At 39.8% G+C, this 479,660-nt stretch overlaps 9 protein-coding genes, 1 non-coding gene and 3 pseudogenes across 19 annotated transcripts; 8 read left to right on the forward strand and 5 right to left on the reverse strand.

Annotated features, from left to right (window-relative positions):
• The first annotated feature begins 3,344 nt into the window (after positions 1–3,344).
• On the forward strand, positions 3,345–33,230 carry CASR (calcium sensing receptor). Of its 2 annotated transcripts, none has more exons than XM_087439427.1 (6): positions 3,345–3,760; positions 6,067–6,373; positions 10,130–11,014; positions 25,132–25,362; positions 30,258–30,411; positions 31,717–33,230. In XM_087439427.1, exons 1-6 carry the CDS (start codon positions 3,576–3,578, stop codon positions 33,228–33,230), a joined length of 3,276 nt encoding a protein of 1,091 aa, XP_087295553.1. In that variant the 5' UTR covers positions 3,345–3,575. The 2 variants fall into 2 exon arrangements, with proteins under 2 accessions (XP_087295553.1, XP_014647688.1); XM_014792202.2 differs by having other exon boundaries at positions 30,288–30,411.
• Positions 33,231–52,663: 19,433 nt separating this feature from the next.
• On the forward strand, positions 52,664–55,553 carry LOC101399324 (large ribosomal subunit protein uL2 pseudogene; annotated as a pseudogene).
• Positions 55,554–79,018: 23,465 nt separating this feature from the next.
• Positions 79,019–87,696, forward strand: CSTA (cystatin A). The gene is made up of 3 exons (XM_004436507.3): positions 79,019–79,147; positions 84,170–84,271; positions 87,479–87,696. Exons 1-3 carry the CDS (start codon positions 79,082–79,084, stop codon positions 87,605–87,607), a joined length of 297 nt encoding a protein of 98 aa, XP_004436564.1. The 5' UTR covers positions 79,019–79,081; the 3' UTR covers positions 87,608–87,696.
• Positions 87,697–99,237: 11,541 nt separating this feature from the next.
• MIX23 (mitochondrial matrix import factor 23) lies at positions 99,238–121,934 on the reverse strand. Its single transcript, XM_004436506.3, has 5 exons — positions 121,853–121,934; positions 112,028–112,153; positions 107,063–107,209; positions 102,175–102,234; positions 99,238–99,535 (listed from the first exon to the last, which is right to left on the reverse strand). Exons 1-5 carry the CDS (start codon positions 121,901–121,903, stop codon positions 99,485–99,487), a joined length of 435 nt encoding a protein of 144 aa, XP_004436563.1. The 5' UTR covers positions 121,904–121,934; the 3' UTR covers positions 99,238–99,484.
• A 974-nt stretch (positions 121,935–122,908) lies between these two features.
• Positions 122,909–145,923, forward strand: FAM162A (family with sequence similarity 162 member A). The gene is made up of 5 exons (XM_004436505.3): positions 122,909–123,027; positions 137,722–137,844; positions 140,303–140,411; positions 143,196–143,304; positions 145,669–145,923. The coding sequence occupies exons 1-5, from the start codon at positions 122,994–122,996 to the stop codon at positions 145,759–145,761; spliced, it is 468 nt and encodes a 155-aa protein (XP_004436562.1). The 5' UTR covers positions 122,909–122,993; the 3' UTR covers positions 145,762–145,923.
• Positions 145,924–146,778: 855 nt separating this feature from the next.
• Positions 146,779–155,828, reverse strand: WDR5B (WD repeat domain 5B). The gene has a single exon (XM_087439688.1). The coding sequence runs from the start codon at positions 149,686–149,688 to the stop codon at positions 148,699–148,701; it is 990 nt and encodes a 329-aa protein (XP_087295814.1). The 5' UTR covers positions 149,689–155,828; the 3' UTR covers positions 146,779–148,698.
• A 74-nt stretch (positions 155,829–155,902) lies between these two features.
• On the reverse strand, positions 155,903–231,398 carry KPNA1 (karyopherin subunit alpha 1). The gene is made up of 14 exons (XM_087439687.1): positions 231,241–231,398; positions 207,716–207,849; positions 193,095–193,202; positions 189,939–190,038; positions 187,526–187,620; positions 180,778–180,909; positions 179,315–179,403; positions 178,876–178,975; positions 178,113–178,276; positions 176,545–176,623; positions 171,432–171,557; positions 169,626–169,753; positions 161,385–161,563; positions 155,903–159,444 (listed from the first exon to the last, which is right to left on the reverse strand). Exons 2-14 carry the CDS (start codon positions 207,842–207,844, stop codon positions 159,257–159,259), a joined length of 1,617 nt encoding a protein of 538 aa, XP_087295813.1. The 5' UTR covers positions 207,845–207,849; positions 231,241–231,398; the 3' UTR covers positions 155,903–159,256.
• Positions 231,399–245,633: 14,235 nt separating this feature from the next.
• Positions 245,634–279,063, reverse strand: LOC101398802 (protein mono-ADP-ribosyltransferase PARP9). 8 transcript variants are annotated; one of them, XM_087439691.1, is made up of 11 exons: positions 278,934–279,063; positions 275,689–275,791; positions 274,695–274,836; positions 272,114–272,961; positions 269,132–269,359; positions 267,746–267,964; positions 263,695–263,755; positions 259,853–260,239; positions 256,522–256,658; positions 255,734–255,908; positions 245,634–250,648 (listed from the first exon to the last, which is right to left on the reverse strand). In XM_087439691.1, the coding sequence occupies exons 2-11, from the start codon at positions 275,701–275,703 to the stop codon at positions 250,272–250,274; spliced, it is 2,589 nt and encodes an 862-aa protein (XP_087295817.1). In that variant the 5' UTR covers positions 275,704–275,791; positions 278,934–279,063; the 3' UTR covers positions 245,634–250,271. The 8 variants fall into 8 exon arrangements, with proteins under 8 accessions (XP_087295817.1, XP_087295820.1, XP_087295819.1 ...); XM_087439694.1 differs by lacking the exon at positions 278,934–279,063 and adding an exon at positions 278,723–278,837 and having other exon boundaries at positions 259,853–260,230; positions 274,695–274,770; XM_087439693.1 differs by lacking the exon at positions 278,934–279,063 and adding an exon at positions 278,723–278,837 and having other exon boundaries at positions 274,695–274,770.
• LOC106800307 (E3 ubiquitin-protein ligase DTX3L-like) lies at positions 278,804–288,072 on the forward strand. The gene is made up of 5 exons (XM_087439698.1): positions 278,804–279,423; positions 280,881–281,092; positions 283,134–284,675; positions 285,108–285,325; positions 286,155–288,072. The coding sequence occupies exons 1-5, from the start codon at positions 278,922–278,924 to the stop codon at positions 286,222–286,224; spliced, it is 2,544 nt and encodes an 847-aa protein (XP_087295824.1). The 5' UTR covers positions 278,804–278,921; the 3' UTR covers positions 286,225–288,072.
• A 3,597-nt stretch (positions 288,073–291,669) lies between these two features.
• Positions 291,670–340,106, forward strand: LOC101398544 (protein mono-ADP-ribosyltransferase PARP15-like). Of its 2 annotated transcripts, none has more exons than XM_087439699.1 (12): positions 291,670–291,870; positions 308,466–308,582; positions 311,896–312,132; positions 313,132–313,353; positions 314,494–314,569; positions 315,805–315,954; positions 325,367–325,429; positions 328,145–328,312; positions 330,854–331,060; positions 334,936–335,069; positions 337,488–337,662; positions 337,973–340,106. In XM_087439699.1, exons 1-12 carry the CDS (start codon positions 291,868–291,870, stop codon positions 338,260–338,262), a joined length of 1,842 nt encoding a protein of 613 aa, XP_087295825.1. In that variant the 5' UTR covers positions 291,670–291,867; the 3' UTR covers positions 338,263–340,106. The 2 variants fall into 2 exon arrangements, with proteins under 2 accessions (XP_087295825.1, XP_087295827.1); XM_087439701.1 differs by lacking the exon at positions 291,670–291,870 and adding an exon at positions 299,532–299,756.
• On the forward strand, positions 303,307–303,413 carry LOC147915134 (U6 spliceosomal RNA). Its single transcript, XR_015554553.1, has one exon. It is a non-coding gene; the product is annotated as a U6 spliceosomal RNA (small nuclear RNA).
• Positions 340,107–426,729: 86,623 nt separating the features above from the next.
• On the reverse strand, positions 426,730–447,355 carry LOC147915135 (protein mono-ADP-ribosyltransferase PARP15-like; annotated as a pseudogene).
• Positions 447,356–448,295: 940 nt separating this feature from the next.
• Positions 448,296–462,140, forward strand: LOC147915136 (protein mono-ADP-ribosyltransferase PARP15-like; annotated as a pseudogene).
• The last annotated feature ends 17,520 nt before the right edge of the window (positions 462,141–479,660 follow it).

Consider the following 479,660-nt stretch of genomic DNA (forward strand, 5'->3'; position numbering starts at 1 on the left):
CACAGAGCCCTTCAGTTTACATCCCATTGGCCAAAACTTAGTCATATGACCACATATAATTTCAAAGGAAGTTGGAGAAAGTAGTCTTTATTTTGGACACTTGTCCAACTAAAAACTATTTTACGGTGGCATAAAAGGAGTACAGATACAAGGGATACGATTAGAAGTCTCTCTCGCAGATACTAAAACTGAAGTGTTCTTAGTGATTATTCAAGAACTTTTGTACTCTAACTATTGCAAGCTGAAGTCACAATGATGAACTCCAATTGTTCATCCACCATGCTGCGATCATACTTGGACCACTCTAGTTGTCGATACCTAGGAGATAGGAGGAGGAGGTAGAAAGAAAAGAAAGCATTTGCAACAGGGAAATTGAGGAGATGATGGGAGGGGACCAAGGCAGTGGCAACAGGAATGGAGAGGAGGAGGAGTGAAGAGAGAAGGTAGAATCAACAGGACAGAGTGATTGGATATTGGAGGAAAGGGAGGGGGAGGATCTAGAATGAATCTCAGCTTTGAAAGCAAATTAGATCCTGGTAATTGGACTAAAAAGGGTGGTTTGGAGATTATGTGAGACTGATGGAGTTAACTGCTGCAAATTGACCTGAAATCTCTCCTTCGTCTATTACTTCTGGCCATGAATTTCCTGTCGAATGGGCTAATGAAGTTAATAAACTTCTCCAAGTGGTTAATCTTTCACAAGAAAGATTTCGCAGGTCTTAGTGACTCACCCTAGCCAGCTGTAATGTTCCCTCTCCTAAATCAGTACACTACACGGGACTCCATAAAATTCCGAGTTCTTGAGGCATTCTTATTTCAAGTGCCAGAATTTCTCACTTGAGTAAGCTGAAAATATGGAGAATCTATTCCCTAATCTAGAAAGTGGAGTTGGTATTGCCCTCTTTACAGTTGTGAAGTTTAAAATAGACTGGATGTTTAAAGCAATGCCTGGTTCAATAAATGCTAGTTTCTATCTCTTTCCAAAGTACCTTCTCTTTTTATTCATTCATTCGACAAACATTTATTTGGGAGTTACTATTTTAGACACCGTGCTAAATGTTGAGGCGTAAAGTTGAATGTAGTCATAGAAAACAAAGTTACAATATTTTTTTTTCACTGCTCAATGTTGAGGTAAATTCTGATCCTCTACACCAGTGTGCCTGTCCACTGCACTGGAAGTTCCTGAGGACAGGGTACATGCGTGTGTTTGTTACCTTTATATTCCCAGGCCTTAGCACATGTACTTATTAAATGAATGAATATATGACCAAGGTCCAACCCAAAAATCTAAAAGCAGGACTAGAATCAGAGAACTAGGATGGTCATGGATGTTCAGACATTATTGGAGACAATTCCATGAATGTTGAGTGTCTATTGGGATGCTCCTTCCAAATGGGGCCCAGTGCTAGAATGGCTATTGGAGGAGGGGTTGGGGTTCCTGAGGGGTAAGGTGTGGTTCCTAAAGGGCAAGTGGCTGCATATGACAATGGTTAAGAGCTTGGGCTCTGGAATCAGACATTTACACATGTAATTATAGTAAAGTATGATGAATCTTCCAAGAGGGGACCTCCAAGATCCAAGATGTAAAAGACTATAACAGGCGAACCTACCTAGTCTGAGAATCCAGGGAAGGCCTCCTTGAAGAATCCTATAAATTGCTCACTGCACAACTAAGGGGTTAGCAAGGGTGGAAATATGGCCTGTGCTCCACTCCCCAAGCTGGACACCTTGGCCCAAGGCTGTGTCTGCCCCACAGGAGTTCTTTTGTCCATTCACACAAAGGCTCCACAGTTCACCAAGCCATGCCCCCGCAGTTAAGGACATCTGAAAGCTGAACGATAAGTAGATGTTTTCCAGGCAAAGTTTAGGCTAGAGGGACCAAGGAGGGGAAACAGCATGTGTGAGATCTAAAAAAGTTCTGGTGTACTTGAAGCACTGAAGGGAGTTCGGTGTGGCTGGGCTGTGGAGTTCAAAGGGAAGACTGGCAAGAGTGAGGCTGGACACGTATTCATTACAGTTAGCATTTTCTGTGAGTTTACTAGTTACACTGTGCTAATGGCTTTGCATGCATTATTTTATTGAGATCACAGAGGTTAAGTGGCTTTCCCAAAGTCATATGTTAGGAAATAGTGAAACTATGCTTCAAAGCCAGGTTTAACTCTAGAGCCTGTGCTCCAAACCACTTGTTCCATGGCATCCAAAGATTTGCAAAGGTGGACTGCAAAGGGATAAAACTGAAGGCAGGAAGGCAGTTAGGAAATAGTTGGAGAAATCCAGGTAAGAAATGCTGGTGGACTTAAGAAGGCCTTGTAAATGGGAAGGAGTGGATGGATTCCAGAGAGATTTAGGAGGTAGAATCTACAGAACTTGGTGGTGGTTTGAATATGAAGGGCAATGATGAGAAGAAGGAGGAGGCAAGGATGACACCTTATTTTGTGTCTTTGTGGATGGCTCGTCATCTGCTGAGATAGAAAACAGTGAAGGAGAAACAAGTTTGGGAGGAAGGTGAGTTTAGAGCCTGTCAAGTTGGAAGCACCTCTGGGACATCCAGGTAGAGATGTCCAGTTGACAGTTCAATGCTTGCGCCTCAACCTCAGCAGAGGGTCTGTAGTTAGATACACTGACATATAGTTGGTAATTGACCCACAGGGTGGGTGAGATAGAGTGAAAAGAGCAGAGAGTTCCTACTAGGATAATGGTGCTAAAGCGGAAGGACTTTTCCCCAGATCCAGCTGTTGAGCTTTGTAGAGTATAATCTGACCCTTGATTTATCTGCGTCCTTTACAAGAACTGTTCTTCAAAGGTTTATGGAGTGTCATATTACAAGCTGGAACCAGAGATCTATGATGAGGAAGCACAGAAAAGGGGGGCTAATAAATAAAGAATAAGTGGCCTTTTCTGACATTTTGGTTTGATTTAAAGTCAGATTTAAACCTAAATATGACTCATTCTGTATTTTCTGTAAGAACATATGTGCTGAATAAAATATCATTAATATTATCTTGCTACTACCAGGCCAACTCTGTGCATTATTCATGCATAAAAATGAATGGATTAAAATCTAGTGGCAGCATCAGTGGAGGCCTTAGCTTATCAATGGCCTCTTTAAAATGTGGCCCCTTACAGCTGAACACAGTCCTTCTCCAATACAGGCAATTGAAATTTTTGTACCTTTCATGAAATGCTATAAAAAGAAGACTCCAAGCCATGCCTTCCCCACCTGCTATCCCTCAGCCTCTCTCAATGGAAATTCTGAGCCACCTCTGTTGCACTCATCATAACTAGATGGGATTTAGGCTTAGCTGAATTCATTTTGTCTCTCTTTTCTTTTAGGAAGCATCACAGACAGTCTCTACATGATGTGGCTTCTAAAGACTCAAGGACCACCCACCTCACTAGTCTGCAGCGGAGAAGGCAGAAATGGAATTTCAAACACCATGGCTTCCATCTTATTACTAGTTGCTCTGTAGACATGTGCCCCCACCACAGGGAGTGAACTGTACCAAGGGGGAAAGTCCTCGGGGCCCCCAAAACACCAGCACTCTTGTCTTCCCCCCTGGAGACAAAGCAGAACTATGGCGTTTTATAGCTGCTGTTTGATCCTCTTGGCCTTTACCTCGTGCTCTTCCGCCTATGGGCCCGACCAGCGAGCCCAGAAAAAAGGGGACATTATCCTCGGGGGGCTCTTTCCTATCCATTTTGGAGTAGCAGCCAAAGATCAAGATCTAGAATCAAGGCCAGAGTCTGTGGAATGTATCAGGTAAGGGAAGGAGCCAAGACTATCTTCTGGGTGGTTGGAGAAAAGCTGTACCAAACCCAAAAGAATTTTTTCAAATTTAGTTCTCTCTTTTCAAAAATCGTGATTGGTGGGGCCGGCCCGGTGGCGTGGTAGTTAAGTGCGTACGCTCCACTGGGTGGCCCAGGTTCGGATCCCGGGCGCGCACCCACGCGCCGCTTATCAGGCCATGCTGTGGCAGCGTCCCATATAAAGTGGAGGAAGATGGGCATGGATGTTAGCTCAGGGCCGGTCTTCCTCGGCAAGAAGAGGAGGATTGGCAGATGTTAGCTCAGGGCTGATCTTCCTCACACACACACACAAAAAATAGTGATTGGTACTCATGCTGAATCTTTATTTAAAGAATTTAAATAAATTTTTTTTCAAAGAATTTTTTTTAAGGAATTTTTGCCAAAAATAAAATGTCAAAGATACTGAGTAGAAAAATCCATGGCCTGTTGGAGCACATGCCTGGTCACTTGGTAACTGAGTCATCATTGTGGCATGACCCAGGCATCTTCGAAATGCAGCCCATGGAATTTTGGAACCACTCCCATTAGAAAGTCTTTCTTATAGAAAACTGAAATCCCCCTGCTAACACAGAATCCATCTAACACAGATGGAGAAACACAGAATCCATCTAACTCTCTCAGTGGACCTCTCTCTTCAGCCATTTGAAGACAGCTAACATGTCCCCTTGAATCATTTCTTTTCCAGGTCAAAGAGTCTCAGTTTTCTAAACAATTATTTCATGACATGATGTCCAGACCCCTCACCATTCTGGATGCCCTCCATCTGATGCTCCCTAATTATCATGACTCTTAGGATATGGCATCTAAAAATAGACACAATTCCTTCAAATAGGATCTGACTTCTGCAGAGTACAGTGGGCTGTATATCACCTCCCTTAATCTGGACATCAGAGACCATTACTGCACCCCATGTCCTGATCCATCTTCTAGGAGAGAGAAGCTCTTTCTCTCTGAGTCTTGCAACTTCCAGAAGGGATCCAGCACTTTTCCTTGGTCTTCCTGATACCTGGAAAATGGAAATGAAAACTAGGATTGTTCTAAGAAAACTGGATTTCTGTTCACATTCTAATGAGAGCTAGCAAATTAGATAACATTTTCACATTTTTCTTATGAATGCAGAAAAACTAAGTGCAGAATTTCACTGAGGCTGATTATATCCTTCACATAACCTGGGTGGACAAATATCCTCTTTGTTGTACCCTGCTGGACAGAGTTGTGCATGTGCCGTGTATATACCTCTTAATAACTTTGCAAGTTTAAAACAAGTAATTAAACAAACAAATGAAGGAAACGTAAAGAAAATGACTAAGAGAAAATGTCACGTTAACAATTAAACCAGGACTTTTAGGAACCTAAACAACAGATTGTATTTCTGTATTTCTATAACATTGTATTTCTCACCTCCTGTCATTGAGGTCAAGTAGTGAAACCATGATATAAAGAGAGAACCTGCAGAGCTATTACGTTTTCTCCTTGGGGCACTGATATACTGAATCAGCACGTTTATTGAGCCTTCAGTCTGAGCCAAGTCTTGGGAGAGTGAAAACTATGTCACTGACCTTAATTCTCTTTGTTAATTTGCTTGATTTTTATTTAAAATAATGTTCTTTGAAAAGCAACGCATGCTCATTTTTTAAAAATAGAAAGTATAAATAAAACAAAAGCACATAATTTAAAAACTCATCATTCTACCACCCAGAAATAACCACTGTTTGTGAACAGCCTTCCAATGCATAATATTTGTTTGTTTGTTTACAAAAATGAGATCACTGATTTCCTTTTCCCCTTTGACCTCCAGGAATGTCATAGTCTAAATTTGTGACTCTGCAAATCTGAAGTTATTTTTAGGCTCCCACATATTAAAATCCTAATCTATTTATATTTTCCCTAGTCCTTTTTCTTTTTAAATCTTTATGTTACTCTTATTAAAGAACCTCACATCAGCTACTTCAAATTCTTTTCTGCATGAAGCAGACACAAATTATCTTTCTGTTACTAATAACAACCTTCATTATTATTACTCCCTAACTCTGTTGAGATACCATGCTGAGAGCTGTACATAATCATCTCATGTTCATAGCCACCCTATGAGGTAGGTGTTATCCCCATTTTACAGAGAGGACTTTGAGTCTCAAAAAACATGACGTCATGAAACCAAAGAGTAACAGAGCCACAGTTCAAACCCAGCTTTGACCAGTCCTTACTCTAAACAGTTGACCAGAAAGCCTTCCATTTCTTTCCATCTCTTCTTTCTTCCAGGTATAATTTCCGCGGGTTTCGCTGGTTACAAGCTATGATATTTGCCATAGAGGAAATAAACAGCAGCCCGGCCCTTCTTCCCAACATGACGCTGGGATACAGGATATTCGACACTTGCAACACCGTTTCTAAAGCCTTGGAGGCCACTCTGAGTTTTGTGGCCCAGAACAAAATTGATTCTTTGAACCTTGATGAGTTCTGCAACTGCTCAGAGCACATCCCTTCTACTATCGCTGTGGTGGGAGCAACTGGCTCGGGCATCTCCACAGCAGTGGCAAACCTGCTGGGGCTCTTCTACATTCCCCAGGTACCCGTGCCTTCTTGGATGGGGCAATGTGGGTAGGGGTCAGGGAAGCAGGCTCGGAGGAGTGCCCTGCCCAGTGTCCATATAGTTTGCTATTTTCCTATCTCTGGCTTTACACTGGCAAAACACATTTTAATTAGTCCAGGCACTGTATCATGACCATTTGGGATTTCTGAGACCCCAGTGCCAGCAACATCAACTAGACCCTCACAACCCCTCCAAAATTCATTTAAACATACCTTGTATAAAACTTCGTCTTTTTTTCCAAAGTGTTCAGTTATTTATTTTCCACTCCATTCCTTTAGTAAATGATCTTTACTAAAAGGAATGAGACCATATGATGTAAATCCCACCTTTCAAACCCAAAATGTCTGTCTCTAATCCTATTCCCTTAAAAGTCTGCCTCTCTACTGTCTAGTTGAAAGTTTAGCTCAGAGAGAAGCAGAGCTAATTTTCTCACAAAACAGGAACTTAATCATTGTCTTGCACATTCTAGAAATGGAAAATATTCTATTTCATTCAAAAAGTATTTATAAAGCGTATATGAATAAGCAGTCTCTACTCTGTAGGAACTCAGCCTGGGGGGGAGACGTCTGCATTTTCAAATACTAACAGTTCATTGAAACAAATGCTTTAATAAACGTTTGTTCAAAGTTGCAGATTTTTTTCACCAAAAAAAAGATAGCAAGCTCTAAATGTCAAAATTTTATAACCTGCTTCTTTCCCCTTTGACACTATAGAACAAACCTTATTTCATGTTAATATTTATAGATCTATGACAGCATTTTATAATAGCGAAAAATTGGAAACAACCTAAATGTCCGTGGATGGGAGAGTCAGCTCAATTGTGATACATCCCTTATATCAAATTTTAAATTAAATTATAAATCCCACGTTAATTTTATTTTTTCAATGTCTAATATTTAAAATTTATATGAGTACATTTCATAAATTCACATTTCTATGTTGGGAGGTCTCTATTTCTTTGGTGATAGCCATTATCCCTTTATATACACATGATAGCTGAGAAGTCTTATCATCATTTCCCGAATCCTTACTTCAGGGAATTAAAGGTGTTTCCCATGGGGAAGCCCTGGCTCTGTAACTTTTGTGCCAAAATGATCTAACAAAGCCCACATCAGTAAATGTGTTGGGCAAGATGCAAATATGCATCTTTTAAATTTGGCATATTGCGCAGGATTATTTTAAATACACAGTTAAAGTAAGTTCTTGTGGCCAACAAGCATAAGATGTAATTGCCATCAAGTAAATAAAGAAAGTGAAGAGGAGGGTTTTCGTTCTTTGTGGTTTGGATGAAAGATAAGGTTAAGTTGAATATGAATTATAAAAGTGCTGAAAAGACCATAATGATTATCAGTCAAACTGATGTAAGTGTATCTACTGCAGTGTTTCTCTGCTGTGGCTGCATGATGGAATCACTTGGGAGCTTTAAAAATAATGATACCTGGGTCTTACCCTGCAGAGATCCTGGTTTAATTGATATGAGATGCGACTCAGGCGTCAGGAGTTTTAAAGGCTCCGTAGAATGATTCTAGTGTGCAGCAGAGTTGGGAACCACAGCTCTGCCGGGTGGGGACAGAGGCCCGGTGGCATTTCTTATGCCACTCACGCCACCAAGTGGATGGAACAAACAGATCAGCTAGACCAAGTTGTGGTCAGAAGTTTTCCGAATCATTCATGAAACTCTCCCCTCTTACAATAAGAAAGTTTTGTGTGTTTTTAAGGGTTTTTTTGGGGGGATGGATAATGAAGTGGTGTTTACTCCCACTTTTCTAGTTTGCTTTTTAAAAACTGGACAAATATTATAAATGCATTCTTTAAGACAAGTATCCATGGCGGATATATTTGTTTGTCATTTTTATCCCTTTAAAACCCTTTTCAGCCCATTTTTCAAAAGAAGATCAAGAAGCAATAATGGATGAATTTAAAAAACGCCTGAGTAGGTTTTTCATTTGCAAAAACGTGATTCAGAAGACTGTTGTTTGGATTTGGAAATGGAGCTCTCTAAAAACATAACATCTCAACAAATTACTTAATCTAACTACCTACCTACTTCATGAACTCTCAGAGTAGAGCAAGAAGGGGCTTATTTTGATAAAAGAAAAAAAATTGTCAAATTCATAGTATAACTTCCAAACTCAAAGCTCTTGTGAGAAAAATCATACCTGCCCTTTAGAAAAGTTGGTCCAGATCTTTCCTATACCAATGCCTTTTAGGTTTTTGATGCAGAAACTATTCATTGATAAGAAGAAATATATTGGAAAAATTCATTTTAAAACACTGAACATAGAAAACTGTTTCAACTGGTGAGAAATATTAAAAAGGCATTCACCCAAATGTCTTCAACTTGTTTTTCTTGAGAAGTTTAAAAATCTCTCTAGAAAACTGGAGAACAAGAGATGTTAAACACTGCTTCATTACCAAGAAGAAATTCCATTAAGTATAAAAATGCTTTGGACTTCAGAAGAAATGGTCCAGTACCTTGGAACTTCCTAACTGGTGAGCCAGGACACACGGGGTGCTGCAAATGAGCCAAAGCCTGCCGAGATATTGATCCCCTCTAAGTTTGGGATAGCTAGGGGAAGCCTAGGGTGGTCAGAGCACCTCCTCCATGTTTAGTCAGCCTCCTCCATTAACCCCATCTTCTGTGTTTGCCACAATGTGATGAAAGGTTGGGAAGCTCTGCACAAATGCTTTCCATGACATCTGGATACTTCTTCAGGCAATGATCCTTTGCCATCATAGGTAAGGCTTTCTCCCCTTGGTGGCCCACACCCATGCTCAAATGTGGAACTGGCTATGTCTTAAGAAAGTGGAAACACATCAAGGCAGCTTCTCCAGCATTTCTTTTCAGCCTGTCTAGGTCTTGGAGACCCACATCAAAAGCCTGTCAAGAGGCTTCAGCCATCAGCTGGAACTTAACAGAGGAAAGGGTTCTGGGTGGTGGTTGAACTCACTGAGAAGCCAGGAGAGGAAAGGATGTTTTTCTGACTATATTTAATGAGGTACATCATTGTTATTGTGGTGCAGAGGAATTGAGCCTGATGAACCTAAATAGCTAATTGAGCCTAAAAGATAAACAGTTCTTAGAAATGACTGCAATTGAGAATACTTTTATCTAAAGTACATTGGGGGCGGGGGCAGACAGAAGAGGGAAGAGAGGGAATAGCCGGAGACGGGAAGAGAGAAACTAGCAGAATAGGAAAGGGGAACCCCTTGGGACTCCTCCGAAGAGCCTTAGGGTCATAACCCATAGGCAACCTGATTCCTTCCAGAAGTGAGTCATGCACAAAGTACTTATCAGACTAAAGGGGAAGCTAAAATGTTCAGATGAGAGCGTGGACCCAATAGGCAAACGATGTGAACGGATATGTTATAAACAATGAGGCAGCACAGAGGAGGGTAGGAGAAACTACAGAACAGTGCATAAAGACTCTCCTTAAAGAGATAAGTAGACCCTAGTATTGTCGGATTGACTTCATGGCCAGACCCATTTTTGAAGGTAGCATTGTGAAGAACCACCCTCGGGCAATTAGAATGCTCCCCAATAGACTGACAGATGCTTGAGTGCTCACACTGGAGAGGAACGGATTCTGGTTGTTCTCACTCTTTCATCCTGTCTGCAGTGAACAACGTATTTGATAAATTTGCTTAATGAATACTCAAAAAGCCACCTCCACACAGCCTTGAGGCTCATCTGGCACCTTTACTCACTCATTAATTCTGTGTTCTTTCCAGGTCAGCTACGCCTCCTCCAGCAGACTCCTCAGCAATAAGAATCAGTTCAAGTCCTTCCTCCGTACCATCCCCAATGATGAACACCAGGCCACCGCCATGGCAGACATTATCGAATATTTCCGCTGGAACTGGGTGGGCACAATTGCAGCTGATGATGACTATGGCCGGCCAGGGATTGAGAAGTTCCGGGAGGAAGCTGAGGAGAGGGACATCTGCATTGATTTCAGTGAACTCATCTCCCAGTACTCTGATGAGGAAGAGATCCAGCACGTGGTGGAGGTGATCCAGAATTCCACAGCCAAAGTCATCGTCGTTTTCTCCAGTGGCCCAGACCTTGAACCCCTCATCAAGGAGATCGTCCGGCGCAATATCACGGGCAAGATCTGGCTGGCTAGCGAGGCCTGGGCCAGCTCTTCCTTGATTGCCATGCCTGAGTATTTCCACGTGGTTGGAGGCACCATTGGATTTGCTTTGAAGGCTGGGCAGATCCCAGGTTTCCGGGAATTCCTGCAGAAAGTCCATCCCAGGAAGTCTGTCCACAATGGTTTTGCCAAGGAGTTTTGGGAAGAAACCTTTAACTGCCACCTCCAAGAAAGTGTTAAAGGACCTTTACCCTCAGACACTTTCCTGAGAGGTCATGAAGAAGCTGGCGGCAGGATAAGTAATAGCTCCACTGCCTTCCGACCTCTCTGTACAGGGGATGAGAACATTAGCAGTGTCGAGACTCCTTACATGGATTATACACATTTACGAATATCTTACAACGTCTACTTAGCGGTTTACTCCATTGCTCATGCCCTGCAAGATATATATACCTGCTTACCTGGGAGAGGGCTCTTCACCAATGGTTCCTGTGCAGACATCAAGAAGGTTGAGGCTTGGCAGGTACATCCTTCACTGAGATAGCAGTTTGCTGTGTAGTAAAACAGAGTTGGGCTGATCCAGGCAAGACAGATAAAGTGGTTACCTCAAAAAAGGCAATATCTAAATGACGTCACTAATGTAGCTTTGGATTCAAATTGCCTTTTCAAATGTCTGAGCAAGTGACTTCTGCAAAACTGATAGTAATTTAATTTGATTATCTGTTTAAAGCCTTAGCTCTACTGTTCTTTAGTCCAGTGGTTCAGAATACTTAAAATACAGCCCCTAAAAGTTTTTAAACATCCTGGAACAGATTTAGTACTGAGTGGAGTGTTTTTCTAATGCTTAAATTAAAGATATTGTTCCCTTGTGAGTAACAAGTATTTGTGGAGTACCTATTACATTCCATATGCTAAGTGTTCTTGTGTCTAGCCACCATTTTTGCTATTATATTACTCACAGGCTGTGCCGGACCACCCAACAGGCGAATTAAGCTTAAGACATAGGCAAATCAAGGGCACAGGAAAAACCTCTTCTTAAAAGGATTTGGTATTGGATATTTCAAAAAGAAGCACTGAAGTACTTCTCATAGAAAATAATCAGAACTTACATAGAATTCCTACACTCATTTTATAGTTTAGTCTTGTTTTGTATTTTTGAATTACATGTGGGAGGCACATCGTAATCTTCTTCATTTCATAGAACTTCTGAAGATAAAAGTTTGGCCTCACTTACGTCCTACATAGCCATTCATGTCTTGCGTATGTACCTTGATTTTTCAGACTGTTTTGTACTCTTTTTGTATTTTCCTCAGTTCCGGATGACCTACCAGAGAAAGCACATGATAGTGGGGGGAAAAAATCCCAGTTGAGTTGAATGACCCAGCCTCCAGCTTCAGCTCCAGCTGCCTCATTTACTAGCTGCATCATCTTAGGCAAGCCACTACTCTAAGGCACGGTCTCTCCATCTATAAAATGGCCTTAATACCTAGCTGCTTTCTGCCCAAGTTTCTTTTGTAGATGAAATAAGATGATATATGTGAAAGCAATTTGTAAATTTTCAGGCTCTAAATAGATGGTGATTATTATAGTAGGATTTCAATATGCCTCTAATTAATCAATCAATTAGGCAAAAAATGATAACTAAAATAGCTTTGTATACAGAACCCAATCACCACAGACCCCTGGGAAAAGATACCAAGAAACACAGAATGTATAACCTATGTCAGTCATTTTAGAGATTCTCATGAGATGAAGAATGACTTTCCAGGCTGATAGAATGAGCCAGAACCTGCAAGTTCTTAGCCCTTCTTGTGTGGGGACAATCTCACTCAGACATCATTGTTGGCTAAAGTTTCTAATCTCTGTGAGGTACTTAAATTTTCCTTCCTTGCTCTGCATCCCGCCCCCCACTCTGGCAAAGAAAGAGGAGCTCTAATGAAGGTCAAAGACCAAGAAGACTTCAGGATCCATGATGCTAGAATGTGAATTTTTAAGGAGGAATGAAGGGACAATCTTTGAGTAGTAACTACTATTGTCTTTCCTCTCCTTCATTCCATGTCCCCAGGAAGGAGGACCCAGCTCTTGAAAACTCTGCAGGATCAGGGCGGGGTTAAAGAGAAAAGAGGCTTCCAGTGGGCATTTTGACTGTTCTGCTCTTCAGTGACTCCTCTCCCAGACAAGGAAGTAAGATCCAGGTGGCCAAAGCCAAAGCTTGGGCATATGAGAAAAAAGCCAAGAACAGTGATTGGGTCAAGATTGGGGCTTTCAGTTGCATACAATAGAAAACCCAAAGCAAACGGGCATAAACAGAAGAAGGAACATTATTAGTAGCTCATAATACTGAAAATCTCAGAAGTATTCCAGGTACAACTAGATGCTTTCATCTCCATTTCTTTGTTCCTTATTTCTTAGGGTTAACAGTTTTCATCCTCTGCAACAGCTTCGGGCTCATAAAATCCTTACTTCTAGGCTCTCCTTACTTCCCAGGATCTCCTGTAAAAGTTCCAGAAACTATGTTGATTGACCAGTCCAGGGTCACATATCCATCCCTGAAGCTAGGAGTGGCGTCCTCCTGAACTACATAGACTGAGAGTAAGGCAGGGCGTGCATCCCCAAAGGGAAATCAGGATGCTGCTGCCAAAAGAAGGAGGAAAGAGAAGCAAAGCAGCCAAAATAAAAGGTGTCCACTACACAGACACCTCGGCTGAACCTAGTACAGGTAAAGATGTGTCCTCCTGGCTCCCAAACAGTCTGGCACACTTCATCCAGGAGAAGAGACAGATAGGAAAATAAGATCAGAGCTCTAGGAAGGAATAACGTGGGAATTGGCCAAAATGTCCTGTGTGCTTGCTGTAAGTCTCCTTTGAACCTCAGGAATCCAGGCAGTTGGATGGGCATTTTGGAATTTGAGATCTTGGCCATGTCTCTATCAAGATATGGACCAGCAATTATTTATTCTCATTATTAAGACCTACGCGGAAACCAATCACCCATACAATCTATACAATCTAATCCAACTATATCAGCCTGGAATTCTACCCCCACCTTCTCTCAATTCTCTTATAAGCCAACCTGCCTGGCACCTCCACACAAAGAACTTATGAGTTTTTGGCATAGCGTTTTTGCTTAGATCATATCCCATACCTGAAGGGCCATCAACTTTTGTCTCCTCTATCATTGTCCACCACAAACTTTTAACTCTTTTTCAAAATTCACTTTCTCCTGGAAGTCTTTTCATATCATACTCCCACACACCCACTTTATGACCATTCTTTCTTCCTCATTTTTGTCACTTTTATACCCAGCTTAAGCTTCCACACCTCTTCAGTTGACTGAAATAGATTCTTATTCATTAAAATTCTGGTTAAATAAGGTCAATCACAATTTTTTTCTTTTTTTGACCCTTTTCCCCCTAAAATTTATCAATCAACTCATGTGCTTTAAAAGTAACACTAACAGGTAATTTGTGAGCACACAATACACAATTCCCTCCTGACCTCCACAGTGATCCCGAGTCCTCCTCACATGGCTCCTCAGCTCTGTCTTCACTGTGACTCCTCCATTGTACTCTAAGCTTCATAAGAGCAGGAAGCATGTCTGTATTGTTCAGCACTGTGTCCAGAACTCCTGACACCTGAATGTGTGTAGAATGAATGAATGAATGAATGAGTAGCAATCTGGTTGATTTGACCTGACAACACTATCTAGAGTCCTTTGCAGAAAACTGTTCAGCCCAACAACCCATCCTTGAGTCAATCACTATGGCCAGGATATTCTAGGCTCTGATTGGATGAGCCTAGGTCATATGCCCAACAACGCAATTTGAATGGGACATCATATAAGTAAGTATGGAACAGCCTTCTTCCTTCTTTCAGGATGATCATGCAAAAGGCATGCTTCCTACTTTCCTCCACCTTACACCAACCTCTCAGAGGTCAAAAAACTGGGATGTATGATGACAGAACCATGGTGATAACAGAAGTCAAGTGGAATGAATCTTTCCAGGAATTGCTGGTACTGTTTGGGGGTTGGGAGAGGGGAGATGAATTGGAGCAAGAGCCAGAAGAGGTGGAGGGGAGATAAGAAAATCTGGCTGAGGCTTGAGAAGGGAATTTGTCCTGGATCTTCCCTACACTCTTAGCACAGAAAGTGGGCAAGAAGCAATAGGCTCCTTATGTGCGTGAACTGTTCCTCATTATCTGTGTAAATGGAGTGCTTTGTGCATCCCATCCCATCTTCCCACTGTGCTAAGAAGTGATGCCAGATATAAGAGCTGGAAATCCTAGACAAGAGTTGGGGGTTTCTAGTCTCTAGTCGTTGGCTTAATTCAAGTAACCCTTAGAGTACAAGCCAAGAGAGGATTCCCATTTATGCTTATAATGAGCAACAATTGACTTTAAAATGCTTTAGAGGAAATACCCTCAAAGGCCACAAGGTGGAAATATTACCATATAAAAGATAATTTGTCACCTTCTAAGTGTGTGCATGTTATATGTACTTGTCCCTCTTTTAGGATGTGTCTTTGTCAGGATTTAGTTTTCTTTGGGAGCCTGTCAGTCTCTTCATGTCTGTATATTCTCTTCCATGTTTAAGTCTTCCTATTAGCTTTTTTCCTTTCCTTCTCCTTCATTTATTCTTTTTCCTCATATTCCTCCCCAAATAAAATAAATAATTTGAAAGCATATTATACTGAATTATAATCTCAAGTAAAATTTTATATTTTCTTTTTTCAATGGCACTATTAGTTGCTTCTCTTAAAACTGTAAAAGAAGAAGAATGTACTCCATGGAGGAAATATCTAAATTATTTTGTAACTTATGTTGCTTGTTTCAGGGTCAATGATTATCAATTTAAAGATTCCCTGTCATTGCTCTTAAGGGTGAAATGATTTCCATCTCCACCTTGCCTGTTATGCAAGGTATTATGCAGAAAATTAGGTGCTCAAATGCAAAGCTTGCAAGTCAACATGCCAAAAGAAATATTAAAGATGTCTAAAGAGATGACTTAGTAAACAAATAATTCATTATTAATGGACAGGGTGAATATTCTGACTCGAACAATTCAACACTCATGTGATGTTATTTATACACCTGCTGTGAGGATGAAACGCTGCAGTACTATGCAGGTTAGGATTTGAAGTAAGGAAGAAAATAAAAGATAACATTTGAGATGGGCCTTGAAGGATGGATAGGATTTTTGGAAAGGATTTATTCCTTGGAGGAAATGTCAAATGCAAAAGCAAATACACACAGCAACATAAAGATCATGCTGAGCAAAAAAAAAAAAATTCTAGACTAAAAATGAGTACATTCTGTCTGATTCTATTTATACGATATTCTGTCTCTAATTATAGAAAGAAAAAGATCACTGGTGGCTTAGGGCTGCAAGGGGGGATTGGGATTGACTTGGATGGAACATCAGGGAACCATTTGGGGTGATGGTAGTGGTGGTTACACAGGCATTTACGTTTGCCAAAACTCAGAACTACACTCTTAAAATGGGTGCATTTTATCCTATGTAAACTATACCTCAATAAAGTTGACTAAAAATAGAAAACAGGGGCCGGCCACATGGCGTGGTGGTTTAAGTTTACGTGCTCCACTTCGGTTGCCGGGGGCTCGCAGGCTCAGATCCCAGGCGGGACCTATGCACCACTCATCAAGCCATGCTGTGGCAGTGTCCCACATACAAAATAGAGGAAGATGGGCACAGATGTTAGCTCAGAGACAATCTTCCTCAAACAAAAAGAGGAAGATTGGCAATAGATGTTAGCTCAGGGCCAATCTTTCTCACCAAAAAAAAAAAAAAAGTAGAAAACAATGGAAAGTTTCCAGGGTGGGAAAGTACAGGCCATGCATGGAGATCTGGATATCATTCAGTTTCGACCACTTTTCTGGTTATGGCCTCTTGTGTTGACACAAGCATTATATGTGTCTCTACTGTCCCATTTTTAAAATATGTCCATCTTCTCAACCTAAATTTTATACTGGTTAACCTGTTGTTACCAGAGATAGACAACCTAATAGATAGACTGTCTAATCTGACTCCTACACCTATATAGGTAGGATATAGTGCAATGGTTGAGCATTTGGACTCTAGAGCCAGACTACCTGGATTTAAATCCCAACAGTTTTATGACCTTGGTCAGTCACTTAATGTGCGTGTGCCTCACTTTCATCACCTGAAAAAAGGAGATAACAAAATATATTTATTATGAGGATAACGGTAGTTAATATACAGAGAGAGTGCTGAGGATACTGCTTACGCATAATAAGTGTTCAGTAAATATTAGTCGAGTATTATTCTTTCGTAGGTGAGGAAATTAAGACCCAGAGAAGCCCAAACAATTTGCCCAAAGTCTATATACTGGTGAAATATATCTAGCCAGTAAGAAAGCTCACATCTGCCCCAGGCAGTCTGTTCCCTGATGAGGCCAAGGTAACTGTTAAAACAACCACCATGTACCAAGCTGTCCCTCTGGGCACATGATTTCTAGCTCTTGAGAGACTGCCAGGTCAGCCAATGGTTTCATAGAGAAGACACCTGTCCATAGTCTTAAACCCTGGGTGTTCACCAGAAACCAATTGTCCTGAAACTCTGGTTCATACACAAAGAGAAAGTACAGTGTGCAAATACATGAGAGTGGACACAACTAACCAAGTTAGAGTGTTTGAACATCTCTTTGTCCTTCTTGAATACTACTGTATCTCTTGTCGCTGAAAAGGTGCCTGCTTGGCCCATATTGGTTGCTCAGTAAATACTTGTTGAAGGAACAAATAGCTAAAGGAAGAGAATGGGACAAAGGTAAATACTGAGAGAAGACAGAGTGTTAAGTGGATGACAGTAGGTCAGTACATGGATACGGGCATAGATAGGGAGAAGGTGAGTGGTCTCAGAGAAATCGGCAGGAAACTCTCATACAATAAAACTGCAATGATTATGACTTCATAAATTTGGGCTGAAATGTACCTCTTCATTATCAAGGAGGTAAATGACTGGGGGGAAACGCCACTTTGGAAGGATTTTAAGAGTATAAACAGGATTATTGAGACATAAAGATCCAGAAACCATTAAATTTTAAATTATTGTTATTTTTTTTAATTGACACAGGCTTCCTAAGAATCTTTATCAGGAACAATTTGTTAGCCTAATTTTTAATAAGGAATATGCCTAAAAGAAGAAAGGAAACTATTTTTTAAAATCTATTTTGGCCTTTTTTAATTTATTTTAAAAAAAGAAAGGCTGGTCCTTTATGCAATTCATCTGAATTAATTTATTATAGCTAATTGAATAATTCTGGGTTCTCTATCTATTAAAAGACTTTCAGTCCTACATTTCAGGTGTCAGTTGCTCCCTTCATCTTCTGGCATACCCCTGTCATCATTCTTATATGGAACAGTTGTTTTTTGGACTTACTCATCTCTTCAGGCACCTCCCAGCTGTTACTGCATTATTGCATTATGGTGATTCCAACTTTTCTTTTCCTCAAGAAAGTGATGGAAGTTTTATAATCAGTTTATTCCATGTTTTGAACATCTACTGAGAATTAAATGTGTGCCTATAACCAAAAACATGACATGCAAAATAAAATATTTAGCTGCAACTTTCTAAAAAGACCGCAAAGGAAATATTTCCCCAGAAAAATCCAAGACTCCTCTTTTTCCTTTATGAAGAGAAAGTTAACATTATATCCTATGAAAACTATAATTCTTCTGATGTGTCTACCCTACCACTCTTAAGCACATAAATCTTTTAGCACATTTTTAAACAAATTCTGCTAATATTTCCTGGTTTGCTTGTTTGCCTGTTTGTTTTAATCTGGAAGGTTTATTTTTCTTTTAAATCAGAACGCAAGAACATAGGTTATAGTTATACCTCAAAGGGAGAAATTGTTGTGGCCCTTAATCCTATAGCATAGTTTTAAGGATGTTGCTTTTTAATATATAGGTTTAAGTTCCAACCAATTATATAAAAGCCTTAATTTTTATGGTCCTTAATGATAAGTTTTTCAAAAAGTGAATCCTAAGCCTTTTCACTTTATCTGGAAGTTCTTTTGTTTGTTTGCTTGCTTGTTTTTGTTTGAGTGTAGAACTTAGATCTTTACATTTTCAGTATGAGTCAACCCAACTGCACTGGCTAGAACCTCCAGTACAGTGTTGTATAGACACAGTAAGAATGGACGTTCTCATCTTGTTCGTGATCTTAGAGGGGAAGCATTCAGCCTGTTACCACTAAGTATGAGGTTAACTGTGGGTTTTTCATAGATGCCCTTTATAGGGTTAAGGAAGTTCCCTTTTGTTCCTAGATTGCTGAGAATTTTTACCAGGAATGGAGATTGGATGTTATCAAATGCTTTTTTTGTATCTATTGAGATCATATGTTTTGGGTTTTTTTTGTGTGGCATGTTAATGTAGTCCAACCTTGCATTCCAGGGATAAACTCTACTTGGTTACAGTGTGTTTTCCTTTTTGTAGTTAGCTGGATTTGATTTACTAAAATTTGGTTAAGTAGTTTTGCTTCTATGTTCATGAGGGATATTGGCCAATAGTTTTATTTTCTTCTAATAGCTTTGTCTGGTTTTAGTATCTGAGTAATGCTGGCTTCATAGAATGAGTTGGGAAGTATTGCCTCCTTTTTGATGTTCTGGAAGAGTTTGTGTAGAATTGGTATTACTTCTTTCTTAAGTGTTTGGCAGAATTCATCAGTGAAGCCACCTTGGGCTGGTTTTCTTTGTGGGAAAATTTTTAACTGCAAATTCAATGTCTTGGAGATATGGAGCTATTCCAGTTATCTATCAGATAGCTTTTGATAGTTTGTGCCTTTCAAGGACTTTGTTCACGTCATCTAAGTTGTCAAATTTATGGGTATAAATTTCTTTAGAATATTGTTTATTAAATTGTTTATAATATTCTCAGACTATCCTTATACATTATCCTTATAATATCTCTAAGATCTGTAGTGATGTCACCTCTCTTATTCCTCATATTGGAAATATACATCTCTCCCTGATTTCTGATCATTCTGGCTAGAGATCCATCAATTTTATTGGTCATCCCAAAAAATCAGCTTTTGGTTTTAATGGTTTTCTCTATTATTTTTGTTTTCTATTTCACTGGTTTCTGTTCTGATCTTTATTATTTCCTTTCTTCTGCTTTATTTGAATTTTATTTGCTCTTCTTTTTCTAATTCCTTAACTTTCAAACTGAAGACATTGATTTAAAATCTTTCTTCTCTTCTAATATAGACTTTTAGTGCTATAAATTTCCCTCTAAATATTGCTTGGGCTACATCCCCCAAATTTTGATATGCTATGTTTTCATTTTCATTCTGTTCAAAATACATTCTAACTTTCCTTTTCATTTCTTCTTTAACCCATAGGTCATTGAGAAGTGTGTTATTTGGTTTCCAAGTATCTGGAGATTTTCCAAATATCTTTCTGTTATTGATTTCTTTTTTTTTTTTTTTAAAGATTTTATTTATTTATTTTTCCCCCCAAAGCCCCAGCAGATAGTTGCATGTCATAGCTGCACATCTTTCCAGTTGCTGTATGTGGGACGCGGCCTCAGCATGGCCGGAGAAGTGGTGCGCGCCCGGGACCCGAACCCGGGCCGCCAGCAGCGGAGCGTGTGCGCCTAACCGCTAAGCCACAGGGCCGGCCCGTCTGTTATTGATTTCTAATTTAATTCCATTGGAGTCAAAGAACATACTTTGAATATTTTTAAATTTATTGAAACTTGTTCTATGACCCAAAATATGGTTTATCTTGCTAAATATTCCATGTGTCCTTGAAGAGAATATGTATTCTACTGTTGTGGGATCAAGTGTTCTATAAACGTCAACTAGGCCAAGTTGGTTGATAGTGTTGTTCAAGTCTTTTATGTCTTTATTGATTTTCTATCTACCTGTTCTTTTAATTAATACAGATACCACATTGACCTTATTTTTCTCATTTATCCTCAGACTGGTGAAAACTTCATCATGGGCACCACTTGTCCATCTAGCAGTGCTGGAAACCTACATGTTTAATGTCTACTCTATTAACCAAACACTCAACAGATACAGCTTGAGTAGCCATTAAAATCCAGGCTATCTACAATTCACTGGGGATACAGAAAGGAATAAGACAGTGCTTGCTTTAGAGGAGCTTGATGTAATAAATTGTGGGTATAGAATTTCTAGCCACAAAGACTCTGGGGTGCTTCCTTTTCTGGATAAGATGTTTTTTTGCACTGCTGACTCTTACTTCTGCCTATCCCTTATCTCCCTGTCCCATTTGAGGCTAGAGTTGCCATATCTCATTAGTAAACTCTTGGCATTAAGCATCCTAGCAAGAGACCTTGTCATCAAGGTCTTCTTTTTTGTAACAGCTTTATTGAGATATAATTCACATACCATACAATTCACCCATTAAAGTGTACAATTCTGTAGTTTATAGTGTATTCACAAAATTGTGCAACCATAACCACAATCAATTTTAGAACATTTTCACCATATCAAAAAGAAACCTCATACCCTTTAGCTAACACCCCTACCCCTTCATACTCCCATTCCTAAACAACCACTAATCTACTTTATCTCTATACATTTGGACATCTCTAGACATTTCATATAAATGGAATCATAAAATGCTTGGTCTTTTTTGACTGACTTCTTCCACTTAACATGTTTTTAAGGTTCATCCATGCGTGTATCAGTAGCATGTATCAGTACTTCATTCCTTTTTATGGCTTTTGTATGGATATAACATATTTTATTTATCCACTCATCCAGTTGATGGAAAATTAGGTTGTTTCCACTTTTTGGTTATTATGAATAATGCTGCTATGAACATTTGTTTACAAGTTTTTGTGTGGACATATGTTTTCATTTCTCTTGGATGTATACATAAAAGTGGAATTGCTGGTTTGAATGTTAACTCTTTGTTTAATTTTTTGAGGAACTGCCAGACTGTTTTCCAAAGTGGCTGCACAATTTTACATCCCAACAGTGTATGGAGGATTGGGTTTCTCTACATTCTCATTAACACTTGTTATTATCTGATCCTATGCCTTTTTAATATGAAATCTAGTCTCTTTGCCTTGGCTCCTCTTTACGTACATACTTTATTTCCCCTTGTTCTCTAGCGCAGACACAATTTTTGAGATGTTGATCCCTTTAATGCCCCCATAACACTTCATGTTTATTGTTTATCCCTAACTTGATGTCTTTGCCCATGCTGTTCCCACTATTTTTAACACCTTCCTTCCCTCTGTCCTTTGCCAGTCCAAATCTCTACCATACTTCAAGCCTGCAAAGACCATCAGCCCTTTTTAATCTCTATCTCCTCTGAATGTCTCTGTACTTAGAGTTGATACCCCATAAGTTAGCCCTTAACTATATTTTATCTTACACTGTTTGGTATTTCATCCAATATGTATGTCTTTTATCTTATCACTTTAATCTGTAAGTAAACCCCATGAGGACGATATTACTGTCTTGTACTTCTGTAGTCCAGTTCAGAACACACCGTGGATATTCTATAAATATTTTCTTGTTGATTGAGTCCAACAGTATACAAATCTAACCTTGTATTTACAATGAATTTTTTAAAGGAAACTTTAAGAAAATGATTTTTGATTGGTTCCTTCTTCTTTTAAGTTAGGATTATGGTGGAAATCTCCAGCCCATGCCAAAAGCAATGCAGAAGGTTTATAGCCCATGATGATCTTTGAGTCACTTTTCTGTCCAGTGTGACCAGTGTGGAAGATGACCATTTAATTACGAAATGACGTTGTTCCAGCTCCCCTCCCTATTCACTTACTGATGCCTGGAGAGTTTTATTGCAGAGGACCTGTGGATAGAGAAAAGGAGAGAGGGAGCTTGTGGCCTGACATATTAAGAACCAAGGAATTGAAACAGAATTCCTCTGGAATAGGAGGAAAAAAAATTTGCTAACTACTCTAGCTTTACTACTATATATGCTTTCTAAAGTATTCTTCAAATAATAATGATGCTTTAAAAAAATATATTTAATGAGGAAATATTACTGACCTCTGACAAATATTTTCCATGGACACTCTAAACAATTTATATTGGAGGCAGGATGGTGTAGCAGAAAAGCCCATGTTTAAATCACAGCTCCAACCCTTATTAGTTATATGACTCTGGCAAGTTTCTTCACCTCTCTATGCCTCGGTTTCTTCATCTATAATATAAAGATAATAATAGTTCCTATATTAGTTCCTCACACAACATACAGCTGTTGTGAGGACTAAATGAGATATAGTGTATGTGAAGGATTAGGACAATGCCTGATACATAGGAAGTGTAAATAAGCGGTAGTTCCCTACATCTCCACTCCTCTCATCTCCTTTTCCCCACATCAGGGCAAAGACAGAGTTAGCATGACATGTGGGAAAGACAGTAGAAATATACGATTAGGATGAAACATTTGCACTGACAAGTAATGGTAGATACGTGAGGCCAAAGTATGGAAGGCTTTGGAAGCTACCTAGGGAAGTTGAAAGCATATTTCATCTGAGCTACGGTAGGGCCCCAGCAGAAAGTGGGAAGGGCATGATTATGTAATGGAGAAGAGTGGCTTGGCCATGTCAGAAAGGTCCCACAGTGAGTGAGAGGAATGAGGTTCTAAGTGCTACAAGAGGGGATCAGCATTAAAGAGCAGAGGTGCTGTGTGTTCCTCTAAGGGAAGGAAGGATGTACAGGACAGGGATGTGCTGGGGTAGAGACAAAGGGATGTACACCACTCTGTATAAGAGGAGGTCAGGTCCTCCCAAGAGTGAGGTGGAAAAGGAAGGAGAGTTGGAGGTATAAGAAAGGAGCACATCTGGGGCACCCCCTCTCTGCAGACTGCTTTAAGGACTAAAAATGAAGGAAAGAATGTAAGATTGATGACCATTGAGGAAAGCTTGAGACAACACGGGCGGCACAAATCCTTCACAGGATTCATTCTCCATTGTTTTTGAGGATGGCTCAGCAGCTCTGGTTGCAGAAAGAACCAGATAGCAGAGACTGAGGGACCCTTTTCCCCCCTAGTGCTGGGACAAAAGCCTGGGCAGCCAGGGTCTGCCAGGGCAGCAGTGAGGACACTAAGGAATAAACCACACACAGCAGGTTAGGTGAGGCACCGATGTATGTGCCTGTGTGCATATGTGATCTGCTGCCCCTGAACTCATCCCAGAGCTGCTTATGAGTGAATTCAGGTGACTTCTTTTCCCTATTTAATTTTCTGTACAACAAATGTTTATTTTAAAATAAAGTCAACGTGGATATAAATTGTTAAAAAGCAGTGTCATCTTTGGAGTGAAATGGAACATGAAAGGTGCCCTCAGGGTACTAGCCCAGTCCACTCACTTTGTCCCGCAAATTAGATTAATGTGGATAACAGGCGCTGGGCCTCAGGAAGGCCATCCATTAGATGGACGCAACCCAAACTTTTCCCCAGTGTCAGATTAGATGTTCGTTTTTAGGTACTTTGAAAATAATGATAACAGGGAGAGGTGCCTCTAAATGTACTCCCGGGGCTGCCAAACCACAGCACAGAGAGCAGTTCATACTAGAGCTTGGGGAGACCCTGCAGCCTCTCTGGCCTGGGCCTCTCATTACACGGGTGAGGAAGCATGCTCAGGGCAGGAGAATGATAAAGCCCTGTGACTCGCAGGGTGCAGTGGAAGCAAGAGCGCCTATACTCACGGGCTCACCTTGTCTTAGTGTGCCCCCAAGACCCTTGGCACCAGACAGGTCATGCATGAAAGATAAGCTGCCGAGTGCCCACTGCCTCCTCTTGATTCATGTCAGGGGCAAGTAGGAAGCAGAGCCAGGAACCTGATGAAGCTGCAGTAGACAAAGCCATTAAGAGTGCAGGGTTTGCACCATTTGCTAGCTGTGTGACCCTGGACAAGATACTTCCATTTTCTGTGCCTCAGTTTCCCCATCAATAAAATGGGGGTAATAGTACTATTTGTGGTGAGGATTAGATTAGATAATTAATATAAAGTATTTAGCATTGTGCCTCAAAGGTAGTAAAATGACTACCTTTTTTTTTGTACAAGGGCTTTGTGACCCATAAAATCCTGTAAAAATTAAGGGATTGGCCATGACTATTACAACAGTGATGGCCAGGGCTGCACCCACAGCCTCATATCTTTCTTCCTTCCACCCCCTCTCTGTGATTTTTGGCAGCAAGACGCTTCCACAGAGCAGTAGCATAGGGCAAGTTGGTGCAGATTGTAAGAGCACTTAGTGCCTCCACTCCTCCCCAAAGCCTATCTCAGAAGACACCAGGAATGGCCGTGGCTTACAAACCCCACCCCCTCCTGGGCTCCACCAGGTGATGGTGCACCTGCAGAAGACTTGATTTAGCCAGCGACCATGGTGAGATGTATTCCTTTTCCTTTTCTGACTTCAAGAAAGTGTTTCCTACCCAAGTTACAATTTGAGTACCAAGTAAAGCCCAGGACTTAGCAGGGCTGCCGCTAACACAGGCAAGTACCTTAGTGTAAATTAGAAAAAGGAGACTCTTCCTCAAGTCATATTCATTTCACTTTGTCAGAACAAAATTTATGCAGTACACAACCTACGTAACCATATGTGGCAGCCCTGTGACTTGTACTCAGAATATTCATCTCTGTTCTTCTTTAGGTCCTGAAGCACCTACGGCACCTAAACTTTACCAACAATATGGGGGAGCAGGTGACTTTTGATGAATGTGGTGACCTGGTGGGGAATTATTCCATCATCAACTGGCACCTGTCCCCAGAGGATGGTTCCATCGTGTTTAAGGAAGTCGGATATTACAATGTCTATGCCAAGAAGGGAGAAAGGCTCTTCATCAATGAGAAGAAAATCCTGTGGAGTGGGTTCTCCAGGGAGGTACGTGCTGTCCATCAGAACACCAGATGCCTCCACCACGGCAGGAAACTGTGCTAGGCTTTGGCAGGGCCTTGGGCTTCACCACTGGACTTCCAAAACGATGAGTCCACTTCCCTCAACTCACTAAGTGCATTGCCAGGGCTCCCTGTGAAATCCACGAGTGTTTAGTGTACAGAGGAGAATTCTCAGAACCTGAGCCCCATGCCTTCTTATTATAGTGAATCAATTTTATTCCTTCCAAATCTAACTCCCTGGCTAGTAATAGTGTCCTTAACTAAAACTTTTCCCAACCAAAGCAAAATATTGAAGCAAACATAAACATCACTCAAGGCAAGGCATGGATAAGTCACATGGAGGTAGTTCCCTGTCACCCAAAAAGCTCGGGACTGACCTATAATTCAAAAGGACAATTTATTCTCCTACTATGGGAGACCTGTAACAAATAGGAGGATGCTTGTGACATAAACAGGACCCCCCCTTCCATAAGTATCACTGCATCTAGAAGCCTGATTAATAATCAGAACCCCATCACCCAATGAATATGCACTTAAAGAAAAGACACATGAAATGCTGAAATGATAACCATCCTATGATGTTTGTATCCTAGAATGTACAAGGCTGCTCAGGACCCAGATCCTCTGTAGAAACAGATCCTGGACAGGACATCCTCTTTAACGCTACCAAGAAGCCAGGATGAGACCCATTACATTCCTCTTTGCATCTGCCTTTCTATTATCACCTTTGAGCATCTTGGACCACTTTTTAATAACATGACCAAAGATTCAACTTCATCTTTTTACCAAATGCTCCTTAGGTTGCTGGGTTTCTGATGAGATGCTACAATGTCACTGTTTCCCTATATGTAGGATAAGTTACTCATGGGAAGGTCTCCTACAGATCATGAATCTCATCCACAGTGTGCGAGTCTTTATTACCTCTACCTCAGAATGTGGATTCTCAATTATAAACATGTCATGACCTTTTCCAGATAGAGATTTTTGGGCTTCCAGAGGTTATACTCCTCTATCCACTAATTACACTGTTGTCTAAATTATCACAAGTTTCAACTGACTGGAGTCTAAATTGGTCAGCTCTGCTATCACTGATTCCCTGCTGTTGAATTATCCAGGTTATATTTTACCTCCATTAATGCACATAATTGATTGTCTCTAATTGTCTCATCTTGCCTCCTGCATGGAAACGAGATCCGGTACAGTTTTCTATAACACAAATGTCCTCTACCAGCCTGTGCACATCATGGGCTTCAACACTGGTAAATAAATAACACAGGGAATCCTTATAAATTCAGTCATTTATGCTTCTGGGATAATTGACAGAGTTATAAGTTAAATCTAATTTTTCCATAGAAGCATTACCTCAAACCTAGCACACTTAGGCACTCAACAAATATTAGGGTCTAGTCCACTCTTTTTCTTTTTTCTGTGCTTTTTGTAGAAATTACCACAAAAAATGCCATCTATAACTATACATTATGTATTAATAACTTCCCTACATATCTCACAAAGTTGTTATTGAGATCAAGGAAGTGAAAGTATATTATAAACTGAATTATACTATACAAATGCAAAATGTTAACTAATATAGCATTATACCATCTTAATCAATGTTCTCAACTTACTTTCTAAGGAAACACTTTAGAGCTAAATGGGTCTTTAAAGATCCTTGTATCCAACACCACAATTTGAAGTTGATTACACTGAGGTTTAGGGAGGCAAAGGTGACTTCCGAGGCCAGACAGATGATCAGTGTAAGTGCTGAGGCTAGAATCCAAGCGCCCTAGCTCTGATCCTGGTGCTCCATCCTCTAAACTATACTCTCCATAATTATTTCCTTGTTTTATTGCAACAAATTAGAAGGAAAAGGGATATTTCATTGGGGTCTTGGAATTCAGATGGGATTCCTTGGCCAGAATTGAAGAGGCATCTTTGATGAAGTTGCTGGGGATACTTGAAGACACTTGATGACTTTTTGCAAAATGGATCCTTCTCGTGGCTGCCACAGCCCGCTCCTTTGGTGGTGGGATTCCTCTTTAGCTGAAGGATGCAGAAGGATGCAGTAAGAGGACTCAGAGGGTGGCATCCTTCTAATATTTGACTATCATAAAGCAGGATTTGGTAAAGTGAAAAGTGCAGACTTTGGAAGACTGAGCTGGGTGTGGATCCAGCTCTCCAATGGGTCACTGTATGACCTTGAGCCTGTTCCTTAACCATTATCAAGAAGAGAAAAAGAGGCATGAAAGAGACTGCTAGAGGCCCCCAATATTTGTTTTCCCCTTTTTCTTTAATAACAGAACTCGATTTTAGCTGGGCACATGGCCACCAGAATAAAGATATTTCCCAGTCTCTCTTTCAGCTACGTGTGGCCACATGATTAAATCCTGGAGAATGGGATGCAAGTGGTAGTGTTGTATGATGGATTCTGGGAACCTTCTTTTAAGAAAATGCTTGAAAGTATCCTTTGCTCTCTACTTCATCCCTTCCTCCATCTTGCTTCCTGGAAACCAGATGCCACCAGCAAGGACTATGATGCCAAGACTAAATATGGCAGACAAACAAGATAGAAAGAGTCTAGGTCTCCACACCATGGAGTGCCATATCAATTTGGACCACCTCTCCAGACATGGATATGAGAGAGAAACTGATTTCAGTGTTATTTAACCCATTGTTATTTTGAGGTTTTTTGCCACTCGCAGCCTAACAGAAGCCAAGAGGGAAAGCTACTAAACTCATCCTATGAGGCTAATATAATCTTGACACCAAAAACAGACAAGGACAGTAAAAGAGAAGACAATTATAGGCCAATCTTATTTAAAACATAGATGCTCAAATCATAAGTAAAATATCAGAAAACGTAGAAAAGCAATGAAAAAATATATAACACATCATGACGCAGTAGAGTTTGCAGTGAACTTACAGGAATGTGATGATAGCACAACATTATAAGGTTCTTAAATGTAGTTTATCACATTGACAGAATAAAAGAAAAAAATTCTACTGTAATGTCAACATGCAGAGAAAGCATTCTGTAATATGCAACACTCTTTGAGATTAAAAACAAAAACTCTATCAATCTAGGAGTAGAAGGGAACCTTACCTTACCTTACCTTACCTTACCTTACCTTACCTTACCTTACCTTACCTTGATAAAGGATATAGCAACCATCATTCTTCAATAGGAAAAATTTACAAGCATTGCTATTGTGGGTTTGGGAAACTGGATCTATCGCTTTCATTAGATGATCAAATAGGTTGATAAGAAGGATTAAAAGAAAGTCTCTGAGGGTGCCTTGTTACCATAGTTGAACATGCCAATGTGTACTGACTTTAAGTCTTTCCTTTCCTTTCCTTTCCTTCCCAGGGTCCTGAGAGTCTTAGCAACCATCAGGTCCAATACTGCCATTTCTATTCCTCTTTCATTAGAAGATAATGCCAATCATCTTCTGTTCAAGTTTTTTAAAAATCTTTGTCAAGCCAGTTATTTCTTTTCTGCTAGAAGCAATAATAATTATTTTATTGCTTTCCATGTGTTTAACTTTGTAAGATGTCTCCAATTCAAGCAGGTAGGTGGGAGGAGGAGAAGAGTCTTATTAAAGAGACATTTTAGAAATAGTATGAGCCCTACTATGTACCAAGCATTATTCAAAGCTTTGTAACTGGGGTTACGAAGATGAGTAAGACTTGCTCCCTACCTTCAAGAAATGTCTGCATTTGAAAGACAGACTTCATTCTTATGGTATATTTATTATCTCTGCTACACGTAGACTATTAGATAGTAAATACGTAATAAATTTCTAGAGTAAGTACTCAGTTATCTAGGATGACCAGAGAATGAGATAGAAGCAGGCTTTCTGAAATGATTAAGTGATGATAAATTGGACAAAACCATCAAAAATAACAATTTAAGGACCTGGAAATCGACCAAAAGCATACAACAAAAATGTACATTTTTTTAAGAGAAACTAATGAAACTTGGGTAAGAATGGTGGCAGTTTGTGGCATTTTAGCCTGGGGCTGCTCTCCAATTATTTCTCATAATCTTGTTGTTGATTCTTTTGGGTTTTCAATGTGGACAATCATATCATCTGCAAATAATAGTTTTAATTTGTCATTTCCAATATTTACATCCTTATTTTTCTTGTCTTATTCCACTAGCTAGGAACTCCAGTTCAAAGTCTAATAATAGTGGTAATAGTGGGCACCCTTGTTTTAGAGGAAATGCTTTTAATATTGTCTCATATAGAATGATGTCTACTCTAAGGATTTTTTTATGTTACCCTTTTTCAAGTTAAAGATATTTCTGCCTACTCTTTTCTGTGAAGTTTGTATCACTAGTTTGTGTTGAATTTCATCAAATATTTTTTCTTCCTCTAATGATGATCATATTTTCCGTGTTAATTTATTGCTGCTGTGAATGACACTTGCAGATTTTCTAATATTAAACTTGTTTGCATTCCTGGCCTAAACCCAACATCAGCATGGTGTATTTTCTTTTGTATGCCCTTCGAGTTTGTTTGTTCATGTTTTAGTATTCTTCATCTATTTTCAAGTAGTGAAAAATAGTTGTACTCTTCCCACATCCTTTCAGATTCCTTAGACTTATATGCACCTCCAGGACTTCTGTATACGTTTGCTTCCAATAACCAGAACTTGCTGCTCTTTTTCAGAAGACTGCCTGCAGGCTAATGGAACCCAATATGCCTACAGGCTCAGAGTGGCAAAGGAGTCTAGTAATTTACATTTCCCTGAGATGACCCTTAACCAATGAGTGGTGTGTAGGTGTGAAAGCCCTAGCCCCTTTTCCTCACTAGTCCTTGTGCCCAAATCCTCCCCCTTGCACGTGTCAAAGGAGCTGTAAGACTGATCACACAGCTTCAGCCCCCCAATTCTGTGCTCTCCATCCTCCAGGTGCCTTTCTCCAACTGCAGCCGAGACTGCCTGGCAGGGACCAGGAAAGGAATCATTGAGGGGGAGCCTACCTGCTGCTTTGAGTGTGTGGAGTGTCCCGATGGGGAGTACAGTGATGAGACAGGTAAAGGAACAGCCCCTCATGGACACTGTGCAGGGCTGGGTCCACTTTGAGGCCCTGGAGTCAGTGAAGTCCCTGGAATGGCTGGGCTGAGATGGTGCTTAGCACAGTTTCTCATTATACAAGGTACGTCTGAGCATCGTGCTGGGCTGGGCCCTGAGGGGGATGGGAAAGGAATAGTAGATGTCTTGTAACACCAATAAAGGTTACAAACACACCTGTTACACACCTTTCTTTTACTTTGATATTACTCTCCAATATTGTCTGCCTTTTCTTATAGCTCAGTGGCCCTGAATAGACCAAGTTCTGTCTGTTCAAGGTGCCAGAGTTAATAGGCCATGATAGTTGCCTGCTGGGTGCCTGGCACTGTACTTGCTGTCTTACTTATGGTTTTCCTGTGCCTCAGTTTCTCCATCTCTAAAATGGGAATTAAATGAGTTAATACTGGTAAAGCACATAGTAAGTTCTAGATAAATGTCTGTTAAATGAAAACCTTGATTAGTGTATTGGAAATACTCTATAACTATCAACTGTAATTGTTATTATCTCATTTTATCCTCACCACAATAATGGGGTTATTATTGCTCTCATTCACAGATAAGGAAACTGAGGCTCAGAGAGTTAAGGAGCCTGGCCAAAGTCATACAGCTAGTAAATGGCAGGGTCAGGATTCCCATCCAGATCTCTGACTGCAAAGCCCATGCTCCTTTCCCTCCCCAAAACTGCACACTGCCAGGGACTTAGCAGAGACTTAATAAATGTTTGTTTATTGAATGAGTCGGCAGCCTCCCTCACTGGAAAGCCATGGATGTGGAGTAAGGGAGGCATAGGTCATATGCATGGGACACTCTGCCTTGATCTAAGAGAAGTCTGCTCTGGCATGTCTACAAAGCCCATCCATATATCCAAAATGAGTCAGGCTGAGCTTAAATCACTCTGTGAAAAGTCGATGGACTACACCAGACCCCTGGCAGCCACCTATCCAACAAGATTGGTCATTCTCTGCTGAGAATGGTCATTCTTAACCATCAGCAGGTAGTATTAAAGGAGACTGTAGCACCCTCCACCATGTACAAAGGGAAAAAATACAGAACCATCAAAGGCACATGAAATTAACTAAGTATATAATTAAACATAAGTCAAGATTCAGCATATTATTTGATAATGTAAAAATCACAGTTTTTAATCAATAAAGAAAATTTAAGGTGCTCACATCCAGTAACCTGTGCCCCCTCATCACTACATTCACACTCACAAATTTGACCCTATGCCACACAGTAACTAACTATTCACTGGGACGTTTTACAGATGCAAGTGCCTGTGACAAGTGCCCCGATGACTTCTGGTCCAATGAGAATCACACTTCCTGCATTGCCAAGGAGATTGAGTTTCTGTCGTGGACGGAGCCCTTTGGCATTGCGCTCACCCTCTTTGCTGTGCTGGGCATTTTCCTGACAGCCTTCGTGCTGGGTGTCTTCATCAAGTTCCGTAACACGCCGATCGTCAAGGCCACCAACCGAGAGCTCTCCTACCTCCTCCTCTTCTCCCTGCTCTGCTGCTTCTCCAGCTCCCTGTTCTTCATTGGTGAGCCCCAGGACTGGACGTGCCGCCTGCGCCAGCCAGCCTTTGGCATCAGCTTCGTGCTCTGCATCTCCTGCATCCTGGTGAAAACCAATCGCGTCCTCCTGGTGTTTGAGGCCAAGATCCCCACCAGCTTCCACCGCAAGTGGTGGGGGCTCAACCTGCAGTTCCTACTGGTCTTCCTCTGCACCTTCATGCAGATCGTCATCTGTGTGATCTGGCTCTACACAGCGCCCCCCTCAAGCTACCGAAACCACGAGCTGGAAGATGAGATCATCTTCATCACATGCCATGAGGGCTCACTCATGGCCCTGGGCTTCCTGATTGGCTACACCTGCCTGCTGGCTGCCATCTGCTTCTTCTTTGCCTTCAAGTCCCGGAAGCTGCCAGAGAACTTCAACGAAGCCAAGTTCATCACCTTCAGCATGCTCATCTTCTTCATCGTCTGGATCTCCTTCATTCCAGCCTACGCCAGCACCTACGGCAAGTTTGTCTCTGCCGTGGAGGTGATCGCCATCCTGGCCGCCAGCTTTGGCTTGCTGGCCTGCATCTTCTTCAATAAGGTCTACATCATCCTCTTCAAGCCATCCCGTAACACCATTGAGGAGGTGCGCTGTAGCACCGCCGCTCACGCGTTCAAGGTGGCAGCCCGGGCTACGCTGCGCCGCAGCAACGTCTCCCGCAAGCGGTCCAGCAGCCTTGGGGGCTCCACGGGCTCCACCCCCTCCTCCTCCATCAGCAGCAAGAGCAACAGCGAAGACCCCTTCCCACAGCCCGAGAGGCAGAAGCAGCAGCAGCCACCGGCCCTGACGCAGCAAGAGCAGCAGCCCCCGCCGCAGCAGCCCTTGACCCTGCAGCAACAGCAGCGACCGCAGCAGCAGCCCAGATGCAAGCAGAAGGTCATCTTCGGCAGTGGCACAGTCACCTTCTCGCTGAGCTTTGACGAGCCTCAGAAGAGTGCCATGGCTCACAGGAATGCCACACACCACAACTCCCTGGAGGCCCAGAACAGCAACGATACCCTGACCAGACACCAGGCGTTACTCCCGCTGCAGTGCGGAGAGACAGACTCACAACTGAGCGCCCACGAGACACGCCTGCAAGGGCCTATGGGTGGGGACCGCCAGCCAGAGAAGAAGAGCCCTGAAGAGATGTCCCCCGCGCTTGTAATGTCCAATTCACGGAGCTTTGTCATCAGCGGTGGAGGCAGCACTGTCACAGAAAACATACTGCATTCGTAAAATGGAAGGAGAAGACCAGTCCAGGGAGAATCCAGAGAGGTTTCCCGGACTCACATTCTCAGATAGGGATGAGGAATCGCCCCAGACTCTCTCCTCCAAGGAAGGAGGAATAAGACACAGCAAACGCCTTGAACTTATTTGCACTGTTTTAAATGACAGTGAATTGACTAACATTCCCTTTAAAATTAAAAACAGAAGAGCCATGTGCTTCCGTGGTTGGATTTGTCAGAGCGTTGAGGTTACCATAGTCAGATTTGCTGTTTGTGTCTCTTCCTCTGTCCTCTTCCTCTGTTCTATCCCATCCAAAAGCCCAGAGATGAAACCAAGGCTTTAAGCTACCCACCTACTCTCTCTGTTGTTTTATTTTTCTAATATTGAAATGCCTGCCCTGAACATTGCAGACAGCCTCGCCCAGAGACAAAAGTGTGCAGTGACAGGACATCAGATTGGCCACCCCTAGAGTTAAGAGTCGAAAGACAGAATGTCACCGGTGCTGCCCAACGCCTTGACAATAGGAAGAATTTTAAATGTTCAAAACCGTAATGTCAACGTATCCCTTCCTATTTATGAAAACCATAAGCTATTTGGTCTCCTACTTGCTGCTGCTATCATGTGACATCCAGAAAGTCAGCATCCTGTACCTCCTGTACCAGTACATCTGGTTCTGTCTGGAATGTGATAGTGATGCCATGCTTAGGGTCCAGGATCACAAGAATCACCTCAAATTATTGGGAAGGGACTGCATGAATCCATGAGCTGTATCTGTAATGAGTACTGCTATATGCAGCTTTATCCTTAAGAAAATGCTTCTGTTGTAATAGTCCATGGACGATAGAAACTGAAAAAAAGTCACAGTCTGGTTTATACAACGCAGTATTATTGAGCTCCATTTTCTTTGCCCACCCACCACCCACGCCCCCGTGAGTGAGCCCTTTCAGGGGTCCAGAAGCTACCCCCATCTCTGCTCCAAAGGCGTCCTGAATTCAGATCCATGTCTGCCCCTATGGAGAATAAGCACGCATCATTGGCCCCCTACCAGTTGTTGGGATAAGAAAGTGTGATTCCAAGAGAGCTCTCACAGGCATTAGCCTGGCACTCCACCCCCTAAATGCCATACCTATGTCCCTCCAAGTGGGAGTCTGTCCACGGGTAGTTAAAGGGGTTGAATGTTGAATGGCATACTGTAGAGTACTCAGGCTCAGGAGCCATAGACACCTGGGTTCAAGCCCTGGGTTGGCCACTTACAGGTTGGGCGACCACAGGCAAGGAACATTAACCTCGCTAAGCTCCAGCTTCTTGTCTCCAAGAGGGAGTAATAATCGTTCTTTCCCCTCAGAGCTCTTATGTGGATTAAATGAGATAATGTATGTAAAGTACTTTAGTATGGTGCCTAGCACATAGTAAGCACTCAATAAATATTAGTTAACATTATTACTGATATTGTAATTATCTTTTTCACGTTTTCACAAAAACAAAGCTTATTTATTGATTTTAATAACAGATTTTAATGACAAGCCCACTGATCACAATAACATTCTCCATAATAAGCCCAAGAACTCTGGGGCCCAGGTCAAGGGGTCAGCCCTAGGAACACTGGCTCATGGTGAAGAAACCGGAAGGTCAGCCAGTCCCCCACAGGGCCCCGTGCTCCGCCTCTGTGGCACCAACACCCGGATCTCTAGCAGCACCAAGAGGAGACTGTCCCAGTCTGGCAGTAGTTTCTCAGACCACTCTAAACGCTGCTCTTAAGCCGAGGCCAAATATAGCAATAAAGGCCTCAAACGTCACAGCTCCTCATGACTTCTTCCTCTGACCACATTCTTCCAAAGGGCTGCCTTTCCATGACTTTTAAAGTAACTTCTTGATATGACAGTTGTTAATTTGGATGAAAAGGCATTAGAAGGCACCTTGTGGGAGCACCACTGTGAGAAACAGAGAAGGTCACACACAGGAAGACCCCACCTGCCGCTCCTGGTCACACCTCTGAGCAAGGCACAGAGCTGAGTGAAGATTTCTATTTAACATTTTACTTGGTCTTTTAAAAAAAGCTGAAAATTTGATGGCTTGGCTTTTATGTGTCAAAATAGCTATGTGGAAACAGCAGTTTTGCTGTGCAAAATGTCACACACTCATCCTTCCTGAGTTTGACTTCAATGTTCAGCTCACCCACGTTGCTGGTCTGGAGGAGGAGGCTCACCAAGGAACACACGCACCATTTACGCTGAGCTTCAGTTCACCAAGTGCTTGCAAATAAAGTAGTCTCTCCCAATATTCTGGGCAGAAAGGGAGACCAGACATCATTGTCCTTATTTATACGTAACAGGCACAACTCTCAGCACAAAATCTGGGGTATAAAATATGAACTGTCACTGTTTTTCTGTAACAACCTAGTTTCTGTCTCAAAGTCCCATTCAGCCTAGTGATGGAAACTTCATCTAGTCAAATAGGGGTTTTCTCAGTAACTTTGGAGTTTTCTGAATCGATTTAGATCTCTGGGGGTCAGTTCAGAAGTTTCTTCCTTCCACCTTCTGGGAAGGTCTTTGTAGTGTAAAGGGAGTGGGGGGTCCCTCAAACATCGGCAGCTCCTGCTGATGTCTCTGAGAACATTCTTATCTGGCCCTCAGTCATTATTAGGCCTCCAGGCTGCCATCCTCCAAGGCATCATATTCCCATAGGGTCCCCAGTCATGGGATCCACAGTGATTTTCACGCTGCGTCACTCTGTCCCAACTGCCAGCCCCCCTCCCAGGCCTGCCAGCTGTCTCATGAGAGAGGGCACTGGGGCCTGGGAACTACTGCAGCTCTCAGGTCCTTCCCTCCCGGCCCCCGCACTGCCATGTCTACTTGACTGCTGCCTCCCCATGCTGGTATGGAGAATTCACGGAGGCTAACAAGCTTCCAAGACGCCAGAGGAGAAATAGGGTGCATATCTCCAAACCAGTATAGGCATTTGTGGAAAGATGCCCTAATCTCCAGAACCTATGATGATGATAAATTACATGGCAAGGGTGAATTAACACTGCAGATGGAATTAAGATTGCTAATCAGCTGACCTTGAGATAGGGAGATTATTCTGAATTATCCAGGTGGGCCCAATGTAATTACAAGACTCCTTAAAAGTGGAAGAAGGAAGCAGAAAAATCACCATCAGAGTGACGTGATGTCAGAAAGACTTCACCAACCACTGCTGCCTTTGAATAGGGAAGGGGGCCACAAGCCAAGGAATGCAGATGGCTTCTAGAAGCTGGAAAAGGCAAGAAAACCAATTCTCTCCAGAGCTGCCAGAAGGAACCAGCCCTGTCAACACCTTGATTTTAGCCTGAGACACCTTTTTTGGACTTCTGACCCCCAGAACTGTAAGATAATAAATTTAACATTGTTTTAAGCCACTAAATTTGTGGTAATTTGTTACAGCAGCAACAGAAAACTAACACAGCATTTTTATTGTCATCTCCTTCCCTGAGCTTTGCCAGCTCAGGGCAACAGACCAGGGCCTTCCCCAGAGATCCACACCTGCTCTCACTCTAGCTCTCTGCCCTCCAACCCGCTCACTCTCTCTCCTCCTAGAAAAAAGTTCTGACCAATGTGCTATTCCTCCAGATCTGTTTGAGAAAGTATAAACCTTGTGTTCTGAGTCTTCCTGGGTTTTGGTTTTAGATAATTAACAACCATGTTCTCTCAATCTATTATCTGTTAGTAGCAGAAACCTGAAAAACAGTAGCTTCAACAAACTAGGGTTTGTTTTTCTCTGATGTAAAATAAGTTAGGAGTTTTGGGAAAGATTCTTTAGAGTCCATTGGCAATGTGAAACTATTTCTCTATCTTTCTTTTGAAAATAAAAATGAATTATATAGTTATGAAGGATTTTCACTCAAATGAAAGCGTCTCCTGGAAGATTTTAAGAATTTACATTCGAACTTTAGAGGTAACAATCAGCACATAACATTATCACCCTAAAAGTCCCTATGATTATCAAAACCTGTCTAATTGCATTAGTTTCAATCTGGGGGAAATTGGGGCTGCCCTACCTCTGTCTCTAAAAGTTGCATTGCAGGGCAATGTTGTCTCTCCTGTTGGCCTGGCTAAAGTCGTGTAAGCTGTGGGCCCGCTCTGCATGGAGCCAGTTTCCACTGCTCCTCTCCTGCATTTGAACTCATCAGTGCTGGAAGAGCAAGAGAACATCAGTAAGGGGTGCTGGTTAATCACCAGAGGAGGTGGCCTGCATTGGTCTGAGCCTGGCTGGCCATTTTAGGAGTCCATTGGAGAAAAAGGCATCTCCCAAAAGTGGGTGGAATTGGGGTAGGTGGAAGGAAGTTGTTGTAGTGAGATCACCGGTCTCCAAGAGACCCTGGATTTCCTGTCCTGGATCGTGGAAAAGTATTAGGGGTACTAGGGGTTGGACGAGAACTTTGCTATTATGAAGGAGTGAGGTAGGGGTCAGGGACACAACAAGTACAGGGGAGGACCAGTCATGGAACAAAGACGCATTCCAAAGATAGGGAGAAGAGTTTTAGCCTTAGGGGAGCTGCTCAGCCAGTGGCATGAGAAGTGAAGAACTACTAGAAGAAGGCCCAACAGGGGCAGCCCACCAGGCAGAACTAGCACGAAGATGCATCTGAGGACTAGAAGGACAACTATGACCAGGCATCAAGTGGGGCTAGAGGACCATCTCCTCTGCTGGAATGACCACCATGTCCCTCCTCTCCCCTGAATCCTGCACAAGAGTGGGGGGGTTTGGATTGGAGGTAGAGGCACCTGTTTATATCAAGAGCTGGACTGAAGGAAGAGGGGAGAAAAGACACATCATGAGCTGCCTCCCTCTGAAATTTGGACACTAGCTACCTGGATAGCTAGCTAGAGTAGGAGGCCAGAACCAATAAAAGCAATTAACTCTAGGACTGAGTTCCCAGCACATGGAGGGCAAATGCTTGCAAGTATAGGGAAGATAGGTAAGAGAATAACCCTCAGGGTCAGTACAGGATTTGAGCTCTGACAAAAGCAACAGAAAATGTTTTTGGAAGAATGTGCCTGTTCTCCTTGACATCAACCCAAAGATGTGGTTATTGCTCAAAATTTTCCAATTTTCTTTAAATGTCTTGTTTTACTCTCTGACCTCCAAAAATATTCAAATTATAAACAGATTGCTGGTCCGGCCCTGTGGCTTAGCAGTTAAGTGCGCGCGCTCCGCTGCTGGTGGCCCAGGTTCAGATCCCGGGCGCGCACCGACGCACTGCTTCTCCTGCCATGCTGAGGCCGCGTCCCACATACAGCAACTAGAGGGATGTGCAGCCGTGACATACAACTATCTACTGGGGCTTTGGGGAAAAAAAAAAGGAGGAGGATTGGCAATAGATGTTAGCTCAGAGCCAGTCTTCCTCAGCAAAAAGAAGAGGATTAGCATGGATGTTAGCTCAGGGCTGATCTTCCTCACAAAAAAAATAAATAAATAAATAAACAGATTGCTGCTTGATGGTGCACTAATCATTTATGCTTCTTTAAAATTGTCTATACTTCCCAGATTTTGTACGTTGAGCAAAAACATTAGATCAGAAAAATAAAAGAATTTAATAACCATGTAATGAAGTGTTAAACAGATAAGCATACCATTTTAGATAAGAATCACCCTGTTAGGTCAGTTGCCACTCCTATAAAGTTTTGCTAGAACTATAATGGGGCCCAGGACTTTTATGGAACTATTTTTTTATTAGTTTTATTTACTCATGAACAGGCTGGGCATACGAAATAGTGGAAAACTAGGAGTGGGCTTCTAAGCAGCATAACAGATGAACTATATGTCTTTGGATGAGGTACTTAATCTTTCTTTGTTTCAGTTTCTTATATAAAGAGGGTATAATATTACCTGCCATAATTACCAACTATGGTCATTTGCCAAATGAAATAAGTGACGTAAAAGTATTGCCTCCAGGGAAGTATGGGAAAAATATGGAAAATCATTAAAACCACAGTGACTGAAGTTTAGAGGGTTTGCTTTTAAATACTCAAGAAATACCATCGAGTTCAATGATTTCTTCTATTGAATTTCTTAGAGACAATGGAATCCACTCTAGCTAGTTTAAGCAGAAAGAGATTTGTTATAGGGTATAGGATGCTTATAAACTTCTGATGATCCAAGCTTGAATGCTGCACAACCAGGAACAATGCACCCAGGAGAAATACTTAATTCCTCCATGAGGTTGTTCTGGCAAAAACCTCACTACCTCTCCTGCCTTCCCTTCAGCACCCATGACACAGGAAACCAGACACTAGAACCTTCATTGCACCTGGAGGAACCAACCCTCTCTGCCATTGTGCTTGGTCCCATTCACATCAACTTTCCAGGTCTTCCATCAGCCATGTGCAGAATCTTAGCTATAAGGGAGTCTGGAAATGTGGCCTTTGCTGTCTAGCCTCTATAGTATAGGAAGACATGCTAGAAGCAGGTCAAAGTGGGTGATGAATAAGCCAATCTTCAGGATCCACCACCCACAAACAAAGCCTTTTTAAGATCAAACACAAAATGAAAAACATACTCTCCTGAGAAAAAACAAGCAAAATATGATTCCCTTTCATCTTAAGAGCTGTGGTTTACCAGAAAGATACTGTGCTGAAAACAGAGCTGCAGCTGGCATTTTGCCATGAGAGAGAGCCCGCTGGCAGATAAAAGAGAGAGCAAGCAGGGGCAAGCACTTCAGGGGACAGGACTGGAGAGGATGGGAGGATGGGAATCGGCGTGTTTGATTATAGGCCCTTTAGTGCTACTTGATTTTTTGAATGATATGCATATGTTTGTGTCTGCTTGTCTGTCTGTGTGTATCTGCGTCTGTTTAACAGCCTGGAAAAAAATACATAATCATTTAATAGTGATTATGTCTTGGTGTTAGAATTATAAGTGATTTTTATTTTCTTTTTAATATTTTTCTGTTTTTTTCGTTTAATTCCTTTCTATGAGCATGATTTATAGGAAAACAAGGAAAATCTGTTCCTTGGAGTATCATACATGGTGATGCTGTGGTCATGTTTTTTGTTCTTTTTTTTCACTTTTTATTTAGAAATAATTTCAAACTTACAGAAAATTTGCAAAAATAAGTAGTACAAAGAACATGGTACCCCTTCTACCCAGATTCACTTATTGTTAACATTTTACCCCATTTGCTTTGTCATACGGACTGAAGTCATTTAACAAAACATGATGCACACTGAAGTATTTATGTGAAATCATATGATGCCTGGGACTTGCTTTAAAATACCACAATGAGGGAGGAAGTAAGTATATCGGGAGAAAGATAAGAAAGAACAGCAGAAAGTTCATGGTTGTTGACGCTGGGTGATGGGTACATGGGGCTTCATTTTTCTGTTCTTTCCATTTTTTTTAATTTTTTAAAATTTAAGGTTATTTCATTTCCATAATAAAAAAAATTAATGTTAAAAATCACCCAAAGGATAAAAAAGAATTCACCAGTCAAAAAAATCACACAAAAGAATTTCAGTGATTTGACTGGCCCCATTTGTCACAAGAGACGTCAGTCCATCAAACACTCACACAAACAGAAAGAATCTAAAAGTCTGCCAAGAAGCTAAAATTTTAGTTGAAAAACAAAAATTTTTAAATAAAATTAAGACCTTCACAACATGGTTCCAAAAGTAATTCTTTGAAGCTTATCAGAAAGGCCTTCTTGGATTTTGATGAAAGACAAGTTTCCCTGGATCTTCTGATGTGATCTATCATGATCTTATCCTTAGATGAACCAGTTGTCAGCTGGCTCAAGTTTTCTAGACCGTCCTCTGGCAAAAGGCTTAAAAGTCTAACAGACCCTTCTTAGCCTTTGTGCTAGTTATTTCTCTTTTATGTACACACTCCTAAGGAAATAATCCAATAGGCAGCAAAATTAATTAGTACCGTGTTCCAGCTAAATGAGCACCTGCCGGGGCCACGTGCAGGGAGACTGCACCCAGGGGAGCACTGACACACTGCTGAGGTCCTGTGACACAAACAGGAAAGCATCCAGACGCCCAACACCGAGGTGGTTACGCTGTAATCCCATTGTGGAAGAGCCCACAGCCATCAGATATGACAAGTGTGTGCACTATGTCAAAACTCGTCATCAAGATTAGAAGTAACGTTAAGGGGAGAGCAGGACACAGAAGAGTATGTCCACACAGAATAACATCAATGAAGTTTCAGTGAAAAGGAAGAAGAGGGAACACAGGGGAGGAAAATAGAGTCTATCGTTTGTTTACTTCTTTCTTTTGTAATGTTATATAACATCACTGAAATGTGGGAGGGAAGGAAGGAAAGAGGAAGAAACACAGCCTCACCTGAGGTAGTTTAGCTATGATTTAAGGACTAAGAAAGCCAAGATTATAGTTGTCAGTAATTAGAAGAAATCACTCATGGGCTCTTGAGCGAAACCCGCCAGAACTCTTGATTGGATAGGCCAACGAGAATGTTAATCCATTTCCTACACCCTGGCCAATATTAAGTGACCTTAGATAAGGTGGAAGGTAAAACATTCAAAGAATAATTTTAAAAATCACTTTCTTTGTTATACAGATATGACAAGTAAACTTCAAGACAAATATAACACAAACAAGATGTCATTAGCATTCCTCAGTCTCTCCTCTTTTCCAGTCTCCTGACCCTTCTCCCATCCCCCAGCATGCTAATCAAGGCACCAGGCATCTCCATCCTGGACTTCCACAACTGTAACAATCATACTGAACAAGCAAGGCTCGTGGGATATAATCCTAAAGTAACTTTATTTTTGTTTCACATATCCATCCAAATCTGCTCTGTGAGCCTAGTTCTCCGGCTCCTAAATGAAAAACTTGGGTATGACTTTTCTGGTAACTCTTAGGTGATACGAGGTTCTAATCAGTAATTAAAATGTCCAGTTTCTTGTTAGTCAAACTCTTGGTTTAATTTAGGTGTCCTCCTTTTCTCTCAGCTCACGCCTCCTGCAGAGAGAGAAGCCAGCAGTCAGGGAAGGGGATGTGGTCAGCTAGTTCCCTATTTACCCCAGATGTGCTGTGCCCTCTCCACCCTACATGTATGGTTAACCCCTCCAAGGTTGCGGCACAGGGAGGAAGAAAATGCAAGTTGGACAGAAAAGTCCCATATTGACTGGTACCCAGTGGGTATTCATAGCTGACTCTTTTGCTCATGGGTGTGAGACCCCCTCCACTGTTGGGAAACCCTCTCCTGCAGGTTCCTTAATGGAGGTGATGCATTCTCCTCACTTACTTCTAAGCATCCTGCAGTATCTCTAGTTTCTCTGTTGACCCCTGCAGGTGGCCCTCTTGGTCAGGATCTAGAACACACAGAAGAATAAGCTCTAAATTCCCATGGCCCTGGGTTTCTCTCCCAGGTAGCAATGGCCACTGGGCAGAACAAATGACACAATGTGGATACCACACAAAAACACTCAGTTTACTTCCCCTGACACAACCACCTAAGTGGGACATTCAACATAGTTGAAGTTCCAAGATGTTCTTGAGCTCACAGGCCTGTATAATCACTGTTATTTGCAATCCAAGACCACGCCTTCAAGATCACTTCCTCAGTCCACTTCACAAGCCCCTCTCAAACTCCTTCCAGACCTTCCCCCAAGGTGGAGGCTGTGGCTTTTCTCATTATAATATCACTAATTTAAAGAGTAAGCCTCATAATCAGGGCACCCAAGAGTAGAAATTTCAGACTTGAGCTGAACTCTCTCATACATCTGGTTCAACTCGAGCTATTTTCTTGGCTCAACTCAAGATTCTGTGGTTTCTTCCTTCTTATTTTGTCTGACTCCCTCAATAAGCCCCCTAAATGTACTAACTTAAAACATTTCACTTCTACTAACTAAAACCTCATAATTTTCCTTTCCCAATAATCTAGATTTTCCTATCTGATCAATAATACCCAACAATTTTCATTTGCCACTTCAGAAAAACCCCCACATTAGTAGGACAGATTTTATTGCATTTAACGAAACATCAATGAGTCTGATTTTTCTTAAATCTGAGAAAAATATGTGAAGCAGAAACAAAAATTTCTATTGCATTAGTAGTTATAAAAGTTATAATAACAGGAGATCAGCACCCAGAGGGCCCTGCGGATATTGAGTGGGCCTGAGACCACTTTAGAACCTCACCCTTTAGTAAAGTATTAAGTCTTGACACTACATGAGTCTGGGAATCAATCTCATGATCCACACCTCAGTTCTGACTTGAACAGATAACCTAGAAGGAGCTATGTGTGACCCCACCTACATTTTTGGACTCTTTTACTGTAGCTTGACATGATAGAAGAAGATAACTACAATTTGAGACGTTGAGTTGAAGTGAATTATAAGATTTAAGCCATGGAGATTCTTTAATTATAATCAAAGAAAACATTTAACTTCCTTATCAAAATAAAATGGGCAAGTGAAACAATCTGACTTCAGGTATATCAGATACACAAATCAGCACTATCCTCCAGAACCAAACTGTGGATCCACCTGGTTACAAGAAAGTAATTTTGTCATAAAATCCTTCTAATGCCTCTTTTATTAAACTTTCTTCAACATAGGATCACCTTTTACAGAATTCCAATACAAAACAAACAAACATATAAGGTTGCAGTGTATTAAAAGGACTCTTGGGAGTAACTTACAACTCTTTGTCAGGTCACCTGCTGTTATGGCAGAATAATGGCCCCAATGTTGTCTACATCCTGATCCCCAGAACCTGTGAATACATTATGTTACACAGCAAGGGAGAATTAGGTTGTATATGCAATTAAGATTGCTCATCAGCTGACCTTGAGACAGGAAGAGTATCCTGGATTGTATTCAGGTGGGCCCAGTGTAATCGCAGGAGTCCTTATCAGTAGAAGAGGGAGGCAGGAAAGTCAAGGTCAGGGTTAGAGAGATTTGGAGATGCTACTCTGCTGGCTTTGAAGATGGAGGAAGGGACCATAAACCAAGGACTGAAAATGGTCTGTGGAAGCTGGAAAAAGCAAGGAACAGAGTTTTCCTTAGAGTCTCCAAAAAGAAATGCAGCCCTGCCCACACCTTGATTTTAGCCCAGTGAGACCCATTTTGAACTTCTGACCTTCAGAACTATAAGATAACATATTTGTGTTGTTTTAAGCTACTATGTTTGTGGTAACTTGTTCCAGAAGCAGCAGGAAACTATCATACTCACCTTTTTCTCATGGGTCAGTGGGGGTGGGCTTTCCCGCTCTGACATTCTATGGTTGACAGTCTTCCAGAAAGAATCAGTCAGACCAAAAGATTTTGTGGCTTCAAACCACTGCAACTTCTGAAAACTTTCACATGGTGACAGGAATCAGTTATCATAAAATCAATTTGACAATATTGAATCAAACTGCACTACAAGCAAAAGTCAGACAAATCCAAAATACTCTACATTCTATAAGACAACTGTCCTGGTCTCTTCAAAAAGTCAATATCATTACTTAACGAAAGGCCTTTCTAGATTATAAGATTCTAAATAGCAACCAAAAGTAATGTGTGAAACTTGAATTTGAGGGAAATTTGGGAAATGTGAATATAAACTACTTATTAGATAAAATTAAGGAAGTACTGTTAATTTTCTTAGGGTGATAATGTGGTTATGTAGGAGAACGTCCTTATTTTTAGGGGATGCTGGCTGAACTGTTTAGGGGTAAATGGTCACAATATCCGCAATTTTTAAATGTTTCACAAAAAATTATAGACATATATTAAAATATGTGGTAAAATATTAATAATTGTTCAATCTGAGTGGTGGTATATGGGTATTCAGTGCACTATTTTTCTGAATGTTTAGAAATTTTGTAATGAAAAGTTGAGAGTTTATTTTTTAAAACTATATAAAGGTTTGTGGAACTACTGCTCAGAAACTTTACATTTTGGCTTAAAATGCCCTCTGTGTCTAGAACTTTCTAAAATAATTCAGATTTGTGGCTACGATGTGGCAAAGTAAGTACTATCCTATGTAAAGTAGTTTAAATGAATTTCCAGTTAGAAAGCTGATGGGAAAAAAGTGATGTCATTCTATGAATCAGTGGAAAATTACTGTCCTCTAATTGAAGAAAGTAACCTGGTGGAATGGGGATTTTTGGTCTCAGCAGGTCAGAAATTCTCATTTCTTGATTCTGCCAATAGAAGGGATAAAAGCGAAACTCTGAAAATAAGAAATGGAAACTTACGGACAAGTTAAAAAAAAAAAAGGCAGACACAAAAATTATTACCTGAACCCCAACATCCCAGAGCCAGTAGCAGAAGGAAACTACAAGAAATTTGTGTTACCCAATTTAGCTGAAGTCTCAGAGCTATGCCAGCCATTTCCTATTGACATTACTACAAGAGAACATCAGAGGGAATTAAGGAATAGTACTCTAGTCAATCCAGAGATAAGAACAGGAGTAGCTGGGGCTGGCCTGGTGGTATAGTGGTTAAGTTCGGGTGTTCAGCTTTGGTGGCCCAGGGCTTGCAGGTTTGGATCCTGGGCATGGACCTACGCACCACTCATCAAGCCATGCTGTGACAACATCCCATATGCAAAATAGAGGAAAATGGGCACAGATGTTAGCTCAGGGCTAGTCTTCCTCAGCAAAAAGAGGAAGATTGGCAACAGATGTTAGCTCAGGGCCAATCTTCCTGAACAAAAAAAAGAAAAAAAGAACAGGATTAGCTAGCAATAGAATGAAAAATAGCTTTATTTATGCGGCCTTTTAGACTTTTTTAAAAAACATCTGATTGGTCAATATTGATTTCTATTAGTATAAAGCAACACTTAATAATTTAAAGTTTTTATTAATATACTTAAATAACGTTGTTAGTTTTTATTTGAAAAATATACAGTTAAAAATCTACAATGAAATTTAAGCAGAAAATTATAATTTGAGCTCATGGATGGCATAGCCAAGCTATTTGCTGCCACCTAGTGGAGCATACATGAATTACAGGAAAAGTCTGAGGTGAGTGAGTAGGGGAGACAATCAACCTCTGTGCTCCAAAGAATTTCAGAAGGTTACTGTATGCTTTATAGACTACAGCAAAGCCTTAGACCGCATAGATCATGAAAAGCTATGTGTTGCTCCAAAAGAAATGGGCATGCCTCAGCACTTGATTGTCCTCACATGTAATCTGTATTGTGGACAAGGAGTGGAGACAGAATATGGAGATACAAAATGGTTTCCTATAGGCAAAGGTGTCAGACAAAGGTGTATTTTATGTCCCTATCTGTTTAATCTGTATGCAGATCATCTCGTATGAAAAACTGGGCTAGACTCAGATGAAGGGGGAGTTAAAATTGGTGGAAGAAAGATCAACAGTCTAAGACATGCAGATGACACCATCTTACTGGCAGAAAGCAGCAACGACTTGAAACAACTTCGGACGAAAGAGGAAGAAGAAAGTGCCAAAGCAGGACTGCCTTTGAACATCAAGAAGACAAAAATCATGACTACAGAAGAACTACACAACTTTAATGTAGACAATGAAGACACTGAAATTGTTAATGGCTTTGTTTACCTTGGTTCAGTCATCAATTTAAATGGAGACTACAGCCAAGAAATCAAGAGAATACTGAGACTTGGAGGTGCAGCAATGAAAGAATTAGGAAAGATCATCAAGTGGAAGGAAGCGTCGTTAGACCAAGGCCAAGATTACCCACACCCTCATATTCCCAATTCCCACGTATAGGTGCGAAAGCTGGACAGTGAAGAAGGCTGATAGGAAAAAAAAAATTGGTTCATTTGAAATATGATGTTGGAGATGAGCTCTATGGATTCCCTGGACTGCCAGAAAGACCAACAAGTGGGCCCTAGAATAAAATAAGTCTGAAATATCACGCAAGGCAAAAATGATAAACTGAGGCTGTCCTACTTTGAGCACATCATGAGAAGGCAGGATTCTTTGGAAAAGACAACAGTGCTGGGAAAAGCAAAAGGTAGCAGGAAAAGAAGACCAAATCTGAGACGGATTGATTCCATAAAGGAAGCCACAGGCATGAGTCTACAGAAGCTGAGTAGGGCTGTTGAGGACAGGACATTGTGGACAGCACTCATTCATAGGGTCACCAGGAGTCGGAGCTGACTTGAAGGCATGTAACAACAAGCTTAAAGTAAAGAAATTCCTTCTAAATTTTCTGTTCCAGAATCTCTCTTTGTTACACTGATGAATATAAAAATTTAACTTCTGCCATCACGGTTACCAAAGATACCTAGTTTATTGAACATTCTGAACACAATGGGCTACAAACTCAAACAGTTTTACTTTTCTCCCGCCACTGCCTTTGATCAGGCTTTGTTGAATCTCTCTTTCCCATCCTTTAACAACATTTTGGGCAGAATCTATACCTTTCCAGTCACTTTCATTTACTAAATAGTCTGGTTGAGTTCAAAATTTGAATTTCATATCCAATTTAACGATCACATTCTCCTCCTCCCATCACGAGGCCAACTTTGGCTTGAAAGAAATGGAATGAGAAATGGTCATGGTCTATCCTTTCACTCCTACTCCTCTCCTTCTTCTGGGTCTGGAAGATGGAAAGGAACAAGTGTCTCTAACTTATCTGGCCCCTCACATAGACCTTTCTTGGTTGCCTTTGCTTCTCTGGCTAAGACCAACCGACTGTCGAACCCAAATGAGTAGGTGATATACACCAAGCAGCATACACAGCTGTAGGCCATCCACAGAGACAGCCCACTGTCTTCACCCCTGCCTAGGTAGACCAGGAGTCAGAAACATAAAGGAGAGAGCAGGTAGTTCACTCAAGTTCATGCCACCTGCAGGGTGAGCCTGAGTCCCCAGGTCTCCTGATTTGTTGGCTCCAGTGCCCTTTCTTCATAATTTTTGTGGTAAGTAAAGTCAGACCACATGAGTAAAGATAATAGGCAAAAAAGAATAATGTTACTTGAAATAACCCCAAACTATTCTTTAGCTCTGACATTACAAAACAAACCTGGAGGACCGGCCCCATGGCTTAGCGATTAAGTGCACGCACTCCGCTACTGGTGGCCCGGGGTTCGGATCCCAGGCACACACTGATGCACCACTTGTCCAGCCATGCTGACGCGGTGTCCCACATACAGCAACCAGAAGGATGTGCAACTATGACATACAACTATCTACTGAGGCTTTGGGGAGAAAAAGGGAAAAAAAGGAGGAGGATTGGCAATAGATGTTAGCTCAGGGCTGGTCTTCCTCAGCAAAAAAAAGAGGAAGATTGGCATGGATGTTAGCTCAGGGCTGATCTTCCTCACCCAAAAAAAAAAAAAAAACAAAAACCTAGGGGCCAGCCTGGTGGCGTGGTGGTTAAGTTTGCACGCTCTGCTTTGGAAGCCTGGGATTCACAGGTTCGAATCCCAGGCGCAGACCAATGCACTGCTCATCAAGCCATGCTGTGGTGGCATCCCACACACAAAATAGAGGAAGATTGGCAACAAATGTTAGCTCAGAGCCAATCTTCCTCACCAAAAAAAAAACAAAAAAAAAAACACACAAACACTATTAGCTTAAACAATTAATATAAAAAAATTATCCCAATAATGTATGTCAATAATGTATACCATTAGTAATTAGTAATGAACCAACAGATAATTTTAGAAAGGTTAAAAATAAAAACATTTTAAAAAGCCCATAGCTCTAAATACTATTCTCCACCAAAAGGAACCAAGAGTCTTTAGAAAAACGTTGACTCCAGGTCTGTGGTAGGAAATATATAAGACAAATTGATGACATCTTTTTGTGCCAAAAAGCAAAGAAGCTATCAAAGACTATTGGAATTGTATCAAAAAGACATAAGAGCCAATTTGAAGGGGCCCCAATGAGCCTAACATGGGAAAAGATGAGCATTAATAAAAGGACAGTGACTAATTGATTGGAACATTTCAAATATATAAAAATCCATGAGTTCATAATAATACCTTTCTAACCGAGTTCCCTTCAAAAAAAAAGAATTGAAAAAAAAAACACTTTGTCATCAGTGGACATTTCCAGGGCACCAACTCATTACAAATTAACTGACAAATTAACTGTATTTCAGAGTAATCAAATAGTTGATGATGAAAAATTCTTCTTTATAGAAGAATTCAGTTATTAATATATAATATTTATTAATACATTATATAATAATCTGTGTTGGAATAAAAATTTGTCAAAAATAATTAAATTGTATACTTCAAATACATGCATTTTCTTATACATAAATTATATCTCAGTAAAGCTGTTTAAAAAGTAAATAGCACTACAACAACCAAAAATAGCAAAAGGAATGACAGGAAAATCACCATTTTGCTACACCCAATGAAATAACGGGTGGAGGGTACAATATCAGTGGATGCTAAAACCATTACATAAAAGGTTGATAGTGAACTTTATGATGGAGGATCAGGCTGACTCACCTAAACCCAATGAATAAGATTTACATCACTCAAGTAGGACAAGACATTCCATGCTCATGACATATTGCAATGGGAAGTATATAGCATCCCCATGAAGTATTATTGCATAAAACAGTAATCAGATTCATCAAACCTCTAGGTGTAAACAGCAATTTACAGGAAACATGAAATATTAAAAAATAAGTTAAATGACATTATGAGGAAGCAAACAGCCAAATCCAGGACATGGAACATTATACGAGATAAACGGCCTGGTTTCTCCAATAAATCAATGGAGAAAAAGGGAGATACTAGTTAAAAAGAGATTTAAGAGGGGCTGGCCCAGTGGCATAGTGGTTGAGTTCTCATGCTCTGCTTTGGCAGCCTGGGATTTGCAGGTTCAGATCCCAGGCGTGGACCTACGCACCACTCATCAAGCCATGCTGTGGCAGCGTCCCATATATAAAATAAAGGAAGATTGGCAACGGCTGTTAGCTCATGGCCAATCTTCCTCACCAAAAAAAGAAAGAGAGAGAGAGAATTAAGATAATCACAATGCAATAAAACTAGACATTAATGGCAAAATCAAAGACAAAAAGGCCATTTCACCTTAAAATTAAGAAACCTTCTATTAAGCAATTTTTGAATCAAAGGGAAAATATGAATTATTTTCTTTGAAATTACTGAATTTGAAAAAAAATAACAAGACTGAAACACTACATATTAGAATCTACAGGATCCACTTAAAAGTGATCTGAGGAAAATTCATAGTCTTAAACACTCATAGCAATAAAAATTAAACAATGAAAATAAGTGATTTAAATTCAAAAAGCTAGAAAAATAAAAACAAAGTAACCAAAAGAAAGGATAAGGAAGGAACTAATAAATCTAAAAGCCAAAATCAATGAGGTAAAGAACAGAAAAACAGTAGAACTAATTAATAAATCAAAACTCTGGTTCTCTGAAAAACTAACAAAAATCAAACAAAATAATAAATGACAAAAGGGAAATAATCATTGAAACAAAGAAAATATTTTTTAAAATCACAAGGGAATCTTTTGTACTTCACTATGCAAATACATTTGAAAATTTAGATGAAATGGATAATTTCCTACTAAAATACAGTCTATCAAAACTGACTCCAGTAGAGATAAAAAGCTTCAACACATCAACGTCCACACAAAAATAGAGAAAGTTATCCAAGAACTACTCACAAAAAAGCAGCAGGCTCAGTTTCAAAGAAAATTCTATCATGTCCTCCAAGACCAGATAATCCCAATGCAACACAAACTGTTCTAGAGGAGAGAAAACATCCAAATTTTCTTTTCATGAATTAAAGCATAACATTGATTCCTAAACCTGACAAAAATAAGGTACAGAAAATGACAGAAAAATATCACTTATGTATGTTGATGCAAAAATCCTAAATTAAAATATTAGTAAACAAGATCCGATGCCACATTAAGAAAATAATACACCATGTCCAATGGCTTTATTCCAGGAGTACAAGGGTGGTTCATTATTAGAAAATCAATTACTATAATTCACCATATTAATAGATCTAAGGAGAAAAATCATATGATGACCTCCATAAAGGGTGGAAAAATATTTGACAAAACTCAACACCTATTCCTGATGTAAAAAAGCACTCAAGAATATAGGAATTAATTCATATTTCCGTAATGTAATAAAATATATACACCTCAGTCCTAAAGCCCGCATCGTACAGATGACACAATAGTATACCCAAAAAATCTTAGAGAATCCATGGTAAAACTAAGTAACAAAAGAATTCTAAAATTAGCGGGATATAAAACTAATGTATAGAAATCAATAGCCTTTAGATAACAATAACCAGTTACAAGATATAATCAAGGAGAAAGCCCTGTTTACAATAGCAACAAAAATAAATAAATTCAAAGAAATAAGCTTAACAAGAAATGGGCAAAATCAATATGAAGAAAACTTTAAAACCTGAAAACTTTAGGGGCCGGCCCTGTGGTGTAGCAGTTGAGTGCGAGTGCTCCGCTGCCAGCGGCCCGGGTTCGGATTCCAGGCGCACACCGAGGCACCGCTTGTCAGGCCATGCCATGTCGGTGTCCCATATAGAGTGGAGGAAGATGGGCACAGATGTTAGCCCAGGGCCAGTCTTCCTCGGAAAAAAGAGGAGGATTGGCATGGATGTTAGTTCTGGGCTGATCTTCCTCACCAAAAAAAAAAAAACCTGAAAACTTTAAAACCTCCTGAAACACCCAAAAATAGACTTGAACAAATGGAAAGACATTTTATGTTCTCAAATATGATCACTCACATTAAAAAGATGTCTTCCCAAGTTTATTTCTCAATTAAATGGGATTCTCCATAAATATACCAATAAGCTTGTTTCTGGAACTAGAAAGCTGATACTAAAGTTCATATGGAAAAATAAACATGCAAGTATAGCTTTTTTAAAAAATATGAAAAAGAAGAGCTATAAGAGAAAAGCAGCTGTACCAGATAGTAAAATATATTATAAAACTTCTATAATTAAGTTTGGTATTGGCACATGAACAGACAGATCTATGTGACAGAATACAAAGTCCAGAATTAAACCGTAAGTATATGTGGAAATTTAGAATGCGATGAAGGAAGCATCTAAAAATCACTGGGGTAAATATATAATGTGAGGACAACTTGAAAACAATTTCGAAAAAGATAAAATTGGATCCATACCTCAAACCATATACAAAAACAAACTTCAAATGGATCAGAATATCTAAATGTAAAAAATAAAATCATATAAATACTAGAAGAAATCAATGGTGAATTCCTGTACAACCTGAACTTGGGGAAAGACTTTCTATCTGTGACTCAAAATCCAGATTCAGTAAAAGAAAATACTGATATAGTTGACTATGTAAAAATAAAAAAATTGTCACATCACATAAAAGAACACCAAAAGTAAAGTCAAATGACAAATCACTAACTGACAGAAAAATATTTGCAACATATATCACAGATAAGGCGCAATATCCCTAATATATAAATTATTTTTAGAAGTCAAAGGAAATAAAGACCAAGAACCCAGTATAAAAATGGGTAGAAGATATGAACACACGGTTCACTATTACGTGACAGGAGAAAGGGCCGTGAAGGAGAGCAGGCTTGTCCTGATGGATGGTAAGCAGCTACAGAGGCCACCAACTTCTCTTTTAATAAAAAGATAAATACCAGCAAGCTGCGAGGGCTGATAATATCAGGTTGTTTTAAAACACCTCTGAGGGGTACTTAAATGTAAACAACAGAATGAGTTAAAAAGCTGTGATATAGTCTAACAACAGGGTCAGTTTTATCAACAATTGAAGCCTTGCGGATAGCACCAAATTGTATTTGAGATTTTGCATTTCTTTATATCTGGCTTTAAAAGTAACTAAGTATGCATGCTTGTCTAAAATAAACCCTCTATTTTTATTTCTAAAATTGACTAGAGAGCTTTACAATCTCTTTAACCAATGACTCATTGTTAAGTGGTTGGAATTTAAGGTCTGCTCCAACTATGAGACCTTGTGATATTATGATAATTCTATGACAGCTCAGTTGGGCAAGCATACCAAGGTGTCATTGGCCACTTGGTGGCAATAGATCCTAATTGCCTGTAAAGTTCTTAAAAGGTAATAAACTGCCTGTTAATGGATTCAGAAACTAACTTATAAAGAAATTTCAGGCAGGTCACAAGATGCTTTAGTTGGAAAGGTCAGCAAAATCCTGAATATCCTTTAAAAGGGCATTTGAAGCAAAGCAAAACATATCCTGTCTTTGTCAAAAACAGTTGTGGGTACACTCTAGAAAATTCCATTAGGGAAGATCTTTGGAGCTAGAAAAACTTCAAAGAGAGAAGAGAACTGCTGACGTAGTAATGACAACTAAAAAGACATAGAATGAAAAGGGATATCATGAATAATACTAAGAACCTACTATTATTTAGCCGTCTGAGCTTGGGCAAGCCACTTACCCTTTCAGGGCCTCAATTTCTTGGCTTGAACCCTGAGCTAGATCAGGAGTTAGAACATTTTTTCCTGTAAAGTGCCAGATAATAAATGTTTTAAGCTTTGCGGGCCATACATTGTCACAACTACTCAACTCTGCCTTTGTAGCAGGAGAGCCGCAATAGACAGGGCATTAACCAATAAGCGTGGCTGTGCTCCCATACAACTTTATGGACACTGAACTTTGAATTTTATATAGTTTTCACATGTTATAAAACATTAGTCTCTTTTTGATTTTTTTCTCAACCATTTAAAAATGTAAAAACCATTCTTAGCTAGCGCGTCATAAAGAAACCCGGCAGCCAGCCTGGATTTGGCTCATGGGGCTGTAGTTTGCTGATCCCTGGGCCACGTGGTCTCTAAGCTCCCTCCAGCTCTGTAACTCTGTATATTGATTAAACTGCTATTGATTTCCTAGTTAGCACACACTGGGGCTATACTTTTATACCTTCTGGCACCTTCTTTTGCAGCCTAAAGCAGTTTCTCAAGCTTTATTTTCTCATATCCCCATTAGATAAGAATTAAAAACACTGTCACATCGTATGTACTTCATGTTATTTTAAAAGTAATCTTCTAAACATATATACAAATATGGGTTTTCAAACTTTACATGCCCTTCCTTTCCCCTCACCACAAAGAGATTCCCAGACTTGTTTGCATGCATCTGAGAATCACTGCCTGACTGTTGCTTCGACTTGAAAATTCCCAGTTAGAAAGACCCCCAAAAACCTCACTTCTCCGTTCTGCTGCAGAAGAACATCAGTGTTCCACGAACTCTGCTGTAACATCCTCTGTAAATGAGGATGGCTAATGTAAATTGACTTCGTGGAACAGCGCGTTCCAGAAAGGTCTCAACTCGACTTCCTCTCAGTCCTTTCTTTCTTCCACGGGGTCGGATTCCAAAGTACGAGAGCGAACAAGAATCCCTGCATTTGTCCTTCTCCTCTGTTCGCCTGAGACCGTGAGACAAGATCTGACCAGCTCGATGACCATGGAACTGTTTATAACAGCTTTGAGAATAAAACCTAGAGAATCTACAATTATGACCAGTTCGTGCAAAATGTCTTTAAACTGTGGAGAGGGAGAGAAAGAAATTACCTGCTTTTAGAGCCATACCTGGCGATGAGCAGCCTTAAAACTTCTCCTGGGGGGACAGCTGCGGGGCCTGGTCCGACCGGGCGCTGACCGTGAGCCACACTGCGCCCCGCGATTCACGGGCAAAGGAAAGGCGCTGGCTCTGCCGTCCGCGCGTGAAACCCTGCAAGGGCGCCGCGCGTCTGCGTGCTGTGGAGTTCGCGGAGCGGCACGGCTACATCAAGGGCATCGTGAAGGATGTCACCCACGACCCGGGCTGCGCCACTCACCTAGGTGGTCTTCCGTGTTCCGTGCCTGTTTAAGAAGCGGACGGAGCTGTTCGTCACCGCCGAGGGCATCCACGTCGGCCAGTTCGTGTACTGCGGCAAGAAGGCCCAGCTCAACATCAGCAATGTGCCCCCCATGGGCACCATGCCCCAGGGCACTGTCCTGTGTTACCTGGAGGAGAAGCTTGGAGACTGGGGCAAGGGGGCCGAGCCTCCGGGAACTACGCCACCATCAGCTCCCACAACGTCAAGACCAAGAAGACCCTAGTGAAGTTGCCTGGGGCTCTAAGAAGGTCATCTCCTTGGCCAGCCTCTAGAGCTGTGGTCGGCGTGGTGCCCGGAGGTGGCCGCTACGACAAGCCCATCCTGAAGGCCGGCCGTGCCTACCTCGAGTAAAAGGCAAAGAGGAATTACTGGCCACGCGTGCGGAGTGTGGCCTTGATCTTGATGCCCCTGCCGACCGCAGAGGGGGTCTTATCACTGGCCGCTTGATCCGGCGTCTCCGGGGCACCAAGACCGTGCAGAGAAAGAGAACTAGGGCCAGAGCGCTCGGTCAAGTTTGTCCTTCTGCTACTTAAAAAAAAACCAAAAAACACTTCTGCTGGAAGGAGATATGGATTATAAAATGGCCAGTCTCCATAAATAAGTCTCTCTCTAAATTTTAAGGAGCCTCATCAGAAAAGAGGAGGACCCTGGGGGCGTGAACACCGAGTGCCCAGGTGAGCCAGGGCCTTTGCAGCATTCGGTCACATCATCTCTCACGTGAGCCTGTCCCCGTGGAAGTCGGTGGAGACTACTAGCATTCTTGGGGCACATGAGGAAGGGGAGGAATTTGGGGGATGAGGGGACAGTGACGGGGTGGGGAGGAGGGGGGCCTTGAGGTTTAACCCGCTTACCTCAGATCACATAAGTACTGAGGAAGAGCTAGGACTCTAATTCTCTAGTTCAGACCCCTCTAGAAAAGCAGTTATCCATTCATTCGATGTCTGTCTCTCCATCATGTCTATTTCTCTCTCTCTCTCTCTCATCTCCACATCTCCCTGTAAAGCATTAGGTCACTTATATTTGAATCAAGTCCTCTGAGAGTTAGTTGGCCAATCAGATCAGGTTAAAAGACTTCAAAGCAAAGTTGCCCAATGTGAACTTACCAGATAATATAACCTGCAATGTTCTCTGTCTGATCCTTATCACAAATCTGGTTATGAGAAATGTTATCTTTGCAGGGTAGCCAGAGAGAATAGAGCTCATGATGTAAATACTCTAAGTTTGACTCTTAGATCAAGCTAGAACATTAGAGACCCTGATAAGCCACTAATTGACTTTACTGAATGGTAAAACATGTGACATTGTTAACTTGCACTGAAAGTTAATATAAACACTAAAGCATACTTTTAAACTTCTAAAGCAAATTCTAAAGTTTCTAAATATTATAAATCAATTCTTAAAATGTCCAAGTCACTGCTTCATTCCTTTGAAATGGTGTGAAGGAATGTCAGATATTTTTAAATAACTCCAGGATATTATCAAAATTTACATGGATTATGTCCTACCACTCTGCCCCAGAAAGCTTTACACCCCATAAAAATATATGCCTGGATTTGAAGCAATATAGCTGAGAATGACACTGTTTCCCATTAGTACTCTTTTTAGGATTTTTGAAAATTTTGTTAATTTCTACAGAAAATAGACGAATTATAGTGGGTATAAATCTCAAACCATAAGCCCAAGTGTCAAGGAAATATAACTTGATTTTCTAAATTTCTGTTTCTGTTTTGAGCTCTCATCTCACAGGGAAGCAGCCTTAATTCTTTGGGGGTTCCCCTCACTCACTTTGGCTTGTGCCATTGCTCCAGAACCTTACATGGTGCCAAAGATGAGGGAATAGGGGTTACAATCTGGTTCCAGGTCACAAGCCTGCCCAGTTTGCAGTGGAGATGTCCCACAGTCCAGTCAGCATGCCCCTCTGCTCCTGCCCCACGCTCGGGCACCAGAATCTTTGCAAGGCTGCCTAGGATCCTGTGTGCCTGGAAGCACCATGAAGCTACTTCCTCTTTAGGGTTTTCCTACCACCTTCCTTTGCTCCAGGCCCCAGAGATCTCTGTTCATTCATCACTTCCCTTCCCCTTAGCCACTATTGCTTTGGTTTCAGACAGACACATTATCTACTCTCTCCCTATTCTAGAATTTAACCCCTTGGAAACAGAAGCCAGGAAGTCTTGCAGATTTCTGCTAACATGCGGCATCCCTCTCTCGAGACAATGAGGACAGGGTGACCACCAGCTTGAATGGGCAGGGGAGAAGTATAAGAAGAGTAAAAATATAGATCACTATCTGAAATATTATTTGGCCACACTTTTAATTTTCAGTATTACATGAGTTCTTAGATGTCTTGCTTGCACAGTCTTCAATCTGTTACTATCATCCCTACTGAAATAAGTTGGCAAATTTACTTTCTAACCCTATTTTCCTCAATTGAGTACTTCTCTCTACTGTGGCCCTATGTTTCCATAATACCAAGGATCCTGGGACTTGCAAGTATAAACCAAACCTGACCCACAAAATCAGGGCATCTGATCGTCTTCACTAAGGAAATTGGAATAGCAATTTCCTTCACATATGTTTCAATAAACATATGTGAGCAGGAGTTTATATAGAACAATATTTATGTAGCATTATTTGTATTAGTAAAAAATTAAAAAAACCTAAATGCTCAATAATAGAGAATTGGTTAAATAGGGTAGGATCACATGATAACATTCTATGCAGCTGTTAAATGTCAAGTTGTAGAAGAATATGTGATAATATAGGGGAATATTCACAATAAAATAATAAAGGCGGTATGGACTGCACAATCACAATTTTATAAAGTACGCACTTTAATAGATCCTATTGCAGAAGGTTGGAAAATTCCTCACCAGAATATTAAAAGGGATCTCTGTGTGGTGGGATTATGAGTGGGATTATTAATGATAATTATTTTCTGTCCATATTTTCAAATATCTCTACAATGTGCATGTGCTGTTTCCATAATCAGCGAAATAATGTTATTTGAAAAACTAAAAGCATTTATTGAGCTTATGATTTGTGTGCCATGTATATGCTATACCTCAATAAAAGGATGTTTAAAAATAAACAAGAGCAGGAATCTTCAACAACAAGAATAAGAAAGAAAAGAAACATCTCCTGAGATCATCTTAGCTCTGGTTGGGTTTCGTTGTTCACCAAAGAAATCTTTTGTACTAATTGAATTTCTTGGCTGTCCCATGGAAAATGTACTATCTTATTTCCTTTTAATTCTCAGATATTAATGTGCTTAATAAAAGTATTTTGCAAGTCACATGTACACTAATTGCTGATGCAAAGGGGAGATTGTCCTACAATTGCACTGTCTCCCTACAGTTGCAGTTCCTGGTTGCAGAACCAGGAAGTAACCTGGATATGTCATACAGGTAATGAATGTCTTGGTTCACAGGTTAAGTGATTCATCAAGAACCTGTTGGGTAAAAACCTGGTCTGACAACTCGTCCTGGACTTCATAACTCCTGACCCCAACCTCTGTCTCCAGGCTCTGTGCTGGCTGGCTGACAGCCCCACCTTCTTGCATTGGCTTGCAGACCAGATGAGGTATAGCCATGGTACTCAGAAGGAGGAATGGCACTTGACATGGCATGTCTACTGAAGAATTATGAATGTGAAGGATAAGAACCCTCCTGTCACTGCTGAATCTGGGCCAGACTTCACTTATAATTGCTTATTTTTCTTCTTGTGTCTGAATCAGTTATCCTTAGCTCCATTTGGAGTTATAAAGGGGTTTGCATCAGTCAGGCAGACCATCCTCTGCTATCTTCTGTTTGGTTTTAGGGTTGCTGTGTAACCAGAATGGTAGAAGGCGAATGATTTCTATAATTTGTGCTGAGAATCATAACCTGGTTAACGTTCTTTTAACCAACTTCTGACACTGAATTTTCAGAGAAAACCTAGTCCCTAGGTCTAGGTGACATTTGATTAACGTTAGTTTAACCTCCAGGATTTTAACCATCCTCAATTCATTCAACTATTTATTGAATGCCTGGAATGTCTAAGACACTATACTGGGCACTGGGGATAAAATGGTGAACAAAACAGACATAGTCCTTGCCTGTGAAGCTTCTGGTTTAGATAGGAGTACAGATCAAAAAACAAAAGCAAAATAAACAGTCAAAAAAAAAAAGCCAAACAGGCAATTCCAACACACTGTGGCAAGAACTCTAATGGAGAAATTACAATTAGAAGGTGTTACAGGAGTATATATCAGAGGTGCACAGATGTTGAGGTTGGGTTGAGGGGATGGGAAATGACATCCCAGCTTAGGTCTTGTATTAGTTCGCTAGGGCTGCCAGAACAAAGTACTATGGAGCAGGTGGCTTAAACAACAGAAATTTTTTTTTCTCACAATTTTGGAGACCAGAAGTCTGAGATCAATGTGTCAGCAGGATTTCTTCTGAGGCCTCTCTCCTTGGCTTGTAGATGGTCATCTTTTCTCTTTGTTCTCACATGGTCTTCCCTCTGTATGTTTATGTCCTGATTTCTTCTTCATATAAGGATGCCAGTCATATTGGATTAGAGCCCACCCTAGTGATGTCACTTTAACCTAATCACCTCTTTAAAGACCCTATCTCCAAATACAGTCACATTGTAAAGTATTGGGTGTTAGAACTTCAACACATGAATTTTGAGGGGACATGTTTCAGGCCACAGCAGGCCTGAAGGATAAAGAGGAATCAGCCAGGCAGATGGAATCACAGGGAAGAGTTTTCAAGGTGAGCAAAGAGGCAGACAGAAAGGCACCCCAGGAGAAGTTAGCAAGAACCAAATCAGAAAAGGCTTGTAAGCCGCATTAAAGAGTGAGAAACATATCCTAAGGACAGTGGAAAGCTATTGACGGATTTTAATTAAGGAAATAACATGATCAGATTTGCTTTTTAGAAGAAATATTTGGCTGCTATGTGAAGAATGAATTGAAGAGGAGTGTGGTTGAAGGGGGAGACCAGGGGAAGCTATTGTTATTCAGGGGAGAGAGAATCGTGCCCTGAACAAGGGTGGTATAAGCCAGAGGGAGAGAAGTGAATGGAGTCCGGTATAACTGACAAGAGCTGGTGATTGCTGGACAAGGGGGCTGAGAGTAAGGGAAAAGTAGAGGATGATATCCATCTTTATGACTTGGGAAATGGCAGCACCAAGCCACAGAACATAGAAGGAGGAGAACGAGAACATGAAGAGGTCAGTCGGAAGTAGACCCTGAAACCAAGAGACCATCCAGCATTACGCACTCAGCATCTCCACTAAGGACCACACTTTATATCAGGAAAGGAAAGGAGAAAAAAGTACTTAGGTACTCAGCCTGGGTTGGTTATAAGGATGAGACTTTTTATCTCATCTATTTCAAATATTCAAAATTAATCCAAGAGCCAGCCCTGATGGCCTAGTGGTTAAATTTCGGCACTTTTACTGTTTTGACAGCCCGGGTTCGGTTGCGGAGTGCAGAACCACACCATTTGTCTGTCAGTAGCCATGTCGTGGGGGCAGCTCACCTAGAAGAACCAGAAGGACCTACAACTAGAACATACAACTATGTATTTTTTGGGGGAGGGAAAAAAAAAAAAAAAGAGGAAGATTGTCAACAGGTGTTAGCTCAGGGCAAATCTTTCCCAGCCAAAAAAAAAAAAAAAAAAATCCAAAAAGTCCAAATATATTCTTCTATACTGTTTTACTCTGTTCATGTCTCTTTACATTTCTGGATCCTTTAAGATGCAGCTGAGGATGCAAAAGGTAAGGATGGTTGCTATGGTTGCTATGATACCTGGAAATGAAAATAGGACTAGCTTCCATTTATGAAACACTCACTATACATATGCCAGACACTGAGTGAAATACTCTACATACATTTTCCATTCAATTTTCACAGCCCTGTGAGCTAGTTATTAATAACACCATTTTACAGACAAGGAAACTGGTGCTCAGAATGGCGAAGTCACTTGCCCAGCATCACAGAAATACACAGATTCTTGAACCCAGTCTTCTCTGACTTCAAAATCCTTTTTATTAAGCACTGTGCTATTCTACCTTCAGTGAGCCCTCCTTTGAGAGCTGAGATGAATTTAAATCCATCCCATTGAAGACTTCTTGCCCTTTACATACATTTTTACTGAAAAATAAAGAAGTGTTCTTAGTAAAAACATCCCACAAACTCAAGTTCCATTTCAGAATTCAGTGTAAACAATGCCCTTGGAATTGTGCAACCTAGCAACCTTGCACTTTACTGGCTTAGCTCAAACTATCAGGCCTTAAACTTAAGTTTAGACCAGACAAACAGATTGCCAAACAGCTCATGTATAAGAAAAGACTAGATGAGTAACTGATCAAACTGTCAAAACGTCTGGACCAGCCCTTGGAAGGCAGTGCAGAGAATCGGAAGCCCAGCTGATCATCAAGGGGTATAACCTTGAACTCCTGGCTGTCCACCTGTGAGAAACAGTATTTATGGAAGACTTCCTAAAGGAAATCCAGTGAATCCATTTTTCTGAATAGATTTTATCCCTGAATTAAGTGAGCTCAAGGGATTCACACTGACCATTTTGCTACTCAAAACTACTTTTTTCTGAGCTGCCCTTCAGCCTGTCTATGAGAAACAGAATTTCTAAGTCTTGTGGAACCTCCATTTACCGTAGGGATGTGTTGAAGACAGCCCTCGCTGCTTTACACATCTCCTCTTCTTAGGACCATAGGAAAAATGCCCACCAGGCCTTGCTTTCAGGAAATAGCTGTGCTTATCATAAGAAACTAGTTTGTTTTTATTTCCTGTTCTCCATGAATTATACAACTGACCTTGTTTCCTTCTTTGCTTTGGCTCCAAGGACCTTCAAAGCCAAATCTGTAGCTTGCTTCTGGCAACTAAACCTGCCTTAGAGAAGCCAGCATGTAGTGTAATAACCGCATCTTGGCTTTTGTTTTTTTTTCTTCTTATTCTTATTTTCCTTCCTTCCTCCATTGCCCATTTCCTCAATTACCTATAGTAGAAGTTTATCTTGTTGCTGTGTTTTAAGCACCTAGGCATGCTGATTCAAATCCTTTTTAGAATACTGCAGGGTAGAAATAGATGATCGATTCAAGATGGAAAATTTCCGATTGTGATTAGGGTTGTGTGAATTATACTGAAATCCAGATATATAAGGAATGATAACCAGGGCCAGTGAGGATTCTGTCTGCAATTTCAAAACCTGCTCCAGTTGTTCCCCAAGTTTCTCAATCCTGGCCTGCTTTCTGGCGCGTCCTCACTTGCTGCCCGTGACAGAGATTGCCAAGGCTCTGGCTACCCACAGTTGGCAGGGGTGCCTGCTTTTCTTGCCAGTAAGCTGTTTGTCTCTCTAAAGCCCAGCCATTTTCTTTATTTTCTTGCATGTGTGGAACTATGTTTCATCATTAGAGAGACACAAATAGTGGACAGATACCAGACACACTGCTTGATGGCAGTGATTGACTGGACTTTTTTTTATTTTGGATTCTTAAGAAAAGACCATTTATACTGGTAGTTAATTCTAGTCTCAGTCCTGTGATTAACAAGCACTGATCCTCAACCAACTGATCCTCAGTTTCCTCAACTGCAAAATGGAGAACTTGACCAAGACGTTTTCAGCCAACGACCCTCAAGGACTCCAGAAGTCTATGGCGGCTAGTTGCCCCCTTCTCCCAATAAGAAAGTGGTGAGACCTATGAATTTGCTCACACATTGCTGGGCAGCTGCTGTGTTTCATAATCTAGGAGATAGAATGGGTACCAGCCAAGGCAACAGTCTCTGCCATGGAAGAGATTACAATCAGATCGTGGAGAAGATAAACAGAATATAAGTGAGATAACAGGAATGTGTAGTGCAAACCAAGAGCTAAGGAGAACCACAGAAGGCTCTGAGTGATGTGCTTTTTGAAAGCAGTACTGAATGTAAATTGATGGAGAAGAGGAGGAATAACATCCCTGTCAAGGGGCATTGGATGAGCAGGAGCATGGAGGCAAAAATGAGAATGAGGAAGAGGTGTGAGAGACACTAAGACCCAACTGGAAGGGAGTTCTGAGAGAGAGGGCTGGCTCCAGAAGAACCTTGAGTACCTGAGTGCGATTCTTAAGAATTTTTAATGGAATTGATGGATGACAGGAAGTTCCTAAGTTATGGAGCAACATTTTTTTTAAGGTATATGAGAAAGAGTTTGTTTTTCAGGAGGAACTAGAAGGATGGAACCCAGCCAGGAAGTGTCAGCAATAACCCAGTAAGGGGGTGATGAAAGCTTTGATGGAGTGCTATTTGTGAAAACAGCAAGGAAGGGGGAATTTGAGAGACCTTGTGAAATCCTAACTGCCAGTGTATTTAAAGTAATTCCTAGCAATATTGCCCCTGGGTTTTTGTGCAATGAGCCTTTAAATTGCAGGTTTCCAGCATCTCAGAAGCATTGTGCCCAGGCCTCATTTCTTCAGTTTAATGTAAGGTTTGGGTTGCTAATGCTCTGTTTCAGTCTTTAGAAGGCAATCCAGAATACAGTATTTCTAAAATCAATGGATGTTAAAATAAGAGAAGTCTTAAAGTTTAACTCTGCCTTCCATTCTTTCCCAGGGTGGCTGGATCAGTGCAGGGGAAAAGGAAAACTAGAAAGGTTAAAATGGAAATGACACAGAAGGCAAGGGGACTTCACAGTAAGTTCGGCTTTTGACTGACAATGTAGTAGTGCTGTGACCATCGTCTGTCCCCAGCTGATTAAAGAACTCTACCCACCCAGGCACAGACTCGTCAGCTAGGATTGGGGGCATGGCCTCTGGGCCTAGGACAAACACTTTTAAGAACTGGCACATTACATCCCCCCAGCTGGGTGTTCTATAACGTGAACCCAGAACAGACTTGCATTCATCTCAATATGAATAGCACATATTACCAACATCTGCTTTAGCTCTTTCCTTGGGCTGTTTTCATTTTGTAAAAATGGCTGCCGTCTAGCAATGGACTGGTCTTCCAGATTTCCACCTTCTCACAACCCTACCATCTGTAGGCTTAGGACACTGACATTGTAAGTTGCTAGGCCTCTAAATTTCATACACACAAGAATCATCTAGGGAACTTTTTAAAATGCAGATTCTAGGGCTCACTCTAGAGATTGTAATTTAATAAATGTAGGATGGGGCTCAGGAACCTGCAATGCACAAGCATCCCAGGGGAATGTGGTGTAGGTGGTCCCAAGATCATACAGTGGGAAGCACTGCTAAGTTGAACCCAGCAACACAATTCATGCAGAAGCCAAACTTATAAATTAACATTTATCAAGGAGCCTTTGAGAGCAGGGCCCTATGTTTATGCATGAGTCCATGTTTCCCAGGGCATAAGCTGACACAAAGTCATGCTGGGCGATGCCTATGATCCTAGTGTGTGTTTCTGGCAGGGACAGAATTTTCTCCCTAGGGAGAGGTACAATAACATTGATTGCATAAATTACTCCACCTTGGCATTTATTATCAGACATAAAAATTGACTGAGCCAACTCCAGTATTGCCAGCTCACTTGATGAGTATCAAGGGTGGGTAGTCCCTACAACTCCCTTCTCCCTCCCCTCAAAGGGGAAAAACAGAACTCAATTCACAGACCAGGCTATGGAGCAAAGGTCTAAATGATCCTTGAGGTCATACAAGCTTTTCTGCATTGTTCTGAGAGTACCCAGACGCCACTGAAGTTGTTGAGACCACCATTTCCTTTGTCCTGTGGAGAAGGAGGAGAAGATGATCACTGCCACACTCACTTTTGAAGTGAGAAAAGCTGCAGGTTGCTGAAAGACTTATTCTTGAAGGATGTTTGACAACTTTGTTGTTTCTACAACCCTCCAAACTGTGCTCCCACCCTCACTCTTAGCATCCTGGCACCGAAAGGAGTTCCCTGGGGCAGGCACAGCACCCATACTTGTGGCTTTAGCTACATTCGTCCTTCCTTCAGTCTAAGAACATCTGCATAAGCCTCTTGGAAGTTAGCCAAGTTGAGGACCATAAAAGCAGATACGAGTTAAACAGCCACCTTACATCCCAATCCCAGGCTTCCCTCCCCCTATTGCATCTCCATCCCTAACCCACTGCAAGGTACTAACTCTAACTCATGGAGGCTCAGAACTCACCTTTTGGGGATATCTTTGGAGGCCTCACTCTTTGCCCATTACTGGCAACCACCCTGGATGGAAAGCCAGAGCACTCTGTGGCCAGAAATATTATTTTTCTTTGCCTTGTCTTGGCTAGAATTTTTGTTACCTTTTGCTTTTCTTGCAGTTTCAAGAATTTTCCATGACCAGAGAAGTTAGGGATGTCCAGGAAACACCAAATGGCCAGAATGCCATGAACCCAATAATTAGGATGTGATTGGCTAAGATATGTAAATTCATATGTACATTCTACTTAAAAAAAGAAAACCATCAGTTCAATTAACAATAATCATTAAAGATCATGCTCAATGTTGAAAAGCTAAAAACTTTTCCTCTAAGATCAGGAATAAGACAAGGATGCCCACTCTCGCCACTTTTGTTCGACATCATACTGGAAGTCCTAGCCAGAGCAATTAGGCAAAAAATAAAGGCATCCAAATTGGAAAGGAAGAATTAAAATTGTCTCTATTTGCAGATGACATGATGTATATAGAAAACACTAAAGATTCCATAAAAAAACTGTTAGAACTAATAAACAAATTCAGTAAAGTTGCGGGATTCAACATCAATATACAAAAATCAATTGCATTTCTACATACTAACAATGAACTACCAGAAAGAGAAATTAAGAAAACAATCCCATTTACAATAGCATCAAAAAGAGTAAAATACTTAGGTATAAATTTAACCAAGGAGTTGAAAGATCTGTACACTGAAAACTACAAAACATTGATGAAAAAAATTGAAGACACAAATAAATGGAAAGATATTCCATGTTCATGGATTGGAAAAATTAATGTTGTTAAAATGTTCATACTACCCAAAGCGATCTACGGATTCAATGCAATCCCTATCAATATTCCAATGGCATTTTTTATAGAAATTGAAAAAACAATCCTAAAATTTGTACGGATCACAAAAGACCCTGAATAGCGAAAGCAATCTTGACAAGAAAGAACAAAGATGAAGGCATCACACTTCCTGATTTCAAGCTGTATTACAAAGCTTTAGTAATCAAAACAGTATGATATTGGCATAAAAATAAACACATAGATCAATGGAACAGAACAGAGATTTGCTAAGACAGTAGAACTTAAGTATTTTCACCATCACCTTGCAAAAAATGGTAACTATGTGAGGTGATGGATGGATATGTTAATTATCTTGATGGTGAGAATCCCTTCACAATGTACAGGTATATCAAATCATTATGATGTACATTTTAAATATATTACAATTTATTTGTCAATAATACCTCAATAAAGCTGAAAAAATCATTAAAGAAGATTTAATGCAGAAACTTACCAATCACTAAACTATATATTTAAGTAGAGTTTATCACGTAGAGAAAATTTCAGTAAATATAAACACCTGGGGACAATTAGATACATTTTTGTCACGTTTTCAACTCTTCTCTAGAATTATTGAATGCAACATTGTTTTTCCCATATTATAAAACTACCTCCTCCCTTGTGAGCTACTTCTGCCAACTTTAGACTGTTGGAATGGATAGAGGCAGGTCCCTGGAGAAGAATGGAGGTAGAAGAGACACTTTTGGTCTAACGAGTCACAGGTTGTTGAATCAAGGAAACATCAGCTTTAGCTGTAACAAGGGGAGGTGACCTCATAACAGACATGATTAATAGATACTATAAATATTCTACTTGCCAAAATGTGTTTGCTCATCTCATGCATAAAATTTCACCATCGTATTTCTTCATCTCAAAGCACTTACTCCAGCCAAACTGCCAATATCTATGGAAAATTTCTGTTAGTCATTTGTTCCTTTTTGTGACTGATTTGCAGATTCTTTCCTAAGAGTAAATTTTAATAGATGAGATAGGGACAGTAGGTGAGTACAGTCACACCTCAGGGGCTTGGGGAAGGGATGGAAACCTGACAGTCTCACAATTTTGGCTACAGCTCCCCCTAAATCCACATAACCTGGTTACAAGCCTGGCATTTAATGTCTTTACCAACAGAAGAACCATATACACAATAGGAATATTGTTCTTACAGAACAAGGGAAGGACAAACTTAACCACCATATGCCATTTCCTTCCACATGCCTTATTCTTTGGATCTAGACTTTCTTGACAAGATACCTAAAATTTGCTGCCTTTTCCCCTTTCTCTTGGCTTATCAGGCCCTGAGGGGAAAAACGCACTTAATAATAATAAATGCATAGACCTACATTTAAATAGTCAATTTGTTTTCAACAATGCCATCAATAAAATTCAACCATGAAAAAAGATTTGTTTGTTTTTTCAGGAGGTAGTATTGGAACAACTAGCTATCTGTAAAGAAAAACAAAAGAAACTTGACATCTTTCCCTTGTGCTGAACATACCATGCAGAAATAAATTCGGATGAATCATACATTTAAATGTAAAAGCTAAAACCATTTTCATCTAAAAGAAAATGTAGGAAGATATGTTCCTGAACCTTAAGGTAGGTGAATATTTTTAAAACTTGTCATGGGCAATAGCCATGAAAGAAAAAATGGACTTCATCAAAATTAAAAACATCTGCTCACCAAAAACACCCATTATGAATATAAAAAGACAAGCTACAGACTAGGAGAAAATATTCACTGTATATATATCTGATGAACTCACATCCAGAATACATAAAGAACTTTTCCAAAACAGAAAAAAGGTGAGGGTGGGGCAAGACTTGAATAGGCACTTCATGAAAGAAAATATCCCAACGATCAGTAAGTACATAGGGTGCTAAAAAGTGTTACTCATCAGGGAAATGCAAATTAAAACCACAGTGAGGCACACTGTATAACCACAAGAATGGCTAAAATTAAAAAGACTGACAATACCGAGTGTTGGAGTAGGTGGAGCAACTAGAAATATCATGAATTGTCAATGGAGTTTAAATGGTACAACCACATTATAAATTATTTGGCAATTTCTAATAAAGTTAAACATACCCATTCCCTGTATCCCAGGACTTCCACTCCTAGGTATATACCCAAGAGAAATGACTTGTTCATAGCAGATTTACTCAAAATAGCCAAAACCTAGAAACGATCCAAATGCCCATCAGCAGGAGACTGATAAACAAAACATGGTATGCTCATATAATGGAATGCTACACAGCAATAAAAAAGAACAAACTATTGATAAAAGCAACAACATGGGCAAATATCAGAAACATTATGCTGAGCAAAAAAAGCTAAACACAAAAGAACATCTACAGTATGATTCCACTTATATGAAGGTGAAAAACAGGCTAAACCAGTGGTTGAGCATGTAGTAGTGACTGGAAAGGGGCATGAGGAAACTTTCTGGGATAGTGGGAATATTCTATAAGTTATTTTATGGGTGTATAAAACTGTAAACATTTAGGCACATGTTATTGAGCTGTGCACTTAAAATGTGTGCATTTTGCCACATATAAATTATGATTCAATTTAAAAAAAGGAAAAAAATATCACCTGGAACCCCAAAATATGTGTAATCCAGATGGGAACTGGGAACTCCCCAACCAAGGAGCTCTAAGTAGGGTTACCACAACCTCCAGCTTGGAGACGGAGAAACCCTATGCCCGCCCCCAGAGTTTGGCTGCGCCCTGAGGGCTCCGCCTCCCGATTCCCTTCTGTTCACTCTGTCTTGCTCCACAGCAATCCACGCAAGAAACTCAGACAATGTGCCCCCCTTAAAAAAAAAAAAATCCACTCAGGCCAAGCGTTTTGCAAGTTTAGTCAACTTTCTGCAAGTTTGAAGTCACAGGGTAGGGTCTCATCATGCAGCACAGGGTGGCCCTCCTGCCACTCTGCTGGCTGGACTGTCTCCCCTCTTTCTGAATGCAGAACAAAACCTGCTTTTCTCAAGCCATGAAGCCAGCCAACACCCAGGCCACGGGGTCTCAGCTTCCTCCTTAGGGGGCTTGACAAGGAAATTCTTTTGTAGGAATAGAGCGTTCCTTCTAAAAGGAAGTCTGGGAAGTACAGAATTCCCCCCTTCTCCTTTATGCATAGCCAAGCCACTCTGGTTGACACAAAGAGCAGAGGCAAAGACTCTATAGCTAACTGCTTTTTCCCTCTTGCCCCATGTCCTCTTACCCTTCACCTCCAGGTGCTGAGAAACCTTTAGAGTCCCCCAAAGGCAATTTGAAAACCACTGCACTAAGCTTTTAGGGGGGAAAGAACTGTGACAAAAATGGAGTTTGAAAAAGAGGCCATTAGCCATGTATATAAAGAGCTGGAGTAGAGAGTGGCTAGAGGGGAGACTGTAGTTACATGATGTTGATGGCACTCAGTGCTGGTCGGCCATGGTCACAGGCAGCCACCCACCAACCACCTCAACAGCCCATGTGCATTCCTATCATACAAACATCCACTGGAAAGCGGCTACTGGCCTCTGATCTCCCCTTCTCCTCCCCTGGGGCTCCCTACTTCCTCCCTCCTCTTCCTCTCTCTGTCACAGCCCCTCTTCTAGGCCTGGCCCTGCTTAGATTTTAGCGGTAGGACTGACGTGGGATTGAGATGCCCTTAATCCCAGCATCTGCCGACCCTTCCTCAGAGGCTGGCTCGGCAGTTCCCCACAGGGCCCTTATCCAGCTCTAATGATGACAGGGTCAGCCTGAGCTTTGTAGTTCTCCAGAAGGTATGAGAAACTTATTTTTATCATTTATGTACAGGAAGCACCCGCCTGTCATTTTGTCTTACCAACTTAGAGTCTGAATTGAAAAATAGAAGCAGGGAGAGAGGAAAGAAATTGTCGGGAAAAAAACAACTTCTTGTCTGTTTCTTTTTTTATTAGCAAATTTTTAAAAACCTAAAACTATAAAACTTTAACAAGAAAATATAGAGGAAAAACCTTTATGACACTGAGTTAGGCAAAGATTTCTTAGATATGATACCAATAGCATGATCTATTTGAAAAACCAAATTGATCAGTTGAACTTCATCAAAATTAAAAATGTCTGCCCTTCAAAAGATACTGAAAGAAAATATTTGCAAATCATATATCTGGAAAAAGACTTATATCCAGAATATATAAAGAACTCTCAAAATTCACTAGTAAGAAAACAAACAAATCTCCCTCTAAAACTGGGCAAAATATTTGAATAGACCTGTCACAAAAGAAGATACATGGATGGCAAAGAAGCAATAATAAGGTACTAAACTAGTCATTAGGGAAATGAAAATAAAACCACATTGTGATACCACTGCATACCTATTAGAATCACTAAAATCAAAAAGACTAACTATATCAAGTGTTGACAAAGATGTAGAGAAACTGGAACTCTCGTACACTACTGGTAGGAAAGTTAAATCGTATAACCACTTTGAAAAACAGCTTGAAAATTTCTTAAAGAGGTAAACATACACCTACCATATGATCCAACCATTCCACTCTTGGGTATTCACCCAAGAGAAATAAAAGCATACAGGCTTGTTCATCAATGTTTATAGCAGCTTTATTTTAATAGGCCAAAACTGGAAACAACCCAAATGTTCATCAACTGGTGAAAAGATAAACTGTGGTATATCCATTCAATAAAATACTACTCAACAATTTAAAGGAATGATCCATCGATACACGCAACAACATGGATGAATCTCAAAATAACTATGTCAAGTAAAAGAAATCATTCTAGAGTTATGTAATATTCTAGTAAATGCAAACTAACTATAGTGACAGAAAGTAGATTAGTGGTGGCTTGGGGATGGGCAATGTGGGGAGGCATGAGGGAGGGTTACAAAGGGGTACAAGGAAACTATCAGTAATGATTGTGGTATATATGTGTGTATGTACATATATATGTCAGAAGTTATCAAATTGAGGGGCCAGCCTGGTAGCATAGCAGTTAAGTTTGCACATTCTGCTTCAGCGGCCTGTGGTTTGCTGGTTCGGATCCTGGGCGCAGACCTACTCACTCCTCATCAAGCCAAGCTGAGGTGGCGTCCCACATAGAAGAACTAGAAGGACCTACAACTAGGATGTACAACTATGTGCTGGGGCTTTGGGGAGAAAAAAGAAGAGGAAGATTGGCAATACATGTTAGCTCAGGGCCAATATTCCTCAAAAACTATATATGTATACACATGTATATTCTTTGTCTTCACTTGTGGAGTCTATAGAGACAGGAATCTGATGGTTGTGTGTATTTCTTTTTTTTTTTTTTTTTTTAAAGATTTTATTTATTTATTTTTCCCCCCCAAAGCCCCAGTAGATAGTTGTATGTCATAGCTGCACATTCTTCTAGTTGCTGTATGTGGGACGCGGCCTCAGCATGGCCAGAGAAGCGGTGTGTCGGTGCGCGCCCGGGATCCGAACCCGGGCCGCCAGCAGCAGAGCGCACGCACTTAACCGCTAAGCCACGGGGCCGGCCCCTTGTGTGTATTTCTAAAAAAAAAAGTTATCTAACTGAACATTTTAAATATACAGAAGTGATTGTAAGTCAATTGTACCTCAGTAAAGCTGTTAATGAAAAAAAACCTTTTTTTAAATAACACTTAGAGAAACTCAGAACAGCTGGAAGCCAGCTCCAGTCATCCTCCAAGGCCCTGCTCAAGCATCTCGTCTCAAGCACCTTCCCCAGCTCTCCAGGGGGGGTTAGTCCCAGTTAAGGCATTTCTGCACTATAATTATAGGAACTTTTCACTTCTTCATCTTCCTCTCTGAACTATGAGATCCATCTGGAACATAGTGGGGACAACAATCAATAACAATGTATTTACTCAATGATGAAATTTCTCTGCACAAGGCAGACTCATTGTGGGTTAAATGGGTTTGACTAGCCAGCCTAGAGGTCACCATGCAGATGGCATTTCTGAGGAAAATGCCAAATTCCACACAACTGACTTATAAGCAAACTTTGTCACCAGTTGAGGACAACCTGTTTTGAACATATGCATCCGTTCCATGAGTAAGCTAGAACAAACAGAGCTGATGGTCATCCTCTTATCTTGCAATTCACAAGCAGGAGCCTATCTATGGAGCTATAATCACCACACTAACTGATCTGTTACAACCCAGATGTACTCACCTTGGCTCATGTGTGTACCTTGGAGCTTCCCACTGAGCTCCTGTGAATCAGCTGGGGCAGCAGCAGCTCAGAGCTCTGTCTCAGGAGGTGCCCAACCTCTAGTGTTGGTTGACTGACAAAGAGGTGGTTTGAGTCCAATGGGATCTATCTATGCCCAACAATCACTCCAGGAGGATAACTGCCCTTCTACCTTCACAGAGCACACACAAAACCAAGACCTTTTTCTCAGCCCTCATCCCAAGGTTACAGGTCATTGCCAATCACCCTCAGGACAGGACAGAGAGTACCATAGGAGATGAGGAGATCCAGTCGAGAGAGCACTGCAGGAGTCAGTTGACCTGAACTCCAGCCCAGCTCTGTCACTCACTGGTATGTGACCTTGAGCAAAACACTTTGTCTCTCTTGGCCTCAGTATCCTCGTGTATAAAAGGAAGGGCTTAGTTTGACTCAGTGGTTATACAAAAACAAAAAAAACGGAAGGGCTACAGACCTCCTAACTAATTTTTGTATAGAACCATAGTTTATAAGACAAACAAGAGTTGCTCCAATAGAAAAAGGGATGGAGTAACACAGCCCAGTTTCTCTGCTTCTTTGCTCTATTGCCATCCTCTCCCAGGGGGGCCCTGAGACATCTGCCATTTATATTAGATAAAGGTCTGTTGGATAGACCCATAATCCAATCCAGATGGAGAGCTTGAGTGCATGCATTTATTCAACAAATTTATATTGAGCATTTACTGTGTACGGGGCCTTCTGCTAGCAACCAGGATATCAACAAGGAAAAAGACAGCCAGGGCTCCTGCCCCCACACAGACTTACACTCTAATGGTGGAGAAAGACAAGTAAAAAGGCAATTATTTATTTGTTCAATAGACATTTATTGAATGCCTACTATCTGTCACGCACTGTTCTAGGCTCTGGGATCTGGGAATATAGCAGTTATTCCAGGCAACAGAGAATACAAAAATAATCAAAACATGCACAGACTGTGAATAGTGCTATTAACAAAGAAGATGACATAAGAAGGACTAGTGGGAGGTGGGAGAAGGCCTCTGTTAGAACACGATGTTTCTGCTGGGATGTGATGGAGAAAACTCTGTGAAGAACCTGAGAGAGAGCATTCCTAGCTGGCAAAACATCAAGTGTCCAGAGGTTGAGGTGAAGAAAAGCCTCACGTGTTCTGGGAACCGAATGAGGCTAGTGCATCTGGAGAGCATGAAGGGGGAAAAGTGTCATGAGATGAGGTTGGACAGTTAGGCAAAGATGGAATTATGCAAGGCCTCAGAGTCCATGGTAAGGGGTTTGGATTATTTTTTCTTTAATTTAGTGGGAAGATATTAAAGGAATTGATCCAGAGGAGTAACATCATCTAATTTGTGTTTACAAAAGATCACTCTGATTATTGTATGGAGAACAAACAGCACATAGTTTTTTTTGTGCAGAAATTTTTTGGGCAGAATCTTCTGATGGCTTGGATTTGGAGATAAGGAAATAAAACGTGACTTCATGGCTTCTGGACTGAGCAGCTGGGTGGTGGCAGTGCCCTTTACTGAAAGGCAGGAGGCTCAGGGAGGAGGCCACAATTACAATGCAGGGTGATGTCTACACTACAGTTATGACCAAACACAGAAAATGATTCATAGCCAAAGCCACTGCTTCTGACCCAAATCTCAATGACCTCAGACCTAATTCATTCCAGCAGCTTCCTGAATACAAAGCTTCCTATCCTAGCCTCCTGCCTCTCCCCATTGTGGTCCTCCATGATTTTTATTTTTATTTTTTTATTGTGATAAAACATACATAACATAAAATGTATCATTTTAGGGGCCGGCCCCGTGGCTTAGCGGTTAAGTGTGCGCACTCCGCTCCTGGAGGCCCGGGTTAGGATCCCAGGCGTGCACCCACGCACCGCTTCTCCAGCCATGCTGGGGCCACGTCCCACATACAGCAACTAGAAGGATGTGCAGCTATGACATACAACTGTCTACTGGGGCTTTGGGGAAAAAAAGGAGGAGGATTGGCCATGGATGTTAGCTCAGAGCCGGTCTTCCTCAGCAAAAAGAGGAGGATTAGCACGGATGTTAGCTCAGGGCTGATCTCCCTCACAAAAAAAAATAAAATAAAAATAAAAATTATTAAAAAAAAGTATCATTTTAACCATTTACAAGTGTGTAGTTCAGTGGTATTAAGTACATCCCATTGTTGTGCAACCGATTTTTATTTTTAATATTTCATATTCTCTTCCCCCTCTCCTCCCCCTGCCAATCTCAGGAAAAACTGTGCCTTTGATCTTACTCTACTTTATTGATTCTCTTCCTTGTATGACAAACTACAGAGAAACAAAAGCTGATATTGAAAGTTTGTTGAAGAGTTATTGTAAAGGAGATAACTAAATTCTTAGGATTTGTAGCAAAAAACTTTACAGAACAAACCATTTTATGATAGCAGTTATTATATTTCCATTTAGTTGAACATATAATTTTTCATTTTTATAATTCTAAACATTTTATAGGAACAGTAATAATTTACTGCATCCATAGCCTGTGTAGGAAATTTAAGAAGTTCAGGTTAATCAAGCTTATTATAAGAAAGTAGGTTCCCAGAACAAGTCTTAATCGTATTAAAATTTGTCAGAAATTGCTTAAGTATTTTATCAACAAAGCTAATTTCTTCTCAGAAAGAGATAGAGAATTGTGTCATACAAAAAGATTCTGCCCTCAACCACATTTTAAAAAATTGTATTTTATAGTAGCTAACACTTGACTATCATGGGAGAGATTCTTGTGCTTCTTAGTAAAGCAACAAGACAGAAATTTAAATTATTAATGACATACTAAGATGGAATAGATTAAAATTAAGCAAGACCTTCATCTACCCAGCATTGCTTTATATTTTGTGCCTCAACAATCATTGGTTTGTTAATGTTTTCCAGCCTTCTCATCTTCCTCATCTGAAATGGTAATGACCAGTCTAGCATTTATTTCATAAGACTTTTTATGAAATATGGTTAAAATTAAACTTCTATAACTAAGCCCACTGAAACATCAAGGCCCATTATTTCTGATTTCCACATTACCTTAGTAAGGCCTTGATTAAACTCTCTTGCTAAAGTCTTCATTCTCCCCACTATTTGCCAGGAAAAGGGAGAGAAATGGATTTCTTTACCCAGTTATATCTTTATATTTTCAATATGGGCCAACTTGTTTAACATGCTCTTCCTCCTGTATTCCCAAATTCTATTAATAGTACAATTATCTTTCTGGTTATCCAAACAAAACACCTCCATCAGCCACCTGACTCCCTTTTCTGTGTCCTCCCTCCCTCCTAATATTACTTTTATAAATTGTCGTATGGTCCCATTTCTCTCCAGTCCATTTCCCACATTGGATCAGAATTAACTTTTCGTTGTTCCATTGTGATAACTTCCTAATCAATCTTTCTGTCTCCAGGATCCTTTCATCCAATCCACCCTACACATTGCTTCCAGTTTTATCTTCCTAAAGTACAAATGGTTTCTGTACAGCTCAAAATTTTTAGTGGCCTCTATTACCTAACAACTAAAGTTTACAATCTTTCACCTGCTTTTCATGGTTTGTCCTCAACCAACCTTACCTCCTACTTTCCCCTCACCATGAGGACAGCCGGGAGGAGTAACTTTGCCATCCTTTTGAACACACACTTCAGATGGGACCTTTACAACTGTTTTTAAGACAATATGTTGATGCAGTGGTAGTTAAAAGACGCTAATGAAAAACGGTACAGGAAGCAGTATAAAAGCAAGACCAAGAGACACATAAAGGTGTTTAACAAGTATTCCTTTTTTCCCAGATTTTTTTGGGGTAAGTTACATGCAATAAACTCCACCCATTTTAAGTGTACAGTTTAATGAATTTTGGTAATTGTATACCATTAGTAACCACTACCACAATCCAGATGTAGAACAGTTCCATCACCCTAAAACGGTTCCTCATGCCCTTTTGCAGTCGATCCTTTCTCCCACTCCCAACCCCAGGCAACCTCTGGTCTGGTTTTCATCACTCTGATTTTGCCTCTACTAGGGTTTCCTGTAAGTGGAATAATTTAATACATAGTCTTTTGTGTTTGACTTCTCTTAGTTGCCTTCTTTTCACTTTGAGTTTTACCTATGTTATTGTATGTATTGTTATTTTGTTCTTTTTTATTGTTGAGTAGTACTCTATAATACAGGTATACAATTTTTTTAATCTATTCACCAGTTGACGTTTGGGTCATTTCAGTTTGGGGCTAACATGAATAATGCACCTATGAACATTTGTACACAAGTCCTTGTGTGGACAGATGTTTTCACTTCTCTTGGGTAAATACTTAGGAATGGCAATGATGGGATATATAGTAAATGAGCATATCATACATTTACCCCAGCCATGGGTGGGAGCACAGTTAGCTGGAGATGTCCAGAGCCCCAGGCATACCAAAAGCTGAATATAAACCCAAATTCTGAGTATCTTCATGATTCAAGAGCCCTAAGCCAACAGTAAAACAAGACCTAGTTTGGGGCCTGTGCACCCTGTAGTGTCCAGTTGAGGCAAAGCCTCCCATAGGGAAGCCCATAACCCAGCCCCCACAGAGGAAATCTTCCATAAAAGATATTTCCCTGTGGAAGATGAGCTCACAGACCAGATATATAAAACATATGAGAATGTCCAGTTCCATAAAAATAGCCTGAATAATTAAAACCAAAAAAACCCTCCACAACATCCAGTAGAGCAATCTTAAAGGTATTTAAAAATAATTATGCATTTAATTGTGTGTTTAAGTAATTAACACAGAGATATTAATTGTTGTGCTTTTCTTTTCTGTACTTACTTGTACAAGACTCCTCCTCTGTCAGTCAGAGGCCTCCATACTACCCTGAGAAGAACTAGGATATGATAGCAGAAATGCAAAGACAGAAGCAATATTTGCTTTTGGGCAGTTTTTTCTTCTAAAAGAAATTATTGAGAATCAAGAAGGAATACCTGAGAGTAACATGGTATATAGGCTCTAGAAAGAGAATGGAAGATATGCTGCTCACCTTATGCCTAACCTCAGGGAGATTACACAAGGATCACCTGGACTATTTGGTGAACAGAGAGGTAGAAATGGACTGCAGCCCTGAAAAAAAGCTGGAGGCTTGGATATGAGAGGACCTGACTTGGGAAGGTTACAGGAAGATGTCAAGGGTTGTCTGTGGCCAGAGCTGAGCCAAAGTCTTAAGATGACTTGTGGCCTCTTGAGTGAGCACCATGTCATGCACATTTGCTATTCTTCTCAATACATGAGTGAAGCCATTCCACGGAGAGCTATCTGCAAAGCACCCCTTAGATTATCCAGTAAGATATCTGCCTATCTCCAAGAATTTGTCAAGTACCTGCCAAACATTATAAAGGATGAAACACCTCTCTATGTAATAAAATAGAATTATCTCCAAAATATATTGTTAGGGGTAAAGTAAAGTGTCTAAAAGTTTATGTTGTAGGCTACCATTTGCACCATTTATAAGAGAAAAGTGTGTGTACATGTATATGTATGTATGTGTGTAGTTAATTATCTATTTGTATGTGTAAAGACTATCTCTGAAGGGTACAAGAAGCTGGGGATAGTAGCTGCCTCTGGAGAGTAGAAGGGTGGCTGAGGAATAGAGTGAGTGAAGAATTACTTCTATTGTAAACTCTTTTGTTCCTTTTGAACATTTTTATCATGTGTATGTGTTACATATTCCAAAAATTGAATAAAATAATACAAATAAATATTCACACAAAACAGCAATTTTCCTCTAGATAATTTGCCTGTAGAAGCCCTCACACATGTACAAAAGGAAAACAATGCAATATTGTTTATAAGGGTGAAAAACTAGAAACAACAAAATCTTCATCACTAGCGGAATAAGTATGTAAAATATGGAATCGCATATAGCAGTGAGATAGAATAGATAGATGATAGATAGATAGATGGATAGATAGACAGACAGACAGACAGATCTATCAAAGAATAGCAGTTAAAGGACATGAACTAAACTGATCTGTGTACCAACATGGAATGACTCAAAAACATGTTGAGTAGAAAAAAAACCTAATATAGAATATGTGTTTAACATACAATTTAAGTAGATTTTTAAAAACACACTGAGTAAGAGTATAAAAAGGGACTAGAAGGATACCAAACTCTCAACGTAGTTTATCTCTGCGGAGGGCAAGGTTGGGGGTGGGGGGCTGTAATATTTTATTTCTTAAAAACAACTACAAAAAAAAAGATAGGAAACAAATATGACAAAATGCTAAAAATTTTGATTCTGGGTGATAGGAACACGTATAGGCATTTGTTGTTTTATTCTTTGTTTTTTTCTGTATTTTAAACAGTTCTAGAAGTATAAATAAAAGTAAAATACAAATTTCCAGCCAAAGTTCTCCAGATAGATCCTTTTACTTTCTTTATAAAGCCAAGTAAATTCTAAAAAATCAGCCTTGACATTATTAATAAATATCCTTTAAAAAAATTAAGTTTTGTGTTAGAGGTTTTACAACATTGGGAAACTCTGGGTGTGGCTTCAGATTTCCTACTTCAGACGCAACAGGGTAGAACCATTGTCAAAGAGAATGCAGGAAAGTTTGAATCCTGTTAACAGCATGACTCCTTGTGTACCCCCATTTATTCATCCCAAGCTCCTCATTCTTCCAAAGCCCTATTAGCACATTCTGTTGAGGAAGCAAGAAAACTTGCCTCAAGTCATATTCATTTTCCTTGTGCCTTTTTGCTTTTTGTGGAAAATAAAACATTCTGTAGGCGGAGCTTATGAGCAACACCCTCTTTAAAAACCGGAGTCTCAACTCTTGCCTGACCATTTCTGTTCCAGCATCCTGCCCAGCAAAGAAGCAATTAGGCAAAATGATGCCTGGAGGCTTAACTGAAGCCAGACCTGCCACTCCAGATATCCAGGAGATTGCTAATGAGGTGAGTTGATTTATCTCATGAAAAGGTTTAATTCAAAATCTTGGTTCCTAGGTTGGCCCCATGTTAGGTGTGGTGGGTGAACATGAAAACCAGAACGTTGGGAAATGTGTGGTTTTGCTTAGACTTCCTTACAACTAAAACTTTTTTCAGAGGAAACTTCTAATGATCCCAACTGTGAGAGTGATCTTGAGCAAGTCACATCCCTTCTCTGAGCCTCAGTTTCCCGACTTGTAAAAGAAGATTTTGTATTGGATCATCTCTAAAGCTCTTACAATGTATGATTCTAGGATTACTAATTCAGTTTCTGATGAAACTTTTCTAATCTCACCGAGTAGAGCCAACATATAATTAAAGTCTGAGGTTGTTAAAGATTTGAGGAACTAGACTTCAAAGGCACTGCAGGGAAATTTTTTTTAATGGGTTGAATGAAGAACAATATCATAAAGGCAATCCATTTACAAACTTCCTACAAATTTGACTAAATAAACAATGTTTTCATCTTTTAATAGTTAGAACATGATTTAACCAGTAGAGAAGTGGCATAGTCTACGGTGATTCCAAAATTGATTATGGTGAAAATAGAACTCTTAACGTTTTTAGCAAGTTGATACATTTTTCTACGTGTTGTTTGATTAGCTATAACTTATATAATAAAAATTTATTGTATTGCATATTTTATGAAAAGAAAACATATATAAATTACCTTTTTAGGTTTGTAAATTGCCCTATTTTCTTGTATGATTCCTTCTTGTTTTTTCTCTCTGAAACTTCATTATATACCACTATTTTGCAAACAGGGTCAGCTTCTTGTGGAAGTGGAGAGATGGGATCCTCTATGTCAGGGCACTTGTAAGCTCTCTAAGAGCTCAGATGCCTAGAATTCTACCACTCATTCTTTGGGCCTAAATATTTCTCTTTCAAGAGTTCTTTTAAAAAATAAATACCTTGGAGGCTTTTTTTTCTTGGAGAAGATCAGCTTTCCCCATCCTCATCAGGAAGCTTCTTAGTGGAATGCCAACTGAAGGGATAAGCCGATTAGAGAGGGAGGGACAGGAGGGGGATGTTCGGCACCTAGAGAGGGAAAGTATCAAGCAAAATGAAAACTACAGGCTCAAAGAATTTGACATCAAAATGAAAGAGGGATGTTGGATGAGAGGAGAAAGAGAGGAAAGTCAACCAAAGGTCTGGAGGTTGAGAAGACTTGAACATATTTGAAGGCAGAAGAAAAGAGTTTCCCCATCTTGAAGATAAAAGAGACTGAACAGTAATTGTGTTATCATATGCTAAAGGATGCTAGTGGTACTTGGGTCTAGAGTTCACATAGAAGAAACCCCCTCTTCCAAGATTCTCTTTTGGTTGAGGGTCTTCGCTATACCCCTCTTCTATCCTCTTTCCTGTGTGGGGAGACAAGTTGTCATGTAGGAAAACAACCCTGGTCTCTTCAGAAAATGTTGATTGTGTACACAGTAGTTTGTGAATTGCTATAGGGAGAGAAGGGACAAAAAGGTGGTCCCTGCCCTCAGGGAAATTTACAAAACAGATTGGAAATAAGAGATACACACAAGGAAATAAAGAGCCATACATTGCCCTATCCGTGAGAAGCCATGATACGTATAATCAAGGACCAAATGAATGGCCCTACCAGCAAAAGCCTCTGGATCATTATTGCTGATCCACTATCTTATATCATATGTAAAAAACCATTGGATGAGAATTCTGAGTATGTTTATGTGTAGGAAAAAAATGTTATTTCAATAGTTATTTTTGGAAATAAGGGCTATTATTATACATGCGTAGATGCATACACACAAAACACACACACACACACACACACGCCTCTAAGTCAAACCTGATTGCTGAGTACTGTTCCTGGCATACACACAGATCATGACTTTTGTCTGCCAGGATATCATGCAAACACCTCATCTGCATACCATCAGGGACACACCCTGGGGCTTAGCATGTCACGGCTCTCACTCACCCACAAATTTGTGTTCTCTCTGACCACAGTCTCCTCATCAGTCACCTCTTCCACTGCCACACACCCAAAGAACCTGACCTTCAGCCACACCAGAATCCTTCAGGCACTCACCCTCCCATCATCATCAGAACATGCGTAGGCCCACTCGTTCACTCATCCAGCCCGGACCCCATGATGGGTGGTTTCATACACTCCTCCGACCCTGATTTCCATGATCCTGTGAGGTTCTGGCATTCTGATCCTCAACTAGAGATCACTCCCACTGCCACCACATCCTCCTCAGCTTCTGCTCCAGGTTCAGAGCACTTTGCTCAAGGAAGATGCAGAACCCTAGAAAACTCACCCATTACAAATCTGTGAATTCATGCCAGAGAGCAACCTCAACAGGAACACCCAACAGGGCTGCCAGAACATCCTTTCAGTCATGTCCTGTTGGTCCTTTTCTAGAAACCCCACAGAGGTGGATCTGGACCTTCTCTCTCCTTAGTTTCTCAATCCCTCCCATCCTCAAGGCCCCTCCGGCCAGTGTCTCAGTTCCTTCTCTTAGAAAATCACAGTCATCTGGTGCGAGAACACCCCGATTTACTTATCCTCTGCGAATCTCATTCCTCCCTCCCTCTAATCTAAGACTCTCTCTTCCTTTCTTAAACCAGCCCTTCCTCTCTTATGCCAGGTGCCATCATTTCTTGCATACTGGGTGTCTTGCCCCATACTTCCCCCTTTCCTCAAAACATACTCAGACAACAAATGTCCACAAGTCACCTCTCACCAGCCCCACTATACTTTCATGTACTACCCAAACTCTCCTTCCTCACTCTGTAAAACTTCCCAAAACATGGCCTATACATGATAACACCATTTTCTTTCTGTCCATTCTTTCCTAAATTATGCATAGCCCAAATGTTTCTGCGGAATGATTGGCTACAGCGTGGCTCAAATCCTCAGATCCCAGAGAACTAACATCTCACCAAGATTCATGCTCTGCAGCAATAAGAAATGCTTGAACAGCTCTGGAGTGAATGTACTTTACCAGTTGCTCCTTCCTAGTAGCATCCTTCCCCTGGCGGGGCCCAACTGACAAGCCCACATTGTTCTCTCCAGCACCTCAGCCACCACCACGCATGGCAGGTGCGGAAGGTGAAGGCCAACTGTGTTCAGCTCAAGGTCTGTCTCTTTACCACCAGGCTCCAGACCACCACTCCCACTGGCCTTCACCCTCCTACCGCCCATTCTGGGGCGTCTTTCAGCACCAAGCTGCCTTCTGAAACTTAAGGTTTCACTAACCCACTCCTTTCTACTCTGCCCCTTTTCCAGCTCTTCAGCTTAAGTCTCATCACCCCAGGTTCATAGCACCCAACATTCGAACAATACAAATCTGCTTTACTGGGAAGGGGGAGCAAAGCTACAGGTTGAGTACAGTGAACCCGAAATCAGGGTGCACAGTCTGACAGGTGCCAGTGCACTTACAGAAACAAACCAGGACCTTTGAAATCAACTCTCTCATGAAAATTCTGGACTTGTGAATTGCATACATACAATGGAAAGGTTACAGATTTGGATTAATTTGTAGGACAGATAGAAATAAAAACTTTGATACATGGTAGAAACATGACCAAAAGATGGAAACCAGAAGAAATACAGATAATTGCAACAGATAAATCAGATACTTAAGTTATCAGGCAAGGGATTTTAAGCTTTAAATAACTATATTTAATAATTTTTCAGCATTATGTAGTCATGTTCTCCTCACAGCCTCAGGTTCCTCATTTGTAAAATGAGGTTTAATTAGAGGATTTTGGGTTTAGTGTAGAGATTAATCCTTTCCAACTCAGGTCCTAACTCGACTGGTACCCAGTGTTCGCTCAAAAGGCTTAGGACAGGGGAGCAATAAGTCAGTAACTCCTTTTCTTACTCAACTTCTCTCTGCACCTTTGTCCAGTTTTCTCCTCTCTCTCCTGCACCCTATCTCTTCCCATTTCTGGTTTTTTTCTCACTATTTATCTCCTTCCTTTCTCCAACTTCGAGCTTCATTTTCCATCTCAAGAGAGCAATCACATTCTTCCCATCTATTCTGAAGGTTACAGGAGAAATAGGTGGTGGTCCATGAAGTATTTGGTCCTCGAAAGTGGTCTGAGAACTCAAAGAGTTTGCAAATGTCTACGTCTTTGAAAACAGTTCTGGTACCCAAACCGAGGTCCCAATAGAAAAGGATTCAAAATGTCTGTCCACAGATGGGAAGGACTGGGTGGCCTCGGGACAACCCTAGATGCACTGGAGGCCTGACTGAAGCTGTAAAGGCACATAAAATGCTTCAGCGAAGGGCAGGGAAGCAAATTCCCAATAAAAAAGGTATATCAAATACACAAATGTAATTCCTTTTCCCTCTAAATGATAGGAAAGGATTGGGAGGGAAAGGGCACAAACCCACAAATATAAAGACAACAAGATGTAGGCAAACACCACTTTGACAAAGAGATAGCGACAAAACTTTGGAAGATGGAAAACAGAAAAACAATGGAATATAACTGAGCCATCCAGACAGAGCCTAAGCTACAGAACAGAATGTCTGAGCCAGAAGCAAGCAGATTCATGCTGCGGAACTCCAAAATGGCACAGGCACTAGCAACACCAGAAACTTATGTAGACGGGAGTGAGGCATGGGGCCTCCAATGTCCTTCATTCCTGCCTTCAGGAATTATGTCCTCTCTGACTCAATTTCTCCTAAGAGTAAAGCTCCAGCCTTCTGCCAGGGTGGAGGACAGGTAATAACTTGTCTTCCAAGGGAGAGGCTAGTGAGAGGGAAGGATCTGGGGGCAGTCTTGCTTCTCCTCATACAGATCTTCCATCAATCCTCCCAGTTTTTAGCCCTTGCCCATGTAATCTTATTAAAGATACGTGTCTTTCTTTAAAATATTGAAAATAGGTCATAGATCTCATTATCATCTTTGAGGACTTTTAGGAACATGAGGTTCCCAGATTTGTAAATCACATAGATGGAGTCCAATATAGCTTTGATAATTTGTTTCCTCTTTTCTCTTAAGGTTAAATCACAGCTTGAAGCAAAAACAAATCAGACTTATGAAGAATTTAAAGCCGTGGAGTATAAAACTCAAGTGGTTGCTGGAACAAATTACTACATTAAGGTTAGTATTCAACATCCACTTTGGCAATAAAGATACTATATTTCTCACTTTATGTGATGCTCCCTGTCACTCCTACCACATAATTTGTTCCTTCTCCTTGTGCTAAACCAAGATGCCTACCTAGCATGATACTTCCCAAATGGTAGACTCTCAAATTTGGCAGATGCTGGTATATTTGTATTGTCTTTTTCTTGTGAATTTAGAAAGCTTTCTTATATTGATTCTTAACTTAATTTCCAGAAATTGTATAGAAAAAGATTTCACAACAGTTCAGAGTATGTTTAGCTCGTGGCCATGGCTGCTTCACCTGTGAAGTCGGAGCCTGAAGGCGTGGGGCTGGACCAGATGCTATCATGAAGCCTTTTTCCACCTCAAAATTTTGCGATTCTATGTATCTAAATTAAATGGATGTAAGGAATGACTTGAATCATTAGCTGGGAGAATAATATAAGCCACTTTTGCCCATTAGATAACCATTTTGATTAATATAATTTACATAATCATTTTTGCATCTCAAATAGGTAGAGTCAGCTTGTGCCCCTGTGGGTATTGTCTAAAGAAGTGAAGCATTTAAAATATTTTTTAAATTAATTTTATAACTATATTAAAAAAATTAAGTGATGCACTGATCCAGTTCTAATTGAAGAAAATACTTGTGAAGTTATTGAGAGGGAACCAATTCAACAAGTCAATCGTGGATATTTGGGAGCCATTTTCATTATTTTGTATTGAGAAGATGATAATTCTAATTTAATAAATAAACAACAGATATTCAAATGTATTTACTTAATCTTTACTAAACCATTTGACCAGGGCACAGTCTGCCTTATTTCTCCTTAACAAACAATTAACTACTTAAGATATAAAAAATTTTTTAAAAGTTTGCAGCAAAAAATAAGTGGTGTTAACCAGCTCAGCATGAGAAAATTACAATACTGGGTTATGTAAATTGATCAGCCCAGTCCTACCAAATTTGAGCTCCTAGTACATACCAGGCCCTGGAAGGCCCACATGTATCTGCTTTCTTCACAGCTGGAAAAGAATGTTTTCCAGTTAAAAATGATTTTGTTCAATTTTATTTTATTTATTTTATTTATTTATTTATTTATTTTTATTACTATTTTTTTGTGTGTGTGTGTGAGGAAGAGCAGCCTTGAGCTAACATCTGCCAGTCCTCCTCTTTTTGCTGAGGAAGACTGGCCCTGGGCTAACATCCGTGCCCATCTTCCTCCACTTTATATGGGACGCCACCACAGCATGTCTCGTCAAGCGGTGCGTCCGTGCGAGCCCGGGATCCGAACCGGCGAACCCCAGGCCACCGCAGCGGAGCGCGCGCACCCAACCACTTGTGCCGCCGGGTCAGCCCCTGATTTTGTTCAAAGATAAGAAACTTCCACCAAAATTGGAATTATTAATGTAATGACTTATGATTAATCCAAGATTAATAGATTTCACATATTAATCAGTTCATGTATTTCTTAAAAAGCTCACAGAAAACTATCTTGAAAATTTCTTCCCTTAAGACCACCCGTTCAGTCTTAAATACAGTCTCTTCTCCCCTCTCTCCTCTGTCTCTGTCTCTGTCTCTGTCTCTGTCTCTGTCTCTCGCTCTCCCCTTCCTTCTGCTATCAGATTTCCCCTACTGGATTACAGCTACTGACCCCGGTTCTCAATACTTTCTGGCAATCTAGCTGTTGATCTCTTTGCTCTGAGCCACTCTCTAGATTTAAGGTCTTGCTGGTGATGTGACTTTCTGTTTTTTCTCAAATATCTATCAAAAGGCAGGTGGTAGAATGGAAGGATTGCAGAATTTGATGTCAGACAGTCCTGGGTTTGAACCCTTGTTCGACTTGTTCTACTAGTCAAAACCTCTGTGATCGAAGCTCCTCATCTTCTCTGAGCCTTAATTCCCTTGTCTACACAAGGTGAAGAATAATAACCTACTTAGCAGGGTGTTGTGTGGAATAAACGAACTAGAAATTTACTGAGCACTTCCAATGTGCCAGGCACTGTTCTAAGAGCTGGGCCTGTATTATCTCATTTAATTCCCCCAATAAATCTATGAGATAAGTATGATCATTTCCCTGTGTTACTGATGAGAAAATTGAGCCCCGGGGAGGTGAGGTAACTAACAAAGTTTACACAGCTATAAGAGCAGAGCCAGGATTTGAACCCAGGTAGTCTGATGCTTAACTATTGGCTGCGCTGTCTCTAAAAATGTATGCAAAGGCTGATACTCTATTCCAGGCACAGAATAAATGCTTTTAAAATGTTACATCATAGAGTGAAAAGAACATAGATGTTGGAGTCTGGATTTGAATCTTGGCTCTGTCGCTTGTCAGCTGAGAGATTTATGAAAAATTACTTAATCTCTCTTAATCTGCTTTTGCATCTGTAAAATTCTCATTGTTCCACCTTTCTTTATCTCTGTAATAAGAAGTAAATATAATCACGTATATAAAATATTCATCATAGTGTCTGACTCATAGTAAACATTTAATAAATGGTATTTGTTAAAATTAGGTTAAGAAGGAACATCAGAGTACAATAAATATTATTCTGAGACAAAACTTTTATTGTCTCAACCAAGATCAAAAGTGGAAATTCTTACCATGATTTTCTAGGTTCTGGATTCATGCCCAGACTAGCATTTTAGTCTTCATACCAATGACTTTCCAGCAAGATCCCCTTACTTTAGAAGGGAGACCAGCCTGTCCGCCTCCTGGCCCCACTGGCTCAGTCATGCCAGTGGGCATTTATAAAGTAGGTTCTAACAGAGATGTGGGAACCACACATCCCAGATTTTCTAGGACAATTCTGATTTTCTACTTCCTTCTCAAACAATGTGGCAAATAAAGTGTCCCAATTTGGGAGTCAGAAACAGAATTACCAAGAAGTCTGCCACTTGTTTTCTTGCTCTGTGCATTTTTGAAAACGAAATGCAACTCTGGACTTTCATTTGTGCCCAGATTATAGTAAAATATAAAATAAAATAAATGTAGGACCTATGCCTCTTGCCATGCCTTTCACTTGCCCTTTCTCTCATAAAATAAGGTGGTAGGTTTATAAAAACTGAGGGTCTAGGAATGTGGTCTAGGATTGCTGTTCCAAAAAAGGTTATTGCAGTGAAGTCTCTGTAGGTCTGTAGATCTTTCAATTGACATAGATCCATGTGAATGAATCTCCTTTTTCTTTTTTACCTTTCAGGTTCAAGTAGGTGATAATAATTATATTCATCTGAAAATATTCAAAAGTCTTCCTCACCAAGGTGGGTCTTTGACACTTACTGGTTACCTGATCAACAAGAGCAAAGACGATGAGCTGAAGGGCTTTTAGCGGCATGTTCCAAAAGTGGTCTGATTCCTTCCACTGGCTACCGATTAATGATCCCTGCTAATAAATGTAATTATCAATAAAGAATTGCTTTTAAAATAAGTTGATTTTTTCAACTATTTCTCATCTATTGTATGAAATAGTAATTACTTTTCCTTTCTCAAAATCATTGTTATTGCTTTAGAGTACAAATTCCATACAAACTGACAATTGTCGATTGGAAATCTTATAAAATTAGTTGGGCCTAATGCAACTGGTGAAAGAATAATGCCGTCACCACCACCACCACCACTCCCACCATAGGCAGGCTAGATCATGGGCCATCAGTGCCCCGTGGTTGCTAAGAATCTAACATTCCATCTCCACCCTCAAATTTTAAAATTAAATCAGGTATTTTACAAAATATATTAATATTTTGAAACAATCTCAAACACACAGATAAGTTGCAAGAAAAACTCTTTCCCGGGACATTTGAGAGTAAGTTACCTACAGCGATGCCCCATCACCAACAAATACTTCAGTGTGCATTTCCTACAACCAAGTATATTCTCCTAATAACTGAAAAACAGCCATCAAACTCAGGAATTTAACACTGATACATTTGCTGGCATCTAATCCCAAGGCAACATTCAAATTTCCCCAGTCATCTCCAAAATGTTCTTTATTGTAAAAAGATCCAGTCCAAAATCATATGTTCCATTTAATTGTCATTTTTCTCTTTTTTAACACCTTTATTGAGATATATTTTACATACCACATAATTCACCCAATTAAATTATACAATTCAGTGGTTTTTAGTAAATTCAAAAATGTGTGCAACCATCACCACAGCAAATTTGAGAACATTTCCATCACCTCAAAAAAGAAACTCCATACCCTTTAGCTATTGTTCCCCATTCTCTTCCACACCTCCACCCCTAAGCAACCGTTAATTTACTTACTTTCTGTCTTGATAGATTTGCCTATTCTAGACATTTCATACATATGGAATCACATAATATGTAGTCTTTTGTAACAGACTTCTTTCACTTAGCATAATATTTTCAAGGTTCATCCACATTGTTGCATGTACCAAAATTTTGTTCGTTTTATGGCCCAATAATATTCCATTGTATGGATATACTACATTTTGTTTATCCATTCATCAGTTGATGACCATTTGAGTTACTTTCACCTTTTGACTACTAGGAACAATGTTGCTATAAACATTTGTGGACAAGTTTTTGGATATACATATTTTTTTCATTTCTCTTGAGTGTACACCTAAGAGTGAAATTGCTGGTTCATATGGGAACTTTATGTTTAATTGTTCAAGGAACTTACAGACTGTTTTCCAAAGCAGCTGCCTCATTTTACATTCCCATCAGCAGTGTATAAGGGTTTAGACTTCTCTACATCCTCATCAACACTTGTAATTATCTGACTTTTTGAGTCTAGCCATCCTAGTAGGTGTGAAGTGGTATCTTATTATGGTTTTGATTTGCATTTCCCTGATGAATAATGATGTAAGGCATCTTTTCATGGGCTCATTATCTATTTGCCTGTCTTCCTTGGAGAAATGTCGATTCAGATCCTTTGCCCAATTTTTTTTTGCATGAGGAAGAGTGGCCCTGAGCTAACGTCTGTGCCAATCTTCCTATATTTTGTATGTGGGACTCCGCCAGAGCATGGCTTGATGAGAGGTGTGTAGGTCCACACCCGGGATCCAAACCCACGAATCCTGGGCTGCCGAAACGGAGCACACGTGTTTAACCACTACGCCACCCAGCCGGCCCCTCCTTTGCCCATTTTTTTAGTTGGGCTATTTATCTTTTTACTATTGAGTTGTAAGAGTTCTTTGCATACTCTGGATACAAGTCCTCTATCAGATATATGATTTGCAAATATTTTCTTTCATTTTGTGTTTGTCTTTTCACTTCTTCATGGTGTCCCTAAAAGCACAAAAGTTTTTTACTTTAATGAAATCCAAATTATCTATTTTTTCTTTTAGTGCTCATGCATTTGGTCCTCAGATCTAATGATCCTTTGCCAAATCCAAGCTCATGGTGATGCACTTCTGTTTTCTTCTAAGAGTTGTGCAGTTTTAGCTTTTACATTTAGGTCTTTGATCCCTTTTGAGTCAATTTTTATAAATAGTATGAGATAAGTATCCAACTTCATTCTTTGGCATGTGCCTATCTAGTTGTCCCAGCACCATTTGTTGAAAAGTCTATTCTTTTCCACATTGAATGATCTTGGCACCCTTCTTGAAAATCAGGCACATGAGTTCATTTTGGGACTCTTAATTCTATTTCATCAACCTACATGTCTATCCTTATGCCAGTACCACACTTTCATGATTACTGTTGCTTTGTAGTAATTTTTGAAATCAACAAGTGTGAGTCCTCCAACTTCGTTCTTCTTTTCCAGAATGTTTTGGTTCTTCTGGATTCTTTGAAATTCCATATGAATTTAAGAATCAGCTTATAAATTTTTACAAAGAAGTCAGCTAGGATTCTGATAGGGATTGTGTGAATCTATAGATCAATTTGGGGAGTAGTGTCATCTTAACAATATTAAACCTTGTACCGCAGGAACATGGGATGCTTTCTCAACTATTTACATCTTCTGTAATTTCTTTCAACAATGTTTTATAGCTTTCAGAGTATAAGTTTTGCACTTCTTTTGTTAAATTTATTCCTAAGTATTTTATTCTTATGGATGCTCTTGTAAATGGAATTGTTTTCAGTGTTTTGTTTGTTTGTTTGTTTGTTTTTGGTGAGGAAGATTGGCCCTGAGCTAACATCTGTGCCAATCCTCTATTTTGTATGTGGGTCACTGCCACAGCATGGCTTGATGAGTGGTGTAGGTCTGTGCCCAGGATCTGAATCTGTGAACGCCAGGCCACCAAAGTGGAGCATGCCAAACTTAATCACTATGCCGCTGGATGGGCCCCTAGAATTCTTTTCTTAATTTCATTTTGGCTTGTTAACTTTGTGTGTATAGAAACACAATTTATTTTTGTATATTGGTCTTGTATTCTTCAACCTTCTGGACTTGTATTGGTAGATTCCTTAGGATTTTTATATCCTACAAGATCATGTCATTTGCAAAGAGAGATAGTTTTACTTTTTCCTTTCCAATCTGGATACCTTTTTTTTTTTTAATTTTATTTATTTATTTATTTCCCCAAAGCCCCAGTAGATAGTCATATGTCATAGTTGCAACATCCTTCGCTGCACGTGGGATGTGGCCTCAGCACGGCCAGAGAAGCAACACGCCCGGGATCTGAACCCCGGCTGCCAGCAGCAGAGTGAGCGCACTTAACCGCTAAGCCACGGGGCCGGCCCTGGATACCTTTTATTTCTTTTCTTGCTTAATTGCATTGGCTAGAACCTCCAGTACAAAATTGAATAGAAGTGGTGAGAGTGGATATCCTTGTCTTGCTCCTGACCTCAGGGGGAAGCATTCAGTCTTTCACCGTTTAGTATGATGTTAGCTGTGGTATTTTGTAGATGGCCTTTATCAAGTTGAGGAAATTCTTTTCTAGTTTGTTGAGCATTTTTTATCATGAAAGGACATTGGATTTTGCCAAATGCTTTCTTTCTGTATCTACTGAGATGACTATATGGTTTTGTTTTTTGTCCTATCGATACATTATATTAATTGATTTTTGGATGTTAAAGCAACCTTGCATTCCTAGAATGAATCCCATGTGGTCATGGCATGTAATTCTTTTTTATGTGCTAGATTTGGGTTGCTAGTACTTTGTTGAGGATTTTTCATCTATATTCATAAAAGATATTGGTCTGTGGTTTTCTTGTGATGTCTTTGTCTGGTTTTGGTATCCAGTTAATACTGGTCTCATAGAATGAGCTGGGAACTGTTCCTCTGTCTTCTATTTTTTGGAAGAGTTTGTGTAGAATTGGTATTAATTCTTCTTTAAATGTTTGGTAGAATTCAGCAGTGAAGTCATCTGGGCCTGGGCTTTTCCTTGGGGGAAGTTTTTGATTATTAATTTATTCACTTGTTACAGTTCTATTTAGATTGACTATTTCTTCTTGAGTTTGTTTTAGTAGTGTGTCTTTCTAGGAATTTGTCCCTTTCATCTATATTATCTAATTTATTGGCATACAGTTGTTCATAGTAATCCTTCCTTGGCCCTACCTAATGGATTTTGGACTGAATTATTTAGGAAGGAGAGGGGAAGAAAAAGTGGAAGAGAAGGAGGGAGAAAAGAGGGAAAGGGGGAGGGGGAAAGAGAAGAGGAAACTTGTTTTAAAGATGCTCTAAGTAACATCTTCCTCTGTGTTCTGCACTCTGCTCACCCCTCTACTAGTGCCACTTGGCCAATCCCCTGCCTCCAAATAATAATAATAGTATATATGAAGTGCTTATTATATGCCAGATAATGGTGTAAAGACTTTACACATATAACTTATTTAATTCCCATAACAACCTCATGAGGTAAATATTATTATCCCCTCTTTGCAAAAGAGTGAGTGTAGAGAAATTAAGTTACTTGCCCAAGGCCTCATGTAGTTAGTAAAGTGAGGATAGGATCCCAGGCTGTTAGCCTCCAGGACCAATGCTCTTAACTCCTACACTCTACTAACACAAGCTCAGAATTAATTTGCTCAGCTATTCTGACCCCTGAAAGAGGTAATGAGAGCCTGAAATAGTGATTTTTTTTATAACCACTGACAACTCTAAATACTTCATAATAAAAAAACTGTCCCATTCATCTGCCTTCAGTGTCTAGCACATAGACGTTTAGTTCAATCAGTGACCTAAAAGATCTCCACTGGCTGGCTAGTATTAATGCCATAGGGCTTTTAGGTAACAGGAACTACCAGAGACAATCCCATTGGCCTAATAAGAATCCTTTTCTGAGCAATGCAAATATGGACACAAACATCTAGAGCTGTATACAAAGAGCAGCTGGTCAAAGATATACAAAACTTCATAATCAGATTGATTAGATTTACTTCTACTTCATCCTGATTTTGGTATAGAAAGTCTGAAATACATCACACGTTTGAGAATTTCATAAGGGACAAACAGAACCTATGCAAAAACAATTACAGCACTTCACTGTCAGAAATAAAAGACTTCAATAAATGGATAAACATATCCTATTGCTGGTTAGGTAGACTTCATATGAAAGAGAACATAATAATAAATAGGAATAAATAGGAAAGAAGATCAAGTAAAATGTGCAGTGATTGTCAATCTTTCCTGCATATTAAAATCACTTCATTTGTAAATTAAAAAAATAAAAATCCAGGTTGGGGCCCCACTGAAGACCAATTAAATAAGAATCTCTGGGAAAGAGTCCAGGTGGTTCTAATGTCAGCTAGGGTTGAGTGCTACTATGATATAAAGGAAAAAGGAAAAAGATTTAATGGAAATACTTGCCTAATGGAATTGACAATATATTTCGAAGTTTAAAATGTATTACAAAATATTTCACTTTTCTGATAGTAAGTTAAAAACAGAACAGATGATGGGAACAGAAAAAATATATATGTCAGAAAATGTGACCCAAATCTGTTTAAGCTAGGTAAAATAAAAACAGTGTGAAAATAATTCTTTATTTACTAAATGCTGATGAAAAATTACATTTTGGAGAGAGAATCATTTGGATCCGTATTTCATATGTACCATAATAGATTAGAAATAGGTGAAAAAGTGGAATAGTTTAAAAATAATTTTAACCTAGATGATTTTTTAAATGGGAGTGGCTTATTTTAAAGGATAGGGAAGTGGTGGTATTTGAACAATTTGACTTATTCCCCAAGAATTGTTGGGATTCTTAGAGTAACAAAAAGAAAATAGACCTATGACTGGATAAATCGTTGATGGAAAGGATGTTCAAAAGTTGGTTGGCCATTTAGGGCTTACCCAAATAAAGGAGCAAGTTTCTCGCCCCTCCTCCCCCCCAAAAAAACATATCTTCCCTTAGCAGTACGATTGCAACCAAAGGAAAAATTACATTTCCAGAACATTTCCCCCAAATGAATCTGGGAAGTGGAATCTGTGAGCAAGAATTTGTACTCTATTGAAAAAATTACTTTGCCTAACTCCAGAGAGACTGAGAGAATGCACTTGTGTCTTGCAAAGGTGAGGGACTCCACTCCAGCTGTCTGTCAGGCACTCCCAGAATTCTCTGCCACAGACCATGTTTCTAAATGACTGGTATTGGGCCAAGTGAAGATTCAGAGGTCATGATTCAACCTAGGATTATAGGCAATGCCTACTCTGGTCTCTCTTGGGAAATAGGTTTCTGCACTTACCTAAAGGGGGTGAATTGATCGATTTCTGCCTGGTTTCTTTAGGAGAGAGCCAAAGACTCTTCTTGGACACTGGAGGCTTCTGAGGCTTCCCTTACTGGGAACTTGAAGTTCAGACACAGTGGGGAGTTTCTCTCAAGGAGCTGTCCAAGCACATCCCTCATGCTCTAAACGACAATATGCGAAAGTATTGGATGAGGGAAAAATGTCCTAACGTCGATGGATTATTTAAACCGGGAGATAGTGCTTGGCCACCTAACTCACTGGGAATGTTCTTGATAGGCTCTTTTGGTTCAAGAGAACTTCATTTATTTTATGTAATGCAGAGACTTATCTTAAAGATGCATCTGCTTAGGAATTTAGGAAATGCCCGACAACCAGGCCTCATAGAGAAGAGGGACCCATACAGAACTGGGTGTCACAGCCAGAACTGGAATCCAAGGCAGCTCTAAGAACCTGGGGAGCTGTGGTGGTGGGATTTTACTCTAAGTTTCCACCATTAGTAGGTCTCAGCTATTCCCCAAGCAGCTGTCTGCATGTGTGTCTCTGTCCACTTTTCTGCCATCTCCAACTGGCATTCTCTTTTCTATTCTGTATAACTTTTCTCTGCCTTGTGGTGTGCATCCACACAGCTTCTGCTTTCTCAGAACACTGGACTGTCATGGCCCCTGTTGCACCTCATCACCACTCCCCTTCAAGCTTCCCCTCCCACTGCCAGCTACATCATTCTCTCAGTATTTCTCAGTTCAAAGCCTCGAAGAATTTGATTGTCCAGATCACCTTTTTGCTCCAGGACACATCATAGGACACCGGATGACCTAAGGTTTGGCAGTTCTTGGGTCAGTTGCCCAGCCATAGTCCAATCATCATAGTGTAAAATGGGCTACAAGGGGTGCTCTTTAAGTCAGAGCTGTGAGCCAAAGAGTCTTCCATAGACAGGGGTCTGGTGCAGAAGGTATCTGATTCACATGACAAGTAGATGGCTGGCTGGCTGGCTGGCTGAATGGATGGATGGAAGGACAAATGGACGGACAGATAGACAGGACTACTTTGTCCTTAGAGAAGTAAGGCACGATTGATTAGGAAGAGAGAGAGATTTAATGTGGTTGAATAATTGAGCAAGAGAGAAGTGTGTTTGCATGTTGCAATACTTGAATGAGATCTGACTCCAATCCTTAGGAACGAAGTAATGGACATGTCCTGGTTGAGCTAGGTATTAATGCTAAGTCTTCCTTCTTGGGGAAATAAGATGGATTTCCCCCAAATTCCTTCACATAATTCTGGCTGTTCCTTCATGGATGGCCTGGTCTCCTCCAGCCTTTCCCTATCAGAATCTCCCAAGGTTCCTCTCCCAGTGGAGCAATCATGTCAAGTACTTAGAATGGTCCCTAATTCATGGTAAGAGTAAGCACTGAGCAAACGAGCTATTATTATTATTATAGTCTTCATTTCTTGAACAGTGGGCTGCATGTAACAGAATCCTAAATATAGAAGCTTAACCAAATAGGTTAACCTCTCCTGTTACATCCGTAAATGAACAGATAAAAATCGCTGCCCTCACATAATAACAAGTTTGGAGACGTAGATAGTCCGAGGCAGGAATGGTGAACACAATGTCATCAAGGATCCAGTCTCCTTCTGTCTCTCTGTTCAGCCATCCTCAACATATGGTTTTTGTATTTGAGTTTGTCACCACATGGGCAAATAGTTGCTCCTTATTCTTGTCACTTCTAGCCACACTAACCACACTCCAGGCAGAAAGGAGGAAGAAGAGACAACGTCTTTATCAGGAAACTAAGTTTCTCAGAAATGTCCCAGCAGTCTTCTGCTTATATCTCATTGGCCAAAACTGCGTCACTGCTATCTGGGGCTGCAAAGGAAGCTGGGCACATTGCCACTCTAGACAAGATCAGGATTCTATTAGTCAGGAGGGGAAAAATGGACGTAGGGTAAAAAAACTAGCAGTGTCTCAGGCTCATCCATCCCAGGCACTGAGAACCACAGCGCCAGCCCTCAAAAGTTGGTGGGAGAGATGTAAACCAGCAATTGAACAGTGTGATAAAGATCATGATAGAGGTGTTTATCATGGGAGCCCATAAAAGAGACACCTAATTTGTATTGGAGAGGTCAGGAAAGGCTTGCTGAAGAAAGTGATAGCTGAGACATGAAGCATGGGTAGGAGTTGGCCAGGGAAGAGAAAGCAGGTGCAGACATTCCGGTGTGAGACTGGGTCTGTTGCGGAAACAGAAAGTAGTTCCCTATTGGTGGGGAGTAGAGTGCACTGTAGAGAGCAGTGAGGTTGGAGGTAGGCAGGAGCCAGGGCATGAAGGACTTCACAGGCCATTTTAAGGAATCGGTACTTATCTTCAAGGCAGTAAGAAGCCACTGAGGAATTTTGGGGGGACAGATTTTGTTTGCTAGTTTTTAAAACTGGAGTGGAAAAATCATTCAATCTACAGCAAATATGTTTAAGTGACAGTGGATTTGCTGTCCCTTCTTAATGCACCAAGAGATCCACAGATTCACCTAGGCCAAGTCCTCTCCCTTTTACAGGGGTGCCCTCAGCTGGCCATGCATTCAGAAATTGGGAGCTATCTTTGCTTACATCTCTGATTAACATGTTGGGTTTCCTCCCTAACATAATGCTGTGGGGTAAATTAAGCTTCTTCTGGAAACGCTGTCCCTATCAGAAGTAGTCACTTTTTGACTATTTTATCCTTCAATGTTCATGCGCAATTAAAGATGTATATTTTTAGAGTCAATCAAGGCTTAACTATAAGGCTAAGTACACACAGAAATGATGAGTAACATAAGTCATCTCTAACATATTTGATTAGATCACCCAACTCTAGGCAGAACATTCAATTTTCTTGATGTGAAATGAGACCATTTGACTAATCTATTACCCAGTTAAGAAGTTATTCCTGGACGATCTTAAATAGGTCGTGTGGCATGCAGGCAAAGACTACTGCAGCAGCACTGGGTACGTTATCGTTCCATTTCCTCAACTGCTTCTGAGCCCAACTTATAAGAGAATGACTTATTAGAAAACTTCTTTTTTATTACTTTGCTTATTTGGTATATTTCAGTTTCTATTTACATCAGCTTTTCAAAGACAAGGGCATTGTAATATTCTCTAATCAGCTGAAAGTAGTCATTTGCAATCCACTCTCCACTTCCCATTCCTGATTCCCGCTTTTTTTTTTTGGCATGGAACTTCTTCATCTTTTAGCACACTATATAATTTACTTCTTTTCTGTCTCCCCTGACTACAAGCAAGCTCTTTGAGAGTAGGTATGTTTATCTGTTTTGTTCAGTGATGTATTAGTAGTGGCTAATAGTATCTAGAATATGGAAGGCACTCAAATACTTGCTAAAAGAATTTGCAAACGGATTATCATCGGTGTTTCTTCTATGGCTACCTTCTGTCCTGGAGAGGAAGGGCCAAACTCATCTCTGAACTTTTGCACATTCTGTTTCTTCTCTCTCTTTTTGGCTAAGTCTTACCTAATCTTCAAGCAACAAAATCAACAAGGCAGCAATTGTAAGGTAGCAATCATATACAAGACACTGTTTCAGCAGGCAAATCAACTCTCAGGGGCAATGCGCCATCCCTCTTTCTTCATATTTGAGGCTTTAAATGCCATTCATCACAAACTAAACACACTAATATTCATTTATACTAAAAGTCACTCCACACTGCCATAATTGCACATTTCTCATAATACACTACATTGGAATGATTCAGGCATTTTACTAACATAATTGGACTAGCTAGATAGTATCTTAGCAGACTTGAAATTCTGGAAAGGCTGTTTGAGTCCTTTCCAAGGATTCTGTTGCTGAATTCCCTCCTGAGCATCAGGAAGATCTTTGTTGACTCTTATTTTTATTCTTGCGTGTATCCTTTCAATTCAGTCATCCATCCAGTAAATATCAAACATCAACATTCTGTCAGGCACCATTCATTAACAGGTAAGTCCTACAGAAAATCTGTTTTACTTCTGGCACCAGGAAATTTTTTCTTGTTGAGAAGACTAGATTATACTCTCCACAAAAGTAGGTCTTTTCCATCAATATCCCCAACAATGGAAACAGTATCTGACCCCTAGTAAGCGCTCAAAAGTTTTTTTGAAAGAACAGTGAGCACTTTATGCATTTATTGCTCACTTCCAAGTGCATCCTCTGATGAGGGTCAACATACTGAACACACAGGCCTACCCATGACCCAGTTGGTCCACCTAACTGTGCCAGAGCCAGGTGGCTTGTGTTTAAATTGTTGTGGTAGGTATAATCCTAAAATGGCTCCCCAAGATGTCCCACTCTAATCCCTCAGACTGTGAAGGAGACATTACATCTGCACTGTTACTTAACATAGCAAAATGGATTTGCAGATGTAATTAAGGTTATAATCAGTTGACTTCATGTTAATCTTGAGGAAGGTTATTTTGGCAGGCCTTATCTAATCATATAAACTCTTCAAAAGCAATTTGTCTGATTTATAACAGAAAAGGAAATAAGATTCCAAGAATAAGGACTCAATGCACCATTAGTTATCAGCTTGAAGAGGGTGGGGACCACATGTCAAGAAATGTGGGTGGTGGAACGTAGAGTGGTCTGTGACAGCCAGTAAGGAAATGGGAACTTCAGTCCTACAACAGCAAGGATCTGAATTCTGCCAACAAAAGGAATAAGCCTGGAGGCAGATTCTTCCCCTAAGACTCCAGACAACAGCCCAACCTGGCTGACTTGATTTCAGCTGTGAGATTCCAAGCAGAGAACTCAGTCAAGCCTGCCTGGACTTCTGACCCACAGAACTGTAAGATAATAGACAGGTGTGACTTTAAGCCACTAAATTGTGGTAATTTTTTAAGCAGCAATTGAAAACTAATACAATTATCCTGTACTAGAAAGTGCTTTTTTTGCAATGACCAAATCCTGCACTTACAGCAGGTTTTTTACTGACTAATTTGAATACTATTATGTAAGCCTTCCTCTGCCTTTTCCTTTTCTGAATTTGTTTTACTGCTTTCCTTTTCATTGTCCATGGAAATACTATCCAGAAAAGAAATTCCATCCAAAATTAGTTTTTGCATATGAAACAAGATAAGTTACTAGGAGAAAGTTTCTTTGGACAGTACCCAGCCTACAATATTGCCCTTTTACTTAAGAGCAATAAACCTACAAAGATAAATAAAGGGAGAAAATCACCAGTGACTAAAAAAGGTCCATGTTCATGCCAATAAATTTGAAAAATCAAAAAGGTACAATACGAATCAAGTCAGATACTCAAATTGTATTCAAATTGTCTTACAAAAACTTACTGTCTCAACTTGGAAAACAATGAAATAAATATGTACACTGAGTCAGAAAATTATTTTAATAGTTACAAAACATCTTTTTTTTTACAGAATCAGTATAAAATAGCAGTTGATTTCTCCATAATTATCAGAATTATTTATACTTGAGGTCTTGGCTAAGCGGGGCTGAAATCAACAAAAGGTCTTGGACTGTTGGCTCAGAAATCGTCCTAGGAAGCCAGCCTTGTTGATGTCTGTCATGCTCAGCTCTTATGAGATGACCCGGTCCTTTTTAAAAAAGTATCTCTTTATTCATTCTTTGGAGGCTTGAAGTGAATTCGGCAGCGTTCGTTAAACACCTAAGATATTTCAACAGAAACAAAAGGCACTGAGTTGTCCTGTGTAAATCAGGCTTATAACTAAATTAAATTTGGCACGGCTCAGGATATAACCGTTTTTGTCTCAGGTCAACATATTTAGGAAACAGGAGTTTCCTCACGGGTTCAAACTGACTGAACTGGTGTTAAGAGCACGGATGGAGCATCTACCAGGTGTAAGATTTCATATCCACTTACAAGACAATTTTAATAAAATGTAAATTATTCAAGGAAAAAATAATCACAAGCTAGCTTATTTAGTAACTAACAAACATCTCAGTTCCATATTCTGGACATATTTTGAACAGTTAGACAAAAACATCTAAAATGCGTTTAAGAGAATTTTTTTTTTCTCTTTTTATAACAGTTTTTATTTAGATACCTGTTGTGCTTTTCTAAACAAGTGCCAGATGCCTCTTACAAGTAGGTATACTTGAAGGGAGACCAGTCTTTCGCTAAATTGTGTAAATTTATTTTGTTTATGTTTTGCTCTATTTACCTTGCTTCTAAAAGTCTAAACAAATAACATGTAAATGTTAAAAGAACATTCTATGACTAAGTGTTTGTCAATATGGGACTGTGTTAAAAATTTTGGTAGTCATTCAATGGAATATAATGCAAGCATAAAAAAGAATAAGGAAGCTCTTTATGTTCTGATTTGAAAAGATTTCAAAGATATGTTAAAAGAAAAAAAAAGTGTGGACAGTACACTTTCATTTGTGTGACAAAGGGGGAAGGAAATATGTGTGTGTGTATACACACACATACGTACACACATAAAATTAGAAAAGGTGCAAATATCTGAAGGCATATACAATCCTTTCAGAGAGAAGGGAAAGGAGGTGGCTGAAAAAGAGGGAAGAAAGATAGAATTTTTACTGTATACCCTTTAATATTTAAAAAAAATTTAATTACGTGTCTAAACATTTTAAGTTTCAAAAAAAAATTTATAAAAATCTAAAAGAATTTCTTCTCAGAATTTACTCTTCACACTTCATTGAAGTAATGAAAAGTCATTTTTAAGGTTAAAAGAAAACAAAACAAAACCTATAGTGACCACTGTGGACTATCATAAAAATAAAAGAAAAATCAACATAGGAAGCTTTTAAAATACTGGTATTATTCAATTTCTTAAGCTGGGTAGTAGATAGATGAATGTTCAGTGTATTAATATTCTTTAAATTCTACATGTTACATACTCTTTGGCATGTGTATCTCACAATTAAGAGAAAATACAGAAATTATATAGACTCTTTCTGGCCCTTTCCTCTTATAGCTCATCTCAAGTCAGTTCCCAGCCCTGACATTTTCCTGAAGTTCCCAATGCTCAGACCAGAGGAGGATTCAGTTTGGTGGCCCTGATACACTGGTTGGGATGATATATACAAGTTGGCTGAGCTTCTCCAAATCCTTTTCCTAAATGACTTCCTAACCACTTTAGCTGGCCTATTGCATTATAGCTACATTTTCTTCTTTTCAAAACAAGTAGGGAACCTCACTTTCTGTGGAGTAGATGGAGCATATTTAAAACTAACATCAAGTCCAAAAATGCTTCGCTCTTCCCATTACAATACATTTACATACATCAACCCCTGCACTGGGTTTTTCAAACCAGATATTCATTGTACCATTCCCCCATCCCCTCCCAAGAGTAAACATTATCTCTCCAGAGAATATAAATGGACAGATATTGCCAAAATCTTTCAAGCAGCAAACACCTTATCGCATTGGTGGAAAGGGCAGGAATAGGAAATCTTAGCAAGAAGGAGAGGATAAAAAAACGTGAGAAAGCAAAGAAAATCAACTTGTATTTTGCAATTTATGCATGGCTCTGCAAGTTGGTACATTCTAGCTTCTGGTTCAGTTAACCTCTCTCTGGGTTTAACCCCATTCCATTGGTTAACTTCAAAAAATAAAATAGAATTTTCAGTTCATTCTTTCAGATTTAATAGATTTTCCCCTTTGGAAATCTTTGAAATTTTAGAGATGGGTACACAGCTATACTTTTCAGAAAACTAAAGTCAGAATTCTGTGATTTCTGACTACATGTGAAGTCCTGGGATCCTGGTCCCCCAATCTAATTCCCAATCAGAACTACGCAGGTGGTAATAAGGAGCATGTGAATCTAGGAGCCGTAAAAGGCCCTATTATCAGATACCAGTAGAGCTACGTACAAAAAAAGTTTCATGATCAGATATGTTAGAAAACAAGCAACCGTGAAGGACAGCTAATGATATGAAAACTTATGGAAAGTAACTGGGCTCAGAAAAGCTAATTCTAACAAATAACCGCATTGAAGGTTCTGAGTTAACTAGAGTAATAACTCCAAATACCAAATATGCCTATAATTAGTATTAGGAAATATACAGAATGTCTCCAATTCTGTTATCATGACAGGTCATACAATTCTACCATACGACTATAAAGCTAATTTTTATAAGATGGCTCTATTTGGATGCTAACCATGCCCCCCTCAAAAAGTTAAAATCTTCAGTTGCTTGTAAATGGAGGATCTTTAGTCTTCTTAGGAGCCCTAAGGCACTCCTTACTCCCCTCTCTTGGTTTCCCTTTGCTAGTTCAGTCCCTCCAAGTTCTCTCCAAGAACCAAGATTACTGTATACCTTCCAGCTCCTGTCATTTACCACTTCTTCAACATTCAGCTCTGACTGCATCCATTTCAACTGCAAGAAAGTAAAAAAAACTGAAGTTATGAAAATTTACATTATAGAACTAAAACCAAACTCTACAATGTTTTCCCAACAATATCAACTGGTGCTCCTGCCTTCTTTGTTAATGGTCCTAGGCTAGATGTTGGAACCTTCTTTGACACAGCCCATTCTCCCCATATGTAATCAATTGTTCAATCTTATAAAGCCATGGTTCTCAAGCTTTACTGCATATTACAATCACCTTGAGAGCTTTAAAAAAAAAAAAAAACAACAACAAACCTCAAATGCCCAGGTAGTTCACAGAAGAAATACAAATGGCCAATAAACATATTTTTAAAATGCACAGGGCCAGCCCTGTGGCTTAGCGGTTTAGTGTGTGTGCTCCGCTACTGGCGGCCAGGGTTCGAATCCTGGGCATGCACCGCTTCTCCAGCCATGCTGAGGCCACGTCCCACATACAGCACCTAGAAGGATGTGCAACTATGACATACAACTGTCTACTGGGGCTTTGGGGGTAAAAAAGGAGGAGGATTGGCAATAGATGTTAGCTCAGAGCCGGTCTTCCTCAGCAAAAAGAGGGGGATTAGCATGGATGTTAGCTCAGGGCTGATCTTCCTCACAAAAATAAATAAATAAATAAATAAAAATAAAATGCAAAATCTTACTCATGTATAAAGAAATGCAAATTAAGCCATAATATGACAAAAATTTTAAAAAATGAAGAAGTCTGATAAAACCTAATATCAGTGAGGGTATGGGAAAAGATACACTCATATACATTTTTAGTAGGAGTATAAATTGTTGCAACAACTATGGAGGGCAATTTGGTAAGACGTATCAAAAATGTAAATTCATATGTCCTTGAACTCAATAATTCTAGTTCTAGTTATTGATCCTACAATACAGATCTGCAAAGACAGCACAGAGGAATAAAAAGAAGGACAAAGAGGTGGCAACCTGATTTGGACAAAGAAAAAAGAATCAGGAAGAAAAACAGAGAGAGAGGAAGGAGAATATATAAGGCCTAAGTGATCTAGAAAGGCATGAGTTTTCCATGCCTTCACCACATAGCCAGAGGTCTGAGGCTAAAAATGCTCAAGTCTTTCTAACTTTCTTTATAACTGCCAACCTAATTACTCCAACAGAAAAGCAGCCAATTCGAGATGGCAGGGCCCATCATACTCCTAGTCATCTCTGGTCAGAGAGCTTGAAAGGAAAGCAGCTGGCTAGTTCCAGGAAGAGGGCTTGAAAATATATAGGAAAAATTACGGGGAAAAAAGCATGAACTACAGGTTGAGGCAGCCAAGGAGTTAAAACCAGGATGATTTCCTTAAGCCAAAGTCAAGACCCAGGCCAGGAGGTTTGGGAACAAAATGGCAGAGAAATAGACAAGATCCGGGCAACCATGCTTCGGGGACCCAGGCCAAAGACCCTGACCAATTAGGAGTATAGCTCAGGCGAGAGGTTTGAGACATGTGCGCCTAACACCAATAAGACTGGAAGCTGGTACTGATCCAATGATCCTTGTAAACCCCGTTCCTAGACTCAGAACTGGTGTCAGAGTGTAGGCAGTACTAGGATGGAAACTGTGGAATAAGGGGAAGGACTGCGTTTCTGACGACCGGTGGTGTGCTGCGGAGTAGTAACAAGCAGGAAGAAGTCCACCTGCTTACACCAAAGCAACCTCGGTTTCAGATTTTAATCAGCTATATAGACCTGAAATCATTCAAGCTTCCCTGCTCTGTCAAAGCCTGGACTGACTGCAAAGTAACAACTTCAGTCAAAGAACAGTGTCACCACACGCCACTAAGACAGTCTTCATAACTGCTCTCAAATATTTAAGGGATGTCATGCTGAAATGGGTTTAGACTTATCCTATACAGCTTCAGAGAGAAGATTAAGGAGCAGTAATGACACGTTACAGGGAGGCAGATTTTCACAATATGTAAGAAAATCTGTGAACAATTACAACTGTCCAAAAAGAAACTGCACTGCCACAGAAGATGGTGAGTTCCCCCACCCCTTTAAGTAGTGGTTAAACAAAAGGTGGAAACCATTGGTTGGGGGATATTGGAAAGAGGATTAATGTAGCAAATGTAGAGCCCCAAAGACTCAAAAAGGAAAGGAAAAGAGCTGCTACTTTGTATCAGTCAATATGTTAGCTCTTACATACATTACACAATTTAATCCTCACCAAAAAAAAGAAAAAATAGGACGGACGTTACTAAGTATCAAATGCATTTTACAAACTAAAAATCAGAAGTTTCAGAGCAATTAATTTACAAGGTCACAAAGCTACCAAGTGGTAAATGGGATTTACTTCCTTAGAGCTGTCTGCCTTTATAATCCATGTTTTTTCGATTCCTGAACAGTGCAGATATTACAGCCAACTTCTAATACAATTTCAGCACCACCAACAAAATGCTACCTCTGAGACGATGGTTTTTGAGGCTCTGGGTCTTAAACAGGTAAACTTCCTCTCAAAGGCCACTACTAGGTGACAGCAGTTACACAGTTTTCCAGCAAAGAATGTGCTTTTTCTGAGTTAAGGATTCAGGTAAAGAAGTAGTGACTTTTAGACTCGCATCTCTGTATACAAATATGTTCACTAAAGTAATCAGAATTTGAGCCTTAGTCACAACTTACAAAAACTCTGACTGAATCTAGCGTCAGAAGAGATGGGTTAAAGTCCCGGTTCTGCCTCTTACTGGCTTGTGACTTTGGGACGCCAGTTAGTATCTCCAAGTCTCAGTTTCCTCCTCTAGAAAATGAAGAGGCAGAGCTGGAACATCTCTAAGAGCTGTCTCTTTCTGATTCCATAATCTTCACAGCAAACTTGACAATCAAAAAAAAATTCAAGTTTCCTTATTTGCTTAAGTACTATTATGGTTACCCTCTAGTCCTATACAACATCAGGCTAGAAAGCTCCCTCTCATAACTCACCGACTGGTTTCTAAAACCCCACCCTGCAGCGGTCACCCTGGTGATTTTCTCTGGGCCCTAAAGGCAGAGGGCAGAACTGAGGGCGGACCAAATTGTGTGACACGATCACTCCCAAACACTCAGCGGTTTCTGAACTTTGCTCTCCACCTAACAAGAGTCACTCTATTCTTTGTTTGACTTAATTTGCAAATAGTGATTTTTCAGTTTCTGATTTAACAGCCCTGCCCTGCAGTTTCCTTTGTTAATACCTTTAAGAGTCTGTTAAAATACAATATCCATAAATAACTAGATTTTAACCAGCTTTATACAAATTATCTATAAGCCTTCATAAATATTGAGAGTGGGGTAAGATGACCACTATAGCCTAAACTCACTGTCTGAGGAATCCACCTCGGCCTGATGAACAAGCAGCTATGGAATACAAGACTAAAGCAGTCATCATGAACAAAGAGAGCAGTGAAGACAGTGGATGAATCCTGAATCTAGTCAGACAGACTGGCCCTGTGGGATGACTGAGAAAGGGCACACACTCACCTGTGTGCAGGTATAAGAACAAAGGCTTGAGACAGATGATAAGGTCCCCTCTCCAAGTTTGGCTACATCTACTAAACAAAGGGTAAACTTCACGACTATTCAGTATGAAAATGATTCCATCCCAAACTGGATCTTCAGTCACCTGACACGCAAGGATCAGTAAGACACTTATTGTGTTAAATATATAGACATGATTTTGATAACTGTACAGCGGTCATGTAAGAAAAAGCCCCTGTTCTTAAGAAATAACCAACCTACGTAGGGGTAAAGGGAAACAATGTGTCCAACATACTCTCAAAAAGCTTCAGGAAAAAAAAGTATATGTGGGGTGATGGGGAGACAAGGAAAGAGGGAGGGAAGGACAGAGGCAGAAGGGAGGGCGGAGAGAATGAACTGTAAAGAAAGTGGAGCAAAATGTAAACAACTGAGAATATAGGTAAAGGGTACATGGGAGTTCCCTTGTACTAGTCTTGCAACTTTTCTGTAAGTGTGAAATTATATCAAAATTAAAAGTTATCCCTTAAGCTCCCCCTTCAAAAAAAAACGAGCAATACATTCCACATAATAAAATATGGTATACATTTCAACTGTTTTCTTGACATGTCACATTTAAGGGCTATAAAGAAATAGTTCTGCTTCATTAACTATACTCTGTATCTACATTAGAGCTGATATGGGGAAAATAAGGCTTCCTCTGACATATCACTCACGGGACACTTGCTGTTTTCTTAAAAACAAAAACTGCAGGGATGAGAGATGAAGTGGAAATAAAGGAGTGCCTGAAAAGAGCCAAAGACCCATAGCAACTTCTCCACAGTAGGGAAATAAATTATGATGAGGTTCTAGTGTATCTGGTTATATTTAAATAGTACTATATTTTTATGGCTGAGGAGGGTAATATTCTTAAGTTAAAAATCTGTATTACATTTCAGCAGATTTCTACAGATGAAACCAGAGGTAAATATTTTCAAAATGTAAATATATTAAAAAAATGTTTCTTCTCAAGCCTCAAAACACAGATACAGATGTGATTTCCCTAGATTTTCTGATGTGGTGTTGGTCTGTATTAATCTTTTTATCGTTAACAGTAGAATATATAAAGGAATGCAAATAAAATATGATTACATGCTTCTTTTAGCTAAAGCTGCTACCCTGCCTATGTTCATGAAATGCACGTAAATTTACCATTAAAATCTAAATGTAATAAAATAAAGCCCACTAACTGAAGTATTAATCTCCCGGTCATTTTTTTTAGGTAGTGACCATATCTTACCCTAAATTGTTCTTATTAAAAACTGCCTTTATTTTGAAGGCTAAGTTCGGAAAAACTCTGCCTCACATATGTAAATCTTGTTCAACTTACCTTTGTTTGTTCTTTTCTAAGTTGCTTTAATAACGTTAAATCATCCAAATTCTTTTCTCTCTCTTCTCGGAGGTGTTTTACTACTGATGAAGTCTGAGCTATACAATTTTTTATCACTCTGTCCCTACTGGCATGAGCCTCCATCAACTAAAACAACAAAGGAATGAAAAGAGAAAAATCACACCAATTTATCACGTTAGTGTTTTTAAAAAATCCTTATTTTTAGACTACAGAAATGTAATACTCTCTAAACAATTTTTAAAAATTGAATCTATTGAAGAGAAGATCGTGCTGAATCAGCTATATCACCTAAAAACAGGTCAAAGGAAACACCTCTAATGGGAGAAGGTATGAGATCGGGGTCGTCTTCTTCCTTGATCTGCTCCCAGGGCTTCCCACTCCTCCTCCTGCATCCCTAGGCCTGGGCTTTTCATTTCAGTCTCCTTTTCCCTGCAACCCCCGCTCTCCCCATTATTCCACCCATGTGTTCCTCCACCCTTGCCCACCCTCACACAGCTTCTGGGTCACTTTCTATTGCTATTCCTCCTCTCTTTTTTTGTCCTTTCAGCCTCATGTTGTCATTAAGTGCAAGAAATCACTAGGTAAGTGATGTAGAGAAGCTCTTAGTTACAATAAAGAAAAACAAAGAATGTTGCATTTACCTATGTCTGACAGAGCCCTTTTCAAGATTTTAAAGTTTAAGTATTAATAAGGAAAAATTGTGTATGACGTACAGATTATTGGGTCCATCAATTATGTTGATCTGACAGAGCAATTCTCTACTAACCTTCATCTTAATGTAACAGATCCAATACAACAGTTCACATCTATTTTCTGCCTTCATTCACAAAGTGTGATGCTCATGTTTCAAACACACTCCCATGATCATAGCCAAATTTTGATGACACCCCAAAAATTTGGGGAAGAGGAAAAGCAAAACACTAAAATAATATGTAATTGCCATTATAATTAATGGTACATAAATAACAGTGGTTCACCTCCAACTAAACTTTAAGTGTTAACTTGCTCCGTGTAATCATGATATGACATGATTGACATGTCATAGCATTCCTTCTTCCCTCAGAAGAGAGAAGAGCCTAACGCTATGCTAGTGATAGTCATAATAGGGATAACCTAACCATTATATATATATATATTTATATAAAATACAGGAGTAACTTAACCACCCTTAAGCATTCTTCATAAGTTATTTGAAATACATCTCTTAAACGATCATATCAGGACCCTGTGGTTGAGAAATGCTGGTTTAATATATGCCAAGAAAGAATAAACCTTTGCCCTTCTAGAGTGCAATACTAAAAGTGCATTAATTATAAATCATACCCATGTGAAGAGAAGGAAATTAAACTGCCTAATAGACATTAACCCCACCTATAGTAAATTTCTATAATATGCTAATTTTTTTCATCGTAACATTTAGGATTCACAAGGACAGCCTCAAGGCCCATAGTTCATTGGCTAATATGCTGCTTCTGTTACTCCTTCAGGTGTGATTACAGCAAATTAAAGGAGCCATTGAGAGTAGGGAACTACTATTCCCAAAATAGAGTATGAAAAGAAACATCCTCAGAGTTAAGAAGCTCTCCCTGTAGCTGTGTGAGACTGGTTAAATAATTAAAATTTCCAGGCTTTAGTTTCCTCTTTTGCTCAATCATGGATTATGAGTAAATAATCACTAATATCCTTTCTACTTCTAAAATTTAGGAGCAACATGATCAATACACTGCTCAGATGTCAGATGTTATTTAATCACTTTGATATTTTATCTAACCCCTCAGCAACTGGTGAAATAGCATGAGTACCAACTGGAAGTCCATCACAATGTTCTCATTTTTCTATCTGCATTTTAAAATCAAATTCAAATTGTGCACATTTTATTAAAATGTTCAGTATTTTCCTTTCAGTCTCTCTCACCACAAAGTTTCCTTCCTTGGTTGGGCTTTCCTCTGCTATGCCCCTCTTGAACTTGGCCCCTTTCCTGTGGATACCCTTCTAGCTACAGACTACCCTCCCACCCTCACCTGCTTACTTTCCCTTCAGATCAGCCCCACTGTGAACCACTCCCACGTGGACAGAAATTCCTGGGTAAATCATCTTTTACTCTGCATTATCAACTACTTTAGTCTGGTTATCATGACCATCCTTCAGTAAAATTCAGAATTAAGAGCCATATGCAAGAGGCATATGTGTGGACTCCTGTACATGTATGTCAAAGAAATGAGGACGCTAGATAACTAGTAATAGACTGTGTGACATGAGCCTATCAGAGAAAAATATAGGACTAAATGGTCACATGAGAATTGTTTCTGATATATATAAAGAGCTTATCAAAGGAACTGAGATAAAATTTATTAAGAAACTCAGTAAGGTAAAAGGCCTTTGGTTAGAGGAGAAAAATCCTGAACAATAACCATATCATAACTATACTTTTTTTGATGTGGGGTAAGCAATTATGAAATGAAAGCATTTGGGTGGGGCAGGAGAATGATTCAAAACTAGTCTAAAGGGGCTATACCTAGGACTTTCTAGTTTTATTTTATCTTACCAGAACTCTGAAAACTTCTTTTAGTCTAAAATTTTCACTTACTACCTTTTAATCATTATTTTAAAACAATGCTTTTTGACTTTAAGGAAAATATAATGCCAACAGTTTTCCTGATTATAGTTTTTTGTTGTTTTTCTTTCTAGAACAAATGTTGATGCTAAAGTAATTCTAAATTAAATTCTAATTTCCCAAATATCTTTTGTTTTAGAACCCTGACAATGACCCTTGGTTTAACTATCATTAAAAACAAAACAAAAATTAATAAGTTTTTGTCATGGCATTTTTTGTGTTTTAAATCTTCCTCCAGAACTTCCAACAAAAGGATGAAAGGGAAAGCATACCATTTAAACATATATTTCAAAAGTTCATTATATCAAAGAGATACCTTTTAAAATTACCCTAAATCAATCACTATGACACCAATAATAGTATTGCATTTGCAATGTACTGTTCCAAGTTCATAGACTTTTTATTGTTCAGTATTGATTTTCATGTTTATCTTGAGAATAAACAATGTAGAGCTAGAAAAATTTCATAGATTGAAGGGAATATGCTCTAATAAGGGGATCTCATTGAAATATTATTTTATTTTTATTAAGAGTATACTTTTAAGATCTAGACTTTCTAAAATAAGTGCTTCATAATAACTTTGTTGATCATCTCCTATGAACAAGTATTATCATTAGAGAATGCAAATATTCCTTCATCAGGGACTCAAGTAAGTCAAGGTGACCATAAGCAACTTGGATGTTTCATAGAGTTTCACTTCTTAACTGAGACAATATTTAAGGGAATTCAGTGGTACTCATTAGCATGGGCACTCTGCTGTAGGCCTGATCCTTGGCTCAAAGCTACTGGGTCAACAATCCTTTACATGACATTCGTGTTACTGGATTCCTCTAGGATACAGACAGAAAAAAAACCGAACACATATACACGAATATCCAAAATAGAAAGGTTCCAAATGAACTATGCAAGGTTACCCTGGTTCAACAAAGGGATAAGAAATACTACTACTACTACTACTAACAACAACAACAACAATAGAAGCAGTAAGCATTTATATGTAAAATATTTAGTACAGTAAGCACTTTATATTAACTCATTTAATCCTCTAACAACTCTATGAACTAGGTACTATTATGATACTGTTTTACAAATAAGGAAGCTGAGGCAGAGGTTATGTAACATGTTCAAGGTCACCCAGCTAGAAGTAGCAGAGGTAGGATTCAGGATCTAGATCCGGAATTCATGTCGTTAATCACTGCACTACAAACCTCTAGGTTAATAAAAAGGTTATAAATGGAAACAACTGAATATATTATAGAGATTGTATGGGTAGTTGGGCGGAAATCACTAGAATGATCATAAATTTCTAGTTCTTTAGACAGAGCTACCCAAAAAAACTCAGTGAACTGTCAAACAATCTCATAATAAATTAGGACTTGGACCCAGGCTCCCTACTTCCAATACTGGATTCTACTCATTAAAGCCCACAACCTTGCAATTTTCTCGAGCCACAAGAATTATCTGATCACTCAATAAAATAACGTACTTTCATATAAAAGCAGAACAAAAATATCAGCAGTTAATGCTGTGAATTTAATTGATACGAATAAGCTTATCCAAAACTGATTTTATTTTCATAATTGAGAAATGGACTTTAGGTTTTAAGTAATACCTTCTTTACAAAACTATGAATCCAAATAGTAATCTTGTGGTAAAGCCTAAAAAAACCAAATACCATTTCAACATTAGCTTCATTAATGAAAAGATATAAGTAAACTATAAAAAATACTTAGCTAACTCATTATTTCCTTTTGCTTTTGGAAATTAAAAGAGAAATAAAGGAATCTTTAAGAAGCAATGAAAAAATATATACTTGAGAAACCAAAGCCTCAGGAAAGGCTTTCTTCTCTCCCAACCACCAAATGCTTCTATTCCCCTTCCTGATGAATGAGAAAAGAAAGAATATAGAGAAAGTGTGTAAGGTTTTACTTCTTCCTTACATGAGCTGTCTGGCTCCTTAGGATTGATTCATTCAAAGCCCTTGCTCTTGTTTCCCTGTTTTACTTGACTGTTTCATTTCTCCTTCCTTCCTTGGTGTATAAGGAAGTTATAAGGAAGCTTTAGTTAAAGCCTGCCCATGAGGGAGCCAATAAACGACTGCTCTCATTCCTTAGAACCATCTCTTCACACATGTGTGCATAAGATCACACATTTTCTTTAGTTTGTAGAAATCAGATCAAAATTTATACACACCCTCAGGTGTGGGCAAGAAAACATAAAGATGTCATTCTTTTATCCACAGTTTAATTATACTTCAATTGATCTCTTATTTTGCCTGCAAAAAAAGGCATAAAGGAAGCACAAAAGAAAGACTCAAAAGATACACTTACAGACTCATAAAGTTGTTTACAGGTTTGGCTGGCATCAATTTTCCCTGCAAAGGAAGCTGTTGGAACCGTAGTGTTTAATTCATGTACTATTCTGTCATCAATCGTCCTCATCACCTTGAGTAATTCCTATATATATTTAAAATAAAAGAATAATAACCTGAATGGAAAGTTAAGTGATAAAAAAGAAGCATTTAAATAAAAAAATAAAGCTCTTGGATATTTTACAACCTTGTAAGTCAGGAGTGAGGAAACCATGCCAAATATAGTACAACCACAAGAAAATCTTTACTACAAGAACGATAGCAGGCTATGTAATAGGCACCAACTCTGGTTCCTTTGCTCAACTGTTAAGGGTATTTATTCATTTTTAAACCCTACTTGCTGGCACAGTGCTTAGCAAATAGTGTATACTCTTTCCATCTTCAGCATACAGCCAATAAAGGGTTCTACCGAACTGGATTATCTCAAATTGTCCAAAACAATCCGGTATAACTGTTTGCTCTATTCCTTTGTCTATCATTCTAAAATGTGGCGCTAGATAGAAAACTTCTGGAAAGATATATAAGAAACTATCAGTAGTGCAAAAATTAATCTATATCCTTTTCGGATTTTTGTTTTTTAGTTTTTTACTATAATTGTGTATTATTTTTGTAACAAAAATAAGTAAAACAAAGCATGTACCTAGAGAAGGAATCAAATCTCTTCATGGCTTTCTTGTTCATAGAACAAGTAGAAATTAGCTTTACCTTTTTAGTAACCCTAGCTCACATTTTCCAAGGATCTCTTTCCCCTAAAAAAGGTTCCAACTCTTAAAAAACCAACCAAAAGAAAAATAATACCAAAAGGGCAGGGGACTTAGGAAGACTCTGGTGAGTGTACCTACACAGCATAGTCTCTTCTCATTAGAATTTGAAGATTTGAAACTTCTTTTCACTTGTCACTAGAGAAACGCTGGGCATCAGCTACATCCTGTCTCCAGATAACAAACTCTAGAAAAGGTTTCTAGCAGTATACCCTTCTCTTTCGTTTTTGTCTCTTAAGTTCTTTCCCCCCTCTCACCCCACAAAACAAAACAAAATATGATCACTGAAAAATCATAAAGAAAATAGAAGTATATAATACTAGGGATATACTTATTGAAACATCCAATAAGTTAACATTCAACAGTAATGTGTACTAAAGGCAACTTTGCTTGATCTTCTACCTCCCTCAACATACCATTCTATTGCTTCCCTTTGCCAAACTTAAATCCATGACTGAAACCATCTCCTTAATTCTTTCTTCATCCATTTATTAAAATAAAAACTTTCATTATGATTAAAGTATACACAATCATTTTAGAAAGATTAGAAAAAATTTTTAAAGAATATAAAAATCATCCATAGCTAACCATTATTAATATTATAAGATGTCCCTTTAGTTTTTTCTATACATAACTATGAATATTTTTATAAATTGAGGTACTATATAACATTTTAAAGTCCTGCTTTATGACACTATACCATGAGCATTTTGTCCTTGTTATAAAAACAATTTTAATAGTTGCATAAATATTCCATCTTGTTATTTGACCACTTCCCCAATAATGAACATTTAGGTGTTTCCAACTGTAATAACCATTTAGGCCATTCAGTCTAAGTTTGCAGTCTAGATTCTGTTCCTATCAGTCTATTAATCTTTAACTAGTAATTTACTAGCCCTTTCTAGATTCCAATCCAGAAGTAAAACTTGTAGAAGGCTCATAATTTAGAATAATAAAACACAGGCAAACTTCAGGTCTGAAACCAACTTCACTATCCTATCCCCTTTTTGTATCTTTCTATTTTTGTCAATAGTATCATTATTCTCTGTAAACTGGAACTCTTAGGGGATAATCTCAACATATTTAGCACTTTAAAGTAACAACCACTTTAAATAATGTTTTACGTACAGTGGAGGATATATAATGTCAGTAAGCGACAAATTCCAAACAAATGGTGGCAGCACTATTTAGAGAGTCAAAATAGGTAAGTAGCAGGCAGGCACCTTCCTTGCCAATTTTACCTCCTACAACTTGCCTATTTAAAAAAAAAAAAAAAAAGCCTTCTTTAAAATCTCTCTTCTTTTCCCATATCTAAATCAAACTGATCTTTTGAGGCCAAGGTTTAAGTTATACCTTTTAGAAAAGCTTTCCTTGGCTGAGAGTCCTCAGCAATCTTTCTTTAAACATTTGCAGCAGTTGGGGAGAGTATCACAGAGTTCATTCATTTATTAACTCACTCTTCATTTAAAAACATTTACTAATGTCTACTTTAGTCAATAAAACAGAAAAGGTCCTTGCTCTTATGGAGTAAAATTCTCATAGGGGGAGACAGACAATAAACAAGTGTCCCAATAAACAAGATAATTTCAGTACTGAAAAGTACTACAAAAACGAAACCAAACCGAGGTAACGGGATGAAGAGGGACTAGATGAGGCTGAGAGGCTAATACTTTAGATAGGGAGCTCAAGAAAGGCCTCTCTGAGAACGTAGTATTTGAGCTGAGACCTGAATGAGCCAACTAAAAGAAAATGTCGGGGAATAAGTCAAAAATTATGAGGCAAGAACAAGCTTTGGGGTGTTTGAAGAACTAAAAGAAGGCAAATGGGCTGGGAGTGAATAAGGGGAAAACGTGGTATTAGGTGAGGTCAGAGTAGACCAGAAAATGGAGGACAATAGAGACCATGGAAACAATTAAGTATTCTGTTCTAAAGACAACAGGGTTTTAGGCAAGGGAATGATATAACATGATTAACTTTTTAAAAGATAACTTCGGCTGCTATGTGGAGAATGGATTATAGAGAGGAGAATGGAAACAGGGTGACCATTTAGCAGACTCCTATGGTGGTCTAGGCAAGAGATAAAGACAGTTTGATTAAGAGGTAGCAGAATTAGGGAGAGGGAGTTGGATTCAGGATACATTTTGAAGATAGAGCTGATAGGGCTTGCTGATGAATTGGTGGCGGGGGATGAGAAAAGAAATAGGATGATGTTTAGGTTTGAGGCCTGACCAAGTGAATGGATGGTAGTGCCATTAAATGAAGGCGGGGAGAGACTGGGGGAAGAGAAGATTTGGAAGGAGTGGGAAAATCACGAGTTCTTTTCTGACTCACAGCATATTTGATGATACTTAAAATTATTGTTAACTGCATGTGATACTGGTAATGTGTTTAAAATCACTGTCTTTTAGAGATAGACTGAAATATTTCAGCAGCCAGAAGAAAAAAGTTTTCAAGGAGGAAGCGGGCTGGCACCATGACACAGTGGTTAAGTGCGCACGCTCCGCTGTTGGCGGCCCAGGTTTGGATCCCTGGCGCGCACTGATGTACCGCTTGTCAGGCCATGCCGTGGCGGTGTCCCATATAAAGTGGAGGAAGATGGGCACGGATGCCAGGGCCAGACTTCTTCAGCAAAAAAAAAAAAAAACAGGAAGATTGGCATGGATGTTAGCTTAGGGCTGATCTTCCTTACAAAAAAAAAAAAAAGGGAGGAGGAAACAGTCAACTGTGTTGAATGTGACTAGGAAGTCAAGAAAGATGTGGACAGAAATTAACTTTTAGATTTAGCAGGATGGAAATCATGGGAGATCTTGACAAGAGCCATTCAAACAGAGTGTTTAATGGACTGAAACGTTAATGTGGCTTAAGCACAGAGAATAAAAGAAAACATGGTGTAAGATGAGGCCCACCACTATAGGTAACGTTATAGGATTTTAGTCTTTTTCCTAAGAGCAATAGAGAACCAATGAAGCGTTTAAGTATGATGGGGTTACATGATGAGATTTGTATTCTGCAATGATCGCTTAAATTAAAGTTTAGGTATTAGAGTGTGGAAAATGGATTAGAGAGGAACCACAGTAGATGCAAAGGGATCAGTAAGGAGATTGATGCCGCAATCCCGGTGAAAGATTATGTAGTCTAACATTCCGTAGAGTTTTTATTTACTCTGAACTTTAACCAGTTTTGAGTTTGATCATCAGCTATACAACCAAATTCCATTCCAAAAAAACAATATGGACATACTGTTAAGTTCCTTATACAGCAGTGGGAATTTATCTGCATTTATCTTCATTACCTAGGTAATGAATCAATCAATGTCAGTCTTACAAACAGAACCTACAAATGTGGACTTTCAAATATACCAGTTCTTCTCTGTGTGCTGGAGAATCATAAATATATAATCCAAAGCTTGGCTTTTAATATGGGAGACACTAGCCATATGAAATTATTTTAATTAAAATTAAATATAATTTAAAATTTAGTTTCTCAGTTGTACTAGCCACATTTCAAATGCTCAAGAGCCACACGTTGCTAGTGGCTACCACACTGGACAGCACAAATTTCCACCATCACAGAAAGTTCTATTGGACAAGTGTTGAATTTGAAAAAACATAACAACAATCTCTAAATTGATAATGTACTTGTTCAGGGATTGCTGAGAACTATAAGCTATTCTTAAATGTCACAGAAAAGATACTAGAAAAGCTAAAAAAAAGGTGAAGAGGGGAGTAAGATTCAGGAAGGAATTTCTTTCACAATTGCAAAGGCAGAAGGAAAAGAACTATAAACCACCTCACTAGGCACACATTTCTTTATAGCAGAAAAAGTGCCAGAGCTCTTAAGGCAACTCCAAGAGGGTCTAGAGAAAAGCTTGGGCAGCCCTCATGGATTGAGAGCAAATGAAGGTTAACACAGGCACAAAAGTGCTGCCATTAAATCATGTGTATTATTCATAAGGAATTGCTGACTACCTATCTGATGCCTAGCTCCAATGGCATACCCTCTCTCTCTCTCACAAATTCACCAAGAAAATATACAGAAGATGCCTCTGAGCAGATATCATACACAATGAACAGCAACACAAGTCCACAGAGATAATACAGAAATACACATAGTTCAGCGGCTCTCTGAAGACTACATCTTCATATAGGATCTGGAACCCTATTCAGCTTCTAAATGACAAAGCATAGCAAAAGATAACTCTCCAAATTTTGTAGTGCCTCCAGCTTCTCCTATCTTTCATCCTCCTCAAAACAAGAAGAGATTGTGATAGATCATGAATCTCTAATTTTAGCTGACCCTTTAAAATTATTCAAGGATTTATCCTGGAATTGCATTTTGTTTTATCTGTAATTGTGGGGTGAAAATCTCATCCTCTTGGAAGGCAATTTCGGTAGTGAAGGAGTGCCCATATTTAGTAGTAGTGAGGAGTAGAGAAAACTTTCTATTGCCCCTACCATTAACCTATACTCCATTCCTAAAGTTAATCCTCAGAAAAATTCCTTTTACTATTTTTGGCAGTTTTTAGGGTATTTGTGGGGTTGGTAAAAGGTCTACTACACGACAGTAAAAGAAAAATGTACTCCAAAGAATAATCTGGAATTTCTTAACCTCTCCTCTCCTCGCCCTCTGCCTAAAGGTACTCAGAAGTAAATCTCGTTCATGTGGTGCTCTTTTCAGACAGACCTGGTTCCTCAAATTCCCTTTTTATACCAATGCTCACACTGTGCTCCCCCCAAGCCAGAAACACAGACTTGCCTGCAACTGCCCAAGTCCTCTGACACCCAACACCTCCAGGCACAGAACAGAGAGCAGCTGGGCATGTTGTAAAAGGAACCATCATTGATGCTAGAAAATAGTCTATTTAGTCTGTACCTAATTACCATACAACTCAAAATCAATTGTGTATAAATGAATAAATATTCCTAATAGAAATACCAAGACTTAAACATTCTGGGAAGGAAAACTTAGTTGATTTTGTTCAGGTGATAGATGAACTGGGTCTCAGGATCAGGAAGAAGGGATTTCAAGATGGCAACAAGTGAAAAAAAGCAAAGAAATGACAAAACATGATGTGTTCAGGGGAAAGTAGGCCTGTGTGCTGGAAGCAGAGTTCAAATGCATCTTGGAGGTGGTGAGGGTTGAGAAGAGAGAAACACGTATGAATAAGGGCAGTGGTAAGAGATAAAACTAGGGAGAGGCACTTTGGGATTGGATTTTAAAAGGTCCTGCATGCCATGTTAAGCAGTTTAGACCTGGTCATATAAGCCTGAAGTTACATGCATGGTTCAGATTCTAAAATTTAGAACATAACAGTATGAAGCCACAGTATTATGGAGATCAGATTGAAGGGGGCATATATTAGAGAAAGGAATAATGACTGAAGATAAGGAGAGCTATTGCAAAGCTAGTTGCAAAAATGATAGGGCATGTACAAAGACCATGGCAGTAGTGATGAATCTTCCTAAAGCATCTCTGATCATTTCACCCCTCTGCTCAAAAATGACTCCCCAATCTCACACTTGGCACTCAAGGCCTTCCATAATCTGGTTCCAATCTTTTGTATAATCCCAATGCACCTCTGTGTAAATCCTGAATTTCAGCAATACTGATTTGCTATTTCCCCAATACATAAAATTTTCTGCCTATATACTGTTCCTTCTACCTAGAATTCCGCTGGTCCTGTCCACCTAAGGCCCAACTTAATTACCATCTCTTGATTTATTTCTCTCTGAATTATTGTTGTATTCATATTCTCAATATCTTCTACATGTTTTATATCCCTGCTTACATTGAGTTTCTTGTTTTATATCCCATCCACTGGGTCTCTCGAAGTGCCTGGTACCTGGCAGGTACCTGTTATGGACTAAACTGTGTGCCCCCCCAAATTCATATGTTGAAGCCCTAACCCCCAATGTGACCATATTTGGCGACAGGGCCTTTAGGAAGGTAATTAAGGTTAAATGAGGTCATAAGAGTGGGGCCCTAATCTCATAGAGCTGGTGTACTTACAAGAGGAAGAGACACAGGGGTCTCTCTCCCTCTGTGTGCACAAAGAGGCCATATGAGGATACAGCAATGACACAGCAATCTGCAAGCCAGGAGGAGAGGCATAACAAGACCAACCCAGACAGGACCTTGATCTTGGGACTCTGAGCCTTTACAACTGTGAAAAAATTAATTTCTGTTGTTTAAGCCACCCAGTCTGTGGTATTTTTTACGGCAGCCCTAGCAGACTAATACAATATCCAATAAATTCTTGCTGAGTAAATGATTCTAGACACTTCGTTTTATACATTCTTTTCTTTTTTATTTTATTTTGGACATAGGGCATTTTCTCTGGCATGCTAAATCCAACTTTTATAATGGAAAAATAAGAATTGCAAAAATTTTAAAACACTTTAAAAACTCTTAAAACTAAAACATGCATCTAAACGGAAAAAAATCAGAACAATAGTTGCAAGAGGGGCCGAAGAGGACGGATATATGGGCAAGGATTAACTGGGAAGAGGCATGAGGAAGCTTTTGGAAGTGATGGTGTTATTCTCTATGTTGATGGAGGTTTGCACTACAGGAGTATGTAAATGTCAAAACTCATTGAGCTTCAGATTTGCGCATTTCACTGAATGCAAATTTTATAGAAAGAAAGTAAATAAATATTGAACTCTAGTTAATGATATGTCAAATATGACATATTTAGGGATGAAGTATATGGATGTTTGTGACTTACTTTGAAATGCATCAAAAAAATAAGTAAAAAGGTGGCTAGATCAGGAGACGGATATGTGATAAATAGTCATGGGCTGCATAAGGACATTTCAGTCAACGACAGACCACACATACAACGGTGGTCCCATAAGATTAGTACCATATAGGTGTGTAGTAGGCTATACCACCCAGGTTTGTGTAAGTACACTCTGTGATGTTCGCACAATGACGAAATCGCCTAATGATGCATTTCTCAGACCCTTTCCTATCCTATGAATTCACTGAGACATGATGATATAGCAAATCACTGATTGTAGAATCTAGATGGTGGATACGAGTGTTCATTGTAAAATCCTTTCAACTTTTCTGTAGTTTTGAACATTTTCACAATAAAATTCTGAAAAATGTACCTAAATCTTTAAAATAAAAAATACATGCTTTCGTTTCTCTTCCACAGTATTCACTGCAGTGCTTTTCACATTTAGGGTACTTATAAACAAAATGTAATGGTTTCATAGCCTTAAAAAAATATAAACATTGATTAATTATTTGTGAGTATGCCAATTAATCACAGTTTATAATTTTATCAAATTCATCTAAACCTAAATGTTTACAGCGCCTTCGCTTAAGTTCTTATGTGCTTCTGAGGCAGCAGGGGCAAATATTCTCATGCTCATTTGCAATGAGGTTAAATGATATGCCAAGGCCAGTTCTGGAAAACCAGATCTTCTGACTTTTAACCCAGGATATTTGCCATTATAAACCACACATTTGGAAAAGTCCTAGAGAAACTATCTAAAAACTTCCCCCAGGTTTCATTAATAAGACTCATTTTATGATCTTTTTATTTACATTATCTCTGTGAATGGAACGGTTCTGCAAGACAGTCTAGCTTTTGCCCCACTTACATCTTACTGGACCCTCCAAAAGAAAAATCTAAGTGTTCTTTAAGCACTGATGGATGTTTCAACAGCTAAAACAGATCTTTCGCAATTTGGTTTTAGAGGTTCAAATAATTACAGAGATGGAAGCAGTTTTAAATGTTACTTAACAGATTCAAAAGTTAATTCCTGAAGGGGTTAAGTGATTAGCTCTCAAAGCTGTTAATGGCAGAAGGAGTACTAGAACCCAGAACATATAACTCCCTAACCAGGGCTCCTTCTGATTAACCTTAAGGCTATCATTGCTCAATTATCTGAGCTCATTAACACAAGTTAAATCATAGTACTAATGTGACAAGACCAAGGCCACAAATGGGCCAGTTAATCTTAAATATTCCATATACTTTAGAATCCAAGTCTTTTTTCTATCTTAAGATTTTTACAACTATTTGTATTTGTTGGCACTTTGATCACATTTGAAGTCGGCTGCTGTTGTGCTATCTATCATCTGAGGAGCGGCTGAAGTGGTGAAGAGGGTTGGAAACGATGATAGAAAGACCGAACAAAAACTTCTTTGGCCAAATGATGTTTGTCAAATAATTCAGTTTGTTGAGGTTATCTTCAAGAATATCACTCCCTACAAAACGGCTCAAAGCAGAAAGCTTACTACAGAGAGGTCAATGTTATGTGAAATAATTTTTCAATGTGTTTAGCTAAAATAACATTTGTAAGGTCATGATTTTTTAACTCTTTACGCAGCAGCACATTTATGCCTACATTGGAACAGATACCTTTCACAGCAACTTGGTCAAAATTCGGACCCCTGTTCTTTAATTCCTAGGCTTAATAACTAGCCCTAGGCCTCTGGTGATTGAATACATAAAAGATACAGCCTTTTTCTTAAATGTTACCTTTTCTCGAATGGCTAGGAAGGCAGTAGCACCATGTCAGGTACTAGAATTAATCGACCCTCCAAGACTCCAAACGTTCTGCCCCATCAAAATAGTAAAACCTGTACCAAGTTTTTTGGTTTGTTTCATCAAATAGATAAGCTCTCCTTCACTTTCTTCTCTCCTATAAATGCTCAACTTAAAGGACGGGAATGGCTGAGGCTAGGAGCTGAGTTTGCGGATGGCTAAAAGGTTGTTACAATCCCTACCCACCGGGCCCGACTTCGGCTTTCCACCGCGGAACCACCCAGAGTTTCCCGGTGCAGTTGCTGACGGCCTGGGCGGCGCAGGAAAAACCATGACCCCCACTGAGCACCCTAGCTCCTTAAGGCCAACGCGCCCCCATGACCTCCAATGGCTCGAAAAAGGAGCCTTGAATTGCCCGCTTCTCCAACAACTGGTCTGCACTCCCTCCCAGGCCAAAGCAAGAACAGGGTCCGGGGACAAAAGCAGGGATATGCCTGTAACATGAGGAAAACCGCATCACCTGGAACTCGGCGAACTCCTCACAATTCACACCGCCACTGGGCGCCGCCATATTGGACAAACGCGAGGCCCCCGCCGCAAGCCAATCACCGCGGAGCAAAGGTGTCCACGACGCCGCCTGACAAAAAAATAATTCCCAAGGGAATCCGCGCGAAAGCTAAGCACAGGGTTTGCCTTTTCCGTGATCCTCATCCACGTCGAAGCCTGTATCCCTGCTATCCCTCTTTTCACTCTTATCCCTTTAACGTATTCTCCTGGAACTGGCCCAAATGCATGGATCGAAGAATGTCAGAATTGGAAGGGATCTTTCTACTCCAATCCCATTTTCTTACAAAAAGGGAAACAATTTTGTGCTTGCACCAACCAGGTCGTTCCAGGAGAAAATCTACAGTAGATTTTTACCTCTCGTCCCTAGAGCAGAGGGCCGTTTGTTCGTTAAGAATTTGGGACCACTAAGAAATATAAAAAGACATTTCTGGTAAAGTGGGGTAAGGGTTGAATAAGTTGCTTAGGTGTGGAAATATTAAAATGTTTAGTTTTATTTAAAAAATAGGCAAATAGCGAACAAAATAGGAAGCATACATGTGAATTTCTCAAGTAGCTTGATACTCCCAAATCCAATAAGAGATGGGGGCCACTGGTCACTAGGAGCCCAATTATGTGTTTTTGATAAAGGCAAGTAGTCACTGAAAATACTAGCAAAAGAGTATTGAAATAACTGGTTTATGTAGGCAGTGTGACTTCGGGGTCTACAGTTCACAAAAGTTCTACAATGAGCACATTACTTTTCTTCTATTTTAAACGGGTACTTCTTTGGACGCAGAGAACGATATTGCAAGCACCCAACATGCCCAGACTCCACCAAAGAACCCTTAAGGGCGCGTCCAGGACGCGGCGCGCCGCCCGCACATTCAGCTCGTCACGCACGTCCCACACGCTCCGCGCAGCACGCAGGCCCCGCCCGTACGACCCGCCCGCACGCCCCCCGCGATACTCTCGACCTGCTCGCTCCGCCCTCACGTCCCACACGCCCCGCCCCCCAGCGCCGCTGGCGTCCTTCCCCAGCGGTGCTCGATGACATTGAGCGCACGGGCGCCGCCGCTGCCGCTGAGGTGCTGTACTGGTCGGCGGAGTAGGCGGCCATGGGGAGCCTTCGCGGCCTGCGGCTGGCGGCGGGTGAGACGCGGGCCGGACTAGGGGAGGGCGGGAAGCCAGGTCGGCGGTAGGGAGGCGGAATCCTGCAGCGTCCCCAGGCCTGGGAGTCGCTCGGTTCCATCACGCACTCCCGTCAAGTTGCTCGGAATCCTACCCCGTGGTAGTAATAATGGGAGACAGCAAGAGCTGAGCGAGGAGCTGCTGAGCAGACACTGGGGCCTGGCCCGAGTGACCCTCGCACCTGGCTGTGCATCCACGCAGCTCCCACTGACTTAACGAGCCCTTGCTCCCCGATCCCTCTCCTCCGCCCCGCTCATCCCCAGCCTCCCCTGAGCTCAGTTCTTAATGCACCTGCCATCCCTAGAACTCACCCATTGCCTTTTTCATGCAGCTTTCCACTCTAACCTCTCCCGTCCGTTACTCCATTTGAGCCTTAAGTCTGGCTCCCTCACCCCCCCATCTCAAGAGTTTATCCTTGCTCTCAGAGAAAACCTCAAGTCTAGGGTTTCCTACCCATTTAGTGTTTGATTAGGCAAAGATTTGAGGTCTCACAGAAGAGTAGTAATTGTTTTCTTAACATGGGGTATACATTTCTTTTAAACAATTTTACAATTGAGTACTTCGAATTTCTTGGAGAAAAGTGTTATGTAAATACAGGATCTGCAGTTTGTTTTCCTAGTAGATATTTGTGTAATTCGTATTTGGAGTCAGAGCTTAATTCACCTTTTTTGGGAACCAGCAGAGCTTTGTTTAGTAGGGACTGAGAAATCAGAATATTTGCCTCTTGGCTCTTTTCTAGGCACCAGGGCAAATCACTCTTTTGGTCGCCTTTATGAGCTTTGATAAGGTGTAATGATTGATCTTTTATTCCTTGGTACAAAATTACTAAAAAGTTGTTTAATTCAAATTTGAAAGGAAGAATTGCTCCAGACTTGGCTATTGAAATAATGTAAATGTACATTGTAAATATAAATGAAGTAATGTAAAAAAAAAAGTTATCCTTTACATGGCTTACTTTGTGTTCCAGTGGAGGGTGGACTGGAAAACATGTCTCAAACTGGAGAATATTGTTTACTTCCTTTAAAACAAACACTCCCTTCCACTGAAAGAGATTGATTTTATTGATTTGCTCAGCTTTGTTGAACTAATTTGCCTAAAATCTTTTGTATACCTCCTGTTAACTTTTCAGCAAGGTAAGTGAAAGAATCACTGCCCTGTAAAAAAGTTGAAACAGACTGAGTGAAAGGGGTTTGACTACATAGGGACTAAGACTATGTGTAAGTATTTCATCTTCTTGCCTTGAGAATATATTTATTCGTTATAAAGATTCCACAGCCTCTCTGCAGACTTTTGATCTTTAAGAACTTCACTATTGGGCACTCAATCAACAAAATTCCTTGAGCAATTTAAGAACGATTTATTTTACCCCAGATAGATCCATTGAGGATGTTATAAGAGCAACTCTTTCCAGAGTCTACTCTGAATGTCTGATGTTTTGTGAAGAACTCTAAGCGATCTTGCTCAGTCTTTCACCCACTTTTGCCCATTTTATAGCTAAATACTTTGACATACATTATTTTACTTGATTGATTATTCATAGTAGTCCTCTTAGGTAAGTCTTAGCCTCCCCTTTCTGTTTTACAAAAGAATAAACATGGGTCAGAGGGTTAAATGACTTGTCAAAGATTACTTCGCCATAAAATGTTAGTGCAGGAGATGAGTCAGTGCTCTAATCCAGGAATTTGTGCTTTTGCTTTGTTCAAGATGCTTATTCAGGATAGGTGTGAATACGTTTTTGTCATGCTAATTGAGTCTCTGCTGTGAAATGGAAGAGTCATGAAATGCAGATCTACGTGTGAAATGGAAGCACACATTCATGTGCAAATGAATTTTCAAGTAAGAAGACTGAACAGGCAACCTTAGCCAAAGGAATGGTAGATCAAATAGAAACATAATCTAGGCACACTTCGCTTATCCAGAATATCATTTGGGATAAGATGCTCTGGGTGAGTGAAATTTTAAATAGCCAAAGCTTAATCTTTTAAATGATGGACCTTTATTTTTAATTGTTTCTCTTGGAAATCTTTGCTGTACTCCCTTAGGGAACAGAATATAGGCTTTTATGAGCTTGAATTTGTTTATCGTTTCATAGATATAGCTGTAGATATAGGTCAGGGTTCTTAACTTGTGGTTCTTAGGCCTCTTCTCAGATGAGAGGTCCTGTGAACCTCTGAAATTATGTTCAAATTTTTATGATTATATACCTGTTTGGGGAAGTGAGGGTCCGTAGCTTGCATCCTGTAGCTTGCATCCTTAGTCAGATGCAATCTGTGCTCTCTCAGTTAAAAAGCATTGGTGATAAGATCTGAAACTAAATGGCTACTCATCCACACTGCTGTGGGTTCCAGGAGGGTTAAGACTGGGTCTCTTTTGTTTTTACTAAATCTTCAGCACTTATCAGTGTCCAACTCATAGTAGACAGGCAATAGATATTTTTTTTGATAACTATTTTTAATATTATTTTTGAAAGTAATTATTTTTAATAGCAATTATTACTTTGTACAGAATAATTATTAGGTCAGAGGAATGAAGTGGCCTTACAAGAATGTTTCTTTTTTCTTTTTTTTTGTGAGGAAGATCAGCCCTGAGCTAACATCCATGCCAATCCTCCTGTTTTTGCTGAGGAAGACTGGCCCTGGGCTAACATCCGTGCCCATCTTCCTCCACTTTTTATATGGGATGCCACCACAGCATGGCCTGATAAGCGCTGTGTCCTGCGCGCCCGGGATCAGAACCCCGGCCACCAGCGGCGGAGCAGGAGCACTTAACCATTACACCACGGGGCGGGGGGGGGGGGGGGGGGCGCCGCAAGAGTGTTTCTTAACACCTTCAGAAACGTTTTACTGCCCTAAACTCCTTTATCGGCAGATTTTAAAATGAATTTATTATTATCATTGTTACACCAATGCAGTGGACCATGGGCAGCCTCCTTGTCAATTTCACCCACATCCCGGAGCATTAGAATCAAGAGCTAACTTAGAAGTCATGTAGTCCAGTCCACTAATTTTACAGATGAGGAAACTTAAGGCCCAAGAAGGGAATTGGCTTACTAAGGGTCACACAGGTACAAAGCTAGGATATAACCGGTTATCTCCTGGCTCCCGTTCTGATTTTATTTCCACTACATTCTGCTGCTTCATTGTTCTTGCCAACCAACCCTGTATGAGTACATGCCCAATTTTACTGCTCCAGTCTTTGGCTTTGCTTATCACTCCCTCCAGGTCTTGCCAACAGGTTTTTATTGAGCACATACTGTGTGCACTGTATACTATGAAAGGTCTAAGATGAGTGGACTGCCACCCTTCCTAGGTGAGAGTTTATTGCACTGAACAAATACACCTATATAATACACCTGGAGAGCTTATACGAGACAGTATATAATAAGTTCTAGATTGCAGAACAGATTGTGAGTGCTGCTGTGGAGTCCTAGAGCCGGCTCCTACTGTCTTTGTGTGCATCTCTTCCCAGTTTCACGGTCATGTTATACTGGTAGCTTGAAATCTGCCCTGGTGAAGGTTGTTGGCAAACACTAAATCAGGGCTTTTCCTCACTGACCCTCTCCCAAGAGCCAGCATACCACTGGCTTTAAGAATTCAGAGAAGGGAAAAGTAATATAGGTTAGGATTATCTACTGAAGGCTCCATTGAAACAGAAGAGATAGGAGAGTGGCTTGAGCAAAGGTAGGGGCAGTAATGAGTCTGGAGAGGGAGTGAGGGGGAAGGGCAGTAAAGAGAAAGGATTACCTTGGATTTCAGTCAGGAGGTAATAGGAGATGTGGTGTGGCCTTTTGAACCAGATGAATTTGGACAAAAAGGAAGCCTTTGAGCAGAAGTCATTAAAGAAACGTTTTTGGAAAATTAACATGGCTGCCACATACAACATGAATAGCTGCTGCATATGAAGATATGACAGTAATCCATGTGTGAGGTGATGATGGAAATGACAAAAAAGGGTTATATCTAGGAACTGTTTTGAAGAAATTATTAGTATGACTTTGAGACATAAAGTGATTTAAGGAAGGACTTAAAGACTGAAGTTTTCACACCATGGAGGACTGAAGGAATGTTGCCCCATTGGAAGAAATAAGCAAGTTGGGAAGGGATACTGGTTTGGCAGAGAGGATGGTGCAGTATTGTTGGTAGGTAGCATTGAATTATAGGTGAGGATGAGACCTCTCAGTTGAAGACCTGAAGACAAAGGAGGGGTAAAGTTAGGGAAACGTACGGGACCATCAGTGTGGAGCTGATTATTAAAACAGAATGGAGTCCTCCTCCCTGAGAGGAGTGCAGAAGAGAGGCAAAGACTGAAGCTTGAAGGCCTGACATAGTGTAATAGGACGTGGCAAAGAGGACATTAAAAAAGGCGGATCATAGAGGTCAGAGGTGAAGGGAGAGAATGTGGTGGAATAATAAGGAGGGACTGAGTCCTTGTAGAAGGATGACATCAGTAGAGTCAAATGGCCACAAAGATGGGAAGAGTAGTGTCAAATGAGCTAATGATGAGATTCTAAAAAACATATTCATATGACTAGAAAGAGATCACGAATGTCGTTAGAGCAATTTTAGTAAAATGACTGGGGGAAGAAACGTAGTAAAATGTGGATGGTGAGGTAAGGTAGTAAATACGTGCCACTTATTCAGTCATTTGAGCTGTGAAAGGAAGGAGATTAGTATTTTATTTTGGGGGCTGTTGAGAACAAGTGAATGTTTTGTCCCAGATAGTGGACCCTCAGTGCCACTGTGTATAATGAGACAGGAATTCTCATCAGCTACTGGTAGAGGTGTAAATTGATCCAGCCTTTCTGGAAAGCAGTTTGTTATATATTAAGAATCTTAAAAGGGTTCATAGCCTTTAACCCTCAGATCCTTTAGCCCTCCACTACTGGGATTCTATATAAGAATATAATCAGAAATGCTGTCAAAGATGTATGTAGAAAACTGTTCATTGAAACATTATTTGTGATGGTGAAAATGGGAAACAAATCCAGCCATAGGGAATGATGGAATTCAGGTTATATCTGTGTGTTGGATGTTATACAGCTATCAGAAGTAATATCTTGGAAAAATGTGACATAAGCAAGGTATAGTATTAAGCTAATTATGAAAAATGTCTATGTTGGGTACAAGCATAGGAAAAGTCTGGGAAGAAATAAACCAAGTTGTTTTCCCTGGATGGTGTGATTATGAGTGCTTTTATTTTTCATTCTTTTTTTTTTAGCTTCCACATTTTCTGTAACGAGTAAGTGTTACTTTTATAATTTAAATTTTTGGGTGTTTTTGTTTTGTTTTTTAAGAGCAAGGAGACAACATTTGGCAGGAAAAGGGCAGTGGAAAGGCAGGATCTAGAGGTTGTGAGATAAGTTTCGTACAACATCCCTCAGTAAGAGGGATCACAGATGGAACGGTTCACTGATTCAGAGTGAAGGAAGGACTAGTGTTCTTCCAAGCCTGCAGGGAAGGATGAGAAAACAGATGGAGAAATAGAGAATCTGTTTGTGTTGCAAAGCCGATTTAGGTCAACAGCTAAGGTCAAGAGAGTTTCAGATAACCACTGTTAGGAGTGGCCTGGAATGTTGATGGGAGGAAGAAAGATCACCGAGGAGTGGCCCCATCTCACTCAAGAAGTTTGTCCACCAGATACATAGAATTGCCAAGACATTTTTCCATAGAGTTTCCCCCCAACTTAAAAACTGGCCAGATTCCAAAGGTTTATTTATAAATCTCTTTTTTGAACTCAAGGTTTTTTCCCATAGAAGCAATGTCACGAATGGTGATTAGGGTTCTAGCCAGCCCACAAAAGCTCCTAATGTCAATCTGTCTTGCCCATTTTTCCTCCCTAGTATTTTTCTCATCTGTTAGGTCCTCTCCATAGAACCTATAGCTAGCCTATTTCCTTTACACAACCCACTTACTACAGTGTTGTGATACTACCTAAAAGGAGATTTCCATATTCATGTCTTCCCACTCCTGCTCCCTTTACGTTATGAGTTTAGGGGAGGAATAAATAGCACAGAGGTAAAGTGCCCTTCTCATCGCATCATATTAGATGGTACACGATACCCACATGATTTATGACTGGTAATTTTAACCTTAGCCAGTTTGTTTCTTCTTGTGGAGTTACTATTTTTTCCTTTCCATACTCTGTTCTTCGGAAGCAAGTCACTAAGTCCAACTCACACTCAAGGGGAAAGGAATCCAGGAGGGAAGAGTGTCTACATATGTTTGGGGTTTTTCTGTAAGGAAGATTTGTCCCTTCTTCCCCATTTATTCATTCATCCAGTTATTTTTATATCAGTATAAAACTCAGATATTTTATACCTTAAGTTATAATCTATTACTACATTATTTATTTTGTTGCTCAAATTATTCCAGCTTAGGCTCTATCAGATCAGCTCCTGTGTCCCTTTACATGCCCCCATCCTTTTGTTTTTTGAACATTTCCTTTCTGGCATTACTGGATGTCCCAGGCTCATCTTGTATTTTCTCTGCCCCAGCCTAGAATCAGCCATTTTTCTCCAAGGAGCCCTGATTCCTTTTATTGAATAATGGTATTTAGAAACCAAGATCTGGGCACTGAGTGTTGCTTGTTGCTGTTGAAGTGTTGCTGATTCCAGGCCCTCCCATTGGGTGGACCTGGGAAATACATGTCTACTAACCCATGTGTACAGCACACTTATAATTATGTCTATATCTGTCCATCTACTATCTCTCAATATATATTCATAACTAATATATATAAATAAAACATATAAAGCTAAAGGAGTTTAGACTGAGTTCTCTGACTGACCCAGCACCAATGGGTTCATTCTAGCCTTCCACCCTTGTTTTTGGAACTTCTTTCTCTGACTGTGAGAAACCTGGCTCTCATTACGTACCATTTATTTACTTGTCAAACCTAGTATGTTTGTAGTTTCAGAATTGTTAACTCATGCTTCTGTAAGAAACAAATTTGCCAACTAGAGTACAGTGTTTATGTAGAATTGTTTTTGTCTTTAGTCTTACAGTTTCCAGTCAAAAGAATGTTTTGTAAAGTTACTTAGGTCAGCTTCTTTTTTCCCTACCTTGAAGGTTATGAGATTAGATTATATCATACATTTCTTCTTTTTTTTGTGTGTGAGGAAGATCAGCCCTGAGCTAATATCCATGCCAGTCCTCCTCTTTGGCTGAGGAAGACTGGCCCTGGGCTAACATCTGTGCCTATCTTCCTCCACTTTAGATGGGATGCCGCCACAGCATGGCCTGACAGGCGGTGCATCGCTGTGCACCCGGGATCCGAACCCGGGCCGCCAGCAGCGGAGCGTGCACTCTTAACCACTATGCCACGGGGCCGGCCCATCATACATTCCTAATAGATACATTTGTCACAGTCTGCATTTCATCTTGGGATTCCCCCAGCACCCTGGTTAATATTTTGAAAGTTGGGTATATTAAAGTTCTTTGTGATGTACAGTTTTATGGGTTCTGACAAATGCCATTTTATTTTTAAGCAAATCATTGGCAAACTTCATAGCTAGCAACACACCTGAAAACTGATCTTGACACAGGTTAAGAAAAAATTAGACAATCTTCTAAAGGCGTCTTTCTCCTCCAGCATTCATTGAACCTTCACTTATCATCACTGATTCCCAGAGATTGGTCATGTCCCAGGTCACGTCACTGATGGTTATCTCCAGAAGGATCTTGAAAGATTCTGAGGAAAAATCCCTGTCTCTCTGCTCTGTCCATCGTGGGGTTGGAAAGGCTGTTTATGGAAAGGAGGGGACAGCAGGGCAGAAGCCAGTACTTGAACCAGCCTCATCTGGGCTGACCCACTACAGACTCCAGCTAGCAGTAATAGCTCTAAGGCACTGGTTTTCAAATTGTGAGTTCCCAGACCAACAGTATCAGTATCACCTGGGAAATTGTTAGAAATGCGAATTCTCAGGCTTCACCCATACTTACTGAATCAGAACCTCTGGAAATGGAGGTGTAATAATCTGTGTTATAAGTCCTCTGGGTGATTCTGATGCACACTCAAGTTTGAGAACCTCTACTCCTAAGATTAACCAGCCATTTGCCAGTCAGAGCCTTCAAGGCAGCTGTGAGGCTTCATTCTGACTTCCTGCTAGGGCCCTGGGGATGCAGAACTGGTCAGCCAGGGACAGGCTGTAAGTGCAGCCAGAGGGTTAAAGGGCTGTTTTTCTTTTGGTTTGTATGTTTGTTTTTAATTGTGATCCACCAGAGGATGGAAGATTTCTGGTTTGGATGTCTCAGGCAATATATTTTATCTCTTTGAGATAGAAAAATAAGGTCTTAATAATGATACTAAAACTTTTTTATGGTTTAATTTTTTTGTAATTGCAAAATGAAAACCAAGGTCACATCATATTTTTTTAATGATGTCAGTTTTAAAATTATTTTTTACATTGGTCTGTTATTTCTATTGTATATAATATGATCATATTGGTATATACTCTAAGCAGCGTTTATACTTTAGGGAGGTAAAAATTATTGGGATCCAGTATGAAGTTGTAGTAAGAAAAAGTTGGGAGAGACATTCTCATCTAGGTAAACCTCTCATACTTCAAGTCCCTATCCCCACCCCCCACCCCAGGTACCTCTGTGACCTCAGTCTACTTCTCATCCCATTATTTACTCCATTCCAGCCACACTGGCCTCATCTTTGCACTTATTGTTTGTTTGGAGTAGCTTTCCACCAGATCTCTGCATAGCTGGCTCCCTCACTTCCTTCAAAAGTGGCATTCTTAAAGAGAACTTTCCTGACTACCCTATCTAAAATTCCACACACATACCCCATTCCAAGCACACAAACACTCATGTCCCCATTATCTATTTTCTCTCTAGCACTTACTATCTAACTACATATATACGCTTTCTCTCCAGTGGAATGTAAGTTCTATTGGCATTGATTCTTATCTGTTTTGTATATTGCCTGGAACAATGTGTGACACATAGTAAGTACTCAATTATTATTTGTTGAATGAGTGAATATCTTCAGACATACATCTGTGAGACTGATAGTAAGTAGGTGTACATGTTGTTAGCATTTTTGCTTCATCGTTATTACCCAAACTGAGCTGAGAGGCAACTTGTCTTCTATTCTCCTAAACTCTGTTCTAGTCTCCTAAACTGCCTCTGGTCTAATTAAGACGGATGAGGAAGGACGACTACCTAAGGAAATAATTATTGATTCTTTTTCTGTTTCCTGTTTAGAGAGCAGAGTCCTTCTAGCTCACTGCCAGTTAACCTTGTTCCTTTCTGTCTTGGTGCCTGCCAGAGGGGAATGGGGCAGAGTGGTGTGAGATGGCGCCTTGTAGGTGACATTAAACCACTGGTTCTCTGGGGAAGATGAAGAAGTCCTGGAGGTGGATGGTGGTGATGGTGGCACAACAGTGCAAATGTACTTAATGCCATAGAACTGTACACTTAAAAATGGTAAATTTTGTGTTATGTATATTTAAAAAATTTTTTTTAATTAAAAAATTTTAAATTAAAAAAATTAAAAATTTTAAATTGAAAAAAAGCCCCAAACCAGCAGTAGCAGCTTCACCTAGGAAGTTGTTAGAAATGCAAATTCCCAGCCCTCACCCCAGAACTATTGATTCTGAAACTGGAGGTAGGTGTGCCCAGTGATTTGTGTTTTAACAAGCCATTTGGCGGGTGATTCTGACGCAGCCAAAGTTTGAGAATCACAGCATTAAATAATTTTGTTTTAATCCTGAGAGCTATGAAAAACTTTTGAAGAAATTCATAGAATTTCCTCATGCCCTGGTAAATGCATAATTAGCTTGGTTAGAAATTCTTTTTTTTGTTTGTTTGTTTTTTGTTTTTTTGTGTGTGTGTGTGAGGAAGATCAGCCCTGAGCTAACATCCATGCTAATCCTCCTCTTTTTGCTGAGGAAGACCGGCTCTGAGCTAACATCCACTGCCAATACTCCTCCTTTTTATCCCCAAAGCCCCAGTAGATAGTTGTATGTCATAATTGCACATCCTTCTAGTTGCTGTATGTGGGACCCGGCCTCAGCATGGCGGGAGAAGCCGTGCGTCGGTGCGTGCCCGGGATCCGAACCCGGGTCGCCAGCAGCGGAGCGCGTGCACTTAACCGCTAAGCCACGGGGCCGGCCCTGGTTAGAAACTCTGACAAGTGTAGGGGTAAAATTGAAAAGTCCTCTGGAAATGTTTTGAAGATTGATGTTTTAAGTAGTGTTTCCAAAAAAAAAACCTTAACGTCTAGAGGGTCTGCTGCGTTTCAAGCATCTTGCCAAATGCTCTCACATTTGTTTTTCCCTTTAACCCTCAAATCAGCCCTGGTGAAGTAAATACTGCATTGCATATTATTATATGTCAATATTGACATGAGGAAACAAGCTGAGATCAACTATAATTTACCTGCTTTTCCTTATAATGTAAACTTACGGCCACTAGGTGGCACTGATGGTGGGTCTACCCAGACCCAGGTGAAGCCTTCTGAGATTACCGGCCTAGAAAACTGAAATAAATGAGGCCTCTTATGGAAGAAATCAGACTGCAGGTAACCACAAATCTTTACACAAGTAGAGGTTCCAACTTCTGGTATGTCAGAGTAAGGACGACTGAAAATCCACTCCTATATAAAAGCAATGAAAACACTGCCAAAAATTATTAAAATCAACTTTTTCAGAAGTCTAGAAAATAACCAGAGGCTTGTGACAATCTGAGTAGCATTTATCCAAGAAAAATGACAGCATCATGGTAAGAACAGCAAGCCTTGTGGAGTTTAAACTGTTTCCTGTCTCTTCTCAGCTTTACAGTGGCCTTGAAAACTAATAGGCTCCTAATCACTGTAGCTATGAAAACCAGCAGCCTAGCAGGCACTGAAGAAGGTAGAATGGATTTGGAGCTCCCCCAATCCCCAACCCCAGAGAATTGTCACTGTTTGACCTGTCTGGCAGTTCCCTGGAAACCCCCACTCACAGGGCTTGTCTTTTTTTTTTTTTACCCAACTCAGAGCTAATTCACTATGAACAGCTTCTCCCCCCGCCCCCACCCCACCTCTGGGTGTGCTCCAGCGGGCACACAGAGCCCTTCAGCAGTGGCTGGCAAACTTACTGGTGGACAGCATTTAAGGAAGTCTCTGTCCAGTTATTAGCTGACCCTAAGCTAACATAGAACATAGACTTCTGTGGCAAAACACAACAAAGAATACAAGGGAATTTAGATCAGTGGAATAGAATTGAGAGTCCAGAAATAAACCTTCACGTTTATGGTCAACTGCTTTTTCTATATTGTGCCAAACAATTCAACAGGGGAAAGAATAGTCTTTTCAACAAATGATGCTGGGACAACTGGATATCCGCATGCAAAAGAATGAAGTTGGACCCCTTCCACATACAGTATTCCAATATTAACTCAAAATGGGTCATAGACATAAATGTCAAAGCTAAAACTATAACATTCTCAGAAGACAACATAGGAGGAAACCCTTGAGACTTTGTATATGACACCAAAAGCTCAAGCAACAAAATAAAAAATGGATAAGTTGGACTTCATCAAAATTAAAAATTTCTGTACTTACAGGACATTATCAAGATAATGAAAAGACAACCCATGAAATGGGAGGAAATACTTGCAAATCATATATCAGATAAGGAACTTGTTCCAGAATATATAAAGAACTATTACAACTCAATAATTAAGACAACCCAGTCAAGAAATGAGCAAAGGAGCTGAATGAACATTTCTCCAGAGAAGATATACAAATGGCCAATAAGCACATGAAAAGATCCTCATCTTTACTCAGTAGGGAAATACAAATCAAGACCACAATGAGATACCACGTCACACCCACTAGGATGGCTTTAATAAGAAAAACATAAGTGTGGGCCAAGATGTAGAGAAATTGGACCCTTCACACATTGCTGATGGAAATGTAAAATGTTGCAGCCACTTGGAAAACAGTCTTGCGGTTCCTCAAATGATTAAATGTAGCGTTATCATATGACCCAGCAATTTCACTTCTTAGTATATGTCCAGAAGACCTGAAAATAGATATTCACTCAAAAACTTGTACAGAAATGTCCATAGCACCATTATTCATAATAGCCAAAAAGTGGAAACCACTTAAATGTCCATCAGCTGACTAATATATAAACAGAATCTGTGATATCCATACAGTGGAATAAAATTGGTCAGTAAAAAAAATCAAGTACTAATAAATACTACAATATGGATGAACCTTGAAAACATGCTAAGTGAAAGAAGCCAGTCATAAAAGGCCACATACTGTGTGATTCTATTTATGTAAAATGTCCAGAATATGCAAATTTATAGAGACAAAGTAGATTAGTGGTTTCCTAGGGTTGGAGAAAGGAAGAAGTGGGGAGTGACTGCTAATGGATTTGGGGTTTCTTGCTGGGATGATGAAAATCTTCTGGAATTAGTAGTGATCAGTTTATATTTGTGAATATACTAAAAACCACTGAACTGTACACTTTAAAAGAATGAATTTTATGATATGGAGTTATGTATCAATAAAAGTGTTATTTTTTAAATCGTTAAACAGATATAAACATATGCCCATGATAAGTCCACAGTAATATCTTTTATTGTGTGTGTGTGTGTGTGTGTGAGGAAGATCAGCCCTGAGCTAACATCCATGCTAATCCTCTTTTTGCTGAGAAAGACCGGCTCTGAGCTAACATCTATTGCCAATCTTCCTCCTCTTTTTTTTTTCCCCCAAAGCCCCAGTAGATAGTTGTATGTCATAGTTGCACATCCTTCTAGTTGCTGTATGTGGGATGCCGCCTCAGCATGGCCGGAGAAGCGGTGCGTCAGTGCACAACCCGGGTCCGAACCCGGGCCGCCAGTAGCCTAGCGTGCGCACTTAACCGCTAAGCCACGGGGCCGGCCCTAATATCTTTTAAATTGTTACGTTTAAAAGTTTTTTTAACAGCAAGAGCAAAAAATTGAAGAAATCATGGTTCTCACCAGCTTTGGGAGGTCCACCTCTATAACCATATTTTGTTCCTATTCCCTCTCTTGCGTCCCCTTTCTGCTCCAAACTTTGAGGCTGCAAAGACACCTAAGTAGGAATTTGGAACTTCAAAAGTACAGACTATTTGTCCACTAACAAATAGATTTTAAAAACTACTTGAACTGTCCTGTGAACTTTTAACCACGAAGCTGTGAGGGTACACTCTTGTTACGTTAAAGGCAAGTCTTGGGCTTTCCTTTTTTTTCACCAGAGCATAACGGAGTGCCGGGACCCTAGTTAGATTAATCACTGGTGCCTTTCCAGCTTTTCTGATCCATTCTACTTCTCGGTGCTCCCTTTCTTGCGTGTCCTGGGACCCTAGGGCTCTTCTGTGATCTATACCAGCCCTGGTTTCTCTTGTACTGTGACCCCCATACAGAATTAACCCCTGTTCTCCCACACTCATCAAAACTGTTTCTGGCTGTCTCCGCTTTGAATTCTGATTAATTATCGACTGATTAAAAATTTTAATGCTAAGGTTGAAGGTGAAAATTGCTAACTGAAACTAAGTTCTTAAGCATACATTTGTTTTAAGAACAATGTATTTCCCGGCTTTGTTCACTGACAAGGCCTAGAAACAATGACAAACCCAGTAACAATGAGCCTCCCTAAGGCATCTAAAAACGTTTCCCCTGTAAAGGAACCAGGGCACCTTGGAGGAATGTGATTCCAAATCAGGGGCAGGAAGCATTTCAAAATGAGTCTGAACATCTTGTCAGAAAGTAAGGAAGCTATCAGTGATCACACACATTGAAAGACTCAGGAGCCAGCTTGGAAGGATTCCCAGTGACTAAAGATAGGAGTGTCTGAGCATCAAAAAAAAAAAAATTGGACTGGAGCACCTCACATGTGTTTAAATGCAGGAGTTCCTTATGCTCCTTTAAACAAAAGGTCACCTGTGGAGGTTGCAAGGAAACTATTAATTTGAAAACTGGCAAATAAAGGGAAAGAATCAACCATTTATTCTACATTTCCTGTATGACTTTTACCTTAGGATAGCCAAATAGTGTGGAAAAGAATACTACCATGTTGTAACCCTTTAATGAAACAATAGATTTAGGTTACAATCACCAATGTCTACTAAAAACATTAGATGAAAAGTTGATAGAGAACTTTATCAGGGATGAGTCAGACTGATAGCATCTGCTGATCAGTCTACATCTAAAGTTGATTTCTAATTGGAGAAGAATAGCTTGGAAGGAGCAAGGCTTTCTAGAGCCCCTTGCTGGCTGTTGCAGCCCCCATTCAGAGTTTACCACAATAGTATCAGTAACTTGGCATCTTGGTTTATCACTTCTGGGTGGTTGCTGATCTTCATCTAAACAGCTGGGTGCCATAGTATGTAATGTTTCCACCAGAGCCATTATTGTTATAACAAGACACATGTGAGAAGTACTTTTGTAAAACTTACAGCTGATAAAATGTATCCCTTGTAAATTTCTAATTTCCTAATCAGCAAAACATGTATATTTTAAAACAGCACCAAGCATAGCACCTTAAATATATGTATCTTACATAAAGAGTAGTATATTCATTTTTTAAATGAGTTAATTTTTATCAATGAAATATATACCTTGCAGGCATTTCTCATTTTGAGACAACATAAGGTTTTCTTTCTCTGAAACATTTTTCTCTCTTTTCTAGGAAGTTGTTTTAGGTTCTGTGAAAGAGATGCTTCCTCATCTCTAAGGCTTACCAGAAACTCTGATTTGAAGAGAATAAATGGATTTTGCACCAAACCACAGGAAAGTTCAAAAGCTCCATCCCGTAAGTTTTTATTAGTTTTTCTAGTTGTGGACTACACAGCTGCCAAAGAGTCTGACAAGTTGGAATCAAAAGAACCTGAAAGAGAGGTGATCACAGAGGTTCCTCCATCATGTCTTATCATGTAGTTCAGGCCTCCCAATTGTACTGATATTGGCTGTGCTCACGTGTAACATGTAGCAATGATGTCTTCCTTTTCCTTGTTCGTCATTTTCATCTCTTACCTCAAGGATTGGCCTGGAGTATTTTTGTAGGAGAATGGATGCACCAAGGTAAATAGTGGTCTAGAAAATATCTTTTAAGGAACTCCAAAGATGAACCAAATCAAGAAATTAGGTTTGGGGTAAAATATAACTGGGGCTAAGCTCTGGCTTGGGCATTAACTTCAGCCACGGTTGGTCCTGTCCCTAACTAAAACCCTTGTCACTGTCACCACTGTGGGAAGAAGGAGTGTAATAGATAAACTGTAGGGTCCCGGAAACTCTTTGCTTGTTGCTTCTTCATGGGAGTACACCTGGGACAGGCAGGTCTAAGTGGGTGGAAAGGAACCATCCTAAAACTCTGTTTATCAAGAGCTTAAAAATGTTTATACCCTTTGACCTGGTATTTCATTTCAGGGGATCTATCGTAAGGAATATTCCCTATGTGTGGAAAAAAGCTTTGAGTGTAAAGATGTTCCCATTTTTATATATAATAGGAAAATGAGAAATAAATCTAAATGTCAAATAATCTGGGAACAATTAATTATGTATGTTAGATCTACTTGATGAGATTATGCAGCTGTTGGAAATGGTACTAATAAATACCATGTACTGGCATGGAAAATGCTTCTCATAATGTTAATGAACAAAGCAGGATACAGAATTTTATATTGTGTGTAAGCACAAGTATGATACACATATGAATTATATGTGCATATATACTCATGGGGATAAGACTTAAGAAACACACCAAAATAAAAATATAGTGATTATGCTATGACAAGAGAGTTAAGGATGGTTTGTATCTTTTTCTTTGTTCACATCTACACTTTCTGAAGTGTCTTTAATGGGTATATAGTACTTAAAATGAAAAAGAAAAAACTATAGAGAGAGTTGTGTCAAGTGCTGGAAGGGTTAAAACGTAAAACTACAGCAGTACTATTTCTCTATTTCCAAACGTCTTTTCTTCACTTTGGTTCTTTATGAATTTTTTTCCTAATAACTTTCCTGTTCCTCTTGCTGCTGCCTTCTGATGAAGTGAACAAGAATAGCTAAGCAAAGATGTGGAGGCGGGAATGAGTGTGATGCGTAGGTCACAGTTAAGGAGATGGTCTGTCTGCAAGAGAGATATGGGCAGTACGTGGGAGTTGGATGAGATCATCTCTAAGGTCCCTTCTAACCCTGACATTCTGTGATTCCCTAACTTTTTCTACTCTTTATCTTCAATGACTTCCCCTTTCTTTGAAGACTCTTTCTCTTAAGTCTGTGGTTGTGTACCTTTCTTGTTCATCTGTCTCTTTGGCCACTCCATTTTCCTTGGTTGCCTGTCTCCTGTCCCCTTTTCTGGATCATGCCCCAAGGCTCAGCCCTTGGCCTTCTGCTCTTTATCACCCCCGCTGGCTCTCTCTTTGCGCCGATGGTTATCTCTACCTCCTGACTTACTAATGAAACCTGCCTAGGTGGCATAAATTTAGACTGAATAGATCTAAAATGGCATTCATACGTTTTCCTTTCCTAACCAGTTCTTTTCACAGTCTCCTTATTTTGGTTAACAGTACTGCTGTTGTCTTAGTGATCAAAGTTTGAGGTTCTTCATGATTCCTTCTTTATCTTAATTTAACCGGTCTCCAGATTCTTGCCATCATCCTCAGATTGACTTTTTTGTCTCTCTTCCCACCGTTAGATCTCTGGTTCAGACCACCTCACCTCACCCTTGTATTACAGCCTCCTATTGGGACTTGTTGCCCACTCTATCCTATCCTTCCGTTCTCTCTTCCATCCATTGTGCAGATTAATCTTCCTAAAACATTAACTTCTTCCATGCTTTGAAGGGTACAGTAGTTCCCAAATCACATCTAAAAACCTTAGTCTGGCATTCAAGGTCTTTTATAATCTGATTCTACCTTACAAACTTTTTCTTAGTCTGCTGAAGTCAAACAGGCTCCTCATTGTTCCCTTCTTATCTTTGTTCCTTACCTTTGTATCATTGTTCATGGTGTTCTTTCAGCTTCCAATGGCTAGGGCTTATATTGGGAAATAATGCTTTTATTTTACCTCAGTTGTGACAGAATTTTGGAATCTCATTTGAGAAATGAGGCATCCTGAGAAATACCATTCAAATAAAGTTCTAATTAGGTTGAGGTTTCTTTATGGTTCTGTTTAGTGAATAGTTAAAAAGCACAAAGAGCATTTTTCTGTTGCCAAATTTTGAGAGTCATAATCTCAAATAAGTAAGATGTCTTGTCTTGTTTTTCTCACAGACACTTACAGCCACAGAGTGCCACTACACAAACCTACGGATTGGGAGAGGAAGATCCTGATATGGTCAGGTCGCTTCAAAAAGGAAGATGAAATCCCAGAGACTGTCTCGTGAGTGCTGAACTTAGGGTTGTAAGCAGCTTTTATTTCTCCCTGATCTGTTTTAAAGGAAAAGCAGCTCCTCTGAGTCTATTTAAACCCTTTCAATCAAATTTTAAAAGTTTTCACTTCTCAGAATGTTTCCTCTTTGGCAAGTACCTGGAATAAAAACATGCTGGAAACTCTATGTCTTATCATTGATATTTCTGTAGTGCCCAGTGAAGAGCTGTCATGTACCTGAAGTCAGCTGATTTCATTTCCTCTCCCAGCTACAGAAACATAACTAAACAGTGATGGTCAATGTTTTTAGTTTGTTATTAATCTGGGTATATCAGTTAGTGACAATAATTATATTCTATAAAACCCACTCAAGTATTCAGCCATAGGCATAAAAGTATTTAAAAGCAATACATTGTCTTTCTAGGATCCAGGAAAGAGTCCTTCCTGTCACCAACTTCTTTAAACCCAGCTCTGGCTGGGATCTTGGGACCTTTTCAGAGTCTATAGATGATGAGTACAGATTCCTCTAACCTGGGGTTTCTCAACCTCAGCACTATTGACATTTTGGGCCCCAGATAATTCTTTGTTGTAGAGGGCTGGCCTGTGCATTATAGGATATTTAGCAGCATCCTTGGCCTCTTCACCTCCTAGATGCCAGTAGTACTCAGTTGTGACAATCAAAAATGTCTCCAGACATTGCCAGATGTCCCCTGGGGGACAGAGTCACCCCTGGTTGGGAATCACTGCTCCAGCCTGATGTTACAGACCTTGATTGGTTTGCATCTTGGCCAAGAGAGATTCTGAGAAATAGATGCCATCTCCCCTGTGGGGCATCACACTCTTCAGAGACAGGAACTTGGGACAAAGCTCCTGGACGTTCCTGTCTAGCAAGAAACTAGACCTTCTGGCTTCTAGTTCCATGTTGTGATTGAAAAAGATCTGGGTTCATTTAGGGTATCTTTTTCCAGGAAGATAAGTAGTATTTGCTTTCTGTTTACAGCAGCTTTAACAGAGCCCTTCTGCTTCTGCCAGTCAAATTAAATAGCACATTATTTCCCCTAAAATTATTTCAGCAGGAAGACCCTGGTCCGTCTTAGCTCAAGTGACAGTGTACTCTCTTGGGAAGTAAGAGCATGCTGGAAATAACAATACCATCAGCTCTTGCCTGCGCCCTAATTCCTTCCTGAATATCCTAGCAGAAAATAAGCTGGTAAATAGCCATGGCCCTAGTAGGTGCTGTGTAGACTTTGCTGTGGAACACTGCCTCAGTCTGCCTTGTAGGTGGTTCCAAGAACCCTTCAAGCCCCAAGTGCTGCTAGTGAGTCACCCTAGAAGGCTCTTCTCTGGGCCCAGGCCACCATTTAGCCTTGTGCTGGTAGTTCTGAACAGGCACTGCTGAACTTACCCATTCGGATTGCTCCCTGTAGAATGGAGGGCAACCTCATGGCCTTATTTAAATACAAGTTACTTTTCTGATGTCCTCTCAAATGTAAAATATATCACTTTTCATGAGGATCATAGCACTTCAGTTGGAAATAACCAGTTCACGAAAAATATTGTCAACATGAGTAGTTTGTGGTTGGTGGGATCTCGGATGCTCTTCATAGAGCAATTCCAAGTCCTTAGCAGATGTCCCTGGTTTCTCCCAACCTGCAGGCCCAGCTTCAGTGCCTGGAGAACTCCATCCACATTGCTGCCTCACTGGGTCCCAGCTCTTACATCAGAGTGTATGTGTTTTCAGGGTTCTCCCCCTACCTCCTGCAATGTCCCAGACCCTACGCCTCCTTCCAGGCATTTTTAAAGTATTTTCCTCCTAATTTCAAAAGTAGTATGTGTTAAAAATCTGGGGGAAAAAAAGGCACTCCAATTCCATCCTCTGGAGATAATCACTTCCTGTTCCTGTAATCACCCCTACTGAGTATTTGTCTTGGGCCCCTTATGACTGCACATGCCCTGCTTTGAGGCTCTACCAGACACTCAGGTGATAGAACCCTAATCCGCTGCCTACCTGCAGAAGTGGCCTTCTCTTTAGACTTGTCCTTGTTAGGCCTCGTAGCTTTCACACAAGAAGGATAATCCAACCCTCAACTTTCCATTAAGGCACATGGGTCTGTATTCAGTGGAGGGGTTAGAAGAGGCACAATCTCGAGTTCACTGTCACTCAATTTTAGCAAAACATAAGTGAAAAGATAAACATTAAGGGAGCATTGTTTAAAGATCTTCCTGCTGTCCCAGATGCTCTCAAATCTATTCCTCGTTCAAAGCAGAGAGCAAAAAGCTGGGTATAAAGGATGCGTTGTTTAACTCTCTCCCGTGTTAGTTTTCTTCTGAATTGTGCTTTGTGTTAAAACTTGTGAAGCTCATTGCAGTATCTGTTGTCAGGATGCTGTTCAATCATTATAGCACATAATGTCTTCTTAAGGAGATTCACTTTTAGATTGGCTGCTAATGTGAAACTTGAGAGCCAGATCGGGGCCACCCATAGCAAGTGTGGAATAATATGCCTTTTCTTTTTTTTGCTTTGCTCCTGGCTCCACTTTCTGTCTTCACACTTTCTTCTCTTTTTCCGACTTTAAATTTATGCTATGTTATTGTATTTTATATATAAATATGAAATGAGTTGTGAAAATGCCCCATCCTCCCCAAAGTCATACAAGATCTCCAGGCCCCACCTCCTTTTTTATATTTAAAGGCCCCACTCCACTTCTGATTTGTGGTACACAGAACTTTATATCCTGCTGGCAACTTCAGAAAGAGAAAAGTTAACTTTCTGTCTTGATTTCATTGTATTATTAGGTTTGAGATGCTCGATGCTGCAAAGAACAAGATCCGAGTGAAGATCAGCTATGTAATGATTGCCCTGACAGTAGCAGGATGCATCTTGATGGTTATTGAGGGCAAGAAGGTGAGAGTAGACTTCCTCTCTATCTCTGTTTTCCACAAAGGACCTAGAGGAAATTAGGGGTTGACCTTCGTATTTATTCTCTGAGAAAAGAGGAGACTACTGTCTACACGAGAAATGATAAGAAACAAAATAAGATGTAGTGGGGACAAACCTGGGATATCATGCCTGGGATAAATAGCAAATCCTAACTTTGGCAAGGTGAAGGACTAAATCAGTTTTGTGTAAAGTAAAAAAAGTGTCTAGTTACCACAGACGTTATAAATAGTGTGAAACAAGAAGTATGACACTGGCGTGTTTATTGATAACTCCTTGCATGTCTATACAGCACTCTCAGTACGTGCGCTTATTTATCCTCACTCTGCCTTAACCCTGGTGCACATTCTTATCACTGTACTTGAAGCTCAGCCAAACTGGGCCATATGTCTAAGGACCATAGCTCCTGAGTGGTACCTAGGAATTCAAGTCCAGAAATCCTTGTTTTGACGTAGATCATTATTAAAAGCTGTCACTAACTGAATACTCACTGTCTTCCAAGTACTTTGCTGTTATCTCATTTGGACCTCACAATAGCACTGCAAGACAGGTACCATTATTGGGACCTCATTTATGGTTGAGGAAACGGCTTAGAAAGCTTTAGTAACTTACCCAAGGTCACACATCTCCCTACTGGCAGAGCCACAGTTTGAACCTAGACCTGTCTAATTGAGGTGATAGTAAAATTGCTCAGTTATCGAGTGCTTATTATATGGCAGGTACTGTTAAACTCATGTAATCACAATAACCCTAAGAAGCTCAGAGGTAGGTGCTCTTACTATCTGTGTTTTATAAAAGAGGAACCTGAAGCTTAGAGATGTTAAGTAATTTTCCCAAAGTTACATAGCTAATAAGTGGCAAGATATAAATTTAGAGCCAAGTTTGCAAGATACCATGCTATCTTGTGATTAAAATCTAGTTATTTTTAATATGCAGCAGCACTGGTAAAACCCTTATTTTAATACCATATCTAATTCTATATATCACAACTTCTATATGGAAAGAGATGTCTTGTATCTATTATCAGATATTAAAAAGGTTCTACAAACCCAGTGGTAACTGACTTCTTATCCTCAGTGAGTCTGGAGTAAAAGGAAATGAACTTCTGGCTCTCTTTAGAATCTTGGAATGGAAAATACTGACCATTTAGGCTGACCTCATGGGAGCAGGAAGGACAAGTGTGCAGACCTGGGTCGAGTTTTCTCGACAGTTCTATTCCTGCTCCACTGCGGTTTTTCTTGTCTCCCTCTTTGACCTCTCATGCTTGGTTCTCAGATTGAACCCTGCAGAAGCATGTGGACAGGACATGGGGGTTTCTAGAATTCTGAGACATCTGCATTGCTGTTGTCTACTTTATTATACTAGCTGTGTTTAAATACTCCAGAAACAAATTACTCCAGGATCTCCTCTAGCCTCATCCAAGGGTATACGCTGTGTACTTTAGAGAGTTCCTCTCCTGTTCTATACCATAAAATTGTATTATTTATCTTTTATAGAACTAGCCATTTCTAAAAAGTTGGTAAATGCTACTGGAATGGAGAACTTTTGAACTTACTGCAATTTAGAAGAGAGAAATTAGCCATTATAAGTTTTGGCCTCACTATCAACATTCCCATTCTCCTCCCTATACCTAATTCTTCACATGTGAAATTACGCAGATATAAGAAAATACCGCCTTATAGGGTGCTAGTTTAACTTATTTGGTATAAAAAGTTTGAAACTGGTCTGTTTATGTAAGCTTCACAGAAATGTGATAGGTCACATGGAGGAAACAGGGGAAGAGGATGGTTGCCTCTCCCCACTGCTGTTTGCTCTCAGGCTGGAGTGGTGGGATAGATAGTGCTGGAAGTCATCAGTGGTAGTACTTGGTAAAGTCTGCGATCCTGAAAGCTGAATGTTTCTGGTAAAAGAGGAGTAAGGAGCTAGAAGGCTGTGAAAGTGTACCATGAGTTGGGGAAGGAGAAATGGTAGCAACAAAGAAAAGTGAAAGGAGAAAAAAGGGATAGAAATGGAAGTGAGAAGGTGTTTAATACTAAAGAGAGGAAAAAGAGAAAGACAAGGGAATACATTATAAGGGAAGAAGAGAGGCTTGGAGGTGTCAAGAGGCCAGGAAGGGAGAGAAGGTAGAGGTATGGCATTTCTCTCTGAATGGGTGGGCTACAGTCTGTGAAGTGTGAGAGGAAGCAGAAGGCACACGGGGGGGACTTTGTGCCGGCAGCAGACCATTCCATGCCTGTACTGCCCTAGTGACCTGCTGACATCAGTTCTAGGTAATGACGTCCTCCCCAAACCGGCATAAATAATCACCTGTTCAAATTTGTTTCACTTTAGGCTGTCAAAAGAAATGAGTCTTTAACAAGCCTGAACTTAGAAAAGAAAGCTCGTCTGAGAGAGGAAGCAGCTATGAAGGCCAAAGCAGAGTAGCAGAGGTATCCGTGTTGGTGGGATTTTGAAAATCCAGGAATAATGTTGCAGCAACAAGCCTGTATCGTTGTATGAGGATCCATTTCTTAAAAGTATGGTTTGCACAAGCTTATACCATTTCCCTATTTCTGCTCTAGGTACCAATAAATTTTCTTAAAGAAATGACTTGTCTATATTTTATGGCTTTGATCCAGGTAAAATGCAGCCTCTCAGCTCTTTGGAGAAAATGAAAGAATGAAAAATGAGACAACTTATTTCAACTTTAATATTAGCTCTTCTTTAGAGAGTCAGGTACCATTTCCTACTTTAATTCCCATTCCCAAAGTGACCTCCTCTCAGAAGTCAAAATGGCTTCTATTTCTGTGTCTCTCTCTCTCTCTCTCTCTCTCTCCTGTGTACCCATTTCTAGAGAGATAAGGAAGGCCAGCCGAGTACACTGCCCAGGTGCATGCTAGAGAGCTCACCTCCCTGCGTGCCATGGTGCTTCTCAGAGCCCTGGGAGGCAGCCAGACCACACTCTGCATCCTCGGGTGTGCTGGCGGATGAGGCTTTTAGGAGAGCAGTCTTTGAAAAAGTCCTGGCAAGGGGATGAGAGTGGTCTGCCATGAGTTTCTGAGGACTTTGAAATTCCAGCTTCATGGAGTTGCTTGGAGCCAGCACAGTCACTTCTGCTCCATGGCTTAGAATTCCCAACTTTTCCTTCTACCTTTACACTAAATTTCTCGATTGTGAAAATCTATCAAATGCATTTTCTTATTAGTGTTGAAAGATACGGATTTTCATCTGGTATGTATCTCACTTACACTCTACTGGGATGTTGAGTTGTCGCATATTTAGGTGTGGATGCTGGTATTTATTTTAAGTATTGCATTTATTCTCACATGCTGCAAGAGTATTAATGGATGACAAGTCCTCACAGCCATCCCAACCTGCTAGTTCTCCCAGAGGGTTATAACAGATTAAAATGTAATATATGCAGCTGCCTGGGAACTTGGTTTAATAAAATACTCAGTGAAGTATAATACACCACTCCACCTATAGCTTCATAATCTATCTGATGATGTTAATGATGTCTGTCTATATACTTTAGAGTAATTTAACCTTAGCTTCTTTTTAGATACCAAGTTCTTTGATTTTTATCACTTGTAAATTTATCATCAAAATATATTTATATATTTTAGCAGACTGTTTTTTCTTGATTATTTTGGAACACTTATGTTACATCTTACCTAAACCAATGTTTTAAATATGGGTAAATTTTAATGTACTTCTTTTAAAAATAAGTGGTCTTTCTTCATAGAACAGTACCATTTTTAACCTCTAAAGAAGCATCTTAAAGTGTTGTATCTTGGAGATTTATTGTAATAAAAATGTTTCATTAAACCAAAGCTCACAGACGTTACCATATAGCAAGAATTTACACAATCATTTCTCATTTTCTGTCATTTTCCTACTCAGTAACTTATAGTGGCTACCTCTTTATGGGTTAAATATAAATTTCTTGGCTAGAATTTCAGCCCTGCCCTCCTCTAAGACCACTTCTCCCAGAAGTTCTCAGAACTTGTCAAGCAAATCAGATTTAATGAACACTTTTGTAAGGTACTATAGAATACAAAAGAAGAAAGTTTCGCTTTTATGCTTTCACTTATTGTAATATTTTTTGCTTAATTTCTAGATTTTTTTTCATGTTTATTACATCTCTGTAGGTAAAGTGGGCAGAAACCATTTTCCACTTTATTTTTCCTATAAGCCCTGTTTGAATAAAGTTAATACGTGAAGCTATGGTCAGATACTTTTTTTTTTTTTTTTAATTTTTTGTTTATTGCTTGGTCAGATACTTTTAATTTTAATCAACAAAAATAATAGTGTGGGGAACTGATTCCAAAAATTTATTGAAAGCAGGCAAGGAATGAATGAAGTTGTGTGGTGGTATAATTCACTGTCATTCATCAGACATTACTTGTCTCTTCTATATACAAAGACTCAGAATACAAAGATGAATAAAACATACTTCTCGACTCCATAGCGCTCATAACTTACTGGAAGCATGGCCCATGAAACCATTACAATACAAATTAGTAAATGACATATTTTGAACTTTATAACAGAAGTTATAGAAAGAAGCAAAAAACCCCTAACTTAGCTGTCAGCTATGAATGGAGACAGGCAGGCAGTGATGGCTGCAGGAAGTGGTGATTTCTGAACTGAACTGAGCTTGAAGCACAGGTAGGAATTAGTAGGTCAGACACATAATGGAAGAGAGCAGGCCCACCATTCAGACATTTAGCTTGCCTGAAAATCATGAGGGCACAGTCTGAGAAGATAGTGAGAGGTCCTTCAGTAAAATGGCATTTATAATGTTGTTTTGGTTTATTTTTGAGTTTAATCTTAAAAACTTAAAAATTTTAGACTCTCAGAATAAACCTAACCCTGACTTATTTTTCCCAATTTACAGACTTGATTCCATAGACCAATTCATGTCCCATCATGTAAGCTATCACTTAAAGTGAGTGAGAGGCATCTGACATACGTCTCCTATCCACCACCATCCCACGCTTATGCTCTTATTAATCTGATCTCCCAAACCAGAAACCTTGGAGTTACTCCAAACTCCTTTGCTCTCCTCATTTAACCAGTCATCCTGTCTTGTGAACCTTACTTCTAAATATTTCTCAAATACACTCATCCTCTAGAATAGTCATGGAGAGGAATAGAATGGGAATCTGTTCAGGGACAGACACGAAATTAATAACTGACCGCAAGATTAAAAGTCAAAAGCCCTAGGTTCTAGACTTGCTTTTCCAACTGTCGTGCTTTATAAATTTAGTTTATAGGTCTTAAAATGTTATAATCCATGACAATGTTAAGAAATACCAAACCATCTTTTTAAATACCTTTCTTTGCCAACTTGGCTCTACTACTTGATTTCTAAAAGGTTTAGTAGTTACTCCTCCACAGTTTAATTGTTTTGTCATTTCCTAATGCTGCTGATGCAATGATGTTTTCTGTAGGATGACAAGCTGCTGAGATTACAACATCTGTATGACCTTGTAACTTCTGTACAATCTCTTTAGTCTGAAGGTTCCAAATGTAAATCAGGTTATCCTCTGAACCAGATACAATCCACTTTCCACCAGTAACTGAAAAATTGGCAAATATGCAGTATTTCTCATTCTTATGACCAGTGTACGTCTTCAGGCATCTGCCTCTGCTATAATCCCATAGTTTAAGAGTATTGTCCAAAGTTGCAATGAGAATATATTTACCATTTGGAGAAAATTTTACAAAAGAGACAGGAGGGTTATCATCATCAACAAGTGTTTTTAAACACTGACCTGATGCAGCATCCCAGATTCTACAGACACCATCATAGCTACCTGACACTATCAAGGACCCACTACAATTAAAATGAACAGCAGAAACTGGGTCAGAATGAGCAGACAAAGTCTTGAGGCACTTGCCTGTTTTTACCTCCCATATTTTCACGGTCTCATCAAAAGAACCTGAAATGATGAGGTTGGATGGTGGATTGAAATTACAGCAAAAAACATAATTACTGTGCCCCTTCAGCGTTTTCAAACATTTTCCAGATCTCACATCCCAGATCTTTAGAGTTTTATCATCTGAGGCAGAAACAAGACGACTGGAATCTGATGACCACGCAACATCTGATATTTCCAGACTGTGGCCATAAAGTGTTTTCTCATATTTTCCATCATAGGCTCCCCAAATAATAATTACTTTATCAGCAGAAGAACTTGCTAGCCATTCTCCATTAGGACTAAACTTAACTGATGATACTGCCTCTGTATGTCCCACGAGAGTAAATTTGAGAGCATAGTTTGGTTTTTCAGACGCTTGCTGGCTCGGATTGGCTGATGAGAGGGCCGACTCTGCTCTGGCGTCTCCTGACTCCTTTGCTGCCATGGCTCTGAAGCTCCAAGTCAGTAAGTTGGCTAGGCGACCGGCCCTGAACTAGGCAGCCCACTATTTTCTGTTTATGCTCAGCAAAATGAAGATAAAAATATCAGATTCAAAAATAAACGTTCTTTTGATGATTATAATTTCTGGGTCGTCTTCAAACTACGATATACATTGATTCGACAGCATGGCTTGGACCACTTCAGTTTTTCCTGGCTTCCTCCTTTGTAAACAAACACAGGAGAAATACTATTAAAAGGTTCCTATGCGCTGTCGCCAGTAAGGTATTAACGTTGGGTATTTGGCGAATGCACAAAGCTGTCCCAAGCGGCGCGGGGCGGGGGAGCCTCCACAGAAAGTAGTTTTCGCCGCCCCGCCCCCACCTCCGAAATGTTTGAGAACACTGAACCACCCTACCAGTCAGACAGACTTTAGTACTTGAGCATGAATGAATCACCGCTTTAACCAGATTTCAGAAGCTAAGAGAAAACCTGCGTAGGCACGGATATTTGAGGCCTGAACTCGCCAGTTACACTCCGCAGACATAAAGGGATACGCACTGCCACGTCAATCGCTTAGCCAGCGGGCAGGACAGCCCAGAGCATGCGCAGAGGGAGCCACCTCCCACCACCACCGCTTCCGAGCCGAGGTGGCCAATGGGAAAGGCCTGCCTGCGCTTGCGCAAAAGAAGGCGCTGGGGCTTCCTTCCGGCGCTGTCTGCTCTCGGCTTCCACACGCGAACGCTGTACTGTGTCTTTGGGGGAGTGGGAAGGTGAACGGGGCTTCTCCCGGGGCTGACTGGCTAGCTTTTTGGAAACTGTGTCACGAGAAAGGACTGAATTTTCCGATGCCGTTAGCCACGGGGTTAAGTTCACTTTTGGCCCGTGAGCTGCCCAGATGGTGCTCTTTTCGGAGATGTAGCTAAACTCACTTCGATCCACGCAGCCGCCGGTGACCCGGGCAAGCTCTGCTTCGGGGGTAACATTGGTTCTGCTCCGTTCTGCTGGTTGTGGTGCAGAGCCTGGTGGCGTGAACGCAAGGCTGCAAATAGGCAAGGGGAGCCTGAGATTTGTGGTGTAAAAGTTTTCCCCGAACGTTTCGGGAAGGATCAGGAATATGTGTTAGGGGCCCTTAAAGGCCAGTGCTCAGATAGCATGACGTGGTAGTGCCGAGGAAACGAGCAAACCTTTGTTTTAGCACTTCCTTCTAGTTTAAACTTCCAAAGGAAAATTTTAAAAGGAGTTCAGGTCTTCCTAGGTGCTTGAGACAGAAAAGGACAAAGAAGTTGGTGGAACGAGGTGAGAAATGTGTAAGGTTATCGTAATTAGGGTTTAGAGAACTTTCCCTAGTGTTAAGAAGTAATCGCCGTGAAAGTCTTATGTAAACGATACATGCTTTTCAGATGTAAGTTACTCTCTTTAAACCCGACCAAAAATTGGAAGTCTGACTAGTTTCTCCAATCCTGTACTTGCTCGGTAAAGAGTGCCCAAGAGAGGCAGTGTTTTCTGTTTAAAAGGTTTTCGCGGTAGCCGAGTTGAAGTCAAGAGGCAAATCTCTCTCATGGTGTCTTTTGTCAGTCACGAATTAAAGCATTTGGAAACAAAGGGTCTTTATCATATACTTATTAGGGACAATTGAAAGTCTTGCCTTTATAATACACAAGAGCATAGGTCATCTATAATAATCGACTATAGTAAAAACCTCATTACGTTAAGACCCTACTGCTCTAGTTTGGAATTTGGACAGGAATTGGACAAATGCCTTAGTCTTAGTGCAAATTAATGGCATAAACACCATGAGGCGGTGTGGGAATGGGAAGGGCATCTTTAAAATGGTTTGGAGCATCCATTTATATACATTAAATTATGACTTAGCTATTTATTAGGCAGGGCCACCATGGACCTCCAGTCTGTAACATTTTAAAAAGAGAAAACTTTTTTTTCCTTTAATATGTGTTAAGTTCAATTCTGATTAAACTGCCTCCTCCCTCTCTTTTCCTCCTCCCATTAGCCTGGATTAGTGTGATTTTACTGGGAAGCTTAGAAACTGTAAATTCTGCATCAGTTAAAACTATTTACATTTTTATTAACTCATTAAAAAATAAAAGCACTTCAGAGAACAAAGTGTAGGCTTTGTTGCAAAAAATTTAAGTAAATCTGTATCTTTCCAATAACTGTTCTACGCACTAGGAAAGAAAGAGGAAACTGGAGAAGGTAAACAGGGCTAGGTTGGGGTGTTGGTGCTGGACTTATTTAGCCCACTAGAAATACCACAAGCATGAGGGAGAGAGAGGGCACACAGTGAAGGATGTGTTGATAGGAATATCCAGACATGATTTACCTTCAGATTTTCCCAGAGTTTGAAGAAATTACCAGTATTAAAATCCATTTCTTGATGTCTGGATTTTTTTGTTTACAAATAGCATCAAGAACTTGTGTAAAGAAAACTAAAGCTATGATCACAACGAGTTAAATCTTTATTCATTAGCCACGTTCTAATAGTTAACATGTAGACCTTATGAATTAGGACTAAGAATCTCATAGTTTACTCCCTTGGGAGGAGGGGAGCATCAGCAATTGAGTGTGTAGGAGCAGGGAATGCTGATAGAGGTAAAGCCAGCCAAAGTGGCGAAAACCACAATTAGAGATTTGCATTTGGGGCTCTCAAGCAAAGCTCCTTACATGGTCCTGTTTTTAACAATTTCTATTTTTGCTGCCCTTAATCTTCACCAGATGGGTGATTTGGAAGTTTCCCTCCCTGTAGAAATCAACTCATTTTCTTTAAATTTCCCTTAAAAGTCTTAGAACTGAAGAGTATCATCTGTGGTTGAAAGGTTTATTCCCTTTGCCCCTCAGCAGTTTGCAAATATTCTAAATAGAAGCCCCTCAGCAGTTTGCAAATATTCTAAATAGAAATGTTGCCACAAATGGGTCATTTTATTTAATTAGAAAATTTTTTTTGGTATGTATCAAATCTAACCATGGCCTCGGGATGATTCCTACATTAAGGAATGTCCTGACTTCATGGCAACTCCGATTACTAAACCCAGCTCTCAAAAATCAAGCGTAATAAAACTATGTACATATCTAGTTGCTTAAGACCACTAGCAATTTAAATATATGAAAATCTAGTTGGGCTAAATATGGTGTGGCCACATGACTTATCTAAACTGAGACTTTTTCAAAGTGAAAGTGGCTACTAAAATAATTAACAGGTGTTAATTGATCTAAACACTGGGACTGCCCCCAGCAAGCCAGTAAACTCACTGCTGACTTCCCAAGAGGACTGTCCTCATAATCACAACTCAATCTTGGAAAATTCTAGTCTTTACGTGGTAGTTTACACCCCAGCCTGCCCAGATTTCTCTCAAACCCTCTGCTGTTCTGTCCCCACCACTGTGATCTGGGTTTCTATTTTCTCCTTACTCATCACTCTACATAATGCCGGGCCCAAGTGGTTTAGATGATAAATACTGGGGACACCCACCGGACTCCATTGGCTCCCTCAGGTTAAGTGGGTATAGATAAAGGAATTTAGAGAGTAATTTTATTCTTTGCAAAAACATTCAAGATCATAGAAATGACCTATATTGATTTTAAAATTAGAAAAAACAATAAGACTTTTTCAAACCGGCAAATGAAATAGGGGCAACAATCATCTAAGCTAGCTTTAATAAACTTGTAAACCCCCAAATTTTGTACTATAGATGGCAGTGTAGTCTGCAGGAACTAAGGCTGTTTTGCTTTAAGATTTTTTGTTCTCAGAAAAAATACTAGTCGGTGGAATCTCTCAAAAATGGGAGAGAAGCAATCATGAAATGAATAAATATACCATCTTTCCATTTCTACTCATCTGTCACTTAAATTGAAGGAATGGATAAAGAAAATGTTCTCATGCAGCAATACATAAAATATGTAAAAATGAAAAATCCCTGGGGCTGGCCGAGCAGCGTAGTGGTTAAGTTCGCGTGCTCTGCTTCAGGGGCCCACGGTTTGCAGGTTCGGATCCCCAGCACGGACCTACGCACCGCTCATCAAGCCATACTATGGCAGCATCCCATATACAAAATAGAGGAAGATGGGCACAGATGTTAGCTGAGGGCCAATCTTCCTCACCAAAAAAAGAAAAAAAATTAATAGCCTAAGGCAACCACTAGCTTCCACATCAGTTGGCTATTAACTGGCCTCCCAAAAAGTGTTTTTCTTTTCTTGAGAATATGCTACGAGAGATCGATGAGCTATTTTTGGTATATATAAACACATGGGGTTGATTATATATTAGTTATCCTGTAAAATATACCCATTAACTTTTCTCAGAAGGCATAGGCTTTTTTGGTTTTTATATAACAAACCTCTGCTATGACAGTGTTTGCTTTTGTAAACTTCAGGTCAAATTATGTCTCCTGAAAGGTAACTACATATAAAACACTTACACGCTGAGACACTAGCTCTAAGAGTTGTCAATCCTGGTTTCAAACAGCAGCATAAAGGAATTCCTTTGAACTTTCTTTTGTAACCGAGTACCCTTTACTAATGTCACATAGATGCATTTCCTTCAGTCATTTAGTATTTAGTGAATGTCTACTCTGTGCAAGGCACCCAGCCAGGGCCTGACAGACCACATTCAAGTACAAAGAATCATTAGTGCCATTCCAAATCAAAGTGTAAGAACACTTTGAAAAAGGTCATAGGGTGATCAGAATGATGAGGTAAGCAGAATATAACAACATACATTAAAAGGTGATCTTTTTAACCTTTGACACTCCTTGGGACGCTACTCCTAAAGGAGGAAGTCTGCTGTGTTAAAGTCACATCCATGGATGGCACTGCTTTCCACGGCAGTATTCATTCCAAAGCCTTTCCTTCTGTCTCAAGACCTTCTACATTTGAGTTTGTTGAATGGAAACAGGTTTCTGAGTTTAGCCATAATGCTGCTAAACTCAAAATCAATCATTTGCATTTCTTTTAACTTCTATTGTTTTGTCAGGTCATATAGAACTTTAGCACCACAGAAGGGGTAAGATGTTTGGGCTGAGAAGGTCTACACACCAGAATATGTAACCTAAAAGCGACTTGTACCTGAGTGAGTTAGTCATTTTAAGGGTGCTGATGATGAGGAATGGTCAGAAAGAATGGTCCAGCAAAAAAGAGCTGGCCCAGCCATGGCTGCTGTTAAGTCTAATTCTGTGAGTTCCTGGGACAGAACACCTCCACTGTGACTGCTGCTTTCTTCAAGACACACAACCTGCAAGGCTCTTGCCTACCTTTGGACAGTGTCTAAGGGTTGCGACCTTGGGGCAAAGTAAATTCTCTTAAGTCTTGATTTTGTCATCTGTAACATAGTGACCATTAACCACCTCAAAGGGCAGCTGGAGGATTAAATGAGAAAAAGTGAAAGCCCTTAGCCAGGCACCTGGCACACAACAGAGGCTAAAATAAAGGCTGGTTGCCTTTTTTTGACCTATAGGAAACAGACTGGGACTTCTTTGTCTACCCTTAGTTGAAAACAGAATGGAACTTCATCTACCCTTTCTATCTTTTCTTCTTACCTCAAATTTCCAGATGCATTTTATATCCAGAGCAATTTGATATTTTTTAAATTAGCATATGATAGTTTTACTTTATCCCATATTCTGATGCCCTGATACCCATTGTTACTACCTATCTTTTTTCTGACAATAATGCATGTTACAGAATATTCTCCATATTAGAGCAGACTTACTGTATTAGTGCCACATCTGGCCTTGAATTACTTTAGTAACTTTTTTTTAATATGTAACTTCAGCTTTTGATGATAGAAAAAGGTAGCCAAAAACATTTCCCAACTGGGCAGATAATATATTTACTCTGCTTACCTCACAACAGAAGAAAATGGCTTTGTAAATGGCTTTGTTAATTTCATATGGCAAAAAATTCAGATTTGAGACTTCCATATATAGGTATACCTATCTGTGCAAATGAGAAAATTTTGGAATGTAGGACATAGAACATAATATATAAGTATGAAAAGCAAACAATGCCCCTTTCCAAAAGTGGATCCCTTTTCTTTACTGAACATCATTCTTAGACATCACAATTTCCTATATAAAAAGCTCCAAGCCCTAAAACAGCTATAATGACTTGCCTATTGATATAAAAACGTTCACAAAACTAATCAGCAAGAAAGAAAAGAAACCCTTCAACCCGAGGAAAACCCTTTCATAATGCAATCCCAAAGTGGGGGGATTCAATAACTGAAATGTTTATTTAGCACTAGAGAAGTAAATTCAAAGTCGCCTGTGGGTGGCCATGTACAACAGAAGATTTAGTTGACAAAGTTTGGTTTATAAAATATACTACATATTTTTTCTTAGGCAAAATCAGCAACAATCTGGAATAATTCAGATTTATTATGGGATAATCGTCAATGTTTATATGTGTGACAATAATGATGAAAATGACCCAGAGCCCATTCAGCTTTATCTGGCAGATGGAAGAAACAATCCTAGGCAAACAAGTTTTCAAAAACAGTAGAGCTGACAAAAGTTAAGTTTAAACGGGTCCTAATTACTTAGTGACAAGAACATGACTTAAAGTGTTCCATGGAGAACCCGGTCTCTTAAATCTCACCATTCTTCCTACCTATCATCTTTACCTTTCCTGGTATTTCTCAATCTAACCATATCTACCTGCTGGTCCTTCAGATACGAGGTGCCTTTACATCCTAAATGCTCTCAATGCTTTTTCCCCACCAAAGCTCTGTTTCAAAGAATACACTTTGAAAGTTTGGAGGAGGAAAAAAAAGGGAAAGGAAAATCAAGCCACTTTCCCCCAATCAATACATAAAACTGCAGAAGAGTTTTCCTGTGTTGAAATTAACATGCTTTTGTAATGAGTAACATCTCAATGACAGGGTATTCAATAAATGGAAAGTAAATTAATAGAATCTGCCAGGCAGAGAACTAAAAATAGGATTTACAGTTACCTCCTAAAATGTCACTTCAATTACCAAAAACCTGCTTTATCAGTTCCAACAGTTATGCTGGGATTTAACTTTCAGTTCAATTCCAATTTTTATATTAAAAAAAAATTTATTGCCAAAAAAAATTTAGCTCATATCTCATGGCTCATGAACTTATAGGACAGGAGCAAGATAAGCTCCTCTGTTTTAGAGAGAAAATAGATCACATTAGTTAAATAGACTTTCCTTGTTTTAATTCATTCATTGAGACACCTGCAAATGCTAGCAAAAATTCCCAATTATGTTATTCTTACTAATTTGGGGAAACAACTGTGTGCTTTACATTTTTTCCATTCAAATTGGTTTATCAAAATAACTGAAATTTTTAATTATCCAGTAGAAGGTACACAATTTAAAATATCCTAGAGAAATGACGTTACCAGTAATTTACAATTTTAAAAAACTCAGCCACAAAAAAAGTCAAAGCTAAAAACAAGATTTTTACTATGAATCAGTGCTTCTATTACCCTTCTGAAAGAAGTTATATTTTAATGTGATGTAAAGGCAACATTGAAGGTTTTTCTTTAAATTAACCACCTAATTTGTCTCTAAAATTACAAAGAATCAAAGTCTTTTACAGGTCAAGTGCAGTAAACTAAAATGTTCTTTCAGCACAAAGCAGCACTAGAAAAAGTAACAATTATAGATGGGAGTTGACTAGTTTTGCAGGGGCTGCTCCATCAATAACAGACAGACATCAGACGGTATCCATCCAGAGCACAGACGCAATTACAGATTAGATGCGAAGAATGCGTCACACGCTTGGCTGATAAATGTCCTTTTGTCTTTGTATCCTTCTACTTTGAATGAAGTGGACTTTTTAAAGTTTAAATCAGGTCACATCAGTTGGCTGCTTAAATAACATGATGAGGTATGAAAGCTCTGAATATCCCTATCCTTCAGCAGGATTTACCAGAGATGTATTATAGCTTGTCAGGGGAACTTCCAAATAGTTACACACTTTGGGTTATAATAAATTCTAGAAGAGGACAAGATTAAAGAGGTTAAAAGGGTACTCTCTGAAACAGAAGTGAGCAACTTTTCCTTCAGAATTCATTTTGAACAGCACATCAACAAAAAATCTTCTCTGATAGCGTGTCCCAACATTGAGTCAAGATGGCCAACTAGCACCAAGAAGTCGTGTTAAACTCAGTTGCAGTTCTCTTGGCAATTAAGCTTATTTTTTCGTTCCAGTCCAAGCACAAACGTGGATCACTGAAGACAGTACTGGAAGCGCCATTTGTAGGTACAGATTGCAGTCATCATTAAATGAGGCAGAAGGTAGAAACTGCTTTTATTTTATAGGGGGAGTTGACTGGGCAGTACTAGTAGGAGATGAAATGATTAGGGAACAATGAGGTTATAAGGAAAAGATCACTGCCCTTATTTGGGTTAAACAAGTCATGTTGAGAAGATGGTTATTTGTTTAAGATAAGGATGCTACATTAAAGGGATCATATATGCAGCATGAATACAGTAAAATCAAGCTGCACTAGATGAAGAAACAAAAAGTTCCCTAAGTAACCTTTAAAAGTATGTGTTATTTGCGAGTCACAGAAGGGAAAAGCACCTACGGTGAACTTCAATTTAAGGAGGACCTTGATCAGGACCACAAAGCCTGAAACATTGTTTTAATGCAGAAACACAGCCTCTAGTCACGCTGGCTGAGTTCGGGAAAATTGGAGGGTTTTTTTTTTCTTTTACTTGTTTATTGAATTATAGAATATGGTTTCAATTACTAAGGATTCTAAATCTTCATACCAGCATTAGAGCTGAACCACTTCCAAATCCTAAGACACATAAGACCAAAGAGAAGCAGCAGCCATACAAATTAATATGTGCCCCCCTCCTTTCTGCTCTAAGGGAATCTTCAAACCAGGATCACATTTAAGAGTCAAAGTGTTACTTCTTCAGCATTCCTGACAACTAGAAAGCACATTCACTGAAGGCTGAAGGTGAGGGAGCGGATGGTTTAACTTTAATATCTGTGAAGAATGGTGCCAATAGAGGAGAGAAAACCATCCAATCTCAGTACGGATTAATGCAAATTTGGCTAGAAAAAGCCACCAGGTAATCCAAGGGTTCACTGTGGAAGAACTCATGAAAAGTACTCTGAAGTATACCCAACAGGTCTAAACATCTCCCTTGTTGCAAGTAGTTGTGTGAAATTCAAGATAAAGGTTTAGTCTCATCTTTTAACGTCAGTATTTTTTCCCACTTTAAAGGGAATAAGGAGGAGTCCTCTTTTCTCCCCCACAAAAAAAGGGAGCCACATTAATATGTGTATATTCCCACGACTCTTACAATATATAAATGTGGATCTCCAAAGCCTAGGAATTTTCCATAAGAGAGTGGGCCGTTCTGGTTACCCTTTTATTAGAAGGGTATTCCACCACAGAGAGCCAGAGGTTTTCCAGATGTGTGTAAGAGAGCAGGTGCGCAAGGCAAGCAAATGAGCGCAAACAGTATTATGGAAAACATTTGAGAAGTTAGCTCCATGAGGACTGTGGGCTCCACAAGAGGACTTGACTGGGTAGCCTGGTCTGACACAGGAACATGAAAGCAGAATATTGCTTCAAAGCTGGAAACCTTCCATAGGAGCCTCACACTGCTGGAAGATGTACTGCTGCTGGCTAAGGTCAACCTGGGGTGCAATGCTGCTGTCCTCATCCTCGGTCCCAAAGTAATGCTCAATAAGATCAAAGGCCTTCTGGTAGATCTCCTGGTTTTCATGACTCTGTAAGAACTCAATTTTATCCAAACCTAGAATGAAAAATAAAGGAAAATCTGTTATATATCTGTTGGAAATTCCAATGAAACTATATTTTGCCATATGTCTCTTTCCTTGATGTAAAGGAAGATTCCTCTTCTCTACTTATATCTCTTAAGTATTTTGTAATAGCAAAGAGAGCACTGCTGGGATTACATCTGAATATTACTATTACAAACTCACACGTTAAACACATATGCAAGCAACAGCCAGTCCCCAGAAGCAGCAATTTCTGTTAACAGTTACCACATCATCCAGTGCCTAAGGCCAACAGCAGAAATGTTCCTATTGGACTGTATCTATGGCCTAATTAATTCTGGGCTCTGGTTCTATCTACCTAGGTTCTGAGCTATCGAATATCAGCCAGAATCAATTTCTATTGCTTAAACTAAGAAGTCCAACTAGAACAATTTAGGTAACACATTCCCTTTTATTAAGTTTAACCTGTCTGAGCTAGGCTTTCGTTTACTTGCAGCCATAAGCAACCTAACTGATACAGCAATACCAAAAATAAATGTTAACATTGCTCAAAGGAGAAAAACATATTCCTATACATATCCATATTAAAAAATATATACATCAAAAAATTAACAACAGTTATCTCTGGAGAAAGATCTCAGGGTAGAGGAACATTTTTCTTTTTTATACATTTCAAAATTTCTTACTAAGCAGGTCTAGCTTTTTTTTGTTTGTTTGTGAGGGAGGTGAGCCCTGAGCTAACATCCGTGCTAATCCTCCTCTTTTTGCTGAGGAAGACCAGCTCTGAGCTAACATCTATTGCCAACCTCCTCCTTTTTTTCTTCCCCAAAGCCCCAGTAGATGGTTGTATGTCATAGTTGCACATCCTTCTAGTTGCTGTATGTGGGACACGGCCTCAGCATGGCCGGAGAAGCAGTGCCTCGGTGCGTGTCCGGGATCCGAACCCAGGCCGCCAGTAGCAGAGCGCGTGCACTTAACCGCTAAGACACCGGGCCGGCCCAAAGTATAGCTTTTGTAATCACGTTTTTAAAAAATGGTAAACTGTTAAAATCATTTTTGAAAACAATTGTGCGTTATCTGATAAATTTGAAGATGAACATATACTATGATCCCTAATTCCAATCTTAGGAATAAAAAAACCCTAGAGCAGCGGTTTTCACCCTGGCTATGCATTAAAATCACTTAGAAAACTTAAAAGGTAACAGTACATTGGTAAACCAATGATTAAGATTACAGTTAAGATTGACATTGGAAGAATGAGGAAACCAAAAGGCAGACAGTGACTCTTCAAGATGAAACTCTTAGAAACCTTCAGAGTCAGGAACACAGGAATTGGGGGATGCAATTCAAAATCAGAATTCTGAATCTTATAAGAGAAAAGGAGTAGAGTCAAACATCGTCTAAAGTAGATATGGATGTTCTTGAGGCTCAGGTGGACTAGTAAGAATACAAGAGTATCCACAAGGGCAAGCAGAGTCAGACGACTGGGAAGATCCTAAAATAGCCCAGTGTAAAAATGGCTAAATTGAAGGGTACTCACTTCTCTTCACACCTAGAATGCATATTTTTTTCCAATTCTGCACACTAAACATTATTATTCTTAAGAAAACAAGTTTTGGGGCTGGCCCGGTGGTGTAGCGGTTAAGTTCTCACGCTCCGCTGTGGCGGCCTGGGGTTCGGATCCGGGCGTGCACCGACGAACAGCTTGTCAAGCCATGCTGTGGTGGCGTCCCATATAAAGTAGAGGAAGATGGGCACGGATGTTAGCCCAGGGCCAGTCTTCCTCAGCAAAAAGAGGAGGATTGGCAAATGTTAGCTCAGGGCCAATCTTCCTCACGAAAAAAAAGAAAAGTTTTTTGTATTAGTTTGCTAATGACAGATGTGGACAGGCCAGAAAATCAAGGAGAAAAAGAAAAAAATAATTTCAGGACATGTATTAAACACTCTATCTTACCATAAGCTTCTTCAATCAAAGCACAGTAAGGGTTAATGCCAGTGCCATTCCTTTTGGCTTCCTGTTCTCCAAGCCTCAGGATATTTTCCAAGCCATTTAGAGCAACCTGTACAATCTTAGAGTCCATGACTGTGAGGAGATCACAGAGTGGCTTGATACAGCCCAGTTCTACGAGGTACCTAAATTAATACAAAGAACAATTTAGTCAAAGTTTTTATTTTATAAAACTCATGAAATTGGTGGAAGGGTCATCCTCAAACTCACTGTAGAGATAAAAATATGCACTCATTCAACCACACAAGCTACACCTTCTTACAAAAAAAAAAAAAAAAGGCTACAAATACATTAAACAAAACCAGTTTTCTGGAACCATCTCCATTCTTTTCTTCTTCCATAATTACTGGACACCAAGAAACTGGAATTCTTTCTTACGCTGAATATGAGCAACTCATCGAAATAGTATACTTTTGATTGATTAATTTAATCTTTGTTTCATAGGTAACTACATCTCTGAAATAGGACACATTTGGTGCTAAAGCCAGCCCAGGCCCAACAGACCAATTCTATTTCATACAGAGAACTCTTTTTTTATTTTTTATTTTTATTTTTTTGTGAGGAGATCAGCCCTGTGCTAACATCTGCCAATCCTCCTCTTTTTTTGCTGAGGAAGACTGGCCCTGGGCTAACATCCATGCCCATCTTCCTCCACTTTGTATGGGATGTGCCACAGCATGGCTTGACAAGCAGTGTGTTGGTGCGCGCCCGGGATCCGAACTGGCGAACCCCATGCCGCGGCAGCGGGAGCGCATGCACTTAACCGCTTGCGCCACTGGGCGGGCCCCCATACAGAGAAGTCTTAAAACTCAAAGATAAGAAAACAAACAACTCAATTTAAAAACGACAAAAGATCTGAAGACACACCTCACCAGCAAATAAGCATATGAAAAGATGCTCAAGGGGCCAGCCCTGGTGCAGTGGTTAAGTGCGCATGCTCCGCTTCGGCTGCCCGGGGTTCGGGGTTCGTAGGTTCGGATCCCGGGCACACACCAACACACCACTTGTCAAGCCATGCTGTGGTGGCGTCCCATATAAAGTAGAGGAAGATGAGCATGGATGTTTAGCCTAGGGCCAATCTTTCTCAGCAAAAAAGAGAAGGATTGGCATCAGATGTTAGCTCAGGGCTGATCTTCCTCAGGAAAAAAAAAAAAAAAAAGATGCTCAATATCATATCATATGTCATTAGGGCACTGCAAATTAAAACAACAATGACACCACCACATAACTATTAAAATGGCTAAAATCCAAAACACTGACAATACCAAATGTTGGCAAGGATGTACACCGGCAGGAACTCTCATTTTTTGCTGGTGGGAATGCAAAATAGGATAACCACTTTGAAAAACAACTTGGCAATTTTTTACAAAGCTTTTTATATGATCCAGCAATCACACTCATAGAAATTTACCCAATTTAGATGAAAACTTATGTCCACACAAAAACCTGTACACAAATATTTACAGCAGCTTTGTTCATAACTGCCAAAATCTGGAAGCAATCAAGATGTCTTTCAAACTATACTACAAATTTATAGTAATCAAAAGAGTATGATATTGGCGTAAAAACAGATACACAGATCCATGGAATAGAATTGAGAGCCCATAACTAAATCCACACATGTATGGACATTTATGATAAAGGATCCAAGAACATACAACAGAGAAGGACAGTCAATAAATGGTGCTGGGAAAACTGGACAGCCAAATATATGTGAAAGAATGAAACCAGACCATATCTTATACCACACACAAAAATTAACTCAAAATGGATTAAAGATTTGAATGTAAGACCTGAAACCACAAAATTCCTAAAAGAAAACATAAGGCAGTAAGCTCCTTGATGTCAGTCTTAGCAATGTATCTTTGTGGATCTGACTCCAAAGGCAAGGAAAACAAAAGCAAAAACAAACACGAGACTAATCAAACTTTTTTAAAAAGCTCCAACACAGTGAAGGAAACCATCATCAAAATGAAGAAGCAACCTCCTGAACGGAAGAAGATATTGCAAATCATATATCCAACAAGAGGTTAATATCCAAAATATATAAAGAACTCATATAGCTCAACAACAAAAAAAACCCCACTTAAAAACTGGGCAGAGGACCTGAACAGACATTTTCCCAAAGAAGTCATAAAGATGGCCAACAGACACATGAAAAGATGTTGAACATCACTAATTATTAGGGAAATGCAAATCAAAACCACAGTGAGGGGCTGGCCCCGTGGCTTGGTGGTTGGGTGAGCGCGCTCCACTGCTAGCGACCCGGGTTCGGATCCCGGGCTCGCACCGACGCGCTGCTTCTCCGGCCATGCTGAGGCCGCGTCCCACATGCAGCAACTAGAAGGATGTGCAGCTGTGACACACAACTATCTACTGGGGCTTTGGGGGAAAAGTAAATAAATAAAATCTTAAAAAAAAAAAAAAAAATACCACAGTGAGATATCACCTCACACTTGTTAGAATGGCTATTATCAAAAAGATAATGGGCTGGCCCCGTGGCTTGGTGGTTAAGTGAGCGCGCTCCGCTGCTGGTGGCCCGGGTTCGGATCCCGGGCTCGCGCCGACGCGCTGCTTCTCCAGCCATGCTGAGGCCGCGTCCCACATACAGCAACTAGAAGGATGTGCAGCTATGACACACAACTATCTACTGGGGCTTTAGGGGGAAAAAATAAATAAATAAAATCTTAAAAAAAAAAAAAAAAAAAAAAAGATAAGAAATACCAAGTGTTGGAGAGGATGTGGAGAAAAGGGAACTCTCAAGCACTGTTGGTGGGAATGTAAATTGGTGCAGCCACTATGGAAAACAGTATGGAGATTCCTGAAAAAATTAAGAATAGAACACCATATGATCCAGCTATTCTGCTTCTGGATATTTATCTGAAGAACACAAAACACCACTTCAAAAAGATATATGTATCCCTATGTTCACTGCAGCATTATTTACAATAGCCACGAGATGGAAACAAACTAAGTGTCCACTGAAGGATGAATATATAAAGAAGACATGGTATATGTATATATATACAATGGAATAAATACTACTTAGCCATAAAAAGAAATGAAGTTTTGCCATTTGTGACAACATGGATGGACCCTGAGGGTACTGTGCTAAGTGAAATAAGTCAGACAGAGAAAGACAATTCCCGCATGATTTCACTCATATGTGGAATCTAAAAAAAACAAAATAAACGATCAAAAACCAAAAATAAAAACAAACTCATAAATCCGGAGAACAGATTGGTGGTTACCAGAGGGGAAGGAGATTTGAGGGTGGGCAAAATAGATGAAGGGGGTCAATTGTATGGTAATGGACGGTAACTAGACTTTCAGTGGTAATCTAGTGTATACAGATGTTGAATTATGATGTTGTACACTTCAAACTTATATAATGTTATATACCAATTTTACTTCAATAAAAAAAGAAAAGAAAAGAAACTGTAGTACATCCAGACAATAGAATATTATTCAGTGATAAAAAGAAATGAACTATCAAGCCATGAAAAGACATGAAGGAACCTTAAAGGCATATTGCTAAGTGAAAGAAGCCAGTCTGAAAAGACCCCATATTATATGATTCCAAATCTATGACATTCTGGAAAAGACAAAACTTTATAGAGACACTAAAAAGCACAGTGGTTGCCAGGGATTTGAGGGGTGGAGGTAAGGGAGTAGTGATGAATAGGTGAAGCAGAGGGGATTTTTAGGGCAGTGGAACTATTCTGTCTGATACTGCAATGGTGGAAACATGACACCATACATTGATCAAAACCTACAGAATTGTACAGCATAAAGAGTGATCCTTAATATAAACTATGAACTTTAGTTAAAAATGTATCAGTATTTGCTTATTAACTATAACAAATGTAACCACACTAATAATAAAGGAAACTCTGCAGGGGAGGGAAGTATAAAGAAACTCTACTATTTTTTTTTAATCTAAGATTTTCCTCAATTTTTCTGTAAATCTAAAAATGTTCTTAAAAGTTTTTATTTTTAAAAAATTAGTTTTATATCATATTTAGCTTTATTATTTACTCAGGAATGAATTTAATAGTTTTGTGCCTAATTTTAATTAAGACTATATATCCCATAAACAGAACAGGTCAGTCATCAGGCTTAAAGCCATTTCTGACCATTTCCTTTTCCTTTACACATAGTTTTTAGTCACCAAAACCTGTCAACCATTCCTTCAACATATCTATATAATTCTCATTGTTTTCCTTAAAAAACAGAAACCAAGCCTCTTTTATGATTATAAATATTTGGAAAACATAGAAAAGCACAAAGAAAAATAAAATGTACCCAGAGATCCACCACTATTTATCCCAGCTGTGCTACATACAAGCTGGATGACTTTGAGCAAGGCCCTTGACCTCTCTGTGCCTCAGTTTCTTCAACTGGAAAAGTCTGGGCACCACAGATTAATAAGTCTGTCACTAAACACCAGCAAAATTTTAGAGCAGTTAATTAAATAGATGACTTACACATCTGCACTTAAACTTCACTGGCCTATACACATGAGTCTACTGAATACCAACTAGTATTTCAGTGACTTGTTCAGAATCTCCAAATTGTCCTCAAACTTGATCCTAGTCTGCTCCTGATGTGATCTCTTCTCCCCACTAGAAATCTTGGCTCAGTGGCCTCTGATCCTTATATTGCCTTTAAAAAACTCATTTAGTTTTGGGGCCGGCCCCATGGCATAGTGGTTAAGGTCAGTGTGCTCTGTTTTGGTGGCCTGGGTTCACAGGTTCGGATCCTGGATGCAGACCTACACCACTCATCAGCCATGCTGTGGCGGTGACCCACATACAAAACAGAGGAAGATCGGCACAGATGTTAGCTTAGGGCTAATCTTCCTCAAGGAAAAAAAAAAAAAGAGGAAGATTGGCAACAGATGTTAGCTTAGGGCGAATCTTCCTCAGCAAAAAAAAAAAAATTCATTTAGTTTTGTAATACTGCCTAGTTGCAGGATCTTATGAAAACCAGTGTAGTGAAAACTTGATTGAGGATTAAAAACAAATTTTAAGGTGGCTAGAAAGCTTCTAGAACTTGTATATAATTAGCTAAGTGAATAATTTAAATACAAAAAATTATTGACTAAGACTTTCTTATTAAAAAACTCTACCCAAAAACGTGCTAATAAGTAAATCCAGAGTTTTGAACATGTATTTTTAGCACAATTCATTTAATGAGTTCTGGGTTACCAATTCTAGCCCTTTTAACTATTTTAACATAGATTACTAGAAGTGCGCACACACAGCAAACAACAACTTTCTTTCCAAGGACATACAGGATTAAAAGCTCTGCTTCCAGGTCAACGGGGTGGTATTGCTGAGTCAGCTGACAGTACTATTCCTCAAATACCTTACAAGAGCAGAGGAATTTAAGGTGATATTTTCTGATGCAACCACTCATCTTTGGAGATTTAAGACCACCGTAGTGGTATTTCACTATTGATGCAAGTTTCTCCAAAGACAACAATTTGTACCTAAAAGCAAAACAGGTGACCAGGGGACCTGAGCTGTGTAGGAGCTAGGAAGCTATATTATTCTGAGAAAAGCATTACAATGAAGGAATATTTCCCCAGGAGACGTTTGAAGACTTGAAAAGATGACTGGAAAACAAGCACAACTGTACTGTTAAAGACTAGGAGTGGCTCCCAGGGGTGGTGTATTTCAAACATCTGGATAAACTGATCACCGGTCATCAATGCTAGCTGACTTTTGTGGCAGAAAATGCTACTATTAAGAAAATTTTCTGGGTAAAGAAATTTAGTCCACAAGAATACATTATCTGGAATAGTGAATTATATTTCTCAAATTATATTAATATGTCAAACCTGAGTGAGCTGATGTGACTGGTAATTTTACATTTAGGAGTTCCTTTAGGAAGGAGAAATTTATGGGGAAGAAATCCAGATACTCTAAAATGGAGGAAAGTGAGTTTTGAGAGACTGAATTGATAAAGCCAGATTTCTTTAGATGAGCAACAAAATCACTATGTCTAAAACCATCTCCCTCAAACAGGAGGTTGTTTCCTCTGTGTCCTAATTTTTATCAACAGCACCACCATTTTCCCCAGTCGTCTTTGACTCTTCCCTTTCCTTCACTACCTACAGCATGCCACCAAGCCCTACAGATCCTTCTTTCCCATATCCAGACCCATATCTCATGCTACAGCAATTATCTTAATCCTGGCCATGGCTATACTAAACTACTGCAATGGCATCTTAATTGCTCTCTTTTCTCTCCTCAAAACACTATCCATATCACTCACTCTCAAGGTTAAAGACACTCCCCGTCTTGCCAATATCCAAGAATAAGACCTTTATCCCAGTTTTCAAAGTCCATAAATTACTTAATTCCTCATCCTTGTGAAAGAAGAACCCATAGCAAGATTGATTTGCCTCTTCCAACATTTACTGTGTACATTCCCTTACACTCCTCTTCATGCTATTCTCTCTCCTCCAAAATTGCCAAATCTCTATCCAAATGCAAGTTTCATCTTCCATGAAACTTTCTCTAATTCCAGGCAACATTCTTTCTCTCTCATTCTTAAGAACCATTGTATGTATTAGCATTTGTTTATATTTAATCTAAAATTATGAGTATTTCCTAAGTTATTCTAACTGGGTTCTTGCATCTAAATCTTGTCTCCTCGACAAGGATACGCAGAAGCCACACACAGACGTCTTTTATCAGTGATAAAGTCAGTTTATTTTTTGTAATTTGGACTGTAATATTTTTATAATAATCTTTCAAGATAATTTTCATCTAGTTAAGAAGAAACTACTAGGGGACTGAAAATTAAGTTCATTATTATAAATACCTATGCTGAATTTTAAAAAGAGATAGTAGCCATTCTACTCTTCTATATATAGCAGAGCAAAATACCCCTGATACTTTCTGATGAAAGATACTATGGTATTTTAGAAATGTTTTTAAAATATGTGTACAGTTTAATCATTTCAATTAAGAAAATATATTTGGTATAAAATGTAGAGACAATTAAGAACTATAATCTGAATTTGAACATAAAGCTTTACTATCAACTGTTCAAATAACTTCTATATTACTTCATATTACTGCCATCTGGTGGTGGCATAATTAGAATCATAGTACCCCAGAACCAGAATCCTGGAGGTTGAAAAAGAGCTCATCTCACAAATACGCTTCTAAAGACCACTTGAAGTCTTCCTTGAATAACCTGTCCATGATGAACTTTACAAAAATAGCTATCACATATGTTAATCTATTCAAATTATATTATTTCAGGTACATACTTATCTTCTGTATCTGATCAATTTCTGAAATGTTCAGACTACTTTACCTTTTCATTTTTAAATTCCCAACAGAGCACTAAAAATTAGCATTGGTTGAGTGCCTACATTTAACACACAAAGCAACAATATAAGAAGTAGCTATGTTTTCCCAACGTTACATATGAAGGAGGGGTTAATGCTTTAACACTCATTCAAAACTGCCTTCCCCTCATCTGAATTTCCCATAAAGAAAGTTAAGGCAGACTGAGTGTACATTCCATTTTCTCTTCATTATAACTCTTTTTTTCCTATCTGAAATACTGGATGTTCGTAATTTAGCATTTAATTATATGATGTTCCTTTGAGGAATTGATTCCTATCCATTTTTATGCCTTTTCGAGCCACTAAGATTATAAGCTGCTATCCAAGTGGCCATTTAAGTCTCAAGCTAATACACATCTCTCCCTTTACCGAATACCAAGTACTTTAGGAGACACTTGTCTCTATTCAATTTGGCATTTTATTCTAAGATATACCTCTCTTTCAAGTCTGGCCCAATTCTACTATTAAGACATCTAAACTAGAACTAGTAAGAGCTAGCTATCAAAGTTGGACTCTAAGGATTCTACAAATAACCTTCTAGACTACCCAAGATGTTTGTGACCAAGCAGCTCCAGAGTAGGCTGAAGTCACCTCTATAAATATTTCCATTGCCTCAAACCTCAACTGTGCCTTACTTCTCACATCCCAGAATTATTTTCAGCAAGAAGGAATTGGATAGGTATAAGGAATTAAACATACATTTGAGTCTAATTATGAAACTGAGAACAATCTTCCAAGAGGCCAGACTTGAGCATTCTTAATTGTAGACACAGTAATTTTCCCTTTAATTTATAAGATACTACCTGGCTAGTACTTACTTGATCTGTTCAGCTGATCCTCCAGAAGTTGCATTTGTGATGGCCCAAGCTGCTTCTTTCCTTGTCCGAAACTCAGCAGTTTGTAATATACTAATGAGGGCTGGAAAAATGTTGGCATCTATCACAGTCTGAAATTCAAGAAAAAATTACGTGGAAAAGGAAATTACAAGATTTGTAAAAATATTCATGATACTAATTATAACTTTTCAGCTAGCTTCACTAATGACACCCCTGCCCCTGTTAAAAATAAACTGAAATGAGTTAAGTCCTCATTATCCATAACCTGCTGGCTATACTTGGTATCACTGATAATACCCTTGCTGGAGTCTGTGACTTTATAATCTTCTAGTTTCCTCCCTGAGTTGTTTTCTCTTTTATTGTCCTCTCTTGCTCCACCCACAATAACAAATTATAAAAGTTCAATTCTCTGTTCCTCTGCTATTCTCATTTCTCTCATAGCATCTACTCTGATATGAGTGTTGTTATCCTCCAGTCCTAATTTCTCACCAGAGCCCCAGCCCAAGGTAGCCCACAGCTTACTTTAGATTTGCTAATCACCTCCAACATATCATCTGCCCTCTATATCAGGTATCCTTTCAAGCCTGTCTAGTTCACAAACGTGCTTTTTGTATTTATTTATTTATTTTAAATTATTCAGTCACCAAGTCTCCTTTACATTCTCAATTTGAAACATCCTGAGTCCAACTCTTCTTTTCCTTTAGCACTATTGCCATCCTATTCTAAGCCACCACCTACCACCCAGGTTACCAGAATAGCCTTTAGCTGGGCAGAATACTTTTACTCACTCCCTCTCATATACTAACACTGAAGTGGTCTTCCTCAAATTACTTTCTTCATGTTTTTCCTTAGCTCAAAAACCTAAAATGGGTTCATATCATTTCCCATATCAAGAAAATGAGAAGTTCTGCATAAGAGCCTGGTGGTAGTGGGCAATCAACTGCAGCTGAAGTCACCTCATATGCATGCTGTAAACTGTAATAGCTATCAATCTCAGTCCCTGACAGTATTCTCAGTCCCTGACAGTATTCTGGGGATGACTGACCATGCCTAACTGGTCAAAAACTTTTCTATTACATCAAGGAAGGAAGTGAGCAAAGTTTAGCAGAAACACACTTCATCGTGGTCCTGACATTTAATAGAGATGCCCTTGAGCAAATCATTTTAATTCTCTGAACCTCAGTTTCATCTCTAAATGAGAATGTTGGATTAGATGACCTCTATGATTCCACTCAGCTCAAAGTCCCATAAGTCTGTTTTATATCTTTTCCAACCCATTGTTCTAGCCTTTCTTAAGGAGTATGCTGAACCATTTGGCCCACTGCTAGTTTTCCACCTTGGGTTACTCTCCCACTGAGATAAGGACAAAAGTAAAGGGCAGATAAGCATTTAGAGAAAAATGGGTCCCCAAAGGTTCATGAAAAATTGAAGCAATCCAATACATGGGTCCACCAGAATTATTTTACTTGACAAGAGTAAAACTAATCTGGTTTAGCATAAAATCCATCAAAACATTTCAAAAATATTAACACACTACCTTCACGGATCTTAGCAAATCATCAGATATTAAAGGCGAAGTGAAAAATCAAGGCCTAAGTGTTAAGTTTCAAAAGACTTAACTTCTATAAGGTAGGATAAGAAAAAGTAAGAAGTAGACTAAACAAGACAACACTGGAAGTTAGTGGTCTCCAAGGCAATAATGAAAAAAATATATATTTTAAAGGCTGACAGAAAAAACCTTACTTACCAATAAAAATATAGGAAAAAAGACCGGTGCTATGAGATTACCTGGATCTGTGCCCTATTTCCAGCTGTGATATTCGATATTGTCCAACATGCTTCCTTTTTGATAGATTCCTTTGGGCTACTCAGCAAATGCAATAAACTCTGCAGAGCTGAGCAATTCAAAATTACCTAAAAGGAAAAGTTTTAAAATTTTACTTATTGTACTGATCCAAATATAAGTAAGTCTTTAACTCAAAGAGTCTAAGAAAAAATAAAGGCAAAGAAATAACTTAATGTCTCCCCCTGAAATTTTAGAAATAACTTTACATATGTAAAAAAGTATTCACTGCTAGTAAGAATTAGTTTCTAAGATTATCAAAGAAGTGTCTTGTACACATTCACAACTGCTAAAAGTATACTTAATAAGAAACAATAATGTATTAGTTATTTACTTTCCTATCCTTATAGTGTATTAAAATGTCTTTTGGATGGATAAATATACCAAGTGGCCAGAAATTCAGAAGTGGTCTCAGATTTTTAAGTCCTCTGATAACTCTCTACCTGGTAATCAATGAACCAATACATACTTAATGAAGTACACCAGGTGCTTCACAGGATACAAAGATAAAAAGGATATGCCCCTAGCTATCAAACAACTTACAAAGATGAGGGAGATAAGACAAATAAACACGAAGAAGAAGATCTACTTTAACAGAAACTAAAATGACAAAGTTATAATGATTAAAATAGTATGTTGCAAGCTCAAGATTCAATCACTGAACAAAAGAACAGATATCTAGCCCAGAAGCAAAGGCAGGTATTTATAAAGAATTAAGTAGGGGGCCAGCCCAGTGGCGTAGTGGTTAAGTTCACATACTGGGCTTCAGCGGCCCAGGGTTCACAGGTTCAGATCCTGGGCACGGATCTATGCACCATTTATCAAGCCATGCTATGGCAGGCATCCCACATATAAAGTCGAGGAAAATGGGCACGGATGTCAGCCCAGGGCCAATCTTCCTCAGCAGAAAGAGAACGATTAGCAACAGATGTTAGCTCAGGGCTAACTTTACTCACCAAAAAAAAAAGAGAAAAAAAGAATTAAGTATATAATAAAGTTATCCTTTTTTCCTCCAATGACTGGTGGTCTTACTTAATAGATGGTACTAGAATAAGGGGTTAATTAGTTGAAAAACATTTTTTAAAATCAATTCTTAACCCCAAACAGTTACCAGAATAAATCTGCAACTGATTTAAAGAGTAAATATGAAAAAGAAACAGTGAAACAAGAAAATATCAGTAAAGTAGCCGTTTTGCAGATAGTGAAGGACTTTCCAAACATAAAAACAATGAAAGAAATTACAGGGGGAAAACAGAAATTTCACCAAATAGAAATTTTTATATATTTTGTTTTTTATTTTTTTTTTATTTTATTTATTTTTTCTCCCCCAAAGCCCCAATAGATAGTTGTATGTCATAGTTGCACATCCTTCTAGTTGTTGTATGTGGGACGCGACCTCAGCATGGCCGGAGAAACGGTGCATCAGTGTGCGCCCGGGATCCGAACCCGGGCCGCCAGCAGCGGAGTGCGTGCACTTAACCGCTAAGTCACGGGGCCGGCCCCGAAATTTTTGTATGTTAAAAAAAATCATACAAAAATTAAAGTGTACATTACACAACATGAAAATATATTTGCAACAGATAAGAGGGTTGCTATCTTTAATGCAAACTGATAAGAGAAACTAAAATTTTAATAGAAAACTATCTCACAACTAGTGAAAGAAATGCAAATTAAAGTGTAGCCATTTTTTGCCTGTTAAATTAATATAGCTTGAGAAACAACAAAACTTTAAACAGGTACAGTCCTTCAAAATAGCAATATAAAAGATGCCACAAAGCAATTTTAAAAATGCCAACGACGTCAGAGGTAAACATGTCAAAAGTAAAAGATAACACTTGGGAAGGAGTAGTCAGGAAAAAAGACTTCACAGGAGATGGGGGATGTTTTGCAACACACATAGGATTTCATAAGCAAAGAAAAGGGAGGACACTGCAGAGAGAAAGGCTGGAAATGAGAGAATGCTGAGATAGGCTATCACAAAGTACCAAAAGAAGAAAAGAACATATCAGCGAGGCTATTAAGGAAGGGTTCTGTACCCAAAAAATAAACAGTGGGCTAGAAAGAAGACTACTACTAAAATCTTGAAGTACAAATTCCTTAGAGTGTTTCAATGTTCTTTATCTCCTAGGCATTAAAGAAGCTCAGTGCTTCTAAGAGAAAAATAAATGATGTAAACAAGGATGTTTTAGGAAAGATTAAGGTGTTATTAGTGAGAATAAACTGAGAGGGGTAAATGCTTGAGAGAGCAGGAAGATAAATTAGGTGGGTAAAGCAACAACCCTTGTGTGTGAGAAACCAGGGACCAAAATAAGATAATTAGACGTGGATCTGGTAACAATAAGAATCAGCAAGACCTGGTAACTTGCTATACAAAGTGTGAGAGATGGAGACACCAAATATGACTGCAAAGATTCAAATGTGGGTGAACAGTTGGATCATTAATTGCAACGGGAAAAATCAAGACTTGGAACTTACTTTGTGGGGGAAGAAGATAAACTGAGAAGGACAAATGTAAGATACACAAGCAGAAGTATCTAACAAACTACTGGAGACATGGGACTGAAACTTGAGAGAAGTCAGAACTAGATGTATATATTCAGATCTTACTTCATTCAATAAATATTTTTTGAGTCCCTATATACTATGCCAGGAACTATTGATTATACAGGCACAAAAATGAACAAGATTGGCGCAGTTCCCCCTGTAGAAGCTTACAATCTAGTAATTAGACAGTTACAATACAGTGTGATAAGTGCTATGATGTTTCATCCAAAATAAAAGAAGGAACATCTAATTTTAGAGTCTGGGAGCAAATAAAGCTTCTCAGAGAAAATAATGTTAATACCAAGACCTGAAGAATGAGAAGACAGTGGCAGAGTGTGGATACATGTGAGGTATGGTCAGAGCAGAGGTGGGGGTGGGGGCAGATGTTCCATGCAGAGGGAAGAAAGCATGTGTTAAAGCTCAGAGCTGAGTGGGGTCCTAGCTAATTCAAGGAACAAACATGGCAAGAGCACAGAGTACGGTATGGGAGGGGAGAGACAGCAACTTTTTTTGAATAGCAAATACATTAATACAGTTTAAAAATTCAGAAAGTATAAAGGACTAGTTAAAAGCCTCCTTTCCATTCCTGTACCCCAGCCACCCAGTTTTCCACAGACACAACCAATGTTATTAGTTTCCTGTGTATCCTTCCAGAGAAATTTTACACAAATATAATCAAACATACATATTGTTTTTTTCTCCTCTCCATCCTATTTCCATTTTTACAAACTATTCTGCCCCTTGTTTTTCCTTTTAAAAAATATAACCTGGAGGGGCTGGCCCCCTGGCCTAATGGTTAAGTTCAGTGCATTCTGCTTCGGCAGCCTGGGTTCAGTTCCTGGGCGCGTGGACCTACACCACTCATTGGCGGCCATGCTGTGGTGGCGACCCACAGGCAAAATAGAGGAAGATTGGCACGGATGTTAGCTCAGGGTGAATCTTTCTCAACAACAACAACAAATAAATATATATCTATATATATATATAGATATAGATATATATTTATACACACACATATATATATAACCTGGAGATCTTTCCATATGAGTGCATAAGAGCTTCTTCATTCTGTTGCATAGCATTCCATTATATAGGTGCCAGATTTTTCAAGGATCTTAAACACCATCCAGGGACAACAGAGGCCCACAAAAAGATTCTAAGTAGGAGAATGACATAATCAAATTGCATATTACAAGCATTCTTTTGGTGATATGGGAATAGTACAAGAAATGTCTGAACTAAGCACTACAAGGGATGAGTAGAGATGGAATAGCAGGACTTAGTGACTGATGAGAGAGGTGGAGGAGAGAAGAATTAAGGTGATGTCCAGGTTTTTGGCTTGGGCAACGGTTGGTGCCATTCACGGAGACAGGGAACATAAATAAGCAGAGGCCCAATATACAAGGGAAAATAATGAGTTCCCTTGTGGACAGAATAAATTTAAAGTAAATATTAGAGTTGGAAGACATCTCAGAAAACAAACCCAATCTCCTTAATTTTAGAAATTAAGAAAGTGAAGACATTAAATGTCTTGCTGAAAAGTCAGAGCTGGTTAAAAAAGAGCTAAAGCTAAAAACCTAATTCTCAATTCTCAATCTGTGTGCACAAAGGTGACAGCTGAAGTTATAAATAAGATCAATGAATGAGGCGAAAAGATTAGTTTCTGGAGGATGCCCACAAACCGGAAGAAACAGGAAAAGGAGCTTGTAAAGGAGAAATAAATGGTCAATGATGCAGGAGACCCAAAATATGTCAATACCACAGAAGCCTAAGAAGATAATTTAAAGACAACACCAATGCATCTGAGAGATCAAGAAGAAAAATGGCTAGAACAATCCACTGTGAGTGATATATCTTGATATAGAAGTTGAACGGAGTAGGGGGTGACATTAGGAACTAGGAGGGAAGAATCCTCCTTACACAGGAGACTTACCATGTACAAAAAGGAGGAAGCTATCAAAGAAGATGAGATGAAGAAGACAGAAACAGAGAAAGGATGCTGTTGAAGGCTTGTGATGCTCACAAGAACCATTTCAAGTAGAAGGAGTAGTGGGAAATAAACCTTCTGACCAAAGGATAAGTTACATCAGAGGGAAACCCCAAATTGCGACAAGCAACAGGTCAAGACAGAGATAGTGAAGGTGCTGAAAGTACACTCATGTGCCACATAACAATGTTTCGGTAAACAACAGACCGCATATACGACAATGGTCCCATAAGACTGGTACCATTTAGCCTAGGTGTGTAGTAGGCTATACCATCTAGGTTTGTGTAACTACACTCTATGATGTTCGCACGATGACGAAATTGCCTAATAACGCATTTCTCAGAACATATCCCCATCGTTAAGCGATGCATGACTATAGCTGCCTAAGCCAACATTTTAAACAAACATTAATGAAACAAAGTGTCAATTCTCCCCAATAATATGGAATTAAATACTACAATAGATAGAAAATCATGGGGTTCAGTGTACTGTTTTTGAAGGAAAAAACAGTTACCATTTACTCATACCTGTGTCTGAATATCATCCCCTGTGACAATGTTTCCCACAGCCCGCAAAGCAGGAGAAACCACTTTATAATCATTATGCCTGCAACCATAAAAAGAAATGTTACATCTAACAGTTCTACCCTTAGTCACTTTTCCTCAGGGTTTAAATCCAAACCAAATAATGTGACAGGATCTTAGATCAGAAAGGTACCTATGGTGGTAATTAAGGGAACCCTATCGTGATGATGCAATGTTTGGTGTCCCCTAGAAGGGGTGTCTTTCCCTTTATCTAGTATTTTTGGATAAAAACTACAAATCTTTCCTAATAGTCTTTCCCAGATATTCCATCACCTGGATTCCAAGTTTTGCCTCTCATTCTTTAATATAGGTTTCATTTTTCTTTACTTGGTCTTTATGGTTGCCGAGATAATGGAGAGCAATAGTTAACAAATATAAATATACAGCACTTTTAAGTTTTATAAATTGTATGATTTTCACAGAGATGAAAATATGTCAATAGGTGAACTAACTTGAAAATGAAAGCCAGGCTTCACACTTCCACTAGTGAACTCTTTCTACTAAACCTCAGCTGGCTTACTGGTCAAAAAAACCCTCCACAAACTCTTGATATATTTGAAGACAGATATTAAGTCTTGATTTCAGCCTAATTAAGTTAATATCCTTTAACTTTCCTTAAAAATCCTGTTTTCTCTCCCCTTTAATAAAATTGATCACTCTTCCAAAACTGTGCCAGTTCCTTCACATTTAAGATCTGAGGACTAAGAAGAAATGGTTAAAATATATAGTAATCTAGTAACTAAAGAGTACAAAAGATTACTTCCCAGATTTTGAATGCTGTACTTCTGACTCCTGCAGCATCATATTGCTTTTAATGCACAATAGCATCATACTGCTGATCTGCACCCAGTCTGTGGCTAGCTATAACCCTAGAGTTTTCTGTTCTGTACAGTATACTTATCTAATCCATTCCACATGTCACATTTGGGGCAATGTATCCTTGCATCTACTTTATACCCAATTCAATTAAATTTCCCATGGCTTGTAATTGTACCATTTCCCCACTATGTTATCACTCTAATTTTTTTCTTTTATAGTATTATCTAAAAACTTGATTAATACAGTGTCAAATTATTTATGCCATCAGTAAATCTTCCACTCCATTAATCAAAGGCATCACAAAGAGACAGAGGAAAATAAAATTCAAGTCTGATACCAGTCTAGATTAAGCCCTAAATGAAACAGAAAGATAAGGAATGACTATTTTTAGTGGCAATATGCCTTTTGCTATCCAGTGACTGGTCTCCGATCATTAAGTATGAGCTGGAATTACATAGATTAGAGTTTTCCAAAGGTTTCCACTGAAGGATTGCTAACAGCAGAAGAATGAGAGGTTCTTTATAAGCCTCAAAACAAACAAATAGATTTGACATCAATATAAACAAGTAACAAAAGACAGTAGCCCAAAGTATAATAAACCAGTATAATATATTAACTCATATTTGAGTATCAGCAACTAGAAAACTATATAGGGACAAAAGAGCGAACACACTTTCTTAAAGATATCTTACATCAGCAGCTCCACAAGTCTCCTACATACTCCCGCATCAATGACTGCTTGGATTTTATCATTAGGTCCATCTGACAGATAAGAGAGAGCCCAGCAGGCATCAGCCAGTACATCAGTGTCACTGACAAACAGCAACCAGGAAAGCACATTCAGACAGGGAGACACCTGTAAAGGGAAGATGATATGATCATGAGATGCAACAGAATCAAAGCCAGAAGTGAGGTAAGAAACTCCAGAAAGCAACCATGCGCACACTTGGTGACTTCTGGGGTGATTAATACTTCAAGAGATGAAGTAGCAAGTAGGCAAGTGGCATTTCTATCTTTGGGAACACTGTCAGTAGTAGCCTTGCAGTTTACTTTGATGAGGCAGTCAGAGCCCAAGGAAAATAATTTCAGAGTGAAGTTTAATATATACCCATTCTCAGAGTGAGATTCCTTGTCAAAACACACTCTTTGTGGACTAAAGAGGTAAAGGAACTTTCACAAGTGCTAAAGCTAGAAAATTCTGTATTTTAGATACTTTGTTATAAATTAAAAAATCCTAGGTTTTAAGAGTGATTCAGAGTTCTTTACAGGCAGTGAAAATTTATCCCAAATTAAAAGACAAACAAACAGAAAGTCCTATTTCTCTGAAACCAGGTAAAATTCTAACACATTTTAAATTTTATCAAAAATTGTCATCTTTCTGTTCATATACATATTGGTTGCTACCTTCTTTTAATTCTACCTTTTCTGCCAATTTCCTACAAGCATAATCTTTACCTTTGCAAATTCTGGAGGTGGACTTTTCCCTCTACAGAGATTAGACAAGGCCCATACTGCATTCCGGGTCATGGTTAGGCGGTTCTGCTTTGAAAATAACCTACAAGCATGATGATACAATGGTAATCTATATAATAAACATTAATTCTCTGATGGCATAAGATAAACATTAAACCATTTAATGCTACTGATAAACAGAGGTCTTCAAATAGCTTTTCTCCAGAACAATGAAGTTTATTAATTCTAACACAACTAATTCCGAATTTTGGCACTGGAATAAGATAGGATGCCTGAAGAAATGATCTGAACAAGTTAGTAAGAAAACACCTATAATGAAAAATCACACTAGGAAATCCGAAATGATTTCCAAACATGCACTGCTTTTTAAGGAACTTCCCATATTTTTCTTACTAAAAAAAAAAAAGTGATGGAAACTTACTGCAAAAGAGGCGGAAGAATGTTGCAGTCTAAGACATAGTCCCTGCACATGGTACTATCTCCAGCAATGTTGCCAAGAGCCCAGACTGCCTGTGAAAGAATTCTTCATTAATGACAGGTTGTATAGTTTAATTCTCTCATAATTCTTTCAAAAAAGATGCCGACATATCACAATAACTCTTTATAAAATTATATAGTTAATCAACATATTACACAAGGACATTACTATTAACACTCCTAAGTTCACCCATCAGAAAGCCAAATGAAATAGTTGTGGGATTAGGGGAAGAGGATCAATAATATTACGAAGATCAACAATATTATAAAGTGTACATGTGAACACTCATGGCAGTAAGCTTATTAAAGGGAGGAATCAGTTCTTATACATATTCTTTACCTAACGGGACTCTACCCCTAAGAAATATTCCACACAGCCCTTGGTACAGAGCAGAGATTCAATGGCTTACTCAGCTGATTAAAAATGTATTTTAAGCTTGCTTACAAAAGAAAACAGTGAACAAAGAATTTAAGAGCAATGAAAATGCAGATAACTTTATTAAACTTTTGGTGGTGATAGATATATTGATTATCTTGATTGTGATGATTGTTTCATGGGTATATACATATGTCAAAACTCTCAAATTGTACACTTTAAATATACACAGTTTAGGGGTCGGTCCCGTGGCTTAGTGGTTAAGTGCGTGCGCTCTGCTACTGGTGGCCTAGGTTCAGATCCCGTGCGTGCACCAACGCACCGCTTGTCCAGCCATGCTGAGGCGGTGTACCACATACAGCAACTAGAAGGATGTGCAACTATGACATACAACTATCTACTGGGGCTTTGGGGAGAAAAAGGGAAAAAAAAAAAAAAAAGAGGAGGATGGGCAATAGATGTTAGCTCAGGGCCAGTCTGCCTCAGCAAAAAGAGGATTGGCATGGATGTTAGCTCAGGACTGATCTTCCTCACAAAAAAAAATAAAAAATAAAGAAATAAATATACACAGTTTATTGTAGGTCAATCATATCTCAATAAAATTGTAGAAGAAAATCATACTCATTTAGCAGTAATTTATATTTACGAATTCAATAAAGTTTGCAGTAACAAAAAATTCATGTTTTCTAAGTCTTTTACTGCATAAAAGTGGCAAAGATCTGCTACTGCCACATACACTAGAGATTCACACAAGAAAAAGCACAGTAACTGCTTCCATGGTGTAAAAGTAAATCTATAGGGCTTAACGAATTTCAGGGTTGGAAGGGAAAAATGGTTTTACGTTTCCAGGACAACTTCTGGCTATGTTCATTATGAAATATTCTGTTTTGGTTGTTTAGATTTCTAGAACACTCCCTACGATGAACCATGGATTGTCATGGCCAAGTGGTGAAACTGAGGCCGTGAATGTAAGACCAAAGGGAAAAATTGTATTCTTTCATCTGCTTCTCTTTATCTGTTTCATTTTTTACCTGCTCCTGGACATCTTCAAACTCTGAGCTGAGCAACTCTATGAAGATAGGCACAGCTCCTGCCTGAATCACAATCCGGGTCTGAAGAGAATTTCCTGAAGCAATATTTGTCAGTACCCAAGCTGATTCAAACTATAAAGATAAAAATAATTTCATTATCTTATTAGAATTTAAGAGCTTGTTTACTTTTAACTATAAAGGTGTTCCGTACATGAAAAAAAGAATCTGAGATCATTATTTGCAAATAATCTATTACATTAATTTTAAAAGAAGAATTCCTAGAAGAAATACCTCAGTAAAGGAGTATTCAGGGTGTCTAAAATTTCAGATCAAGGTAGAGCTATCACGAGACCATAAAAGCAATGAGGGAGTGCTTCATATGATGATATGGAATGATCTCCCAAAAATGGAATGAAAAAAACGCAAAACGGTGTATATTAACATGGTATCACACTATATTTTCTAAAAGGGTTAAGAAGGAACGTATGCATGACTTATTGCAAAGAACATCTCTGGAAGGAGTCACAAGAAACTGTACATACTTGTTATCTACATGGATAAGTCAGGTAATAAGGATGAGAAGGAAAGACACTTTCAGTGTAAAGCCTTACGTACCTTTTGGCCTTAAACCACGTATACTATCTAATATAAAAATAAAATTAAATAATTTCTATAGGATGGGCAAAAGTATAATGGGGAGAGGATGTTAGCGTAAAATGTATAAAATATAAGCAGAATGAAAAAAGCAAAAGATATTTTAAACGATAAATAGACCAAAAGGAGTTAACAGGCATAAAATTAACAGAAATGGCAACTTCTGAGCATAAGAGGTTGTAATAAATGAGAAGGCTCCAAACCAAGGCACAGAGGTAAGACTTTTTTTAAAAGAGCATTCTTACAGGTTGATAAACGAATAAAGAGAAGGCATGAAGGAAATTACGGCCAACAAAATACAGCATTTACTAATTCTACCCATCTCTACAGTAATTTGACTCTTTAGCCTAATATGGAGAAATCCAAGAATGAACTCTTAAAATCCAAGAAGGAACTTTTACAATTCTATTTAGTTGAGTTCTTAATTAAATTTTAGTTTTGTTTCCTTCTCCCATTCTGTCTTCTATTTATCCTTTAATGAAGCACATATGCAGAAAAAAAACTGAGTGGTATGCTCCTCGAATGAGAGATCAATAAAAAGTCATCAAAAGATGGAGCTGTGACTCTTCTAAGTTTTTGAGTCAACAGAAAGGCAGCTGTCATATGGAAAACTAAATCATCAGTCATTGGAGGTAGGGGAAGATGGAAAAAAAAAAAGGGAAGATAATCTAATTAGTACCGTCCAAAGCCATATGAATGATAGCAAATTCATAGCAGAAGATGCCTAAGGAAGGGGACGTTCAAGGGAACCTATAAATGTGACATACACAAGTGAGATAAAGTCCTTTGGTAGCCCACCTGGACACCGATATTAGGCAGCACAGAGGCCCAGAACAGGAGCACCACAGTTACAGGGAACATACTTTCTGACTGATAACTTTTTGTTATAAGAGAAGTACAGGAAACTTTTAAACACTGAATATCACAAAATAAAAACTCATCACATATCACCTCTGTAATTAAATCACTACTAAAACCAATGCTCAAACCCTTTCAATCTGTCTGAATTGAAACTTTACACCTGCACAGTACTTTATATTTTCAAAGCATTATTCACATACTCTCAGATGTTCCTCACAACAACCCAAAAGTCTGGCTTCTTTAATGTATGAATGAGGAAATTATGAGAAAAAGAGCCAAAAATCTGACTAATGATCTGAGTAATGTTACACAGCCAGTCAGAGGACTACATTATGGCCTCCTAATCTAGTATGCTTATCTCAGCCATAGTTTCCTCTCTAAAACATACCTGTAACATGGATAAAAATCTTTCAATTGCTTGTAGTTTTGGTAACTAGGGCAAGAAATTTCAAATAATGATATGCCAGACTACTTAGTGAATGCTAAAAAGAAAACACAGTTCACCCAAAATGTAGTTTCTTTTCCTTACTAGAAAAATTCATTAGTAAGACAGAGACATATAATATGAGTACAAAAGCAAACTTTCCTACCAGAAGTTTCAAAGTTCAACAAAGAGTCATCAGACACTGCAGAGACCAAGTCAAAGAAATGAAAACTATGAGGAAAAGGAATCTATAAAGAACAAGTAGAATCAGTATACATACCAATCCATATCAAAGAAAAAATGGATTGCAGTGAGATTTTGATGCAAAAGACATGGTAATAATAACCTGAGTAAAGAATATATTAAAGACTTATCTTTAATGACATAGAAGAAGAAATTAGAATATTAATTGCTGCCAGAGTTCAAATTGCTATTTGTCTGATGAGGTTTAGCACCAGAGGTCTCACAGGAAATGAGAGGGAATTCCAGATACTACTAAAACGAAAAAAATGGAAAAGCAAAACAAAACAGAGTGACAACAATTAGCAAAATGGAGAATAAGTGAATAATAGCCTGAACATGGATGAAAGAAAACTGGAAATTAGGACATCTCAGCAAAAGAAGGATGTACCAGAGTTAGTTTATCACTAAGAAGTACACAATGATGACAGCCTCTGAAAACAAAGAAGATTCAAGGTCTCTCTTGGTAAGAATGGAAGTCAGAAAGTAGTTTTGCCATTCGTGGAGACAGAAACAGATGAATAATTATAACCAGAAGGCCACTGAAAACTCAATCACACTCATGCATTAATAAGGCATTAACACACACACACACACACACACACACTCTCGTGGTGCTGATTACTTTGATGTTTTTAGCTTGTAAAAACCCACTAAGCTATATTTGTGCAATGTTCTATACCCATGTGTATATGTGTGTGATATGTATGTATGTATGAGAGAGAACAGGGGAGGGAGGGAGAAGAGAGAAAATTCCCTCCATGAGTATAGGCCTCTGTTAAAATGTTGGGAGAAGCAATTTCTAATTTTTTTTAAAAGGTAAGTACGTTTTTTTAAAAGTTGCTTGTACTCTGACCTATGTTAACTTCTCTTTTACTGGGTATTTCGGCCTTTATTTTAATGTCTCAGCCTTGGGTCCCAGATTAGAATTTAACGTGAAAAAGAGTTGTGAAATGGGAAAGCCCTGAGTTGAGAGCAAAAACACTGCATAAAGTTATGATAGAGATGGCCAGAAAAAGTAATTTAAGTAAGTAACCATGAGATTCAAGAAAAAATCAGTAACACGAAAAAAAATCTAAGAAATAGTATTACCTAAAGTAATAAACGGTAGCCAACATAACTATAATCTCTACTTCCTCTCTTGTTTTAAACTACTATATTCTTAGTGTTCCATGATGGCATCATACAAGGATATAACCTGTCAAGCAGCTGTGATTGCTTATAAATTGTAATACCACAATTATTTTTCAATGTCCAGGACTTGCTAAATAAGGCTACAACTCAAATCTGAAGGGCACACTGAAGGTTTCATATTTTCTCTCTTCCCTTTCTCAGTCTCTACCTTCTGGTGCTCAGTTCCTTAAATAAGGAAAATGAGAATCCAAAGCTGAAGTACTTCTGACCTCCTATCAAGTTTCCCACTCCAGGTTGAGGTACGCCTGGTTCCCTTTCTCCATTTGGATCAGGACTCTGTTGCTGGCCACTTTGCCGGGTCCACTCTGGTTCCTAGCAAATGCCAGGCTCACCTGGAGAGCAAGTGAAAAGAGAGGCTCACATCAGAAAAATAAACCCAGATATCAAACTCTGCAGAGAACAGTGCCTGAGTCATCTGAGCAACCTTTCAAGAAAGGTAGAGGGATTCAATGAGGATGGGAAAAGATGTAGGAGGACGAAGGCTTACTGCAGTTTTTCACGTTAAGCTTTTAAAGGGGCCAAGAAAGGCAGGAATGCAGAAACTAAACCAATTTAATTCAAACTTATGACTTTAAGAAGAGTATCTGTCTAACAATTGGAACTAAGAAGCAATTTACTTATTTCTAGCTATTTTTATAAGCTTCTATAAGAAGGTTTGGGAATGCAACATCTCAGCACTGCAAAAGACAGTACAGAGATGCTGGGCCTGGACTCAAAAAACCAAACAAAGTGGGGACAAGAAATATACCATAAGGCAGACCAATCTCATGTCAAGAGCTCAAGTATGTCTGAGGCCTACATGTCACTGAGCTTGTGAATGCTCTTAGCTAAATAGCATTGTTTGCTTCCAAAATCCTAGATTCCACCCATGTTCACCTCGTTTGAGGGTAAGTGAGTATCTGGGTAGCACTGACCAAAGCAGGAATTTTTACATCCCTGGTGTGAGGTACCTCACTGATTTGGGGATATGGAAAGCCAAAAAAGAAGTGAAGAGACCCTTCAGTAGGATTCACAGTTCTTTATCTCTGGAATGAAGGGATTAAGTTTGTCCACAGGATTTATTAGTGAGTTTAACTATTATGACCATGTATTACTCTCCTTCTGGAAGAGAAATGGCAAAATCCCCATTCCAAAGATGCACTTTTCAAATTTCTAGTAAGCAGGTAGGAACATCAGGGACAACTTACATCCTAGTGCTCTCCAAGAAGACAGAGGAAGGAGTACCCTCCAAGTTTCCCAGAGCATGTCTAATTATTTGAGCATTAAGCCTCCTAGCTCTAAGGTCTCCCTCAATAAACTTGCTCCTCCTGCTTCTGGGATGGTCAAGGTTATCCATTAATCACACTGGAGAAAAGAACACTGTTGTGCTTAAATGTACACAGAAGAAAAGCTGGGGAATATGCCCTTTAGATAATGAACAGATTGATTATTTCTCAGTCTTTGGACAGCTAAGGTAAAAATCACGAGGTGGTCACTTCCAGAGGAATCATTTCTCAATCATTCAGCCTAATTATTAGTTTGCAAAAGGGTGGAATCTGAGAATTTAGATAGAAACAAATTAGAAGGCTTTCATCTTCAAATGTGTTAAGATACAGGTTCTAGGATTATAGAATCAAAAATGATGTAGAATTTACATGTGTTAGCCAGGAGAGGACACTGCTGAGAGAATATACTGTACTCTTTAGGGAGTACTGAAGAATGTAGAGATGGGGAATGACCTATTTCTCTGACTTTTTTACTTTAGGCCTAGGAGGTTATACCATCTTTCTTTAACTCATCAAGAAACTGGACCCCTGCAACTGCCTATTAAAAACTGCCACATCCAGGAGTAAATTCAGGGTCTCTAAACTACTCTCATGTTAGAGATAGGATAGAAACATATTTTCACGTGAACAAAATGATAATTTTCCCTACCTCCCTCTTCCTATAAAGCTTTTCAAATGATAAACTGCAGTAAGGCTCTTCATTTGGTCCCTCTGCTTCTCTTGGCATGTTGCTTAGGGGCTCAGGCTCTGTTCTCTGCAGTGTTGGTTGTCTGGATTTCCTTTTTTCTGGAAAAAGTCTTTCTTTCTTGCTCCCTAGGTGAACCTGATTATTCTTCAGGTGTCTGGTGATCCTGGCCTTAGATGGGGACCAGAATTACAACCCAGGAGGCAGCTAGCAAAACAGAATCTTAATTCAAATGAACTTGGGAATTAGTAAATGTCAAACTGGAGAAGAAAAACTGATGGGACATTGAAGTACTCTACCTTTTCGGGATTTCTTGTTTTCCCTCTGGAAGGAACTCATCACCGCAACAAAGAGAGTAAAAGAAAGAGAAAGATGGGGTGGGAGGAAAGGAGAGAAAATATCAAGACAAAGCATCAAGTCTTATGAATTATCTACAACGCTCTGGACAGTAAGGAACCTGGAGACAGGGACTGTCATTTACAAAAATGCCCCAGTCCCAACAGCCTTAGAGTAAGGCAAAAGCAAACAAGGGGGTGAAAGTGATCTTTATGATTACCTTGCTACTGGCAAATATTTACTTGGAAAAATAACCCCATTTTGTGATCTTGGCACTAACCAATGTTTATGGTTGCACAGTCTCTCGAAAGGGCCTGAGCCCTTCAGATTAGATCCTACAAGTGAGAATTTAGGTAACACAGGTATTTGTTAAAGAATAATACAGAAATTGATTCAGTTGGTTACTCCAAGGAAGTCTACTTACTGAGAAAGTACTAGTTTACTAAAAATCCAACTTTATTCAGGAAAACAATAATATTTTAAAATTTCTAGATAACTCCCAGATGAGAGTCAATTGACAGCTGGTTCTTTTTACTGTGAAAATTATTCAATCCAGAATTTCCTCTTGGAACCCCTATATAATACAGTATTGATAGACTATATTAACACAGCAGAAAGCATACACATTCTTGACAAGGCTCTTGTCAGCTCTTTTGGGGTCAGGGGAGGATTAATTAGGGGCAGGTTTGGGGATTAGTGAGTCTCTGATCTAGCCCATGTTACACAGTCCTGAGAAAGCCAACAAGTATAATCTAAAAAACTCCTTCAACACCAAATTTTACATAGCCCACATTTAGGTCCTATCTATAATGGCTCCTCTACTGCAACCAATTCCCTATTCGGTAAGTATTAACCACAATCATCATAAAATAATCTTTTACATGGCTAAAAATGATAAGAATTCTAAAACGTAAAACCAAGGGCCTGGATGTCAACAAAGCTATCAAAGCAGCTTGCAATGTGGTCGTCAGGAACATCACTATAAAATTAACCCTTCATATAGATTAAAATAAGTAACAAATCTGTGTACAACATGTAAGTTTGCAAAGGGAATTAAGATATGAAGCAAGAAATGAAAATAATTCATACCTGCAGTGTACAGTTCTCTTTTCGTTTGAGGAACTCCACAAACCTGGCCACTACTCCTGGTGTGCTGATGACTTCATCAATAGGAGGATTAGGTTCTGTCTCCCCATAAAATAAAAGGAAAGAAGAAAAACATCCTTTGATTTCAACGCAAGGACTTTATAGCTCAAAAGTACTTCATAACATCCCTCCCTCCATTTTAGCATCTCTTTCATGTTGGAAATCTAAAAAAGAAAAAAAATGTAAAACTGAGTTCAGTCACTTTGAGACTAGGGCAGCTTCTAAAGTTTCACAATAAGGTAAGTTTTAACATGGAAATAATAGGCAGAATTCTTAAAAATTAAAATTACTGCCTCTACCATTTTAGAAAACTTAGGAAGTAGGGGAAAAAACATCTGAAGACAAGCACTGTTATTATTTTGGTATACTTCTTTCTAGCCCTTTTTCTCTGCATGGGTTTTGAGTCTGGTTTAACACAAATTGCCTTAAGAAACTGGATTAGGAGATTCTGAGCGCACTTATAAGATTTAATTTTATAGTTGTAGTGATAAGTAGAAGCCAGCAAGAATTCACTAACGATGACTTGCCAAATTAATCTTGTTATCAGTTATGACAATCGAGTATCTTATAAATGAAGTCATTCAATAGAAACTTGTTGGGTGAATAGATAAGAAATGTCCTAGACAATTAGCATGGCAATTTCAGCAAGAGATCTGACAAAGTTTTTGAGGACACTCATGAAGCAATGCAAGAAAAATGGCAGTTGGATTACAGTAGTACTAGGAATTCCTTAGCCAAGTCAATGGCCTTACTGAAAGAAGTGACTAATGATTCAATGTTAATTTGGAGAGAGCTCTAATGACACGTTCTTTCCCTGGTTCAACATTTTTATCAACCATTCAGATAAAACATAGCAAATAAATATGATGATTACAATAAAGACAAAGTATGCTAGATTACAGAAACAACATATGGAAAGAACAATAAGCCAAAGTTCACAATAAAACAAGAGGGATAAAGCAAAATTCAGCAACTGAATTTTTAAAAAAGCAACTTAAAAAAATCCATATAAATTCACAGACAAACTTAAAAACAGTTCATGAGGAAAAGTACTAGGGAGTCTAGACTGCTGCAAATATAATGAATCATTACTATGCCATGACTACCAAAATAACTTAGAGTACATTACTGGAATGTATAGTCTCAGGACAAGTAAGGCGATCATAAGAACACATCTGGAGTACTGTATTCTAGTTATCACATTTTTAAGAGGAATGGCTGGCAAAATTAGAATACATGCAGGAAAGCACTAGAGTGGTAAAAGGCCTTAAAAAGCCACATTATGTGAGAAACCCATTAGGCTTGGCACGTTGAAAAGCTATGACATTTTTAGAGGGATGGGGAAAGTGTTCATGATAATGGCTTTCAAATATTTAGCAAGTTGTCACGCAAAAAACATAATTATTTTTTTGTCATGGTGGTAGGTTTTTATTCCAGTTAACCTGAAGGGATATATTAATTTATCACTAATAACTCCAAACAACCATAACTTACTACTGCGGGGTTTTAAGTATTTACTATTGACACTTTAATACGGTTCTGAGTTCCAGAGTTCTTTTTACCTGCCCAAGATGACAAGCAGCAGCATATTCCATTCTACCCTTATTATACAAAAAAGTAGTTACACTGCTCACCAAGAAATCCATGTTTAAATTTCAGTGATAAAACTGCTAACATTAAAATCAACAATCATTGCTCCTTCAAGTGATTTTTTTTGTGTGTGTGCGCGTGAGGAAGATCAGCCCTGAGCTAACATCCATGCTAATCCTCCTCTTTTTGCTGAGGAAGACCGGCTCTGCATTAACATCTATTGCCAATCCTCCTCCTTTTTTTCCCCCAAAGCCCCAGTAGATAGTTGTATGTCACAGCTGCACATCCTTCTAGTTGCTGTATGTGGGACGCGGCCTCAGCATGGCCGGAGAAGCGGTGCGTCGGTGCGCACCCGGGATCCGAACCCAGGCCACCAGGAGCGGAGTGTGCGCACTTAACCACTAAGCCACGGGGCCGGCCCTCAAGTGATATTTTAAAAGTTTTTCTTAAAAAAAAAAGAGTGGAGCTTCTCACTTTGAATGAACATGAAATATTAACTACTATTCTTATCACTTTAAGGTCTTTTCTAAGATAGCTCAGAAATGAAAATAATGCTGCCTTCTGGTCCTGTTAAGATCGCACAAATAAATAAGGAAATTCAAAAGTTAGCCATGGCTCATAATTACATATATGTCTGTATGTGTCCTTTTATTCTGTTGATAGACACACTCCAAAGCAAGTTATCTGTGGTGTGAAAAAGCAGATTATGGGAAAGCAATATTTTGAAAATAAATGAAAAAATATAGTTAACATATTCAGGACTCACCTTTTGAAAGCAGTTTTCTGAATTTCTGCGTTGCTGAAAGCTGTTGCTCTGGGCTATTGGAAAATATCATTTCGATCATGTCCGAAGTAATAACACCACCCTGGGATCACAAACAAAAAGCAAATATAATAAAATTTTAACTTTTATTCAAAGGAAAACAAAGTATAAATTGTGGCCAAGTTATTAAGTTAATCATATTTATCTAGACGAGTTACAGAAAGGTAGGACAATCTTCACATGTAGAATGTATGACATGGTTAACAATGTGATGAAGCCAAATTCTTTGTCTATCATTAAAAAGCTCACAACAGTGAGAAAGTAATCTTAATAGTAAATACTAAGACAAGGTGTTTATTATTCTTCCTCTCCTTGCTCATCACATGGCTGGCTGTTTCTTGTCATTCAGGTTAAACGTCAAGTTCTAAAAGAAGGATTTTCATGACCTCCAAACCTAAAGCAGCCACTCCATCTCTATCACATCACTCTATTTTAATCTTATGCCCAGTCCTTTTCACTATCAGATATTTTTCTTGGTTATTTGTTTACTGCCCAGATTCCCTCAGTATACTGTAAGCTCCTTGAAAGCCAGAGACTCTGTCTATCTCACCACTCCACCACTGATCGCTGGCATACAGTTGATACTCAACAAATATCTACTGAATGAGTACAGAGTAGTCTTGTATAAATCACAGATTCTAGCCACCACCAAATTCAACAGCTAACCCTTAAATTTATTTAAAATTTCTGTTTTCTTGCTTTATTAAAACTTTTCAGGGCCGGCCCCATGGCTTAACGGTTAAGCGCGCGCGCTCCAATGCTGGCAGCCTGGGTTCGGATCCCGGGCGCGCACTGACACGCCGCTTCTCTGGCCATGCTGAGGCCGTGTCCCACATACAGCAACTAGAAGGATGTGCAGCTATGACATACAACTATCTACTGGGGCTTTGGGGGGGAAAATAAATAAATAAAATCTTTAAAAAAAAAAAAAAAAAAACTTTTCAGTTTCCCAATATTTTTCTGCTTTATTAGAACTTTTCCATTTCCCACTACAACCCATGTATAGTATTAGTAGTTAACTTTCTTCTCAGGATCATTTGTCACAATGGGTTACACTCAACAAGATGAACTGTGAAGAAAGCTGCATTGAGTTGTAAACGCTAGATGGCTGGTAAGCAATATCTAACACTTAAGAATCCCCATGGGAGGCCTGCCCCGTGGCTTAGTGGTTAAGTGAGCGCGCTCCACTGCTGGCGACCCGGGTTTGGATCCCGGGCTCGCACCGACGCGCTGCTTCTCTGGCCATGCTGAGGCTGTGTCCCACATACAGCAACTAGAAGGATGTGCAGCTATGACACACAGCTATCTACTGGGGCTTTGGGGGGAAAAAATAAATAAATAAAATCTTAAAAAAAAAAAAAACCATTAAAAAAAAAAAAAAAAAAAAAAGAATCCCCATGGGGAGAATGAAGCATTCTGCTCTTGAGAGTCAGAAAAGTAACCTCTTTGAAACTTACCAGACTGATTCCTGAATAAACAAAGATACCTGTATGATTTTGTTATGAATGTGTTTGCATATGTGTGTGTGTATACACACCTTCGTTTTCTTCTCTCTCTTATCCCCTTCATATAACATAAGATGTAGTGACTTTACAGTCATAGTATTTAAGTATTGTTAATTTTACATCATAGTATTTAAGTTACAAGATATCAAGGAGAGGAGTCAACATCACCCAAGGACTTTGGATCCTCTTCTGGGGAAAAGGTTAGTGCATTTTCAGTTGCGCGCAGGACAATTATATCATGTTACATGGAGGTACGGCTTTGTTATTGTTTTTGAGACTTAGTATGGTTTAAGGACTGTGTATGGACGCCAAGTTGACAAGGAGTGAACTAGGATGGTTAATTTTATGTGTCAATTTGCTTAGGTTATGGTACTCAGTTGTTTGGATAAACGTCAGTCTAGATATTGCTGTGAAAATATTTTTTTAGATCTGATTAACATTTAAATCAGTACTCTTGAGTAAAGCAGATTACCCTCCAAAATGTGGGTGGGCCTCATTTAATCAGTTGAGCAAAGACTGAGATTTCCTGAAGAACGAATTCAGCCTCAAAATTACAACATCAATTCTTACCTGAATTTCCAGCCTCCTGGCCTGCCCTACGGATTTTAGCAGCTCCAACAATTACATGAGCCAGTTCCTTAAAATCAATCAATTAATCAATATCTCTCTCCTACTGGTTCTGTTTCCTCTGTAGAACTGTGACTAATACAGTCCACAAAATGCTTCATATTCATTTAACATCCACTTAAAAAACAAATGGACAGCCTGACTTTCTGAAGGGCCTAGAAGAATCTACCACAAAATGATAATGTTGGCTACAGTGTCTATATTGATTTCAAAGGGAGTTAAACAGGTCTCCCAATTACAAAAGAAAACTAGTCCATAAAAACTGGAGATCTATGAAGTGAAAAAAGAAAAATCTATAAAATACTATGCATAATGTGCCACTATTTGCAAAAAAAGGTGGGGGGGGGGCGTGCGGATTTTTATCAAGAAGAGTAAATAAGAATCTAGTAACAGTGGTTGCCACTGGGGTGACTAAGGTAGGAGAAAGATATACTTCTTTTTTTTCAAAACCATGTATATTTATGATCTATTAAAACATTATAATTGATTACAATAAACTGCAAATCTAGACAGGTGGGATCCATATAAAGAATACTAAATCAGTAATTTTTATCTGTTTAGGTAACCTCACGAAAGTTACAAAATAGGTTATAACAGAAAAATTTTAAATCATATAAACATACCCAATTTTGTAACTGAAATGAATAACAAATTGGGACTTCCTTGAAAGTATCCCTTGTTATTCAATTTTTAAGGAATAAATTTATTTTATAATTATCTTTGTAAGTTTTAACAGCTGAATTAATCTTCTTAATTTAGTTAATTCTGTTTAACTGCATGTTATTCAAAATATAATAAACATGTAATGAACCATGAGATTTAGTATCTGGCTTCTTAATTCAAAAATGAAATGCCAAGCACTTTTCGTAGCCATCTAACCTCTTTTTTAAACCCAAAAAAAGAGATCTAAACCTCATATCTTCATTAGAAAAACATTAAAAAGAGCTTCTTCCATTATCTTACTCACTGGTGCCATCTCCATGTTATTAATCTGAGTCTCATGGAAACCTCCATCTGACATAACTTCTTCTTCTGTTTCTTCTTCTGCTGTAGCAACATTTCTTCGTTTGAATAGCTGAAAAATAAAAGACTGTTACTAAAGTAATTCTAAAACAAGGAATTCAACATTGAAACATTAGGTGCCCCACTTAAAGGTAATAAAGATGGAGCTTTCTAAAAATCATTTTAAAAATTCTGAAGTTTTTCAATTTTATGCTGCCTTCAAATCCTTCCTGATGAGGACCTATTCTCCACAGTCATATAATCTAACGCAGTTAACTATCACAACATGCTATTACCAAGACTGGATAAGGTAAAACTTACTAAGACAGGCCTGACACTGCATGATATATAAAAAGATAAGGTTAGAAAAAGGAGCCGGGGCATCCTTGGCCATTTCTCTCTTCCTTCTATGCAAAGTAGGTGATACAATAGTCTCACCAATACATCAGGGGGAATGAGGATAAAAATGACGTCAGGATGACTTAATTCTTCCCTCCTATCCCTCAAGGATAGTGGATTCAGGTTCCCTGACCTTCCCAACGAGTCCAGCAACCAGTGACGACAATTAAATACTGCTTGAACACTACCTTTAAAGCATTCATTAATTTGTGTAGGCAAAGGAGGATAGTTCTCTCCAAAAGCAGCTGCCTAAGGGGGCTTCCATTATATCCTTAAGAGTTCTAGACAGTACACTTATTCACGAAGCGATGATGGAGTAACAAGAACTTATCCTCTCATCCCATGCAACTAAAAAAGCAGACAAAATTCATAAAACCATGGGTTTCAGCCATTGGACAAGCAGCAGCACAGGCTGTGATCCTTCAGAAAAAAAAGAGGGGCCGGCCCATGGCATAGTGGTTAAAGTTTGGGGCACTCTGCTTCAGCGGCCTGGGTTCACAGGTTTGGATCCCCGTGACCAACACCACTTGTCAGCCATGCTGAGGCGGCAACCCACATACAAAACAGAGGAAGACTGGCACAGATGTTAACTCAGGGCTAATCTTCCTCAAGCACAAAAAAAAAAGAGGAAGACTGGCAACAGATGTTAGCTCAGGGCAAATCTTCCTCACCAAAAAAAAAAAGAAAAGAAACAAGATCAGCCCTATGATTGCTTCAGATTATTGCCCAGACAGAGTTTCCAGGCTGCAGCATAGGGAAGGTGAACCCAAACAGGGCCTAGGCCTACAGGCTCCCTCAGTTGAGGAGACAGAATTCAGAACCAAGGAGGCCAAGACACCTAGAATGCAAAAGGCAGAGTACTGAAGAGGAGAGATCAACACAGAAAAACCACCACAAATCTGCAGAAGGTTCCCCTTGAGTCTTTAGCTTAGTACTGATCAGCGCTGCTGTGTGAGGAAAAGATCCAAAGCTGGGAAAGGAACCGCCTTCAAGGAGTATGCAGAACAATTTTGGAGGTCACACAGGTCGAGGAATAGTTCACGTTTCAACCAGTGGGAACAGAAAAGACCTCCTAATACATGGGACACTGAGTAGAATACTCAGAAGGGTATTGATTCAATAGTGAGGCTAAATTAGCCCTAGATTAGAGGCTGTTCTGGTCCAGCCCAATGAAACATAAAAGCAAACTGGTTCCACATAACTTCACTACATCCAATGACAAAGTCAGAATTATACATATTAAAAGAATACAAAATTATACTTAATAAAAGAATACAAAAAACCGAACTCTAATACCGAACGAGGTAAAATTCTCAATGCCTGGCATTCAATCAATAACTACCAAGCATACAAAAGAAGTAGGAAAAGATGATCCTACTTGAGGAAGAAAAATAATCAATTATATTAATCAAAATCACCTAAAAATGACAACGACGGCAAACTGGACAAGGACACTAAAATAGTTGTTATAAATATATTCCACATATTCATGAAGGATAGTTAGGAAGACATGAAAAAAAAGCAAATCAACCACCTAGAGATGAAAAGTACAATTTTTCAGATGAAAGTATACTGGATGGGATTAACAGCAGATTAGATATTGTAGACTAGTAAATTTAAGGACACAGCAATAGAAACACTCCAAAATATGAGAAAGAAAAAAGGCTGAGGAAATACACACAAAACATAAGTCAGCTGTGGGACATCACGTGGCCTGATATACACACACTGGAGCCCTAAAGTTGGGGTGGGGGAATATATTTGGAAAATGAATGACTGAAAATTTTCCAAATTCGTGAAAAATATAAACCCACAAATCCAAAATTTCAAAGAACCTCAAACAGAAAAATGAAGAAAATATGAAAGCACATCATAATCAAACTGCTTAAAATAAGCAATAAAAAGATAATCTTAAAGCAGCCTGAGGAAAAAACACATCTTCTATGCAGGAAAACAAAACAAGAATGACAGCAGACTGGCTGCTGAAAACAATGGAAGCCAGAAGAGTATGGATCAAACATATTTAAAGTATCAAAAGAAAAAGACTTAAAAACAACATAAAAAAGCTGAAAGAATTCATTACCAACAGACCAGCTCTGTAAGAAAATGTGAAAGGATGTTCTTCAGACATAAGGAAAACGATACCAGGTGAAATACAGATCTACAAAAAAGAACGATGAGCACAGAAATGGTAAAAATGTGGTGAAATCTTTTTACAACTTTCTCATTAAAAAAAGAATGTCTTTAAAAGATAGTTGACCACTTACCCACTAGGATGGCTATAATCAAAAAGACAGATAATAACAAGTGTTGGCATGGATGTGGAGAAACTGGAACCCTCATACATCACTGGTGGGAATGTAAAATGGTGCAGCCTTCTTAGAAAATAGCTTGGCAGTTCCTCAAAACATTAGAGTTACCATATAATCCAGCAACTACACTCCTAATATATTTTTGGGGGATATATACTTAAGAGAAATGAAAACATGTGTCCACACAAAACTTGTACATGAATGTTCATAGCAGCATTATTCACAGTAGTCAAAAAGTGAAAACAATCCAAATGTCTATCAACTGAATGAATAAACAAAAAGTGGTATACTCACACAATGGAATACTATTTGGCAATAAAAAGGAATGAAGTGCAGGCATACCTCGCTTTATTGTGCTTCACAGATACTGTATTTTTTTTACAGATACTGCTCCACCAGCAAAAAGACTATGTCTTACTGAAGGCTCAGATGATGGTTAGCATTTTTTAGCATTAAAGTACTTCTAATTAAGGTATGTACAGTGTCTTTTTAGACATAATAGTATTGCACACTTGACAGACTAAAATATAGTGTAAACATAACTTTTATATGCGCTGGGAAAACAAAATATTCGTGTGACTCACTTTATTACAATATTCACTTTATTGCGGTGGTCTAGAACCAAATCTGCAATATCTCCAAACTACGCCTATACTGATACGTTACAACATAGATGAACCATGACAACATTCTGCTGTGTGAAAGAAGCCAATCACAAAAGACCATATATTGTATGATTCTTACTACATGAAATGTCCAGGAATAGGCAAATCTATAGACACAGAAAGCAGATTAGGCAGAGTGGGGGGGTGGGGAGAGACCGGAAACAGAGAGTGACAGCTAACGGGCAGTGATGAAAATGATCACAAATTGATTGAGGTGATAGCTGTACAACTCTGAGAATATACTAAAATCCACTAACTGTAAACTTTAGATACGTGAATTGTATGGTATGTGAAATATATCTCAATAAAGCTGTTAAAAAAGATAACTGACAATTTAAAACAAACGTAGTAAAAGATTGGAGGTTTAATAACACATATGCAGAAGTAAAAACCATGAATCATGACGTAGTATAATATCAGTTGAAGTCAGACTATAAGTTAAAGATATAAACCCTAAAGGAATCACTAAACATATATGTACACACACACACCCCCCAATCAACTATATGTTGCCTACGTGAAACACACTTTAAATACAAAAACATAAATATGTTAAAAGTAAAAAGGTGGAAAAAGACTGCTAATGCTAATTAACAATGCAAGTTAACAGAAAGCTAGAATAGTGATATCAATGTCAGACAAAGTTGATTTCAGAGAAATATTATCAGAAATAATGATAATAGGCTCAATTAATCAGGAAAACATGAGTTCCTAACAGTTATGCACCTATTTAACTAGGAACAGAAAGGAACTTCCTTGAACTCATAAAGGAAATACATGAAAAATCTAGAGTTAATGTCATACTTAATGGAAGATTACTTTTCCCCTAAAAATTAGGAATAAGACAGGTATGTCCGCTTTCACCATTTCTATTCAATACTGCAAGGTAAGGTGCTAGTCAGTGCAATCAGGCAAGTAAAAGAAATAAAAGGCATCCACATTGGAAAGGAAAAAGGAAAAATTTCTTTATCTATAGTCAGCATGATTATCCATGTAGAAAACCCAATGGAATCTACAAACAAGCTACTAGAACTTATAAGGGAGTTTTGCAAGCTTTAGGATGAGACACAAAATAAAACTTTACACAAAAATAAACTATTTCTAAATACTAACACTGAACAACTGAAAATTGAAATTTAAAAGATACCATTTACAATAGCACCAAAACCTATGAAATACGGGAAAATCTGACAAAAAAAATGTTCAAGACCTATACACCAAAAACTACAAATCACTGAGAGAAATTAAAGACCTAAATAAACGGAGAGATACACCATGCTTATGAGTTGCAAGACTCATTGTTAAGATATCAATTCTCCCCAAGCTGATCTACAGATCTAATACAATCACAATCAAATTCCCAGCAGGCTTTCATGGACAAATTGACAAGCTGACTCTAAAGTTCATATAAAAATGCAAAGGACCTATAAGAGCCAAAACAATTTTGAAAAAGAAGAACAAGGTTAGAGGGCTAACACTACCTAATTTCGAGACTCATTACAAAGCTACGGTAATCACAGACAGTGTGGTATATAAGATAGACAAATAGACCAATGGAATAGAGTAGAAGTTCAGAAGCAGACCCACACAGATATGGTGAATTGATTGCAAAAGGTTCCAAAGCAATTCAATGAGGGAAATCAATCTATTTAATAAATGGCATCTGAATAACTGGATAGCCATATGCAAAAAATGCCCCTTCCCCCCCTTACCTCACATTATATACAAAAATTAAATGTAAATGATCATGGATCTAAATTTAAGTCAGAACAATAAAACTTCCTAAAGAAAACACAGGAGAAAATCTTAAGTGACCTTGGATTTGGCAAAGATCTTAGATTTGACACATCAAAGGACAAGCCATAAAAGAAAAAAACTGATACATGGAACTCCAAAATCAAAAACTTTTGCTCTTCAAAAATCACTTGTGGGGGCCAGCCTGGTGGCGTAGTGGTTAAGTTCATGCACTCCACTTTGGCAGCCTGGGGTTCACAGGTTCAGATCCCAGGCACAGACCTGCGCACTGTTTATCAAGCCATGCTGTGGTGGCATCCCATATAAAGTGGAGGAAAATGGGCACAGATGTTAGCCCAGGGCCAATCCTCCCGAGCAAAAAAAGAGGAGGATTGGCAACAGATGTTAGCTCAGGGCTAATCGTCCTCAAAAAAAAAAAAAAAAAAAAAATCACTTCTGAAAATGAAAAGGCAAGCCACTGACTGCAAGAAAATATTTGCATAACATATATCCAACAATGGACTTGTATTCAGCAGACAATCAAAAAACAAGGAATATATTCAAACAGACTTCACTAAAGGAGATATACAGATGGCAAATAAGCATGTGAAAAGCTCTCAACTTTAGTCATTAGGGAAATACAAATTAAAACCACAATAGCATCCTACTACACCTTAGAATAGGTAAGATGAAAAAGACTGACCATACCAAATGTTGACAACAATGTGGAGCAACTAACACTCTCATATAGTGCTGATGGGAGGGTAAAATAGTACAAGCCATTCTGGCAAACAGTTGACAGCTTCTTCAGTATATACCTACTATACAACCCAGCCACTCTGCTCCTAGAAATATATCCCAGAGAAAAGTAAATACGTGTCCATACAAAGAGCTGTCCATGAAAATTCACGGCAGCTTTATTCGCAATCACCAAAAACTGGCAACAATCCACATTACCATCAACAGACAAATGGATAAACCAATTGTGGGTTTATCCTTACAACAGAATACTACTCAAAGATAAAACAGAATGAACTACTGATACATACAACATAAATGAATCTCAAAATGATTAAGCTGATTGGAAGAAGCCAGACAAAAAAGAATACACAATGTATGAATTCCATTCATGCAAACTAATTAGTGGTGACAGAAAACAGATCAGAATTGCCTGGAGACAGGAGGAGAGGAGTGGGGAAAAGGTACTATTGAAGGTATACCAGGAAAGTTTTGGGAAAGATAAATATGTTCACTATCTTAGTTATGGTGATGGTTTCACAGATATATACATATGTCAAACACTATGAGTTCCTAACAATATTAAAACATACACTTTACTGGTCCCTTTGGAGGATGCTACGGAACCAACTCATATTTTGAAAATAAATAAAGGGAGGGAAGTATTTTTCTTTCCTATTTGATTAGTAATTCAGGAAAACCAAAAACTTGTTGAAGAAAAGCTCTTCTTTAGAGTGACCTGCCAACTAACAAAAGCAGAAGGAAAGATAGAACAATCGTTGCAACTCCTAGTAAAGTAATGGATCCAGGCAATGACCATCAAAGGCTGCAAAAGCTTCAGGTGAAAAACCGATGGATGTTGAGGCCAGCCCCATGGCGTAGTGGTTCAAGTTCGGCACACTCCACTTCAGTGGCCCAGGTTTGCAGGTTCAGATAGGGTGCAGACCTACGCTGCTCATCAGCCATGCTGTGGCAGCAACCCACATACAAAATAGAGGAAGACTGGCACAGATGTTAGCTCAGGGCCAGTCTTCCTCAGCAAAAAAAAAAAAAAAAAAAGAAAGAAAAGAAAAGAAAAAGCTGATGGATGTTGACTAGATGCTTGGATGTTGACTAGATGCTTGATATTAAGGAACTGTTAACTTTTTCAAGTATGACAACACTACTCTGGTTTAAGCTTAAAAGGCTTTTGGGGCCGGCCCTGTGGCATAGTGGTTAAGTTCACGCACTCTGCTTCAGCAGCCCGGGGTTCGCAGGGTCGGATCCCGGGCGTGGACCTGCGCACTGCACATCAGGCGTCCCACATATAGAATGGAGGAGGATGGGCACAGATGTTAGTTCAGGGTCAATCTTCCTCAGCAAAGAAGAGGAGGATTGGCAATGGATGTTGGCTCAGGGCTAATCTTCCTCACTACAAAAAAAAAACAAGTCTTTTTATCTTTTAGAGCTACACAGTGAAGAATTTATAAATGAAATAGTTTGATGTCTCAGATTTGCTTCAAAGCAATCCAGGGCATTATTTTTCTTCTAAAGGACACCCTTTAACATTGCTTTAATGTACATCTGGTGGTGATGAACTCTCAGTTTTTGTATGCCTGAATACATCTTTCTTTCACCATTGTTTCTGAAAAATATTTTTGCCAGGTACAGAATTCAAAGTTGACAGTTCCTTTGAGTACTTTAAAGATGTTTTTCCACTGTCTTCTGGTTTGTATTATACTTTGCAATGAGAAATATGACGTCACTTTTATCTTCCTTCCTCTGCAGGTAATGTGTCTGTTTCCTCCGTGTGTTTTTAAGACTTGCTCTTTACAAGTGGTTTGAGTAGTTTGGTTATAATGTGCCATGGTGTAGTTTTCTTCGTGTTTTTTTGTGACTGGGATCCATTGAGTGTCTTGGATCAGTGGGCTTATAGTTTTCAATACTCATGAAAAGTTTTTAGCCATTATTTCTTTATAAATATTTTTTTCTCTTCCATCCTCTCTCCTCTCCTTCAGGGACTCCAACTGTCCATGGATTAGGTTTCTTATAAGTTGTCCCACAGCTCACTGATGTCTTCTCTTCTGTGTGTGTGTGTGTGTGTGTGTGTGTGTATTCTTTTACCCCTCTTTTTCATTTTGGATAGTTTCTATTTCTATCCCTTGAAGTTCACTAACCTTCTCTTCTGTGGTTTCTAATTTGACATTGATCCATGTATTTTTCTTCTCAGACATGGTAGTTTTCATCTCTAGAAGTTCAATTTGAGTCTTTTTTATATGTTCCATGTCTCTACTTAACTTTTTGAACATATGGAATATAGTTACAACACTGTTTTAATGTCATGCTCTGCTAATTCTAATATCTGTATCAGTTCTGGGTCAGTTTTGATTGATTGTTCTCATTAATGATTGTGTTCTCCCGCTTCTTTGTATATCTGGTAATCTTTGGATGCCAGACACTGTCAATTTGACTCTGCTGGGTACTGGATATTTTTGTATTCCTATAAATTTTCTTGGGTATTGCTCTGGTATGCAGCTAAACTACATGGAAACAGTCTGATCCTCTTGGATGTTGCTTTTATGATTTGTTAGGTAGGTCTGGAGGACTACTAAGTCTATGGCTAATTAATCTCCACTACTGAGGCAAGACTCTCCTGAATGAATGCTCTACCTAAAGCCCTATGAATTATGAGTCTTTCCAGTCTAGCTAGCACTATTCTCAGCTCTGTGTAAGTGCCAGGCACTATTCCCTCTAATCCTCTTGGATGATATTTAGAGAATCTTTAGCCTTGAGTAGCTTCCTCAAACACATGTGCTGATCAGTACTCTGCTGAATATCCAAGGAAACCCTTGGAAGATCTTCAGGCTTCTCTCTATATTATATACACAGGTCTCTCCTTTCTGGTATCCCATTCTATGAACACTATTTGCTTTGATCTCCCTGGACTCTAAGTTCTCAAATCAGGGAAGCTATGGGCTCTACCTTAGTTCCCCCTCCCTGTGTTGCAACTTGGAAATGCTCTCAGGCAGTAAGCTGAGGCAATCATGGGGCTCACCTCACTTGTTTCCCATCTCTAGAGATCACTGTCCTTCATTGCTTAATGTCTAGTGTCTTCAACTGTTGTTTCATGTATTTTGTCTGTTTATTCCTGGTTGTTTCAGGAAGGAGGGTATATCTGGGCCCTGCTACTCCACTTTGCCTGGAAGTATAAGTCCTCAAAGTACCCTTTCTGATACTCAAAATATCCCACTTTTGGCTAACAGGAGACTATTCAAACTATCTCCTGAGTCTTTTCAATACAATTTCAGTGATCTTAGACAACTTGCTTGCTTTATGTTATGAAAAAACATCATTGTGTTCGTCTTGAATATTCCCTATCTTTAACTGAGAATCAGCTATTTTTCCAAGGAGCCTTGTTCCTTTGAGAGAAAAATTCTAATGACCACAATCTCAGAGTGCCAGGGGTGCTCACTGCTATAAAGTATTTCACTATTTCTAGGCCTTGTTAGGACAGAGCTGGGTATGCACACATGTGTCTGTGTGTGTGGTTGTGTGTTTAAAGAAAATACATCATGAATCCCTATTGATATTACCAATTCAAATTTATATAATTCCTTGATTTTATATTTCCATATTTTCTTAAGCTAAAAAATCCAAGTTCCTAATATTAACATAAATACTTATTTTCTGTATCCATATACAAATACATATAGTTTCAGAATATCTAACAATCCTATATGATTACTAAAAGTAGTTGAAGATTTGTTTATACTTCTTTTTGCCCTCAAGATATATCCCAAAAGAGATAATTAATCATATTGCCATATTTTAAACAGTATTAAAATAATTCCTCTTTGTGTGGTTTAGCCACAAGCACGACACACTGGGCCATTTAATTCCTTTTGTTTATTTTTAAAATTTCTTCCCTCATTTTGATTTAATTTTGTTTTACAATTACTTAAAACATTACATGACTCCAAAATCAAACCTAATCGCTAAAATTGTATCTACTGCTATTGCAAAATTTATCTCCACAGGCAGTGTCTTTAATATGATATGGCAGGATGCTGTTAGTGATCTTTAATTACTACAGGTCATGAAAAATACAATTGCTGATGAGCAAGTGGAATTTGAAATTAAAAACACAATACTATTTACATCACAAGGATCAGGATAAGAAAAGAGATGAGAAATTCCCAACAAAGGGAAGTCTTAAAACTACAGCTACACAGCAAGCCCATGAGATAAATAATACTGACTGGACCAAGAGGACAAAAAATGTAGGGTGGAGGTCTCCAGAGGAAAAAAATGGAACTGATAAATTATCTGAGAAGTTTAACCAAGTAGAAAATCAGACAAAAATAATTTAGAAGAGCTATAGCAGAGAATGAGAAGACAGCCAGAAATTCGAAGAAAGTCAAACTGGTAAAAAAATGAGACAATTAGCTCCAGAAAAACAAAGTATAAGAAAGGAAGTGTAACCACAGTATACTATTCAGCTCAGCAGCGAATAATATTTACATATTGTAATATAAATATACTAGGAGGATGAATGTAAGGAAAAGAGTGGTATAAGAGCTTAAGCCTTCACCTACCCCAACAGAATATCAATAGACAATATTTTAAATCGATACAGATATATAGTAACATACACACATTACTTAGAAATGTAGCAGTATAACTGATATTGAACAGTTAAGAGGGTTGAAAGTGGTTTACGTGGGAATGAGACCAGGAATACTACTGGTTTGGTTTCAAGTATTTTAGCACTATAGCCATGCATTACTTAATGACAGAAAATGTTCTGAGAAAGGCGTCATTAGGCGATTTCATTGTGCAAACATCACGTAGTATACTGAAGGGGAACAAAATTTTTCACCCCAAAATGTGTCTCTTTAACTGGAGGATTATTTCAGGCTGATTATTTTTAAGAAACAAAAGACTCAGAACATTTTTCTTGCTACCTCCCTGTTAACTACCTAAAAGAATTCAGATTAAAAAACCTGTCTCAGGAAGCAAGCTATCATCTTAGCATAACATGAACCAGGTGACAGGGAAGAACGGAGAAAAGCTTGTTTGTTGGGCTCCCCTCTGTGTTCTTCTGTTCTGCGTGGCCCAACACCTGTTTTCCCAACGTTTGCTCCTCTTCGCCTACCTGTGTATTACCTTCCTTCCCATTGAAGTCCCTGACTCTCCCCACCCTGAGGTGGATATCTAGCTGAGGATGGTATTTAACATGATGGCTTCAGCCTTTCTGGCGAGTTGCTCGGTTTTCCTGGGTTTCTCCCATGTATACATGTTATCAAACTTTTGTTGGTTTTTCTCCTGTTAATCTATCTCCTGTCAATTTAATTCTTAGACCAGCCAGAAGAACCTACAAGGGTAGAGGAAAATTTCTTCCTCCCCTACAGTACTGACACAAACCTAGATGGTATAGCCTACTACAAACCTAGGGTTTATGGTACTAATCTTATGGGACCACCATCATATATGCAGTCCATCATTGACCAGAACGTTGTTATGCGGTACACCACTGTATTTAACTTTTTCAACTATGTGCATATATTACTCAGAGAAAAAAACAGGTTTTAAAAAAGAAAAAAACTGCCAAAACAATCATGATTTGTATACCTTATTTATAGACTACATGTTGCCTGAACTTGCTGAACAAGCTAATCAATGGGAAAAGTTGGCTGACCACAAGTTCATCAACTTGCTCATTTCACAAGATATTTCTTGTAACTAAAAACATCAAGCAAGCCTCCATTCTGCTTCATTATGGTTTTTACAAACTTTCTGGCGGCACCATGTTACTATTTACACTGAGTTAGCAAGCATCTGCTTAATTTAAAATATTTTAAGAGTAAATCTAAAATGTTCATCTTCTTGTACATGAAAAATTACTACTGGCTCAATCAGAATGACATTAGTAAAATTCTTTTGCCAAAAATAAATTTTACTTTGGTCTGTTGGTGCCAAATGGACAGAGGTCATTTATACAGTGCTGCCTAGATAACAGATATTAAGTGCTAGTCTGCTAAAAGGGTACCCCTAAAAGATGCAGTTATCTTTTGTGTACTTGGCAGCATCAACTCCTGTACTACCCTCAAATCTAGCTGTTCAGCTGGCCTAAGCCGCTGACATTTCCAGATAGATGACAAAGCAACTGTGGAAAGATAAACAGGACCTAAATGAATCTGTATTTTACTGATGTTTACTATTTTACCATGTAGGCATGAAACAAGTACTGTTGTGATATTAAGAAGCCTAATTAGTTCTACTAGTTTTCCCTACAAAAAATGGCACATATGAAATGACAAAATTTAGATTTTAAATAGAGCAATATTCCAGAAATTTATCATTGAAACTTATTAAAGCCCGAGCACAATTTCAGATCTCATATAAAGAAGAAGATAGAATTTCAACTACAAATGTATCAAATATGTGGGGCCATACTCTCCACTTGATATATTAAGGATATAGAGCATTTGCCTTCAGGCAAGTAAGTGAATATAAAAAATTTATTTTACTTATATAAATTTTACAATGAAGTCTAATTACATGAAATCACCCATTGCCAAGAAGAAGCAGAATAAAACAAACACTATTTATGGCCAAGTGCTATTACTACATCTTCAAAAGGCTTTATGCCAAATATGGTGTGTGGTTGTTACATTTAGACCTATACTTGTGCTCTTGTGGGTACATACACATATGTACATTTACATATGTGAATATAAATATGGATTAATGCTGTTGTGATTTCTGAAATTTACCCCAAAAATGGAAGCTAATATATTAAAAGCTTATCCAAAGAAAAGGTTCCACTTCAAATAAGACACAAGGATGAATAGAGAGGCAACAGGGCCGGCCCCGTGGCTTAGCGGTAAAGTGCTCGCACTCCGCTACTGGCGGCCCGGGTTCAGATCCCGGGCACGCACCGACACACCGCTTGTCCGGCCATGCTGAGGCCATGTCCCACGTACAGCAACTAGAAGGATGTGCAACTACGACATATAACTATCTACTGGGGCTTTGAGGGGAAAAATAAGTAAATAAAATTAAAAAAATAAAAAAAGTAAAGAGGCAACAGACACCAAGAGAGACTCATCCTTTTATGAATAAGTGGTTACTTTCAAAGATGATAAAGCAGAATGTCAAAACTCATAATTTGGGGTTAAGAGTTTGCGCTCCTCTTTGGCGGCCCAAGGGTTCACAGGTTCAGAGCCCGGGTGCATAGTGACGCACCACTTGTCAAGCCATGCTGTGGCAACGTCCCATATAAAGTGGAGGAAGATGGGCACGGATGTTAGCCTAGGGCCAATCTTTCTTGGCAAAAAGAGGAGGATTGGTATCAGATGTTAGCTCAGGGCTGATCTTCCTCACAAAAATAAATAAATAAATAAAAACTCACAATTTAATTTTCTGCACTTAATATAATACAAATTCTATTTGCCCAAAAAATCATAATAATAAGTGTTTGATTCAAACATCAACAGCCTTAACAAATAAAACACTGGGGTTGTACTGTACTCTTGGACTTCAACTAACTGGATTATTTGGTGCAGTGTTACTCAAAAGAAAAGTGTCTGTTGAGAAGAGCTCACTACAACTGTGAAATATTTATGACAGATTACCTTATTTCTCAGGTATGAGGGGTTCTGACACATTCATTTGCCTTTTATGGAGCTTTTGTAGTGTGAGAGTCAAACAGTCCTTCTAAGCTCAAAAGTCTCTCCTTTGCAAAAAAAAGTCACCTAAGTGTTATGTCTTTAAATTTCTTTGTCAAAAGTGAGGGACCATTTGTCCTAAGCATTTTTAGAGGAAGGTAAAGTGAGTGTGAGTCCCAGATTCCCCTGTAGATGTTCTCAGGTTAAAAATGATTAAAAATCAATATCATTAATGTCCTTATGAATAACACAGAATTAATTTAGGGGTGAAAAGACATATTCCTTGAGATTTTGCTTTAAAATACTACATAATAAAGAAATGTAAAGCTAGATAAACAGATAGGAAGTATGGCAAATTACTGACAATTACTGAACCCCAGAGATGAGTTCCTGAGGTTCATTATCTATTCTTTATTTTTGTACATGTTTACAAATTTTCAAATTAAAGCTGCAATGAAAAACAATGTTTTGTTGGTCACTTGAGAATTCATTAACAAACATGCACATAAAATCGCAAGGATGTCATAACTTTAGAAAAATAAAATATACTAAAAACAAACAGGCCAAAATATTAAACAGTGGTTATATCTGGAACATGAGAACCTGAGAGATTTCTTCATTCTATTTTTTTTTTTGATGAGGAAGATTGGCCCTGAGCTAACCATCTGCCAATCCTTTTTTTTTTTTTTTTTTTGCTGAGGAAGACTGGCCCTGGGCTAACATCCATGCCCATCTCCCTCCACTTTATATGGGACGCCGCCACAGCATGGCTTGACAAGCGGTGCATTGGTGTGCGCCCAGGATCCGAACCGGCGAACCCCGGGCTGCTGCAGCAGAGAGCATGCACTTAACAGCTCGTGCCACCAGGCCGGCCCTGAGATTTCTTCATTCTTGTATTCCACTTTTCATTACCTTCTCTCCCCCACCTCTCAAAATATGATTTTATAGTGGGAGGGAGAATATACATACACATATACACACACACATATATATTAAACATCGTTAAAATTAAAATAAAAGAAGGTGATTTCAGGCTTAAAATAGAACATTAAGTTCTTTATAAGAAATTAGTAAGGGTAAAGGACTTACCTGCTCTTCTCTTTTCTGCTTGCGTAACTGCAGTCCTTCTTCCTCTCTCCTCCTGCGCATCTCATCAGGATTTAAGGACTTATTTTTGTAACTTTTCAGGCGAAAGTTCTCTTTTCCTGGGGTAGTCATGATTCCTACAAAAATAAGAGAGAGAGACAGAGGAAACAGATGAGCTTACCTTACTGTAAAGGGCTCTGTTATTCTAATAGTACAGCCTTTTAAACATGTACATGCCCAGACCTACCTTCCTACACCAGAAATGGTTACTTTTTTAAACAGTTTTGTTAAAGTGTTAAAAACAAAACAAAACAATTCAATGGTGTTTAGTATATTCACAGCTATGTGCAACCATCACCACAATTTTTTTAACATTTTCATCACCTCTTCAAAAGAAACCCTATATCTATCTATGATTTAGCTATCACTCCAATTCCAGATATTTCATATGAATAGAATCATTATGCATGATCTTTTGTACCCGGCTTCTTTCACTTGGCATAATACAAGTTTCCCTCACTATCCGCAAGTTTGCTTTACACCACTTTACTTGTACGAAAAGACTTACATTAGTACCCATTTTCGCCAACTGTGAGAAATCCGAAAAGGATTTTTGCTTTTACGAAACTCGAAAAGCAAAAATAGCGTTCAGTGTTTGTTTTGCAGTGAGCCCTTATAGAGACAGTCAAGCATACTGTCATATTTGAAGCCTTCCACAACAGCCACAGCAGACGACAAACCTCAACCTTCGATACTGAGGCAGTCAGACATAGAAGGTGTGTGTAGACGCTAGTGACCTGTCTGCCCTGAAGGATTCAGACAATGAAATCTTAACAGATGACCCTCTTCCTCTCTCTCCTACACCCAGTCCCCTGTACCTCCCACCACCTCAACCTCCGACAACTCAGCCTAACACACCATCATCACCACCACCACCTCTCAGCCTAGTATACTGTCTTTCCAATGCTGGTAAGTTAAACTATGCTGTACATACATTATTTCTACTTTACATAGGCTTTGTATTTATCATATCATTCCTGCTTTTATTATACATTAGTGTTATTTTAGGTTTTATGTTTTATTTGGTATGATTTGATAGGTTATTTTTGGGGTCTAGGAACACTTAAACATTTTTCCTGGACATCAGCATCATGGCGGAGTGAGTTCTGTTTGTCTCTCTCCTCTAAGTTACAACTAAACGGACTTCCATTAACCAACAGAGGATTCCATATACAACACAACAGGACGCCTGAGAGATCCACACAGTTATACACTTGAAGGTGGGTTGACCGGATTCCTGAGAAGCAGTGGAACCAGGTAAGTGGGCCCCTCCCTCTCCCCAGTGGCAGCAATCCAGGTCACGCTTCCTCACACAGCAGCCAGCACAACTCTCAGTGGAGGTGGAGGCAGCCAGGCCCACACACCAAGCTTTCAGAGTGGTAGACGGGCCTGCGGGAGCACCCATCTAACCCAACAGCGCCGCCCACGCCAACGCTCCCCACTAAGTGGCGGCAGCTCAGGGGCACATATACATGGTGACAGATAACTAGACTATTGGGGGTAAGCACGATGCAGTCTACATCCAAACTGATATATAATATAAAGTACATCTGAAATTACACATTATAAACCAATATGACCTCTATAAAAATAATTAAATAAAAAAATATTTTTCCCATATAAATTAACGGTAACTGCTTCTTTGCTTTACACCATTTCGACTTATTAAAAGTTTCATAGGACTGCTCTACTTTTGGATAGTGGGAGAAACCTTTATTTTCAAAGTTCATCCATGTTGCAGCATATATCACTACTTTATTCCTTTTTACAGCTGAATAATATCCCATGGTATGGATATACCTCATATTTATCCATTCATCAGCTGATGGACCTTTGGGTTCTTTCCACTTTTTGGCTATTATAAATCACGCTTCTATAAACATTTGTTGACAAGTTTTTGTATAGACATGTTTTCATTTCTCTTGGGTATATACCTAGGAGTGGGTCATATGGTAACTCTGTTTAACTATTTGAGAAACTGCCCAACTATTTTTCCAAAGCGGCTGCATCATTTCACATTCCCACCAGCAGTGTATAAGGGTTGCCAATTTCTCCACATCCCTGCCAACACCTGATATCACAACTTTTCAATTCTAGCCCTCCTAGTGGGCTAGATGTCTTTTCAATTTATTTGCTAACTGTATATCCTCCATTAAAAAATGTCTATTCAAGTTCTTTGCCCATTTTTAAATTGGGTTGTCTTTTTATCATTGAGTTGTAAGATCTTTATATATTCTAGACAGAAGTCCTTATCAGATATGTGATTTGTTAATATTTTCTTCCATTCTATAGGTTGTTTTCACTTTCTTGGTGGTGTCCTTCGAAGCACACAGTTTTTAATTTTGATGAAGTCCAAATTAATCTATTTTGCTTTTAGTGTCATTCTTAGGGATTCTTAACCCTAAGTTTCCTTCTAAGATTGTTAAAGTTTTAACTCGTACATGTAAGTCTGTCATCCATTTTGAGTTAATTTTTGTATATGGCATGAGGTAAAGATCCAACTTCATTCTTCCGTGTATGGCTATCCAGAGGTTCCAGCACCATTTGTTGAAAAAACTACTCTTTCTCCATTGAACGGTCTTGACATCCTTGATGAAAATCAGTTGACCACAGATACACGGTTTTATTTCTTGATTCTCAATTCTATTCCATTGATCTGTATGTGTATCCTGGTGCCAATTCCACACAATCTTGATTACCATTTTTGTAGTAAGTTTTGTAATCAGGAAGTGTGAGTTCTCCTATTTTATTCTTTTTTCAAGATTATTTTGGCTTTTCTGGATACCTTGCAATTCCATATGAATTTCTGAATCAGATTGTGAACTGCTATAAAGAAGTCAGCTAGGATTTTGATATGGACTGCACTGAATCTATAGATCAATTTGAGGACTACTGCCCCCTTAACAATGTTACATCTTCTACTCCATGAAGACAGGATGTTTTTCTATTTAGACGTTCTTTAATTTCTTTCAACAACGTTTAGTAGTTTTCACAGTGCCTCACACTTCTTTTGTTAAATTTATTCCTAATTATTTTAATATTTTTGATGCTATTGTAAATGGAATTGTTTTCTTAATTTCACTTTCAGATTGTTCATGACAAGTCTGTAGAAATATGACTAATTTTTGTATATTGATTTTGTATCCTGCAACCTTGTTGAACTTATTAGTGCTAATATTTTTTAGCGGATTCTTTAGGATTTTCTACATACAAGATCTTGTTATCTGCCAGAGATAGTTATGCTTCTTTCTTTCCAATCTTGATGCCTTCTATTTCTTTTTCTAGTATAATTGCCATGCCTAGAACCTCCAATACAATGTGAAAAAGAAGTGGAGAGAGCAGACAGTCTTTTCTTATTCCTGACCTTAGGCAAAAGCATCCAGTCTTTCACCATTAGGTAAGATGTTACCTTTGGATTTTTCATAGATGTCCTTGACCATGTTAAAGAAGTTCCCTTCTACTCCTAGTTTTTGAATGTTTTTATCATTAAAGGGTGTTGGATTTTGTCAAATGTTTTTTCTGCATCTACTGCAATGACAATGTGACTTTTGTTTTTTATTTTATTGATTATTACATTAATTGGTTTGTGAACTTTACACCAACCTTGCATTTATGAAATAAATGCCACCTGGTGTATAAATCTTGTTATATGCTGTTGAATTCGCTTTGCTAGTTCTTTGTTGAGGATTTCTGAGTTCATATTCAGAAGCGATATTGGTCTGTAGTTTTCTTGTGATGTCTTTGGCATCAGAGTAATACTTGCTTCATAAAATAAATTGGGAAGTGCTCCCCCTCTCAATTTTTTTGAAGAGTTTGTGAAGAATTAGTACTAATTCTTCTTTAAACTCGGTAGAATTCAGCAGTGAAGCCATATGGGCCTGGGCATTTCTTCCTGGGTAGTTTTATGATTAACTCAATCTCTTCACTTGTTAGAGGTCTATTCAGATTGTCTAGTTCTTCTTAAGTCAGTTTCAGCAGTTCTTGTCTTTCTAAAAATTTGTCCATTTTATCTAAGCTATGTAACATATTGGTACATGGTTGTTCACAGTATTCCTTTATAATCCTTTTAATTTTTGTAAGGTCAGTAATAATGTTCCCTCTTTCATTTCTGATTCTAGTAATTTGAGCCTTCTTTCTTTTTTTCAATCGAGCTAAAGGTTTGTCAATTTTGTTGATCTTCTAAAAGAACCAGTTTTTGGTTTTCATAATTTTCTCTATTGTTTTTCTATTCTAACCTTCATTAATTTCTAACCTAATCTTTATTCCCTTCCTTCTCCTTGCTTTGTTTATTTTGTTCTTCTTTATCCAGCGCCTTAAAGAGGAAGGTTAGGTTATTGATTTGATATCTTTTTTCCTTTTTTTTTGGTAAGGAAGATCAGCCCTGAGCTAACATCCATGCTAATCCTCCTCTTTTTGCTGAGGAAGACCAGCCCTGAGCTAACATCTATTGCCAGTCCTCCTCCTTTTATTCCCCCCAAAGCCCCAGTAGATAGTTGTATTATAGTTATAGCTGCACATCCTTCTAGTTGCTGTACGCGGGACGCCGCCTCAGCATGGCCTGACAAGCGGTACGTCGGTGTGCGCCGGGGATCTGAACCCGGGCCACCAGTAGCGGAGTGTGTGCACTTAACTGGTAAGCCACGCGGCCGGCCCCTTTTCCTTCTTAATATAGGCATTTATTGCTAGAAGTTTCCTTCTAAGTACTGCTTTAGCTGTATCCCATAAATTTTGTTAGGTGGTAACTTCATTTCCATTTATCTCAAAGTATTTTCTGATTTCCCTTTTGATTTCTTCTTTGACCCACTAGTTATTTATGAGTATGTTCTTTAATTTCCACATGTTTGTGAGTTCTCCAAATTTCTTTCCATCGTTGATTTCCCATTTCTTCCCACTGTGGCAGAAAAAAAATCCTAGCATATGGTCTATACCGGAAAACGTGCCACGTGCACTTGACTGAGAAAAATATATATATTCTGCTGTTGCTGGGTAGTAGTGTGTTATATAAATGTCTGCTAGGTCTAGTTGGTTCAGTGTTTCCTTGAAGACCTTATGCTTAGTTATTCTGTCCATTATTGAAAGAGGGATATTGAAGTCTCCCAACCATTATTGTTGAACTGTCTATTTCTCCCTTCATTTCTGTTTTTGCTTCAAGTATTTTGATGCTGTTATCAGGCACACATATATTTGATTGTTTTATCTTTCTAGTGGATTGACCCTTTCATCATTATAAAATGCCCCTCTTTATCTCTAGTAATATTTTTTGTTTTAAAATCTATTTTTTCTGGTATTAGTACAGCCATTCCAGCTTTCTTGTGGTTGTTGTTCACATGATATAGATTTTTCCATCCTTACACTTTCAATGTATCTGCGTCTTTAAAGTCTGTCTCTTGCAGAGAGCATATAGTTGGATCCAGTCTGATAATCTCTGCCTTTTTTATTAGATTGTTTAATCAACTCATATTTAATGTTATTATTGATACAGTTGGATTTATGACTGCTTTTTCATTTTTTTCTGTCTCAAGTCTTTTTCGTTCATTACTTTTACTGCTTTCTTTTGCGTTAAGTGATTATTTTCTAATGAAGCACTAAAATTTCTTTAGTGACATTTTTCCCTAGTGGTTACTCAAAGGATTACCATACACACTTTAACTTATCAAAATCCGATTCAGACTTATACTAGCCTAATTCCAGGGAGATACAGAAATGTTATGCTATATTATTCCCTTTTCCTCCATTTTATGGTATTGTTATACATATTAGATTTACTAATGTTACAAACCGAACAACATACTGTTATAATTATTATTTTGTCATCTATAGTCATTTCCTTAGCTTAACATAGCTTTGCTCCCACTCACCTCACCTGTGCTGTTACTGGAAGATACACTACAAATACAATACATTTCTATACATTATAGGCCCAAGGATACATTATATATGTATTATTTTACACAGTTGCTTTTTAAATCAGTTTTGAGAAAAAAATATGTGGTTCTACTCTCTTTTAAAACTACGTAATTACCATTACTGGTGGTCTTTGTTCATGTAGATTCTAATTACCATCTAGGGCCACTTGCTTTCAGCCTAAAGAACTTCCTTTAGTATTCTTGCAAGGCAGGTCTGCTAGTAACAAATTCTCTCAGTTTGGTTTATCTGGGAAAGTCTTTATTTCACCTTCATTTGTAAAAGATAGCTTTGCTTGGATATGTAGGATTTTTGGTTGACAGTATTTGTCTTTGCATACTTTGAATATATTATTCCACTGCCTTCTGGCCTCCACTGTTTCTGCTGCAAAGTCAGCTGTTATTCTTATCAGGGTTCCCTTGTAAGTAACTGCTTGTTTTTCTCTTGCTGCTCTGAAGATTTTCTCCTTGTCTTTGATTCTCAATATTTTTACATTGATGTGTCCATTTGAGGATTTTCTTGCATTAATCCTATCTTAAGTTTTTTGGGCTCCCTGGATACACAGGTCAGTGTTTTTCAATAAGTTGGAGAAGTTTCCAGCCATTATTTCCTCAAATACTTTTTCTGCTCCTTTTTCTCTCCCCTCTTCTTCTGGTACTCACATTAGCTATACTGGAGTACACTTAATGCTGCCTCACATTTCTCTGAGACTCCTTCCAATTTTCTTCATTTTTTTCTTTCCCTTCCTTGAATTTCTATCTATCAGCAAGTTTGCTAATTCTTTCTTCTACCAGTTCAAATCTACTATTGAGCCCCTCTAATTAATTTTTCATCAGTTATTAACTTTTCAACTCCAGAATTTCCATTTGGCTTTTCTTTAGAATTTCTATCTCTGAACTGACAGTCTCTATTTGACGTGAGTTGTTATCATACCTTCCTTTACTTCTTTAATCAAGGTTTCCTTTGATTCTTTGAACATATTTATAATGGCTACTTCAAAATCTATTTCTGTTACAAAATCTATTTCTACATCTGGTTACTCTCACAGGCAGTTTCTGTTGTTTGCTTTTTTCCAGTGTTTTAGCCACACTTTCCTGGGTTTCATTTTGTTTTTTTTTGTGGGTTTTTTTTTGCATGTCTTGTAACTTTTTATTGGAAACTCAATATCTTATATAATAGTTTGTGGCAATGCTGGGTATTAGTGTTGTGCTGCCCCCACCCCAGGTTTTCTATTTTTATTTGCTTATTTGTTTACTAATCTGCTGGATTATTTTAAAGAAGTCTATCCTGCCCCGCCCACCTGCAGTGTTAAGCCTCTGATGTTGGTCCTCAGTGGGGCATAGCCTGGATATGCCCACAGTCACCTTGCCATGACAGTAGTTTGGCAGGGCTCTCTAGTCCCTGACCACTCCCAGCTGTTAACCTCCACTAATTGTCAGCTGATTGCTCTACTGTTTTCAACAACAGCCTCAGGGATAAATTGCTCTATAGAAGAATCCAATCAAATTCAGGCTCCTTTGAAGAAGTAGTTCCAGTAAGGCTCCTTCCAGCTATCTCTTATCCCAGTTTTCTCCTGCAAACTAGCCAGCCTGTAGTTTAGCCTGTATCTTCTGGAATCTACAAATCTTCTCCCAACTGCCTTTCACCACAACTTCCACTGTTTTTGAGAGTACCCTTAGGTTTGAACTTCAGCTCTGTTGCAAAGTCAGTTCCTTGAGGAAGAGATTAGTAGCTACCTGTTTTACGACCAACTTCTCCCCCCTACACCCAAGCAAAATCTCTGAACCAGGGATCTCAAGCTGGGGTGTGCACAACAGCACTCTTCTCTGAGTGACACCTCCTTCAGGAACTGAGTATTTGGTGTGGGGTAGGCAGTAGCCTGAAGTCTTCTTAGCTTGTCTCTCCTGACGTGGAACCACCACCTTAAAAGGCAGGGAAAAGGTGATCTGTTCCCTAGTACCCTCAGCAGCTCTGTGACCAAGGTAGAGCCTCTGTTCCACAAGTGGAAACCGGACAGATGGCAGCTCCCTACCTCTCCACCACATTCACCCAGAACTTAGCCTCAGCAGCAGGCAGCTGGGGGTAGGCTGAGAAATCCTGATGTCTTGCTCCTCCCAGGAAGAAAATCTTGCCTCCAACTAGAAGCTCTTCATTTACTGTATGCCCTAGGGCCATCTCCTGAGACTTTAAATAGCTGTTTTTTAATAATTTTCCCCAGTTTTACCAGGGAGCAGGTCTGCAAAACTCATTATATTGTCAGGTGGGAAGTCACAGGAATAGTTATTTTTAAGAAGATGATTCTAATGCAAGCCTGGGTTGAGAATCATTGATTTATAACGTGCTGTGTCACATCATCTATTTTACCTGGATCTCTTAACAAACCTATACAGCAAGAATTATTATTCTGATCCTTTACAAGGATTCAGGAGGCTCCCAGCAGTTAAGTGACTTGGCCAGGGTTACACACTTAACACCAGATACAGCAAGGATATGAACCTAGATCTCCTGATTATAAACCTAGTAGTCTACTGTTATGGACTGAATTGTGCACTCCTGCATTCATATACTGAAGCCCTCACTCTCAATGTGACTATATTTGGATATAGGACTTTTAAGGAGGCAATTAAGATTAAATGAGGTCATAAAGGTAAGGCCCTAATCTAACAGGACTAGTGTCCCTAAGAACAGGAAGAGGCACCAGAGATTGCTGGTTCTCTCTCTGCAAGTGCAGAGAGAAAAGGCCAAGGGAGGACACAGTGAGAAGGTGGTTGCCCATCAGTCTGAAAGAGAGGCCTCACAGAAACCAACCCTGTTGGCACCTTGATTTTGGACTTCTAGCCTCCAGAACTATAAGAAAATGAATTTCTGTTGTTTAAGCCACCCAGTCTGTGACAGTTTTCTACGGCAGCCCAAGCAGACCAATACATATGCCCAGTGGTATTTTTTGTCAGATTGGGTTTTATTAGACTGAAAGGCGGGTGCAATGCAGATGAGAATTTGCAAATAATTCTGAATCATATTTAATGGTGCTGAGAAATGATACAGAGAAAAGAGCTGGATTCCTGAAGCAGGCAGCATTTATACCACAATATGGCATAATAACAGCAGTGCTGCAATGAAGATCCAAGTTCAAGAATCCGAAGTTTTAGGCTGAAAGAAGAAGAAAGCCTACAGTAACAGGGCAAGACCTGGATACAGTTTAACAAGACCATAAACCAATTAGACTTAAGTAACTGGAAGCCTGTATTCCACATGGAGCTGGAAGAGCAAGTAATTCAGGAAAGGCAATGTTGGGAACACACGTACACATATGACAGAGAGAGCATAAATGAGAAAGCAAATGAAGTAAAAGGTAAAGTGAACAACTGGGGAAAGTGGATGAAGGGTAAACAGGTAGCCTTGGAACACTTCTTAAAACTTCTGTAAGCTTGAAATTATTTCAAAAGAAAAAAAAAATACAACAAAATCTAAAAGGGAAGAAATGTTCACACAAAAATTAACTATTCACTTGCTCCTTTTTTACTAAAGTGACATAAGCAGCAAGTCTAGAGGAGAGATCTGGCCTTGAAGCACTGTTTTCAAATTTACTTCTTAACAAAATGATGTAGGGAAGATACTAAACTTTTGTGAGTCTTGTTTTCCTCATTTGAACAGTGGAGATAATATCTTATGAGGTGACGAGAAGTAACACGAAAGCATACTTCCACTATCTGGCCTATACATAGCCCACATCTGATATTTGTATCAGGCTATACAAGAAAGAAGAAATGGCTATAAATAGCTCTAAAGGTTCAAAAAAAGATCTCTTCTGACTAAAGTGATCAGAGATGGCTTCATAGAGAAGATGGTGTTTCAGCTGGGTTGTGAAGGATAGATAGGATTTCAGCAGACGAGGCTGAAAGAGAAACACCCACAAAACAGAAGAGTACAAAATAAAGGCACAGATGTTAAAAAGTACAACTGATGAGGAACAGCAGTAAGTCCTGTCTGATTAGAGCAACTGTTCTTCAAAAGGAGTAGATAGACATGAGAAATGCCACGGCCTCTTGGTTTTCTTTTCCTTTCGCACTTTTTTTCTTAAACCGTGGTATCCAAGAACTCACAAATGACTCCATCACTCAAACTAAAAATTTCTACCATCCATACAGTGCACTTGTGCCTTTGAAATATTCTTCCCTTTTAAAATATAAAAAGGCTCACAATTTCAAAACAAACCCAAACAATATAGAAAGGTATAAACAGAAAAATGAAAGTGTACCTCCCCCGGTTTCTAAAGGTAACCACCATCAAGTTCTCTGTATATCCTTTCAAAAATTGGCCATACACTATACACATATCCTTTTGGTTTTTACTGCACACTGATGGGATTAATTATAAACACAGTTCTGCACTTTGCTTCAACTTTGGGTAACTTTCCATATCAGTGTCTATAGAGTTAAGTCATTTTTTACCTAATATAGTAATTAATTTTTATACCATAATAACCAGACCCTAGACATCACTAAGAATTAAGTTTGTCTCCAATTTTCTATCATAAACAATGCTGTAACCAATATCCTCTTTCCTGTATTTGCACATATTTTGCCATTATATCCATGAATGAATTCTAAACAGTAGAACCTCAAAGTCAAAAGTATGTGCACTTAAAAATCTGATACTGTCACAGTGCCCTCTAAAATACTGCACCAATGTACCAATGAATATGAGTGTACCAGTTCCCCACCACCACCCCAGGACTGATTCAAACTTTTCCACATTTGACAATATGATATGTGGAAAAAAATGCTTCTCATAAAAACTATTTTCATAATACTACTGAGATGTCCTATGCTTTTTTCACTGTCCCTCATAAGTTTTTCAGAGGCTCCATGACGTGATGGCATCATCACTCTGATGCCTGATGGAATGTGTGCTATATATTAAAAATCTGTTTTTATTTCTGGTATAGTAAATATTAACAGATACAAAACAATAACATAAACAAAAGTTATTTGGGGTCCTCAGTAAGTTAAGACTGTAGAGAAGTTTGAGACCAAAAAATTTCAGGATCCTTGGTCCAGATATCTTTTCTGTCTTGTTAAGGAAAAAAAGAAAAGAGTCCTTTCATATTCTGATAGCATTCAATTCATAGATTAAGGAAACTCAACATCTTTACAACATTGTGTCTTCTTGGTCAAGAATTAAATATGTATTTCCATTTATCTTTTTTGTTACAATGATAAGTGTGAAGTTTTCTTCTATTATATTCTAATTGTCTACTGTCTATATAAAGGAAAAGTACTCATTACTATATATTAATTTTTTTAAGGCAGCCACTCAATTAAATCAGCTACTGAATTCTGTTTCTGATACTTTCAGCTGACACTTTTGATATTTAATATTTCCAAAAAATTATCATTTCTGCCTTCTCCACTCTAATGTTTGTATCCCATTTCACCTCCTTTCCTAAAATATTAACTAGTACTTCTGGAACAACGTTAAGTAACAAAGGTTAGAGTTGGCATTTTTATCTCATTTCTGATTTTGATTTATGTCTAGTGTTTTGCCACTAAACATGACACTGGGATTTTTTTTAAACGTCAGGTTTATTCAGGTATAATTTACGATTTAAGTAAACACCACCACGATTAAGATACAGAACATTTTAGAGAACATTTTCTTCACTACAAAAAGTTCTGTCAAGTCCTTTTCCAGTAAATCCACTCCCCCCAACCCCAGGCAATCACTGATTTATTTTCTGTCTCTACAGTTTTTCATTTTCCAGAATGTCAAATAAGTATGTAGCCTTTTGAGTAGGGCTTCTTTCACTCAGTATTAACTAATTTAATATTCATCCATGTTGTGGCATCTATCAGTAATTCATTCCTTTTATTGCTGAATTGTATTTCACTGTATTCCACAATTTCTCTATTCACGAGTTGACAGACATTTGGGTTGTTTGCAGTTTTGGGTGAATATGAATAAGCCACTATAAACATTCACATGTGGTTTTCGTATGGACAAATATTTTCATTTTTCTTGGGTAAAAACCCAGGAGGGAAACTGCTGGGTCATATGATAAGTATATATTTAGCTTCATAAGAAACTGTCAAAGTGTCTTCCAAAGTGGCTGTACCATCATGCATTCCTACCAGCAATGTATGAGAGTTTCAGCAGAGATGCAGCATTGTTTTATGCCACTTTTTAAAAAAAAATTATATCTAAGTATCACCCATCCATACCTATTTGACTATAGTTTTTAAAACCTGAAACGTATGTTGAATTATATCACATGCCTTTTTGGCAGTTATTAAAATATTGTTTATCTCCTTTGACCTACTAGACATGGTGAGATATTAATAGATTTCTTAATATTGAATGATTCTTGACTCTCTGAATAAACACCCTTGGTCATGGTGTATCATCCTTTTTATCCTATATGTTAACATTTTCTTTTTTTTTTTTTTTAATTTTTTGTTTATTGCAGTAACATTGGTTTATAACATTGTAAAAATTTCAGGTGTACATCATTATACTTCTATTTCTGCATAGATTACATCATGTTCACCACCAAAATACTAATTACAACCCATCACCACACACACATACCGAATTATCCCTTTCACCCTCCTCCCTCAACATTTTCTTAAAAATTTCTATACTAGTATCCATAAATGAGATTATTTAATATAATACCCTCCTACCTTCCTCTTGGAGAGGGGGGACAGGGATATTATATTTGTCACACTGAGAGCTTTTTGAAAAACACATGGGTATGATTCCAATTATACGACATTCTAGGAAAGGCAAAACTACGGAGAGAGTTAAAAGATCAGTGGTTGCCAGTGGATTGAAGGGTGGGAGGGATGAATAGCAAAGCACAGGATTTCTAGGGCAGTGAAACTATTCTGTATGATACTATAATGGTTGATACATGTCATTATACATTTGTCAAAACCCACAGAATGTACAACAGCAAGAATGAACTCTAATGTAAACTATGGACCTTTGGGTGATACTGATGTGTTGGTTTGATTATAACAAATGTACCACTCTGATGCAAATGTTGATGGTGGGGGAGATTGTGTGTGTGGGGGTAGGGGTACATGGGAACTCTGTATTTCAATTGAATTTTCCTGTGAACCTAAAACTGCTCTAAGAAATAAAGTCTATACTAAAAAAAAAAAATCTTAAAGATTTCTTCAATAGTGTTCATAAATGAGATTGGCTGGTTTCCCCTCTTTTGGGGAGGAAGAGGGGCTTATATTTGTCATGTGGGAGAGGTTTGGAAAAACAGATGCCTCAACTGTCCTTCCAAAGAGTTTGATTAATAGCTCTGAGGCACAGACCAGGTCTCTGGTGTTTTGTTTTTTCTTTTAAAGATTCCCAAGTGAATTCTGATACGCAGCTGCAACTGAAAATCACTATAATGAAGCAAAAGTTTTGTTGGAAAATAACGCAAAATATAGCTGAAATGTAGGCTTAAGTTGGACTGAAGAGAGCTTTGATAACAAAGAAATGAAATAAAATCTATAGAGGTTTATGATAAGAGGAATAACAAAATAATAGCATGAGAAAATTACATTATACTAAGCAAATATTTTTAGGATATTATCACCTAAGCAATTAATTAAAAAACTTAAGTTACTGTCAATAACTTTTCCAAGTGCCCTCTCAGGAACAAAAAGCCTTTAAAATTAAAGCCATTATGCCAAATTTTCCTCGTTTTCTAGGGAAATAAAGCCAAAAAATAAACTTAAAAACAAGATGCAAAACTGGTGGTAAAAGAGAAATGCACTCTATTCTTCCCCTTTTTCCTTCATGGCCATTTAGTTAACTATCAAATTTTGCTCATTATTCCATCCAAAGTGTTTGATTTTATCTGTTCCTGTCTATTCTCACTGCCTCCAGTCTGGTCCAGGCCCTTGTCATCCTACAGCTAAATAACTGCAACAGCTCTAAACCACCTTTCCTTAACCTGATTCTGCTCTTCAATTCATCCTTCACAGAGCTCTCAGATTAATCTCAACACCTTTTTCACTGAATTACTTCAATGCCCAAGGACCTAGAATGAGTCTTGAGCACTTCTTAGATCAAATTTGAACTTCTTCATCCTACAAGACCCCTTGGCATTGATTCATTGAACACCCTCTCCATTCTCCACCAATCTATAACCAAAACACACTTAGTGTAGAAAGTTTTATACTTTTGTTATATTCCAAACGATATATATTCAGTGTGCTGAGTCAATCCACCCTGTCAGTAAATCCCAAACACACATTAAACATTCTGAATATTTAATATTCACAATACTCTTCGGAACACCATAAAATGCTAATATACTTAATTCCATCAAATAAATTGAACAAAATTTTATTAGAAAACATGTGCATTTAATATTAAAAAACCAAAACCACAAGAAAATATGACTACAAAATAAATTATGGATTTATAAATTTAAGCATAAATTAATGTAAGTATAAAAAAGTTTTCAGTTCACTTGTGAATATTAATTATTCATTTGTTATCAACTTCTAGTCAAATGATAGTACAGTCCTTTTAAAAGGTTTTAATAAAAATTAGGGAAGAAAAATAAAACTGATAATATCCTACCCATTTTTTTCCTGTAAAATAAAGAGTACCTTTATTGTAGCGACAACATTCTAGAGTTCAATGGGGGCAAAGTTTAAAAAACCCTGCAACAAGCCTCACTCATGAGAAGTCAATGCTGCAGACATGATCCACAGGCACTCATCTCTGGTTACAGCTTATACCTCTAACCCATTAATCTTTTTTTTTTTTTTTTTTTTTTTTAAAGATTTTATTTATTCATGTTTTTCCCCCCAAAGCCCCAGTAGATAGTTGTATGTCGTAGGTTCACATCCTTCTAGTTGCTGTATGTGGGACTCGGCCTCGCACTGGACGGAGAAGTGGTGCCTTGGGGCGCGCCCGGGATCCGAACCCGGGCTGCCAGCATCAGAGCGCACGCACTTAACCGCCAAGCCACGGAGCCGGCCCTATAACCCATTAATCTAATAGAAATTTCTATTTCCTGTCATGTCCCAGTATTAGACCTTCTTGCACTGAGAAGTTTTCTATGATCTTTGATCTTGAATTCTGACCTCACCTTCCAGTATCCATGGGTTCCCAACTTGCAAGTTCCCCAAAGACATTCTCAATATCCAAACATTTAAAGGAAAATATTTACCAAATAGGAATTCACACCCTAGGATTGAATAATTCTACTTTTGGAATGTACCCAAAGTAAATAAAATCAGCAGTATGTATAAGAATGTTCACTGCAGTGTGATTATTACAGTGAAAAATTGTAAACTTAAAAATTCCAAAATGAGGACCTGGTTGTGGGAAATGATCATAATATACTGAGAAATAAGAAAAACAGAATACTAACATATGCAAAATCTGGGTTTTGGGAACAAAAACCCAACTTACATTATTCTCTATACTTTTAAAAATATTTCACAAGAAATTAGAATACAAAAATTTTAAGTGGAAATTAAAATTATTTTTCTTAATCTTCCAAATATTCTACAGTAAGCAATATACTAATTATACAATAAGAAAAATGTTCAGAAAGTAGAGTTGAAAGCGTATATTTACTACAATGAAGCTTCCAGCCTATCTAAAACATTGAATTTATTTACTTTTGGCTAGAATTTTAACAAGTCAGCATACCGTTGGTTTCATCAAAGTTCTGACTGAATACTGTAGGTCTTTACGAAACAGAAAAAATACCTCTTCCCTTATAGTTGGATGGTTTGTTTTGTTTTTTAGACAAATCTTTCTGAAAAATGGCACAAAGTGTTCCTTCATGGTAATAAATAAATAAACTCCACATTTGCCTTTATCCAACTCATATTCATTAGTGAATTTAATAAATTCTGTAATATATCTATTACATGTACGCTTATAAGGGTTTTCACATTTCAAATTAAGAAGTAGCACATACGGGATGTACCTTTCTTCCCAAACATACTAACAACTCAAAGTTCAGACATTTTAATCTTCAATACTAGGCACAGTACTGAGCATACAGCAGTCATTCAAATGCTGTGGAAGGAATGAACAGACCAGAAAATAGATTTTATGTCAAGAAATAAAATGGTGGATTTGGTAGCTAAATCTATACTAAAATTATAATGTTTTAAAAGGAATGAGCCACAAGGATAGAGAGAACAGGAAAGGAGAGAATCACAAATGATAGATGAGATGTCAAAACCTTTTTAGAAGCCATAAAACAGATGGTCTAACAGTATTTTACTAGTAAAGTGGAGAACTCTGAAGCCTAAGCACCTGCAAAGAAGCTGCTTCTCAATGCCCACAAGCAAGAGGCTTCACACACAGGAGGCCCCCTGGGCACAGTGAGGAATGGGACTAAAAACTAGAAGTTTAGTTGAAAGTCTACAGAATAGCCATCACACCCAGATTCCCTCCCCCATTGTGCACAGCCAGGCAACCATCCCTTTCCAACTTCTCCAGATGTCCAGAAGATCACTCTGAAGAAACCAAACTAGAGAGGCTCTGAAATAGGGTACTCCAGTGAAGGTGAGGATGGGGGTGAGGCGCTATATAGAGAAGAGGATTGCATGAACACAATTAACAGTGAGAACTCCAGCTCCTTTCCAAGATGAATTCTCAAAACATATTAGCCAGGTGTACATCCTCCAGGCAAGGTGTATATCCTCCAAGACTGGAGGCTCTCTTTATCAAGGAAACTGACCAGCCCAAGAGAAGAGACCTATAAGCACCCCTCCTCCCATAACTGGCCACTGGCTATCCTGCCCACCCTTCAACAAGCCACATCTTGGAGCTTCCAATTCAATTTTTAGCACTTCACACTTGAATTTGAATGGACAGTCTAAGATACCATGTATCTGGGGAAAGTCTCTACAGAGAAAGACTACAATGGAAACAAAGGAACCTAGAAGAAACAGCAGTGAGGGGAACAAAAGAAAATTAAAAAAAAAAAAAACTATCATTACTATCCTCAGAAGGATTATAGTCTATGAAACAATACAACGATACCATAATATAAGAATGAGCTCTAGGAAATTCAAAATATGGATAGAAATTAAAAATTCAATAGAAGGGCTGGAAGATAAAACTGAGGAAAATCTCTCAGGAAATAAAACAAAAAGACTGAGTGATGGAAAAGAGGAGGGAAAAGAAAAGAAAATTAAAAGAAAAACCTATGAGTTCCAATCCCTAAATAACACAAATCCCAAAGAAAGAACAAAAAATTGATGAGGAAGAGATCACCAAAGAAACAATGCATCAAATTTAGAATATTCATTCAATGAAAGACAACATGGACAAAACTAACAGAAAGATGACAGGCTTAGATAAAATATTTTCCAAGCCTAAAACCAACAGACCAATCAAATCTAACCTCCACAAGGAACTTCTGCAAACCAAAAAAGACAGGAAACTCAAAGAAAAGAGAGAAAAGACAAAATAGACAACTATCAAAAGGGAAAACCTGAATGGATACAAGAGATGCTCAAACTCATTAGTAATCAGACAATGTAAATTGAAACAATGAGATGCTACTTTATACCCATCAGACTGGCAAAAATTAGAAAGTCGGATAAAACCAAGTACTGGCAAAGATGTGGGCAAACAAGAACCCTCTTGCACTGCTAGTAGGCCCATAAACTAGTTTCTCCTATTCTATGACCCAGGAATCCCACTCCTGGGTATATATCTCCGAGAACTTCTCACACAGGTCCATAATGTACAAGAGTTTATTTACCACAGTGTATTTGTGACGCCAGAAAGGCAACTCACGTGTCAATCACTAGGGAATGAAAAGTAAAATGTGGTAGATGCCCACTATGGAATTGTACATTATACACAACTATATGTACACACAACAAAACAGAAAGGTCTCCAAAACACTGCTGAGTAAAAAAAGGAAGAAACAGGACAAGGTCTAAAAGACAATACATAAACTAAATACACACACACACCCTCCCACTACATATGTCACAATGATTCATATATAATCAAGGAATGTATCAACCACAATGGAATGAGTGTCTGCTGGAAAGAGCAATGGAAGCAGGGGGGCCAGCCCCGTGGCTTGGCGGTTAAGTGCGCATGCTCCGCTACTGGCGGCCCGGGTTTGGATCCCAGGCGCACACCGGCGCACCGCTTCTCCGGCCATGCTGAGGCCGCGTCCCACGGGCAGCAACTAGAGGATGTGCAACTATGACATACAACTATCTACTGGGGCTTTGGGGAGAAAACGGGGGAAAAAAAAAAAGGAGGAGGATTGGCAATAGATGTTAGCCCAGGGCTGATCTTCCTCACACACACACACAAAAAAACAACAAAAAAAAGAGTAATGGAAGCAGGGCTCAGAAATGAAAGAGAAAAATTTAAAGGACCTTGTCAGATATGGTCTGATGATAGTGTGTCAAGAACCAAGAAGCATAATTAACTCTAAAACTCTTTTTACTTAAGTCCAAAAATAATAATAAATTTCCCAGAACTAAAGGACATGAATTCCACCTTGTAAGGGTCCACAGAGTGTCCTTAAATGAAAAAAGACCCATATCTAGGCACATTATTATGGAATTTCAAGGGTTAAAAATAATATCTTAAAAGCTTCTAGAGACTAGAGGAAAAATGGGGAAGGTCACATACAAATGAAGAATCAGAATGTCTTTGGACTTCAACAGCAAAATTGAAACGCAGAACACAATAGAGCTATGACTTCCAAATTTTTTAAGCCTAGAATTTTATACCCAAATTATCGATGAAATGTTAAGACAGAATAAAGATTTGTTTTAATCATGCAAGATCTCAGAAAGTTTTTACTTCCCAGGTACACTTTTTCTCAGAAAGCTAAGAAAATATGGGAAACAGGAGATCCAATACAGGAGAAAGGCAAAGAGAATTTTCAGGGTGACATAAAGTTTCAGGATAACAGCTGTGAAGTAGGCCTAGAAAGTAACCAGTCCAGACTGCATTAAAAGGACAGAGAGTTCCAGGATGGCTGTCTCAGGAAATGAAGAGCAAAACAAGGTATTAACTCCTGGAAAAACAAAAACTTGTTAAGAAATGATATCATAATACACTACATGGTTCAGCTGTGAATATTTACATAGTTATAATAGTGTAAACACACTGAATATTGACTTAATAAACACCTGTGATAACTATATTGGGAGGAAGGGAGAGGCAGTATGTATATGTGGAGTCAGTAGATAACGCCTAAAATTGCTGTATCAGGAAACAGCAATAGAAGCAAGTTATTTATAAATATGAAAGAGGAAACAGCTAAAAGAAAGAAAATGGTAGCCTCTCAAGTACGGAGGCTGAGACAGGGGACAGTTGTTTTTCAGATATTATTCTAACTAAAAAAAAATTGTATTTTTTAATGGCAATAAAGCCAGAAACTTGAACAGCCTTTCAGCTTTTAGTAAATTAGAGCCTTACAGTATCATTTCACGATGCTAAACGAACTACATCATTTGTTCTGCTGGAGAGACTGAACTGCAAACCCAGATAAAAGCAGGCTTTGAACAACTGATGTGAACATAGTACAGATAGCCCTGTATTTGAATCCCAGCTCCACCACTCAGTCTGTGAAGCAGGGCAAGTTACCTAACCACCTTGCACTTGTAACCACCTCCTCAAGGTGGTTTTGCAAGGATAATTAAATGAAAGCACCTGATGTAGTGCTTGACCCATCAATAGATGTCGGTGCCTTTTGCTTGTCTTTCTGTTCCCTAGCTACAAACTCCTTCTGACCCCAAGCTGCCTTGCTGGTCACAGAGTACAGCGACTCACGGACAACTCAGCACATATCCCTCCTCATGCTGGAAAATCAATGATGATGAGTAAGCAGACTTATCTTTGTACATGAAGGCCAGCATTATTCTTGTTATGTGAAGGAGATTATCCCCCTTATCCACATTCTGGATTATTGCCTGCTTTCAAGAACTGTCCCAGTTAGTCTACTACAGTAGGTCAGAACCATTTTACCACTTAGCTCTGTTTTGTAGGGTCATAACATCTTTTAAAAAAAAAAAAAAACTACCTTTCCGTCAGCCTTCATCCCTGCTCTTTCACTGCAGGACCTCAAAATCTGCTAACGCCCTATGTGCCCCTCACCTCTCCCCCGCCCCCCCATGGCCTGGGGCCACCTCCTGCTTACGGCAGCAATAATAGAGTGAAATCAGCCCCAATCAGCTAATTTAATTGTTTACCGTTTCCAATCTTTTCTTCCATTATTATGGCTGAATTCATAATACTCTGCAAAGTAGAGATCTTAAAACAAAGAGAGCAATAGGGAATTATCTTTATCACTAGGACAGTCATCTTTATTTACATGGCCAAAAGTCTTAATTAATTTTATACAAAGTATTCACATATACTTCTAAAAACAATCTGACAGGTTTAAGCACACAAACATCATAAATCAAGACTTTATCATTAACTCAACAAACACTACGCTAAAACACTGGAGATAAAAAGAATAAGATATAATCTCTACTCTCAAATGAAAGGGAAAAGGTAAAAACAACATCAAGAGCAACAGAGAACAAAGAAAATAGTCCAGGAAACAACTGAGAGCAATCCCAGACTACCTGGTATAATTTATAACATAGGTGAGGCTAAGGAAAATTACAAAAATTGGACACAGCTCTGAGCCTCCTGTCAGCCAAAGTGTAAAGAGAAATAAGATAGCTTACAAAACACAAAAGATCTAATAAAAGCAGTCATTTGTTTAAAAAAAAAAGAAAAAGGCTATCATGGGGTCTTAAAAAGAATCTGTCTCTAAAGTCTCTACTTTATTAAGAATCTATAAATAAGAAACAGTGTCTTGGGTAGCAATGAAGATTTTTTTTCATGTTGCCTTTTCCTATGTACCAATCCTAGATAAAAGTCAAGGTGCAATGGCCAACAGGCACATGAAAAGATGTTCAACATCGTTAACTATCAGGGAAATGCAAATCAAAACTACAATGAGATATCACCTCATGCCTGTCAGAATGGCTATAATTAACAAGACAGGAAACAACAAGTGTTGGAGAGGATGTGGAGAGAAGGGAACTCATACACTGCCGGTGGGAGTGCAAACTGGTGCAGCCACTATGGAAAACAGTATGGAGATTCCTCAAAAAATTAAGGATAGAACTACCATATGATCCAGCTATTCCACTGCTGGGTATTTATCCAAAGAACTTGAAAACACCAATGCGTAAAGATACATGCACCCCTGTGTTCATTGCAGCGTTATTCACAGTAGCCAAGACTTGGAAGCAACCTAAGTGCCCATCAAGGGACGAATGGATAAGGAAGATGTGGTATATATACACAATGGAATACTACTCAGCCATAAGAAACGACGAAAACCAGCCATTTGTGACAACATGGATGCACATTGAGGGTATTATGCAAAGTGAAATAAGTCAGAGGGAGAAGGTCAAATACCATATGATCTCCCTCATTAAGTAGTAGCTAATAACAACAATAAACAAACATAGAGACAGAGATTGGATTGGTGGTTACCAGAGGGGAAGGGGGGAGGGAGAAGGGCGAAAGGGATAATTTGGCACGTGTGTGGTGATGGGTTGTAATTAGTATTTGGGTGGTGAACATGATGTAATCTATGCAGAAATACAAGTATAATGATGTACACCTGAAATTTATACAATGTTATAAACCAATGTTACTGCAATAAACAAAAAATAAAAAAAAAAAAAGTCAAGGTGCAATATTAAATCCTAGTTCTGTGGAGAAACTTCTGTGAGGACCTAAAGTAACATAATGCAGTACAGTGACTTCAGGTGAGGCATTTATGTCGGTCATTTAGTTTATTCTAGCTTTTTATAAATGTATGTTTTGTTTCCCTACTAGATTGTAAACTCCTCAAGGCTTATGTTGTCTGATTCCATTTTAACTTCCTTTGCTACTTAGTACTTTATAGTTTCTGCTCAATAAACAAACATAATGACTGATAAAATGTCATGCAGTCAATATTTATTTTCTTTGTTAGTCTCCCCCTACACTATAAATTCCATGAGGACAGGAACAGTGTCTTGATCACGTCCATATCCCCAGTCTCAGGGCACATGATCACTCCATAATTGTTCACTGAACGAGTGGATTAAAGAAAGAAAACACCATCAAGAAATATGAAAGGAGAGGAGAAATCATTCTTAGAATGGCAGTGACTTTGGGTTCGAAGGCTGGTTCCAACAAGGGCTGGATGACCTCAGGTAAGTTACTTCTCTGACCTTGAAAGTTTTCATCTGTAGAACAGGAAAAATTAACATCTACTTCCGAGTTACTGTCAGCATTAAATGTTTTAATATACGTAAAGTATTGAGCACAATACCTGGAAAGGAGCTCAATAAATGTTAATTCGTTTACTTTCTCTCACGTCCTCCATCTTAAAATCACACATTACACATAAAACAGTGCCTTTCAAGAATAAATTATTTCAGTAAAAATATAATCGATTTCATAATCACTTTCATCTCTTCAATCTTTAAAATGAAGGGGGAATAACTTGTGGATTACTTTCAAAATATTAAAAATACAAGAACAAGTTAAGGAAAAAACAATGTCAAGAGTCAGCCTTGAAACAAGAGCGGGGAAAAAAATCACTTACTCATCTACTGCTAAGAAATAGGAGTTGTGAAGAAACTGTTTATTAAAGGAAAAAAATACTGAAAAAGTCAGTAATATTATTTAATAGCATGTTTTAGAAAAAACATGCTTATTCAAAATTGCTTATTCTGAATGTAAACCTTAAAAATCAATTATTTTGAAATCTTTCACTTAAACGTGGAACATTAAACACTCCCATTCAAACCTAAAACACTCCTTCGTGCCGACCTCCCGGACTCCAGTCATCCTCCAGTTTTCTCCTCCCATTTTGAGCTTCATCTAATACTTCGCTGTTCCCCTCGCATCACCACTTACACACGCTGTGTGCAGACGAAGTTCTGTCATTCCTATAATTACCACACCCCGTCAGCCGCTTCGGGCCCATGTTGTTATGACATCTGTAAACTGCAGTCGTCCGTCTCCACCCCGCCCCCCCCCCCCCAGCCCCCGGCTCGGACTCGGGCCGCAACTTGTGAATTCCCAAGGTGGTCCCTTCCCGCCTCGGTCAGGATTCTTACACGCCCCCCCGCTCTTCCCTGCCCCAGTCACGGCGCTCCGCGCTGCCCACCCCCGCCCGCTCGCGCCGGGCCGCAGCGCAGGCTCCGCGCTCGCCTCCTCTCCGCCCCGCTGCCTCGGCGCCCCGCAGTCCCCGGCGCCGCGTCCAACCCCGCCGCCGCCCCGCCCCGCCTCGACCGGCGCTCGCTATGGCCCTCGCACAGGCGCTCCCCGCCCCCACCTTCCCCTCCGCTGGCCGCGCGGCCGTTAGGACAGCTGGGCCCGTGACGCACGGACGCGCCGTGGCGGCCCCGGCCCAGGTACCCGAGCTGGAGCGCCCCCGGCGCCCGCCCTTGCCCCGGGGCCTCTCCCGGGTCCCGCCGAGGACTACCGAGCCGCCGGAGGGAGGGGGAGGGGCCGGGCCGCGGGGCCCTCGCACTCACCAGGCTCAAGGCAACCGATCCCGGTGCCTCTGCTGGGGGGAGCCACTTGCTCGCTCGTCTGCCCGCCGTACCCCGCCCGCGCACAACCTCGAAGAGCCGACCCGCGCCGCGGCGGTGCTCTCCAGGCCTCACTCTCGCCGCCGCGCACCCAGCAGCCAGACCCAGCTCAGCCGGCGTTCGCAGGGCGCCTGCGCGCGGGGACCGGCCCAGGCGCCTGTGCGCGCCCCTCCACCGCCCTGCTGCAGAGGCTGCCGGGAGGCGTAGTCTTCCAACCGTCGTCCTCTAGAAGCCTTGAGGTTAGCCTGAGTCTGTGCGGAGTCGGAGGTCAGGGAGCAGGTCTCGCTGAGGACGAGGTTCGCAGTCAATGGCCGAGGTCGGAGAATCGTGATGGAGTGGCAGTGAAACGGTACTTCTTAGGTTAAATTGCAAAGTTATGTCTACACACCTGTCTTCGAAGCTCTTCCAGGGCCGACGGATCTTCGCTCGCCTCTATCTATAGCTAGCCTCTAACTTGGTTGATATTTAAGCCACGTTTGCTGAATGAATGGTGAAACGAAGGAAGGCTGAGGGAGTATTACAAACGTCTTAAAAGTCGGCGCCTCATGTCTAAGGCATTCACATGCAGCACGTTTGAGGAAGCTTCTGGGTATTCCTTCTTTTAGTTCTCTCCCATCCCCTTTGCCTGATAATGTATGAGGAGCATCAGAAATCACTAAGAAATTAAGTGAAACGCAAATACTTGCTTTAACTCTCACTAAATGCTCTCAAACGAAGACTTGGGGCAAATCATTGTTACTGCTAAGTTTGAAAAAATTCTTTTTGGGGAATTTCTTTTTGAGCAGTGGCTTCAAAAGAAGAAAGACCGAAGCCAGCCAAGCAAAGGTCGGGGAATAGAAAGTCTCACGAGTGACATGGGATATCAGATTGATTTAAAACACCCACCAGGAAGCAAGGCGAAAGAGATGAGGTCGAGTAATACATTTATAAATGCGGGAGAGAGGACCACGCTAGCGGAATCCTGGGCTATGCCATGTTCATTTGTCCTGGAGCTCTCTCAGCTCCATCAGTATTCCCCACTGACGGTGTGTTGACTAGGGTGAGAGGTGAGTTTGAGCAAAGGGGCTGGAGAAAGGGAAGGTGTTCTAAGGCGGGGACTTAGGAGCAAGTATGCCTGACCACAGCTAAATTGAGGACACATCACTTTATCCCAATCAGAAGCTAAAATTACTCAGAGTTGGACTCTCTTTCTTCAGAGTTTAAGTCTTTGTGAAAGCTAGTTTATTTCCAGTTCACCCTTAGTCCTAGTGAGGGTAGGCCTTGAGAGTCCCAACCAAAAGTGTGGGGTATTTACTAGGGCCTCTCCTCTATGGCTGGGCCTCCTCAACATCCTGAGACCTCGGTTTTTCAGCCACTGCTTTCAGAATTAGCAATCACCTCCGGTGGAAAAGTGATGGCAACCATCAGGCTCGCCTCGCATGGCTTCCCTTTTCTTCCAGATCTTGGACCCACAAGTTCTCACTGCCATGGTAGCTCGTTAATGCCTTAATGTTTTTTATATTTTGTCCAGTTGTTCTCGGTGGCGGTAGGATTTGTTCAAGACAACAACAGTTGCTGGAGAAGAATTCCTATATATATGTTACTTTGACAAAAGTGTTATACCACACATCGTGTTTTATTAGCTAATGTCTCTCTGACTATATCTTTTTGTATTTTGAAAAATTTAAAAATTATAGAACAATAGTTTTTCTGTTACAAGCAATGCTGCTATGAACATTCTTGTACGTATCTTCATGTGTATAAGGAAACTGCTAGATCCTAGGACATTGCATCTTTAATTTTACTAGATGTGGTAGGCAGAATTCTGAGATCGCCCCCATGATCTTTGGCCCCTGGTGTTGCCCTGTATAATGCCTACCTCTGGAGTCAATAGAATATGGCAAAGACGATGGGGTGTCACTCCTTTTATTACATTTCCCTTTATGTCTCTATCTTAGCAGACCAGAGCTAGACACTCTCCTGCTGGCCTTGAAGAAGTGAGCCGTCATGTTGTGAACTGCCTATGGAGAGGGCCACATGGCAGGGAACTGCAGATGGCTTCTAGGACCCGAGTGCAGCCTCCAGCTGACAGCCAGTAAGAAGCCAGGCCCCTCAGTCCTACAACTGCGAGGAAATGAGTTCTGCCAACAACCTGAGAGAGCTTGGAAGCCGACTCTTCCCCAGTCAAGCCTCCAGGTGTGAAAACAGACTGACTTATACCTTGGTTGCAGCTTTATGAGACCCTGAGCAGAGAAACCAGATAAGCTGTGCCTGGACTCCTGGCCCACAGAAATTGTGAGATAGTAAATGTGTTTTAAGCCACAAGGTTTCTGGTAATTTTTTACATAGCATTAGAAAACTAATATACTAGATATTGCTGAGTTATATGACAAAGCGAAATAGTGTATCAGTTTATACTCCACAAGCAACGTATAAGATTCTGTTTTCTAAACATCCTTGCAAACGTTTGGAAATATCTGACTTTTTTTATTTTTGCCAGTCTGATGGGTGTGAAAATAATAATATATAGTAATTATACACATGTTATATTCTGTTGTATTTCTCTTCTGTTGCATAAATGCTGTTACTTAAACAAAATAGCAATAGGACTAGCTAAAAGTGGCAACTAGTAATAATTAGTAGAAGGATTAATTAAGCAAATAATATGTGTGAGAAAAATGTAACTATTTTTATAACACAATATTTTTATGTTTCTTTCTGTGTCTGGGTACAGCAATTTAACTCTTTTTTTAACTCTATTGCATATTTAAATTTTGTAGACTATATTATTCTATATTCTTAAGATATGTAAATGTAAGAAGTTTTTAAAGGAGAATGTAAATACAATAGAAGTAATTAAACAGATATTACCTATATTAAATAAAAATAACATGTTTCATTCTGTGCTATGATACAGTGGGATATTTTTATTCTTTCAGTTTCCTTTTCCATTAATACTTCTCTGAACTTCTTGGAGCCTTTAGGACATCTTTCTTTTCTTTTACATAATGATAAAACTGAATATAGTCAAGTATAAAATTAATTTTGACTTACAGCTCTGTTCTTCTGCCTGCATTGCATTGATTCCTGTTGTCGAGGTAAATAACACCAAGCTAAATATTCTCTCAACAAAAGTGTTTGAGCGTAAAAAACTTAGGATTTTATTTACTAGCACAGCAGGTTTCTGAACTTGTAGGAATTCCTTTCCAGCTCTCCAAAATGTCTACCCACTTTGTTTCTACAGACTTGCTTTGGTAAACCAGCTGTTTGTCAATCAGGTCCTTTGCATCTATAAATTAACCATATAGGCTCTCCGTATCTAAAATGCCAGTCGTTTTTAAAACACTGCAAAGCACATTGTATGTTATCATAAGTTAGAACTCCCTTCCCCAAGGAAAATCATTTTAAAACACAGAGGAAATTTGAACTTGTAAAATTGAAGTTAGATTCCAAATAAGTTTAGTTTTAGTAAAAAAAATTCAGACAGTTCTGTTTAACTTGCTTGCCTTTTTCTAGGGACTTTTTTTTACAGTTCTAAAACCGTCTTATTTCCAAAAAGTTAGTCTTTTTTTTTTTTTGTCTGTTGGAGTTTTTGCCACAACCTACATATAACATTGAATAACTCAGGTGCAGTTGGTTTATCTTTCTCTAGACTCTTTGTGGCCTCTTCAAGGATTATCAGACAGTTTTGGAGAACCAGCATGTTTATTTCTGTTTCACTGCAATGCTCTCCATTCTCATCCTCAGCATATTTCCAAATTGGAGCAGGACATTATTCTTGTTCCACACTTTGAAAATATGATTTTATGGCAGGCCAACATTTTAACATCTTTTCTATGGCTGGCAACAATGATAGCCATCTTGCAGGCATATGTTTAAGGAAGCTATCTCCTTCCATTTCTATAAAGTCAAAAATTTCATTAAATGATTCTGCACATTTTGAGGAAACTGAAATGACCAAACACATTATGAAAACCTCCAGATCACAGGTAATCAAACCACACCCCTCTTTTAGCAGCGCTGTGTATAAGGTGTTTAGCAGTTGAGATTGTTTCATTTTCTTTAAGTTTAGAGACTGAATAGAATTTGTCAAAATTAACATTTGCACAGAAAACAAATAAATGAGCCAAGTCTACTTTGTCTTTGGACAAGATGTAACACCATTTGTTTTATGTGTTTGTGGTTTCCTCAAATCTTGATAGACAGAACTCCATTTTTCAAGTCAAGTTACCTTAAGAGCTAGGGGGAACGTTATTTTGAATTAGGAAATGTAACTTTACTTGGTTCCATAGAGCAATCAAACGCACAATACAATAATGCATGTTGGTTCATGAGATATGCCCACGATAATTCAGCAGCCACTATGTTCAACTGAGCATTGGGTCTTTTGGGGAAACAAAAACTTCTGATTGATTTTGAAGTACTTGTCTATCTCATCCCAAACGTATAAGATTCAGTCTCTATATGTGCTTTTACATCCTCTTGTCTACCATACTGTTAAGAGAGGTTCGGGGATTCGATCGGAGACGTAAAAGACACTTTCCACTCCAAACAAATGGACTGAAGGTATATTTTATTATATAGAGGATAGTAAAGGTGACAGTCTGCAAACAGATCAAATAGGTCAAATATTAAGAAGGAAAAAACATCAGCTCGACTGGAAAGGGAAAACACCCACATCGGCTGAAGAGAAATGACACAAATCAACCAGAAAGAGAAACACCAGGTTAACCGAAAAGAGAACACATCAAATCAATTACTTCATATCAAATCAATTACTTCACATCAAATCAGTTACTCACAACATCCACGCCCCACTGCCGGGAGAGCTCTGTCAATCGACGCGGCTGGGCAAGGATCACACGTCCTGGGCAAGGTGTCCCTTCCACAGGTGGAACTCTCTCTAGGTGGAACTCTCTCTGAGGCTCAGTTTCCAGCAGTTTTTATACCATCAGTAATTTTCAGAGTAAGCAATTACAGAGTTTGCAGAGCAAGCATTTAGTGTTCCCATGCACAAATGGTTATCAGTGGCGTACGTGCACCGAGCCCCCTGGCTAACGTCCCAGCCCAGTAGTTGCGCACGTGCATTGTTCTCTTTGGTTATCGTCCTAGCCCGGCACAGATGGCCAGTCCATTCCGGGCCAGGACGCTCCAAGAGCCTTGAAATGTTACAACTTGCAACTCTCTCCGTGGGAGAAAGGCCAGTTCCCGGGAAAAGGCCAGTTCCCACCACACAGAAAGCAGCTTTGTATTTCTTTTTGTGCTGGTGGCTGTAGGTCAATGGAGCGGCCAAACATGGCTGTACTCATGTCAAGACATATTCGGCCGTGGCCGTCTTCATTAACCATAAGACACCATACGCACAGACAATGAACTTCGTACGCAAGTACATAAGGCACATCCAAGAATCCAAAATCCAATGACTACAATAATTATAAAACTATCTCGCAATAAAGGACCCAAACCCCAAGGTAACCAATCAAACAACCCCTTAGAATATGAAATGTTATTAACTTGATCTTGCAAATCATGTACAGTATCAAAGATAACATTAGTTTGATCTGATACATTGAAACAACACATACCCGGTATTTTAGTACAAGGTGTTTGATGAAGAAGAAACAAATAGTCTAAAGCAGCTCGTTGTATAAGAGTCTCTCTACGCAGTTCTTGTAATTCTTGAGATATAGCCAAGAAGGCTCTAACAGTATCATTCATTACATGTGTCAACAAGCAGGAAAGGTGTTCAATTTGACGATGGTTGTCTACAATTAGGCCAGGATCAGGTAGTAGAAGGGCGGCCAGCGTTGCCACAGTAGAGATGGGAAGAAGGTTAACATGAGGGTCACAATCTGCAGTGAGTGCTCGTTTCACTCGAGAATTCTTGGTAGGGAAAGCGGCTATAAGGGGAACTATTGGGCCAATACCACATGCAGCAGATGTGTCAGTTGGAATGTGTGAATACGCAGCATTATCACATAACCAGAAATATCCAGCAGGTAATCGTGAGGGGGTAGGAATACTAACAGAGATAGTCTTATTACAATAGAATGGAATATATGTACAATTAATACAGTAACATGTAGTGGAAGTCACTCCAGATATGGGCATCTTTACTAAAGAATGAGGGACAGTAACTTTAGCATGTAACACATTAGGTAAAGTAACACCTAGACCCAACAGATTAGCTTGCAGAAGTCCAGAAGGATTATTACTGTTTCTGAGACAAAAAGCAGTTTCATTAAGAACTGTATGAGCTAAATGTAACCATAGATTAGTGTTTTTAAGAGGACTAGTGGTATTAGGAAGGATGCTAATAAATCGAGCTTCTTTAAGAAATGGGGAATCTGGATTTCCCTTCTTCCATTTAATACCAGCCCCCATCACGGAGGGTAACAGAAGACAGAGCAATGGAGAAATTATAACTAGTTCTGCGTGACTGATCAGATATGGGCTTGTACCGAGAGATTGCTTGATGTTTCTGAGACCAAATTTCTCGGCCATTCATAGTCCAGGTTATAGGTCCCACTGGTGTAGAGCCAGCAGTGCAGGGTCAAAGGTTGTCCTACGGAGACATTAGTTGGCATGTAGGTCTGCAGCAGACATGGAAGTGCAGCACAGCATAGCAAACACAGCAGGAATATCTATTCACGCAAAGAAACAGAATTTTTAGGAACATGATATAATTGTTCATTTCCTGGATACATTACTATGAGCGTTGCAGTGGGCCCTTGGGCCACTACTTCCGCGGCACGTGGAGCCGCATTGGGTGGATGTGTCACCCACACCTTTGCTTCAGGTTTCCATCCATCTGTGGACCCAAATCCTTGCATTCCTCTTTTAGTTAATTCACTTGGAGGTTGTCCTTGTGACACATTTGGAGTCAGGAGGGGAAGCACCAATAATTGTCCCACTCGTTCCCCAGACTCTACAGTTAGTACTGTGTCACTACCATTATATAATATAAATTTTATTTCTCCTTGATAATCTGGATCAATAACTCCTCCTAGTACATCAATACCTTTTGCTGCCAGTCCAGAGCGTCCTTTTAACAAACCAAAGGTATTTTTGGGAAATTGTACCCCTATCCCAGTAGGGACTATAGACTGCTTCTTAGGGGGCAATTGAATAGAATGAACAGTAGATAAATCCAATCCAGCCGCTTCAGCCGTGTCACGAAAAGGCGGTTTAGCAGACTGAGTCAGGGGCCAATAGGTTAAGGTCATAAACTCATGGGTGGCGGTTGTCACTTCTGTAATCTTTGCTGGTAATAACCTTGACAGAGGAGCAGTACTTAGATGGTTGTGCCACTCCTTTAATGAGCCATGACCAAGTTTCCTCAATTGTTGTTTAAGCAATCCATTCATTCGTTTTACGAGGCCTGCAGCTTGGGGGTAATAAGGTATATGATGAATCCATTCTATATGATTTTCCTTGGTATAAGTTTGAATCAACTTACCTGTAAAGTGGGAACCGTTGTCACTCTGAATTTGCCTTGCTGTTTCATAATATAACTTAATTGTATCTAATAATTTTATGGCACTCTGTTGGGTGGCCACTTTAGCTGGCATAGCCAATAAATAACCAGAATATGTATCAACAGCAGTGCAGGCATAAGTATATCCACAAGAATTTGGCAATGGTCCAATACAATCTATTTGCCAGGTATGGGCGGGAAATAATCCCTTTTGGATATGACCTTGGTAGGGGTGTGGAACTCCCCGTTTATTTAACTGTTGGCATAACTGACATTGTTGTACTGCAGTGGCAATATCATCATGGGTGACAAGGATTCCCCCTTGTTGTGCCCACCTGTATGAAGCTTGTTCTTCCAAGTGTCCACTCTTTTTGTGGACCCATTGTGCTAAGCCTGGGTTGTGCGTTGCACGAATCTGCACCAGCTGATCAGCATGAGAATTATGCTTTCGTTCTGCAGAAATTAAAGAACTGTGAGCATCAACATGAAATACAGTAACAATCGTGTTTTGACACCATAACCATATGTATTCCCATAAATTCCTTTCCCATATTTTTTAATCATTAATTTTCCAATCATGTTTTTTCCATTGTGGCATCCACATTGCCAAACCTTGTGCCACTGCCCGTGAATCAGTATATATATGACATTGTTGTCCCTGTTCTTGTTGAAGTGCCTGATACACTGCATAAAGTTCAGCATATTGGCTACTCATATTATCTCCGGTGGTGACAATTGTTTGTTGGGTGGATGGGTTATAGGCAACTGCTTTCCATTTCCGTGAGCCCGATATCATTTTGGCAGAATCATCCGTAAACCAGGTATGTTTTTGTTGTTCTTCAGTCAATTGGTCGTATGAGACACCCCATGTAACAGGAGATTCTGTTATATCAGTAATCAAATCAGGGACGGCCACTTGAATAGCCGGAGTCACTTTGTTTAGCTCTCTGTAATCTACAGTCATTCTCCATGTCCCATCACCTTTTTTAACAGGCCAGATAGGATTATTCCAGGCTGTAGTTACTCTGCGAAGGACTTTTACAGCCAAATAATCTTCTACGGTCTCAGATATTTCTTGTTGTCCTCCAGGGATGCGATACTGTCTTTGATTGATCACTTGTGTGGCAGGTGGAATTTCTACTTCATGATGCAAACATCCCACAATTACAGCATTAATATGAAAAGACAAAGCTCTAATAGCAAATTGGTATTGTCCATCAGCCAAATTTAATGTCAATCCTTTTAGAATATCAATCCCAATTATATATTCTGGTATTGGTACAATCATAACTAGATATGTGCCGGGGTAGTTGCCCAATTTGCATAGAAAGATTAGTGGTAACTGCCTGGATTTCTTTTCCTCCCAATCCAGTTATCAGAATTGATGTACCTTGAAACTTAGTTGGATTCCCATAGATAAGGGTGGCCTCTGCCCCTGTATCTACAAGTGCCTTCACACTAGTTGTAGATCCATTCTTCCAAAATATTTTAATTGGTACATGTGGTCTAATATCTTTTCTTATAGTGGCACTAATCGATACAGAGGTTTGGCCTTCCCCTCAATCACATAAGTCAGCAAGAAGAGGATCCAAGGGAGGAGGTGGTGCACTAGGTGCAGTAGGCACTGGGTTGGAAGCATTCTTTATACTGTCCCTTCTGTTCACTTGTTTTACATTCAGCCCTTTTTCTTTATATAGTTTCCATAATTCTCTAGTGTCAACTCCATCAATCTGGTCTTTAGGTACTCCTGCCTGGAGTAGGGCCAAAAACATATCACCTCGAGTTATTTTATCTTTTTTAAAGAATGTTTCTCTTTTTTCTCTTCTTGGAGAGTTTTCAGTTGTCTGCCAGTCTCCCAAGTCTGCTAGCTGCATAATCTTATCTGCAAGTGTTGATATAGGGCTTTCAGTTTCATTCATGAGAAGGGTTGTAATTATTTGTTTGTATGCCGGAGGTGCAGTTTTTATCAACTTGTTTCGCACCTGGACACTTAAAGTCATTTCATTTAAAGCTTCACCACACCCCAGAAACACAGCCCGTTTCATGGTTTCTTCTCTCATCTTTTGGACACAATCTTTTAAAGTATACCAGGGTCTATTAGTGTCTGGCCACATATCATCCGTGGGGTATTTATCTTGAGCTCCTTTTACTGCAAGAGCCAATAAAGTGGTACCATCAGTGTCTTGTCCACGATCATTTGGGGGGTGAGCATTCATGCTCCAGTCTCTGAAAGCTCCCCGTATTACTGGATCATTGGACAAAATTACAAATTTAAAAGCATCTCCTGCATCCAGATTAATTCCTGTAGCGCCCATATCATATAGGCGAACAAGCCAGGTTATGATGGCTTCTCCAGGCTTTTGTGTAGCCCGGGCTAAAATATCAGAAATTTCTTGCTGGTTAAAATCCTCAATCACATCTTTCCTTACAGGATGATTACCATCCATTTCCATCCGCCAACGGCGAAGAGGACGATGCCTCTGTGCGTTTGGGCAGTTTTCCTCTTCCTCATAATCAGTTTCAGAATCATCATCCCAGATATCACCATCCCATGTGTCTGGGTCCCACTTAGGACCGGCCGATGCTATGGCCATATGAACTTTTCGTTCATTTACCTTTCCTCTCCTCTTTCTATATTTATATTTGGCAACTCTTACAGCAGCCTTTTCTGCTATAGCTTGGTAGTTACGAGCCTGATCTCCCAGTGCATGATATTGACATTGAATCATAGCCAAGCGAGACTGCAAATCTGAATTTTCTTTTTCCAAGAGTGCCTTCTCTTTCTGTATCTTATCCGTATCTTCTATACCCCGTCGATAAGCAGTCAACAAACACCAACCGTGCCGTGCCAAAAAAGAAACATCATCTTTAGTTTTCCTTTCCACCGTCTGCAAAGCTTTGGTCACATCCAACGGTTCAAATCGTTGCAGACAAGCATCCCAAGCTTCACATAACCCTGACTTACGAGCCCACTCCCCAGCCAGAGTGCAAAAGGGAGGGTCCTCCCATCCTGGAATTTCTTCCACCTTGACTTCAGTTACCTTTCGTTTGAATAGGAAAGGCATCTCCTTAATCGAATCCTGCTCACAGCGCCAATTATGTTAAGAGAGGTTCGGGGATTCGATCGGAGACGTAAAAGACACTTTCCACTCCAAACAAATGGACTGAAGGTATATTTTATTATATAGAGGATAGTAAAGGTGACAGTCTGCAAACAGATCAAATAGGTCAAATATTAAGAAGGAAAAAACATCAGCTCGACTGGAAAGGGAAAACACCCACATCGGCTGAAGAGAAATGACACAAATCAACCAGAAAGAGAAACACCAGGTTAACCGAAAAGAGAACACATCAAATCAATTACTTCATATCAAATCAATTACTTCACATCAAATCAGTTACTCACAACATCCACGCCCCACTGCCGGGAGAGCTCTGTCAATCGACGCGGCTGGGCAAGGATCACACGTCCTGGGCAAGGTGTCCCTTCCACAGGTGGAACTCTCTCTAGGTGGAACTCTCTCTGAGGCTCAGTTTCCAGCAGTTTTTATACCATCAGTAATTTTCAGAGTAAGCAATTACAGAGTTTGCAGAGCAAGCATTTAGTGTTCCCATGCACAAATGGTTATCAGTGGCGTACGTGCACCGAGCCCCCTGGCTAACGTCCCAGCCCAGTAGTTGCGCACGTGCATTGTTCTCTTTGGTTATCGTCCTAGCCCGGCACAGATGGCCAGTCCATTCCGGGCCAGGACGCTCCAAGAGCCTTGAAATGTTACAACTTGCAACTCTCTCCGTGGGAGAAAGGCCAGTTCCCGGGAAAAGGCCAGTTCCCACCACACAGAAAGCAGCTTTGTATTTCTTTTTGTGCTGGTGGCTGTAGGTCAATGGAGCGGCCAAACATGGCTGTACTCATGTCAAGACACATACCCAATCCCAAATTCTCTGCATATTGTACAGTATGCTCTGTTTTTGTTATTTACCTTCTTAAGCCAGTTATTTTGTCCTACCATCTGTCATTAACATTACAGTCATTAAGCTTTCTTTTGCTATGGTGTCTGGGTCATGCTGCTGTTGGTATTATAATCATTCACATTTTCATTATCTCCACTCTTATAAAACATGGTCACAATATTCACAATGTTAAAAAATTCAACTTGTACAAGGCACAATGGTTAATCCACAGGCAAATCCAAAGATGGACTGCCAATGCTTATGACTACAACACACTTAAATTGCACACTTAAGTCACATCACTCAGAATGCCGTAACGATGGATGGTCATTATTGTGAACTGCACATCATGGTTACCAATATCAGGGGGCAGGGGAAAAAAACAATGATAATGGCTATAGAAGTCAAATAATCTATGCTATATCCATTTGACACTAAAAGCGGTGTCACTTTCCGCCCCTATTTTTGTGGTTGTCATATGGATTTTGTACTTTTCCCTCAACCTTCCACATCCATCACAGAAGACAGGGATTTTTTTGTATGTCCTGGGAGGGTTTCCCAGGATGTGGGAATTTGAGTGCTAAAGCCTAGACGGTCAGGCAAATCAGGACAGTTGGTCACTCTTCCCCACCTGTACTGGCCAGATGTATCCCCTTCATCTGGCCAGTACACTCATTCCCCTACCTGCTGTGAGTGCTGGCTGATAACTCACAGCTGCCCCATTCCCTGAAGACTTGTAGGCCCAGCAGGAGCCAGCTTGCTGGAAGGCTCCCACTCCCACCCTCAAGGACAGACCTAGGCCAATAATTGACATCAGTTCAAAAGACCAACTTTTGCTACAGTGCTCAACTTACTGTAATGGTACAATTTGTGCTCTAGAGCTTTCCCTTGGAATCAGACTGAAGCTAGTCTTCAGCTGAGACCACACTCGGTCTAGCTTTCCCCCTGCCCTATGCGGTATCCCATATTCCCAAGAGTACTTCACCAATAAGTCGCTTGAACAAGAATCCCCATATCAGGGTCTGCTTCTAGGGAACCTCACCTAGGTTCCAAATTTATTGTTTTGCATTTCCTTAACCAGTTGTCCAAGATCATCGCTTGATATTGGTCCATTGTTTTCCCAGTGATCTGCAATTTTACCTCTGTCATTCATATATATACAAACATTCAGGGTCTATATTGAGAAAAGAATGCATATAGATAGTCACATGATACTTAGAAAATAAAAAGAACCAGTGAGCAAAAATGCAAACATCAAATAGTTTTGACTTGAAAATGGAAACTTGAATAAGAAATCAACTGTATTCCTTATCACATGAATTCTGACTTTTAAATGGTACTTAGCTTCTAAATGCAAATATTTACTGGAAAATTTTAAATGTACCATAAAAATATTTACACTATAAAGCCTGCAATGTGAAAAGGTACATCACAAATATTGCAGAATATTTATATGTATTTATATACTTTATGTAGTATATATAATATATAAATTTGAGATAATAAACTATAAACTTATATGTACATTTTATGTATATTCAGTACCTATATATACATATATATTTGAGATCTATATATTCGAGATACATATATATATATTCAAGATACATATATTCTCAAGTTTCCATATTGGCACAGGTCTGTTTTCGACCTTTCTATTCTATTCATTTGGTCTGTTTGTCCATCCGTGCACTAGTATTACATCTTGATTACTGTAAGTTGTATAATAAATCATATGTTGTAGGTCAAGTCACCTCCACTTTCTTTTTCTTCTTTAAAATTGCCTTGGCTCTTCTTGGGCCTTTTTATTTAATATAAATTTTATAATTACTCCGTCAGTTTCTATGAAAACAATCTCTAATGACTTTCATTGAAATTGCATTGAATTGATAAGATTAATTTTTAGAGAATAGACATCTCTATTATATTGAGTCTTCCTCTCAATGAGGATACAGTTTATCTCTCCATTTATTTAGATATTCTTTAATGCCTTTCAGTGAAGTTTTGTAATTTTTTTCATGAGGTTTTTATACATCTTTTGTTAAATTTATTTCTACTTACCTTATATTTTGCTGTTGCTATTGTAATCATAAAAAAAGGTCATTACATTTACTGTTTCTCATGCATAGGAATGAAATTGATTTATGTATAACTTCTATTTAGAATCTTGCAGAATGCTTTTATTAATTCTAATAATTTGTCTTCAGATTTTCTTGGATTTTCTATAGAAATCATCATCATCATATTTCCTATGATTAATGACATTCTTTTTCCTCCTTTTTTAGTGTTTTTTTTTGTTCGTCTTTACTGTGTTTGCCAGGAACTCTAAGTCATTGCTGAAGATAAGTGGTGATAGGAAGCATCCATTGTCTCATTCCTGATTTTTTAGGTAATTGTTCTAATGTTTTATCATGAAATATGAAGCTTACTCTAGGTTTTTGATAGATATATTTTTATGAATTGTTTATCAAATGATTTTTCTCTATATATTGAAATGAGCATACCCTTTATATTTACATGGTGAGTTACATTAATAGGTTTTCTAAAGTTAAATTATCCTTGCATTTCTGAGATAAATCCAACTTGACCGTGATTTATTTATGTATACAGAGCTGAATTATATTTGTTAATATTTGGATGAGGATTTGTGTGTCTATTTATGTAAATGAATCAGTCTGTATTTTTCCTTTTATACTGTTGTCTATTTCTGGTATCATGGTTAAACTAGCCCTGAAAAATTTGTTGGGAGTGTTCCCCTATTTCTGTTCTCTAGAAAATTTTATATAAGATTGGAATTATCTGTTCAAGATTTGATAGAACACACTAGTAAAATCATCTTAGCCTATTGTATGTACTTGTTTACTTGGTAGGTAAAATTTTAATCACTGATTAAACTTATTGAATAGATATTATTAGAATATTCAGGATTTCTAGTTCTTCAGTCAATTTTGGTAAGTTATATTTTTCTAAGAAAATCTATATTTTGTCTAAATTTTCAATTAGCACAAAATTGTTTCTAGTATTATTATCTTTAGATCTCTAATGTATCTTAGTTACATCCTCTTTTTATTCCTTAAATTCTTTATTTCTACCTTTTCTTGTTTTTTCTTCATCAGTCTTACCAAAGATTTGTCAATTTTAAAATCTTTACAAAGAAACAGCTGTTGACATTATTACTTCTCTCTGTTGTGTTTTGTTTTGCTTCCGTTATTTTCTGTTTTTATTCTTTTTTCAAGGTTATTCTGATTTTCTTAAGTTGGATTAATTTCTGAATTAATTGATCTTAGCTGATTAATTTCTGCCTTTGTCTTAATATAAGCTTTAAGGTTAGGAATAATTTAAGCACTATTTTAGCTTTATGTCACAAACTGTATCAGTAATAGTTTCATTATCATTCAGTTCTAAATATTCTCTAATTTCTGTTAAGTTTTCACAACCCATGAGGTGTTATTTTGAGGTATACATCTAATTTCCAAACGGATTTATTTTTAAACTATTGTTTTTTATTGATTTCTAAGTTAATTACATGATGGATGATGGTCACAGAACATGGTCCAGTTGAGAATGTCTTCAAAATTGTTGAACTTAGAATATGCTCAATATACATAACTGTTCAGTGTATACACTTCAGAAGCTATGTATTCTCTAATTGTTAGGTAGAGGGTTCTATATATGTACATTAGGTAAAAATTGTGTTGTTCAAATCATCTATAGTTTTACTAATTTTTTTTTTTACTGTGTCATCTACTAGTTACTGAGAGAGCTCTGTTAAATCTCTATCATAGTGGATTTTTCAGTTTTTCCTGTAATTCTGTCAGTTTTGTTTTATATAGTTTGAGGCTATGTTATTAAATGCATATAGGTTTATCATTATATCTATTCCTGGTTAACTGAATCTTTTGTTATTATCAAATAGTCATCTTTATCCCTAATAACACTCTTTACTTAAGATCTATGTTGTCATTATTAATATAGCAACACCAGCTTTCTTCTCGTTAGTGTTTGCTAATTACGTTTTTTCTTTTTAATTTCATTCTTTCTGTAATTTTAATGATTTTCTTATATCTCCTGTAAACAGTATGTAGTTGGATTTTTAAAATCCAATCTATCAGTCTGTGACTTAACTAGCAAGGTTAGTCCAAATTACACATATTAAGATCACTTATATATTTGGAATTATTTCTACCATTTTGTGCTATTTGTCTCACTTTTTTTCCCTCCTGATTCTTTCTTCCCCCTACTTGCTTTGCCAGTGTTTTTTGGATTTTCTTTTTTCTTTTTCTGAGGAAGATTTGCCCTGAGCTAACATCTGTGCCAGTCTTCCTCTATTTTGTATGTGGGTCGCCGCCACAGCATGGCCACCGATGACTGGTGTAGGTCCACAACCAGGAACTGAACTCAGGCCACCGAAGGGGAGCACGCCGAACTTAACGACTAGGCCATGGGGCTGGCCCCTGGATTTTCTTTATTTTTTTTCTTTTTGGTGAGGAAGATTCACCCTGAGCTAACATCCGTGCCAGTCTTCCTCTATTTTGTATGTGGGTCACTGCCACAGCATGGCTGACAAGTGGTGTAGGTCTGCACCCGGGATCCGAATCTGTGAACCCCAGGCCACCGAAGTGGAGCACGTTGAACTTAACCACTATGCCACAGGGCCGGCCCCTGGATTTTCTTCATTCCATTTTTTGGTCTACTATTTAGAAGTTAGATACTTTATTTCTCTTCTTTTAGTGGCTGCCCTTAAATTTTAATCTGCATAATAAACTTAATAACACTAATCTCCTCTTGAACAACACAAGGACTTTAAATCCCTTTAACTGTAGTCATCACTCCACTATTTTACATGGTTCATTTTTCAGTATTTTATTTGTCTTATTTTATTCCCTAAATTAGACATTCCTATTAATGTTGTTTCATAAAGACAATTCACATATATCAATATTTACTATTTCTTTGCTCATCATGCCTTCTTGCAGCTTAAGTTTTGCTTTGTTTTTTCTCTCTTTCTTGAAGTGTATCTTTAAGTTTCTTGAATGAGAATCTATTGTTGGTAAATTCAGTTTTTGATGGTCTGAGACTGCCTTTATTCAAAATCAAGGCAAAATAAAAGTTTAGCTTATTATAAAATTCTAGGTTAACAGTTAATTTTGCTCAGCCCTTTGAAAATATTATACTAATGTCTTCAGGCTTCCATTGTTGCTGGTGAAAAGTGTATTCGTTTTCTATTACTGCCATAACAAATTACCACAACTTTAATGACTTAAAAGAGCACAAATTTATTGTCTCATGGTTCTAAAGGTCAAAAGTCAGGTATGGGTCTCATGGGGCTAAAATCAGAGTGTTAGCAGGCTTGCTTCAATCCTTTCCGGAAGCTTTTGAGTCCATTTCCTTGCTCACTTAGGTGATGGCAAAATTCAGTTCCATGGAGTTAAAGGACTGAGATCTCGGTTTCCTTGCTGGCTGTCAGCTGGGAGCCACCCTTAGCCGCTAGAAGTTTCTCTCTAGTCCTTGCACATAACCTCCTATATCTCAAAATCAGCACGAAGCATCAAATCCTTCTCATGCTGCCATCTTTTTGAAGCAGCTAAGAAGATTCTCTACTTTGAAAGACTTATAGAATTAGATTGAGCTCATCTGGATAATCCTGGCTAATCTTCCCATCTGAAGGGTGACCTTGATCACATCTGCAAAATTCATTTTGCCATGTAAGGTGACATATTCACAGATTCAGGAGATTGAAGTGTGGACATCTTTGCAATGGGCAGGGGGAACGCATCATTCTGCCTACCACAAGAAGTATGCTGTCAGTCTAATTGTCATTCCTTTGTGGATGATTTGGCTGTCCTCTCTGGCTGCTTTTAAGATCACCTCTTTGGGGGTCTACAGTTTCACTATGATGTTTCTTGGTATGGGTTTTTTTTTTTTCCTTATCCTTGTGAACATTGCCTCTCCTCCCTTCTTTTTTGAAATCCCTATTAAACATATGCTAGATCTTGCAAATCTGGACTCTCACCCTCAGCTCTGTATCACAGGCCTCATGCATAGGCATGTGAACACCTCAGCCCTCATGTGCAAGTTCCATCCCTGCAAATGGTCACCCTTGGCCATTTCTTGATGCAGACTATGGCACAGCCCACCCTTAGGAGGAGAGACCCAAGAAAGAGGCCCAATCAGGCCCTGGAAATAGACTTGGAGCTGTGTAGGCAGGAAATTTGGGGTTTCCAGGTACCTAGTGGGTGTTTTCAGAGTGAGGTGTGTGGGCTCCAAATGGATAAATGCTCTTGACCCTGTGGATTCTCACCTTGTGCAGATGAGCACAGCTGGAGGAAGGCTAGAGTGGGGCCCTCTCAAACTAGAGGTCCAAGGCAGGGCTCCTGTTGCCCATATCCCAGGAAAATACTATATGAGACAATAAGCATGCTTCTTTCAAGAGGAAGAATTCTGGTTACGGTCAGATGAGGAGGAGGAAGTGTTCTGTCTAAGAGGTTGAAGATGTGAGGGTCAGGAAAGTTTGGAATTCTAGAGAAACATGGATTTCTGAATAGGCAAGAGATGCTTGATGAGATTTGCTGGCTTCTACATTGCAGAACTCTGAAGTCAAATTTGGGCATAGTCACAGTGGGTTCAGCCTCTGTAAGAGCTATTCTCTCTGCATAAAATACCCTTCTGTCTCTGCTCCCGATTTGCTGCATCTCTTACTCGCCTAACTCTTACAAATTCTTCAGGTCTCTGCTTGAGTTTCACTTTCTTTAGAAGGCCTTCCTCCCAACCTCTGATTAATTTATCCCTCTCTCCTTTAAATTTTTCTAAAGAATCTGTAATTCCTCTTTTGTTATACCCAATCACACTTGTTAAGTTGTCCATCGCTGCCTCTCTGATTATTCAGCCTGAAAGCTTTATGAAGACATTTGTTTTGTTCAACATCTTATTCTCAGCACCCAGAAAGTGACTGAAACACATCTGGTGATCAGCAAATAGTTGGTGAATTAATTATTGGGCCTCATGGTGCTTGAGTGGCATTGCTTGATATGGCTGAATCCAAACAGGACGTCGGTAGAATATCAGGCTTTTGATGTCCTTTCATTTCAAATAGTTTCATTTTACATGTAATTCTTCAAAGCCACTTACTCAGATAAAGGTGATTTCTTTTGAAACCTAAAACACTGTATCAGATTCCTGGAAAATCTAAAATCATCTTGCTGTCCTAATATGTTACACTATCATTTTAAAAATTAGAAGGCTTGGATTATATACTAGAAAAATCTCCTCATTACAAGTGAAAAATCTTTACTATTACCTGTAGTAAAGGAGATGAACGGACAAATTGAAGGAGAAGGAATGGTTCTGAGAGTGTTTTAGTTGGTATCTACCCACCCCAACCCCAAGAGATGAAGACAAAGATGAAGGCACCAAGATGCTAGTATGTGGCTTCAATAACCCAATAACCCAATCAATCTACACAGACAACCATTTGACATATTCAAACCACTCTTTGAGTCACTGATGATCATTATTTGGTTAGTTTCTCCAAAGCAAGGCCATGCCAGTTGTTAACATGATGTGGAAGTTAGTCAACAGGGCTGCCACTTGATCCTCTCCAAATCTGCTGTGGAGACAGCATCATTTGTCCAAATGAGTAATCCTGTGACTGTACATGATCCTGGGTGCAAGTCCACAAATACTGAGGCATAGCCTGCGTGCCACTAAAAATAACAAAGGTTTCAGGGCTGCTAACTTTGTCAACCACACTGTCATGGCTATCTATGGCACTAGTACTCAATGGTGGAGGAACAATATTTAACTGATGACCCTCACAGAAGGAGCCTGTGAGTACTTCAGCCTCAAACACATAGATCAGCTTATCTGTGGCAGATGTTTTCTTGAACTGGGATGCTAGGTTTTTGAGGTTCTTGGTGAAGTATATGCCAGCTCCATATTTTGGGTCTGATAAAAGAAAAAAAATTTAAAAGATTATTATGATCTGGTGAGTCATATTGCCTATTTGGGTACTAGTGTATATTCTCTCTCCAGTCCTCCGAATAAACACCACCTCCTGGTCCCAAATCCCTGTGTCTGTAGCAAAGACACCCAAAGTTGTTTCCTTCAGACAAATTATCAGATATCAACAACTCAGTAATAGCCTATGTTTAAATATACCTTCCTTCCTTCGTTCTTTCCTTCCTCCCTCCTTCCTTCCACCCTCCCTCCCTCTTTCTTTACATTTACTTGGGACTTAACCAAACACTGTTTCAGGCTCCAGAGCAGCACTGAACAACAAAATGCAATGTGATTCACGTGTGCAATTTAAATTTTCTAGTGGCCGCATTAAAAAAGGTAAAAAGAAATAGGTGAAATTAATTTAATAATATTTTTATTTAACCTATTAATCCAAAATGTTATCATTTCACCATGTAATCAATGTAAAAAATTATTAAGGAGATATTTTACGTTCTTTGGTTAAGTGGTCTTTAAAATTCAGTGTATATTTTATACTTACAGCACGTCCCAATTCGGATTAACCACATTTCAAGTGCTCAATAGCCACATGTGGCTAGTGGCTACCATATTGGACACTACAGCTCTAGATCTTCAGCAATGACTAAGACATGATCCCTATTCTCAAAAGTTCACAAAGGGAACTCTCCACATGTAAACAGATAAAATATAATACAATTTTATCTGGCAAGGAAATATTTGGTGATAAAAATCAAAGATTACTTTCCTAAGAGTTTCTTTTTCCTCTTTGTTCCTCCAACCATTGAGTTCTTCCTACTTATTACGTCAGGGGCAAAAAAGTTAAGCATAGAACAAAGTCAATTGAATATACATATATATGATCATATATAATTATTTTTAATCAAAGCAGGGAATATGGTCTCGAAAGTGTGGCTTTCAGAGTTAGGTTTTCTGAGAGAGGAAAAGGGTCTTTTGAACCAAAAGGCTAAAAGCCTGAAGAATTCAGAGCATGGAGTTTATATCATATATAACACAGGAGAGAAGAATACAAACTATTCTAAGAGTAGTTTTCTCACTTGGAGATAAATAAAAGTTCTTCCTTCCACCTGGTGGGAAGCGAAGAATCAGAGAGGACATACTAGAACTCTTCGGGACGCTGAGAAGGGGCTCACTTCACTGCCCCACTCCCTCAAGACAGCCCTAGGAGTCAAGATGGAGCAGAAGAATAGAAATCTTAGAAAAATCAGGGGGACTTTCAGAGCAGAAGGGACCGTTGCCTGACCCCGCTGGGTGCAGCCCCCTCATCCAGCCTGGCACTTGGGGAGAACGTGGCAGTGGCTGGGGAAGATGTCCAGAACAGATAAGGACTGCCACACGAGACCCCACATTTCAGCTTGGAGGATGTGCACACTCAAAGATTTCCTGCGCTGTAAGAGGGGCACAGACATGGCCCAGAAAAGAATTCTCTCAGCATGAAAAACAGGGTGCCCTGTGTAGAAACTACCTAAGAGCAAAGGGCACCAGAAATTTAAGCACAGGAGGGTGCTAATGACCAAAGCCCAGGTTGGTTTATCTAGCAAAGCACACTGTGGGGCAGAGGACAGATGGGGGCCATGAACTAGAGCACCCTCCCCACAATGCCTGTCCCATCATCTAGAGCACTCAGAGAGAAGAGAAGAAGAAGGGGCAAGACCTGGCAGGAACTGAGTTTAAACTCCGAAGTCACTTAGAGAAAATGACTGAGTGTATCCTGAACTGTCAAGATGGAGTTTTTCACATCTGGGGACATGGGATCATGAAGCATAAAGAACACAGGTCCCACACCTGACTTTTGTGGGACTGTACGTTTTCGTATGTGTTAAGAGTTATAGATGTACAAAGGAATGGAGGATGTGCAGGAGCACAGAGGAGGAAGCAACTGACAGGAGCTCCTGTGTCAACCAGGAGATGCCACTCGAGCCATGTCCTGAAGAAGGAATAGGAGTCTGCAGGGCTAAAATGGGTGAGGAGGGAAGGCACTCCACATGCAAAGGCACAGAGGCATGAAAGCATACAGCATACACTATGTAGGAAACTCTAAGAAGTTCATGGCTAGAGTGTTGAGGCACATAGTGAGTGATGAGGCTGGTGAAATAACGTGGGGCTAGGGCCTTATATGCTCTGCTAAGGAGTTTGGGTTTTTACCTCATAGGCAACTAGGAATGCAGATGTTAAATAGGCATGTAATTTTTTAGCATGATAATTCTGGTAGCAGAGTAAAGGATAGGTTAGATAGGGGTGGTTTAGAGGCAGGGAAAGGACCTGGTAATTGTCTAGGCCTAGGGGACAATGAACTAAGGCAGTAGGAATAGAGAAGTAAGGCTGGGCTGAGAACTTTATTGAGAGAGAATCACTAGGACTGTGTGACTGTCTGGCTATAGGGGTGAGAGAAAGGAAAGAAGAAGGAATGGAGGATGACAAAGTTTCCAGCGTAGGAGACCTGGTAGATAGATGGTGATGGTCTTGGCCAGGTTAGGGAGTATCATAAAAAGAGCATATTTCTCAGGGAAAAATATGGCCAAGAAAAGAGTTCAGCTTGAAGTGGCTGTGGACATCTAAGTGGAGATGTCCAAAATACATCGGAAATATAGATCTGCAGGTCAGGAGAGAGGTAGGGGGTCAGAGCTACAAATTTGTAAGTCATCATTGTAGAGGTAGGAGTTGAGGCCAAGAGAATAGGTGCGGTCACCTAGGGGGATATTGTAGAGGAAAAAGAGAGGTTTCCTTCAGAACTCCAGAAAACACCACCACTTAAGGAATGGGCAACAGATGGACTCAGATTATAAATGATAAAGGCAGGAACTCTGTGTTTGGTTTGCTGTTGTATCCCTCCCACCTAGCACAGGGCTTGACTCATGGAATATGTTCAATAAATACTTGTGGAATGAATGAATGAACCCAATAAAGCAACTGCAGGCGTGTACGCTCCTTGCTGCATTCAGTCAAGTCCTACAAGCAAGAGATGAACTCAGAGTAGAACTGGCTGGACTACAAGCAAAGACAGAAAAAAAAATAAACCTTTGGTAATAGAAGCCCCCTCTGCTTAAGTAAGTGTGCCCATCTAAATGGACGGAAAGTCTCATAATTTGGAACCTTGCAGGGATGACAAAGCCAAGAGCCTTTGTACTCCAAATGAAAACTAGGTAGAAAAAATGGGTTGCAAAACAGCTTCAGTGGTGATAAAATTGATGTCCCCTGAGTTTCCCAAGCACCTTCAGTTAAGCGTTCTCACCAGACACATTGGCACATGTCACATTATGGGTAATATCTCCCCACTGAGTCTATTGTCTGAATTGCCTCGAGGCAGTGGCTCTTAAGCTAAGGGCTAGGGAGATGGACAGAGCACAGAGGCCAGGAGGTAAAAGACCAGAACCTTGAGGCTTCAAGACTAGATGGAGACAAGATGTTTGGCTGGGTTATAAAGACACAAACTTGACCAGAAGCCAACAGGCCTCATACCTGCTGAGTTTTGAAAGGAACTGTATTGCTGAAGAAACCACAAGCCTGGCTGTCAGTAGCCTGAGAGCATTCTAGCCCCTGAGGCAATCCACGGACACCTGGTTGGCAGTGGACCTAGAAATGACCAAGGGCGGCAATACATAAGGAAGATTTTTCCCAGAGTGCAAAACAAGGGTCTTACTCCACTCCCAGAATCGAGAGTCCTCGCTATTCCTGTCCAGCAGCATGTGACTAGTGGTATGGACCAGTGACTTGTGTGTTTTCCTTCTTCCCTTTCGAACTGGGAGTTTTTATTGCAGTTTTCCTGCTCCTTCTCCTATCGTTATGTGATGAGTGTGTTAGGGCAATTACCTTGCCTCTAAGCTTTAAGAGAGAACTGCCCGGACTTGAGGCTGATGCTGAGACAGGATGAGACTTTGGGACTGTCTTTCTTGGGAGGATGGTGTGTGTCTTAGATGTCTTTGGAAGAAAGATGTTGTAGGCAATTAGCAGTGTCTGCCACAGGACTGAAAAGAGGGCACTTGCTGGATTTGGAAAATAGGAGGACAATGAGAGTAGTTTAAGTAGAAGAGTTGGTCGGCGGGTGCGGGGGTGGCTTAGTGCAGAGAAGCCAGTTACAATGGGTTTAGGAGTAAATGGAAGTTGTGAATTTTTAAGACTTTACCAATGAAAGGACCATACTGATCATCACTTTCCTGGTTACACCCAAAGACTCCCTGGTGGGAATTCATTTGTCAATTTTTACCCCTAGGAATTGTCTGTGTTCAATATTTACCCCAGGTATTGCTTATGTTCTCTCTGGAACAAAGAGAAGATGATTTCCAGACCCTTTGCCTTCTAGAAATCAAGACGTGGAGTTAGCTTCACAGCAAGGATTATGCTACATATTTTGAAAGGTAAAGATCAAAAACCACATATTTAATGGACCAGGCAAAATCAAGTTGCATTGATAGGCATCCTCCATGATGATTGCTAAACTTCTTAGCCTCCTTTGGAGAGATCTAAAGGGGACAACATAGCAATTAAGTAGGCAGTATTTTTGTACAGCTGAAAAGAGACATGGAAGCTACACATAGAACCCCCATAGCTGAGAAGGATCTTAAGATGTCATTCACTTCACCTGCCAGATGACATCTAATTCATTCACTAGCAGGCTACAGGAAACGAAGAGGATGGAAGAGAAAAGACCAACATTATTAAATTCAGGAAAATGCCCTTTTAATTAAGGGATGAGGATGGTTTGGTAGTGTTAATAATTTTGTTAAGATAACAACAACAACAAAAAAAGCTCCAGGGTGCTCTCTGCAGATACAACACATAGACACAGAAAGGAGAAAAACAGCAAACTGTAGATCTTACTGCTAACACTTTCTCCAACACAAACCCCATCAGCAACTAAATCTATGAAGGAAAAATAAAAAATATAACCCTTTCCAAATGACTTTACCACTAAATCCCAGTGGCAAATGATCCCCTCACCATAGCAGCAAATGCTATCAGCGGTGAGTCGTCTGCTGAAGTCTGCTCACCAATTCCCACATACAGCAGCCCCAAATAAGGGGGTCTGACACTTACCGTGGGGCACCGAGTACATTCTTTGAAAGCCAACTCTGCAAACCAGGTCGCAGAACTGGTGTGGGACTTGCTGAAACAGCCTCTGGCTCACAGGTTCCCCATTCTTTCTCTCTTCCATCATTTTCTTCTTTCTTTGGAAGGCAGCCATAAGAACCACATTGTCTATCTTCTCCACCTAGAACCCAAGGAAATGAATGAAAAAGAGACTGGAGAACTGCTACTTAAATTGCCTGATACTCTGTTTCAAAATAAACGCATTTATGTACATATTACTGTGCATGACATTTGCTTTTCATATAAAGTTGCATAAGAGTCTCTCCTGGCCCCAACCCTTTCCTAGTTTGACTTCTACCTCTTCAAAATTCCCTGTCCTTTCTTTGATAAATTCATTTAATCAGAATTCACTGAGCATTCACTGTGTGCCAGGTACTGGTAAAGAAATGGTCAACAATGTAGACACAGTCTTTGCCCTCTTAAAGCTCATAGTTTAGTGAGAGATAAAAATAGGTAAACAATTATAATACAGTGTGATAAATGCTATTCCATTACTTTTATTTTCCTTCAAGATAGGCAGAGAGCTTTTTCCTGGGCCTTGATCTGTGCTTCTCTACCTCCTGATTCCAACTATACCCCTTGTACCTGCCTATCCTTGCCCTCCCTTCAGTCTTATTCCTAGGATTCCAGGTCAGTGAGCAGCAGCTTAGAGTCATCAGCAGGTGAGTTTTTCTTTTGGCTACAGAGCCAAGTGACAGCAAGATGAGTCAAATCCTCCCCTTAATGAAGTATACCTTTATAACCTGCAAACCACAGTTTCCAAACTGTTTCATTTGATCCTGAATTTCTTCAGGTGAAAGCACTAGGCATTTCTGAAATGTAATTTCTTTCATTTCCTCCCAGTTTTTTGGTTGCTGATCAGTCCATTGTCCTAAAAATGATTAACACAAAACTTTGTCTCAATGCTTTGTGAGAGGGAAAAGGTTTATAAAGAAATTTAATGAAACGAATTATAGAAATTTGGAGGAATGGATTAGCCAATTTAAATTGTTTGCCTTATATGTTTAGGATGTGCAAGGAGAGCTACAATACTATGAGGAGTCATAGGATAAATAGGGGGTTAATAAATTTGTCCTCAGATGATTCAGATTATGAGGCGGAGGGGATGAGATAAAAAAGACGATTAATATATATATTCCCCCCATCAGTGCTGTAATGATAATATATAATTGTGTTGCTCATAGGAAATGTTTGTATTTCTAACCAGGATGCCCGTCAACAAAAAGAGACAGGCATAAGGAAACATTAAGGAATGATGGGAAAAGTATGACATTGATATAACACTTCAAAATTTTCAAAAAGACTTCCTATCTCTACCTCATTTGAGCATTACAACAGCACCATTGAAATAACTAACACAATTTTACAAATAAGGAAATTGAAACTCAGAGAATTTAAGTGACTTGCCCAATATCACACAGCTAATAAGTACAGATCCAAGACTATAAACCTGGCTTTCACCAGTGCTTTCTGCAAGGGGCAGTGCAGAATATTTGGTACATATATCACTCATATACCACCCAACCAAGAAGCGCAGAGTTTGGAGACTAAGATTCTGTGGCATCATGTCTTTCCTCCCTTCCTTCCTTTTTTCCTTTTTTTCTTCCTTCTTCCTTCCTTCCTGCCTCCCTTCATTAACTTCTTTCCTTCCATTTTTAAATTCAAGGGACAACCTGTTATTGCCCAAAAGAGCTCCTTATTGGACAAAATATACAGGTGGACACATGGAAACCCCAAAAAAGGCTCAGTAAAAGGCTCAGTAAATTTCAGTTTATTTTCAGTTTGACTTAAGATTAAGTATACCAAAATGAGCTCAGCTCATTATCTAATTGAGTGGGCTCAATTTAACCACAAAAAGCAGATGATAAATGCAGAGAAACTTGCTAGAGGGCCAAGATGTCAATCTGGAAAGCAGGAGGGACAAAACTCCATAAAAGCCAGGAACTTTCAAAGGAAGAGACTGTAAATTAAATCTGGAGGGCAATAGCTCACATTTATAGAGTATAGTATTAGCGTCAGTTCACTTGAGTTCAGCAAACATTTACTGGGCTCCTACTACATGCCAGATACTGGGCTGGGCACTGGAGACTCAAAGAGCCACAAACTCCTGCTGTAAGAAGCGCTCACTGGGAAGGACTGAGAGAGAGGAGATGCCTAACTTCTATCATTTAAATGTTATTGTCCTGATGGATAATTGATGTTCCATGCAGTAATAAAATTACCCATTTTGTTAATGAAGATCTTAATCTGATTAAGAGAGGGTGAGTCTGTATGAACCTCTGAAACGCTGCTGTGAAATAATATGATTAGTCATCAACCACCAAAAACGCCACCTTGCAGCAGAATAAGGAACTTAAATGACTACATTGCCAATAGCTAGGAGAATGGGTTAAGCTTAGGAATGCAGTTAATTTAAAGTAATGCCACAAGCTTTATAGGACATGAATGTTTCTTTGTCTCTTGTTCTCTTGAGAAGTATAGCTGTCAGTTTAAATATCCATAGTCATCGGGGCCGGCCTGGTGGCGCAAGCGGTTAGGTGTGCGCGCTCCACTGCGGCGGCCTGGGGTTTGCCGGTTCAGATCCCAGGCGCGCACTGATGCACTGCTTGTCGAGCCATGCTGTGGTGGCGTCCCATATGAAGCGGAGGAAGATGGGCACGGATGTTAGCTCAGGGCTGGTCTTCCTCAGAAAAAAGAGGAGGATTGGCATCGGATGTTAGCTCAGGGCTGATCTTCCTCACAAAAAAATAAATAAATAAAAATAAATATCCATAGTCATTATGTTTCAAAAGCTAAGTAGAAATCATAATCTTGGGTCTCTCTTGTGTATTATTTTTGTCCATGTTTTTTGACACTGGGTTTTCTGTGGAAACTGGATATGTTTATTGCAAACTCCCACTCACTTCGACCATTTCTACCTGAATTGTTTTTACAAACACATGGTGAAAATAAGGTGTCCTTTGAAATTATGCCTCTGAATTTTTGTACTAAATCCATTCTCCACCTAACAATCAGTGATCTTTCTAAAATACAAGTCTGACCTTATCCTTGCTTAAAATCCTTCACGTCTCCCGATTTGTTTCAAGAAAAACTCTGAACATCTTTCATGTGATTTACAAGTCTTACATAACCCAGGCCCTGCTATGGTCTGATTTCTTGGAATTTTCTTTCTTTTATTAATTTCTACTTATTCTTCAGTTCTCCATTTATGACACCTGCTCTGAGAAGCTTTCCCCTGACCTCCCAAGTCTGGGTTAGGTGCCTCTCCTAGGTGCTCCCAGATCACTTTTACCCTCCTCTGCCATAACTCACCTGCTCACTTCTCCATATCCCCAATTAGATTTTGAGTGGGAACAATTCCCATCTTATCACTGTATCCTCAGCACCTAGCACAATGCCTGGCACATATCATGGATACAATGTACATTAGTTGAATAAATGAATGAAATAAGCCTCTGTCTTCCAAGTCGGTGTTTTCAGTGGTATAATTTCCTAGTTAGCTCTAGGGCTAAGTTAAAAGGATCTCTCCAGGCCCAAATTCCCAGTCATCCTGATGGATTCTGCCCCACTGAATGGGTGATACCTGAGTGTACTTCACGGTACCAATGAATAATTTACTCTCGTGAGAGGGCTCAAAGTAAGTAATTTTAGGGTTCCTAATGCTGCTAGCAACAAATAAATGCAATAAAACTCAAAGAAATTAATCAATCAAGTGAAATGTGTCTACATTTGAATGCTCCATCTACAGAATTAGGGATGTACTTTTTCTCCACAGCCTGGGCTGGGGTTACCCTAGGCTTTCTGTGTAATGGCCTCTTAGGTGATCCATGTCATCATAAGTAAATCCAATCGTGTGTGTGTGTTTTCATTTATTAATAATTAACCCTGCTGGTAGAAAGAGAGCCACCAAACGGTTATAAAAGTTTATGGCCTAACACAGAACGAGCAGTTTGCTCTCTCTCCTGTTCATTCTATCTCTTGCCCACACACACACGTGCACACTCACACACGAAAGAAGGAACAATTGGGAGAGCTGACTTTCCAACTTAGTAGAAAGTTACTCACCGGACAAGCTCCAGAGGTCTCGCTCCTTTTTTCTTGCCATTTCCTCTTGAACTTCACACAGCATACGTTCAATCTTCATAACAACCTCAATAACATCAGCCCGGGCTCCTTTAATCTCTAAACTTGCCTTTTCTGGACTGATAATTTCTGAGATAGAGACCCTTGAGGCTTCCTGAAGCTGAGACAAATTGTCATGTTCCTTTTTCCCAAGGTAGAGGATATGATTATTCTCAATGATGTGCTCCTGGAGGGTCAGTAACCTTTGGATCCACGCGTGGGCCTCACTCATCTTTTCCAGGTTGTGTCCCCTCAGATTGATGGCAGGAGATTTAGCTTTGAGCCCATTTTCTCGTTTCACCCCTCTGGTCCACGGAGAGACTGAAAAGACTATCATAAGCAACCACAGAAGGCAGGTGGGTTTTAAACGAGAGGAGAACAAAACACCATGCCAGTGTTTACCCCAAGGATGTTGTCACCATTGTCAGCAGTAGCAGCTTCAATTAAGTACATATCTCTGAGAGCTGTGCTGGGTACAAAGGAAATCTAAATGTATAGTTTACAGTCTCCTTGGGAACACTGAGTTCAGCTTGTAAGGGGTTGGCTTTATCAGGTTTTGCCCCTGCTGTGTTGCATTTGTCAGTTCACAGGTCGGTTCTCCTTGTGATCTCACCCTGGATGTGAACCAACTATTTCCTGCTGAATGGGATTTTCCTTAACCTCTTGCGACTAGCAGGTTTAAAATCAAACATCTCTGAAAGCCACAGAGCTTAAAGAGTGAAAATTATTTTAAAAAAAACAACAACAACATGTATTTCTGATTATAAAAATAATATGTTTCTTATTGAAAAATTGGGAAATTATCAAAGTATAATGAAAGGAAGAAATACCCATAATTCCGCTACCTGGGATTCCTTTTCATGTCTTATGTGTGTGTGACAGGACATTTTGTATCTCCACAACGAGCATGTAGAGCTTAGCAGCTGTTGCTGGACATAGTATATCCCAGCAGAAAAGGAAACAGGACTTGATTCCAACCCACCCATGTATACCCCTCTCCACAAGGAATAAAGATATATATGAAGAGGAAGAATCCCTGATGGATTAGAGTGACTCTGAACCCAAATTACAAAAAATAAACAAAGAAAGAGTGGGCAATGGACTAGCTGAGAGGGAATTCATAGGGGAGGCAGTATCTAGAATGTATAAAGAATTCCTTCAAATTGTTAAGAAGAAACAACCCAGTAGCCAGTTGGGCAAACGATGTCACAGAAAAGGAAACACACGTGGCCCACATATATGTAAAAAGATGCTCATGTTCATTGGTAATCAGGGAAATGAAAAATCACCCACAAGTTTGGCAAAAATGCATAAGTCTGACAATATCGAGTGTTGAGAAAGATGGAGAGCACCTGGAACTCATATATATTCATGATGGATGTAAAACTGGAACAACCTCTCCTATAATTATATTATTTAAAGAAAGTTTTGCATGTGTGTATCAGGGAATGTGTATAAGAAAGTTCACATTCTTGTTTGTAACAGCCCAAAACTAGAAATAACCCAAATGTCCTTCAACAATGGTATATTGTTATAGCAATGAAAAAAAGTGAACTTTAGCTACATGGATGAGTCTTGGAAACACAGTTTGAAGGGAAAAAGTAAATTGAGCACCTACTATGTTCTAGGCATTGTTCTAAGTGCTTTACATATATTATTTTATTCAATCCCCACAACCCTATGAGATAGGTACTATTAGTAGCCCCATTGTACAAATGAGGAAACTGATTCAGAGGGTAATTAAGTAACGTGCCCATGGTTATAGGACTAGAAAGTGGTGCCCACAGAGCTAGTAGGTGTGGGCAGTCTGACTCCAGTGCTCATACGATTCTGACTCCAGTGCTCATATGATTCTGCCTCCCAGTGAGTGATCCCAGGACAATAGTGGTAATTAGTATCTTTTCCCTACTGTAGTAGTTGGGTGGTACTAGGAGCTATGAAAAAGTACCAGGACAGACCTAGAAGTAAGGGGGAGGATGGCCTCCCTCTGAGTACAAATAATAGCCCGTGTTTTAGAAAACAGTAAGAAGTGACAGGGGTTCTTAAATTAGAGGCATACTTTTTTTTTTTAACCCCTGTTCTGACTGGGAGCTTACATTTCTTTTTAGGAAAAAATGAAAACAATACATGATGATACTTCATTTAGCCATCATTATCAGGAAAGAAGAATTGTTCTTCTAGATAACCAAATTGTTCTGATCACTAAAGGATACTCTTCTAGCACCAAGACATATTTAATTTTAACTATCAGTTAAATATTTCTAATGGAAACACACTTCCCTGTCTTCCTAAATTGTTTAACTTTTCCTTGGTAATCTGAGGTCATTATCATTAATCATCATTAATGTCAATTATTGTCTTGTGCTATAATTCCTATACAGATGTCCTCAAGAATTACTGAAATAAATGCTAATGCCTGGCCCCATTATTCAGATTAATGACATAATGATATGTGTATGTTTCTTTTTCATATTATCTTCACCTAAAACATCTCCTAACTAGCTTCCCTAGATTCATTGTGGTTCCCTAAACATGCACTGCATTTGTTGCTTCTGTGGGTTTTCTTCATCTTGGACACCCCACCCCACTGACACTGCCCATTGAAAATCTTGCCATCCTCAAAGCCCAGTTTAGAATCATCTCACCCATGAAGCCATTCTTGTTCCCTTCCAGTCAGAGGGAATCTCTCCCTCCTCCAGGCTACCTGGGGAGTTTGTCCATCCTCTCATTCATTATTTAGCCCCTGGCATTTGTTTAGTGCTTTGAAATTTACAGAGCATTTTTACATACATAATCTCCAATTATTCTCACAACAGTCTGTCATCATTTTACAGATAAATAAACAGGCTCATAAGAGGTGCAGTCACAGACCAGAGCTCTTAAAGCTCTCCCTTCTTTTCCAGCACTGCTGGACCACGGAACATCCATAAGTGAACTCTTCTATTAAAGGGTGTAAACAAATCATTTTGACCCTAATGGGAAATATCCTAACAGTTTTATTGCTAGTTGAATGTCTAGTGTTCTTAACATCTATAGAACACTGTAGATTAACAGACTATTTCAGAAGTACACATCCTAGTTGTCATGAGGCAATTCCATCTCAGTCCACTCAAACTCCACTAAAGAAATGGACTTATAAGAGGAAGTCAATCCTTCTGCAGCCCTCAACAACCAGGATTGGTTTAGTCCAGTGACTCCCAAACCTGGTTCAGCAGCATAATTGACGAGGGAGCACTGAAAAATACACATGCTGGGCCCAGACCCAGAGTTCCTGAATCAGAATCTGTGGAGTTGGGGCCTGTACATACTTTTGTTTGTTTGTTAAGGTTTCCATCATGATCCCAGTGATTACTCAGGTTTGGATAGCATTGCGTTAATCCACTTATGATTATCTGGCATTACTGAGATGTGTTTTCTATAATTACCAATGAGTAACCCCATTTCAGTGTAACCCCATTCAGAGAAGAAAGAGTAATTGGCTTAGTTCTCTTATGAAGGACAGAACTTTTTCTTAGAAAAAAATCATAGACAGCTATTTGTAATAAACTACCCACACTGTAGATTACTCACTACAACTCAGCCTCTCTCTGTTTATATCTTGAAAGTGGACTGAGCACAATTAGAATCATGGTCAGGTATAGAGCAGGTTGGTACCCAAGCAGTAGCACAATAAAATATATTAGGCTTATTTTTTCTTCTTCTCCCCTCCATTAGTTCAGATGATCAAGAATAGAATGAGCCTAGGGTGAAGACTCTACTTCTAGGCCTGTGAATTTCTTACTCACCTCTGTAATTGTTAAGACCCTGAGGCTTGGACATATTCTTTGCCATTTCGGTGCAGAAAGCCTACAAGGAGCAAAACACAGCAGAGTCATAAGTGAGGCTTTTAGCTGTTGTCATCAAAATCCCTCTCTCTACCTGCACACACCACACTTGACCTCATCCACTCTGTCAGTCCCCATTCCCACTGCTGCAAATCCAAAGCACCTTTTGGAAAGTCCTAGGGGACAGCAAGTGCAGCACCACGATCTATTAGAATATGTAGGAGAAATAAGTATAGGAAAAATGGAAAGAAAAGCAAAATCTGGTATTAAAAAAAAAAGAATGTATATCCCAAGGCAAAATATAATCATTCATTCATTCAACAGATATTAATGCCCTGCTTATTGCATATTGGGCACTGAACTAAAGCTGTGGATATGTCCCTGAAGACAAATATAGGTAGATTCTCCTGTAATTAGTAAAACAAATTCATTTTAAAAAGTTATATGCACACCAAGCTTTGTCTGTAGATTGAATAAATGATCAATTCCTGTAAAGTGCTTAAAATTGTACCTGGCACACAGTAAGCATTCAATATATGTTAGCTATTATAATTTTATTATATGACAGTCTATAGACAAAGATTTGTGTATCTTGCCATGTAGATCCTTTAACATAGTGTCTATTTGAAAAAATTCATCTAGAGTTTGGAACCAACATATCCAGTGACTTCTTTGTTTAAAGTTGATTCAATTGGCAGTAATTGCGTCATTGAAAAGATAAATAATGAGGTAAAGACTAGATTTTGCTTTGCATCTGAACTTTAACAGGAAAGTTTTTTATTCTGTAGGACATTTTCTTCATAAATGGTATCTGCAGCTGCTGTTTCCAGAACAAAAAGCCTTCAATCTTACCACATTTAGTACCTGGAGAGGTCACGAAAGGGTACTTCCTTGCCCTCCCTGTCCACGAACTTGGAAATACAAAAAATGAGATAACATTATCTGCTGACAAATAGACTACTAACAGCTGCTATATGCAAAATGGATAAAAATTAGCTCTCTCCAAAAGTCGTTTTAAAAGTCAGGGTGTCTCATAGGGTTAGAAATCAATTAGGCAAGTCTTTTGAATTAAATGTGAAAGAAAACTGTAACTTAGTATCAATAACATAGAAGGTGTGGATAACAAGCAGATGGTGTGGAAGGAGTCTGGAAAAGTAGACCCAAATGGCAAGAATTTGGCAGTTTTTCCAGCTCTGTCCACAAATGACCAGCACCTAATGTGAGGGATGTCAGTAGTGTGTTCCTAGAGAAGGTGTTCCTTACTCTGAGACATAATGTCTGGCACAAAGTAGATATGCCATAAACATTTGTTAAGTAACCAAGTGAAGGACTATCCATCGCCTTTTACACATACTCAGCTCCACCCAGGACCCTGATCATCATGAACACAATTATTTCAGCCAGCTGGGGACTTATTTACTCAGTCATTTGTGAGTTGGAAAATTCATGAGTGTGTGAATATCAGCATCACTTTATTGGAAGTTTAGTGTGGGTTGGTCTTCCTGAGTCAGGTTAACCCTGGATGTCTGACAAATCCATTTTCTGGAATATAGGGGCCTTGCCAACGTAATGCCCCCTGTAAGGAACTGTGTAAGTTGCCCTCTGATCTTTTGGAACACACACTCCTCATTAAAAGACTTATTTAGGAAGAAAAGATGTGCTTCTCCGAAGGCCAAAGGTGTATACATACGTGTACACACACGTCATACTTCCACATGGATATAATATAGTGTTAATATTGACAAAAGCCTGAAGGAAGGGTCAATGTTCAGGGTATAATGTAAATTACCGTGTAAGATAATCCTCTCCTTTGAGTTACAAAACTGAAAGATGTATCCTCTCTCAAGTTATTTTTCTGTGTTTTTGTTCAGTGGTTGAGAACACAGGCTTTGGGGTTACACAGACAGACTCAGGTGGGAATCTTGTTTGGGCCACTTGACTAGCTGTGTGCATAGTAACCTCTGGGCTAATGTGCTTTCCCATTTGTAAAATGGAGATGACAAAGGTGCTTCATCACAGGATTGAGGGGAGAATGAAATGAGACAGCTTCTTCTTAGCACAGTCCCTGGTCAACACGATACATGGCAGCTATTTTTATTATGAGCCCCTGGGGGAGCCCTCAGACTGTGGTTGTTCTTCCCACTTTTATTGAACTGCCAAGTACATTTTTGTTTGTGGGTTGGAAAGAATGACCTTCCTTTTCTAGATGTGGTTAATTCCTCTTGTACGGATATAGTGCTTCATGAGCAGTTCAGGGATGTACTCAGGGCACCTGTCTGGGCCCAGTGATAGTTCTCTGCTTTGGCAGGAACTGGTGAACTCCATTCGAAGGACAGGATGATTGATTTTGCCTAGCAGGTGAGCTACTTCACTGGGTAACTGGCCGCTATCTTGCAGGTCAGCTGTGGATGAGACAGTGGCGTACTGGAGCCGGCTCACACGGCTCACGAGAGTCCACTGTGAACATCTCTCCCCAACTCCACCTTCAGTGATGTCACATTGATAGCTTGACGTCAGCAATGGAAATCAGCAAATGCTACAAACCTCCCTGTGTCTAGTCAGGCAGCAAAAAGAATAAGACCCTTTATGTTCCGGGAAAGAGCAAGCTAGAACGAGAGAGTAAGTTCATTTTCTCGTAGGGAGAGAGAAAATGGCAACCACCCACATGGAGACAGGCTGGAAGGTGGGAAAGTGAGCAGTCAGAGGACTGGTGTTCAGAGCCACTCTCTCTCTACCAAGCACTAAGCAAGGCCCTTTATACCCAAAACCCAGACACATGCCTGGGAAGTCGCACTAGCACTTGGATGTTGCTCTTGGCAGAAGCAGGAACCGATATCTTGAAAACCTATTTTAAGGGGCCGTATCTTATTTCATTTCCTTTTCATTCTTCCTTAACATCAACTGAAGTCCCTTTTGAAAATGCCAGCTAAGTGAGAATAAAGCACAGAGATGGTACTTTAAAGACAGAAGAGCACAGCAATATATACTAATTATGTTGAATACGTTAGAAACTCAGCTTGCTCTGGCCCCTGTAAAACAAAAAGCCAAGATGAGGTGAAAACTAAAGAAGCTGGGCACACGGATCTCTGCACTCAGACACAGACACGCTCCCCTACACACAGGTCCCTCCATTTGTGTTAGACCACAACTGATTTCCATCTGCGGTCACCTACAGAGGAATTAAGAAAGAATAGATTGAACTCGAGGGCAGTACTGGGGACATGGCAAAAGTAGCCAGATATACCCTTCCTATAAGTTAAAGAAATTATAATCTAATTGGGGAAAAAAAAGATAACAAACAATTCACCTAATTTAGTATTCAGTTCAGCACTCAGAGAACTAAAACTTATTACAGCTGATATAATAACAGCTACCCTTCCTGGAGGGCTAACTCTAAGCCAGGTACTTTTCTAAGTATTTTACATGGATTAACTCATTTAATCCTCCCAACAGCTCCATAAGATGGTAGTTATTATCCCCATTTTAAAGATGGGGAAACTGAGGCACAGATAAATAAACTTGCCCAAGAAAGCTGACTGGAGATGAGAAGACAAAGAATTTGTTTTAAATATGTGGATTTAAGATGACAGTCAGATATCTACGTGGAAATGAGAGACAGTTGGGGATGTGGGTCTGAAGGTGGCTCAGAAGACAGGACTTTGCAGAAGCTATGTCAGAAGTTGTAAAAATAATTGTGTTTTCAAAGGGAGAAGAGAGAGCAGCAGAGGACCCCACACTAAAACTAGGAGGTTGCTTACCTTTAAGGAGCAGAGGGAAGAATAAATGCCGACAGGAAAAGAGAGAAGTCAGGTAGTGGGGTAAACATGGCTTCTATAACGCCATTCTTTACTAGGTCTGAGGTGGGCAATTTATAAAAATTAAATTTCACCAAATTAGAACATCACCGCACTGCCCAGTGCTTGGCCCCATGTCTTACATCGGAGACACTAAACAGATGCTGTGCAATGAATGAATGAATGAACTGTAGGACATTTCTAAGATACTTACTTACCTTATATGTCTCCCGTTCTTCTGGAAAGATCACAAACTTTACAGTTAATTGTCTTTTCAAATGCCGTTTGGCAAATGTTAAAACTTCATCAAACATAATCTCTGCTGCTGTACTCCTCTGCATACCAATGTTTCCAGTCCCAAGGGCAGGAAAGGAAATGGAAGTTACACTTAGCTCAAGGCATTTTTCCAAACACTTCTTTATTGCATTTTTCAATGTCTGTAGGAAAAACACAAATTTAAGATCAGCCTCTGAGTCAAAGGTAAGACTCCACTTACCCCTTGATTCTCCCCATATTTTACAATGCCAACCCCTACTCCCTCAGGGCCATGTCCACGCCTTTTCAAAGGACATGAAAGGTCCCACTCTACAGGGAACCCACTAGAGCTATAAGGTTGATCAGAAATGAAAAGGCCTGAGAAACTGAAGTGATTGAGCGGTCCATTTTGTGCTATTCAGGACATTTGGGCACCATGATTTCTCCCAGTTTATGTGGCCTTGCCCATCTCCCCAGGTCAGAGAGCCAGCCATCAATTTATCCCCACTTACCTGCCACTTCCAGGTCAATATAAACAGCTCTTGGACATTTAATAAAGGAGGCAGAAGTTAAAATAAGTAATCAGCATTTATTCAGTGTCATTAGGATCTGTCATGTCATTTCTCCTCGAGAAGTGCTAGTGCATTTGGCAGATTTGAACTTTCCATCGTTTCACCATTCAAACTGAATCCTAATACAGGAAGGTTGTCTGTGGAAGGACCTTGGAAAACTGAGGGGGAGAGAGTGACCAGAGGACCAATTTGGGGTTAGAGGGCTCTCTAGCCAAGGGAGGACCAGAAATGGTAACAAATAAGCTAGACAGAGACAGAGAAGGGATTAAGTTTCCCTCTCTCCACATCTGAGAGGGCTCCCCTTATTCTTTAATACGTGTATTTTATGTGCCTCAGGTGTAGAGTTGGCCAGAAAGCCAGTCTCTACCACAGACACAGGTGGGAAGAGACCCCAGGTAACAGACTTGACTGGAATGGTGCTGGAAGGGAAGCCCCAGGTCCTCCTGGAATTTAACAGATGAAGAGAAGTATGGAGAGGCTGAATCCCGGGCCCACTTAGGAAAAGGCCTACAGCGTCACTAGGCGTGGGGAGGTGAACGGGTGTGCAGACTGAGGGAGCCTGGATGTTTCTGTGTCCACTTAAAATTCACACATGGGTTAGGTAATATTTTAAATTAAACTTAAGATAACTGGTGGCAGCACTTTTCAGTATTTCAGGTATTCACAGGAGTGGTAGATGTTGGGGACTATACCACTTGACAATAATGACATGATGGAAATTCAACAAAGACTACATAGACTATGGAGCTACATAATATAAATTTATTTTGACCTTACCTGATTTAGTTTAGGATATCCTGAATGCCACAACACATGGTATACATACTGACAGGACAATTTAAATCCTTTTGTGATCAGTACCAACTGGGAATCTGGAGCTGTCTTATCCTTTGTTTTGTTAAATTCCCGTTCCATTTCTTGTCCTGCTTGTTGTAGAATTGACTTTGACACAAGTCCAACACTAAGACCACTAAGTGGATTTACGGAATTAACAATTACATCTGTCTAAAAAGGGAAAAAATGGACAGGATTCACTGTTAAATTACTTTTTCTTAAATGACTGATTTAAATCTTTATTTCCTTGAAGAGCTTTGAAAGCTACTTTTTGAAGATCCGAAATCCACAAAAATATCATTTAATAATGGATAGAAACTCACATTTCCAAAGAGTGATCATTTTATTGCCATGAGTCTGTTTGTCCTATTCAGAACTTAGGTAAAGTGTGTTAATGACATAATTTTTATGGCAAACATCTGTCAGCCCTTGTTGGCTTATACTCCCCGTCCCCACCCCCCATATTCCCAGATTCTGAGCATTCCCTGTGATTTGTTTTAAGCTCTATCAGCAAACAGTTTCATTCCCTGCTCCACAGTCATCACTTTATGCTATTTATGTGTGAATTTTCTATTTTGTCTTGTTTTAAAGAGAGTGGAAATAAAATTTCTACCTCCTAATGTTTTTATTTTTTAAGGTAAGTAGCACATGGTTAAAGAAAGTACAAATGAGACAAAAGGTCTTCAGTGAAAATAGGCCTCCCTCTTGGTGGGGTCCCCAGATCACCCCCTCACCCACCCAGCATGCAGGCAACTGCTTTCACCAGTAGTGCTTCACCTGTCCGTTCAGAAATAGATTGTACAGACACATGGGCTGTATTTTAAGTAATATCACCTCCTAGTTAGACCTCAGAGCTGTGCTATAAGGAGTTGTATCCTTCTTTCCCGCCTTGCCCAAATCCCCCCGAATCATCCTGATGGTTTTGGCTTCCTTTAGGGGTAACTTAGGTACTTCTCATGGATGTTAATGAATGCTTCACTTTGAAACCACAATCAGAATTTGTAATTTGGGGGCACTGGCACCCTTTAAAAATTCCATGGTTCCTAATGTTGGCCATAAATACAACAAAATTTTAGTTAAAGGGATGTGATTCAACTAGGATGTTTCAACTTTAATTTTAAATTGGCATATTAATAACTCATCAAATATTTCATTTCGTGGGGTCCCCTCGGTGTTCTTTCTAATTGTCTTTGAGTCAATAAGTGGTATTTTTTCGGGGACTGGCCCCGTGGTATAGCCGCTAAGTGCGCACGCTCCGCTGCTGGTGGCCAAGGTTCGGATCCCGGGCACGCAGCCATGCACCGCTTGTCAGGCCATGCAGTGGCGTCGTCCCATACAAAGTAGAGGAAGATGGGCACGGATGTTAAACCAGGGCCAGTCTTCCTCGGCAAAAAGAGGCAGATTGGCATGGATGTTAGCTCAGGGCTGATCTTCCTCACAAAAATAAAAAATTTTTAAAATGTGGTATTTTTTTCACTTATGATTAAGTCTATTTGATTGTGGCCACAGGACAGTCTTAAATGTGATATCATTGATCCAGAAAAACAAAAGAATATAGCCTTATATTCTTTCTCTTCCTCTGTTGCAGGCCCTGCTCCCTGCTGCCCCCTTCACTTATTCATCAGTAATTTGCTGAACACCTAGATGCATATGCCCAGACCGGGCCCTGGGGTACAGAGATGAACAAGCCATGATCTCCATCCTCAAGGCACTCTCTGCCTAGCAGGGGAGCCAGATTAACCCAGAAATACCCAGGTTCACTGTTACCCTGACTCCCTCCCCACCCTGCCCGGGCCCTTGCCTATGTGCCCAGGGAACCCTGGCTGAATGCTAAGTTACACTTTGTACTCTCCACAGCCCCTGGCACAGAGCCATACACTCAGGATATGATGTACAGCTCGACCTGGGTCTCCTGACTGATCTAGCCCATTATTTTCAGTCTGTCAGTTCCTCTGTGTCACTCTGATCAAGTCATTCTAACCACCCAGGCCTCTTCTCCAGCCAATTCATGCCCATCATAACTTGAGATCAGAATCTAAACTCACATCTTAAGTAATCTTTCTTGGTGCACTCCACTCCACTCCTGTCACAGATTTATATACTCTTAAATATTATGAATTCATTTTGCATTAAGATCTGTTCGTTCACTATTGAGAGGTTGCTTCAGGAATGTTCAGATGGTTGTGTCCCCAAGGAGATTTTTCAAACAGAGAATTTTTTTTTACATAAAAAAATATAATAGATTTTAGTTTCCTTGGAATCAAAGATTGTTCTATTTCCTCATGGTGCCTAAAACTAATAGCAATAATAATTATAAATACTTATCATTTTATGTGTATTGATTCCAGCTCTAAGATATAAGTGCAGTTATTATCCCCATTTTACAGAAGAGGAAACTGAGGACCAAAAAATAAAGTAACGACTCATTTCACCCAGTTAGTAAATGGGTGAAATGCTAGTATTCAAATCCAGACTGTCTGTCTCTGAAGTCCATACTCTTAACCTTAACAAGATGCTCTCTAAAGTGTTTGAAACAATATATACTCAAAACATCCTTGGGGCCGGCCCCGTGGGTTAGCGGTTAAGTGCTTGCGCTCTGCTACTGGCAGCCCGGGGTTCAGATCCCAGGCGCGCACCGATTCTCCGGCCATGCTGAGGCCGCGTCCCACATACAGCAACTAGAAGGATGTGCAGCTATGACATACAACTATCTACTGGGGCTGTGCGGGAAAAAAAAGGAGGAGGATTGGTAATAGATGTTAGCTCAGAGCCAGTCCTCCTCAGCAAAAAGAGGAGGATTAGCACGGATGTTAGCTCAGGGCTGATCTTCCTCACAAAAAAAAAAAAATAAAAAAATCCTTGATAGGTAATAAGCAGTCCAGGGATCCCCTCTGGGAGTGCAAGAGAACAGAAACAAAGCCTTACCTGCTGCAGTTCAATGTGGCCCTGGACAATCTGGAGAGTCAGGTTGTTCACAACCATCATATTGCAAGGAGGAGTGGCTTCCTGCCTCACCCAGGAGCCCAGCTCATTCTTCCCTAGGATGCTTTCTGAAGCAGTTTTAAAGGCAGCCACAGTAGGGTCCTCATTGCTTACCAGGTGAATTTCTTTCAAATTACTGGCTGATTGCTTCCCTTGGAAATAAGACTTGATAGTTTCCACAATGATCTGTGTACACGAACCCAGAGGGAACTGGAAAATCCCAGAGCTCAGGGCTGGAATTGCTACTGTCTCAGTGTACGGATTGTCACGGGTGACACAATTCAGAATATTTGTAATGGCCATTCGCAGCTTTTCCACACATCCCTGTCCATCCATTGCCACCCACTGAGGCCCAACAGCATGGATAATGAATTTGCAGGGAAGCCTCCCTGCTCCTGTAACAGCTATGTGACCAACTGGTATTTTTCCAAATCTGGAAACCCATACTCTGCTCTCCTCTTGGATTTCAAGGCCGCCAGCTTTCGCCAGGGCCTGGGCCAGGCCTCCCCCATGAATAAGGTCTCCGTTGGCTGCATTCACCACAGCATCAACAGCATGTCTGGTGAGGTCATCCTTCCAGACAGACAACACTAGCCCATGAGTCAGCATTCTTCTGAAGACTTGCAGAGACTCCCTGTTATCTTCGTGGGCTGGAGAGACCAGGGTAGAAATACACCCAAATTTATTCTGGAGGACTTCATACAACCAACTCTCATTATTTTCTAAAATTTGGAAGTCATTGTGACTAATGGGAATTGGGCAACTATCGTTTTCTCCAAGAGTGCCAGTCTCTGGAAAAGAAGAGAAGATAAAAAATGAAGAAATGAGCAAGGGTTCCTTTGAAAAGGATATAATTCCACTTCACACCAGGAGACTGAGTCTCCTCTGTGCAAAAGAGAGATGAACTTCCTCTAGTCCCCTTCCTGATTCTCTTTCTCACCTAGACATGTAATTAGACCAAGGATATCTCAGTTTTCAATGTCAGGTCACCATAGAGTGCTTAGTTCTGTGCCTGGCATACAGTAAGTACCCAGTAAGTGGTAGCTACTATGATACAAGGATGGTGGTGAGAAAACTGTGTGTATGGGGGCTCATGAATTTTTTAAATCCATGTAAAAATGGTGAGTTTGGGAAGACCCATGCTAAAGGCACAAGTATTGGAAAGGACTTAATTATGAGTCAAAATATGTGGAGGCTTTATTTATAACTTGTTTACTTTTGTCAGTGTCTTAGTTTGGGTTCTCTGAGAAGCAGACTCTGAGAGAAGGATTTGAGTGGCAGTTTATTTGGGAAGTGATCCTAGCAAGGTGTGGGGTGCGGAGGGCGGAGTGGGAAAGTAAGACAGGGAAAGGAAGGAAGTGAATAAAGGGTGTGTTTAGAAGCAAATGAAGCTTAACTCCACTGAGTGACAGTGTAGATCACGTGTCTCAGAGTTCTACCACCAGAGGGGTAAGGGAGCTGGATAGTTATCCAACTTCTGTCTGTCATTGGTTGAGGATGCTCCTGTGGGGACACAGTCCAGCAAATGGGTGGAACACTGGCAGTGCTACAATAAATAATTCTTCATCATACTATAGTTTCGTGGCATCATTCTGGTGGAGTTAAAACTGACTGACTAAAAATTATTTACTGTATGCAGCAGACAAGAAGGGGTGCCGCTCAGATCCCCCTTCGATGTGATTATGAAGGGAGGAATATGGTTGGCCGATAGCCTCCAGTTGTTAGCCCCTCAGGGTCCATCTCAGCTTTCCAGCCAAGGTCATGCTATTCTCAGGGCGGCCCCCATCAATGGCTGAGCAAGGCCATTTGTGTCCAACGTGAGACTCCTGTAATGGGCAATCTCAGGCGGCCAGAGGTTTGTCAAGTTTTCACTACATTCTGATGGCTCCACCTGCCCGATTCGGTTTCTTTCCTTTTCCTTTCACAGTAAACATTTTGCACTCCTAACTCCACCTCAGGTTCTGCTTCCTGGAGAACCCAAACTGTGACACTGTATTTCATGGAGTCTAAGGCATCACTATTATATGCCAATGAGAAAGGAAAATCGATGCCAATCAAACCATGGCACACTATTGACTGAGTAGCCTTACTCCAGAGATGTGAAAAAATGCGCATCCTAAAGTAGATAAAATGTGGTAATTAATTACATTCTACTTCAATTCCCATTTCTAATCTGAGCCACTGAGAAAGATCTCTGGTGGCTCAATTACCTAAAAGCAGCAGCACGTGAGTAGTCAGATCCAACTGGCCTGCGCTTTGCTTGAAAATCTCCAGTGGGCCACCCCTGGGATTAGGCAGGTTCCGTTTGGCTTTTACAGCCCTTGTTGAGCAAGGGGACAAGCAGTAGGTCACCTCTTCTGGCCAATCAGCCCTAGGCTGTGGTCAGAAGAGTCTCACATCTTGTGGGCACGGAAAGGATCAGTGGGAGCCCTAAAGAACATGTTTGCTGGCACCACACCGCCTCGGAAGCAGTCCCCCTTCTGAGGCGTGTGCAGGGTCACCACAAGGTCCTGCAATCACGCACCTGAGCACTTGCGGGGGAGACATTCTCCTTCCGTATTCCCATTTCTCCACTGAGGAAAGACAGCAGCAAAGACTTTCTGAAACAAGAGTGAGGGTGAGGTGATCCTACCTGATTTCTCATTGGAAGCTGCTGCTCCAGCACCCTGTGGAAAACCAGAGTGGTTTAAAAAGAAATTGAAACCGAAGGACTACATATCACTGATAACAACTACAGCCTAATAAACAAAAAGCAACAGAAACCCTGCTAAAAGCACTGGGTTTGAGGGGGAAGGGGAACATGTGTGTGTTTGTTTAATCTGTGTGCCTGAAATACTTGAAATACTAAATTTTCCAGCAAACATTGACCCTACCCCACTTCCCTAGAGGCCAAAGCACTTCTAATTCAGGATGAGATGAAGGGTTGGAAATTAACACTTGAAAAGGTCCAAAGGTCACAGACCAAAATGACCCAAAACTCTCAGACAGGCGTCCAATTTCCAAAGGGTGCGTAGGGTTTCTCTAGACAGAACAGAAGACCTGGAGACGTGAGCCTCATCAGCTACACCTCCCCCTCTACCAGTAAGGACCCACTTCCAATTGCTTATTTCATGACACAAGCCTGAATGTGAAATTTTCGGGTTAAACAAATGAGGTGCCTTTTCTCTATTCCTTTGTTTTTATTCCTCCTCCATCCTCCTCCTCCCCCCAACCTGCAAAAGCAGAATTGCTGAATGAGAATCAAAATGATACTGAGGTGGCATTTTTTAAAAAATCATCCATCCTCATGTTGACTCTGTTGAATAGATTAGCATATTCTTGATTTCCCATCTCTCACATGGTGCAGGGAGAAAAGTTTTATTGGGCTATTAAAACCAAGTAAAAAAGCCAGGTATAACTGAAGACCCCAGATTTCTTGCTGTTATAGGAAGAACTATACATATGCTGATCAAGTTTCATGGTTTAACTATACATATGCTGATCAAGTTTCATGGTTTATGTACATTTATGCTTCTTACCTTGGAAAAGTCCATCCTCCAGGTCCCTGGGGTCTTTAAATGTTTATACTCTGTTTTCCGTTTCTGAGCATAGACTGTTGTTCCCAAATATGGTGGCCCACTTCTAGGAATGAATAGAAGGAGGCAATAAGCAGTGACTAGCGTCTTAGGGAATTTGACAAGTACACACCATAGGAAGACTAAACGTGATTTCTCATCTTGAGGAGTTTTTAATTTCATTGGTGAAGGTGCACACATTGTTTTGCTGCTGTTGTTCCTGCTAACCTTCTATCCTTTACAGAGAGGTTCTAATAGAGACCGCAATCGTGGTTCAGCAGGGAAAGCTTTATGGAGAAGGTGAGACTAGAGCCAGACCTTGAAGGATAGAGCAGGTTTTACAAATTAGAAGAGGAGGATGACACCAAGTGGTAAGACTGAGCACAGCATTCAAAGAAGGATGAGGCAAAACCAGCCTTATGAGTGAGTGAAGACCCCTGGAGAGGGTCTGAAGAAAGAGGGAACTGGCCTTGCACCTGTGAAGGGTGTGTGTAACTGAGTTTGTGATAAATATCCTTGATCGATTTAGAAAGGAGAATATCTGGATAAAAGTCAGAAACCCTGGGAAAACGTATCTTAACAATTTTCCATCTAATAGGTAGGAATTAAAGACTGAATTTTTAGAAGGATGATGACGAAAATGCTTGAAGACACAGTTGCCCCCATTTGTTGCCCATAGCCGCCGTTAGGCCTCTGAAATGATTTCTAACGCCTCTGCGATAGAAAAACTTTGTACGCCTATCTGCAGCATCAGAGCGGTAGTATTCTTATGTCAGGAAAAGCAGCAACTCCAGTATAACCCTAAAATGCAGGAACAAGATGCATTTTGCCTCCAGAGGGCGCTGCTGTTTTCACAAAAGAAGGAAGCCTTCTGTGTCTGCTTCCACTGTGGGCTTCCGGTGAGCTTTAGCTTTACATGGTGCTGGCTGTACTTTTTTCTTCAGGCCAGGCTTTAAAGGCCTAGAGATAGACTTGGCAGTGGGGGGGGGGGGCATTCATTTAACCCCAAAGAAACTAGAAACAAGGAGTATATTGCCCAAAACATTGGCTCTCTTCCATTTTAAAAACAATAACAACCAAAGCCTTCCCGACTCTCCCTCCCTGGTTCCTCCTGTTCTTTCTCTTCATGGGCAGCATGAAGGAGCGGACCCTCCTCCGTCCACCTGCCTGCTCAGCGCCCCCGCTGCCACCTCGCCCCCAGCACTCCTCACAAACCGCTCATCGGTGTCCTCCATGTGGGTAACCCCAGTGGACTCTCTTCTGTCCTAATCTTTACTTCACTGCTCTCTATAGCGTTTCCTTGTTTGATTCCTGAAACTCTGCTTTCGTGGCTTCTCCTGTGCCATCACTCTTGGTTCTTCTGTCACTTTGCCTTCACAGGGTTTTCCCTGGATTCCCTCCTCACCCTCACCCCACCCCTTCCAAAATCCATGCTTTATCTCCTGGATTCCACAGCTCGGTAAATGATACACCATTCACCCACTCAAGTCAGAAGTCTAGAATCTTCTCTTTTGTCCCATATCCAACTCATCCCTGGGTCCTGACCACCTAAATCACTTTCAGATATGCCCCTAGTCTCCCTGTCCACTGGCACCACTTCACTTCAGGGCCCCACGGCCTCTCGCCTGAGCTGTGGCAATACATTCTTTTTACTGATTTAAATGTATTTAATTTTTCATTTTATTGTTTAGGTATTACATTTACTGGTAGAAATTTAGAAAGTGTAAAAGTCTCCCTCCTCCCCACCTTACTAATTTCCCTTCCCTCCCTACTCCTCCTGTTATTAATTCCCTTCCCAGGCAATCAACGTTATGAACTTCTCCTATATCCTTCCAGAGGCATTTTCACACACAAGGTAGCATCTTATACACACTCTTCTGCATCTTGCAGTTTCCATTTAATGTCTCCTAGAGATCTTTCCATATCAGCCCACAGAAGGCTTCTTCACTCTTTTTACTGCTCATTGCATTCCACTGTATAGATGCACTATAAGTTATTTAACTGCTAGTCCCCCTATTTATGGACATGTAAGGAGTTCCCAGTATTTTGCTAGTATAAAAAAGGCTGCAAAGAACAATTTTGTACAGAGGTCACTTCACACAGGTGCTAATCAATCAATGGGACAAATTCCTAGAAGTGGAAGTGCAGAATATTTCCACTTTTAATAAGTTTTTAACTTATTATTTAAGTAATAATTAAAATTAATTTCACCTGTTTATACTTTTAAATACTTTTAAATCTATGGCTACTAAAATATTTAATATTACATATGTGGCTCCCAGTATATTTCTATTAGACAGCACTGATCTAGACCCTTCCTCCCTCATCTCCCTCAACCATCTCATCTCCCCCAAGCTCCCTCTGTGCTTCAGAGCACAGTAGTCCCTGCGTCTCAGATGCTCCTCACCCCTCACCCGACCCCCACACTCTTATTAAAATTCTGTTTGAAACTGCCTCTTGGAGGCCCTCAAGAGATTTTGCTTCTTTATTCGCAAATCCACCTCCCTTTACCAGCCCATGAGGTCAGGGCTCCCCACCCCCACCCCGCCCTCATCTCTATTCCCCAGTGCACAGGGCAGCACACAGTTCAGAGCTGTTGGCCAAATCAAGGAATGACGGCAGGAAAGCCCTCAGAGCCAGTCTTAAGGATCGAGTTGCAGGGAGGTAACGGGTGATATGTCAGAATGCAGGTGAACAAATTCAAATTTTTTTAAAATGTAGGTAAGTTTAACCTAAATTCAGAATGTGAATTACATTTTAGCAGCAAATAATAGTAACAACAACAACGAGTTTAAAGGAATCCCAAACTCAGGAGAAACACTCTTTGATTTAAGCATCTCACCAGTCTCATCCTCGCATGGGGCGGCCGGGCCCTGGGAGCCCGCTTCTCGCCCGCCCCCCGACCCAGCCTGTAGGAGGGAGACGCGGGAGTCTCCAGCGCCCACCGCCCGGGGGATGGGGGACTGGGGCCAGGGGGCCCGAGTCCGGACTTACTCACCCAGCCGACCGCGGCGGAGAGCTCAGCAAAGAGAGGAAGGGGAGCGGCTCTGCCGAGAACAGGGAGGGATCTCCGGGAAAGCGAAACTGAAACTGGACGGCCCGAGGCTGCGGGCCGGAGGCACCCCTGCACCCCTGCACCCCTGCCCCAGACCCGGCCCAGCTGCGTCCCGCCGCCGCGCCGCCCGACGCCCAGAGCCATGGCCTCGAACCTCGGCCCGCCGTCCCCGCTGCCCGCGCGGGTGTCCGAGCCAGGCTCCCGGCTACACAGGAAGCTGGAAAGCGACTCCCAGGGCCGGCAGTTGGGCGGCGAGGTGTGCACCGTCCCGCTCTCGGGCCACCGCGCCCAGGACACCGCGATGGCCTCGAACCTCGGCCCGCCGTCCCCGATCCTCGCGCAGGTGTCCGAGCCAGGCTCCCGGCTACACAGGAAGCTGGAAAGCGACTCCCAGGGCCGGCAGTTGGGCGGCGAGGAGTGCACCGTCCCGCTCTCGGGCCACCGCGCCCAGGACACCGCGATGGCCTCGAACCTCGGCCCGCCGTCCCCGATCCTCGCGCGGGTGTCCGAGCCAGGCGCCCGGCTACACAGGAAGCTGGAAAGATACTTTCAGAGCCGTGAGTCAGGCGGCGGGGAGTGCACCGTCCGGCCCTTCGGCCACAGCGCCCAGGACACCTTCCTGGTGAAGTTCAGGGAAAGGGCAGGTGAGCTGCGGGCTGGGGCTGGAGGTGCAAAGGCTGTCCCTGGGGGCCCAGCCCCGCGGGGGTTCCATGCAGACCGAGTGCAAGCTGTCCCAGGAGAGAGGGCGGGGGCAGTATGGCACGGTCTGTGGGGGACAGGACCCCGGGCTCCTGCTGCCAAGAGGCGCAGCCCTACAGCCGAGGATAGAGCCCAGTAGTGCCCAGTCTGAGATCTGGTCAGATCGTGCCTTAGAGTTGACCCTTTCCAGTATCCTCGTCCTGACTCATACTTCTCAGCTCTCACAAGAACACCCTTCTCACCCTCCGAGGCCTGTCAGCCCTTATTGTTTAGGTATTCTGCTTTTATGTTTTAAATAATCATTCCATCGATTTTTTTTTTTTTGAGAATTATAAAAGTAATATATGCTCACTATAGAAAAGAGAGAAGAGAAAGAAGAAAACCAGCTGGAGATAAACAGTTGAACATTTTGGTGTATTTCCTCCCAGCCTTTTTCTATCAATGTCATTAGACACATGTTTATTTACAAAACTCTTGAGTCTGCAGTTTTGATGCCTGCTTTTTTCACTTAGCTTTGTTACCGAACCAGGTTTGTTTTTCCGGCCCCACAAAATGCCAATCACCGAAACTTGAGGAGTTTGCCCCAGAGAAAGGGTTTATTCACAAGGCAGCGAAGGGAGGAGAAGGGAAAACAAGTTTCAAATCTGCCTCCCCAAAAATGGGGATTAGGGACATTTATGGGATAAAGGGGCCTGGTTGTCTGAAGTGGGAATAAATGATTGGAGGTGAGCAGAAGTGAGGTAATCTATGATCTGCCCTAGCTAGTCAAGCTTCTTGGCTCTTCATTGGATGGATGTCCACAAAATGGTGGCATTGACATGACCTGAGTCATGCCTGGAGTTTTCAGCTCCTTGATGTCCGGGGGGGGGTTTCCTATTGGTCATACACAGGCCCAGTTGATGAGTCAGTGGTCTTAATCGACATGAACTGGACAAGGAGTCCACTCTCAGTTCCTGAAAAGCTTAAGCGCCTGTTACCATGGTGACCCCAGAGCCAGATATGTGATCTATAGGGTGGGCTTTAGTAATGCATTATCTAACTACTTTTGCAAACAGACAACTAACTAAGGGTAGTTAAAGCAAGTTGGCCCCCAGATTCAACTTTATATAATGAGTATTATTCCTTGTCATTGAAATGGAAAACTGGAGACGGTTTCAGAAACATGACTTTTAATGAGTGGACGATATTCCATTATCATTAAGCTTTCATTTCTACAGTCAAACTTAAGCTGCCCACTTTAGAATTTTGAATAGCTCCCTCATGTCCCTATTACCAACCACCAATCGGGGATGCGGGGAGCAGCCCTTACTGGGAGAGTGTGGGGCAGATGCATGAATAAGAGGATTATTTGAAACCTCTCCCATTTCTCTGTGTATGCTTGTATTTAATGTCTCCACTGAAGCTAAGGAGAGAGTACTGAAAAAAGGAGAGCACCAAACTGTGGTTGACAACAAACCTGTGACTATTTCCCTGGAACCCACTGAAAATCCCATAGAGAAGAATCCAAGACCCAGAACATCTTCACTGACACAGTCACGAGAAGGGGTGAGATCTGGTGAGAAGCATCCACATGAAGAACATATTCCTAATGCTGTGGATTCCTGTCTCCAAAAGGTGAGTATTGAAAGAAGTTGGATATGTTCCTGCAACTTCCTCTCCCTTCACCATACCTTTCATTATTGGTCCAACGACCATTTGCTGAGGACTTACTATGAGCCAGGCACTGGTTTTGGCATTGGGACACAGAGGTGAACACACAGACGAGGTCCCTGCTGGGGGTGGGAAGGTACATAGAAAGACAATAAGCAAATAAATAAATAAAACAATTTCAGAGAGTGATATGTGCTAAGAAGAAAACATATAATGGGGGTTTGCCTTAGAGAGTAACCAGGCCAAGGAAAGGAAGGGGAAGAAGGAGGTGGTGCTACTTTGGACCAGAAGTCAGAGACATCTTTTCTGAGAAGGCGATGTTTGGTGTGAGACTTGAATGATGAGTAGGAGCCAGCCATGCAAAGAGTCATTTGACAAATCAATAGCAACTGCCTACCATGTGCTGCACTGTCACAGGAGCTGGGGACACAGCCAGGAACACAGCAGACCCTGCCCTCGAGGGCCTGACATTCTAGTGAGGGAAACAGACAATAACCGTAAACAAATAGATCTGTACTAAATGTCTGCCAGTGATAAGTGCTAGGAAGAAGAATAAAGCAGGATAAATGACAGCAGTAGGACTGCTATTTTAAATAGGATATCAGAAAAACCTCTCCAATGAGGGGACATCTGAGTAGAGATGTGAGTGAAGTAAGAGAGCTGGCTAAGTGGCTTTCCGGGGGAAGAACGTTCTAGGCAGAGGAAGAACAAGTGGCAAGGGCACGAGGCAGGAGCTTACATCCTGAGCCCCAGGAGCTTCAAGGAGGGAGGCCAGTGTGACTGGAGGGCAGTGAGCGAGGGACACAGTGATAGGAGAGGGACAGAGAGGGACCTGGAAGTCAGGTCTTTGGAGGAATGAGGGTAAGAACTTTGGCTTTTGACTTAAATGTTGGGGAATTTTGGAGGAAGATGGGCATGGATGTTAGCCCACGGCCAGTATTCCTCAGCAAAAAGAGGAGGATTGGCAGATGTTAGCTCAGGGCCGATCTTGCTCACAAAGCAAAAATAAAAAACGAAATAAATACAGTTGAATTAAAAAAAAAAAAAAATGTTGGGGAATTTATCAGAGGGTTTGAGCCAGGGGAGTCAGGCCATCTGATTTACATTTCCCTTTAGAACCCGCCCTGACTGCTGTGTGGAGAACTGAGTGTAGGAAGGGGCTAGAGTGGACGGTCAGAGCCCAGTTAGGAGGGGTTGCAGGGGGCCAGCCTCAGGATGATAATGGCTGGGACTCTGGGTGGTCTTGAGGGAAGTGTGAGGAGCAGCTGGATTCAGGAAATATTTTGAAGGAAGATCTAGAGGAAGGATGTTTCATGCAGAGGAAAGAGCATGTGCAAAGACCTTGACAGGGACAAAACATGAGCACTCTTGCTTTTATATTACGTTCAATTTACCTCTGTCCTTTTTAGCCGAATCTGGTGTGAGTGTCTTATATTTGAGCTTCGAAAGGCCAGGGTTTAGAGGGCCCAGCAACATTGCATGCAGTTAGGTGTTTAGTTTAAAAAAAAAAAGTAGGGTACAGTAAGAGAAGAAACAGGAATAGGAAAAAACATCCACCTCAGGTTTATGGCTCCCTTCTAGGCTCAGGGACTGTCTTGTGAGAGACGCAGCAACTTGCCCAGAAAGCGGAAGTGCCTTCCCTCCACCCCATTATCCAAGGTCAGACAGGTTGTGGCAGCTCTAGAATCCACACTTCTGGTCCACGGAGCTTCTAAAAAATTTTAGTGCCCAGGCTCCGCATTTATATCGGGATCTCTGGAGGTGTGCCTGGCCTTGGCTTTTTTTTGTTTGTTTTTAAACTCCTCAGGTGATTCTAACCTGCAGGCAGGGCCCAGAGCCTCTGAGCTGTAGCATGCTGCATCCTCTGCAAAAAGGATTTGAAAGAAGTCACCCTCTGCTAAGGGAAGACATAGTGTTTGTTTCTCTAGTCTCTAGACATTCTCCTGAGAAGAGACTGTAGGCCTGGATGTCTGAGAGAATTTATGTGTTCCTTTTAAATTTTCAGATCTTCCTTACTGTCACAGCTGACCTGAACTGTAAGCTGTTCTCTAAAGAGCAGAGGGAACACATAACCACTCTCTGCCCCAATGTCAAAAGAATGGAAGGCCATGATGGAATTGAGAAGGTGTGTGGTGACTTCAGAGACATTGAAAAGATACATCACTTCTTCAGTAAGCAACTCCTGGAGAGTGAGCAGAAACAGGAATCTTCCCCTTTGACAACAGAGAGGGAGCCACTCCTGCAGCAGGACTGGAACAGCTGTGTTTCTCTTTCTGAACCAAAACCCAGGTCAGATGAGAAAAACAACCATTTTGAAGTTCCCTTGCCTTTCTTTGAATACTTCAAATATACCTTTCCTGATAAAATAGACTCACTAAAGAGATGTGGTGTAAAAATAAAAACTCAGGAGAGTTCTCCAAATATGATCTATTTAGACTTCACCTCAAGCCAATCAGATCACCTCAAAGCAGTTTGTGATTATTTTGCCAGTGAATTTCAGAGGATTGTAGGAACTCTGGGGCAGGAATGCCTTGCTTTTCTAGACAGTAAGCAGGCAAATAGAATCAAACAGGAATTGAATCACCAGTTTTCAAAGCTCTATATAAAGGAGAAAGGAGGAGAATTAACTCTCCTTGGGACCCAAGATGACATTGCAGCTGCCAAACATTTTCTTGCCTCCAAAATCTCTGCAAGCCTGGTCAAGGCACCTGTGAAAATAACGACTTCGGGGGGCACAATGAATGGAATTGACGTTGACACCGCTCACTATAAGCTTTTAGAAGCTGAATTACTCCAGGAAATATCAGAGATAGAAAAAAAGTACAATACTCAAAGTAAGGTTTTAGGAAAAAGTCAGAAAACCTGCATTCTATTTGAACCTAAGGATAAGGAGTTAGATCTGTCAGTGCATGCTTATGTCAGTTTCATCAATGCCTATCAACACTTCTCATGTCAGCTGATGAGAGAAGTTTTTTCACTGAAAGCTTTGGGCAAGGAGAGAAAGCATTTACATGGCACCAAGTTTGCTGATGAATTTAGAAAAAAGCATCCACATGTAGGCTTTGTGCTAAGTCAAGAGTCAATGACTTTGATTGGGTTGCCAAATCACCTTGCAAAGGCAAAGCAGTATGTCTTAAAAATAGGGGGGATATCTCCTTTGGCTGGAGAGAAATGGAATGAGGATCATGAAACACCCATGGACATTGATAGCAATGATTCAGAAAGAGCTTCACCAACATTCCAGTGCTCTGCCAGTTCTGGAGCATCAGGAGTGGACAAGGAAAAGGACATATGTGTCATCTGTATGGACATTATTAGCAACAAACAGGTGCTACCCAAGTGCAAGCACGAATTCTGTGGCCCTTGTATCAACAGAGCCATGTCATTTAAGCCAGTCTGTCCTGTGTGCCAGACTTCCTACGGTATCCAGAAAGGGAATCAGCCAGAAGGAACCATGGATGTCACTGTCATGAGAGAGTCACTTCCAGGTTATGAATCCTGTGGCTCCATTGTGATTGATTACATTATGGAAGGAGGAGTACAAACAGTAAGTGTTTCTGAGGTCCATGGATTTCTTTCCAATATGCTGGAATTACCAGAGCAAAGGAGACTGTTCTCTTGGCAATTAGACAGTGGATTTCCCAAGGAATTATTTCCATGGTCATATGCAAGGGCTTTAAATAGTGATAAAGTTAACAATGTTTCCTTAAAACTTAGGTATCTTTTGTGTCTATTAAGGCGGAGAAAGCGTGGGTGGTGCTTATGTGTTGGTGGGGCAGGGGGAGGGGGGAGTCAGGAAAGTGGATAGTGTTCCCAGCATGAATTTGGGTAAACAGGAGAAATATGAATTATTGGGAATATAAGCAAACCTTCAGTACTTTTTTTGGTTCTCATTTGCTCTATCTGCATATGAACACATCTATAAATATAGTAAAATTTAGACGCAGTTTTCATGTGACATTTTCTTGTCTTCATACAGAAAGAGCACCCAAACCCAGGAAAGAGATATTTTGGAATCCATCGAATTGCATACCTGCCTGATAACAAGGAAGGAAGGGAGGTTTTGACACTGCTTCGTAGGGCCTTCGACCAAAAGATGATTTTCACAGTGGGAGAGTCTCGAGTATCAGGAGCCTCAGATGTCATTACGTGGAATGACATCCACCACAAAACGTCCCTATTTGGGGGACCAGAAAAGTGAGAACCTTTTAAAACATAACAGTTGCTAAACAGAACTTAGAGGTCATAAAATATGGCATTTGAGGATGTGGCTATAAGCAGACTGTGGATAGCTGTGGGACTGGATATAGGAAAGTAATTTGAGAGATGCTGATCTCAAAGGCAGAAGGATTGGTTCCCATCACCTGCTACCCTCCCAACCACAAAGGATCATACAAATATGAAATTTTGCATCCAAGGGCAGGGATCTTCAGAATCCAAGATGAATGGCATCCATGGTGACTTAATTTGGGGTTTCATGTCTATCCTCAGAATGTTGTTTCCCTTGCTTTCTTTTAAGATCTCCCTTTCTTCTATCCTCTCCTCCCATTGGGCCATAGAGATCCTAAATTCACTTGGCTAATGGTACTCTAGAATGTCTTAGTTAATGGTGGTGGAAGTTGTATTATAGGCAATCCAATTGTTCTTTATGAAATTCAGATAGAATACCTCTCGCCTTTAGTATTCAAAAGGGAATACATCCTGAGACTTCTGCAAATTTCCCCAATTTGAAAACCCTTCCTGTCGCATATGATTACTTTCCACAAAAATATGGTGTAACTTTATGAGAGTCACTACTTACCATGAGGTGAAAATTAAAACGTCTGGTGGAAGGCAGATCCTGGACAGACAGCTAGGCTCACTCACTAGCTAAATGACTCACATCTGCAAACTTACAAGTGATTATGTCACCCGCCTTCGGGATTGCTTGTGAATGTTTGCAACACTGAATGTTAGTGCTGGGATCCACTGGACAGATTCTTTAAAACCACTTGTGATGAAGTTAAAGGGCTTTTTCCTTCTGCAGATATGGCTATCCAGACCCTAATTATCTGAAACGCGTCAAACAGGAACTGAAAGATAAAGGAATTGAGTAAGAAGACTGCTGGAAGGATGTCTTGAGCCAAGCTTTCAAAGGACACAGTTGAAGAAGCCGAGTAAATACCCATCTAAATCCTTATGTAGACACACCTTTTTAACATTTTCATCTCAAGAAGTGGTCTGTGTAAGAGCAAGAATCTGCTAGTCTGTCATTTCTGGAGTGTTACTTTTTATGAAAGATAAAAGGCCCAAAGCTTTGTGTAATTTTGGTGCAGAGGGGTGGTGCCTCCTTCTTGTGTCACCGTGGGAGAGAGGGGGATGGAGTGCTGTGGATCTGAAATCATCTTCTATGTTCTTCACTAGAAATACTAGCTGAAAATTGATCCTCTTCTTATTACCATCTCTGGGTGGTCCTTTAGTTTTTTGTTTGTCCTTTAAGTGCCCTAAAAGTAAAATCCTAGTGTGAATGGAGGGGAAAAAGGCTTTCGTTATGGAAAATTAGAGACACACTTTCCCCTCCCTCCTTCATGGCCAGAAAAGTGGCCAGGAGCAGAGATTGGACAACTTTTGGAAGTAATGGAACAAAGCTATTCTTTTTCATGGCACAGAGCCTGATATACAGTTGGTGCTTAATAAACTGTTGCTAATAACCCAGCTGATTTGGAAAACTGAGCTTCTTACCCCAGAGCACTAGGCCTCTGACCTCTGACCAGGCCTCTGACTGGGTCCTTGCTCCCCGCTGGTCCTCGTAATCTGCCCTAGGGGTGCACTTGCCCCGCCATAGTAACGCTACACTGTAGTTCCTGAACATTTTTTTCCTCTGGATATTATTGTACTTTTGAGTGTATCCTCCTTCCAGTTTTAACAGATAAAAATGTTTAGTTTCCATAGAGTTTCCATAGACTATCATTTTCTCAGTAACTGTAGCCCCCACAGTAGCAGTTTTTCCATCCTTTTACTAAGTCCCAGCAAATCATGTTTTCTCCCTTAGATCTTTCTCGCTGATACTCTCTCTGGACAGAGAAAAGGCAAGAGTTAAGCCTCCTATAAGGAATATAGGACATGTGAAGCTCTACTTCTAAATGGTTCTCCAAGTAAGAAGAAAGTCAAAGTACCTAATTATCTGGTTATCCACGTCCCAGCCTCTCTCCAAAAATGACAAAAGGGATGTCTTTTTCTTTTCCTAAAGATAAGCTTACACACACATATAAATGTTTTGGTCAGATAGGAATAGCTACTATTTAATGAGTACTTATTTCGTCCGCTTTATAAGAGCTTTACGTCTGTGTGCTTGATACTATCAGCATCCCCATTTTATAACTGAGACAACTGAGGCACAGAGAGGCTAATACCTTGGCAAGGGTGTCACATAGTTAATAAGTAGAAGTGCTAGGGTTTGAAGGCGAGAGTCTGGCTCCCAGGCTTCTGCACCCCAGAGCTTTACGGCCTCCTCCAGGGGGGCTTCTCCTCCAGGGAGCAGGCTGAGAAGTTCCCATATTCTGAGCATTTCTCAGAAATGGATTCCTGGGCGGTGCTCAAAGCAGATTTCCTCTGAGGAAGTCCTGTTTGAAGAACTTAAAAACCTGGCATCTTTTCCTTTGTCCAGAGAGTTGAGGAAGCTTAAGGTAAATGATCCGTCTTTTTTAAAAATCAGATTATACATTTAATTTTTGGTGGCTCATTAAAGTCTTTACTCTTATGATTGTTTTGTATCTACTGATCTTTTAGCTAAATTTGCTTCAAAAAAGCAAAACCTTGGTTCCTGCTGGGTTCTGGATCCTTGACTGCAATGTGTGTGCATAGACGAGTTTCATGGTGTGCGTGGTTGGTGAGCCTTTGGATTACTGCTTTTGCTCTGTGGAAGGTATTATCATCTGGATCTGCTTTAAATAAAGTTATATCCATATTAGGAAGAGATTGTCTGTGTTCCTTCCCCACTCCTTTTTTCTTTTGTCGTGGGTGTTCCCCACCACACATACAGTGTAGGACAACACACCATGTGTGCGGACGTCTTTGCTTGATTTTGTGTGTAGCTCTTTGCTAAATAGTATCGCAGTCGAACTTAACTACTATTGACCTCACTGCTGCCACTTTCAGCTGTGAAAATCCCATTTCTTGATAGCTTTCCTCCTTAACACATACATACTACAAAGATAAAATAGGTTGCAGGTTTCATCTCTTCTCTCCTTCTAGAGAAAGAATATGCAATGTACTCTATTAACTACACTTGCTCCTAGAGTTTCTGTCTCACCTTTCCAGCATCAGTGCTGGGTTACCCGGATGGCTCAGTGGGCACCAGCAAATCAGGGCACCCTTGTCTCCAAATAAAAAGGAGAACTGAAAATAATATTGAGATATTTGCTGTTTCCCTAAAGATAGGAAGTTTTTGCACCCAATTCCAGTGTGTGGGCTTTTCCCCCACACATCCAAGCAATTCTCTGACACCAGCTGGGTGGCCTACAATTCAACTCAATTCTGACACTGCTACCAGGAGATAGCATCAGATTCCACAGGTTAAGGGCTCAGTGCTACAAGACTGCCCTCCATTTCAGATACCAATAGCAAGTCCAGGTTGTTACCTGTGCTTCAGACTGAATGGCTATAAATCTGAGGTTCCCGTGATCTGCTCCTTGGGTTTGATTAATTTGCTAGAGCAGCTCACAGAACTCAGGAAATCAGTTTACTCACTGGATTACCAGATTATTATAAAAGGCTGTGACTCAGGAACCGCCAGATAGAAGAGATGCATAGGGCAAGGTATGGGGAAAGGGTTCGGACTTCCCTGCCCTCCAAGTGCACCACTCTGCCCAAATCTCCACTTGTTCACCAACCTGGAAGTTCTCCAAATCCTGTCCTTTCTTGGGTTCTTATGGAGGCTTCATTACATAGGCATGATTGATCAAATCATTGGCCACTGGTGACTGAACTCAATCTCCAGCCCTTCTTCCCTCCTCCGAGGCCAAGGGGTGGGATTGCAAGTTCCAAACCTCTAGTCACATGGTTGGTTTTCCAGCCACCAGCCCCCATCCTTAGGTGCTCTCCAAAAGTCACATCATTAACATAACAAAAAACATCTCCATCACTCTCAGCATTTAGGATATTCCAAGGATTTCAGTTGCTCTGGGTCAGACACAGGGATGAAGACCAAACATATATTAATCATAAATCACAACATCACAGATAGTATCAAAGCAACCATTAGGAGAAAAAGCAAACCTTTCTTGGGCTTCCTTACACTTATCTTATGGTTGAGGACTGTTTCTCTTTCATTTCCACATGAGAGTTGGGCACTATTTCCTTTTCTATTGATCGGGTCTTAAGTCTGTAAAACACAGAGCCTTAGGCAACGATCAAGATGTTACCAGTTGGTTGGGGAGGTGCAAGCCCAGGTCAGTGAAGGTAAGGACAACAAAAAGAGAAGTGAGGCGAGTATGTGAGGCAATGCAACGCCTGAGTTATCACCCTGGCCACTGCTTCACCAAGAGCCTTGAAAAGACACAGCAGGTCACTCAGCAGCTTTATTTGCTGGGCGTATGAGTTGAAAAGGATGGCAGAAATCATTTCGTTTAACTGCTTTATTTTACAGAGAAGAAAACTCAGTTTTATTTCCTGGGAAAACAACAGACCATGTAAAATACACTCCATTTATACCACATTAAAATGTAGCCTTAGTGGCACCTTGGGCTTCTCCCTCTCCCGCATCCTGTATATCCATTGTCACCAGTCCTGCCTCTCTTCCACTTTGACTCTCACTGCCCAGTTCTTCATCTTCATAGTTCTCTCGCCAGAACGATCAAAATACCCCCTAAGGACTCTCTCTGTCTCCATCCCCCTTCCTCCTCCCGCCTCAAACTACCTTCTGAAAAAGCAGTTCTGACCTCATCACTCCTCTGATAATATGCCTTCAGTGACTCCCTGATGCCTAGAGCAGTGCTTCTCAAACTAGATCTTGTGTCAGCGTCCCTGGAGGGCTCAATAAAACGCAGATTACTAAGACCCACCCCTAGAGTTTCTGACCCAGTAGGTGTGAGGTTGGGCCCAAGAATCTGCGTTTCTAACAAGTTTCCAAGTGATGCTGATGCTAATGGTCTGGGACCATTGGCCTAGAAAATAAAGTTCAAACTCCACATCACGGCCATCAGGGATTTCTCATTCTACTTTACTCACCACGTGTCCCTTCCTTGCCACCAAGCCCCTATAGACCAGTCACACCAAATTACCAGCTCTTCCAAACCACAGTCTATACTTTCATTCTTCTGGCCTTTACTCTGCATGTTCTCTCTCTCTCGATGTCCCTCCACCTCACTTTGCTCTTAGAAATCTCCTACTCATCATTCAAGGTCTTACTCAAATGCGACTAGCTAAAGGAGCTTTCCTCCAATCTTGTCTCCAAATTATGCATCACTTGTTTCCCTGTGTTCCTGATACTTTATACATATTTCTATTAATGCAGATGTGCTATCAAAATCCACTTACCCTGCTTTCCGCCTTGGAGTGGTGCTGGGCGCTGACCTCTATGTACCGCATCAACTCTACTCTCATGCCCTCTGACTGCTGGTTGGGTTCAGCAGTGAGAGGGTCCAGGAAGAGATTGGAGGTTAGGAGGAGAGAGAGGCTGGGGGATTTATTCCCCTTGCTGTCTCCCAAAATCAGCCACAGCTCCTGTGGAATAGCTCTCTCCTATAGGTATGGCTCTTACCAGGCTCAGTACATGACCCCTCCCTTGCCCCTTCAGCCCAGCTGGTAAGGGGAGGGTGGGGCTGCTTCATCATTTCTTACTGATTTCTCTTAACCCTTTGCCCACACCTATCTAGGTAATTCCTTTATGAACTTCTCTTCAATTACCCATTTTGAGTATACCATCTATATCCCGCCAGGACCTTTCATGACACACCAGGTAAATGTGTATTTGTCTATTTTTTGCATCCTTCCCCTTCCTTCCACCCACACCCCAGAGAGAAGGGATCTGTGTCTAATTCATCTTTATAATCTTAATGCATTGCCAGGCATATCAAGGGCCTTCATACAAGTTGGTTGAATTAAATTAAATGTCTTGTCAGGCTAGACCTGATTCCAGCCCTGTCTTAGGGGTCATGAAAAGGCGTCAGTGTATTTCTCTGAAGATGTGTGTGTAGGGAAAGTGGGGTGGGGTAGGGATGGGATGCCCAGGGGAAAGGGGAACTATTATCGATATATATATATTTTTTAATATGCCAGGCACTCTACAGACTTTATGTGATTTAATCTTCATGATAATATGGTGAAGTAGTTATGGCTATGCCCATTGTACAAATGCAATTGACTGAAGTTATACAACCGATGAACTGCAGAGCCCAGGATTTTGACCCACAGTTTGTCTGACAGCAACGTTTCTCTCAGAAGGGAGCCATAATCCTGAGGCAGCTGTTTGCTACCTCAAGACTGAATCCTGTGGTCGAAGCAGTTCACAGAAAAGAAAGCGAAAGAAAAATCTAGGCACGAACCTATTGAGTGGAGCGGGCTGGCAGTGGGGGCAGAGGTGCGGAGCTGAGGATGGCTGCGCGCCGCCCGCCGCTACTGGTCTGAGAGCCCTGGAGCCCTGGGGCCCCGACCCCCGAAGAAGTCAGCAGCGAGTTGCAGGTGGACCTCCAGAGCCCGAAGAGATCGGGAGGCCGGGAGCGTGAAGTCCGCCCGCTGCCTGGCGCTCTTCCTCCAGCAGGATGGTGAGGGGCGCCAGGGGCGGGGTGAGGAGGGGCGGCAGGAGGCCCTCCCGGAGCCGGGCGCACGTGCGACGCTGCAGCTGGGGCGGCCCGGGGACCCCACGTCTCTCCGAACGCGTTCTTCTCGGGAGGCGCTTACCACCCTGATTGTCCCGGAAGGGAGCAGAGTGCCAGGCGTCTTTGTCCACAGGACTTTTGGGCTCTTTCCCCTCACATTCTAAAAGTTGCTTGTAAAGTAGGGAGATTAGTCCTTTACCTGTGATACGTTATAAATATTTCCTTTCGGTTTGTTATTTGTCTTTGGAGTTTGCTTATGGTGGCTTTTTTTCCCCCATGCAAACGTTTTTTATTTTTATGTAGTAAAATTTACCAATCTTTTATTTTATTGCATCTGGACTTCTATTTATGTTTTAAAAGTTTTCCCCTCCACCTAGGTTATAGTCACCCATGCTTTTTTTGGTAATGCTTTATTTTTAACATTTAGGTCTCTGATACATTTGGAGTTTATTCTTGTGTTCAGTCTGAGGAATGGGTCTAATTCTATCTTTTTTTCCAAATGGGTATCCACGTTTTTATCTCTGTAATACTTAATAAATCCCAACACCATTTATTAGGATTATCACTGCCCTAGTAACTTGAGATACCACATTTGTCAAATACTAGATTTTTATATGTAGTTTGGCTATTTCTGGAACTTCTGTTCTATTCCATTGACCTGTTTGTTCATCTGTTTTAGAGGGACTTTGTCATTTGTTTTCAAGTCAGGGCTAGTCCCCCGACAAAGCTCTTCCTTCTCAGTGTTTTCCTAGCCATTCCTGTGTGCTTATCTTTCCTTATGAACTCTGGGATTGACTTCTGATTTATGATGCGTGTCAAAAAAAGCTCATTGGGATTTTTATTGGGATTGCATTAAACTTATAAATTAAATTACAGAGAGCTGACGTCTTGAGATGATGTTGAGATGTTCTAACCAAGAACAAAGGATGCCGTTTCATTTGTTCAAGTCTACTTTTGTGTCTTTAAGGAGTGTTTATAGTTTTCTTACATAGAACATTTCTTGTTAAGTTTGTTTCTAAATATTTTGTCTTTTTTCTTGCTGTTGTAAGTGAGGTTTTCTTATTCACTAAATCTTCTAATTATCTGTGTATATGAATGCTGTTGACTTTTCCTTTCATTTTTAAAATTAAAGTATAATGTACATACAGCAAATCCAAACTTCTTAGTGTATAGTTCTGTGAGTTTTGACAAATGTATACAACTGTGTAACAACCATAAGATACAACAATATAAAAGAGTTTCATCAACCCCCTAAATTCCCACCAGTCCCTTTGTGATCAACCTCTTCACTCAAGGTGAGCCCCTGGCCAACACCAGGCAGATTTTGGTCTGCTGTTCTGTTGTTTTTGCATGGAGTATTCTATCAGTGTCACTTAGGTCAAGTTGTTGATAGTGTTGTTTGAGTCTTTATATCCTTCTGGTTTTTCTTTTTTTTTTTTTTTTTAATTTTCTTCCTTCCTTGCTTCCTTGCTTCCTTGCTTCCTTCCTTCCTTTCGCTCTCGCTCTCTCTCCCTCCCTCCCTCCCTCTCTCTCTCCTCTCTCTCTCCTCTCTCTCTCTCTTTCTTTCTTGTGAGGAAGATCAGCCCTGAGCTAACATCCATGCTAATCCTCCTCTTTTTGCTGAGGAAGACTGGCTCTGAGCTAACATCTATTGCCAATCCTCCTCCTTCCCCCCCCACCCAAAGCCCCAGTAGATAGTTGTATGTCATAGCTGCACATCCTTCTAGTTGCTGTATGTGGGACGCGGCCTCAGCATGGCCGGAGAAGTGGTGCGTCGGTGCGCGCCCGGGATCCGAACCCCGGCCGTCAGTATTGGAGCGCCCGCACTTAACCGCTAAGCCACCGGGCCGGCCCAGAAATGACATTTTATCTCTGGTAATGCTTGCACTGAAATCTACCAGCCTTCTTTCTTTTTCTTTTTAATTTTTAAAAATTGTGATAAAATACACATAACAAATTTTACCATCTTAACGATTTTTAAGTGTATAGTTTAGTTGTGTTATGTATATTCACATTGTTGTGCGGCCAATCTCCAGAACTTTTCATCTCACAAAACTGAAACAGTAGTTGTCTTTTTGTGACTGGCTTACTTCACTTAGCTTAATGTCTTCAAGGTTCAGCCATGTTGTAGCATGTATCAGAATTTCCTTCCTTTTTAAGGCTGAATAATATTCCATTGTGTGTATATACCACATTTTCTTTATCCGTTTACCCATCAGTGGACACTTGGGTTCCTTCTATCTTATGGCTACTGTGAATAATGTTGCAAGGTACATAGGTGTACAAATATCTCTTCAAGGTGCTGCTTTCAATTCTTTTGGATATATGCCCAGAAGTGGGATTGATGGGTCATATGGTAATCCTATTTTTCATTTTTTGAGTAACTGCAATATTGTTTTTTTGTAGCAGCTGCGTCATTTTACATTCCCACCAACAGGAAACAAGGGTTTCAATTTCTCCACGTCTTCACCAACAGTTGTTATTTTCTTTCTTTCGTTCTTTCCTTCATTCTTTCTTTTCTGCCTACTTTCCTTCCTTCCTTTCTTTCTTTGTTCCTTCCTTCCTTCCATCCTTCCTTCCTTTCTTCCTTTCTTCCTTCCTTCCTTCCTTCCTTCTTTCCTTCCATCCTAGTGCATGTTTAGTGATATCTCAGTGTGGTTTTGATTTGCATTTCCCTACTGATTAGAGATGTTGATCATCTTTTCATCTGCTTATTGGCTGTTTGAGTATCTTTGCAGAAATGTCTATACAAGTCCTTTGCTCATATTTTAATCAGGTTGTTTTGTTTTTGTTGCTGTTGTTGAGTTGTAGGAGTTCTTTATATATTCTGAATTTTAACCTGTTATCGGATATATGATTCGAAAATATTTTCTCACATTCTGTAGGTTGCCCTTTTACTCTATTGTTTCCTTGCTAATCAGAAGTTTTAAAGTTTATGTAGTCTAGTCCTACTTGTCTATTCTTGTTTTTGTTGCATATGCTTTTGGTGTCATATGCAATAAATCATTGCCAAATTCAATGGCATGAAGCTTTTTCTTTCGTTCCATTAGTCTATATGTCTGTCTTTATGCCAGTACCATATTGTTTTGATTACTGTAGCTTTGTAATATGTTTTTAAATAAGGAAGTGTAAGGCCTCCAGCTTTGTTTTTCTTTGTCAAGGTTGTTTTGGCTTTTATTTATTGGTGCTTTTATTTATTTTACTTTAATTATTTTGTGATTAAAAGAGATTTTAAAAATAAGGAAAACATTATTTTAGGTTTACTCATATATTCACTATTTTCATCTGGCATCATTTTCCTTCTGAAAAACTTCATTTAACATTTCTTATAGTGCAGGTTTTCTGGTGATGAGTTTTTTCAGCTTTTGTATGTCTGAAAAGGTTTTTATTTTACATTTATTTTTGAAAGATGTTTTCTAAGTTGACAGTTAAAGATATTTCTCTACTGTCTTCTGGCTTGCATTATTTCTGACAAGATGTCTGCTGTCATTCTTATCTTTGTCCTTCTGTGTATAACTCTTTTTTCTCTGACTATTCTTAAGATTTTTTCTTTATCACTGGTTTTAAGCAACTTATGGTGTGTCCAGGTGTAGTATTCTTCGTGTCTATTGTGCTTGGAGTTCATTGTGCATCTTGGATCTGTGGGAATACAGTTTTCATCAAATTTGAAAAAAGTTTTAGCCATTACTTCTTCAAATATTTTCTTCTATCCCCCTCTCTCACTCTTTCATTCATGTATAATGAATTACTTGAACTTGAATCACTTGAACAAGTGAGTAGTGAACTTACTCACTTGAAGTTCTCCCACAGCTCGCTGATTCTCTGCTCATTATTTTTTCAGTCTTTTTTCTCTCTGTCTTTCATTTTGTATAGTTACTATTGCTATGTCTTAAAGTCAATTAATCTTTTCTTTCTACAGTATATAAGTATCTTTTTAATCCCATTCAGTGTATTTTTCACCTCAAACATTGTATTTTTCCTCTCTAGAAGTTTGATTTGGTTTTCCTTTATATTGTGTCTGCTAATACACTCTTGTTTTCCTCTACCTTCCTGATAGTATGCAATATTGTTATACTAATTGTTTTAATATCCTTGTCTACTAATTCTATCATCTGCATCATTTCTGGGTTAGTTTAAATTTATTTATTTTTCTCTGTATTATGCATCATATATTGCTGCTTCTTTGCATGCCTGGTAATTTTTGATTGGATGCCAAACATACGAATTGTGCCTTATTGAGTCCTGGACATTCTTGTACCTTAAAAAATATTTTTGAGATTTTGACTGGGTCACAGTTAAGTTATTTGAAAACAGTTAGATCCTTTTGAGGCTTACTTTTAAGCTTTGTTAGCCAGGAGTAGAGTAGCTTTTAATCTATGGCTAATTTTTCCATTACTGAGGCAAAACACTTCTGAATACTTTACCCTATGCCATAAGAATTGTGAGATTTTCTACTGTGGCTGTTGAGAGCAGGCACTCTTTCTAGCCCTTTTGGAGCTAAAGATTTCAGGGAGATCCTCTGTAGACCTCTGGAGCTCCTTGTGCATCTCTCTCCTCTCCAATATTCTGACTTACAATTTCTAGTCATTTTAGCCTCCTCAGAGTCCCAAGTCTGTCTCCTCAATTCAGTGAGGCTACCAGGCTTCTTTTGGGTTTCTTTTCCTGCACTGTGGCTTGGAACCTCTCTCTGTGTGGTAAGCCTGGAAGGGAGCAATTGTAGGGCTCACTTCATTTGATCACTGCCATGTTTCCTGTTTCCAAACATCTGAAAAACCATTGCCTCATATCTTTTATCCAGTTTTTAAATTGTTTAAGGTGGGATAGTAAATCTGTTACTCCGTATTGGCCTAATCGAAAGTCCTAGAGCTATTGATCTTCACGTGCTCATTTTATGTCTTGCTACCAGCTGAATGTTTTTAATGTTTGATTTTTATCATTTAATTTAGGGTTTTCCAAATAGACATCATGTCACCTTCAGATGAAGATAGTTGTATTTCATCTTTTTCTATTCTATGCTCTTATTTTTGGTCAAATCTAATTGCATTAGTTAGTACCTTCAGAACAATGTTAAATAGTATTGTAGGTAGCCACCATACTTGTCTTGTTCCTGACCTTGATGGGAATGCCTGCAGGGTTTCCCTAAGTAAGATGCTGACTTTAGGATTGACGTATATATATTTTACTATTTTAAGGGAATATGCGTCCATTTCTATTTTTTCAAGAGATTTTGTTAGGAATGTGTGTTAATTTTGTCCATTGCATTTTCAGCATCTATGGAGATACTCATATTGTTTTTCTCAGACCTATTAATATGGTGAATTATATTAATAGATTTTCTAACTTTGGCCTATCCTTGATTTGCTTGATTTTCATGTAACTCATATTCTAGTGCATTAAACATTGATAGTTCTAAAGCTCCCTTTGGCATGCTGAATTCAACTTTTCATGAATCGTCTGATGGAAGACTATTTTGATTAGTTACATGGAAGCAATAACTTGCCATCTCCTTTTCCTTTTCTGGAACTTTAGACAATTTACTGCCCTGGCTGAGGAGAGGGCCCTGTGTTCTATTGTATTAATTTATCAAACTACATTTCTTGAGTATCTGCTATGTTGTAGATATCTTTTTATTTTTATTATTGTTTTAGTATTTTATGTGAATCCATTTAAATTGCTACCTGTAGATCTTCTATTTTGCTTCATTAGTTGAAAAATTTTCACCTTAGTACAATTAGTTAAATAAATATAGAACTTTTATTCTACCACGTTTCGAGTATTTAAAGTTAACATTTCTAACCCATCAGGGGTTAATGCTGTTGTGGTTAGGTGTTAATTATGAGGTATGAATTGATATCTAATTTTCTTCATAGTGAAGACCAACTTTCCCAAGAATATTTATTAAATTATGATTCGTGTTTCCAGTCCCTTAGTCCCCTTAACTTCATATATTAAACTTTTTGATAGATTAAGGCTTATTTCTGGAATTTCTATTGTACTTCTTGTCATATTATCTATTCTTAATTTAGAACTATTTAGTTTTATAATTATTAAAGTTTTATATTTATAATTACCCATTTTTTTAATAGACTTTATTTTTTAGAGTAGTTTTAGGTTCACAGCACAACCGAACAAAGGACACAGAGTTCCCATATACCACCCCCGACACACAATTGTAGCTCTATTAATTTATGTCAGTGGATGAGGCCCCTCATTTCATGTCATGTTTGTTGCTTTTTTTTCCTGTGATTTGGTGAGTAAATCTGACTTTACAAAGTATAATAATTAACTTTACATAATCGTTTAGCCAAAGAATTACTATTTTCTTTTTTATTAAGGCAATGAGTGAAATCTATTTTCTTCCAAAGTATTTAGAACATCAGAAAGTAATATAATGGCCAAAACCTTTCAATCTCAAATCAGATATAAAAACTAACATCTCAAGTGTTTCTGTCTCCCTAAAAATTGCTAAGTCGGAAGACCCCAGTATAAAAGTAATACTTTTCAGAAGAGTGGGTGAAATGGATGAGATGGAAGTGGATGAAATAGATGAATTTTCAAAAAACTCTTCATAAGCCTCCTTTTTGGTTGCATTTTGCAATATCCAAGACGCTATGACTGAGAATGTGCTATCCTTGCTTGTGGAGTCGATTAGTGGCCTGTCAGAAGCCAGTGGTGACTTCGGGGTGGAAGTGATACCCAATATTAAAGTTGCTGTCATCATGTTTCTCAAAATATTGGTAAGACAGACAATAGCTTTTAACCCTTCATTTGCAAATTGTGGTTGTATCCTACTTTGAGATTCCAGGCATCCCTCAATGGGTTTTCTTTAAAAGTTGTGCTCTTTCTAACTCCCAGTAAGAGATTTGTGAGGGAATATATGTATTATTACTCCTCGTACTACTAATAGCTAACATTTATCAAGTGCTTGCTCTATGTCAAGTACTGTGCTGAGGTTTTACTTACTTTATCTCATAACATATAGCACCATGACATAGGTACTACTATCATCTCCATTTTACAGTTGGAGAAATCAGGGCTTAGAGAGGATTAAATGACTTGCTCACAGTCACACAGCTAGTAAGTATTTGAGTCAGAATTCCAAATTAGACATCCTGACTTCTGAGTGTATTTTCTTAACCACTGTGTATGTGCCCTCAAATTTCCAGTAAGCTTTAATAGTTATAGAACTTTATTTTTATGATAATGACATGTCCAAATGGAAACCAGGATATGGTGAAGTTAGTGGGGTTAACGAAGTGAAATTAGATTTAGGAAACAATATTGTATTACAATCATTGTGACCATTATCAGCTTACAAAGTGGCTGCACATATTTGATTTCATTTGGAGAGGTAACTGTTGATCCATGTTCCCCAAATGATCTCAAATGGAGGTCACTGTTGAAGACAGCTGTGCATTCAGGGTAGGCAATGTGGGAGAGGTAGAAGTTGACACTGAAATATAACTTTATGTAGAAATTTAGCATCTAATTTTTAATTCTTAGTTATAGCCTCTAAATCCAATTACTTTTTAAAATCTGTTTTCTTCTCGTATGAAATGAAGTTACAGTACCGATAAACTGGTTTTTATTTGTAGATGTCAGGACATTTGTTAATGTTTGTGACAGACACCACAGAGTCCAGCAATTTCAGATTTTTCCAAGACTTCTGGAACTGACAAGAACCATTAGGGTTGAAAATCTGCCACCTCATATTGATAGTAATTACATAACAATTGTCTTTGGAAACCCTCAAAATGGAGGAGAAGGAGTAACCAATGTCCAATATTTCCCGGAGGAGAGTTCAGCCCCAGTTGAGTTTTCTGACTACAAAGGTGATTAATTTCTCTTCTTTCTTGCTGTTTAAGGTTATTATTAACCATTTCATGCATGAGTGACGTTAGATTAGGGGCCACACAGGTGATTAGAAAATCCATCAAAGCCACCACATTCTCACTGGGATATGCTGTGAATTAACTCAAGGCTTTGAACAGGTCTCTGTGGAGATCTAGCTCAAAGAATTCCTTTTTTAGCAGTAACAAAACAACAAAAAACTTCCTTTGACCCCCAATTTCCCTGTAGCTACTGCTTCATTTCTTTCCTTCCCTCTGCAACAAAAATTTCTCAGTCGAGTTTGTTATTATTCATCTCCATTTCCTCTCCTCTCATTCTCTCTTAAATCTATTCCAGACAGACTTTTACCCCCACCATTCCACAAAAACTACTCTTGTCAAGGTCGCCAATGACCTCCATGTTGCTAAATTCAATAACCACTTTTCACTCCTCATTTTACTTGATCTCTTAGCACCATTGGACTCACCTGATCGCTCCCTCCTCCTGGATGCACTTTCTTCACTTGCTGCTAGGATCCTGTGCTTTGGGTTCTTTTCCTACCTCACCAGTGACTGTTCATTCTCCTTCTTCTTTCCTCATTCACCTTGTTTCCCTCAATTCTTAATGTAGGACTCAGTTCTTTTCTCCTCTTTGTCTGCACTCAGTTCCTTGGAGATCTAATGACTTTAAATACTGTCTGGGTACCCATGACTCCCAAGTCTATCCCCAGTCAAGAGTCTCTCATGAACTCCAATGTCTATACTCACTGCCTAGTAGACTTCTTCACTTGGTTGTCTAAAAGCATATGACACAAACATAACATGTCCAAAACACAATTCCCCGTCCTCGTCACCACACTCCACCAACCCGCATTATCCGCAGGCTTTCCCATCTCAGTTGATAGCAACCCCATCCTCCTGGTTGCTCAGGCCAAAACCTGGGAGTCATCTGGACTCCTGTCTTTCTCTCATATCCTATATCCAGTCCTTTAGGAAATCCTGTTCACTCTACCTTCAAGAGGTATTCAGAATCTGATCATTTCTCAAAGTGCATATTAGGAATTTAGAAAATTGAATAAGCAATTTTAAAGACAGTGACAATGTCCTGAGGATTTATGCCACAAAGTAGTCTATATTTTGGATAATATGACCAAATAAATGTCATTTTTTAATGGTCATACTTCACCTGCACATCCTCTCCCAAAATCCTTAAGAAGAGGTGGTGAAACCAAACAGTATCCGTGAAATTATAGGTGCAGATAGAAGACTAGAGGGGAGAATGAGTGAAGTCAGCAGGAGAGAAGCAGATATTAGGCTCTTCCTCATGTAGCTTCAATGGAAACCAGTCAGTCAGGAAAGCCAAAAATTGAGAGGCTATCTAGAAAGAAAAGGAGTTTAACTTTCAGTAGTGGTTTAACAAGGTAATAGTCTTAGTACTAGATTGAAATAATATCTGATTCTTAACATAGCAATGAATTGATAGCACTGGACATTTTTAATTGGTACTTTGTGAGAAGACAAACGTTTAGGACTGATATCCCTCACTTAGCAGGCTTCTACATTTAAAACTGTATAATTCTTAGGACTAATACCAACCTCCCAAACTTGCAGAAGTTGAAGGCCCCATCTCTCCCACATACTTGTCACCTAGCCCTTAATGCTGCTGTTGACATCTGGAGAGCCTTTTTTTTTTTTTTTTAAACAGATTGTCATGGTTATACACTGGTAAGTGGTTAGTGTTTAAGCACATTCAATGTTTCTGGAGATAACATGTGCAAGTTGGGTCGGCTCAGAGCCTCAGTCTGCACTCCAGCAATTAGTGAACTAATGAAACCAATCAGAGAGGCAGAGTGATATAAAGAACAGTGCAGCATTTTGTAAACCTTTTTTTTTAAACACCATGCACCATAAAAATATATTTATATTATATCCCACCCCATACCTTATATGAAAATGAAAGTGTTTGTTGCAATTTGAGGAAAAAAATTTTGTTGCAACATATGTGTTTCTCATGAAGGAACTGATGCACTCTATTTTCTATTCTATTCCAACATGTATATGTATATTTATAAATGTTTTTTAAAGAGTCTTAAAATTCATATCCCTGACATAGTGGTTAGAGGTTGCCTTTCAGCGATGACTTTTCCAGAAAGGATTAGGGGCTAGGGGTTTTATTCTTATCCCCACTATCTCCATCAGCCTACCTCTTCAAGTCATCTCAAAGAAGTATACAATCTGTAGTAGTTTTCTGTTGCTGCACACCAAATTACCCCACAACTTAGTGGCTTTACATAACAAACATTTGTTATCGTACAGTCTTGTGGGTCAGGAATTTGGGAGCAGCTTAGCTGGGTGATTCTGGCTCAGGATCTCTCATGAGGTTGCTCTCAAGGTGTTGGTTGAGGCTGCGTCATCAGAAGGCTTGACAGGGACTGGAGAGTCTGCTTCTAAGCTCACTCACATGGCTGCTGCCAGAGACCTCAGTTCCTTGCTATGAGGGCCCCTCCACAGGGCTGTTCATAACATGGCAGCTGACTTTCCCCAGGTGAGTTATCTGAGGAGGGGAAGGGAGGGAAACTGCAGTGCCTTTTGTAACCCAGCCTCAGAGGTGACATAGCATAACTTCTGCCATCTTCTGTTGGTCACACAGACCAACCTTGATACAATCTGGAAGGAGACTATACAAAGGCATGGTTACCAGGAGGTAAGGATCATTGGGCACCATCTTACACAGTGAAGAAAATATAGCTTCAAGACAAGCTCCCTTCATCACCCACTCCTTCTAGCTGGATTGTCACACCTAAGCCCTCTATATAGAAATTCTAGAGCACCACTGACCTTTATAGTCTTAAAGGTATATATTCAAAATCTTCTGGAATATACTAGCTGGATAACAATGGCAAAGTTACTTTCTGATTCTCTGTTTCTTCATTTAAAAAGTGAAGATAAAACCTATCTCACAGGGTCTTTGTCAAGATTAAATTAAATGGGATAATATTTGTAAAATATCTGACACATAAAGGTATTCAATAAATAAAGCTGTTACAATTATCAAATTAGGAAAAAATGGGAAACAATTCACTAATTTGATGAGAAATAATAGATGTGAATTGTGCTTTAGATAGCTATATGTCTCAGCAGATACATGGGTAAAGTGCCATTATTAAATGATGTTTAAATAGTTCAATGTCCCTCATTTTGATATTGTTATCACGGCTGACATAAGAGTACTGGAATAAACTATTTCTACTGCGTAAAATGTATTTGAAAATAGGCTAGTGAATTCAATTAAGAAAAATATGCCGCCCCCCCCCCCAAAAAAAGGCAAAACAATTACCTCAGAAGTAAAATCAGACACTAAGTGATGGTCCATCTTCAGCTTGCCTGGGAACTCACTGTCTCATTGACCCATTCCACCTTAGGACAGTTCTAATTATTTAAAAAAATTTAGCATTATATTAAGCTCAAATACGTTTTACTGTAGTTGTACCTGTTAGTCCTTGTTCTTCCTTTTAGAGGTGTAGAAATAAATCCTTCATAAGATAGCCCTTCAGTGCTTCCTTGGGCAGCACATATACTAAAATTGGAACGACGCAGGGAAGATTAGCATGGCCTCTGTGCAAGGACGACATGCACATTTGTGAAGCATTCCATATTTTTATCACAAGAAAAAAAATTTTGTAACTATGTGTGGTGATAGATGTTATCTAAACTTATTGTGGTGATCACTTCACAATATATACAAATATTGAATCATTATGTTGTACACCTGAAACTGATATAGTGTTATTTGTCAATTATACCCCAATAAAAAAAGAAGACAAAAAATTGGAGAGTGAAAAAATAATGAAGGAGTTACAAAAATGGCATGCAGTGGTCAAGATCCAAAGGAACAACAAAAGGCCTGTCGACATTCAGTTAAGCAGACAGATCTGGGCCTCAGTGAAACCAAAGTTGCCTCTGCTGGTTTAACAACACCAGCTCATGTTTTGGATCGCCACCTATCACCAGATTGATGATGATCACATCTAGAACAAAATCTGAAGATAAAAGCGATTTTTAGCTTGGAAAAACTGAGCCAGCTCTGTAGGAGATTTATAGTTAAATAATACTAATACAAAGATCAAACTTGCCCCAACCGAACCGGATATCTGTCCCACAGGCATTGACTGATCAGGAACAGGGGTCAGAAAACCTTTAGCCTTGGGCCAAGTCCAGCCCCTCATCTGTTTTTGTAAATAAAATTTTATTGGAACACACACACACACACACACACACACACACACACACACACACACACACAAGATAGCCCTTTAGATATTTAAGGGCAACTCTTATGTCCTCCTCCTGCGTCCCACCCCACCCATTGTCTCTACTTCCACAAGTTAAATATACCCAGTTCCTTTTCTATATCCTCATGTGACATGGTTTTGAGTCCTTTCACAACATCAGTTTCCCTCTTCTGAACATGTCTAGTTTTCATAATCTTTTTGCAAAGTTTGGCAGCTTGAACTAAACAAAATACCATAGGCATTCCCTGTTTTGACCAGTGAAAAGTAGAATAGGGTTATTATTCATCAAACACACTTGTGTTACTATGTTTCTATAATAATAGCCCCAAATCTCATTGTTACCTGTTTTTAATGAATGGATTTTCTTTTTTTCTTTTTTGGTGAGGAAGATTAGCCTTAAGCTAACATGTATTGCCAATCCTCCCCTTTTTGCTGAGGAAGACTGGCCCTGGGCTAACATCTGTGCCCATCTTCCACTACTTTACTCGTGGGACGCCTGCCACAGCATGGCTTGACAAGTGGTGCATAAGTCTGTGCCCAGGATCTGAACCTGCGAACCCCGGGCCGCTGCAGCGGAGGGCACAAACTTAACCGCTATGCCCCCTGGCTAGCCCCAGGTCTTTATTTTTAAAGCAGTTGTAGGTTTACAGAAAAATTGAGCAGAAAGTCAAGGGAATTCTCATTTGTACCCTGCCCTGAAAACAGTTTTCCCTAGTATTAACATCTTGCATTAGTGTGGTACATTTGTTACAATTGGTGAAAAATACTCATACATTATTATTAACTAAGGTCTATTACACTAGAATTCACTCTTTGTTGTATGGTTCTGTGGGTTTTGACAGATGCACTGTGTCATGTGTCCACAATTAGTTTCATGCAGAATAATTTCAGTGCCCTAAAAATCCCCTGTGCTCCAGCTGTTCATCCCTCCCTCCCTCTTCCAAACCCCTGACAACCACTGATCTTTCTTCTGTCTCCATAGTTTTGCCTTTTCCAGCATCTCAGAGCTGGAAGCACACAATATGTTGCCTTTCAGACTGACTCCTTTGCTTAGCAATATGTATTTAAGTTTCCTGCATGTCTTTTCATGGCTTGATAGCTCATTTCTTTGTATCTCTGAATAATATTCTATTTTATGAAAGTACCACAGTTTATTTACCCATCCACCTATTGAAGGACATCTTGGTTGCTTCCAAATTGACAATTATGAATAAAGCTAGATTGCTGCTATTAACATTCATGTGCAGGTTGTATGTGGACATAAGCTTTCAGTTCATTTGGGTAAATACCAAGGAGCACACATGCTGGGTCCTATGGTAAGAGCATATCTAGTTCTGTGAGAAACCGCCAAACTGTCTTCCGAAGTGGCTGTACCATTCTGCATTCCCACCAGCAAGGAGTGAGAGCTCCTGCTGCTCCACATCCTCGTCAGCGTTGATGACCTTTTTTTCCTTGAACACAGCTACATCACTGTTGCTTTATACTGAGCTGACTGCCAACCAAAACCCCTTAGGTGCTTTTACACGACAGTTGCTAAGCCACATTCTCTTTCTCCCAAACCTGTGCAGTTTTTCTTTGCACTGCCGTTAGTGCTCTCCCTTTCCTTTGGTGCCTTTCCCAGATGCCCTGGGGTCTCTTGTATTTATTAGGTGCACTCCTGATCCAACCGCTGTATGTATTGCTGTTGAAGACTCACATTTACAACCTTCTCCAGAGGGTTGCCTTTGGGAGACTGAAGGTCTGGAGCCTGGAGGTTCCTGGCAGCTCACATTCATCTCCCAACCAGGATGGCCCATAGACAGTAACTAACTGGTATGAAGGCACAAGAGCCCGGCTCCCTTGCCTCAGGGTTGGGACAACACTGTGATGCAATTTATCTACCCCAGGGCTCCTTGCAGGGTCAGGCAGAAGCCAGGCTTAACCTAAAACCACGTTCTCTATCTTCATCTCACCTCCTGCAGGTTTCTCCTGAGGGCGCAACTTTAATAACTCACTTGCACATGAATCCCCTCTCAGGCTCTGCTTCTAGGGAATCTGACCTAATTTTATGACTTCTTTTGATTACAGCACACACTTGTATTTAATATTTTTGACTACTGTGGCTATTCCTTTTTATATAATAATGGTATTGGCTATTCTTCTAATAGGTTATTTTGAATTGCTCATGCATTATTGCTTGTATTTATTGAATCTCTAAGGGCTGGATTGTTTTAGCAAGAAAAATAGCCTCTCCAATATTATAATGGATGTCAATGGGAAAATCAGATTAATTTTACAAAACTTCATTGCAATGTAAAGAAGAATGGAATATATCTATTCCGTTAGATGGGGATTAGCTCCATTGCATTCATGAACGTCACATCTTTCATTGAGCTGCTTGACAGTGGTACCATTTTAGGTACCACTGTACCTAAATATAGACTCTGTATTTCAGAGTCTCAGTATCGGGATTTCTTTTTGTGCCAAAGATTTTGTCTAAATGATATCTCCCTTTCATTTCTTATTTTTTAGTGGTGGACACCTACTTGGCCAAAAAGCTTGTCTTAATGAAAGGCCCATCTCTCTGTTTCCCATATTATGTGTCTTTGGGCACAGCCTTGTATGGAAAGGAGAAGCCCCTGAGAAAGTTGCCAGCACCATTCCTGGTGGTCCTGAATCCTCTCATATGAAAGATCTTGCAGTGAAGCATCACCTAATTGGAATGATAAATTATGAGAGGGGAAGGTGTCACTGTGAGGTAACACGGCCCCAAGTCAGCTGTAAGGGGCTGCAGGTAACACTCAGGTCTGCGGCCACCTAACTCACTCAAGGAAGAACAAAGATCAATGTCATCAAGACCTGGCAAGAAGACGGTCCTAAAAAATTCTCCCATATCATGTCTGGAGATCAGGTCACCAAATTGAATGTGAAGCCAGCGGTATGGGAGGACATAAAAATCGGCATAGGGGATGACAGGATTTTGGCTAAGTCTGATCCATTCAAGGAGATGGTCATAGTAATAGATTGTTTGGATGATGTGAAAAGAATTGTAACACAGTTAGACACAAACTAAAACACTGAAAGGAAAAACAACACAATTTGACAGAGAATGTGGGGATTCTTCTGGAAGGTTTTCTAGTTTTCAGATCAGTGCTCTGAAAGAGTCTATACCCAAAGAATTCTTAAGGTGGGAAGTCATTGACAATGCTTTCACCAAACATACCATACTGCATGTAGGAGAGTAGAAAGTGAAGAATGAATTTCCTGAGCATGTGAAAACGATTGCTCAAGAAGCCCATTCCCAGTCCCTCTGGAGTTTTCTGTTTGTTACAGAAAGTAGAGTGTGAAGAATTCTCTAAGCCTGTTTTAAGCAGAGAAAATTCATATCCTTTTTGAGTTAGATCAGGCATGGAAAATACCTTTCATTTCATGGGTTTCCTCTGATCAAATGATAGTTGTCTGGAGCTCTGTGCTGAGAAAGATTCTGAGGCTGTATCTGGGTTGATTGAGAAAGAGTGCTGATACCAATTATAACGTCTGTCTCAGGTGTGGAGGGCAGGAATAGAAAGGTGACACGTGCCATGTTTTTACCATTCATAAATGTGAGAAAACCATCAGGTAGATCGGCTCCTCTTCCTCGACTCTGAAGTGGATTCAAGTACTGTGTCGTTTATTAGCTAGCAGCTTGGCTCTGAGCAAGTGGCTTCATCCCTTTGCACACTGGTTTCCTCCTCAGGAGAATGAAGTTTCTGAACTGGATGATCTGTGATGACCCTTTAAATTCTAAAATTCTGTGACTGATGAATAGTCAAACCACAAATGCACTATTGTGGAGGGCTGAGGGGTGTGTCTTAGTTTGGGTTCCCCCAGAAGAGGACCTGAGACAGGATTCAAGTACAAGTGATTTAATAGGGAAGTAAAGGACGCTGATAGGGTGCCTTCGCAAATACCACTGGGGAAACTCAGAGCGAGTCCCATCTGGGAGGCAAGGTCACTGGGGTAGTTTTACACCAACTCCTGTCAATCATTGGATGAGAGCTCGAGGGGGTAGGTGGGTGGCTTAATTTACCTGCACGTTGTCTCTGCTACAGGGGCGAGCAAAGCAGGCTTTGGCACTGCAGAAAGTCCAGAAAGTCAGGCAAAAAATACAGTTGGAAATATGACTAGGCATCCTTAAATAGTAAGAGCTGGGGATATGGACAGAGTCTGCTAGGCTAGGATTCTTGGGGGAATAGGTCAAGAGCTCACTGGCATTTGGGGTATTAAATACAATTGATACTCAAACGTGATAATAAATTGTTTGCTTTTGAATCTTGGGGTTGAGTTATGAGTTGAGTTAGAGAAGTCTGTGAAACCTAATGGTTATTTTCTCTTTGGACACCTATGAGGAAAGTTATCAGATAGCATTGCCTGGTAATGCTTTTTACTGTTTTCTCGACAGTCAAGAGACCAAGGCAGCGGGGAGGATCATCTTCCAAACGGAAATGTTATAGCCTCAACCCAAACCAAAGAAGGTCTGAACCTTGTGTTGATAAGTGGCGATGTAATATATCTCAGGGTAAGTGGTGTTATTTAATAAATGCACAAAGGAACAAGGGGGTCTAACTGGTACTGTGATTTAAGGTCAAAGATTAAGATCATCTAAATTTGAGAAGTTAAACCCACATGAGGTTCGTGCAGGGCTATATTTACCATCCCCTATATTCTTTCCCGTGCACTCAGGTGAAGAGATCCAGGTTTAACCACAAACCAGGGTGTGCAAATCCACCTCTTTTATTTCTCTGTAGCCTATCTCGACCTGCTTTCCACCCAGTTCTGGTTTTCTCTCCTGTTCCAGTTAGCATTAATGGGGAGGACATATGTACATCACGTTATAATGTCACCCTTCACAAACCCACCCTGTTGCTTCTGCCTGAGCACATTATGAGACACAGGCAGAATGAGGAGGGAGAAAGGTTACCACCACAGGTACTAAATGCTCAGCTTGGCTCTTGCCTGCCCCTCCCCTCCTATTGCTTCCTTTTCCTTGGAATCACCAATTAGCAGGAGATGGAGGCCCTAATTTCCATCGATATTCACATCCATGATACTGAATCCTGGCTGCACATCAGAATCATCTGGGAGCTTTTGAAAATGTGGAAGCCCAGGCCCCACCCCTAGAGATCCTGATTTTAATTGGTCAGGTCTGTGGTCTAGGTGTCAGTAGTTTTTGAAGGCGTTCCAGGTGATTCTAATATGTAGTCAGGGCTGAGAATTACTGATTTGGATTCTTCTTTGGAATTCTAGAGCCCCTGCCTTTTTGACACTTGATATTTACCTTCAGATGGCACACATTTAAGACAAATGGACAGAGAACGCTTCTGAGAAATTTGGAGACTCTTATGGATTATGAGCCACTGGAAACATTCTTTGCTTTTGCTGCAGCTACTGAGATGGCAGAGGAGAGGCAAGACAGCCGCTGTCTTCTTGTTCTCTAGAGTAAATAGAGTCCTTAGACTTTTAGACGTAGGTTCAGGACCTTGTCCTCAGATCTGCAGGTTGAGAAGGTGAATCTTATCGTTTTACCAAGATATGATCTGACTCAAGATACTTGGTTATAAAATGGTAATTATTTAATTTGCAATGAGAAAGATAATTGCCATGGCTACCAGGAATATGATGAGATTACTTAGTGAGTATAATCAGACCAGGAAAGAAGTGGATGACATAAAAGGACAGTGAGTTTCTCTTTCACTCTAGGAGTGGACATAATGTAGTGGTTATGCAGACCAACTCTAAAGCCAGTTCTGGCAGGGTTCAAATACCACTCTACCACCGACCAGCCATTGATGTTGGTCCACATCCTCCTTATGCCTCAGTGTCCTTATCTATAAATATGGATGTTGACAGTATTAGGATTGTTGTGAGGTTTAAATAAAATAATTCATATAGAGCGCTTAGGACCTTCCTGGTACATAGTAAAGGCTCAAAAAATGAAAGCTATTATCGTCATCCACTTATAATGGACCACTTGAAATTTTACTTTATGCAATTAGTACTACACTCCAGTTAGGATAAATATTACTTACCCTCATCTTATAGATGAAGAAACTTAGGTCTTTCTACTATATAGTCTCTTAAGTTGATTATTAAACTCCTGTCAATTCTTGTCATGGTGCCTGTTCTCACCATTGGATGGTGTTGTATAAACTTTGGAATCCTCTTTAACTCTTTCTTCTGAGAATTCCTTTTCCTATCCACTTGGATTCCAAGCCTCCTTTCACAATGACTCACGTCCATACCCTTTCCTTTTCATTCCCATAGTCACGTCTTAGTACTGCCCTAGCCTACTCGCCTTTAGTCTCTGTCACCCTCCAGTGTGTCTTCTACATTGCTGTTGGATGCATATTCCAAAAACATTGTTTTATCAGGTACTTTCTTGCACAAAAATCTTTAGTGGTTCCCTATTGCCTATAGGATAAAGTCCAAAAAAGTGTGATTTTTAGAGTCTTCCATCATCTGGCCTCAAATCTCTTTCCAGCCCTGTCTTTCACTATTGAAACTCTCCCTTTAGCTCAGTTGGACTACTCTCTGACCTTTCTCAATTTGATGTGTTTTCTTAGATGTTCCATCCACGTAGAATGCCTCACTGCCTTCTTTCTATCTGTCCCAATAACATCCATTCTTCAAGGCTTGTCTTAAATCCTTATCCCCTTTGTAGAGCGTTTACTAACCAGTCCAGTCTAAATGATTCCTATCTTTTTTTGAAATTCTTTAGCAATTAATATTTGCATATTTAACAGAGTTTCTTTTGAATATCTTGAACTGATTTAAACATTAAGACTATCTAACTTTTTTACATGTTAATACATTGCTTCCCCAAAGTGTGTAGGAATTGGTAAGTAGAGAGTGAGGCTGCAAGTGGGAGTGAGGAGAATGTGGGCTGGATCTAGTTTTTTTTTGTTTTGGGTTTGTGTTTTTTTTTTTGGAAGACTCACTCATTCTTATCGCTGTAGGGAGCTTCTCAAATCTAGAGATCAGTGTGCTACCTAACCTCATACAAGATTGAAGTGTACCCAGGATTGCCAATTATTAACTTAGAGTGAGAAATGTAACTATGATATGGCCCAGAGACATAGACTCCCCTCCCAAGGAACCAGAATACTCAAAATCTGCATGATCAGAGCATTCTCGCCTCCAAATTTGGACACAAAATTGGAATAAATGGAATTGGATGAATTGAATATCTAATATCTATTGGCATTGGCTATGACCCCGTCTTGCCAAAGGGATGGGCTAAGCATAGATACTGGAGAACTCAATGCTTCTAGACAGGCTTAAATAAACACTGCCTACCTCCACCTCAGTGGTCTTCCTCTGTGTAGGCCTTCAGGGCTGACCAGACCCCAGCTTCAGATTGACCCATTCTTTCTTTAAGTAATTAATGAAGTCAAAACAATTACTCTCATTTCCAGCCTAAAAACAGTTCTCTGTCTTCCTCAGTCTCTCTCAATCTTTCATGTCTTTGTCTCAGTCTGTCTCACTTTCTCTTTCTGCCTCTGCCTTTCACACTCAATTTCCTTCTTTCTCTGTCTCTCTCTCTCTGTCTCTGGTCTCTGTTTCACTCGTTTTCATAGCTCTGCTCTAACTTCTTACATGTTGACTTGACAGTAGTGGGTAAAATATTTCCTTCATTTCTAGGTTTTGGGGGTCACCTCATTATGGTATGTAAGTACTAACAACAGATTGGAAGCTCCTTGAGGGTAGAGCTGACAGGTCCACATCATATGCAAAACATATCTTGTGAATTACCCCACAGTACTTAGCAAGTCATAGGTGCTCAATCATTATTTACTGATTCAATGTAACAAATTGTTGCTGTTTTTCTTAAGGCTGATGTCATTGTCAACACTGTTCCCATGAATCTTCAGCTTGGAGGAGGACCACTGTCTCAGGCTCTTTTGCAGAAAGCTGGTCCAATGCTCCAGAAGGAGTTAAATGCCACCAGGCAGGGAGCAGAGGAGGAAGTGGGAAGCATATTCATGACAAGTGGCTGTGACCTGGACTGCAAAGCTGTGTTCCATGTCGTGGTTCCAGGCTGGGATAATGGAGCAGGGTCTTCTCGGCAGGTAGAGGAAAGTCCTTAGTTCTCCACTTCGTTTGATAGCTTTGGTAATCTTCTTCTGGCATGGTATAGATCAGTGGTTCTCAACCAAATTGATTTATCCCCCAGGGAACATTGGCTTGTGACAACTGCTCCTGGTAACTAGTGGGTGGAAGCTAGGGCTGCTGCTAAACATCCTGTAAAGCACACTCCAGCCCCCACAGCAAAGCATTATCTGGCCCAGGTTGAGACACCCTAGTATTGATTGAACCCTTTCTATTTATTGAAATCTTTATTATATTCCATGGAGAGTCCACCACAACTACCAGTTATTTCAGAGCAACTGACCCTCAAAAGTGCTAACAATCATTGGGGTTCTCCAGGAATGGAGTCTGAAGACTAGTGTAATAATCCTTCAGTATAACAAAGAGATGTGGCCAGAGTTGTGGTGAAGAATGAAGGTCACGGGTCAGTGCCCTCTTTTGATGACTTAATTCTCATGTCTACTCCCAGTTTAACATCCCAACTTTGTTTTTTTCAGAATATAAAAGTAATACATGTACATTGCAGAAAATACAGAAAAACTACAAAAATAAAAATAAAAATCATAACTCACCACCTAGAGATAAATTTGGTTAACATTTTACTGTATTTCCTTCAAGTTAATTTCATGCATATTTATTTCTTAGTTGAGATTCTCTTCCAAACATTTTTTAATCCTGCTTTTTTAACTTAACATAAAATTTCCCCATGTTGTTAAAAAATGTTTGTAAATTTCACTTTCAATTGCAATGAGATACCATTGTTTATGTAACCATTCCCATACTGTTGGACTCTCCCCTCCTGAATGAGTTTGAATCTCTCTGGAAAGTCCTCTCCCCTCTGACTCCCTTTCTGACTCCCCAGGCCCTGACAAAGCCAAGAGTAGCAGAGAGGGCCTAGTCAGAATTGCTGGAGCCACCGTTCTTTCTCTTTTCCACCAGCTTGAGCCCTAACTTATATAAATGTACTTTCTACATTTCAGATTATGGCAAATATAATCAAGAAATGTTTGATGAATATAGAACAGCTATCTCTCTCATCAATCACATTTCCCATGATGGGAACAGGAAACTTGAAGTTTCCCAAAGCTGTTTTTGCTGAACTAATCCTTTCAGAAGTGTTCAAATTTAGCAGCAGTGAGTGGCTGAAAACCTTACAAGAAGTTCAGTTTCTGGTACATCCAGATGATGATGAAAGCTGTCAGGTATGGTTACATATCGCTTCTGGTCATTCTGCAAGGCGACTTACGTGCAATGAGATGTCTTTGTAGATCTATCAATAACAGTGTCTTCTGCTTCCTTGCCCATAGGTGTGGGTTGCTGATAGGGGGCTGTCATATGGCTTAACTAGGAGGTAACACTGATAACTCATACAATCCTTCCTAGACAGTTTATCGAGGGACAAGATAATCCATAATAGATAAATCCTTAGAAAGAAGCAGAAAGTTATTGGCGTAAAAGTGGTCCAGACATTTTAACACTGACTAAATGAAGCCAAGTCATGGCTTTACCTATAGCGAAAAGGCTAGAAAAGAGAAGCCTCAAGGATTTAGTTATTTGGATAGATAGAGCCAGTCTATACAGATCTATGTGGGTTGAAAGCTAGAAATACCAGCACCATATTCAGTGATGGAGAAGCAGTCGGCACGTTCACCAAGTGCTCACCGCCGACACTGCCCCTGGAAGGTGGCATTCCTTGAGGAGTGCTCCTCCGCTGGTTGGCCCACTCTGAGTACCAACATCTGGTTTTCACCCTTGAAAAAGTTCTATTGGTTTTATATAAATTGTGCATACTCACAGCAAAAGTGCAAACAACATAAAAGTACAAAGAAGAGAGGTTTGCTCCTTGGTTTTGCCATTTAAAGGTTGAGCGAGGTCAACTCTCTGAATCTCAGTTTCGTGTGTAAAATGAGCATGGCAGTAACTCCGCTCAGAGTTGTGAGAATTGAGAGCATGTATTTGATGTGGCCAGCACACAGCAAGCCCCAAAACTGGTTTCAGAAATGGTTATTCTTACCTTTTATTACCTGACTTGAAGGGCAATTGCTACAACTTACTAACATTAGCACTTAAAAAATATATCAAAGATAATTTTTTTCTCTAAGTTCTAGTTATCTAGTTATTCTCAGGCATTTGGGATAGAAGTGTGGTCTTCCCACTGGTATTTATTGAGAAAATTCCTAGGTTGAACAGTAATCCTCTAATTAAAGTCTCTGAGGTAAGAGGAAATCTATTGAGAATTGTTGTTCCTAACTGATGTCTGAAGATCAATGCTCCAAAGAATTGGATTAACATTTTTATAGAATGTTGTTGTGGCCTGTAACTGCATTTCTTTCTATTTCCAGTTGTTTTTAGATGAATTCACTAGACGGTCGAGCAGAAATCCCAAGGAGAGGATTCTCATGGCTGGAGATACCCAAGGTCTGGTAAAGTTATTCTGCTGAGGAAATATTTCCCTGTGCTTAGCAACTCTTCAGTGTTGGTTGAAGTCTAACAGAAGGAGACAAATCAGTGATGGAGGAGGTGTTAGAGCATGTTCCATTGTCTGGGCACACAAAGAATAAGTCATATTGATGTCAACCAAATTGTTAGTGATGAGGCAGAGTTCTAAAACATGATAATAAAAGATAACTAAAATGTGCATGGCACACTAAACTTTACTGATTGCTTTCCTATATATTATGTTATTTAACCTAAACCATGGCCCATGGGCAGGTGATTCTGTTTCCACTATGTAAATTTGGAAAGGGAAATCTAAAGAGTTTAAGGGATGAGTACAAATGGCATATCTAAGCCTCAGAGTGGAGAGTGGAGAGTAATATGCCAACATGCTCTAGGTAATTTCCTCTGAGCGGCCTTTGTATCGGTACCCCAGCAGGATGTGAAGTGGCAGGAAGAGCTCACATTTGGAGTTAGTGAGCCATTTAACATTGGACAGATGACCTAGCTACTCTGAGACCATTTTCTGTTTGGTGAAATGGTAATAAAAGAATCTCCCGGAAGTGGAAAGCCTCAGTTATAAGAAGAATAAGTTCTGGAGACCTAATGTACTTCATGGGGACTATAGTTAATATAATGCATTGTATATTTGAGATTTGCTGAGAAAAGACTAGATCTCAAGCATTCTCACCACACACACACACACACACACAGAGGTAGCTATATGAGGTGATGTGTGTGTTAATTAGCTTGATTGTGGTAATCATTTCACAATGAATACATATATCAAAACATCACATTGTACACCTTGAATGTATACAATTTTTATTTGTCAATCAAATCTAGAAAAAAAAAAGAATCTGTCAGAGACGTTGCCAGCGTGGAATGAGAGTGCACTCTGCCCTCTCCTTCTTCCTCACTCCTTTCTCGTGACGCCGCAGCAACTTTTGCAGACAAGCGGATGGTGCAGGCAGATGTTTCTGCCTCACCCTGTTTAACTCAGAAAATATAGATATTCCAACTGCCACAAAGCATTCTTTTCTAATTTCTTAAAAAAGAAAACCCAGCAGTTTAACAGGCGAGGATAACAGGCGAGGAGACAAGGTAGTGTTTGGATTTATGTGGGGGGAGAGAGGACCAGGAAGAGAATAGGGCCCCATAGTGTTTGTCCTCCTCCAGAAGCCAGCTATCCCTTCATCCGCTTTCTTTCTTTTCAGGTATCTTCGGGACTGTCTCTAACCCTGAGTTTGAAACATATGAAATGCAAATTGGTGCGATTACTTTCCAGGTTGCTCCTGGAGATATCACCAAAGAAAAAACAGATGTTATTGTAAACTCGACAGATAGGACATTTAATCTGAAATCAGGTGCTTTATTTAAACAATATACTTGATTTTAACTATTATCATGACTAATGTCTGGGAGGGAATCGTGGCTAATGTTGCCCTGAGTAGACAGAGAGTGTTGTAGAAAATATGGGGGCCCTGGAATCAGAAAGACCTGGGTTTGAATCCCAGCTATGCCGCTTACCATTGTGTGACCTTGGACAAATCATTTACCCTTTCTGAGCCTCAGTTTCTCTGCCTGTCAAATGCCTATTTTTCAGAGCAGCATTAGATGGGGTATAACTGATGTAAAGGTGGGATGTAACTGACGCATTGTACTTAGTCAATGTCAGCTCTCTGCCCCTTTTCAGCTCTGAACTATCAAAATGCCACACTTATAATATAATAAGCTTTAAGTTCCTCCAAGTTTATCTCCCTTTTTATGTAACTCAGTTGGTACTCACATCGCACCTCCTGCAACTCAACTCTTCTCTACACTACAGTGCCGCAAATCAAAATTCAACTCCTCTTTCTCTATATTCCCTAGAATGTTTGACCACCCCCACTGATGTAACATTTTTGCGCATGCTCTCCCCACATACGTCTATTCATTTATAACTTATATATATACTCATATGCTAATATGTTATATATATTATAAAACATTAATTTTTAAATTAAAAGGGTAAGATAAAACATAAATAGAAATAGAAGTTAAAATATTTTCTAAATTGCACATTATTGTGGAACTTACTATGTGGAAGTGAATCTGTAGAATAGCATTCAATTTATCAGTCATTCAAAATGTAGACGTAAAGAACCTTCAATTATTTAAAGCATGGCAAGTTAAACATATGCATTTATTCCTGCCCCTTTTTGAACCTCCATTAAAGCAACAGGAAATGAACTAAAAGGTCACAAACCCACAAGGAAAATGAGAGTTGGAAGGAAAACAGCAATGAAAAAGAGATAGCAACATATTTCTAGAAGATGAGAAGCAGCTAGCTGGTGGAGGTAACTGACCTGGAGTGGAGAAGACTGAGAACCTGCCAGAGAGAATGGCTGTCCCTAGAGACACAGGAATGGAGGCAGCAGGAACCTGGGAAGGCAGGGGGCAAGTAAAGAGATGAGAACAGAATTGGATGAAATCCTCTCAGGAGCCCTGGGACCTGTTGATTCTATCCCCCATCCTATGCACCAGTCACTTCCCTTGCTCCTCCCTGGCCAGACATGGGAGGTTTATTCTCTAGAGATTCTGGACTTAGAGCACCAGGCACAGGTGAGGGTGGGGAGCTAGACTGAAACGGTATTTAAGTGAAGTCTCTGTACTGAGCAGTGAGCCCCTGTCCCGCCGGGGCTCCCAGAGCAGCACACAGGCTTATGCCCTTCAGGTAGGAGATAGGAGGGTCCTTCTGGGGAGACACTGACTGCCCTGAAGTCCAGTACTTACTGCCTGCTCGGCTTTCACTGAAGCCCACCGGTCAGTCAGCCTCCTGCACGTGGAGCTTCCACACTCACGCTTAAACATGAATGGACTGGCAAAGATCGCCCGATGTTTGAGGAAAACATCCACCATGGCAAAGTCAGAGACCAAAACAAACGAACTGAAAAAGGAATTTTTTAAAAAACAATTCCTAATGTGGCGCACACACATATCATCAAGGAGATACAGGTATATAGAGAGATAGCTCTTCATAATGATAAATTAACTAACGAATATTTATTCAGTACTGTGTGCCAGATTCTTTCTAGGCATTTTTCATCCATTATCTCTTTTATATTTTTATTATATTTTATGTATTGAGGTAACATTGGTTTATAACATTATATAAATTTCAGATGTACATCATTATATTTCGATTTCTGTGTAGATTAGATCATGTTCACCACCCAAAGACTAATTATAATCCATCACCATATACATGTGCCCAGTCACCCCTTTCCCTCTCCTCCCTCTTCCCTCTGATAACCACCAATCTAATCTCTGTATCTATGCGTTTATTCGTTGTTGTTGTTGTTTTTATCTTCTATTTATGGGTGAGATCATACTTTATTTGACTTTCTCCCTCTGACTTATTTTGCTTAGCATAATACCCTCAAGGTCCATCCATGTTGTCATAATGGGAAGATTTCAACTTTTTTAATGGCTGAGTAGTATTCCGTTGTGTATTTTTACCACATTTCTTTATCCATTCATCCCTTGATAGGCACTTAGGTTGTTTCCAAGTCTTGGCTATTGTGAATAACGCTGCAATGAACATAGGGGTGCATATATCTTTACGCATTCATGTTCTTTGGATAAATACCCAGCAATGAAATAGCTGGATCGTATGGTAGTTCTATCTTAATTTTTTGAGGAATCTCCATACTGTTTTCCATAGTGGCTGCACCAGTTTGCACGCCCACCAGCAGTGTATGTGAGTTCCCTTTTCTCCACATCGTCTCCGACACTTGTTATTTCTTGTCTTGTTAATTGTAGCCATTCTGACAGGCATGAGGCGATATCTCATTGTGGTTTTGATTTGCATTTCCCTAATAATTAGTGATGTTGAACATCTTTTCATGTGCCTGTTGGCCATCTGTGTATGTTCTTTGGAGAAATGTCGGTTCAGATCTTTTGCCCAATTTTTACTTGGGTTGTTTGTTTTTTTGTTGTTGAGAGGTATGAGTTCTTTATATATTTTGGATATTAACCCCTTATCAGATATATGGTTTGCAAATATCTTCTCCCAATTGTTAGGTTGTCTTTTCATTTTGTTTATAGTTTCCTTTGCTGTGCAGAAGCTTTTTAGTTTGATGTAGTCAAACTTTCTATTGTTTCTTTTGCCAGTCAGACATGGTATTTGAAAATATGCTGCTAAGACTGATATTGAAGAGCGTACTGCCTATATTTTTTTCTGGAAGTTTTATGGTTTCAGGTCTTACATTCAATTCTTTAATCCATTTTGAGTTAACTTTTGTGTATGATGTAAGATAATAGTCTGCTTTCATTCTTTTGCACGTGGCTGTCCAGTTTTCCCAACACTATTTATTGAAGAGGCTTTCCTTTCTCCGTTGTATGTTCTTGGCTCCCTTGTTGAAAATTAGCTGTCCATATATGTGTGGGTTTATTTCTGGTCTCTCGATTCTGTCCCATTGATCTGTATATCTGTTTTTGTGCCAGTACCATGCTGTTTTGATTACTACAGCTTTCTAGTATATTTTAAAATCAGGGAGTGTGATGCCTCCAGCTTTGTTATTTTTTCTCAGGATTCCTTTGGCTATTTGGGATCTTTTGTTGTTCCATATAAATTTTAGAATTCTTTGTTCTATTTCTGTGAAAAATGTTATTGGAACTTTGATAGGGATTGCATTGAATCTGTAGATTGCTTTAGGAGGTATGGACATTTTAACTCTGTTAATTCTTCCAATCCAAGAGCACAGACTATCGTTCTATTTCTTTGTGTCTTCTTCAATTTCTGTCAACAATGTTTTATAGTTTTCAGTGTACAGGTCTTTCACCTCTTTGGTTAAACTTATTCCTAGGTATTTTATTCTTTTTGTTGCAGTTGTAAATGGTATTGTATTATTAATTTCTCTTTCTGCTACTATTTTTTTAGTGTATAGAAACGCAACTGATTTTTGTATGTTGATTTTATATCCTGCAACTTTACTGTATTCAGTTATTATTTCTAATTGTTTTTTGGTGGATTCTAAAGAATCCACCATTTTGTTTAATTTTCTATATGTAAAATCATGTCATCTGCCAATAGTGACAGTTTCACTTCTTCCTTTCGAATTTAGATCCCTTTTATTTCTTTTTCTTGCCTGATTGCTCTGGCTAGGACTTCCAATGCTATGTTAAATAAGAGTGGTGAAAGTAGTTCACCTGTTCTTAGGGGGATAGCTTTCAGTTTTTCTCCATTCAGTATGGTGTTAGCTATGGGTTTGTCATATATGGCCTTTATTATGTTGAGGTACTTTCCTTCTATACCCATTTTATTCAGAGTTTTTATCATAAATGGATGTTGTATCTTGTCAAATGCTTTCTCTGCATCTATTGAGATGATCATGTGATTTTTATTCATTTTTTTTATGTGGTGTATCGCATTGATTGATTTACGGACGTTGAACCATCCCTGCATCCCTGGAATAAATCCCACTTGATCATGGTGTATGATCTTTTAAATTTATTGTTGTATTCAATTTGCTAGTATTTTGTTGAGGATTTTTGCATCAATGTTCATCAGTGATATTGGCCTGTAATTTTCTTTTTTTGTGTTGTCCCTGTCTGGTTTTGCTATCAGGGTAAAGCTGGCCTCATAGAATGAGTTAGGAAGCTTTCCCTCTTCAATTTTTTGGAAGAGTTTGAGAAGAATAGGTATTAAGTCTTGTTTTAATGTTTGGTAGAATTCACCAGGGAAGCCGTCTGGTCCTAGACTTTTATTTGTTGGGAGGTTTTTCATTACTGTTTTGATCTCCTTACCAGTAATGGGTCTATTCAAATTCTCTGTTTCATCTTTATTCAGTTTTGGAAGGTTATATGATTCTAAGAATTGATCCGTTTCTTCTAAGTTATCCAATTTGTTGACATATAGCTTTTTGTAGTATTCTTTTATAATCTTTTGTATTTTGAGGTGTCCATTATAAATTCTCCTCTTTCATTTCTGATTTTATTTGAGCCTTCTCTCTTTTTTCTTGGTGAGTCTGGCTAAAAGTTTGTCAATTTTGGTTATCTTTTCAGAGAAGTAGACCTTAGTTTCATTGATTTTTTTCTATTTTTTTTTAGTCTCTATTTCATGAATTTCTGCTTTGATTTTTATTATTCCCTTCTACTGATTTGGGGCTTTGTTTGTTCTTTTTCTGGTTCCTTTAGATGCACTGTTAGATTGTTTATTTGAGATTTTTCTTGTTTACTGAGGTAGGTATTGCTATAAACTTCCCTCTTAGAACTGCTTTTACTGTATCCCATAAATTTTGGCATGTCGTATTTTCATTTGTCTCCAGATATTTTTTGACTTCTCCTTTGATTAATTCATTGACTCAATTGTTGTTCAGTAGCATTTTGTTTAATCTCCACATACTTGTGGCTTTTCCAGTTTTCTTCTGGTAGCTGATTTCTAGTTTCATACCATTGTGGTCAGAAAAGATGCTTGGTATTATTTCAATCTTCTTAAGTTTATGGAGACTTATTTTGTGGCCTAATATGTGATCTAACCTGGAGAATGTTCCATATGCATTTGAAAAGAATGTTTATTCCACAGTTTTTGGATGAATGTTCTGTATATATCTATTAAGTCCATCTGGTCTAGTGTGTTATTTAAGGCAAATGTTTCCTTATTGGTCTTCTCTTTGAATGATCTATCCATTGATGTAAGTGTAGTGTTCAAGTCCCCTACTATTATTGTGTTACTGTCTATTTCTCTCTTTTTTATGTCTGTTAATAATTGCTTTATATATTTAGGTGCTCCTATGTTGGGTGCATAGATATTTCAAGCGTTACATCTCTTGTTGGATTGTTCCCTTGATCATTATGTTGTTCCCTTCTTTGTCTCTTGTTAGTTTTTGTTTTAAAGTCTATTTTATCTGATGTAAGTATTGCTACCCCAGCTTTCTTTTCATTTCCCTTTGCATGGAGTATCTTTTTCTATCCCTTCACTTTTAGTTTGTGAGTGTCCTTAGGTCTGAAGTATGTCTCTTGTATGCAGCATATAGCTGGATCTTTTTTTTATCCAATCAGCCATGCTATGCCTTTCGATTGGAGCATTTAGTCCATTGACATTTAAAGCGGCTATTGATAAGTGTGTATTTTTTGCCATTTTGTTATTTTTTTCTGGGTAAAAGAGTAGTAGGAGTTCTTTTCTAGTAGTTCTTATCTGTTCCTTTCTTCTTCTCTTGCTCTCTTCCCTTGTAGTTTGATGGCTTTCTTTAGCATTATGTTTGGGCTCCTTTCTCTTAATTTTTTGTGTATTTATTATAGGTTTCTGTTTTGTGATTACCATGAGGTTCATATATAATAACCTATGTATATAGCAATCTATATTAAGTTGATGGTCTCCTTAGTTTGACCTCTTGCTAAAAGCTCTACTGTTTTGCTCCCCTCCTCCCACATTTTATGTTTTTGATATTGTATTTACTCTCTTTTTGTGTGTGTGTATCCATTACCATCGTATTATGGAAATAGGTAATTTTAGTCATTTTGTCTTTTCACCTTCATATTAGCTTCATAGGTGGTTGATCTGCTACCTTTACTGTATATTTGCCTTTACCAGTGATTTAATTGTTTTATTTTGGATAATTTTCTTATTCCTTTCTGTGTTCTTTTCTTTTTCACTTAAGTAAGTCCCTTTAGCATTTCTTGTAAGGCTGGTTTAATAGTGACAAAGTCCTTTAGTTTTTGCTTCTCTGGGAAACTCTTTATCTCTCCTTCCATTCTGAGTGATAACCTTTCCAGGCAGAGTATTCTTGGCTGTAGGTTTTTCCCTTTCAGCACTTTAAATATATCATGCCACTCCTTTCTAGCCTGTAAGGTTTCTGCTGAGAAGTCAGCTGATATCCTTATGGGGTTTCCTTTGTATGTAACTTGTTGCCTTTCTCTCATGGCTTTTAGGATTCTCTATTTATCTTTAATTATTGACATTTTAATTATAATGTGTCTTGGTGTGGGCCTCTTTGGATTCATCTTGTTTGGCGCTTCCTGTACCTTGGTGTACTAAGGAAGCTTAGATCAGGAAGGTTTTCATCTATTATTTCTTCGAATAGATTCTCTGCTCTCTCTTTTCCTTCTGGGACACCTATAATACGGATGTTAGTGCACTTGATGTTGTCCCAGAGGTCCCTTAGACCGTGCTCATTCTTTTTAGTTCTTTTTTCTTTTTTCTGTTCAGCTTGATGTCCTGATATCCTCTAGTCTTTCATCCAGCTTGCTGATCCATTCTTCTGTATCATCAACTCTGCTATTGATTACCTCTAGTGAATTTTTCATTTCCATTATTGTATTCTTCAGTTCTGATTGGTTCTTTTTTATATGTTCCAATTCTTTTCAAAGTTCTCACTGTATTCACCCATTCTTCTCCCAAGATCAGTGAGCATCCTTATGACTATTAGTTTGTACTCTTTATCAGGTAGATTGTTTATCTCCATTTCATTTGGTTCTTTTCTGAGGCTATGTCCTGTTCTCTTACTTGCAACATATTCATTGTCTCCTCATTTTGCCTCTTCCTCTGTGCTTATATCTATGTATTAGGTAGATCAGCTACATCTCCCGATCTTGGAGAAGTGGCCTTATGTAAAAGATGCCTTACAAGGCCCAGCAGTGTGCTTCCCTCTCATCACCAGTTCCAAATGTTCCAGGAGTGTCCCCTGTGTGAGCTACTTGTGTCCTTCTTTCGAGGCAGGGTTGCTCTTGCTGCAGGTGCACATGGGGGCTAGGCTGTACCCCTGGCTGGCTGGTTGTAATGTTCAGTTGCATGCAGCTGCTATGGTCCCTTCAGTCACTTTATCTGTCAGGGGGAGCCCCAGCACAATTAGCTGCAAGGTTTAGCAGCACATTCTTTCTGGAGTTTTTCTGTTAAGTGAGTAGGCCCCCAGCGTGGCTGGTTGCTAGGCACAGGTGCTTACAATTGCTGTAGGCCTCTAGCCCCCAAGGCAGTTGTCAGCTCTCTCAGTTGTGAAGCTGGGTGAGGTCGGCCCCAGGCATGGCAGCACACAATTGTTTCAGGTGTTGGAAGGTGGGGTTGATCCCCTACATGGCTGTTTTAGAAACACAGGTCTTTTACAGCTGACAAGCCCCACTGCCCACAGGTCCATGCACCCCATCAACACAGTCCTGCCCTGTACACACACCCCACCCACTGAAGCAGAACCACTCACCCTGCTGCAGAAGCCCCACACACTCCGTCAATGCAGGCCTGCCCCTCTCATATGCCCTGCCCCACAGAGGCGGACCCTGTCACCCCGCCCAGAGGTCCCACACACCCTGCCTATGTGGGCCCACAAGTAGCCAGAGGGCTTGCTGTTGGGTGGGGCCAGTCCCTAGGGCAGGCTGCCTGCCCAGGCTGAGCTGGATTAAATCAGTGCTCTAGTGGGTGGGGCAGACCCCTGCACTCACAGTCCTGGAGAAGAACTCCAATGGTATCTGCCAGCATCTGTGTCAACAAGCCTGTACAGGGTCACAATAATGGCTGCCGCCAATGTCTCAGTCCCTCGGGAGGTGGTCCCAGGTACCTCCTGGTTTGCTGAGATGTGTCCAGAGCCTATCAAGTGAGTCTCTTTTCACCAAAGCACTGTGCACCTTTCTTTCTGGTGATTTTAGGTTGCTTTCCTAAATGGGTGAATTTGTGTGTGGGCCCTTTAGGAGCAGGCTTTTGTTTCTCTCATAGCTTTCTTTCTCAATAGCTTTTCTGGGAGTATGCTTCGTTTTATTTAATAGCCAGCAAAGCCAGATATTATGACACTCGTTTTGGTTGTCCTGAGTTCAAAAGCTGCTTATTATGGCATAGCTCTGCCACTCAGATCCCCTGCTCCTCCAGGGAAAGCTTTGTACCTTAAGATTGGTCCCAGCCATGAAGTGCCACAGCTAAAATATGGCTTTCTCCTGTCTAGAAAGGAATTTCTGCTTCTTCCACCTCAGTCAGCACTGTCTCTTGTTGTGGGTTTTTTTTTAATCCAGTTTCTGGTTCTCTCTTAGGGGTAGTTTTGCCGAAGGTAGTTGTAAATTTGTTATGTCTGTGGGAGGAGGTGAGTTCAGAGTCCTCTTATGCCACCATCTTCCCAGCAGTCTCCCATTATCTCTTTTAATTTTCAAATAATTGTGAGGGAAGTACTATGCGGCGCTCTGTGTAACAGATGAGGAACTGACTAGTCGTGTATTCGCTAGTAAGTGGTGGAGTCAATTCCAACCCAGTCTGTCCAAATGCAAAGTCCATGTTTCCAACCACTCCACCCAGCTGTCATTAGATGTGACCAAAGTGCTGAAGCTACAGCCTTGAGTGGAATATTCATTGGACTGAAGCCAGCCAACTATGTCTAATGGTGAAAAACAAAACAAAATTAAACAACAAGATCAAAGAACTTAAGGAAAATGGTCAATTTTAAATTAGATTTGAGATCCATGCTTCTCATTAATATCAGAACCACTGATTTTTTAATATTATTCATTCAATTTTATTAAATACTATGATACAGTGCAAAAAATTTCCAATAACTGCAAAAATATCCTGGTACAAATTAAGATGGTAAAGTCCAGACCCTGGAGACCTTCAGGTACTGGGCGATGCCACTGTGCTGTGGACCAGATTGTTTATTCATCAGCTATTGAATGAAGGTTACTATAAAAAAGGTGATTTTGGGGGGAAGGGAGGGTGTCAATGGATTATGCACAAAAGGGTGAGTTGAATGAAAGTCTAATCTACAAAAGCTATAATCACATATTAAATTTTAACTAATGCCTTTACCATTAACATGTCTTATTTAGGGGTGTCAAAAGCAATTTTAGAAGGTGCTGGACCAGCTGTGGAAAACGAATGTGCTGAACTAGGTATGGTCACATGTTACTTTTGGCTACAACCTGTTGAAAATTGGAGGGCTGAGACTATTGTGAGAGGACCCACGGGAGGAGGAGAGTTGAGTAAGTGGTGAGCGCTTAGGAAGAAGGTTGGTTCACTGGGCGAGCAGACATAGGTGGTGTGACTTGGTAGCTCTGTGGGAGAGGTCCTTTCTCCCAGCATCCCCTCTGTCTCTTTCTTCCCGAGTATTAAAAGGAACCCAAGCCTGTGTCCTAATAATCCAGGCTCCACCACGTACTGAGGGATCCTGGGCATATCATGTGACCTCTAAGAGCTTTGCCTCTCTCACCTGTAAGATGGTTTTACTAACAAGGAGTTTGGTAATGGCTTTCCCACAGGTGGTTGTGAGGATCAGAAGGAACAATAGTAAAAAGTTTTGTAAACTGTAAAGTGCTGTACAGATCATCTTTTATTTTCCCCAATGTTATTCTACTTCATATAGCACATTGTGAGCTGACTTCTAATCCTTTTATGAATGAATGTGGGAGCCTGGGTGGTTCTGAGGTGTTTTCTGACACCAACCGATTCCCCAGTTCCACTATCTACCTGGAGTTAGCACCAGATTCCACAAGTTAAAGGGCTCAGTCCCCCAAGACTGCCCCCACTTCAAATACCAGTTGTAAGTCCCAGGGGCCACCTGTACTTCTGAAGGACTGGCTCTAAATTCAGGGTTTCCCAGAACCCCTGTCTCAGGTTTGACAATTCACTGGAACAACTTACAGAGCTCAGTAAAACACTTTTCTTACATTTCCCAGTTTATTATAAAGTATACAACTCAGGAACAGCCAAATGGAAGGAATGTGTCCAATGACAAAACTAAAACAATTTAATCAGGAGTTTGAGATCCTTTATTCAAAGGAAGACAATCCATGAACTGGGGAGTATGGTGCCTCTCTAGCAGTAGAGCACTCTTCCTGAGGGCTTTTGGGCAAGAGTGAGTTCATAGAGCGTTAGAAGAGGCAATGAGGAAATTGAGGATCCTTGGCTGGGTTGCCTGTATGACTTATTTAGAAAGATCATGGAAAAAGGAAATAAGTATAGAACCCAGATTTCGCTTAGCCTTTAGGGATTGGCTGACTGGAAATACCGTGTTTCTGGTCAAATGGAGCATTTACAGGAAAACAAAACTTTGGTTTGAAAGTTCGCTTTGCTGACGTGGTACCAGAGGCAGGAATGGCTCCATCTTGGGCCTAGAAATGTATTTAAGCAGCTGTGTAGGGCAAGGTATGGGAGAAGGGGCACAGAGTTTCCATGACCTTTCCAGGCACACCACCATTCCAGCACCTACATGTGTTTACCTATGAGGAAGGGTCCGAACCCTGTTGTTTAGGGGTTTTATGCAGGTCACATTATGTAGGCAAAATTGATTAAATCATTGGAATTGTGACTGACCATGGAGGTCAGGGTATGGGGCTGAGTGTTCCAATACTCTAATCATGGCTGGGTCTTTTTGGAGACCAGCCCCATTCTGAAGCTGTCTAGCCCCCACCCTCTAGGAGTCATCTCTTTAGTGTATAAATACACTCTTATCACGCAGAGGATGCCAAAGGTTCTAGGAACTCTGAGCCAGGAAACAGGGACAAAGACCAAATGTCTATTTTTTCTGATACCACACTGGGGAACCTGTAAGAGTGATCATAAACTATTTATCCTTCAAAACCAGGACTTGTGCCTTGCCCAGTAGACACTCAGCCATGAGTGTGATTTGAAGAAGTCAGTGTCCTACATTGGACAATAATACATTCCCACAACTTGATCTGCTATCGTGCCTGAAACTCCCACTTTAATAGTTCTCCTCTGATTAAGACATTTTCTCTGGAGGAATAAATCCCTGGGGAGAGGTCAGAGGAAGGAGATATTGATCACCAGCATGAGGATGTTAGCAGGGGTCTGTGCGCTGGAAGAGCCAGCTGTCCCTTGGAAGGCAGAAGCAGAGAAGGAAGCTGGGCTGGATGAGCTGGGAAAGCCTAAGGAGGCTGCCTGGGAGAGGAGAGCAGGTGGGACACTCCAGGGGCAGCAGGGAGTGCCTGGGCAGTGGAGCTCAGCAGAAGGGCGGGTCGGGGGGGTGGGGAAGGGTTGGACAGGGACCCACTCTCCTCCTCCTCCATTTGCTGGAGCCCTGACTTACTCAGGGTACAAAAGGGCCTTAAAGCAGCCCTGGTAATTTCCATTAGTGCTCAAGTGCTTTCTGGGTCCTGAGGGAGGGGGAAATTGTCATCCTTTCACACCTCCACACCACAGAACACATTGCTTTTACCTCCTTGAAAATTTCATCTGGCTGAATGAGCGTATAATTGCTCTTCTGGACAGCAGAGTGGGAGTTCAGATCCTGGGCAATCTTAGGCTACTGACCTTACCTCTCTGTGCCTCCGTTTCATCTGTGAAATGGAGAAAACAGAACCTGCCTCACATGCTTGTTTTGGGGACTGAGTGTATTAATGCAGGTTGAGTGCTTTTGAAAGTGCCCCAAATATTCAACAATGTAGCTGTTGAGTTAAAGAATCCTGATTGTAGAGAAAATGAGCCTGTCACAGTTCCAGTGAATGAAACCAGCTGGGTGGTGGGAGGCTGCACTCAGGAATCTTCTCAGTTTTTCCTGATGTCAGCTATTTTCATTTCTCAGTGAACTAAGTGTTGCTTCCAGTAAGTATGTGCTCTGTGTGTTTCCTTTTCTTCCTCTTTTTCAGCTACAGTGCCTCACAGAGATTTTATAGTTACACAAGGTGGATACCTAATGTGCAAGATAATAATGCATGTTCTTGGGGATAATGATGTGAGGAAAACAGTCTCCAGTGTTCTAGAAGAGTGTGAACAGAGGAAGTACACATCTGTTTCCCTTCCAGCCATCGGAACAGGTTTGCAACCTCTTGTCACTCAAAGATTCTGAGCAATCCGGATTCCTTTAGACTCAGTCTCAGTTTTAATGAACTCCATGCTGAGTAGAGGCAGCAATAGTGATGTTAGAGAGTTGGCAGCCTTTCAGACCCTGAGGGCCACCTATGGGGCCTCTGCCCCTTTCACCCATCTTTCTTCTTTGTATTGTGTTCCCTAAGTGTCTTCCCATGTTGGGCCCTTAACTTCCTGGTTTTCTCACTCTTCTTTTTTTCCTTTGGGGGATTCATTTACTCTCATTATCTCAATTACCTTTTCTGCCCTGACTCCCAAATGAGCATTTCTAGCCTTCTCTGGGATCTTCTCTGGGAGATTTCTCTGTCCTGGAAATTAATTATAAGAGAGTCCAAACTCATCATCACCATCATCATCCCTTGCAAAGCGTCACCCCTCTTGAGTTGTTTTCTAGTTGCCTCCTTGGGTGGTGCCGTGATGCTCCCAGCTTCCTGCCACCCTTGCTTCCTGGTGCCCTCAGACCCCCAGAGTCAGCACGTCCTACTAAGTCTTCTTCTAGGGGGGAGTTCAGTTTCAGGCTCCCTTTTAGTTTCCAAACCCCTATTACCTCCCCTTCTGGTTTACTGCGGTGTCTCCCACCGGCCCTTCATTCGTGTATTCATTAAATCGAAATGCTGTTCCCCAGGCCCTGTGCAAGCCACTGGGGATGAAATCACAAGTAAGACACAGTCTCTGTCCTTAAGCCACAAGCTCAGCTTCATCCCGCTCACAGTTTCTGGGAACACTTTCCTCATCATCTCTCACATCACACAATAATTTCCTTAGTCGAGGATGATGCTAATGACCCACTCCCTGATTCATTCACCTCCCAATTCATGGGCTTTTTTAAAGGCCCTGAGAGAAGCCCTAATAATGCTTTTACAAGGTTATATGATTTAGTAAAACTTCACAAGTACAATATTTTAACCACCACAGGTTAAGACCACTGTTCCTTCCCACTTTCCCACCTTCCACGCAGACTTCTCAGACTTCCCCTGGTACTGGGTGTTGGAGTGGCTGAGGCATTTTTGGAACACAACTGAAGAAAAGTGACTTGGAAATACAATTTTCAAGGTTTTAAAATTTATACTTTATTGTGATTTCTTTTCTGGTTCTAAACATTCACTTTTACACATAATTTTTTATTTGTAACTTTGTACTTTTTTCTGAGTCGTATAAATTTCAAGCCCTACAAAACCTGGACCTACCCCTGATAATTAGTTTCCCCATTTTGCAGATAAGAATTTGAGGTATTAAAGCACAAGGTTATAGCTAGTAAGCAACAGAACTAGGTTCAAACCCAGGTAGCCCGGCCTGTACATTTCAACCATTACATTTTTTTTTTTACCTTGTGTGTTTTTTTTTACTATTATGCTCTTAATTACTATATTCTTAGCTACCACATTCTTATCTCTATTATCTATTACCTTCTATTATCACCCCACTTTTATTGCTGAGTATACCAAAGTTTAGAGGTATTGTGGGCTGAGTTGTGTCCCCCCAGAATTTACATGTCATAGTCCAAACCTCCAGTACATCAGAATGTCACTATATTCGGAGATAGAGCCTTTAAAGAGGTAATTAAGTTAAAATGAGGTCATTAGGGTGGTCCCTAATCCAATGTGACTGGTGTCCTCCTTAGAAGAGGAGATCAGGACGCTAGTATGTACAGAGGGAAGACCACATGAAGACACAGGGAGAAGACGGTAATTTTTCCAACACCTTGATCTCAGACTTCTAGCCTCCAGAACTGTGAGAAAATGAATCTCTGTTGCTTAAGCACCAGTCCATGATGCTTTGTTATGGCAGCCCTAGCAAACTAATGTAAGAGGGATCAAATGACTTATCCAAGATCACACTGCTAATCAGTGGAGAGCCAGGACCCAAACCCAGATCTTCTGCATCCAAAGCACATGTTCTCTTCTCTGCACTGCCAACGCCCTGCAGCTAAAGAGCACCAGGAACACACACGATGGGGAACGGTGCAGCATCTTGGTAAGAGGTTGTTGGAAAGGACTTGTTAATGGATTTGAGTTTATGGTAGGTGACTTTGTGGCAGTCTCAAGTAAGTGGGGCTTTGCCCTGGATTGGATACTTCCAGGAAGCAGACGTAGTTCTATGACTGAGTATCTTATCTAGAAGGAGAGAAAAGCTGTGGTTGGTAATATAGCAGCTGTCACTCACAGTAGTCAAGATGGAGGATGTTTGGCCATTTGTGTGGTTTGGATAGTGTTCACGTTTTTGTCTGTGGTCAGGAATGAGTACGCAGTGGTCTTGTTTTTGGCTTAATTCACCCCAATTACAGAGTGGTTTATGTGATGATGTTCTATGAAATTGTTTGTGTTACTTTGGAGAACACCAAGACCCAGCTACAAGTGCCACGGCAGTTTCTGGCTGTCAGCGGCTGCTTTCCACTTTCTCAGCATCAAGAACTGCATTTGCCAAATCTTGTCACGTGACCAACACCAGTTGAAACTTCCTTTTGTCACTTAAAAAAATTTTTTTTTCAGGAAATGGTAGAAAAAAACCTATCATGGTTGCTGATGACATAATCAACGCTACTGCAGACTTTGCATGGAAACATTCCACCCCGTCATTAAAAACCGTTAAAGTTGTCATCTTTTCATTTGAGCTACTAAAGGTATTCCATGACAGCATGAGAAAAAGAGAAATCTCCACGTCACCTACTGTTCTGTCCATAGTCTCCAAGGCTGCATGTAAGATGTTCATCTTTAAAACATCACATGGTTATCTCTAATATCACTTAGAAAATGTTTAGCTGTGAATGCTCACCGTTTCTATCAGTTTCAGAACTTGACAGACAACCTCCTATGATATGTGGGAAAAGTACAAGAAGTGTGGGACACAATCTCCTGTCAATTGGTTCTTCTGAGGGGCAAATCATGCCTTGGAAACAGGAATAGCAAGTGAACAGGAAGAGAATAGAGATGAGGGAGCAGAAAAAGGGGAACAGGCTTTGAAAATCCTAGCCAGTCATCTCATTATTTACTTATTGAGTGATATGGACTCTCAGTGGCATTGTTGCTTTGAACTAGCTGACCAGTACTGGTTCTTGATCATCCACCTCTAGACAAGTTAGCCTGGAAGTGGATGCAGAGCAAGAAGGGAGCGGCCAGAGTCCTCTGGTTGTAGCACATCAGGGGCAGGCAGAGTCCCAGGTGTGATTCTGTAAGGTGTGTAGATGCATTATCTTTAAGTGTCTGTGTGAACCTGCTCCTCTGACCTAGCTTTCCCCCATTTTGTGGCTTCTGTCCTGCTGTTTAACTAGAAATGCAGCCTCCTCTGGCAAACACTGTTTTTGCCCATTTTGAGCACTCACCCATAAAGCACTGTTTCACTAGTGATGAGGCACACCTGTCATCAGCAGCCTCCCAAAACTGAAAACTGTTGCCTCCTGCTGCCAGCGGGAATTTCAGTCCTCTCTGAACTTATTTCATGACCACCATTCTCCTCAGAGTAATACAGCAAATGTAAGAGCTATACACACACACACACACACACATCAAATAAATAAAAATGAAAATGATAGTTGGATCTGTTAAGGCTATTGCAGTAGCAAGTAATAGAAAATCCAACTTAAACTGGCTTAAGCAATAACGGAATTAATTGACTCATATGACTATAAAGTCCAGGCATACTGCCTGTAGGTGCAGTTTGATCCCGGTGATCATATGATATTATCTAGACCCTGACTTTCTTCATCTCTCACTCTCTTCTCAGCTGTGCTGTCTTTATCCTCAGGCTTCACGTGGTGAAAGAAGGCTACTAGCAGCTTCAGGCCCATATCTTTGCATGGTCAGGTCAAATAGGACAGATGGTATCCAGTGGAGATATATACTTATCATCGGCCTCATATAAGGCCTGAGATTCCTTCTAACTGGACCAGCTTAGGTCATCATTGCAGCCAGGGAACTAGAATTACACTCACTGGCCAAGCCAGAGTGACATGCTACACATTTGAGCTAGCGGGCATCAATATCTGAAGCAAGGGGGAATGGTTGTTCCCCAGAAGAAATTCAGGATGCTTGCATCAGGAAGAGGGGAAAAGGCTGGTGGGCAGTTAAAAATAATAAATACCTACTATAGTATCTAGGGATATGTAAACATTGTTTTCCCTTTGGTCTTTGTAGAAGAAAATTTTTATTTAAATATAAGAGCAATAAGTCATTATCAGTAAAGTAAAAATTAACTAGTTCATCCACTCTGCATTCATCAAGAATTTAAATGGACTAATGAAATTAAAAAAATAAAACAGGAAAGTGAAAGAGAGAGAAGCAAACAAAAAGATGACTAAAATGAGCAGAGAAGTGACCATATGGCACTTGAGGCAAAAACAACAAAAGTGCCTTACATGATCCTTGCTGGTAGATAAAAGGAATAATACAGATAAAATGTCAGGTAAAAGGAAGTTTGTTGGCAGAGATAAGCTGAATTTTAGTAATAATTTATCTTATGTACTTCTTTAGAAGAGAACTTAAAGAGGATAGCTTTAAGCTTCATTGAACAGATGATACACAATTACTTTTCCAATGTATGTTAAAGCTATTTATTGATTCAGAGAGCATTTATTGAGCAGCAACTGTATATCAGACACTAGAGATATAGATTCGGAGTCATGTAAGTAGGTAGGAGTTGAAGCCAGTGAGTGTGAATTGGATCATCCTCGGAGAGTATGAAGGGTGAAGAGAGTGAAGACTGAGGCAGAGCCAGGATTCTTGGTGTTTAATCTCACCTCAACGCATGGAGAGGAGACTGAGGCAGGGCGCACAGGGGGAGGTACAGGAGGGCATTTATCCTGAACGCCAGGAATGGAAAAGTATAGTGACATTTATCTTTTAAAAGAGATTTACAGAAAAAGGGCTCAGGAAAGTGCCTGGCACATGGTAATCACTTACAGAAAGGTAGCTATTGTGTTATTTTCTGTGGAGCACTGGGGTGAAAGTCAATAGAACAAGATTCTCTTCCTTCCTTTGTTGCCTGCCTTCCTTGTAACGTAGGATGCATGAGTACTCAGCTTTCCTGGGACTCGATTTTCTCATCTCTGAGTTATCTAGCCAGAGTCATCTCTTGTCCACGAGGCAGAGTAGGTAGCACAGTTTGGTGTGGCTTAAGGGTGTGATTTAAAAGTCTTTCCTCTCAATAAAATACCCTTGGCTTTACACTTTACTCCCTTTTTAAGTACAGATACCTCTGGAATCTAGAAAAGATCAAGCTTAATCATTTTCTAAGAATGATAACCACACATTTATGAAGGACTTGGCATTCTCTAAAGTGCTTCCATGTCCCTTATTATATTTTCAATTTGTAACAATCCCATGAAGTGGTAAAGAGAGCAGGTCTTATCATTTCCGTCATATAGAGGAGAACATGAAGACTCACTTGGAAGTGGTGTCACTTGTTCGATGCCACATGGCTGGTCACAGGTTGAAGCAGATCAGGTCTTCTGATTCCAAGTCCTGGTAGTTTCTGCTCTGCAACTTCACGGCATGAAAGGAAGAGGGGGCCCGAAGAAATGCTTCACTGCCTTACTTTCCAGTCTTGCCTGCTGTATTCACAGAAAAGAATGTAGCAGGTCCAAGAGAACTCTAAGGCCTAGGACTAGAAATGATTAGGCCAAAAGATCTGAAAGGAGTGGGCAGTGGGGAAAGGAAATAATTGACGGAAACTACACATCCTATCGTAGGGAAACTTCCCCATAAAAACTTATTTAAAACTAATTTGAAAAAGGCTTCCAGATTAGGGTTAGATGCTTCCCTTGTCCACCAGGACTTCATTCCTTGATGGACCTGATAAACAGAAAGGGAGTGCCCTGGATCCCTCTCCCTGGCCTGGTGTATCTTTCACTAACAATAAGTAAGTTGTGGCTTTGTATGTAGGGAGAAATCCTTTGGTTTATACCTGTGGTGTTGTGCCATTTTGTGGCATTTTCTTCTCTAATGCAATCTACCCATACTTCTGCTAGTCATGCCATCTCAACAAGTTGATGTGTAGCCTCAATGTGTTAGAAGTTTCTGGAAGCCATTGGAAAGCAAGGGAGATCTTTGAGCTTTATCACTTTATATGAAACCATTCACTTACCACTTCCACTATTTTCTTTACATAGTGTTTACTTAGTGTAGAAGATGGGGTACAGAACAACATGCTTTAAATATCTTTAGCAGGATCATCATGTTTCAAAGGAAAAATAATAAAGAACCACACTAAATAAAACTGATAAAGTTGAAAACATCAATAAATTGGCCTTCATGTTTACATATCAGTTTCTTATGATATTAATTCCATTGAATTTTCTGGGAAAATTATAATTTCAAGCTAGAGTGAATCTAAGTTTATCTAAAAATTTTAGCTAAACCATTATGTAACATATATCATATTAGTGTCAGAACCATTCACTTCATCTGTGGTACCAAGTTGAGGATAATAAAAGAAGCAACTAAGAAATGTGTAGCTTTTCTTTTTGTTTTCAAAGACCAGGATTAGATGAATGAGAAACAAGAGCGTAGGAAGTGCCCTGATTTACAGACATCTCTTGAAATGAATGTCATGTTTTCACCAAATGCTGACTTTCTAGATGATATTCCTGTGCACTGGACTGACATGAATCAGCAGCGGTTCTGTATGATCCAGCTACAACCTGGAGAGTCAGAATATGACACTGTGAAGGACAAGTTCTCTCAGACTTGTTCTTCCTACAAAATAGAGAAGGTAATATTATATTAAAGAATTACTTCTTTTAAATATTGAAGAACAAACATGAAAGCCATCTTTTTTCATTACACTCTTCCTTCCTTTATACCTTACTATATTAATTTTAATTAGACTCGCTTAAGCTCCATAGACTTCAGATCTTATGATTCGTTCATTAGCAGTAATGAAGGATATTCCCAAATGTCACATGTGTATGTCTGGATACTTACAATTCACAAACCCACTGAAACTAATTCAACAAGAAGAAATATTTTGGAAATTAATGGAAAGTCCAGAAGGAGGGTGGTCTTTGAAGCAGTTTGATCCAGTGGCTCAAGGATGTCGTGGATCTGGTCCCTCTGTCTTTGCTGTCCACAGTGTCAGCTTCATCTGAAGACTGCACTCCCTTGGTGATTATAGGATGGCTGCTGGTGGCCATCAAGGGGTCTCTGTTTCCCTCATTCACATCTTGCAGCAGAGAAACTGTGTCCTATCCCACAACCACTGGATAAGAGTCCCAGGCTTTGTATTGACTGGACCACTCCAACCAGTCTGTATCAGGGGAGTGCCATATGCCATTGGCTTGGAGCTGGGCTATTGGATCCCATCATTGTGTGCTGCTATCATGAGATGACCCTGATTGGTTTAACCCAATTAGACTCAACCCTAGAACTATAAGTGGGGCCAACCCTACCCAAGCCAGGAGTTGTGGCACAATGGGAATGAAGTGGAATGGATGTTCTGAGATTCCCACAATGTCCACTATGGCATAAAAATATTAGTCAGTAAAATATAGGATTTTTTAGAAGGTCATTATCATACCATGTATACCAGAGTGGGGTGTGACATCATAGTAATATAAAGTCTAGCTGTTGCTTCCACAAAACCGTGTACTTAACTACGTAAAAGCACTTGTGAAATTGTGCTTTGATAACTTTTCACATGCCTGAGTCCCCATTAGATATTGGGCTTAAGGTAGGAGTCACATTTTACTCATCTCTGCATTCCCAGTACTTAGCACAGTGCCTAGCATGTCATAGGACACAATACTTACTGAAAGAACTTAATTGAATGAATGAACTTAATTCCTCAGACAGAAGGAGAATCAGAAGAGAGAGACTCCTGCAGAAAGGACAGAATTTAAAGGAGGAGATACTTCATGATGTGAAAAGCTGTTGAGAGTGCAAGATCCTTGCTTCAGTTGTGTTTACCCAATATCTGCAACTCTGTGTGCTCTTGTCCTATCACACTCATTTTGAAACACTCCAACTTTGGATTTATTCCACAACATACCTTCTCTCTTGCTGCTCCTAGATAAAATCATTACTAATTCATGCTCCCTAACAGCTGAACCCTCCAGGTGCCTGGAATCCTTCATTACTTCCTCCAGTCAATTTCCTCATGCATTCCCATTCCAAACCTTAATCACTCTCCTTGAGGCCTCCATCACTCTCAGCAAAATAACTTTCCCCTCTGCTTTTAATACTTGGTTTCTCCTCAACATCTGCTACAGGTATCCACTCCATTCTTCTTGAACCTGTCTTCTTCCTTTGTTTCTAGAACATCATACCCTCAGATTTCCTCCTCCCTCCCTAGACATAGACTAACTGGATCCCTTTCTTAGGCTTTCATAGTCCATATGTGTTCTCCTAACTCCTACCTTATCTCTGTGAGGGGTAGTGATTTATTTTCTTGTCTTTCGCCTCCATTGAACTAAAAGTTTCTTGAGGGCAGTGACTCAACACAGGGCTTGATTCATAGTAGATGTTCAATAGATGATTACTGAATGTATGTTAAATTCATTTCCTAGAAGGAAGAAGAACCAACAGAGAATGATATTTTGAAAAACGTTAAAGAAAGACAAAGTTTTAAGGAGGGGATGGTTCATGGTTTGAAATGCTTTTGAGGGTCTAGAAAGAAATAGTCATTAGATTAGGCAATTGTAAGGTGATTAATGACCATAATTGGAGCAATGAAGAAAAAAACATTACTGGGAAGAAGACACATGCAATGGGTTTAGAGATCAGAAGGAATTAATGAAATAATTATTGAATTATCACAAAGATTTGAGTAGGAATTTGAATGTCAGTGAATCTCCAGGAATTCCATGGAATATATATAGGTAAACATTTTCATATAAATTATAAGTTCTCTTATGTAAAATAGACAGTAATAAGCACTATTACAAGGTATAGATAGTGAAGGATACTTTTAGCCTATCCTTTTTCTAAAGGCAGAAGGGTACGTACTCTCTGGATTTGCTGTTTATTTGCATTAACTCTCCTTTTCCTTCACCTCTCCTACCCCCTTAACCATTTCCTCCTCCTTCTTCTCCTCCCTCTCCATATTGCTTCTTTTAAAATCTACACAATAACCCCCACAATATACTGAGCTCTAAGGTCATTTCCAAAATATTTTGCCTTTTGTCATTCATAGATTGAGAGGATACAGAACATATTTCTCTGGCAAAGCTACCAGATAAAGAAAAACCACATGGACACCAAGAATGGCCATAAAGATAATGAGAGACTCCTCTTCCATGGGACAGATGCAGACACAGTGCCACATATCAATCAGCATGGCTTTAATCGCAGTTATGCTGGGAGGAATGGTAAGGAAGCGAGTAATCTGGCTGATCAGAACGAGGTGAACAGTAGTTCTGGTGTTGACTATTCATACCCAAGCAGTGTAGAACCATAGATGGCAGCCATATTGTGATCGTCAGGATGGAACTCACTGTGTTCCACTGAAAGGAGACTGGCAACCTTCTGAGGACAGGGGGAGTGAATTTTAGAAATGATGAAAAGTGGCTTTGGTGGGCAAGAACTTCATTTCTAGAAATTTTTGTTGTCTTGGGGCATGGTTCTACGTACTGTGATAATTTTATGTTGTTAGGAAGGCTCTCATCTTTCTCTTTACAGCTGCAGTCTATGGAAACGGAACCTATTTTGCTGTTGATGCCAGTTATTCTGCTAATGATAAATACTCCAGACCAGACAGCAGTGGAAGAAAGCATATTTATGTTGTGCGAGTACTTACAGGAGTCTACACACGTGGACATGCAGGAATAATTACTCCTCCATCAAAGAACCCTGATGATACCACAGATCTTTATGACTCTGTCGTAGATGATAGACAACATCCAAAGCTATTTGTGGTATTCTCTGATAATCATGCTTACCCCGAATATCTTATAACTTTCACATGTTAAAAAATAGCTTTTTTTCTTTATCTCAAAGAGCTGATTCAGTCATCCATTTATAAGAACTATTTATAGAGTTTTTGTCTTTGCCTTTGACTTGTTTACATAGATAAAAATCTCCCTGTTAGGTGCTTAAATGTTGAAAAAAGCCTTTTAAAAAATGCTCTAGTGCAATTTGTAGCATTCTTCTCTTCTGAGCATATTGACGGATGGAAGCTGAGAAATGTAAATGACACAATTATAGCTACAACTATCTACAGACACCGAATCTATAGGGGTACAAAGAGCATATTACTTTTTTCTACTGGAAAAGAAATAAGATGAATCACTTTAAAGCCAAGATGTTCTTATTCTTATTGGAACATGTTAAGACATCTAAGTGTGTTGAACTAAACCATACTTCTCAATTAATAGGTTGCTATTGTGCATTTTTAATAGGTAGGGATTTTACCTCCTTAGGAAACACTTATTAGTAACAGCTCAGCTAGAATGACTGAATCAAAGAATATTCCCTCAAATCTGTTGTGGGACAAATCAGGTAAAAATGTGTTGTATTGTTACCTAATGTTTTACAACAAATTACTGCAAAACTTAGAGGTTTTGAGGGTAAGGAACTCAGGCACAGCTTAGCTGTGTGGTTCTAACTTAGGATCTGTTGTAAAGTTGCATTCAAGATGTCGGCAGGGGATGCAGTCATCCGAAGGCTTGAATGGGGCTGGAGGATCTGCTTCCAAGGTGAATCACTCAATAGCTGGCAAGTTTTTGCTGGTTGTTAGCAGGAGTCCTCAGTTCCTCTCCACATGGACCTCTCCACAGGCTGCTTGAGTGTCCTCATGACATGGCAGCTGGCTTACTCCATAGAGAGCAATTCAGGAGAAAGAGAAGCAGAAGATGTCTTTTATGATCTAGCCTCTGAAGTCATACTCCATATTTTCCACAATATCCTATTGGTTACATGGATCAGCTCATTCAATGTGGGAGGGAATTATTACAAAGGCATGGATACCAGTAAGCAAGGAGCATTGGGAACAATCTTGAAGGCCATATGAATGAGTGCATGAAGGATGAATTGAAAACAATGTTAGCAGTGAAAGGGAAGCTAGAGGTCATCTAGTTGCACTGTTGCTTCTTCCTTCTTACCCCATCTTCCCCCACTCCTAGGGCAAAAAGCCCTCCAGCCTCTGCTGGACCACTTCCAGAACTCAACATCTTGAGGGAAGCTGTTCCATTGTGGGACAGCTCTAATTATTGGAAAACTCTTTTGTAGACTCTTGGGTTTACCTTGAGTTGAAAGCTGTTTTTCTCTATCTCCTGCTGATCACTGTCCTACCTTCTGGAGGAGACAGAACATATCTCATTCCTTTTACATATGGTGGCCCTTCAGAGTCATCTCTTCCCTCTATTAAATTACAGTCAGGTAAATTCTTAAACTATTTAGCAGCGTATTTATCCTGAAGCATCACTTTTCAAGAGTTACAGATATTTAAGAAGTGTTTACATTATCATAAATTACATGCATAGTAAAAAGAGTATAGAAAAGTATAAAGGAAATAACCCTCTCTCACCATATTCCATCACCCATAATTGCAACACTCAGACGAAATCACCGCCAATGTTCTTGTATAATCCCTCCTAGTTTCTTTCACCATCTACTTTCAAAAAAGTCAAAATCAAAATTTCTTCAATTGCTAATTACACAATATTTTATCTACCATTTTTCATTTAGCATTACAAGTATTTGCCTCATGTTACTAATTTTTTCTGTAAACATAATCTGAATGGCTGAGTTATTGCCCTATATATCCTCCTCTTTTTATGTGTATATAATAATAAAGCTTGTGAAAATGTCGTCATCTTTACTTATAGTTCAATAATCTACTTTTTCTTTTGCAAAATATGTGTATCATTTTCCCCATGTCATCAAATATCTTATACATCATTTTATTGGTTGCATAGTATTTCATTGTATGTTTCTACATACATATCATGTCAAAATAGGGTGCCTGGAGTGATGTCAGCATTCTGGCAGAGTGAGCTTTCCCCCTTCAATGCTCCCCACCTAAGATACAACAAAAAAGGACATTCATACACCAACAGAGGACTTTCGCATAACAAAAAAAAAAATCTGAAGGTAGAGGTGGACGTACCCCAGAGGAAGTGGAAGGAGGTAAGGAGAACTCCTCTCTTTGCCCAACAACAATGACCCTGAGACTGGGATTGTGCAGCTCTCGAGAGAGAGGGAGAAGGGGTAGCCCTCCATGGGACAACTGTTGCTCTACAAGTTCTCTCCCAGCCTTTGGGAAATTCCTATAGTGAGGAGACTGAACTTTTGCAGGGGTGCTTTCATCAAGCTAGCACACTAGCAGAGCAGATAGCAAGGGAAGAATGAGAAGCCCCCAGGATCAGGCAGGTGAAAGAGCCCCTCCCTCCGCCTGGAGCACCAGCATGCCGGTCAGCCAGAGTGCCTGTGGATCCCGGTGAGCTCAGATACATAGCTCTTGACCCCCACCCAGTGGTGGCAAGTGGAAGCTGCAACCAGATATTTTCAGATTTAGGAAAAATAAGCCCACACCCTCAAGCATTATGCAAAAATATATTAAATCTCCAGACCAGAAGGAAAATGACAAGCACCCAGGAATCAATCCTGAAGGCACAAAAATTTATAACCTAAATGACAGAGAATTCCAATAGCTATCATAAAAAATCTCAACAAAATACAAGAAAATATGGACAGACAATTCAATGAAATCAGGAACTTCTTCACAAAAGAGATTGAAACTATAAAGAAATCCAATCAGAAATGTTGGAGATGAAAAACATAATGGAGGAGATAAAGAAAAATCTGGAATCTTTAAAGAACAGATCTGGCCATATGGAGGAAAGAATTAGCAATATTGAGGAAAGGAATGCAGAAATGCTCCAGAAGGAGGAGGAGAGAGAACTGAGACTAAAAAGAAATGAAGAAATTCTCCGAGAAATATCCAACTCAATTAGGAAATGCAACATAAGGATTATAGGTACTCCAGAAGGAGAAGAGAGGGAAAAAGGAGCAGAGAGCTTGTTCAAAGAAATAATAGCTTAGAACTTCCCAAACCTGGGTAAGGAGCTGGAAATACAAGTGAATGAAAACAATAGATCTCCTAAATATATCAACATGAAAAGACCCTCTCCAATGCATATAGTAGTAAAGCTGTCAAAAGTCAATGAGAAAGAAAAAATATTAAGGGTGACAAGACAAAAAAAAAAAATAATAATAATAACATACAAAGGAATTCCTATCAGGCTATCAGCTGATTTATCAGCAGAAACTTTACAGGCTAGGAGAGAGTGGAATGATATACTCACAATTCTGAAACACAAAAACTTTCAGCCAAGAATACTCTATCCAGCTATTATCTCCTTCAGATATGATGGAGAAATAACAAGTATGTGAGATAAACAAAAGCTAAAGGAGTTCATTGCCACAAGACTCCCACTACAAGAAATGCTCAAGAAGGCCCTCATGCCTGAAAAAGAAGAGAGAAAGGGGATACAAAGTTTTGAGCAAGAATAAAAATAGTTAGGCAAAAATCAGATAAATTGCAGTGCTCTATCAGAATAGGTTAGCAAACACTTAATTATAACACCAAAGATTAAGGCAAGGAAAATACTAAAAATAAATATAACCTCATCACTTTAAACACAAACTCACAACACAAGATGGAACAAGTTGTGACAATAATAACTTAGAAGGGGAAGAGCAAATGGATGGAATCGACTTAGTCTAAGGAAATAAGAGGCCATCAAAAAATGGACTATCTCACCTATAAGACTTTTGATACAAACCTCATGGTAACCACTGAACAAATAATCAGAACAGAGATACATATGATAAATAAAAAGAAAACCATAAAACCATCCTACAGAACTACCAACCTGAATTGGTAGTCTGAAACACACGGGGTCAGAAACAAAGGAAATGCAAAAGAACCAGAAAATGAGCAAGAAAATAGCAACATTAAGCCCTCATATATCAATAATCACTCTAAATGTAAAGGGATTGAATTCTCCAATCAAAAGACACAGAGTGGCAGGATGGATTAAAAAACAAGATCCAACAATATGCTGCTTCCAGGACACGCATCTCAGCTCTAAAGACAAACACTGGCTCAGAGTGAAAGGATGGAAGACAATACTCCAAGATAACGGCAAACAAAAGAAAGCAGGTATTGCCATACTTATATCAGACTAAGTAGACTTCAAGATAAAACAGGTAATGAGAGACAAAGAGGGGCCATATATAATGATAAAAGGGACACTCCACCAATAAGACATATCTCTTATAAGTATATATGCACCCAACACAGGAGAATGAAAGCACATAAAGCAACTACTAACAAACCTAAAAAAAGATATTAACAACAACACGATAATAGTAGGGGATCTTAACACCCCACTTACATCAATGGATAGATCATCCAGACAGAAATTCAATGAGGAAATAGTGGACTTAAATGAAAAACTAGACGAGATGGACTTAATAGATATATATAGAGCACTCCATCAAAACACAGCAGATTACATATTCTTCTCAAACATGCATGGAACATTCTCAAGGATAGACCATCTGTTGGGAAACAAGGCAAGCCTCTATAAATTTAAGAAGATGGAAATCATAACAGGTGTCTTTGATCATAATGTTATGAAACTAGAAATCAAGTACAAGAAAAAAACTGGGAAAGTGACAAAGATGTGGAGACTAAACAAAATGCTACTGAACAACCAATGGATAAATGAAGAAATTAAAGGAGAAATCAAAAAATATCTGGAGACAAATGAAAATAAAAATACACCATACAAACTCATATGGGATGCAGCAAAAATGGTCCTAAGAGGGAAATTCATAGCAATATAGGCCCACCTTAAAAAACAAGAAAAATCTCAAATAAGTAATCTTAAACTACACCTAACAGAATTAGAAAAAGAGGAATAAACAAGGACCAAAGTCAGCAGATGGAGGGAAACATGAAACTTAGAACAGAAATAAATGAAATTGAATCCCAAAAAACAGTAGAAAGGATCAATGAAACAAAGAGCTAGTTCTTTGAGAACATAAACAAAATTGACAAACCCTTAGCCAGACTCATTAAGAAAAAAAGAGAGAAGCCTCAAATAAATAAAATTAGAAATGAAAGAGGATAAATTACAACACATACCAGAGAAATACGAAGGATTATAAGAGAATACTATGAAAAACTATATGCCATCAAATTGGACAATCTAGAAGAAATGGATAAATTCTCAGAATCACACAACCTCCCAAAACTGAATCAAGAAGAAATAGAGAATCTGAATAGACCAATCACAAGTAAAGAGATTGAAACAGTAATCAAAAATCTCCCCCAAAACAAAAGTCCAGGACCAGATGGCTTCTCTGGAGAATTTTACCAAACATTCAAAGAAGATTTAATACCTATTCTTCTCAAACTAGTCCAAAAAATAGAGGAAGCTGGAACACTTCCTAACATATTCTATGAGGCCAACATCACACTCATACCAAAGGCAGGCAAGAATAATACAAAGAAGGAAAATTACAGGCCAATGTCGCTGAGGAACATAGATGCAAAAATCCTCTACAAAATATTGGCAAATCAAATACAGCAATACATTAAAAGGACCATACACTATGATCAAGTGGGATGTATACGAGGGATGCAAAGATGCTTCAACATCCACAAATCAATCAATGTGATAAACCACCTTAAAATAATGAGGAATAAAAACCACATGGTCATCTCAATAGACTCAGAGAAAGCATTTGATGAGATCCAACATCCATTTATGATAAAAACTCTCAACAAAATGGGAATAGAAGGAAAGTACCTCAATGTAATAAAGGCCATATATGACAAATCCACAGCCAACATCATACTCAATGGGGAAAAACTGAAAGCCATCTCTCTGAGAACAGAATCAAGACAAGGGTACCCAATCTAGCCACTCTTATTCAACACAGTACTGGAGGTTTTGGCCAGAGCAATTAGGCAAGAAAAACAAAAAAATGTATGCAAATTGACAAGGAAGAAGTGAAACTCTCACTGTTTGCAGATGACATGATTTTATATATAGAAAACCCTAAAGAATTCATTGGAAAATTATCAGAAGTAAGTAACAACTATAGCAAAGTTGCAGGGTACAAAATCAACTTACGAAAATAAGTTGCATTTCTATACTCTAATAATGAGATAATAGAGAACTCAAGAATACAATCCCATCTACAATGACAACAAAAAGAACAAAATATCTAAGAATAAATTTATACAAGGAAGTGAAAAACCTATATACTGAAAACTATAAGACATTATTGAAAGAAATCGATGATAACTTAAAGAAATGGAAAGATATCCCACGCACATGGATTGGAAGAATAAACATAGTCAAAATGTCTATACTAACTAATGCATTCTACAGATTGACTACAACCCCAATCAGAATCCCAATGACATTCTTCAGGAAAATAGAACAAAGAATCCTAAAATGCATACAGGGCAAAAAAAGACCCCCAATAGCTAAGGCAACCCTGAGAAAACAGAACAAAGCTGGAGGCATCACAATCTGTGTCTTCAAAATATATTACAAAGCTATAATAATTAAAACATCATGGTACTGGTACAAAAACAGACACACAGATCAATGGAACAGAATTTAAAGCCCAGAAATAAAACCACACATTTACAGCCAGCTAATCTTTGACAGAGGAGCTAAGAACATAAATGGAGAAAAGAAAGTCTCTTCAATAAATGCTGCTGGGAAAACTGGACAGCCACATGCAAAAGAATGAAAGTAGACTATTTGCTTTCGCCATACACAAAAATTAACTCAAAATGGATCAAAGACTTGAAGGTAAGACCTGAAACTATAAAACTCCAGGAAGAAAACATAGCTGGTACACTCTTGACATTGGTCATAGGGGGATCTTTTTGAATTCCATGTCTACGTGGACAAGGGAACCAAAGGAAAAAATAAACGAGTGGGACTTCATCAGACTAAAGAGCTTCTGCAAGGCAAATGAAACCAGGATCAAAATGAAAAGACAATCCACCAGCTGGGAGAAAATATTTGCAAATCATATATCCAACAAGGGGTTAATCTGCATAATATATAAAGAACTCACACAACCGCATAACAAAAAAACAAACAACCCGGTCAAAAAATAGGCAGAGGATGTGAACAGACATTTTTCCAAGGCAGATATACAGGTGGCTGATAGACACATCAAAAGATGTTCAGCATCACTAATCATGAGGGAAATGCAAATCAAAACTACACTCAGATATCACCTTACACCTGTTAGAATGGCTGTAATCACCAAGTCAAAAAATAACAACTGTTGGAGAGGATGTGGAGAAAAGAGAACCCTCACTCACTGCTAGTGGGAATGCAAACTGATGCAGCCTCTATGGAAAACAGTATGGAGATCCCTCAAAAAATTAAAAATAGAAATACCTTATGATCTGGCTATCCCATTACTGGGTATTTATCCAAAGAACCTGAAATCAACAATCCAAAGAGGCTTATGCACCCTATGTTCATTGCAGCGTTATTTACTATAGCCAAGATGTGGAAGCAACCCAAGTGTCCCTTGACTGATGATTGAATAAAGAAGATATGGTATATATATATACAATGGAATACTACTCAGCCATAACAAAAGACATAGTCGTCCCATTTGCAACAACATGGATGGACCTGGAGGGTATTACGTTAAATAAAATAAGCCAGGCAGAGAAAGACAAACACCACACAATTTCACTCATATGTGCAATATAAACTAACACACAGACAGAAAGAACAGTTTGGTGGCTACCAGGGGGAAGTGGGCACAAGGGATGAAGGGAGACATTTATATGGTGACTGGCAAACAATAATGTACAACTAAAATTTCACAATGTTATAAACTATTATGACACCAATAAAAAAATAGGATGTCTGTACTTCTAGATAAAAATATGGTTGGAATATGAGACATAAAGACTATAATCCACTTCAACAAGACACCACTCCCTAAACTTCTTAAGTAGTCCTAGAGAACAAAGCACATTTAAATAACGCTCTGTTACTACCTGGACTTTAGCTTCTAACCAGTGGGGAATTCCAGTGAGCCAGGTTGGAACATGAAAGGACTGTTTCGACTTAGGTTAGGTAGGCTCTTTTTTTTTTTTTTTTGCTGGGAAAGATTCACCCTGCACTAACACCTCTTGCCAATCTTCCTCTCTTTTCTTTTTTCCTCCCCAAAGCCTCAGTACATAGTTGTATATTCTAGTTGTAAGTCCCTCTAATTCTTCTGTGTGAGCTGCCGCCACTGCATGGTTACTGACAGAGGACTGGTGTCATTCCACCCTCGGGAACTGAACCTGGGCCGCCCAAGAGGAATGCTATGCACTTTAACCAGTTGGCCATCAGGGCGGGCCCTAGGTAGGCTCTTACTTGCAATGTAAACTGCTGTCTTCTGTCTCTTCTGATGCTATTACTCAAGGAATCCCCAATTTATTTTGCTGTACCCCTACTTCAGCAGTAGGACACAGAAGTCTTGAGTATAATACACTCATGTTATTCATGTTGTGATGGTTTCTTGAGGAACAAAATATAAACCAATCAATAATTATAGTCATTATAAATTCTGCCTTCCATCAGTCTGGAGCTAAATCATGTCTTTCCATCTTTTAAGCCCATCTTCTTCCCAGCCGGCTTGGCATTCTCTATCCATATGTCTAGAATGGTCTCTACTTCTATCCTAAGAACCCACTGTTTCAAGTTAATCAAAATTAGAAGTCTTTCTCGAACTTTGTTAATTACTGAAGGAATGCATTTCTTCTCTGTGGATTTCTGAACAGCTCAGAGTTCAGGCCAATGGTACCTGACTGATCTGAGACCAGAGACCATGAGCTACAATTCTAGACTAGTGGCCTACTTTCACAGAGGGCTTTGTTATCTCTATATCTTCTCTTCTCTTCTCTTATTACTTCTCCTTCTCATTCCATTTTTCCCCTCCAATCCTTTCCCCCACTTGTGGAAGAATGAGGACACACACTCAGCTTGGATCAGTCAGAGGCAACATTTTTTTTCCCTGCATCTACAGTAGAGAGCCAGTCAAATTCCATGTAGTATATATGGTGATGTGTTAATTGAACACAAGGATTGTGAATTTATTTGCAGGGTGGTGAGTTAATTATCACAAGGCTGGTAAGATTATTTACAGCTAATATGGGCAAATTCAATTTCTGCTAAACACTTTATCAAAACAAATCCAGGTTTTTTAATATGCATTTTTATTTTTTAAATTTGATTTATTTTTTATTGCGGTAAGATTGGTTTATAACATTATATAAATTTCAGATGTACACCATTATATTTCAATTTCTGTATAGATTACATCATCTTCACCACTCAAAGACTAATTACATTCCATCACCATACACATGTGTCTAATCATCCCTTTCACCCTCCTCACTCCCCTCTTCCCCTAGGGTAATCACCAATCCAATCTCATCTCTGTTTCTATGTGACTGTTTGTTGCTGTTTTTACCTTCTATTTATGAGTGAGATCATACAGTATTTGACTTTCTCCCGCTGACTGATTTCGCTTAGCATAATACCCTCAAGGTCCATCCATATTGTCACAAATGGCTGGATCTCATTGTTTCTTACGGCTGAGTAGTATTCCATTGTGTATATATACCACATCTTCTTTATCCATTCGTCCCTTGATGGGCACCTAAGTTGCTTCTAAGTCTTGGCTATTGTGAATAATGCTGCAATGAACATAGGGGTGCATGTTTGTTTACTCATTCGTGTCTTCACATTCTTTGGATAAATAGCCGGCAGTGGAATAGCTGGATCATATGGTGTTCTATTCTTAATATTTTGAGGAATCTCCATACTGTTTTCCAAAGTGGCTGCACCAGTTTGCACTCCAACCAGCAGTGTATGAGAGTTCCCTTCTCTCCATGTCCTCCCCAACACTTGTTTCCTGTCTTGTTAATTATAGACATTCTGACAGGAGTGAGATGATATCTCACTGTAGATTTGATTTGCATTTCCCTGATAGTTAATGATGTTGAACATCTTTTCATGTGTCTGTTGGCCATCTGTATATCATCTTTGGAAAAAAATATTTGTTCAGACCTTTTGCCCATTATTTAAATTGAGTTGTTAGTTTTTTGTTCTTGAGATATGAGTTCTTTATATTTTTTTGATATTAACCCCTTATCAGGTATATGGTTTGCAAATATTTTCTCCCAATTGTCACATCGTCTTTTCGTTTCGTTGATGGTTTCTTGTGCTGTGCAGAAGCTTTTTAGTTTGATGTAGTCCCATTTGTTTATTTTTTCTATTGTTTCCCTTGCCTGGTCAGACGGGGTACTTGAAAATATGCTGCTAAGACCAATGTCAGAGAGCATACTACCTACGTTTTCTTCTACAAGTTTCATGCCTTACTTTCAAGTCTTTAATCCATTTTGAGTTAATTTTTGTGTATGGTGTAAGATAATGGTCTATTTTCATTCTTTTGCACGTGGCTGTCCAGTTTTCCCAACACCATTTATTGAGGAGACTTTTCTTTCTCCATTGTATGTTCTTGGCTCCCTTGTCGAAAATTAGCTGTCTATAGATGTGTGGGTTTATTTCTGGGCTCTTGATTCTGTTCCATTGATCTGTGTGTCTGTTTTTGTGCCAGTACCATGCTGTTTTGCTTATTATAGCTTTGTAGTATATTTTGAAATGAGGGCGTGTCATACCTCCAGCTTTGTTCTTTTTTCTCAGGAATCCTATGGCTATTCGGGGTCTTTTGTTGTTCCATATAAATTTTAGGATTCTTTCTTCTATTTCTGTGAAAAATATTGTTGAAACTTTGATAGGGATTGCATTGAATGTGTAGATTGTTTTAGGAAGTATGGACATTTTAACTCTGTTAATTCTTCCAATACTAGAGCATGGAATATCTTTCTATTTCTTTGTGTCTTCTTCAATTACTTTCAACGTTTTATAGTTTTCAGTGTACAGATCTTTCACCTCCTTGGTTGTGTTTATTCCTAGGTATTTTATTCTTTTTGTTGCAGTTGTAAATGGGAATGTATTCTTAATTTCTCTTTCTACTACTTTGTTGTTAGTGTATGGAAATGCAAGTGATTTTTGTATGTTGATTTTGTATCCTGCTAATTTACCATATTCATTTATTATTTCTAAAAGTTTTCTGGTGGATTCTTTAGGGTTTTCCATATATAAAATCATGTCATCTGCAAATAGTGACAGTTTCACTTCTTTCTTTCCAATTTGGATCCATTTTATTTCTTTTTCTTGCCTAATCGCTCTGGCCAAGACTTCCAATACTATGTTAAATATGAGTGGTGACAGTGGGCATCCTTGTCTGGTTCCTGTTCCTAGAGGGATAGGTTTCAGTTATCCTCCATTGAGAATGATATTACCTGTGAGTTTCTCATATATGGCCTTTATTATGTTGAGGTACTTTCCTTTTATACCCATTTTATTCAGAGTTTTTATCATAAATGGATGCTGTATCTTATCAAATGCTTTCTCTGCATCTATTGAGATATTTATGTGATTTTTATTGTTCATTTTGTTAATGTTATGTATGACATAATGGGTTGATTAATTTGTGGATGTTGAACCATGCCTGCATCCCTGGAATAAATCCCACTTGGTCATGGTGTATGATCTTTTTAATGTATTGTTGTATTCCATTTTCTAGTATTTTGTTGAGGATTTTTGCACTGATGTTCATCAGTGATATGGGCCTGTAATTTTCCTTTTTTTTTGTGTTGTCCTTGTCTGGTGTTGGTATAAGGGTAATGTTGGCTTCACAGAATGAGTTAGGAAGCTTCCCCTCCTCTTCAATTTTTTGGAAGAGTTTGAGAAGAATAGGTATTAAGTCTTGTTTAAATGTTTGGTAGAATTCACCAGGGAAGCTATCTGGTTCTGGGCTTTTATTTTTTGGGAGGTTTGTTATTACTGTTTCGATCTACCTACTGGTGATTGGCCTATTCAAATTCCCTATTTCTTCTTGATTCAGTTTTGGGAGGTTGTATGATTCTAAGAATTTATCCATTTCTTCTAGACTATCCAATTTGTTGGCATATAGTTTTTTGTAGTATTATCCTATAATCTTTTGTATTTCTGAGGTGTCCTCTTTGTAATTTCTCCTCTGTCCTTTCTGATTTTATTTATTTGAGCCTTTTCTATTTTTTTCTTGGTGAGTCTAGCTAGAGGTTTGTCAATTTTGTTTATCTTTTCAGAGAACCAGCTCTTGGTTTCATTGATTTTTTTCTCTTGTTTGTTTACTCTCTATTTCATTTATTTCTGCTTTGACTTTTATTATTTCCTGCCTTCTACTAATTTTGGGCTTTGTTTATTCTTCCTTTTCCAATTCCTATAGGTGCACTGTTAGATTATTTGAGATTTTTACTGTTTACTGAAGTAGGCCTGTATTGCTATAAACTTCCCTCTTAGAATCGCTTTTGCTGTATCCCATAAATTTTGGCATGTCATAATTTCATTTTCATTTGTCTCCAGGTATTTTTTGATTTCTCCTTTGATTTCTTTATTGACCCAATCATTGTTCCATAGCATTTTGTTTTATCTCCACATATTTGTGGCTTTTCTGATTTTCTTCTGGTAGTTGATTTCTAGTTTCATACCATTGTGGTCAGAAAAGATGCTTGGTATTATTTCAACCTGCTTAAATTGATTGGGACTTGTTTTGTGGGTTCATATGTGATCAGTCCTGCAGAATGTTCCATGTGTATTTGAAAAGAATGTTTATTCCATGGTTTTTGGATGGAATGTACTGTATATATCTACTAGGTCTACTGTATCATTTAAGGCCAATGTTTCCTTATTGATCTTCTCTTTGGATGATCTATCCATTGGTGTAAGTGGAGTGTAAAGTCCCCTACTATTATTATGTTACTATTTCTCCTTTTATGTCTGTTTATAATTGCTTTATATATTTAGGTGCTTGTATGTTGGGTGTATAGATGTTTACAAGTGTTATATCCTCTTGTTGGATTGTTCCCTTGATCATTATGTAGTTCCCTTCTTTGTCTCTTGTTACAGTTTTGTTTTAAAGTCTATTTTGTCTGATATGAGTATTGCTACCCCAGCTTTCATTTCATGGCCATTTTCATAGAGTATCTTTTTCCATCCCTTCACTTTCAGTTTGTGAGTGTCTTTAGGTCTGAAATGTGTCTCTTGTATGCAGCATATATATCGGTCTTTTTTAAATCCTATCAGCCACCCTATGCCTTTTGATTGGAGCATTTAGTCCATTGACATTTAAAGTAGCTATTGATACATATGTACTTATTGCCATTTTGATACGTCTTTCCTGTGTGTTTTTGTAGTTCTTCTCTGTTATTTTCTTCTTCTCTTGCTGTCTTCCCTTGTGGTTTGATGGCTTTCTTTTTGTGTGTGTGAGGAAGATCAGCCCTGAGCTAACATCCAATGCCAATCCTCCTTTTTTTGTGCCAAGGAAGATTGGCCCTGGGCTAACATCTGTGCCCATCTTCCTCTACTTTATATGGAACGCCACCATAGCGTGGTCTGACAAGCAGTGCATCGGTGTGTGCCCAGGATCCGAATCTGTGAACTCCAGGCCGCTTCAGCGGAGCACGTGCACTTAACTGCTTGTGCCACTAGGCTGACCCCTTGATGGCTTTCTTTAGTATTATGTTTGGGTTTCTTTGTCTTCATTTTTTGTGTATTTATTGTAGGCTTCTGGTTTGTGATTACCATGTGGTTCATATATAATAAGCTACGTATATAGCAATCTATATTAAGTTGATGGTCTCTTTAGTTTGACTCTTGCTGAAAGCTCTACTCTTTTACTCCCCTCCTTCCACTTTTTATGTTTTTGATATGATATCTAACCTCTTTTTGTGTGTGTGTGTATCCGTTACCCTCTTATCATGGAAATAGTTAATTTTAGTACTTTTGTCTTTTTACCTTCATATTACCTTCATATGTGGTTGATCTACTACCTTTAGCATTTTTTGCCTTTTCCAAGTGATTTTATTGCTTTTTATTTTTTTGATAATTTTCTTATTCCTACATGCGATCTTCTCTTTCCCACTTAAATAAGTCCCTTTAGCATTTCTTGTAAGGATGGTTTCTTGGTGAGAAGCTCCTTTAATTTTTGCTTTTCTGGGAAGTTCTTTATCTCTCCTTCCATTCTGAATGACAACCTTGCCGGGTAGAGTATTCTTGGTTGTAGGTTTTTTCCTTTTAGCACTTTAAACATATCATACCACTCTCTTCTAGCCTGTAAGGTTTCTGCTAAGAAGTCAGCTGATAGCCTTATGGGGTTTCCTTTGTATGTAACATTTTGCCTTTCTCTTGTGGCTTTTAGGATTCTCTCTTTATCTTTAATTATTGACATTTTAATTATAATGTGTCTTGGTGTGGGCCTCTTTGGGTTTGTCTCACTTGATGTTCTCTGTGGTTTCTGTACTTGGATGTCTGTTTCCTTCCTTAGGTTAGGAGAGTTTTCAGCTATTATTTCTTCAAATAGATTCTCTGCCCCTTTGTCTCTCTCTTCTCCTTCTGGGACACCTATATGAATTCTATTGTGGTTGATGTTGTCCCAGAAGTCCCTTAGACTGTCCTCATTATTTTTAATTCTTTTTTCTTTTTTCTGTTCAGCTTGGATGATTTCCTCTAGTCTTTTGTCCAGCTCACTGTTCTGTTCTTCTGAATCATCTACTCTGCTATTGAGTCCCTGTAGTGAATTTTTCATTTCTATTATTGTATTCTTCAGTTCTGATTGTTTCTTTTTTATATTTTCCAATTCTTTGTTGAAGTTCTCACTGTGTTCATCCATTCTTCTCTCAAGATCAGTGAGCATCCTTATGACTTTTTGTTTCACCTCTTTGTCAGTTGGATAGTTTATTTCTGTTTCATTTAGTTCTTTTTTTGGGGTTTTGTCCTGTTCCCTTACTTGGAACATATTCCTTTGCCTTCTCATTTTGCATCCTTCTCTGTGCCTGTATCTATGTATTAGGTAGTTCAGCTATGTCTCCTGATCTTGGAGAGGTGGCCTTTTGTAAGAGATGCCTTATGAGGCCCAGCACTGTGCTTCCTTCTTGTCACCAATTCCAAATGATCCAGGAATGACCCCTGTGTGGGTTACTTGTGTCCTTCTGTTGAGGCAGTGTCACTCTTGCTGCAGAAGCCCAGTGTGGTTAGGCTGTCTCCCTGGCCACCTGGTTGTAAAGCGTAGCTGTGTGTGGCTGCTTATGGACTCTTCAGTCACTTTATCAGGCATGGGGAGCCCCAGCACAGTTGGCTGCAAGATCTAATAGCACATTTCTGTTGCAGTTTTTCTGTTAAGTGAGTATGCCCCCAGTGTGGCTGGTTGCTAGGCTCAGGGGCTTACGATTGCTGTAGGCCTCCAGCCTGCAAGGCTCTTGTCCACTCTCTCAGGATTGCAGTTGAGTGGGGCTGGCCCCAGGCATGTGAGCACCCAATTGTTTCAGTTGTTGGAACATGGGGCCGATCCCCTGTGTGCCTGTTTGAGAAGCATAAGTCTTCTGCTGCTGACAAGCTTCACTGCCCACATGGCCATACACACCATCAACACATCCTGCCCCATGCACATGCGCCAACCCTCTGAAGGAGACCCAGTTGCCCTGCTGCAGAGGCCTGACACACTCCACTCACTCCTTATGCATGCCATGCCCCACAGAGGCAGACCCACCTGCCTGGCTGTGGAGGATCCAGGCAGCCAGCCCATGCAGGCCCTCAAGTTGCTTGAGGGCTTGGTCTTTGGTGGGGCCAGTCTCTAGGAAGGGTTGCTTGCCCTGGCTGAGCTGGATTAAATTGGTGCTCTAGTTTATGGGGCAGACCATGGGCTAACAGGCCAACTGAAGAACATCAATGGCATCTGCCAGCGTCTGTGTCAGCATTCCTATACTAGGTCACGATAATGGCTGCTTCCAAGGTCTGAGTCCCTGGAGAGGTCTCACCTCTCACTGAGATGCACCCAGAGCCTGCCAGGTGAGTCTCTTTTCACCAAAGGACTGTGCACCTTTTTTTCTGATGATTTTATGTTGCTTGCCAAAATGGGTGAATTTGTGCATGGGCCCTTTAAGAGCTGGTTTTTTTCCCCTTATGTCTCATAGCTTTTCTGGGAGTATTTCCCTTTGTTGTTAGTAGCCAGTAAAGCCAGACGTTATGATACTCATCTCAGTTGTGCTGAGTCCAAATGATGTTTATAGAAGTAACACTCCTCTGCTCAGGTCCCCGACTCCTCCAGGGAAGGCTACATAACTTAGGATTTCTCCTGGCCAGTCGTGAAGTGCAGCGGCTCATGAAGGTGGCTTTTTTCTCTCCAGAAAGGAATTTCTGCCTGTTCTACCTTAGTCAGGACTGTCCGCTGTTGTAGAGGTTCTTTTTATCCAGTTATTAGTTCTCTCTCAGGGGTAATTGTTCCAGGAGTCGTTGTAAATTTGTTGTATCCATGGGAGGAGGTGAATTCATAATCTGCCTACACTGCCATCTTGACACCAACTCCCCCAAATCTAGTCTTTACCTCATTATTTACCATCTTTTCAATGAAGTAATTATTGCCAATCAAATCAACTTTAAACAAGGAAGACACTGGGTATGTTGGTTCCAAACCCTAGAAGAGTGAATTTTTTCAATTAGACACTATGTTAAAGGATCTACATGGCAATATACACAAATATTTGTCTATAGACGGTAATATAATAATAATTACAATGGCTAACATATATTGAAGGCTTACTGTGTGCCAGATAAAATTGGAAGCACTTGACAGGAATTGATCATTTATTCAATCTATAGACAAGGCTTGGTATGCATATAACTTTTGAAAGTGAATTTATATTTTATTAATTAAAGAGCATCTGCCCATATTTGTCTTCTTCAGGGACATATCCACAGCTTTAGTACAGTGCCTAATATGCAATAAGCAGGGCATTAATATCTGTTGTGTGAATGGCTGATTATATTTTGCCTTGTGATGTACATTATTTTTTTTATACCAGATTTTCATTTTCTTCCCATTTTTCCTATACTTGTTTCTCCTACATGTTCTAATAGATTGTGGTGCTGCACTTGCTGTTCCCTAGCACTTTCCAAAAGGTGCTTTAGATTTGCGGCATTGGGAGTGGGGGCTGACAGAGTGGATGAGGCCAAGTGTGGTGTGTGCAGGTAGAGAGAGGGATTTTGATGACGATGACTAAAAGCCCCACTTATGACTCTGCTGTGTTTTGCTTCTTGTAGGCTTTCTGCACTGAAATGGCAAAGAATATATCCAAGCTGCCGGATCTCAACAATTACAGTAGCAAGTAAGAAATTCACAGGCCTAGAAGTAGAGTCTTTCACCATAGGATCATTCTATTCTTGATAATCTGAACTAATGGAGGGGATAAAAAGAATTAGTAAGCGAAATATGTTTTACTGTGCTCCCACTTGGTTACCAAACTGCTCTATATCTGACTATGATTCTAATTTTGCTCAGTCCAGCTTCAAGACATAAACAGAGAGAGGCTGAGTTGCAGTACATAATCCACAGTGTTGGTTCTTCATTACAAATAGCTGTCTATAATTTTTTCTAAGAAAAAATTCTGTCCTTCATAAGATGAGTAAGCCAGTTACACTTTCTGCTCTGAATGGAGTTAATCAAAATGGAGTTACTCATCGTTAATTATAGAAAACACATCTCAGTAAGGCCAGATAATCATAAGTGGATTAATGCAATGCTATCCAAACCTGAGTAATCACTGGGATCATGATGGAAACCTTAACAAACAAACAAAAGTATGTACAGGCACCAACTCCACAGATTCTGATTCAGGAACTCTGGGTCTAGGCCCTGCATGTGTATTTTTCAGTGCTCCCTAGTCAATTATGCTGCTGAATCAGGTTTGGGGATCACTGGACTAAACCAATCCTGGTTGTTGAGGGCTGCAGAAGGATTGACTTCCTCTTATAAGTCCATTTCTTTAGTGGAGTTTGAGTGGAATGAGAGAGAATTGCCTCATGACAACTAGGATGTGTACTTCTGAAATAATCTGTTAATCTACAGTGTTCTATAGATGTTAAAAACACTAGACATTCAAGTAGCAATAAAACTGTTAGAATATTTCCTATTAGGGTCAAAATGATTTGCTTACACCCTTTAGTACAAGAGGTCACTTATGGATGTTTCGTGGTCCGGCAATGCTAGAAAAGAAGGGGGAGCTTTAAGAGCTCTGGTCTGTGACTGTGCCTATTATGAGCCTGTTTATCTATCTGTAACATGATGACAGACTGCTGTGAGAATAATTGGAGATTTTGTATGTAAGAATACTCTGTAAATTGCAAAGCACTAAACAAATGCCAGGGGCTAAATAATGAGTGAGAGGATGGACAAACTCCCCAGGTGGCCCAGAGGAGGAAGAGATTCCCTCTGACTAGAAGGGATCAAGAATGGCTTCATGGATCACAGGGTTCTAAACTGGGCTTTGAAGATGGCAAGATTTTCAATGGTCAGAGTTGCTGGGGTGGGGCATTGAAGGTGAAGAAAACCCACAGAAGCAACAAAGGCTGTGAGCATGTAGGGAACCACAAAGAATCTAGGGAAGCTAGTTAGGAGGAGTTTTAGGTGAAGATAATATGGAAAAGAAATATGCAAATGTCTTTATGTCATTAATCTGAATAAAGGGGCCAGGCATTGCCATTTACTTCAGTAATTCTTGAAGACATCTGTAAAGGAATTATAACACAGGACCATAATTGACATTAATAATGATTAATGATAATGACCTCAGATTACCAAAGAAAAGTTAAACAATTTAGGAAAGCAAGAAAGTGTGTTTTTGTTGGAAATATTTACTAGATAGATAGTTAAAATTAAATATGTTTTGGTGCTAGAAGAGTATCCTTTAGTGATCAGAACAATTTAGTTATCTAGAAGAACAATTCTTCTTTTGTGATAATGATAGCTAAATGAAGTATCATCATGTACTGTTTTTATTTTCTCCTCAAAATTAATATAAGCTCCCAGGCAGAACAAGGGTTTAAAGAAAATGTATGCCTCTAGTATAAGAACCTCTGTCACTTCTTACTGTTGTCTTAAACAGCAGATTTATTTTTCCTCAGAGGAAGACCATCCTCCTCCTTACTTCTAGGTCTGTCCTGGTACTTCTTCATAGCTCCTGGTACCACCCAACTTTACCATATCAGGGAAAAGATGCTAACTACCACTATTGTTGTGGGATCACTCATTGGGAGGCAGAATTGTGTGAGCAATGGAATCAGACTGCCCACGCCTACTAGCTCCGTGGTCACCACTTCCTAGTCCTATAACCATGGGAAAGTTACTTAATTACTCTCTGAATCAGTTTCCTCATTTGTAAGATGGGGCTACTAATAGTACCTATCTCATAAAATTGGGGGGGTTTGAATGAAATAATATATGTAAAGCACTTAGAATAATGCCTAGAACATAGTAAGTGCTCAACATACTTTTTCCCTTGAAAATATTTTTCCAAGATTCATCCATGTAGCTAAAGTTCACTCCTTTTCATTGCTATGATAATATTCCATTGTTGAAGGACATTTGGGTTATTTCCAGTTTTTGGCTGTAACAAACAAAAATGTGAACCTTCTTGTACACATTCCTTGATACACACATGCAAAAATTTCTCTAAATAATATAATTATACGAGCGGTTGTTCCAGTTTTAATCCGTCATGAATATGTAGGAGTTCCCATTGCTCTACATCTTTCTCAACACTTGATATTGTCAGACTTATGAATTTTTGCCATTTTCCTAATTACCAATGAAGATGAGCATCTTTTCACACATATATGGGCCATGTGTGTTTCCTTTTCTGTGACATCTTTTGCCCAACTGGCTACTGGGTTGTTTCTTCTTCCTAATGATTTGAAGGAATTCTTTATACGTTCTAGATACTGCCTCCTCTATGAATTCCCTCTCACCCTTCCTTTTTTTTTGCAATTGGGTTCAGAGTCACTCTAATCCATCAGGGATTCTTCCTCTTCATATATATCTTTACTCCTTGTGGAGAGGGGTACACATGAATGGATTGGAATTAAGTCTTGTTTCCTTTCCTGCTGGGATAGACTATGTCCAGCAACGGCTGCTAAGCTCCACATGCTCGTTGTGGAGATGCAAAATGTCCTGTCACACACACATAAGATATAAAAATGAATCCCCGGTCATGAAATTATGAGTATTTCTTCCTTTAGTTATACTTTGATAATTTCACAATTTTTCAACAAGAAACATGTATTATATTTATAATTAGAAATACATGTTGTTGTTGTTTTTAAAGAATTTTCACTCTTTAAGCTCTGTGGCTTTCAGAGACGTTTGATTTTAAACCTGCTAGTAGCAAGAGGTTAAGGAAAATCCCATTCAGCAGGAAATAGTTGGTTCACATCCAGGGTGAGATCACAAGGGGAACCCACCTGTGAACTGACAAATGCAACACAGCAGGGGCAAAATCTGATAAAGCTAAACTCAGTGTTCCCAAGGAGACTGTGAACTATACATTTAGATTTCCTTTGTACCTAGCACAGCTCTCAGAGATACGTACTTAATTGAAGCTGCTACTGCTGACAATGGTGACAACATCCTTGGGGTAAACACTGGCATGGTGTTTTGTTCTCTGGTTTAAAACCCACCTGCCTTCTGTGGTTGCTTACGATAGTCTTTTCAGTCTCTCTGTTGACCAGAGGGGAGAAACGAGAAAATGGGCTCAAAGCTAAATCTTCTGCCATAAACCTGATGGGACCCAACCCGGAAAAGATGAGTGAGGCCCAAGTATGGATCCAAAGGTTACTGACCCTCCAGGAGCACATCATTGAGAATAATCATATCCTCTACCCTGGGAAAAAGGAAAATGACATGTTGTCTCAGCTTCAGAAAACCTCACGAGTCTCTATCTCAGAGATTATCAGTCCGGGAAAGGCAAGTTCAGAGATTAAAGGAGCCCGGGCTGACATTATTGAGGTTGTTATGAAGATTGAACGTATGCTGTGTGAAGTTCAAGAGGAAATGGCAAGAAAAAAGGAGCGAGACCTCTGGAGCTTGTCCGGTGAGTAACTTCTATTAAGTTGAGAAGTCAGCTCTCCCAGCTGTTCCTTTTTTTGTGTGTGAGTGTGCCTGTGTGTGTGTGGGTAAGAGATAGAATGAGGAGGAGAGAGAGCAAACTGTGCTGGTTCTGTGTTAGGCCATAAACTTTCATAACTGTTTTTTGGCTCTCTTTCTACCAGCAGGGTTAATTATTAGTAAATGAAAACACACACACACATACACACACACATCGTTGGATTTACTTATGATGACACGGATTGCCTAAGAGGCAGTTACACAGAAAGCCTAGTGTAATCCAAGCCTAGGCTGCGCGGAAAAAATATATGCCTAATTCTGTAGATGGAGCATTCAAATGTGCATACATTTCCCTTAATTAATTCATTTCCTTGAGTTTTACTGCATTTATGTGTTGCTGGCAGCATTTCCTAATTTTCCCTAGAAATTTAGCATTTCTCTAAAATTACTTACTTTGAGCCTCTCACCAGAGTAAATTATTCATTGGTACTGTGAAGTATACTCAAGTATCACTGATTAGGTGGGGCAAAATCCATCAGGATGACTGGGAATTTGGGCCTGGAGAAATCCTTTCAACATAGCACTAGAGCTAACTTGAAATTATACCATTGAAAACACCAACTTGGGAGACAGAGGCTTATTTCAACTAATGTACATTGTATCCATGATATGTGCCAGGCATTGTGCTAGGTGCTGGGGATACAGTGATAAGATGGAAATTGTTCCCACTCAAAATCTAATTGGGGATACCGAGAAGTAAGTGGGTTAGTTATGGAAGAGGAGGGTACAAGTGATCTGGGAGCACCTAGGAGAGGCACCTAACTCAGACTTAGGAGGTCAGGGGAAAGCTTCTCAGAGCAGGTGTCATAAATGGAGAACTGAAGAATAAGTAGAAGTTAGTAAGGCAAAGAGAGAAACTTCCAACAAGTAAGACCATAGCAGGACCTAGATTATGTAAAAACTTTGTAAATCACATGAAAGATGTTCAGAGTTTTTCCTGAAACAAATGGGGCACCTTGAAGGATTTTAAGCGAAGATAAGATCAGACTTGTATTTTAGAAAGATCACTGATTGTTAGGTGGAGAATGGATTTGGTACAGAAATTCGACACAGAATTTTAAAGGACACCTTATTTTCACCATGTGTTTGTAAAAATAATTCAGGTAGAAATGGTCGAAGTGAGTGGGAGTTTGCAATAAACGTTGTATCCACATTCCACAGAAAACCTAGTGTCAAAAAACATGGACAAAAATAATACACAAGAGTGAGACCCAAGATTATGATTTCTACTTAGCTTTGAAACATAATGACTATGGATATTTATTTTTATTTATTTTTTTGTGAGGAAGATCAGCCCTGAGCTAACATCCGATGCCAATCCTCCTCTTTTTTCTGAGGAAGACCGGCCCTGAGCTAACATCCGTGCCCATCTTCCTCCGCTTCATATGGGACGCCGCCACAGCATGGCTCCACAAGCAGTGCCTCAGTGCGTGCCCGGGATCTGAACCGGCAAACCCCAGGCCGCCGCAGTGGAGCGTGCATGCCTAACCGCTTGTGCCACCAGGCCGGCCCCGATGACTATGGATATTTAAACTGACAGCTATACTTCTCAAGAGAAACAAGAGACAGAGAACCATTGATGTCCAATAAAGCTTGTGTCATTACCTTCAATTAACTGCATTCCTAAGGTGGACCCATTCTCCCAGCTATTGGCAATTTAGTCATGTATGTCCCTTGTTTTGCTGCAAGGTGACAGTTTTGGTAGTTGATGACTAAGCATATTATTCCACAGCAGCATTTCAGAGGTTCATACAGACTCACCCTCTCTTGATCAGATTAAGATCTTCATTAACAAAATGAGTAATTTTATTCCTGCATAGAACATCAATTATCCTTCAGAACAATAAGATTTAAATAATAGAAGTTAGGCATCTCCTCTCTCTGTCCTTCCTGGTGAGCGCTTCTGACAGCAGGAGTTGGTGGCTCTTTGAGTCTCCAGTGCCCAAGCCAGTGTCTGGCATGTAGTAGGAGCCCAGTAAACGTTTGCTGAACTCAAGTGAACTGACGTTAATACCATACTCTGTAAATGTGAGCTATTGCCCTCCAGATTTAATTTACAGTCTCTTCCTTTGAAAGTTCCTGGCTTTTATGGAGTTTTGTCCCTCCTGCTTTCCAGATTGACATCTTGTCCCCCTAGCAAGTTTCTCTGGATTTATCATCTGGTTTTTGTGGTTAAATTGAGCCCACTCAATTAGATAATGTGCTGTGCTCATTTTGGTATAATTGGTCTTAAGTCAAACTGAAAATAAACTGAAATTTACTGAGCCTGATTTGGGGTTTCCATTGGTCCACGTGTATATTTAGTCCAATAACGAGCTCCTCTGAGCAATACCAGATTGTCCCTTGAATTTAAAAAAGGAAGGAAGGAAGTTAAGGAAGGGAGGGTGGGAGGAAGGAATGAAAGAAGCAAAAAAGAAGAAAAGGAAGGAAGGAAGGGAGGAAAGACATGACACCATAGACTCTTAGTCTTTATCAGACCCAAAATATGGAGCTGGCCTACACTTCACCAAGAACCTCAAAAACCTAGCATCCCAGTTCAAGAAAACATCTGCCACAGATAAGCCGACCTACATGTTTCAGGCTGAGGTACTCACAGGCTCCTTCTGTGAGGGTCATTAGTTAAATATTGCTCCCCCACCATTGAGTACTACTGTCATGGATAGCCATGACAGTGTGGTTGACAGTGTCTTCAGCCCTGAAAACCTTTGTTATTTTTAGTGGCACGCAGGCTATGCCCCAGTATTTGTGGACTTGCACCCAGGATCTTGTACAGCCATAGGATTACTCATTAGGGCAAATGATGCAGTCTCTACAGCAGTTTTGGAGGGGATCAAGTGGCAGCCCTGTTGACTAACTTCCACATAATTTTAACAACTGGCATGGCCTTGCTTTGGAGAAACTAACCAAATAATGACCATCAATGACTCAAAAAGTGGTTTGAATATGTCAAATGCCTGTCTGTATAGACTGATTCGGTTATTGGGTTATTGAAGCCACATACTGGCATCTTGGTGCCTTCATCTTTGTCTTCATCTCTGGGGCTTGGGGTGGGTAGATACCAATTAAAACACTCTCAGAACCATTCCTTCTCCTTTAAGTTGTCCGTTCATCTCCTTTACTACAGGTAATAGTAAAAATGTGTTACATGTAATGAAGAGATTTTTCTAGTATGTAATCCAAGCCTTCTATTTTTTAAAATGATAGTGTAACATATTAGGACAGCAGGATGATTTTAGATTTTCCAGAGAATCTCATACAGTGCTTTAGGTATCAAAAGAAATCACGTTTATCTGAGTAACTGGCTTTGAATTACATATAAAATGAAACTTTTGAAATGGAAGGACATCAAAAGCCTGATATTGTACTGATATCCTGTTTGGATTCAGCCATATCAAGCAATGCCACTCAAGCACCATGAGGCCCAATTATTAATTCACCAACTATTTTCTGATCACCAGATGTGTTTCAGTCACTTTCTGGGGGCTGGGAATAAGATGTGGAACAAGACAAATGTCTTCATAAAGCTTTCAGGCTGAATAATCCGAAAGGCAACAATGGACAACTTAACAAGTGTGATTGGATATAACAAAAGAGAAATTACAGATTCTTTGGAAAAATTTAAGGGAGAGAGGGATAAATTAATCAGGGGTTGGGAGGAAGGCCTTCTAAAGAACGTGAAACTCAAGCTGAGACCTGAGGAATTTGTAAGAGTTAGGCGAGTAAGAGATGCAGCAAATCGGGAGCAGAGACAGAAGAGTATTTTATGCAGAGGGAATAGCTCTTACAGAGGCTGAACCCACCGTGACTGTGCTCAAATTTGACTTCAGAGTTCTGCAATGTAGAAGCCAGCAAATCTCATCAAGCATCTCTTGCCTATTCAGAAATCCATATTTCTCTAGAATTCCAAACTTTCCTGACCCTCACATCTTCAACCTCTTAGACAGAACACTTCCTCCTCCTCATCTGACCATAACCAGAATTCTTCCTCTTGAAAGAAGCATGCTTATTGTCTCATATAGTATTTTCCTGGGATATGGGCAACATATTCCTCCAGCTGTGCCCATCTGCACAAGGTAAGAATCCACAGGGTCAAGAGCATTTATCCATTTTGGGGCCCACACACGTCACTCTGAAAACACCTACTAGGTACCTGGAAAGCCCACATTTCCTGCCTACACAGCTTCAAGTCTATTTCCAGGGCCTGATTGGGCCTCTTTCTTGGGGCTCTCTTCCTAAGGGTGGACTATGCCACAGTATGCATCAAGAAATGGCCAAGGGGTGACCATGTGCAGGGATGGGACTTGCACATGAGGGCTGAGGTGTTCACATTCCTATGCATGAGGCCTGTGGTACAGAGCTGAGGGCGAGAGTCCAGATTTGCAAGATCTAGCATATGTTTAATAGGGATTTCAAAAAAGAATGGAGGAAAGGCAGTTTTCACAAGGATAAGAAAAGGAAAAACCCACACCAAGAAACATCATAGTGAAACTGTAGACCACCAAAGAGGTGATCTTAAAAGCAGCCAGAGAGAACAGCCAAATCATCCACAAAGGAATGACAATTAGGCTGACAGCATACTTCTTTTGGTAGGCAGAATGATGCCCTCCCTCAGCCCATTTCAAAGATGTCCACACTTCAATCTCCTGAATCTGTCAATATGTCACCTTACATGGCAAAAGGAATTTTTCAGATGTGTTTAAGGTCACCTTTCGGATGGGAAGATTAGCCAGGATTATCCAGATGGTCTGAATCTAATTATATAAGTCTTTCAAAGTTGAAAAACTTTCTAGCTGCTTCAAAAAGATGGCAGCATGAGAAGGATTTGATGCTCTGTGCCGGTTGTGAGAGATAGGAGGTTATGTGCAAGGACCAGAGAGAAGCTTCTAGCAGCTAAGGGTGGCTCCCAGCTGACAGCCAGCAAGGAAACCGAGATCTCAGTCCTTTAACTGCATGGAACTGAAGTATGCCAACACCTGAGTGAGCAAGGAAATGGGCTCAAAAACTTCCAGAAAGGATTGAAGCAAGCCTGCTAACACTCTGATTTTAGCCCCATGAGACCCATACCTGACTTTTGACCTTTAGAACCGTGAGACAATAAATTTGTGCTTTTTTAAGTCGTTAAAGTTGTGGTAGTTTGTTATGGCAGTAATAGGAAATGAATACACTTTTCACCAGCAACAATGGAAGCCTGAAGACATTAGTATAATATTTTCAAAGGGCTTAGGGAAATTAACTGTTAACCTAGAATTCTATAATAAACTAAACTTTTATTTTGCCTCATTTTTGAGTAAAGACAGTCTCAGACCATCAAAAACTGAAAACCAACAATAGACTCTCACTCAAGAAACTTAAAGATACACTACAGGAAGGAGGGAAAAAAGAAAGAAAACTCTAAGCCACAAGACGGCATGATGAGTGAAGAAATAGTAAATATTGATACATATGAACAATCATTGTATTTATGAAACAGTAATAGGAATGTCTTATTTTGGGAATAAAATAAGTCAAATAAAATATTGAAAAATGAACCATGTAAAATTGTGGAGTGATGACTACAGTTAAAGGGATTTAAAGTCGTTGTGTTGTTCAAGAGGAGATTAGTGTTACTAAGTTTACTATGCAGATTAAAATTTAAGGGGAGCCACTAAAAGAAGAGAAATAGAGTATCTAACTTCTAAATAGTAGACCAAAAAGTGGAATTAAGAAAATCCAGGGACCGGCCCTGTGGCGTAGTGGTTAAGTTCGATGTGCTCTGCTTCGAGGGCCCGGGGTTCATGGGTATGGATTCCAGGTGCAGCCCTACACCACTTGTCAGCCATGCTGTGGTCGTGACCCACATACAAAATAGAGGAAGACTGGCATGGATGTTAGCTCAGGGCTAATCTTCCTCAAGCAAAAAAAAAAAACAAAACAAACAGGAAGATTGGCAACAGATGTTAGCTTAGGGCAAATCTTCCTCACCAAAAAAAAAAAGAAAATCCAGGTGCCACCCTGGTAGTCTAGTTGTTAAGTTCAGCGTGCTCTGCTTCGGCGGCCTGAGTTCGGTTCCTGGGCGTGGATCTACACCACTTGTCGGTGGCCATGCTGTGGCGGCGACCCACATACGAAATAGAGGAAGATTGACACAGATGTTAGCTCAGGGAAAATCTTCCTCAAGCGAAAAGAGGAAGATTGGCAAGAGATGTTAGCCAAGGGCAAATCTTCCTCAGCAAAAAAAAAAAAAGAAAAAAGAAAATCCAAAAAAGGCTGGCAAAGCAGGGAAGGGGGAAAAATGTATCAGGAGGAAAAGAAAAGTGAGACAAACAGTACAAAATGGTAGCAATAATTCCAAATATATAAGTGATCTTAATATGTGTAATTTGGATTAAATTTGCTAGTTAAGTCACAGTCTGATAGATTGGATTTTAAAAATCCAACTACAGGGGGCTGGCCTGGTGGTGCAGCGGTTAAGTGTGCGTGCTCTGCTTCGGCGGCCTGGGGTTCGTAGGTTCGGATCCCGGGCGCGCACTGACGCACAGCTTGTCAAGCCACGCTGTGGTGGCGTACCATATAAAGTAGAGGAAGATGGGCACGGATGTTAGCCCAGGGCCAGTCTTCCTCAGCAAAAAGAGGAGGGTTGGCAGATGTTAGCACAGGGCAGATCTTCCTCACCAAAAAAAAAAAAAAAAATTCCAACTACATACTATTTATAGGAGATATAAGAAAATCATTAAAATTACAGAAAGATTGAAAATAAAAAGAAAAAATGTAACTAGCAAACACTAACCAAAAGAAAGCCAGTGTAGCTGTGTTAATAATGACAAAATAGACCTTAAGTGAAAGAGTGATATTAGGGATAAAGAAGACTATTCGATAACAAGAAAAGGTTCAATAACCAGGAATAGCTATAATGATAAACCTGTATGCATTTAATAACATAGCCTCAAACTATATAAAGCAAAAACTGACAGAATGACAGGCAAAACTGACAAATCCACTATCATAGAGATTTAACACAGCTCTCTCGGGAACTAGTAGACGACACAGTGAAAAAAAGAAATTAGTAGCACTGTAGAAGATTTGAACAACACGGTTTTTACCTAACGTTCATGTATAGAACCCTCCACCCAACAATACATATCTTCTGAAGTATTCACTGAACAGTTACGTATATTGACCATACTCTAAGTTCAAGAATTTTGAAGACATTCTCAATTGGACCATGTTCTCTGACCATCATCCATCATGTAATTAACCTAGAAAACAAAAAATCTCCAATACTTTAGAAATAAATATATTTGGAAATTAGATATACACCTCAAAATAACACCTAATGGGTCATGAAAACTTTATATAAATTAGAGAATATTTAGAACTGAATGATAATGAAACTATTACTGATATAGTTTGTGACATAAAGCTAAAATGGTACTTAAAATATTCCTAAACTTAAAGCTTATATTAAGAAAAAGGCAGAAATTAATCAGCTAAGCATCCAACTTAAGAAAATCAGAATAACCTTGAAAAAAGAATAAAAACAGAAAATAATGAAATAGAAACAAAACATACAACAGAGAGAAGTAATAAAGTCAATAGCTGTTTCTTTGGAAAGATTTAAAAAATTTACAAATTTTTGGTAAGACTGATGAAGAAAAAAAAGAAACGGTACAAATGAATTTGAGAATAAAAAGAGGATATAACTATGACATATTAGAGATGTAAAGAGAAGAAGACAATACTAGAAAAAGATTTGTGCTAATTGAAAATTGAGACAAAATATAGATTTTCTTAGCAAAATATAACTTACCAAAATTGACTGAAACTAGAAATCCTCAATTTTCTAATAGCTATTACATAAGTTTAATCAGTAATTAAAATTTTACCTGCCAAGTAAACAAGTAAATACAACAGGCTAAGATGATTTTACTAGTGAGTTCTATCAAATCTTCAAAGAACAGATAATTCCAACCTCATGTAAAATTTTCCAGAGAACAGAAATAGAGGGAACACTCCTCAACAAACTTTTCAGGGCTAGTTTAACATTGATACCAAAAAATAGACAACAGTATAATAGGAAAAATACAGACTGATTAATTTATGTAAATAGATGCACAAATCCTAAACCAAATATTAACAAATATAATTCAGCTCTGTATAAATAGATAAATCATGGTCAAGTTGGGTTTATCTCAGAAATGCAAGGATAATTTAACTTTAGAAAATCTATTAATGTAACTCACCATATAAATATATTAAAGGGTATGCTCATTTCAATAGCTAGAGAAAAATCATTTGATAAAGAATTCATAAAAAGATATCTATCAAAAACCCAGAGCAAGCTTCATATTTCATGGTAAAACATTAGAACGTTTCCCTGCAAAATCAGAAATGAGACAATGGATGCTTCCTATCACCACTTCTCTTCAGCAGTGAGTTAGAGCTCAACCACATGGAGGTGGGACCAACAGGTAGCCAGAACTTAACCCGCGGAACAGGGAAACAGGACGCAGCAAGTCCCTTTGGCCCTGATCTGGTTCCTGTGATACCGAGTCCCGAAGAAGCTCCCTCAGAAAGAGGAGGCATATTTGAAAGTGATGGTAAAGACTTTGTCGGCAAAGACGGAGAACACTTTGGAAAATTGTATTGTACCAAGAGGCAACGAAGGATGAGTAGAAGTGAGCATGCAGCTGTGGGACAAATTGCCTCACGTGGTGCTGCGGCCCCTTCTCAAACACTCATTTCTACAGATGACCTGCTGGACTGCTTGGTGAATCCACAGGTAACCGGATAGTGGCGCAACTTTTGATACAAGGGAGAAATTTGTGATTCTAACAGAAAATGACTTTTTAAATAATATTTTAAAATATATCTTAAAGGGTATGATTTTTAAATAAAAGATGGAACAGAAAAAGGTCAATTTGCACATACTTGTAAGTGTACTTGTTCTTACCTAGTTAAGTTTCAGTCTCCTGCCACCTTCTTGCATGCACATTGCTCTTTGGCCACACTGGCTCTTTGTTATCTGTAGGCCGTCTTTCCTCAGTGTCTTTGCCTTTCCTCTCCCATCCCATCCCTTCAGCCTATCTCAAACGTAAGCTCCAAGTGTTCTCACCAGGAAGTGATCTCTCCATCAGCCTCAAGCAGGGGTCAGCCTGCTGCTTGTTTTTTAAATGAAGTTTCATTGGAACACGGCCACGCCATTCATCTACATACTGTCTGTGTTGGATTTAGGGTTATGGTGTAAGAATTGAGTAGTGACAGAGGCTGTATGGGCTGTGAAGCTGAAAATACTCACTATCTATCCCCTTACAGAAAGGCCAGCCCCTGGCCTGTTGCATCCTTTGGGTGGAGTCTAGCCTTGGTCTGAAGTGATGGCACTTCTACCACCTGCAGAATTCTCACTGGTTAGCCTGTGTCCTCCAGAGCAGGACACAAACCAGGAGAGAAGTAGGCGGGGGTCCAATATGAGGCCTCCTTATGGAAGGAACTGGGGCATCTAGGAACACCAGTCCTGAGAATAAGAAGGACTGGATGCTGCTGACTCCTGAAACTGACTAAAAGCTTGGTTTAGTGAAATTGATCCCACTCTCATTGGCAAGAAGATCTGGGGATAATTATTATCATTACTGTGTAAGTAAGAATTTAGAAATTAGAAAAGCATATTGATCTCTGAGTAACCATTCACGAAACAAATACATAACAGCAAAGATACACAGAGTCACCTTTTAAGATGAATTGGCTACTGGCCCCATCCTCCTCAGGCTTCAGACTGAGTATCAATAAATCCAAAGACAGTATACACCTTCCAGGAGAGAGAGGGAGGGAGGGAGGTGTTACGTGAACCTGCCCAGGAAAAGAAGAGTCTGAAGAAAACCCTTCCGTGGCACCGTCTGCCCACTATATATTTACCTGTTTACTTGATAATTGTCCATCTCCCCAACCAGAATGTCACCGCACGAGGGTTTGGACTTGTTTTGATTATTACTGCATTCACAGAGCCTTGATCAGAGCCCAGCACATACTTGTAGCTGCTTGTTAAATACTTGACTGAGCAGATCATAACAAGGAGGCCTTGTTGGCGATACTCCATCAAATACATTGGGGCAGAGGATGGTGTGGCCGAGGGTAAGGTGTCTATGACCCAGAGGGGGAACATCCTGATATTGCAGAAATAGACACATCTCTGTCTTCAGGTGTTTTCTCTTTTATGTTTCCTACTCCTTTGAGCACTGTGTTTCAGGTTGCAGGTTGTGACCCATTAGTGAGTCATAAAATTAACTTAGTGCGTGAGACCAGCATTTTTTAAAAAATGGAACAGAATAGGTAATTTCAGTAAAGTAAGTATTCTCTTGTGAAACTTGCCAGGAAAAGTATTTTTTCAGGGTGAACACATTTCATAAAACTTTTTAGTTCTATCTATGTGTATACTGGACCTGATATAAAATGTATTTTTTTTAACAGGCTTAATTCACTTTATTATGTTTTTCTCAGTGTAGGCCTGGGTCAGAAAAGTTTCAAAGTTGTTCTGAAACAAGACATTTAATTCAGTTACAGGTAATGGTCTTTGCCATGCAGAGACCTGGGAAGAGAGTTAAGACATTGGTATGAAGGGATTTTCAGGTGTAAAGAGACCCTGGCTAACTTCGAAGGGGGAGTGTGGGGGTGAGAAAAGATAGTGAATGGGGGAGGCTGTCAGCCACCAAGAAAGCTGAATTCCATTTCATCCAGCATTTCTCAGATGAGCATGCCTGAGTGAGTGAAATCAATTAGTAAATAAATACATTGACTCTCCAGAGGTCAAAGGGATTAAAGGATACAGGCTCAGCGTTACACCTAAAGGCACAGTATCCAGGTATCAGCAGGACCGACCTATCTAGTAGGCACAGTACGCACAGTGGCTAGGGCCCATGAGCTTTTAGAGGTTCACAAAAATAGTTTCTTTTAAAAGAAAAAAACGAATATAATCCAGCCTTGATTACATTCATCTTTATATCAGTGCAGTTGCAAAGCATAATTTTTAATACTTTTTATGGACTAAGGGGCCCACAAAGGCAAAACAGCCTAGATCCCATAAAAATCCTCAGTGGCTCTGGGTAGCAGGGATGTCAGAATCCTTTGAGGTGCTTCTGAAAATGCAGATTTCTGGCACCACTCGAGCTAGAGAAGCTGACTCCTTTGGGATAGGCCAGAACTCGCAGGCTCAGCAAACACCTCAGGTGGTTCAAATACCAAAAAAGTTGAAGAATCTCTGGCCCTAGAGGAGACCACCAAGAACTATCACAGGCTCCAAGTGGGCTTGTTCTAGCAGGGGCTACTTGTTGGGGGCAATCTGCCCTTCAGATTTCCTGAACTAAACCTGTACCGTGCCCTTCCTGTAACGTTCAGCCAAACATTACTGAGACTCGGAGGATCCCTTGCTGCTGTCATGTCTAGCGTGGTCCTCTGTCAGCAGCGGCCTGTGTTTATCATCAGGCTCTCCTGTATTGGCCCTTAAAGATAAAGATGTTTACCACCAAATGCCATTTTCCAAGTATTTTATTCAAAAAGGAGTAAATGACATATGCTTTTAGATTGAGGATAACTATCACATTTACTGACTGGATCATTCCGCTTTGGTGCAATACGCCATGATATTCAGCCTTGCCCTGAGTTCACCAAACCACTAGAGAATAAGACCAAATTACAGAGCAGTCTCTCCTTTTTACTTCTTACATTCATTGTCAAGCCTGAGTTGAGATGGCAGTGGCTGGGATGGCACTCACGAGTGATAAGGAGTCTTTGTCAATCCCCTTAAAAAACAAACAGCAACAACAAGAATAATTTCAAGACAGCTGTGTTAATGAAGGAGAAACTGTGGCCCTTTCAGTCTCTTCTACTTGAAGAGTAGGTGTTCGGGCAGCCAGGGGAGCGCCTTTACCCTCCTAGCAACTCCTAGCATCCAAGAGCACCGTCTGCACTGGCTCCTCATGGGCATCAGCTCATGACCCTTGGCCTACAGGGCTTCCAATGAAGAGACTCTACAATAGAAACCGAAGCCAGAAGGAAAAAGGGAATATGAGGGATTCACAGCTTGTCTGAGAAGTTCCTGAATCAGTAACGTTAACCTAGAGGCCATGCTTTGTAGTGGGAAGAGCAAAGGGCTTGATGACACAGAGACCAAGATTCAGTTCCTGGTTCTGCGGCTGTTACCTAGGTGACCTAAGGCAAGGAAGCTTCTTGCACTCTGAGCACCAGTGTCCTCAGCGTTAAAATGGGGATATAACTCTTACCTCTCAAGATTGTTGGGGGAATAAAATAAATAGTGTGTGTGAAAGCATCTGTTATACTACCTGGTGCAATCTAGATGCTCAGTAATCAGTGTTTGAACCTGAAATTCACCTGGAGAAGTTAAAACAAGTTTTCTTTACCATCCAATAGATACTGAGTCAGCAAATTAGCAATATGCTTAATTCCTTTGGCTTATTTATGCACAAGGCTTTAAAATCATCAAAACCTAGCCTGTCAGGGAAAATATGCTGTTTAAAAACCTTAGAATTCATTTAATCCTAACACAGTAGAAGGGTTTCACACTGAAGATGCAGCAGGCATTACCCCACTGTTTTCACTGGGCAAAAGAAGACCAATGAGTAGAGGTTATAAGAAGGCAGGTTTGGCTTCAACATAAAAAGGACCAGTGGAGCCAGGATGCTGCACTGCACAACTCCATGGGGCACAGTTCACCTGGACCACGAGCTAGACCACAGACGTGGGACTGGGCCGGTGCAGCTGCACTGCAATCCCAGAGCCCGGACTGCAGCTGTCCCACGTGTCATGGGATGGTTCATGAAACCGAAGTTGCCTGTCATGGACTCTGTCCAATTTGAGGCCCAGTGACAATAAGTCAAGGGTGTTGAAGAGATGGTTCTTACTTTGCGTAGGAGTCTGACTAGACTTTTTCATTCTTAATTGGTTTATGAAACATTCATGGAGCATCCATTGTACTTCAGGCACAGACCTCAGGCTGGGGATAAAAAAAATGAGTAAGACACCATCCCTGCCCCCAGGGAAGATAGCAGTCCCAACCTCTTAGTCATACTGTGCTCCCCACAGCAATATGGCATTCTGGCATGATGCCAGCTATCTCCAGCAGCAGCTAAAATTGCATGGCTGTGCCCTCTCCTTTTAAGATGAATGTTATTCTCTCCTTCCTGAAAATACAAGCCTGTTCTTCTACAATGTGACATCACAGTTGTGGATACACAGTCGTAACTAAGTTATCCAATTTAAATTCTCAAATTTATTGCTCTCAAGATAGGTTCTTTCCAGTTATGAAATAGAAGCTGAAGAAAGTTTATTTCAGTGACAAAGATCCTTTGATCTTAGAAAAAGCTGTTAAGAGAAAAAAAAAATCTAAAACTTGTTTTACAACTAGATATGTATAGATGAATACGTCTTCTGTGAAGGATACCAAAATGTTATTGTCTAAAAGTAATGAGGTATGCTGGTAAGCCTGGTAGCATAAAATACCACAAATAAACTTGGATTTTGCATATGATCTGTGACAGTGTCATACAGGTCAGTATCATTTTGAGGGATCTTTGGAGGAGGCACAAGTAATCCCTGAGGTCCACGTGTGTAGACTCCAGTAAGTACTCACACGTAATACATATGCTTTTTCCCATTTCTGTCTGGTCTGGAGTAAGTATTATGGGCTGAATAACTGGCACTGACAGCAAAATAGGTTCCCTTTCCATATGCCGCAGCTGTGAAGAGAAAAACAAAACATTTTTAAGAATTTCAATTTAGTGTATAATTTGGCGTGTTCACCCAGTATGCCAAATAATGTTGCAATAATGTTCAGTTCTTCTCTCTAAAGCCTCTTCAAAAATATTTTTTTGTGTTTTTAATTAAAAAAAATCATTCCTCCACCCCAGAGGGCCCGTCAGTCCCTTTGGGAAGAAACATACTGAGGCCAACCTGAACCTCTGGATGCACCATGGCCACCAATCATGAGGGAACAAAATGCAAGCCACACTGTCTCCAGCCAGTTTGGTTTCTCACAGCTGACACCTCGTTTGGAGCAGCCAGATTACTTGCTTCCTTACCATTCTTTCCAGCATAATTGCGGTTAAAGCCATTTTGGTTTACATGTGGCACCGAGTCAGCATCTGTCCCATGGAAGAGCTGCTTCTCATTTGTGACATGGCCATTCTTGGCGTCCATGGTAGTTTTCATTGTCTGGTAGCTATTCCAGAGATCTGGATTCTGGATCCTCTCAATCTGCAAATCCATCAGGAAAAATATTCTGTCAGTGCCCAGAGCCCTTGGCAAGACACGGCAAATGAAACATGACCACTGTTTTTTATAGGTAAAAATTATAATAAAGAGAAAATTCAATGCCAGATGGCAGCTTTCTGCATTGAGGAATCTTTTTAGATCTAGAGTTTCACAAAAATAGTCCTTGGGAACAATGTTAATTTAATTTTTAACATCTTTTATGTACCACATGACAGCCAACAATGTTTATGATCTTAAATTCTTGTTACATGAACTTGGCCGACCAAGCCTCTCCAACTCCCGTTCATTACCTTCACTCTAGCAACTGCTCCTCTTGCTGTCTACCTCACTTTGTCACTTTGCTTCTCTCCACCTCAGTCCTTCTGGGATACTGGTTTACTTAGCCATGTTCTAACAGTGGGAGAAGCACTAGAGTGTCTAGTCAGGAAGGAAATTAATTAATGAAAATTAACCTCTAATCCAGTTGGAAGAGTAGGGCATGAATGCTTGGGGGGGGGGGTGCAGATCTGGCTGCAGACCAAAGTGGCCATATTTTGACCATACTCTTTGGACAGTGGCCTCCAGGGCTATGGTGGACACTCCTTGGGTCCTGGACTGCAGATCAGCTTCTAAACTCCCCTAATCACCAGGTAGTGGTTGTTTCATAAAATTGTCCTGGGAAAAAGTGAGGGGTAGGTGAGGGGGGCTAGGCCTCTCAAGGAAAGGCACGAGGTGAAGATTCCATGTTGTCAGACTCTTCATCCATTCTAGAGAATTCTCAGGTTGAACACTGTTACATGCCTTCATCTGGATCTTTTTTCAGTTTTTGGTTTCTTATTTTTAATTAAGATACAATTTTCTCTCTAGTTCAAAGTCTCAGCATTATCACATGTTTTGTTGATCTGATTTATGATTTTAAAACTTATTTTTCCTTTTCCCTACAACTAAGTTTCTATTCTTCAAACTGCCTCCTTCCATTTTGTTTCTATTTACCTTAAATTTTATTTATATTACTCCCTTTTTAAAAGCCTTAAAAATTTCTTCTTATAGAGTTTTGAAATCATTCTTAATTTCTTAGTCTTTTCATTCTTGTTTCTCATTCTTTTTGATTATACAAGCATAGCTTGTTTTATTGCACTTCACTTTATTACACTTTGCAGATACTGCATTTTTTTGTCTGTGTGTGTGAGGAACATTAGCCCTGAACTAACATCTGTTGCCAATCCTCCTCTTTTTCACTGAGGAAGATTGGCCCTGGGCTGACGTCTGCGTCCATCTTCCTACTTAGTATGTGGGATGCCTGCCACAGCACGGCTTGATAAGTGGTCTGTAGGTCCACGCATGGGATCCAAACCTGCAAACCCTGGGCTGCTGAAGCGGAGCATGCAAGCTCAACCTCTATGCCACTGGGCTGGCTCTGATACTGCATTGTTTTACAAGACCCTCCACCAGCAAAAGACTACGACTTTCTGAAGGCTCAGATGATGGTTAGAACTTTTCAGCAATAACGTATTTATTTTGAAGAATATTGGCCCTGAGCTAACATCATAGCCAATCTTCCCCCTTTTTTCTCCCAAAAGCCCCAGCAGATAGTTGTATGTCATAGTTGTACATCCTTCTGGTTGCTCTATGTGGGATGCTGCCTCAGCACAGCTTGATGAGCCATGCATAGGTCCGTGCCCAGGATTCAAACCTGCAAACCCCAGGCCACCGAAATGGAGCACGCCAACTTAACCGCTACCCCACCGGGCCAGTCCCAACAATAAAGTATTTTTAATTAAAGTATGTACATTGTTTTGAAAGACACAATGCCATTGCATACTTAACAGACTACAGTATAGTGTAAACATAATTTTTACATGCACTGGGAGACCGAAAAACTTGTGTGACTTGCTTTATTGTGATATTCGCTTCTTTGCAGGGGTCTGGAGCCAAACCCACAATATCTCCAAGGTATGCCTGTATTTGCTGCTGAAGCCACTGCTTGCCCTTTTAAAATTTAATAACTACATAAGGAAAGAATTATTTCAAGTAATTTTGAACACAGTAATCTGATTCTATATTCCTAGTGGGATAACTTCTATGGTAAAAAAAAAAAAACATTGCAAATAAATCTTAAACTTTACTTCGTAGGTTTCTTTTCACAGCCGACTTCTGGTTATGGCAGACTACTTGTATCAGACCAATCTTCTTGCCAACAACTACTAGAAGAGCTGGTGGAGCGGGGAGTCTATTTGAAGGCAACAAGGATTTGATGGGCCAAGTTCCCAGAGAGAAGGGAAATATAGAGAGAAGAAAAGTCAGAGACAGTAGAATAACCTCTTCAAAGTGCTTAAAGAAAGTAACTGCCAATCCAGAATTCTATACCCAGAAAAAATATCCCTTGAAGAATGAAAGTGAAAAAAGACATTTTTCAGAAAAACAAAAACTGAGAGAATTCATCACCAGATGTACACTAGAAGAAATACTAAAGCTGGAAGAAAAATGATCCCAGATGGAAGCACAGAAATACAAGAAGGATTGAAGAGCAGTGGGATGGAAGGGTAAATATGTTAGTAAATATAAATAAATGTTGACTGTATAAAAAAATGAAAATGTTTTATAGGGTTTCAAATATACATAGAATTAAAATACATGTTAAAAGTAGTACAAATGCAGGAGGGGGATAAATGGGGTTAAAGAGTCTAAAGATCATTGTATTGTCTGGGAAATGGTAAATATACCAATTTACATTAGAGTTTAACAAGTCAAGGATGCACGCTGTAATCTCCAGGTAACCAAGGAAAGAACTATAATAGAATGTATAATCAACAATCTAATAGGGGATGAAAATGGAACAATGAAAATACTTAATACAAAAGAAGGTAGGAAAAGAGAGAAAAATGAAGAAAGAATAGATATGATAAATAGAAAACAAAGATTAATATGGTATATTTGAACCCAAACATATCGGTAACTACAGTAAATACATTAAACAGACTAAGTACTCCAATTAAAGGTTAAAGATTTTCAGAGTGGATGAAGAAAAAACTCAAGTAAATGGAGCTACCAAGAGACATCTTAAATATACAGTTATTGGGAGGTTAAAGAAAAAGGGTAGAGAAAGATATAGCATGCTAACAATAACCAAAATAAACCTAGCATAGCTATTATAATACTGCTAATAATAATTTTGGTATCATAATTTTGAAACAATTTTACATATACTGCAGAATAACACAAATAAGTAAATATGTAATATTATTAGGAACCAAAATTTCTATTATACAGGAAAAGAGATGTAAAATATAAGAAATTAAGAAAAAATCTACAATATTAAATTTTCATTGAAAACAACCGTATGAACTCATGGTTTTCTTAGCTCTTGCCATGAAAGAGCCTGGAAGCAATAATACCTCAGGAGCAGTGAGCAAACCCAGCACACAGATCTGGGTTTCTCACTACCATTCCCAACTAAAAGGAATCAGGGCTTCTTAGAGAAATGTCTAATTCAGACAGGGAAAGTACAAGGTGAGCTGAAGAAATCTTGTGATAGAAAGTGAAGAAAAGTTCAAAGATTAATGGGGTCATCAAAAGGACATGAGAGCCAACTTGAAAGGGTCCCTACTAGCCAAATGTAGGATAATTTGTGCTTCTAAAAGAATCATCACTGTAATTAAATATAACATACTGAAATGTTTAAAAAGCAAGAGGGGAGAAAATTTCTTCTTTACAAAAATGGCAGGTAATAAATGTAGAAGGAATGATGGAATTAGAAAATCACCATTTTGCAACCTCCGGTGTAATAATGGATTCAAGAAAGGGTCATCAATGGATGTTAAAGTCAATCAGTAAAAGGTTGTTGGGGAAAAGGGTACTATACAGTGACAAAATATCATCCCACAGATTACCTACTGATTCCAGTGAAGAGACATGGTGGTCACCCTCTAACTAGTGACCAAACTTAGCATCATTAACAGTGGGACAACCTTACCATATGAGGATTCTGATGTGATGTTATTGCCTCTGAAATATTCTTGAAAAAAATATTTATCTGAATTTACCCAACCCTTTCAACCTAACTCTCAGATTACCAGCAATAAAGGAGAATAAATTAAATAACACTATGAAGAATGAGACAAATCTAGAATCTATAAGAAAACTGGCTTGTGTTCTTCAACAACAAAAAAAATCAAGGCAAGACAGAGCCAGAATGTGAGACATTCTACAACACAGCTGGCTTGAACACTTTAAAAAATTCAATATCATGAAACAATTTTTTAAAATGCAGGCGTACCATTCTAGATCAGAAGAGACAAAGGAGACATGATGACCAAATGCACTGTAACAACCCAGATTGGGGGTGGAAAGGGGAGAGTTATAAGAAAGCAGTTTTGAGCAGTTGGAGAAATGTGAATATGGACTCTATATTGGATAATATTGAAGGTATGGTATGTATCTTTGTAGGACACTTCAAATCTTTTTTGAATTATTATTTACTTAACTACATAAATAAACAGAGTGGTGGCAGTGCAAATAGAGAGTAAGAGAAAATTTGCAAAGAAAGAAACCTTAGGCCTTATTGGCAGGCTTCTTATTATAGATGAAGGGAACATATTCAAAGATCTCTGGCGTTACTCAGAAAGCGGTAGAACCAACAACAGAAATGGGGAAGGAAGGGGAAAGATAATTACTTAGAGATGATGAGTTAGGTTTTAGGGACAGATAGATATTCAGTAGAGATTTTTTGGGTGACTGGGAATATGTTCTAGAGCTAGAGTCAAAGATCCACCTTGGTGATGTTGATTTGGGAGCTATCAATATTGAAATAACAGCTGAAGCCAAGAAGGGTAAAACCATTCCCTGGTGAAGTGCCGAGACAGAAGACCAACATCTAAGTCCTGTGGGTAAAGCTAAGACTAGAGGTTTGAAAGAGAAACAGATACCAGTGATATTGAAAGGAAAATAGTTAAAGAAGGAGAAGAAAGCATCAAAATAATATTGTCATAGAAGTCGAGGGATAACATAATTTCAAAGAGCAATATTAGTGTTTGAAAGAAGAAGATGCCAAAATAAGTGCGATGAACAAGGAAAGGACCACTGGATTCCTCAAGGAGGCCAGCACTGTTGACCTGTGAGTGGTGGGGCAGAAGCACAGAATCTCATCTGAGGAGCCTCCGCGTGTCTCTCCGTGGTGGTGTGCTACTTATCAAATCCACCTGTAAAGCCATGTCTTTGAATTTTCATTAGCTTGCTTCACAAAGTAAATATTTGTCTTCAGTATTCTAATACCACATTGCAATCTAATATATTGTAACAACTGACACAAGAATCTCAATCTTCATGTCTCAGTAGTTATGGTGACATGAGTAGAATCTAGAATCTAAAACCTAATTACCATAAAATATTCTAATTCTGGGTAAAAAAATGTGATAGGAAGTGAATGAAAATGTATTTATTCAGGATCGTGATACCCCTTATTGCCACCACTAAGAAACTCCATGTCAGCAGAAGGCTTACCTTCTCTATGGTGAAGTTGGAGCAGGTCTGATTAAACTTGCTTGCCACAGTGTTGTATTCTGGATCACCAGGCTGCAGCTCAACCACACAGACCTTCTGCTGCTTCATAGCACTCCAGTGCGCAGGGATCTCAACTACAAAGGACACACTTAAGGACTCCCTCACACCTGGGGAGGCTCATCTACACAGTCTACAAGCCTGCTGTGCTTTGAAAAGCTGGCTATCATTTGTGTTCCTGTTTTATAATCTCCCAATTCAATATATTCAAGAAGTTCCTCATCTTTCTAGGAGAATGCTTTTCAAAGAATGGATCAGAGACAACCTACATCAGAACAACCATAATGCTTATTTTAAAAAAGACAAAGACAACACAGATCTACAAATCAAAATCTCTGAGGGGCGGAACCTGTGTACCTGCTTCTTAACAAGTTTTGATCATGCTCAGATTTGTGAACTGTTGGTGTCGTATAACTCAGCTGCATGTTCTGTTCAGTCTCTAATCTCTTATAATTTAGTAACATAACAATAAATTTGTTTCCTACAATATTTTAAATAAATAGTCACTATTGTCTTGCTTACAAATGCATGGATTTTTGCCAGAACTCCCCCCTACCACAAAGCCCTCCACATCTGTTCTTTCATTGTTCTTCCCAGTGTCCATGAGAGTTGGGTAGGTGGCAGGTTTTGCCATGTGGAAGGTTGTGGGAGCAGCTCTTTCTCCCCTTCTGCTAAATAGATTTGTCATTTCCCCTGGGTTGCTCATAGTCTGAGAAATTCCTTCATACAGATCTCACAAGAGATGAAGATAATATACTGGAAGACAATTTACTAGTTTTCAGTGGGGAACCTATGTGGTTGGAAGGCAGGAATGGCTGTCTACACAAGACAAGATTTCCCTTCTTGGGGAGCAGATCTAGCCAGAGAATCTGAAGGCTACTTCCTTTTGCATGTGTCAAGGAACTTTATGTTCAGGGCAGAGGAGGAAGCGACTTCTGAGAGAAGATCCTACAGGCTCCTGATCATCTCTGGGTTATCAGTCACAGACACAGAGAGTGCCCACTTTCTGACCAGGCTGTCTCCTTCCTTTTGTTCTATAAAACCTGGGGCCACTTTTCCTTAAAGCCCATGGCTTTCCCTCTCCTGACGGAAGCAGCCAATACCTCCTCAATAGAACTGGCTCTGGGAAGCTTGTAAACTGTAGAGATGGGAACAAATGCAAGGTTTGGCTATTGCCACCATTGAGATGGTCATCCTCAGCTGTCAGGTGCACCCCTGCTATATTTTCCTGGCCATAATGTAAGCCCCGTAAGCTCAGAGACCACATTTTCTATTTTATTCCGTAAGAGTTGAATTTTTTTTTTGTGCGAGGAAGATTATCCCTGAGCTAACATCTGTGCCCAGCTTCCTCTATTTGTTTATGGGATGCCACCACAGCATGGCTTGATGAGTGGTGCATAAGTCCACACCCAGGATCCAAACCTGTGAACTCCGGGCAGCCGAAGCAGAGCATGCAAACTTAATCACTACACCACTGGTTGTGCCCCACAGTTACTTGAATTTTATCTATTTGAATACAATTTTGATGTATGTACAAAATACAATAAAGGTGTAAAATAATGGCTACAAGTATAAAAGTTTGACTCACCTTCAGATTTTGTAAGGCGCTGAACAGGTAATTGGTGTCCATTTGCATCTGTAGCAGTGTATGTGTTCAAATCCACTGTGTAGCTCTGATGACTAATTTTGACACTAATCGTCTTTCTCTTTGCTCTTCTTGCTTCCTCCAATTGCAGATTGATTATTTTTGTCAAAACGATGAAGAGTGTTATTGTCGTTATATTACCATTCTATAAATTCACTGATACAATCTGCCCGGGATTCTTGTTCTTTGTCCAACCTGACTCTCTTGATCATTTCCTCAATTGCATCTCTAGCCTGTGTCACATCTCTGCTAATTCCCAAAACCTCAATCTAAGGTCTTTTATGGTCCGAGTAAATGGTAATATCTAATTTCTTCTGCAGCTCATTCAATTCCCCATATTCCTTTTCATAAAACTCTTTGATACATTCATCTTCACTGGTGTAACGAGACTGTTCCTTTTCAATCAGATCCAGGAGAAGGCGTCTTCCGCACCTTTTACATTTTCACCACACACCTGAAAAACTGCTGATTCTGGTTTTCTTTTCCAAAAACAAAGGCATCTGTTTTTTGGGAGATTGCCTTAAGAAACCCAAATGTGCTAAAAAAGAAAAGAAAGGAAGATTAGCTATTTCTTTCTTTCTTTTTTTTTCTTTATCACCATACTGTACATTATATCCCCCGGACTTATTTACCTTATACCTGGAAGTTTCTACATTTTGACCACCTTTACCCATTGTGCCCATCTCCCAACCCTCTGCCTCTGGCAACCACTAATCTGTTCTCTGTGTCTATGAGTGCAGTTTTTGTTCTTTTTTCAGATTCCACATATAAGTGATATCATACAGTATTTGTCTTTCTCTGTCTGACTTACTTCACTTAGTATAATGCCCTCAAGGTCCATCTATGTTGTTGCAAATGACAAGATTTCATTCCTTTTTTTTTTTTTGAGGAAGATTATCACTGAGCTAACATCTGTTGCCAATCCTCCTCTTTTTTTGCTGAGGAACACTGGCCCTGGGCTAACATCCATGCCCATCTGCCTCTACTTTATATGGGACTTCACCATAGCATGGCTTTGATAAGTGGTGTGTAGGTCTATGCCTGGGATCTGAACCTGTGAAACCCAGGACACCAAAGTGGAGTGTGCAAACCTAACTGCTATGCCACCAGGCCAGCCCCAATATTTCATTCTTTTCATGGCTGAATAATATTCCATTGTATGTATGGAATATATATGTATGTATATATATACCACCTTTTCTTTATCCATTCATTTGTCAATGGACATTTAAGTTGTTTCTATGTCTTGGCTATTGTAAATAATGCTGTAGTGAATATGGATGTGCAGATATCTTTTTGAGATAGTGATTTCATTTCCTTCAGGTAAATAACCAGAAGTGGAATTGCTGGATCATATGTTAGTTCTATTTTTAATTTTTTGAGGAACCTCCATGTTGTTTTCCGTAGTGGCTACACCAATTTACATGCCCGCCAACAGTGCACAAGGGTTCCCTTTTTCCCACAGCATCACCAACACTTGTCATCTCTTCTCTTTTTGGTAATAGCCATTCTATCAGGTGAGGTGATAATATCATTATAGTTTTGATTTGCACTTCCCTGATGACTAGTGATGTAGAGCACCTCCTCATATTCTTTCAGCCATTTGTATGTCTTCTTTGGAAAAATGTGTATTCAGATCCTCTTCCCACTTTTTAATTGGATTGTTTATTTGCTATTGAGTTGTATGAGTTCTTTATATATTTTGGATATTGACTCCTTATCAGATATATGATTTGCAAATATTTTCTCCCATTCCATAGGTTGCCTTTTCATTTTGTTGATGGTTTACTTTGCTGTACAGAAGCGTTTTAGTTTGATGTGGTCTCATTTGTTTATTTTTGCTTTTGTTGCCTTTGCTTTTGGTGCCAAATCCAAAAGATCACCACCAAGACCAATGTTGAGGAGATTACCCACTATGTTTTCGTCTAGGAGTTTTATGGTTTCAGGGTCTTACATTCAAGTCTTTAATCCATTTTGAGTGGACTTTTGCATATGGTATAAGATAGTGGCCCAGTTTCATTCTTTTGCATGTGGATGTCCAGTATTTGTTTCAGTATATGTGCTGCCAAAGCAAGCATCCAACACTATTGAAGAGACTGTGCTTTCCCCATTGTATATTCTTGACTCCTTTGTTGTAAATTAATTAACCTTATATGTAACCCTAATCATGCAAAATTATGAGGCAGCAAAGTAGGCAGTAGCTTGTCTTTCTTGCTAGAGGACCTGGAAAATGGGCTCCTGCAAACCAGAGAGTATAAAGGCAATCCAAGAGAGGTGAGAGCTGGAGCATGTGATCCCCTGTTCTGTGTATGAATGGGAATAAATGCTGAGCTCACCCTGGAGCTGCACATGTAGGGGCAGACCCAGCAGTGCAGCAAAGTCTTTGAGAGCTAAATTGACACTGGAACTGCTGCCCACACAGAATGTGAGACAGAACTTTAGAATGAACTCAACCAATTGACGGCCTGCTCAAACAAACAGATAATTACTATCTTACAGAGGATTTTAGCAGGGCCCAAGTCTCACAACATAATATTCAAAATGGCCAGCCTAGAAGCCAGAATTGCTTATCATACAAAGAACCAGAAAAATGTGACCAATTATCAATGATAAAGACACTCAATATAGATGCTAATCTCAAGATGATCCAGATGTTGGAATCATCAAAGACTTTAAAGCATCTGCTATAACTATGCTCCCAGAGGTCAAAGTAAACACATTTGAATGCATGGAAATGATTTTTAATGAATGGAAAAAGTAGGAGTCTCTGCAGAGAAATATAAACTATAAAATGAGAATGAAATGGACATTTTAGAATTTAAAAATACAATATCTAGGGGCCGGCCCAGTGGTGTAATGGTTAAGTTGCACACTCCACTTCAGTGGCCGAGGTCCATGGGTTCAGATCATGGACGTGGACCTATGCACTGCTCATCAAGCCATGCTGTGGCATCATCCAATATACAAAGTAGAGGAGGATGGTCACAGATGTTAGCTCAGGGCTAATCTTCCTCAGCAAAAAGAGGAAGGTGGCAATGGATGTTAGCTCAGGGCCAATCTTCCTCACACACACAAAAAAAACATAGAGGAAGATTGGCATGGATGTTAGCTCAGGGACAGTCTTTCTCAAGCAAAAAGAGGAAGAATGGCCATAGGTATTAGCTCAGGGTCAATCTTCCTCACACACACACAAAAAGACCTTCTCTAAGACATATATTAGTAAAACTGGCAAAAGTCAATGAAAAGAAGATATATTAAGGGTAGGAAAGCAGAAAAAAATAACCTGCAAAGGAACTCCTATCAGGCTTTCTGCAGATTTCTCAGCAGAAATCTTACAGGCTAGGAGAGAGTGGAATGATATATGCAAAATTCTGAAAGACAAAAACCTTCAGCCAAGAGTACTCTATCCAGCAAAAATATCCCTCAGATATGATGAAGAAATAAAAACTTTACCAGATAAACAAAAGTTGAGGGAGTTCATCAGCACAAGACCCAACCCCCCAGAAGAAATGATTGAGAAGACCCTCATACCTGAGGAAAAAAGAAAGAGTTTACAAAGCCTTGAGCAAGGAGATAAACAGGCAGACAAAATCAGAATATTGCAACTATCAGAACAGATTAGCAAACAATTATAACATTAAAGATAAAGAGAGGGGAAACATTGAGAATAAATATAATAACTTCATTTTAACCACAGACTCACAACTCAAAAGGGAATAAGTTGTGACAACAATAAGTTAGATGAGGAAGTGCAAAGGGATGGAACCTACATAGACTAAGGAAATAAGAGGCTATCAGAAAATGGGCTATCTCCTCTACGAGATCTTTTATACAAACCTCATGGTAACCACTATACAAAAAATGAGAATAGAGACATAAATGATAAATAAAGAGAAAACCGAGAATCCATCATAGAGTGCCACCAAACTGAATTGGCAATCCAAAATACATGGGACAAGAAACAAGGAAAATACAGAACAGCCAGGAAACAAGTAGTAAAATGGCAGCATTAAGCCCTCATATATCAATAATCATTCTAAATGTAAATGAATTGAATTCTCCAATCAAAAGACAGAGAGTAGCTGGATGAATTAAAATACAAGATCCAACAATATGCTGCCTCCAGGAAACACATCTCAGCTCTAAAGACAAACACAGGCTTACAGTGAAGGATGGAAGATGATACTCCAAGCTAATGGCAAACAAAAGAAAGCATGTGTTGCCATAATTATATCAGACAAAGTAGACTTCAAGATAAAAAAGGCAATGAGAAACAAAGAGGGGCAGTATATAATGATAAAAGGGACATTCTACCAAGAGGACATAACATCTATAAATATATATGAATCTAACACAGGAGCACCAAAGTACATAAAGCAACTATTAACAGACATAAAGGAGATATTAACAGCAACATGATAATAGTAGGGAACGTCAACACCCCAGTTACATCCATGGATAGATCATCCAGACAGAAAGTCAACAAGGAAATAGTGGAACTAAATAAAAACTAGACCAAATGGACTTAATAGGTAAATATAGAACACTCCATCCAAAAATAGCAGAATACACATTCTTCTCAAGTGCACATGCAACATTCTCAAAGATAGATCATATGTTAGGAAACAAGGCAAGCCTCTATAAATTTAAGAAGATTGAAATCATATCAAGCATCTTCTCCAATCATAATGTTATGAAACTAGAAATAAACTACAAGAAAAAAGCTGGGAAAGTGACAAATATGTGGAGACTAAACAACATGCTACTGAACAACCAATGGATCAATGAAGAAATTAAAAAAGAAATCAAAAAATATCTGGAGACAAACGAAAATGAGAATACACCATACCAACTCATATGGGATGCAGCAAAAGTCGTCCTAAGAGGGAAATTCATAGCAATACAGGCCCACCTTAAAAAACAAGAAAACTCTCAAATAATCTTAAACTACACCTAAGAGAATTAGAAAAAGGAGAATAAACAAAGATCAAAGTAAGCGGAAGGAGGGAAATAATAAAAATTAGAGCAGAAATAAATGAAACTGAAATTAAAAAAAAAAAAACAGTGGAAAGTATCAATGAAACTAAGAGGTGGTTCTTTGAGAAGATAAAACAATTGACAAACCCTTAGCCAGACTCACTATGATAAAAAGAGAGAAGGCTTGAATAAATAAAATTAGAAATGAAAGAGGAGAAATTACAACAGATACAACAGAAATACGAAGGCTTATAAGAGAATACTATGAAAAACTACGTGCCACCAAATTGGATAACCTAGAAGAAATGGATAAATTCTTAGACTCATACACCCTCCCAAAACTGAGTGTTTTGGGAAACAGAATCTGAGAAGAAATTTGAGAAAAAATCAACAATCTGAATACACCAATCACAAATAAAGAGATTGAAACAGTAACCAAAGACCTCCCAAAAAACAATAGTCCGGGACCAGATGGCTTCTCCAGAGAATTCTGCCAAACATTTAAAGAAGATTTAATATGTATCCTTCTCAAACTATTTCAAAAAATTGAAGAAGACGGAACACTTCCTCACTCATTCCATGAGGCCAACATTACCCTGATACCAAAACCAGGCAAGGACAACACAAAGAAGGAATATTATAGGCCAATATCACCAATGATCATAAATGCAAAAATCCTCAACAAAATATTGGCAAACTTAACACAGCCATACATTAAAAGGATCATATACTATCCTCAACTGGGATTTATACCAGGGATGCAGGGATGGGTTCAACATCTGCAAATCAATCAATGTGATACATCTCATTAAGAAAATGAAGAATAAAAACCACATGATCATCTCAATAGATGCGGAGAAAGCATTTGACAAGATCCAACATCCATTTATGATAAAAACTCTTCAGAAAATGGGCATAGAAGGAGAGTACATCAACATAATAAAGGCCATAAATGACAAAGCCACAGCCAACATCATACTCAATGGGGAAAAATGGAAAGCTATTCCTCTGAGAACAGGAACAAGACAAGTGTGCCCACTCTCACCACTCTTATTCAACATAGTACTGGAGGTTTTGGCCAAGCAATCAGGCAAGAAAAAGAAATAAAAAGTATCCAAATTGGAAACAAAACTCTCCTTGTTTGCAGACAACATGACTTTATATATAGAAAACCCTAAAGAATCCATCAGAAAACTATTAGAAATAATCAAGTGTAGCAAAGTTGCAGGGTATAAAATCAACTTACAAAAATCAGTTGCATTTCTATATCCTAGTAATGAACTAATAGAAAGAGAACTCATGAGTACAATTCCAATTACAATCACTACAGGAAGAATAAAATATCTAGGAATAAATTTAACCCAGGAGGTGAAAGACCTATACACTGAAAACTATAAGACATTATTGAAAGAAATCAATAAAGAAATGGAATAAAGAATAAATAAAGAAATGGAATGACATTCCATGCACATGGATTGGAAGAAGAAACATTGTTAAAATCTCCATACTACCTAAAGCAATCTACAGATTCAATGCAATTCCAATCAAAATCCCAATGACTTTCTCCATGGAAATAGAACAAAGAATCCTAAAATTCACCTGGGACAAGAAAAGACCCTGAATAGTTAAAGCAATCCTGAGAAAAAAGAAAAAAGTGAAAGCATCACAATCCTTGATTTCAAAATATACTGCAAAGCTATAGTAAACAAAACAGCATGGTACTGGTACAAAAACAGACACATAGATCAATGGAACAGAATTGAAATTCAAGAAATAAAACCATACAGCTACGGACAGCTAATTTTCAACAAGGAGCCAAGAATATACAATGGAGAAAGGAAAGTCTCTTCAATGAATGGTATTGGGAAAACTGGAAAGCCACATGCAAAAGGATGAAAGTAGACCATTATCTTTCGCCATACACAAAAATTAACTCAAAACGAATTAAAGACTTGAAGGTAAGACATGATACCATAAAACACCCAGAAGAAAATATAGGCAGTACACTCTTTGACCTCAGTCTTAGAAGCATCTTTTTGAATACCACATCTACTCTGGCAAAGGAAACAAAAGAAAAAATAAACAAATGGAACTAGATCAGACTTAAAACCTTCTGCAAGGCAAAGGAAACCGTGAACAAAATGAAAAGGCAATCCTCCAACTGGGAGAAAATGTTTACAAATCATATATCTGACAAGGGATTAATCTCCAAAATATATAAAGAACTCATACAACTCAACAACAAAGAAAAAACAACCCAATCAAAAAATGGGCAGAGGATATGAACAGACATTTTTCCAAATACAGATGGCCAACAGGCACATGAAAAGGTGTTCCACATAACTACTCATTAAGGAAATGCAAATCAAAACTCCATTGAGATATTACCTTACACCCATTAGAATGGCTATAATTGCCAAGACAAAAAAATAACAAATGTTGGAGAGGATGTGGAGCAAAGAGAACCCTCATATACTGCTGGTGGGAATGCAAACTGGTGCAGCCATTATGGAAAACAGCATGGATTTTCCTCAAAAAATTAAAAATAGAAATAACATATGACCAAGCTATCCCACTACTGGGTATTTATCCAAAGAACCTGAAATCAACAATTCAAAGAGACTTATGCACCCTTATGTTCATTGCAGCATTATTCACAATAGCCAAGATGTGGAAGTAACCCAAGTGCCCGCCAACTGATGAATGGATAAAGAAGATGTGGATGTGGTATATATATACAATGGAATACTACTCAGCCATAAAAAAGACAAAATAGTCCCATTTGCAACAACATGGATGGACTCTGAGGATATCATGTTATGTGAAATAAGCCAGACAGAGAAAGACAAACACTGCATGATTTCACTCATATGTGGAATATAAACAGACACATGGACAAAGAGAACAGATTAGTGGTTACCAGGAGGGAAAGGGGTTGAGGAGCAGGCATAAGGGATAAAGGGGCACATATATTTGGTGACTGACAAATAATAATGTACAACTGAAATTTCACAATGTTATAAACTATTATCACCTCAATAAATAATTTTAAAAAACTAAATTAAAATAAACTGTATCATTTAACAGTCTATTATTATTATTAAGTTTAATTTTATCACACCCTTTTCTGTCTTGTCTCTCTGAGGAAGCTGCCTTAGCTCTCATGGCACTTGACATGTACTTCTACTACAGCACCATATTATACTTGTTGAAATCAGCTTCTCAAAAGCAAGGGACATGTTTATTCATCCTTGTATTGGTGGCATGTGGTACATACTCGAGGCTCAATAAGTGTTTGCTGGATTGGAGATTTACTGCTTGGGCCACTGGAGGAGAGCAAAACTATCTGATGTTGCCAAAATATGGCTCTGAAAAGCAATAAGTTCCTACCACTAAAGAGAAAAAAGAATGTTTGCAGTGAATGACTAAGTTCTTGTCTTGACATGAGTGCAGCCATATTTGGCCGCTCCATTAACCTACAGCCACCAGCACACAAAAAAATATAAAGCTGCTTTCTGTGTGGTGGAAACTGGCCTTTTTCCCAGGAACTGGCCTTTCTCCCACGGAGATAGTTGCAATTTGTAACATTTCAAAGTCATGTGGGCATCACAGCCCAGGCCAGACTGGCCATCTGTGCCGGGCTGGGATGATAACCGGGGAAAACAATGCTAGTACACAACTGCCAGACTGGGATGATAGCCAGGAGGCTCAGTGCACATATGCCACTGATAACCATTTGTGCATGGGAACATTGAATGCTTGCTCTGTAAACTCTGTAACTGCTTATATAAACTGCTGGAAACCGAGGCCTGATGAGAGTCTCATCTGTGGAGGGGACTCCCTGCCCAGGACCTCTGATGATCGGATTCCCACCCAGCCATGTCAGTTGAAGATCCTCTCCCTGGCAGTGGGGCATGGATGTTGTGAGTAACCGATCTGCTGTGTTCTCTTTTCGGTCAACCTGGTGTTTTTCTTTCCAGTTGATTTGTGTCATTTCCCTTCAGTCGATGTGGGTGTTTCCCTTTCCAATCGATCTGATGTTTTTCCCTCTTAATATTTGACCTATTCGGATCTGTTTGCAGACTATCACCTTTAGTCTCCTCTAAATAATAAAATATACCTTCAGTTCGTTTGTTTGCAGTGGAAAGTTTCTTTTACGTCTCTGATAAAATCCCCCAAACCTCTCATAACAGGACTCCACATAGAAGGTAGGATAGCCTAGAGGGCTGCATGTGTACATCAAACTCACTGACTAGCAATCACCCCAGCCAGCTTGTTCCTCTCCGTTGTTGACCACAAGTGAATTACATACACACCTAAGGTCAGTCTCACTCTGTACTTGTCCAGAGAAGCATAATGCGTATGACATGATCTTTAGACATTCTGTGAGCAGCTATTCAATTGGGGCCCTATCACGTTCAAGGCACTGGATGTGTGGAGAGGGGTGCATACAGAAAACCTTAGATAAGGAACAGATTTTCTAACCAAGGTATACAAGAAAAATGAGAAAGGGAACTGACGTTTGTGAATGTTTATTATGGCAGAGGAAAATGCTATGTGCCCACCAAATCCATTTTGTTTTCTTTCTGGGAGACATCCCAGACTTCCTACAGTTCAATTCCTACAGTAGAGTTGATGTGGCTAATGCAATACGGGTGGAAGTGGTGAATTCCACCCCCAGGCCTGGCCAATACCAATCTCCTGTATATGAATCTCCATTCTCCCTGCAGTGACCTTGGAGGCCACATGTCAAAGATAATGGTGTCAAAAGACAGAAGGACCCTGGATTCCTGGATGACTGCGTGGAGCAGTCTAGACTCCCCCCACCACTGTAGCTGCTGTCTACACTGAACTGTGACTTGGGGGATTGTTTGTTAAGCAGTTAGATTACCCTGAAAAATACTCCTGTTCCATGCTGGATGTGGCACCACACACAAAATCACGTCAAAAAAAAATAGCTTAATGATTTGATAACAACATAAATTAGCCTACAGTGAGACAGGTATGACAACCCAGAAAGACTACTGGGCTGGGGGTGAGGCTGTATGAGTTCAACCCCTGACTCTGCCACTCTTTAGCCACGTGACCCCGGGCACATCTCTTAATTATAAAATTAGAGTATTGGACTAAGTGAATGGTAAGAGCTTTTCCAGCAACATAACTTCATAACCACATGGCTATTAGAACTTCATCACAAGAGAGGCTTGGTGAACTGACAAATAAAGAGCATCAACAATCAAACCAGGAGTCCAAGAAAGACAGAGAAAGGGATTGACTGGCTTGGGAAGGCCTCAGAGAAGAAGAGGAAGCTGAGTAGATCATGAAGGGCATGCACAATTTAGGTAGAGATGAGCGGGGTAGAGGGTATTACGAGCAATAGAGGCACAGGCAAAGTACTGTGATTACACCAAACTATTTAGGGAACAGCCATCTGACTGATGAGGCACAAGGAGCACTTATGCACAAAGATGTCAGAAATTAGGCTGGAAAAGTTGGCTTCATCCAGAACGTGGTCTGTACTCTATCTTGCAGTTGGTGGTAAGGGTGAGTCATGGAAGGCTTCTGTGTAAAGAATCACAGGATATTCAGCAATAGTACAAAGAACTGGTCAGATTTAAAGAGAAGAACATCAGATACAGAGAACAAGCAGGGTGCCCCTGCCATGCTGGATTTGTGAGGTAATAATGGGGGCCTGCAGTGAACAGAGGGTTGAATGAGGAAAACTTAAAAAAAAAATTGATAAGTTTCTGTGCCCAACATACGTGACAGCTTAAAGAAGAGAGATGACTGAAATTTCTAGTAGGTGATGGGCAGACTGGTTGTGTACCTCAAGAGAAATAAGGAAACCAGAAGAGGGCACAGGTTTGGAGAGGAAGATGACACAGGTGACTTCAGACATGCTGGCTCTAACATATTTTCCAATAGAAAGGTCAGACACAAGATCTGGAATTTAGAAGAGAGCCCAGGCTGGAAATACAGATTTTGAAAAACTACAGTTTGCTGACTGCAAGTGTCCAGTATTTCTCTGCTCTTGCCCTTCTCTTTCCTCCAGGCTCTTCCAAGTGCTGGTTTCCACCTTTCAGGCCCAGCCCAACTCACCTTAGCCTGGAACAGGACTCGGGCTCAGTGCTCACATCCCCTGATGTTGGTGTGTGCCTTGACTGACCTTTCCCTCATCTGTCAACTACTTGTCAATCTTGAACTTTATGCTCTGGGTTTCAGGCACATCTAGTGCATTCATGGTGCAGCATTCTCTGCTCTCCACATCCCTCAGATATGGCATGTATAAGGAAACTACCTTCCACTCTCATTTTACTCAGTTCTAAAAACTGTCTACGTTATTCCAGTTAACTTCAAGAGTCCTAACCTTAGGGCCATTGTCAGGATTCAGTGTGGAGCAACCATTTAACAATGGACCTCCTCTTCCATCTCTTATAGGGGCCAACTTAAGTATCTTGCTGAAGACCACCCAACTTCCTGGCTGGTTACTATCATTAGAGACTGGGGCAGCTAAAAACAGGTTAGTAAATGGGTCTAATATCTGCAGGAAAATGAAAAGTCCACTGGTGGAGTGGGGCTGAGAATACACATGGGGTCTTAAACAAATCTGAAACAGTGTTAACAAATTAGTTAAGACATAGTTAGGGTAAAATCTAAGAAACCATAAGAAAAGAAGACGATTAAATTCTAGATGTGGGCAATGGTACAGATATAAATGTACAAATATTAGGCTCCTTCCTGGTCTAAAATTGAGCTTAAGTGTACAGCACATAAGACATCTTCCAAGAAATAGATAAGGATTTAGGGGGTCACAGTGAACGCTGGGAGTTGAGTGAGCCAGTCCCATAGCTGAAGAATGGAAAGCAGGAATTACTCTAAAGAGACGAAAAATCCCTCTCTCATAAGAATCATGACCTTCTTAAGAAAATCACGCATACTAGATTTTACAGTTTAATAGTACATCCCCATTGGGTAAAACAATCTATACATCCTTTTTTTGCCAAGTAAAGACAGCTCTCATCGTACCGCACTTTCAAAAAGAGAAAGTTGTAAAAAATCTGAATACGTTCTCAAGACAGTTTCAATTTTAGGGGACAATACTCACACATTGTTTGGAATTTCTTTTCCCTGAGATGTGGATATACGTATCACTTTATCTCTCTTGCTCAGCCATTCAGCACAGTTCATCATTTCCTCCCCTTTCTAACAGCATGCTTAGCTAGGAAAACCAGTCACTTATTTAAATGTCAGGTGGTACCACAGGCCAACGCCCAGGCACTGGTTAAGCAGCAGAGTCCACAACAGCTTCTCGGCTACAGGCTGTTTCCTACAGCAGAGGGGACGAGGGGAGCTGCTGCTAATCTGAAGGCCTGCACCCACATCCTGCACCCAGCGTGCAGAAGCTTGTGTCCACAGAGGACTCACACTTTCCTGTTGTGGCTCCAGAGGACAGCACCCTCCATACCCAGTGCCCAGAAACTGACTTAGCCACACCTGGCACCCACCAACACGTCATGTCCTTGCTTCTCAATGGCTGGTTGGCCACAAGTGGGCTCTAAAGGTCAGTTCCTCACCACCTCCAGGCACCTGTTTGTCCTCCCTTCAATTGCAAGGTGTCTCCCAGTCCCCACAGAGATCTGTCCCCATCCTGCTCACCTGAGCCCTAAGAGCCCAAGAGGTTGCCCCAGGGTCTGCCCTCTGCATAGCTGGCTGAGAGAACGTAGATGATGCAGCTCAAGGCACCTCCACACTGAGCAAACCCTGCCTAGTGAAGTCAAGAAGATGACCTCTGCACCCGCCAACTTTAATAAAAGCAAAGCTGCCCAGTGAAGGCTGGTCATCTCAACTGAGACCTTATGATTTTGACATGTTCTTTGCTCTTGGATTCCTGAAATCCAAACAATAAAGTAGCATTAATAAATTACAATAATTTCTTTATATTAAGAAGATGTCCCTGGGAACAGCCTAGAGGTGACAACTGACAACTAAGGAAATACTTGGTGCATGCAGTATGGATCGCCATCCCCTCAAAATGTTGTGAAAACAAAACAGATATAGCACGTTCCTGCTTAAAAGCACCTAGGCCAAACAGACCCCAAATTTTACATCTCAAACCACCCTGATTATAACCCCTAACTCTTGACTTTTCCAGAAGGGTCTAAAATCAAACAAAGAGTGCTCCCTCCATTATTTCACACCTACCCTATCCCCACTGTTACTCCTGCCACATCTGCAAGTTGCTTTTCTCACTCCTGTTTGATTTATTCTTCTCGTTCCACTCTATTTTCCTTTTGTGATTCCCACCCCACACACCCTGGGGGACACCCTACTTCCCTTTTACTCCTTTGCTTACCTCTGTTGGAACCTTCCCCTCAAAGACATCATCTGGGGCTGTGGGCAGCTGAACAGTTAACTTGAATGTTCCTTTTCCTGGCCATACTAATTCGTGATTCTCCCTAGAACTTTTGGCAAAACTAAAAGTTAAAAAAAAAAAAAAAGTCCACAGTCAAGCAATCTTTGTTCACAAACTTATTCCATGATTTCCACAGGCTTCATCATCATCAATCAATGGCTTGGTCAGTTTCCCAAGAGAGGTCTTCGCAGTGAAAAGAGGAAAAGCTGAGTAAGCAGACATGGATTTGAATTCCATCTTTAAACCTATGTTTTTAACCTTGAGCATATTCCTTAACAAGCTTTACTTACAAAGCCTTGTCTATTAATAAGTAATTAAGGAAGACTGCCTTGTACAGGTGTTATGTGGATTAAATTGAAGAAACGTCATAAAGAACTTAGTACATGATCTGATGGTCAGTAGGCACTCAGAAAGGTAGCAATATTTATTCTACGCTGAAGGGAAATAATGAAAACATCCCTCATGGTGAGCCAGTGAGGGTGAGCACTGGGGCATGGCATGACAAAGATGTATTTTTGGAAGGGGACTCAGGAGACCACCAGCAGAATGGCCAGGAGCCTAGTTAAAAAGCTCTTTCAGGGCCGGCCCCGTGGCTTAGCAGTTAGGTGCACGTGCTCTGCTGCTGGCGGCCCGGGTTCGGATCCCGGGCATGCACCAACGCACCGCTTCTCCGGCCATGCTGAGGCTGCGTCCCACATACAGCAACTAGAAGGATGTGCAGCTATGACATACAGCTATCTACTGGGACTTTGGGGGAAAAATAAATAAAATTATTAAAAAAAAAAAAAAAAGCTGTTTCAGGGCCGGCCCCGTGGCTTAGCGGTTAAGTGCGCGCGCTCCGCTACTGGTGGCCTGGGTTCGGATCCTGGGCGTGCACCAAGGCACCGCTTCTCTGGCCATGCTGAGGCCGTGTCCCACATACAGCAACTAGAAGGACGTGCAACTATGACATACAACTATCTACTGGGGCTTTAGGGGGGGAAAAGAAAGGAGGAGGATTGGCAATAGATGTTAGCTCAGAGCCGGTCTTCCTCAGCAAAAAGAGGAGGATTAGCATGTATGTTAGCTCAGAGCTGATCTTCCTCACACACACACACACACACACACACACACACACACAAACGCTGTTTCAGACAATTCTTTAACCTATGATGATAAGAGCCTCATTTCCAGTAGTAAAAGGAATAGAAAAGAATAGGTGAAAGTGATTTTACAAAAAAGAAGAAAAATAGAATTAGCATATCAGGCAGCTGGGCTGCAGTGAAAAAACTGAACAGTGGATGTAAAAGTCCAAAGACCTGGACTCAAACTCCAACTCTGCCACAGACTAGATGAGTGACATTGAGAAAATATCTTAACTACTCTTGAGCCTGTTTTATCACTTAAAGCAGTGTCTGTGAATGAATTCTCTAACGCCCACAAGAGCTATGCAAATGTAAGTTATAACTATAAGAAGGAGCAGCCAGAGAGAAAAGGAATATCAGTGAATCTCAGATCATGGAGAACACGGAATGAGTGAGTTTAGAGGGGGGGCATGGTCAACATAGTCAAATGGTGCAGAAAGGTCAAAGTGAAGAGGAACCTGCTGTTCACAAATGTGGCTCTGCCATGAACGTTGGGCTACCATGTTGTGTTCTGATATGGTTGGCCTGATAAGCCAAGGATATAGATAAGAATCTTCCATAAAGTGGAGGTTGAATACTTTTCCCACCTCAACCATCCGTGAAGGGGTGGAGGAAATGAGGTCTTGGATGACAATGCAGAAACAGGCCCCAGAAAAAATGAGCAGGAACACCAGACTCTAATTTCACTCTTTATGAGAGGGCAGATGTTTTCACATAGACTCCTGAGGGGCTGTCCTAAGTTAGAGTGAGGACTGAGGACTGGAGGAGACCCCTAAAGGCAGAGAGTAAGCTAAGTTTTGTAAGCCAGGTCATCTAGAGTTATGGAGCTCTGGGATGCAATCCTTTTATTATTCCCTGGACTGTGGCGGAGTCCTATCCAGGCATCTAAATGTGCCAGCCTGTTCTGAGATTGTGTGCAATACATATGGGCACCACTATTTCAAGTGAGTAGCCAGTAGTAACATCAGCAAGTGATCCTCAATGAGGAGAAGGTGAATCTGGGAGGAAAAGAGCTGAAACTCTGATGCCCAGCCACCCTTCCCCATGTGGACAGCCTCCCTTCTGCACCAACTTCAGATCATCTACATTTAATGTTATTTAAGGAGAAGATGGCTTCCGTTATCCCAAAGAGACTGACAATAATCAGGAGCCAAATGATGACCAGAAAGGATGATCAATGTATGCATCTGAAACAGGGTTTAAAATCTTACAAGTCAATCTACCCTCAACTTTTCAGAAATTCAGTGATCTGTATAAAAGTAAGAGATAGCGTCCAACTGGTTCCTGGTTGCTGCACACTAATTTCTACAGAGAAGTGCTGGTGGGCTCATTCTTATGATGCGAATTAGATGAATAAAGTCATGTTACACTGTGGGCCTGCGCCATTCCAGGCCACTTCCTGGCGTGGAGGGTGGAGGATATCCCGGCAGGAGAAGAACTAGGGCCCTAGGACTGCCAGGGCAGGTCACTCATTGTTAGCAGATTCCTGACAGCTTGCTACTGAGAAAGCAATTCCTCTGATGGGAACCCAAACTGACTAGGGACTTTCCACTCCCTAAGAGCTTCGACCATAAAAGGTTTTGGTTGTCGTGTTGGGTATAACACAAGAAGAGCAGCTGGAGCAGCCTTGGGGTGGAGGAGGAGGGGCAGTAGGTTGTGATCTGGGAAGCAATAAGCCTGAAAGGGAAACTGAAACAGTTTCTGCTTTGATGGAACAGAATGGTGTTCTGTTAGAACAGAATGGTGTTATCATCACAAAATCACATTTTGTGCTGTTTGTATTTTTATGCTGTCTGTATTTACTATAATTATTTCCCTTTTTGTTCATTCAGGGTTGTCAACAAACCACAGGAATTCTTCAACTTGAGCCCATTGAGGTCACACGGGGGGCTGGTGAAAGGAGATTCCCACCCGCCCACACTCAGGTTCCTGAATCTCCAGGACACAGCTGGGAATGTGCCTGTTTCACTTGCTGTGACTCGGATGCAGGGGGTCTGTGGCCCCAGTGTGGGAACCATTCCTGAGGATAATGGAATTCTAAAGAAGAAAGGAGTGTCCCTGAGGGCCAGGTCCACGGTGATGTCGACAGTTGGAATCAAAGTGGTAAAGGAGGAAACGTGAAACCCAGGGGGAGATGACTCACATTGCACAGCTGCCCTTTGGAGCATTCCTTGATGATTAATCCCGGAAAACTTCATTCTTTGTTTTCATAAGGGCTCTGAGCCAAGCAGATCTCCTGTCCCCTGCCCACCTCCTTTCTCCACACCTATCTGTGCATCCCTCTCCTCCTTGGCTTTCATTCTTTCCTTTTTGGATCCCTGCCTAGAGCATTTCAATTGTTCTCATCGCCTTGTAAGCCTCCTTGCCTCTCCTCTGCCCCAAATCCTTCTCCAAATCCAGCAACAGGAAGGCGGGATCAGGGTGGTCACATCCTTGCCTAGGAGATTCCAGGGGAGTCTCACTGTGGGAACAGTGGTCGTGGTAGGTGCCTTGAGCAAGCAGATAATTGCAGGATACCTGTCCTCCCCCTTTCCTAAGGATGGGAGGAGGGGAGCATTCAGCAGCTCCACTGCCTATCTATTGGGAGGGAACTTCCCCAGCAAAGCCCAAAACTTCTGACCCATGATCAACTCAGAATGTCACCGCTGCTCCTGTCTGAGGACCCCAATGAAATGGAGGGAAGCAGGCCCTCTACAAAGATACTGTGTGTTGATCAACAGCACGCTGCCTTCCCCCCAACAAGCCTCTATATTTGTGCCCAGACAATGTGATTTTAGGCGTCCTCTGCCCCTTTCCCACGTGACCCCAGAACCACTGGGAATCCCCATGATTCCTCCCATTGCTGAACCTCTTTCCTTCCCCACCTAAAAAATAACAGAAAGAAAAGGGCCAGGCTCTCTCTCTCTCTCTTCAGTGGAGCGTTGGCCATTCCCATAGGACCAGTCACCAAATCCAGAACAGCCCACAAATAGGTACCTTCTATCCCCAGATTGACTGTCATTGTTCAAGGCCTCACTTGTCCTTACTTAGAACATTGCATGGATCTCTTCAAAGGTCTGATTTCCATGATCTCTCCCAATAGAAATCAATGTACTTATTTTCAATCAAATTCATCTTTCTAAAGTATATTTGGACATGGCTCTTTCCTGCCTACCTGTGGGGGAAAGTTCATACTCCTTGGGGTCATACAAGGCCCTCCATCATCTCAGCCCAACTTTCTCTTAGCCTTAATTTCCTCTGCACCTCTTCACAAAAAGGTTTAATAACAGAAGGTGTAAAATTTTTTAAACATAAGAACACCCTTTGTAAAATTTCCAGACTCAACATGTTCCTTTTATTGTCCAGTCTACGGACCTTGCTCCAGTACAAGGATAAGCAGACAGCTCAGTACTCAAGCCGAACCAGCCTGAGGGTTCCCTGCACATCCCCTGCAGATGCCTGTGCTTTCCTGCCCCTGACACACTTGTTCATGCAGCGAGCTGCCATCTGAAGACCCCTCCCCAATAGCTTGCCTATCAGGAACTGAATTCCCCTCAGGAGTCAGTTTAGATGGGACTCTCCCTGGAAACTTCCTCTTCCCTTAAAATTGTGTTCCCATAAACCTTTGGAGTTCAAGAACTGCTGCTTTAATAGGAAGAAGACAAAAATTGCAAAGGAATTGCAATGCTGCCAGTAACGTACTATGTGGCCTTGTAAAATGAGGTGGGTGAACCAGCTCCCAGGCAGCTCCTTTCTGTTCAATCATGCTAAAAGCTTGATATAACCCACTTGCAGTGTTCTGCAGATACCTCTGGGCAGCACCAGGAAGTGCCTGGAAGCCCGTGCAGGGGAAAGTCTTCAGCGCCCCCAGAGCACTCTTTGTCCATTCTGCAGTCCCCCATGCCCTCCCCTACTGCTGTTGCACAGATTCTCCCACTGTGGGTCCCAGCCCCAAGCATCCCCTGGAAGAAGAGCCTCTTGTCACCTCGGACCCCCACCCCTTGTGCCCCTCACCATCCTCTGGAAAGAAGAGCACCAAGAAGTAGGGTGGGCTATCCGGTTCCTGGAGGACCTCACACTCCTAGCCTCCCTGTTACTGAGCAAGGGCTCGATCAGCTCACTGCAAGATAAAAGGCCAAGTGGGCAGTGGTAGAGAAAGAACTTCAATAAGTGACAAGCTAGCATATCAGAAGATGGTGTACTATTGTCCTATAAAACCCATCTTAAAGGGGAATTGATTTGGAAATGACTTCTATACAGCAAATGGGATTGGGGAAGGGACTTGGAAATGTCAGGTGATGGATGACCGCAGAACGTTGGGCACTTCTCTATAGCAGGTCTGCTGAATGTCACATTCCTGAGGAATCTAGACAAACCTCAGTTACTTCTTTATCGGGGATGGAAGGAACAGTTTAGGCAGAGGACATTTTTTGCTAACAAGTTATTCTTGGCCTTGGGACTGAAGTTCTAAGAGTCCTTTGCGCAGGAGTGACTGTCTTTTATATTTCTTATGACGGGTGAGGCTTACAATCAGTCATTTTAGCTTCTCAATGCTCTTGCATGATGCTTAGTCAGGCAGAGGACTGTTGGCAAGTTGCTCTCTCATCTCAGTCCTCCTGCTGTTCTGCAAGGCAAGCTCAGAAACTTTGGTTACTTTGTTTCCCACATTAACCTTGTGAGTACAGTCACAGTTTCATCCTAACCCAGGGAAACTTGAACTCCTTAATCTTCAGTTTCAATCCCCACTGTTTTATGATCATTACTCAATCTTGTAGAATGGGGGGAAAGACTGCTTTAGCTGCTTCCTGCTGTGAAAGGGTGAAGATCAGGGTCAGAGGAATGAAACTGTTCTACCTTCATTTTAAAATATTTGAGTACCAGGTGGGGAGAGTGAGATATGCTTTTCATGACTCATATTTCGGTACTCTGATCATTGGCTTTAGAGCAACATTTAAGTCTACGTTTTATGATTACATAGATGACCACACATATTAGCAAAACAGACAGCCCAAATTTTAGTATACCCTCCATAATGGACCTTAATCCTTTGGGAATCCAGGAGAAGAAGGCTGTAAACTAGTCAAGGTTAGGGTCTAGAATCGCAAGTGAAATCTGATGGAGCCAAGTACTCTGCTGTCTAATAGTCCAACAAGTAAGGTAAGAACTTGAGAGTCATTTACTTACCTTTAGAAGACCATCTTCTGAACAGCAACAGTGCTCTGTCAGGGATTCATTTGTCTATTCAGAAAAGTCAGTGTTTAGAATATGATGCGAGCCAAGGTTTGGGTGATCCAGATTGTGATGTAGTTTTATGGCATGGTTTCCATTCCTTGTGGTATTTTTCACATGGTCCCATCTTGTGCTTCCAGGATTTTAATAGGACCCAGCTACCACAACAAAGATGGTTCAGAGGAACATCTGACACTGCCTAATTCCTTCGTTTAGGTTTTCTTTAGGTCTTTTGGATCATTTCTAGAACATAGGAAGGGTCTCCCAATGTTAGGCCTATATTGGGTAGTAAGTAAGCAGGTATTAGATAAGCAGCTTTTCTAGAGAAACAAAAGAAAAACAAGCTTAATGGCTGGAACAAATTATAAACTAATTCCTGAGCCCAGGGGATGACCAGTTAAGAAGACTTCTAGATGTCAGAGTCAAAGCATCTTTTGCAGTTCAAAATGTCTCCAATGACATCATCAGGTGTTCAGGTAAACCTTTTGACTGGCTTACACAGCAACAGGCATGAAGATTGTTCAAACATAGGCTATCATGGTGATTTCTCTTAAGTTTACATCAAGTTGTCCAGCTCCAGTTTGCAGAGCTTCAGGAAAAACAGTGGTCTCAGTTTTCAATGAAAAGGATGGAAAAAATTGAAAACATTAATTTGGACATCTGTACCAGATATTTGAGGAAACTAGAAGAAGTCAGGATCCAGTCCAGTTTACAGATAGAAAACAACAACCTCAAAGACAATGAACAGAATCAGAATCTTATATTCACAAATATGTATTCTAGTTTTTGTTGAAACATAATATTTTTCTCTATAATCATCCTTATTTTTACCAAAACTGGTTAAATTAAGACTCACTGGTTTGTAAAATAAGTCTAGTTTCAATGAACTTTGTCCAATTATTTATGTAAGTACAGCAAGAATAACAGTTGATCATATAAGCTCTTTTTAAAACTGCTTTGCTGGAACTTTTTACAAGGAATCTCAGATTGAACTTTAAAGGCCTCTCAAGGCCAGGAAATCCAAGCCAAGGACTTGTCATCAGACTTTGCCTGCAATACCTATAGATTTTGGTGAATTCCTCTCTTCTTTTGAGGTTCTCCAGATACCCTGGTGTTCCTTGTACCTGCCAGGGAAGTGACCTTCTTTATTCATCTGGTAAGGTTGTTTGGAACCCTGTAAGCAAGGTACCAGGCAAATATTTCCAAATGGCTTTATTTTATAAAGTCAACATTTGTTCCTCAAAAGCTGTATGCTCATATTTGAGTCTATGTATGTTTTTCTCAAAAATGATATTCCAGTCAAAGCCTTGGTTATATAACCAGTGTTTCCAATTGTGTCCTGTTATAAGGAGAACAGATTCTTATTGAACTTATGCAAACAACTGTATTGCCATGAATATAAGAATATTCACTCATCAAAATTTTTTATATCTGGAGGGATCTGATAGGGAGGAAAAAATAAATGTATCAATTCTGCTTACAAATTGCTATAAGTCATAGTTCCTTAAGAGAAAAGAGGAAAAAGGTTTCCTTAAATCTGGGCAAACAAAACATTTAAAAAATCAACAATATTTTAAACTAAAAGTCATAAAATTATAATCATCCTTATCGATGTATTCAGTCCTATGATATCAATTCTTGATCTTCTGTTAGCAGTTTCACAAGGCCATCAGTTTCTGTGTTACAGTTCTGTAGTTTCTTATGCAGCTCAGTTTCATAATCTGAAAGTTTATCAGGAACCTGTATTTTAGAGCAAGTGTCAGAGTCCTTTCCATGAATCTCTCTGAAGATGAAACACGTTGGCAAAAACATTAGAGTAAAACAACTGTCTGTAAATAACAAAACATTCAAAAATGGCAATTTACAAAGACTATGACATATAACACTTTGAGATAATCAGAATTATGACTGACAACCAGGACAGATAAGAATTTTAGGAATGTTATATAATTTTTCTTAAAACACTTATATTAATAACATTAATATTTACCCTCACAATATAACCCAAGAAGGGTTGTTATCATTTTTTTGACAATGCTTAGTTATCCATTTAATCAAGGTGACAACAGAAATAGTCAAAGGCAAACAGAAAGTTAAAACAGTCAAAAAACCCCAAACCTTAATAGAGAGATCTCAGTCCCTTGGAACATAGGAAATTATTTTAATAAAATACAAATTTTCCGTCTTTTATGTAAACTTACTCAAAGGTAAAGAAAAACCTTTTACAGTCTTTTTATCCAGAGCATTATCCAGAGCAGACCAAAGGTTCAAGAAAATTACCCTTTTAAGACAGAGAAGGCCAAATTCTAATTTTGCACCAGCTTACTTTTGATATTGAAACTCATTCATTTAAATTGAACTCATTCTAATCTCAGCAAACTTGACTATGCACAAAACTCATCAGGGTTTTACTTTCACAAACCTTCTGTTACTTGCTTTTACATTCAGAATTTGTCCCATGTCTTCTTTTCTAGTACTTTAGGACAAATTTATTCTCACTCTCTTTTTTTTTTTAAGAAAACGAATAAAAATACCCCTATTATTTATACCTTCTTTACTAAAAACATACATCTTACCCTTTTTTATATACAGACTGTGTAGAAATATGTACTTTTTCATAGAAAATTCTCCAGCATGGCATAGAACATGTTTATCAATGAGCCTAAGCATCCTTTAGTTTCTCTGAGATAAGAAACCCAAAGCAGACAAATGTATGCCAAGTAATCAGTTTCATATTTTATCTTATGTAGAAATGACCCAGACACTTAATAAATTTTATCATTTAATTTAACTTAGCAAAACTCTAAAGTTTTAAGTTTCCAAAAGGTTTTAGAAGTAAATAGACCATAAAACGTAATTAATGTACCCCAATACTCTTACCCATATTCATTTATCTAAAGTTTTTGTTCCCAACAATTAGGTTTCAATTACTCATAAAAACTTTAGGTGACATTAAATCAGTTAGCCATCATCTTAAGTTGTTTTAAGTACATACACCATAACATATCTATTTAGTTTATTTCTTCCCAAAGATTATATTTAGATTGCCTATAAAACCCTCATAAGGCATCAGACAAAATCAGCTATTATTCTAAGTTATTATTTTTACTGACAAATTTTGTAACAGAGATAAAGTGTTTGTATCATATCCAATGTTGATAACTCTGAAACCATGTTTGTTTTAACCAAACCAACAAACTTAAACAAGATTTTATTTACCAAAAATCATTTTATATCATGTTAATTTGAAAGACATGTGGGCTAGTTTCTAATACCATTAGAAATAATTTATATAAGCACTTACTTCAAGCCAATTAAATAGACAGCCTTTATAAATTACATCATCTGGAGGCAGACATATATATAGAGAGTCAGATACACACAAACAGAGGTCTTCAAAATTTTAGTCAGGTCTCAGGTACAAAACTCAAAAGAATAGTTGAATCCAAATTGCTCCTTGGCAGATGGACTTGCTCAGATGGCTAAAGTCTTTTTTTTCTTTTTTTACTAAATATTCTTTTCTTTTTGCTGTAGGGATCCTTTTGTCTTCTAGAAGTTTCTTCACATTAATCAAAGACTGCATTCCATTGTGAGAGACTTTGAATCCTCTCTTCTAAGGGTGTCCCCTTAAGGTTGCCTTGTCTGAACCAGAGTTCCCCCAGAATGGCCATTTTAAAGTGAGATCTCCCTTAGCATGTTTAATTAACATTGCCTGAAGGGTGGATTCATATGCTCTTACAATACCAGGCAGGGGAAATGTTCTCCAGTAAGTCACAATCCCCATAACATAATCTATAATACACTCAGGCAAAAGAGATGCAATTATTTTACCTAAGGCTCATTTAAATATACCAATTTTGTCCAAGTTTTACCTTAATTTGTATCAACTTTTAATACCTCTAATCATAACTCCCATTAGGATTACATTAACAGGTGTCAGTGTTATAATATTTTGTAGGGGAAGCATTCTCAGCCAGACATAACATCCATTTCCAAAAAACATTCAGGCAAAGTTGACATGACATCTTCATACAATATTAGTTTAAACACTTTCTCAGGCTTCTCATTGTGATTTCTGCTTTCTGGCTTTTCAAAATTTTTTCAAACTAGGTGAATACAATGGGCCTGTTTGAGGTCCTTTAATGTTGGAGGGGCCAGTAGAGTGTCCTTTTAGCCCATCCAACCTTAGGCAGTGTTTTATTAAAACCTTTGTTTTAATCTCACTCATGTTTGTTAATATCCCATTTTTTTAAATAACCAGCTGAAGATGTCCATTCTACTGAGATGAGTCCTGTGCCTCTTCCCTTTTTGATTCCTCTTTGTTTTTCCCTCTTTAAATATTCATATTATTTGTCCCACTGTCTTATTTACCTTATTTTTTTAACTCCTTTAAAAATTCCCACCTTGCTGAGAGGAGTCCCCTTATTTCTCTTCTAGCTTCCTTTCACTCCTCTGTTAACTCAATGCCTTCATTAACATCTGTAAGACCATGAGAGGAAGCTGAAACCCCAAATTTGATTAAGTTCTTAAGACTAGTCATTGTATTTCCTTTTTCATAGGTACCAATGAAACAGTTATTTATGATGAGAGCTCTCTCAAACTTTTCCAACTTAAGGATCCATTGTTTGGCCATTTTTTTCTCTCCAGAGTGCAAAGAATATTGTGGCCATGTGGTGTTACAAAAGAAAATCATGCATTTTCAGATGTTATCTTATAACTATAATCAGACCATCTACTCAGAATTAGGCCCAGTGGGCTCCACTTGGGGACAGATGGCAGGTTCCCCATTCCAATACAGAGATGGACAGACACACAGATCCAGACACTGAAAATCCAGACACCAGTGAAACAGTTCCCAGATTCTGGGTAAAAGTCCTACAACTATTCCCACTCCAAATGTGCACCCAGATGGCCCCTCTGCAAATGGAAAAGACCCCAGATGGCCCCTCCACAAACAGAAGGGACCCCAGATGGCCCCTCCACTAATGGAAGGGAACTCAGATGGAGGGGAAGGGAGTTCACTGGCATCCCTGAGGTGACTTACCCTATCCCAGATTGAGCCCATTGACTCACCAGATAGTTGTTTCTCTTTTCCACCACAGAGAGCATTTAGAGGCAGCTGGTGTCGGTATGGGAAGTCAAAAGGGACAAATCTCCAAGACAAAAGGGTGTGGGAGCTGCTAGGGACTTACCCGAGAGATTGGTCACCCAAGGTTGGCTAGCCACGAGCGGAACTTAATCATCCCATCTGGATCACCAATTTGATACTGAGCAAGGGCTTGATCTGCTCTCTGAAAGATAAAAGGCCAAGCAGGCAGTGGTAGAGAAAGTACTTAGTAAGCGATAAGCTAGCATATTGGAAGATGGTGGACTATCATCCTAAAAAACCCATTTTAAAGGGGAATTGACTTGGAAATGACTTATATAAGGCAAACAGGATGGGGAAGGGGCTCAGAAATGTCAGGTGATGGATGACCACAGAACGTTGGGCACTTCTCTATAGCAGGTCTGCTGGATGCCACATTCCTGAGGAATCTAAAAATCCTCAGTTACTTCTTTATCTGGGACAGAGGAACAGTTTGGGCAGAGGACATAAATTTTCTGCTCACAAGTTATTCTTTCTACTGGTCACAGATTAGTTTGCCTAAATGCAGTTGTAAGCATTTTTCCAAAGCACATTGTGAGAACAAGACGGGGAGGGGAGCATGTGGCCTTGGGGACTGAAGTTCTGAGAGTACTCTGCACAGGGGTGACTGTTTGTCATATTTCTTATGATGAGTGAAGCTTACAATCAGTCATTTTAGCTTCTCAGTGCTCCTGCATGATGCTTAGTCAGGCAGAGGGCTGTTGGCAAGTTACTCTCTTATCAGTGGTCCTCCTGCTGTTCTGCAAGGCAAGCTCAGAAACTTTGGTTACTTTGTTTCCCACATTAACCTTGTGAGTACAGGCACAGTTTCATCCCAATCCAGGGAAACTTGAACTCCTTCATCTTCAGTTTCGTCCCAATGTCTTCAGGCTCGCTAACTAGGAAATGTTCTTTCTTGCTAACACTCTGAGATGGAACTGAAGAGTCACAGGATATGCCACCCCAGAATATGACTGTAGGAATTCAGGACAAGCCACCTGTAAAATAGCTGCTTTGATCTATTGATTATTTTGAGCTACAGGCACTTATAAAACAGCAAATGCAGGGAGAGTATTTCTCTGAACTCTCCTTACCTTCCTTACCTTCCTAAAGACAATTCCTCTGAAAAGAACTCATTTGTCATAAATCTCCTCCCTGGAAGTTTCATCAACCAGAGAAAATTGACTTTTTTCACAGGAAAGAAGACTAGAAGTCCACACCATACCCAGACAAACTTTGTCACAAGCTATCATAGTCCGCATTTATTCTTCTAAGGGTTCATTCATCTTTCATAAAAACCATTTACTCCTCATAAGAGACTCACATCTGCCCTCCCTTTTCCCTATTAAGATGGTATTTAAGTCTGAATTCTAAGCCACATAGCTATTCATTCTCCCTGGGTATCTCCCACGTATACATGAGGTATATATGTTAATAAACTTCTATTTGCTTTTCACTTGTTAATATGTCTTTTATTACAGGGTTATCAGCAAAGAAATCAGAAAAGTAGAGGGAAAATTATTTTTCCTCCCCTACAGAACATCCCCCTGGGGTGGGGTGACCCACTCTGACCATCGTTTATCTCTGACAGTTTTTTCTTTCTATGAAAATATAGCTTCAATAAGGTTCACATAACATCTTTCCATCTGTCAGTTAAGAAGGCAGAAAATAATTGTATTTCTATAAGACAGTTCAATATCCTGCAAAGAGAATCCTGCTCTCATTAAAGCAGTATTAAATTCTTTAAAAATATGATTTTGACAACTTCACAGAATATTAATTACAAGTCTGTTGATCTTAACCCATCTAGAAACATTCCCTATATCTGTCCTTCTCCCTCCTGTATCTATTCGTGCTTCTTTTATAGTTGTAATGGTTGTGTACACACAGTTTGGTATCCTTCCTTTTATGTAACATAATTTAACCAACTGTTTTCTATTCCCTATATTATCTTTATATTTATCATTTTTAGTATAACACTAAAGTATATCATTTTGATATACCACAGCTAGCTTCTATATTTATGTATTGTTGGAATCTTAGCTTTCTTCCAGTGTTTTGCTATCATAAACAAAACATTGTATATGCATGCTTTTGTTTTTCATTAAATATTATTTCCTCAGGACATTTCTATTACTTGGTAAGGGGTTAGGTATATTTATGATTCTTTCAATAAAGTACAATTTCGCCCTCCAGGAAGACTGGATCCATTTACATTACTATCATTAATGCACAATCATATCTGCTTTCCTGAAGAATTGCAGGCTTTGGGTTTTATCACTTTTTAAATGTTTTTCCAATTCTTTTTTTAGGTACAAAATGAAACTTAACATTGTTACCAAACAAAAAAGACGTTCGTTTGCCTACAGGAGGGCCAATAAAGAAAAAAAACCCAGAAACACCAGGCTTGTGGCAAGAAAAGTCGTTTACTATAGAAAGGCAGCCAGAAGAGGAGATGGGAGTTAGAACTCAGATTCACCTCCTTGAAGGGAAAAAGGTAGGGGTTTTTATCCGTGGTTTTAGGTAGGGGAGGGAGAGCGTGTGCTAGGGTTTTAGGTAGGGGAAGAGGAGGTTGGTGCCTTCCCACCAGCCTGCATGTGGCCTTGAAGACTGAATTTCTTTTCCCTTGACTGTTTTTGGATTTTTCTGGTTAGTTGTGTTTTGTTTTGTTCTTGCTGAGAAAGATTCGCCCTGAGCTAACATCTGTGCCAATCTTCCTCCATTTTACATGTGGGTCACCGAAACAGCATGGCTGATGAGTGGTGAGGGCCAAGACCAGGATCTGAAACCGTGCACCCGGGCTGCTGAAGCAGAGCACACTGAACTCAATCACTACACCACGGAGCTGGCCCCTCTGGTTAGTTTTTATCTTCAGCCTTCATTTGGCCTTGTAAGGCTGAATCTTGACATTTGGACCCCGATTTCCTGGGAAAGATGGCTCACTCATATACGAAGGAGGCACAGATAGACCTAGTTAGTCTTAAACAACATTTGATTATACTGAATATACACAGCTGCAATTAACAAACTTATCTCAAAGTTTTTTAATCTAGGGAAGATTTTTTAACCTCTTCAATCTTGGTTTTAATTCAACAGCAGGTTTAATTTGGAGTGATTTTACCAAGAAGATTGACTGAATATTTTAAAAATAGTGATTTAAAATCATGTGTCTTGTATGAACTGTCTTTTAATCATTTGTTTAATGGACAGTTAGTATTTTTACTCATTTATATGAACTCTTTATACTTTTTAGTTATGAACTTTCATGTTTATGTGCAAACATTTTCTCCATTCTTCTGAATTTTTAAATCTCAACTTTATTGGTATTCATTCCATCAAAGCTAAAACCATCTAAATAATGAAGCCATCCATCTTTTTTTTTAGTTTTTATTTCATCAACAGTCAAAAAGTGATTTCCCCTAGTGCTACTCTGTTCACATATGTGGGAGTATTTGTTTTGATTTTTAAGTATTTAACTTTCAATCCTCCTGGAATTTTTTGGAGAGTATGGTGGAAAGTGTGAGTCTTTTTAATATTCTCATTATTGATATTCTTGTATACCATGGGTCTCAAATTGGTTAGAAATTCATTTCAATGTCTGCTAGGACAAATTCTTCTTATGACTCCTTTTGAATCCAAAATACTCTTTGATGTTCTTGCCTGTTTATTTTCACATGTAAAATAAAAATGACATTAATTTTATGAAGCATCTTCTTTCTAATTGGTGGCTGGTCACCTGAAGACAATAATGTACCGTGCTGAGTTCAGGCTGAGTTGCAGCCCAGGTAAGGTTCAGTCTACCTCAATTTTACTCCCAACTCTTCAGGATTTTCAGCAGAAATGCCCCTGGTAAATCCAGAATTCTAATCTTTGTCTCACAAGATTTCAGAAGGCTCTGTTCTGCTTTCAGAGGCTTCTGCTTCTATTTTTAGACTCCAGCCTCATGCATTCCCAGAACTTAACAGATATTCTGAAGGGTCCTCCCAAATCTCCTCTAAAAACTCTGCTAGTTTGTCTCCTAACAGTGGTCTTCCGTGGTGCAAGGCCTGGGATTATCAGCCCAGAACTGGTAAGTGACCCCTGGGTAAAGTGGCTGCAGAAGTCAGCTCTCCCTCTCCAAGCTTCTCCCTCTCTGGAGCCTGAGCCTCTCCAGTTCTCACTGACTCAGCAGCTCTCCTCCGCCTTAAAGTACAGTCACGCTTTGCTTAATGTTGGGGGTGCATCCCGAGAAATCTGTCATTAGTGGATTTCGTCGTTATGCAAACATCACAGAAGGTACTTACACAAACCTACTACACACCTACGCTGAATGGTGTAGCCTATTGCTCCTAGGCTACAAACCTGTACAGCATGTTACTGCACTCAATACTGTAGGCAATTGTAACACAATGGTAAGTATTTGTGTATCGAAACATAGAAAAGGTACAGTAACAATATAGTATAAAAGATAAAAATGGTGCATCGGTATAGAACACCTACCACGATTGGAGCTTGCAGGACTGGAAGTTGCTCTGAGTGAGTCAGTGAGCAAGTGGTGAGTGAATGTGAAGGCCGAGGACATTACTGTACACTATTGTAGACTTTATAAACACTGTACACTTAGGCTACACTAAATTTATTAAAAAAAATTTCTTTCTTCAATAGTGATTTAACCTTAGTTTACTGTAACTTTTTTACTTTATAAACTTTAAATTTTTTAAACTTTTTGACTCTTTTGTAATAACACATAGCTTAAAACACAAACACATTATACAGCCGTACAAAAATCTTTTCTTTATATCTTTAGTCTATAAGCTTTTTTCTATTTTTTAAAATTTTTTGTTACTTTTTGTACTTTTTTGTTAAAAATTAAGACACACTAGCCCAGGACTACACAGGGTCAGGATCCTCAATATCACTGTCTTCCACCTCCACCTCTTGTCTTCAGGAGCAATAACACACATGGAGCTGTCATCTCCTATGATAACAGTGCCTTCTTCAGGAATAGCTCCTAAAGGACCTGCCTGAGGCTCTTCTTCAAGGTGTCACTTTTTCAGAAATATATCCATGGTGGTTTGCTTGGTTTGTTTCTTTTTTTCATCATAGATGTGCCTGTAAGCAGCTAATGCACCACGAACATTCTTGTCTATTAATGAAAACCTTTCGGTGTTGGGGTCCATGTGTTCAGACTTTTTAAGGAGCTTGTCGAGGTCTGCAAAAGCTTCTGCTAAACCCTTCACTGTGAATTTTCTTGGGGGGTTCTCCTTTTTCTTCTCCTGCAGTTTCCTTTTCTCTTGTCTCTTCTTCAGCCATGCATTTGTGTTCCAGTTCCAACAGCTCTCCATTAGTCATTTCCTCAGGAACCACATCTAGGAGCTCCTCAATGTCACCTGCATCCATACCCAGGTTAAGGTTGTTTGCCACCTCAACCACACCCTTGTTGATTTTTGCAACCTTCTCATCCTTAGCAAATCCTTTGAAGTCATGGACAAACCTCTTGAGTATCTTATTCCAGATGCCATTCAGACACTCCTTGGTGACATCACCCCAAGACTAAGCAAGGTTCTTGATGCAGTCATAGATGCTGTAATCCCCCAGGATTTCATCAGTGTCTTCCTCGGTTGCAGCAATAGCCTGGGCTAAGGTCCTCCTCAGGTAACAGGCCCTGAAAGCTACTATAACTACTTGATCCATTGATTGGATTAAGAGGGTTGTGTTTGAAGCAAGAAACACTGCTTTGATATTAGGATGAAGATCACCAATAAAAGGAGGATGTCTGGGAGCATTATCAACAATAAGCAAAATCTTGAAATGTATGTTATTCTCCAAACAGTACTTCTCCATTTTACTGGTATAGAAGTTCAGGAGGGCATCTTGGAAGAGGAGCTGAGTCATCCATAACTTCTTATTGCTCCTGTAGTACACTGGCAGGGTGTGCTTATTGATATGCTTGAAGGCCCTGGGGTTCTCACTCTGCCAGATCACAAAGGGTTTCAATTAATAGCCTGCAACCTTGCCCCCAAGCAAGACTGTTATCCTGTCCTCAAAAGCCTTGAAACCTGGTGTTGACTTGGCCTCCTTATGGATGAAAGTGTTTTCAGGCATCCGTTTTCCAGAATACAGAGGTTTCATCCATATTGAATATTTGCTCTGGCAAGTAATTTTCCTCCACAATCAGCTTATCTAGAGTTTCCAAACATTCTTCAGCTACCTTCACATCAGCACTCTGTGAGTGACTCACCACTCACTTTCACATTATGTAATGAATAACAATCCTTGAATTGTTTAAACCACCCAGAGCTAACAGTAAATTCAGCATCAGAGTCGGGTCCATACTTCTCTTTCAACTTTGCAAACAAACCTTTTGCTTTGGCCATGATCATCATGGTGCTGGAGGGATACGCTTCTGTGTCTGGTCTTCAATCCAGGTCACTAGAAATTTTTTCATGCCTGATATAGGCCCTTCTTGAATTTTTGTTAGTCTCATTGCCTTCAATGAAGCAGATCCTTTAACAGCTTCTGTCACTTTGTTCTTATTCTTCAAGATCATAGCTATGGTGGCATGGGAAATGCCTGACTGGTGAGCAATAACCATCACTGATTTTCCACCTTCATAGTCTTTAATCACTTTTAATTTTGTTTGCAGGTCAATAACTCAAGGTGGCCTTTTACTGGTAATGTTAGCAGTGGCTTTTATATGCTTAGGGGCCATGATGAACAAAACAACATGAGATTAAATCAAGCACAAAAGAAAATAATGAAATGCAGAGATGTGGTAAACACGAGCAGTGTAAGGCTGCTGGCATAACACAGCACACTTTTTTACAGTAAGCTTTTCTTTGTGAGTAGAAAGACTTAAATAACAATAAAAAGTATAGTATAGTAAATACATGAACCAGTAACATAGTTGTTTATTATCACTATGAAATATCATGTACTACATAATTGTATGTGCTATACTTTTATATGACTGGCAGCACAATAGATTTGTTTACACCAGCATCACCACAAACACATGAGTAATGTGTTGTGCTATGACATTAGGAGAGCTGTAATGTCACTAAGCAATAGGAATTTTTCAGCTTCATTGTAATCTTATGGGACCACCTTGTACGTATGGTCCATTGTTGACAGAAACATCATTATGCGGCTCATAACGTATATGATTTCTCTATTTTGTTTCACTTTTCTGGTTGTTTTAGGTGTGAGCACTTGTCTGTCATTAGCTAATCCATCTCACTTGGAAACAGAGGTTCATTTTACCTTAAACATTTTCATTTTACCTTCTTATTTTCTAAGACGAAATTTTTTTTTTTTTTTTGCTGAGGAAGATTCACCCTGAACTAAAATCCATTGCCAATCTTCCTCTCTTTTGTATGTGAGCTGCTGCCACAGCATGACCACTGATGAGTGGGGCCACTGATGAGTGGTGTAGGTCCACATCCGGGAACCAGACCCAGGCCACCAATGCAGAGTGTGTCAAACTTAACCACTCGGTCATGTGGGCTGGCCCCAAAAAAGCTTTTTTTCAATTAAGATATAATTGACATATAACATTGTGTAAGTTTAAGGTGTACAATGTGTTGGTTTGATACATTTATATATTGCAGTATGATTACTACAGTAGCATTAGGTAACACCTTGCAAGTCTTATTTCTGTTTGGCATATTCCCGTACGAGAGGGAAAATCTTTTGCTCTACCCATCTTAGTTTTTCTGCCTGGGGCCCTGTAAATTGGACTGACAAAAGATGGATAAATAAGAGAAAACAAACAGAAGTTTATTAACCTGTGCATCATGCATGTAACACATGGGAGTACCCAGAGATGAGTAACACAAAGGTTTGGTTAGAACTCGAGCTTATATAGCATCTTAGCAAAGGAACAGTAAACTTTTAGAGAAATGACGAGACAAAGGAGAAGGACCTTTAGTCTCTATGGGTGACCAAATGTGGGAAGGCAAATATATGGGGAAGGAAGTATAGCTAAAGACTAGTAAGTCAAGTTTGCTGTGTAGATTCCTCTGGTGCCACCTTCAGGCTGCTAAGAGTCTAGAGTTGTCTCCAGTGATTGTTTTGTTCTTCCTGGTAGAGAGGGGAGGCAGGACACTTTTGTAAATTTATGTCCTGCTTTTAGGCAAATAAGGCGAGGGCAGAGAGCTTTCCTGCATTTGCTGCTTCTTAATTGCCTTCAGCTCAAAATAATTCTTATGTCAAAAAGACATATTTCTGGGTGACATATCCTGGTTTCCTTCATTCTTCAGGAAAGCCTTCCCTGACTTCTCAGACTCAGTTAAATCTTCAGTTAAGTACACCTTATAGTACCATCTATTTCTCCTTTAACACTTATCAAAAGTTTGATTAATTAGTTATGTAATTATTTCTTTAACGTCTCTCTCCTCCGCTAAAGTGTGTGGTCCTTGGGGGCAGGAACTTGATCTTGTTTATCGCTATTATCTCCAGTGCCTAATGTAATGTCAGTCATATAGTCAATATATGAGTCAGACATATAGTTGAATGAATCAATGAATGTTATTTGTTGAATGAATGATGATCAGATCATTTAAAAATATGATTTCAATTTTTTAAATGCATTTTTTGATTGTTTCTTCTATTTTATTGCCTTACATTTTTTGTTTTTATAAATTTAAACCATTTTCATTATTTCCTTTGCCTTACACATTTAGTGATCATTAAAGATCTAGTTTACTGCATTTTGACTTAAAAACATACTTGTATTTGATTGAATTGCCATGACTCCACAATGATGCCATAGGTTGTGAAGATTTTGTAGACGCTAGAGGAAACATGGGCCTTGCTAATTACTGAGGAAAGGGCCACAGTATGGGGAAGGAGGGAAGGCTCAAAGTTGGAAGGAGTAGAAGTTAAAAGGGCCCTGGGCAGATGGGAGAATGAGGTGGCATAAAGAAGAGAGGACGGGGCCGGCCCCGTGGCTTAGCGGTTGAGTGCGCGCGCTCCGCTGCTGGCGGCCCGGGTTCAGATCCCGGGCGCGCACCGACGCACCGCTTCTCCCGCCATGCTGAGGCCGCGTCCCACATACAGCAACTAGAAGGATGTGCAGCTGTGACATACAACTATCTACTGGGGCTTTGGGGGGAAAATAAATAAATAAATAAAATCTCAAAATGTTAAAAAAAAAAGAAGAGAGGACGGTTCTGTGTTTTACACGCTTCCCCTGATGGGCTGGGTGAGGAGACTGTACGTATTGCCCCTAGGGATGAGTTACATTAGAGGCATGTGGTCATCTCGTTCCCCCAACAGTGTGGCTTCTTCCCTGGAGAACCAGGAGTAAAGAGCATATGGAACATTCTTTCAGGGTGGTGTGCATATGTCCACACCACAGAGGGAGGAGAATAAACCAAAGTAACTCTCTCACCTCCACCTCCTCAGTCAGTGACAGGAGCCTCAGCCACCTTCAATGTGGACAGAGCCCACTCCACGGGATGACTCTGCCACAGTTTGGGTAGAGTCAACTTACCCGAACAGCCTCTACCCTTCCTTAGAGGGGAGCTAGAAATTCTCCAAGGGCAAAGATAAGGGTTGAATCCAAGTTGAGACTTTCTCTTCTTTTATTTGGGAATCAGTTTACTTATAGTTTTTAAATTTATGATATCTACCATCTCTCCTCCTACTTTTAATTTGTGTTTTTAATTATACCTTACCTATAGCATACACTTGCAGACTCTGACTTGCTCTTCAAAGTGGTTACTCTAGAGCCAGCCCTGATGGTCAAGTGGTTAAAGTTTGGCGCTCACCACTTCAGTGGCCTAGGTTCACTTCTGGTCACGGAACCACACCACCTGTCTGTTGGTTGCCATGCTGTGGCTGTGGCTCACATAGAAGAACTAGAACCACTTACAACTAGGATATACAACCATGTACCGGGGCTTTGGAGAGGGAAAAACAAAAAGGAGGAAGATTGGTAACAGATGTTAGCTCAGGGCAAATCTTTCCCTGGGGAAAAAAAAGTGGTTGCTCTAATTTACACTTCCACATCCTCAATACTTAATATTGGCAGACATTAAATTTTCCCAAGCTGATAGATGTGAAATAACACATCAGTATTGTTTTTATGATGTTGAGCATTTAAAACCTGTATGTATTGGCCATTCCAATTTCCTCTTCTGTGAACTGTCTTTTCATGCTATTGTCCACATTTTTGTGGCAATTCTTGCTTTTTCTATTGATTCGTGGAAGTTCTTTATATTTTCTAGATACTAGACCTGGTTATAATCTCTTCTTCCAAGGTCTTTTTTATTTTTACCTTATTTATTCCTTTTTTATTATAATGCAAAAGTTTTAACGTTTAAGGGATACTATCTGTTTTTTTAAAATAGGTAATATATTTGTGAGATTCAAAATTCAAAAAGTATGAAAGTATGCAGTGAAAAGTCTTCCTCCTACGCCATCTAGCATCTAGTTTCTCTGTTTGCAGGGAAAACAATTGAAAAATGCTGTGATGCTGCCATGAGTAACCTTGTACACACACCATTCTTCTCTTTTATCTGTGTGACATATTCCTAGAACTAGGATTGCTGTGTCAAGGATATGTGCACTTGTAATTTTGATAGTTATTGCTTCTTGTGTGTCCTTCCAGATTTATTCTATGCATATCCAAACATGCATGTAAATGTTTGTTTTTTGGAAGAATTTCTCTTATTTGGACAGACTTGTGTTTTCTTCTGCATTGCAATCTACAGTGACCAGAAGCCTCCTGCCAAGACTGATAGCTAGAAATGTCTTTCTATTGGAATTTTGAAAGCATTTGCTGCATTGTCTTTAAGCTTCCAGGGTTGGTGATGAGAAATCTGAAACCATTCTGATTCTTGACCCTTTGTATGTGACCTGTTTTATTTTTTTCCCTCTAGAAGTTTTTCTTTAGCGTCTCGGAAATTTCCCAGTGGCATGCTTTGGTATTGATCCATTTTTTTCCTATTGTACTGAGCACCAATTACAGACTTTCAGTCTGGAAACACATGTCCTTTAGTTTGGGGATGTTGTCTTGAATGATATCATTGATGATTTCTTCTCTGATTTCTGACCTCTCTTTCTGGAATTACTCTTAGCCAATGTTGGGCCCTTTGGACTGGTCTTCTAATTTTATCTTTTTTCCCATTTTCCAGTTTTGTTTGTTTTTACTCTACTTTCTGAGAGTTCCTCAGCTTTATCTTCTTTTTTCATTCCTGCTATTATACTCATTTATTTCAATACCTCTCGTTTGTTGCATAAATTTTCCATTTTTTAGCATTCTCTTTCTGATGATTCTTTTTTGTTTACTTATGTTTGAGCTTTATACTCTGATTTAGTCTTTCCCTGAATGTCTAATAAACCTTGGTTGTCTGTTCTCAGGAGTCTAAAAAGCTATTGGAGGCTCTGAGCTAGTGAATGACCTTACCAACTCTGAGTTTCACTGTATGTGATTTGGTGTCTGTGTATTGGGGAACCTCTGATGTCAGTATCCTTGGGTAAAATTTCCTTTTGACTGGGACAGGTTCCTCAGGGTAGAAATTTCCACTCTCTTGTCTGGAGAGTAAAAGTATGGCTGCTGCTGTTTTGGGAGCCTAATGGGGGAAGGGTGTCATCTCAAGATTTAGCATTCAGTGTGCATTTGGCCACTGACTCCCCCATTTTTTCTAAAGAACCCATGACCTCACCTGTGCCTGGAGTCCTCCTCAGAGACCCTCTATTTTACCTTTTGCAGAAAATAGCCTCCAGATCTCCCCTGGGTTAGGTGAGAGGCAGTCATCCTGGGCAAGGAGAGTGAGGGTAGTATCCAGGGATTTGACTGTTTCTGAAACGGCTTTCACCCTGTCCTCATTTTAGCACCTGCCCTCCTTCGCTGCTTCTCTCTTAGCTCCAGAGGCGCTCGTGTTGTCAGTTCCTGAGCCTTTAAGGGTAAAGCAGGTTGGTTCTCAGCTTCCCTCCCATTTTCCAGCTTGAGGTTGAGCTGCCCGTAGTTTTTTGCAGCAAATGTTTTTGCTGTCAACCCCTCTTCTATTCTCCCTGTTCTTAAGGGCTTAGGTATCCTTTTAAATCCCTTTCTTGTGGTTTTCTTAGGATTAAGGAGGAAGCAAAATTAGATGCATATCAGCCGTGTTAACCCTGAACTCCAATTTTAAAAATGTCAATGTAGTCAAATGTATTTATCTTTGCCTTTGTAATTTGTGCTATTTGTGTCTTGCCTTCCAATTTTTAGTTTAAAACACTAATATAATTTTTTTCAATATAATTTTGGTATTATCTTATTTAATCCTGGGAAGTAGCAAGGCTAACATTATCCTAATTTTAAATATGAAGAACCAAGGCTCTGAGAGTTGAAGTGACTTACCTGAGTTTATCCTATGAGCACTTAGTTCTGGTATCAGGACTGAGTCCAACTCTACTAACACTAGTCCAGTACTAAGTGATGCTTCTTGATATTCTGAAACAAGTTTTCTTTCTTGTTTTATTTCCAATGTTTTGGTGTATTTTATATCTTGATATTTGCTGTCTTTTAATCTGATTGTACACCAATGTTTTTCTTATTAGTGTGTTGGCCTTATATTCATTACTGATGGAAAGATAGCTATAATCCCAAGTTCCTGGATTGTCTGGCAGCAAAGAACAATCTAAGAAAACGGATTGGGCTCAGCTCTAATTATTTCTTGGTTGTGTGACTTCCTGAACCATAGGCCCTTGTCTACGTATTAGTCCTCTGGGTCTTTGTACAATGCAATAAAAGAACATAGTAGAAAGATAAACCCAAGGAAGAGAGCTTTTCTCCTTAAGGCCATGAGCCCAAACGGCCCAAGTCGCCCACTCTAAACCTCCTTTTCCCTGAATCCCATCCAGGCCCCATTTGGCCTAACAAAGCTGGAAGGGCCTCTTCCAAGGAGAAGCCAGCTCCAAGCTCTTCTCATCTCCAAACGTTTCTTATTGTCCCACTTCCCTATTAAGAGAGAGAAGAAGGTACAAGGAAAAGAGATTCAAAGAGTCAATCCAAAAGAAATACATGCCTGAGCACCTAGTCTCAGTTGTATATCACTGAGGACGCCATTCTTTCTTGGCTCACCCTAGAGTACCTCTCCTTTGGGGGTGGAGACACAGGGAAAACACTGAGTTTTGTACCTAAAAGCATAAGTAACTTGACTTTGTAATTCAATTTATACTTAAAAAGTATATTTAAGTATATTTAATAACTTGGTTCCTTGCGGGCAATCTAAGGAAAGGAAATAAAAAGTTATTCTAATCCATGTATGTAAAGAAAAAACTCAGTTTTCTACCTGTGAGTCTTTCTTACTCTCACACAGAACACTTCACTTCTGACACTTCTTGTCACCAAATACGTGGAAGTTTTTCCCCACAACTGGCAAGTCTCCAACACCAGCTGGGTGTCCTACAATTTGACTCATTTCTGATATCATCTACCGGAAGATAGCATCAGATCCCAAAGGTAAAGGCTCAGTCCCACAAGACAGCCTCCTCCTTTCCCTCACTTCAAATGCCAGTCACAAACCCGGGTTATCAGGTGAGCTTCTGACCAATTGGCTGTAGATCAGAAGTTCCAATGACCCCTCCTCAGGCTCAATTAACTTGCTAGAGGGGCTCACAGAACTCAGGGAAACACTTATGTTTACCAGTTTATTAAAAGATATGATAAAGGACACAGATCAACAGCCAGATGAAGAGATACACAGGGCGAGGTCTGGGAGGGTCCCGTGTGCTGGAGCTTCTGTCCCTGTGGAGCTGGGGTGCGTTACCCTTCAGATATGGATGTGTTCCCCACCTTGGAAGCTCTTCAAACCTATTGGGATTTTATGGAGACTTCCTCTAGTAGGCATGATCAATTATTAACTCCATTTCTAGCCCCTCTCCCCTCTCTGGAGGATGAGGGTGTGGCCGAATATTCCAAGCTTCTAATCATGGCTTGGTCTTTCTGGTGACCAGCCCCCATCCAGGAGCCCACCCAGAGTCACCTCAATAGATAAAATGATGCTCTCAGCACTCTTATCACCTAGGAATTTACAAAGGTTTCAGGAATTCTGTGCCAGGAACTGGGGGCAGAGACCAATAATTATTTTCTATTATCTCACGATGTAATTATTGTGCAATTCTGTCTTAATTTATGAAACATCCTTTCATTATTTTTAAGATTCAGGTAATTTACAAGCATACGTCTAAGTGTCTTTCTTTGGCTTTTCATTTTTGAAGAGAGCATTTTCAGGCTACATTCTTTTTTCAATTCCAGGAAATTTTCTTCTCTCATATCCTTGATTTGTAGTTTTTCAGCTGCCTGACTACTGTGCTTACTCAGAAATCTCTTTGTTTAGGGCTTTGAATTTACATGTTCTATTTTCAAAGTTAATGATATCTTCTTGACTTACCATGATAGGACTATTTAGTACTCTTTCATTTTTCAGTATATCTGTTGATTCACTGCTTTGTCAACCCATCCTAGCTTTATTCTGCCTCCATCTGTGCACTCTGCCAAGAACTCTGATCACTTGTCAGAAACTTGACATTCAGTCACAGCACTGCCACTAACTAACTGAATGAGAGATAGGTGTGTCAATCCACCTCTTTGGCCGTCAGCTTCCTCTCTGCCGAAGTGAGCATCTTGTAACCACGGGCCCTCCACAACCAGCTCAACTGACATGAGTGGTTAAGAATTGCCTTTCAGAAAATGTGCAAAGTCTCATAGCCAGAGCATGTGCAGAAGAAGAAATCTTGAGCTGAAATGACAATGGAAGGAAAAATCTTCCCTCCCATGGAACCCAAGGACTGGGGTATGACCAGAACTTGAAAGTCAGACACTTATCAAAAGTGAGGGGTCCCTCTTCAGGAATATCTGATGCTAAAATTCCTTCCCTATCTCATCATACATGTTTAGAACACTATCACAAAAGTTTAGAACCTCATCATAAATGTTTAGAACCCTGTCATAAGTGTTTGGAAACTCATCATAAATGCTTGACGCCCACCAATGAAAACCTGTTCTGCCAGCATTTCCACGTGTCAGCCTGTTCTCCCTAACCTCTTAAATTTCACCCCGAATCCTGAATCAGGGAGACAGATCTGAGGGCACACGCCCTCTGTCTCCCTGCAGTTCGATCTCCCAGAACAAAGCTTATCTCTTTTTCCAAAAGCTGATGCCGTAATTAATTGGCTGTTTATGCACATTGAGCAAGAGATCCCCAATTTTGTATGGTAACAATCTGAGAGGGCTGTCGTGAAAAGCAAGTGAGAAACTCTATATCAAATACTCTGTTAGCAATAGGACATTATACTAATATGAGTTGTTACTCTATGACATTTACCATTATGTTGAAAAATTTTAAAATTCTGCCTCTTTTATAACTCCTACATTTCTGTTCTTCCCTGAATTATATCTGTAGTCCTTAATCTGTTCTAGATTCTAATATTCATTTTTTCGGTGGAAAGGGCTCTTCTTTTTAATGTTTTTTTTTTTATTTATACCAAAAAAATTTTTTACACACCAGATTTGTTCATTTTATGTTGTCAATTTTGTATTGGTGAGTATTTTCCTTATCTCAGGTATTTTAATTGGCATGTTAGTGGAGTTAATATGAAAGAAACACCATCCTGCACTATAAACTACAAAGAACTATAGCAAAGCATTTTCATTATTTTTCTTTTTTGGCAGAAATTTTGTTCTGCATTATAAAAATCCTCTCTAATGCACCCTATCTGACTAAGTAGAATGTGAAGAGGGTGTTGTGAGCTAAGGGGGTTGCCAGGTTTGGGTGTGAAGAAACAGGAACACACTCGGCACAGAAAAGGCAAGGCTTGGATTGAAGAGGCAGGGCTGGACTTTGTGGAAGTCAAAATTATTTATTTTATGGGTCTTAGTTTTAGAATTACAATTTTGGTAGCAAAGGGCTTTGGAGAAATAGATTACTGTGTTGAAAATGCCCTTCTCAACAAGTTGCAGAAAAGAAAGTTAGAGAATGTTTATATCCTGGTGAACACAAAATAATACAAACAAAGAGAGAGCTGGAACAAAGGTCTTTGCAGATTAAGTTGTTCACACGGTAAATTTAGTTACAGGATTCCCTTCGAATGTTTACCAAGAATTGTGGTAAAGACCGAGGCTTGTGTGACATCATAGAAAAATATATATTGGTCTCAGCCTCTGATTCCTGGCTCAGAACTCCAAAAACCTTGTAATTTCCTAAATGACAAGAGCTCTAGGAGGATCTTTGCTTCTAACATTTGGTCTTTGACCTCAGTTCCTGACACAGAGTTCCTAAATACCTTGGAATTTTCTGAGTATGGCAGTGTCTTCTGTTCTTTTTTTTTTTTTTTAATAATCCCCATGGTTTCAGTTTATTTTTATTACATATGTCTCTCACAACAATATATTGTATAGTATTGGTTTAGAGTTTTACAACATAATATAAATATTATACTCTACTAATCGTGCTACAACTTCTTTTTTACTTGTTTAGTATATTTTTGAAATTTATCTATGTTGTTACACATAGCTATGTCTTTCATTCTTCTTCATTGCTGTATAGAATTCCACTGTTTTATTTTTTATTTATTTATTTTTTAGAAACATGGAACGTTAATTTATTTAGTAAGAATTAAATGTAAATTCAAGATAAACATAATGCAATATTTGACTTATTGCTAAAAATTCCAATTTACTTAGAATATTCTTTTGTTGTAGTTGCTATTCTTGTTTATTGCAGTAACATTGGTTTATAACGTTGTATAAATTTCAGGTGTACATCATTATACTTCTATTTCTGCATAGATTACATCATGTTCACCACCCAAATACTAATTACAACCCATCACCACATACATGTGCCGAATTATCCCTTTCGCCCTCCTCCCTCCCCCCTTCCCCTCTGGTAGTGTCTTCTGTTCTAGTGAGGTGACTCTGGGTGGGCTCCAGGATGAAGGCTGGTAATCAGAAAGACCAAGTCACGATTAGAAACTTGGAACTTTCAGCCCCATCACCTCTTCTCCAGGGAGGGGATAGGAGCTGGAAATTGAGTTAATGATTGATCATGCCCATGTGATGAAGCCTCCATAAAAATCCCAAAGATACAGGGAACTTCCGAGTTGGTGACCATGGGGAGGTATGGGGAGAATGGCACTTTCTGAGAGAGAGTGGAAGCTCTGTGCCCCTTCCCAGGTACACCTTGCCCTATGTAACTCTTCCATCTGGCTGTTCATGTGTATCCTTTCTCATATCCTTTCATAATAAACCAGTAAACATAAGTGTTTCCCTGAGTTCTGTGAGCCATTCTAGCAAATTTCAAACACAAGGAGGGACTCATGGGAACCCGAATTGATAGTTGATCGGTCAGAAGCACAGGTAACAACCTAGGAATTCTGATTGGCCTGCAGTGTGGGGGTGGATGGGTGGAGGGGAGTCTTGTGGGACTGAGATTTTAACCTGTGGGATCTCCAGGTAGGTAGTATCAGAATTGAGTTAAATTGTAGGACACCCAGCTGATGTCACAGAGAATTGCATAGTGTGTGGGAAAACCCACACATCTGGTATCAGAGGTGTTGTGAGTGTGGTAGTAGTGTAAGAGTAAAGGAGAAACACACAAGAAGAGTGAGTTTTCCTCAACAGCTTGTAAATGTAATAATTTAATTAATTAAGCTTGTAAAGCACGTTTACTATAAAGCATGTTTACTGTAGGAAGCTAGGTTTCTTCTAATAAATTGTTTAGCAGAAATTGAATTTGTTCATATTCGCTGTAAATGATCTTACCAACCCTGTGATAATTAACTCACCACCCTGCAAATGAATTCACAATCCTTGTGTTCAATTAACACATCACCATATATACTACATGGAATTTGACTGGCTCTCTACTATAAATGCAGGAAAAAAAATAAAAATGTTTCCTCTGATTGATCCAAGCAGAGCGTGTGTCCTCATTCTTCCACAAGTGAGGGAAAGGATTGGAAGGGAGAAAAGAAATGAGAAGGAGATGTAACAAGAGGAGAGAAGATATAGAGATAATAAAGCCCTCTGTGAAAGCAGGCCACCAGTCCAGAATTGTAGCGCATGATCTCTGGTCTCAGATCAGTCAGGTACCATTGGCCTGAACTCTGAACTGTTCAGAAACCCACAGAGAAGAAATCCACTTCTTCAGTAATTAACAAAGTTTGAGAAAGACTTCTTATTTTAACTTGAAACAGTGAGTTCTTAGGAGAGAAGTAGAGCCCATCTTAATCATACGGATAGAGAATGCCAAGCTAGCTGGGAAGCAGATGGACTAAAAGATGGAAAGACATGATTTAGCTTCAGACAGATGGAAGGCAGAATTTCTAACAACTATAATTATTGATTGGTTTATATTTTGTTCCTCAAGAAACCATCACAACTTGAATAACGTGCGTGTATTATACTCAAGACTTCTGTGTCTTACTACTGAAGTAAGAGTACAGCAAAATAAATTGGGGAGTCCTTGAGTAACAGCATCAGAAGAGACATAAGACAGCAGTTTACATTGCATGTAAGAGCCTACCTAGGGCCTGCCGTGATGGCCTAGTGGTTAAGGTTCAGCACACTCCCCTTTGACGGCCTGGGTTTGGTTCCCAGGCATGGAACCACACCACTAGTCTGTCAGTCGGCAGTTCACACAGAAGAACTAGAAGTACTTACAACTAGAATATAAAACTATGTACTGGGGCTTTGCTGAGAAAAAAAAAAAAAAAGACAGAGGAATATTGGCAACAGACGTTAGCTCAGGGCAAATCTTTCCCTGCAAAAAACAAAAAAGAGAGCCTACCTAACCTAAGTCAAAGGAGTCCTTTCATGTTCCAACCTGGCTCCCTGGAATTCTACACTGGGCTTAGAAGCCAAGGCCCAGGCAGTAACAGAGCATTATCTAAGTTTGCTTTGTTCTCTAGGACTATATTTCCATCAAGAAGTTTAGGGAGCAGTGTCTTGTTGAAGGTGGATTATGGTCTTTGCATCTCATATTCCAACCATATATTTATCTAGAAATACAGGCATCCTATTTTGACATGACATGTATGTAGAAACATACAATGAAATACTATGAAATCATTAAAATGATGTATAAGATATTTAATGACATGGGGAAAATGGTAGATATTTTGCAAAAGAAAAATTGGATTATTAAACTATAAGTAAAGATGATGACACTTTGAAAAACTTTATTGTTACATACACATAAAAAAAGGAAAATATATAGTAGAATAACTCAGCCATTAAGATTATGTTTATGGAAAAAAATTAATGACATGAGGGATATACTTGTAATGTTAAATGAAAAATGGTAGATAAAATATTGTATAATTAGTAATTGAATAAATTGTGATTTTGACTTTGTTGAAGGTAGATGAAGAAGAAACTAGAAGGAACTACATAAGAACATTGGCAGTGGTTTCCCCTAAGTGTTGCAATTATGGGTGATGGAGTATGGTGAGAGAGGGTTATTTTCTTTATATGTTTCCATACTTGTTTTACTGTATACGTGCTTTATGGTAATGTAAACACTTATTTAATGTCTGCAATTCCTGAAAAGTGATGCTTCAGGACAAATAAGCTGCTAGATAGTTTAAGAATTTACCCGATTCTAACATAGAGGAAAAGGATGAATCTGAAGGGCCACCATCTGTAAAAGGAATGAGATATGTTCTGTGTCCTTTGGAAGGTAGGACAGTGATCAGCAGGTAATAGACAGAGAAAAACAGCTTTCAACTCAGGATAAACCCAAGAGTTTACAAAAGAGTTTTCCAATAATTAGAGCTGTCCCATAATGGAAAAGTTTCCCTCAAGATGTTGAGTGCTGGAAGTGGATAAGCAGAGGCTAGAGGGCTTTTTGCCCTGGGAGTGGGGGAAGATGGGAGAAGAAGGAAGAGGTGACAGTGGGACTAGATGACCTCTAGCTTCCTTTCACTGCTAACATTTTTTTCAATTCATCATTCATTCATTCATTTGTATGGCCTTCAAGATGGTTCCCAATGCTCCTTGCTTACTGGTATCCTGTAATAATTCCCTCCCACATTGAATGAGCTGATCCATGTAACCAATAGGATATCGTGGAATAGATGGAGTATGTCTTCAGAGATTAGATCATAACAGACATCTTCGGCTTCTCTTTCTCCTGATTTTCTCCCTGTGGAGTAAGCCAGCTGCCATGTCATGAGGACACTCAAGCAGCCTGTGGAGAGGCCCATGTGGAGAGGAACTGAGGACTCCTGCCAACAACCAGCAAAAACTTGCCAGCTATTGAGTGATTCACCTTGGAAGCAGATCCTCCAGCCCCAGTCAAGCCTTCAGATGACTGCATCCCCTGCTGACAGCTTGACTGCAACTTTATGACAGACTCTAAGTCAGAACGACCCCAGCTAAGATGTGCCTGAATTCCTTACCCTCAAAACCTCTAAGTTTTGCAGTAATTTGTTATGTAGCATTAGGTAACGATACAACACATTTTTTCCTGATTTGTCCCACAACAGATTTGGGGGAATATTCTTTGATTCAGTCATTTTAGCTGAGCTGTTACTAATAAGTGTTTCCTAAGGAGGTAAAATCCCCAGCTGTTACAGATGCCCAAGAGCAACCTATTCATTGAGAAATGTGGTTTAGCTCAACACAGTTTGATGTCTTAACATGTTCCACTAAGAACAATAACATCTTGGCTTTAAAGTGATTCATCCTATTTCTTTTCATATAGAAAAAATTAATATGTTCTTTGTTCTCCTATAGATTTGGTGTCTGTGGATGGTTGTAGCTATAATTCTGTCATTTACATATCTCAGCTTCCACCCATCAATATGCTCAGAAGAGAAGAATGCTACAAATTGCAATAGAGCATTTTAAAAAGGCTCTTTCAACATTTCATCACCTAACATGGAGATTTTTATTTATGTAAGCAAGTCAAAGGCAAAGAAAAAAACTCCATAAATTGTTCCTTTTTAAGAATTATTTTATCGAGGTCCTAATAGTTTATCTACTAATTATTCTTACAAATATATGACTAAATCATCTCTTTGAGGTTAAGAAAAGAAAAAATTATGTTTTCTGAAAGTTATGAGGTATTCTGGGTAAGCATAATCATCAGAGAATACCACAAATAGCTATGGATGTTGTGTATCATCTACTACAGAGTAAAACAGATCTGTAAGATTCTCAGGGTTCCTTGATGGAGGGGTAATTATTCCTGCACGTCTACGTGTGTAGATTCCTGTCAGTACTCTCACCATATAAATATGCTTTCTCCCACTGCTGTCTGGTCTGGAGTATTTATCATTAGCAGAATAACCGGCATCAACAGAAAAACAGATTCCATTTCCCTAGATTGCATCTTTAAAGAGAAAGATAAGAGCCTTCCTAACAACATAAAATTATCATAGTATGTAGAACCATGCACAAACCCAACAAAAATTTTTTAAAAATGAAGTTCTTGCCCACCAAAGCCACTATTCATCGTTTCTAAAATTCACTCCATCTGTCCTTAGAAAGTTGCCAGTCTCCTTTCAGTGGAACACAGTGCATTCCATCCTGATGATGACAATATGGCTGCCATCTATGGTTCTACACTGCTTGGGTATGAAGAGTCAACACCAGAACTACTGTTCAGCTCATTCTGATCAGTCAGATTGCTCACTTCTTTACCATTCATCCCAGTATAACTGCAATTAAAGCCATGCTGATTGACATGCAGCACTGTGTCTGCATCTGTCCCGTGGAAGAGGAGTCTCTCATTATCTGTATGGACATTATTGGTGTCCACGTGGTTTTTCTTCACCTGGTAGCTCTTCCAGAGAAATACCTTCTGTATTCTATAAATCTATAAATGATAAAAGGCAAAACATTTTGGAAATGACCTTAGAGCTCAGTATATTGTGTTTTTTGTAGATTTTAATAAAAGCAATATGGAGAAGGAGGAGAAGGGTAAAAGGTGGAGAAGGTAGAGGATGGGGAGAAGGGGGAGGCTGGGAAGGTAGGGAAGTGGGGAGGTAAAGGAAAAGGAGAATATAATGCAAATAAAGAGCATATTCAGACAGTAGGTACCTTTCTGCCTTTAGAAAAAGGATAGGCTAAAAGTATCTATACTATGTAATAGTGCCTATTTTTATCTATTTTACAAAACAGAACTTATAATTCATATGGAAATGTTTACCTATGTATATTCCCTGGAATTCCCGGAGATTCACTGACAATCAAATTCCTACTCAAAAATTTGTGATCATTCAGCTATTATTGCCTCAAATCATTCTGATCTCCAAACCCATTCCAGGTGTCTTCTTCCCAGTAATGGTGTTTTTCTGCATTGCTCCAATTATGGTCATAAATCACCTTATAATTGCCTAATCTAATGACTATTTCTTTCTAGACCCTCAATGACATTTCATACCATGAACACCTCCCTCCTTAAAACTTTGTCTTTCTTTACCTTTTTTCAAAATATAATTCTCTATGCGTTCTTCTTCCTTCTAGAAAATGAATGTAACATAAATTCAATAATCATTTATGAACATCTACTATGAATCAAGCCCTGTGTTGGGTCTCTGCCCTCGAGGAACTTCTAGTTTAATGGAGGAGAAAGACAAGAAAACAAATCATTACCCCTCAAAGAGATAAGGTATGGGTTAGGAGAACACACACGGACTATGAAAGCCTAAGAAAGGGATCCAGATAATCTATGTCTAGAGAGGGAGGAGGAATCTGAGGAAATGATGTTCTAGAAACAAAGGAGGAAGAGAGGTTCAAGAAGAATGGAGTGGATACCTGTAGCAGATGCTGAGGAGAACCCAAGTATTAAAAGCAGGAGAGAAAGCTATTTTGCTGAGTGATGGAGGCCTCAAGGAGGGTGATGAAGGTTTGGAGTGGGGATGCATCAGGAAACTGACTGGAGGAAGCAATGAAGGATTCCAGGCACCTGGAGGGTACAGCTGTTAGGGATTATGAACTAGTAATGATGTTATCTAGGAGCAGGAGGAGAGAAGGTAGGTTATGGAACAAATCCAAAGTTGGGATGTTTCAAAATGGGTGCGATAGAAGGACAAGAGCCAAGAGAGTTGCAGATATGGGGTAAACACGATTGAAGCGAGGTTCTTGTACACTCAACAGCTTTTCACATCACGAAGCATCTCCTCCTTTAAATTCTGTCCTTTCTGCAGGAGTCTCTCTCTTCTAATTCTCCTTCTTTTTTTTTTTTTTTTTGTGAGGAAGATCAGCCCTGAGCTAACATTTGCTAATCCTCCTCTTTTTTGCTGAGGAAGACTGGCCCTGGGCTAACATCCATGCCCATCTTCCTCTACCTTATATAGGACGCCGCCACAGCATGGCCTGACAAGCAGTGCTTTGGTGCGCGCCCGGGATCCGAACCCAGGCCGCCAGCAGCGGAGTGTGCACACTTAACTACTATGCCACAAGGCCGGCCCCTGATTCTCCTTCCTCCTAAGGAATTAAGTTCATCCATTCAATTAAGTTTTTTCAGTAAGTATTGTGTCCTACTGCATGCTAGGCACTGTGCTAAGTACTGGGAATGCAGAGATGAGTAAGATGCGATCCTACCTTAAGCCCACTATCTAATGGGGGAGTTAGGCATGTGATGGGTTATCAAAGCACAATTTCATAAGTGTTCTAATGTAGTTAAGTTCATAGTTTTACGGAAGCAGCTGCTAGATTTTAAATTACCAGGATGCCACACCCCGCTCTGGTATACATGGTATGACAACAACCTTCTAAAAAGCTTCTATACTTTACTGGCTAATATTTTTATGTGGCATAGTGGACATTGTGGGAATCTCTGAACATCCATTCCACTTCAACCCTGTTGTGCTTGGACACAGTTGGCCCTGTTTATAGTTCTAGGATGGAGTCTAATTGGGTTAAATCAATCAGGGTACTCTCATGATGGCAGCACACAATGATGGGATCCAATAGCCCAGGTCCAAGCCAATGGAATATGGCACTCCCCTGACACTGACCAGTTGGAGTGGTCCACTCAACACAAAGCCTGGGACTCTTATCCAGTGGTTGTGGGATAGGACACAGTTTCTCTGCTGTGAGATGTGAATGGGGGAAACAGAGACCCCTTGATTGCCACCAGCAGCCTCCTATAATCATCAAGGGAGTGCAGTCTTCAGATAAAGCTGATACTGTGGACAGCAAAGCCAGAGGAACCAGATCTATGACATCATTGAGCCACTGGATCAAATCGCTTCAAAGATGATCTTCCTGCTAGACTTTCCATTAATTTTCAATGCATTTCTTGTTGAATCAGTTTGAGTGGGTTTGTAAATTATAAGTAAAAGTATTCATACATATACATGTGACTTTGGGAATCTCCTTCATTACTGCTAATGAATGAACTATAAGATTTGAAGTCTATGGAGCTTGAGTGAGTCCAGTTAAAATTAATATAGTAAGGGGCCATCCCTGGTGGCCTAGCAGTTGGGTTCAGCGTGCTCTGCTTTGGCAGCCCAGGTTCAGTTCTCGGGCATGGACTTTCACCAGTCACCTGTCAGTGGCTGTGCTGTGGCAGTGGCTCATATATTAAAAAAAAAAAAAGAAGAGGAAGATTGGCAATAGATGGTAGCTCAGGGAGAATCTTCCTCAGCAAAAAAAAAACAACTGAATACAGTAAACTATAAAGGAAGGAAAAGTGTTATAGAATGTTAAGAAAAAAATGGCTTTCATGTTTGTTCTTCAATATTTAAAAGTAATTCTTTAATGTAAGAATTCTCTATTTTGTAGGAAGAACAAGTCTGAGAGAACTTGTCCTTCACAGTGTCATATTCTGACTGTCCGGGTTGTAGCTGGATCACACAGGACCACTGCTGATTCACGTCAGTCCAGTGTACAGGAATATCATCTGGAAAGTCAGCATTTGGTGAAACTGTGACATCCATTTCCAGGGCTGTCTGAAAATCAGGGCACTTCCTACGCTCCTGTTTCTCATTCATCTCATCCTGGGCTTTGAAAAAAAAAAAGCTACACATTTCATAGTTGCTGCTTTTATTCTTGTCAATTTGGTAAACAGACAAAGTTAATGCTTCTGACACTAATGTGATATATGTTAATTAATGGTCTAGCTAAAATATTTTTAGATAAACTTAGATTCACTATAGCTTGAAATTGTAATTTTCCCAGAGAATTCTATGGAATTCATTCCGTAAGAAACTGATATGTAAACACGAAAGCCAATTTATTGATGTTTTCAATTTTATCAGTTTTATTTAGTGTGGTTCTTTATTATTTTTCCTTTGAAACATGATGACCCTGCTAAAGATATTATAGCATGTTGTTCTGTACCCCATCTTCTAGGCTGAGTAAACACTATGTAAAGAACATAGTCGAAGTGCCTGGGAGGTGGGACAGTGGGAAGAAACAGTGGTTTCAACCCATGGTGGTTAAAATACTGTACTTGTGAAGTTTTACTAAATCATATAACCTTGTAAAAGCATTATTAGGGCTTCTCTCAGGGCCTTTAAAAAAGCCCATGAATTGGGAGGTGAAGGAATCAGGGAGTGGGTCATTAGCATCATCCTCGACTAAGAAAATTATTGTGTGATGTGAGAGATGATGAGGAAAGTGTTCCTAGAAACTGTCAGCGGGATGAAGCTGAGCTTGTGGCTTGAGGACAGCGACTGCGTCTCACTTGTGAGTTCATCCCCAGCGGCTTGCACAGGACCTAGGGAACAGCATTTCAATGTAATGAATACACGAATGAGGGGCCTATGGGAGACACCACAGTAAACCAGAAGGGGAGGTATTAGGGGTTTGGAAACTAAAAGGAATCCTGAAACTGAACCTCCCCTGGAAGAAGATTTAGTAGGACGTGCTGACTCGGGGGGTCTGAGGGCACCAGGAAGCAAGGGTGGCAGGAAGCTGGGAGCATCACGGCACCACCCAAGGAGGCAACTAGAAAACAACTCAAGAGGGGTGATGCTTTGCAAGGGATGATGGTGATGATGATGAGTTTGGACTGTGTTATAATTAAGTTTCTGGAACAGAGAAATGTCCCAGAGAAGATCCCGGAGAAGGCTAGAAATGCTGATTTGGGAGTCAGTGCAAAACGGTAGTTGAGATAATGAGAGTAAATGAATCCCCCAGAGTACAAAAAGAAGAGTGAGAAAACCAGGAAGTTAGGGTCCCAACATGGGAAGACACTTAGGGAACATAATATAAAGAAGAAAGATGGGTGAAAGGGGCAGAAGCACCATAGGTGGCCCTCAGGGTCTGAAAAGCTGCCCACTCTCTGACTCACATCACTATTGCTGCCTAGACTCAGCATGGAGTTCATTTAGACTGAGACTGAGTCTAAAGGAATCTGGATTACTCAGAATCTTTGAGTGATGATGATACTGGCTCAAGACAAGCTTGACATGAGGGAAGCCATTGTAGGAAAAAAACCCTATTGTGAATTTGAATGACGTCTGACAAACTAACCCAGCTGGATATGCACCCTCCAGGAGATCTACCTGCTTTGTTGATTTTACGATCCCTGCTTGTGCGTGTACCTCCCAGCTGCGATAAGATGGTAACTTTGTTCTTTTCAGTTCCTTAGGAATGTGATGACCTCCGAACAGAGAATCTATGCTAATAGCCATCATCAATGAAACTGAAAGATCTGGTGTGGCACTCCCAGTCTGTAACACCAGAAGGTGAACATTCCTAACCCCCTCCCCTATAACCCACTGGGCCTATATAACTGCTGCAAGACTTAGTGCCCCTTAAGATGGCTTTTTTCAGGCATAAGACGGCTATCTTCCCTCTTGCTAGCAAGCTGTAATAAAAAGTCCTTTTTCTCCTACCACCTTGCCTCTTGACTATTGGCGTGTCCTGTGGTGAGCAGAAGGCCCCACACTGGACGGTAACAAGGAGAGGCTGCAAACCTGTTCCGATGGCTGGAAGGGAAACAGATGTGTACTTCCCTTGTTCAAACTCTTCTAGAAAACTGGAGACCATTTTCCTGACATCATTTTCCCCAAGAACATGCATTATTATCTTGCACATTAGGTATCCACCTTGTGTAACTATAAAATCTCTGTGAGGCACTGTAGCTGAAAAAAAAAAGGAAAAAATTGAAACACACGTAGCACATACTTACTGGAAGCAACACTTTGATCACTGAGAAATGAAAATAGCTGACATCAGCAAAAGCCAAGAAGATTCCTGACTCCAGCCTCCCTCCACCCAGCTGGTTTCATTCACTGGGACTCTGTGACAGCCTCATTTTCTTGACAATCAGGATTCTTTAACTCAGCAGCTACATTGTTGAATATTTCAGGTGCTTTCAAAGGCACTCTACCTGTGTTAGTCCACTCAACCCTCCAAACAAGCCTGTGAGGCAGGTTCTGTTTCCTCCATTTCACAGATTAAATGGAGGCACAGAGAGGTAAGCTCAGTAGCCTAAGATTGCTCAGGATCTGAACTCCCACTCTACTTTCCAGAAGAGTAATTATGGTCTCATTCCGTCAGATGAAATTTTCAAGGGGGTAAAAGCAATGTGTTCTGTGGTGTGGAGGTGTGAAAGGATGACAATTTCCCCCTCCCTCAGGACCCTGAGAGCTCTTGAGCACTAATGGAAATTACCAGGGCTGCTTTTGTACCCTGAATAAGGCAGGGCTCCAGCAAATGGAGGAGGAGGAGAGTGGGTCCCTGCCTGCATCACCCTCCTGCTGGGCTCCCATTGCCCAGGCACTCCCTGCTGCCCCTCTTGTGTCCCACTGGCCCTTCCCTCCCAGGCAGCTTCCTTAGGCTTTCCCAGCTTGTCCAGCCCAGCTTCCTTCTCTGCTTCTGGCTTCTAAGGGACAGCTGGCTCTTCCAGTGCACAGACCCCTGCTAACATCCTCACGCTGGTGATCAATATTTCCTTCTTCTGATCTCTCTTCATGGATTTATTCCTCCAGAGAAAGTGTCTTAATCAGAGGAGGGCTATTGAAGTAGGAGTTTCAGGCACGATAGCAGAGCAAGTTGTGGGAACGTGTTGTCAAACGTAGGACACTATGACTTTGTTGGGGAAGAGGGAGAATCCCCCTCCACACTTTCCCTTAAGGTTCTTATGGCTGGCCAAATAATTAATACAAGTTAGCAGGACAACATAATACCAAGTTTAATAACATGTATACATGGGAGAAACCAGGGAAACTGAGTTTCTCAACACAATGGCAGAGATTCTCATCTTAAATACTATCTTCAGCTAAAGACAAAGGAGGATGCTGGGGGTGGGAGGAGTCAGTTACGGGAGATTACCAGAAAAGCACAGTAAACAAGGGTAAGGTTATTATGCAGACTTAAGGCCTCAACTTCCACATTCATAAGTTTCTAGAGATGAGGTCATCCCTCTCTTCCTGGTACAGAGAGGGCGATACATTTACAAATGGAGATTTCCCTTATAAATGTAAATGTTTGTCTGGCAACTCTTTTCAGGGCCACCTAGAGAATGTGGCCTGGGAGAGTCAGAATTTTTTTTTTTTTTTTTTTTTTTTAATTTTTTGTTTATTGCAGTAACATTGGTTTATAACATTGTAAAAATTTCAGGTGTACATCATTGTACTTCTATTTCTGCATAGATTACATCATGTTCACCACCAAAATACTAATTACAACCCATCACCACACACATGTACCGAATTATCCCTTTCACCCTCCTCCCTCCCCCCTTCCCCTCTGGTAACCACCAATCCAATCTCTGTCCCTATGTGTTTGTTTATTGTTGTTATTATCTACTACTTAATGAAGGAAATCATACGGTATTTGACCTTCTCCCTCTGACTTATTTCACTTTGCATCATGCCCTCAATGTCCATCCATGTTGTCACAAATGGCTGGATTTCATCGTTTCTTATGGCTGAGTAGTATTCCATTGTATATATATACCACAGCTTTTTTATCCATTCGTCCCTTGATGGGCACTTAGGTTGCTTCCAAGTCTTGGCTATCGTGAATAAGGCTGCAATGAACACAGGGGTGCATGTACCTTTGCAAATTGGTGTTTTCAAGTTCTTTGGATAAATACCCAACAGTGGAATAGCTGGATCATATGGTAGTTCTATCGTTGATTTTTTGAGGAATCTCCATACTGTTTTCCATAGTGGCTGCACCAGTTTGCACTGGGAGAGTCAGAATTTTTGATGAGAGGGGTTTGATGCCTTTCCTACTGTAATATCTATTTTACATTATATTACAGCCATCATATGGTAGTCACTCCTTCCTGAAACAGGTCTTCTACGTTAAATTCTTTAGGCAGTTTGGGGGAGGTGAAATGTCCATCAGAGAAAATAATCAAAGTAAAGAGATATATTTCAGGGTGGTCACTTTTGATCTTCCAAAACTTCTTCAAATCACACTCACAGCTGAGTGTCTACTTGGCAAGGCATGAGTCCCAGTTTGGAAGGATAAATATTTTATGGGCACTCTTACAAGTTCTCCACAGTGATATCATAAAAAGTAAATATTTGGTCTTTGTCCTTGGTTGCTGGTTCAGACTTCCTAGAACCCTTGGAATCTCCTGAGTGACGAGTGTATTGATACACTAACAAGATGACTCCTAGAGGGTGTGGGATGAGATAGCTTCAGAATGGGGCTGGTCTCCAGAGATACCCAGCCAAGATTAGAGGATTAGAACTCTCAGCCTCAACCCTTGACCTCCAGGGTCAATCACAATTCCAATGATTTAAACAATCTTGCCTTGTAATGAAACCTTCATAAAACCCCTAAACAACAGGGGTTAGGAACTTCCTCGTTGGTAAACACATCTAGGTGCTAGAAGGGTGGTGTGCCTGTAAAGCACATGGAAGCTCTGTGCCCCTTCTCCCATACCTTGCCCTACACAGCTGCTTAAATACATTTCTAGGTCCAAGATGGAGCCACCCCTGCCCCTGGTACCATGTCAGCAAGACAAACTTTCAAATTAAACTTTTGTTTTCCTGTAAATGCTCCCTTGACCGAAACACAGGATGTCTCTCAGCCAATCCCTAAATGCCAAGCCAACTCTGGGCTCTATACTTATTTCCTTGTTCCTTGATCTTTCTAGACAAGGTCAGATATGCAACCCCAGCCAAGCATCCTCAATTGCCCCATTTCATCTTCTCATGCTCTATGAACTGGCTCTTGCCCAAAATCCCTCAGGAATAGTGCTCACTGCTAGAGAGGCACCGTACTCCTCAGTCCATGGATTGTCTTCTCTTGAATAAAGGGCCTCAAACTCATTACTAAATTGTTTTAGTTCTGTCATTAGACACATTTCTTCCATTTGGCTGTTCCTGAGTTGTATCCTTTATAATAAACTGGGAAATGTAAGAAAAGTGTTTTTCTGGGTTCTGTGAGTTGTTCTAGTGACTTGTCAAACCTGAGAAGGGGGTTGTGGGAAACCCTGAATTTATAGCCAGTCCATCAGAAGTACAGGCGGCCCCTGGGACTTGCAAAGACCCTGGGTGTTTGAAGTGGGGTCAGTCTTGGGGGACTGAGCCCTTTGACTTGTGGAATCTGGTGCTAACTCTGGGTAGATAGTGGAATTGGAGAATTGGTTGGTGTCAGAAAACACCTCAGAACCACCCAGGCTCCCACATCTATTCATAAAAGGATTAGAGGTCAGCTACATGATGTGCTATATGAAGTAGAACAAGAGTGGGGAAAATAAAGATGATTTGTACAGCACTTTACAGTTTATAAAACTTTTTACATTCGTTGTTCCTTCTGATCCTCACAACCACCTGTGGGAAAACCATTAGCAAACTCCCTGTTAGTAAAAGCATCTTATGGGTGAGAGAGGCAAAGCTCTTAGAGGTCAGAGGACATGCCCAGGATCCTTCAGTATATGGTAGAGCCTGGATTATTAGGACCCAGGCTTGGGTTCCTTTTAATACTCGGGAAGGAAGAGACAGAGGGGATGCTGGGAGAAAGGACCTCTCCCACACAGCCACCAAGTCACACCACCTATGTCTGCTCACCCAGTGAACCGACCTTCTTCCCTAGCACTCACCACCTACTCCCCCCTCATCCTCCCGTAGGTCCTCTCACCGTATTCTCAGCCCTCCAATTTTCAACAGGTTGTAGCCAAAAGTAACATGTGACCATACCTAGTACAGCACATTCGTTTTCCACAGCTTGTCCAGAACTTTCTATAATTGCTTTTGATGCCCCTAAATAAGACATGTTAGTGGTAAAGGCATTAGTTAAAATTCAATATGTGGTTATAGCTTTTGTAGATTAGACTTTGTCCAACTCACCGTTTTGTGCATAATCCATTGATGTCCTCCTCCCACAGAAAATCATCTTTTCTATGGCAACCTTCATTCAACGGCTGAGAATAAACAATCTGGTCCACAGCATGATGACACCACCCAGTAGCTAAATGTCCCCAGGGTGTGGACTTTACCATCTCGATTTGTACAGGGATGTTTTTGCAGTTATTGGAAATTTCTTGCATTCTATCTTATTATTTTATAAAATTGAATGAAGATACAAAAATAAAAGTTCTGATACTAACGAGAAGCATGTATCTCAAATCTGAAATAAAATGGAGCATTTTCCTTAAGTTCCTTGATTTTGTTGTTTAATTTTGTTTTGTTTTTCACCATTAGACATAGCTGGCTGGCTTCAGTCCAGTGAATCTTCTAGTCAAGGCTGTAGCTTCAGCACTTTGGTCACATCTAATGACAGCTGGGTGGAGTGGTTGGAAACATGGACTTTGCATTTGGACAGATTGGGTTGGAGTTGACTCCACCACTTGCTGGCTAATACCTGACGAGTCAGTTCCTCATTTGTTACACAGAGCGCAGCATAGCACTTTCCTCACAGTTATTTGAACATTACAAGAGGTAATGGATGAAAATGCTTAGACAGGATCTGCACACAGAAACTACTGAATAAATGTTAGTTATTTTATGATTATGAAGATCTGTCTATCTACCTGTAACTCCTTGATTATGTGTGTGTGTGTTATGAATTGTCTCTTTTTTAAAAATTCCTTTTTCAGTTCATTTGTTATGGTCTCTGACTTTGCCATGGTGGAGGTTTTCCTCAAACATTGGGTGGTCTTTGCCATTCCATTCATGTTTAAGAGTGAGTTTGGAAGCTCCATGTGCAGGAGGCTGGCTGACCGGCAGTCTTCAGTGTAAGGTGAGCAGGCAGTAAGTACTGGACTTCAGGGCACTCAGTGTCTCCCCAGAAGGACCCTCCAATCTCATGCCTGGAGGGCATAAGCCGCTGTGCTGTTCTGGGAGCCCCGCAGGGACAGGGGCTCATTGCTCAGTACAGAGACTTCACTTAAACACTCTTTTCAGTCTAGCTCCCCACACTCCCCTATGCCTGGTGCTCTAAGTCCAGAATCCTTAGAGAATACATCTACCATGTCTGGCTAGGGAAGAGCAAGGGAAGTGACTGGTGCATAGGATGGGGGTTAGAATCAACAGGTCTCAGGGCTCCTGACACAGAATTTCATCCAATTCTGTTCTCATCTCTTTACTTGCCCCCTGCCTTCCCAGGTTCCTCCTGCCTCCATTCCTGTGTCTCTGGGGCAGCCATTCTCTCTAGCAGGTTCTCAGTCTTCTCCACTTCAGGTCAGTTACCTCCACTGGCTAGCTGCTTCCCATCTTCTAGATGTATGTTGCTGTCTCTTTTTCATTGTTGTTTTCCCTCCAACTCTCGTTTCCTTGTGGGTTTGTGCCCTTTTAGTTCATTTCCTGTCACTTTAATGGAGTTTCAAAAGGGGGCAGGGACAAAAGCATATGTCTAACTTACCATGTTTCAAATAACTGAAGGTTCTTTAGGTCTACATTTTGAATGACTGATAAATTGAATGGCTATTCTACAGACTCACTTCCACATAGTAAGTTCCATAATATTTTGTGATATAGAAAGTATTTAAACTTCTATTTCTATTTATGTTTTATGTTACCCTTTTAATTTAAAAATTAATCTTTTATAACGTATAAAATATATTACCATAAGAGTATACGTATGTAAGTTAAAAACAAATAGACGTATGTGGGGAGAGCATGCTCAAAAGTGTTACATCAATGGGGGTGGTCAAACATTTTAGGGAATATCAAGAAAGAAGGGTTGGATTTAGTTTTGGGTCACTATAGTGTAGAGAAGAGTTGAGTTACAGGATGTGAGATGTGAGTACCAACTGAGTTACAAACAAAAAGGAAATAAAAGTAGAAAAACTTAAAGCTTATTAAATTATAAGTGTGGAATTTTGATAGTTCAGAGCCGAAAAGGGGAGGAGAGCTGACATTGACTAAATACGATACATCAGTTACACCCTGACTTTACATCAGTTATACCCCATCTACTGCTCCTCTGGGAAACAGGCATTTGACAGGCAGAAAAACTGAGGCTCAGAGAGGTTAAGTGATTTTTTCCAAGGTCACACAATGGTAAGTGGCATAGCCAGGATTCAAACCCAGGTCTTTCTGATTCCAGGGCCCCCATATTTTCTACAACACTCTGTCTACTCAGGGCAACATTAGCCACAATTCCCTCCCAGATATTAGTCATGATAATAGTTACAATCAAGTATATTGTTTAAATAAAGCACCTGATTTCAGATTAAATGTCTTTATTGCCTAGTTTACAATAACGTCTGTTTTTTCTTTTGTGATATCTCCAGGAGCAATCTGGAAAGTAATCGCACCAATTTTCATTTCATATGTTCCGAACTCAGGGTTAGAGACAGTCCCGAAGATACCTGAAAAGAAAGAAAGCGGATGAAGGGATAGCTGGCTTCTGGAGGAGGACAAACACTATGGAGCCCTATTCTCTTCCTGGTCCTCTCTCCCCCCACATAAATCCAAACATTACCTTGTCTCTTCACCTGTTAAACTGCTGGGTTTTCTTTTTTAAGGAATTAGAAAAGAATGCTCTGTGGCAGTAGGAATATCTATATTTTTTGAGTTAAACAGGGTGAGGCAGAACCATCTGATTCGACCATCTGTTCGTTTGCAAAAGTCGCTGCGGCGTCACGAGAAAGGAGAGAGGGCAGAGTGCACTCTCATTCCACGCCGGCAACGTCTCTGAGAGATTCTTTTTTTTGTTTTTCAGCTTTATTGAAGTATTATTGACAAATAAAAATTGTCTATATTTAAGGTGTACAATGTGATGTTCTGATATACGTATTCATTGTGAAATGATTACCACAATTGAGCTAATTAACACACACATCACCTCACATAGTTACCTCTGTGTGTGTGTGGGGGGGGTGAGGACACTTGAGATGTAGTCTCTTAGCAAATTTCAAGTATACGGTGCATTGTTATTAACTATAGTCCCCATGCTGCATATTAGGTCTCCAGAACTTATTCATCCTGCAACTGAAGCTTTCTACTTCTGGGACAATCTTTTATTACAATTTTACAGAAAGGATAATGGTCTCAGAGTGGCTAGGTCATCTGTCCAATGTGAAACAATGGCCCACTAACTCCAAACGTGAGCTCTACCTGCCGCTTCGCATCCTGCTGGGATAGCGATACAAAGGCCACTCAGAGGAAATCACCTAGAACATGTTGGCATATTACTATCCACTCTACACTCCGAGGCTTTACAACTTAGATATGCCATTTCTACTCGCCCCTTAAACTCTTTAGATTTCCCCTTCCACATTTACACAGTGGGAGCAGAACCACCTGCTCATGGGCCATTGTTTAGGTTGAATAACATACTATATATGAAAGCAATCAGTAAAGTTTAGTGTGCCATGCACGTTCTAGGTATCTTTAATTATCATCTTAGAAACTCTGCCTCATCACCAACGATTTGGTTCACATCAATATGACTTATTCTTTGTGTGCCCGGACAATGGAACACGCTCTAACACCTCCTCTATCACTGATTTGGTATTCATGTGAATATGTCTCCTTCTGTTAGACTTCAACTAATACTGAAGAGTTACTAAACACAGGGAAATATTTCCTCAGCAGAACAACTTTACCAGACCTTGGGTATCTCCAGCCATGAGAATCCTCTCCTTGTTGAGACTTCTGCTCAATCATCTAGTAAATTCATCTAAAAATACCTGGAAATAGAAAGAAATGGGCCACAACAACATTCTATAAAAACATTAATCCAATTCTTTGGAATGTTCATCATCAGACATCAGTTAGGAACAACAATTCTCAATAGATTCCTCTTACCTCAGAGACTTTAATTAAAGGATTGTGGTTCAATCTAGGAATTTTCTCAATAAATACCAGAGCTGATTTACTTTATTTCATGGGAATACCACATTTCTATACCAAATGCCTGAGAATAACTAGAATTTAAAGAACAAAATTATCTCTCATGTCTTGTTTAAGTGCTAATGTTAGTAAGTTGTAGCCATTGCCCTTCAAGTCAGGTAATAAAAGGTAAGAATAACCGTTTCTGCACCCAGTTTTGGGGCTTGCTGTGTGCTGGACACTTCAAATACATGCTCTCAATTCTCACAACTCTGAGCGGAGTTACTGCCATGCTCATTTTACACACGATGGAACTGAGATTCAGAGAGGTGACCTTGCTCAACCTTTAAGCAGCAAAACTGAATGCAAACCTTTGTTCTTTGTTCTTTTATATTGTTTGCATTTTTGCTATGAGTATGCACACTTTATATAAAATTAATAGAACAGTTTTCAGTGGTGAAAATCAGATGTTAGTACTCAGAGTGGGCCAACCGGCTAAGGAGGACTCCTCAAGGAATGCCACCTTCCAAGGGCAGTGTCTGTAGTGAGCACTTGGTAAATGTGCCAACTGCTTCTCCACCACTGAATATGGTGATGGTATTTCTAGCTTTAGACCCTCATAGATGTTTATAGACTGGCTCTGTCTATCCAAATAACTAAATTCATTTTATTTTAATGCATGAAAGTGGCCCTTTATTTTATGTTTTCTGTTTTTTAATTTTATTTATTTTTTTTAGTGACATAACATTGATTTATAACAGTATATAAATTTCAGGTGTACATCATCATATTTCGATTTCTGTGTAGATTACACCATGTTCCCCACCCAAAGACTATTTACCATCCATCACCATTTAGATGTGCCCAGTCACCCTTTTTGCCCTCCTCCCTCCCTTTTTCCTCTGCGTTAACCACCAATCTGTTCTCTGTATCTACGTGTTTTGTTATTGTTGTTGTTGTTGTTTTTACCTTCTATTTATAAGTGAGATCATACCGTATTTGACTTTCTCCCACTGAATTATTTTGCTTAGCATAATACCCTCAAGGTCCATCCACGTTGTCGCAAATGGCAAATTTCATTTTTTTTATGCCTGAGTAGTATTCCATTGTGTGTGTATACCACATCTTCTTTATCCATTCTTCCCTTGATGGGCACTTAGGTTGTTTCCAAGTCTTGGCTATTGTGAATAATGCTGCATTGAACATAGGGGTGCATGTATCATTATGGATTCCTGTTTTCATGTTCTTTGGATAAATACCCAGCAGTAGAAGAGCTGTAGGTTTATTCCTGGGCACCCAACTCTGTTCTATAGATCTGTGTGTCGGTTTTTGTGTCAGTACCATGCTGTTTTGGTTACTATAGCTTTGTAGTATATTTAGAAATCAGAGAGTATGATACTTTGAGCTTTGTTCTTTTTTCTAAGGATTCCTTTGGCTATTCAGGGTCTTTGTTGTTCCATATAAATCTTAGGATTCTTTATTCTATTTCTGTGAGAAATGTCATTGGAACTTTGATAGGGTTTGCATTGAATCTGTGGATTGCTTTAGGAAGAATGGACATTCTAACTATATTAATTCTTCCAATCCTAGAACACAGATTATCTTTCCATTTCTTTGTGTCTTCTTCAATTTCTTTCAACAGTGTTTTGTAGTTTTTAGTGTACAGGTCTTTCACCTCTTTGGTTAAGTTTATGCCTAGGTATTTTATTCTTTTTGTTGCCAAATTAAATTAAGAATACAATCCCTTTTACAATTGCAGCAAAAAGAATAAATGCTACTTTGTTGTTAGTGTATAGAAACGCAACTGATTTTTGTATGTTGATTTTATATCCTGCAACTTTACTGTATTCATTTATTATTTCCAATAGTTTTTTGGTGGATTCTTTAGGGTTTTCTATATATAAAATCATGTCATCTGCCAATAATGACAGAATCACGTCTTCCTTTCCAATTTGGATCCCTTTTATTTCTTTTTCTTGCCTGATTGCTTTGGCTAGTACTTCTAATACTAGGTTTAATAAGAATGGCAAAAGTGGGCATCCTTATCTGGTTCCTGTTCCTGGCGGGATAGCTTTCAGCTTTTCTTCAGTCAGTATGATATTAGCTGTGGGTTTGTCATATATGCATTTATTATGTTGAGGTACTTTCCTACTATACCCATTTTATTCAGAGTTTTTATCATAAATGGATACTGTATCTTGTCAAATGCTTTCTCTGGATCTATTGAGATGATCGTGTGATTTTTATTTTTCATTTTGTTAATGTGGTGTATCACATTGATTGATTTGCAGACGTTGAACCACCCCTGCATCTTTGGAATAAATATCACGTGATCAGGGTGTATGATCTTTTAAATTTATTGTTGTATTCAATTTGCTAGTATTTTGTTGAGGATTTTTGCATCGATGTTCATCAGTGATATTGGCCTGTAATTTTCTTTTTTGTGTGTTGTCCTTGTCTGGTTTTGCTATCAGGGTAATGTTGGCCTCATAGAATGAGTTAGGAAGCATTCCATCTTCTTCAATTTTTTGGAATAGTTTGAGAAGGATATATATTAAATCTTCTTTGAATGTTTGGTAGAATTCACCAGGGAAGCCATCTGGTCCTGGACTTTTATTTTTTGGAAGGTTTTTGATTACACTTTTGATCGCCTTACTGGTGATTGGTCTATTCAAATTCTCTATTTCTTCTTGATTCAGTTTTGGAAGGTTGCATAATTCTAAGAATTTATCCATTTCTTCTAGGTTATCCAAGTTGTTGGCGTTTAGCCTTTTGTAGTATTCTCCTATAATATTTTGTATTTCTGAGGTGTCCGTTGTAATTTCTCCTCTTTCATTTCTGATTTTATTTATTTGAGCCTTCTCTCTTTTTTCTTGGTGAGTCTGGCTAAAGGTTTGTCAATTTTGTTTATCTTTTCAAAGAACCAGCTCTTAGTTTCATTGATATTTTTCTACATTGTTTTTTTTAGTCTTTATTTCATTTATTTCTGCTCTGGTTTTTATATTTCCTTCCTTCTACTGATTTTGGCCTTCTTTTTCCAGTTCCTTTAGGTGCAATGCTACATTGATTCTTTGAGCTTTTTCTTTTCTTTTTTTTTGGTCAAGGAAGGCCTTTATTGCTATGACTTTCCTCTTAGAATCCCTTTTGCTGTATCCCATAAATTCTGGCATGTCATATTTTCATTTGTCTCCAGGTATTTTTTTATTTTGATTTCTTCATTGACCCGATCATTGTTCAGTAGCATTTTGTTTAATCTCCACATATTTGTGGCTTTTCTGATTTTCTTCCTATAGTTGATTTCTAGTTTCATACAGTTGTGGTCAGAAAAGATGCTTGGTATTATTTCAGTCTTCTTATATTTATGGAGACTTGTTTTGTGGCCTAATGTGTAATCAATCATGCAGAGTGTTCCATGTGTATTTGAAAAGAATGTTTATTCTTCGGTTTGGGGATGGATTGTTCTGTATATATCTACTAAGTCCATCTGGTCTATTGTGTCACTTAACGCCAATGTTTCCTTACTGTTTGGATGATCTATCCATTGGTGAAAGTGGAGTGTTAAAGTCCCCTACTATTATTGTGTTACTGTCTATTTCTCCTTTTATGTCTGTTAATAATTGCTATATATTTAGGTGCTCCTACATTGGGTGCATAGATATTTACAAGTGTTATATCCTCTTGTTGGAGTGTTCCCTTGATCATTATGTAGTTCCCTTCTTTGTCTCTTGTTACAGTTTTTGCTTTAAATTCTATTTTCTCTAATGAAAGTATTACTACCCCAGCTTTCTTTTCATTGACACTTGCATGGAGTATCTTTGTTCATCCCTTCACTTTCACTTTGTGAGTGTCTTTAGGTCTGAAGTGTGTCTCTTGTATGCAACATATATCTGGGTCTTTTTTTTAATCCAATCAGCCACCCTATGCCTTTTGATTGGAGCATTTAGTCCATTGACATTTAAAGTAGCTATTGATAAGTATGTACTTTTTACCATTTTGATACTTCTTTCCTGGGCGTTTTAGTAGTTCTTCTCTGTTCCTTTCTTCTTCTCTTGCTCTCTCCCCTTGTAGTTTGATGGCTTTCTTTAGTATTATGTTTGTGTTCATTTCTCTTAATTTTTTGTGTATTTATTGTAGGTTTCTGGTTTGGGATTACCATGAGATTCATATATAATAACCTATGTATATAGCAATCTATATTAAGTTGATGGTATCTGAACTTTGGCCTCTTGCTAAAAGCTCTACTCTCTTACTCCCCTCCTCCCACAATTCATGTTTTTGGTACCATATTTAACCTCTTTTTTGTACATGTGTATCTATTACTGTCATATCATGGAAATAGATAATTTTAGTACTTTCATCTTTTGACCTTCATAATAGCTTCATAAGTGGTTGATCTGCTACCTTTACTGTATATTTGCCTTTACCAGTGATTTTATTGTTTTGTTTTTGATAATTTTCTTATTCCTATTTGTCGTCTTTTCTTTTTCCACTTAAATAAGTCTCCTTAGCGTTTCTTGCAAGGCTGGTTTATTGGTGATAAACTCCTTTAGTTTTTGCTTATCTGAAAAACTCTTTATCTCTCCTTCCATTCTGAATGATAACCTTTCTGGGCAGAGTATTCTCGGCTGTAGGTTTTTTCCTTTCAGCACTTTAAATATGTCATGCCACTCCCTTCTAGCCTGTAAGCTTTCTGCTGAGAAGTCAGCTGATAGCCTTATGGGGTTTCCTTTGTATGTAACTTGTTGCCTTTCTCTTGCATCTTTTTGGATTCTCTCTTTATCTTTAATTCTTGACAATTTAATTATAGAGTGTCTTGATGTGGGCCTCTTTGGATTCATCTTGTTTGGCGCTTTCTATGCTTCCTGCACCTAGATGTACTAAGGAAGTTTAGGTCAGGAAAGTTTTCTGTTATTATTTCTTTGAATATATTCTCTGCCCCTTTGTCTCTCTCTTTTCCTTCTGGGACACCTATAATATGGACATTAGTGTGAATTGATGTTGTCCCAGAGGTCCTGTAGACTGTTCTCATTCTTTTAAATTCTTTTCTCTTTTTTCCGTTCAGCTTGGGAGATTTCCTCCAGTCTTTTGTCCTGCTCGCTGATCCGTTCTTCTGTATCATCAACTCTGCTATTGATTCCCTCTAGTGAATTCTGCATTTCCATTACCGTAGTCTTCATTTCTGATTGGTTCTTTTTTATATTTTTCAATTTTTTGTTGAAGTTCTCACTGTGTTCATCTATTCTTCTCCCAAGATCAGTAAGCATCCTTATGACTATTAGTTTGTACTCTTTATCAGGCAGATTGTTTACCTCTGTTTCATATAGTTCTTTTTCTGAGAATTTGTCCTATTCTCTTATTTGCAACATATTCCTTTGTCTCTTCATTTTGCCTCTTTCTCTGTGCTTCTATCTATGTATTAGGTAGATCAGCTACATCTCCCAATCTTGGAGAAGTGGCCTTATGTAAGAGATGCTTTATGAGTCCCAGCAGTGTGCTTCCCTCTCGTCACCAGTTCCAAATGTTCCAGGAGTGTCCCCTGTGTGGGCTACATATGTCCTTCTGTAGTGGCAGGGCTGCTCTTGCTGCAGGTGCCTGGGGAGGCTAGGCTGTCCCCCTGGCCAACTGGTTGTAATACTGAGCTACATGCTGCTATGGTCCCTTCAGTCACCTTATTGGGCAGGGGGAGCCCTGCACAGTTGGCTGCAAGGCTTAATAGCACATTCCTGCTGTAGTTTTTCTGTTAAGTGAGTAGGGCCCCAGGGTGGCTGGTTGCTAGGCTTAGGGGCTTACAATTGCTGTAAGCCTCCAGCCTGCAAGGCTGTTGTCAGCTCTCTCAGTAGTGCAGCTTGGTGAGGTTTGCCCCAGACATGGCAGCACACAATTGTTTCAGGCATTGGAAGGTAGGGCTGATCCTCTATGTGGCTGTTTGAGAAGCACAAGTCTGCTGCAGCTGAGAAGCCCCACTGTCCCACGGGCCCACACACACTGTCAACACAGTCCTGCCCTGGGTGCACTCCCTGCCCTGCAGAAGCAGACCCACTCACCCACTGCAGAGGTCCCACACACCCTGCCTATGTGGGCCCACAAGTTGACAGAGGGCTTGCTGTTGGATGGGGCCAGTCCCTAGAGTGGGCTGCCTGCCCTGGCTGAGCTGGATTAGATCTATGCTCTAGTGGGTAGGGCAGACCCCTGTGCTAACAGGCCAGGGGAAGAACTCCAATAGTGTCTGCCAGCATCTGTGTCAGCACACCTATACTAGGTCACAATAATGGCAGCCGCCCATGTCTCAGTCCCTGGGGAGGTGGTCCCAGCCACCTCCTGCCTTGCTGAGATGTGCCCAAAGCCTATCAAGTGAGTCTCTTTTCACCAAAGGACTGTGTACATACCTTTCCAGTAATTTTAGGTTGCTTTCTGAAATGGGTGAATTTGTGGATGGGCTCTTTAAGAGCACGCTTTTCTTTCTATTGTAGCTTTCTTTCTCAATAGCTTTTCTAGGAGTATTGCTCATTGTATTTAATAACCAGCCAAGCTAGATATTATGACACTCAATTCAGTTGTGCTGAGTTCAAAAGCTGCTTATTATGGCAAAGCTCTGCCACTGAGATCCACTGCTCCTCCAGGGAAAGCTTTGTACCTTCAGATTGCTCCAGGCCGTGAAGCCCTGTGGCTAGAATATGGCTTTTTTCTCTCCAGAGAGGAATTTCTGCTTCTTCCACCTCAGTCAGCACTGTCCCTTGTTGTGGGGTTCTTTTTATCCAGTTTCCAGTTCTCTCTCAGGAGTAATTTTTCCAAAGGTAGTTGTAATTTGTTGTGTCTGTGGGAGGAGGTGAGTTCAGAGTCCTCTTATGCCGCCATCTTCCCTGTACTTTCCCATTATCCCTTTTAATGTTCAAATAACTGTGAGGGAAGTACTATGCTGTGCTCTGTGTAACAGATGAGGAACTGACTAGTCAGGTATTAGCTAGTAAGTGGTGGAGTCAATTCCAACCCAGTCTGTCCAAATGCAACATCCATATTTCCCACCACTCACCCAGCTGTCATTAGATGTGACCAAAGTGCTGAAGCTACAGCCTTGATTAGAAGATTCACTGGAATGAAGCCAGCCAACTATGTCTAATGGTGAAAAACAACAAAATTAAACAACAAGATCAAAGAACTTAAGGAAAATGCTCAATTTTATTTCAGATTTGAGATACATGCTTCTCATTAGTATCAACACTTTTATTTTCGTATCTTTATTCAATTTTATAAAATAATAAGGGAGAATGCAAAAAATTTCCAATAACTGCAAAAATATCCCTGTACAAATCGAGATGGTAAAGTGCAGACCCTGGAGACCTTCAGGTACTGGGTGGTGCCATCATCCTGTGGACCAGATTGTTTATTCATCAGCCGTTGAATGACGGTTGCCATAGAAAAGGCGATTATGGGGTGGAGGAAGGGCGTCAATGGATTATGCACAAAAGGGTGAGTTGAATGAAAGTCTAATCTACAAAAACTATAACCACATATTGAATTTTAACTAATGCCTTTACCATTAACATATCTTATTTAGGGGCATCAAAAGCAATTTTAGAAAGTTCTGGATAAGCTGTGGAAAACGAATGTGCTATACTAGATATGGTCACATGTTACTTTTGGCTACAACCTGTTGAAAATTGGAGGGCTGAGAATACAGTGAAAGGACCCACAGGAGGACGAGAGGGAAGTAAGTGGTGAGCGCTAGGGAAGAAGGTCGGTTCACTGGGCGAGCAGACATAGGTGGTGTGACTTGGTGGCTGTGTGGGAGATGTCCTTTCTTCCAGCATCTCCTCTGTCTTTTCCTTCCTGAATATTAAAAGGAACCCAAGCCTGGGTTCTAATAATCTGGGCTCCATCATATACTGAGGGATCCTGGGTGTGTCATCTAGCCTCTAAGAGTTTTGCCTCTCTCACCCATAACATGGTTTTACTAATGAGGAGTTTGGTTATGGCTTTCCCACAGTTGGTGCGAGGATCAGAAAGAACAATGAATGTAAAAAGTTTTGCAAACCGTAAAGTGCTATACAAATCATCTTTTATTTTCCCCAATCTTGTTCTACTTCATATAGCACATCAGGTAGCTGACCTCTAATCCTTTTATGAATGAATGTGGGAGCCTGGGTGGCTCTGAAGTGTTTTCTGACACCAACCAATTCTCCAATTCCGCTGTCTATGTGGAGTTAGCACCAGATCCCACAATTTAAAGGGCTCAGTTCCCCAAGACTGCCCCCACTTCAAACACCAGTTGCAAGTCCCAGGGGCCACCTGTACTTTTGATGGACTGGCTATAAATTCAGAGTTTCCAAGAACCCTCGTCTCAGTTTTGACAATTCACTAGAACAACTCACAGAACTCAGTAAAACATTTTTCTTTTATTTTTTTTGGTGTGGAAGATTAGCCCTGAGCTAACATCTGTTGCCAACATCTGTTTCCTCTTTTTGCTTGAGGAAAATTGTCCCTGAACTAAGATCTGTGCCAATCTTCCTCTATTTTATATGTGGGACACCTCCACAGCATGGCTTGATGAGTGGCTTGTAGGTCCGCACCTGGGATCAGAACCCACGAACCCCGGGCTGCTGAAGCAGAGGGTGTGCACCCAACCACTATACCACCAGGCTGGACCCAGTAAAACACTTTTCTTATATGTCCCAGTTTATTATAAAGGATTCAACTCAGGAACAGCCAAATGGAAGAAATGTGTCCAATGACAAAACTAAAACCATTTAGTAATGAGTTTGAGGTCCTTTATTCAAGGGAAGACAATCCATGGACTGGGGAGTATGGTGCCTTTCTAGCACTAGAGCACTCTTCCTGAGGGATTTTGGGGAAGAGTGAGTTTTATAGAGCGTTAGAAGAGGCAATGGGGAAATTGAGCATGCTTGGCTGGGGTTGTATATGTGACCTTGTCTAGAAAGATCAAGGAACAAGGAAACAAGAATAAAGCCCAGAATTGGCTTGGTGTTTAGGGATTGGCTGACTGGATATACTGTGTTTCTGGTCAAGTGGATCATTTACAAGAAAACAAAAGTTTGGTTTCAAAGTTCAGTTTGCTGATGTGGCACCATGGGCAGGTGTGACTTCATCTTGGGCCTAGAAATTTATTTCAACAGATGCATAGGGCAAGATACGGGAGAAGGGCCACAGACCTTCCATACCCTTTCCAAGCACGCCACCCTTCCAGCACCTAGATGTGTTCACCAATGAGGAAGTTCCTGAACCCTGTAGTTTAGGGGTTTTATGGAGGTTTCGTTATGTAGGCAGGATTGATTAAATCATTGGAATTGAGATTTACCCTGGAGGTGATGGGGTGGGGCTGAGAGTTCCAATCCTCTAATCATGGCTGGGTCTTTCTGGACACCAGCCCCATTCTGAAGCCATCTAGCCCCACACCCTCCAGGAGTCATCTCATTAGTGTATAAATATGCTTTTATCACTCAGGAGATTCCAAAGGTTCTAGGAACTCTGAGCCAATAACTAGGGACAAACATCAAATATTTATTTTTTATGATATCACAGTGCGGAACTTGTAAGAGTGATGATAAACAATCTATCCTACAAAACCAGAACTCGTGCCTTGCCAAGTAGACAGTCAGCCATGAGTATGATTTGAAGAAGCCATAGTGTCCTACATTTGACAATAATACATTCCCCAACTTGATCTGCTATTGTGCCTGAATCTCTCACTTTAATAGCTCTCCTCTCATTAAGATGTTTTCTCTGGAGAAATACATCCCTGGAGAGTGATCAGAGGAAGCAGATACTGATCACCAGCACAAGGATGTTAGCAGGAGTCTGTTCACTGGAAGAGCTAGCTGTACCTTGGAAGGCAGAAGCAGAGAAGGAAGCTGGGCTGGACGAGCTGGGAAAGCCTAAGGAGGCTGCCCGGGAGGGGAGAACAGGTGGGACACCAGAGGGGCAGCAGGGAGTGCCTGGGCAATGGGAGTCCAGCAGGAGGGCAGGGTGGAGTGGGCAGGGACCCACTCTCCTCCTCCTCCATTTGCTGGAGCCCTGCCTTATTCAGGGTACAAAAGGGCCTTAAAACAGCCCTGGTAATTTCCATTAGTGCTCAAGTGCTTTCGGGGTCCTGAGGGAGGGGGAAATTGTCATTCTTTCACACCTCCACACCACAAAACACATTGTTTTTAACTCCTTGAAAATTTCATCTGGTGGAATGAGCCCATAATTACTCTTCTGGACAGCAGAGTGGGAGTTCAGATCCTGGGCAATCTTATGCTACCGAGCTTACCTCTCTGTGCCTCCATTTAACCTGTGAAATGGAGGAAACAGAACCTGCCTCACAGGCTTGTTTGGAGGGTTGAGTGGACTAACGCAGGTAGAGTGCCTTTGAACGCACCTCAAATATTCAACAATGTAGCTGCTGAGTTAAAGAATCCTGATTGTAAAGAACATGAGGCTGTCACAGAGTCCCAGTGAATGAAACCAGCTGGGTGGAGGGAGGCTGGAGTCAGGAATCTTCTTGGCTTTTGCTGATGTCAGCTATTTTCATTTCTCAGTGATCAAAGTGTTCCTTCCAGTAGGTATGTGCTACATGTGTTCCAATTTCTTCCACTTTTGTTAGCTACAGTGGCTCACAGAGATTTTATAGTTACACAAGGTGGATACCTAATGTGCAAGATAATAATACATGTTCTTGGGGATAATGATGTCAGGAAAACTGTGTCCAGAGTTCTAGAAGAGTGTGAACAGAGAAAGTACACATGGGTTTCTCTTCCAGTCAGTGCAGCAGGTTTGTATCCTCTTGCCACTCAAAAATTGTAAGCAATCCAGATTCCTTTAGACTCAGTCTCAGTCTTAATGAACTCCATGCTGAGTCGAGGCAGCAATAGTGATGTCAGAGAGTGGGCAGCCTTTCAGAACCTGAGGGCCACCTATGGGGCCTGTGCCCCTTTAACCCATCTTTTTTCTTTGTATTATGTTCCCTAAGTGTCTTCTCATGTTGGGACCCTAACTTCCTGGTTTTCTCACTCTTCTTTTTTTCCTTTGGGGGATTTATTTACTCTCATTATCTCAATTACCATTTCTGCCCTGACTCCCATATCAGCATTTCTAGCCTTCTCCGGGATCTTCTCTGGGACATTTCTCTGTCCCGGAAATTAATTATAAGAGAGTCCAAACTCATCATCACCATCATCATCCCTTGCAAAGCGTCACCCCTCTTGAGTTGTTTTCCAGTTGCCTCCTTGGGTGGTGCCGTGATGCTCCCAGCTTCCTGCCACGCTTGCTTCCTGGTGCCCTGAGACCCCCAGAGTCAGCACGTCCTACTAAATCTTCTTCTAGGGAGGTTCAGTTTCAACCTCCCTTTTAGTTTCCAAACCCCTATTACCTCCCCTTCTGGTTTACTGTGGTCTCTCCCACAGGCCCCTCATTGGTGCATTCATTACATTGAAATGCTGTTCCCCAGGCCCTGTGCAAGCCACGGGGGATAAAATCACGAGTGAGATGCAGTTGCTATCCTCAAGCCACAAGCTCAGCTTCATCCCTCTCACAGTTTCTAGGAACACTTTCCTCATCATCTCTCACATCACACAATAATTTCCTTAGTCGAGGATGATGCTAATGACCCACTCCCTGATTCCTTCACCTCCCAATTCACGGGCTTTTTTAAAGGCCCTGAGAGAAGCCCTAACAATGCTTTTACAAGGTTATATGATTTAGTAAAACTTCACAAGTACAGTATTTTAACCACCGTGGGTTGAAACCACTGTTTCTTCCCACTGTCCCACCTCCCACACAGACTTCTCAGATTGCTCCTGGCACTGGGGGTTGGAGTGGCTACAAGAATTTTTGCAATACAGCTAGGGAAACGTGACTTGGAGATACAATTTTCAACATTTTAAAATTTATGTTTTGTTGTGATTTCTTTTCTGATTCTAAACTTACACTTTTATACATTTTTAATTTTGTATTCTTTTTGAGATGTATAAATTTCAAACCCTACAATACCTGGACCCATCTGTGACTATTAGTTTCCTCATTTTGCAGATAAGAATTTGAGGTATTAAAGCGCAAGGTTATAGCTAGTAAGCAACAGAACTAGGTTCAAACCCAGGCAGCCTGGCCGGTACATTTCAACCATTACATTTTTTTTTTGCATTATGTGTATTTTTTACCATCATGCTCTTAATTACTGTATTCTTAGCTACTACATTATTATCTCTATTATCTATTACCTTCTATTATCACCCCAATTTTATTGCTGAGTAAACCAAAGTTTAGAGGTATTATGGGCTGAGTTATGTCCCCCCAAAATTCACATGTTGAAGTCCAAACACCTAGTTCCTCAGAATGTGACTATATTCAGAGATAGTGTCTTTAAAGAGGCAATTAAGTTAAAATGAGGTCATTAGGGTGGTCCCTAATCCAATGTGACTGCTGTCCTTGTTAGAAGAGGAGATCAGGACACTGACAGGTACAGAGGGAAGACCACGCAAAGACACAGGGAGAAGACGGCCGAGGAGAGAGGCTTCAGAAAAACTAATCTTTCCAACACCTTGATCTCAGACTTCTAGCCTCCAGAACTGTGAGAAAATGAATTTCTGTTGCTTAAGCAGCAGTCCATGGCGCTTTGTTATGGCAGCCCTAGCAAACTAACGTAGGAGGGATCAAATGACTTACCCAAGATCATACCACTGATCAGTGGAGAGCCAGGACCCAAACCCAGATCTTCTGCATCCAAAGCATGTTCTCTTCTCTGCACTGCCAACGCCCTGCAGCTGAAGAGCACCAGGAACACACACGATGGGGAACGGTGCAGCTTCTCAGCAAGAGGTCGTTAGAAAGGACTTGTTAATGGATTTGAGTTTATGCTAGGTGACTTTGTGGCAGTCTCGAGCAAGTGGGGCTTTGCCCTGGATTGGATACTTCCAGGAAGCAGACGCAGTTCTATGACTGAGTATGTTATCTAGAAGGAGAGAAAGCTGTGGTTGGTAATAAAGCAGCGTCGTTCACGGGAGTCAAGATGGAGGATGTTTGGCCATTTGTGTGGTTTGGATAGTGTTCACGTTTTTGTCTGTGGTCGGACATGAGTATGTAGTGGTCTTGTTCATCTCAATCACAGAGTGGTCACATTGGATGATGTTCTATGAAACTGTTTGTGTTAAGTTGGAGAACACCAAGACCCAGCTGCGAGTGCCAGGGCAGTTCCTGGCTGTTGGCGGCTGCTTTCCACTTTCTCAGCATCGAGAACTGCATTTGCCAAATCTTGTCACATGACCAACACCAGCTGAAAACTTCCTCTTGTCACTTACAAAAATTGTTTTTCAGGAAACGGTGGAACAAAACCTATCATGGTGACCAACATAATCAACACTACTGCAGACTTCGCATGGAACATTCTACCCTGTCATTAAAAATGTTAAAGGAGCCGTCCTGCGGCTTAGTGGTCAAGAGCGCAGGCTCCGCTACTGGCAGCCCGAGTTCGGATCCCGGGCACGCACCAACGCACCGCTTCTCGGGCCATGCTGAGGCCGTGTCCCACATACAGCAACTAGAAGGATGTGCAACTATGACGTACAACTATCTACTGGGGCTGTGGGGGAAAAAAAGGAGTAGGATTGGCAATAGATGTTAGCTCAGAGCTGGTCTTCCTCAGCAAAAAGAGGAGGATTAGCATGGATGTTAGCTCAGGGCTGATCTTCCTCACACACAAAAAAAAATGTTAAAGTTATCATCTTTCCCTTGAGTTGCTAAAGGTATTCCTGCTAAAGGAACAAGAGACGTCTCCACATCACTTGCCATTCAGTCCTTATTCTCCAGGCTGCATGTAAGATGTTCATCTTTAAAACATCATGTGGTTATCTCTGATATCACTTAGAAAATGTTTACATGTGAATGCTCACGGTTTCTATCAGTTTCAGGACTTGACAGACAACCTCCTATGAGACATGGGAAAAGTACAAGAAGTGTGGGACACAATCTCCTGTCAACCGGTTTTTCCTTTGAGGGGCAAATCATTCCTGGGACACAGGAATAGCAAGTGAACAGGAAGAGAATAGAGATGAGGGAGCAGCAAAAGGAGAACAGGCTTTGAAAACGCTAGCCAGTCATCTCATTATTTACTTATTGATTGGTACTGAGCCTCAGTGTCCTTGTCGCTACAAACCAGGTGATCAGTGCTGGTTCTTGATCATCCACCTCTAGACAAGTTAGCCTGGGAGTGGACGCAGAGCAAGAAGGGAGCGGCCAGAGTCCTCTGGGTGTAGCACGTCATGAGCAGGCAGAGTCCCAGGTGCGATTCTATAAGGTGTGTGTTGATGCATTATCTTTAAGTATCTGTGTCAACCTGCTTCTGTGACCTAGCTTCCCCCCATTTTGTGGCTTCTGTCCTGCTCTTAAAATAGCTAGAAATACAGCCTACTCTGGCAATCACTGTTTTTGCCAATTTTGGGCACTCACCCATGAAGCACTGTGAGTTTCGTTAGTGATAAGGCACACCTGTCATCAGCAGCATCCCGAAACTGAAAATTGCTGCCTCCAGCAGGAGTTCCAGTTTTCTCTACACTTCATGACAACTATTCTGCTCAGTGTAATACAGCACAAGTAAGAGCTACACACACACACACACACACACACACACACACGAAATAAATAAAAATGAAAGTGATAGTTGGATCTGTTAAGGTTCTTGCCATAGCGAGTAATAGAAATTCCAATTTAAACTGGCTTAAGCAAAAATGGAATTCATTCACTCACATGATTATAAAGTCCAGGCACACTGACTTTAGGCGCAGTTTGATCCAGGTGCTCATATGATGTTATCTAGACCCTGACTTTCTTCATCTCACTCTCTTCTCAGCTGTGTTGTCTCCATCCTCAGGCCTCACATGGTGAAAGAAGGCTGCTAGCAGCTTCAGGCCCATATCTTGGTATGCTCAGGTCCAACGAAAGATGGTATCCAGTGGAGATATGTACTTCTCATTGGGAGAATGATGCCTGAGAACAGAAATGCTCATATATGGCCTGAGATTCCTTCTAATTGGACCAGCTTAGCTCATCATTGCAGCCAGGGAGCTAGAATTACACTAAGTGGCCAAGCCAGAGTCTCATGCTCCACATTTGAGCTAGAGGGATCAATATCTGAAGCAAGGGGTAAAGGTTGTTCCCCAGAGGAAATTCGGTACGCTTGTTCCAGGAAAAGGGGAAAAAGATGCCAGGCAGTTAAAAATAATACATACCTACTATAGTATCTAAGGATATATAAATTAATCTATTTTTTCCCTTTTGTCTTTGTTGAAGAAAAATTTTATTTAAATATAAGGGCAGTAAGTCATTATCAATAAAGTAAAAAATAAACTGTTTCATGCATTTCTGCTTTCATCAAGGTTTTAAATGGACTTATGAATTTAAAAAACAAAACAGGAAAGTTAAAGAGAGAAGCAAAGAAAAAAATGACTAAAACGAGCAGAGAAATGGCCATATGGCACTTGAGGCAAAAACAAACAACAACAGCAACAACAAAACTGCCTTACATGATCTTTGTTTGTGGATAAAAGAAGTAATACAGATAAAATGTCAGGTAAAAGGAAGTTTGTTGGCATAGATAAGCTGAATTTTAGTAATAAGTTGTATTATACACTTCTTTTTGTGTGTGTGTGAGGAAGATCAGCCCTGAGCTAACATCTATGCCTGTCTTCCTCTGTATGGGATGCACCACAGTATGGCTTGACAAGCGGTGCCCTGACACACCCAGGATCCGAAGCTGAGAACCCCAGGCTGAGGAAGTGGAGCGTGCGAACTTAACCACTACACCACCGGGCAGGCCCCTCATGTGCCTGAAGGGCACTAAAGACTGCCTAAAGAAGTCTAAAGCACTTCTTTAGAAGAGAACTTAAAGAGGATAGCTTTCAGCTTCATTGAGCAGATGATGCACACTTTTCCAATGTATGTTAAAGCTACTTATTGAATCAGAGAGCATATATTGAGCACCAACTATATACCAGACTCTAGAGATATAGATTTGGGAGTCATGTAAGTAGGTGGGACTTGAAGCCTGTGAGTGTGAATTGGCTCATCCATGGAGAGTATGAAATGTGAAGATAGTGAAGACTGCGGCAGAGCCAGGATTCCCGGTGTTAATCTCACCTGCACACATGGAGAGGAGACTGAGGCAGGGTGCACAGGGGGAGGTGTGGGAGGGCATTTATGCTGAACACCAGGAATTGAAAAGTAGAGTGGCACGTATCTTTTAAAAGGGATTTATAGATAAAGGGCTCAGGAAAGTGCCTGGCACACGGTAAACACTTACAGAAAGGTAGCTATCGTGTTATTTTCCATGGAGCACTGGGCTGCAAGTCAGTAGAACAAGATCCTCTTTCTTCCTTTGGTGGCCGCCTTCCATGTAACGTAGGATCCCCCGAGTACTCAGCTTTCTTGGGACTCAGTTTTCTCATCTCTAAGTTGTCTAGCCAGAGTCACCTCTTGTCCACAAGGCAGAGTAGGAAGCAGTTTGGTGAGGCTTAAAGGTGTGATTTAAAAGTCTTTCCTCTCCAGAAAATATCCTTGGCTTTACACTTTACTCCCTTTTTAAGTAGAGATACATCTGGAATGTAGAAAAGAGCAAGCTTAATAATTTTTTATGAATAATAACCATATGTTTATGAAGGACCTGGCATTCCCTCAAGTGCTTCCACGCCTCTTATTATATTTTAAATTTGTAACAATCCCATAAGTCTGTATATAGAGCAGGTGTTATCATTTCCGTCATATGGATGAGAACACGAAGACTCACTCGGAAGTGGTATCACTTGCTCGATGCCGCATCACTGGTCACAGGTTGAGGCAGATCAGGTCTTCTGATTCCAAGTCCTGGTAGTTTCTGCTCTGCAACCTCGTGGCATGAAAGGAAGAGGGGGCCCCAAGAAACACTTCACTGCCTTACTTCCTAGTCATGCCTGCTGCATTCAGAGAAAAGAAAGTGGCAGGACGAAGAGGATCCTAAGGCCTAGGACTAGAAATGATTACACCAACACATCTGAAAGGGGTGGACAGTGGGGAAAGGAATGAACTTAATTTGCAGAAACTACACATCTTATTGGCAGGAAACTTCACCAGAAAATCTCTTTTAAAATTGACCTTGAAAAAGGCTTCCAGATCAGGGTTAGATGCTTCCCTTGGTCCCTAGAGCTTCATTCCCTGGATGTCCCTGGTAAACAGAAAGGGAGTGTCATGGATCCTTCTCCCTGGCCAGGTATATCTTTCACTAACAATGAGTAAGTTATGGCTTTGTTTGTAGGGAGAAATCCTTTGGTTTATACCTGTGGTGTTGTGCCATTTTGTGGCATTTTCTTCTCTAATACTATCTGTCCATACTTCTGCTACTCGTGCCATCTCAGCAAGTTGATGTGTAGCCTCAATGTGTCAGATGTTTCTGGAAGCCATTGGAAAGCAAAGAAAAACTCCAAGCTTCATCACTTTATATGGAAGCATTCACTTAGCACTTCGACTATGTTCTTTACATAGTGTTTACTTATCATAGAAGATAGGGTACAGAACAATGTGCTTTAAATATCTTTAGCAGGGTCATCATGTTTCAAAGGAAAAATAATAAAGAACAACACTAAATAAAACTGATAAAATTGAAAACATCAATAAATTGGCTTTCATGTTAAGATATCAGTTTCTTATGGAATTAATTCCATAGAATTTTCTTGGAAAATTATAATTTCAAGCTAGAGTGAATCTAAGTTTATGTAAAACTTTTAGCTAAACCATTAATTAACACATATAATGTTAGTGTCAGAACCATTCACTTCATCTGTGTTTACCAGACTGAGGATCATAAAAGAAGCAACTGTGAAATGTGTAGCTTTTTTTTTTGTTTTGAAAGACCAGGATTAGATGAATGAGAAACAAGAACACAGGAAGTGCTCTGATTTTCAGCCATCTCTGGAAATGAATGTCATATTTTCACCAAATGCTACTTTCCAGATTATATTGCTAAGCACTGGACTGACGTGAATCACCAACGGTCCTGTGTGATCCAGCTACAACCTGGACAGTCAGAATATGACACTGTGAAGGACAAGTTCTCTCAGACTTGCCTTTCCTACAAAATAGAGAGGGTAATATTACATTAAAGAATTACTTCTTTTAAATATTGAAGAACAAACATGAAAGCCATCTTTTTTCGCTACACTCTTCCTTCCTTTATTCCTTACTATATTAATTTTAATTAGACTCACTTAAGCTCCATAGACTTTAAATCTTATGGTTCATTCATTAGCAGTAATGAAGGAGATTCCCAAAAGTCACATGTGTATGTCTGGATACTTACAATTCACAAACCCACTGAAACTAATTCAACAAGAAGAAATATTTTGGAAATTAATGGAAAGTCCAGAAGGAGGATGGTCTTTGAAGCAGTTTGATCCAGTGGCTCAAAGATGTCATGGATCTGGTCCCTCTGGCTTTGCTGTCCATAGTGTCAGCTTCATCTGAAAACTGGATTCCCTTTGTGATTATAGGATGGCTGCTGGTGGCAATCAGGGGGTCTCTGGTTCCCTCATTCACAACTTGTAGCAGAGAAACTGTGTCCACCCCACAACCACTGGATAAGAGTCCCAGCCTTTGTGTTGAGTGGACCTCTCTAACCAGTCTGTGTCAGGGGAGTGCCATATGCTATTGGCTTGGACCTGGGCTATTGGATCCCATCATTGTGTGCTGCCATCATGAGATGACCCTGATTGGTTTAACCCAATTAGACTCAACCCTAGACCTATAAGTGGGGCCAACCCTACCCAAACCAGGAGTTGTGGCACAATGGGAATGAAGCAGAATGGATGTTCTGAGATTCCCACAATGTCCACTATGCTGCATAAAAATATTAGTCAGTAAAATATAGGATTTTTTAGAATGTTATTATCATACCATGTATATCAGAGTAGGGTGTGACATCCTAGTAATTTAAAATCTAGCTGCTGCTTCCATAAAACTGTGGACTTAACTACATAAAAGCACTTGTGAAATTGTGCTTTGATAACCTTTCACATGCCTGAGTACCCGTTAGACAGTGGGCTTAAGGTAGGAGTCACATCTTACTCGTCTCTGCATTCCCAGTACTTAGCACAGTGCCTAGCATGTCATAGGACACAATACTTATTGAAAGAACTTAATTGAATGAATGAACTTAATTCCTCAGAAAGGAGAATCAGAAGAGAGAGACTCCTGCAGAAAGGACAGAATTTAAAGGAGGAGGTGACTCATGATGTGAAAAGCTGTTCAGAGTACAAGAACCTCGCTTCAATCGTGTTTACCCAATATCTGCAACTCTGTGGGTTCTTGTCCTTCTAGCAACCCATTTTGAAACATCCCAACTTTGGATTTGTTCCGTAACCTACCTTCTCTCCTGCTGCTCCTAGATAGAATCATTACTAATTCATATTCCCTAACAGCTGAATCCTCCAGGTGCCTGGAATCTTTCATTGCTTCCTCCAGTCAATTTCCTCATGCATTCCCATTCCAAACCTTCATCACTCTCCTTGAGGGCTCCATCACTCTCAGCAAAATAGCTTTCTCTCCTGCTTTTATTGCTTGGCTTCTCCTCAACATCTGCTACTGGTATCCACTCCATTCTTCTTGAATCTCTCTTCTTCCTTTGTTTCTAGAACATCATCAGATTTCCTCCTCTCTCTCTAGACATAGATTATCTGGATCCCTTTCTTAGGCTTTCATAGTCTGTGTGTGTGCTCCTAACCCATCCCTTATCTCTCTGAGGGGTAGTGATTTGTTTTCTTGTCTTTCTCCTCCATTAAGGTAAAAGTTTCTTGAGGACAGAGACCCAAAACTGTGCTTGATTCATAGTAGACATTCATAGATTATAGTTAAATTCATTTTCTAGAAGGAGAAAGAACCAACAGAGAATGATATTTTTGAAAAAATTAAAGAAAGACAAAGTTTTAAGGAAGGGCTAGTTCCTGGTTTGCAATGCTATTGAGGGTCTAGAAAGAAATAGTCAGTAGATTAGGCAATTATGAGGTGACTTGTGATCACAGCTGGAGCAATGCTGAAAAAACTGTTACTGCGAAGAAAACATGTGGAGTGGGTTTGGAGATCAGAAGGAGTTGAGGAAATAATTGTTGAATGATCACAAATTTTTAGTAGGAATTTGAATGTCAGCGAATCTCTGGAATTCCAGGGAAGATATATATAGGTAAACATTTTCATATAAAGTATAAGTTTTGTTATGTAAAATCGATAGTAATAAGCACTATTACAAGGTATAGATACTAATAGATACTTTTAGCCTATCCTTTTTCTACAGGCAGAGAGGTGCCTACTCTGAATTTGCTGTTTATTTGCATTTCCTTTTCCTTTTCCTTCACCTCTCCCTCCCACAAAGCCCTCTCCTTCCCCTTTTTCTCCTCTTCCTTCTCCTCCTTCTTCATATTGCTTCTTTTAAAATACACACACCCAAAAGAACCCCACAACATACTGAGCTCTAAGGTCGTTTCCAAGATGTTTTGCCTTTTGTCCTCCGTAGATTGAGAGGATACAGAACATATTTCTCTGGCAGAGCTGCTAGCTAAAGAAAAACCACATGGACACCAAGAATGGCCATAAAGATAATGAGAGACTCCTCTTCCATGGGACAGATGCAGACACAGTGCCACATATCAGTCAGCGTGGCTTTAATTGCAGTTATGCTGGGATGAATGGTAAGGAAGTGAGGAATCTGGCTGAACAGAATGAGGTGAACAGTAGTTCTAGTGTTGACTATTCATACCCAAGCAGTGTAGAACCATAGATGGCAGCCATATTGTCATCGTCAGGATGGAATGCACTGTGTCCAACTGAAAGGAGACTGGCAACCTTCTGAGGACAGATGGAATGTATTTTAGAAATGATGAAAAGTGGCTTTTGTGGGCAAGAACTTTATTTGTAAAACATTTTTATTGGGTTTGTGCATGGTTTGTATACTGTGATAATTTTATTTTCCTAGGAAGGCTTTTGTCTTTCTCTTTACAGCTGTAGCCTATGGAAAAGGAAACTATTTTTCTGTTGATGCCAGTTATTCCTCTGATGATAAATACTCCAGACCAGACAGCAGTGGGAGAAAGCATATTTATGTTGTGCGAGTATTTACAGGAATCTACACACGTGGACATGCAGGAATAAAACCCCCCCCATCAAAGAACACAGAGCATCCCACAGATCTGTATGACTCCGTCACAGATGATACCCAACATCCAAAGTTATTTGTGGTATTCTCTGATAATCACGCTTATCCAAAATATCTCATGACTTTCACATGTTAAAAAATAGGTTTTTGATTTTTATCTCAAAGAGATGATTCAATCATCTATTTATAAGGACAATTTATAGAGTTTTTGTCTTTGCCTTTGACTTGTTTACATAAATAAAAATCACCCTGTTAGGTGCTTAAATGCTGAAAAGAGCCTTTTAAAAAATGTTTTATTGCAATTTGTAGCATTCTTCTGTTCTGAGCATATTGATGGGTGGAAGCTGAGAAATGTAAATGACACAATTATAGCTACGACCAGCCACAGACACCAAGTCTATAGGAGAACAAAGAGCATATTACTTTTTTCTATAGGAAAAGAAATAAGATGAATCACTTGAAAGCCAAGATGTTATTGTTCTAATTGGAACTTGTTAAGACATCAAACTGTGTTTAGCTAAACCATATTTCTCAATCAATAGGTTGCTATTGTGCATCTGTAACAGCTGGAATTTTGCCTTCCTAAGAAACACTTATTAGTAACAGCTCAGCTAGAATGACTGAATCAAAGAATATTACCTCAAATCTGTTGTGGAACAAATCAGGTAAAAATGTATTGTTATCTAATGTTACATAACAAATTACTGCAAAACTTAGAGGTTTTGAGGGTAAGGAACTCAGGCACAGCTTGGCTCGGTCGTTCTGACTTAGAGTCTGTCATAAAGTTGCAGTCAATATGTCGGCAGGTGATGCAGTCATCTGAAGGCTTGACTGGGGATGGAGGATCTGCTTCCAAGGTGAATCACTCAATAGCTGGCAAGGTTTTACTTGTTGTTGGCAAGAGTACTCAGTTCCTCTCCACATGGGCCTGTCCACAGGCTGCTTGAGTGTCCTCACGACATGGCAGCTGGCTTACTCCACAGGGAGCAATTCAGGAGAAAGAGAAGCAGAAGATGTCTGTTATGATCTAGGCTCTGAAGTCATACTCCATGTTTTCCACAATATCCTATTGGTTACATGGATCAGCTCATTCAATGTGGGAGGGAATTATTACAAGGGCATGGATACCAGTAAGCAAGGATCATTGGGAACCATCTTGGAGGCCATACAAATGAGTGAATGAATAGTTAACTAAAAAAATGTTAACAGTGAAAAGGAAGCTAGAGGTCATCTAGTCCCACTGTCCTTTCCTCCCTTTTCCCCCATCTTCCCCCAGTCCTGGGGCAGAAAGCCCTCTAGCCTTTGCTTGACCACTTGAGGGAACCTATTCCATTGTGGGACAGCTCTAATTATTGGAAAACTCTTTTGTAAACTCTTAGGTTTATCCTGAGTTGAAATGTTTCTTTCTATTACCAGCTGATCACTGTCCTACCTTCTGGAGGACACAGAACATGTCTCATTCCTTTTACAGACAGTGGCCCTTCAGAATCGTCCCTTCCCTCTATTATATTAGAGTCAGGTAAATTCTTAAACTATTTAGCAGCTTATTTTTCCTGAAGCATCGCTTTTCAAAAGTTGCAAGTGTTTAAGATGTGTTTGTATTATCATAAAGTACATGCCCAGTAAAAAGAATGTAGAAAAGTATAGAGCCAGCCCTGGTGGTCTAGTGGGTAAGTTCGGTGCACTCTGCTTCAGTGGCCTGGGTTTGGTTCCCAGGTGTGGACCTACACCATTGCTGTGTCAGTGGCCATGCAGTGGCAGCGGCTCACGTACAAAACAAGAGGAAGATTGGCAGTGGATGTTAGCTCAGGGCAAACCTTCCTCAGCCAAAAAAAAAAAAAAAAAAAAAAATTAAAAAAGAAAAAATATAAGGAAAATAACCCTCTCTCACCATACTCCATCACCCATAATTGCAACACTCAGAGGAAACCACTGCCAGTGTTCTTATGTACTCCTTTCTAGTTTCTTCTCCATCTACTTTCAACAAAGTCAAAATGACAATTTATTCAATTACTAATTATACAATATTTTATCCACCATTTTTCATTTAACATTACAAGTACTTCCCTCATATTATTAATTTTTTCTGTAAACATAATCTTAGTAGATGAGTTATTCCTCAATATATTTTCCTCTTTTTGCGTATATAATAACAAAGTTTCTAAAAATGTCATCATCTTTATCTATAGTTTAGTAATCCAATTTTTTTTTTGCAAAATATCTATCATGTCCCCCCATCATTAAATATCTTATACATCATTTTAATGATTGCATAGTATTTCATTGTACGTTTCTACATACCTATCAAGTCAAAATAGGGTGCCTATACTCCTAAATAAATATACGGTTGGAAAATGACATGCGAAGACCATAATCCACCTTCAATAAGACACCAATCCCTAAACTTCCTGAGTAGTCCTAGAGAACAAAGCAAAGTTAAACAATGCTCTCTTACCACCTAGGCTTTGGCTTCTAACCCCAGTGTGGAATTCCAGGGAGCCAGGCTGGAACATGAAAGGACTCCTTTGACTTAGGTTAGGTAGGCTCTTACTTGCAACGTAAACTGCTGTCTTCTCTCTCCTCTGATGCTATTACTCAAGGACTCCCGAACTTATTTTGCTGTACTCCTACTTCAGTAGTAAGACATAGAAGTCTTGAGTATAATACACTCATGTTATTCAAGTTGTGATGGTTTCTTGAGGAACAAAATATAAACCAATCAATAATTATAGTTATTATAAATTCTGCCTTCCATAAGTCTGAAGCTAAATCATGTCTTTCCAACTCTTAAGTTTATCTCCTTCCCAGCTGGCTTGGAATCCTCTATCCAAATGACTAGAATGGTCTCTACTTCTCTCCTAAGAACCCACTGTTTCAAGTTAATCAAAATTAGAAGTCTTTTTCAAACTTTATTAATTACTGAAGAAATGGATTTCTTCTCTGTGGATTTCTGAACAGTTCAGAATTCAGGCCAATGGTACCTGACTGATCTGAGACCAGAGACCATGAGCTACAATTCTGGACTGGTGACCTGTTTTCACAGAGGGCTTTATTATCTCTATATCTTCTCTCCTCTTGTTACATCTCCTTCTCATTCCTTTTTTCCCCTCCAATCCTTTCCCTCACCTGTGGAAGAATGAGGACACCCACTCTGCTTGGATCAATCAGAGGAAACATTTTTATTTTTTTTCTGCATCTATAGTAGAGAGCCAGTCAAATTCCACGTAGTACATATGGTGATGTGTTAACTGAACACAAAGTTTGTGAATTCATTTGCAGGGTGGTGAGTTAATTATCACAAGCCTGGTAAGATCATTTACAGCTAACATGAACAAATTCAATTTCTGCTAAACAGTTTATTAGAACAAATCTAGTTTCTTATAGTAAACATGCTTTACAAGCTTAATTGATTAACTTATTACATTTACAAGATGATGAAAATTCACTCTTCTTGTGTGTTTCTCCCTTACTCTCACACTACTACCACACTCACAACACCTCTGACACCACTATGCAATTCTCTGCTATGTCAGCTGGGTCTCCTGCAGTTTAACTCAATTCTGACACTGTTACCGAACCAGGTACATCTTTGCCCATCACCCAGAAAGCCAAACACCGAGATGATGAGATTGCAGCAGAAACAGGGTTTAATCACAAGGCAGCCAAGTGAGGAAAATGGGAGAACAAGTCTCAAATCTGCCTCCCTGATAATGGGGACTCAGGGATATTTATGGGATAGGGGGCAAAGTGGTCTGAAATGTCCAGTTACATGATTGGAGGTGAGGAGAGGTAAGGTAATTGATGTTCTGTGCAAGCGTAGTCAAGACTTTGTGCCTCTTTATAGGATGCATGTTCACAAAATGGCAGCGTCAGCATGACCTGAGAGTGGAGCTTTTAGCCTCTTGATGTCAAAAGGTCGCTTATTGGACATCTGCGCGGGCCCAGTTGATGCGTTGGTGGTCTCAACCGGCCTGAAGTGGACAAGGGGTTCTAACTCCTGAAAAACAGCTCAAACACCCATTACCATGGTGATCCAGGCTCCAGGGAGATGTTATCTATAGAAACCTAGTGGGAGTCAGATAGCATATCGCCTAAACAGCACAGTTAACAATGGATGGGTAAACAGCTAAAAGCTATAACTAGTAATTGCAAAAGGGAAAAAAAATCTTTAGTTCCTAGCTACTTAATCATCAATGGCTGTTTGCTGGTTTCAACACTACCTACCTGGGGATTCAACAGGTTAAATGCTCAGTCCCACAAGACTCCCCACAACCCACTCCACACCCTGCCCCCCACTTCAGATGCCAATCACATTTCCCATGTTGTTATCTGTGCTTCTGACCAATGAACTATAAATTGAAGTTTCCATGACCCCCCTCCTTGGGTTTGAAATTTGCCAGAATGGCTCACAGAACTCAGAGAAACACTTATGTTTACCGGTTTACTATGAAAGGATATAAGATGGGAGACACATGAATAGCAGATGGAAGAGTTACATTGCACAAGGAATACCTGGGAAGGGGCATGGAGCTTCCCTCCTATCTCAGAATGTGCCATTCTCCCGGCACCTCCACATGGTCACCAACTCGGAAGCTCTCTGTACCTTTGGGATATTTATGGAGGATTCATCACATAGGAATGATCAATAATTAAGTCAATTGCCAGCCCCTATCCCCTTCCTGAAGAATAGGGGATGGGGCTGAAAGTTCCAGGGTTCTAATCATGGCTTGGTCTTTCTGATTACCAGCCTTCATCCAAGAGCCCACCCAGAGTCACCTCATTAGAACAAAAGACACTGCCACATCCAGGAAATTCTAAGGTATTTAGCAACTCTGTGTCAGGAATTGAGGTCAAAGACCAAATTTTAGAACAAAAGATCCTCCTGGAGCTCTTGTCATTTAGGAAATTACAAGGTTTTTGGAGCTCTGTGCCAGGAATCAGAGGCTGAGACCAATATCTATTTTCTATGATGTCACACGAGCCTCGGTCTTTACCACAATTATTAGTAAACATACGAAGGGAATCCTGTAACTAAATTTACCGTGTGAACAACTTAATCTTAAAACACCTTTGTTCCAATTCCCTCTTTGTATTACTTTGTGGTCACCAGGATATAAATATTATCTAACTTTCCTTATCTTGTTGAGAAGGGCATTTTCAACAATAATTTATTTCTCCAAAGCCCTTTGTTACCTAAAATTATAATTCTAAAACTAAGACCCATCAAATAAATAAGTTTGACTTCCACAAAATCCAGCCCCGCCTCTTCAATCTGAGCCTTGCCTTTTCTGTGCTGAGTGTGTTCCTGTTTCTCCACACTCACCCAAACCTGGCATCTCCCTCACCTCACGACACCTTCTTTGTATTCTACTTAGTCAGATAGGATGCATGAGAGGGGATTTTTACAATGCAGAACACACTTCCCGCCAAAAAAGAAGAAAATAATGAAAATACTGAGACAGACTAGGGACGAGACTCCGCCCCTCACCGTTAGCCACCAGATCCCGCACCTCCCAGCTTAGCTATTTTTGAAGTCAAGATAAACAACCTTCAAACTGCAAACCTCCCCGAAAGAAGTCTACCCTGACTCCCCCACGCGCACAAAGCGTCGGGATGACCACTATACGACCTTCCTGGGGTGGCGGTAGTGAGCCACACTGCCTTGTTGAACCTACAGGGCAGGCGTAGGGACTGCAGCCCTGACTGGGCACGTGCAACTAAAATGCCAATTAAAGTGCCCGAGATAAGGAAAATACTCGCCAACATAATTTAGGATAAGAAAAAGAAATTTAAGTATAAATGAAAAAAACCCACAAAAAACAAGAGCTCCTCTCCTCCCAAAAAGGAATATTAGAATCTAGAGCACGTTAAGGGCTACAGATATAATTCAGGGAAGAAAAGAAATGTAGGATTCATAACATAGAAGAGTCAGAATTTTAAAAATTTTCAACATAATGGTAAATGTCATAGAGTAACAACTCATATTAGTAGGATGTTCTATTGTTAACAGAGCACTTGATATAGAGTATCTCACTTGCTCTTCACGATAGTCCTCTCAGATGCTCACTTTGACAGAGAGGAAGCTGGTGCCCAAAGGGGTCGATTGACACACCTATCTCTTATTCAGTCAGTGGCAGTGCTGTGACTGAATGTCAAGTCTCTGACAACCGATCAGAGTTTTTGGCAGACTCCATACTGCACAGTTGAAGCAGAAAAAACTAGAATGGATTCACAAAGCAATGAATCAACAGATATACTGAAAAATGAAAGAGTACTAAATAGTCCTATCACAATAAGTCAAGAAAACATCATTAACTTCAAAAATAGAATATGTCAATTCAGAGTCCTAAACAAAGAGATTTCCCAGTAAGTACAATAGACAGGCAGCTGAAAAACCACAATCAAGGATGTGAGAAAAGAAAATTTCCTGGAAGTTAAAAAAGAATGTAGCCTGAAAATGCTCTCTTCAAGAATGAAAAGCCAAAGAAAGATACTTAGACATAGCCTTGTAAATTACCTGAATCTTAAAATCTTAAAAGAAATAAAAATAAAGAAATGACACTTCACTCAATTAAGAAGGGATTGCACAATAATTACATTGTGAGATATTAGAAAATATTTATTGGTCTCTGCCCCCAGTTCCTGGCACAGAACTCCTAAAACCCTTGTAAATTCCCAAGTGATAAGAGCACTGGGAGCATCTCTTTTCTAGTAAGGTGACTCCTGGATGGTGGCTGGTCACCAGAAAGACGAAGCCATGATTAGATGTTTGGAATTTTCATCCCCACTCTCATCCTCCAGAGAGGGGAGAGGGGCTAGAAATAGAGTTAATAATTGATCATGCCTATGGGTGGAAGCCTCTATAAGATTCCAGTAGGTTCAAAGGGTGGTGAACACATCCACACCAGGAGGGTAACACACCCCAACTCCATGGAGACAGAAGCTCCAACACTTGGAAGCCTCCTAGACCTCGCCCTGTGTACCTCCTCATCTGACTGTTGATCTGTGTCTCTTATCATATCCTTTAAGAAACCAGTAAACGTTTCTTACTCTAGCATATTAATTGAACTGCTCTAGCGTATTAATTGAACCTAGGGATGGGGTCGTTGGAACTTCTGATCTATAGCAGGTTGGTTAGAAGCACAGGTGACAGCCTGGACTTGCAACTGGCATCTGAATTGAGGGAAAGGAGGAGGCTGGCTTGTAGGACTGTGCCCTTACTTGTGGGATCTGACGCTATCTTCGGGAAGATAGTATCAGAATCGAGTTAAACACCCAGCTGGTGTTGGAGACTTGCTGGTTGTGGGGAAAAACCTCCACATATTTGGTGACCAGAAGTGTCACAAGTGAAGCGTGCCGTGTGAGAGTAGAGAAAGACTCACAGGTAGAAACTGAGTTTTTCCTTTACATACATGGATTAGAATAACTTTTTATTTTGTTACCTCAGACTGCCCACCAGGAACCAAGTTATTAAATATGCTAACAGTAAACTTTGAATTAAAAAGTCAAGTGACTTATGCTTTTAACTACAAAACTCAATGTTTTCCCTGTGTCTCCACCCACAAAGGAGAGGTAGTCTAGGATGAGCCAAGAAAGAATGGCATCCTCAGTGATACACAACTGAGACTAGGTGCTAAGACATGTGTTTCTTTTGGATTGACTCTTTGAATCTCTTTCCCCAGTTCCTTCTTCTCTCCTTACTAGGGAAGTGGGACAATGAGAAATATTTGGAGATGAGAAGAGCATGGAGCTGGCTTCTCCTTGGAAGACACACTTCCAGCTTTGTCAGGCCTAATGGGGCCAGGATGGGATCCAGGGAAAAGGAGGTTTGGAGTGGGGGACTTGGGCCATTTGGGCTCTTGGCTTCAAGGAGAAAAGCTCCCTTCCTTGGGTTTATCCCTCTACCATGTTCTCTTATTGCATTGTACAAAGACCCAAAGGACTAATATATAGACAAGGGACTATGGTTCAGGAAGCCACACAACTAAGAAATAATTAGAGCTGAGGCCAATACATTTTCTTAGATCATTCTTTGCTGCCAGACAATCCAGGCATTTGGGATCATAGCTATGTTTCTATCAATAATGGATATAAGGCCAACACACTAATAAGAAAAAGACTGGTGTGCAAATCAGATTGAAAGACAGTAAAAATTCAAGATGTAAAATACACCAAGAAATTGGAAATAAAAACAAGAAAGAAAACTTGCTTCAGAATATCAAGGTGGCATCTCTTAGCACTGGCCTAGTGTGAGTAGACCTGGACTTGGTCCTGATCCCAGAACTAATGAGCTTGCTAATCGGGTAAACTCGGGCAAGTCACTTAAACTCTCAGAGCGTGGGTTCTTCCTATTTAAAATTAGGACAATAATTTTTGCCTTGCTACTTCCCAGGATTAAATAAGGTAATACGAATATTATATTGAAAAAAATTATATTAGTGTTTAAACTAAAAATTAGAAGGCAAGACACAAATAGCACAAACTACAAAGGCAAAGATAAATACATTTGACTACATTGACATTTTTAAAATTGGAGTTCAGGCTTAACATGGGTGATATGCATCTAATTTTTATTCCTAAGAAAACCACAGGAAAGGGATTTAAAAGGATACCTAAGCCCTTAAGAATAGGGAGAATAGAAGAGGGGTTGACAGCAAAAACATTTTAGAAGTTAGAAAGCAGATGGGTCTGTGATAACAACTACAGACAGCTCAACCTCAAGCTGGAAAGTGGGAGGGAAGCTGAGAACCAACCTGCTTTACCCTTAGAGGCTCAGGAACTGACAACACGAGCGCCTCTGGAGCTAAGAGAGAAGCAGCGAAGGAGGGCAGGTGCTAAAATGAGGACAGGGTGAAAGCCGTTTCAGAAACAGTCAAATCCCTGGATACCACCCTCACTCTCCTTGCCCAGGATGACTGCCTCTCACCTAACCCAGGGGAGATCTGGAGGCTATTTTCTGCAAAAGGTAAAATAGAGGGTCTCTGAGGAGGACTCCAGGCACAGGTGAGGTCATGGGTTCTTTAGAAAAAATGGGGGAGTCAGTGGCCAAATGCACACTGAATGCTAAATCTTGAGATGACACCCTTCCCCCATTAGGCTCCCAAAACAGCAGCAGCCATACTTTTACTCTCCAGACAAGAGAGTGGAAATTTCTACCCTGAGGAACCTGTCCCGGTCAAAAGGAAATTTTACCCAAGGATACTGACATCAGAGGTTCCCCAATACACAGACACCAAATCACATACAGTGAAACTCAGAGTTGGTAAGGTCATTCACTAGCTCAGAGCCTCCAATAGCTTTTTAGACTCCTGAGAACAGACAACCAAGGTTTATTAGACATTCAGGGAAAGACTAAATCAGAGTATAAAGCTCAAACATAAGTAAACAAAAAAGAATCATCAGAAAGAGAATGCTAAAAAATGGAACATTTATGCAACAAATGAGAGGTATTGAATAAATGAGTATAATAGCAGGAATGAAAAAAGAAGATAAAGCTGAGGAACTCTCAGAAAGTAGAGTAAAAACAAACAAAACTGGAAAATGGGAAAAAAGATAAAATTAGAAGACCAGTCCAAAGGGCCCAACATTGGCTAAGAGTAATTCCAGAAAGAGAGGTCAGAAATCAGAGAAGAAATCATCAATGATATCATTCAAGACAACATCCCCAAACTAAAGGACATGTGTTTCCAGACTGAAAGTCTGTAATTGGTGCTCAGTACAATAGGAAAAAAATGGATCAATACCAAAGCATGCCACTGGGAAATTTCCGAGACACTAAAGAAAAACTTCTAGAGGGAAAAAAATAAAACAGGTCACATACAAAGGGTCAAGAATCAGAATGGTTTCAGATTTCTCATCACCAACCATGGAAGCTTAAAGACAATGCAGCAAATGCTTTCAAAATTCCAATAGAAAGACATTTCTAGCTATCAGTCTTGGCAGGAGGCTTCTGGTCACTGTAGATTGCAATGCAGAAGAAAACACAAGTCTGTCCAAATAAGAGAAATTCTTCCAAAAAACAAACATTTACATGCATGTTTGGATATGCATAGAATAAATCTGGAAGGACACACAAGAAGCAATAACTATCAAAATTACAAGTGCACATATCCTTGACACAGAAATCCCAGTTCTAGGAATATGTCACACAGATAAAAGAGAAGAATGGTGTGTGTACAAGGTTACTCATGGCAGCATCACAGCATTTTTCAATTGTTTTCCCTGCAAGCAGAGAAACTAGATGCTAGATGGCGTAGGAGGAAGACTTTTCACTGCATACTTTCATACTTTTTGAATTTTGAATCTCACAAATATATTACCTATTTTAAAAAAAACAGATAGTATCCCTTAAACTTTAAAACTTTTGCATTATAATAAAAAAGGAATAAATAAGGTAAAAATAAAAAAGACCTTGGAAGAAGAGATTATAACCAGGTCTAGTATCTAGAAAATATAAAGAACTTCCACAAATCAATAGAAAAAGCAAGAATTGCCACAAAAATGTGGACAATAGCATGAAAAGACAGTTCACAGAAGAGGAAATTGGAATGGCCAATACATACAGGTTTTAAATGCTCAACATCATAAAAACAATACTGATGTGTTATTTCACATCTATCAGCTTGGGAAAATTTAATGTCTGCCAATATTAAGTATTGAGGATGTGGAAGTGTAAATTAGAGGACCACTTTTTTTCCCCCAGGGAAAGATTTGCCCTGAGCTAACATCTGTTACCAATCTTCCTCCTTTTTGTTTTTCCCTCTCCAAAGCCCCGGTACATGGTTGTATATCCTAGTTGTAAGTGGTTCTAGTTCTTCTATGTGAGCCACAGCCACAGCATGGCAACCAACAGGCAGGTGGTGTGGTTCCGTGACCAGAAGTGAACCTAGGCCACTGAAGTGGTGAGCGCCAAACTTTAACCACTTGACCATCAGGGCTGGCTCTAGAGTAACCACTTTGAAGAGCAAGTCAGAGTCTGCAAGTGTATGCTATAGGTAAGGTATAATTAAAAACACAAATTAAAAGTAGGAGGAGAGATGGTAGATATCATAAATTTAAAAACTATAAGTAAACTGACTCCCAAATAAAAGAAGAGAAAGTCTCAACTTGGATACAACCCTTATCTTTGCCCTTGGAGAATTTCTAGTTCCCCTCTAAGGAAGGGTAGAGGCTCTTCGGGTAAGTTGACTCTACCCAAACTGTGGCAGAATCATCCCGAGGAGTGGGCTCTGTCCACATTGAAGGTGGCTGAGGCTCCTGTCACTGACTGGGGAGGTGGAGGTGAGAGAGCTACTTTGGTTTATTCTCCTCCCTCTGTGGTGTGAACATATGCACACCACCCTGAAAGAATGTTCCATATGCTCTTTACTCCTGGTTCTCCAGGGAAGAAGCCACACTGTTGGGGGAATGAGAAGACCACATGCCTCTAATGTAATTCATCCCTAGGGGCAATACGTACAGTCTCCTCACCCAGACCTTCAGCAGCGGAAGCGTGTAAAGTACAGAACCGTCCTCCTTTCCTTATGTTCCTCATTCTCCTCTCTCCCCAGGGCCCTTTAAGTTAAAAGTTAAGTTAAGTAGAAGTTACTACTCCTCCCAACTTTGAGCCTTCCCTCCTTCCCCAGACTGTGGCCCTTTCCTCAGCAATTAGCAAGACCCATGTTTCCTCTAGCATCTACAGAATCTTCACAAGCTATGGCATCCCTGGGAAGTCACAGCCATTCAATCAAATACAAGTATATTTTTAAGTCAAAATGCAGTAAACTAGATCTTTAATGATCACTAAATATGTAAGGCAAATGATATATCAAAAACAGTTTAAATTTACAAAAACAAACAAAAAATGTAAGGAAATAAAATGGAAGAAACAATTCAAAAATGCGTGAAGAAATTGAAAGAAACATAACTCTCTCTCTCTCTCTATCATGGTTTTATTTATTTATTTATTTATTTTTTTTGCTGAGGAAGATCTAAGAGCTAACATCTGTGCCAATATTCCTCTACTTTATATATATGGGTTGCCGCCACAGTGTGGCTGATGAGTGTTATAGGTCCGCACCAAGGATCCGAACCCGTGAACCTCGGTTGCTGAAGCAGAACGCTCTCAACTTAACCACTATGCCATGGGGCCGGCCCCCATAACTATATTTTTAAATGATGTGAATATCATTCATTAATTCAACAAATAATATTCATTGATTCGTTCAACAATTATTGACTATATTTCTGACATTACATTAGGCACTGGAGATATAGCAATAAACAAGACAAATAAAGTTCCTGCCCCCAAGTACCACATACTCTAGAAGGGGAGAGAGATGTTAAAGAAATAATGACAGAATTAATTAACCAAAATTGAATAAGTATTAAAGGAGAAATAGATGGTACTATAAGGTGTACTTCACTGAAGATTTAACTGAGTCTGAGAAGTCAGGGAAGGCTTTCCTGGGGAATGAAGGAAACCAGGATATGTCACCCAGAAATATGCCTTTTTGACATAAGAATTATTTTGAGCTGAAGACAATTAAGAAGCAGCAAATGCAAGACAAGCTCTCTGCTCTCCCCTTATTTGCCTAAAAGCAGGACATAAATTTACAAAGGTGTCCTGCCTCCCCTCTCTACCAGGAAGAACAAAAGAATCACTGGAGACAACTCTAGACTCTTAGCAGCCTGAAGGTGGTACCAGAGGAATCTACACAACAAACTAATCTTTAGCTACCATTAGTTTCCCATGTACTTGCCTTCCCACAATTTGCTGCCCGTAGAAACTCAAGGTCCTTTTCCTTTGTCTTGTCACTTCTCCCAAAATTTATTGTTCCTTTGCTTAGATGCTATATAAACTCAAGTTCTAATCAAATCTTTGAGTTACTCATCTCTGGGTACTCCCATCTGTACATGCATGATGCACCAGTTAATAAACTTCTGTTTGTTTTCTCTTGTTAATCTGTCTTTTGTCTGTCCCCTTTACAGGACCCCCGATGGAGAAGCTATGATGGGGAGACCAAAAGATTTTTTCTCTTCTATGGGAATATGCCAAACAGAAGTAAGACTTTCAAGGTGTTAGCTAATCTATTGTAGTAATCATACTGCGATATACAAATGTATCAAACCAATACATTGTACGTCTTAAACTTATACAATGTTATATGTCAATTGTATCTTAATAAAAGAAAAGATTTTTTGGCTTTGAAGTATAAGGTAAAATGAAAATATTTAAGGTAAAATGAACCTCTGTTTCCAAGTGAGATGGATTAGCTAGTGACAGACCAGTGCTCACACCTAAAACAACCAGAAAATTGAAACAAAATAGAGAAATCATCTATAGATATGATCCACATAACAATGTTTCTGTCAACAATGGACCATATATACGAGGTGGTGCCATAAGATTACAATGGACCTGAAAAATTCCTACCCCCTAGTGACGTTATAGCATCCTAACATGGTAGCACAACCCATTACTCCGTGTTTGTGGTGATGCTGGTGTAAACAAACCTACTGTGCTGCCAGTCATATAAAAGTACAGCACATACAATTATGTACAATATATAATATTTGATAATGATAATAAATGACTATGTTACTGGTTTATATATTTACTATACTATATTTTTATTTTTATTTTTTATTCTTTTATTTTTTTAACTATTTTATTTTTCATTTTTGAGGATGATTGATCCTGCTCTAACATCTGTTGCCAATATTCTTCTTTTTCTTTTTCTCCTCAAAGCCCCAGTACATAGTTGTATATCATACTTGTAGAAGTGTAGCTCTTCTATGTGGGATACCACCTCAGCATAGCTTGATGTGTGGTGAGTGGGTCCGCGCCTAGGATCCAAACCGGCAAACCCTGGGCCACCAAAGCAGAACACACGAACTTAAGCACTACAACACTGGGCCAGCCCCCTATACTATACTTTTAATTGTTATTTTAGTCTTTCTACTTATAAGAAAAAAGAAACTGTACTGTGAAACAGTATGCCATGTTACATCAGCAGCAGCCACATACATCTCGTGTACCACATTTCATCATTTTCTCCTGTGCTTCATTTAATCTCATGTTGTTTTGTTCATCGTGGCCCCTGTGCATACAAAATCCACTGTTAATGTTGCCAGTAAGAGACTACCTTGAGTTATTGACCTGGAAACAAAATTAAAAGTGATTAGGGACCATGTAGGTGGAAAATCAGTGGTGGTTATTGCTCACCGGTCAGGCATGTCCCGTTTCACCATACCTACAATCCTGAAGAACAAGAGCAAAGTGATGAAAGTTGTTAAAGAATCTGCTTCATTGAAGGCAATGAGACTAACAAAAACTCAAGAAAGGCCTATATCAGACATGGAAAAACTTCTAGTGACCTGGATTGAAGACCAGACACAGAAGCATATCCCTCCAGCACCATGATGATCATGGCCAAAGCAAAAGGTTTGTTTGCGATGTCGAAAGAAAAGACTGGACCTGACTATGATGCTGAACTTACTGCTAGCTCTGGGTGGTTTAAACAATTCAAGGGTCATTATTCATTGCATAATGTGAAAGGGAGTGGTGAGTCTATGAGTACTCATGTGAAGGCAGCTGAAGAATGTTTGGAAACTCTAGATAAGCTGACCATGGAGGAAAATTACTTGCCAGAGCAAATATTCAATACAGATGAATCCTCCCTATTCTGGAAACAGATGCCTGAAAGGATTTTCATCCATAAGGAGTTCAAGTCACTAATGCAATTCTGGAACGATTATAACATCTCTGACTGCATCAAAACCTTGCTTGGTCTTGAGGTGATGTCACCAAAGAGTGTCTGAATGGCATCTGGAAGAAGACACTCAGGAGGTTCACAAACGACTTCAAAGGATTTGTAAGGATGAGGAGGTTGCAAAAATCAACAAGTTGTTGAGATGGCAAACAACTTTAACTGGGTGTGGATGAGGATGACATTGAGGAGCTCCTAGTGGTGGTTCCTGAGGAACTGACTAATGAGGAGCTGTTGGACTGGAACAGAAATGCATAGCTAAAGAAGAGGCAAGAGAAAAGGAAACTGCAGGAGAAGAAGAAGAACCTCCAAGAAAATTCACAATGAAGGGTTTAGCAGAAGCTTAGGCAGACCTTGACAAGCTCATTAAAAAGTCTGAAACATGGACCCCAACACCGAAATGTTTTTATTAATAGACAGGAATGTTCATGGTGCATTATCTGCTTACAGGCAAATCTATGATGAAAAAAAGAAACAAACCAGGCAAACCACCATGGATATATTTCTGAAAAGAGTGAGACCTCCTGAAGAAGAGCCTCAGGCAGGTCCTTCAGGGGCTATTCCTGAAGAAGGCACTGTTATCATAGGAGATGACAGCTCCATGTGTGTTATTATCCCTGAAGACCTTCCAGTGGGATGAGAGGTGGCGGGGGGAGACACTGATATTGATGATCCCGATCCTCAGATTAGTTCTGGGCTAATGTGTGTGTTTCTGTTTTAGTTTTTAACAAAAAGTTTAAAAAGCCAAAAAAAAAATTTTAATAGAAAAAAAGCTTATAGAATAAGGATATAAAGAAAGAAAAGGTTTTTGTACAGCTGTACAATGTGTTTGTGTTGTAAGCTAAGTGTTACTAGAAAAGAGGCAAAAAGTTAAAAAATAAAAAGTAAAAAATTTACAGTAAACTAAGGTTAATTTATCGAAGAAAGAAATTTTTTTATAAATTTAGTGTAAATACAATGTAGTCTAAGTGTACAGTGTTTATAAAGTCTACAGTAGTGTAAAGTAGTGTCCTAGGCCTTCACATGCACTCACCACTCACTCACTGACTCACCCAGACCCACTTCCAGTTCTGCCAGCTCCAATTATGGGAAGTGCCCTGTACGGGTGCACCATTTCTTATCTTCTATACCATATTCTTACTACACCTTCTCTGTGTTTAGATTCATAAATACTTACCATTGTGTCACAATTGCCTACAGTATTCAGCACACTAATATGCTGTATGGGTTTGTAGCCTAGGAGCCATAGGCTACACCATATAGCCAGGTGTGTAGTAGGCTATACCATCTGAGTTTGTGTGAGTACCCTCTATGACGTTCGCACAACAACGAAATCAATTAACTACTCATTTCACAGAAAGTATTCCCTACATTAAGAGAAGCACATCTGTACCTTAAGGCGGAGGAGAGCTGCTGAGTCAACGAGAACTGGAGAGGCTCAGACTCCAAAGAGGGAGAAACTTGGAGAGGGAGAGCTGACTTCTGCAGCCACTTTACCCAGGGGTCATTTACCGATTCTGTGCTGATAATCCCAGGCCTTGCACCATGGAAGACCACTGGTGGGACTCAGATCAGCAGAGTTCTTGGAGGAGATTTGGGATATCCCTTCAGAATATCTATTAAACTCTGGGAACGCTTGAGGCTGGAGTCTAAAAATAGAAGCAGAAGCCTATGAAAGCAGAACAGAGCCTTCTGAAATCTTGTGAGACAAAGATTAGAATTCCAGATTTACCGGGGGGATTTCTGCTGAAAATCCTGAAGAGATGAGAGTAAAATCGAGGTATACTGAGCCTTACCTGGGCTGCAACTCAGCCTCAACTCAGCACGGTACATTATTGTATTCAGATGACCAGCCACGGATCAGAAATAAGATGCTTCATAAAATTAATGTCATTTTAATTTTATATGGGAAAATAAATGGACAAGAACATCAAAGAGTATTCCAGATTCAAAAGGGGTCATAAGAAGCATTTGTCCTAGCAGACATTGAAATCTATTGGTAACCAATTTGAGACCCATGGTATACAAGACTATCAATAATGAGAATATTAAAATAAAGACTCACACTTTCCACCATACTCTCCAAAAACTTCTGGGTGGATTGAAAGTTAAATACTTAAAAATCAAAACAAATACTTTCACCTATGTGAACAGACTAGCACTAGGGGAAATCACTCTTTGACTGTTGATGGAGTAGAAACGAAAAAAGATGGACAGCTTCATTACTTAGATAGTTTTAGCTTTGATGGAACGAATACCAATAAAGCTGAGATTTAAAAACTCAGAATGGAGAAAATGTTTGCACGTGAACACAAAAGTTCGATAACTAAAAAGTATAAAGAGCTCACATAAATGCGTAAAAGTACCAACTGTCCATGACACAGATGATTAAAAGACAGTTCGTACAAGAAGAAATATGATTTTAAATCATGATTTTTAAAATATTCAGTCAATCTTGTTGGTAAAATAACTGCAAATTAAACATACTGTGAAGTTTCGTTTTGGACTTGAAAATAGAATTAGAAAAACTTTTAAAAAGTGATGAAACCCAAAGCCTGCAAGGCTTCAGGAAAGCAGATATGATCGTGCATTAATGACAGTAATGTAAAAGGGTCCATTCTTCCTCAAGGGCAAAGTGGTACTTTATTGAAAGAATCATAAATATGCCCAACCCCTGACCAAGTAATAGAATTATCCTGAGGAAATAACATTTAATAAAAAACAAAAGTATGCATACACAATGTTTATTTTATGATAATAAAACACTGGAAGAAAGCTAAGATTCCAACAATACAGAAATGTAGAAGCTAACTGTGATATATCAAAATGATACACTCTAGTGATACACTAAACATGATAAATATAAAGATGATATAGGAAATAGAAAACATTTAGTTAAATTATGT

Source organism: Ceratotherium simum, chromosome 15, assembly GCF_057802395.1.
Source record: "Ceratotherium simum simum isolate JZ-2026a chromosome 15, ASM5780239v1, whole genome shotgun sequence".
NCBI lineage: Eukaryota > Metazoa > Chordata > Mammalia > Perissodactyla > Rhinocerotidae > Ceratotherium > Ceratotherium simum.

Excerpts from the sequence above, each read along its gene's own strand:
- CASR (XM_087439427.1), top strand. The coding sequence starts at position 3,576 with ATGGCGTTTTATAGCTGCTGTTTGATCCTCTTGGCCTTTACCTCGTGC. Across the intron at positions 3,761-6,066 it reads GAGTCTGTGGAATGTATCAG|GTATAATTTCCGCGGGTTTC; the intron begins GTAAGGGAAGGA and ends TCTTTCTTCCAG. Across the intron at positions 25,363-30,257 it reads GGAGTGGGTTCTCCAGGGAG|CCCCCCAATTCTGTGCTCTC; the intron begins GTACGTGCTGTC and ends ACACAGCTTCAG.
- CSTA (XM_004436507.3), top strand. The coding sequence starts at position 79,082 with ATGATGCCTGGAGGCTTAACTGAAGCCAGACCTGCCACTCCAGATATC. Across the intron at positions 79,148-84,169 it reads TCCAGGAGATTGCTAATGAG|GTTAAATCACAGCTTGAAGC; the intron begins GTGAGTTGATTT and ends TTTTCTCTTAAG. Across the intron at positions 84,272-87,478 it reads GAACAAATTACTACATTAAG|GTTCAAGTAGGTGATAATAA; the intron begins GTTAGTATTCAA and ends TTTACCTTTCAG.
- MIX23 (XM_004436506.3), bottom strand. The coding sequence starts at position 121,903 with ATGGCGGCGCCCAGTGGCGGTGTGAATTGTGAGGAGTTCGCCGAGTTC. Across the intron at positions 112,154-121,852 it reads AGGAGTTCGCCGAGTTCCAG|GAATTACTCAAGGTGATGAG; the intron begins GTGATGCGGTTT and ends AAATATATATAG. Across the intron at positions 102,235-107,062 it reads TTAGAAAAGAACAAACAAAG|TTGAAATGGATGCAGTCAGA; the intron begins GTAAGTTGAACA and ends ACTTTCTTGCAG.
- FAM162A (XM_004436505.3), top strand. The coding sequence starts at position 122,994 with ATGGGGAGCCTTCGCGGCCTGCGGCTGGCGGCGG. Across the intron at positions 123,028-137,721 it reads CGGCCTGCGGCTGGCGGCGG|GAAGTTGTTTTAGGTTCTGT; the intron begins GTGAGACGCGGG and ends TCTCTTTTCTAG. Across the intron at positions 143,305-145,668 it reads TGGTTATTGAGGGCAAGAAG|GCTGTCAAAAGAAATGAGTC; the intron begins GTGAGAGTAGAC and ends GTTTCACTTTAG.
- WDR5B (XM_087439688.1), bottom strand. The coding sequence starts at position 149,688 with ATGGCAGCAAAGGAGTCAGGAGACGCCAGAGCAGAGTCGGCCCTCTCA.
- KPNA1 (XM_087439687.1), bottom strand. The coding sequence starts at position 207,844 with ATGACTACCCCAGGAAAAGAGAACTTTCGCCTGAAAAGTTACAAAAAT. Across the intron at positions 187,621-189,938 it reads CAGAAAACTGCTTTCAAAAG|AACCTAATCCTCCTATTGAT; the intron begins GTGAGTCCTGAA and ends ATGGGGAGACAG. Across the intron at positions 179,404-180,777 it reads TTGAAGATGTCCAGGAGCAG|GCAGTCTGGGCTCTTGGCAA; the intron begins GTAAAAAATGAA and ends ATTCTTTCACAG.
- LOC101398802 (XM_087439691.1), bottom strand. Across the intron at positions 267,965-269,131 it reads GATATCCTAAACTAAATCAG|ACATTGAAAAATGCAATAAA; the intron begins GTAAGGTCAAAA and ends TTTTTCCTACAG. Across the intron at positions 256,659-259,852 it reads AGACCTCTGGAGCTTGTCCG|GACAATGGACTGATCAGCAA; the intron begins GTGAGTAACTTT and ends AATCATTTTTAG.
- LOC106800307 (XM_087439698.1), top strand. The coding sequence starts at position 278,922 with ATGGCCTCGAACCTCGGCCCGCCGTCCCCGCTGCCCGCGCGGGTGTCC. Across the intron at positions 279,424-280,880 it reads GAAGTTCAGGGAAAGGGCAG|CTAAGGAGAGAGTACTGAAA; the intron begins GTGAGCTGCGGG and ends TCTCCACTGAAG. Across the intron at positions 284,676-285,107 it reads TGGAAGGAGGAGTACAAACA|AAAGAGCACCCAAACCCAGG; the intron begins GTAAGTGTTTCT and ends GTCTTCATACAG.
- LOC101398544 (XM_087439701.1), top strand. The coding sequence starts at position 299,700 with ATGTCCAATATTTCCCGGAGGAGAGTTCAGCCCCAGTTGAGTTTTCTG. Across the intron at positions 325,430-328,144 it reads AAACGAATGTGCTGAACTAG|CTACAGTGCCTCACAGAGAT; the intron begins GTATGGTCACAT and ends CCTCTTTTTCAG. Across the intron at positions 331,061-334,935 it reads CATAGTCTCCAAGGCTGCAT|ATGATATTCCTGTGCACTGG; the intron begins GTAAGATGTTCA and ends CTGACTTTCTAG.